Source organism: Falco cherrug, chromosome 3, assembly GCF_023634085.1.
Source record: "Falco cherrug isolate bFalChe1 chromosome 3, bFalChe1.pri, whole genome shotgun sequence".
Classification (NCBI taxonomy): domain Eukaryota; kingdom Metazoa; phylum Chordata; class Aves; order Falconiformes; family Falconidae; genus Falco; species Falco cherrug.
In genome coordinates, this window is record NC_073699.1 from 57,223,207 (window position 1) to 57,711,606 (window position 488,400).

The window sequence follows — 488,400 nt, forward strand, 5'->3', positions numbered from 1 at the left end:
TTCTTTATTTACAATAAAGTGAGTGGGATCAGGATCTGCCCCGATGGCATGACTGCTAGCATTCCTGTAATTTCCAGTTGCGATTCCTCTTTCACATGTAACTCCACTTTTCCCAAAGAAGCCTGTCTGGTGTTTTATTTTTGTGTTTGGGCAGACTGGCGTGTTGTCTCTGGCTTTGTGAGGAATGCTGAGGTGGAACAGACAGAACATCAGCTCTAGGGGAAAAAGAAACGGCCATTGCTTTGGCGTAAGCCTCCTGCCTTTTGTCAACTAGTGTCCTACCTTTGTAGAGGGACATTTTTTCCCACCCACTTTGGGCTTGATGGAAGCTAAAGAAAAACAAAATAGACTGGTGTATACCTGGTCTGTAGATCACCGTGTCCTTCCCCTACTTAGTAAATGTTTCTTTAATTGGCTTAGTTAGCCCCTCTCACCTTTCAGCACTTGAGGAATGACTCTTTGAAGAGAGCCATGTACAGAGATTTAGTTGACATTTAGTGACACTAGGCTCTGCAGTCTCCAAAATATGACTGATGTCACTTGTTATGTTCCCTTGGGTCTCTGGGGACAAAGTCACTCTTACCCTGAAGCATGCATTGACAATCTCAAGATAACACTTCTTTGACAGAAGCAGGGGCCCTGTTCCAGGGTCTAATGTAATCTCTAGAAAGTTTCCAATCTGGGCATTGTTTGTTATTTATATTTCATATCTCGGGTTTGCATTTGACTCGCTGTGATTTTAGCATGAAAGCTGCTAATAAGAACAAAAATTCATACCTTTTCCTGCCAGACGGGTGTGCTGGCAGGTCTATGGTCAGACGGAAGAAACCTTGCCCAAGGTGAACAAATTCAAGTGAGCCTAAGAACATAAACATGAGCGGTGTTCTTATTCTGCAAACGGAGGCACCAGCGCTGAGAAGGCCAGGGCTGAGATGTGAAATGAAACCGAGTTTTACTCTAACTTAATAATAACCTAATTATAAATTAATCTATTAAGCCCACCGTACCGTGTAGATAGCCTTCACAGTGCCAGCAGACGGGTTCATAAGCAGAGTGACACTCCCTGGTTTATTCCTTGCCCCTGAAGAGCGGGGCTGGCTTTATTACGGCTTTATTTTGCCTTTACCTGTGACTGACTTCTATTTTCTTTGCCCGGACACAAGGCAGCGGAGACAGGGGCGGGCGAGCCGCTGCTGCCCCGCTCTCAGGAGCCCTCCCAAGTGGCTCCTGACTCGGGCTCGCCTTTCCGGGGGACACTCGACAGAGGCGGGGGCGCGGGGGGCGCGGGGGGCGCGGGGGGCGCGGGGGGCGCCCACCCGTGGCGCGGAGCCCCGGGCGAGGTGCGGCGGGCGCGGTGGGCACACGAGGGCGCTCGCCGCGGGGCTCAGCCCTGGCTGCGGCCGGCCCCGGCGGGCACGGCTCCGGCCCCGGCTGCTGCTCCTCCGCACCCGCCGCACGCCTTCTTCCGAACGGCGGCTTCAGTGTTGTTTTTAAAGAGCAGTGAAATAACAGTTTGTCTCTTGCAGACCAAAGGCTAAACCAACTGGTAAAATTCAGCTGCTATCTGGGATAAATACAGCTGAAACTGCCAAAACAAGCCTGACCTCCCTGCCTGCCTGCGCGCACCGGAGGGTTTCACCAGGCGCCCGGCGGAGCAGGGCTGGCACGGCGGGGAGAGCAGCGGCTGTGCAAGGAGGAAGCGGTACTGCAACAACTAGCCCATCTTTACTGCTTTAGTGCACTCTTTGAAACATTAATTAATCGTCGAGGTTAATAATTTATTGGCGGCACCGCGAGCGTGAAGAGGGGACACTAGAGATTCTTTTTTTCTGCTCTACCTTGGATGAAACTGCAGGTTTGTAGCAGCCCTCCCCTGCCGCCCCCTCCCCTGGGCAGTGTGACAGCCCCAGTGCTCCCCCGTGGGAGTAAGGCGCCGGGCTCTGGCTCAGAAGGAGCAGTTGGTACCCCGTAACCACCGACCTCTCATCAAAACCCCGGCGAGCAGTTGGAAGTCGTTGAGTCCACTGAGCAGAAACCTGAAATCCCCTCGCTCTATACAAACTGTTTCAAAGAAAGTAACAAAGTATCCTGGGATGGAGGGAGGGGATCCCAAGGAAAAGTAAGGCGTTCAACAAAGTGTGTCCCTGCCTCTACCAGGAGACTCAGGTTATAATCGGTTCTGTGTTGTAAGAGTTGAAATTACCCTATTTTCTATCTCTTGTACAGAAGCCCAAGGTCTGCCTAAGTCAGATTCTCTGGGTAATCCAAAGCAGCATGGACAGCGGAGGGCAAAGGCAGTGTTAAACCTGGTTCTTGTGCATGCTGCCCGAGTGCTCAGGTGGGCTACTTGGGTCATTGCTGTGAAGGGACCACAACATCATCCTACCAGACACCCCTCCAGGTGAATATCAGTCATACCTGGGCATGGTAACGAAGGCTTCCTTTGTGAGCATGAACTGTTCACACACACCTGCTCCCCACTTAGCCCCCAGCAGGTTTTGGGAGAGACAGGAGCAGCTTGTTCCTGCCACCTTCCTTTCCTTGGGTACTCCTCAGATCCAGGCAGCAACTTAGGCTGCAGGCAAGAAGATGTCTGTGCTCTGCCATGTGCGCAGGGTAAAGTCAATGTTTCCACAATGTGCTGGGTCTACAGCACGTGGCCAGGCTATTGCACTGTTCATGGGATGGAGGTCTGGGTGGGTAACCATGGAGGATCTCAGCCCTCCCCTGCCACTGGATATGAAAAGTTGATCGACATCCATTTTAAGTGTCACATATGATGTGAAAAGTAAAGTATGTGCATTGGATGACATGAAAACAAAGGGAATTGGTTCAGATTCATGGGCATTACAATGTCTCTCCTGTTTACCCTTGAGTCATAATACTAATGTAATGAATAATAAATATGTAATAAAATATGTAAAAAAATAAAATATGTAATGTGTAATAAAAGGGGGCACATATGCACGCAGTAAAGAGTTTTCAGAACAGACCTGACCATGGACCTAAATAAAGAGTGAAATGAAGCAAGAAACAGGACTTGAGTATGTGATGTAGTTTACTTGGTCAGAGATGACACCTCCCCCATCTTGAATCCCAGAGGCAGAAATTCTTCTGCAGACTAAGCCAGGTCAGCTGCCCACACAGGGCATCCCCGTTTTCCATCCTGTGAAGCAAAACTGGAGGGGGGAGGATGGCTAGTGTGAATGGATGCACTGGCTGAGAATACAGAAATCACCAGCAATTTCCTAGAGGTTTTGTAGGATGGCTTTTGCATGAAGGTGCCTTTCTGTCACCTGAAATGGAGCAAGACAAGGGACATAAGGGATGTCAAGACATCTGAAGTATCTGGACATCTGCGGGGTTTGACAGCAGCTTGGGTGCCACAGAGAGTCTGTCGAGGCACCAAGGTATCACCCATAGGTACTGAAGAAGCAAGTAGGTGTCTCAAAACCATTGCAGCTGTAGGCCTTAACTTCCCAAGTAAGGATTCCAATAATAGTTCTGTCTCGGAAGCAACTCATATCCACTTATGACAAGTCTGTGTGCCTAGTATGACTTGTTTTTTGTGATTGTCCGGGCTGTCCATTCCCTGTCAGTTCACAAGCAGTAGCTTTGCATCTCCTTTCCTTCCAAAGCACCCAAGCTCGGCATCTGGAGCTCATATTGCACATGCATATAACTGGCCATGGGTAAGTGAAAGTCCCTCTATTCTCTGTGTCTCTTAGACCTTTGGGTGCATAAGAAGGGCAGAAAATCCAGGCAAAGAAAACTTAATAGTAGTTGGGACAAAAAGGACTTCCCACTGCAAACCAGATCTTTTTCATAAGGGATTCAGGGTTGCTTCTCCCAGAGATGAATTCATAAACTGTGAACATTCTTTCACTTGCTTATTGCCACATCAAAGAGGCAGCAGGAATGAATTCCCAGTCTAGTTCAAGTTAAAAGTACATTCCAGTAAGGTGTTTCTGTGTGCATTTTTTATTTTTAAGTTGCAATGTTCCCACTGTTACTGGAAAGACACTTCACTTGTAAATAAACAGATTCCCAGCCTTGCTCCATTGCTTTCTATGGACACAGCTGCCAGGGGTTGCATTTATGTCAGGAACACTCCTCTTATTACACTCTAGTTGTTTCCTAAGAAATCTGTTACTCATAGCATGTTGTCCCTAGAAGGATTTTTCACATTTTCTGGTAAACACAGAGCATCATTCTTGCACGATCATGAAATTAATGTTTGTAAATTGTTGGGAGATAAACCAAGCTGTCATTTTTAGGTGCTGTCACAATCACAATCCATAATGTCAAAACACAATCAATCTCTCATCATATACAAAGGGAAACTATGCAATGGCGCTGATGTAACACTGTTTGCTGAGCAGACCACCATCTACCTTGATAGCTCCTGAAGAGATGCTTGCAAAATACCTTTTAACATTGTCTTTTTAACAAAATGGGATGTGCCAGGAAGATTCACACCTGGTGTTGAACAGAGTGATCAGTTGTCCTCAGTGCTACATCTAGAACAAGACAGCAGGCTGCATTTGTTAATTTGGTAGCTGTATATTTATTCAGGATATTAAGGTTTAGTGAGGTCATGATCAGTCATGAGCTCTCATGCTGAAGGGAAGGCATGGGATGCTGAAGAGCCAGAAACGAGGAACAGAGAGCTACTGGTTACTGCTGATAGGCTTTCTGTGCTGAGAGGGATGGGCAGGCTGGGAAGTGAGGAGAAGCAGGGCTCACTTCATATCTGGAGGTTCAGCTGAGACTCAGGCAGTCAGCACATCTGGGCCTAACAATGACTCTGAAGTTGACCCTATCATCTTGGCCTTGTCCGAGATACTCAGGATCTGGTCCTACTGCAGGATATGCCATCAGGAGTGTCATTACCCCTTATTTTAAGATTTTCTCCTTTCACGATGTTTACCTCATGCATTTATACATTTATACTTCAGACTTCCTTCTGCTGGGCTAAGTAAGCTCTCTCAGTCTTCCCTCAGAAGAAGTGTTCTCTATTCCCTGATTACGCTCCTTGCCTTTTTTTGCCTTCCTTATTTTCAGTTCATCTTTCTGGCCAAGGAGAGACAAAACACATAGAAACGATTTTTCACTGAAGTCCTACAAATTACTTGTTCAATAGCATTAATACTTTACTATAATGACTTGAAATATGTCCCCAGCTGCAGTCTAGAGGGACAGTTGATATTTTCACATCACCACCACAATCTCAATGAACAGTTAGCCCAGAAAATCTACCAGTATGGTCACTACAACTGCTCACATACCCTTTGTCTTGATGCATAGACTTTATGCAGATCTGAGATTTCTCAGAAATTCAGTTTAATCCTGGATGCAGCTTGGCATAGTTCAAGTTAGTAGGGGATAGGTGATTTTGTATCATTTTCTACCTTGAAATGAAAATAAATAGAGTTGTGATGCCTGGCAAGGATTCTGATACAAATTCTGGAGTCGTCTGAAAAACCATCTTTGTCAGTAACTCTGCAGGCAGCATTTCTTCCCGTCACAGTACCTGGCCAGGCCACCAGATCCTTCAAAATACACATTTTAACATCCAGGATCAAAGCATTAGTGCATCACCCTGGAAAAGCTGGCGAGTTGGATTCCACGTCAGGATGCACCCACTCACTGTGAGGTCTTTAGGAGGAAATGGTGGAGATATCATGTACAAACTGACTGAACATTACTCATGGCTTCAGTACCCATCAGTACTGAAAGGTGAGGAAAGATTTGAAAGAGCATTTTAAGCTCATTTAGGTTCTGTTAAGCAAAGCCTGCTTGGATGCGTTGACTACCTAGTGGAAAACTGCTTACGTAAGTTGTTAATATCTGAAACCACATTGCAGGCCCATAATCTGATGCCCAAAAGTCTGTGGGACTAGAAGCATCATGCTGCTGAGCTTCTGAATGTAAAGAAGGATCTTTCGCAGACTGGAGAACCAGAGATGATGCTGTGAGACTGGTGGAAGATAGCAACTGGTCATTTCTGATCTCGGCAAGGATAAATCCCAGCAGCTGATTTCTGGGGCATATGCATATTTTGTTTTCTCACCTCCATTCATTTTTAACCCATCTTTTTTGGCCTTGAAAACTACGAAGTAAAATTGTCTCATGAGACACTGAAACAGTCCCTTAGATGCTGCATTTGAAAGGCAACCCTTGTACACACTGGGTAAAATCATCAGTTCAGTGGACATCTGGTGCTGAAGATGCAGAAGTCCAGCTTCCCTTTCTGTCCTCTTGGAGGAGGAGACGAGGAGTGTAAGAGCATTGGAGGAAGGAAGAGAGGTGAGCAGAAGACCAAGAAGGTTTCAGTAAACTTCTGAAACTCCAATCTTACTGCAGAGAACTCAGTGTTCATGGGCACAATGAAAATGTTGAAAATGTAAAAAATGTTGGTAGCTCACCTGTCTGCTTTGTTGTCCATGCTGTGGAATTACGTATGAAGTTGCAGCCAAGGGTCCAGCTAGCCAATGTATGGCAAGAGGAAAAGGTGGTGAGTACTTCCAGGTGCTGTCCCCTGCAGAGAGCAAATCCTTTCAGGTGTTAGATTCTCTACACTGAACGGAGGACTGACCTGGATTTGTCCCACAGTCACTTTCTAAATATACAGTGTTGACAAGTTTTTATTTTCAGTGTCTTATCTATGAGTAATTCATTTTCTGTGTCTTGGAAAAAGCATATTATTAATAGGCAACAATGGTGTGGGAGTGAATCATAGGGCACTAGACTAGAGCCAAGTTTGGCCTATCAGCAGTCTAGTCTCTGCTCTTAGTTTCTGCTCTACCCCAACATAGTCATGTAGGCAGGGGTATCACCGAAACAGCAATGCTGACAGCTAGCTAAGGGACACCGAAAGGTGTCAGCTGTACAAGTGGTGAGGGTAGACTTCAGCGGGAGCCAGAGCTTGTGATACCTGCTTGCTTTTCATTCTTGCTGCTGTCTGTAGCTGGGGTCCACTCCATGTCACTGCATTTTGCTGGGCTTAGCAGCAGCTGAGGTCAGGCCATGGGCTGGTGGACTAGGCTGTAAAGCCTGGTGGAGCTAGGCTGCTTGGGAAAAGGTTAAGTCCAGCCCTAATACATCAAGCAGATGTGGGCTCTCTCTTTTGCAGAATTTGGAAGCTGGTGGTTTCTTAGCATCATCTTGAAGATTTAGAATGATAAGGGTGGTTTGAATATGATGTTGAGAATGAGCTTAGAAATACACCAAACTAACATGATGGACATGTTCTGGCAGTTTATTTTGTCAGGGACCAAAATTATAGCTGGTGTGAATCCATAAAACTCTGTATCCTCCAGATAGGGACAAGTTTCAAAATGATACAAGGATATTTAGTTCTCCTAATGTGTTTTTAATCATTAGACATTAAAGTCTTGGCAAATGGAAGACTGTTTGCCTGACAGACTACCAGGTCTGTGACATCAGCATGACCAAAGATACTGAATAATGGTCTATCAAAACACATTTATGGAATTATGAATAACATGCTATATATTACTTGGCAGACTGAGAAGTAGAGTCGAAAACCATGGAGGAGTGTCAGCTCTTGAGGAAAAGGAACCAATGATCAGGAGCCAGTAGAGACCTCCATATGTGAGATAAGATAAATTCAGTCTCGGGAGTAAGCAGAGCCAACTGGGAACCCAAGCAAGAGTTTAGGACTCAGTGGGGAATAACTCCATTAGGAGGTATGCATCAGAAATTGTAGATCCAGAAAACTTCGGAAGCCCCACAGCCAAGCAAGGGGCAGTCATCACATTTCAGATTCAAGATGGGATCCTGAACCGTGATGTCATTTTAAGTTTGAAGAGGAAGCAGCTGAACCAAGGAGGAATTACAAATTTCCTGTTAACTGAATGGTTAGCCGAATGCTAAGCTCCAGGAGTCCTGAGAATTTTTCAGAATCTATGATCTCTTTGGTTTGAGGTTTGTTTAGGTTTTTTTAAGGTCCTGGAAGCGTAACTTCAGTTCATTCTAAGGCTCCAAAACCAGAAGACTAAATGAAACACTCATTATATTCTTCAAGTAAGCGTCATGACTACAGAGCGGGACAGAGTCGTGAGCATGCACGCCTCATGACCTTTTTTGTTATTTAGAGCTGGCAACCCTGACATTAAGACTGGAGTTGCAGGTGAATGAAAATTATCAAGGCTTTTCAAATGCATGCTAAAAAAAGACTGGGTGCATTTGAATCATCAGGGAGCTAAACTTTTAGATCAGAAAAAAAAAAAAAAAAGAGCTTGAACCATCTGGGAATTTCAGATTTGGGGTCAGAACTGCATGAACTGTGGTGTGTTGTTGGGAATTTCTAGCTCAGCAAACTGGCTGGAGCCTGGAGGGAGTATCTGGGCCAGCAGCAGGGAGAGCGTGAGGAGAGCGTGAGTCATCTGGGACTGCAGACAGGAGAGGACAGCTGCCAAATGAGTGGGTGCCCTTGGGGAGGTTTGCATTTTGCAGGTCTCCCACAGCTGAAGTCAGCGGTGCTTGGTACAAGCAAGAGCACTTTCCTGTGCCTGAATGTTAATATTTCCCAGACACACAATGGGAACTGCACAGAAAAGCTCCCCACCTTGCCAGCTAGGAGGGCCTCATCCTGCAAACATTTATACAGAAGACACTATTTACTGAGGCCACTGGGATTATAAAGCTACTCCCTTGCCCATAGGAGGTGAGGTGTCCCAGAAACCACATTCATTCCTGGTGGACTTCACCGTCTTCGTGGCTGTTTAAATCGGAGATAAACATTTCCCACTCTCTTCTGTGCTCAGAGATGCTTGTGATCATCTGGAATAACTGCATCCATGAAAGATGGCATAAGAAGCCCCAGCTTTGAATATTTTTCTCTTGTTTTCTATTTTAATACTTGATTATCTTTGCCTGGCCATCAGCGTGATAACAGTATACCAGTTTATTCAGTAAATATCTTTTCATCTTCCTGAGAAGCACTCATTATTTATGACTAGCAAGAAAACCTTTGCCTCCAATGGCAGAAGGAGAATGTCTCTTTGTTTAATTACCATGTATAGTTAGCTGCATGGTGATTGGGATAAAATAATTCACTTTCTATTCCCAGAAGAGTCTTCCTAAGTGCCTTGGGAGGCGAGGGGGAGGCTGGCAGATGAGTGTAATCTCAAGAAGCACACTGTAGTGGAATCCAGCACTAGGAGCCAGATGGCAAGTTTGCACTGAATAGCACATTTTTTTTAATAGCTGTGAAAGTTCTCTGTCTGCACATGGCTTTGCTGAATGACAGCAGAGAGCACTTCTAATTTATCTGGTGTTATACTTAGGTTATTCCTTCAGAAGGTTTCCCTTGTTTTTTCACATAAGATCAGGGCCCAGTTTCAGTACCAAAGCCAATGTTTAAATATCTGTGAGAGTTCAGAAAGCAAAGAGGGCAAAGGTGTGGGAGGAGAAAGACTAAAAAAATGAAAAGAGAAAAATGAATTTAGGAGAGTGCTAACAGCAAGCAGCACCCTGGCCTTGCTCTGTACAACCCTCTGAGAACTGGCTCTGGTGTGTAGCTCTTGACTCCATAAGTCCATTAAGCTGGTTGGGATCTGCACACACATTTCCAAGGATGGGGATGAGAACCTGAGGCAGTCAATCATTTCCCATCTTGCTTTAAAATACAGCTGCAGTCATAAATGTTGTGTAAAGAATGTTGCCATAACAGTATACACACATGGGCTTTACCTTGGTTCTGAGAGCTTCATTAGAGTATTAGCTTCCACTTGAGACCTAAAATGTAATTTCCGTCCATGAAATGACAATTGGACCCCAAATTTTGAGTTTTCTGGCTCCATTCAGATGTACGAAGTCTCAAAAACCCCATGAATGAACGTGGTCTGTGCAAGTCCAGCTCAGACCTGAGGTAATAAGCTGAAGAGGAGACAAATCCTGCCCCTGTCTTCAGCCACCCACCTAATGGGTAATGCTCTTCTGGACACAAGTGATGGCAGAATTTGCAAAGACCATGGAGAAAACACACAGTGAGAAGTATGGGGTAGTCCTGTGGGCTTTCACAATGTGCTATAAAGCAGTGAAAAAGGACTAGACTGAGACCTTCTAAGAATCAACAGATAAATCTCCCCTGGAGTGGACAGAGGTGCCATGCACCCCTGGAAATTTGGCCTGCTGTGATAGTTGTGTATTGCTTTGTACGCTTCTGGTGCACATGGTGAGTTCCTCTGCCCGAAGTCAGGCAGCCCATGCAGTTCCTGTGTTTCTGGCCACGAAAGCCTGGGCCACTTCTTCCAGTGGGACAGATCCCTCAGCTCTATCTCGCTCAGGTGATCTGGCTGCACATGGGAAATGAAGAAATGAGTCCGCCTTTGATAGCTGATATGCTGGTAACAAGAGGTGTGACTCTAAAACACATCACTTACTGTGCACCAGGCACATTTGTCAGCATGAGCCACTAAGTCCAGGAGAAATCAGAAATTTCTGAATTATTTTTTTTTAGAGTTTTCGAGTTACATGAGCTAAAACAAAATCCATGTGTTGCCTATTGTCTAACTCTGCGGCTTTTTGTTCTGTCATTGATTACTGAGTGCCCTGCTCTTACAGGAAATGACACAAAAGTGCCATCCTTCCATACTGTCCACATATTTAAAACTTCCCCACTTTATAAGTGAAGGGCCATTAAAAACTTGCAAGCGTTTGCACCATACCTAGCACAATGGGCCCCAAACGAAACCTGAGATAAGAACCCAGAAATAGGAAAGAGCATCTTCAGCCATAGCATTGCTGCTATGACGGCACTATAATGTCTGTCTCATCTTAGATAGGGCTGCCTGCATCTACGTAAACAGTGGGATTCATCCTGTGCAAAAAGGCTGCCTTCAAAATAGTACTTCTTGTGTCTTATCTGAACCACAGACATTGCTTTGGCTTTCTGCATGGGGGTCAGTCCTACAAAGTCATTGCTAGAACAGGCTGAAATGTTTTTGTGTTGTTTTTGCAGAATAGTGCCTGGGGAGAATGGAAAGTAAAATGTTTGTTTCTTCCAACATTTTAGGGTATTTTTCAATGACACGCATCATGTTTGCTTTCACTTTTTCCAGTTTCTGTAATTTGTGCATATTTTTGATTCTCATCTCACATTTGCCCTGGGAATGTGGAGGAAAGAGTTAAATAAAAGGCAGAATTTACTTTCTGTGATGTTTCCAGCAGTCCTTTTCCTTATCTGAGTCAACATTTTCTTTTCCAGGATGGTATTTAATTCTTCTAAGATGGGAGTAATTTTCCTTAAAAAAAACCCAACTTTAACAACAACAACAGAAGAGGTAATTGGATCAGCTCAGTGCAGCTACACACAGTGATAGCCAGAATGATGAGGATGTAAAATCATCTTTTTCCTCTTCTAACTGTTTGAAGACTGCATATTCAAGTCATACTTCTTTGACAATCAATAAACAAGTTTTTTACTGCTGTCAGCACTACAGAGCTGATGCAGCACTGAGAGAGGGAGCTGATAGCTGTACTGACTCAGCCACTCTTCAGGCAACACTCCATTCATTTCTGATCCCAAAATGTTTCTGTTACGCCGTGAGATGACATAAGGAACCCCACTAATCTGCTTTCGCAGATTTTCATCACATTTTCAGGTTCCTTGTCAGCCATTCCTACTTATGACGTACAAATAATCACAAGCTGATCTCAATAACTTCTCTTGTCCAACACACAACCCTCCTGAAAGATGTTCAGCCTTGATCTGATGATGTCAAGCTTTGGAGCATTCACCATTTCCCAGAGTAAAGCATTCCAGTGACTAATCCATGCTCTTGATAATTTGTTTCACTAACTCAGGAAGATGTTAAAGCACTTTTTTTTCTGATTCCCCAGCCTAGCACAAAACCAAGCCAAATTGTATGAAAAAGCCCAGCTTGAAGGTGCATTTCTAAGGATCCTGAGTTGAAAGGATCTTCTCTTACACATCCAAAATTTTGTATTTGGGACAGAATTCATCATTTATAAATTGTTAGGTGCTTAGCTGGCTGATTACACCTATAGCTCAGGTCTAATTGCTTCTATTCTTGCTGAAAGGCACAAAAAATTGCATCTAGTACCCTAGGAAATGTTTTAATGATCCTAATGCATATGGTCAGAATTGCCCCGCTTGCAGACAGAGATAATCTAGCTGTCGTGGACTAATGAACTGTAACCTGGAATTCTGGTTGATCCTGTCACCCTTGGCCAAAATAATCCAAGGAGGGACATGACGCATGTTGAAATCTTGTTTTGAGAACTGGACATTCAGATATCTTCCAGTACTGCTCTCAAGGTTGTATTGTACACAAAATAAAATTGTTTGGGAGAATTTAGAAAAACTTAATGATGAGGACTATTGCTGGGCTGTGAACAAAAAAATTCCTAACTTCAGAGGCATTTCATACCCCTTGCGAAGAATCCACGTAGACCTGGGCTTCACTGCTACATTGTGAGATACCTTGTTGTTTTACAGCTTACAGCCCTTCTACAGGGCTACATTTTTCCTTAAAATTAAGTATATGCTTTTGTTTTGTTTCCTTTTCCATTGTCTGTGTAACTGAATGTGGCAGGTTTTAATGTTTGTTTGCCTGGAAGTGTTGGGGTTTTATTTAAAGATATGTTTTCCATTTATATTAGTATTTCTTCCCCTAGGAAGAAACATTTGGAACCATCCAGGAAACAGTATTTTAACAAGCATTACGTTGCCGTCTCTGAGAGAACAGGGAGAAGCTGATGCAGGAGGGAGAGCAAGTAGCTGTGATGCAGCATCCTCTAGTGCAGTTTGTAACAACACCTATCCTGTCCCCCGTGAAAAAGTGATCCTCGTCTTTCTCTAAATGAAAACCCAGGGAACAAAGAGTTCAAATCAAGCAAACAGTCATTAAAAGCATTAAAAATCACTGAAAATGAGTGAAAACTCAGTTTAAGTCTAGATTCCCACCTGTCAATTCTGTCACAGCGGTGTGCCACACTTCCATCAGACATCACTTTTTGGCAGCTTGCTGTATGCGCGAGGGAGTATGTTACTTAAGAGCTATATAGTGAAGCAACAAGAGGAGCTCTCAGGTTGGTAGGAAATGGCCCCAGAGCCAATTCTGGGGCATTTTCCTGCCTCCCAGGGCTGCAGGATTGTTCTGCTGCCCAGACTACCTGCCATCTCAGGAAGGTTCAGTAGGAGGAGACATCACCTCTGAGTGTGGCTGGCAGATGACATTTACCTGCTTCCCATGAAGGAGTGTAAACGCTTTAGCTGGTTAAAATGTTAAAACAGCTTTAGGTGTGAGCAAAATAATTTTACAGGGAAAAAATGATGAGTTTGGGAGAGGAAGGGTGACCACTGAACAGTGCTCCATGAGCTGGCATTTGCAGCCAGCATCCCAGATAACACCTTGGAGAGAAATTTGGATAGGAGCGGTTTCAGTGAGTAACTTACTGTCTCTGGCAGGACGACTAAATCAAAAGTCACACCTTCCCAAGCAGGGCTGTCTTTCAGATTGGAGCGGCGCCGGGTTCAGGGCTGCCTGGGGCTGTCGCAGGCACGTGCGTCGCCCACAAGCAGAGGGAATCAGCCAGCAGCTGTTTTTTTAGGTGCTTGAAGGGCTGCCTGCCCTGAAAAGTACCGATTATCATTGTATAATAGAGAAATCCGGGGTGTCTAACAACAGTTGCACCACCGATTAGGTCTTGCCAGACATTTCAAAGTAGAAGACCCAGATGCAGGCCCAGAGAACTGACTTCAGACAATGCTGTAACCAGTCCCACATAATGATTGCCCTGCCAGCTGATGCTAATGAAAATAAAAGCAACCTGTTTGTCATCTCCAAAGTGCACAAGAATTTTTCTACCACCACCAACGATGATGACACCACCTTATGTTTCCATTCTGAGCCTGACAAATCTGACACCAAAGCAGAGAGTCATTTAGGGGCAAGATAAAGCATAAATGGTAGGAAGAAAATTGTATTTAGCGATTGCACCAAAGTGGTAAATTTGGCAATTCACCAAGAAGTCAAACTGAAGTTAATACCTGAGCAAGCTTCTCGGCATCTTCTGAAAGTTGGAGCAAGTAAGCAGGTCTGTCTTGGAGGAAAACACCCCCATTAGTGGGATACGCTCTCTGTAGAGGACTCTGAGCATAGACTATGTGGCTGTCATTTCAAGGTACCCACTTGCAACAGAGAGCTTTCCCACGTACAGCTAAGCGCTCAGACTGCCTGTGCATCTGCATGTAAACACACAGAAAGTCTCTCATCCAGTCTGCAAAGCCCACACTGGTATTTTGGATGCTGCACTCTTTCCTCCTGCTTAAAGCAGAATATACTTTACCTCAGGTGCTGCTCTGAGATGATGGTGGGCAGATATGGAAAAGTGCAATTTTCCTATTATTTGTGGGTTTTTAACTTACAAATGAGGTGTTCCTAAGGTTTGCAGGTGGCACCTGCTGAGTAAACACAATGCAATGATGCTATTTCAGCAATATAAAAGGCCTTTATCACAGGTGCTGATTGCAGCTGATGATGTTATATACCATATAGCCTAGCAATGCCTTGCTACATGGTTTCTTCTGGCCTTGAATTCTGCACATAGTTTGAATTGTTTTGTCCCCTTCCCTGTTAGGAAGGAATTGCATCTCAGAGTCTTCAAAGCAAACATTTCCTCACCACTTCTGGCTGCACCTCAGCAGTGGCTGAGTCAGGCCTTCAGTCCTTTTGTTCTTAGCAGCATCTGTCTCTCACATGGCACCTACAGGTCTGCGGTGCTGCTACAGCATCACTTAAAGAGAGCTCAGCACTGCCCTGGGCTCCCTCTGCCAGCTCCACAGCCACAGGATACACAGCTGGAAGCACCCCACATCTGGATGCCAGGTGGTGCAGATGTGAGGGGACACAAAGGCTTCGGCATTCTCAGAGAACATGAAGTTAGAGCATCTAGGGCCATGGGAAAGGCAGAGGTTTTCTGTCCATAAATGAATGATCTCACTGATCTTGCCATGCCAAGCAAGCTGTTAAACAGCATATGATTTGGCTTTCCAGGCTACAGCACATTTGCTCGTAGGATTGGGGCTGCACATGGACAGCCCCCACTTGAAGCATGGCAAAGGAAGAAGAGGGAGAGGGGATCACAGTGTAGGCACAGCTGGCGGTGGTGGGATGCTCTGCAGTTCATGTTACCAAATTTAGTGAAGTCACTGGACTGTTTACATGGGTAAAATTGGGTTTTTTGTTGGGTCACTATGAAACACACACAACCATGTGAAAAGCAGTTCAAAACCAGCAGTTATATTGAATAACTTAGTGCCAGGAAGAAACATCCTGAAACTGAGCCATTTATATAGTTGTAATCAGGAAACATTAAAATAAAATGTACGCACAGCAAACCTCAAGATAACTAGTGATTTTGAAATTACCAAAGGCTTTCAAAGAATACAAAGGGAAAATGGTACTACAGCCCCTCTGCAGCTGACATTGGGTGTGAAGGAATTTGTCACTGGAAGGCAACCCTCTAAATTTTTCATATATCCATAGAAAAATTGATTATATTTAATATTTGACATATATTTGTATAATTTTTAAAAATCACATTTAAAATGTTCCACTTTAATTTTTGAATGTTCTGTAATTTTTGTGTTCCTTAAGCTATCTGCTGGTAGCTAGCCTTGGGAAAAGCCTTCTTGGTCCTGTATAATTTGCTTTGTGGCTAGCACAATAAGTCTGCCCACAAGACCTTCCACAGCCTCAAGAGTTCACAGTGGTGACCCATTCAAGTCCTAATTTAGGGACAGAAGCGACAGATGCTCTCTGCCTGATGAGCCCTGTTCTATCACAATTTAGAACAGGCATGTTTATTTTATATTGGAATTCACATTAATGTACAAAATGAAGGGGTGGGGGGAAAGCACTCATTTTTGTGAATTCTTTTTCTCGCAGATCTCTGGAGCTGGAAATCCCAGTAATCTGTGACTGTTCACTTCAAAAATACTGCTTGAGGAGGAGGAGGAGAACTAGATCTGAGCAAAGAATTCATTGCAAATAATTTATCTAGAGGGCCTGGCTTATTCTGTTTGTGAGCTGTCAGCAAACAAGTTATGAGATTTTTAAGAGCCTTTATTCAAAATTATTTTCTGGATGGTTTTAAGAAACTTTGGTCTGTACAAACGTTATCAAACAGTTGTTTATATGTGATTCTACTGCAGAGCTGAGATCAGATCTCGTTAGTTCTGGCTAGACATTTACAGCTTATTTCACCGAGCCCAGGTTAGGAAAAACTAAATATTATTGCTTATTTTTATGTGATTGTCAGCATGCATGAAATAAAAATTGTCTTTCCATCAATGCTACCTTAAAAAAATTAGTTTCAGTATAGACTTCTACTAATTAACTATTTGTTAAGCTATTAACATCAAATAAATGCAGAAGCCACAAGAAAAAGTGAATACAGGTAGCCCCCCTTTTTATTTACTCAAGATAATTTTTAGGTACTCAGGCAGTTCCGGTGATAAAAATGAGGGCACATTGTTCCTGTACGATGTCATTCATGGATGTCTGGCACTGAAAAACTGACACCTTATCATTGCTGCAGGAGCATTCAGCCTGTGGGATCACTCAGTGGGCTGAACAATCTGACACTGACGGTGGGACATGCAACAGCCAGGTTAGTAAAGTCACTCTGCTTGCCCTAGCAGGAAAGGAAACCATCTTGTCTTATAAATTAGATGTTTTGAAATCATACAATCTAGTAATTTCAGCATTACCTACATTAATGTATTAGTGATGCTGGAATTACTACATTTATCCTTTAGGAAAAAAATTACACCAAAGGAATCACAAGTTTGGCTGCTTAAGGAGAAATCCCCCAAACTTGGAAACTGGCATTTCCCCCTCTGCGGTTAGTGAACTGCATTTTGAGATCTCCATTTTTCTTATTTGGATAAAAGGAATAACACGAATTCAACAAAGACCTTTGGATTCATTACTTCATTTTTTCTGCCTAATCAATTAATTATTTTCAGCATTTTTTTCCTATGTGGACAGAAAGGCTCCAGTTTTTCATCTCTAGCTGAGAAATGTGAATTCCTAACTCCTTCAGTATTTGGTCATGATTTGGGCTCCAGGCCTATCGGTCCCTCGACTACAATCACATGGCATAAAAATGTTTTCAAAGAGCGAGGGCTAGAATCTCAGACACTGGAAAAATTGTAACTCTGCTTGACCTCTGACTTTTGACACCTATTAAGCACGATGCTATCCTGAGTTACTCAGCCGATTCTTTAAAACTGGGGGCTTGAAGGCCATGAAGCAACTCTGGATACATAGGTAGACTCTAAAGCAGTAGTACTCCTTCACAGTAGTAGCCTGCCATCTCCCAGCCATGGATTTTCCCTTCACACAACTATATATGTGTGGAGACCTGTTAAAAACCTCTCACAACTTGTTCTTGATACAAATAACTTCAGTTTGCCTGGGAAAAGACAGCATCATAGATGAACAAAGCTCCCTGATTGAGCCCTCGGTGATTAATCACCATAAGAGCAAGTGGGAGGAAGGAGCTGAATGCTCTGACACAACCTTACCAGGCTACTGAGCCGATGAACTGGGTAAACTGGACACAGAGCGAGGGAGGTTCTGCCCACACCCTCGTCCTGGAGATTTATGGAGGGGACGTTTGAGGTACAAAAAGAAAACTTCGAAGGACAAAAAGGAAAGATTACCCAATGCAGTCTGACTAATGGATTTGAACTGCACACACCATGCATGCTATTGGAAAGGGATCAGCTTTGTGGCAGGGAAGAGGCTGACGTTTGGTGTTTGCCAGCTCTGTGTTAGCAACTGAACCGGCACCTCTCAGCACAGCGGCCCTGCCGCCTGCTCACACACGGGGGGACAGCTGGGGACAAAAGGGTCTGGACCAGCATCCTCATGCTTGGCCTCTGTGGATGGCCTTAATTACATGGGGCCCAGCTGTTTGTATGACTTGGTGCACAGACCCCACTAGAAAGAGACAAAGAGCCTGGGATCTGGGTGGGTCCCTGGACCAAAACTGCCTTTGGGATGTAGGGCTTATCAAAATTGGCTGAAGTCTCACCGCAAAGGTTTGTAAGGACTCCCGCACGCTGTACGGAGGTTGCTGCCTTCTCCTGGTGAACTGGGCAAAGCACAAGCCAGAGAAAGCACAAGAGCCCAGTTCAGCTGAGAGTGTTGTTCTCCAAGGCCTGCCTCTCTCGGACTGCCTTCCCCTTGACGTTATCCCATTTTTATATTTTGTGTGAAAAAAGGACTACCTCCAAACCTGTAATGTTAATATCAGTTGCAGGGACCTCACTGGTTTTATCTTTGCTACGTGCAGAATACCCCACTGGGCTTCCCCCTTTGCCGAAAAATGACTAAGGAGTGGGAAGCAAGTAATGCCTACCAAGGCATCAAGGCAAGCAAAATGAAGAGGGCTTTGGAAGAAGAAGGGTGTGGACATCTGCTGGTTACTAAAGTGCTGTCTGGCTGCCAGGGCAAACAGACAGAAGGGGGAAGTGGATGAGGGAAGTTTCTCTGCCGGAGCTCCCTGCTTGCCACAACTGCTCCCGGAGATAAGGAGTGGATCAAGGGAGATAGCATGCTTGGCTCGGCTCTGCTGGGCGCTGCGGGGCTCAGCTTTGCTCTGCGGAGCCCGGCCAAGCTGAGCACGTGCACAGCTCCCTGTGTGGAGTAACCCCACTGGCAGCCAGATACCCCAGAGACCAGAGAATTTAGGGGGGAAAAAGAAAGTTATGGCAATTTTTTCCCACATGTACTCTGGAGATCAGATTTTTCACAGACAGCATTGCCTCACTTGGACCATCTGGGCTCCTCTGGAGAGCCCGGCTGAAGGACAGGGCCTCTCAGCTGGCCTGGCAGGGGTGCGAGATGATGCCCTGGGGGTGCGGGATGGTGGCCCCAGGGTGCAGGATGGTGCCCCCATGGTGCAGGATGGTGCCCCAGGGGTGTGGGGTGGTGCCCCCAGGGTGTGAGATGGTGCCACGGGGGTGCTGGCTGGTGCCCCGGGCGTGCGGGATGGTGCTCCAGGGTGCAGGATGGTGCCCCCATGGTGCAGGATGGTGCCCCGGAGGTGCGGGATGGTGCCCTGGAGGTGCGGGATGGTGCCCCCAGGGTGTGGGATGGTGCCCCGGGAGTGCTGGCTGGTGCCCTGGGGGTGTGGAATGGTGCCCCCATGGTAAGGATGGTGCCCTGGTGCCGTGCTGCCGCTCAGCGCATCCTGCCCGTGGCGAGGCCACCGGGCCTGCCCTCACGCCCAGCCCACAGGCATGCCCCCCCGCCCTCGGGGAGACCCTCACCCTCTCCCGTCTCCGGTGGGATTCTTCTGCCGAAACCGTTTTTTGCTTTGTGAGAGATCAAAGGCAGCGAGAATAAACATCTCCATCTTCCCTCCGAACATATCCAGCCTAATATGCGTGGTATTTTTATTGTGGAAGGGAGCGATTTGTAAGAAGAAATGAAAATCTCCAGCGTGTCAGCTCATAGGAGCTAATGATGTTTACACAGACATACCACACTGATGGAATAGTCCCAACATCCCCTTCTCCGGGGGGGGGGGGGGGGGGGGGAGTGGGGGAAAAAACGGAGGGGAGGAGGGAAAAAAAAAAAAGGAAAAAGAGAAAGGGAGAGACAGCGGAGAGAGGAGTGACCCAGGCTCCCCTCCCCCGGCTCTTTCCTGCGCAGCAACCTGTACTTGACCCTCCCGAGCCTGGCTCTGCTCAGGCTCCATCCCGCCCCGCCGGAGCCGCCGCGCTGATACCAGGCAGCTGATGCGCTGCCTCATCCAAAACACACACTTGGGGGAGGCGCACGCCCACGCCGTGCTCGGGGGGGCGCCGGGGCCGGGGGGGCCGGCACCCACCTTCCCCGCTCCCGCCCGGGCCGGGCCGGGATGTGCCGGGCCGCCGAGGCCGCCGCTGTTTGCCAAGCACTACAAGTGGCGGGAGAAACTGGTCCACTTCAGGGTGGAAATATTTCAAATGCTTCGCGGGATAGAGGGGGCGGGGGGTGGGGGAGGCTGCCCGGCCAAAACTTGAGGGAGGGGAGACCGCCCGGCCCCCGCAGCCCCTCCTGGCGTGTCCCCCCGCACCCTTTTGAAGGACAAATTCAGGCATATTTGTGTGGGGGATGTGACCGGCGCACCCTGAGGACGAGGAGCCCTGGGTGCCACTGGCCCCTTCGCTTCCCCATCCCTCCATCGCTCCACGCACCCCACGGGCACGCTAGACCACCTCTGCTGCAGGCACAGCCCGGGGGGAGCACTGGAAGGGGTCCCTCGAAGACCGTAGAAGGTTACAAGCGGCAAAGGAAACAGAAGGTGAAAGGTCTCAGAGCTTAAAAAAAAGTCCTTTAGGAGTCAAAACTTCACGTTGTCAGAGTCTTTCAGCCTTGCTAGTCCCAAGTCGTTGCAGTGTTGTCTAATCCCTGCTATCCATATTTCTGCCGCTGCTCAAGTGTGTTAGAAGCTGGAGTAGCCCAGTCCAGCGGCAGCCACTCTACCTGCCCGGCTGCGTGTTTTCCTCTGCCTTTGTGCTGGGGAAGAACTATTAAAATGCATTTCCATGAGTCACAAATTCCACTGTTAAATATTTCTCTTAAAATGCTTGTGATGTACACGGTTTCCTTGAGTTTTGCCACAGACTTCACAGAAAAGCCTAGAGCAAAGACTTTTTTTTTTTTACTTTTTTTTTTTAACTTCACACACACATACACACACACACACACACACACAGTCTGGTTGTTTCCTGAAGTACAGGCTTGCTTTTACAGCCCAGGTTGCTCTGTGGACTGACCTATTTCCTACGGAGCTGATTCAAAGCCCCTGGCTGGATCAGGGCACCAATGGAAATTTCGAACTGTGCACAAAACAGAAAGGCTGCAGGGAAGCCAAAGTGACAATTAGTTTATTTTTTAAATAGTGCAATGGGTAAAACTGCATGTAGTAGTTCCACGGCTGCAGACCTGCTGAACCCTTAGATAGCTAAGGTAGCGCTGCTGCTCCAAGCAGCTCGGTTTTGAAGCCTCCATCGCTGTTCACAGGCCCACATTTCAAATGGCACTGCTGGTCGAGAGATTGATCCCAGAGCTGGCAGGGATAGGAGGGGATGTGTTTCTACAGAAACCTGTGATGACTTCATCCAGAAAGCCCCTTGTACCTGAGCCTGCTCGCAGGATGCATTGTAAGGGCGTTGACTGGGTGGGTGGGAGATAGCTGCTTTTCCGTGCTGAGGGCTGAGATGGTTGCCAGTCTCCTGAGCTTTGGGGCCAGGCATTATTTAATCTTTTTATCTCTCGGCTTCTGTAGAAAAACGCAGATTTTAAAGCCAATCTCCATCTTGAGTTACTATTGTCTCAGTGCATCCCTAGAGACAGCACAAGTGAAATGTGATGGAACAAATGGCTGCAGAGACCCTTGCCATGGTGTATCATGTCAGTCCTCTTGCGTGGCCACATGCAAGTGGCTGTGAAAATAACTATCGGGGGAAAGAAGTCTTGCCCCATTCACCTAATTTTCACGGTAAGGCTGAACAATTTAATTTTCTCTGAAATCAAGAAAATGTCCTCAGAATTCAAGCATGTGTTATGTGTTTGAAACAGTGTTGCTGAAGGGTGGTGACTGCATAGGGTCGGTCAGTTCTGAAATACCACAGAGTCACGGGGTGCTGAGTTTCCACTGTGTAGGGGATGCAGCCATAGTAGCTTCACGCAGTAGGCTGTCCGTTGCTTTCTCTAATTTACCTGAGCCAGTGCCCCTGCATGCATTTGCTATGGAAAAGCCTCTAGAGCATGGCTCAGAACAAAAGAGCAAACTCATCTGGCACTGCAAAGGAATGGTGCTATTATTTTTCTGCTCAGGAAATGTAAGCAAATGTGTGCCAAATGCCCAATTCTTGTGATTGCTCTTACAGAACTAATGCAGTTACTGGTGTCCAGACCTCTGTCTGTGATTTAGTGTCCCATAGCTGGGCTCTGCACCTCTCTACAGTTCCCCTTATCCATAAGCCTTCCAGGTTTTTGCATTTCTAAGCAAATACACTCCAGAGCAAAAAAATTTCAAGTAGCCCTATTTTGAAGGCAGCCCCTCAGTAAAACCCACTTGACATCAGATAAATTGAAGTGCTCTGATTCAAATCAGTTCTCAAGGCTCATGATTCTCCCATCCTAGGCACACTATGGGGCGTCTACTCATGTACGTTCTCCCAGTGTTGTTCACCTCACCGGTGAATAGCCTTGATGTTCTGCACCACCTGGAAGCAAGTAGGATCACTACACCTTTTCTATGTAAGACAACATCATCCTGAACAAGGTATAAGGAAACAGACAGACAAAAAGCTCCTTATTAGAGAAAAATACTCACCTATCTAGTTTCTCTCCCATTTAAGACCTTATTTTCAGTGTGTAACCTGATGCTGGATGCTGCATGGATTATTGTAATGGCTGCATGCACATGGGTTGAGGAGTACCTTGTTTCTGCCCTCCCTCTTCACCAATTTTTCCCCATTTTTACCTTTGCCTTCTATTCCTTTTGCTGTGAGTTCAGAAGCTCAGTTGTAACTTACGTTGTTGACATTACATGTTTGCCAAGTTTTGGTATGTCAGCGTTCATGCAGCTCCAGTTTCATTCACTTTCCCCTATGTGCTTTATCCCTTTTATCTTTGGCCTTATTAATGTGATTGCCCTGTGACAACAGTTGCTGGAAGACATACAGGAGAGCTGGAACAACCCGTGTTTCCCAGTGGCTGCTGTACACTGCCTTCGCAACGATACCATACCCCAGCAGAAGAGAGCAGGAGAGCCGTGCAGCCGTGCTGCTGTCCTGCCCTCTGCCCGTGCAGTTATACAGCTCAGCTCTGCTCCTGGCAGGGATGTGAGTGTCTTTCTGGGGAACTCAGCTAGCCCTGCTAAGGATACCCCAAAGCAGCCCACAAAGCAGACTTTTGCAGTTCATTAAATAGCAAACGGGCAGGTTTGTCTTCTATTTATTTCTCCTTTTATCCCGCTAGCGAAGGATCATCAATATGCAGACAGCATCTAACACTCCCAGATAAACTGCATCTGTACAGACTCATTCAGACACAGGCTATAAATACCCGCCGCCTGTGCACAGACTACCGCCATGCTCCCTGGGTGCCTTTTCCAGGGCAGACTTTCCAAAAGGCTTTTGGAAAGATCCTTGTGCGGTGCCCAGACCACACTGGGACAAGACCTGAGAGCTGTGATAAGCAGCATGTGAATACTGCTACAGCGGCGGCACCGACCTTCTCCATTTTATGCCTATATGGTTTCAGTGCCGTGATTTAAGTAGGTTCCCCATCAACGGCGACATAAATTACAGCCAGGACTCTGGCATGGGACGCTGGGAGCCATTCAGGGCATTTCCCTTTCCAGAGATTTGTTTCCTCCAGAGCTACTTGCTAAAGTAATGCCTTCCTCCTTCCCACTGCCCTCGACTTCATGTTAAAGACACTGTTAACCTGGTGCTGCCCTTCTCCTAATCCTGACACAGAAAAAAAGGGGATGATGTGAAGGAAGAGTTAAATAATTAATTTAGAAGTATCTAATTTTCAAAATCTTGCTTAATCCGGCTTTCCAGTTTAGCATTCATTTTCCCCACCCTTTGTATATACCAATTTCAGCCCTTTATCTCTCCCACTTCTAAATATTTTACTGGTGGGTTTGTTTTTTTTTATACAGCTGAGAGGAATGCTGTTCTGATAAAACAAGGCTATAATCTCCTCAGGCTGCATTTTCTTAGTTCCCACTCTTCATCTGTAGCTTTTAAACAAAAAATCTTTACTAGATGAAAATAAAGACGGTGAATTTCAGTGGTACGTTTAATAATTCATAAATCAAATGAAGTTCAAACAGGTTCAAAGTTTAAAAGTTTAAAAGTTTTGCTGAAGCTTTAAAGTTTAAACTGTCAGAGACTTTGACAAAAAACTTTTCCTGTCTGGAATATTTAAGATTGTTAAACTATATTACATGCATGGCTATTGCTACATCTTTTCAACCAAAAAGTTGTCTTCTGAAAGAATATTGATTTTATGCTTTCTTTAAACAGCTATTACATATGCTGTATAAAGAAGCATATTATTAGGGTAAAGAAGATCACAACTACATAACCTGCATATTATACAAAGTTTTTTTCAGGCCAACTTACTTTGGCCCGCAAGAAATCATTTGATTTATTAATGCTGCTACATGCTAGAGGGGTAGAAAAGGTCTCCTTTTAATGGCTTGGCCATTATAAAAGAAGAATTCAGATGAGTGTATGCAACTACAAAGTCTGAAAAGCATTAAGTTTTATGCGTGATGTCCTTCCAGACTTTGGAAAACACCAAGGACCTAATTCTGCTCTTGCTTATACCAGTATCAATATCAAAGTCAGAAATAATGCCACCGAAACCAGTGAATTTGGATGTGATTTTTTATGCGACTTAATTTCAGCAGCATATTCAAGGATCTCTTTATTCATATCTTTATCATTCCCAAAGCTTTTAAAGTATTTTTGAAAATACATTAATTTCATTCATTGTGTTTCTGAATGCCATTATAGCTGTAAATTAGATTCTGTGAAATAAATATGTTATAAATAGCACAATAGGCAGATGCTCGTACCTAAAAAGAAGAACAAATTTCCCTTGGGGAAAAACTGGCATGGCATCAGAGGAACCTCACCAGCATCCAGTGGCTGTGGCCCAGGCGCAGCTCAGACGTAAGCACCACCAGTAAGCCTAGAATTAGACATTTTTCGTTCAGTGAAAATAACACACACTTTATCTGTCATTATTAGCCTCTAAAAATAATTTCGTTTTCATGAATGAGCTCACAAAGTAAGCTGTTTGTTATGGTAAAAGCAGAAACATTAATAGCTTTAAATGGCTTTAACTGATAATAGTCTGATAGATGGGGTAAATGGAAAGAGGCATTATACGTCCCTCAGTTTCTCAGGGAAATCGGGATTGGAGAGAACGAAGTGAGGGAGAAAGGCAATCTACAGTTCCTGCTGCAGCATAAGGTGGCAGTAAGAAATGTATGTCTCAGACCACTTCCGAAACAGTTCTTTTTCACTCTCAAACGCAGACCAGTGGCAATGCTGAGAGTTCAGCAGAGAGCAGAGTCATGTTCTTCTATCAGTCAGGAATCCCTTACTCCTTCTAATAAGTGCAGATTTTTTCCAACGAGCAGCAGGGAATGTTATGCACGTCACAAGACTTTTCTCCAGCCTTTTGGACTGCCTCACCCTCGCTGAAGTTAACAGTGAATAAAGGACAGTTTCCCAGTGTCCTGCTCTAGTAGATTTTTTTTTCCCCCTAGGGCCCATTGGAATAGCGTGTGAATTGTGGTGTGAATAATCTGCAATATATGCTTACAATGTGTCGTTTTGCCTGCCAGGGGATCATTTGCAAAAAGTCAGTAAAGGAGAGATACAAAACTGGCCAAAAAAAGTTATTTAAAACCATGTATTTGTGGGATAATGTTCACTCAGTGCAGTTAAGAAACCTTAGGATACACCCAGCAAGGGACTAGGTACCCACAAATTAAGTACCTGTAATGGGCAGTAGTGGCAGAACCCAGAATGAAGCATTCCGGGTTAAGACTGAACCCATCATGAGGGAAGAAGGCTAGGCATTTCCAGAGGATGGTCCAAAAATACCTCCATGCTGAGCTGGAAGTCATCTGTGAGCAGAAAGTACTGGCACAAGGTGGATTCAAACCCTAATTCACCACCTCCCCTCCATCCAGGGAGTTTAGATATCTGACTTAAGGTCAGTAATACAGTGCTGCTACCCCCACAGCGACCTGTTGAAGCTGGGTGCCTGCAGATTTTCAGTTACGGCTCTCTAGGATTAGACAGCTGAATACGTGTTTTCCATTTCACAGTTTCAGGTTTAAAAGCTTGAGGCCCCTCTATGTTCATTTTGGAGCTGTCACTTAAGTGTAATAACATGACTTGGCAATGTCCTGCCCGTAATACAGTTTTATCTCATTTCCATGACAGTTTAGCATCACCAGCTTAGAACTGACTGATTTTGCTATACTAGATGCCAACAAATTGCTGAATGAGTCTTTTATAACTTGCCGCCTGGGAAGAGGCAGTGGTCATCTTATGACAAGAGCATAAATAATTCGCAATCTGTGATTTCTGTCAGCTAAGGCGGTCAACAAAAATAGGTTGTATGGAGCTTTTTATTTCAGGGACTGCTAACTGGTATGGCCACTGCCACAGCTGCTCCTTGCCAGTTGTGCTAAATTAAAAGCCTCCACAAGCCCTACGGTGAAGGGAAATCCAGCAGCCATACAACACAAACAATGCCACGAGAGACCTTCTGCCCAATTGCCAGGCCACAGCTCTTCAGGGACCGCTCTTGCATCCTTCTGGTGGCTCGCCTCTTGGGTACCCTCCCTGTTCCGCTCATCTGGGGAGAAAAAGGGCTCATTCCTACACAAAGGAGTGGGTACGGCCACAGCAGGAGCTCTACAAACATCTTTCCTTGGGGGAAGAGGGAACCCTTATATTCCTTCCCCAGATTATAGCTTATTTGATGCCTGTGTTTAGAAATCGTAGGTAACTTGTGTCCAAGGCTGAACCAGGAGAGGGGCACTCAGTCCTGTGACAGGTCCAGTGCCAGAAAGCACAGAAAGTATGAAAATAGTTCTAATCATGGAGGAGTTCTGGCAACATCATTTGCAATTTCTAGGCCTCTTCCTTGTGTACTTGCTACCAGCCCAGACAGGGCTCTCAGACAGGTTGGGGTACAGATCCAGTAAGGTCTGGGTTAATAGTTTAGGGATGAATAAAAGGCTGAGCCCAAGAACTGTTGCACAAGTGATTTTCAGCATGTTGGATGAAAAGACTAATCTGGTCAAGCTTGGAAGAATACATAAGAAAAATAGCTTCTGATGTGCTGGTACCAGGCTGCAGAAAAGAGAAAGGAAACACCTGCCTGCTAGTCCTCAGAGGCACTTAGTTTCCTCCGGGAGGTGTTCTACAAAAACCCTGATCCTCCCTGCTTTTAGAGCTGGTAGCACCCATCTAACAGAGCATGATGCTGCAGCTCGCACAGGAGGACGTGACCTGGCCATCCTTCTGGGCTACTGTTCCCTGCCTATCCACAAGGTGACCTCCAGACCTGACCGCTTCCAGCAGATCCCTTGCCTACATGCAGCAACAGCTTTGCAATGCTTCTCAGTCGCTGCCATCGCAGGAGTGCAGGAGCAGCATGAGACTGAGGAGCCAAAGTGGCCCTTGAGCAAGAGTTTTTGAGGAATTCTCCTCAATGCTACTCTACCCACAGACGCTGCTGCTGGAGTGAGTCTGGGAATGTTACCCGCACGTGGGCACGAGCAGGAGGAGCTCAGCTTCACACTCGCTGCAGGAAAACTTCACAATGCCCAACTTTTAGCTGACTCCTGGCATTTAAAAGAGTTTAGGGATGGGACCATTCAAAACTAACAAGGCTGTTTTGAATGTCCCGTGGCCACCTCACATTAACTAACCAGTTTACGTGCTGTGGGCTTTGGAGCATTATTGTCTTTTTTGCACTGCATGTTGAGATAGAGCTGTGCCTTCTGACTGTTTCTAATGAAGTGAATGTCTGAGGTCCTGTTTTGCAAATGCTTAACCTATTTTAATATACCACAGTAACATTGTTGGAGCCTCTGGGTTTTGAAGACAAAAAGGTTTCCTGGGAAGAGTTTTGATTTTACTGGCCCTCTCAAAGGACATAAATTCTGCATTTTGTAGCAATTGTCACCACTGTACTTAGGTGACAAAACCAAACAAAAGCAAACCCCCAAAATACCCAGGAAAATCCATCAAATCTGAGACAAAGAAGAATGCAGTGACAGTTTTCTGAATCTGGCCCTCAATCACAATAAATCATGGAGTGCCTTATTATACCAGCTTATACCATTGTATTTTGGCAAGGAAATTGTAATGGCATCAGTTTAAGATTCTTTTTTTTGTACTGTATGACTACTGCAGTGAAACCTTACACATACCCAAAGACCCCTATGTCATTACACATAGGATGAAGCTGAATTAAGGAGAAAAGTGCAAGAAAGGGAGTCATTCTTCTGGTACAGTAAATTTCTGTGCATGCTTTACTAGACTGAGTCATGAGAGTGAACAAGGAGAAGGTGCCGGTGAGCACAGCAGTGTCTGAGCTGTCCCGACAGCAGTTCCCTGGTCCGTCACCAAAGGGGTGAAGAGATGGTACATGGGGAACAGCAGATCTCTTATGAAACCACACTTTCCCAGCACAACTTCTCAGTTTTCAGAAGTTGGCTGCTAGATTCGTTCTCCCTGAATTTCTCTAACCCCTCCCCAGACCTGTAAACTTCATGCCTCCATTACATGCTAGGGGGAAGAAGTGCCACCATTTTGTTCTGCATTACTGCAGGAAAAAAGTATCTTTTGTTTGTTTGATGGTGGCCTTTACACCAGGTGTGTTAGACAAGGGGTTTGCACTGCCGGCTGTCCAGGGGTGTTGGTGCCTGCCGTGGTAGGGTGGGCAGGTCCCACCAACGCCAAGGCATCCTGCCTTTCTGCCTGGTCCCGGCCTCAGCTGCACACAGGCTCAGGAGGTGCTCATCCTGCTCCATGCTAAGCTGCTTCATGGAGCTAGACCTGCAGGGTACTCTTAATTTGATTTCCAGCCTAGTGGGGGAAGACAGGATGGCCAAAGCCTGTCTTAGGTCAGTTTAGGCTGCTGTGGAAATGTAACTTTCATTCTAGAAATGTGCTAGTTGTTCCCTATTCACTATTTTCACACCAATCATTTTCTGTAGACTTATATCATCTCTCTCATTTGCCTGTGTTCCCACAGGATGCAAATAGATTTCCAAACAAAATTCTTCTGAAGGGACATTGCTGGTTTAACCTCAGTACAGTGCTGCCAGTTTTAATGACCTTTGGTCCCACATGCTGAAAATAGCCTCCTGAAATCAACGGGATTCCCTGCAGAGTCGCGCTCTCTCCAGCGTTAATCAAGATCTTGCAAGTGCCACAAGCAATGCCAAGTGTCCGGCTGCGTGACCTCGCTGAAGCCAGTGATGCACAGCCAGGGGTGAGCCCTGGGGCTCGATGTAGCCTTTTTGGTCATCATCAGTTCTGTGCTGTGAGGCCACATCGCTGCTGCTCCAGGGGAGATTTGAAGATGGGGTGCCATATGCCTGTAAGAAGCCTTTGGGCGACCGACTCTCCATTTCCAAGTGTAGGAGACAGAGACCAGATGGTTCTCAGTCTCATTTTGAGCCTGCAGCAACTTTCCTATCCTTCCCTCCATCTTTTAAACTATGAAAAGGGAAGATCTGCTGTGGATAGTAGGTGACTCCTTTTCAAAGTCACGGGGTGATCTCCCAGATCTCCCAATCTTTCCCTGCACTAACTTCGTGCCTCAGCGCTCAGGGCAGCTGGATAGAGAGAGGAACTTCATGAACTCTAGGTATCAGAGACCCTTCTGAAGCCTGTGTGTCCCCACAATCTGTCCAATGTTTTTTTCAAGAGTTTTGCCAGATCTTCTGGGCCAGACCCTGTGGTTTTGGAAGAGGAAACATTATTTGTCTCATAATACAGACATCAAACACAAACAAGGGAGCTGCAGTTCCTGGCATGAAAGCTTTTTGTAGCAATTTAGTATCCACATCTTTATAATTAATGAGGGCTATAACCACTATTTTTAGTACAGTTAAAATGAACTGTAAGTTATCAGAGAAAGACATGTTGTGTAATATGTGACTAATGTATCATTTACCAAGAATTTGTATTAGATTGCTGAAAATTGCAGGGAAATTATTTCCAGAGTATTCCAACTGCGCTGGATGCTCTTTGAGCATATGGTAGAAAGCAATCTATCGTTTAGCTTGCCTGACTGGCTAATTATGCCAAAACCTACAGAAAACTGAATCACTATAATGTAAATCCAGTCTACATATTGCAAGAAAGATGTGGTCAAATATCTTTCAGGTGCAACAAGACTGAAATCATGGAAATGAACCGGGGCAAGAGTTGGAAATTAGAAATGGAAGAAGGTTGCCAAAGGCAGAACTGATAAAATACGAAGTTTCCTTGGACGGGGGATTAGCCTAGCTGTTAAAGCCTTTCTTGATTATGGAGGGGCTGGCATGAGCCATGCTCCCCCCAGCAGCCTCCAGCCTTTCTTTGGGCATCCCTGAGCCTGCAAGGCAAGGGTAGAAGGGAAGGGAGCTGCCGGGAGGGGCTGCAAAGGGGGAGTCTGAAACCCAGCTAGGTGCTGGGAGAAAGCCGCTGTCTTGGCGTACATCTGATTTGTTCTGTGTAGGGTTTCGTCTGGCTGCTGCTGCCGAGGTAGCCAAGTGTCTTGTAGGATTTGGCTTTTATCTGCCTTTGCTCAACTGCACTGTCACACATTACTCAGCATCAAGTGCCCACTTTGGGAAATGGAGACCCAGAATCCAGCTCCCTGGGTGTCTGACCTATCATTTCAGCACCAGCTTCTCAGATACATGCCAAATGAACCCCAACAAAAAAAACCAACCCCCTCCCCAAGTAACATCTTTCTATTAAAAGAAGTAGCATAACACTTTTTTGCTCTTCTCTTGAGATGGGGCACATTCTTCCCTACACGATGATGTTGTTTTCTTGTCTGGCAGTGTTGTACACACTGCACAGCTATTTGCTATGCAATTCAATTCATAAAAGTCAGCAACCTGTTGAAGTGATTAGCCGTGTTTGCTTAAGAGACGCCCAGTACTGGAATTGCTGGGAGAGTGCATTACAGGTCAGAGTTACAATATTGACCAGGATCTGGGGGGGGAAGCTTGTACAATCACATTAGCTATTCCTATTTATGACTCCTAACCTGGTTAACCTAAACACAGCTACTCTTAAGAGGTACAGCTGGGAAGTAGTACCGTATAAACTGTATACTGTATAAAGTTTATATGCAGCCAAGTTGAAGATGGAAAGATGGAGGGAGTGGATCCTTGAGATGCAGATTACTTCAGCTGCTAGGCAAAAGCACTGGCGCTGGCTGGAGCATCAAGTGTTCCATCCCAGACATTGTCATGTTCTTGAGGGAGTTCTCCAGCAAGGAGTATAAGGTCACCAGTGCTGGCTTGGTGCCTCGCTGCCTGGAGGATTTCCATCTATGCCTGGAGAACATCATCTGCATCTTCTTGGGCACTTCCCAGCCAGGTGGCACAATGTGAGGCCAGAGCACATTTGGCACAGGTGTAAGATGCAAAACATGCAGGGAATCTATGTGACTCTTTGCCTTCACCAGAAATTAAGGCAAAGGTAGAAAGAGCAGGTATTCATTATGGGAGAAAAATGTCCCTGTGATGGAGCACAGCCCTCAGAACACAAACTGGACAATGGAAACGGCAGTGGGATTTTTCAAAGCATGAAAGTAGCTTAGCAACACATATTTATTTCCTGTTTTAGAGAAGGTGCTATGAAGGCATGAATTCCTAGGAGATGAATCATATGTAAAAGACACACATTGTTTAGCTTTGAAATTTCAGGCAGAATATCAGTGAGACAGTTCAGTATATGATCTCCTCCATTCATAAAGACCTGACATGTTGATCACCTAGCACATGTGAATCCAAACACAGTATGAACCTGGGATGTCCTTGCAAAAGAGCATTTAATGTCTTTCCCCTCACCTTTCTGTTAGTGGCACAATAAGTAGCAGGCATCTTAGAAAAGCAAAACCTGTCCAGGAGATTATATTGGTACATGAGAAAACTGAAGTTAGAAATTTCCTGTGTTCCTAGTTCAAGTAATCATGTAATAGCTTACTTCCAGGAGTCCAAAATCTAAAGAAGATGCTTGTTACAGTGTTGTTTCTGCGTTGGAAAGTGTAAAGCTAGATGATGCAGGAATTATGTTTCAGTTAAATCAAAAGAAAATCAAACTTTACTAAGACAATTGTCAGGTTTTTCTGTACATGAAAAGCTTCCTGCTTTCATGGTGACCTTCAATTTTCAAAACCAGCAATGCTGTTTCTGAAAAAAATCAAGCCCGAGTGGGCATAGTTTTACAGTTTGCATTGATGACATTTATGGTTCAGCTATAAACATGAGATCTTTAATGGTCTTGAGCAAGCTAAACTCTATAGCTCTGTCATAAACGTACAAATATTGTTCCACCTGCATTGAAAGATATTTATTAACGCTTATCAATTTATATGAGGTCACTGACCTTTCAAACAGATCTCTTGTTGAAAATGTTATTGCCCTGTTACAATGCTTGACTAAAAATAATTAACTTTCTACAACATTGTTTAATAACATTGCCAAACTACCAACAATTAGGTGAAACATAAATGTGAGACCTTAGAAAATTCTGCCTCCTCCTTATCGAGCTTTTTTTGAAGAAGACAAGCAATTTTTTTACAAATCCATGAACTTATAAAAATGTCTTGCTCCTATTCCCGAGGGATTTGTATGGTCCAGTAACTGCAGTATCCACACTGTCTCCTAGTCTTTAATCTATTTGCCCTCCCAATGCCTTTGTGAGAAAGGGCTTTTTTTCTTTCAGCAGATGGATATCTGAGACATAGAACAGATAGAAGTGGATATGGCATGGGCATGGAATGAACTGTCAGATGCTGCAGGCATCAGTATAGACAAGCAGGAAAAGGTTCTAGAAAACGGATTTTGCGGCAAAATGCTCAGGTATGTGACTAGCTTTTCACCCCATAGGCAATATTCAAAGCAACTCTTGATAATTACTCATTGCTAAGTGACTTGCTTGGCCTGCTGCAGTGATTATTAAAAAAAAATAATAATAATTCATCTGTCTACCCCTGCAGCTGTCTATGCCGGGGTGTATCCAGGCACACCTTTAGTACTCTCAAGTGATGCTGTCTGTGGCATCATGACGGTAAAATTCCCTGTGGCAAGCACTTGCCGGAGCTTTGCTGGAAGAACCAAGTGCTGCAGCATAATGGATAAATTGCGAAGGAAGGAAGCACAGCCAGCAATAGGACTACATTAGGGAATTTTAACAATTAATAAAGAATAAATATGGTACCTGACCTGAGCGAGAGTGTGGAATAATGCTCTTTTCAAGATCTCCCAGAAGGTTCAGCCTCATTAGCCGTCTTGAAATGCATGAGAATGTGGGATTTTTTCATGTTCTCCCATTCCTCATAGTTTTCTTTGATAAACCTGTACTTAAAGTGAAAATAGCGATTTAGCCTGTCTTTTTGTATTTACCTTCTCACTTGCAGAATTAATTGACTGGTCTTAAGTAATAAAGATTCATGTCTCCCCAGCACCTTCAGTCTCCTTGTGCCTGGTGGGAGGTGGAAGATGGTTCAGCCCAGGGCAGAACCATGAGTGAGGGCTTGGGTGAGGGGGCTGACCATTCCTCTGTGTCTTCCCTTGCCCCTGGGCCCACATCAGCGGTGTGTGTTGGTGGCTCTGTCTCCAGTAAAAGAGCTCTGCAGCCACTTAGAAAATAAATTCCCAGGGTTTCTGGCTTGCTCAGTTCTTCGCAAGTTAATGTGCACACAATTTCACAGCTGATTTCAACCCAAGCCACTAATGATGGTAATAAATGTCTTCCAATTGTACTAAGTCACATGTAATTGTGTATTTCAAAGAAACCAGAGGAACGGGACAGATTAGATCTATGAAAACATGAGATTAAATTCTCCTTTCACTTGTAACAGCCTTATTTGAGTATCAGAATTGGTGCCTGTGTATTACTGATTTACATATATCTTTATTTATCAGTAAATCGAATATCTGTGCACATATATAATAGACCTCGTTATTTTTAAAAGCAGAGTTTGCCTTGTTTTCAGAGGAAATGGCAATTCATCGCTCTGTTCACACATGCTCTAGAGGCAGCAGCAAGCACTTTTGCTTGGGAGGTGTTCCTCGCTCTGCCTGTGCCCATCACCTGCAGAACACTTGCAAAGTGGAAGTTGCTCTTTTTGGCCAAATTTAAGGGGAAGCAAATCCAGCCATAGGCTTCACACATGTTCATGGGAGATGGACAGCATTGCTCTGCCTGTAAAGCATGCTCTGAATGAAGGAGAAGGCAGCGTGTGTGCGTGTGTTAGGACAGGTTTTAAAACTGACTTTTGGGTATTCTGGAGAGACCCTGTGTCTCCTTACCCTGCCTGCCTATGCCAGGAGCCCCTTCCCAGTGACTGGACACTACCTACTGAATAAGAACTGCAAAGACCCCAAAGCCTGTGTGTCTCCCAAAGAGTAATACTGACATGAGAAATGAAGCAAGAACAAATGCATATTAACTTCAGGGCTGACAGGATTTTACCTGAAAGTTACAAAGACAGTGACTACTGAAGTAAAAGTACGAACCATTTAGAAGATGTTAATGAAAGTATTTCTTCACAGAGGCCAAGCCAGGTGATGGGATTGCATTTGGAAGGGGATGGCTAATACAATGGACTTGAAAAATACCAATAGCTGTGCAAAAGACGTGCTATGTGACAAAAGCTAATCCCACACAGTTGTCAGAAAAGCCCTGCATGGTGCTTGATGCCTATGTACGTTGTAAAAGAGTCACATATTAGACTGTGTCAGAGTCATCCAGGCTGGAAGGGAACCCTGGAGGCTGCCTGGCCCAGGCTTCTGCCAAAAGCAGGGCTGCTGAAGTATGGAGCTGTAGGTAGGAATCAAGATTTGACAGATCAATAGCTTATTCCATTAAGTGTTCTAGAAGAATTAATGGAAATGGCAAGATACAGCACGAGAATAAATTATATTATCTATTAGAATAATTTAAATTATTCTAAATCAATGAAAGTTGGGAAGTGCTGAGCTTTATTAGGCTGAAAAATAAATGAAGCGGTAAGGCTAGTTGTTGCTTGACCAGGGATGCTGTACAGCAGGGTTGCAGATATCATATGTTGCTCCAGATCAGCATCCTGCCCAGGCAACATGGATGTAACTGCTTTCAGATGAACTAGCTCGTCTGAAGTTATCATCATCATCATCATCATCAAGCTGCTTTAATGTTCAAGACTATGAATTATTTGAAAGAGTGTCAAGAAGATGGTGAAGCTTCTACAATGAAGTCTGGTCCATCCCCTGTCAAATCCATTTTAGCATCCCAATTGGGAAGGACTTCCCATCATTTACATTTCCCCTCAAACACAGACACTGGCTGAAGACTCCAAGTAGAGCTTGGCAAAAAATCTGAATGCCTCTAAAGGAATCTTATCCCAGGGGAGTCTGCTAGCAGATCAATATCATATTCTGAATATCTGCCCAGCCTCTTCTAAGTTTTTATTATTTTAAGTGTATTGGACTTATAGGAAGAAAAGCCAGAAATTGTACAACTATCAGGGGACTTTTTTCCCACCTTGCTTCATTTTAGCCACTGATTTGATATGACACGTGCACAGTTATGTATTACTGAAGTCCAAAAGCACATATATTCATTTGTGCCTGGGATATGAATCCTGCAAGGTCCTATGCTGAATGTAGACTAGGTAAAATTTTTGCAGTGAGAGAAAAACAACAACTGTAAGGCTGATCACTCAAAAGACTAAACGTTTTGTTCCTCTTCCTTCAGCATGAGCTGCTCTAGCCAAGAATATTAACTCGAGTAACAAAAGGGATGGCTGAAGGGGAAGTGCAAGATGAGGCTTAACATCCTCCAGGCCTGGACCTAAAGTACTTTCTGCAGCCAAAACTGCTGTTGTTGCTGAAAAGCCTGTTGTCAATTCAGGGACACAGGAGCAAGCCTGCCTATATCGCTTGAAATTCAACGGGAGTAAATTACTGGAGTAACAGTGTGAAAAGAGTGTCTTGTCATCTGGGAAGACCCAGAAGATGGTCTCATACGCACCTCTATGAAGGTCTAGATTTTCCCAGATGTTAAGGATTCACTTCTTAACAGTGAGTGTCCTTTGAAAGCCCTGAAAATGTCCAAAGTTCACCCAGTCAGGCCATTAGACAGCTGTGCTGACTGGAGGAGTGGAAAGGAGCGGAGCGGCCAGCCTCGCTGCCTTGCGGTGCCTGGGTCAGCTGAGCCTCGAGACACTGCAGAGCAGAGAAAGGGTCTCAGCCTGTACACCCCTCCATCCCATGGGACAAGTGCACCTTTCCATTTCCCATGGGTAAGAGCAGAGCCTTTGCTTAGGCCCAGTTACAGCTTCATCAGTGTTAGACGAAATGAAGACCTGCGCAGCGTAATTGCCCTGGCGTTGGACTGCATGGGTGTTTGTCCCAGGGTGCACCATGACTGGCAGGCAGGGACCTGGTGACACTCTGGCTGCAATGCTGAACACATCTGGGGCTGCTCACAGACTTGCTGAAATGGGAAAAATGTTGACTCATGCAAATAATAGCTGGCCTTCTGGTCAGAAGAGCACAGTGGTTACCAGGCATGAATAGGCAACTTAATGCACACACTTCTTTTTTTTCCCCACTACCCCCCAGGCAGCAAAAGTGCAATTTAAGGCTCAGAGAGTGTTTCCCACGAAGGCAGAGGGCAGTGGGTTAGTGGCTTCCTTCCTTGCAGGCTGCGGGGCTCCCTCGGCTGTGCCGTGGCAGGCAGCGATGAAGGAAGGAAGCGGATAACACACGACCGTCCTGCACACACCGAGCCGGGCACGGAGGAAGAGTTAGAGGTTGTGAGCTGTGAAAATCCGGGTTGGAGAATAAAAGCCAGGTGATACCGATCTCCAGATGGAGCCTGAGCTCTCCCCCAGCGCCTCTGCTGGGTCTGTGAGAACTGCTCAGGAGCTGAGACCCTGCTGCTCCTCCTGGCAGTGCCTGCCATCCTACCATCCTGCCTCCAACCTGAGCCATGGTGCCACACCATTCAGGCCAGGGAAAACCACATGGCAAGCCCAACCCAGGCTTCAGCAGTGTCCTGGAGGCAGCGGGGTGGTTGCTTCCTTTGGTGGTGTGATGGGAAAACCCAAAGTAGGAGACAGAGAGATAAGTTTCAAAATTAATTATCCAAAAGATGCTCCCCCCAAAAAACCCAACACCTCAAGACAATAGTTGTATCTACACTGTTTTTCACTCTATCTATGGTTATATACCTATTACCTATCTTAAAAACAAGTAGTGTTGCCAAGTCAATGTATCATTTATTATCTTTTTTACATAACTTTGCTTCTATGTTCAGCCTCACTATCAAATGTGCAGGATAGTAACAGTTACTGGTTTTGGTGGGAAGCATATATATTCCCAATATTACAGTTTGCCTTATATTTTAAATAATACAGAGAACAGGAAAAACACAGTGTCCACAAAAATTGCAGCGAAAATTACAACCTAAGTATTATTCCAATATCTAATTGCACTGAAATCTGAAAGAAATAGAGATGTAATAGAGATAACTCTTGTAGCGTGCTTTTCACAAAAAATATACCAGATTAACTAAAGGATTAAAAGCAAGGATGAGGAAGAAAAGAAAGTGGGTAAAAGCAGCAGTAAATTAACAAAATAAAGGAAAGATAATCAGGTCTTGTGCTTAAACAGAGCTTTCCGCCAGGCCATAGTTTGGTGTGAGAGAGACAGAATACTTCTGTTGTTGTTATTCATGTGGCTCATGGTTCAAAGATGAAACACTGGAAACATCTGTGATCTGCTCTGCCCTATTTAAATCACTTCAGGACAAATCCAGCCCTGTTGTAAGTGGGTGTAACTTTGTTCAAGCCAGTGGAGTTGCACCTGCTTACACTAAGGCGAAATTTGGCTCAGTTTGGATCCAAATTAACTCAGCATTTGGAAATAAAAATGAGAACCTTGGCATATTCCAGCATTTCATCTGGAATCTCGTAACGCCTGAGATTAGTTTATCTAATAGATTTACAGCTTGAAAAATATTTTATTCTGCTATCAGCTCAGTCCAAAAATCTCCCTCTCCCTGCTCCCTCCATCCTTCCTCCCCCCTCTCCCCAGGCAGGAGGATTGCCTGCCTTGGCCCACGTTGGCTTGCTGCAGATGGTGGGGAGCACAGCTAATAGCAGCACAACCTTTTTGATCTCCAAAGTGCTCCACAGGAGACAGATTCCTGTTGGTAAGGCTGGCCCTGCTGCAGTCATCTGCCAGCTTGCCCTCAGACTATAAGGATGTGAGTGTCTGAGGATGAGGGATGCTTCCTGCACCGGCACTGCCAGGGACCAGGCCAGCAACGTCTGGCATCACTGGGAAGGAGGAAGTCTGGTTTCCTCCCTCAACTACTAAAGAACTGGTACAGAGACTTGTGTGGGGAGGAGAGTAATTTATCTTTTTTTTTTTTTTAATTATTTTTGCAGCTTTGTGCAACTACCATGTTTCATTAGCAGTCATAAGGGACGAGTAGTCAAGCCTGAAAACCGGTAAGCATTTAAAGGGGTATCTCTCAAAGAAATGAAAGCACAAGGAAATGTCAAAGATCCTCCACACCAAACCCACCCGTTCAGAAAAAGCCTGAGTAAATAGATAGCCTGAGCAACGTGTTGGGAAAGTCAACAAACTCAGGCTTTCTCACATGAAGGGGGATGTGATTTCCTGAACCAAGGATTCTCTCCTGAGGAGACCCTGCCCACAACCTGGGAAGTGCAGAGTTACAGCCTGTTCATGCAATGAGCTTAGCCCTCCAGAAAGAGTAGTCCAAGAAAGCACCCAGGAGCCTAAGAGAATCTGGCTCCACAGAGCAGAGTCACTTGTGTTACACTTGGAAAATAGCTGCAAGACAGATTAGTCTTTGCATTACACATTTGTTGTTTGAACGTCTTTATATGTGCATAGATTTGCGTATGATACCCTGGCCTTTCAGGGACAACCAAGTGAGCACACTGTCATGATCCCAGAAGGCCTGTAAAGCCACCAGCAAAATTGGTAGGTGGTAGGAAACAGTGCCTGGAGAAGAGGGAGAACACGCATGGCTCAGCTGGGGAGGCAGTGGTCTTTTGGGTTAAGTACTTGCACAACCACAGAGTGGCAGAGGTTGGAAAGGATCTGTGCAGGTTTTGGCTGCAGTAGATTTAGTTTTCTTCACAGTACCTGGTATGGGGCTATGGTTTAGACTTGTGCTGGAAACAGTGTTGATAATTCGGGCTTGTTTTTGTTATCACTGAGCAGCTTACACAGAGTCTGCTCAGCACAGCACCCCACCAGCAAGTAGGCCGGGGGCTGCAAGGAGTTGACATCCAGGACAGCTGATCTCAACTGACCAAAGGAATATTCCATACCGTATGACATCATGCTCAGCATATAAACTAGGGGGAAAGTTGGCCAGGGACTGGATGAGCATCAGCTGATTGGTGGTGAGCAATTGTTTTTCATTTACATCACTTGTCTTTCTTGGGGTTTATTTCTCTATCTCTCTCTTTTTATTACTTCCCTTTTAATTACAATTTTTTTATTATTATTATTATTATTATTATTACTATTATTTTATTTATTGTTTTATTTAAATAATTAAACTGTTCTTATCTCAACCCACAAGTTTTCTCTTTTATCCTTCCTATTCTCTTTTACCCCATCCTGCTGGGGAGGAAGTGAGCAAGCAGCTATGTGGTGCTCAGTTGCCGGTTGGGGTTAAACCACGACAGTACCTCTGGAGGTCACCTGGTCCAACCCCTCTGCTCTAGCAGGGCCACCCCTAGAGCAAGCTGCCCAGGACCATGCCCAGACAGCTTTTGACATCTCCAAGGTGGGAGACACCACAACCTCTCTAGGCAACCTGTGCCAATGCTTAGTCAACATTTCCCTGGTAGAACCTCACAGCCCAGCATCCTTCCAGCTTTCAATCACAGGATTGCCATTTCAGCTTCGTCTCAGCCTGGCAAGGGAACGAAGCTGCTGCCTTGCTTCTGTAAGATAGCAGGTGGGTCACCTGAAGAGTCAGGAAGGTGCTGGTGCCACCACAGGGCACATCATCCTATTGCTTCCCTTTTCAGCTTCATATTCACATGAATATGACGGGTATATTCATCCAGAACACAGCACAAACTGCACAACTGAAAAATCAATAAACCAATGGAAAGAAAGAAGCGGCTCAAATGGAGCTTTATCTGGTTTTCATTAATAGACATGCTCCTGTCACCTCAGGCTTCAGAGCATCTCCTGGTAGATGTTTGAGAATCTGCAGTCGCTCCACACCTTCATCTCTTATGGGAGGGAAAACAAGCACATGCTACAGCAACACTCCTCATCTATCCCAAGTCTCCAGCCAAATAAGAGTTGGTCAAATGATCTACCTTGTCTTAGCTTGTATGCTGCTTTTGTCACTGTATGTTTTTTACAAAGACTGTTTTATTAAGCCTTTTTTATTGAGCTGAAGAAAGAAGCTTGTTGATAATACTGTCCATTTCAGGATAAGACTGAACACTTTATTTGTAAAATGGTGAGGCTTGGCTTTTCTGAAGGCAACTGTCAACAGTTGCCATGAAAGTTGTTTGAAAGAAATCGCTATTTACCTATAACAATTTCATGGGTAATGAATAGCCTACTCTCAAACCTCAAATAGCAGTCAGCTCACCTTCTATTTCCTTCTTGAGTTTTCCTATTTAAAACACACTGGATTATTTCCTAACAGCATGCAAATAATGGAGTTTGGATCAACAATGAGCTAAAGAAGAGCACAAGGAAACAGAGGACTACATCACCCAGACAAGAACAACAAGAATGAAGAAACCTTTTATTAAAGTAGATGTAAACTCCTGTTTGGTGAAAATCAGCTGGAATTTTGACATTCACTTCAACGTGCTGTGGTCTGATCCATAAAAGTTTGAATATAAACACACAAAAAATACCATGACACTTTGGACACTGAGGAGAACAAAATAAATTATTTCATCAGCAGAAATGAGATATTACATCTTTTTTGGCTCTGTTTGGGATCTTTTGGAGGTGAGAAATTTTATAAGTATACTTACTGATGTATTTTATTTTATGCAGGAAACAAGCTAGTTTTTCATTTCTCCTACAAATGTTCAGAAGTGATTTTTACACTCAGTAAGTCTGCATTAAGAAGGGATGAAAAGTCAAGTCCATTGTGGCATGCCTTGGATGAAAGGTTAGCAAGGATCAGCAAAAAAAAAATTGTAAATAATATCATTAGGTTGTTAATTCTATGATAATTCATAACTGGGAGCTAACTCCTGCCATCAAGAAATCAAGAAATACCTCTTATTATCAATGACTGTAGTATCTCTGATTTTTCTCCCTGTCACATAGACTGGTGGCAAGATCCGGTCAGCATAACTTGTAACAGTGATGACTTGTGTCACACTTCTTTACTGATACGTAAAACCTAGAGAAGAATTTGTTCATCTTGGCTTCTAATGACACTTGTGTCAGTCAAGTCATCTAACTTGAGCTTAAGGGGTTTTCTTAGGGGGTTTTTAATACTTCACCAAGATGTGAAATAGAGCCACCAAGTTTCTCCTGTCATTGGAGTCCAGATTTCATTGAAACCACGTATTTCTAAGTCTGGAATTTACCCAGAAAGCAGGAATATTTTTGCCTTTACCACAGATGTCTGTGGGACAAACCTATCAATTTGCACAGTTGCTTGTGATTCCATGTGCTTGTAAAAATTATCAGCTCTCATAGTTGCCTGTGATGGTTACTTGCTGTGTTTTGACTTGCTCCATTACTTATTTTCTTTTGTCTCCCACTCAGCAGAAAAGACAATTGCTGATAAACAATGCTACTGCGTGATTCCAAACTGTGGATGAAAGAAGCCGACAGGGAGGGGGAAATAACAGAGGGTAATTTTGTCATATCTCTTTGACCTGAAGCAATAACAAAATGTGAAGTCTGTATGATCATGGGTGATGTTTTTATATACATATCATATTTTAGATTGGTTTGGGGGAGAAACACATAAAATTGATTGAATGGTGATGGGGCAGTAATTATGCAAATAGAGCAACTTGACCATAAAACACTTTAAAAGGGAGGAGGTAGCTTGGTAACAAGTAAGCATAAAAACGTGGTTATTGTATCTGTCCTAATGCCCTCACATCTCTCCTGCCAAAGCATGAAAGGAACGGATGTTGTGTGACAAAATTAAAACTTTATAAAACATCAGATGAAGGTCATAAATAACTTGTCCTTATAAAAAACATGTCTTTAACTGCCGCAGTGTCTTTGTTACAATTTTGTTCAGTCTTGGGCAAAGTTCAGTTTTATGAGACCAACCTTATGCAGTAAACACACCTTTGCTCTGCTGCTTTACTGCAGCGTTAATGGTTCATTTGCCTTTGGGGGTAGGGGAAGGTAAGCACTGCTGTTCTAGCCTTTACCTTATGCTGCTCAAATGAGAACCATGAAGTAATATTAGTTCATTGAATAATTCTGTGAATTATTCTCAGTCGCTGTGATAAGTAAAAGCAGAGTATTTCCCCACTGCCCACTCCACAGTCTCTGTATTTTTGTAGCTGCACAAATCATAAGTGATGGGAAGTGGCAGGTGCTTGAGAAGGGGAAAAGGAAAGGAATCATGCACATTTTCATCCTGATCACAAATGAAACCTGAATAAGAATACTGTCTATTCATTATTTTTTTTGCCACTCACTATGTTGTGTCCAAGAAGTTTTGACCCTACCCCAGACCATATGTGTCTCTATATGTCATCATGACCCCAAACAAATTCAACCCCAGTCTGCAGTTACATGCACCAAATACCCACAGCCCTTCCAGCCTTCCTCAATATCAGCCATGTGCTAGTGGCATTCCCCTTGGAGAGGAAGGGTTAACCAGCGGCCATGTCTCCAGCAAGTCCCTGGCTGATCCATACTGATACCAGCGGTCAAACAGTTAATACATATCTATGGGCTTCCTATATTTTTATTTGCCCTTGTCCCACAAGTAATTCAGTTGGTCAGAGCCTAAGGCATCTCCACCCTTTCGAAAAGAGCCTGGACCATCTTTACATGGAAACCAGAGCACAGGAATGGAACAATACTCATCTGAGCACAGACTTGTCCTTAATTTGGTCTAGATTTGGGAAGTGGTGAAGAACTCTCCAATACTCCGAAAATCAGAGATCTTTGTCCAGAACAGCTATGGCATTAATTTTAGCAAAGCAGAAATTGCCTGCATGAACAAACTGGTGAGCAGTAAGACAAGAAGGAGAGCTACAAGCTTGCAATGCAACAGAGGGGGTGCAGAGAATTTCACAACATACACTTCTACCCAAACAGGGGTATCAGGAGATAGCTGGGGATCCTGGAGAGATCCTATTTTTTGGCTGGTACTTTGTCCAGGCAGAGTTGGAACTTTTCCCACACTAGCTATGGCATGCCCTTGGCCAACTGCTCTACTCAGCAGTGAGTCCAGTGCCTTTGGGCAGGTTCAGTGTGTAGGACAGTCTGATTGTTCCTGCACTCTTGGCCTGATGCTTTTGGATATCCCAGAGAGTCCTGCTGTGCATAAACAGGCCAGTTCTGCAGCACAGGCATCCTTCTGGACAAAACCACTTCTCTCCATTTTCTGTTGACTAACTCTCCCAAGCTGAACATGGCCTTCGTGTGTACCCCTCTGGAGGATGACACAACACTGCATATAGGCAACCATACTCTTCTCAAATACCAATAAGCAGTGACAACATGATGTGGACAGCATGCTGTTGGGGTTTTGAGGCATTAGAGACAGTCATTTATCAGAATTGTCTTCACAGGGATCAGCTGCACACAGTATTTTCCAGAGATGACCTAGGGATCATCAAATGAAGCTAATAGGAGCTGGGTTCATGACAAGCCAAAGCTGGCGGTTCTTGCAGCAGGTGCTAGATCTGTGCAGTTTCTTGTTAAAGGACCCTGTGGATGCACATGGTTTACATGGGCCTGGGGAGGAACAGGACAAGCCCTGGACAAGAGATCCATTGCAATCTACTACATAAATAAATTGCAATGTCTAGGGAAGTCCAAAACATTCTGTGCTGAAAATGGTCAAAGTGTGCAAAGGAATTAAAGGAAAACATTATACATACTTGCCCTGTTTTCACACTTCCCAAGTGTGCATTCAGTTTTTTGTAACCCTTTTTAGAAACAGAGTATTGGGCTAGAAGGATCCTTTGTCTAAATCAGTACATTAACATGGAAGTTTTCCCCACAATTAGACTGCCAAATGCTTTCTTACCATCTAGGTAGAACATAATAAATATATAAATGTATCAAAAAAGAAGGATTAAATCTTGAACTTTGTACCCTCTTGAGCAGAAAGCCACTCCCACCCCCATTATTTCACAGCTAGTTATAGCTGAAACCAGGACTGAAAAGGTGAAGGTGAGGAATCTCAGCTGCTGTCAGCAGTGTCATAAGGCAAGACCATAATAATGCTAGAAATGGTCATCACCATATAGTCCAATAGTCAACACGAAATCAAGATATGTTGACTTCTCCCATGTGTAGAAACAGTTATTTTCATACTGTGTGATAAGATCAATAGCTCACCAAGCAGCAAACATCATGTCATGACATGTGAAGGTCTATCTGCTCTGGGAACCCAGGAGCTCCTGCCCTGTACAGCTTTCATAGTAACTGTGCACATACTTCTTTTTTTTTTTTTTTTTCGTTTGGTTATTGTGCAGGTTTCTGGGGCTCTTGTCAGGCATGAAGTCTCACAGACAGGTAGACAGCCACAACGGTAACAACTGCTTGGCTCCGGTAAAGACAGGAGTTAAGTTACCAGGTGAGATGACCAGGACTTGGTAAGGCCATGCTTTTTAGCCCTACTGTTGTCATCTGCATTTAGTTCAGTGACCAGCTAGACTATCAGAGAATTAGGGGGAGATAGGAAAGATGTATTTATTCTCTAACATCAACAGCTGGTATACCCAGGAGACAGTTCTTCAGCATAGGACACATCAGACACCAAAGAAAAGGCAACATTTCAGTCCATGTCCTGCAGCCAGTCCCAAACACAGAAGCATTATTCCTGCTGGGGTCATTCAGCACTTAAAGGTAACTAGTAGGCAAGTGAGGAAAAAAGTATCCATCTCTGATTTAAAAGCAATGCTTGAACCTGGCACAGCAGAAACAATAGGCTGTTTCCCAAGTGGAGATCAGGTATGTTTATTTTACTGAAATATATGGGTTTGTGACAATCAAAAGCAGATGTTCATTAACAGGCAGAGACGTAGGTAGGTTTCCAAGGCATAAAGCACGAGGAGGGCAAAGAGGCAAAACATTCAATCTCCTGCCTTGCACCTGAACCTGCCCAGACCCTTAAATCAGTTTTCAACAATGCTTTTTGATTTTCATGTTTTTAAGTTAACAGCTATAGAGATGCTGCTCCTGCTAGCCTTGCAGAACAAGCACTTTGGAGAACATTTTGATTTCTATTTCAGGATATTTCCCCTTTGTTTGCCTTTAACTTGGCTTGGGATGCAGAACTAGATTTAAAATCTGATGTCTGAAGATGTACAGAGCTGAGCGACTTCTTTCATAAACCCACTGCAACGTTCAGTCTGGAGCTGAGCTCCTTCAGAGCCTGCCGGTGCTCAGATCCCGCGTTTGGTGCAGAGGGATCCCTGTGGATGTGTTACTCCTTATAAAGCTCTTAAGTGTCTCCTAACAGTTTGAAACTCCCTTGCTGGAGGTGAGTGATGTTGCACCAGACCAGGGCAACCTTATTTCAAGCAGGAACTATCAGCAGGATCAGTGAAAAGTCAGCTGCTCTGGTTGTTCCTTTCAGGAAACTACTCCTCCTACAGACACCCTTTACGCTAAACAAACCCCCGTAAATACATGTGCTGCAGCATTTCTCCATTTGCTGGTGTCATGAAGGCTGGCAAAAAAATGCCATGGCAGCAAATGCTAGCAGACTGCCAGACCAAATCAAGCCCCATTCTCCCTTGTACAAGGACAATTCCAAGGTAACTTAGCAGTTGGCTGAGTTTCTCTTTCCAAACAGTGCAGCAGAGTATCAGCAAAAGAAAGTCTTGTGTTTCTGCCAGGGAAATTGAGTGATGGGACCTGTCACTGGATTCAACACACCGGCAAAAGGATTATTTGTATTAGCCAACCCTAAGCATGCCTATAACGGGGTTTTTAATTTTTGTCTACAAGTGCATCTGAACTGCAGTTCCAAACCAAACTGAGGTCTACAGGTTGCAGATCAGTCACTTGAGTGCTTTAAAAATGAAAACCAGGGAAAAGAGACAGGGTGGATATTGACTTGTGAAAATTCCCCAAACAGCACTCCACATTCGCTTTCCTTCACTGAAAAGCCTGAGACACCTCTGTCCACCCACCCACGTGGCTCATGCTCCCAGGACACCTGCTCTCAGACCAAGATGGTTGGCTGCCCACTAGACTCTGTGGCCTATGAGCTACCGTCAGTGGAAGTGCTCCTGAATCTACCTTGCAAAACAGCTCTGAAGGGAGGGGACCCAGCTCCTCTGCTGCTGCGTCTCAGGGATAATGGTCCCAGTAGCAGAATCCCAGTCCTAACTCCAAAAAAAAACCTTCCAGCCATGCAAATATACAACATACGATACCTCCGGCATAAAAGGTAATAATTTTGGCTATCTGAAGTGATAATAACTAATTAAATGTCTAAGGCTGAGTCCTGATTCTCATCAGCAGAAGCTCCTCAGTCCCTGCTATCCTGAGAGGGAGGTGGCAGAAAGGAGCTTAAGGACAGCCTGGAGAAGGACCCCAGGGACTCTGGTGGGCCAAGGAGCTCCTCTATGTCCCCTTACACACGGTACAGAGAACTGTTCTGGCAGGGTCAGGGAGCAATGCGCATATAGGTTGTTTGTCCACACCTGGCACAGACCTCAAGGCCATCTGAGCAGTAAGTAGGTCTATGCCCACATCCACAAAGGCTATAGCAGCTGGAGTCTGAGGCACAGAGCGGTCTCTGCATCCCCAGCCCCGGTCTGCTTCCGTTGCCCAGTCCCTCTGCTGCAGACCATGGGGTGAGGACAACAGAGTTCAAACAGGTATCTGACACTGCAAACCTTATTTCACCGTGTTATGAAAAGTCACACGGGGCAGTCCTTATTTCCCAAGCTCCGCGTTCAGAGCAAATACGTTGCTGTAACCTTTAGCAAATACATTTTTGCTTGCACAATAAATCTGTTCAGAAATCACACATTTCCATTCAAACTAGTCACTAAAGAGTCACGTGTTGGGGCCTATCTCTGCTTTGTGCTGACACTGCATAGGCAGGGAATCACGTGCCTTCATGAAAAAATATCCTCAAGTCTTAAGGCAGGACTTGGCTCAGGGTCACATAAGACTCACTCGCACCACGTTTCATATCACGTTTCCTCTTCTTTCTTCACCAACCAGACTTGACATAGGTCACTTCCATACAAGCAGACAGACACGCACCACAGACACACACCCAGTGGCTGTATCTATGCTGGGAAACAAAATGGGCCAGGGAACAGTCAAAGGAGGAGTACCGCAAAACACAGCCTGTGTCCCTAAGCTCTTTCACCCTCCAAAGCAGGGGGGCATCAACCCAAACCAGGAGCACCCCTGGCCAAACACTGTTCCCTAACCATGGGCAGCAGCTGGGAAAGTGCTAGGGGGTCCCAACCAAAACCATGCCAAGAAGTCACCAATATAAGCTGTTACACACCATTGCCCATGTCCTGGTGCTTGTGAGATCCTGATGGAGTCCACCAGCTGGGACATTGCCTGGCACCTGAAAGATATCCAGTAAATGTCTTCTCTATGAATGACTCCTGTGAGATTTCAGAAAAACTACAGAGGCTTTCTCATCCCTGTTGATCCATAAAATAGGCACCACCTTATATATATCTCAGTGGTGGAGGGAGGACAGAGTGTTTTCCGGCTTGGGTAGTAATCACGCAAAAGCGTGTGAGTACCCTGGCTGCACAACTCAGCACATATCTCATTGTGTTTGATAATTTAAGTGGGTCTAATTCATAATCAGAACAGAATTTTGGCCACTACTTTAAATTACAAATTAAGCCAGTCATCTGCATTGGAAACAGTCATATTTGAGTGAAATAGGAATATATAATTTTAAAATACATGGTTAAAAATATTTTGTCATATTCTAGAATGAAGTGGTTTGCATTTTATTTCCTATTGGTATGCATCTTTTTTCATTTGTGTGAGTGGAAGATGTTTACTCATTCTATTTTTATGACCTACTTATTGCTGTTACTGGAATGATACTACTACCTGAACTTCAGCAAAGAGAGGCTACCACTTCCTTGTATTGAGGAATGTAATAAATGGGGTGGAAAAAAAATCAGGAAGTGGTTTTATTTGGTGCTGTGGATTTAAAGATTTTTCCAGTCCCCCAATTGTCCAGAAATATATGGGAGACAACCCTCTAGCTGGGAAGAAACAAAACAAAATGCACAGGATTAAACAGAGGGAGAGAGAGAGAAAAAGAGACAGAGACAAAAAGGGAAAAAGAGGAAGAAGGAAGGAGGGAAAGCAAGCAAGAAGGAACCACCTGGGCTGATGGTCCCTTGCTTCCTCATGCATCCACATGTCACTACAACATTTACAAACCTGCAGCTCTGCTGGATGCAAAGCATTCCCAATTTTCATAGTTCAGTGCTGAAGATCCTCCAAATTTTGCAGGCCATATGTAGATCTACATAGAGATAGTATGCTTGAAATGCATAATTTAGCTACACTTCTTCCAACCTACCTGGCCTTCCCCTTATACATTCAGTAGATCTCCATTTAAGACCTGAAAGGTACGTACCATCTATGTTGCTCAGCCAGGGACTGTATTCCACCTTCAGGGAAGGTGTAAGTGTGCAGGAAGTGTGGTGGGAAACTTATTTTCTAAAGAGTTCACCACCCCCAGCAGGGCTTTGCCTCTGGATAACATAGGTTACAGGTGTAGGCTCTCTTTTGAAACTCATGCACAAGCCCGTTCTGTGGAAAAGCTTCTGCACAGCAGTGAGGCTTTTGCAAAGGCTGGTGTTTGAAAGGCTTTCAAACGCATATAATTCATGGTCATGGGAAGCCATAAATGCAAGACTACATCCTCTGCTGCCGTGCATTCACAAAACTGCAGTGATGCTGGTAGATGAAGAACGCTCGATACCAGGTGAGGGTCAGCTGCAAAACGTCTGTTTTTCCATGTGGAAGAATTAACTGGAAAGACGGTTTAAGAACAATATTCCATGACGTCAGTGGTGTTTATGACATGTCCTTTAATTACCCTTACCAGTAAACCAGCTTGTGCACTTTAGTACTGCAGAGCAGGGCATACTTCAAAGAAAATAATAGCGCTGTTCATTAGCTAATGAATATGCTATCAGAGAACGCAAGGAGCCTTTTCACTATTGCTCACTTTAAAGAATAATGCTAATTAAAAACATACTGCATGCCTCAGGTCCGCTGCTCAACTTCTGAAACAATGAAACTCTCACATTCATTCTTTCAGTTATCTGCTTTGTATTTATTAATAGAAGGATGCTGCCCTGTTCCCTGGCTGCACGTTTAATTCACAGAAGCACAATAGTGCACACAGAACAGAGGAGTAAATCTAATCATATCTGTGGCTGGAAAGTGACCCCCCCTCCTCTGCAGTGCCGGGGAAGCCCTCTCCACGTGCACTGGCCAAGCCTGCTGGCTGAGACAGCCTTGGGGCTCACTGATCAGGTGCTGTCCTGCAGCTGAGGGTCACATCCCAGGAATACAGCGTCAGCAGCTTTCTCTTTCCCCCATTCATCTGCTGATGAGGCAGAAGACAGCGTGGCTAATGAGATTAGGTGATCAAGAGAGCTCAGATAGCCGCTGCTGTCACTCCCCAATGCTTTTACCTCACCTGCTTCCCTTGTGAAGTCCCCACTTTGCCTAGATTTACTGTACCTGGAAGATCCATTTAATCTGGGCTCTTTTTCCTCTATACATCTCTAAACTCGTTCAGACTTTGTGGGCCAGGTTCTGCACTTCTGGAGGACTGTCCCATGGGGACAGCTATCTTCAGGCCAACAGCCACAGTGTCTGCGGGTGCCTGTAAGTATTCTCTGATGCAAGCAGGGCAAGTGCAGCCCATGCCAAAATTACTGCAAAATTATTGCAACGAACAGTGTGGCAAATTATAAATCTCCCTTAGCCCCACTGAGAAGTTTGCCATCAAAAAATGTACAACACAAGCTATAACTAAAAATTCTAGAGCATTTTCTCAACCAAAGATGTTCTGCAAGGTGTTTATATTCCTATTGAAGGATCATGGTTGTGATGAAAATTAGGGGTTTTTTGAAAACCAGATACCTTCAGCTCATGAAATGAGAACAAGAAATGGAAGCTCTTCAAAAACCTTTGCTGAAAAGACTTGATCTTCTGATCACACTACAGCTTCTAGTTCATCCTACTTTTTCTCTTGTGCTGCAGCTGTCTTTAACCTTAAATCTTCTCCCTAAAAAGGTATATTCTCACTGCCTTCTGGTGCAATGTCTTTTATTAGCAGAGCTCCATCTGACTGTTACTACCTTGCTTGTCTCCCACCCATGCTGGGTAGGTAGCACATATTCCTTTTTTTTTTAACCACGGGGAGTATTCATTCTCCTTTAAACAGGCCATTTTTGCTCAGGACAGAATTTCTGGACCCCGAGTGCAAGCTCTCTCAGCAGCATCCCAGGTGGGCACTGCTCTCCTGCACCACCACTTAGGTGGCAGAGGTGGGAGTGTGATGCCTGATGCCTCAATGGCAAGGGGTCGACTTGCCCTCCCCCAGGTATAGATGGTAGCCTGGGCTTTTGATAGCCAAGATTGCCTGATACCTCTAGCACCTGGCAAGCCCCTGAACGACAACCTGAGTTCCTGCCTTTTATGAGGCTCCTCCCGATGGCTGGGGCTTCATCTAGGTGGCTACTTTAGGTAGTCTTATTAATTACAAAGGTGTCAAACACACACTCCTCACCTTTGCAGCTAACACAGCTTTTACATTGAACCAGACAGCTTGCTGCTTCCCATGTCCTTTCCTGCTTTAGCTGGCCATAATTTAGTGCTGGGCTCATCTCTTTAAAAGGTCCTTATAAATCAGAGTTCACCTCTGCCACTGAGCTGTAAGGAGTTTCAGTCCTGACTGCAAGGGGAGCAAGAGCAGACCTGGGAGAGATGTGGAAAATCTCAGTGTAAATCTGCAGGGATAGAGAGGCAAGATTAAGATTTCTTAGAACCGTGTATGGTTGAAACCTCAGAGGTAACATTTCACTCCCATAGGTTTCCCCATTGACGGAGAACATTGAATCATGAGTGATATATCCTGACCACCTTTAGGTTGCCTAAAATAGGGAGAGCAGAGTGTACATCAATATTATAGTGCTTTGGTACATAACAGATGTAAATATGAGTTTCTTTCAGCTTTTGCCTGAGTTTTTGATATGGGGTTCATTTCAGAAGTGCTAATCCTTTGCTTTAGATAAGAAAGGGGTTTGCAGTGTGACAGATTTGACCCTGTCGTGCAAGCCTGAAACAAGTGGTCCAGCTCACACCCCTAGCTACATGCACAAGGGAAAACTGCATGCACCATTAAAGGCAGTGGGATCAGGACTGGTTTACATTGGAGAAGGAGTATAGCACATGGCTGTCAGTACCTATTCACGTCTTCCCTGATAAACCGATCCACAGAGAAATGCTAAGATACCGGTGTCTTGTTTACAAAGCCCAAGTTGGCTGGGCTCTGTGCTTGAATTTTCTTACTTTTGCTGGAAACTGATCATGGAGACTTAGAAAGGCAAGCTGTTTTTCCTGAATTTCCTGCTTATACAAAGCTTTCATTTAGTCCCAGGAATTTTATCACTACTCTGAGCAAAGCCTAAGACTGGGTAATAAAGTGGGAGCTCTAGCTTTAAAGACGCCACTGGCCTCCTTCTGCCTAGCACACAGTTAATCCCAACAATACTTTGGGAAAAGTTGCCTTTTTTCATTTTCTGAGTGTTGCTAAAGTATACAGAGTGTAATTTCTCCATGCCTATTCTGAGTGTAGCCACAGTTCTTTTAAAAACATTGATGGAACCTTTTGGTGATTACAATGAAGAATAAATACTTTGTCAGTCAAATTTTTAAGCAACATTTTTTCCCCATTTGGTAAAATAGTAACGTTAGTCTCCAGGCTTTCACCTTGATCTGAGGAAAAATAAAAAAATAAAAAAAATAATTAAAAAAAAAAGGCAAATCAAAGTTGCTGGAAACTACAGGACATCACCTTATTATAAGAAAGGGAGTACTGCTGTTTTGGGGAGCCTGTTCTAGGCTGAAATATTCCCAATAGTTTAAAATAAAATTAAATTAACCTTGTTGTGTACTTCATTGATTCTGTGAATAACAGAGGGTATGGCTCGTTTCTTGTCCAAGCCATGGAAACCCCGAGAGGTGCCCCTGCCCTGGTGTGCACCGTGCCAGGCAGGGGGGTCTAGCCAGACCTCGCAGGTGCTGCTCCTCGCTGCTGTCACTGATCTGGAGATGGCCTGTCATCCCAGCACTTCTTTTTTTAAACTTGGATTCAGGCAGAACAGAACAACTATTGTCAAGTGTGGGTTATGGCAGAAGAAGGACAGAGGAGTAAAAGATCAAATTTTAAGAAAATGAAGGCACGTGCATGCACACACAGACACACACAGAAAATGGGGGTCACCAGCCTGCCAGAGGTTCTTGCAGGCTTGATGAAAGGCAGTTTCAGCTTCTTGATCCTCAGGCACATTGAGTCACAGTGAGCAGAGGCTGCCCACAAGCAGCTCCTTGAGATGCTGCTATGGCCCTGTTGCTGAAGTTGATGCACAGAAGATCTCCCCTCCACCAGACCTTCTTCCCTCTCCCCTCCCCAGACCCCTGGCCAAATCGACCCCCTCTCCTCTCAGCAAAGCCACTCCTGCCTCTGGTGCAGGATGAAGGAGAGACAGGTCTACCAAGCTTACACAAAACCCCTTCGAGTGTGGACGCTCACCAGGACCTGCCAGGCTGGTTTGGGGCTCCCCTGTACTGCTAAGGAGTCAGATAAATGACCAGCCAAATAGACAAGGCACATCCTCTTCCTCTCGTGCCACAAGACTGAGTCCTCTGTAAGCAAGGCACAAAAAGCAGCATTTATTTTCTTCTTTTTAATGTTGTTTATTCCCATGAGAAGAAAAGTAGGATTTGGATCACAGCTGGGGTTTGGTGCACTACAGAAACCTATCGTTGTGCTCTCTGTTTTTAAAATCACCACATCTGTAAGACGCTCCACACACCTCTGTTCATTCTTTAGGCTGTGGTCTTCACAGCTTCAAAAGGTCACAGACAGAAGCCCTGCAGTCCATGGCCTACAGAGAAGGTCTCCTTCCTGCTTCTCCAAAGGCAGCAAGCTGCTAGCAGCCCCTGCCTGCGTGCCATGCCATAAGAGGTGACAGATTTTCACATCTTCTATGTTTAACTTCCAAACACAATGCTTTCTTCTGTGGAACTCAGGATGTACTTAACAGGAAACAATAAAGATGAAGAACAGATTTGGAGAGGAAGTAGGACATTTTAGGTAGGCAAAAAATAATTACTTATACTGAAACTGGGTCAAAGCACTACAGTGTTTACCACAGCTCTCAGGAAGAATGCCATGGGGTGTTTAATAAAGACAAAAATTCAGGATCTCAGCATTGGGTCTCATCCCAAAAAACAATACCGTTTCAGACCAAATGGGAACTAACCCAGCCTATAAATCACGATGCAGCAGATGTAATTTACTCAGTCCTGAACCCAGTCACTTTCAGTTGGCTAAAGCTGATCTTCCAGCCAGCTTTGCTGCAAAGGCATCAACAGACTGAGCACTCATCTTCACCCCTTGCTCTCACTCCCATTGCTGACTATATTCATTGTTTCAGCTGAAGTTAACTTATCTTTTGCAGTAATCCAGCTTCACCTTCTGGCCGTTTGATCTTGTTATGTCTTTATCTGCAAAGTCAAAGGCTTGTTGGCAGCTACAGTTTTCTCCATGTTAAGGGACTCACTACATCAGTCACCTTCTAGTCTTCCTTTGGATACCCTAAGCAGACTGTGGTCTTTAAATTTGTCAAGGCCAGATGCTTCTCCCTGTCTTTAAACCATTTCTGTGGTTTTCCCTACCCTTGCCAATTTTTCAACTTCCTTTTCAAATGTGGATTCCAGGTCTGGATGCAGCATCCCAAAGTGAAATTACCTCCTAACTCCTTTCTACTCAGTATTTTCCTGATTATTTGTTCAAGGAGTACATTAGCACTTTTGGTTACTACATTGTTCTGACAACTTGTTTCACTGCGTGTCCACCAAAGCACGTAAATCCTATACCCCTCTCCTATATATTGCACCAACTTTCATCGTATAACTTTAAGGAAAGATTGTGTTTCCAAAACACATTACCAATACATAATGAAGACCCCAATCAAGCCTTTTGCAACATGTGGAGCAGAAGACACTTGAAACTGCTCCTCAAGCCCTCAGTTTCCTTCTCGCTGGTCCACTGCAATAACCCTTGCCCTATATTTTAATACTGAATTCAGTGTGTTTGACACAACCCTGGAATGTCCAGTGTATACAGATTTAGGAACTGGAGGATCTGTGAGGAATGAAGTTCAGGACAGCTGGATAAGGAAGCGCTGGAGCTCTGAGCCCACAGGAAGAGTTGAAGTCCATTCTGGGTTTCTGCAGCCTGTGCTCAGCTAAGGCTTGTGATAGCAGGGACAGGGTGTCACTCCTAAATCACTTCTTCTCTTGGAAAGGAGCAGAAATTATACTATTTTTATGCAGGAACAGACAGCAAATTACCCAAGTTCTAGATGGCAAACATTACAGGGCTGAGCACGTGGCTCTATCTAGCTTTGCAGCAAAAAAAAACTAAACAAATCATCTACCTTGGCTCCTCACTTCACACCCAGGCCCTTGCCCTCTGATCATCCACATGTAACCAAGCCCATCTGTGGTTCTGGAAACAGCCAGGCACCTCTTACTGTCTTTGGGCAACCTGTCCAATGTTAGTTCTCACCACTTCACCCAGGTCATCAACCCAAGCCCAGCAGCTGTTGCACCCCTCCGTACCTCCACAGCACTCATGCCACGCCAGTATACACCCTCGATGCCGTGCTGAAAAATACCACTCGGAACCACAGTAGGGATCTCAACTTATTTCAAGTACTTTGAACAGGAACAAGGTGATTATGGGTGAGGGTGATGGGAACACTAAAAGAAAACCTGAGACCTAGGGAAGACCAGAGCCCAGGTAACACACAGGACAGGAGCAATCTGCTCTTGAGGGGCTACCCAGACAAGTGTGAGCCTTCGTGTACTGCTTGGGGAAGGAGCCTGAAGCAGGTGCCTTGAGTCACTGCCTATTTAATTTCAGCTGTTTCCAGAGAAAAGGTGCTAAGGTGACAAGTAATGATATGGGGCAGAGGGGTTTCCACAAATGTCAACTCTGAAGCTTTATTCTGGTACTAGAGAGACAATCTGGGGTCAGTCTGTCTTGTTCAGCCCCCCTGCTAACCAAGACCCATGGTTGAACTCTTTCTTTGCTCTTTCTCAGCCCGTCCCAGGGGCTGTCACTGAAGAGAAACAGGGATAAGTGAGGAAAGCGTCTGGCCAGGCTGTCCATCAGTATCAGTGCTATTGATGATGTATGAGCCAGAGCAAAGTCCAGCTCACACGCTCAGAGCCGTGCCAGCTCAGCAGCACTAAAAGGCAAAACTAAAAAAAAAAACCCAAAACCTTTTTTTCTTGAGCAGTAGCAGCTCCAGCTATCAGTACACTTGGAGAGTGGCTTTGGTGAGTAGGAAGGCACTGTTCTTACAGTTTCTGGCCTCTTGCAGAGATGAAAACCTGATTTTGACCTGCTTCTGGTACAAGGAGGAAAAGTATTTCATTCTTGATGGTTTTGCTGACAAGAAATAATGGGAAACACCTTCCCGATGAAATACTTGTTTGGTTTTTTTCATTTTTTCCCCCCCTGATATCAGACTCAGCTTCAAGAGGAGTCTTTTCACATAGGACATCGTCTTATGCCCCCTGCAAAATTTATTACCTGCAGGAACCACCCTAAGCCGGACTCTGGGTTAAGGTGGTTCTGAGAAGGGATCAGGGCCTCCTGGGAGCCCTCTTAAATTGTGCCACAAGGTTTCAAAGCTACATGGCCTTGCACAGGCTGCTGGCTAGAGCATCAGCAACCAGCTGACTTTTCCTGCTGGGTCAGCAGCCCAAAACTGGGACATGCTGGTCTAAATGTCCTGTTTAATGGTAACTCCAAGCAGAACAGCTCTGATACAGCCAGCAGTGAGTTTGCACTAGGATTTTTAGAGTGGCACACCAAATTTCACCCTGGCAAGAAAAAACGGAAAAAAAAGATGCCAACCTCAGCTAAGGCTGAACTTTCTTCAACACCAGTTAGCAACAGCTTTTTATTCTATTTAAGTGTCAACCCTGGAAAATCACAGAAAAGGGCACTTAAGCCAACAAATGCTCCAAAAGGAAATATACTCGCAATCTTCTCCACAACTTTTGCTTTTTAAACCCATTGTTTCTCTGCATGGCTCACTTTGCACTTAGATAGGGATTTATTTTTATAAATCACGAGATCCAAGCCCACACGGCCCCAAGGCTAGCAGGGCTGGGGAACCCAACTGCATCAACCCCCAGGGAGTAGGGACATGAGATGGCCCAGCACCAAGCCTGGCATGATGGCCCCACCAGGAAGGGGGTCCCCACTCCTGGCTGGCCAGAGCAGCCTAAACCCCAGGTGAGGCTTAGCTTCACCTCTTTTTGCTAGAAGCCATTCCCCTCCGAGGGCTGTGCTGCAGTATTCATCCCACCATCCTCACAACACCCCCAGGGTAAGGAGCTGGCCTTGACTGCCAGGGTTGGAAAACCAAGGTGCAGGGTCTCAGCTGGTGCAAATCAGCACAGCTTCACTGGAGGCCAAGGAGCTGTCCCAGTTCACACCAAATGAAGGTCTGGCTTAGAGAGGCAAAGAGATGCACCACAGACACTCCAGTACGGAGATTGGGCATCTCAGCTTCCCAGTCTGACAGTACTGCCAGCGTAGCTCGAAATCACACCTGGCAGTATGTCTTGCTGCAATCAGCTGAGCAATGCAGAAGACCAGTCCTCAAAGCCAGGGCAAGGTTTTCCACTCCCCTCAGTAGCTAAAATTCACCATCTTGTCTTTTCAGTAGCAGTGCCTTCAGTTTTTGCTGCCCTTCATCTTTAGCCACCAGAGAATGCCATCAGGCTCTGCCACCCAGTTAGCCTTCAGCAGTTACAACTGCAGTGGGTGACAGGTGGATACCTGCACACACAGGGGACCTGGGTGAGTCCCTTTAGCTATGGTGTGAAGGTCAAGCAAAACCATGACAGTCCTCACAAGGCGTGGGATCAGTTCCCCAGACCTTCACCAGAAAAACCTCCCGTGTGCCCATGAGGGGCTTATGTTGGTAGACGGAAGCCCTAGTTTTATGTATCATCCGAAGGTGTAGTGAGGGGAGCTGTAGAAAAGCCACAGGCACTGCAGACTTAGCTAGACAGAGCAGGCACTTCCTTGCAGCCATCAGACACGTTCCCCTATCAAGTAAATTTCCAAAGATTTTAATGTAGCTTAACAATTGCGTTGGAGACAAAGGAGAAGGCACAGTGTACGGGGCCGGGGGGAAATCCCAAAATGATACCCTTTTATTTGTAAAGCTCTGATGAAACAACTTTCCAAATGACATCCCACTTAAAAACCAATGGAAACCAACCTAACTATGCGTCAGTCACACTATACAGATTGCACCCTACTTTTTCAAGATGCCTAAATATCTTCTGGAGTATTTACATATGTATCAGTTAGGTAGTAAAGTTTCATTGTGATTTGTCTCTTTCCAGCACATACTTATTCAATGGCAAAAAAAAAACCACCTGGGGATGCACTTGCATTTTTTTACACTTCCGAGCAAATGGCTAGGGCAATTTTCCTGAGAGAAGGCTTGTTCTTTGAAACTCTTGCTTTAACAACTGGAAATACAGAAAGTGGATGGGTTTTTGTTGCGCTAAAAAGCCTAAGGATGCCTAGTTAAGTTTTTCTTTTAAATTATTTACGTACCATTAAGTTAAAATGTTTACATTCATTCATTCGTATAAAAACTGTTGTTAAATCTTATGCAAATGATTTAACACTGATTGCTGCAACGCAAATTGCACTTCTTAAAAAAAATTATTGTATATATGGAAGAAAAATATCGGATTGCTACCCTGTTTACAAATTTTGACTGACTCTATACAGTTCAGCCAGAAAATACGAACTTTCATAAACACCAGTCACAGTGTACTTTAAAAGTTATATCTCAGTCTTGCAAAGTGAGTAAATATTTTAAACAAAAAAAAAAAAACCAACAACAACAAAAAAAAAAAAACCCAAAATCTCCTTAAACAGCTGGACCTTGTGAGACTTGTACCAAACATTGTGATTTCTTCCAGGGGCGTAGCTGGGCTCTGAAGAGCAAGGCACGCTGAAGATGGAGGGTGCAGGAGGAGAGAACCGACAGGGCAAAGACATCAAATGTTCGGTGCAAAACATCTGCGCTGACTCGAGCAGTACACACGTCTGACACTCTTTAAAAAGCATCTTACTATCTCTGGTAATTAAAGTCTTTGCTGCTCCCTCCCCGACACTGACAACTCCTGCCAAATTCTTGAGGGAGAAGGCGATGAAAGAGTGAAAACAACTATACAATCAGACAGGCAGCACTGCTGGGTAAGTCAAGGATGTATTTCTGAAATTTATGAATAAGTCTGGATTTATCTCTTCTTTTTTTTTCTTTTTTCTTTTCTTCTTTTCTTCTTTTTTTTTTTTTTTTTTTTTTTTTCAGAGAGAGAGAGAGAGAGAGCGTATAAGGCTGCATTAGCTATCCCCTGGTGGGCATGTTCTTTCCGTGTATTTTTCTTGCATAGATGAGGAACTGGATGCTTCAGCAGAGCCTCTTTTGGAGGCTGAAAAACACCTCTGCTGCCAAGGCACAAAAACAATTTCAGAGGAATGGTCTTTGCCAGTACTTTCACTGCCACCATGACTGCTCTGCAGAAGAAACCATGCACGGGCGTCTGGGGGCTGCTGCACAGCGCTGGGATCCAGCTTCTCTCACACCAGGTCACGCCAGAGCCAGGGCACACCAGGGATCCTGTCTCACAGATGCCGTCACTTCAGCTGTGGAGGTCAGGCTGACTCCTGTGTACAGCCCATCTTGACCTGAATACTTAAGGTTGCTGCTTTCAGGACTGGTGCTCTCTCCTGGGCCAGACATCACCGACGAGCTTGCCTGGAGTGGGGGAAAGAGCAAAGAGAAATTTCCTTGAGCAGGTGAGCTTCGCACGCACTGGGGTGTGAGTAGTAGTACGGTGGGCTCAGGACACAGCCACTATCCCAGGATTTCTGTGGAAAACCAGGGCTTCCCCTCTGCTTGCCCCTGTGCCTCAAAATCCTGAAACTGAAAAAATTCCCTCAGGGTCAGCCCACTCATTCAGCCCCGCTGATGGGAGTGATACCTGTGTTTGCATACCAGTACATGGCTATCTTCACAGCAAGGTGGAAAAGAAAGCACATGATGTGCAGAAAAACCTGGAAAAGGGACCACGATGAAGAAGGTAATGTGCATGTGTCCCACTGCCCCCTACTGAAGGGGTCACAAATGCCAACACCAAAAAGGTAATCTGGAAGTGGTGGCACTGACAGCCTCGCTTCCCCAGTGGAAGAAGCCTGATAACCTCCCCGTTCTCCAGCAGCAGGTGTGGAGCACCTCCTGGATATCAGCCTTCTTTGGTACCTTGACCATGAAATGCCTAAAATCATTCCTCACCCTTCAAAACGCTAGCCACAACTACCTTATCCCTGTAAGACTGGCCACTAAAGGAGGTGTTCTTTTCATCTCAAGTGGAGAAACACCATGCCTTTGAATCAAGAGTCTTTTTGTTCCACCACCTACATGCACAAGACAATGCGCAGGGGAGCCCCGGTAGGCACGAAGATGAACTTCTGAACTGCGCTGCAACCAGTCCATTTCTTTTAACAGTGAAATGGAGAGTTACAAAGACAAAGGAACGATCATTTTTTCCATGAGGCTGAGCAGATCTGCTAAAGAGGAAAAATTCACAGTGCCAGACAGAGAAGGGGCAACATTTTCACTTGATAAAGGAAATGTTTAAGAGCTGACTTCATGCAAAATTAACTCTTGGATATGTCAGCTCTAAAACCTTAATTTACTTGTTAATGGATAGTCTTCGGATGAGATTTCTTAAAAAGAAAGAAGAAAAAAAAAAAAGACTATCCTAAACTGTGATTGCAGAAGCTTCCTGCCTGCCGTTTAAGTGAAAAGTATACATATTTAATCATTTTACAAGAGTAGAGCTCTTGGCTCTCCTGGAGCCATGCCAAGCTAGCAGTCCTGACATAGGAAAAGCAAGACGTCATTTATTCAAATGTAATTTCCAAACAGTGCTGTGCAAGGTTCTTGTTGCCATGCTTAACCCAGGGCAAACCTCACCTTCTGAAAAAGATACTCATTGCCAGCAGTCACTTTTGTCTGAAATAACCCGAACTCCTATATTTTCTTTCACTTCTGTTAAAATGGTTGATCACTGCTATTGTTCCACCCAGTCATCCAGCGGGATCCCACTCTGCCAGTCATTACCCAGAAATGCAGAGACGGAAGGAACAACTGCTTGCCCCCAGAAAAGCACCAAAATAGCTCTAATCCTAAAAAAGCTGTTTTATCACTCCCTTAAATACACAATTGCCAATCAGTGACAGCAAATCCCCATACTCTTTTTCCCTGTGACTACGAACAGATAATTTGATGAGGTGGGTCTCACACTAACCTTTGGGTCTGGTTTTGGTCTTGCATCAGCCCAGTTTTTCAAAAAGGCTTTTTATTATTATTTCTAATACATCAAATAAACTGCTGTTAGCACAAAAGACATCTTTTTTAACAGTCCAAGTGTCCCCATGGGTGAAGAAGGATTTAAATTAGAGTTGAGCAGTGTTTGCTCAGCCTGAGCTAAAAACACTGGGAGCTGCTTTGAAAGGTTCCCATTTGCCCATATTTGCCGCTGTTGTTCCGGTAGGCAAATATCTTATCACTACCTGTTTTTTCAGGGCTTGGAAAGTGTAATTTGCCCTTTTCCTGATTCAGCCCTACAAAGGTGGGGTGCAGGGACCTGCCATTTCCATGTGGGGTTATCAGCTACCCCTCCCTCAGGCACCCCAGAAGGGAGGACACAGAGGCACGTCCTGTTTGAAGACTGCCCATCCCTGCCCAACCAAGGCCGGATCCTGCCTCCATTGAGCCAGGACCTGGGCAGGACTGCTGGGGCTGGAAACCCCACCCCGGTAATGTCAGGACAAATCCAGGCAGCTCGGGCAGCTCCCAAAGTGAGGCACGGAAAACAAACTTTAGCTCATGAAAAGGACACAGCTGAATCACGGCTTTGCTCCCAAGCCTGCCTGCGTGTGCTTACTTCCCCAGCTTAAGGGATGAAAGACGACAGAGGTTACAGTTAGTTATTAGAAAACATTGTTCAGCTGGTATAAATAAGCTGAGCAATGCTGCTGAAGTCAACAAGCTCCTCTAATTGACAACTGCTGGCTCTATCAATAAAAAGGTAATGGATTTATTGTTATTGCTGAAATCTGATAATAGGATAGATCATCAACTGAAGGTCAGCTTCCTGAGGAAAAAAAAGAATGAAGCCCGTTGGCAAGAGCTTGCCTCCCAAACAAACAGAAAGTTGTGTTTGTATCTGCAAAGGTTCCTCTTTTTACTTAAACCAGCAGGAGCTGGTCATGGGGCACCCCCCAGGTAGGTTGCGGGGATCTGAGATGGCCTTTTTGTAGAGGACCTGTCCACTATGCTCACAGGGAGACCTCAGCCAGAGCCACAGGGGGACTTAGGCACCTATGTCATACCCAAACATGCTGTCAGCACTCTGGAGCCAAATTCACCCCCATGCAGATCAAAACCAGGCTGCTCAACCTGTCCTAGCCAGCACTTGGGAAACACCACCAGCATTTCTGGCTGAAGGACTCCTGCTTTCTTCTACCCACTAGTTCCTGCACCATCTTCCCACCACAGATTGCTGGGAGAGGGGAGGGAACTTCTCTCGGACCACCAACCCCCAGCCTTCCCCCACATCTCCACAGCCAAGAGGCCAAAGCTCTGGGTAAGGTGTTGTGCTAACAGGTGTGGGTGGCAAAGAGCCTCGATCTAGACCTTTGCTCTATCAGATAGACCTTTGCTCTACCCACTTCACAGGTTCCAAATGCTCCATGAATTTTGGACATTACACTAAGTCTGTAGTAACCCAAGTCTCAGCTGACACTCTCTTCCTCCTCAGTTAGTCTAGTTTAGTTTCGCTATGCTTAAATAATAACCATAGGCAGCTGAAACACACTTGCAAAAACTTCTTTTGCATGTAACGTGTTGTGGCAAACTGTGGTGGAGTCCTTAATTTTCCAGTCTGAGCCCCCCTGCAATAATTGCCATCCCCATTAAGAGCACTTTCTCCCAATACTGTCACTCCCTGCTTTCTGCAGAGCAAATCTCAGCACTGCGAAACCACAGCGTTTTTTTTCTGATTTAGTGACCCTCTTAGTACACAAAGTTGTCATTTCTTGCTAGTCCAATTGATCTTTTTCTTTATATTGCTGACATGTAAGTTTACATGTCTTTGAATCTCTCATTTGTGTTACAGCAACATAAACCTGTGATTAATACTTCACTAATTTCCTAAGGGAGGCAATTTCCAGTGTGGCTTGGGAAAGCTGATGACCCCACCGCTGTCGAGGGCTGAATGAATAACTAGCTTTATTGCTTTGGCAATAAAACAAAACCAAACAAAATATAAGTGTCCATATGGATATAGAAGTTTTAGGTAGAACGAAAGACACTCTTTTTCCTTGGTTTTCCCCATTGAAACAAAAAAGCTGGATTGCTTCACTCTGATACAAAATGAAATGCTCTCTTTTGAATACATGTACACAGAGCAAAGAAAATGAATGACTGAATGTATGAAACTGAGCGGGGAAAGGAAAGCAGCATCTTATTTTGTCCAGGAGCGAGATCTAATGCAGAAGAGATAGGAGACCAAGAGAAGATTTAAAATGGAGTATCAGGTCTCCCAGCATAATGCTCTGACTACCAGACTATTTGGTATTTTAGGTTGCCATGTTCCTCATGCCTCCTGTTGATCTTATTCCACCTGGTTTAGATAAATATTTATTCATACCAGGACTGAAGCACCGTGTTCCCGTTTTCCAGGTGAAAGTCCTACCAACCATGCTGGTGAGCCTTTCTCATCAGAACTCTGTCCTGATGGCTACAAAATTATTCTATACCCACTGAAATCTTATCATCAGATAGTCTGAAGGACCCTTGGCCATTCAATATTCCAGCAACCAGGTGTTTAGGAGATTTTTTTAAAGAGGTCAAGTCTCTGGTTTGTCCAGACTCTGGGAGACACTGTATGGAGGCCGATTCCCCCACAACCTACATGAATATCCTACCAATCCGCTGCCTAAAAAGGTGCAAAGGACCTCTAACCATCTCATGAACCCTCTTTTGAAAACAAAGGAAAGCAAATGCAGGAGAAGCTGTTCAGATTATTCAGCCCAGGTTGTGAGGCATTTTGGGGATGGTTAGAACTGCATTTTCCTGCTAGCTCACCACCTGCTGAGGCCATTTCAGTCAGCTCTCTCACTCGCCACCCTACAGCACTGAAGAGCCAGTCCTGAACTGCTTCTCCAGGTAAACCTCCAAGGGAAGTAAGCGCTAATTTTACCTGCAAGGCCACTGTCCTAAGTTACTCTAGGGTGTGTGATTCCAGTCTTTCTGGGGAAGCTCCAGACGGGAAGCAAAGGGCACAGTAGACTCTTCTGAAAGAGGAGCTCCCCTGGTGCTGCTGAGCCTTTACTGACATCAGCCCAGGCACAAGGAGCCTCCATGTCCTGCCATAAAAAGCAGATTTTACAGCAGTTTTCATACTGCCTTTTAACCTAATAAGGAAATAAAGTCCTTCTGGTAATCACACTACTTGGAGCCCCTGCTTGGAAATGGATGGGTGTGCGCTACAGATCGTGCCCTTCTTTTAGCAGCTTATTCTGCATAGCTTTTCTCTGTACAGTTTCAGCAGCATCAAAGGGAGAGCAGGTATAAATGCAGATGCAGGCTGCCTGAAACCTCCAAATCTTCTTTTTATGGGGACATAAGGCAACTTCATATATCATGGAGCTGGACCTTTTCCACATTAGTAACACAGGACTCCCAGTACTTACAGTGCTTAGGAAAACAGAAATAGGCCTAAATCCCAGATCCAGATGTGAATTTGGCAAATAGCCCCTTTACAATGGGACAACAAAATATCTCTGATCCAAACACTTCTAAATTTTTAGATGTTTGAAATCAATTTTGCACCCACAGCAATTCATTAATCATATCTTTTAAATGTTTAAACCTCAGCTAGAATGTAAAATCAACATTTAGGGTTCTTGCTAATCTGTTTCAAAATTGGCATCATATAAGATTTCTGTCTCGAAACAGATAGTCTCAAAGACATTTCCAAGAGTAATTGCTGCCCTTCTCTTTTTCTGCTCTCCCCTCTTTACTTTAAAAGAGATAAAGAAAGGTAGGGCAAAAAGTGAGTATTACTGACACAAATGAATTCTGCTGAATTTCATTTCCATTAGATTTCTACATAACTGGGAAGTCTTTTGGCAGCCTCCCATAAAATGCATAATAAATTGCTTTTGTACCAGTAGAGGAATTCGTTTTCTCTGTTTCATTTAGCAACAACATTGCTGTGAATTTCACACAACAGTTTCTAAAACGTCATCAGATTTCTCTGCCTAATGTCAATTTGGCATTTTTCCCCGCTTCACAGAATAAAGACTGGAGAAGTAAAAACAGAGCAAAACAAAAACAAGTTGCCATGCCAGCTGTGCAATCCACAGGGAATGAGCCAGGTTCACCCTTCCAGCAGGTGCCCACGTTTCAGCCACGTCACCAGGACTGCTGGCAATAGTTGATGTTGTTCTCCCTAGAGCAACCAAAGATTAGAGCCTGCGTTCATCCATCTGAGGGTTTTTTCCCTCCTGACATGGCCTGGAGAAGTTTATTCACCTTATACCACTGCCTGTTCTAAGAATAAATACAGTTCTATGTATGGGCTATCAATGGCTCAACTCAAATGGAAAAAGGAAAAAACAATCAAGGAAAACATAAGTTTAGAAGAGTATCTTTGCTTCAGCATGTGATCAGATTACAGGCTGCCCCACTTTAAAATGCTGGCATCCCTTCATTGCCCACACCTTCAATGGGCCTTGTGAGTGCTCAGCCCCTCCCACAGGATTTAGGCCCATAAGAAATTATTTCACTCCCTTTGCAACTAGTAGTCAGGCTCCCAGATGATGTCTGGGGCAAGGGGAGCCACCGCTTTCTACTTTCAACCTCTAGGCTCCCTGCTCCTCATCCCATTGAATTGCTGGTGCTTGGACAAAGCCAGGAGCCCAAGGGAAGGATATGGCTCTACCCACTACGTGTCCTGACAGCCGCTCCCCTGCAAACCCCATCCTCATTTACATACATATGGGGCCGGGGTGCAGGGGTGGGAGATCACTGGCCCTTCATGTAGGGTTGGAGGGGAGTTAGGGTGATGCCCCTATGTCTGGTGGCTGCTGCGGCCTCCCCACTTCAGCATGTTTCACAGCCCCTCTCCATCACTTCCTTTCCCTGAAATTTTTCACAAGAGGAAATATGCAAGTGCTTTGCATATTGCAGGGCACATCCGATCAAATCATGGTGGGGAAAACGCTCTGCAGATGTTACTGTGCTGCCTGCTGGATACAAGGGGACAGATTTCCCTGGCCCTTGTGCAAGGGTCCTTTCCGAGCCTGATCTGCTATGGAAAAATCAGAGACAACTGAAGTCCTGGCACTGGGGGATGCCACCATGTAATTAAGAGCAGCCTCAGGGCCCCTGGGAGTTGCTCTTAGTTGCTAATCGCTCTCAACTAGCCTTCTGGCTCACAGACCATGCCCCCACCCTGCTCCCCTCTGGTATCCACACAACTCCACCTGGCAAAATTAAATTATGAATGGTACTATTCAAATTATAACATAAAGATTATTAATAACAGGTTTGACAAGCTCTCCTAGGGAGAAGGGCCACAGAAAGCAAGGCAGGCTTTAGCCAGACAAGAAGGCAACAGCACAGAGGACATGGGATCTCGTTCATACGGTCTCTCCTTCCCCAAGCAGCACATGGCTGTGCTGCCGACAGCCTCCACTGCAGCCTCGGCCCCAGCTGGGATTGTGCTTCAAATTCTGTCCATTATATAAATCTCACAACATTCCTCAGGATCGGTAGTCCCGCTTAAGGCAATGTAAGGAAAATGTAAGGAAAATTTGGCTGCATTTTATTAGGGGACAACCTAAGACAGTGCATAGTGGTTCACTGGGGGAGCCTGAAACCCAGTAACACTTCATTTTTGGGTTAGTTTCTCTTTTTTTGATGTGATATTTTATTGGACTGGCAGGGTTTTCTCATGGCGAAGACAAGCCCTTTTAGCAATATCCCTGTCTGGCAGCATCCGAACCCAAAACCCAGTGCCTCTGAAACTGGGTGGCCCTGTCAGTCCACGAACAATCCCATTTGCTAAAAATGTTTTTTTTCCTCCCCTCGTACAATGAAACTTTGTACGTCAGGAATTAAACTATTGAAAGGAATTTGGATGTGGGAATGCTGAGACATATTGAAAAATAGTTATTATAAACAATGTCTTCTTTTTATTAATAAAGGAGTAGAGAAAGCCACTTTAGGAAAGCTTTTCAAAGAAATGATGTGGCAGATTAAAGGATACAGAAGGCCCAAGGAGTGAGTGTGGATATGGGTATGTATAGCCAAGGGGTTAGAAATTAATCTACATTAAGCTTCGCAACTTTAGCGGTAGTATTTGTTTTCATACATGTTAACTGAGTGAAGAAAGGAAGTTTGAGGTAGTTTGAATACATAATGCAAAATAAGGATCAGAACTGAAGCAGGGGATGATCAGTGCTCCTCTGGCGCTCCTTTGGAGCTTGGTGCTGCCAGATGCTGAGATCTGTCCCTGCGGAGCCCTCTGAGAGGGTTGATCCCCTACACGCTGCCATCAGCAGGGCACCTCAGCCTGAGTTCAGCTGGGTCTGGGTTGGGGTTTAAGTGCACATTTTAGTTTAAAAAAAAGCCTTCACGTTTCCCTTCATACAGCAGGATAACATTTTGCTGGGGTTTACCAGTCATTTGGGATAATGTGTAAAAATGCATAGATATATAGATATAGATACAGATGTAGAGATAGAGATAGAGATATAAAGCATATAAAGCAGCTTTTGGAAAATATGACAGCAGCAGTGAATTGAATTATAACTTCTTATCAGATCACTTCAGAAAAAAAGGGGTACATGCACAATTGTTTCTTGAAAGGTTCAATTGGGCATGATTTATTGTCTCTGCTCCAAAAGAAAACCTCTGAAATGGAAAAAACCTGAACGTTTCAAAACAAAACATCTGAGGTTAAGCTGTAGTTAACGTAATCATAAAAATTATATAGATCTTAATTAAGAGGTTTGTAAAGCACTTCAGCTTGCTGTTCTGTTTACAGCTATATGTAATATCCTCCAAAAATCTTGTTCCAGTATCAGCTAACAAAACCGGAAAGTTTGTTTAGATTATTGTTGTGCTAGATAAGATAAAAGCTGTGATAACATTGCACAGTGATCGGCCTTCTTACAGATACAGATACAGGCTTACGGCTTACCCCGGAGGCTGCAGTCTGTGTGCTGGGAGAAGCGGTTTTGCTACAGTCATCTGAGTTAGTAGAAGATGTGGATGTTGGAGTCATAGGAACCGCAGTAGTACTGTTACCTGAAAGATGAGGAATTGGTATTAAAAACAAATATTTTCCATCCAGGGAAAAAAACTCTTGCAGCTCAACTGTCTTATCTTTTTATATTTACCAGAGCATGCCTTTGACTTATTTATGTTCTTAGGTTTTCGCTTCCTGGTCTGAATTCCTTCTTTTTTCATAGCAAGAGGTCGGGGAACCTAAAAAAATTACATTTCCACACCAATCACAGAGTTGTACAAGTAGTCTAATATCAATGCTATAAGATCAAATAGTCATATTGAAAATGCCTGGACAGTGAGTCAATTTTCCGTGTCACAGTACTGATTCCAAAAAAACTTTGCATTTCATCTGGGCAAAGCAATGGGTTGTTTTATGGAGAGTTTTAGCTGAATAAAGAAAGCAGGGAAATGTTTTTCTTGATGTGAATTGAAGTTTTTCCAACACCTCAGTCAGTCCACAGAAAAACAGCACACTTTTAGGGAAAACCAGCATCATTTGGCCATAGGTCATATGAAATTAAATTGGACAGGTTCTATATGATCTCTGATTCCTTATTCCAGTCAGTCAGGAATTACCTCCAGGGGCTGATTATGGAAAGCAAGAACGCATATGAGGGAAAAAAATACTTCTCTACCTGTGAACCAGCTACGCAAACCGTATCATCGTCAGTTAAGTGTCTTAGGACAGAAGCTTTAGGCCATAATAGATGTAGTATTTGTTCTTATAAGCAGCTCTGCCTGTGATACAGCTTTTTAGTATCCAAATTTATATTTATAGGAAAAATGTGCTCAAAAATCACTTTTGTGTTCTGTGTCATCATGATAATTATACAGAAAACTTCGGCTTAAAATATATGTTAACTTAATGATAGCACAAGTTTGGGGAAAGACAATTCAGGCATATGCTTACTATCATTATAACTTTTAAACCTGTGATACCATTTACATTTTTCTTGAGGGCCAGACCAAGTCCCAATCACTCCTAATGCCCTCACTCTTCAAACACTTGTGCTTGACTGTAACTTAATTCACAGAGGCATAACAGGCTCCAAGTCTCACCCAAAACCTATTCCATCACATTCAGGATAGAACTACTTTCTACCTTTATTATTGCCTACTAGTGTCTGAAATTACATTTAAAGTTTTGCTGGCATAGCTATGGCTTAAATTACATTTAAAGTTTTGCTGGCATGGCTATGTCTGTCTGTAAAAAACCTGTCTTATTAAAGTTCTAGGGATTATTTTCCCCACTGAAGAGCTGGTTTGAATCCTGGTTGAAAAAAGACCTCTGCCACTCATCCAGAGGTGGTTTCTTTGTACAGTCTGTCAGGAGAGCTACAACAGCAAACACATAGCTTGTCAAAAGCATAACTTGCTAAAATGGCATAACCGTTTTCTAATGTCACACATTTTTCAGTCATTTTATCCATTTTGTTCACCATTTGTTAACTCCACGGTTCAAACTGTGAGCCAAGACCATTAGCATCCACAGAAACATTGCCCCGACCTAAGGAAGCCCAATGACACCCCCTGAAATCACCGGGCACCCACCAGCAGGAGGACCACCCCTTCCCCCAAGAAGCATCAGAGCTAACGGGGAATCTCCCTCGGCGAAGCGCCCGCTTACCCCATGGAGCTTCATGTAGAGGCCACAGGCATTGCAGACGGGCTCACCCTCCGCGTTCCTGCGCCACAGGGTGGTGGTCGTGGTGTGGCAGTTGGCACAGGACAAGCCCAGCCGCCGGGACGAAGGCTGAAGGCAAGCATAGGCAAACACAGATGTAAAAGGTAGGCAGGAGCGAATGATTTATGTCTTTACAGTTTATAAGAAGTACTTTAACACGCAGCGGGGATGGTAGGAGCTTTTTTTATAGCATCTGTCAGCGATGTCGCAGAGTTAAATCAAGATTATCCTCATTTCAGAGACTGGAAAGCTGACATGAAGAGGTACTGTGAGTCTACAATTCTGGGCAGGCATGGCTGAGGCAGAACTCACGTTTGGGAGCTGCTGACACAGAGACCTCTGTTCAGACCTCCAGGCTCTGGCTATTCCTCCAGCAGGACAGCTAGGAAACATCTCCACTACAGCTCCGTCCAGCTGAAGAGAAGGCACATCACTGCTGTGCCACCTCTCCAGCCAGTTCAGCACACTCTCTCCTGTGTGGTGAGCAAGGAGGCAGCTCTGAACCTGCCACCAATACTTCCAACTCATTGGCAAAACCAGCTGCTTTAATCACCTGCCTTCAGTAGCACCACAGCTAAGGAAAACTTTTGTGGGAGTCCCAGGGGTAACACATACAAACGGCAGCGTCTTTGTAAAAAGATCTTTTCATCATCGCCCCTTTTACCCTTGTGCGAAAAACAACATGCCTCGGGAGAGTGTTTTACAGAGCAGAGTTTCCCCTCAGCCAGCAGAAAAGCTTGTGGGTGACAACAAGGTCCCCACTGCAAACAAGCCATTTATGACACTCTTCCGTGGAGTTTGGAGCCAAGATGAAGCAACCTTGTATCAGAAATAACCGTATAACCCGGAGCTTTATGGCTGCAGGCTGTATATCATCAGTGAAGGCAGTCCTCATAAACATGTGAAATGAAGGTGAATGGGTTATAAAAGTCCCTGTAATGAGTGATCTCTTTTACGTTCATCACAAGCAAAGAATTCCAGCTACATCATAAATCTAGTCTTTTTCAAAGTATCACATTGTCAAAAAAAATACAAAAAAATCTGTGCCTAGCTCTGTCTCTGGCAGCTGAACAAGTTTACATGGAGAAGTCAGTTTTAAAGGATTGCATTAATCTTATTCTGACTATAAAGCACCCATAACCAAAATTACTAACTTAAGGGTACAATGCCCTTCCTCCTGAATCATTTACTGCTGGGTTGTTAGACATAACTCAGTCACCTTTGATACTGCAGAGCTGCCTGCCACTTGGAAAACCAATAAAAGTTTTAAGAATGAAGAATATTCTAGAGTAATAACCAAGTTTTCTTGAATTTTATCAGTTTAAGTTTCTTTAGCAGTAAGCTGTCATCTTACACTACAGCTCAGAAAGAATTCTAGATCAAATACGAATTTTGTAACTTTGAATCAGTAATCCATTTTTAATTGCTCAGGAAAAAAACCCAAACAAAACAACCCCAAAAAACAGCCAAGTGTAATACAGGCTGAAATACATGCATATACTATATAATCTTAAAAAGCCAGGTCTCATGAAAACAGAATTTTTTACCTCATCATTAAATACATACACACAGAGTGTCCAAATTGTGCCCCTCGATTCAATATGAGTTTTACATGCATAGGGTAGAAAAAAGCTGGTCCTAACACATACGCTTTGTTTTCTGTCTTTGCAAGTGAAATGCTGTCAGACATTTCACTCTGTTAATCTTTCTTTCTTTTGTATGCAGTCTGGTATAAATCTTCATTTATTTTATTTCAATAGCTTTTGGTCATTGCCGTATCTAAACAAACAGTGGGGAAGCTGGCATGTTTTGAAGCCAAAACGACTTTTCTGCTGCAGGAATTTTATCAGAAACTTCGGGGCAATCTAAACATGTTTAGCATTTTGAAAACATTTTCCCTTCTCACCTATATATTTCCAACTGTATGAACACACAGTCCTGGTTGATTTATAGTTATGGCTAGGATACTCAGAAGGGATTGTTACACAGTGCTATTTCAGAGTTATTTTGCCGAGGTGTCAGGCTGAAATCGGGCTGCGGTTTGACTCTGTTTTAGTCTCCTCACCCCTACCCCTCCATCAAAGAAAAAAAAAAAAAAAAAAAAAAAAGGACAGAAATGAAATGCCAGAGCCAGGTATCAGCTAATCAAAATCTGCATTGGGCCAGGGTGCCATGGCCAGTCGAGCTCCGACACCAGACAAGCGGCAGATCTGGCCTGTCCGCTGCGTTTGTCCCCAGTAATGAGGTAACACCTTGTGCCATGAAATTTAGTGGACAACCAGCTAGAAAAAAACGGGCACCCAGCAGTAACTAACCTCTGTCTTAAAGTTAAATTAACTCTTTGGCTTACAAGAAAGGTCTTTAAGCAGAGGTGGGGTTGGTTCTCGAGCCCTTACTGCATTCTCTGATCATCATGCATTTGGTTTTCGTTTTCCCCCGCTCCCGTAAGGGCATTAAATTAGAACAGTTGTGAAATAAAAAACGGGATGTGTTTTAACGCTAGGAAAACAGGCACGGAGGGAAGCAGCTGGCGTGACTGAAAGGGGCTTGAAAGGCTGATGGGTTTGATACACTGTCTCCATACACAAGGGTCCAAACATCAGCTTGGATTATACCGGCATGATTTATTGTGGCTCACGCGGTAACAGCCATTACTGAAGAGTGTATTCTTTCTCTCTGCTGACCTCCACCCAGATTTGCTAAACATAATGTGCAGTTCCCACTTGTTAAATTTTCTCCCTGCCTATTCAGTGCCAGCCTGAGTTATAAACAGGGGTTCTGGTTTGTATTATTTATTTCCCCCCCTAGTTTTAGGAGTATATTTTTAGAAAAATTGCTGCTCATTTCTTAGGAGTAAAACAAAACAAAGGCTATTATCATTGTTTAAACAATTGGTTTTCTTTGAATTATATACAAAACTTGCTTACATTCCCAAGGATCGAGCTCTCAGCAAACAAAGCAGGTCTGGAGAAATTCCTAGCCCTCTGAACAAACACTTTCCAACCTTGATTTTTTTTTTTCTGTTGGAAACGTCCAACATCAGCCGCAAAAATTCCGTTCAAGCCGCCGATGCCCCCTCACCACCAAGATTCATCAGCTCAAAAAGCCAAGCTGGCCTGTGCCCGGTGTGCTGCTCACCAGGGGCCGAGGGCAATTTTGCCAGCGTAGGGCCCGGAGGAGGGCCCGGAGCAGCACCCAGAGGGCTGCCAGCCCCGTCACCCCTCAAAGCCAGTCAGGAGCCCCAGTTCTGTTTTGCAGCTGGGGGCATCACCGGGCTGATTTGCTTTGCTTGCGCTCCCCCATCCCTGTCCACGTTTTCCCGCTGGCTAGGGCTGAGTGGGGGTCCCTCGGGGCGCAGCTCCTCTCGCCCCCCTCCTCCCCTCCATCCCCACTTACCACTCTCTTCTGGGGTTTGATGAGGGGCCGGCTGAGGCCGTTCATTTTGGTGTAGAGCCCGCAGGCGTTGCACAAGTAGTTGCCGGTGCCGTCCCTCCTCCAGAGCGGGGTTTGGATGGAGCCGCAGTTGACGCACTCCCGGCTCTCGGACAGGTCCTCCAGCAGCTCTGGGGGCAGATGCAGAGGGGAGAGGCGGTGGGCACGGCCGCCGGTGGGCGCGGAGCCCCGCGGAGCTCTGCCCCGACCCCGCCGCGCCGGGAGACCGGCCCCGGGCGAGCCGGCAACCGGCGCTGTTCAGCCCCCGGGAAAGCAATTCCCGGCCACGATCGCGGCCATGCGGTGACTTTTTACAAAATCTTTTTTTTGTTTGGTTGTTTTTTTGTTTTTTGGGTTTTTTCCTTTCTTTTTAAAATTCTTTAACTGTACCAGCCTCACTGCCGGCTCCGGAGCAACCTTTGCTTTACAAACCGGAGCGGAGCCGGTGCTGCCCGGGACAGGCTGGGGGACACCGGCCAGGCGGAGCGGCGACCCCCGGCAGCACCGCACTCACATCGGGATTTGGCCTTTCGGAACGTGGCTGGAGCGGCCCGGGGTCCGCTGGAGGGGTGAGACCCCCGCCGCCGTACCCAGGGGCGGAGAGGCGGCTGCGCCGGGCTTCGGAGGGGGGCAGGGGGAGGTAGCTGCCCTCCAGAATAGCCCGCTTCCGAAGCCCACCCTGGGAGCCGGGCCGCAGCGATATAAGGAGCGATAGCTTTGCCCATATTCCCCGGGGTCGAGGCTGGGCAAGCAGTTTTTACCCCAGCTCCCCTTTTAAATGCCTCGCAACTAGTAAAACTTCAGACTCAGAGACAGCATTTGGGACTCTGGTGTGCCAAGACAGCCACCACTTCACCTCGGCTATTTGGTCAGATTCGAGCTAGCTGGTAGGAAACAGAGGAAATGGAAAAACATGCGGTGTTCTGCCTCCTGCTCCCACAGCTACTGAACACGGGGGGGGGGGGGGGGGGGGCGGGGGGAGGTCTAAATGCACGGCAAAAAACAGAGAACCCACCTATAAAAGCAAACACCTTCACTCATGCGAATCCTTATATTCTTGTTCTGACTCACCTCTCCATATTTCGGGGGGAAAAAATAAATACGGATCTTACATATAGCGTGCCACATTGTGCAGGAATAATAGAAGGAGGTGTTTGGATTTCTGCAGCAACGTTCGAGTCGAGGCTGGGAAAGGCTGTTTCAGGCTCACAGCCTCGTCACTGATTATTTTTTTTTTTTTTTTTTGCTTCCTCCATCCCCTCCGCTACCTGCCTTAATTCATCACTGGGTTATTCTTTAGCGTTTCACTTACTAACTTTGCGCTGTGAAGTGAAAGAGCTTATCATCAGCAGGCAGCTTTGGGGACAGGGCTGCGGTGACACGGCGGCGCTGGGCTGAGGAAGAAACGGCCTTTCGGCCCGCACCCACCGCAAGCCATGCCTCTCCTCCCTTCGTTCGCAAATTATTAGGCGCCGAACAGGAACACGGCAGAGTCCAGAGAGCACAGTTCAATTTACGTGGTCAGCTCATAGCTCTTAGCACATCGCCAAGATTTATTAATCTTTGCACTAAAAGCGCCATTGAAGGCTGTAATCAGGAAAATGCTTAAGGCTTCAAGGACGCTGAAAGTTAAACAGTTATTTGTCTCAGCTACTTACTTTATAACATTACCTTCGTGCCTGCAGAAAGAAATTCTGCCGTGACAATATTTCTCGGGGATTTTAAAATATTTTTCCCCTTAGTGTGTGAGAAATACATTTATCTCCAAGGAAAGCAAAATGAAGTTTTAATTTTAGATAATGTTTTAGTAACTCTACGGGTAACGTTAAGAAAGCCGCATCACACTGTCTAATACTTAGCCGTAAAAATACACTGCGGCTACGATTTTCCTGACCGCTGACATGATCATTTGAAAGGGGAACACGCGTGGTTTCAGCTTGGCTGCTGCATTTTGTCTTGCGGGACCAAAAACCTCCCGTCTGCTTTGCTACAACGCGATGGGGCCCCCCCTGCACCCACCCTGCCTCTCACCGAGAGGCCGACCCCTGCCCCCTCCCGCAGCACCGGGGGCCGGCGGCACTGTCCAGGGAAACGCGGGGAAGGGGCCCCTACTTCGTCCCGGCCGGCCGGGCTCTCGGCCCCGCGGCAGCGGCTCCGGAGGGGCAGGGGCGGGCGAAAGCCCCCCAGGAGAAGGGGCCGCTGCCGTGCCCCTCCCGGGCTGGCCTGGCACTCCTGCCCCAACCTCCTCCGGCGCCTTGCTCCTTCCCTCCTCTGCCGCTTCTCCCCCGCCCCTCTTCTCCCTTCCGTGAGATTCTCCAACCCCACCTCTCTCCCTAAAAAAAAAAACAAACCACTAACCCAGGATTCCTTTCCTCCATCACCTAATTTTACACTGCAACTTTGGGAAATACAGTTAAAAACTCTGCTTTCGTGTCGGCCTGAGACGCGGCTTCTCGGCTTTGCTCTGCCTTTCTGCTACCACCACTACAACTGAGTCTTCTTCCCTCTGTCATGTTAGTAAACACCAAATGGGAGGCTGAAAATGCCTAAATCCACCGGGTACCATCGAGAGACAGGAGGAGCACTGTGGACACCCCTACAGAAAGATGAAAAGCCATCGAATGTAATCTTGTCAGCACTGCACTGCGGGAGAAAAATCCCAGTGTGTATAAAATATACCTACCTGGTGGGTAGTTTATGATTAAAGCAAATGCTGATCAAATGTGTGTGTGCGAGTGTGCATACGTACACATACATATTTACATACATAAATATACATTTATATAAAAATGTACTTATATACACACACACACCTCTCTATACATCTGTATTTATATACACATACACATACTCTAAATCTGAAGAGGCTGCTATAATCGTTAATCTTTCTACCTCAGATTAAATCACAGCAGTTCAGCCTCCCCTTCCACAATTAATTTAATGACACCGAGAATTTCCTAAACTAAAAAATAAATTAATTTTAAAAAGAGACGGGACACCTCGGAAGCGAAAGTAAAACTCCATCAGAAGGTGCCGTATTTTAACAATAGTTTATAAACGGGGTTTCTCGTTGATATCCGAGGTTTTGCTTTGCTGCTTTTTTTTTTTTTACGAAGCAGCGAAGTGGTTTGTAGTCGAGATAATCCAACATGGGCTAAGCTAGCTCCTGCGATTTTCCTCTAAGCGACAAGATAAGGTTAATTCGCAGTGAAATTGTCAACATTTCATGGCCAGATTTAGGGAAAGCAGGAACGTACGGAGCTGGGAAAATTAAAAGTGAGGCTTACACCGGGCGATCCGTTTTGGGAACGGCGGGTTTGCAGCCCCGACCACCGTACCCCAGCCACCGCCGTTTTTCGGGGCTGTGTCCCCCCAGCCCAGCGCACACGACGAAGGCCCCTGCCGCTGCGGAAGAGCCGCGGCCCCGGGACCGCCGTCCTGCCACCGGCACCGGCGCCGCGCCTCCCGGCCAGCAAACCCCGCACCGGGGCCGACCCACCGCCGCCACCCCGCGCCCCCCGGCACCCCCGGGGCCCCCGGCAGCGGGCAGCCCCGGCACGGGCGGCCCTCCCCTCCCTGCCAGCCCCCCGCGCTCCCGGCGGTCGGCCTTACCTGTGCTGGGTGCCCGGACGGGGATGGGGGCCGCCCGGCCCTGGAGGCAGTGCAGCATGGAGTTCTCGAAGGGCGCCGTGGGCCAGGCGGGGGTGAGCTGCGGCCCCACGTAGGACGTGTAGGGCCCCGGGTAGGAGCCGTTGAGCGGCCGGGCCAGCGGGCTGTACTGGTCCCTGGCACCCAGGCTGTTGCTGTAGGCGCCGGGCTCCCGGGAGGCCCCATTGGCCACCGGCGGGCTGGGAGAATAGGGGAAGCGGCCCGAGGGGTGGGAGCCGCCGCCGGTGCTGTACGAGGGGCTCTCCGCGGCCGGCTGGGACCAGACGGCGTGGCCGCCGCCTGGGTGGCTGGGCTGGGTCGCCCCGCTTCCCTGCAGGTACGGCAGCGTGGGCAGCATGGAGCCCACGCGGGTCGTGGGCACGTAGACGGGCGAGCTAGGCGTGGAGTGCATGAAGCCGCCCGGAGACCCGTCGTAAGGTGTGGGGCCCTGGGCGGCCGATATGGCCAGGGTCTGGTACATGTCCTCGGGCTGCTCGGCGCCGAGGGCGCTCAGCTTGGGGCCGCGGCTGGACCAGATCAGTTTGTTGGCTTGGTCTAAATCCGCGAAGAGCAGGATGTCCTCCCAGCTGGGCAGGCCGGAGGGATGCGGGGCCCCGAAGTGCACGTAGGGGGCGAGCAGCGACCTGCCCTCGGCGGCGGCTGTCGGCGGTGGGGCCGGCCGGTGGCTGCCGTCGGGCTCCGACAGAGGAGTCTTGGAGGAGCCGCGCTCGCCCTGGGATCCGCCGGAGGAGGAGGAGGAGGAGGAGGAGGAGGAGGAGGAAGGCGAAGGAGGAGACGGGCGCGGCTGCCTGGTCAGGAACGGGCAGGAGGAACCACCGGCGTCCGCAGCGCACCGCTTCACCGCGCACCAGCCGCCTTCAGCCACGGCCATCCAGGTCCCCTTCTAGCCGCTGGGTGTGGATGGAGAAGGGGGAGGAGGGGAGGAGGAGGAGGAGGAGTGGAGGGGGGGTCCGCAGGGCAGGGCGGAGAAGGAGGACACAGAAGAGCGGGGCGGGGGGTGGGGGGAAGAGAGAAATAATAATAACAAAGTTTGCAAACAGGACAGCCCGTCTCCCTGCCTTAATGAGATTCATCAGGGCTTATCTGGACCCTCTGAGCGCTTAATCAGTCATGTCGCCTCGGCGCTGTTGTCCCTCGCCCCGGCGGGATGGGATCAAGCAGCCCAGGTCAACACGGGACGGGAGCCGTCGGCCGCGCAGCGCCCCGCGGAGCGCGATCCCGCGGGGACGGGGCTGCGGGCTCCGGCCCTGTTCCCTGCACCGCTCGGGCTGCTGCCCTCTCCCTCCGCATCCCGGGCTGCGGATTCCAAGATGAAGCACGCCGGGGCAAGGGTGGGCGGGAGGTCGTGGGGACAGAGAGCGGGGAAGAGGGATATTTTCCTGGTCTGTGCCAAAGCCCCTTCCCTGGCTGCTGTCGTTGTTGTTATTACTATGGTTATTTCAATGAATGAGTCATTTGACTCGGTTCCATCGAGAAAACAATTAGTAAGGCGATCCCTTTAAGGTTACTTCTCCGGAGAGCGATGTTAGCTTTTCCGCGCATCGCCTCGCTTGTTTCCTTATTTCCAGCCCAAGGTCACGGAAAGGAGGAGGAGGAGGGAAAGGCACCCGAGAGCCAGGAGATGCGCACGGGCCGGGCCCCGACGTGTGCGCGGCGGCGCCGGGACACGAGCCGGGGCAGGGGCCCGGCCCGGCGGGCTGTGCCTGCGGCAGGGGCCGGTGCCAGCCGGCAGCCCTGGCGGGGGGGCTGCCCCGAGCCCGAGCACACCTTTGGGGGATGGCACCCCTCCCGCAAACATTCGGGCCACCCCCTACCTCCACCCCGAGACCGGCCGCATTCCGGAGCCGCCAGCATGAGCGAGGCCGGACAGCCACAGGAGCCCCCGGTGCCCGGTCGCTGGGGGAAGGGGCAGAAAGCGAAAGGGGACGCAGAGAAGTGACAGCAAGAGGAGCGGGTGGCGAGGCTCTCCGCTCTCAGCCCGCCTCGGGGCTCTCCAGATAAATATAGGCACATGAATACAGGACACACGCACACAGAGCCCCCTCGAGAATAGGCACCACATACGTGTCTCCCTCCTGCGAGATAACTGGGAGATAAGGCTCCGGCAGATAAGGGTTCCAGGCACCGGCGTCGGATGTTTGCCCAGAGTCTCCCTCGGGCTCCCCCAGCCAGGCGCAGCCGCCGCGCCGCTTTCCTCCGGGAGCGGCCGGAGGCAGAGGGGCAGGAGCAGGAGAGCGGGGAAGGAGAAGGGAAATCGCGGTGGGGGGACGGCGGCGCGAGGGGCCAAACCTGCTGCCGGTGCCCGGCATGGGGCCGGGGCGCGGGGCCGCGGCGGGCGTAAATCCAGTGCGGCGGAGGAGAGCGGCGGCGGCGAGTCCGGCGGCTGCTGCCGGCGGCTCATGTATAAAAAGGAGAGAGGAGGCGCCTCTCGCAGCCCTGCCGGAAAACTGCAGGGAGCCGGCCCTGATTGGGCTCGACGAGCCCTAAACAAACACGGAGCTCCGCAGGGGTGCCAGTCCCGGCGGCCAGCCGGTAGGGGAGGGGGGGGGCGGGGGGCACTTCGGGACCCCCTCCCTGCTCGGGGAGCGGGGAAGAGCAGAGGGGACTGGCCCTCACAGATGCCCGAGTCCTTTCTTTTCTTTTATTTTCTTTCTTTTTTTTTTTTTTTTTTTTTTTTTTTTTTAACCCAGAGATAGTACACACTCTTCCCTCTCCCGGATAATTTCTTTAGGGTGAACACTCACCTTTCACAAGGATTTTTTCCTCGCGCCTCCCGGCCTCGCAGCGGACGGCCCCTGAGGCCCGGGAGGATGCACGTCTGGCTCTCGCCCTAAGCAACCAGGTGAATGTCTCCCCCAGCCCTCCCATATCTCCGTATTTTCGCTCGTTAAAAACAGAGATATCCGAGTGGAAAAAAATGTGGCTCCTCCTTGAGCTGCCCCAACTGTCAGGTGAAGCCAAAGCAAGCTGTGGGATGTGTCCACCCCAGCAGCAGGCAGTAGGCATTTTTCCTTTGTTTCTTTCTTATTCTTCTCCCCCCTCCTCCCCCCCCCCCCCCGCCCCCCCCGGCCCTCTTATCTCGGCTGTGTACAAACTGATATGGTACTTAGCAGGAAAGTGACTGGAAATTAAAATAACTTCGTTCACCAGAGGTTATCAGCTGGATATCTGTCATCATCAGTTTGTACAGAAAGAGTCATCTGCGGCAAAGGGCTGGACTAGAGCAGAGCCCGGCTCTCGGCACCCGGCAGACATGAGCCCTCCCGACAGAAACCGAGCCCAAAGCTGCTGATGCGCGGTGCTGTCGCTCCTGGGGTAGGCACGGCTTTTCTTTCGGTCTTTCCAGGCAAGATGAACGGGAGATGAAGAATTCGCAGTGCTGGGAGTACGGTAAAATTCTGGCTGTAGCCATCTGCTGTGCCGGCGTGGGTGGACCGATTGCGACCTCGAAGTTTTATTGTGCTCGTTAATTTTTGTGGTACAGCGCGGCAGCGGTTTGATCGGAAAATAACCACTTTCCCGAGAAACCGTTTCCCTATTAAATTGTATGATTAAAGGCGATACTTCTTTCTTGTCAGTTCTCTTTAAATAATACTGTTCTTTTGGTCACCGTGCCACGTTTAAGTTTTTGTTTTGTTTTGTTTTACTTTTAGATGTATTTTAGTGGGTATAATATTAAATAGAAAATAAGCTTTTGCAAGCGAGGGCAGCGATTCGTTGTCCGTGGACGCCCGGCGTGCCTTCCGACGAGAACTTGCAACCTAAAACATTTTCCCGTGGTTTTTACCTGCAGAAGAGCAACAAGAGCAGGGGAAGGCACATGTGTCGGTGCCCACGCCGCTTCTTCCCAGCCTGGGCGCTGCCACTGCGAATTCCTGTGCTGAAAAGCGCCGAGGGAGCTGTCGGCTTTAAACCCTGCATTTCTTTTAAGTCTTTCGGATGCCCCTTCTCGAATTAAACCCGAGGGTGTTTCAAACACGTCTAAGGGTGGGAAATAATGAGGGAAATGCCGGGGGTGGGTGGGTTCGAGCGGTGGGTTTTGCTGGCTGGGAGGAGGGTATGGGTGCCGCTGTGCCCCCGGGGTTGGGCGGCAGAGCTCCGGGCCGGGCCGGGGGTGCCTGCCCGAGCGGTGACGGTGGCTGCGAGGAAGAACCGCCGCGCTGGCCTGGCAGGCGCCTCTTCCCCTGGCTCCAAAGTGACCCGTGTTTTACACTTCAGGCGCCTCGGGTTTTTTCACCGCTGATTAGCCTGTTTACGTTATAGCCGGATTACAAGTTTCGTTTTATTTCCTCCGATAGACTCGATAAGAAAACCCGGTTTAAACTGGGACCGGAGTGGGAAACCATTCCCAATCACCCCTTTCCTCTACACTCCTTTTCGTTTCAGGTTTGCTCTCGAACGGCTCAAATCATATTAACCTGCGGTTCCTCACTCTTCATGACGTCACTCCCTTCCCAAATCCCTTCTGACGTAACTTTCACCCCTGGGCTCCGGGAGCTGCTCGGGTGTCTCCTGCCCCGGGGCTGTGATAGGGACCCGGGGGAGAATCTGCAGGGAGAGCTCAGGGGCGGTTTTGTAGAGGAAAGCCGGGCAGGTGGGGGGATGCTCGGCGCGGAAAGGCACCGCTGGGGCGGTGGTACCAGCGCCATAACCGTCGCTCCTGCTAGCTGGGGCCGAAGAGGGAAGGAGCAGCCTGGGAAAAAATATATTTTGTATCCAGTTAAGGCAAATTCCCTCATGGGCACTTCAGCGTCCCAGAAAAGAGTTGGGGGAAAGCCCTGTGCAGGCGCAGCGTGGTTGCTCCTTCCCCCACTCCCGGGTCTCTGCAAAACTGATCCCTTACCAGAGGTGCACTGGGGAGGCGGGGAAGGCCCCGGTCCCGCCGCACGCCCCCCGTCCCCTGGCCCAGGCAGCCCCGGGAGCAGCGAGCATCGCCCGCCGGGCCGGGCCCCGGTGCCCCCGGGGCGCTGCAGCCGTGGGGGCGAGGCGGGCTCGGGTGCGAGGCGGTACGAGGGGTCACTTTGGTGACTATCGCAGGATGGAGTGTATTCTTTTCCGAGCCATGTTTATGTAACTTAATGTACTTTAGAAACTGCCGGGGAGTTTAGGCCAGGCTGATAAGCGTAGCGGTTATTACAGGCGACGCGCCGGCAGCTCCCCCCCTTCCTTCTCCAGTTCGCTTATCCGCGCTACTTAAAATACACTTTTATCAAGGCCACCCCACGACACGGAGTGTTTCCATTCCCCAGCGGCTGTGACATTGAAACGGACTTATCGATCAGGGCATCGGCAGCGCTCAGGAGCGCCCAGCCCAGCGGGGAGCTGCCGACCGCTTACCCGCTGCCCGCCGCTGCCCGCCGCCAGGGTCCCCGCCGCAGGCACGGCAAGGCAGCCCGCCCCAGCTGGGAAAGGGGGGTCCCAGCAGCAGCCGCAGGACAAGGGCCTTTGCCACTGCTCATCACTTCTCTCTCGGCCCGAGCGGGACAGGCTCGGGAGTTAGGGTAGCGGCTATTGAAACTCGGCCCCCAAAGCAGCAGGGTCCTATATGTGCCGGCGAAGGGCATGATGGAGGTGACCTTTACGACAGATCAGATTTGTCCCGTGGCCAGGGGGGAAGCCCCCGGTTCACAAAGATGAGGGGGGATTATCTTTTCTTTCCCCAAAACTCCTAGCGAAGGGCTGCCGTGTGCTCAGAGGTCGGGCTTGTGTCCCAGCCTGTCTGCTGGCTGCAGACGGCAGGGTCCCGGCCCCCCCGGCTGCCCCCGCCCCGGGCAGGGCACCCTGCCCCGGCTCCGGGGAACCTTCCCCGCTCCCGACCGGTGGCTCGGCTCTCTGCCGGTCGAAGCCGTGCCCGGCGGCGGGGAGCGGGGCAGGCGGTTATTCCCCCCTGCAGTAAGCGGCCTCCCCGTCACCTGCTGCCGTCGTGCTTTCGGGTGATTTCAACGGTGTCTTTCAACCCCTGACGCTCAAACGAGCAGCAGGCAGTAGAAAGCCCGCACGGACTTTTATTCAATAGGTGCCTACGAGTGTGGGTTTTGTGTTTTTTTGTTGGTTTGGTGTTATATTTTTTTTAATAATGATCTGCAGCTTCTTTTTATTTGCCCTCCCTCCAGTTTCCGAAGTCTGCCTGGTTAATGATTTCAGCCTTAAAAAAAAAAAAAAAAAAAAAAAAGGATTAAAATCAACAAAACGCGCGGAGGAGAGGCTCCTGTTGCCGTGTAACCTGAGCCCCGGAGCCGGCGCTCCGCGGTACCCGCACGCTGAGCCCCGGCTGGGCGGGCAGGGCCGAGGCGATGCCCCCCGGCTCTCGGGGTGACCGGGAGGCAGCTGGGACCCTCTCAGCACCCTAAGAAACACGATTACGGTTTAGATGCTTCTGCCCAACAGGCACATACGCACTTTGTCTCTTTCCAACACATACACAGAGGAAATTTTTGAATTTGAAACATTTGAAAATGAGGAGCTAACGTTTGGTTTTATTGCTTCTCTCTGTTTTTAAGGGGTTTTAAGGGGCGGTGACTAAAATGCCCTAATTTTGATGCTTTTATTAACGAGTATCTCAATGCCCACGCCACGAAGTGGTGGGGCTGCGTTTCATGTATTCCTTGCGGTGACAAACATTATATATTATTTTTCATTGCAGGGTGAGGCCAGAAGGAAAGCCCCCCTCCCCCGCTCCCCCCGGTCCCGCCGCCTCGCCGCGGGGGACAGGGCCGCGGGGCTGGCGGGAGCGGCCGCCGCCCGGGGCCGCGGGGGGAGCTCGGCGCCCTCCCTGCCGCGGCGGGTCCCGGGCCGGGGCAGTGGAGGACCCCCCCGGAGTCCCTGCCCGCTCCCGCCGGGGTGCCGGGGAAGGCTTTCGGGGTCCCTTCTCCTGGGTGGGACACGGAAAGCCCGTGGGAGACTCTCTGGGGTTTCTGGCGGCGAGGGCTCGTTGTGGGCGAGTGCGGGAAACGGAGGAACGCGGGGCACGGCGGAGCCGCGCTTCGCCTCCCCACCGCTTCGCAGCAGGGCTCCTCCTCACCTTCCCCCTTCCTTATCAGGGATGTTAAGCAATATCAAATCCAATCTGCAGCTATCTACCTTGCCTCCGCCCCCAACCCACAGCAGAGGTTGCAGAGACTTCATTTTTTTATTTTTTTTTTCACTTAAAAAAACCCCCACCCACACAGGCAAAATCCCCATCGCCAAGTGTTCCCTGGGCCGGTTGTCGCCACTACCCCGTACCCCGAAGGAAAACTCGTTTTCTGCATGGAAACCTGCCGGACAAACTCCGCCGCGCAACGTTCCCTTCTTATTTCTCTGCCCGAGCAATAAAATGAACCACCAGAACCGGTCAAAACCTTTCAGCGAAATGTTTTCCGCGGGACAAAATGAATCCGTCCTGCCGGCGGCATTTTGCGGGAGTAGCTCCGTTCCGCGCGTCCCTGCTGAGGTCCTGATGCGGTTCCTCTCGGCATCGTGGCAGCCCCTCGCCTTTCCCTTAGAAACCGTTTGCCTTCCCATTTACCTGCTTTACCGAAACATCTGAGACCAAATTAAATAAATAATAATAATAATAAACCCATCAAACCCCGAAATTCGCACTCTTAGCTGAGTAAAACGCTTCCCTTGATCCGGACTAATAATGTTTTCAGCTGCTGCTTTCGGGAGAAAGCGCAACATCTGGGGACTTTGTTCCTGCTTTGAATGAAAGCTGGTTTTAAAACGTTAAAATAATATCTTCCAAAGCAAGTCTGACCAGTTCTGTAAACCCAAGTCCTAGTGGATTGGAAAAACAAATCCAAACAACCACATCACAGAATTAGAGACTTCAGAGTTAACAGCTCGGACTAATTAGATAGCCTATTAATAGCCTTGCTCCTCGCCGCCGTACAAAGTAGGTGGATGGCTTCTGCCTCGGAAGGTATGTGCAAGCATACTACGGGAGGTAGGGCAGAGACCTAGGACATAGGGGGAGGTTTCCGACGAGGCGTGTGGGGCCCCACCGACAAGCGAAACGCATGTACCCCCCTTTGCTTTGCCCGCCCGCCCCCCCGTCTCCTCCACCTTCATTTGATATATGGAGGTCCCGGCGGGAGCCGCGCAGGCAGGTCCCGGCCGGGCGGGTCCCAATCCCACCGGCCCACAGATAAGAGATGCTGCTAATGCACCGAGGAGGAGGCGACGCCTTCCTTCCCTTCTTGCTTTTCTTACACTTTTCGTTGTTCTTTGGTTTTGGTTCTCCCCCCGCCCCCTACCCCTTGGGTGTTAATGGCTTGGCGGACACAGCCCACTATTTGCGGTTAAAAGTATAAATATATACGTTGGCCATGTGAATACAGCAATTTCCATTTCGTTCATGTAATCACTGGCAGTGTTTATCCATTTCGCTTAAGCCTCCAGGACCAAAGAGGCTGTGCAAATAATTGGCACTTTTCGATTACTTTAGGAAAAGGTTGGTTTTGTACAGCCGTTATTGCTGTTCACGTTGAATTTATAATTAATTATTAAATGACATCAGTATTTTCGAACAATAAAAAGAGCAATCAAAAAGTCGATTGTCCCGAAAGATGCTTATAACTAGGTGGCTATAATGTATTGTTCCACTGCTACTATTGACTTTTCTTAAAAGGACACAGATGACTGAATTTTAAGGAGTCAAATGACTTTATTTTAGTTCCGATTAGATGAATACAAGCAAGAAGCAGTGTAGTCTGATATACATAAGGATTTTTTTCCACACTGTAATACTTTCTTACTTTTTTTTACATACATACATTTTAGATATACAGTTTCTTAATTTACCATCCTTGACGGGCATAACAGTTCTAGTATTTAAAGTTCTAACACAGTAGTAGCAAAGCAGAGGGGAGTAATCCCCATGTTAGTCTGGTTTTGTTTCTTCCCGCCCCGCCCCCCCCCCCGCCCCGCTATGGTAATATGGATAGAGTTAGCAGCCTTTTTCTGAAGTAACCAATCCTCAGAGTAAACCAATGTGATGGCAGGCTGTACAGTGACTATTTCCAAGAAGAAAAAAAAAGGGACCTAGGTGTTTTCAATAAACACTGAACATAATACCATGCAATAGTATGACAGGGTAACTTCAGGGATTTGCTGCTAACATCCATCAGTAACCAGGATGGTATCCGGATCATGCATTTAGCATTTACTGATGACAATCAAATGTAAGTTTAGCCACACACAACTGTAATATTCATCCGTGAAATAACGTAAGGAAAGTTTTACTAGAAATTTACATACCTTATTTACCTTGCAGAGTGCATTTTCATTGTGATGTTGCTGTAGGTTGGTTTTCCTGACAGTGATTTGAGTGCATGTGAATCAGTGCTTATAAATAGCCCTGCTTCTGTGTCTCTGCTCATTTATCCAGATCCTAAAATGGTCTTATGCTACTAATTCAGCTGGAAGTTGTCCTTGCTCATAATGACCAAAGCATGAAAAGCCAGTTTCACAAACCTCTACGGAAATACCTGTTGAAGCAATTAACCTTGTTAATGGATCAGTTCTGAGGTTAGCAACAAGAATTGCCACTTGGCCCTTCAAGTCATGGTTGCAGCTTAACCAAGATGAATTTAAGCAGATCCCGTGCCAAAACCTAGATGAATATTTGGACAGCTTAATGCAGAGCCTTCTGCTGCCACAGCTTGGAAGCTGTTGGTCCCAAACAAACCCAATCAGCGCTAACTCAGCAAGTACCATAGTTCCTGTAATGAACTTAACAACAGTAACCAGGCTTTGTCAGGTTTAACAGCATCTTTTTAGGATGCAGATGCCATGCCATCGCATGGACACTAGAGATGGCCGATCCCAGCTCCATGGCCAGCACAGCCCTATAAACATACATTGCCCTTACTTCTGGGGGCCAATGACCCTAGCAGAAAGGATGACAAGAGCAGCTACAGCGGTACTATCTCATGGTGTCACAGCTAAGTCCAACAGAGGCAGACTCTTAGAGCCCTGGGAGTGCTGGGAGATAGAAACTCAGTAGTGCCCAGCTGGCTTGAAAGCTTTTCTTTAGCTATTTTTGGCTTTCCCCCAAATGCCCCTGACGGGACACCCTATGCAGTACCTCTCCCCACAGACCACCAACAGTTTTAGGTAACATTACATAAATCAAAGTTTAGCTTCCATGCTAGAGCCAAACTCTTTCCCTCCAAAAAAGCTCATATCAGTCCAAACATTTCCTTTTATCCAAAATAAAGATTTTCACGCTGTTTTCTAATTACTTAACCCTTTAAAGAAAAAGATCAACTTGGACACAAATTAGTAACAAGGTTAATCTTGAGAGGGCAGACAATGGGTTTTGCATTTCTCTCTCTCTTTCAGTTTGGTAATGGGCTCACACCTTGAGTGGTAGGAAAGGTCTGTCACGCCTGGACCAGAAGCCAAGATCGCAGCAGCTCGTCCCTGCTCAGCCACCAGAAACCACAGTAAAACTTCTTGTTTTCTGCCAGGTCAGTAGGGTACAGAGAAGGTAACAGCCCCTGAACTGGCTTAAACTGCTGTCTGTGCTTTGAGTTTAAAGTTTTAAATGTTACTGAAAAAGACAGGGGGCTAACTAGAACAAGATATTTCACTATAGAACTGGAGGGAGGGTGTAATTCAGCCTAAAAGCAGAATTTAAGCTATACTTCTATTCTAGTTCTTATCATCTACAAAAATAGTTACTACTAATCTCACAAAGCTTGCCCATGACCTGTGCTAAGTTTTCAAATCTGTTCAGTTTTGCTTTTGATAGCTTCAACAGAATTGTTGAATGACATTTCCCTTAGCAGGAGTTTCCCAAACAAATTAACTTCATTTCTGCTTGTAAGAAATGGAAAAAACCCGTATTTTGCTTGTGCCTGCTTGGAACTACGTGTGCCTCTGAGGTCCAGAAGGTGACACATCAAATCACATCTTCCACAAGTGTTTCCTCTAATAAGCATAGAGAGGACAATTTAATGGTTGTGAACTGTAGCTACTAGAAGGTTAAAAATATTCTGTACAGAAATATGACAACCAAAGCTCAGCATTTGGACTAGCGGAGCATAAAGCTGACTAAGATGAATCTACAGAAAGAGTAGGAAAGCAAACAATTAAACCTCAGCTGGAAAAGGAGGACCCCTGAATTTAATGAGATTGGACAAAATGAGCAGGACTGTCCCTGGAATAGCTTGGCTGAATGTTAAATGTGAGTATTTTGACTGAATCCTTCATGTTGTCTGGGCATTTTGGTTACAGCCAGCATCATTACAGTGAAAGCAGAATAAGTTGACCATTTTGTTGTGATTGAGGGTAAACTGGAGAGAAATGCTAAGTGGATGGGAAGCGGGGGCTGATGGTGACAGCCTCATTCAGGGCTCTGTGACTGTTTTTAAGAAAACAGTAAAAATGCAAGTTTGGATTCAGCAAGTCAGTGCAGCAGGCCAGAGCTGCAGTAACAAGGAGGGGACCACTGGCCAGGCGAAATGCAAGGGGAGAAGGACCCACCCACCTCCTTGCTGCCTGGAAGATAGGGTGTGCGCCCTGTCCCCCTCACTCTGGGATGGCAGCTGGGCCCCCAAACGTGCTCTTCCTCAGCACAAGGAAGAAGTGCTGCCCTGGTTCCATACCCCCACAGCAGGCACAGAGCTGAGGCCAACAACCCCACGGGGTTTCAGAGGCTGGGGCTGGCTCACAGGCTGCCTTGAACCCACCCAACTCTTTGTGTAAAAGCAGGATCCAGCACACCTAGAATTACACTTTACTAAAAGGGACAAGAACGCATATCCTTTATGGTATTCAGCATTATGAAGCTTCCCGGCATCTGTCAGTCTGAATGCAAAAAATACACCATTTAATGGGTTAAATTATTTTATCAGTCCTCTATTAGGAAAGCAGAAACCTGCTGTCTAAAGCTTAAGAAGTAAATAAAGTCTAACGACGAAGGACCAAACTCCAGTGGGAGTTTTGCTGGAGAAAGGCCTGCACAAGTTGACCTATTTAATTAAAATGCAATAAAGCGCAATTTCCTTTACATCATTACACTCTAGTGTCAACCTTAGAACCACCAGTTAGTTAAAAGCTGAGCAAAGTGGTTCATCTGTGGTTATGCCTTCGTAAAAAAAAAAAAAAAAGCAAAAAAATTCTTTAAAGAAAATGTGTTAATAATTAAAAATAAATGTAATGGTCTAAGTGATGAGTACTGACAGTACTGAAAAGGGTAATGACTTAATTATTTTTGTTGATGTCAGATTTGTGGACCATCAAGCTATAAACCAGGGTAATTTATTGACTGCAATATAAACTGGATATGTGCCATATTATTCAAGAAAAACAATACACTGAAAAAACAATACAGAGAAGAGGTAGTTTGTACAGAGTTCATGAGACAATTATATCATCTAATTACGAAACTGACTCACTATGCCCTTGGCTCTATTTATTAGAAGAGAATTGAAGGACATACTAAACATACTCAGAGTCTAGTAATTTATATTTAAACCCTGCCTGTACACCCAAGCATCCAGAAACTGGTGTGATCCTGCACATGGATCAGGAGTCCCAAAGGAGATGTAGGATTGATGTGGGACTTCATTTTTCTGTGTGCTGGAAATGGAACTACTGCCCCATTTTGCTGAAAAGTGTTTTGGAACTCAGTCAATATTACAGAAAACATTTAATAATGTTAATAACACCCCAAAAATTGTAATTAGCTACTTATTTCAAAATGTGACAGCAGTTTGAAGGCTGTTTTTATTTCACATGCTTCACTGGCACAGCACCTCTCTGGAGCAATATAGCAGAATCATTTGGATGCAAGTGCATGTGTTTCATGCTCAAACAGAAACAAATCACTGAGGTGCCTGAACTGTAAGACATGACCAAGGCTCTGCACATATCACTCACTCGCTCACAGCAAAGCTTATCAAAGCACAGAAATGACCAAGACAAAAACAAAAGCAAGTTGCTCAATTATTCTGCAGTTTTCCAAATCATAGCTGCACTGCAACCTTTTGAACTCTTTTCAGATGCTTTTCCTTAAACTTCTGATGCTGCTTAAGGAATGCACAATTATTTTCTTTGTTGATCATGTAACGAACTTCATTAAATAACTTTTTTTTTTCCATCTCTTCTGATGTTTTTTATTCTCAGTTTACCATGCATTTTGTATCTAAGTAGATTTCAGTGGGTGACATCTAGCCATACTATAGCAAATCGTGGAGACTAATACTCAGAATGATTGTAAGGAGTGTTTGTTTATAAAACAGGAAGAAACCTCTGTGTCTCTTTATTTGTTTTTAATAATAATAATGGTGGCTTGCATACAATACTTTTTTAAAATTAAAGGTGTGAGTATCTACAAGACAGAATCACAAGTGGAGAGTCTGGGAAACCTGGGTCTGACTTTGACCCAGGAAGGGAAGGCACAATTCTACACATTGCAAGGTGCAGTTCTACAGCATATTTGCCTTGGTGCAATCCTGGCTTAAGAAATCCTCTCCCTCTGCCAGGAGGGACTCTTCTGCCTGAAGGAGTCACCCTGGTGCCAGGGCAATCCACTGCCTTCTCCCTGTTGTGTTAATGAAATTCCTTGTGGGACCACACTGGAAGAAAGACCATTGAAATGATTACAATTAAAAATAACCCTCCCTGTCCTCCTCCTGAGAATGGTTTATTTTTAACTTCCATCACTTTAGTGCTCTGATTTAAGCGCTGCTCTACATGCGGTTGTTTTGGCACAGCTGAGGAGGTGACAAACTGCAGGCCAGGGGTGGGAGCAAGCATCTGTGGCAGGAGCTGGCTGCAGCAGCTCAGCTGCCAAAGGCAGCGTATCATGGGACTATGGTGTGATAGTTCATTGTATTAAATTAAACTTTGCCTTTCCTGACTGTTTTTGTAGCCATGTAGTGTCTGTGCTGCAAATCCCTGGTACAGAAGTGCTGGGCCAGCATTGCTGTCCTACTCAGCCTGGTTCATTTACATTAGAGATTTGCAGTTCAAGATCTGAGTTACATCATGGAGAAACACAGCGTAGCCAAAGCTTCAGCTGAATCAGGAGGCCTATATCCTTAAAGGCATTTATTAAGGTGGCTAACTTTCAGTCCAGTGGAAGGCTTAAATGGACACAGGGTTAGGAACATGCATGTGGCCAGGGACAACAGTGTGGCCATAGGGTGACAAATACCTACACACACCTCAACTGTGTTCCCGGGCGGGTCTCTGATCACAGCCTTATGTGTTTTGCTTACATGGCAAGGATCAAGCTGTAAAGGTGATTCAGGACTGAGTAAGAACTTCTGTCAGGTCATTTTGCCAGAATTAGGGGTTCTTCCATCTTTTCTTAAAGCACAGGCCATGACTCACTTGCTGAAACCTCCTTTCTTATCTCTCCAACTTCCTGTCACTTTGTGGATCTCAGGCGATGGTGGCCCTTTGATTTCTTCTGTACTCTGCCTGTGATTTTTGTCTCTTGAGGACTCAAAAGCTACAACCCAATCTGAATTTTTGGATATAGGTATGCAAGAACTTGGGCAAACTTGCATAGCCTTTAGCACACAGGAAGTTAGATACTATCTAATTTTCTCCACATTAGAGTAAAAGTGTGTCCCTAGCACATTATTAATTAATGCATTCTAGAGCAGAAAACACAGTACATCATATAACCCATCCTACAGTTCCCTATACTAAAAGCAATCATTTGACTTGTTCATGTGTGACGACATCACAGCATGACATCACCCAGAACCCACTGAAGGCAATGGAAGAAAGACCAATTCAGCTGGGTTTTTGGACCCCTCCTTTAATGCCTCAGGTAACTCACCTTACACATCACAATCTGGGTTTTGAGCCTCCACCATGTTCATCAGCCATTATTATTCCTTCCAGTCTTAACCTAGACTGGGAGGGGACCTAGAAGATTTTGTTACTCGTGAACAGTACTTTTCACAGATTTAAGACTTCAGTGTCAGACTTTTCAATGAGAAGACCTTGTTTGCCTGTACAAGCATATTGCTTCTCTTCTGCTCAACATGCACTGTTCCAGTCCTCCCTGAGGTTAGTAGGCCTTCTTGCAATACAAATAAATTTTGAATAAAATGATGTCACAATGGCTCTGAAGGAGCACTTCTGTGGCACTCTACTGTATCTTGATGGCATAAACAAAATACCTAATGAAAAGCCACCCTTGAAAATCATCTGACTTGCAAAGGTGTGATTTTGTGATGGAAGGGGATAGACCAAGCTTGACTGGAGCAGGTTGGACCATGAGAATGTGCAACACTTGAAGAGCTCTATGAAACCTTAGGTCCTTCAATGTCTGCAGAACTAGCCCTGAAACCATTTCATCAAACTATGGTGAGATATAAACTTCCTCACATGTTCAGCTACTTCATGTTTATCTGCCATTTCTAAACTCCTTCCCATCAGACAGGGACGACAGGCTCTCACTGATTTCAGTACTCTGGAGTATTTTTCTGTTTGTCTGTGAACCTCATTCATGCCTTTGAGGTGAAGTATCAAACAACTCACATGAGTATACAGAACCTATATACTCACTTTGGAGATCACAATATATGGTATGTAAACAGTTTTGGGGTTTTTTTTTAAATAATGTATTTTCCCAGTAAACCTCACATATCCATCAAGCTAGCAGTTATTTCAGAGAAGACTCATGCTACTCATAAAAAGCCATTACCAAAATTGGCCAAAATTCCAAGACAAAAAAAATAGAAGGGTGGGCAGGTGACTAATCCAGTTTGGAACTTTCAGGCTGGGACTTGAGACATGCTTTCAGAGGAAAGGCAAAAATTAGATTCTTTCCAAATAAGAAACAATAGGATGATTTGAATACAGAAGGCTAAATTATGAGCATACGGTTGCTGCCTGCACAGAAAACATTGCCAGGAAGAGGGCTGATCTGACATAGTCACAGTGGATGATTACAAACTACCAGACAGGCAGTATTGGCTCAGAGCTCCCACTCCTGTGCTCCCTTTTCTGGCTGTAGCTTATGTAAAAGACCAGAAAGAAGGAAAACCCATGGAATAATGAAGATGAATGCAATAAATATACCTGAGCCTGTCTACTTGTTTTAGTGGTTAATGCCACTAGAGAAGCCCTGCAGGGCTTTGAGCGATTCTTAGCGATGAAGATTTATGAAGACCTTTTAAAAACTTCATTAAGAGGTCAGAGAGATTTAAGTGGCCTCACAAGCTCTGCACTGAGCCAAGAGATTCACTTTGCAGAAACTCAGCCAAAGGCAGCTAGGGAAGAGCTGGCTTGCAAGGACTCTTCACACACTGGCCTGGGGAGGAACGTTGCTGGACATCCTATGGATCTGGGTAGTACAGTATACACTGAGGTCCCAGACAGGGCTGTGGCACGTAATATGGTTAAAGGAAGCTGCATAGCAAAAGTAATTGCTCTGAAGAGTGTTCAGGCCAGCATATTCTGGTAAGCAAGCCAAGCCTGCATACTCTGCTCACAAATCTCTCTTCCAGCTTCCCTGAGTTTGTCCAAAATATGGTGAAGCATTTATGTAGTTCGGATGTGTTTTCTTCCTTCTGATGACAAGCTCTGCCTGAATCCCTTCAAATCATAGCCCAGAATCTTACCTTCCATACTGATGCCTCCAAGCAGTTGTTTAGGACTGTGATTATTTAGGTATAAATAGCAGTGCTCATTAATCTAGCAATCACTTGCTCCCAACTATGAAAATGCGAATTGGGTTGGTTTGTTTGTGTTTTCGAGAGAGAGAGAGAAGGTGGTGGTGGTAGGTGGGAAGGGGAATGTTCCCCAGGTGCTGCTGTTATCACCTTTTTGTCTCACTGTGAGCCAAGGAACATTTCATCTACACCCTGCAGAGCTTTGCTGGGCTCTGTTCCACCACCACTGAGGTGGGTGTGCAATCATGTGCATCTTGTAAAGGTGGTTCATCGACTGACAGATTGGGTCAACCCCATAAAAAAACAGCTCCTGGACTTTTTTTCTTTATGGGTGTGCAGCAGACTGAGCTCTGGTAGCTGGCAAAGCCAGCCAGACCTTGACAGAGTGAGACATGAAGGCTGCTCTGGCAGCATCACAGGTAAAGCTACCATTCCCTTGGGCATGCTGAAGCTGCCTGGCCATCAGGAAGCATCCATGATGGAGCAGACATCATGAGCTGTTATAAAATTCAGTATAAACCAAAGCAGCAAATCCCTCCAGAAGCTGTTTCAGCTTGACTGCCCACGTGAAGCAAACACCCTTTGCTAGATGGCTTATAACACAACACGCAGTGCTTCTGATGAAGGGTGAGAGGTGTTATGTAGCCCCCGTGCCTAGGGAGGAGGCGAGGGCCTCCCCTGAAGCTAAAAAGAAGGAAGGTAAACATAAAAAGATGGTAGAGGATGGAAACATGTAGACACCCGCGAAATCTGAAGTAGAGAACAGAAATGCTGGTCTGAGCCCTCAAAGACTTCCCTCACCTCACATCCCATCCCTGACAGCTGCCAGCAGCAGGCACTTACAGAAACCTCCCCAAAAAGGCTGTATAAGGCAGTCCCCCTCCAGTTTTTTTCTCCCATCCTCAGCCTGCTAAATACCTTCAAATCTAAATGCCTTCAGCATGAATTGAAGTGGGCTTCTGAGCTTTAGCAGTGTGTTATTGGAAGGAGATCTCATCATGGAGTCAGTTTAACAGTTAATTTTCATGACATTAAGGGACCTTGTTCATACTAGCCCTCATTCAGGAACACACTTTTTACATTTGCAGAGCTTAAAGCACCTCTTTTAAACTAAAAGAGAGGGAGGGAGGGAACCACGCATTTGTGAATGGGATTCCTCAGTCAGGTTTCATGGCAGAATGGCTCAAGCCTGGAGTTAACCTCCAGTAAGGGTTACATTTACGAATGATGTGCTCACCTCTCTGGGTGACAGCACTATCTGGCACTACTTTAGAATCTGTTCGGAACACAGCATTGGCTAGAGAGTCCCTAAATGAAACCCAAGCGATACTTCCCAGTTACATGATAAACGATTCCATATTCATGAACAGCATAAGGAAGTTTATCTACCATTACCTCCATCCTGCAGAGTTTCTTAAAGGAGGAAATGGCCTTACCTTGCTACCTTCATTTGAATACGGTGGCTCCTGATGCATACCTGAAGCGACAAAGACAGGAGGTGTCCTTGGGTCTGCAGGAGCAAGGAGCAGGCAGGGACTCGGTAGAGAGCTGGTTACAGCTGGCAGGAAGGAGAAGCCTCCCTCTTGACAGTGAGTCACGAGATCTTGGCGTTGACAAGGAGAACTACTACAGAAGAGCCAATTGCGTAATACCCCAAAGAAGAGCAATTAAGTGGCTTCATTGATAAAGTTTTGCATGAGCTACATGCTACAAATAGCAACTTCATTCAGGCCATTTCAATGACACATGCTAGAGATAAGAAGAGTCAAGATAATAATGTTTTGCCATGGCATTTGGGGAAACTGGGGATCAGGAATTTTTCCAGAGTGGGAAGCTCACTTTTGTCTCTGAAGGCTTCGTTTTAATTTCAAGCACCGCTCTCTATGCACGCCACATTTTTTAGAAACCTTTTTTATTGCTCCCTGGATTGTAGGGCACAGGGAGATTTCTGCAGGAGACAAAGACTCTTCTGAGGCATAGGCTGTAACAATGGAAGGAATCTGCTCCAGACCTTCCATAAATACATGGTTAGCTCACTGTATCTAAGTTCCTCTACATCAGGAGCATTGCTCTTGCATACCCTATGGAGACTGGGGATATAGGGTGACAAAGAGAAGCTGTGGGTGGCTCGGGCACCCAGTGTTTGAGTTTCCAGGTGCCTGTGTCAGCCCTGGGTACCAACAGTTGCCTCCACAGCCCCGAGGTGTGGCACATGGCATCTCTGATAGTCCTGGCTGGCTGCCACTGCTTGTGAAATGTTGCAATGGCGTGGCTAGGAAAGCAAAGCTGTCCTGGGGGCTGCTGTACATAAGCCCATGTCACTTCAGCAGGCGAAACCCTGACCTGTATGGTTTAGGGTAATAGCAACTGTAGAGAGTAAAAGCACTTGGAGGGCTTAATAACAGCTCCAGAAAACAAATTCACAGTGAAGTGTACCTTGATCCTTCATCTCCAGCCATATTCATAGGCTGCCAAAGTAGGAAATGTCTGAGGTGACAACAATCCATGAATCAGGGGGCCATTTGCCTTTGTTGGTTTGGTTTGTTGGGTTTTTTTTTTTCATTTTCCACATGCAAAACAAAACAGGTCATCATAAATTATTTAGGGACTTTGCTAATCCCCAGTTAGCACTCCTAAACCTTCTGCTCACTTCAGGTTTGTGAGTGAAACAAAAGATAAACCAAAGCAGAATGCAGCCCTGCTTTTCCTTAAGCCAGCGGGAACTTTGCCAGCATTTGCTTTTTAAAAACTTGTTTCCTAAGCTAATTTAGTCATGCAAAATTAGCAACTGCAAGCAGGAAAGTGTGTATGTGTTACCTCTGTTATACCCAAAAGTGAGTTACTGTTCCCAGCAGTTCCCTCAAGCAAAACCTGTACACCTGTGAAGTACCATAATTTTTTTCCCCCCTCTGGTGAGTCTGGTGAGACTTCAGCAACAAGCGAGCAGCAGTGGTTGTTGTAAACCTTCTTTTGGGCTTTGCGTGCTGCCATGGCTCTTACCTGTCGGCTGTCAGCCCAGCTGCCACATCCTCTTTCTGCAAAAGGGAAGGAGAACATTACTCTTTTCCCTCCTTGTGGTAAAAAGCCACAGGGAACTGCAGAGTTGCGTCATCCTGAATTGTCATGACCAGATTTGCCGGGGAGTTTTTCCTACTGAAAAGCAAAAGTGTCGTGACTGCTTGTCTGCCTGTGCACATACTCTGGGCTGTGGGTGGGAAGTGGGGTGGACAGGATGGCTCCTGCCCAGCACAACTCTCTGCATGGTCCTCCCATACCACCCGGGCTCCAGGGGACCATGGAACACAAGCAGAAGTGAGAGTAATCTGGCAGTGGCTTCCACCTCAAAACTGCTGTGCAGGCTCAGTTCCCACCTCTGCAATGTCTGGAATGAAGCTGAATATCTTGGGGCTGCCTTATCCAATGAAGGAAAAAGTAAGTGGGTCTTCAGGTAACGGGCTTCATTTATATAAATCAGTCTGCTGCAAAGAGAAAAGGAATGGTTTTTTTCTCAGCTGGCAGATGGAAGGTACAAGCAATGTTAAGCGTCCACCAGCGAAGACTAGAGAAGCAAGGGTACAGACAATGTTAAAGGTACACCAGAGAGTTGCCATCACCTGTGCCCTTAGAAGGAGGTTAAACACCTGAGAGGAAGGCAAGACATAGGAAAAAAAAGGACTGGGTAATCCTCTGAGATCCCTCCCAACAGAATACCTCTTGTGGCTCTGCAAATGAGTGATTATCCACATCTGCCAATGGACAGTGCAGTCGCAGGGGGGAAAAGTTGCATTTCTCAAAGAAATGATTCATTGAAAATCAGCGACCAGCTCCAGGAACAACCCGCTATCAGTGTTTTGCCTCAAACTTAGTCATGAAACCAAAAGGAGTTAAAAAAGGAATGGCTGTGGCTCAGCAGTGAAACCCCACCAATAAATACCGGCAAGTGCTGGAACGAACCTTTATTTCTAGAAATTATTTTAGCTGTGGAAAATATAAACTGTGTCTTCCCTGCAAACACAGCCAAAACTAATCAAAATACTCCTTGCAACACAAAGGAAATACCTCTGGGCTGCGATAAGGAATATGAATGTAATCCTTTTACGTCTCCACTAGCTAATAACAATAAGATGGACTGGTGGCACCGTTTTCAGCACAGAGATTAATAGTCAGGGAGAAACTGAGAAGGAGAAAGTACACTTTCAGTTTTCTTTCCGATGGCTAATTAAAAATCCCATATCTGAGAGGAAACATTGTGGAAATGAGAGCTATTTGGATGTGCCTTCCCCCACATACTATCATTCTGCTTTGTGAGGAATGCTTTATTAACGCTAATCTCATCCCTGTGCTTTGACAGAAGTTGCAGTTTCCTTCCTTTGCAGCCGCTAAGGCTCAGTTCTATTACAGGGTTTGTTTAATGGGAGCTTTATTATTTTACTAAATTACCTCATCTTCTGGGAACAAACTTAACCTTGAACTACGAAGCTAAATGGCTTTTTAATGATGCAAGTCTGTTTGGAAATTGTGCTTTGACGACTCTAAATTTTCTTCATTTTGCATGTTTAATATACACAAAAAAGTAACTATATCTGCAGACTTTCCCGATTCACTGTTTTAAAATCAATTTGATGCAATTATTAGAGTTAAGACAAGTGGGAACAAACATTCTTAATGGCATTCAGGTACCAGTGAGGAGCCCCTCACATCACTAGGGAACCCATCTTTAGTAATTCGGGAAATTTTACAACATTGATGTTTAAATATTCAATATGGAAATAATGGAATTCTAAGATGATTTAATTATCACTCCTAGGTGCATTCTGGCATGAAGCCTTCTTGTGCTGCCATGACACTCAGTGAGAAGCAATGAGAAAATACCCTTAACCCGAATGAGACAGTGATTGGATCCAGAGTCTGTAGTCAGACCAAAAGAATGTGATTTTCTAGGGTGATCTGTGGGATGGTGGATCTCGCCGATCCCAGGGAAACTAGGCTTCTGCTTGCAGGGCAGATGTCTGAGTGCAGAGGCTGAAGCACAGTATGGAGCTATTTTGTTAAGATCTGATGTACACTAGAGGAATTACTGTCTTGGTTCCTGGTTGATTCCCTCCCAAATGCCTGTAAGTCACTGCAAACCCACACAAAAGACTTCTCGACTCTAGAAAAATGTTTGTCTGTGTTTAGGGTGTGTGCAGTTTGGGTGCTTCTGAGACTGTATTGCCCAGGGGTCACCTTTGGGCTAAGCTGGGGGCAGTGTTTTTTGTTTGTGTCAGACTTGAGTGGGAAGAAGTAAATGAAAAACAGAAGTATGCTGTTTGCTAATGGGGTAGCTACACCGTGATGACCTATCTATTAAGGAATATTGCTGTAGCTTGTGAACTTCATTCCATGTCTCCATTCAGAAGAGCCCTGGATCTTCCTGATGTAGGAGCAGAGGGCTGGGTGCTGCCTCCTTTTCCTCATCAAGCTGCCAGACCCACACAGCTAGACACAGTCTTTCCCATGCTTCCCAGAGACACCGAGGTGCTCATGAGCTGCTGCATGTGTGCACACACATGTCCCTTGCCTGTCCCTTGCCTGTCACCTGGGAAAAATGGTGCTGCCATCTGGGATGGTTAGGGAACCAGCATTGGAAAGGTTGATCCTTTCGGGAAGTAGCAACTTCTTCCCAGCCACCGTGTCCCAGGAGCCCTGAAAGAAATGCCATCTCTGGGCAGGTTGCAACACTGGATAGCTCATCTGGGGTGCCAAGAGGTTGCCTTGAGAAAAAGCTATCAGGGCCAGAGGACAGGCTGGATAAATTGTCCCAAGGGCTCCAGGCAGCCTGTAGGGCTGGCTCATTTTTCATTCTGTCTTTCTCACCCCACAAAACAGCCCTGACACATCACATGAAAACAGGTATCACTAATGACAGCCTTAGAATTGGCACTAGTTGTTTCATCTGTTGTTAGACACTAAAAATCAACTAAAAATCGTTCAGGAGAGAAACCGACAGTTCTGATACCTGGTTTCCTGGTCCTTAGAAGTTACAAAAGCTGCTGTCTGAGCTTTGCACTCAAGTTAAGATCAGAGCCTCTTTCCCTGGAAGCTCTCCTTAGATGACCCACTCTTCTACCATAAAGCATCCAAACCACTCTGGAACCAACTCTTCATCATTTTTTGGTGCCATCCCAGTAAGATAATCTCTCATTGTTGTACTGTAGCTTTTTATACAGAGACCTCTGCACTTGCCCCAAGGAATGGTAGCTGGTTGACCTAAAGAGACCACAAATAACCAAGTGCCCCCCACCCACAAACTTTTTATTCCCTCCAGCACCACCATTCCTGTAACAGTCCTGGGCTCCTGCATTATTATGAGTCTCTGAAAGATCTTGCCCTACAAAGCAGGATGCCCAACTTTTCCCCAGGCAAGCTTTCATAGCTGTGTCAAAATCTTTTCCAGGCGAGAGCCGTGGGACAACACAATGCCATCGGATCAGAAGGCTGAGGGTGGAGTTCTGGCTGTAGTTAATTATTTGGGAATAGCAGCAATTCCCCACTACTGTCCTATGAGGTGGGCATGATCTGGATGTGGACAGGGTTACAAGGCCATCTAGCTGATACTAGATACTCACATACTAGTGAGCCCCAGTATACTCTGCCAGTTTGCTTCTCCCACCACCTGGGATTGCCCAAGAGCCCTATGCCAGTGCAGCCCCAGTATACCTCTGAGTTGAGCACGGAAAGGGCACCTGCCTGGCACAAGGGCTCCTTGTGCCTTACAAACTGCAGCTTGACCACCTCTGCTTTATTCCATCTTTACTGCTTGTAGCATGAAGACAAAATGCCCTGCAAGAAGCCACTGAAAGTGAAAAGTCTGTGTTTCCTGCAGATCCTTTACATGCAAAAGAACCTATTTTGACATTTTCTTCCCTCGAGCCTCTGGTTAGGTGCAAGTTCTACCACCATAAATTTATGGCATTGCTTGGAAATTCAGTTGATAGACAAGGTCCTGCTGTGCTGCTAAACATAAATATTTCATCTTCTTGTTGTGTTAAGCCTTGGCTGGATATTTTTTTTTCACCAATATTTTTTTTCTTAAATGGGAATGCAAGCAGCTGAAGCCCAGTGAGAAAACATGAAAATAGATTTCTAGGAAAGTAACCAAAAGGGCTTTACCAGCAGGATAAGTCGCTTATCGAGAACTATTTTAGGAACGTGAGGAAATGAAACTTTGACGAGAGAGTTCCAAGAGGGAAGATTTACTGAGGAGCTAAGGGTTCAAAGCAGGATGACAGTACGGCTATCAGGAAACCTTCTCTGCACCTGTTTCTCCACCAGCTGCCTAACCATACTCCCCCTCCTTTCTGCTGGCAGCTGAACAGCCCAGATCTGCATCCTCTTTTGTACTAATCCACTCCACCGCCTGTCTGGAAATGTTGCCAGTCACTTCATCCCCTCCTCCTCCTGAGTAGAGACATAAGACACAGTTTCTGATTTTAATGCCCAGCTGTGCTCCAGAGACCTTGAATAAATCCAAGTCACACTCTCAGAAAACAGGGTTGCAGCGTGCCTCAGTTTCCCATCTGTACAAGGGGAATACACAACAGCTTTCCCTCCTTATCTAGTGAGGCTTTGGGTTCCTTAGGCTGGGAGCTGCTTCTTTCAGAGGCTGTGTGCAGCATGTAACACCAAGGGAGCTACCTCAGCCTCAGCTTACAGGTGGTGGTGTGCTTTAACAGTGCCTGAAGCATTTCTAGTAAGGCCCATTGGTGCAAATTTACTGTAATTCAAAGCCCTTTTATGCATGGGGATGAAGTGCAGTCTTCTCACGTGCCACTGCTTTGCACTTTGCACAGGTCTCCTCCAGGCTGCATGTCTGAACTCAGTTTCACAAGCAGGAGTCTCACTCTCCTCCTGCATGCTCATCCCCTGGAGAAGTGCCCCAAAACTCACTTGCTGCACCAGATCCCAAGATCCCAGAACATGGCCCCTGTGCGGTGATGAGACAGCAGGAATGGGTGGCTTTGCTGAAGTCAGCAGAGTACCGTACAATGTCTTGGTTTCACACGTGATTTTGAAGTCAGTTTAGGATGATGGAGCTAGACGCTTCAGCACATAGGCACCAGAGCAGACTCACACCCCCTTTTTGTGTCAACAACTGATGCTGCGCCTAGCTGAGCAGATCTGGGAGCACTTCCCATCTCAGCCAGACCCCAGCTCTACCCCAGACTGAACTGTTGGCTTGCACCAGCCACAGCAAGCCAGCCTTGCTCCCTTCTCAGTTTTTCAGGAAGGAGGGGGTTTGTGGAGAAACGTGGCCTACCAGGCTTCTTGCCTGCAAGCCTGGGGCAGGGTAACACAGCCTGGTGGTCCCTGGCAGGCAGGTCCAGGAACATCCTCCGATGCTTCCCCCACATCTGCATGGCAGTGGCCCAGGCTGCAGTGCAAGATGGATGCTGTCAGCAAAGCCTTGGTCAGTAAAACCTGCTAAGCACACATGGCCACAGATCCCTCCCGCATCCCATGCGGGGCAGTCGCCTCTCTGATCTCTCACCACCCGCAGACACAGGGTGTGCGCCGGGCCGGTGACAGATGCAAGGCAATGTAAATAACCTGCCACGGCTCAGCAGCCGGCTGCCATCTTGTCACGACTGTTGGTGTGTGGGGGATAGGAATAGGTCCTCGGGCACCTGCTCCTGCAAAGACCGGGCCAGCTGTTTGAATGCTCTTGTTTGAGCTTGCTTGCTGCTGGTGTATGCATCCATGTTCAGGAAAGCTGCCAGGTCCCAGGTGACACTGGAGAGGCTAAGCTCAGGACATAGTGCATGGGAAGAGACAAACCGCCCCAACCTGTGACAAGGAAGAGTCACAGGCAGCTTGTGGAGGAAGGAAAACCAGCCCAGAGGCCCTGATGGAGGGTCTGCTCCTCAGCCACAAGGCAGGGAAGCCAGCACATCTCCACTTTGGGTGACTGACAAGGACTTGCAGAGACCTTTCTTTGAGGCACTGTTTTGACAGCACACATCACAGCTGGTGGAGAGGGTGGACTCAGATCCCAGCAGAGCATGGCTGAGGGAGTCAAGGAAAAGGCTGAGAAGACTTCTCTCAGAAAAGTGCTATCCTCCCCGAACCTGAACTATATCCCATAATGATGGATTTCAAATAAAGGATAGCCCATTTAGCATGTAGCTGAGGAGCCCATATCAAATTCCCAAGCTTCTCCTCCTCCCTGACAATAAGAAAATTGGTTTTAATGTATCTTACATATCAAGTTCATGACCTCCTTAAAGAAAATAATTCTTGTTTTAACATCCATGGCTGAAATGTCTTCAGCAGTGCATGAACAGTATTAAGGACAGAGGTGTCTCCGTCACATTAAGCTCCACTTTACATGTTCTGCTCTTGTCTACCCATGTCCTCCCTTTGTTTCAGGGCCCTGACCTCACCATTGGCTGCTGTAGGGACAGCACAGGTGGGAGGAGCCGCTGATTGCAGAAGGGAGGCAAGACTCTGGCCATGCACTTGGAAACTTTGGTCAAATGTGTATTTTCTGGTGTACGAATGCCACTACGATTTGCAGTAAATCGATGGGATTGTTGCTCCAGTTGTTGTTACCTCAGAAGCACCTGGAGGATTCATCCTAAGTTCCAGGCCTTTTGAACTAGGGACAGAGGTACAGGAAATACGCTACTAGAGCTTCTAGTGTAAGTTACATGCATAGTGCACAGAAATTTGTACCAGTTAGATGTATATAGATGTTTATGCACACACATTTTTGTAGAGGAATGAAGCTGGGTTAATTAGCATTGATAATATACAACGGTGTGTTGGCTTCAGGGGCGGCAGGTTGGCTGATGTAGATAAGGTGCAGCTGTGGCTGTTCTGTTAAGAGGCTGAGAGCCAATGAAGAGAGAGCAGCCAAGGAAGAGAGAGGAGGAAGAAGCAGAGAGGGAATACATGCCTGGGATAAGGAGAGACTAGGAGAAGGCAGCAGAGGGATGGCATGAAGAGTATGTTGGTATGAGATGGTAAAAGACCTTGTTGCAGCTGGCTAGTTTGGAGAGTGCTGTGACATGTTTTTTTTAATGCATATATATTTTTACAAATAAGTGTGTGTGTTTATATATATATTCATATCTGTGTGGATGGATGGGTGTCTCCTATGGCTGTATAACCTTCTAGGAAGCAGCACTGTGCTCTCAGTGCCTGGCCACAGCGAGCATGTTTTCAGTGTCACTGCTGCATTTACAGCTAGAAGCAAGCATCCTGTGGACTCCCTAAACTCTGGGGCTCTCACAACCAGTCTCCTCATATGTGATTACACATCCAAAGGCTGGCAGTGGCTGATGTCTGCTTTGGGCCTCTTTGCTACCTGGACAGGGAGCTCAGCCTGGGCTACAGCCTGCCCCAGGCACCACAGTGATATCTTCAGCCACGGTGAGGTCTTTGAGGCATCTCGTAAGCAGCAAGGCTGTGTCTCAAGTTGAAGAGGCAGGCAGCACAGAGCAGATGCTGTCACATCCTCTGTAGAAAACTCCTGGGAGAGTGAGACCAAGCCTTGAAGCTTTCACCCAACAAGCTTTGACCCCCTTTGGAAAAAACTGCCTTTTCCCTCTTTCCTTCCACCTCTCTCAGCAAAATGGCTGAGCCTATGCAAGTCCTGTGGCATCAGGGCACTGTGCCACTCCACCGCAGCCGTCCCATGACAGCCTGGCGGGGTTGGTAGGCATTTGGGGCTCAGAGGAAACCCAGCACCTTTGCACATTGGAGCCGTTTACAATGACTTTTGTTGCTGATGGTGCATGTTTGGTTGTACTTGTTAAATCTTGTTAAACAGGAAACAGGTTTCGAGGCGAGAGGGTCCCTTGGAGTTCAATCTCCCGCTTTCAAATGTTCTTACAAGATGCACAATTGGCACAGACTCACAGGAAATATTTAATTGGAGTCGGAAGGCGCTGGCTCCACCGACCTTGTACTACATTCCTCTGCGTACTCCTTTCACAATGATTTTCACCTATAGCTTAAATCAGTGATTTATTTATACCAGCCAATGGTGAGTCTGGCAGTGTTGAGGGGACAAGCGGGCCACGGAGATGTAGTGAGCAAAAGGGAGGAGCAAACAGCAAGGAACAGTCTTATGAGGCAGAAGGGGCTGCTGCAAACCCAAGAGTGACATATTTATGAGTCCAGTATCGGTTGCCTGCACTGATAAGCCATGGTCATTAAAGGAAGGAAAAGTCACCTTTGTGTATATAAAATATACAAGATTCATAGTCTGAAAAGACTCGACAGGAAAGCATTAGGTAAATAAAGGATATCCCATAAAGCATAATGTGAAAATTAGATTACCTCATAAGGGAGGAAGGCTGTCTGTCCCAGCAGTGAAAGTGAGGAAAAATGAAATTCCTCCATTCCATCTCAAAGCTGATTTGGCTTTGGGGTTTTGGGTGGATCTAGACACATTGTTACTGATGTCTATAAAAAAAAAAAGCATTAAAGTCCATTATGTTGGACTGGAAACACTGCAACTTCCCATAAATTTTCACTGTGTGTTCACGAAGTGGGGAGAAGCATCCTATGCATTGCTGCTCATGGTGGCCAAGTAAGAGAAGTGCCATTTCAGGGGTGAGCTGGACTTTCAGCGTTATTTCCAGTTTTCAGATCTCACCGGATTTTCTCTTCAACTGATTTTGGAAGTTGTACTTGTGAAACACCTGGAAAAGTTTTCTTCCCTCTTCTCTGGACTTTTCTTTTCTGGTGAGTGAAACATTTCCAGGATCCACCTATTTTTGCTTTTAAGTGGTCAGTGCACCTCCAGAGATGAGGAAATGTTGAAACATCAGGGAGAGGCAAAAAGAGGGAAATTGAAAGAGTTCACTTACCTGTACTAACCAGCAAAAAAGAAAATTTCTATTAAAATCCTTTCTTTTTTTTTTAAAACAGAATTAACAATTTCAGTGGTCTGCTAGCAATTGTTCCTGTGGAAGGCATGCACAACCGCTGCCTTACATACAGGTGGCTAACCTGTGAGCAATGTATAGCTTTGCAGCCTCAGCGGTGAGTCCCTGCAGATACAGCCCTCAGATCCTCCAAAGCTGTTAACTGAAAGCCTCACTGATGCCCAGGGTCTTGGCACATTGTTTTTGTTGGGGAGGAGCTGACTCGACCTGAATCAAGCCATTCTCCTTTTTTATTTATTGCAAACCTTTATCCTGGAGACATGATCCTCACACTGATTAGGTAGATCCAAATAGCAGCTGGTAGCCACTATTAAGGTCAGATTTATTTCTTTTTCCCTATCAGAATTCACAGATCAATATCTATTTAAAAATGCGGCCATCTATTTTGGTGCTCTTGCTGCATGCAAAAAGCCTGGGGAAAGCCACTTGTACAATGTGCTGCAGGATTTTGGAAGAGTAACTTAAGCAGAGAGTTCAGCACCAGTTCCTGGGGTCTCCCTTCCCAGGGATATGTGCCACTGTTGCTGATCCGACTGAAAACACCTCTGGTGCATCACACAAGCACATCCAGTTGCTCTGGTGCCCAGGCAGGGGCCCAGGGAAGACAGAGGCGTTTATTCACCATAGCCTGCTTTTTGCCCTGCAATTCCCATCAACACCTCTTCCCACCCACTCTTCTATCCACATCTTTACAGGTCTGGCTCACCATTGCTCTTACATCTCATTCCTGCCTGTGAAGCTCTTTGCTCCTCAGGAGCTGGTGGTTTCCTGTCCAGAACACCTCCAGCCCTTCAAGCCCCCGTATCAATACGGGTGACTGCTAAGCAGTGGAAGGGAAGCAAGCAAGCAACCAACCCATTCTGGGCAAACTGAATTGAATCAATGAGAGTGAAACTTATTTCTCTTCACAGATCAGTAACCTAATGGCATTGCTTTTGCACATCAATACAACCATTAAAGAGTCACCATAAACACCTCTTCTCCCACTTTTGACATGTCCACAATATAGATCCATGGTGTTAAATTTGGAAGTTTCTTTTTCAAGTCGAAACAAGCACAGGGCCTGGCTTTCTGCTCTTGGCAATCAGCTTTGCTCCAGTGGCCTCTGCTGACCTGGCTTTTACCAGACGGGGCCCTCGCTCTTCCTGAGCTGCCTTCTCCTTTGAAGTGCATGGGAGGAGGTCCCTTGGCTTTAGGACATTTCTTCAAATTGAAAGGTGCCTCTGAGCAAGGCAATCAATATTGCAGCCAGGTTTACGCCTAGGAAACTGACTTAAGAGACAATAAAACTTGGATTTGCCACCTTTGGAAATGCAGTTTAGTGCAACTCTGTAGTCTTTATCTACAGCCCCTGGGGACATTGCTTTATTTGTAAGGGGTTTACTTTCAAAACGGTGTATGTGATCCCCTGTTAGACAAATAAGGTGTGATCCAGAAGTGAGAAATGGGAGATCAGTTTTGTGAGAAGCCTGCTAGACGAGACAGCTTCATTTCATTTGATTTGGGATTTTTCTTTTATTCACTCTTTTGCCCTTTGCTGGTGTCTCAGCTCTCTCTCTAATAAATAACTAGTCCACATCACTAAATTGCTGCACATAACTCAGAGCAATTTGTTACTGTTGGCAATGTCTGTGCAGTGGGGGCCCAGGAACAGGCCAGCATGGAAGCAGTAATACCTCCCACTCTTCAGGAGCATGATTTCTGCCTGATTACAGAAGGGGTCATTGGTAGGACAATGCAGAGAAAGTTATATACAATTGCCTCCACACAAATTGTATGTGCTGCATGATCCTACTTTACCCAGGAGTATCTGTCAGGAGAAATTGGCCCTGTGATATCAACACCGCAGATGTGGCAGGATGTTAAAAAAAAATACATATTTATAATCACCAGAATACAATGAAAGTGTCTGAGCATTTTATATAGTCATGGGCCCAGAGGATATTTTAAAATACAGAAATTTCTCTAGAAACAATGATATAATAAATCCACTAGGCCTAAGGTCCTTCCAAAGGTAGGACTATAAACACAGTCTTCAAGTACTTGGTGAAGCTGTAACATTAAGAGTCATGTATGATTTTAAAAAGAAATGAGAAAGTACTACACATTTTTTTCCTTTGACCCCCATCTGTCTGTCCTTCATGAACACTGAGTGGTGAAAGAGGGTGCCTTCTCATGGCATGGTTATTTTGATGGTGCCCACCACAAAATAATTAGATGGGAGTCAAGCTGGAGGGAAAGAAGGAGTTTCAGGGTCATGCGTGGAATGGAAGAGCTCAGCTGTCCTCTCCCTGCAAAAAGGTTTGAGGGTTAGTTAAGGGCATGTGGTACTATATAGATGGGGCACCTACTTTTCTTCTTCCCAGAAAGCTCATGAGGGCTGAGGGAGGAGAAACAGCACCTCCTGGTCTTTGTGAGGGAAAAACAAAAAAACCCAAACCAAAACCAAACCCCTCATCCTAGTACACGCCAGCTGCTCCAGCTCAGTGGTGTCTTTCTTACGTTCCCTTTACCTACACATTTACGAGTATATAGTCTCTAATACACCTTTCTCATTGTAGCCACCTTCCTTGAGAGCCCTTTTAGATTACCAAAACATGGAAGGAGGAAGCAGAGGAAACATAATTTCTATACACACTCCAGTCTGTCATTGCCAGCTAGCTGGTCTCTGTGGATGTTGGTACTTGAGCCTGAAACCTTGGGGCTCAATGGAAGAGCATCAAATGGAAAGTAAAAAATAAGTCAACAGAGCAACTGGAGGGCAACTGTAGTTTATCTGGGCTGTAACATCTGGGCTCAGAAGCACCGTGTGCCAGTGCTTTCCAATTTCAAAGTTATTTGTTTCTGTGGGGATTTGGGGGAAGTTTGTTATTTGCTGTTGGGTTTGTGTTTTTGTTTTGCTTTTTAACAAAGCACCTCCAGAAAGGGTATGCTTTCCAAAAAGGCATTGTTTAAGGTAATAATACAAGAGGGAAAATGGGGAATGTGAAAACCTCAGTTGCTCTCAGTAGAAAAAACACTGGGTTGATAGAGTGTGATGGGTTAAAAAAGAGAGGATCTCCTGGAATTTTTCAGACACATTTAATGGAAGACTATTTATTCTGGGGAAAAAATAAACCCTCATTTTTTCCTTGAGATGCTATTTTGTCATTTAAGACCATGGGAGAGCCAAACAAGGCAGAATACTAAACTCCCAGAGCTCTCAGGCACAGAGCAGAAAGAACTATGGTAAATTAGTTTGGCTTTGGTAATTTGGCTATGGTAAATTTGGCTATGGCCACATTAATCACCAAAATAAAGGCTGTGGTGACCATTTTCCCAAGGGAGTTACAGGAGCCTTGAATAAAAGCCCCAGATTGCCCAGGACCCTCACTTACAGGCTCCACCACTTGCTCTTCAGCAGAACCGGTTGCCTATTTCTAAGGAGGCAAAGTCAGCTAGAAGAGGAAAATTATACAACTCAGCTTGGGGAAATGAAGGTCATTTAAGCTGCTTGGCTCCAAATGCAACAGAAGGCAGCAAAGGGAAGATGAGGGAGCAAGGAGGAAGGCTGAGGCGTCGAGGAGCCCAGCACCCCATGGCCCTGCTCTGTGGGCACAAGAGCAGCTTTTCTGCCCTGTAAGCCACCATTCTGGCAGATTTTGGGAAGGTCGAGAACATAAAAGGTGGCTGTGCTGGTGATGGGCACTGCCTACGCCAGTCATCTGTGGGCGAGAGCTGCTGAAAGCAAGCCTGCTATCTATGGCATCAAGCAGAAAGATAAACTTAATAGCAGAAGGGACAGGCAGAAGGTAATCTCTTTCCTCATCACTTTTATGATTTGCCTTGGTCAGTCGATGACCAATGCTAATATGCAGGTACCTCAAATAATACACTAGGTTCAGATAGCCCTGCTGGTTACAAATTAATTGTTCGAAGGCAATAACAAACTATTCATGAGAGATCAATATTAAATTAAAATTACTAGTTTTACTTGCATAACTCACATTAGTGGCATCTTTTTGAGCAAAAGGGAAAACCCAGGCAGCTTGCAGTGATAAAAAACTTCACAAGATGGTTGCATTCACCTCATTCTGGATGTTTCACAAGTGCCTGAATGCCACATGAAGGAAGGATTTTGTGGGGTCTCTCTCTACCTGTGTAATACTTGCTGCAATGCTGAGCCTCTGCATTAGCCCCACAAAAATAAAGGAGCCACTCACACACTTAAAAGTCAGACACAGCTACTTGTTTTGCTGGATCAAGACCAAATCTCTTGTGTCTCCAAAATGGAACTAAAAATCCACCACAAGTTCTCATGTGATTTCCAGTATTTCCTGTTCCAAGGCAGGCTACAAATCTTGCCCAAACACTTCATGGTGCTACACCTTGCAAGCCAATTCTGGTCAGACCCAGCAATGACCCCCCTTCCTTAAAATGGAAAATAGTTCATATAAGATATCTATGCACATTCAAACTTCAAGTTCCAATGTGAGTTTGGTTCAAGTTTGGGCTTTTAGATTAACTCTGCTTACTTACTTATTTTTAAGCTATATTCATTTGCCTCCTCTTAACATGCTTTCTGTCATGTATATCCTTCCCTGCTCTTGCCTAGCATTTCTAGACCTGCTAAATCTGCACCTTTTACCTGACTTATTTCTCTGGAAAGAATGAGCCCCTCCTCCTGTCTCCCCCTTATCCCTGTGTGTGTAACATCCATCACTGTATCAGCACCTGTCTGAGAAGCACTAGGGAAGGGTCAAGGCATTATTTCCTACCCTTGGCAAGTGTTATAACAACACTAAACCACCCCAACTTATAAAAGTTTCTATTCTGCAAACTGCTGCGTGTACTTTTCTTCCTGCTATTCCATCCTCCCTGGAGGCTTCTCAGCTCTGCTCAAGCCAGGGCAAAAAGCCACTCACACTTCCATGAATGCAAAAGCAAAAGACAGACTTTCCCCACATTGCACGGCATCGAGAAGAGCCAGCGCACATGAGCGCAGCCTCAGGGGTTTTCTGCAGCGGCCACAGCTGGCATTGCTCCTCTTTGGTCAGGCTGTGTCTGAGGCATGGTGCTGGGAAACCTCCCACCAAGCAGGGTCCTGTTTGGGCTGAAATAGGAGATCCGAAGCAGAAAACCACACAGAGGCACAGAAATGCATCTCAGACACCAAATAGTTAGTCCTTGTCCATGGAGGGGGTCAACCCATGCATGCACTTACATAGCTTATCTATACAAGCAATATTATAACCAGACCCAGGAAACGAGGACAAGGATTGGGCCTGACTATAAGAGACACTGGTCAGATAACACAGAATCGAACTTTTGAGATGCCAGTTTGGTTGCAGCAAGCAAAAAAGCCAAAGGAGATAACAAAATGCCCGTGTTGAGTAGAAGCAGTAATGCAGGCATGCACAGCACAAGCACTCTGGAGAGCTCTTTGGAGAGATGCTGGAACCTCCTCACTCCCCTTTTCTGCCTGCTGTGGAGGAGCACACACTTGTACAGTCATACCCACTGTACATGCATAAGGCTTCTGCCCTCTCCCTCCTCTAATATCCAGAGAGTGAGAAAAGTTTAAGGAACAAATCATCTATTAAAGACATGTCATGTGTGAAGAATATGAAATATTTGGAGGATAGATTCTTGGCCATGCAAAAGTTACACGTCTAGGCAAGTTAGCTGTCTTTTTTATGGGGAAATAGGCAACGCTGCAAAGTGGCTTGTTTCATCCTAGCATAAGGGTCCAGACTAAAATAGGTTAAATCACTTCTTGCCATTAAATCTCTCTGGCCATGATTTAATCTGGACAATTAGCTGAAATTGAACATCTAACTTTCAATTAAGCGGTATGAATCCCGTCCCCTGGGCTGCAGCTGCTGAGATGGGGTTCAAAATTTCGCATCTTCTACAAGATGCATTTCCCATTAGCTTGAAGTTCAGAGAGACAGAACAGCAGGTTGTTCACCTGAGGAAAAGAGGAGCTCCTTGGAGAGGCTGCCTTTCAGGATCCCCGACTCTCCAACTCATGTACACCCTTCCTTTTAGCAATGACATAGTCCATCTTCGTGCAAGTTAAGCAATTGCTGCTGAGCACACCAGTGTTCAGGCACAAAGACTATGCCTGATCTTTAAGTCACTCCAGGAAATACAACGAAATCTATATATCCAGGTAACAGTGCAGGGACAGGGCATAAGAGAAGGCTGCAGGTGAGGAAAAAAATCTTTATTTTTATTAAAACAGTTAATATTATTATGTATTAGTCTACATCCTCCATTTTGCATGGTTTGGGCTCTTTTGTTGTGTTTTTTTCCCCCCACAAAGAAGCACTGTACTTAAGGAGTAACTGATTACATCTTCTTGCAGTCAGTTGCTGATAACCGTTGTGGAAAAGCTGCAGACTTCCAGCCTCAGAAGCATCTGAATTAAGTTAAAGATTGACTAGACCTGTTCTGAGGTAGATAGACAATACTCCTGGCATCCTGAGGCTGGCAAGCCAGTGGAGAGGACCACAGCACAACACCAAGCATTAGTTTTTTCCACTCTCCACTTGGACTCCTGCAGACTGAGAGGTGGAATAAGAGCCCATTACAGCAGCCTTTGTCCATTAGAGGCATGCCCCAAGCAGAGGAATCCTTGCAAAGACTGCCTTTTTTTTTTATTCCCCACATCTAATTCATTCCTTAATTGTGATTAATTGTTTAACTTAGTTTGGCTATAAATCATAAGGCAAGCTCAGAGACTTACCCAGCAGAGACACGCACAGCTTCTTTGACATACCGCTGGCACTGAATCTCCTGATTCACTGGCAAAAGTGTTTTCAGCAAAACCCAGAAAAAGAAACTGCAAAAACAAACAAGAGCAATAAAATAATACCCTACGCAGAGGATAAAGAAAAGGCTAAAGTCAGCATTTTATCTGATAGTCTGTCTTCAGGAAATGCCTGTGAAAACAGTTTTGGAAAGTAATAGCTGATCTGGCTGCAGATATTCCCTGAAATAAGAAAGGTGCGAAATCCTGGTGCCATTTTTTTTTAAAGAAAACAAAATAGTTCTCACCAGAAGAAAAGCATTCTGCCATCCCACAAATGGCAAAATGCCTTATTAAGGGTAAAGTATTAGATGCAAAGCTGCCAGAAGAAGGATTTGTATATTTGTAAGAGCAAAAGGAAATAGCTCTGCATGAAAAATGGGTGAATGGAGAGGGATAGACAGACACAGAGGAGGCCACTCTGGTGATGAAGTGTTTACCTAGCTAGGCTCTTTCTGAATCTCTGAGTACCATCACCACAGTTTTCCTCATTCTTGGGATTTTTAATGTGGTTTTGTTTGGTCTGTTTTTTTTAATTGGCAGGCAATTGTACCCATGAAAATCTGGACCCTGGTCTGCTTTGCTGCATACCTTCTCTTCTTCATTCATGATCACATCTATTCTGCAGGAGAGAGAAACAGAGCTGGCAGGTGTCACGCTCCCATTAAAGGCAAGAAATGCAGCCACGGAGGTCTTTTATAACATCCTGCTAAGCAAGGCACTGGTAAATGTTGCTCCCCTTCTTTCCTCACATTCACACTTAATCAAAACATACCTGCCTCTTGGAACAGCAGTGGAATTAATCTCACTGTGTCAATACCTTTTTCCAGGGACAGAAGTTGAGTGCAATGCAGAGAAGCCACATATCTGCAATGTAAATGATATCCTAAACACATCACCAGAAAACAAACCCACAGCACATGGGAGCTCTGGCAGAGGTGTTTTCCTGAAACCTGATAGCAGCATAAATGACGCTAACCTCACTGTCATCACCTAAAGTCCTGGGGCAACCTGTTGTGGGGGCACATTTGATTCGGAGGGATGCTTCCCAGACTGACACATAAGTGGGCATCATTGACTTCAGTTTATGGTTAATTGTCGATTTCTTTTAACACAGCAAGAGGCTTCCAAGGACAAGACATGGAGAGGTGACCGCGTGCCTGGAGCTGGAGGAGTGGTTCCTGGTGGGGATGGCTGGAGGATGCTGCACCTCCTGGCCTACTTGGCTGAAATGGCAGTTCAAACCTCCACTTCCCCCAGTTGTGGTTTATAGTTTCTTGGGAGCAGGGGCTCTTGAGGGAGAATGGGGGAGCTGATGCTATAGAACAGGCCGTGTTGGCTTTTATGGCCAATGTAAGTATTCATAGACGCAGCTTCCACATTGCCCGGGTTGTCAGGCAGTGGGATGGCTCTTACTGAGCTGGGCAATACTGGGATCATGCAAGCAGCCTAGTGAAGGCAGGAGATCAGACACATGATGGACAATACGGCGGTTGGGATCGGAGGGGGCAGACTAAGGTGGGTGTTTGGGGGCTGTAGAAGCATGTGTGTTTTAGCCACCTGTGGCCAGTTTCCAGTTATAACTACTGGGTTGCAGGCGAGGGAACCTGGAGCAGCGCTCAATAGCTTTGGGAGAAAACCAAAGATGATCAATAGGATGCTTATACCTGGAAGAGTCCTTCCCAGAGCTTCTGAAAGTGTCAGAACATTAAATAATAGTAGGCTCAGGTACAGGATGCAACATGCCTGGGAATTGTACGTAGAAATGAAGAGGCAGCCTGCCATCCAAGCCAGCCGTTCCAGCTTTCACCTCTTCCTCACATCTAGTGCCAGAATCAATCGGCTGATCCAGATCCTGATCTGATATAGCCGTTACTGGCATGGAAATGGGAAGGGAACCATCCCAAATAATAATAGCAAAATGAATATATCTCTTTAGAAACTGCCTAAGCAAGCAGACACAATAACCTAATCCAACCAAAAATAAAAAATGATGCCTCTGAACAGCAGCAAGTGCAAGATAAGAACTAGTCTTTTATCAGGTCCAGAGGCCTCCTGGACAGAAGGAAAAACAAGTGGAAGATCAAATGGACTGTGGGTCAAGTAAAGCACTAGGCAAAGAGGTTTGAAGCCAAACCACAGGACACATTTGTCAAGCTCTTAAAAAAATAGAAATGCAGGATCAAAGCAGAAGCACTTTGCAAATATTAACATTTGTCACCTACTTTTACTTTTGATGTACTTAATTTTGAAGACATTTCTCCCTTTTCTCTTTTTTTTTTTTTTTTTTTAAACAGGATAATCTAATCTTTCAGTACACACACTTGCCTCCTTCAAAAGAAACACAATGACAATATTACGGAAACATGGAGGACTTTAATAAGAACAGATTAAAAGAATGAACATATGGAAAACAAATAATAAAAAAAATATTAAGCAGCAGTTCCAGGGCAATGTTGTTGACACGGTTGTCAAATGTTCTAATATAAAGGTTTTGGTAGTTTTCCCAACAAAATATAAATGAAACAATAACTCTTTGTATTGCCTCACATTCAAGTGGAGAAAGAGCATTCCTGTAGTAATTGAGTCAGCAGCAATGTAATTAAAGATAATCACATTAGCACCAAATGGATCACATTCATTACTGATGTGTATCTATTGTTTTGGAGATGCTACCCCATTGATTAACAGGATTAAAATATAGGTTAAGGAGGAGAAATAAAAACAAGCTTGAAAACTTTTTCTGGATCATTTCCAGCTGTGTGTTTGTCCCTGCCACACCAGCTCTGCAGCTCACGTCTTTCCGACAAAGACGGTGAGACACGTCCTAACTCAATGGTGGGTTGATGTTCATGCAAGACTGGGTTTTCATGTCTCTGCTGACACCTCGAGCAGTGGGTCTGCAGAGGGAAGTGGCACTGGGAGACCATCAGCGTGTGTCAAGAGCGACCTTCTGCATGCTGAGAGATTTACAGCTCTGCGGCTGAGGTACTGCTTTGCACGGTGCAAGATACATAAGAACAACAATACCTCCGGCTGAATTTAGGAAATTCGGTAATTGTCAAGTGTGGTAAATCATCTTTAAAGCAAACACACTTAAAAGCAGAGAGATAAAGTTCATTCCCCTGTGACGAGGTGGTAGCAAGGAATACAGCGAGGCTGTGGGCAGAGTTTCAAAGCAGCCCGGTCACGTTGGGCGAGATACTGCCGCCTGCTCTCGACGGGATTTCTGAGACTGCTGGCACCAGGGTGACAGGCCAGTAATCGTTAACAGGGGAAGTCTGTCTGGTGCCTGCTCTTTGTTCCAGCCCCACTTTCATATTTGAGAACCCTTATGGTATACTTTCTATTCAGAGCAACGTTTTAGCCTGTCGCAAGTGTGGCCCCAGTGATTATAGTTAGGCAAATACAGCAAGAACCCACACATGCTTGAGCCCTTCAAAGTATCTTTTTTTCCCCCCCTCAGTTTCCACTTGTTAATATTTGACTGAGTCTGTAGTTTGAACAAGTACTTCCCAAATATATTTCAGCTTTAAAAAAAAAAAAAAAAAAAAGAAAAAAAAGAAAAGCCACTGAACATTTACGGTGCTTAGAGCATTTATGGCTGAAACTCGTTCTGCAGGTTCAGCCATCTGTCCTGCCCATCCTTGCACAACCTTACTCTTGTAAAATGCAGTCGGTCATCTTATTGGGGAACTCACAGCGCCCCTGGCACCACATTCAGTTCCTGGATATCTCACCAGGATGACTTCTTGGAAACAGTAAAAGCAAGGAAGATGTTAAGAAGATGTGGCTCCAAATGCTTACAGCTGTAAGGGGAAAGTAGGCATTGAAATGCAGATAACAATCTCTCAAGGGATCCACTTGAAGGAAGGACATAACTAAGGAGGGATTGTGATCATCTCTGTAGAAAAAGTATGATGGGACACATGCTTCTGACTTCATTAAAGTGAATTTCAGTACCAGTAGGAATATCAGACCTGGGCCAATGTGATTATTACTCAAACTACAAAGTGGGGTGTTTACCGTTGCTAATTACTATTCACATAAAAGAGCTTGTCGAGGGAATCCACTCTTGCTATTCAACCATTGGAGAAATGTACCTGAAATTTCACAGAATTTGGAATAAACGGGGTCCCATCAACTTCATCAGCTGCTCTTCCAAGCACTTTGTGAAGGTCTACGCCGTCTTAGCACAGGTAACTTGATGTGAATTTATACAAAGGCTTCTTCATTCTGCTTCTGGCAACACAAACCGTTTTAAAGAGGATATCAATTATACCATTCTGATGAAAGTTACAACAATTGTTCTTATGTGAACCTGTTAATCTATTTTAAATCTCCTTAATCCTACACCAGAACAAATGTGAAATCAGAGAATTTTACATACCCAGCTTCTTTTTTCAGCCACATACATATATCAGTCCTAGATTTCATACTTCTGTGCACATGCCTATTCCCTTTACAGTGATATTGTTTGTACACCAAGATGGGGAAGCAAGGATGCTGCAATAATAACAACAAGGAAACCCATTTTCCCTTTGAAGAAAAGCTCTTTGTTTTTTTAAAGCTTTATAACAGATGTAAACAATTGTGTCTTCTTTGAAATGATAGGTGTTTTTTGACATTCCTATATAGCATTATTGTAATAACTTTCAGCAAGCCTGAAAGGCTTTCACATGAGCTAAGAAGGCGGCTGTGGGGTTCATCTCAAAGCTTGTCTAATTACACAGACTTAAAGGAATTGCAAAAAAAGGGTGGAAACTGCACTGCATGACAGCAATTCCGCTTTCATATTGCCTTGCTTGTAACTGGAACAAAGTTCCTTTAGGTGATGCTCTGGCCTGCTATGGTAATTTAAAAAATCTAATTTCAACCAGTCACGGGGAAAAAAGTGTCAGGAAGCCTGAAAATGGGAGGGAAAGTTTTTCTAACAGGTTGACTTCCAATTAATACACAATTAAGGTTAATAACATTTATTAATGGTGCAGGGTAGGTATTTGAATCAAGTAATATTTTTACCATATCTGTCTCTCTTTACCACAGGAAACCTCAGAACGAAAAAAACTCCCGAACCAAAGGACAAAAACTAAACCCCATTGCTTTCCCTGCTTATGCTGTTTCAGTGCTGGTGAAATCACACCATCTCACACTGCCTCTTGCAGACATCCTGGATCAAGACCCAGTTTTGTTGAGTTGGGTTTTACACTGACACTTAAATAACTATCAGATTTTCCATTGGTTTCTTCCTGTTCTTCTCCAGGCCACGGATGCTACCTCTACATCTCTGCCATTTCCCAGACTGTAGATGTTAATGCCACATCGACTCTGTTACCTCTTTTTCCAGGTGTAACTTTACCTTCATAGATGTTTATTCCACTGTATCTTCTAATCCTCTTCTAATTTTCCCCTGGGAAACAACATTTGGAGCTGTCTTGTTTTCTCCCTGGAAGACACCACCTTCTCTGTAGCACATGGAAAGATTGATTACAGCTTTTCTTTCAGTAACAACATCTCCCCAGCCCAAGCAGGTAAGCAGAGGCAACCTGTAAGCTCTTGTCTGTAGGGTCTATGGTTGTTGCCGAACGATTCCTCTCCATAGCGCTTCTTTCTCCTGGAAACACAGCCATGGAGCAGTTCACATTTTCAAAGTGTAAATCAGGCTTATGTCTGGGATGTAACTGGTACAGTTAGAGCAGTCTGTTTAAATCAGCTCAGAAAGTGAAAACCAAATAATGAATGAGCACAGAAAATTAGCTTGGCAAAACTCCACTGCAATGATTTGTTTTCCAAAATGCAGCTGATTTACAGATTTGAGGCCTTCATTGGTGCTCTCTAGGTTTAAAGCAAGATATTTCAACAAAAATTATAGCTGAAGAGCAGTTCTGCTGATCCAGGAAACATTGTGAGGGTGACAGTAAATGCTCGAGGTATGCGTGAGAGGGGTATATCCCAGCTGGTACTGTTACATCTCTGCACAAAGTCGCCAAGCAAGCAGAGTTCCTGAATTTATTGCCTTTCCAGACCCCTGCCCTGCCAGCAGCCCCGTGGCTGCTCTGCTATTTCAACGGGCCAGGAGCATGTTTAGCCAGATTCCTGCAAATTCCCACCAAAAAGGTACCCCCTGGCTGGAACAGTCACATGGTGGTGGGGCTGCCTCTGCATAGCTCCCAGCTACCTACTGCCAAAGCCATCCTTCCCGTGGGGGCAAGGTCATTCCCCGGAGAGTCTGGGCACTGGGGCTGCACTTGCTGCCCAGCCTGGCCTGTAGATGGTGAGGATCAGAGCATCTGATTTTTCAAGTGGCCTTTTTTTACCCAGCAGCTTTGCTGCTTGTTGTTACTGCTTGCTCGTGGGATGGCTGCGGTGACCCGGCACACTGGCCCAGCGTGGTGAGCACCCTGCCATGAGTCCCTCACCTCTGCCACACTGCAGAGGGCCGAGGAAAACCTTCAAGAGCTAAACCATGCTTAACAACCCTTGGATGAAACAAGCGCTAAACACACCGCTTGGGCCTGCAGCAGTTTTTCTTACACTGGTGATAAAGCAAGAACAAGATCTCCGTGTGCTCGCTCCTATCTGCTTTCCACCCACGATGTTTAATATCCATCAAATTCTTGAGCAAGGAACCAGCAGTTCTCGGAGAGATTGACCTACATGCTTTGTCAGTCATAATGGAAGTTTTATCCTATAATAAACTGGAAAGTGACTCTTTTTTGACATCAGAGGCACTGGTAGCTGATGTCAAGTGGGAAGCCAGCCGCGGGAAGGGTACCCACAGGCATTTATGAGCTCGAGGATGGATCTTTTTTTTTTTTTTTTTACTGCAGCATGTAATTAGACAATGGAAATTTAAACTATCTTAAAACAAAGCAAAGTGCCCTTCAGAGCTTATATAAGCAGTACAACCCTTTTAATTTCAGTGGCCTGAATAAAAGGATTTATATCCATTGTGTCAATATAAAAGCAAAACCAAAGCACAATGCAAACTCTAGAGGGTGGATTGTGCCTGCACTTCAACACCTATACCATAGTTAAGCCATCTGGCTTATGGCTCTGACTAAGGGGCACAATTTGCCTTTTAGATGATGTGACACATTGCCTAGGAAAGCAATGTGGACCTTTACTAAAAACTTCCTCTCAAATAAAAATGGGGAAAAGGGTTCATTAAACTTTTAAGCTTTTAAAGTGAAGATGACAGACACCAACCATTATTCCACTTATGATGTGAAGAATAATACAAGAGCCCTTCCACCACGAGGAAAAACATGGCTTGGTTTCTAGCACACCTGAACTCTAGAAGCTATGAAGCAACAGAACAGCAGGTGATATTTCAAACTGTTAATTTACCTGGGTCTATGGAAAGAGAAGCTAAAAAGTTCTGCCATAATATTCTCAAGACCAGAAATACTGACAGTTATCACACCATCTTCAGGAAGCTGGGAGAGGCTTTAAGACGAAGAGCTTTGACAGGACAGAAATTGGAAGGAGACACGCTCAAATTACCCAGAAATGACTTGGCTGCAGAAGGGCATAGTCAGAAATGTCAATTCCGAGTTAAAGGAGTAAGATTTTCAAAGCAGCACCACGATGTCTTGCACAACACCACCTAGACCTCCGTGGCATGTAGATTTTAGTGGTGTAAAACCAGTGTGTATGGAGCATCCTCTCCAATGAAGCAATACAGAGAGGTGGGTGTTGCAGAAGGCCCTGTCCTGACACCGAGACGTCCCCACGGAATGGACAGGGAACAGTAACGCTTGGGGGCAGCCAGGAAACACAGTCCGTGCCAGTCCAGCTGGGCAAACAGGGCTGGACCCACACCTCCCTGCCACCCAGCACCTGGCCAGCAAGGCAATCAGGGGTTAGGAGCCTTTTTTCAGCTTTTTTTTAGTGAAAAAGAAAACATTTCACACTTTCATTTTTTTTTCTTGCTTCACTTTAGAGCCCTGGCTTCTTTCATGCTACAAGTTCTTCCTCTCTATACTATCTCCATGCCCTTCATTTTCCCACAGAAAGAATTGGAAAAATAAAAGGAAAAAAGAAATTCAAGAGAGAAGGAAAAGGTGATAAACCAAAAAGGGGACACCCCCCCCCCAGCACAGTTCCTCTATTTTTCAATGACAGATTTATTAGCATAGAAAATTGTTGGGGGAATAACAGAAATTTCTCCGAGAAATCCCTTTTTCTGAAGATAAATTCTGAAATTTCTTCTTGTTTTCATTTTCATTTATAAATTATCAACTGGGCTGTTTCCTGTATCTCTAAAGTAGCCTTGGAAAGACATAGCCTCTAAGGGCATGTGAAACCAAACTCGCTGCCTTGAGACTTAAAATCCTCAGAAGGACAGCACTCAGCAATGCAGAGCATGACTATTACTTCTTGTATTTGCACAGCATCATTATCTAATTGACACTGTAGCTGAAGGAGAGTGAAAACCACAGAGCTGACTTCATGTGAATACCACAGAAAATTTTGAATTGCCTTCATGTGGATATTATTTTTTCATCCATGCTTCTAGGATACAGTAAGGGCAGCTCAGCACTGTACATGCTATGCACACAGAGCGGCATGTTGGTGGCATGAGCAGAAGTTCATGTGGGTTTGGGGTGGTTTTTTTTGCAAGTGCTTCACTTTTTCCCCAATAGATGTGGGCAAAGTTTTGTGTAATTTTCCAGTGACCTTGATTATGCAATTGTGTATGACTGCTGCCCTAGACAACATCAAAGATGCCACTCTTGTTATCAGGTGGCAGGCAGCCCCAGCCAGGCAAGGGACACCCGGAGGGCACCCGGCAGTGCTAGGGGCAGATGGCCCTCCAGCCTGCTTTGATTAATGAGCTTCTGGAGAACCTCTTATTGCTCCCACTCCATTTTTTTGAGTGGAGAAGGTTAAGGATCTGGCAATCATACAACGTACAGAGGCATTATCAGGTAGGTGACGATATTCCACAAATAAATTGAACCTATTTATTTCCCCTTCCAAACAGAGAAAGGCTGGTCCCAACCCAGCAACAGCACGTGCTTAACTTCAGCCAGGGGCTCAAACCCCACTGAAGTCAAAGGGTTTAAACCAGCCCCCTTTGAAGTCAGCAAGGGCAATCCTCCATCTCAACAGGCCAGTTCCTCCTCCCAGTGCTTTGATAAATTCAGTTGTAACACCCAAATGAGGTGCAAAGTGGTGTCATCTCTTCCAGGGTCCCTCCCTGGTGCAAGCACAACCCTTCTGAGCAAGACTGAAACCGGAGCCAGGGCATCGCCCTTCTACCCTTTCTCCTGTAGATCATCAGGAATATCAGTCGGAAACACCACCCACATGAAGTTCCCACTCCTCTCTGCAGCCTGGCCATGGGCAGACAGCGAAGGGCAATGACCCTGCAGAGGCAGTGGGGAGAAGGAAGCAGAAATAGCATTCCCTGACCCTCTCTTTGTCATGGAAGTCCCTGATCTTGCTTAATAAACCTCCTCGCCAACCTCACAGGTACAGAGGAAACCAGCTACAGACCCAAACTGCAAAAATGTGTGTAATATTACCCAAAAATGTAGCTAACATCCCATTTTTGGTCCCTTTTCCACAATTTGGGAGAAGATGATCTTTAAGGTCCCTTCCAACCTAAACCATTCTATGATTCTATTAATCTCCTTTTCCCGCAAGCCTGTGAGGGAGGTTTTAGCGACTAGGTGATCTGTCTCCCAAGTGCTCTTGACAGAGTGAAGCAAAGAGGAATTAAAATTGCCCATTAATACCTGGTTTTCAGAATTCTTTTGCATCACGTTTCCTGCTATACCAGTTAAGAATAATCTGATCAAAGCAAGTCCTTTCCAAAGCATCTTTTATTTTTTAAGAAAAAAAAAAAAGAAGTGTGTGTGAGGGAGGCAGAAAATTGAGTGAAAAATAAGAAGGAAGAAAAAGAAAAGATAAGCTCTGGTCAATCAAGTCCCAGGTCTCTTGTCTCCAGTTTGTGATATGTTTTATGATCTCAGACACAACAGATTGTGAGCCTGCAATGTTTGGAAATAGTAGATGATTAAACCTTCTGGCCAGGTGTAAATGCAACCTTTGTCTTCTGATGACTGTGTGAGAATTACCTTCCTTCTCAAAGTTCCCGGCTGTCCCTGCTCTCTTCACTGTTACAAATGTTCACTGCTCGGAGCTGTAACCGTAATGTGCTTCCACCTTATTTCTCATCTATCCAGGCACCAATGAAATCCATATCACTCCAACTGTCCTGAGATATAGGGGAAAAAAAAAAAAAAAGCTGAGCAAGCTACTACAAATTTGAAAGAATGTGGCCTGTGAGTTTTTCTGCTTTTTCTCCTGGGGGGATTTTGTACCAGGTAAATAATAAAAAATGTGTAATGATTGACTAGGCTTTTAAACCTGAGCTGAAGGTAAGTTTGCCTTGCAGTTCCAGTTAAATATTCTCAGTAGCCCCCTTCTCTTTCTCCAGCTGATCATGCCACAAAGTACCCTTCAGCCTGATTCATTCTTTATTCTTTAGAAATTTGGGCAACAGTCAAATCTGACCTTTAGAGTCATAAACAAATTAAATTGTTTCACAACCAAATAATACGAAACAATATTGAATAGCTAGGCTTCCGCCGAGTTTCCTCTTAAAGAGAAAGAAGCCCCGAAACCGCACAGATATGGGAGATAGAGAGGTGGAGAACAAGGTGTGCAGACACTGCACAGCAAGGCAGTGAAACACCAGAGTCTGGCTCCGGACCGAGAGGTATCAGCACTTTGGAAGATGCTGCGAGATGCATTTATTCATTATTTACTCTTCTGGGAGCAGAGCGCTCCCCGAGAGGCATACCCCGCTGCATTCTGCTGCTGCAGAGCCACCTGTGTGGGCAGCGCCCCTCGCTCTGGCCATGGTTCAAGGTGAAGCCCAAAGGTGGCCAAAGCGGCCTTGGGTGCTGCCGGCTCGGAAACCATTTCTCCTCTTCCCTCTGTTTGCCTGAACTTTGGCTGCGTGTAGTCCAGCCTCCCTGCGCACAGGGCAAGGCTGCCATGCTCGGTCCCGCTGACATGGGTGAGGGGCAGGGCTGTGTCACCTGCTGTCAGCTCTGTGAGGACATCCTCAGGGACAGGGCAGTTCCCTTTGGCTTGGGCGCATGCCTGGAGGCTGCCAGCCTCCGAGGTGGCAGGCAGTGAGCCCACTTTGTTGAGATGCTGTGGGGTTCAGCACATTGGCGGAGCATTGCTGGAATGTGAAGCATCTGAGGCAGATGCGGAGATGTGATAAGGCTCCTCGCTGTCCTTAAAAACACTATGAAGCGGCCAGGTAGGTATTTCCCTGCCAAAGGGGGATTCCCAGCCTGGCACAGGGCTGATCCCAGTTGCCAGTGGGGCTCTGGGACCGTCACAGGCAGCCCAGTTGGGGCCCCCAGGGAGATACCTTGTGGCTCCTCTCTGCTGTAGGTGGCAGGGTGGCACCCAGCCACCTGCCCACCCTGTGCCCTTTGCAAGGGGACACGCCAGCTGGGGATAGGCCACCGCTCCTCCTCCCTGCCTGAGGAGTCAGTTAGGCAGTTTTTGCATAAAAGCACCAGACAGAGAAAGAAACAAAACAATAAACGGTGCCCTGGGCTGATGCCAGCCGTGCGGCACAGCGGCTATATCAAGAAGGTGGGACCCACCAGCCCCTTGCCCCTATGGCACGGCTGGTGGGGACGTCACCATGCCCCTGACCGTCCACCGGCACGACGCTGGCCTGTCCACGGGGCACCACTCCACATCTGTGCTGGCACCAGGACCCTCGCAGGACCCAGGGATGGCACGTTTCTGTGCCGTGCCAGCACTGAGCCTGGGGAAATTCATTGTCCTCATCCCAGCTGCGTGAGGCAGGGCTGGGGACCTGGTCAAGGGCTGAGCGTCAGAGACATGCTGCCTCGGCATGACCTGTGCTTGAACAGCAACACCCTGAGAACAGTGTGCTCCCTTACACTTAATATAAAGAGATCCCAGACCATAATTAATTATTCCCATACGTGATGTCTGCACATGTGACACAAGCAATGGTCTGTTCATAGGAGATGTATGAACAAACAGCCACAGGTGCTGCTTTTCTCCTAGGGTGGACACTCAGCTACAGATGTGCTGTGGACAACCATCCACAGCCTAAAATGCCATTACTGTCACTGGTACGAAAAGCCTTTAATTATCTACAGGTTTGTACCACTTACAAAGTGGAGGCCGACGGATGTGAAGCACATTTGGACGCCTTAATTGACTTGAAGAAATATGAAGCCATGCCTGCAACTGAAATATACTTTTGCCTTTTGTAAACCATTTGACATAAGAATGATGAGGCTAAGAATTAGATGTAGGAATACATCTAAATATTTATACTATGTTCATTACACCAGTATCTGAGCATATGTTTATGTTGTAACCTCCACTTCTACATCCGTTAATTTTGCTTTGCTGTATAACCCCGTGTTACCCACTGCATGGTGCCATGGGTGCCCTCCTGCAGGGACCGCCCGGGTCCAGGACGGTTCAAGTAAAAGCCCTTTCTCCTGGAAATGTTTCCCATGCTCTCAGTGCAAGACCGCCTGAGGCTTCAAAATCAAGATGCTGGATTGAACAGACTACTGACCTAAGCCAGGATGGCAACCCTTACCTTGTATAGCCCCAACAAAATAAACCCCCTCACGTATTTCAAAGTCCTCTGACACAGAGCTCCAGCCACCACATTTCATTGCAGCAAGGAAATGCTGTGGCAGGGATCCAGTAGCTGCTGTCATCAAAATGCTGACGGAAACTGAGGTTAAGGGTACTGAACATTTCACTGTTAACAAAACCAACATAGTGTGGTTTTTTTGAGGATTAGGGAAAGGAGGAATTTGCTAGCAATGATCCTGAGATACATGCAAAGCTGTGAAAATAACTTTAATAAGATTTTAGAAGTCTTCTATCTAAATAAAATATATGTGTATTTTGACCAATGTTTTGTGCTCTCTAATGATTTTTAAAATTTAAAATGTTAACCAATAAAGTGAAGAAAACTGATTTTGGGAATAAAAGTCAACATGCTTGATTTTGAAAAGGTCAAGCCAGATGTTGTGTCTTGGCATTTTGCTTCTAAAATACATTTTCTAGTAAATAAATTGTTTATCCAGAATAATCCATCTTATCCTACATTTATTATAGTGAACAGCAATGTTATTAAATACATATGCACACACATTTACATGGGAATTTATCTTTTCTTTTTACCTGTGGAGCAAAACTGCAAGCACTGCAGCCAGGAGTTTTGACCAAAGGGCTTCTGTATTAGATTGCTAAACAATTTGACAGGGTATTTCTAATTTCTAATTTTTCCTACCAGACCCCATGACATTTGCCCTTTGAACCATTCCAGAAGATATCTTTTGCAGTCAGCATCTTCAAGGAGCTGGTCGTAGCAGAGGCTTTCCCTCAGCATCATCCATTCTGCCTCCCCGGCCCATTTCTGCTGCTGCCCCAAGTACCAGACATAGGCACCGGAGGTGTGATCCCGGTCTCGGTGCAAGGCGGTTCTCAAACTGGACTGACACTAGTAATTTGACACTGTCATTTTGTTTCTACTAAGCTAATAAAACCAAAGGTTTTGTCATCTCTGTGAACACATTTCTCCCCCTCCAGCCCCCCAACACTAACTTCACCAGGCAGTGTCCTCAGCATGGCCCTGGGCAGTAGCAGTTCCCTTGCCATCTGCCTGGAAGCATGAGTTTCGGTTTGCAAAGGACAATTAATTTTTGCTAGCAGGACAGAGAAGAGGAGGTCCATCCTGCTCTTGGCAGCCTCATCCCTGAGGAGTGGGTGGGAGATGCCGGCCATCACCAGGAGCAGAGCCTTGGAGAGCCAGCTTAGGTAGGACAGGGATTTGCCCCCTTGGCATGATGCATTGGCAGGTGGCTGCTGGGGAACCCAGGGCAGGGAGCCTGGGCTTCTCGCTCCAGGCAGTGTTGCTTTTGCACTGCAGGGACATCGCTCACCTCCATATCTAATGGCAATTCTGGTTACTGGGACTCAGCCCCAGACTGTTTAATGATATTCCTGTTTCATCCACCTGCTATTATCGTCTACTGTTCTTCAGAAATTACTGCCAAATTATGCTGCTCTTTTTTTTTTTCTCTCCATCATGAATTTCTTTTCTAGGGTGGAGAGTTTCCCAGATCACCCTCCACCCACTTACATACATGCATGCACACACACTTTATAGAAAGTGTTTACTTATGCGGGGGCAATAGTTTAAAAGGTAAATGAAATAGAGGACGCAGCCTGGATTGGCTTAGCAACACAAACAGTGCCAGCAGGTAAAGGGCCCAGGCCTGTTCTTTCCCACCTCAGAATTGTTTTAAAATGACACCCCTTCATAATTAATTGTACAGCACCTGATTAGTCACTATTGACAGACCTAGAGCCAATGGACTTTTTTTTTTTTTCTCCTTCTACTTTTTTTTTTTTTTTTTCTGGCTGGGGAGAAAATATGAAGTGCCTGTAGCCATACATACAATATACCTCCTGGTGATTACATCAGGCAGCTGAGCAATTACAACCAGTAGTATCAGCTCAGGAGCTGCAGGCTACAGTAGCAGGATCACAGCCCAACCTTAGCCTTTAATATGAAAATGAAGAAGGGAAGCAACAAATCCAATAAACCCTAGAAGTCAAACAAAGCCAACTGGGAGTTCATTTGTTGATAAGCCGAAGGAAGAAATGTGGCTGATAAAACTGGGTGCTTCTGCTGCTGCTCCAGTCTCTCTCGTGGGTGAGGAGGATTAAACTACTTGGGAGGCAGCCTGAATCCACTCAAGTGGGAAGGCAACCCCAGTGGCAGAAAATATGTGCGTGTGCTTCGTTAGCAACGGAGTTGGGTCAGAAGGGGTGGGTTTTTACCCCTTCCCACTTCCAGGCATCTGTGAGCACTTTGCAAAGCAAATGAGTTTGCTCCAGGACAGGGCAATAACACATCGCACCAGGGAAGGGACCAGCAGCATTTGCTCACCTTGATCTAAAACAGCATTGTCTTGCTGGAAGCTTTGAAAGAACAAAGCCAGTCTCCACTACCAAGAATGCAGTTGAGGTCCTCCATGGCTAGATCCCCAGCAGCCAGCCCACTTCCAGGGGTGCTGCTTTCATGCACCTCAGCGCTGCATCAGCTTAGCGCGGCCATTGTACAGCCCAGTAAAGGTGAGTTCTGCCACTGTGCAAACACTTTACTCTCAAAGAAGAGGATCCATACAAGACCTTAGCCAACTTCAGAGTACTTCTGAGTAAGGAATTAAGCCAATATCAGTGTCTACATAGGTGCTTGCTCCAGTGTGAGTTAATCAGTTTAAACCCATACCTTTAGGTAAATACTTGTGTGCAGACAGACAATGACTGGGGATTTGACCAAAGCTCAGCGAATACAATGTGAATGAATGTGTGCTCTGAATAAATAAATAATTAAAGAGCCACTTAATTAAGGCTCCTCTGCAGCCATTCTTCTTGCAGAAAAGGCACTGTTCGCAGAAAACCTCAGGGTCAGTTCTAAAGCAGGTTACATGAATTTGGCAAAGGATCTGCTGTTCTAGAAGCTGAGGAGCTCATCAGGGATATATCACTCTGGAAGAAGTCTCCTGCATGGAAAGGCCTCCACATAGCCCGTGGTTAAACTTCTTCGGCACAAGTGATTTTGCATGATTTTACGCTACATGCCCAGTAGTGACTTCCAAACTCAGGCCCAGAACCACAGGAGACTGCAGAGCAGAGATCCCACAGCTGACTGACATGGACCATCTTGGCTCCAGAGGGAGTCTAATCCACCTTGGGTCCAAGGTGACAACCCCTTCCAAACATGCCTAGCCCTGGGCTGGGTTAGTATGCATGGTCCGAATGTGCCCAGAGTTACTTTCTCACTTTAAACCAGTATAAAATGCAGCATATGGTTAGTAATTGCACCAGTTAAACTAGAGACAAATCACAACCATTTATAGTTACAGTTTAGGGTCCAGTTCTCCTTGGAAGAATGTAAATACTGTACCAGTTGATGATGTCCACACAGACCGTAGATGAACCCTGGGATCAGGAGAGTATGTGTCCTTCTGCATTTGTTCACAGCTATTCCGTAGAAGATCAACATTTATGGCTCAAAAGAATGCTGCAAGGACTTTGGAAATAAGAAACCACACCAAAAGAGCCACACCTTTGCTTTTAACTGGAATAAAAATTGTTTTATTTTTGTAAAGCCATTATTAGCTTTAACCATAATTTGTTTACAGGAGCCATGACACAGGCTCTATCTGGAAATGCAGTTTTCTGAAGAAACACCCTGGAAATGACTGAACTCACACCCCTAAATATTTGCGGAACAGGGTGCTATGCAGAGGCAAGGAGTCACAAGAAGAAAGAATTAGAAAATAGCAAGCCTACAGAGTGAAGCAGCATATTGGGATCACAGAGGCAGGACAACACAGCTTGAGAGAAGAGTGCATGAATCTCACTTCAGTTGCAAAGTTTTTCTTCTGGTTTATTTTTAGGCCACAAATAATTTTTCTGTCTTGCTTTACCTCTTATTTTTTAGGGAGGGATTTTACACCACTTCTTCATCCCTGTTTTCTCATTCCCTTCCACAGCTTCTGCAAGGATCTGGTTTTCTGCATTTTCCATTCCAGAAATATCTTACAGAATTTGGCCTTACAGCTGATGTTGTAACCAGCAGTCACATCTCATATTTTATCCTACGCCTGCTGAAACAAACCACAGAGCTGCTGCTCCAGTAAAGGGTACGTATACTTGGATGGCAGTTCAAAAGATGGACACCTGAAGCTATGTATGGAAGGAATACGTGAACTAATTTTCCATGGAGGAGAGGTACAGGGTTCAAAATCCTTTTTTGGTAACACATACAGGTACTCATGCTGAAATTCAGACTCTCAGAGTCAATTCACGACCCATTTAACACGGCACTATTTAAACGCTGAGTCAGAAGTTTACAAGCGGTTTCCTCTGACCCACCGCTAAGCTATGCAGCTGATGCCTGACTCACAGCCTATACCTCCAAAAGGAACATTTATACTCTTTCACCCAACCAGCTCTTGCTCTCTAGGCCTTTGCTTAACTTCTGCAGACGCTTTTCAAAGTGGCTTATATCTTCAGCAGCAAACCACTCCGACTGTACGCAGTAGCTACCCAGATTGCCTGGCTTCAGTGACAGATGACTTCTGATAACAAACCAGAGTCTGTTCCAGTGGAAGAAGAGTAGGGAAGTCTCTGAGAGGTTTCAGTCCCCAGGTTTTGTTAAGAAAGCAATGTTCTTACCTATACATCTCTGCACATCACCTCAAGATTTCTCTCTTGCATGTCTTCACAGATGTGTAACTTTACACACAGGCTTTGTCCTCCTGGTTTGAAATTGTTTCCCTGACCTGTTACTCAGCCACAGCCAACCTTCTTTCCCTCCTCGTCTGTATGCAGACTTTCCTCTCTGACTTCCACAGCTGCTTCTCTTTTGCAAGACCTGTCTCCACACAGCTGTGCTAACAGGCCTCCGCAGGATCCTGCCTAGTCTGCAGGGTCCCTCACCATCTCTCCAGCTGCCTGGTGTCAGGAGGTTAATCCTAGCACACACAGGCAGTCAGGTCCCACACAACCTGTTTGGGCACCCCTCGTCACCTCTCCCTCCATCCCACTCCATTTTGCTCTGCTCTGGTCTCATTCAGTGCAAGGGTGACTTCAGAGGGATTTGATTTCCCACCTCATGTCCTCCTGACCTTCCTGCAGGAGTCACCCACTGCTGTGCCTGCTCCACCAGGACCCCCAGTGCTCTCTGTTTCCAATCAGGATGTCTCTCTTCTCACCTCTTCCATCTTCCCTGTGAAAATGAAAACCATACCTCGTAGCTGCAGTTCCAGTCTCCAACACTCTGGTTGCAGGGGTGGGCAATGTAAGCCAAGGAAAAGCCATATTCTCACAGCCTGAGATACCATCTCAAGAGTCCGCTCTGCCTAGTTCTTCTCATTGCGTTAACCCTGAGCTCTCATTTCCACACCCCTAAGTTACGTTCTTGGTCTAAAAGTGTCTTCGGGATTCTCGGTTCAGCTGAAGTGTGTGCCCTGCATTGATGGACTGGCTGCTACCCTAGGCAGAGTGCTCTGGGCTTCCCCATCTGGAAGGCACTGGCACAGGCAGGGAGGAAGGACAGGCACAGGGACCTATGGGTGCTTTCAGATACAAATATAGGACACAGGGTCACCAGACAATGGAAATCCCTACTAACCATGATGGTGACCCTGCCCTCAGTAATCCCTGAAGAAAAGAAAGAAGTCATTGACTTCTGGAAGACATAGTTTATCTTTTTTTGCAGTTTGCAGTGATCTCTCTGACATGTCTTAAAACCCATCAAAGCCACTCCACAATGCAGTCTTGAGCTCTCTTAGGATGAAACAACCCTCCTCCACAGTGCCCAGTTTAGATACCAGTGCTGGGCAGGGAAGCGTTACAAATGAACCATTGCATGAAGTTAGTCCTGGTCAGGCTGCAGGTTCTGGTAGGCCTTGGGTGACAGCCAGCTCCACATCACTACAGCTTCTGACAAGGGGAAGAGCTCCCCCAGAAGCAAGCTGCAGACTGAAAATCCTTGTCAAGCGTTCACAGGTGAGGTAGTCAGTAGCAGGTGATATGATGAACGTTATCTTTCGCAGGACAACCTTCTTGCTGCTTTGCTTTGCAGGAAGTACCTGGTGAAAGGCTCAAGTTGGAAGTGCACCCACTGTGAGGGCAGAGAGGAGGTAGGGGGACACTGGGGCAGGGGGTGAACATGAAATTGGTAGGCACAGCACTGTTTGATGCTGCCTAAGGAGAGACTCTAGTTACAAATGTCTCAGGTGATGCCAAGAAGTGAAGATCTGAACACTGCTGTCAGAGAAGGAAGCAACCAAAAGACAAGGTCTTCCAGGGGCAATGCCTGTTGTTCTAGACCACACGGGTGAAGATTGAAGATGGATGTCATGAAGGCACTAAGGATGGGAAAACTGGGCCCAGTAACTCAGGCACCCGTGTGGGAGTGTGGATACGCTGGTCCCGTTGCTCACTTCTACATCTGACCTGCCATGAGGACTTCACATGATCTCGCTTGCCTCTGCCCTATCGTATCTACTTCGATAATGAGCATCCCAGAGGCTGCGACATTGCCTTTGCATGTATGTATGTCTGACAGTGAGATCGACAGGTCCCCAGACATCAAGGTGTTGCAGCAACATGAATGATCCTAACAAGAGGAGGAGTGAAAGGCTGCGGAGTCAGTCCTGCTTCCTCAGGCCCCAGGCAGCTGTAATCCCTTACAGAGGACACTGGAATAAATGCTGATCATCATTTGTTAGTGGGGCAGAAGTGTTTGGGGGTGGGAAGGCAATTTGTTCAGGCCGAGCACTCCAAGCCAGACGCTGAGGAAATGCTGGAAGATCTGGATCGTCTGTCCGAGCACGGGGGACACCTTTCAGATCTTCACAGGAGTCCCACCTTGTTCATCAGGAAAGACCTACCTCTTTGGACTCCTAGGGTTACTCATCCCTGACACTCTCACGCTTGCTCTGCCTGTATTTTTCTGACTTTTGAGTTTGGAGAGGAACGTGAGGAGGAGAGAAGAGAGGGAGGCTAAGAGTCCTGCACGTCAGGGTGGCTTTGCCTCCGCCTGTTTGAAGCTATACATATGTAAAAGGCATGTGTCTGTACCCATATCAGCAGATACGCATTAGCCATAGGTTTATCAAAGGTATGTTATGTGTGTAACAGCTCTGACAGACTTGGATTATTGTTCTTTCTCATTAGTAGTGGTTAGAAATGATTGTTTCTATTCTGCAGATTATTTTACCATTACAAAATTTTGCACTATTTTCACTCCAAAGTATAAAATTGAATTGCTATCTTATTTTAAAACACAGAATGGATAATCTGGAGGACTTTGTTGGGATAATTCCAGGAAAATTCACTTTGCTGAAGATAATGCAGCAGTTGAATAGAACCTACAGCTACTTAGAGAAAAATGCTGAAATAAGATATTTCAATTTCATCTTCCACATGAAATGCAGAAGACTTAATGATTTATTTCAATATATTCAGTGCCATCAGAACTGGAATTTTTTTGCATGATATGTTTAGAAATTTCAAAAGGAATAATTGTTCCACCCAGGCTTTTTTATATCCTGCAGTTATATTGAGTGTCACTGTTGCTAGTTTGCATATTATTTATTCTTCTCTTTTTCCTTTGCCAGTGGGCGTCAGTCCACAGGTACTAATATTCAAGCAGCAAGGCCCAGAGGAAGATAATTTAAAAGACTTAGTAATCCATGAATAAACTTTCTCTGTCTAGGAGAAGCCACAAATTTTGCCACAGTGGTCCAGCTCTGACTAGCAGGATGCTCCACAGCACTTCCACCGGTATTCCAGAGGTCTTGTCAACTTTTTCTCATTTTTTAGTACATATTGACTGGGAGTTTGTTCAAACATGGAATGATACCCAGATAATACCTGCACATTGGCAACCTTTTTTTTTGTTTGGTTTTACTTTTTTTTTTAAAAGTGCTGTTTACTGTTTGCAGTGTCATCTTCTATCGTCTTCAAGCAATTGAGTAAAGATACAGTAACTGCACCATGGGACGGGGCAATGTGCCACGGAGTTGTCTCTGGTAAATATTTTATCAGATAAGCAGCATGTTGATCTAAGAACTTGTCACAAAGAGAAAATTTGCTAGATAGCAGGAAAAACTGATCAGCTTGAAACTTTGGCAATCTCCTTCCAGCAGCAGTCAAGACTCAATGTTTAAAGAAAAAAAGCTGGAAAAAATAAACCCATAATGCACCTGGAGAATTGTACATTCTTGTTGCATGAAAAAGCTCTACCTCTGTTCCTACTTCTTCTGGTAGGCTGCTAAGGGTGTAATGGGATCCCACCAAGTAAGAGCAGGGAAGTGGAGGGAGTGCTAGTGGGTTACTGGCCCTTGGTCTGGTGTCCACACTTCCAAACCCACCAAAACCAGTGGAGAATGTGCAGGAAAACACAGATCAAAGGCACCATCTCTCAGTGTTCAGCTTTTTAAAAGAAGGCTGGTTTGACTTGCTGGTGGTAGAAATTAATTCAGAAGGAAATGGTGTCACAATATAAATAGCTGGAATTGAACCCAGATTTAAAAAAAGGGTGGTGGGGGGCAGGGGCGAGGGTGGAAGGCTACGTGAGTACCAAGAACTCTTTTTACCAGTGAGGATGAACAGCGTGCCAGCAAAGGGTGGCAGCCTTGCTGGTAGATGTGTTTCAACCAAAGGCAAGCTGCCAGGCTCACCGCAGGGACAAAATGCAGGCAGAAGCTGTGGGGCCAGCGTTAGGCAGGAGGGCAACAGAGCTGCACGGTCAGCATCTTGCAACCTTTCACAAATAACATAGGAAGGACTAAAACTACTAACACTTGTGTTTAGCTGCTGCTGTCAGTAGCCACCTGTTACACAATTTTTCCTGATTTTCATCTTTCACAATCATTTCTATTCCTATAGGAAAAGCTTTGGAACCTCATGAGCATCTTTATCCACTTACCTCAGCGCACATACAATTTTTCACAGCACAGACCACCCCCATCTACTTGCTAACCCCTTAGCTTTCCCACATCATTGCATTCCCAGATGCTAAACACTAATGACCAGGCAGGGAGCCGTGTACGACCACCAGAAACAGATCTTTTACATCCTACATTCTGTTATGACAAATGATTTGCTGTTAATGAATTTCACCACGAGTAGCAGGGTGGTGGCCACAGGTGTGGTTTTCAAATCCCAGCGGCAGCTGTTTGAGGTACAGCAACCACAGAGGCAGCAGCAAGGGTGTGTGCAATGGGCAGATCGGAGAAGCGACTGTCTGAAAGACAGAGGCATGAAGAAATGCAAGAGACAGTGGGGTCTGAGGTCAGCCTAGGCTGGCATTGCTTGAACAAATCTAAGCTGTACAAGAGACCTGTTGATTCAGGGTACTTTCTCCTCCTTTTCTGCTTGCTTTTTTAATGCATCCTCACCCATAACATGCCTTATCCTTTGTTTTTCCACAGTTCTCCCAGTTCATAGCTCCCCTTCCCAGCCCTGACCTATTATTTATCCAGTGCCAATGAAGTAAACCTCAAGCAGAAGCAGCACAGGTGGGGTCATTCCAAAGCAGTGGTCCACAAAGTCGGTTGGATGCTGGCCTTGCCTTTCCTGTGGGTGGGACGGGGTCACATCCCAGTGCTTTCAGCAGCACCACTGATGGCACCACTCTCCCCCAGGTGGATGCCCTGCAGCTTGTCAGCCCAAAGGATGGTGGCAGAGGGAAATCATCCTGCTGCATTTGCACAGTGTCACTTATTTGTTCAGCCCCTTCACCCAGCCTCACCAAGAAACATCTCCCCTGGCCAGACACCCCATATTATGGCTAAGGCAGAAGGCCACAGATTAGTCAGTTTGTGTACAGTTTGCAATTATTCAGCTGTTTTAATGAAAAGAAAGACCTTGAAGCCAGTGGAGTCAGAGATAAGAAAGTGTGGAAAGCAGCAGATGTGTGACCTTGCTGCTCTCCTATTGCTTTCTCCTTTGCTCTGTATGCTGCAGCTCTTCAAGGTTTTAATATCGGGAAGGGGTGAGGGGAAGGCAAGATGCAGGTTTCACAGTAGCTCGAACTCCTGGCTTGTGGAGCAAGCTTTTAATACAAGCCATTAATGGTAACTGAAATCCAGCAGCTGCTCGAGAGCTGGGATCTTGCAGGCTGCAGACCTTTCCAGTATCTGGATATTTGTTCTCATCGGTAAGTTGGGATAACAGTTCTCAGTATTTTCCTGGACAGAGAAGTTTTCCAAAAGAAAAATTTCAGTTTCTGGACACTGAAAGCCCTTTTCGTATAGAACATCATCTCCAAACACGTGAGCACTGGATCATTTCAGTTTGTGTGTTTGTGCCCTTTGGCCTAACAGGGAGAGCTGCAGTGCAAGAGCAGGAGCCAGCAAACCGGCATGGGTACCTAAACAAAGCCTTAATGGTCCCGGAGGCACCTAAGTACAAAGGTTGGGTGCTCCACTTCTCTGCCCAGGTGCCAATACACCCTTTAGACACCTGGAGTAAACCTGGCTTCTTAAAGCATGGCCAAGCTGAGCTGCAAAACACCTTAAGCTCTATGGGTGTCTGTGCCAAGGTATCCTAGCAGCTGCCTTGCCAGCAGCATCTTCTCTGCTCAGCATGGTCTGGAGGCGGGGTTGGTACTGTCTCATATGCCTTCAGAGCTGCCTCATATATCTTCAAGCAAAACAGAAATATACAGTTTCAATGTAAAACTGGTTGGATAACCCAGTCCAAGGAGCAGCTGTTGGTTGTTCATTGTCAGAGGGGAGACACAGAGAAGGACACAGGGCTGGTGCCCAGCTCTACCTAGCATAATTTTTCACAGCGTGAGGGAACATAGACTGCAACTTCAAACCTGGCAGATATAGGTATTTGGGAGAGAGGATCAGAACTGAAAATTTAAAAAAAAGGGAAAAAAAAGAGACATAGGTCTGACAAGTTAGAGAAATGGTGTGACAAAACTCAGTGGGAAAGAGTGTAAGGATCTGCAATTAGGCAGGAATACTCAGCTGAACAAATACCAAGTGGAAATGGCTGGTTAAGCAGCAATTCTGTAGAAAAGACTCTAAATCACCAAACCCAAACGTAATAAAGCAAAAAACACGTTGGAAGGAATAACAAGCAGCATTGCCGGTACAAAGAAATGACTTTTGTTCAGTGCAGTCCTGGTATGCTGCTGCTGTTACAATGTGGCTGGTTTGGGGCAATGCGTTTCAGGAACGATGTGGACCCTTTGGAGACAGTTCAGGGACAGCCCAGGTCTGGGAAACACAACCTGCGCATGAGAGCTGAAAGAACTGGGTGGAAAAACAGATGACTGATGGGGATGCAGTAACAATCCTCAGCTACATAAAACAGCTCATAGATGAAGAGGGGAACAAATCTGCTCCCCTGTTCATAATGGACAGGGCAAAAAACTTTTCTAATGGTAAGGGGGGTCCTTAAGAGTGATGTAAGAACATCTTTCACAGCACAACGTGTGTATAGTTGATCACTTCTGGGGCAGATGCTTTTGGAGACCTCTTCTGATCCCTCTGTCCATTTCTGTGCTCCAGGCATAGGATCCCCCATCACATGCATGCAGGCAGCCAGCCACCCTTACATACCCAGCACCAAATAAACATCCTCACCACCAGCCTTCAGGCATGGCTTCTTCTGAAATTATTCCACTTTGCACAGAAGCACAACGAGCCATTTGTCCAGAGATGAAGATGATGCTTGCCTGGCCCAGTCCTTGCAAGTCTGGAGCAGTGTGGATTGGAAAAGGTCATCACAGCTGCTGGTCCCTGATATGCCCGGCCAGCTACTCCCCCTCAGGTGTTGATAGGAAAGATAGGCCTATTTGAAGAGTATTTAGAGCATCTGTGTTACTCCTGGAAATATTTCCTGAGGGAGTTTCTCTCCCTTCCTTGACTATAGAGGTAGCTAGGGTGATCAGGAAGCTAGATAAACAAATTTGGTGCACTGGCTTATATGATCTCCTCCTTCCCCAAAATGCCCTGCTTGGAGAAAGAGGCATTTTTGCATATATTCCTCAGGACATTTAATTATGTTGTTGCCATTTCTTTAAGTAAGATGCAGACCCTTGAATGTGAGGGGGGAATTAGATATTAAAAACATTAGCCTAACGTGGTGATATTTATTTTTCAAATCAAAATCCCACAACAGCAGCTTATTGACTGCAGCTGGAAGCCACCCTGGCAGGCCATCCCCACTTGCAAATATTTTGCCTGACACATCAGTGGACAACAGCTCCAAGCAAGCTGTGCCAGGCACAACACTGGGGCAAATGGTGCCATCTCCCAGAGCTCACCCCACGTCTGTGAGGGGGCCACCACCTCACTCCCAGCCCTGGCACTGCCGAAGGGATGAAGCAGAGGGAAAGGAGCGACCCTCAGGCTATGATACTGGGAACTGTGCTTGACCTCCTCATCTTTACTTGACCACTACGTTCATCAAGGCAACTTTTTGGAACAAGGTGCTGCATTCACAGCGCCTACAGTGTCATTGCACCCAGCAAATACCCCTATTCCAGATAGGCGACAGCTTTCTACCACTTAAATCCCATGGCTTCCCCAGGGTGCCCTCCTGCTATACCTGTAAACATGCACAAGAGGCCAGGGGTGGTTGCATTAAGCCATCCTGCACGGCAGGGCACAGGATGGGGGGCAAGTGTGGGTTGGGGACCATCCCATGGCCACCCTCTCTCTCCCCACGGAGCAGGTAGGCAGCAGTCAGGGCGCTTCCCACTCACCACCCCTGAGCACCCCATTGTAATTCTTATCGGGCCGATGCACGTTTTTTTCTCGCTGTGGCAAAATGCCCAGGGGCTGCCAGGCTGCCAAGCTTTCCGCTAAAAATACCATTCTGACACATTTCAGCCTGGGTTCATTAAAGAAAAGAAAAGGCAAGCGTATTCTGGTTGCAATGGAAATGACGTGGACTAAGGCAGGGGAAGAGAGCGAGAGGGACACAGAGGGAATGAGATGTAAGGAGGGCTGGAGAGCTGCTCATGGCAAGTTAAAGCCTGGCTGAGCCTGAGGGAGGTGCTGCCCATCCCCAGGGGTGATGAGTGATGTTACCAGTGTGGTGCCGTCCTGTTCCCCCTTCTCATGCTGTAGAAAATACTTGTTCTTGCCATGCTTGCTACATGTGGTGCCACTGCCGTGGCAGTGGAAGAGGGAGCACCCACTGGGCTGGCCTCCAGCAGTGCCATGGACAGGCAGGGGCTTGGCGTGAGGGAGAGGGGGACTGGGGTGAGGGAGTGCAGGAGAGAGCCCGAGAGACCAAAGGGAGCCTGGACAGTCAGAACAAAGGCAGTCTGGCGTGGAAATGGAGGAGGCTCGAAGGAAAAGGTTGGGAGAGCACACACAGCAGTGGGGACAGAGCATGGGGGAGGACTGAAAGCAAAGGAGGAGTGATGCTGAGCGGGTGGCGAGAGAAAGGGAGAAAGAAAAGATAAAAATGAAAATGAAGAAAAAAAGAACAAAGGATCGTAAAACATTCTTAGCATGAAAATCCTCTGGCCTCATTCTCTGTCAGGTGGGACGCTGTTAGTTTGAAGATCCCCAGGGAAATCTCCATTTAGATGGAAGTGTATTTTCGGAGCCCTGCATGGTGGCAGGTTGCTCACTGACCTTCCCTGCCTGCATCAAAGCTAACCTCCATTGAACGTAGCTGTTTTATCAATACTGCAAATGGCAGGAACAATTTTGGGGAAGGGGAGCAGTTCAGGAAGGGGTTTAAGTCTGACTGACTAACACATTTTGTTTTTCTTCTTAACATGTGCTTCTGTGTCTAAACTCCATGAGAACTGAAGAACCTTCACTAACACAGGCTGTACTTCTTTCCGACCTTGCAGATAACCACGAACCAAAACGTGCAGCTCCCTGACCGGTGATCCTGATGACGCTTTGCAAGCTTGTACTATATTTAATGAGGAGGAGGATCAGGCTGAAAACTTTTCCAAACGTTTCTTCCCTGGGGGATGGGGCAGGATTGGAAGTGCGGGAGGAGTCGCTGCGTGCCTCCTGTGGAGGGCAACAAAACTGCAAGAGAGGCAGAAATAGACCCAGCTTTACCGTGTGGAGCCAATCCAACCCGAGACTGGAGTCTGCATGCATCTATATCGGCATTTATCTGCCCATATACCCCTAACAAACTCAATCCCAGGTTTCTGTGTTGCTGATCACAATCCCTCTACTTCAGGTCCACGCGCTCATGAGGCTGGTACGGCAGCGGAGGACCCAAGGCGCAGGATGCTGCTCCTTGGCCGGGGTCTTCCTGCCACACCAGCACAGGGGGTCCCCGCACAGTGGCAAGGACACGAGTCAGCAGCTGGCTCTGCAGGGATGATGTGTGGCTCCCGGGAGGCTGAGCGCCGGCCAGCACACTGCTCCCGGCATGGAGGCATGCATGTGCCCGTGCTGGGCCAGCCTCGGTGCCCGGACATACCACTGACACGCTGTAGCTGCTGAAGGGTATCTTTTTTTTAAATACAGAAGATTTTCCTTTTTTTTTTTTTCCTAGTCTGTCCCTTCTGGCCTGGTATGTTCCATGCTTGTGATATTTCAGAGGAAGCAGATGTTGCTCTAACCACAGCAATTGTCACAGTGTGTAATTTTATTAGTGTCTTATGCAAAAGACTCTTGGCACCTTTCACAAGCTGCACATGCCAGCCTGAGAGTTTCAGACGACACCAGAGCAAAGCCATTCCTCAGGTGGATCACAGTGTGTCCAAAGAAAGACCTTACAACCGGGAGACATCAGATCAATTTGAATTTACCTGCTTATTGAGTTAGTGCTGCCGCAAGAAATCAGACCAAACCAACAAAAAAACCCAACCAACAAAATTGCCAGAAATGCACAGAATAAAATAAAAGATGGAATGTAAAAATATTGCTTTAAATATAAACTGATCAAGTAAAAGGGGCTATTTAGATCTATTTAGAGTTAGTGTCTGGTTCAGTGGGCAACTTAAGAGCCCTGGAGGGTCTTTCGTGAGCAGGAACCTGGATTTAATTACTCCTGGCTCTGGCCCCCATCTCCCCATGCCTCCTCTCCCTGCCTCTGTCTTGTCTAACAGGACTGCAAGTTTCTCAAGCCGGGGACTGTTTCTCACTTGAGTTTTTCATATTCCCAGTGCAGTGAAGCTGACTTGGTTGTTTCCCCCAACCAAGCAGTGGCAGCAAGAGCAGCAGCAGCAGCAGCAAACCAAACTTTTGTGAACACTGATAAGTACCACTGCCGCCTGTGCTGACGGAGCGGAGACTTTGTACTGACTGCATCGGAGCCCAGGCTGTTGTGTCTTTTCCAATTGTATTGTATTGTTTGGCTTTGGACAAGAGGAGAAACACATGACTTACAAGGACATGGGAGATACTCCCATGTTCCTAGTGCATATTTCAGTCAAACAAAATTAACCTCTTCACGGGAGGCAAAAATTTATTGTGGGCAGAATTACAGTGAGCGTGGTGGACGTGGCAAGGAGGAGCAGAGCGGAAACAAATCAATTCACAAACAGAGGAAACATAAACAGCTGCTGCAGATAAACCAACCCAAAAAATATGGACCAGCTGCAGAGACCTACTTGAATTGGAAAAAAGACTCAACAGCCTGTGCAGTACGCGACAGATGGATATCCAAACTGGTCTGAAGGATTAGAAACCCGCCTCCTTGTAGATGCATACAGCTAGATGTGACCATGGTAGTGACAGAAGTCACCTCAGGCTTCAGGAAATATTTAAAGGAGGCTGGTGTTTTCCAGAGTGTGAGGGACAAGGGCATGGAGGACATACTGAGGGAAAGTGCTATGGATGAGCTGTACATGGGAGAGGAATAATACTTGCCTGTATTGCAAAGATCTTATTATCCATTTATTTTTCCTGAGAAAGCATTCAGCCTTAAAATAATGTAGGAAGCACAGATTAAGGCAAACACCCGTACTCCTGCAATCCAAGGAAATGGGCTGTCAGTAGTTAGAGTACCTATGCTACATTTTCCCCCAAAGGCTGTTGTGTTAAACCATCCAGCTAAAAATCCAAACTCCTGCCCAAATGCGTTGGGCGTTTTCCCACCTTCCCTTCCTGCCTGAGCGTGCCCAGGTGTGTGGCTGCCATCTGGATGCCACAGCACCGGGAGGGGATATTAGCAAGCATCCCAGGATGGTGATCCTGGGGTGCTGCCTTAACACACCAAGAATTCAGCAGAACACCTGAACTCATTGTTGGTGCTTTAGGGAACAAGGAACACAAGGATTCAGGTCTAAAAGCTGCCTTAGCCTGTCTCTAGCCATACGTGACTGTGTTGGGATGTAGCACCTGACAGAGCCTATGTGAATGTCTGCTCTCATTTCTACTGGAATCCAGGCTGGAGCAATGAGCCCAGCCACCTTGTGGAGCAGACAGGAGAATAGCAATATTGGCAGAGTTTGACCAAAATTATGGCCTTAGAACCAAAAATACAGCTCTCTTCATCTGATCATATTCCCTCCATTCCTTGCCAGCCCTGGCTCCAAAGTCAACTGCTGTGGAAAACTGAAGAAATTCTAGTGCAAGCGGCGGTGGGAATTTGTACCCAGAATTAACCGGTTAATAATAATCTTTACATTTTTCCTAACTGCCGTGTTCCAGGGCACTTGAATTAACAATTCACCAAGCATGTTCATTTTGAATGACTGCATTGAAATCAGCACAAATTCAAACAGAAGCCCTATAAAAAGCCAAAGCTTTATCGTGTGCTCGGTGGTGGCAGCAAGAAGGCCTGTGGGAAGGAAACAATACCCGTCTGAGTGGAGCGAGGGTTTATCTGCTTGCCATCAGAAAAGGCCAGTCGTGTTGTTTTTCCGTCCGTTCACCATGTGAGCGGGCTCCGGTGTACAGTACCAGGCTGTGCAAAAGCCCGTGGCTGGGTCCTTCTGTTTGTAGGGCTTGCTGACATAAGGTGGAGTTGAGGTTATTGTGGTGTGGGATGTTTCCTGCCCCAGCCGCTGATAACCGCAAATCCCAGCAGCCTTACTGGCTCCCTTTGTCCACCGGTCCAGCACCCGAGCTACATACAGCCTGTACCCGCCCAGCCCGGGGCAGGCACGCTCTCATCCCTGCGCCTGAGGATGCTTCACTGCACACTGCCCGTTTCCCCGGTGAGCTGGGGATGCTGAAAACCCTTCACACACAGAGTCCCACTGAACTTTTTACCTCCAGGAGCACAGGAGGAGGCTGAGGATGGGTCTGTGTGGGGCAGCCCTGGCTGGCAAGCACACGTTTCTTTGCATGAGAAGTAAAAGGATTAAATTAGCTGTTAAAACGTGGTGTCACCTATACTAGCTGAGGTGTAAATGAAGGCCTTGGCACGAAAACGGCATTAAACTCACTTTGCATTGTCTGCCTCGGTGTCGGTGTGGACAGTGGCAGGGTGACACCTCCGTGTTGGCATGTATCCCTGCCCACCCCCCTGCCTGAGCGGTCAGTGCGGTCGTGCCAGCCGACGCGCGTGACGATGTGACTCTGTGTGTGGCTCTCATGAGCAGAAAAGCAGTGCAGGGGATGTGTTTTCATAAAGAGGTGATACAAGAGTAGGTGTGGACAGTCCGTCAGGAGAAGGATGAAGTGTGAGGATGAGGGAGAGGGGAGCACCGGTGCTGGAAGGTTCGAGCACCAGCTCCCGGGACGTGGACGGCACAGAGGTGCTGCAGCAGACAGTGCTGAGGAGGAATGACTGCTCTGGGAAGATGACGAAGCAGCAAAGGGGTAATACCCAACACAGTGTAACACCGAAGGGTGTGAAGCCCTGAAAGAGTTTCCCTGAAGTCAGGGCTCTCTTCCAAGCCGTGCTGCCTACCTGCTGCAGGATCGTCCCAGGGACCAAGCTCTGCTGAGTGCTGAGTGCCTTCCATGCTGCAGCAGGGAAGTAAAGGATGGTCACATCTCTGTAAGTAAATAAAATGTTCCAGGGCTGTCCCCTGGCCCCGAAGCCTACTAGCCCAGTGCAGTTCACAGCTGTATGGCCAGTTCTCGGGCCTTTCAAAACACACTTGCCACAACTGACATGCTCGGTGGGCACAGCTGCTGCCAACACCTGAAACGTTCTCACCTCAGTGGGGTGGTAACTGGTGTGTGCCAAGACCATGCAGGTACAGTGCTAGCAATTCAGTGATATAAACCAGCTACATCCCAGATTCATTTAATTTATTGGTGTAGGTATTGCTGATGACATGGAAGCTTTACCTGCTAGCACAGAAAAATTTCCTCTTTAGTTTTTTGATCCTTTGTGTGTGGGTGACAGCCATGACTGGGTGCCCCCTGAGCTGCCCTGTACTGATGCTTTCCACGTCCAGACCCACCAGCCAAAGCACACAGACCGTCACTCCCACTCAGGTGGGCTCTGCTGCCCTGGCCCCTCTTGCCAGTTGCATTGCACTGGCCATGAGAGCGAAGGCTGGTGCTAGAGGGATCAGGTTGTTCTGGCGACATGCTTTGGTGCAAGGCAGGGGGGCAGAGTCCCTCCCATCACCTGGGCATCAGGACCATGTTGTGGGAAGCACCAGGTCTTGGAGCAAGCAGAGGGGCAGCACCCACCCTTGAAGACTGGCAACCCCCTGCTTTCAGGGCTGGTGCCAATACTTGGCAGAGGGGTGTTTAACAAGCAGCAGTATTTTACCTGGACTTGCATGAGGCCCCGGCAGGCTGCACCCCATGGCTACTCTGTGCTGCTGAAACAAATGGCAGTCTCTGCAAGCACCCCGGGGGGCTTGCAAGGTCTCCCTGGTGCCATCCCTTCTCCCAGCATGGAGAGCTTCTCCTCCCTACCTTACCTGGTGAACACACCCACGTTGCATGGAGAATGATGCTGCCCAAAGGCACCTGCGGAGAGAAAGACAGAGACAGTGCTGGCTCCCTGTCCCTTGCCACAGCACTCCAGCCGCTTGCCAAAAATCTGTCCATGTGTTGGCTTCGGTGTGGTCCTGCATGTGGCAGAGTGGAGAGTGTGGTGGAGGCGATTAATTCAAACCAGAGCTTGAGGGTCTTGGTGGCTAGAGCTTACTATGCATGAGGTATGAATCACTTCTTGCTTCCACGAGGAGCTCGGCAGCTCCTGTTACTGTTGGTACGGAGCTACAAGCTGTGGGATGCCTCATTCCTCCTGCAGCAAGGCAAACTGGTGTACCCTTCAGGTATGAAGTGCTGAAGACTTTCACTTTTTATAGAGTGTTTGCTTTACTGCATTCACAACAGCTTGGGAAAACAGCACTAATGCCATCAGCTACCAGCGTCTGTCTCCCGTAATCAAATATCCTGCTCTTCCTGGAACTCGGACACCGGGCACCGACACTGCTACTCCCACAGGGCTGCCAGGCAGGGAGATCCCCAACTTCTGAGCAAATTCAAGTGAGAAAATAATATGAATAACGTGTCCTGCTCACCTCTATCTGCAGCCACAATGCTTCACACTCACAAATTACCCCGCCAGGGGACTTAGACCAGAACCCATTTAACACAAATGTTAACTTATCAGGTGTTTCATCCCTCTTAAATGTTCATTTCACTGCTGTTTAATCAGGCAACATCCACATCTTCCATTTGGTTCAGTGTTCCTCCATCCCCTTGAATGCTCAGGGCTCTCATTCCTCTTCTCCCACTTCGTCAACCAGTTTGTCAATCCGAGCCAAGGGTACTGCTTCACTCATGGCTGCGACTGTGGTGGCAGAGGCTGGAAAAGGCCTGGAGAAAAGGATGTGGCAAGCACAGCTAAGGTGAAGCTGCTCTTGTACAAAGTCTGTTAACACTAGCGGCATTGTGAGTCAGACCTTGGAGACTGGCAGTGGCCAAGCCATGGCACAGGGAGGGGTTTCTCTTTCCCTGTCCCCATGGACTTTCTATCAGCTGGGAGGGGGGAGGGAGGTGGGGGGGCGGTGGGCGGTCAGTGAGTGTTTTGCATGGAGCAGAGACCCTCTGATCCCCACCTTGAAGGCAGTTTCTCTGCACACCAGTGAGGGGATGCCCTCCAACCACATTTGAGCTGGAGCTTCTTCCCAGCTTTGCTAGAGCCCAGCGAGCTCCTCTGACCAGCCAGCCACGCTGGCCTGCACACCAACTGCAGAAGGCATAAACCAACCTGTAGAAAGGAGTGGGAAATAAACAGGCAGAGCGTGCAGGGCTGGGGATGTGCGGGTGAGACTGGAGCAGATCCACTGGTGGTATGTGGTTTGGCTAGGCTGTGCCGGTAAGAGGGAGCACAGGTTCAATGCTGCTGAGCAATGAAGACTGGGAGGGAGGGAGGGAGAAGCCTGGCATTAAATCACATTGGAAGGGAAGGGGCAGGGGTGCAATAAGCATACCCAGGGCGACATCTCCATCAAGGCCAAATGCTCCATCCCTCTCACTGTGCTAGTCACTGGCAGCAAGTTTTGCTCTCTGAATATTCCTCCCGGCTCCCCCAGCTCTCCCCGGATAATGGCATTTCTATTCAAGTTGTTTAAACTAACAGCAGCACAATTTGCAGCCAGCGGCTTCGGCAGCTTTGTGCTCATTTGCTCAATCAACATTCACCCCCTGGTAAGTGACTTTCAGAGAAAACTGTCACTGGCAGACAATGGGCTGGCAGTTAACAGCAGCAGTTTTGTGTCTAAATGTTTGCAGACCCTGGGGTAAAATGCCTCATCCCAAATTTTAAAGACAGTCACCTCCCCTTGGTGCATAGGGCTGAAGAGGCAACAGGGGGATGAGGATGGCTTCCCTTCATCCCTGTCCCTGTGCTGCGGAGGCTGGAGGAAGGTGTCTGCAGGCGAAGCCCAGTGCCACTGCTGATGCACGGCCTCCCGCCGCCCCGCACACCACCAACCGGGAGCTTTCCCTCTGAAGGACACGGCTCTGCTCCAAAATACCGTGAACACCCGCGCTGCCCGGGCGCGACAGCCCCCTGCCACGGGCAGCTCCCTGGAATCGCCCCCAAACCTCAGAACTTCATGAGAATAATTTGCCTCCCTCTCTGCGGCTCACTTTAAACATTTATTTTGACAATGAAAGCGATCATTAATTCCACCCATTGATTTATTTTTCCTAAAAGCCCATTGTTACCCCTTAAATGTGCATGATAACTTGCCATTTGAGATACCAGCGAGTAGTTTATAGACTTGTCTACCAGAAAAAGCCATGCCAATTTACAAATGGGCTGCTTAATGTGCCTCCCTTGTGGCAGTGTCCTTATTTTGCTTTGACAGTAAGGCTTGATATTGTTTAACCTTTAGACACAGCATTACTTTCTTAAACTGTTATGATTTTCTTGTGTAACTAAGACCTAACACCTTCTGGTTTTGGTCATGCCGTACAAATACTTTATACTAGCAGATCATCCAGAAGCCACCACTGGATGACAGGCTCCTTCTCACCCTTCAGAGGAGGATAAAGCCCCCAAATAGCGTCAGGCATCCTGTGACCAACATGAACAACAGATCAAAAAATATGTAGCAATAAATGCTTTTGGTGTAACTGTTTCCGGCATTTATGTGTGTGTGTCTGTAAAAATTCCCTAACCCTCTCCCTCCAGGCTGTGACCCTACCCAAGCTGCAACAGTCATTCATATCCCCAACACAGTTTTTTGTGTCCTTCGGTTCCCTCCCTCCTCTCATCTGGGCACCCATAGTAAAACTCTGAGTTCTACTTGCTCTCTCTGGATGGATGTGTAAGTCCTTTCTTCTTCATCTCACCTTGCCAGCCTTCCTCTGAACCTTTCCAGGGAGCCCCATGAGGTAGAGGAGGACCATCCCTGACAAGTGGGTGAGCCGAGAGAACAAGGTGGACATCGAGGCATTCATGGGACATTCACCGTATGTGTCATGGGACATCCACCACATAGGTATCTTTGCTGTACTGTCTGCTAAAATCATGACGATAACCAGAGAAAGCACTGTCTTGTTCATGGCCAACACACCCCGACCAGAGTCCCAAGAAGAGCTGTCCCTGGATTACTGGGGTGAGGGTCAGTGCACCTGAGCTTCTGTACTGTTGCCAGTTACCAACTCTTAGTGGATGCTGATACGTCTTCTCTAAAGCTTCTATCGGAATCTTTTCATCACGTATCTCCACTTCTCCGTCTTAGGAAAAAGGAAGGGCATTTCTAGCTTTCCTGGCTGCACAGCAAATCTTGACACACAGACCTTCCAAAGATTCAAAAGTCAGAAAGAGACAAATGAGGAATGTCTTGGACTTTTCTCCGTTTCTTCAGGTTTTCAAGAGTCTCCAGTTCTTTAAGCTGGACCTGACTGCTGCACATGTGAGGCTCCAGCAGCACAATCTGGCCACCTGGGCTCCTGTCAGGTGAGGAAGCTTCAGATTTTACACAGCTTGAGAAAACCACGTCTGTTTTTTACCACCAGTGTTTCCCACACGGCATACATTAAAAGGAAAACCAAAAGGCTACGCCAATATAAACCACCCTGTGCACCTTCTGCCTGCTCACAGACGCACAGAGCTTTGCCTACTGCGAAAGCAGTTGCCCTTCAGAGGCCCTCTCCCTCCCTGTCCCCAGCCACGCCACCAAGCCCCTGCTCTCCCGGGGGCCTTTCCCTGGGGATATCCCAGGGATGTCCCCCCGCAGGACCAGCCGGCAGATTGATCCTGGCTCCACGACCCGGAGCAGTGAGCCTTCCAATTCACCCTGCCTATTGGGAAGGTAAATACACAACCAAAATATCCAAGCTACAGGGCGGCTTGACCTTCAAGTGACCCTTAGCCTGACCTAACGCTGGTCACTCTCACCAGCAGATTTGTTTATCCTGGGACCTTGAGCCTCCCAACCCGAAAGCATGGGGCTGTCTCCCAGCTCCGAGGCCTGCCGGTGCTGGCTGCCAGCCCCTGTTAGGAACGCCCAGCGAGATGCAGGTTTTATTTTTAGTTCCATCCCCAAGACCTCACGCTAGGCAAGCGGCTGCAGTCCTGCCAGAAAAGTCCCAGTAAGTTAAATCGGAGCATAAGCCCCTTCCCCAGCCTGCGGAGCAGCTGTGGGCACGTGCTCGGGAAATGGCTCCGAGAGGGGCTTTTCCTTTCTTCAAAGCTGGGAGGAAATTTTGCCCAGGGGTTTCCCTCCTTTTGGCTGGAAAACTGCAGTGGGGATGGGGATGGGGAAGCAGTTAGGGCACCAGATGCAGAAGTGGGGGGAGACTTTTTGTTACTGTAAGAGAGCAGGACATGGGGGGCAGGGGTGGACATTTTGGGAATGCCTGCTATCCCAGAAGTGAGTGGAAACAACCCATCTGAAATATGCAGAGCCATTATCAGGCCAGGGCTTAAATAAACTTCACTGTCCATTCAGTGATCAACCTCCCTGGGAGCCGCTGGCTCCATTCATCACTGTCACCTTTTCAAAGTGACTGTGATGACAGTTCATGATCATTAACTAGTAATGGTGTGCTTTGCATTAACAGGAGGGCACATCAAACAGGCAGGCTCGCAGCTCAAAAGTTAACGAAATTATATAATAAACATTCTCCGGCTAACCATGTACAGATGGTGACAAAAGGTGGGACAAAGTGTCAGGCAGGAGACAGCAGGGACTGGGTGGGGAGGCGTCGGGAGAAGCAGAACTTTGGTACCATACCTATTGCACCACTCACCCACCCCTCCACTCGCTATTAATTAGGAATAATGAAACATGGCTCTGGCTGGAGGGACCAGAGCTGCAGAAGTTTTACTGTCAGCAAAGTTGCCTTAAGATTTCATAGATTTGCCGGGGCCGCAGGCTTTTTTCTGCATTTTGTCTTTTTTTTTTTTCCTCAAATGGCATTCATTGCGGGCAGAGCTGAGGCACTCCAGGCACAGTTCGGATGGGAAAGATTGAAAACTGAAGAGGACGTGAGGAGGGAGACTTCAAACATGTCCTTCATCTCTGAGGGCTGGGACAGCTTGTCACCACTTCCTGCTGGCACAGAGCACCAGCTACAGCCCCGTGCATCCTTGGTGCGTGCTCAGAGCCAGGAGAGCCCATGCTCAAGCGGGCCCACCAGCTCAGCCAGCTCAGGGTAAACAGCCTTGTTTGGAAAAGAGCTTGGGAGGCGAGAGCTCCTAGCACAATCCTCAGTGCAAACCCTACTGACTGAGAAACATCAAAAAAAAGAAAAAAAAAAAAAGAAAATCTGATTTTTTCCATCTATTCACTAGCAAAAAAAGGCAAAAAAGCCATAAATCTTTTTAGTACAATTTATTATATTATACTTGTAACAAGATCTTTCACACAAACAAAAACGGTGCCTAGAGTTGGGTTCTTAAGTCCATAATTCAGCACTTTAGGGAAGTGGAAAAATACTTTAACTGAGACTTCAGCGGGAGCTGCCAGATGTTCAGGGATTTTGTAAAAATCCAGCAGAAGTCCAGCAAAGCCACTGCAGCAAAGGGGTCTCCTGCCACAGACTCCAGCAGCCTCTCTATTTAAATTCTTAACTATAGACTTACGGCATTTAGATTTAGGCACCCGGTTTTTAACCGCTCATCTTCATGTTTTAAATTAGAGCACGGTCACATTCAGGCAGACTTCTGTGTTCTCCATGACTTAGAAATTAAGGAAAAACCACCAGTCACCAACAGTTTGTCTTCTTTCACTTCCCCATACCTCAGTCCCTTCAGCAATCTCTCAGATTATATACTTTTCCATCATTTAGTTGGCTTTCCTATCAAAGTTCTCACAGAAAGAAGTCCCAGAAAAGGCAACCTTGGACTCAGCTTTTATCCTTACCTAAATGTTCAGTGGGAGGGGGAAAGGGGGAGTGGGCAAGAGGGGAAAAAGGCTGGCCAGATTTTTACAGTTCCTCTCCCAACAGTGCTTCAATCTGCACTTGAAGAGCTGACACTCCTGAACGATGCAGGAAACATTACTGGACATTTATCTTCACAGACCATTGATTTTTCAATGCTAAAACTACCCGTGGAGGGCACTAACTTTTTCCTTGCACATGTGGCTGCCTGCCCCTGAGGATGACTTTCCCAGAAGTTTGCTGTAGCTGCACGGAAAGTTGTTAGAATTCAGATTTTCAAAAGAGTCTCTTAAATTTGGGTCATTCACTGTTTGGGTGCATAAGTTTGAAAGCCGGTGGCTTGACTTTCTGAGGTGGCCAGAGCTCCCACTTGTGTTAGGCAGGAACAAAATATACCAGGTCAGTGGGAATGCTGTGGGGACCAGGTCACTCGTGCTCACAGGGAACCGAGAGACCTGCAGGCAGAAGGTGCTACCAAAGTGTTGGAGCAGGCAGATGGCAATTCAAAGCATGATCACCTGCCACTGCCACCTCCCCTGTCCCAGAGGTTGGTGGGTCCCTGCACTGGGGTGGCAGCAGGAGGACACAAGCCTTCCTGTCTCAGCAATATCCCTGTCAGCTCCAGCTGCTGCTGAAAGGGGGGCTGCCCCAGTACTGCAAGCTGTGAACTGCCTCGACTGACATACGCCTCTGCCTCTGCCACTGCCCCCGCATGAGGAGGCACCCTGGGGAAACCGCTAGAGCAGATGCCATCGACCACTTTGGCCACCTAAGCTCTTTCCCTCCCAAGGCACAAGCACCCTTTGTGCTCCCCTGCTGTTGCGGTCACTTTGTCCCTAGCCTTCCTGGGTCTGTCCTGTGCTATAAGCCTGGATGAAAGATTGTGCCTAGTCTGGGTCTTTTATAGCACTGCCTATCGGACCACGCACATGCTGTATTCCAGGGGCACAGAAGAGCAAAATAAACAGTTGTCAGACACTAAGGTGAAACATCACATGATCAACAACTTGAATAAGGAGGTGCAGGTATGGCAACACTTGCCTTCAAGGCTGAGGAAATGGGAGAGAGGGACTTAACTTCCCATAGAGCTGCCCTCGTCTCCTTTAAGCTGCAGGAAAAGAAGTGACAGTATCCAAACGCTAGCAAGCCAGCTAGGACACCCACTGTCTTTCATCCCCCCCTCTTGTGCCCTGCCAGGATCCCAGCTGGGCTCCACCGCCTGCCCAGCACAGCATTTCTCCTCTGGAACTCACTGGGACACCGAGCATATACCATCCTACAAGGGATGAGAGACTTTCAGGAATCAGACAGGATGAAGAAGCCACATTATTTTCTCAGATTTATATTTCTCATGGGATGTTGTTTAACAGATCTTTCTGTCCTTCTTCCCTGGTGCTAAAACAATGTTTCTGACAGAACAGAAAGGCGTAAAACTGCAATTGGTTTATGATTTGTTCTTTTATACATGCAGATGTTTCACAAACATTTAAAATAACAGTCCACCCTGGGAACGTAGTGGGTGAGAGCGGCAACACGTCCAAGGACTTCTGTGTCCTATTCCTGGCCCCATCAGTCATCAGCTGTGTCATCTTACCCAAGTCACTGCAAGATTACTTCGTGCCGCTGCCTCCTGCCCCTTTTTCTGCTGCATTTCTTTAGCCGGTGAGCACGTCGTTGGGCAGGGACTGTCCTTTTAAAACGTTTGTGCAGCGCCTGAAATAATGAGAACCCTATGTGCAACTGTCTTGCAATGAGATGCTTTGTCTTTTAGTATCAACATAGTCTTTCAGGCAGCCCTAAAGCTGATACTGAATGGGAGCTGATGGACTTGGATGCATTTAAAGCAAAAAACCCACCCAACCAAACAAAAAAGAGCTAAGCCATAGTGTAATATTAACCATATGCCCCATACAGGATTGGCAGAGATTTTGCACTTGCTGAAGGTCTGTGCTGGGCTGGGCTAAAGGTTGCCATATGATGCAGGAATGCTCTGCAAATGCCAATGAGCGGCCATGAAGGTTGAAAACTTGATGTTACTATACAGACAAAGATGTTTAATTGCAGCTTCTACAACATGTTTGCCCAGGTATATAAAACATTCAACTGCTTGGTTACAAGGGATGATAGCTTTTCTCCTCACATATGACTGAATAATTTTCTACATACCATTTAAAAGAAAGTGCAAATAAAAGTGGTTTTCAAACAGAACACGACTTCTCCAGTGTGGCCTCTACAAACCTTCATGAGTTCTACAGTGACTGTAAGAGAAGATCAAGTGCCATAACCAAATGGCTTAGAAAGGAAAGGGAATGGAGTTTTAAGCAAAAAAAGCAAACTGATATGGCTAGGAACTGTTTTCTGGTTATGCTGTAAGGTCTCCATCTATTTTGCAAGCAGTTCACCGCTCCTACACACCTCATCAGGCAACTTCCCTTGGCCTCTGATGTTGGCAAAGGCATATGATGAGGACTCTATTTTCCAAAAGTGCTCAACCTTTAAGTGCTATGGACATTTCATCCTAAATAAAGAGCAAAAATACAGAGGGACATTCAAGAACATAGATCTACCGAGGCTACATTTATACTGACTCATGGTGAATGTCATTCTTCAAGGACTGGGAAGGTAGGGACAGGAAAAGTAGGGCAGGCAAGTACATCAGAAGCATGAATGGGATTGGGTTTATGTCACCAAATTGTGGGACCCAACTATAATCAACAGACATGTAAAGAAAATAGCTGTACTGGTCTGCCAATATCACCTGGATGGAGCTGTGCTCAAACTGAGTGATAGATGTCCTTCTCCCAGGCATGGCTCAAGCTGCAGGGGAAGATGTTTCTCTGTGGGAAAGCGTCTCCTCATTGACAGAAACTAAATGAAGGAATATGCTGAGATGAGGAACGCTAAGCTAAAACACAATAGGAAAGTGCCCCTACGGCACATATGAGACTTCTCTGCCATTGCAAAATGTAAACTCAAGAACACAAAATTATAGAACATATGGTGGTGCAAAACCCACTGGAAATCAGTCTGACATGGAGGTGGAAGGCAGTGGGAGTTAGGTCTGACATATAATCCAGCCATTATCCTATGGTCTTGGTTCAAATGTTCAAAACTGGGTGCTGATTAAGAACCTATTCTTAACTGTACCAGAGTCCATTGAAGCACCTCTGTCCCCTAAGCATCTGATTAATCTGTTGCAAAAGGCCTGCCCCCATATCTCAGCTGGCTTCTTCGGAAACATTTGTCCCCACCCACCCTTTATTCCTTCCTCACAAACGAAGAAGCCAAAACCCCAGGAAAACAAAAAATGGCAAAGCCATTCCCACCTGGTAGATGTGAGACACCTCTAATGAAGTGACTTGAGGAGGAAAGCATATAAAAAATCACGTTATTAATCCAGAGAGATAAACAGCAGAGTGCAGGATTCTGATGCTAAAGCTTTGCCCTAAAGGTATGGGAAGTATAGGCTGCCGCTGAGCAAAAGGGAAAACAGAAGAAACCCTAAATACTGAAGGCTGGAAGAAAAATGTTTCCTGCTATGCTTGGTTGCAGACTAGACCCCTGCAGCTGGATTCCCACTTCCCACTTCCAGGAAAAAGACTCCAAAAAGACAAAATGGCAAGCTCAGCACTGACGAGGAAGCAGGTCTGGTTAACATTACGAAAGGAACTAAATTTCCCTTCCCCCAGCCTCTGCCAAGGGCCAGAGATTTGTGCGCAACATAGCTCTACTTTTTCCCTATGGTCAAAACCCAGTGTTTTATTTATTTGCGGTCAGTAATGTTGGACTTCTGTCATATTTTGCTGTGGTACTGCATTATTTAATAAAGTCTTGTGGACATTGGCCAATGCCTTTGCTTGACAGGGACTACTTTCTGACATTGCACCTGGCCAACAGGATCATTTTGTTATTGAGAGAGGAGGGGAATTAAAGGTACAACAAGAAATTGGTTTATAGCCTGAAGGAAGGGGAGCTGTCAACCCTTGCAGTGTTGTTTTTTTCCCTTAACACACTAAGATGAATACAGCTGCTTATGCTGCAGAGCACTTGTGTGTATATATCAAGCTGCTTTTAAACCCTTCTAAATAGCACACACCTTGGCAATTTCCCCTTGCCACCAAAGCAATAATGTGTCTGGCCACTGCTTAAGGAAGCATTAGGTTTTATCCTTTCTCAAAGTCCAGAGTGAGACCCCTTGAGCAGCTCCTTATTCCCCTGTTCCCCGTGCTGACAGCTATCTGCCACAGTTAGATTTTATACCCTTTCCTCAAGATGAGGACCCCCTTACCACTGCTCACCAAAGCCCAGAGCCTTTCTTCCCATCCTGTAGACCTGAATCTTAAACGTTATCAGACTTTTAGGATGGAGGCATAATGCAGCGACACCACAATACCAGTCCTGCTATTGTAGGGACGAAGACAGCGCAAAACCGGGGACTTCTCTGCCTTTCTAGTGAGAACATTTCAAGACAGCAGCTACTCGGCCTGGGAAAATAAAACAGGGGAATTAGACAAGAGAAAATTACAAACTGTTGAAGTCCTGGAGTACTTCCAGGTATTCAAACAGGTAATACATTTGCTTAAATAAGTGGAAATAGTTTCAAAATGTCAACTTTGCTACATTGTCTAGCTTCTCCTTTCTGGTCCAGCTCCAGCCTGGGAGGTTTCTTCATGCATGAGCTCAGAGAAAAGCATCTACTGTAGAAATATATCAAACCCCAGAGCATTTCAGTGAGGGATTTTCAGCTGGCACATGTCTAGCGCTTTCATGATTTCCTGTTGGGCAGATAGGTTTGGGGAAACGCTTACATGAAAATAGCATCAAGAAACTACCCACCGAGCTCAATAAGCAAGCCAGATTAACGCAACACTTGTTACTCTCCTCATTGCCAGAGTCCTTAAGGCTGTTGGGTTCTTGGTAACCTGAACACAAATATTGGCCAAAACTTTACAGCTAGTTTCAATCAGTTAGGTGGCACAAAAGAGTAGTGGCCCTAATGACTCCCAAAGCCCACCAACGGAAATCAACATGTAGATCAGAAATAAAAAAATATAATGGTATTTCATCTAGGATGCAGCACGTAAGTACATTTGCTTCTCACAGGAATGAAGACATTTTGAATCTGTGTGGATATCTCACTAAACTCCACACACAGTTTATTTTAAGATCTTTTTACCTTCTTAATATCTAACATTAATTTGACATAAAGACTGCTACTCTTATCTTTCAAAAACTGTTCTTTTCTCTACAGCCCTGGCTAGGACAATAATAATATACTCATGAAGTACAACTGTCTACCTGTAAATATTTTATAAATATGAATGGACTATAACTTCAGCACCTCTGAGGTTCTGTAGATAATGTCCTTGATCCAGAGGTATGGGAAAACAAATCAGATAGTGATTATTGGTTACTCACATGAACTGTTGCTGGTGAGATGATGACACAGATGTCCCAATTCTCAACAGTGTTCACAGACTTCAAGACAATTCCTCACATTTATGTTAACGATCACAAATTGGCTGCAAGATTTACACCATTTTGTATTTGGCTTAGCACCTTATGGAACTGAAACTTGGGCAAACCAAAGTTGACAAACTGATCTCAAAGTTACCAAGTTCAACGAAGCCTGAGAAAAATATACAGCTGCATAAAAGGGAAGAACAAGGGGGAGAGGAAGGGGGAGGGGGAGAGAGAGAGAGAGACCAGGAGAGACCAGCGTGGTTCACTCATGGAACAGCCAAAACTCAGAGAATCCACTCCAGTGAAAGCTGATGAAAATCTGACTCAGTTCACTCTATTGCTCAGAGAGTGACCTGTTGCTCCATATGCTCCATAACAAAAGCACTCCTGATGTCAGTAACATGTGGAGAGAGCAAATATTTCTCAATTGCAAATGATTCATTGACTCAATAAGCATCTGGCCTAAACATCTGATATGTATTTAAAATTCCATCTATTTCCTAAAAAATATTCCTTATTTTTTGAGTGATCAAAACCAAAAGACAACAGTAAAAAAGGTAACAGTCTTTTTTGATGCCACTTGTGATCAGAGGCAAAAGCTGTTTACCATTGGTGTGGACCAGATTGGGAGCAATTCTTTGCTAAAGCCCTTCAGCTGCTCCTTTCTCAAGCAGAAGAAACTGAACACGTGCACGTAACTCTGGGCAGTGATTGACCAGTGATGCTCCTGGGGTCTGCTTCAGCGAGGGAGGTGCTGATAACATGCCTGTGCAGAGGGCTATTCCCAAAGGCAGTGAGTGACTCACCTACCACACACAGGGGCACCCCAGGAGGACCTGGCTCTGGCTCCAGGTCACACCCTTCACCACTGGTCTCCATCAGATGACTTCTGCCATGCACGGAAACTGGCACGAGTTACAGGTCAATTTTGGAGCTGGATCAAATACCACCCCTCCAGGTCACGGTGGCTTCAGCCATACGTGAATCAACATTTAATATGGAATAAAAATTCTCCCATGATTGCTTTTAACTTTTGCACTGGGTGTGCTTAGGCTTGCAGAGTGGGGGTTCTCCTGTGCAGACAAACAACTGCATTTTGTAGGCCAGCTTCAGCTGCATGTCCAGGGTTGCATTCCTCCTCTCCTGGATGATCCACAGCAAGGCACTTCACCTCTCTGCACCCATTTCCCCTTTCTTCTCTATCTAGAAACCAAGCAGCCTGGTCACAGGGATCACTGTACACAGCATCCCTCTGTGGCACGCAGCATGGTCAGTATGCCAAGGAGCATGACACAAAGGCAAATTATCATTCATTTCTCTAGCATTTTAACTTTTATTTTTCTTCCCCATTTTTGCTGGATTAAGCTTTTGTAACATAACAGGGCTGACTCTGGGTGTCTGGCCTAAATTTAAAGTTCAATGAGGTTCTTTATTTTCCAGGAAACACTCTTCCTTCCTCTCCTTCCGTGATTGTTCCCACAGGTTTTAGAGTTTCTTGTTGGTTTTTTTTTCTCCTTTTTCTGGGTTTGACCTTTGTTCAGTTGCTCTTTTAGCAAAAGTCTTGTGGGTCTCACAGAAAATTTCAACGTGGTTGTGCTCCCAGTCCAAAAAGGGGATCAGCTGGGCAGACTGCAGGTCTCAGAGGTTCAAGCATGGGCTCAACAAGTGCTTTGTTGTCACCTTACTCCACATGGAGATTTACAGCTCCCTACAGACTGCATGAGGGCTGCTGCTCTCACCCACTCACGAGTTCATTCCTGCCCCTGCCTACTGCAAGGAAGGATGGCTACAAGAAAGGCAAGGCATTTCGCCTTTGCTTTGCAAAATTTAAGGCAGCATTTCTGGGAACTGAAGTCCCCTACTGAAGCAGGAATACCTTCTTTGCCCAGACATATGAAGGCTTTTCATGAAACCTATAAAAGATCACAAAATGAAGAAAGGACATAGAAATAAAATCTGCTGTCTTTCCTCCATCACTTACCACAAGCATCTCTTCTCCGCTGCCAAGGAAGTACTTGCCATCTAGCAAACTTGACTACATTTATTCTCAGCTGCCTGATACCAGTCTCCTGGCAGAGCAGCCAAGCCCGCAGACAGGTGTTATCTGACCTAAAGCCTCCACATCTTTCCGCCCTTCCAGCACAATGCCTTTGGCTCATGACTGCTCCTGCCCTTCTTTCCTCAGGACGCCTCAAACACAGGCCAATGTTAGAATGAATATTGCCCTGCCCGCTGCCAGCTCGACTGCCTGCTGTCTTTGCCAACCTGATAATGCATGTACTAAATACTTCACATGTTCATCAGGTTGTCTAAGTTGCTCATCTTAGAAGGCTCAACCAGAGCCTCACTGCTCAAAAGGTGGGAATTTTCTCTTAAACTCTCTGCAGTTCATAGCGCTCTATGCTAATTTATACTCATGTATACTCCTTATACTCACCTCACTGATTTTTTTCTTACGCTCACTCTCCTTCAGTTCCAGTTACTCTTCTCTGCACCTTTCCCCTTCTGTAGGGACTGAGTGTGAGCGATGCTTGTTTAGCCTCTCCTAAAGCAGGTTTTCCACCCTCCTGGTTATATTCTGCTAGCCCTATGCTGCACTTACTTTCAGCACAGACTGTTTCTTTCCTTTAATTCTTCCTACGAATGCAGCTGCCCAGAGCCATATGCAGCATTTCACACGAGGTCTCTCTCACCAGCACCCGGCTCGGTGGTACGACTCCGGTGCTCCTCTCTTCCCTGGAAAGGGTTGCACCAATGCCGCAACCAACTCAAACTTCCTGTGACTCACTACAGCACCCCGCTTTCACCTCCTCTGAACCCTTCGGCTTCAGTTCATTGCCAAAGTATTTATTATTTCTCCTTAAACACTGCAAGATCTTATCTTCTGCAGTATTACATTTCACGTCACTTCTGCTACTGTGATTATATCATTCTCCTTGTGGAGATCCAAATCCCACTTTTTATGGATAACGTTTTCCAATTCCGGGTCGTCATCATACTCCTACATTGAGGCTTGGTGAAAAAATTAATGCATCTTGGTCACCGGATTTATTTTTATGAAACTCTGCCAAGAAAACTCCCTCAAATCTATTATTTCTTTTTCCCACATAAGTCACTGCCATTGACTTATTAGCCAGTTCCTTACTCATGTTAAATAATAGTTTTAGCAGAACTCAAACAGTATGAGAATAGAAATTAAAATCCTATAAATGCTTAATGAAGTTGTGAAAGATGAATGTGCATTTTCTACCTATAAATACGGTTAGGTTACAAAAGGAAACAACCCTGCTAGTCTGTCAGGAGTAGTTTTTGCTCTTCCCCCTGCCCACCCACCCCCCCCACCCCCCCCCGCCCCCACTTGGTCACTTGCCTGCATGTATTTAATAATTCTTTCCCTCAAAATCTGTACTGAATATTTTTTAGTATTTGAGGCTGGATTGACAAGGGGGTAGGTATTAAAATCTCGTAAGACTGCCGTCTTAGATATAGGTACTTACATTTGCTGTTCATTAACCACATACTGAATTCCCAAATTCAATAGTTTGATTCAAAGTTCTAATAAAAATCATGGCCAATAATTTCATGTATGAGTTTTTTAGTTTTGCCAGACAGAAATAGAAATGAAACAGTTTCTATCTATAACTCTTCTATTGGTGTTACCCACGCCAGCTCTGTCTTCGTCAACCAAAGCAAAAGGAACCAGCACTCTTAACCTGAGATAACTGAGGTAAAATTCTGTGTTTAAAAAATAATCAAACTTGTAGGTCTTTATGAACTAGTAGGTTTTAAGTTATAATAACTTACTGCTCACAGTCTGCAATTCAATCTGCTAACAGATACAAAAACTACAGCGTCCTTTACTTGGCCAGATTTAACTTTGAGCTGATGCTTATTAGAAGACCTCAGACCAGCAATGTCTAACCAATACCCTCCAAGTCTTTTGCAGTGTCTTTCTAGCACATTTGCCCATGACTACTCCTGCCTCCCTCTCCAAAGAATCCCTTAAATACAAGCTACATGAATTGCTTCGCCAGATGCAATTTCTCCTGGGAAGCATATAGGTTGATGTTAATCTCCCATGACATTGGGAGATTACAAATATAATCCCCCTGGGGACTAAAAAAGTAGAGAACATCCTGATTTTCCTCTTCTATCCTAATATAAAGCCAGTTACTTTGAAGAGAGCAGCCCACAGGTCAGCTGCTTACTGAGATTTGTCTATTTGGTCCTCGTTCTGCATCAAATTGCCCTACAGCTATAGATTGTCCATGTTCCCTTCATTCCCAAACAGGCTCATGGGTGTGGAAACATCTTACTGACCAAATACAGCAAGAAAATTTTTATTTCCGTATCCTTGGATCAGAACTAACGCTGAAGACTTAATTAAAAGAAAAGGAGAAAAAAACCCCCAAACAATCACCACCAACAACAAAAAAAAAGCATGTAGGAAAGAAAGAGAAGCTGTAGCCACTGAGGACAAACTCCTATCCAGGTCTTACCCAATATCACCACAAGCAATTCTGTTAAACTAGTAAGACTGCATGAATGCTAGGCAAGGCAAAGACCTGCACCACCTATCAATCAACTCATTAGCAACAATACACCTCTCTAAGTCACCACACAGCCTCTGTCTCAAGCTCCTGGTCCCCTATCAGGGCAACGTGGTGGACAAGGGTGCTTGGACCCTTCTCCATTCCTGCTGGTTTTCCACAACGGCCTCGTCACCCAGGAGCAGGCCATTGAAGATGGGCACACGTGTGCTCTGCTGCCAATACTCATTAGCAAGGACTCAATACGTTTGCAAAGCAAGGAAAAGCAGGGTCACTGAAAGTCAGCGAGCTCAGGACCCTTTCTTGGGGGTGCCCAGTGCCTCTGAAGGTCAGGCCCTCAGGTACTCGCTACACGAAGACATGAATAGACCTTTCTCTCTGCCCTTACCAGAGACACTGACAGCATTGTTAAAGCACAAGCACAACAGAGTCTAACGTGGCTGAAAATTTGGCAGAGCCACGCTGGTCTTTTTTGCTTCAGCATGATCAAATGGCAGCATTGCTCACCGAGTGCGCAGGGCATGAAAGGATTAGCCGCCCTCCCCCACCAAGCAGGTGAGCCGAAACCCTTTCCAATTCACTACATGTCAGTTTACAAGTAAAACATAAGGTATAAATGCAGCTATTGTTAAGGTGAAGCAGCCATCCTGGCTAGGGAGTCAGATTAGCCATTTACCCTTTGTAAAAGGATTAGCAGAGCCCTATTGTTTCAGTGTTTATTTATCAATTTGCATTTTTAATAGGGGGCATATATCTGACAAGGGCCCACGTCCACCATGTACCCTGGGCCACACTGTTTTATCCCAACTCCCCACTGCCAGAACATACCTGAGCATTTTATAGACCAGAAATCAAGGAGAAACGAAATCTTTGGCACCGCTACTGCTCTCGCAACAACATTTTCTTAGGCTGGCCAGCATCTGCGAGTCTTTCAGCTGAGAGCAACTGCTGGTTTGTAGCCAGGTTGCAACTGCTAGCCACGTAGATCAAACACCAGAACCGGTTTCCCACTTTTCCTTGGATAGCTGAGCTGAATGCACAGGTGCCTGCAGCCCATCTATCACAGTTTCTGAGCACACGGGCTGCAGCACCTTGTCTGCGGCGGGCCGCTCCCTTACAGGGATCACAGGCACCAAAGCAATGAAGCCTGAGGATGAAGCATCTCTGTAATTAGCACTGATGCCACACTTGCAGTCTCCAAAGCCCCTCAGATAATTTATACAGCTTTCAATGGGCTCACAAAAGCCTATTTTTTTTCACTGACGAGGGTGGTGGTGAAAAAATTACTTGGCCCATTAAGCACAGGGGTTAGCACCAACTCAGCAGTTTTCAGCATCCCAACATCTCCAACGGGTCCCCAGCTTAGATCACGTTGGGCGCTCGCATCGTCTTTGGGCGCCTTGTAAACAAGTATTTATTGCCGCAGTGACTAGCTCGGTCTCCGTGTGCCGCAGGGACTCCTTGCTGGAGTTCAAGTTGAGGGAAGGGGTTTCACACAGAGCGGTTCACAGCAGGGGAGAGGGGGAGCACCGCTTGCCCCAGCCAACTCCACCAGGAGCGCAGGCTGGCCATTTGGCAGACAACAGCTGCTCGCTTGGATTAGGTAAAAATTCCTCCGTTAGAGGGAACAGGGATGTTTTGGAAGGTTAGTGAGAGAGCAGATTTTTTAATTAAAGTGACGCCAGTGCATTTGCGCTCTGGTGCAGCCCCACACCCTGCTTTTTCATAAGATGGCAATTTAGGAAGCTGTTCTTTTAAACCGTAAAAACAATTCAGAAGACGAACAAGCATCCAGCTGTGCTAAATTACCTTCCTGATCCCCCAGGACCCAGCAGCAAACTATAGCCTGTATTTTACAGGCGTATGATTTATTTACATGGAGTAACATACAGGTATTGGGTTTGACCCATAAACCCCTCCTATGGCTGGGGGCCTACACATCCAAAAGCCTTCTCCCAGGCTGGGCTCCACCGCCACAGCTGTGCCGGTGCAGGACCTCTCTTCGTGGGAGGGGGAGAAGCAACTACAGGGTGTTCTCTGGCTTTTTGTAACTCCTTCCACCCACCCATTTCTTTTTTCTTTTTCCCAAACAATTCTAGCTTGTTGATCAGCAGGCATCTCTCACAGGCAATTAATTTTCCTGCTCACAGGGGAAATGAGGAGGCTCTGGTGGGACGCACCATAAAGATCTTAAAATACGTTCTGTGCTGCTAGCTTGTTGCAGATACTCTGATTCATAGTCGAAAAGGAACACCATGAGTGGTCTCAATTAAGGACATGAATTTAGGAATCATCAAGGAGCACATAAGGCAAGCGATAGGCATTCTGCTCTGAGGTTCGTGCACAAATGTTTAATAAAAATAAAAAACCACACACAAAAGGAAGGGAGGGTGGTGTTTCAAATGCGAGGGACAGACCCTGTCCCACAGAGCCTACAATTTACATTTAGATTAGCACAAGTAGCAGTAACATTGCAGGGAAGGGGGATAAGGGTCACAACAACAAAACTTTGTGGCTGGCCCACACTGTAATTTTGGTAATCAGAAAAAATGGAATGGTTCTAGTTAATAAATCAGTGCTATTGACATTTCCATAAATTTGAGGGAGGTACACAAATACCTGTGGGATAAACTCTTTGATTGGATTTAGCCATTCTGTTCTCTACAGTAACGGTTTTCAATCAACAGTCTTTGAGGTCTGCTTTAAAGATATGTGAAAGATACCTTAAGAAAAAAGCCTGCTCCCTAAACTTACGTTCACTGTATATCCCTGAATATTTCTGGTGTGCAGGAACAAACAAATCATGTAATATTGAAAGCAATTGCTCTAGAATGACAGATGGGGAGATTTCTTCCTTTTCTTTTTCAACTGAGAAAACTGATTGCCTACCACAGCCTCATGGAAAAGGGCAGGCGATCTCCCAGTGCATGGAGCTACTAAACTCTCTATAGGAGCTGGACTAACAAGGCTGGCCACTGGTGAGTCTTCAAGTGTCTGAAATACCAACCTACATACAGATACTACAAACTTGCAAGCAAGTCTTCTCAACAGCATCTGCAGAGGCCTGAGTCATCTTTCAGACTGGACTAGCGTGGCTGTTACCAATAAATATCTAATCATACCTCAGCATAGCAACAGCCCCCACACATTTATCTATCACCAGGTGTCATGGCTACAACACAACACACCGCAGCAAACCACCGGCTTTTGCCACCGCCATGCTTTTGCCGGTGTTGTACGCACCCCCCTCTGAGGCAGCAGCATGCGCCGGGAAGGTGCTGGCACACGCAGTTATTCACTGCTCTTCCCATAACAGGGCCCCTCTTATTTCTGATTTGCCAATTTTTCTCAATATGGAAGGGGACAAGAAATTGCAACCCTCTGATACCTCTTGAGACTCCTCCAAAGGATGGGGCAATAGCAGCCTAAGATCCCTCTGTGAAGACAACCATCAATGCTAAGAACGGTAGCGAGCTGTATTTTCTGTTCAGCTCAATATTCAAGGTTTGAAATCGTAGGTGGAACAAATACCAGGTGTGGCTGAAATGAGAGCTGTGTGAACACAACTGAATATACTGCCTGATGCAAAGAAGAACAGAAGGAAAAAGGTCAATTACTCAGCACTGAGAATGCCTTCCCATTTGGCTAGCTAGAAACAGACCAGGGATCTCTTGGTACTGTCAATATTTAAGCCAGTTTCTTTTTCTATACTAGACTATCACCACAGTTTCAGCCTAACACTCTGCTCTCATAAACTTTCTGGATTTAAGTGAAGAAATAAACATCAACATACATTCAAAGCCAGATGAGTTTTTGGATGGCAACCATGTTCAAGCAATCTAGCAGAATTTGTATAAGCACATGTGTCTGGGGTGGGACTTCAGCACAGAAACTGGAAACTCTTCCAAAGGTATCTTTCTTTGTCATACTTCAGATTCCCCTTCCACACCCTGCCAAAATTGCTCACTGAATGAATGAGGCTTCCTGAACTCAGCAATTGGCTGGAATCAAGACACTTTCTGTTTTAACTCCAAAAATACCAAAAGGCAAATCAATTATGGTTTTAGAATGCCCATAGTCCACTGTTTTAAGCAAAACAAAGAGGTTGAGAACCACTTCTTCTTTGTTTACTTCTAAGGCAAGCAGATAGAAGAGATAGAAGAAACAAAAAAACGAGGAAAAAAAAAATCACAGAAAAAATGATAAAAAAACCCCCTTAAATATGAATAAAGATTTCTTAGAGATAATCAGAAAGGAAGATGGAGTTGTTCAGGCAAGTTTCCTTCAGAAGCGCAGGCAGACAGATATGTATGTTGCTGTGTACAGTCTTCAGCAAAGTCTGTATTTGTTATTTGTCTGCACAACACATTAGTGAAGCGGACCCTCATCTCCTTCTGCAGCGGTAATGAAGAACAGAACATAGAAAGCAGTGTTGTGTTCATGAAGTGCTAAGCTGCAAGATCCAAGGGTCACACTGGACTCCACTTTGCTATGTTCCAGGGAGCCTATCATCACAAAATAGCAATCCTGCTTCAAAAAAATACTGTACTACTGGATGACCAGAGGGTATTTCATGGTCAAGGCTAAAGGGACACCAGCACACCAGGCAAAATAGCTTAATCCCAGGCAAATTAATACTAGAAAGTACCGTGACTACTGTTTAAAGGCAAACAGCAAATTGATAAGGCAGGGGTCAACAACTGGTTCCAATACAACACATTTCACAAAAAGCAGACCAGATCACGCTACAGTAGCTTTTATTGCAGAGATCAGTAGGCCAGCACAGCTATTCTTAATATTATGCATCCAAGTGCCTCATGCTTAGGCCAGCCAGCATAGAGCTAAAATGGAAGCATATAACAAATTAGCGCTAACAAGCAATCATTAGAAGTGTTAACAAGTGATGGTAGAGAGGCTCTGTTTTTCATTTTATTACTGATCTCTAGTAAGTGTTATTATCCTCATAGAATAACATTTTATTATGAAACGCACATGCAGAGCATTAAAGCCTTTGATAGTCCAGTGCTTGCCAGTAGCAGCAAAATTGTAAACAAAGTGAAAGAATCATTTCTGAAATGCCAACAGCCATTAGTATTCACAAAGTTCATAGGATGCAGAGCGCGCCAAGATGCTGCAGCATAAATAACAGGAATTTATTATGACCCGAGGATCTAAGGAATCAATTGAATATTCAGTTTCTTCCCATTTTTCAAAAGAGCCTAAACCTACATGCTTAATCTCAATTGATTTGTGCCTGAGCTGAGTCTGTTAGATATTGCCAATCCTTTTTAGTCAATAGCTTCCTTTGACATTTCCCTCTCTTAAAATAGAGCAAACAGCTGCAACTAACAATTTTTCACTATGGTCTTGTATATGTTTCGTTTTACAACAAATTTTAAACAACAACAATGCAACCGAGCAACTTCTGCTCACTGTGGAAATGTGATTTTTTTTTTTTGAAGACTTGTAGAATTGGACATGGTATCAGATACAATTAGGACAACATGTTTCTTTTAAACTATAGCTAGGAAAAGGACATGGGTTGAGAAAAGAACCTACCACTTTGAAATGAACGTGCTTACAGGACAAGAGAGACAACAGTCTTTGCCTACATCCTATTGCTGTTCATCACAACCAGATAACCTGAAAATTACTGATGCATTTTATATGACTACCTATTTCTTCACCTTTGACATACAACCAAAAGAGTAAGTCAATGATGCTTGCATTTCTGCATTGCAAATACGCAGTCTCCATCTATCAGGAAAGACTGTAATGGAAGCTCAATTTACAACTTATATCATAACTGAGTGGCACCAAGCCCCTCCTGAGCTACCTTCAGGAGCAACACAACACAGGAGATACAGCACACACAAGTCACTTTACTGCCACGCGTAAGCTAAATGTAAGAAAGTTTACTGAATTATTAAATAAGCAATTATGATAACATAAGATACTAAATACAGATAGGGTTGTGTCAACCAACCTACTATTTTTTTTTTAATTCTTCCCCGTAAAAATACTAGAAATACTCAAGTAAGAGTGACGCCTTCCCTTCTAACACATACCTCTCTCTTCAGAAGATAGCTAAAAATCAGTGAAGAAAGAAAAAAGAACATAATACAGCAAAGTCCTACTGGGGAACTGGGTTTTAATGAACACACAAAGCAACTAGGTGACATCTTTATCAGCCCTCATAAACCTTGATTGAATACACAGTGATAAGACCTGTTTAAACTGTCATCCTCATGATAACACAGGCAGAGACAACACGGGCCTTAGCAACAACCTGTGTAAGAGAGGCCCTTCCAAAAGTGCAGGCACCGTTAGGTAATGTATATCATGTAAACAGTTCAAAGCTTGCACGGCTGGTTTGTTTGTGCGAGGGTGGGAGGTGGAGTGCATATATGCTCTCAGCCAGCCCATCTTCTCCCAGCTTCGGCTTGAAAGGACATTTGCTTCAGAGCCAGCCTGGTTTTGGGGATGGCGAGCTGTCTGGGGAAGGTGGGCACTTTGCGTCAGAATGACCTTTAGCACTTAGGTCTGCAAACACCAAGAATTTCATATAAGTGGTTTTAAAGGATTTAAGGAAAGCCTGTTCTGGTTTTTGTGGGTGGTTGTTTTTTTGGGTTTCGGTGTGGGGTTTTTTTTCTTTTTTTTTCTGCTTGTTTGTTTTGCTTTTTTAAACCAACATTATCCATGAGATCAGTAACATTCAACACTAGGAAGAAAGTGGACATTTAGGGCCAGCGTGACTACAGAAGTTGATACTGACATGACTTTTACCAGAGGACCTGGCCTTGGCCATCAGGGCTACTTACTTAAAAACTCTTTTCTAAGCATTTCAAACCCTTTTAAAACCTTTTCAAGAAACATCTTTGCAACTGCACAGTTAATAAGCAAGGACTTAATTTATCTATTTTTCTGTATTTATTTCTAGCTTTAAAAAAAACCAAACAAAAAAACAACTTACACTTGAACTTTTATTCTTTCTCCCCAGAATTGTTCTTCCCTCACTCCAATGCTTGCAGTGACACCCACTGGCTGTGGCAGGCAGAGATTCAGAGTCTCATTACTAAAGTGCTTCAGTGTACTGACAAGATCAGCAAGAGACAGGAATTCAGAAAAACACTGCCACCAAAAAGCTGGCATTGCCAGCTCACTTATAATATTATAACTCAGTGCCTGTATTCAATACAGCTTTCTTCAATTAAGAGATTTAGTAAGTAAATAATGATCAATGGTTACTTATTAAGTATAATAAAATACACATTTGTATATAATTACTAGTTAGTAATTTCCACTGCTTGGACAGTAGAAGATATTCGTTCATTTTATGCCTATTTGCTCTTTGGCAAGACTGTGAGGCTGCACTAGTACTGGGGTTTAATTTTTCATCAGGAAAACACTAAACTGAGCTGGTACACACCACTGTACGCCTTGCTGGCAGGGGAGGCATTTCAGCTACTCAGGAACTCATTTATACTTTTGTAGGCTTCTTTGCATACACCAGCAGATTTCTTTTAGTACCCCCAAGCAGCATTTTTCTTGTTTCACATGTAGGAAAGAGAGGAAATAGAACTAAGTGACTTGAGTAAAGAATGACAGGAAACCCATGGAAACCAAAGCTAACAAATGCCAGTCTAATGGCCTCAGTTAGAAGACTACTTGTTTCTTTAACTCGATTAGAACAGTTTCTCTGTAACACATGTAGGCTCTTAACGCTTAAACAAAATGATCCAAGATTAAGCTGGAACACAAACAAATAGCTCATTACACAGTGTTCACCAAATGAAAAGGGTAGGTTTTAATTTAACTACAACCTGATGGCTTGGAAAGGATCAAGGGAAACTCCAGAAATACTTGCAATAAAAAATTATAAAAAAACCCCAACTTTTTGCCTGCCTTATGGCATGAGCCAAGAGCAAATGGCTCCTGGCTGTGAGCATGCAAGGTGTGTTTGCTAACTTCGATTAAAGCATTTTATTCACCTTATTATGTCCCACATCCACAGCCACTAACATTCTCTCTTAGAAGCAGAACTACTATATTCGTGGAAAGCATATTTATACAGGAGTTCCTCCAAAGCTGAAAAAAAAGTTATCCAATGCCTTCTCAGCCAAACTTCCTCCTGAAGTGAAAAATCCTTCCCTTTGGTAAGAAAGCTGTGTCAGACCACGTTTTTGTCCCTAATAAAAAAACCACTCTCCCTTGGCTTGCCACAGTTTTGGCAGCTGTGCTCAGCAGAACCGTGCTGCTCTGCCCAGCTAGTCACCACACTTAACAGAACCACCACTGTATCTTTGACCTGAACAATAAAATAAAAAGCAACTATGTGCAAGCAAACAGTTACTGTGGGTAATGCTACCCACCTCAGGTCCAAGCAGGCAGCTCTCCTCCAAGTTAGCAATTCCATCAATAACCTAACACATCATTAAAGAACTCCATCTCCTCCCCCCCTCCCCCTTTTTTTCGCCCGTCCAAACTCACAGCTGTCTGCAGAGGTCTTCAATGCTGCATATATACAGTACGCAGCAAAATAAGCTAGGCTTGTTAGCTTCCCTTCTTCCCTCAGCTGTTCCTTCTGTATTGGGAGGAAATAAATTAATAAAGCATGGGGAGGGACACTTTCATCTGAACATTGAAAGCTGGCGCCTTTTAGATACCCTCATTTCTAATCCACTGATAACCAACCCAAGGATACACACAGCTGTTTAGCATCCTTGTTCTAGAGGTTTGGGCTGCGTACCAAGCACCATGCGATGGTCTATGTCCAGGTTGCCTGTGGTATTACTGACCTCCTCTCAGGCTAGCTACCCTTCAAGAAAAGCCAGATGTACTAACTTCTGAAGAATACTATGTTGTCATGGGTGCACTGCATTCTGCTCTCACTGCTGGCTACTATGGACACGGTATTTTGCCATGACATCTTAAGCTATATCTACCCTTCAAGCAAAGGTGCAACAATGCAGCTCACATAGCATCACCCAAATTAGCATTTGGTTATGACTGGGAAGAGCTTAACCTAGGATGTGCTAAGCCCTTACCTGTCTTCCCTAGAAAAACCTGCCAGCCCCAGGGCACCTCTGTTAATAATTTTCATAGGAAAGGACAGACCAAATCCAAGAATTCCAGACACAGCAGTAATGCCTCCATCGATTACCTCTCAAAATTACAGGCCACATGAAAAAAAAGTAAGGCAGCCCTAGATTTGATAGTTGAAGACGGACAGAAAGAAAAAGACCAGACCAAACCAACATTAAAGTCCTTTCCTTGTCCTGGAAAGTTATAGACTGTAACATTAGCTCCCCTATAACCCCGCAAGTGCATGCTCACACCCTGTGGAAGGATGTTCTGGGGAGAGGGAGGGCAGTGGTCGGGAACAGATGGGACAGGCACATCAGATATGTTTGATTCCAGCCAATCCAGACAGCAAGTAGCAATTACGGCAGCATTTTTGGCCAAATGAAAATTGGCAAGGAAAATGAAAACTCGGCACAGTTCCCATCCAGAAGAGGGGAACAAGAAAAAACACTCCCCTTGTTAAATCCTCCTGTCTAGATACTTTTTTTTCCGTTTCTTTTCTGAACACTATTTAACTACCTCCTCAAAGTTGAGAAACTCCTGCAAAAACAGACCTATGAAATCAGCCAATGACTAACTTTTCCCAGAGGGCTCAACAGCAGCTTGCCAAATCTTGGTGTCACCATTTGATTCAGCATAGCAGACGAAGCCTAAAATTAAGTGTCTGGTATCCTGATCTTGTTAATGAAGATATATTTTTCATATTGAATTAATTTCCATGCTACTTACCAATAAAGCAATGTCAGCTCAGGACAAGTAGATGCCCAGAGGGCTCGGCCCACTCAACCCTACTTGGCTGCAACACTTTAAAAGTGTAAGTGGCCTCCAACTGCTGCCTGCTGCAGGGAAAGCACCTCACACAGGTAATTATCAAGCAGTTGCTCTGCAGTAGCTTTTTTACACTGCTGCCTGTTTGCAGCCAGCCACAGTTCACAGTAAATGTAAGTCAAGATGACTTACCCCTTTACATCCCCTGTGTGCACCATGGGAAGAGTTGTGTTACATGCAACAGCAGATCCCCAATTTCTGCATCAGGGATTGGCTTGAAACTCCCGCGCTTTCCTTCTCCATGTGTGGAATAGTTCCAGTTTAAGTATAGGGCCTATTACTCCAGGGAGATTTGCTGTGGAGAGACCTATCCAGGGTGGTGGATGTGCAAGACAAAAGGAGATGGCAGGGTTACAGCAGGACTTAATGTATCCATGATACAAGCTTTCAAGAAAGGGAACAGAAGAATCTAAAACTCTTCAGATCACTCTGCTCTCAGTCAAATTTGCCCTCCGAGTTTCTCACCTCAGAAAATTCTTAAGAATTAGGCCTGTGACTACAGTTCAGTTGTAGGTTTCCCCATGCCCTTATTGTAACACACTTTTCTATCTCAACAAGGTGTGAAGTGCTCCCACACTATGCCTTCTTCATGAAGTGGTGGGAGAACACAGTTTCAGAGGACATAATGAAGACTCCCTCAGTGTTACATGGAATCAAAATCACCTCACCAAAACCAACAATAATATGAGTTAGGTGCTTTAAATGCCACGTGCTATAGATTGGACTAACACAGTAAACACCTTGGGCATGATGCTTTGAATTGCAAGGCTATAGTAGAAACAGTTTAACTAAGGCCTCTGCCTTAGGAAAAGCAGCCTTGTCTAGATAGCCCTGAAGTACTCTTCTTTTACAGGTCTCATCACAAAGAAAAAAGAAGAGAGGAAGAACGACAGCATTGTATTTCAAAGCCAACAAACTATATAACATGCCCATTGGGAAGTAAGTGCTGTATAACTACCGTTTATTTTATATAGCTTTCATCCAGAATAACACAAGATACCTTATGATCATATACACAGTAGGGATTATGAAATCTTAGTAGAAGAGTATTACTTGGACTGTGGTTTCAGATTTACTTTATTCAGAGGCAGAACTTTTTCATACTTCTCTATGGAGGCAGCAAGAAGCCCAGTAACTGCACCCTTCTCTTTGCAAATAACCCACGCTCTTGCAAGCGATCCTACAGAACGGACTTCCTCCAGGCACCTTAAGCGGGCAAGATACACACAACTAGGAGACAGTTGAGTTTCTCTGAGAAGTATCTTGACACCAAAAACTGAACCTGAGATACAGTAACAATGAATATTTCAGACAGCCTATAGGACAGAAAAAACCCCAACCAACCAACCACGAAAACCACAATAACTCAAACCACCCTGAAACATTTACTTGTTCCTGATTTTCCTGACGTGGTTGAGAACAGTCATAAGTACACCAAATGCCCCTATCCTTCCCTCAGCTGGCAGCTAAAACCTCTTTCTTATACTTTCAATACAGAGAAATAAGGGATGCTGATAAATTAATGTGGAAGTTTGCTAAGACTGAATTCCTCCTGTCAGTGTATGTAATTAAGAGTGGAGTCAGCCACAACGATAGGGCCTCCCTGTGCTTATGCCAAAGCACTGTGCCAACCTCAAGTGTAATGGAGGAAAGAGCTACCTTATCAAGGCGTATCAAGAAGGAAGGGACACTGTTCTGCTACCAAAAAACAGACATAAAAAGACTTGAAACAGCACACTTGAGAAGTGGGGGACATGCACTGAAGACATGAAACACAAAAAACAGATGCAAAACAGAACAAGAGTTGCAAACATGAAGGTAAGGAAGGTCCCTTGTTAATTCAGCAAGCGTGCCAACCTGAACGACATTGACCAGCTTAAAATTCCCATTTGTGAAATATGACTTTGGTACAAGGTTGGAAATTTTTGTCCAGGGAATAGCTGTCTGGTCTGTTCAGCCTCTTGGTAGAAAGATAATGAGTTACTTCAAACTTCTGCCTCCAAGTAACTTGCATGCTCAGGGAAGCCTTGAGAAGCTAGACATTCCTTTCACTGAGCAGACTGATAGGCTTCAAAGCATATTTAACTATAAGTTGTGTTACTATAGTGTGGAAAATATTAATCAGCTCCAGCCATCTAGGGAGACTGTGGTTATCATTAAGAATATGTGGGACACTCATACTAGAATTCTTTTCCCCTGCATAGTGGACAAGCTCTCTCATACAATTTATCTGCTTCAGCTGCATGCTTTTGAAGAAAAAAAAAAAAACCAAACCACCAACCTAGACTAAATGAATACTTTCAACTAGAGCTAAAGGTAAACACTCCACTGGAACTTTGCCCTAATCAATAGTAGCAATGTTCATGTCACATGAGAGTCAGAGGATAGAATATGGTGCTTACTGAAGTCAGCAAATAAGCTAATTATACTTAGCCGGCTTGAAGAAGGGGACAAGTGAGGTCTGGTCCACCCACATATTAATGCAATCATCATTATCCTTATCCCGTGTTTACTTTGTGCTTATATTACAAAAACCCCTTGTCACAAAGGGAGGGTGCTACTGACCCCTTGTGGAAGCCACACGTACATCTCAGGATGCACAAGCATCACTGGGGAAATCGGCTCAGATTGTTTGTCTACTTACCTCGCTCCGACTTAAGGAAAATTCAATGAAATGGTGTTATACTGCTGCAAAGCATGAGTACAGTCTCAAGTGTATTTTCCCGATTTTATGCAATTTTTCAGAAATTAAGTTTTTCATTAACTTCTTTAGGGCAGTCAAGTAAGCAACAACAAATCCTAACTGCAAGAAATACATTTTGCACTAAATTTCCTATAATTTAAAGCAGGGGTCCTCAAACTTTTTAAACAGGGGGCCGGCAGGCAGTCATCTGCGGCTGCTTTGCTTCCCCCCCCAACCCCCGGCGCGGGGGGGGCGGAGGCGGTGGAGTCTGTAAATACCGGGGGCCGGATTGAGGACCCTGGGGGGCCGTATCCAGCCTGCGGGCTGTAGTTTGAGGACCCCTGGTTTAAAGTCTTGCATTGTTGCAGCATAAAACTTACATGTTACTAGCTGGCAAAGTTCTTGATTTCTAATATAAACTACCTCAATAGCATCACTCTGCTGTAAAAAAAGAGGAAGAGGAGAGAAGAGGAGAGAAGAGGAGAGAAGAGGAGAGAAGAGGAGAGAAGAGGAGAGAAGAGGAGAGAAGAGGAGAGAAGAGGAGAGAAGAGGAGAGAAGAGGAGAGAAGAGGAGAGAAGAGGAGAGAAGAGGAGAGAAGAGGAGAGAAGAGGAGAGAAGAGGAGAGAAGAGGAGAGAAGAGGAGAGAAGAGGAGAGAAGAGGAGAGAAGAGGAGAGAAGAGGAGAGAAGAGGAGAGAAGAGGAGAGAAGAGGAGAGAAGAGGAGAGAAGAGGAGAGAAGAGGAGAGAAGAGGAGAGAAGAGGAGAGAAGAGGAGAGAAGAGGAGAGAAGAGGAGAGAAGAGGAGAGAAGAGGAGAGAAGAGGAGAGAAGAGGAGAGAAGAGGAGAGAAGAGGAGAGAAGAGGAGAGAAGAGGAGAGAAGAGGAGAGAAGAGGAGAGAAGAGGAGAGAAGAGGAGAGAAGAGGAGAGAAGAGGAGAGAAGAGGAGAGAAGAGGAGAGAAGAGGAGAGAAGAGGAGAGAAGAGGAGAGAAGAGGAGAGAAGAGGAGAGAAGAGGAGAGAAGAGGAGAGAAGAGGAGAGAAGAGGAGAGAAGAGGAGAGAAGAGGAGAGAAGAGGAGAGAAGAGGAGAGAAGAGGAGAGAAGAGGAGAGAAGAGGAGAGAAGAGGAGAGAAGAGGAGAGAAGAGGAGAGAAGAGGAGAGAAGAGGAGAGAAGAGGAGAGAAGAGGAGAGAAGAGGAGAGAAGAGGAGAGAAGAGGAGAGAAGAGGAGAGAAGAGGAGAGAAGAGGAGAGAAGAGGAGAGAAGAGGAGAGAAGAGGAGAGAAGAGGAGAGAAGAGGAGAGAAGAGGAGAGAAGAGGAGAGAAGAGGAGAGAAGAGGAGAGAAGAGGAGAGAAGAGGAGAGAAGAGGAGAGAAGAGGAGAGAAGAGGAGAGAAGAGGAGAGAAGAGGAGAGAAGAGGAGAGAAGAGGAGAGAAGAGGAGAGAAGAGGAGAGAAGAGGAGAGAAGAGGAGAGAAGAGGAGAGAAGAGGAGAGAAGAGGAGAGAAGAGGAGAGAAGAGGAGAGAAGAGGAGAGAAGAGGAGAGAAGAGGAGAGAAGAGGAGAGAAGAGGAGAGAAGAGGAGAGAAGAGGAGAGAAGAGGAGAGAAGAGGAGAGAAGAGGAGAGAAGAGGAGAGAAGAGGAGAGAAGAGGAGAGAAGAGGAGAGAAGAGGAGAGAAGAGGAGAGAAGAGGAGAGAAGAGGAGAGAAGAGGAGAGAAGAGGAGAGAAGAGGAGAGAAGAGGAGAGAAGAGGAGAGAAGAAAAAAGAAGTGTTATTCCCTGGAGAGCTGGGACATACTACTCTCATTACTGAAAAGGTAACAAAATATTTAAATTCCTGAAGTATTTTTCAGCCAAAATCTTCCTAAGTATGAAAACCAGTTGATGGGCTTCATTCTTTGAAGTAAAAGCTTTCCGATGCATGCTACTTTGTTGACTTGAACAGGGCTGCACAGAGCACAGGAAGGATATCTTCAAAGACACCATTTCTCACCAGCTGAAATCACCCTTCCATATTGTGGAAAATGTCTGAAAAGGAAGGCTATCACTTTTTATTCAAATGTTGCTACTAATTTTTCTTCCCTAAATAAAATGGTGTACACCCATAAAAACCCACCCTCTGCATTTAATTAAATGTCAAATCCAAAGGAAATCTCCACGGAGTTTCATCATCCCTATCACAAACAGATGGTGCTACTGGATACAGCTGGAATCAGAACAGCAGAGTGCATTATGCAGAGATTAATTATATTATACAGTATTCATATTATAAAGTATATTAATTATATTGTACAGTATGAGGCAGCCTTCTCAAAATCTAAAAATGTCAACATCAAACACCAGCAAAACCAGAAGTTTCCACTGTGACCAACATTAGGGGCTGAAACCCGAGAGACCAGAGACCAAGTCTTAGGCCCATGCCGCCATTGTTCCCATTACTTTCAATAAACAGGTATGGAGGAATATGTGAATGGCTTGTAAATCCCAAAGCAAAGAACAAGCGGCCATTTAAAATGTATGTTGACAATTTGCATCAATTGTTTTCCAATAAAAAGTTTAGAAAGATGTATCTGAAAATATTACGTTTTCATACCGACCTGTCACATACACCACAGTTGAAGACATCTCAAAAAAATGAAGAGAAACAGAGCACAACAAACTGAACTAGGATGCAGCAACTGTTCTCAGAATATGGGAGTTACTCCATCTGGCAGATTAAGTGATCACATTCATGTAGCCAGATCTGTGAAGGCCATTCAATTATAAGTAAACCCGGAGTCTAAAAAACTTAACAGTAGCTCTAATTAGTATTATGAACTGCATATTTACAGAAAAATTTGCACATATGTCACAGATAAAAATTTTACATCAAGCTTTTTGTTTTTACGACATAATCCACCTTCATACTTTACTGTGCTGCTAAAATAATATTTGAGAGATGGAGATTCAAAGGCACGCAGTGTTTCTGATGTTGCTACAAACACATTCTTCAGGGACATATTATAAAGAACCAGAACTCTTCAAAGTTTGGATTGCAAACCTTCACAATAAATAGAGTCTGGTGCACTTTTAAAGATTAAAGAAAACAACCAACACAAGTTATCAAGCATTTGTTCAGGTATGCAATTTTCTAATTCTGTGGTGACACCTAACATCATTATAACTAAGAAAGAGGAAGTCGAGTGTGCCACCACTCCTTTCCCAATGATGCATGCACAAGTCAGTACTAATTCAGTCCAGTTACACGTTTAAATCAAAGCTTTTGAGGAAGTCAGTATACATCTTATATAATAAGTTTTATTAACCATACAGTACATTAGCATTTCCTTTGAGAAGCTTAGGCCTTGCTAAGCAGTTTTAATGAAAGCAATTACATAATGCTATCTGCATACAGAACACTACATTCACACAGACAACCTTAAATTTCTCCAATAAACAGTCATGTAAAAATCTACAATTTACTGAAAATACAAGGTTTTAACAAAAGCAAAGATGTTCCTGTGGTTCAGTGAAACCTGTTTTCTAATATTAATACTTTGCATTCATAAAGACACTAAGCTTGGGACAAAGAAAAGTAGTTCCTAGAAGCTCAAAATGAGACTTAAATTTTTGTAAATATGGAATGGCATGCAAACATACAGATCCATTGTAGGTTATTTTTCTCTCTCTTACAAAAGACTTACTGGGCCAGAGTAAAGCAGGTATTTTTACATGTTTGTTTATACAATGACTTCTCCCCTCAAACTAAAAAATGTCACATACAGACAACTTTATCAGCGGTCTTTGCCACAAATGCTGCTTCCGTAAATGTGAATACTATGCCCTTCAGACCCCCAAGACTGATGCAACAATCAACCAACCTTCAGAAAGCTTAACAATACCTAAACTGGTTGACTGGTTGATTTTCCTTTACAGAAAGTATATACAAGTTTATAAATCCATGGCAGGGGCATTACAATTATATTAACATCAACTCATTAACTGGATTCAAAAGGTACTTGCATTCTGTAAGGACCCTATGGCTGCTGCGCATTCAACAGTTCTATCAAGGCACTGTACAGTCATTAAATCTCTAATATTCTCCAAGATGCGCTGAAGAATACTGTGAACATGTTTAAGTTGTTAAAAAGCCCTGAGTCAGAACTTCCGTATTTACCACAGGCTTAGCTATAAAAATGGCACATACTAAAACTTCTGCAGATAACAGTTTTGCTTTGTCAACATAAACAAGTTATGAAATGCATAAAAAGACAATAGTACGAATTCCAGCAATTTATGCAAGAATGATATACAATGTACATAGTGGCAAATCACACACTTCTATTGTACGTAATTTATACAGTCAGTAAAAAACCTTTGCAATGTAATCAGACATCAAAACTGATGAAGCAAAACAGAACTGATGTGTTCCCCATCCCTTCCTAAAGACAAAGAACAATGAGAGAAGAATTCGGTACTTTGACAGAAAGGAGGTAGCACTGCTAAAAGTTAGGCTGTAGTGTTTTTCTTTCTTTTTTTTTTCCTTTTGTTTAAGTGAAAACTTGACCCATGCAGCACAAAGAACAGGATAGGCATTTCGGTTCACCAGCTGCTACTGAAAGAGTAAAATTAAGTTTCTGACATTTAAATGTGTACAGGAAGCTTAGATCACTAGCTTAAAGCAGCTTCTTCAAACAATTTAGTGTTTACACAAACTGCATTTAATACTGCTAAAAATAATCAGGCATACGTAAAACTTCATCTCTAGAAAATATCTACACAATAAGTACTTAAATCAGATTATTTTTAAAAGACCACTTCATGTCTTTAAAAGAAGATAAAATACCAATTGTAAGACTATGCTAACAAGGCACAAGTACTTGTGCAAATCTGGTATATACTCATCCGGCCCAAGTTAAGACGACCACCTCCTAATCAAACTTCCACATTTATGATGCAACTTGTTTATTCTCTTGCCAGTGTAATTTTCAGTATCTGTTTCAGCAAAAAGGGATTCCTCCAAACCCCAACATACAAGTACAGTACACAGTATTTCAACAAATGGCAAGTAGGGTAATAATAGCCCAAACTTTGAGAAGTGCCATATGAGCTTGGGGTACAGGAAGTGATAGTAGGTTTGGGAAAAAAAAGTCAAACAGTTATACAGAAGTTAAGAAGCTACAACTATTTAGCATATCCTGTTAGCCTCTTAGGTTGTCTTTATACTTAAAATCACCGTGCACTGATGTAACCACTCATGTATTTTACTAAATGGGAAAAGAAAAAAGAAGTATTTTACTTAAACATGTGAGCATGCCTTACACTCGAACAATATGTATTTTTAGGTGTTTCTTGATCATTTCAAGAAACGAACTGAGATATTTCATTCAATTTAAATTCAAAACTGTTCTTAAATACTGGGGGATAATCATAAAACAAGGCTTGCTAATCTTACGTTTTACAGTTTTACAGTGTATTAGAGATAAATGCCATACTGATTTTTCTCTCATTTTCACTTTGCTCCCTAATAATAGTAACGATAATAGGATTTACACTTTCATTTTTTGCTGAAGACAGAGGCACAATGACATATCCTCAACTCAGGATCCTAACTGCTGTCATCCCCTTTGGCTTCCAACTGAGCTTCTATTTCTCATCCTTTGATTATTTCAGTATTATCCAATTAAATACTTGCGCTCTGTGCACGTTGCACACATGACGCCACACTAAATTGAGTGAATGAACTTACTAGCTTCCTCAACACCACTAGTCAACCTTCTACATCAGAATCCAAAGACAGTGTGTGAATCTAAGCGTCTATTTTCATAAACAACACTGGATTTGGAAAGATTTTTCCTCACTAAGTTTTCCAAAAGGCAAGTACTGTGTAGCCTTCCCAATACAAGATACAGCTCTTTCACCTGCTAATAAGACGCCTCTATTAGTAATCCAAGCCTATCTGTTACTTACCTAGTTTTTCTATTTCAGCTGTTTCTTGTGGCACCATAATAGCACCAGGTTGACATGCTTTAACTGGCACACAATGTTGCCAGATGAGACCAATCACAAACTTGTATGCAGTCACCTACATCTGGTGTGACTACCGTGTTGAAGACCAAGGCTGCTCCTATAGCAATACCTTCCATCATTGTCTCTACTTCCATAGAACTGGGATGGCATCCGAGCATTAAGAGTGTTATAAAGTAACTTATGAGCTTCTGTCTGGAAAAGTACAAGGCTAACAAAGCACTTATCTATGCTAAAATACATGCCTTCTGCAGATAAGGACTATTTAACATTCAACTCCAGTTTCCCACCCAGGATGCCTTAGATCAGTTCTTACTCAGCTGAACTATTCAATTGATGCTAAATTGGAATAATTTCAAGTAATTCTGGCTTGTTCCAGTGAAAAAGAATTAGGAAAACGCCAACTGCTATATTGAGGTTTCAGTTTTGAGCTGCATTATCAAGAAGAAATCCATCCTGCCTTTGTGCTAACACCACTTTATAGAGGTCCTCTTGAAAAATAAACAGGACACAATATTCAAAATATCTCTGCCACAGACAGAGGAAACTGAGGTACAGATCTAACGTGTTACAGACTAAAACAAGAATGGATTGTCAAATGGCATACCCTATTATAAAATTACTTTTAGAGGAAGACTGACAGGACACTGAAGCCTACTACTAGAAAATTCAGCTGTCAAACACGCTCCAAAAAAATCAGACTTGGTGACATGCTTATTGGCCAAATGAAAATTGCAGTGAACACTTAGGTGCATTCAGAACTTAAGTGGAGATAGTGAAATGCTAAACTGAAAAAAAAGCCTTAGATCAAAAACTTTCCTAAGGTCCCTGAAATTTTGGTATTTTAGAATAGGGACCCAAGAAACAAGAAAAGGGAGGGCTATTTCATTTGGCCAAGAAAACAGATACACAGATTATCTGAGAAGAGGTGACTACCAGTATACAAAATAAAACAGACTATTATATTGACCCCAGATTGAGATGGCGACCAATGAAAACTTACTGAAAAGAATGATGAACATTTGTGATTCTGAATCAAGATTAAAGATGGCCACAGAAAGGCTATGTATTACGCTACCTTGGTATGTTAAAAGCCACTCTACATACATTTTCCCAATATATCACCGTAATTGTTTCCTGGAAAACTCCATTCGGAGTTTAAACCTTACTGGTTAAAGTTCACCCATCTTGACAGTTTACTAGTAACAGTCTTCTGAGACTTTTGCCAATGCTTGCACAATTCAGGCACATCAACATAAGCTTCAAAAGACCGAGACAGGTTTATCTGAAGAGATACCAGAATTTCATGCCTTTATCCTTACTTCCTGTAATCTTCCCCTGAACTACCCCTTTTTCCACATTTTTGACATATGCAATGAGAATTAAGAGAAACTAATCTTAGCTGCAAGTAAGGCACCTAAGTGACTCCAGCACAGATTTCTTTATTCTGCAAGAGCACATCCAAATGAAGTCTGCACAATGGCAAAGGGCTACATAAACTACGCACTCAGAAAACTGCCCGACCACTTACAAGTAAGCACGCATTCCTTCTAGCTACGAGAGATCCTTTAAGTCAGCATACTTTCTTCCATCCAAAAAGATGGAAGGAGGTACTTGTTATCAAAGTGTTCATAGTTTGCAGTTCCTGACAGTAGCATTTTTGGTGTCAGGAACACCTCTGTCACATCAGTGACAGCTAACTCCTTGAGCCAACCGTAACTCACCTAGGCACGGCTCACAATTCACTGCTCCGTCAGCAGTATCTTCATTGGCAGTACTACCCAGTAAAGTTCACAGATAAGTTCTGGTGTCAACATCCAACTTAGATGAATAATCAACATTAAATCTTCTCTTTTGCTGTTGACACTGTTTGCCTGGAGACAATAAAACTAATTTAAGAGAAGAAACCTTGCAAAATCTCTAGTTTTCCCTAATTCATAGACCCAAAATATTTAAATGGCCCCACATATATATATATATATCTGTTCCTCTACAGCTGATCAAATTCACTCATCTGAAATGGGTAACTGACCCACTGCTTGAACGTTTCCCTTTCCAGTCAAGTTAAAAGCAATTCCACACAAAATTATGTGGCCAGCAGAATTAAGAAGTTCACTATTCAAGTTAGCTTGAATCTGTTAGACTAAAGTGCTACTTTGGGAGCCTGTTTCTAAACTAGATTTTTCTTTTTACTGTTTCCTTCCCAACCCATCTCCAGCAAAGGGCATGATAAAGTTAGAATTACCTTAACATTGTTTCTTGAGGCCTGAACTTATGGGAATAGTATACATATTATTACTGTGTATACACTTTGTATTGATTTTACATTATTGTGTATTTCAAGACAGAAATTATTGTGAATCATACCTGTTCACAGGAAATTTCAATATTCTCCAGAAAAGCATAAAACAAAAAAATCCCAAATATTTATATTTGATATAAACTGAAAATACAAAAAACAACCCTTACATCACTTGACATCTGATACATACATTAGAAAACATAAACAAAACCAAAACAAGATTGTCCCTTTAAACTTTAAGGGGAAGAAGACGACAGAAAGGAAAAAAAAAAAAAAAAAAAAAGACTGCTTTAGATTAGTTTCAGGCTTAGATGTCTTTTAAGAGTAAAGCTAAAAGCTACTGAATACTGTTCTCTCGTTTGATGTGTTCACAGTCTTTAAATAATTACCATGTAATTAACCTGTGTTACAGTATTAGAAATGTTTTCGCTAGAACCCTTCACTGCCTTTCAACTTAAGAGATTTAAATCATCAAAATGTCCTTACTATTTTGTAAGCTAATAAGACACTGGTTCCACTACTTAATACAAAAGGATCCTTCGTTCAATTGCCTTGCGGCATATAGGGCATTCACTCATTCGGTCTCCACAAAGTTGACATGTTCCGTGGCCACAGAGAAAGATCATGTTCTTCAGACGGTCCAAACAGACAGGACACATAGTCTGCAAAAGATTTTGACAGGTTACATAGTGAATGGCAGTAGTGTTACAGCATCAAATATGCAATATATAAATTACTGAAATCTAACAATAATATGCCATCTTAAGCACAGCATACCACTGCCATAGCATAATCCAGCCACTACCCAAAAACTAGATTTTTTTTTTAAAGTCACATTTTTACTTCACATTGACTTTAAATAGGTAGGCTTTTCCTATCCCATCATGACACAAAAACTATGTAAGCTTTTTTCCAGATGTGATCCCTTTAAGTAAGACAATCCTGTAGTAGGTTGACACCACATTTTCAGTATCATTCATTACCCAAGCTTACAACATTAAGACATTCTTCAGAAACACTCCCTTTTATGCCATGTAATCTTCCAGGGAACAAAAAACACGAACAGCTTTACGTGTGCAATGCTTAGGTAGTGATTTATAAACTTCTTCTCAGGCTACCTAGCCATTCATATACTTACCTTTAAACATTAAGCACTGAACACATGCAGTAAAACAAAAATGTTGCATAATCAGTATTATACGAAAAGATTCAATACTGCTCATTCCAGCCTCATTCATGGAAGTTACCTAGACTTTCAACCAAAAGAACTCAAGTTTCAAATGAAGAGCAACTTATTAAAATGTGACCTTCAGTCATAACAGTAGCACAGCAAACTTTTAAAATCAGTTTTAATTGCTGAACATCGAAGTGACAGCCAATGCCCAAAAAAGATCTCCTGAAGTTCTTCAAAAGCAAAGTTTGTTTTGTACCAAGCCACTAAGGAAAAATGTCCTTCACCCTTTCCCACATAAGTTTTGGTAAGGCATGTTCCTTCACCATAAACGTACTGCAGCCATATTAGGATTTCATTTATAACAGTTTATCTAAGGTTGGTACATGAATAGATGTTATAACAGATGATAATTTTAAAGATCATTCTATAGTCCAACAAATCAAATCTAGGATGTCCTTAGATCTGAGACACACCACACATATCTAACACAAACGCTGATCTCATACATAATATGAAATACTAACAGGGGTCATATTTCAAATGCAAATTCATTTTATCACCACCTTGCACCTGTGACTTGTTTCCATATTCATCATTAGGGCTTTACTTCAGTTTGTTCATCTCATGAGAGGCAGAATCCACAGCATGAACCCTATTCAGTATAACTTTAAAGGATACTTACTGTGGAATCTATAGATATACTTCCTAGGGTAGATAGCTTAGTTGAAGACCAAAAAAATTCACCCATCAGTCTGCTTATACAGAGTTTAAATTGGCATAAATCTGGCTAAATGTCTATTTTAATATCCAGGATCCCAGTATCAATGGGCTAGCAGAAATGTAAAACCTCCAGATAAAACCTTATGTCAATGTATGTTTTAAAAACCCCTTCACTCTTCCCATAAATGCTGTACTCCAACTTGGTCAGAACTTTCACGTTACTATAACAAAACTCTCAAACTAAGAACTGGCAAAAGGCCAACTGTCTGTCAGTCAGTCATGCTCATTCTTCCATTCAGCCAAGTCATCACCTTCACATCCCAATGGGACAATTAAAGCATTCTTCCTCCAGTAACCTACAGTCTTCAAGTATCAATGAAACAACTATTTCCAATTAATACAGAGCTGTCCCGTGCAAGAGTCTGTGGCCTGATAGTACTGACGTGATGCCCTTTGACAAAGGACAAAGCAAACCCAAATCTTCAGAGAAAACGCTTGTAGCCTTTATTCTATGCTTTTTAGCTCAATTATTTGCTTTTGTGCTTAAATCTGATGTCAGAATTACCGAAGTTACAAGGGTCTGTTTCTCTCCAAATGCCACACCATCATTTGAAAATGAAAACATCCATCGAGTGACTCAGAAATAATAAAAAAATAAAATCTGTTCAAATACCATTACTTTTGATTGTTTTGTTCAGTGACGTACAGAAATCCGAACATTTTCATTTCGTAGAGCTTTTCTGTAATTGCATGCAGTATTAGCAAATTGCCCCATTTCTCCTGCTCAATACAAATGTAGGTATTAGCTGAATTATCATAAATTCTTAATATGATACTATTTTAACATTTAAGTTACTTCATATAGTAGAAGAATTCAACTGACAGGAACAACCAAACTTTGTTTGCTATGCAATTCTGTTCTAACAAGAATTTTCCCAATTAGCTCAGCAGTTTCCCAGGGGAATACAAGCCCAAATAACTGAGTTTTATCCACCTTTTGAGGAGTATTACTTAAGCACTACCTTATATGCACTTTTACAGTAGAAGAAAGTTCACTGCGTGCCTTATACCCCATTTGTGCCACAGCAGCAGGAAATAAGCAGTATCTGTTTCTACTGTACTATTAGTTTGTTAGAACATTCTCTGCACGAAACCACACGTACTTCTTTTTTATCTGCATGAAACATTTGACTCCCATCTTCTGCTGGAAAACAAATGGCGTAAAAAGGCACTATACCTGTTCTACGTGAGAACTGCTTCTTTGGATAAGTAGTCTGACAAAGTGCTCATTGTACCCTTAATTGGGCTTGCAATTAAAATAATTTTATCACCAACAAGGTGTTTTAAACTGCCTGAAATACCAATTCCTCACTACTAAAACCAGTTTTCCCAACAAAATACAGGTGCACAGTGACAAAATAGATTTATTTTTAAGGAGAAATAAAGTGATGTAAGTATGGTGAAGGAACATACATAAGATATTAGACAGATGATGGTGATTATGTATGAAATGGAGCGTAGGTATTGCAATTACAGTCAAAAGGGTTCACATTCAGGGAATCCCTGAAGAATGGTGTGGTCATCAGATCTGGGAGATTCTGTTGACATCAGCATCACTTCTGCTTGGCACCAGAAATGGTTTTAAAAGCTTGCTGCACTAACATATTAGATTATCATTGAAGGTATGAGTTGAAACATAGGATTATACCTGCTGAAAGAGAACAAAATTTTAAGTAAAAAAAAAAAAAAATCAATGTAACATGAAGACTGAACTGTTAAAGTACAAATCAAAAGAATATACAATTATAGTGGAATGCTGTGCATCATGTCAAACACAAATCTAACAGATGAGGTGACCAACTTTAATCAAATCCAACTTGCTACTCGCAAGTATGATAATCAATTTTCCCCGTCACAAGACTAAGCAGAGGAGACACTAAGGAAAACATGAAAGAGTCTCAAGCCAAGATGCACACAAACAGAACCCCCTCTTTCTAGTCAGAGGCATTGAACAATCTTCAATTTTATATCCATTTAAAATAGATTACTAGACAAAAGGGCATTTCAAAGCTGAAGACTACACTTAAATTCTCCAAGCATCCTGGTATTAGAACTTCCTTACTACTGCAAATTTGAAAACCAGAGAATGCAAGTAGAGAATGACAAGTAATTCTTTTCTCCCTAATACAGCATAACTTTCTTATATTAGAAAGCTTCTGGCTAGCAAATCCCAAAGGTAAGACAAAATTTTTAAGAATAAAAGACCACCTAAGGAAAACTGAAAAAAATGACATCACATGTAATCAAGAAGAAAAACTGCAACACAGTTTTCCTTTCACATCCCTATACGTAACAAGTTACATAGAGCTCCAATCTTTTATAAACTCCTAAAATAATGTAACCAGAAAAGAAAAAAATACTTCTGAAGAAAACAGATTACTTGCATTTAAGCGTTCATCTGCATGTTTTGCATATGTTGTTTTAAATGCCAAAGCAGTAACCTTATTCTTTTCATTCAGTGTTAAGTAAAACATAAGCTAAGCAGATGTAAGATGTCAGAGATGTCTAGAAACTCCAGATGTTATCGTCAAGACAGACATGGTTTTTTCAAATTACAATTTTTAATCTGCATGTTCTTATACAGTCAAAAACTACAGAGGAATCTGTTTTGAATTTGATATTTGAATTTCTGTTACTGGGGTATGGGCCAAGTCTCCATACAACAGGAAAAGCTCTTCACAGACATGCCACTGAGGTTAAAACTTGACAGCAGATCAGCTCCCAGATTTAAAGCGTTTAGAAATACGCGCTATAAAACTGGCGATCTAAACACTTCAGTGTTAGCTTTCACGGACATGAACAGCTGAGAGCAACAACTACCAGGACTAGATGTGATGCTGCCATCACTGAAGTATTACTGACTGCTGTAAGCCTAAAAGAGGAGAAGGTAAGTAATACAGTAGGAATGCTTCTCCTGTTTCCCGTATCCATGAAAAGTTTCTTACAATTGTGTTATACATAGGGAAGCTAAAAATCACATTGTCAGGGTTCCAAGAGAGTTAGTTCATGCAATAGTCAGATACCCCAGGTCCTTTACTGCTGAAAAAAATCTCAAAGTTTTTCTTTCTTTAGATGGAAAAGCAAGGAAACAACTCAGTAATTTACCACAGGGAAGGTTCTGCTTGTAGACAATTACTTAAGCACTTCTAGTGGAACCAGACTTACAGATGTAATAAATTTAAATGGGTAACTGTCAGTTATCTAAAACATTAATTTTTGGTTTTCATTAGGTTTCTAAATTGCATGTAACTTAACTAATGAATGATAGCGACAACCTACAGTCAATTTGTCTAAGTTTCCTCCTGCAAATTCTACTATGCATAATTACAAAAGACAAACCTTATCCTTTATATTCCAAATATTTAAATTACATGTACAGTACTTTCAAAGGTTTTAATTTTGCAATCACACAGTTTTTTGTAGAGTACGTAAACTACAGCCTTCACACAACAGGTAACTGCCAGCCGTTGTTCAAAGGCAGCTCATAAAGAGACAAGTAGAGATTCAGGTAGATACAGTATAGCAGTATAGCAAAGAACATCTACTTCTATTACTGTTCTGTGAAAAGAGGTTCTGGTGTACCTATACACTCAGGTCAGCTAAACAGACAGAGAACATACTGACTGGGTAGAGCACCCTTTTTTAGTCACATCAAACACAGCTATCTGATGATTTTATTTCTTTTTAGACCTATACATACAAGACACACAAGTCACACCACACAAAAAAATACTGGTTATTTAACTGAAATTTAAGAACTGAAGCAGTTTAACACATAATTCTGTTTTAAACAAGAGAAGATGCATCAGCTTTTTAGATTATCTTAGTGGTCCATAACATTTTTATCCAGCACTTTTACCTGCTCCTTGATGTCTTGTAACTGTTGCTGCAGCTTCTGCACATCTGCATTGACATTGGTGTTGTCTTTGTCTTTCTGCAAAACTGGAATGTTTCCACTTGCTGTAATTTAGAGAAAATAAAGACATGAGGTTAGGCATCAATCTAATGAAATGAGAATAATTATTTCCAGTGTACTAACTACATTTTTCAATCATCTGAAATAATGTTAGTCAAACATATTTGATAATTATATTCACTACGACATCACTGCAGCTCAATTCACGAAGAACTTTGAGTTTAGTGGCAACGCACTTCTTTGTCAAATATTTCCTCAATAAAGATGCTCAAAATGCCTGTAGCCCCTTAACTTCCTAGAGTTGTTCTTCGTCGGTGAAGTTTCTGCAGTAAATTTTTTGCATACAAAAAAAATAAAGCCAAATCCTTTCACACTGAAAAGACTTTTTTATCTACACAGTTGATTCTATATGGTGTTCAAAACTGCACAAGTGTCTTGGAAGTAGTTTATTCAAAATCTGAACAAAGCTCAGATTATTATTCCTACATTTGACTGATCCAGGAAGCAACGTTGCTACAAGAAACAGAAAAACTGAGAAGTATTTCAAATGACAAATTTTAAAATTTCCAGTATATTAAAAACCTGATTTTAACGATTATTCTTACATTCTTACATTATTTAGGAACAAGACAAGAACGACCTAATATTCCGATTCACATAAACTCAATTCAGACACTGTATAGCACACAAACAGAATAAATAAAAACATTTCATAGAAATTATTCAAAGTCGTCACAAGTTTAAAAACTAGTCAAAGCAGGAGACGTACAACTGAACAATCTGTCATGAAAGTACTTGTACCTAGATGCAAAATATTGACCATTCCTTTATCAGTCAGAGGGCTCCAGAAGTCAAATACATTTACTTGCTCATTTGCACAATTACAGACAATTTCCAACTTTTGCTTCACAGAACATTAATAAGTGGCTGAAAAGTCATGTATGTTTCAGCTTTGGTTCTGGATGCAATCCTTTAGTGTAACGACTGGTGTTACCTACCATCTCACCTGCTACTACCACTGTAGAAAGCAGTGCAAACAGCAAATGAATACCTGGCTTAACACTGTTTGTATTAAACTTTTCTTTAAAAAGAGAGGAAAGATTTAGGTCATTTAAAAGAATAAGAAGTTGGGGGAATGCGAAAGAGTATGGGTTTTGGAGTCACTCACAAATATCATCAGTGGTATCTTCTGTACCTTTCCCTCCGCAGCACATCATGAAAGGCACTCTTCGCTCAACCACTGCTCGACACTGTACACATTTCTTCATCAAACTTGCACAATCTGAGAGGACAGAGAAGTAAATCAACTCTGAAGCCTGCCTATTTCATTCTTCTTTCCTATCTGTGAGCTTTTTTATTCACAGTAACTATACAGTGATGCCATAATAGATGCTTATAATACAAATAACTACTTGTGTTCATCTTACCATTTTCTGCAAATCACACCTATAAACAATGTCTTGTTTGGGATTCCAAGTAAACCTATTCTGTTATCATCTTAATGTATTTCAAGCGAGCAGGTTTCTCTTTCTCCAAATGGATGTCTATTTCACAAGAACTGCAGAGGTTGAAGTAAAATCACACACATTTGAGACCAGAACTTCCAAGAATGTCTTGACTACCTGTTTTTTTCCTTTAGAACAAAGAATCTCACTGCCCTAATGCTCCAGGGGAAAACAGATGTGGCTCCTTACCCTTAAAAGAGTAAACAAATCTTTTTATATAATTCTAGAAAGGAGGCTGTAATTCTTCTACTAAAGGCAAACGATTATGTCTCATAAATGCTGAAGGTTACTGTGAATCAATAGAGTGGGTCCTATAAACTACACACATTTGAAGACTCTCATCCTGCTTGAACAAGATATCCAGAAAATAAACTGGAAATAAATCATCTATAGCTGTTAAACCTTTTGCTGTCCTTATTGCAGCTTAGACTTGGTGATGTGTATTGCACTGATGAAATCCTTTACCACAGCAATCAACCTTTTTGCTGCCCTCTTCCTGAGAAACTAATAAAAAACCCCCAACTTTTCTCATCATCTTTCAACTGCAGTGAAAGAGGCCAGATCAGGATAACTAAAGTTAGTGATTCGATGTCTGGTCTGTCAGTCAGAAGAGAGGAAGACACCAGACTTCATTAGTAAGACCAAGTAAGGAGTTACTTATGGAATTGACTACCTCCCCTCTTATGTAGATCCTCAGCAACAAAGACTGCTCTTCTCTAGGCAAATGACCCTTCAACAAAGCCCTGAAACATCTGGTGACAAGGTGATGGCTGCATTCTCCTTCACATATTCTCAAAACCAAAAAAAATTCTGGAGATGTCCTATGTCTTTTGGCCACACCAGTGATATCAAAATGAATCTTAAGTGGTGCTCATTGCAAAGACATATGGTGTGTCTTTTAGGGAAAAACACAGCCCTTGTGCAAATCTGTAGACTAGTAATGAAGTGTATTAAATATTTATTTACAATATGCTTTTAAAATATCATTTGCATATCTAAATACCCCCCCCAACCTGCAAAGCAATAAAATTAATGCTAATTACTTCAGAAGTTTTAGCGATATACAGCAGGCTTCTATAATCCGAGCAAGCCTACTCATAATTAAATAATTCAGACGGAAAAGCACTTGCTTTCTGAATTTTTGAAAATTTCCAGTTTGTCCTCCATTTATTTCATTACAGCACAACAAATAATACCAAAATTCTGACTATCACACCAGACTATCATGCAAATTGGGTCTGAAGTCAGATTACTAATGAGCTTTTAGCAATCTGATTAAAAATGCTGTTTCAAGATTACTTAAAAAAGAACTTCCGTCAAGTTTACTTACTCTCACAGGCACACATATGACCACAAGGCTGGAAAAGCACTGCTGCCTTTTTGTCTGAACATACCACACATTCTTCAATCTGTAAAGAACAATAAAGCCACGTATGAGAAAAGTTTAACTCCTGCTCACCACATTAATTTGCTTTTACACTCTTTGGCAAGGCATGTGGACTTTAAGAAGCTCCATTTAGTGTTACTTTATTTCAGCACCTCAGAATGCAATTTGAATGAGTTCTCACACTGACAGATTCTAAGAACAGGTATTTGCTGGCAATATTTGTATGTTCAGTACACTGACAGGCAGAGAAGCAGCTAAGACAGTGTACGTTTCTCTATTCTTTATTCCACCATATGTACTTAAATCGGGGTTGTTCAGCCTGAAGAGAAGGCTCCGGGGAGACCTTACGTAAGTGAGGCTTATGGTACTGTAAGTACGGTACTTACTTTCAGTACTGAAAGGGGAAAGACTTTCTTTTGTAAGAAAGATGGGGACAGAATTTAGCATGGCCTGTTGTAATAGAACAGGGGATAATGGTTTTAAACTATCAGAGGTGGATTCAGACTAGGTATAACGAAGACCTTTTTTTTTTTTTTTTTTACAATGAGGGTGGTGAAACACTGGACTAGGTTGCCCAGAGAGGTGGCAGATGCCCCATCCCTGGCAACATTCAAGGTCAGGCTGGATGGGGCTCTGAGCAACCTGATCGAGTTGAAGATGTCCCCGTTCACTGTAGGTGGTCGGACTAAATGAGCTTTAAAGGTCCCTTCCAATCCAAACTATTCTATGACTCTATGAAATTTACTTGTAAAATACTGTTTTAGTAATCTGTTTTAATATTCTGGGTTAGGGTTTCTCAAGCCCTTTAATGTGACAAACTATATATACATGACCATAGACATCATTAACTACTCCATACTGGCCTGGACCACCCTCTTCCAGTTCATAGAACTGTTGTCCAGGTTCATTCATTTCTTAGCCTTGCAGATATTACTGTAACCTTTTATACAGAAAAGGTGTAAGAGAAGTATTGACCAGATAGTCCACTCTCTCCATCTAGTTTAGCAACACAAATCCAAGGAAGGTTATTCACAAAGATTAGCTTTCACCTGGGAAAGCCGATTTCCATAGATTAGCTTCTTTAGATGGATGAAGAGACGTAGAAGCCTTACTTTGCTGCTGTGAATCACCCAGTGGCAGAACCTTTTCACTAAAAAAGAAAGTCTAGAGAAAAGGAGCTTGCACTATGTTAATATTTGGCCTTTGAAAATATGCACTGCAGAATACTGAATCGTGTAAGTAGTAAGAGATTGCATAGTAAAACCAGTAAAAATTAATATTTACAATTCCTGTATTTACTCTGGAGTGGGGCGGGGAACCAAACCACCACACCACAGAAGTGGAAGAGTCAACTGTGCTTGGAAGAAAATAAAAAGAATAGAGTGGGTTTTCTACAGATCAGAAAACCTGTGCGTGGAACATGAGAATTATTTTTTTTTTAAACAGCTAAAAAGCAACAGAAGGACAAGACTTCGTGATTATGGGAAATAAAAGAATATTCAAACAGAAAAGCAATGGGAATGTTACAAATACTTGGGAGCAACCATCTGCAAAACCCGAGTACCTTACTAGGATTAGGTCCCCAAAATAGGGCACAACTGATTGATACTCTGAAGGAGAAAGACAGCATAATGAAATTCATGATTGCAAAGAAAGAGAAGGCGAAAGCTGAAAACAATTATTAATATGTGCTTGCTTTTGAAGTTATCTCACCCAGTTTACAGGCAAACCATCTTTCCAAGCAGCCCTAAGGAATACAAGAACTCTGAAGAACCAAATATGACTGAAGGAAATTATACTTCAGGAAAAGCAGCAATTTATCTCAACACAGGGGAGGTGGGGGGGCAAAGTCTATTTACATAAAGCATCCTCAGGTGACCGTATTAGGAAGTCTGAAGAACTGAACAAAAAAGAAATTGCAGGGCGGGGACAGAATGAGGGGCAGGCAGGACATGGATATAGGCAAATAGAAAACAGTAACATACAAACGTTTGGACAAGGTATCATTTCAATAAAAAATTAACTCCATCCAGTGAGCACCTGTAAGGCAAAACATCACTTAAAATATACTACACTTTTCCCTTACCTCTTTTTTTACTTTTCCATTAAAACCAGAAGCAGAACCAGTAAACGTTGGAAGTTTTTACCTTTGTCCTAGATTGAACTTGTTCTTTGCAGATGAGGCATTTTTTCACCCGTGGTGAGCACAGAGAACACGTGGCAATGTGTCCACATGGGCCAAACAGAGTATCTCTCTTCATGTCTGAACACACCATACATTCTTCTAAGGTTTCAGAATCATTGTTGATCATAGATGGACTTCGAGAACCAACCTGACCACTACAAAGAAACTTTGCAGTCAAACTTCAAAATTTTTAAAAATACTTAATTTAAAATGCAACTTAATTTGCTGTCTATCTATATAATCCTATGTGTTCAGGCATCAGTGTATTACCATAAAGCAATCCAAACTGCATTTTCCCAAACGTACAGTTGACACCAGAGTGCAAGGTCACATACTCTGATAAAAACATTCTACAGAAAGAGGTCACACAAGTTCGAATAGCATCTCGTGAACATAAAAACCCCTGCCTTCCCATCCTAAGAGCTTACTTTATTAGTAGAGACATACCCTGTAGATTCAGAACTGCACAGTTTGACACCTTAATCATTAATATACTTCCAACGCTGAAGAACCCCCCACAACTCCAGCAGTGAGTTCACCTCGGCTCTTTGTGCTGCTGCTGACCCAGCAGAGGGAGCGCGTGTTGAACCTAACCAACACGCTCCTACAGACCTCGCAAGCCCATAAAAGGTGGAGAGAACCAACAGCCGCAGGGATGAGACAGATGCACAGACACAGACAGAAAGACTCTGAAGAAAATAAGCACCTTGCACACCAGGGCAGAATCAACAAAAATAATCTCTCTTCATGACATTTTGTAAGTACGTTTTTGATTTTCATAGAGGAATTAAGAATGAGAATTACGTAAGCCAACAGGGGGGACACAACTAGGACAATTAGTAAGCTGAAAATTCTCATACTGCAGGCGCTTGATAACATGACCTTTCACTGAAATCATAGTTCTTAGTTAAGTGCTTCTGAGACATCAGACCTACCACTCCTCTAGAAAGAAGAATCATTCTAGTTGACAGATACTCAGGAGGTCGGTCACTCAAAGCTGTGTCAACACTGAATCTACACCAGGTTATACTGGGTGTTGCCTATTCTACTCTTCAAAACTTGCATGGACAAAGATTTCACAACCTTCCCGGGCAACCTGTCACAATGCTTAATTATTCTTTCAGCAATTCCCCCCTGCCTTTTCGGGGATGGTTTGAAGTCCTACCAACCTCCACCTGCACACTGCCACCTTCCCATTCTCCTCCCTCTCATATTAACACATATGGAAGTCCTGTTAAGACTCGTGTAAGTTTCAACTATTGTATTTGTAAATAGCATTCAATGTACCATAGAAAATAAAGAATTCACTGAAAGTCAAGAGTAAGTTTGTATGTTTTAACACTATTGCTAATAAAGGCACAATGTTTTAAATACATCAGTTAATCTATAGAGAGCAGGGATTTGGAAATCGCGTATTTTATGAATATACCAACCTGACTTTTTCTTTGTGACATTTAGCCAATGCTTTGCAGAGGCTAGGATCAGGGCAGAGATCGAGAGGAGACTGACCCTTCTTATTACGAATGCTGAGGTCAGCTCCATTGGCTGCCAGGAAGCAGGCAATAGATGCTGCACTCTTCTTCTCTGCTCCCTGAGTGCCAAGTCCCATTATTAACTGAAAGAAAACAAATATGTAAGCAACTTGAGAGACTCTCTGAACAGAAATACTCTGCCTAAAGGAAAATGACTTGACACGCTCACATGCACATACACACACACAAACATATGTATAAATCTGTAAGCCCAAAGAAGCATCCTGAAATAAAAATCAAAACAATCACATGGCTGCTTGATTTTGAGTCGGCTATACTCAACTTTCCTTTAAGGAACTAAAATTCAGCAAGGAATAGTTCAGCTACTGAAACATTCAGTCTCCTGCACACCTATACTCAGTTGTGAAGTGGCTGTCCTTCTATATAAGCACTGTAAAGGGCAAAGTCCCAGTGGGTACATTCAGAATACACTTGAAGTAAGACTGAAATAGCTGAATTCAAATAAATGCTACCACCACCACACTTGGACTGAAAACATAGCTGGGCAGAGAAATGAATGCACACTTACTTTTAATCTAGTGAGTAAAGCACCTGCCTAAGAAAGCCTTAATTTCAGTTGTCTTCTCAGCCTGGAGGGATTTAAATTCACATACCTGTCCTCCTGTCCTGATCATGTAATGCTCCTTTGCCCTTTTACAACTATTACTGTATTTCTGTATTAGTATACCCGTCACACACAATTCACAAGACCAGATAGAGAAGTGAAGAGAGAAGGCTCACTACCGTAGCCCAGGACAGAGAGGATTCACCTACTCTGAAGCATTCTGGGCCTACTCCCAAGAAGTTTTTGTATTAAAGCTTGATTAGATAAAACATGTAAGTATAATGCACACTACACACATCACGAAACTGCTGGCACCACTAAGAATCCCTCAGCAAATTACACTAGACTATATTCAAAGGAACAGCTTTGGCACAGCTGGGACAGCTCCAGTTCAAGGAGTTTTAAGTGCTGAATTGCAGAACTATAAAGGCTTCGACACTAGGATAGAGGCAGGATTTTGTACGCACCTCTTTCCCATCAATTAAGTGCCTAACTTGACTAAGGTACATCTTTCTACACCACTTTCAGTTTGTACGATCTATCCCTGCAGCTGCTTTTTTAAAAGCTGGGTATCAAGTATCACCCCTAAAAATTACGTACTTTTGGCTAGATTAACAACCATTTAGCATTTAAAGAACTAGATGTACTATTTTAGACACAATCAGCATACAGGAATAAATTTAAAAAAATAGATAGGTGTTACTGCAGACCTAAAGGTTGCATATTTTCAAGTCTGAACTACGAAGAAAAGTTTTCAAAATCCCTCTAGTTATTTCCCCATCCCTCAGAGGTGACTTGTGAAGAAAAAGGCTTTGTTTGGGTCCATGTCTTGCAGCACATAAAGTATGTATTAGAAGTTTTTACCCTGCCTTGATAACTGCAAAATTATCCTTCTCATCACAGAGCCACCCAGTTTCCTACGGAAGCAATTTTATTTTTAAACATCAGCCTATATGTTCTTCTTCTAGTAAGAAGTTCTTATATGAGTAAGTACTACTGAGGTGCTACAAGACTCTTGGAAGGTCACTTAATTAATTCAAAAGATACTCATGGTCCTGCATTCTTCCCTACGATCAGGTAAGAACAGTATAGCTAGAGAGACTTTGTACCAGGAAAACCAGTAAGTTAGAGAGAAATTTTTTGTGGTGTTCAGATCACAGAATTTTTTTGTTTATTAATTCAGATAATTTTTCTGCATCTCAATTACAGCACTGGCTGAAGCAAAGCAGAGATTTTAGCTTCAGCCTGGGTACCTTGGCCCATGTCAGTAATCCAGCCAAGGTACCACAACACCCAGTGAAAGGCGATTTGCTCAGAGGTTGGCAGAGTAGATGTTTTTTAAGGCATGTCTACATGAATAATTTGCTGCAATCCTTTCTTATTTGCTGGGACAAGAGTTCTCCTGCCGTTCACACTTGGACCTTACGGGCTCTACGAGCTCTAAACTGTTCCTGAAAAAACCAGCTATTGTGCCTGCAAGAGGAAAATCAAACACAGATTGTTTGCTTCAGTTGGTGTGGATATACACTGCACTAAGACTGGCTTCTCCACCTGGAACAGCCATTAACATTATTCAACAAAATCTTGAGTCCTATAAGACTTCTGGTGTGCTTGTATGCTTTGAGAACATCAGGGCAATGCTGCATCCCATAATGCTTCTCTGGTAGTCTGCAACATTTCAGGCACACAGAATGGGGAAAAAAAAGAAAACCCAACAAAAAAACCCAACCAAAAAACCTGCAAAACGACCACGCATGCACAAAAACCACCATTATGTCTTGGTGCCTAGTATGGCTGCAGCAAGCCTCTTGTGGAGGGTGCTAGCCCTGAGATGCATCAACACAAGCCAGACCCAGCCAATCCACCTGCGAGGGAGAAGCTTCAGTGTAATCCACACAAACAGTACAAGTATCATCCAAGTAATTGTAAATATGGATGTATCTTTGAATCTGTAAACACCTAACTGACTTCAATGAATTTAAGCCTGGATTTAGACAGTGGCCTCATTTTGAATCTTAAAAGAAGTTTAAGGGTCTGAAAGATACTTATATTAAAAGAGACAACATTAAACAAGCCTGGGGAATAATACATTTGTTTAGGATAAGTAGTACCCTAGACCAAGGAACATTGCCTCTGTAATAAAGCAACTGAAATTACTTTTTTGTGGTGGTGGTGACTGTAGTTTAGAAAATTTCTCTTCCTCCCAGCTGTACAATCATTGCAGTGTGCTGGATGAAAAACTTCAAAATTAGTTAATGAGATGAGGTTCACTGCTCATAGTACTTGAACACAGAAAAGCTTTTCAGATTGATACTTAACATGTGCAGGGCTTTGTGTACTATCAAGACTGTCCAACACATGCATTTTAAATAGGCTACCGAAAAAGCAACAGAAGAAACCTGACAAAAGTTTTTTAGGTATTACAACGGCTTAACAGTGACATTCAGAAGGAACTACCAAAACCCAAAAGCTAAAGAATTCATTTCATATAATTCCACTTATGAAATATGTTAATGATATCATTAAAAATTATTGTCTCATATTTTAAACTGTGCTTAAAGCAAAAAGCAAAACCGGCAGAATTTCAATGAAGCTGCTGTCCAACCAAATTTTCCAAATATGAAAAATACCTAAAATGCAGCATATGAAGTTTCTGTTCTCTTTCAGTTTATTCAACTAAAAAAAAAGAAATAAAAATCATTATTTGTTGAAGTACTATACTACAAAAGGGCATCCTATAGGGCTCAGCAGGTTGATATATTCAAGACAGCAGTCCAAAGTTAATTAAAATTTAGCCAAGCAAAAATGAGCTCTAAAATACTAAAGATTTACATATCAGATTTGCTATCCTTCAGACTAAACAAATCTCACGTTTCTCAATCTTTAAAGGAATTAATAAGAATTAAAAAAAATACAGATTCCATCAATTTAAGTCTTCAGATTCACAAAAAGTAAGCCCAGACTAAATTATTAATCCTATTTATCCTCTATTATCTATCACCTGTATGTGCAATTCTACTCATGACATATTACAAATGTGTCCCTGGATAGCTTTAAAGGTCCAGATGCCTGGACATGTTTTAGCAGCTCATATCTTGTCTTTTTGTGATAGACTATTTTGGGTCAAAGGTGGCTTACTCTTAAAACTGTTTACTGGTTAAATCTAGTTTATAGCATTTTTACATTACTTTTATTTAAATAAAGGTAGATAAGTACAGCTATTGTTCTGATTTACTATTTTGCACAAAACATTTTCAAGATTTCTGCTGATCATTTTGAAAAGTTTTGAGATATATTTTAACCAGGCTTTACTCCATCTTTTACATTTCAGTCACTTCTTACGTTGCTGCCACATAAAATTAAAATAAGTAAGTTTTCAACTCTTCTCCGAGGGCACATATCTTCTCCACACCACTTAAACCTCTCAAATTTATTAGCTATGCAAAATTTTTCTCTGCACCAAAACAAAGTGGGGGGGACAGGTGGGACGACAAAAAAATCCAACCCAATAGTTTGATCAAGCCAACACAGGAAGTACTGGTTGATCGTGATTTTTTTAAGCATTAGGCAATTGTTAGGCAAAGATACAATCATGCAGGGAATTGTTTGCTGTGGCATCCTCCCTCCCACTTTTTTTTTATTAGTATTTTAATAGAAATGAACTAGAAGTGTAATTACTTTTTTTAAAACCAAAGATACATCTGAAATGAAACTAGAAGAAAAACTTTATTCTTTGAAACATAAAATACCCCAAAACTAAAATTTAAACAGACAGTAACACCCCCACACACACACTTCTTGTGTTAAAAAACTCAAAACACAACCATTCTAGTTTCATTGTGGATGCCACTGATAAGATGGGCCACAGAGAAACCGACTGAATCAGAGAAAAAGTATTTATCTCCTGTTCATTCATTTCACAATTAAATACATGCACACAAAGTATTCTGGACACCTCTCAGAGTCCATTTCAGATCATGGAAACAGCTGAGCTGCAATTGCTTTCCTCCTCTCACTTTAAAGGACACAAGCATTTTCTTACATATGCCAGTCATGTTTTGAATCTCTTTTCAAAGCTTATTCCAGTGTACTTAATCAGTGAGATTAAGGAACCAGTCTGAAAAACATCAGTTGTACAGTGGAATTACTGTTTTGAAACTAGTGGGGTTTTTTTTGAATGAAACACAAAAATCTTACCACCTACAGCTAGAATTAGAACATATGACGACACTGGTAACCAATGATTCAGCAAATCTGATCCACTGTTTTGTTGTGCATCTCTAAAGGAAGACTGTTGTTTGTTTTTTCTTAATCCAAATCACTCCAGAATTTTATTTCTTCTTTGCCTATCAGCTCAACTATAAACCTTATCTTTGCATATGGGGTTCACACAGGTTTTCAGGTGTAAGCATTTCTTTTTCCAAACATTTTGAAAACATTTTGACCTTTATTACCTGCGGTTTCCTTGACTACTTCCTTACTACAGCACAACTTCTGAAATGAACTCTGTCAGAAAAATACGTAACAATAAACATACGAAGATTAAGAATGCCTTGTTCTAATAGAATACACTTTCAGAAGGTTATAGAAGCAGCTAAACAAAGCTACGAAGTCATGCAAGATGTTGAACCACAGAAAACACTTTTAGTCTTATTCTGTACTGTCATACTGTTTATTTCTCTTTCCTAAAAAACTACTTCTGATTTTTTGGCAGTCATACAAGTTCACTATGGAAGACAGAATTGTCATAGTATTTTGAACAAATAACCCTATTTTTCTTTAACAAAGATAATGCCTACATGTGAAAAGCCACATATAACAGTATGATTTTTGCCTACACTGCACTTTAATGCAGAATGCCTATGTAAACTTATGCTGCCAAAAAACAGTTCAACAGTACAGAACTAGAGAAAGTAGACAAATAAAGAGACAACTGTACAGGAAAAAAAAGGAATAAATAAATGCATTTTATTTACTGTGTTCTTTGATGGCTCCCAAGCAGTATCTACCTTGCCCACATCTTGCATGTCTTGGAGTTGGCGGAGCTGTGACAGGGTGTGGTGTCTCAGGGCTTCATGCAGGGGAGTATCCCCATCTTTATCCTGAATATCCAGCTTAGCACCTGCACGGACTAAAAGCTGAAAAGAGAGAGAACACGATTTAAAATTCGAAAAAAGCTATTTATTAATTTTAAAAGTAATTTCAGGAAAGTAGGGTTTAGGATGCTTTAGGACGTCCAAAAGGGTTATACTTTTATCTTGTTACAATTCACAGTTGAGTTTGCTTATATTTCCACATATGGGGCTCCTCCTCAACTGAAGCATTTATCTCTTTGAAATATCAAGCTTTTTTCTGCAGAAACCTAATTCTTGCCTGTGCTGAGGAAGTGTTACAAAAGATGCTATTTTAGAGGATTCCTTCTACCATCCAAAGCCTTTAATTCTTACAAGATAGCCTACAAACAATGTAACACATTACAGCAATATATCAGAAACAGAACAAGTGAGCAATACTTTAGACATGTACATATTCTTTACTATTAGGCTTCAACGACCTCGAAAATCGCCACTTCCACTCCATGCTAAACTTTACAACTTAATTTACAGTAACCTCTCAACAGCAAAGTAGTTAAGCACGCGCTTAGGCCTGCCCTTACTCAGCAGAAGACATAAACCCCAATGACATTATTAAATACTATCTCAAACTTCAGAGAAACTGTAAGACTCATCTTTAAGGCTAATTTTAGACACATATTCCAGGTCACATGATATGAAAGCAAGCATAAGGCTGCACAGGCCTTCCTATTCATTTTGTCTTTGCATACAGCCATCCCATAATTCAATGTCCCAGAACCTTCTTAAATACTATTAAAAAAACCCCCAAAACATCCACACACGCTGACAAACTACAATTGCTCCTGAAAATTAAACCCTGTTACCGTTGCTGTTCAGAAACCTGTAGACAGAAGCTGAGGCTTTAACTTTGGTTTTGAGCTTTTGCTGCTCTGCAAAATTCCGATTAGCAGCAGAAGCAAAAGGCATGGCCTAGAAACAGGAATACAAGAAGGGGGACCTCCCTCTTCAGAACCTATATGCTTGCAAGGATCTCAGCCTCTCAGAACCAAAGAATCTCAGTGTCTAGAAAAGGCTAAGAGAAAAATAGCTTGAAATAAATTCAGAACTTAAATTTTCAAGGAAATATCTGCCTGTCATTGACTGCAGCTTACCAAAGCTTTCCCAAACTCTTCTTCCACAAGTAAAACCAAGAAAACCAGCTAATAGTTGCAACAGTCTCCTCCCCATCTTCTTACACTCTCTAAATAGACTTTACTGTGACCCGATTTTCTTTCTCATATTCATATCCTGTGTCTGCCACTAGTAATTTACTGCTTAAGAGTTTCTCCAGGAAGAAAATCTGGAAGAGAACTCTTTCCAGAGCAACTGGGAATCCTTGGCTACCATAGAAATTCAAAGCCTTTGCAAAAGTTATAATATATAAATATGTAAAGAAGCAGCAAACCACCACCCTTTGTCATGGGAGCAGGGCTTTTAAAAGAGCCCTGCTACCTTTGACCACTATTCCACAGATGCCTGAGGGTACAGCCCAGCCCTGGAAGGTATCCAATAGGAATTAATTCTGAAATACGGAGCCAACGTGTTCTTTGCATGGCTGCATGAGCTATTTTAGGACTTCTCAAAGTTAATCCAACTCTGAAGTACGGATACTCTACAGGGACATTCTCTGATACATGCACATCAGTCCAATACGCATACTGTTCTTCTACATGCCTACCTTCCCGCTCATCTGCTAGATTAGTATTGTATTCCCAGGTACCGTGTCAGTTCCAGAAGGGCACAAGAACTCACCAAATATAGCTCCCAAATAGCCTGCGGGATGCAAATGACACTGACTCTAGGAAATCATTCTTTTGGTAGCAAGCAGTTCCAGATATAGGGCCATATCACATGTTTCACTGTAAGGGGATCACTTCCATCAGCCCTTGGATATGGAGAAACCTTATGGCAAAATAATGCTAAACAGAACCGCAGATATAGGTCTGTGTAAGGGGGACAATTCTCTCTAGGCCTGAATAAGAGACAGTTTTTAGTATAAGGTGACTTTCATTCTACCAAGACAAATTTTAAAGATTTATGCAGAGGGCCAAGGCCAGGCTGATGTATTCACTCACAGGGAGCATCCTCTACAGCAGTGAGTGCTCTCTGACCCTCAACAGCCCACGCTAGCAATCCAAACACTGTCACATAGGTCCCATACGGACAGTGCATGCAGGCCACAATGGGCAAGCTGTGCTGTACTGCCATTTCCTGTGCCAGTAACAAAGTTTATTTAAATTGAAGTATTAACTTTTGCAGCTGTGCAGGCAAAGAACAGAAATAGCATTGCTTTCACTGGTAAGGTACCTGTTACTGCTTATAGCTCTCCCAAGCTAAGAACAGGGAAAGTTACACTCAGAAGACTGAAAAGTAGGTAAACTCATGAGAAGATCTTTCACTTAGCTACAATTTGCAAAAGCTATGAGTAAGAATAATTACTCATCAGCAAAAGGCATCAAAAATACAATTTGAAGGTCCCTTTACAGGACTGCAAGACTTAAAACAAGTAACAGAGCAATACATTCTCCCTTAGCCAACCAGGAGGGATGCTGGAATTGGCAACTGCATAGGGGAAACCATAATGCTCATGTACAAAAATTTAGCATTCCCAAAACATCCTTTGTATTACCACCTGACTTTCTGGGCAAGTTGGCATTGATGATACAAATATTCAATGGCTACATGTTGTTTTATCATTTTTCAAATGTTCGTGAAGTACCCATGTCTTAACAGCTACAATCAGCTTGAGTCAAATAACATTAACCATATGGCTTAATGCAAGTAAGATACTTACCCTAACAATTTGTGTATGCTGTCGTTCAACGGCAAGGTGCAGAGCGGTTTGCTGGTTCACGTTCTGGATATCCAGGTTAGCATTGCCCTGAACGATATTCAAAGCATTAGAGCACTATCTTCTACATTCAAGGCAGTCCATTAGGGCAGTGAATATGACCCTGAATATGACTCCTAGTTTGGAGATTTGAGAGCAGAAGTGATTAAGTACTTTTACAGTTCACTATACCAATGCTGATCTGTTGAATCAAAAAGTATCAAATTTTGCAGTCCCTCTGCACCGTTAGGCCATTGTAATGATCTCAAGGGAAGTTTGACCTTTAGAGCTCACCACGTGTCTCTCTGCTCCACTGCTTCTGCATTGCGATTGCAGGCATCAAGCAGCAAACTATTTTCACATCAGATGGTTAAATGAAGTGTGACATTTAAATCCTCCTGAGAGGAGAGTCCTACCTGATGCACCAGAAGTTCAGCCACTTCCACGTGATTATTGAGAGCTGCCAGATGCAAGGCAGTGTAACCATCATCTTTCTTCTCGTCAACAATCCATGGTCGTGGTAACTTGGACAACAATACACGCATTGCACTGAAATAAACATGCAGAGATGGCATAAATGGACCTATAATGTATTTGTTAAATGATCACGCGACAACAGTAAAACAATATTCATTCTCAGAACTACAAAGTAAGCTAACAGTAGTATTTTTTCAAAAAGGGAGTGGGTGAAAAGCTATAGCGACAGCTCCAAAGTACAATAATTTCATGTTCAGTTCCTTCTAGTTAAAGCATACAAACAAAGCATACAATACCCAAAACAGACTGTGGGAATCACAGTTTTTCAGAAGAATGTTATCTAGCACTAAAAAGTTCCTTAAAAAGAGTATTCACACAAATTCTGAAACATGGACAATGGAATTGTTCTCCCTCAAAATCCTTATAGCAACCTTAATTATTTAATGAGCAAGTTTCACTCTATTAGATTTCTTTATGCCATGGGCTGTAACAGTTAAGACTTTCAATTTCTGAGATGAAACTGGAGTACGATCTCTCGGGCACAAATAAAATGGATGCTGAAACTGTACAGTGAATATTAGTGGAGTATTTTTGTAACAGATAGTGGCTGAGTATACTGAGTTTAACATACCATGGTAGTGTCTAGTATTCCACCCCAATTCTATATGTGCTTAGCAAGATGCCTATCAAAGGAAGGGGATTTATTATCTTTTATCTCCAATTCAAGGGCAGGGAAAAGCAAATAGGTATTAAAGCAGAGAAAAATCCATTAAGTCCAAAGACTGCAGCGGTAAGGGTATTAATAACACAATGCTAGATAAACAAATTGCTCAATCTTATATTCTCTCAAATAAATTTTCCTTAAGTTCACGTGCCTTCACTTAGCTTCTGGAATAGGTAAGTAACCAAACTTAATGTTTCTATTGTCTTATCTTTATAAACAGCACGTGCAGCTCCCTTACAACAGTTCCTCAGACACAAACAGAAAGCCAGAGACTACTGTAATATTGTGCCAGGACACCTCTTCTGTCATCTCACCTTTCCCTACTGTCGAAGCAACATGCTATTTACAGGAAAACCAGAGCTTCTTCATAAAAGTCAAATATAAAAATCCAAGTAATACTAGCTAATGCAAGTGGAACCACTCAGTCACAGAATGCCTCGCACAACAGATACTACAACTGAATTACACAGTTCTTCATTAGCCACCTGATATTGAAAACACAGGATCTCAATAAGCCTCATAAATATCCTCATAAAATGAGCCTCTCAGCTTTTACTTAAAAATATTCTCAACAGATGAGTGCACTGTCAAGTAATAGCGGAGCTCCTAATTAATTCCAATAAATCTGTTACCTTGAACATCCACACCGCATCAGTGCTATTCAATCCTAAGCTCTCCTTTAGAGTAAGCCAAAGGGTTTCCTACAGAACAAACAAAAAGCTGTGGTTCGGGGGATAGCTCACTCCAATGAGCCCTCCTGAAAAGTAGAAGGTAGGCTACGATGAGGTAGGCTACTGTACCAGTCCAGTAAGTACCTTCCTACACACTGCTTGGATGCTGTCCTAACAGACCCTGACTTCTTAAGCATCTCCATGTTCTCCTGCTACTGCGCTGAGTACGCAACATAAATCCTCACTTTCATACTTAACGCACCATCCTGGCAGTTGCAGTGTAACAGTTACTTTCTTTCTCCAAATTCGGTGTCTCAAAGAACCAGAACTAAGCTACTGCATCTCCAGGCCACAGGATCACACAAGCCCACAGGAGACCCATGACCAACTGCTATGTGGAGCATCCACAGCCAGGCTGGAGGTTTGACCTCTGCAGCACGGAAATAAGCATTTGGCCAGCAACCAAACGCATTTTGCAGTCTGTAGGTTGCCTCAGACTTTTTAGACTCCACCATAATCACAGCTTTCTTGAGGTAAGCAAATAAAAAAGAAACCATTCTCAACCTCTTAGGATTTTTTGTCTTCCTGGCAGGACTAAGCTTCTCACTTCCTCACAGTCCAAATCACTTAAAAAACAGCAAAATAAGACAGCAACACTTAGCAGATTGTACAGTACTCATTGTGAACCATTGCTCAGCTTCTATTCATAACACCTTCTACAGCTCTGTCATGTGCTAGAGAAAGACTTGAATATTTTTGAGGAAAAAAACGCAAAACACCAGCATTAATTCTTTGAGAGATTCACTTACGCAGGAATTTCCAAAATTAAGGACGTAATTTAGAAAAATACAAGTCACCAAAGCTTTATGAAATGTGGCAAAATTAACAATGCAACTAGTACTTGTTTAACACCATTTATTTTGTAATGAAATTATGTATTTTCAAGCCTGGGATATAAATATGTCTCTGGTTCGCAACATCAGAACTGTTTCTAGCTGCCTTAGAGAGGGAACAAGTCTGGAGCACTGTGGTTTGCATCGTATCTGGACTGTATCTGGGCACACCACCATCAGCTCTTCAGAAAGCTAAGCCGATGCAGAACACATCTCAGGAGCGCACAATACCAGTGGCACAAGCAGCCAGTCTACTTTCTACAGTGGCTTCCCTCAGGGTATCGTGCCATGTAAGCTCTTTATCCTCACCTGCCAGGCTCCAGGCTTCTGAAGACCCTGTAAAGCTCTAGAGCAGGGGGTCCTCACACTTTTTAACCAGGGGGCCGGCGCGCGGATGCAGTGGCAGGCAGCCATCTGCGGCTGCTTGGTTTCCCCCCCAACCCCCGGCGGGGGGGTGGTGGTGTCTGTAAATACCGGGGGCCGGATTGAGGACCCTGGGGGGCCGTATCCAGCCCGCGGGCCATAGTTTGAGGACCCCTGATCTAGAGTATCTACTGTGGATCATCTAAAAAGCGTAACAAAAATTACCTGAAAATTCCTTATGACTGAGAGAAGCAATATGACCACTGTGAATGACCAGTAAAAGGCAGGACAACAACAACCTAACGAAAAACCCAAGGTCAAGAAATTTGTTTTACAACTGCAGCTACAGCTATATGGGAAGGCACCTACTCTCGTATCTGTAACTATAGCCAGCTTGTCTCCAAAGTAGCTTTAGTCACTAAACACAGAGCTGTCCTAATCAACTCAGATGACATTTTATATCCTTTTCTTCAGTAAGGAAATAAGGAAACTGTCAACTCCACAAATAAATAAAATTTAAAGTACATTCACACACTTTAACAGATGCATCAAGAAATGAATATATTTCTGAAACATTATTATTGCCATTTAACGACTCTCATCTTTGAAAGAAAAGAAGTAAATTGACTTAATATTTTGTATGCTATGAAAAAAACTCATTCATCCTAATATCTGCAAGAGCGCTAGCTGTACTAGATCCTCTTTCACATCTTTTCCTATTTAGTTTACTGTCAAATACCAGGAAAACTTTCATCTGAAGTTCAACCGTAAAATATTTGGGGGTATCTTGCTTTCATATAAATGAGATGCCTGCTACATTTTTGGATGCTTTTAACATGTACTGGTACTACTGAAAAAACAGAAGTACCAACAAAACAAACAGCTTCTGTGTGTAATAGATCTTTATCTTACTTTTCACAGCAAAGAATCAGAGGGCCAGTAACTACTCCTCAGTTGCTTCTGCCTATGCAAGTGGAGACCACATCTGTCTCTCTTCCAGACTGTGCTAAACTACTGGGCAGCAGAATGGCAGGATGGTTTTATGGCAAGACCCCTTAAAATTGTGCAAGATACTAACATGCTACAAATGGCAAATTGTTGTATGATGCCCAGCGGCTGCATCCTCCTTCTCATTAGCTGAAAAGTAAGTTCTTCCAAGGCACAAGATCTTTTCAACGCCCAAGTTCCTTCACTGCAGCCTTCCTTCCTACAGCTATTCTATTTTGCAGGATTTTCTAGAGCTGCTGCCAAAATTTTGACAGCTAAGTGGCTATCATTTAGAACAATACTCACTGGAACAGGCATGCATAGTATCATAAAAAGTCGTATTAGTGAATTAATGTTGCATGCACGTAATTACACAGTAATTTCTGATTCACTTTTCCACACGAAGTATTAAAGAAGCCAAGTTGTACTGCTCCATTTTAGGACCACAACACAGATGAGTCCTGAAAACTTGTTTTCATCTTGTATACAGTAAAACAGACCACAGACTACTTTCACTTTCACCTATCAAAAAGGTCAAGAAATCACCAAGTATAATGGTAACACTGACCATGAAATCAGCTGAAGAAAACTCTTCAGACTATCATCTTCAGTGTATTCAGCTGTTACAGATTACGTGGCTGAGTAGCTGCAAAGATTATTGATAAGATGCTTAAAGCTCTGATCGAAACACTGAAATGACACCATTGCTATGCTATGTAAAGATTATTACTAATAAAAAAACTGTAACAGGTAAGCTTTGTAATATTTGTTGGTCTGCGGTATTTTCAGGTCAGCATAAAGCTGAAAGATTTTGGGCCTTTTTCAGTTGGATGATCTTCTGCAAGTTCTGAAATTTTCTAGATGGGACAATCAAAGAAAGACACTAGTGAAAATTTTTGAGGAAGCTGTCTATAAAGCTTTGAAGGGGATGAGGAAACTAGTTCTTCCTTCATAGGAACTAAACACCTGCTCAGTCAAAAAGGTAATGAGAAAACACAGGTGCTTAAATCAAGATGTATGTTGCTTTTCCCAGCTCAGCTGTTGGGGGTACACTAACTCATAACACCACCACAATTCACCTAACTCATCCCCATAAAATGACATTCCAGGCTCTAATAGTTAGAAGAAGTGATTTGGTAGAAGGAACACCCATTTATACTGTGTTACATTTAATTTGAGACATTTCTTTCATGTTTTTTTTTTTTTTAATTCAGGTTTTTAGAGGTCTGCAGCCACAGCTTAATACATATATGATCTATTTAAGTTATTTATAATAGCAGAATACAAATTCAACAGCACTGATTTTATATCTGCAACATAAAATGCATAACAGACCTGATGCATTTTTAGCCACAGGGCAACGGTTTCAACACTGGTTACCAATATTAGACGTAGCAAGAAAAAAAAAAAATAAATCATTGTTATGACCAAACATTTTAACATGTGGTATACTATTCATTATCAACCTACATATAAAATCTCTTTCTTTATGCAGTACTTGACTCCTAGAATTTTTACAGATGCTCATCAGCATTACCCGAGAATGCCACATACAATAATGGATTTATTTGAAAAACCTACAAGATCAAACTACTTGTAAGCAAGATGAAACTAGCACATTGTTGTATAAAAGATTCCAGATTTAGCATTCTTAACTGCAAAGGCATCCTTCCACCCTGTTTAAAAAGTACATAAAGAAAAACTAGAGAAGATTCTCTGCTACCAGCTGCAATTTGACTGCAGAATGATTTAAATGGGGAAAGTAGGGAACCTGTGTGAGGGTGGTAGGGTGGTTTTGTTTGTCTTCAGGGTTTTTTTTGTTTTTTTAAAGAACAGATACTTAAGCATAAAGAAAAAACAGAGGCTACTTCACAATCAGCATACCACATTTAACTTAAATTGCTACTGAAAGACACAATCCCACTTATCCCTGCACTTCAGTTCCTGCATTATCTTGGCTCTACAGACACATTGCTGTCTAGTGAGTGAAGCAACCTGCCAGACTCCTGATTTGGCAAGTTTGCTTTCAGACAGATCAATGAAATAACCCAATTTACCCTACGACTTCACAATCACTAGAAGCAACAGGAGTAAGGAAATGATGAAGCCAGAGCTGCAGTGAGGGCAGACTGCCCTTTCCAGAAGAAACGTCTTAGATCAGCATAAACCTACCAGGAATCGTATCTCTAGGGGTTGTAATGATTCAGTGCACTTTCTACTACAAGTTTCTCTACTCCCTTGTCATTCTGCTCCCTCAGGTCAGCTTTCCACTGGCTCAGTGTGACATGATTTCACAAGGTATTTTACAACAATCCTGGCTTGAAGCACTCCCCAGCAGACCCGAGCCACAGTTTATTCCCACCCCTGGCTTGGCTAAACCTGTTCACCTTTTTTCACTGGTACATCCTCAAACAGTTGAAGGAACAGATCAGATTTGAAGACAGCTTCCATTGCAAAGTTGTCTTTTAAGGTTATATAGTCTGACAGGCATTTTACAACACAACAGAAGCAAGACTACTTTTTACTAAACCCATTCTTCTTCTCTGACTACCACCTCTGCTCAAAAAAATCCCCAAAACAACCAACCCAAAAAGTGGTCCTAACACAGCATCTAAGAAGTCACCCCTTCTTGTTGGATTATTTCTCATACAGGATAGCACCCTGAGCCTGCTCACTGTGAAGCGAAGGAATACTTGTACCAACATAGCGCAAGAAGTAACACAGGAGCAGGACAGCGCTATTTTTGGCAACGACATGATCTTAAGCGTATGTCAGCACACAACTTCAAGCCACATCAGTTCCCTCATCTGGTTCCCACCACACTGCCTGCGCAGTACAGGGAGTCACACTGGAAGAACGAAGAAGGAAGTATCCCTCAGGAACGAGTAACAGAGCATAGATTAATACCTTAGACTGGTATTACCAAACAGACTGTATCTTTACATTAGAGTTTAATATTTTGTATCTGACTGATGGCTCAGTTAGCACAAGTTTAAATAGGCAGGTTGTTTCCTTCTTTTTGTCCCTCGCATTTTCAAGTATCACTTGGTATCTGAAAAAAATCTGTCAATATACGTGAAACTAAAGAAACAATGCGGTATATAAATATACATGGAATTCACAAAAATGTGTTCTATATTAGCCTAGATCTTACATAACAATTTTGTCTTCAGCATATGATTGTGAAATTGAAGAAAGAGAAATGAAAAAAATAATATGTGACTTTTACCAGAAAGCTGCACTGCAACAGAAGTTACAGGGTAAACAGCTACCAAGCACAGGACAAAATCAACACAACAGAAAGCAAGGGAAGTATAAATCCAAGATAGTGCTGTGTTCAGGGCTTTGCAATTCACTCTCTATTCCACAGTACTAAACTTTAATATATTAGTAACCACTAAATATATCAATATTCATTGAGAAGGCATTTTCCTTTAATGTAATTTTAGATCAAGAGATTTTCAGCTTTTTTACTTTTCTTCCTCCTAAGCAACAGAAAAATTTTTGGCTGAAAAAAGACAGTCTTGAAGTATTTGGGTTCCTGACTATTGTATTTAAATGACTAAGTTTCAGTTACTTTTTTCTGAAGAAAACACTGCATAAACTCCCTATGAATAGGAAAATCCCTCTTTTCAGATTTTAAATGTGTAGTTATTAGTCTTATTATTACAGGCCAATTTTGTACACCTGAAAGATTAACAAAGCGTACTGTTCACTTTATTTCTTCTTTTATTTTTTTCTAAAACATCTGAGCTTTTTTTTTTCCAAAGAACATCAGCACCTCATTTACGCATGCGTTTACTTTTCAAAAATTAATTTTATGGCTAAGCATTATAAACAAAACACTACAGAATTATTAAACATAATAGTATGGAGTTATATGAGTTTACTACTTAAATGTTTTTCAAATCATTTCTGATTCGAGTATGGAAACGTGGGGCCACAAATCAGCGCCAGCTTCTTCTTTATGAAATAACAGTACCATCTGCGGCCGAGAACTTAGAAGCAGAGGCAGAACAAGGCCGCTTAGACCTCATGTTAATCAGCGTGTCGTTTACTCGTGGCATTTTTCACTGATCAAGAAACCAGGTTACACAACCTGCTGCGGCAGCGCTGGTATTTATTGTTCTGTATCTGCGTGAAGCCCTTGCCTTGCTACTAGCAGGGCTGCCTTTTTTCCCCTCCTCTCTCTCCGACACCCCCCCCCCCCCCCCCCCCCATGTTTCTAAGTATAGTGACAACCTCATCAGGGTTTACTAGTAGCAGCGCAAGCTCAGTGAAAACCTGGGAAATCTAACTGGAAACACGAGAGAGCGCTTTATTTGGCATTGCTAAAAAAACCTGGGGACAAATGGCTCAGCGCAGTGGAAGTGCAGGCTGCACAATCAATAGGCAGAGCGCTGGATAGCGGCTCCCTCCGCTCCCGGATCGACAATCGACAGCTGAGAGACTATTTTTTGCAATGGTTGACTAAATATGGTCAGGGAAGAGAGAGGCACAAGAGAGCCCGTTTGCCTGGGAGTGCATGTTTCAAATGCTTAGCTGCCTATAAAGCCGTAACAGTTTTGCTTGTGCCCTCTAAGTGGGAAATACGGTTAGTGTCTTCTGTAGTGTGCGTGCAGGAGCCCTGACCTCGCGAGCAGACTTGACCTCTGAAGATGGAAAGTAGCTTCAACACAGACCTGCCTACAGTTAAGCCTGGAAACATAACCTCAAGCAAGAAAAGATGCAGTGCAATATCTAAGGAACTAGAAGAAACCAATATTTGCCGGGGGAGGGGGGAGACGATCGCGCTTTTTTTGTGTGCCTTTTTTAATTTTTTTTTTTTTTTTTGGAAGCAACTCCAACTTTTGGGGGCTTGGTTTTGGTTTTTTGTTGGGTTTTTATTTTTCTTTTTGCCTGTGATGATTTTCATCTGACAGTGGGCTAAGTTCACCTTCCCTTGGCTTCCTAGCATCTATCCTTGGAGCCTTAACTCTCAGTCCAGCAGACATAAGGTATAATTTCTATACAACATCATCCATATTTTAGTATTCCAAGAAAGGCAGCAGGTGCCAATTAGGCACCAGTCTTAATGCTCTTTTTTTTTTTTTTTCCTTTTAAGTTTTATCTATTTAAGGTGGTGAGGTACTGTATGCACCGACACTGCCCCCCCTTGCCTCCCCCCCCCATGTAATGAAGAGCTGATTCAGCGAATAGAGTGAGAGAGCACTCAGGATGAGATGGCTGCTGCTGATGTGTCTCTAGGTCATTACCTCTCTTCCAACTGCAAATGCTGCATGATACTAAGCTTACAGGTAATAGAACATCAGGAGACCTGCATTATTCTGCACGTTTAAAGGATGCCTATGACTTTCTGCATGTCTATCTTATTTACTAGAATGTTTTTTTTAATTGTTATATTAATCCCTATACTCTGGGAAACAGCTTAAATTTGAGTGTGTTAAAGTATCAAGCATTTGTAGTGTAAAGAGCAGGTTGAAAGAAAACAACATTAGTCCAAATTTCATAGGAAAGAAAAAACCCCAACTTGCTTGGTAGGTGGAATTCTTTTTGAAGAAGATAAACTCAAAAATTGCAATGCCATTAGCTGGTTGTCATTTCAGTTGAAATATGTTCATATCTTCCTATGCACAACTAAAAGATAACCAACTTTGAAAAGAAAATCTAATAAACAGTGTGGTAGTGCGATGCTGAGTTCTCAAGTAGGACTAAGCAAAATTTTCAAGGTGCTTTATCTCAGATGTACATGAAAACAACCTACTTAAACTAGAATGTGACTGCTGCGATTCTAATGCTGCATTGCTGTTTCTCCTTGTAGTACTGTGCTAGCTACTGCTACACTCTGATTTGCTCTCTATCAGCTGCACTAGGTTTTTGTCATGAGCTGCAGAAATTCTTCCTTCCTCTGCTCTCAGCTTTCCTTACGACTATTACGTTTACTAATTGTTAAGTTTATTTCAAATTTACCTTCTAACGTCGTACAGACGAAGCTTACCCTTTACTGTAAACCCGACCAACTTCTGAAATGACAAATTAAGCAACCATAAGCTATATCTGGCAGCCCCTTAGAAGTCAAACACATACTGGGGGTTTGTTTCTTTAAGGGTTTTGGTTTGGGGTTTGTTTGTTTTTTTAGTTGACAAATATTTCAAGTGTGGAGAAGATTTTGACAGAAGCAGGTGAGTGCCAATTTTAAAAAATGAGAAAACTGCTCGCAGAAGTACTGAATAGGTATTAGCTTTCATGTGTGACCTTTGGCCTAACAATCCAAATACTGTCACAGCAGTTAGAGGTTGTTTTCTTAATTCAATGTCATCATCTTTATGATAAGCAGGATCACCAGTGGCATGTGCTGTTGTTTGGTTTGGGTTTTTTTTTTTTTAAACCACTCTGAACTACAGCAGAGATAAGTATAAACCTGCAAAGAGTTCGCAGAATACTGGATGGGATGCAAAAGAGATGGAATTGGGATTGGGGAGGGTAGGAAAAAAGTTTGTAACTGCCATATTAGACAAGTGTGTACTTCCCTTCAGGACACTAGATGCAAACTGTACACCAGCATGGAACTCTTTTAGAAGACCTGGGAGGAAGCTGAAGTCTTTACAGTGGAATACAACTACGAATTCCAAGAAAATACACTGCAAAGCTACCAGAGATTCAACTCTCCACTCAAATGTGGTCACTCAGAACAAACAGCAAGAGGCTGCAAAAATCTGGAAAAGCACTTCTAATGTCCATGCCATCCCAGAACAATGAGCTATAACCGGCTTTAAGCCACTGTGCAGGTAAATTGTATTACAAAGTTCAGTTAGAATAATAAGTTTATTTCTATACCAGTTAATCATAACATTGCTCTTCCAAAGAATTGTCAGCCTGAGTTTTACCTAGCAACAGCAACAGAAAGCAGCAAAATAATTTTCAGGTTCATCCGACAGGTAGTCGGGCAAAAGTGTGTGTACCTGCTCAGAGTACATACTTCTTTATGTACCCATATGAACATACAATGCTATGGAATGTAAAGAAGTATGTATTTTTGGCAGGCACGGAACGACCAGTAAGAGGAAACTGAACAGCTGTTGGAAGAAACAGGTTTCCCTCTTGTTTGAATGACATTCATGTGACAAATTGGCTTGCTAAGGGTCAGCTGGTATTGCCAAAATAACTCATACTTGTTAGTAACAAATCACAAAACATTAAATTAAGTGACTATAAGAGTGGGTAGGCAGAATTGTTAACAGCTGATAAGCAGAACATTAGTTGTAAACAAAGAATTCAAAACAAGGCTGGAAATGAATGCTTGAAATGCACCAATTAAGACTGCAGCATAGCTGCAAAATTTATCATTACCAGTACTCCTCACTTAATAGATAGGAAACTAATTTTAAAAGCCTGATTATCAAAAAGTATCTAACTAAAAAAAAAAGCCATTGTGCTACTAATCACAGCCAGGCTCTGTGTTACTTCAGACGGTAACATTCAAATTTACACCTACCAAAGAACATTTAATCTACAGGTTGCAACTGAGACACAAGTAGGAACAGCTAAGAAATTAAGGCTGCGATTTAGAGAAAAGAATATCCAGAATAATTGAGTATGATAACTTCTGCAATATATGAGACTTAAGTTGGAATTTTCTCCCAATCAGCACTTATTATGCTCACTGAGCTCTTCGATACAAAGTGCAGTGTCAGGTTTATGCACAGAAAGTGACAATACAGAGATTTCTAGGCCACAGTTGCTAATCAGCAAATTAGAGCTATTGACAGATTCCTAAATGAGAACACAAGTGACAACTACAACCTAAAAGGCAAATTATCCTAAATACTATTTTCAAGTAAGCTGAATTTATCTTAAATCCAAGTCTAAGAAAATTGGCCATGAAAATGTGACTTTGCAGCATCCAGAAAATTTTAAGAACCACATGAAAAATAATCCTGCAACAGTTTCAAGTTCTAAAAGCAGTATTAATTAAAATATACTGGTGCATACCATATCCCTAAGTAAAAACACTCAACATCCAATTCAGGAACAAGGCAAAATACAAGGAAAGACCTCCTGGCTCACCAATCCAACCATTCATATTCATGACAGCAGCCTTCTAAAAGCAGTTATTAAATAGGATACGTCCATGATAAGTAGGTACATTTGGCCCAGATAAAAGATTTAACTGTATCCCTGTGCTGACTAAAGTTTCTTGTTTCTTTTCCTCCCAGATAAATAAAATCAATACACAATTTTCAGGTCTTATTTTTGAACACTCACGTAATTCTCAAATAGCTATACATAGCATGCTATTTTTATTATCTCAAACTACAGAACAACATATACAAGAAGAAACATTATCTTATCAGAACCATTTTCTTAAGTAAGATATTAATATTTGTTTTAAAGCTATTTCTCTTATGAGCAGATATTCTGGCACGAGGACTACAGTATCTTTAAATTTAAACCCAGTTTATAGTGGGAAACAAATCAAACCGTAGTAGCTTTTCTAAATGGAGCGATGCTACCGAACTTCAACATCCTCACAGAGGCAATCTGGCATTACCAATAGCTTTACAGAGGGGTTAATTCCTAAGCATTTCCTTCTTTTCCTGAAGACTTCCTGTCCTCCCCAACAATTGATTTGGCTTCCACTATGTAAGGAGACAAACTTTTTAACAGCTTGAATTTAACTTGAAAGGATTTTGGTAACAATTCTTGGTGTTGTGTTCTTTCCTGTCTTCTTTGTATAACATTGCAACACTATTCCAAAACAAAATGACAGTTCGAGTGATACAAAAGTTAAAATTATATGTTGACATTACTTCCTGCTAGTTCATGTTAACATATCCTAAGAATACATATCCAGTCACTCTAAAATGTCACATCCATCACTTAGATCAGCTGTTCAGTTTTAACTGAGCACACGTTGAACTTTGGGCATCTGCTGACACAGTTGTAACTCAAACATTTCAACTGTGTGACTGACAGGGATAACAGATGCTGACATTATCAAATGCTACACGGCTTTTTTTCCATGGCCGTTTTTTGTCCCGATATGGCCAGTACATGAAACTGTATTGCCATCCAAAAGCGCACTTGAGCAGCTGTATCTGTAAAACGGTTCCTGTATAACCGGTAAAAATAGCAACTAATTTTATAGCCATCTTAATGCTTAAGTCCAAGTGACACACCTGCTATGTTTCTATTAGGATACATGGTGTTGGGAATATATTTACATAAATCTTCTCACCAGCATCAGACTATGCAGCAAACAGATGTAGTAGACTATACTTGACATACACATTACTAGTGAATGGCTTGAACTAAGGTTGCCCCCTACTTCTCACTGCAGTCAAAGCTCAAAAAGAATTCCACATACAACATAAGAAAGCTACGTGAGCATGCACAAATGTATTAAGGACCTTAATTTAGAAGAAATCAAATGCAACCCTAGATTACTCTTTAAAAGCTGTATTCTTCTGGCATTAAATGTTTTTACGTATATTATCAGGGTAAAAAAAATAATAATCCATTCTGCTACATTATATAATAATGTCTACAAAGTTAATACTAACCAGAGATACAGTAATGGCATTGAAAGCACTTGACTTTTATACTTATGCTGTAATCAACTACAGCAGTAAAACAGCTGCAAAAGGGAACCTGCCAGAAAATGAACTGGGGGGTGGGGTGGGGGGTGAGGGGGGTAGGGGAAACTGAAACCTCCTTCCCCAGTAAAGTTTAACATAGAGAGGCAAGGGAGCTCTACATGAGTAGAAATTGTAAGATGACAGTTTTTGGTCAGTACTTTAGAATTTCATTATTGCAGACAGAAAAAAAGTTAAAACTGTAACTATAATTTGAGACTCATCCAAAGATCCTATGGCAAATACTTTAGGAAGGAACAAACCTGGATACTGTACAGGCTTTTGTGTATACAGCTTTCCATTTTGCAATCTCTAAATTAGCAAGGGAATTTAAATTTGCATTGTCTAGAAACAAAACATCTAACACAGAAGAAAGCCATGTTTTCTTTGTGAACTGTTCACGTACTTAAAAACATGTTACTGAATTATAACCTTCCTGCACTCCAATGCTGTGCTAAAGCTGGTAAAATGGAACCAAATCACCTCTTCAATGGATTTGGTCCCCTTCAACCAGCTGTAGCTATGCATTGATCACTACAGGATTTCTTGTATTTTTAAAACTGGATGCTACGTGAAGTTCTGTATTCCACAGTTTGAAGGTTGTATTTGTAAGGAGCTACTGGCATTTAATATTCTGTCCATATTCAGTAAAAACTGATCTCTTACAACATTTATAAAGAATATAGGTAAAGAGTGAAATAAACATATTTTCCAATGATTTACTGTGTCTTGTATTTTCCCTCAAAGTCTGTTGCTCTTTGTAGCAGAACCGACCAAAAACCACTGATCAACGGGAGCAGTCCTGAACAGTACTGGTAATGTAGGGCAGGTCTACTTTCTGGGCACACCTTGTCTTCCCCTCCCCACCACCCCAACCACCTTTTTCATTTTGATTGCATAAAGGAGGAAACTCCATAGGGTAGGAACTGTTTGCCATCCTGTACATGCTGGGCATATTATTTACTATTTAAAGATAACAAATTTGTCACTGACCTCAACAGCTACAGGCTAATCTGCCATCTAATTATAGGCCTGCTCACGGAGATTATATTCTTTCTCCAAACCAATCTGAAAAAAAGTATTCTTTCAAAGCATTTTCTGACATAATACTTTAATAAGAGGTTTTAGGCACATGCTTTTTTTTTTTTTTTTTTTTGCACTCAGCTACAACTAAGCTTCAACCTACACTTACTGTCAGAACTGCAAATAGGAAATTGAAGAATCACTTTTACTCGTTTAGAAAACAATTGTGTAACTCTTCAGTTACCTCACAACTTGTCTCTTTGAGGACCCCCATGACAACCAGCACGTTGTCATGACCCCTGGAGAGACTCATTAACACTAAGTAGAAGTGAGAAACCTCACCTCTCAAACCCCTAGCTAAAAATTTCCACTGCCAACCAGTTCGTGCCATCTGCAAATCTAAACCCAAGGTGAGATCTAAGTAAGACAACCACCAAAGGGAAAAATTACAATTCCATTTTAAACCACAATATCCTGCTTGCTAGTTTATGAACATAAAGATAACATCTCCTTGGCATTGGAAAGTAGTATCTGAAGTCTGTATCTTACCCCAAGATTTTAATGTTTTGTTTTGAAGTCCAGCAGAATTTACTGCTCTGAAGAACTAGTTGTACACATGTGCAAAGTCAGGTCAGCTCTAAAAGCAGCCTCTATTTAAGATGCTAGCTGCAGTGTGAATAAAGCTGTCTTCACAAGATACAATGCAAATCTAAAACTAACTGGGGCAATAGATATAAAATATGCCTACACTTCAGAGTCATGTCTTCAGCTCAAAAATCTGAAGTCACAGGTATGCAAATAGATCAAACATAACCAAGAGTTGATAACATGGCAAAAATAACCAGACTGTACAGTATTTTCAAGTTTTACTCCCCTTTTTTCTGTCTGAAGAATCTCATTAACACTGAAGAAGCTAAGTCTGCCAAGCTTTTGAGTTTCACAGTACTTTGAAAAAAGTCCAAAATAAATGCACTTTCAATAAGACTGACTCAGTTAAAACTCACGAACAAGAAGCCATGTATTAAAGTCTTAACTTCCCCACATTTAATTTAAAATTTCTTTTTAGCTCTGTCTCCTATGTACAAGTTTAAAGTTACCTACAGCATAAGCTGAATAACATCCATTTTACCTTTCAGCATTATACATTAGCATCAAAAACAGAAGTTCTGTTTCTGTACCAATTCACAACGTATGAAGAGAAGCAAATTATTAAAGAGAAATATTCCACTAACAATAGGATGCTCTCCAAAACACACCTTGACTTCTGGAAAGCACTACCGAACAGTCAGGGAAGATTTAAGTGCTGAGAAAAAGTTAAGCTATTTGACATAAATTGCTATCTATCTTGCAATATTTATCTAATATTCAAATGTTTAAAATGATATATTTATTTTTATATTACAAATTAAAAAGTTTCAAATGTTGTTCTCTGCACAGTTTGTGTGGGTTTTTTGTTGGAGGCTATCTCTTACTGTTAGTAAGAGTCTTACTGTTAGTAAAGGTCAGAACTCGAGCAAGAAGCAGAATAGGTTTTGCACTGAAAATTAAATCTGTTCCAAATACCTATTTGATATCAACTGTAAAAAATTTCTACAGAAATCTAGTCCACTTTATTGTGGTATCCATGCACTTAATACATGCATTTATTTTATCATCCTCAAAAAGGAAGATGGATGTGGACTTTATCAACGCTTAAAAACATATGAGGTATAATTACAAGTGTGTGTATATATATATACACACACACACATATGCTTACATACATCTACGGATACATATTTAATTTTCATAAAATATTTATCTATTTGACCTTAGGGGTAATTTAGTGCATTGTATTCCATGTAAGGCACCACAGCCTGAAGCACAGAAACTACAGGTTAGGTGAAGCAGGAAAGCTTAGATTAGGAAAGGTAGGTCCTTAAGGAAGGTTTCAAGCAGAGTATGTTACGTTCCACTTGTGACCCATGTCAGTGACAGGCTAAAAGTTCAGGGGGGCATTTTTAACAGTTTTAAGTAGCTCGTGCTTAGTGCATTTAACAGATTATAATAGCTATCGTTCCAGATCAAATTAGAAAAACAAAGTGGCAAATACAAACCCCTTGGTTTCATTCAGAAACAGGCCAGTGGTAGAACTATGGAAACAACAATAAAATAAACTACTATCACTAAAGTCTTAAAGAAAATAAAACTTAACTTCTAAATGAATCAAACTATTGCAATGATTTGTTGGCCCGGGGAGGCGTGGGTTAGACATTTTTCACAATAGATTTTTTTTTTTGTTTCATTCTCATTAACTTGTTCCCAGGCCAATATGTAAGCTACACAATGTTGTGAACGAATGAAACTACTACTACTGTGATGGGAGACAGCATTCTCTCTTTTTCCATGCTTCAGAAGTGCTCAGATCCAACTGCAACCAAAAAAAGTAGGTACCAGCTTTAACATATCTAACTTTAGTAGATGCAAGTGAAACCCTGTGTATGGGGGGAACCTACACAGGGTTCAAATTACTAACACTGGAAATATTTTCCCATTCTTCCAATAAAAATCTTTGTAAAGGAGAGAGGATTCTGGGAAAAACTGCAATATGCCTCACATTCCACCAACAAACTGACCCAGTCTGAACTACAATTTGGATCCCTCCATCAAAGCAAACATCTGCTGCTCCTACAGAAAAAATGCCTTCACCCACAGAAAAATCTTGAGCATCCCTATGAAGAGGAGGTTTCCCCCCCCCCCCCCCATACACTTGCCCTGTGTCTCATATTGAGATCAAAATCACACAAACCAACCAATACAAGAGTCTAAGGAAAGCATCGCAGAACAAAAACTAACAAAAAATACTCCACCTAGGTAGCTGGAGACAGGCAACAGTACTCCTGGCTAATGCTGTTATGTAAATAGGGAGAATTCACATTAAGTGAAGAGGTTACCAAGTCAGACTTGAAAGAATTGTCTTCTGAAAGCTAAAAATAAGCTCCCTTCACTAGGTCCTTGACACGTTCTCTTGCAGAACTTTTATGAGCACTGTAGAAAACAGTAAATGTATTTATTGTTCCTATCAACACTTCCAACCACTACTTTTACTTTGTGAAGTGTGATTCCATTCCATATATATATATAAATGTTTTACTTTTTAGCTATCAGTCTTGATAGCTGTGTTCTAAGAGACTAACCCAGATTTTATTCCCATATATTAATACACAGCCTTATTTGTCCAACTTCACTCAACTGAAGAGTAGAATTTAGTAGTAAAGTTAAACAAGTAAACACACACATTTCTTATTTTGTGTAAACCGTACCGAATTCTCTACCATACAATAAAATACTACTGAAGCTCGAATGACAGCTCTGAAAAATACCATTTATCAACAACGTAATAAGCAACCAGCAAACGCAGCAGGTTTTCTATTAAGTTCTGCCTATGCAATAGTTTTTGTAAGCTATCTTAACTGAAGACTAATGCAGATGCATAGTATGCAGCTAGCATAAAACATGTTATGCCTTAAAACTAACTTCTTCCTACGAGCTGCTCTATAAAAGCTGAAATAAGAAATTCCTTCTATACATACTTCCAAGAAAACAAAAATTAAATGTTTCTTATACTGACAAGCATGATGTAACACAACAATCCTAAGATCACTTTATAACTGCATGGTATATTTAGTAATTATTTCCAAGTAAATATTCCTTAAAAACTCAAATCCCTTTCCCAATTCCAACATTCAAGAAGGGAAACATTTTTACAAATCCTATCTTAAGATCTTAATAGCTTCCTTACAAAAACCTTTATTGGCAAAGTTTTACAGCCAACAGAGGAAACTTCCCAGGTATCTGGAGTTACCTGAATACAGCATTAAACCAAACTGACTAGTAGCTTCATTCTAACAACAGCTTCTCAAGTATTAGAAAGATACATATCTAGGCAACATCAAAATTGAAGAAGTTAGTTACATGCAGATTTAAGGATCTTTTGAAAGAATACCATAATTCTACCCTCCCATACACGTTTTCCTTTTACAAATGCTAAAACAATCTTTAAAACCAAATCTTTACCTAGGGTTTCCTCTTAGCGCAGCATGGTGAAGAGCATTAAACCCGTTGTTGTTGGTGATAGTAACATCTGCTCCAGCTTCTAACAATACAGCAAGGATGTCATCACGTTTTTTACTTATTGCATCATGAAGTGGAGTGTCACCTTCAGAATCCTAAAACCAGGAACAGTTTACATAAATTTTCACATGTCCACATTAAAGAAAAAAAATGCGCTTAAATATCACTAGGAAACACTACAGAAACACAAAACAGTTCTTCAGACCTAAGAAGTGATGCTACACTGCAGAGTTCAGATCAAGGTGCTTCTGATTTTGCTCTGCTTTTGCAAATACTTCAGTGTGTAATCCTAGCCAGGGCTCCAGTATCCTGTGTTTACACTACCACCAGAACTCAAACCCAGAGCTCACTTATGCCTCGCATCTGATAGTACCGAAGCCACTGATGTCAACATCAACGCCTCCATATCTCATACCCAGATAGAGCTGATGCCCAAATTACAATTTATGAATAACAGGACAGCAACAAAATCTAACGCAACAAAGAGCGAACCAGTAAGGCTGAGGAAAGCAGGGAATCTGAGTAATGAATGCTAAGATTGAGCTAGCATAAAAAATATGCAAAAGACAATACCAAAAAGACAGCATGAAATAAAAGGATAAGGAAATCAAAATAAAATAAGAGCCCAGGTACTACACTTAGGCATATCTGTTAACCGAAGCAGATCATTTTTCATGAAGCAAAGGCCAATGTCCTAAGCAACATTAAGCTTTTAAACTTCTTGTGGCTAACACCAGATTAGAGTATTCAAGGTACACGAAAATATTTCATTGCATAATTGAACAGGCGAAGTATTTATATTTTTAGCTCGGTGTTTTATTTTTCAAATATCCCAAATAAGGGAAAAATACTTTTTATTCCTTGAAGCATTTTGTACATTACTTACTCAAGGACCTGAATGGCTGGACTGAAAAGGAATGCTCTAGACTAACAGTGAGAAAACACATCCATTTAAGCTTATTTGCTGTTATATAGGCAAACTCGCTAGATTTATGCTTCCAGTAAAATTCTAACACCATATAAGTCATGAAGTCTTTTGCTACTGACACTGACTCAACTGCAAACTGACTAACACAGAAACTGAACATTTTAGCAATACACTAGTATGAAAACACATCTTTATATCTTTACAGTGAGAATCAAAAACTGCCAAAGTGCTACAATATGGAAACACTTGAAACAGTTTGCCAAAACTAAATTATGTGGCTTTTATTTGGTTTAATTGATCATGTTTATGGAATATGCTGTTTACAGGCTAACATACGTTGCTGTTTACATAGTGAATTGGCTCAAGTAGCAGTGTGCTGGCCAGTCCAGTCATGCCTCAGTCTGACTCGACCCCCCTGTGCTCTCATCCATGAAACCAATCGCCTACTTGCATTTGCACAACGGACTTTCTCATCACACATGCAGGATCTGAAAGTTCATTACTTTCTATGGCAATTATATTGCCCAGATGGAGTTTCATAGCATGATTCTACTGAGTTGTTCAATTCAAATAGACTTCTATAATTTGAAGCCGGGCACATCCCGTTTGGCTGCCTATGTACCATACATGATTATATGACACACAGTCACCCTTTACTGGGCTCAACACATCAGGCTCCTCGTTACATCTACTGTTCAACAAATACTAAATAATGTCTGGATGGACATTAGCTGGCTAACTGCTCAACCTCAGCAAGATCAAAACCTACAAAGCCAAGTGGAAGCAGATAAATAAACAATCACTATATTCACTAATTTCAAGAAAGTTTGCTCATTTTTTTCAGAGTGGATATACAGCTCCAGAAACATCACTGATTATCGGCATGGCAAAACAAGGTGGTAAACATGTTATTACTGTGTATCTTGATTTGTCCAGAATGTTAACAGCTTTCTGTTTCTGCTGCAAACCTCTTCAAACTTACCCATTTCACTAAGGCACTGCACGTGGCTGCCTTCAGCTCACGCAGAATGGAGATGTCTGCTTATTTGATAGCAGGTTTCTAACTCTACCTTCTCAACAGAAGGTTGCGTTCATATGTTACAGCTTCTGCCACAGTCACTATAAATAAAACTCCCTGGGAAATTATGGTACTTCAGGACCTATGCATGAGGGCTTTTTAGATAAAAGGCTGAACATTTAAAAGAGAATCCAGCTAAACAGTTGTACCAATGATAGATCAGTTCTGAAAAAAAGGTTTCTTTTAATGAAACATTCCACAGTATCATCAGCCAAACTATTCAAAGCTGTATCTTGCAGAAGGAGCCAACAGCTGTAAATTCAACAGAGAAGGAATTAATCTGATAAGAAAGTTAATAATTACAGGTAACTAGTCTGTGAAAACACCAGTTAACATTAACTGACTAGAATAAATCAGGTGCCTATCTAGCTGTCAAGAAAACAGATAGATTTAATAGCATTTTTACTACAGCTGATCACATGCTGGTGGAAGCTAGGAAGAGAACTTCAAAAGATCCATTCCTTTTAATCTCATTTTCCATAATTCTTCTATCACCTACAAAACAGCATCTACACACAGCAGATCATAAAATTCAGTAGCTGAAAAGTGAATCTACATTAATATTTACTTTACCTGGAGACTAGGATGGCAACCAAAGTCCAGTAAAGTCTTCACAACTTGCAGATGACCTTTGTTGACAGCAATATGAAGTGGAGTCTGCCTGCGTTTGTTGCGAGCGTTCAAATCTGCACTGCCTCGGTGCAAAACCTCTATCACAGCACCCTCATCACCAAAGGCTGCATGATGGACAGCCCTGTCTCCATCTTTGTCCTAAAGCAGAAACACTAATTTAACCCAGTGTATTCTACAGTTCATTTGCATTTGAACAAGAACATTAAACTGAACAACTGTGCATATTTGATTTCTTTAAAGAAAAATTAGATAACCACGGTATTATTCAAATGCCTAATTAAAATAATTGCTCAAACTACAACAGAGGATGAAGAGTCTGTCCGTATATGAATGGATATTCTGTAACATGTGGTATTCTATATCACATACAGCTATTGCTCTGAATCTTTGTGATTTATTAATCAGAAACTTGATTGGATTCATTGGGGTTTCTACTACAAAACAACCACTGTCAAGAAAAACCCCAACCAGAAAACCCACAAACCCAAAAAACATTACACTCACTAACCCAGGGTAACCCTTCCGGTAACCCAGGAAGGGTTACAGATTCCAAATAATGGTATAAGAGAATTGCCTTGTTCATATGATTACGCTCATATTTATTAGGGTTTATTATATATGTCTTAGTTTTCAGTTAATAAACCTTTACCAAAGGCAATTTGGGACTGATGCTGAAATTAATTAGAAGTTCTGATTCTATGTTGACCATGATTCACAGCATTCGAGCTCTGATTAAATTCAGTTTCATCCAAACTAGAGAATTAAGATATGGAGATCATAAATTTGTCAGTCTGGGTAAGCGGACCGTACTACATGAAACATTTTAAAATATTAATCAAGTTATATCAACATTAATGACAGCATAAAAAAAAGCTCAAAGTAAAATGGAAGGTCTATAACAGGTTTCAATGAAAGAAACTAGCTTATGGAAGTTACAACTAATTTTTTGTTTACAGTGGAATATCACTGTGTATTTGCAGGATTTAATTTGACAATGGAGAAAAATTACTGAAAATCGTAAGGAGGAGATAAAATCATGATCAAGGGTGCACTGGATGTCTCTTGGGCAAGCTTAGTTTCTCATCAATTTGCTTTGCCTTCAGCAATGTCTTTCAAAAGTGTTTATTATTATATGAAACATTTCTAATATATTTTACTTCAAGGCAGACATTACTAGTTCCAAGAATAAACTGTATTTACAGAATTACAATATGACAATGACACCAGTTACAGCATTCAAAAACATGATGGAAAGAGGTTGCCAATCATCAAATAAATCTTTTTGGAAATATGAATACATTTTTTGAGACTATCAGGGTGCTAAACAACAGCAGCTTCAATAGCTTTTGAAAACACTGTATTTTTATGCCTTCCAAAACAATTCATGCTACAAAATTGTCTTCTAAGACAGCAGAAATCCTTCTCAGGCACATCCAACAAACAGTCAAAAGAAGCCAAAGCTTGCCTATTTGGAAGGGGAAGGGATCAGAAATGGGAAGTCTATGTATTTCTCATCTGGTTATAAAGATCATTACGAGGCAAAACTTATCAAGAGCACGACAGTAGTTAAACTGCTAAAACATTTACAGAGCACTGTTTCATAGGTATGTGGTAATTTGTCTTTTCATATTTGCAGTCTGCAAAGTATACCAAGATAGTTATTGATGAAACCCCATCTAATTCATAAATATTTTACAGTTTCAACATGCTTCAATATTGAGATGCAAACCGCTGATTTTATAAAATCTTAATGTACAGAATTCCTGCTTTAATGAGTAGAGGTCCAAGAAAGCACATGCCTTTTTTTTTAGCTCAGCCTCAAAACAAATGATCAAGAGGTAAATCTCACTGTGTAGTTTCTACACAGCAACATATTATACCTAGAAAAAGCTAGCAAGTAATTAAGCTTCTGTCCCAAGACTTGTATTTAGCTAGAAATCTAAATATTAAAAGCACTATAGTTCTACATGCCAACAATATTGTCAGTATTGTCAATATAATAATTGATACCCATAATTTCCACAGACTGAAAGGCTATGTATTTTATTATGTAGTACCTACATAAGGCTTTTTGAGCTCTGTCAGTAACATTTTCTGACTCAACAGAGGCCACTTGTACTCTATATTAAGCCAGAGACATAAGCACGGAGGAGACAGCAATATGAGGGCATACCCAGAAAATGTCATCATGAACATATATACTCTGCAGCAGTGACTAGAAGGGTAAATGTATCCAACTTAGCTATAAAGCAGACAAAATAAGGATTTTTATCCATTGCTTCCATGCCACAGACCGCAACAGTGAGGTAAACATACTATTTGCTCTCTGCTTAATGGGATGGTTCTGCTAGGTCTTCACATCACCAATATATTAAAAGCTGAAATTTTTTAAAGCCTGAAACAGCCTCATTAATCTAATCATGTAATATATATGATTAACATTGTAATAATTAATGCAATTAAGTAGGAATACCACCTTCATTTAAGCAACTACATGAAAAAGGTTTGAAAACTCAAATAAAACCCCTGCATTTTTTTTTAATGCCAGTGTTACAATACTTCTGAAGCCTCAGCAAACATGAACTCTTAACAATTCTGTTAGCAGATCACCAGGTGTATTATCTTGAAGCTGTTAAAGCAGTGCTTCTATTTCCCTCTCTTAATGCTTCTAACCTTTCCTTATACCAGAGAAGAAAGCATCAGTCCACCACTTAACAGGGCAGCTTTGATTCCATACTACACACGAAAAGCAGCTTAGTCGAGTTTGTAACAGTATATGGTATGTACTGCAGTGAAAGCACTACTAAAATGAAACTACTTCACAGAAATCTGACCACAGCAAGTACGTACTGCAAATTTAAGCCATCTTTAAAACTGGGCAGAAGACCTTTATAAAGTAACGGTGTATCTGTGAATATGAAAATAATTTTAGTTTCAAGATTTACATCATTGCTTTGTAAAGTTTTAACACTGTAACTTCTGTATACCAAATACAATATAACACTAAATGCCCATGCATGAGAAGTTATTTTTTTGTTACGCAAACAATGACTGGGCACACTATTAACTTCTAAGCCTTCTGTTAGGCTTTAAGTTATATTCTTAGAGAAATTTGACATATCCTTCTTGTGCTTCACAGAAGGAGCAAAGGCTGCAATATCAGTGCAATCTGTGTAAAGTGAATGAGGCAAAATAAATTTAAAATGCAAATATCATAGTATGTTGATAGATAATTTTCTCACAAACAATAATTCTAGAAAAACTTAAATAAAAGAACTCCTTCCATTTTGTTGGAGGTTAAAAAACAACATCAACCCACAGCTGAAAGATTTATCCTACCTAAAGATATTGTCATTACTTTGTGGTCAAACTTGCTTTAGTTAAGAATGGAAAGCTTTCTCCTAACTAAACACTGTACATAAAGAGCATAGCAACTATCTGAAGTTGGAGATGTAGCATCCAATATCATCTTTTTCTCTGACTGCCATAGGCACTGTGCTAGCCTATTGCATTCTACTGCTGAAATGAAATAAAGAAAGTAAAGGGGCTTCATCCACTACCATCACATACTAGCTTATACAGCTCTATTATATTAGCATTGTATTTCACTTAATTAGATGTGCTAAAGAATTAGATATTGACTCTGTAATATTGTTAGCAGGAGGTTAATTTGGGAATGTAATCACAGTAAGAAAAGGAGTTTTTTCCACTCACTGACATTTGAGAAGGCAGCAACTCCAATAGAATTGTTATTTTTGTATGTAGCAAAGTTTAAAACTTGTGGAGACACAAAGTCTATTTTGAAATATTAAGTTACCTCTGCTTCTACATCCACATTCTGTTTCAGAAGCAACTTCAAAATGTCAACATGGCCATTCTGACTAGCGGCTTGCATAGCTGTGTGTCCAGCACATTGTCCATTTACCTGGAAGCATACGAATACTGTGAGATAAGTTGCAGGATACACACACATACCTACGAGACATTTTAGTAGCGTATGTGCAAATGTATTAGAAAACTTAAAGGAATAGCACACATATGAAAGTATCAAGTGAACAGTTTTTAGACAGCTGCCTCTCTGCACATATAGATGATGTCCTAGTCTTCCCTACTTTGTTTCTATAGCATTACCTAGATAGAAGGAACGAAGCAAAAAACGGATTTCAAACAATAAGACTTTAATGACAGTTGGATCAAAACCTTTCATCTTTGGGCTACTGTAAAGGCAAGACTTTGAGAACAGGTTTCAGAACAATACCAGTCCTCTACAGCATACTTAACTTATTCTGTAATTTATGGCAACAACAGAAGTTAGTCTGAACAAAATACCATGTTTTGTATAATCTTGAGCTACATATCAGTCCTCAGATATAAGTCTCTTATCTGCAAGAATTACTACTGCTGTAGTAAGAAAAACATCCCATTGTGATTTTAAAACATGCTCCCTGAACCAAGTCCAAATATAGGACTTGATCCAACTGGACTCCAATGCCAATTCTTAAGCATTTTCTTTAAGATTTTTCAGTACTAGGTTATTAGACAAGTTGGTGAAAGGAATCTGACAGAACAGATTAGATGATCTACCTGACAAGTTAAAAAAACAAAACAAAAACCACAACTGGGGGATAAAAAATGCCCCAAAATCTACCCTCCTTCCTTCTATCCCACTCGAACCAAAAGAAGTTGAAGGTTCTTCACTTAGGAGTTTGGTTCCCTGCCCTGACTCTGGCAAACAGAGGTTGGAAAGTATTTTACTTCACAGCAGACAACAGAACACAAAATCTGTCTGGTGAAAAAGAGTCTAAGTGTTATCTTCACACACCCCCAAACATTTAATAGAACAACAAATGGGAGAATTGGAACTAGCTGTATTACTTCTATGCAGACAGACTACTAACTGTCTGGAACAGCTTCACGTCCTTTAATCTCACAGGTCCCCAGAACAGGTCCTCCCAAAACACAACACTCACATCTACGTCTGGTCTCTTTAGCAAATCTTCCACTTTAGCAACATCTCCGTTGGCAGCAGCTTTAACCAATTCTTCATTGAGATCTCCAGATTCTTGGGTTTCAAATAATTTTTTCAATAGCTGAGACAATCTCTCTATAATTATTAAAGAAAGGAGCATAAAAATTACAATTCTAATCACACAGGAACAGAAAAATAGCAGCTAAATTTGTCATGTTTCTAAAGGCATGTACATAATAATGCACAAACCACCATAACGTGGCAGCTCTTAAGTTATTACTAAGTTTTGAGTAAGCGCTACACACCAATACCCTTTAGACAGTTGAGACTGTCACATCAGAGACTTCAAAACAAAGTTGACTGAACCACAATAACTTGTCTACCACAAAACATAGAAAGGTGGGGACAAGGTATAAAAACATTAATGTACATATTTAGAGGGCTAAAAAGCCTGTTAAATCAACTTAGGGTATATCCTATATACCCTGTATCTGTGACTTGAAACACTAAGTCATATTATGCTTCTAGCTAGTTTTATGGGCGCTGTGACTTTGTCTTTATTGCAGAAAAACTCACTGTATCAATGCCTCCCTAGAAAAAAACCCTAGAAAACTATGTAGAAAGGTTTGTGGCATTAAAGCAAATATGCCAAGAGGAAAAAACAACTAGCTATGAACAAGAAAAGGAAAAAAAGATTCTAGTATAACTGATTTGTGAAACAGCCAACAGAACATAAAACACATTGGATAGTCTTTCTGCCTCATTATTAGATGAATAAGGGCAGGTTCAAAAGAACTGAAACCTGATTACATGGACAAAAAATATCCTACTGTAATTGGTCAAAGGATGTCTAGCTAAATTTCAAGACAGAAATTTTAAGGAAAGAATATAATGCCCATTAACTGCCTGCAACAGATCCCTCTGTTACACTTGCTATCCCATACCACCTATTAAAACAAGCAGTCTGCTTGCTACAGCCAGTGACATTCTCTCTTCATGCCCTAGTCCCTATTCCAATCTAATGTTCCCTCCAATTATTTAAAGTCCTCAGAGCAGACCTCCAAAGACATACCTGCACTGTGGCCAAACAGGAACCCAAATTTGGAGTTTTTGCACCTTATCAAGATAACAACCACCAACATCTCTGTACCAACTGCACGCTTTTTCTTGTGTCTTTCTCAAATGTTTAACATCAATTAGCCTGAGTATTATTAACCTTGCACACAAACTACGTACCAGTACTTACTAACAATTTTTTAATTAATACAAATACTTGCCATATGTACGTTACTGGTTATTCTACAAACTTACCACCAGATGCATTACTTATAGCAGATCCTGCTGATGCCACCTTTGAGACAGCTGCTGGATTGTACGTCCAAGATGTCCCACAAACCTCTACCTTTAAGTCACTGTCTGAATAGATCTGCTGGACCCGACCAACTTTACCTAAAGTCTGCATTAAAGACAGTGTCAAACGCAAATACTACTAAAAATAAAATATTTAGACATCTGAATGTTTTACATTAAGTCACAAATTTTATGAAGTCGTTTGTTTAAATAGTACAGTCACCGATACTTTTAGCGAAGATCAGGCTAAGCAGATTACTACATCCACACAAGTACTACACTGTGCTTGATGAAACACACTTTCTTTAACTTAGAAGAAAATCACTTTGACTCATACAACCTCCAGGTATTATTACCAATCGTAACTACAAATATTATTTAAGTTTTATGTTTGGTTTCACAAAATGGTAAAACTACTTACTGGAAGCATTGCCTCAGCCCACTCTCCATGACCTCTCTGAAGAAGTTTGATTCGCTCCAAGTCATAGCACACTTGAACAAGGTCACCCACTTGAAATTGTGAGGTACCTCCTTCTGCACCTTGAGCAGCATCTCCACTTCGGACAACATTGGCTTTGGTGAGAACAGCTGGATTGAAAGTCCACCTAGACAATGAAACATTTAAAGTATATTTTAAATATGCAAAATGAAATGTATGTTTAAAAATTATCTGTTGGAAAAGATTCTGCTTTGTATGCCTACAAACTTTCTGCAATTGAATACTATTGGCATATTTATTGTTAACCATTTTTCGTCCATAAACTTGTCTGTGGCTCATTAGTTGAATATTTCCAGGGTGATCTTCAGAGATGTACATTTGTAAAAGCAATGAAAAAATATCCTGCTTAAGGGGAAGCAAGCTGACAGCAATATAACAGTCCTGAAAGTAGCTATACAGTTTTATTTTTCCAGAGAGAGAAGGAGACTACTCTGATGGAAAAGGGGAAGATCCAAGCTGTCTCACAAAGGATTGGACTGCCAGGAAACAACATGTGAAGAACATCGAATTTTGTCCCCTCCCCCAGGTCAAAAGTTGCAACACCTCAGTTATAAAAAATACTCTTCAATTAAATGGATGTTCTATATACACCTCAATTTTTACCCAGGCTATCTTAATTTGTACTATAAATCTTACCAGTTTAGAGGCATTTAGCTGTTTTTACGCCGAGTTATATTCTAATATGTAATATGGTAATCCTTCCTTTATGTGCCATTTGGTCTGGGGATGACTTTCATTCAGCTATTATCTGATCTAGCTAAGAAGCATCAGATAATGTCTATAAAGGGCAAAGTCAGGGAGGAAACCACAGGACAGCATCTCCTGTCACTGGCTCTGCAGCCACGACTGTCAGAAGAAAAGCCACTTGCATCCCTTCAGCTTGTGTTAGGTGCAAGAACAGCTTTGTTTTGCATTATTTTGCAACATTAACAAAAAATATCTTGAGGGAAAGCCTGAATGAATAATACACTGTTAATCCTTTCTGGACAAACTGAATAGATCAGTCTCCAGATGCAACTGAAATGATATTCCACTCATCATCTGCTTTTTAAAGATAAGCCAAATACTTGAGAGGAAGACAAAACAAAACCATGTGGACATATAAGATCAGACCTAGCTGTAGAGGAGCTGGGTTTGAGTCCTGTTGGCATAGATGCAACTCATCAAACTTCAAACCCAAACTCCTTGCAGGGAGTGGTTTTGGCAAAAGCTTTCCCAGCACTTCCCATTCTTGGTCCATATTTACATAAACCACACTCCTTTGAATAACAAAATGCTAGAAATAGATCATGCCAAGGTCATTTAATATTAGACAAGATCCCCAACATAAGTAGTTTGTCACCTGACCACCCATTTTTCTGAAAACCTGCAATGCACTGCAATTACCATTCTTCTTGAAACCATGGGATACTTTGTAATTACAAAAAAAAATACTGATGAAAATACGACATTTTGGAAACCAGATCGTTCAGAACATCATTCCTTATTCTGGACTCAAACTTGTACCAAATGAGAGAGGCAATGAACATTTTTCCACTAAAGCATCTTTAAAGGTAAGTCCTCATTACACACTGTAGAAGGAATGTAAAAATTCTCAAGGAAATCTTAATAGATATAAAAAGAGAACAGAAAGATTACCAAGTGATCACAAGTGCTGAAGGCAAAGGAAGTTTGAGAGAATCAATGATGAAGGCAATATAACAAACCTGTTGCCACTTGGATATTGTACTACAATGTCATGATCCTCATCAATGCCACAAACTGTTCCAGTTGTTGTTAAAGTTTCAAACATGCCATCAGTCCATCCTCCGTGACCATGCTGCAAAGACTGTACAATTTCCAAATCAAGGTCAATGTTTACAAGGTCACCTATTTGCAGCCCACCAGGGTTTCTGTTACCATTTTGCTCACCTGAAATGGAATGAGAAGAAAATGTTCACATAACCACAACTGATTTTCCATGCAATTTAAAGAACAGATGTTAATTACTGAGACTTGATGCCTCTGCAGCTGTAGTGGCTGATAGGTAAAAGAGAGTGAAAAAGGGTGAAAAAACTCTGAACCTCGGGGTATGGGATTGTGTGTTTCTTGTTGAGTTTTCAAGGCAAATAGCAATGACACTGGCAAATGCTAAGTACTTATGCCAGGATTCACTATGGGCTCTAGCTGTGATGGTAACAGCTATCATATGGCATTAGACATCTAGATTCAGAATTATCAGAGCTTTTATGCAAGTCATACACGAAGTGCCATGTACCCATTCAGAGGCTGAAAGATAAGAGAAGGTCTACAGAAAGTGGTTTTTAATTGGGTCAGTCCTTGAACGTGGAGAAAGCACTGGCTAACTCCAGAATGACCAGCAATGATAGTCTTTAACCTTTTAAGTGGGGAGATGACTACAAAGCAAAAAAATACACACCCAAAACCCAACCTGCAAATTTAAAATTAAAACATTCTCTCTGGATAATTCCTGCTTTCAAAAGATGCGTCACATAGTAAAAATTCATTAGCTGGAGAGAAATGGTATACATGCACACTCATCAAGCTGCGTCAACTGATGAGAGAACACACCTGTGGACCTCCTCACTGCCAGAACCAGAGGATGGTATCTGGTACCATCCACAGAACAGCAAAGAGTACAACTGCAGAAGTCATGTAGCTTCAAGTTCAACGGCAACATCAGTGACAAAGGACAGCATGAGCAGAGTTCCTTTAGTAACACTGCTGTCTCTAAGGGGGGAAATGTTTGCTTTTCCTCTTCCAAGCAAAAGGTAATAATGGGGAAAGGGTCCTTGTACTGCAACAATAAGGAAGTACAAACAAATGGCCTGACACAAAGACAAAAACATTCTTTGAAGGGAGGCTGATTCCAGAGCCTGAAAGCCACAGCAGAGCTGGCAGCACTAAGTCTCCAAAGGACACAGTGGTAAAGAAGAGAATCTGATACTACCGAAGAATAAACTCCTGAGAAGGAAAACAAAGCCATGAATAAATGCTCATATTCAAGGGACTTTGACTTCTATGACCACCTGGTGACTTCTTTCTGTCCTGGTCTTAGTTTAAAGGACCTATAGTTTAGGGCAGGGGTCCTCACACTTTTTAACCAGGGGGCCGGCGCGCGGATGAAGTGGCAGGCAGCCATCTGCGGCTGCTTGGTTTCCCCCCCAACCCCCGGCGGTGGGGGGAGCGGGGGGCTCTGTAAATACCGGGGGCCGGATTGAGGACCCTGGGGGGCCGTATCCAGCCCACGGGCCGTAGTTTGAGGACCCCTGGTTTAGGGCTATAGTTTATAGAACTCAGTTTAAACCTATAGATGGAACAGTATTTTCACTCTGCACCCTTCACCATCACTACAAAACACACGTAACATCCCAAACAGTCACTTCTGCAGAGGACAAAGTCGAAGACTTAGTTCTTCAGAAAAGCTACCAATACAGAACGCACTAGATAGAAAACTTAGACAGCAAATATCCCAGAGACTGCCCTGATGGGACAGGAAAGCCTAAGAAAGGAAAAGATATATAACAGCAAAGAATTATAGAAGCATTAGTCAGAAGAAAATATCTCTAGAGGTCACCTGGTCTGATATCCCACACAAAGCTGAACTAACACCCAGCTGAGGTCAGCTGTGGCTTTGCTTATCCGAGTCCTGAAAGCCCTCAAGGGCTAAGGTTCCACAATCTCTCCAAGTAACTCTTTATAAAAAGTGCTGCAATACAGAGCTGTAGGTGTAACCGAAATTTCCTCAGTATCTGAGGCTGAACCTCTCAAGTCACCTTAAGGTAGCCTTAGGGTCACTACCATTAGTTTTTATGGCATTTGCCTCTACTGAAATTTTGGTGCCATCATTTTCAACCACCCTCCAAGTGGTTGTAGGTGGCTAGTTGATTACTCCTCCACTTGCTTCTTACCACACTAAACAAGCCCAGCTTTTCCGCCTTACAAATGTCCTCTCTCAGCCTCTGAACGACTTTAGCAGGCCATTATCAGACTTCACATTTTCTCAGAACTGGAAAGGGAGGGAAGTGGAGATGGACAGACAATGGTACAAACAGGACACAGAATTCTAGACACAGCTTCGCCACCATCGATAAGAGGGGCCTAACAGCTTTTCCTATCCTGCTGCCCACTATCCACCTAATAATGCAAATTTCATAGTGGGCTGTAATTGTAATAACAGCACACTGCTGTCTCATTTAATTTGGTATTCACTGCAACACCCAGGTCTTGCTCAGCAGGGCTCCTCCCTCAGGCATTCACAGTTCCCAGTCTGGGAACCCCTGGTACACAGGCTTATTTCAACCCGAGTGCAAAACTGCACTGCAGATTGAACTCCATGAGGTCTTCACTCACCAAACAAGGCTCTTCTGAATAAAGCTCTACTTTCAACCACACCCCTCTGCCAACTTGCTGTCACCTGCAAATTGTCTGGGATTGTATTCTGTCTCACCATCATCTCCAGTGTGGTACTGAACAAAATCAGTCCCAGTACTTTGCCCCAATTACATACTACTCTGTATTAATCATGCCCCTGTTGCAATATTATTTACACTCCACTTCAAATATCACCTTCAAAAATAACCTTCTCATTTTTAATCCAAGCATACATTTAAATTCACAGCATGAACATATCTGTGAACTACGTTCAGAAGACAAATAAAAGGGACAGATGTTCTAACAAAGAGTAAGACTGAGAAGATGGAGCATAATGTGGCAAGAATGAAGAACTGAGTTCATCATCATCTATTAAGAACAACTTAATATAGCGGAAAGGGAAGAATTTACCAAAGCATAGTCTCCTACTATCTTTAATGATTAATATTCATGCACCCAAGTACACTATCACTCTAAAAGCAAGCTACTTGCAGAAAACAGACCTACTTTTAAAGCAAGAACTAAAATGAATAAAGGGCATGTATAAGAACCTAAGCTTACCCCTGTAATAAAGAACCAGTAAGACCCTATTACTATTTTGCTATTTTTATTCATGTCAGACTAAAATAACAAAATTGATTTTAAGTACAGAAGCAAGATACTAAAATCAGACTGCCTTGGCTTTTTACTTCCAAACAATTCATCTACTTGACAGTAGATAGCTAAGTGACTTCTCCGTTTGTTTTTTTTTTGTCTCATAAACAAAACAGACCATTACTGTTTTCACCTATGCTGTTAATAAAAGAACAGTGCTTGCAGGTCATACTTTAAGTACTTGTGCAAAGAATTAGACTAAGACTAGTTGACAGAATTCTCATCACTTTAGAAAAGACAGTTTTACCAGCTAAGTTTTTTTTATGCATTGGAGGAAAGCATGAGAAAAGCAAAATTTTCTGTAGTGTCCCGTTTTATGACTAGGTGTTTTGCCAAGGAAACACACATTGATAATATAAAAAATTGTGCCCAACAGTCTATAAACTTTATCCCAATTTGCTCGTATTTTAAAATCCGAAATACATGGCAGTTATTTTTTATACTTTGCACATGTCTACAAGCCCAGCTAAGACATACATGAATAGGTCAGTGCAATAGCTGATAACAGAAAACCTCAACCAAGATCTCACAACATATACTAGTATTAGTATAAAACAACAGGTTAGAGTCATACACTTGAATGACTCCTGTTTATGGCCATGTACATGCTACTTCACTGAACATCTGAATACTTAAGACAGTCTGATAAGAATGCACAGCTATGTTTCGCTCTATATACTTCATATATAGAAACAGAGTGCACAAGACATGACTCGATTTATTACTTAGCCAAAACTTAACCGCTCCCTTGCCATCCACTTGGCACACAGATACCAAATACATTTAGAAAAGCATTACAATTTATCATGAATACATAGAAATGCTACCATTTCACTAATAAAAACAGTCCTTTTAGATGACATTTAAAGAGGAAAAAGAAATTCAGACTATGTATAATTAACACACATCAAGATAAATTTATTTTCAACTCACCTAACACAGGACAATGGTCCCTGTAGAAAGAGCCTCCTTTTGCATCTTGGACACATTTCAGGTCAGACTACGGAGAGAGATTGAGACAACTTTAGTCCTCACTGACTGAGTCTGCAGGTCAATGAAACTAGAACTGAAATACACTTAACTTAGAAAGGCTGAACATTATGTGTACAAAAACCATACCCCATGAATTCATTACTGATGCAGAAAATCTCAAATACTTTCCAATCCATCAGCCTTGACACTCTCAAAGATTTTAATAACCTTTAGCGATATAAAAGGCTATAAAGGATGAGATATTTTCAAGTCAAAAGAAAGGTATTAAAGTAACGCAAAGTTCCTTTGCATTGTTCTATAGCTATCTTTCCTCTTAAAAGAAGTCTGTGAACACAAGCAAGGAAACAAAAACCAAAACTAAACCTGCAGACAGTGCTCGAGGCTACAGCCTTTCCTGGACCTACCTATCATTTAATGCCTGCCAGTGCTGCCCTCTTTTCCCAACCCTTTTTGACAGGTGTATTAGATACAACTTTGAGAAAACCTGGCACCTAAACTCCAAAAAATGAAGAATTTCCAGTTAGGAGGAATATACAGAACACAAGGATATTACTTTATTTTTTTAAAAAAAATGCTGAGCTAAATGTGATGTGACCTTTTAAAAAAAGTTCTAACACTCATCCTCCAGAAAGACTCTGCTGGATGTTAACCGAGAAACAAGAGTTTCAAGTGTGACAACCACTCCTCTTCATAAAACCAGTGCAGTTCCTATAATTCTCCTTTCCTCTAGTTTTTTCCCCTGTGTAACCCTTAAAGCCAAATGGCTACCATCTGCCGTTGCTCCTTATGGAACCATTCTCACTAAACAAAGGGCATTTTGTGTGCACGATGAGTTGGGAAGGAGACAGGAAACTTCAAAATGTGTCAGAATATTCTATGGGATGGGGGAGGAAATAAGAGGATTGGTGGTTGTTATGATATAATCAACCAGAACTAAATACTTTAATAATTATTTTACCCATACCCAAGATTTTCTGTATTTCGAGTTTGTATATTCTCAAATAAATAAGACATTTATTTATGTCGAATAAATGACAGATTGTGCCCCTGCAAAAGGATTAAAATGAACACTCTCACATCTTCCAAATCATCAAGGCACTGATGAACACAATACCCACAGTGACCTGTAACTGCTAAGTGGCCAGACACAATACGGAGTTCAGTGTATATCCTGATCTATGAAGAATGTACTGTCACTTTGAAAAAGCGATGAAAACAGCCAGATGAAAATATTGAGATTTAGCGGCTCCAGATTCTGTAGGAAATCTGAGAAAGATAAAGCATTTGTGCAGCTTGCCAGCAGCAGGGCTGCCACAAAATGCTGCCGCCCGGCGGGCAGGTGCCAGGCTTAACTCAGCCCAGGACAAAGGGGCTGCTCCAGATGGCAACTGCATTCATGCCCCCAGACCAACCCAGATTTAATGTGCCTGGGAGCACTTGGTCTCACCCACTGAATACAAACTCTCCGTGTCACGCAACAGCCAGCTGTCCGTGCAGGAGTCAAGAAGGGGCATACATGCAAGAACTGTTTTCACATTCTTTCAGAGCATGAAGAACAGAGCAGGGGAGGGTTTCTGAACTGTTCTCCTCCCAGCCAGGCAGAATCTGTGTGAAAGATTGCTTGAGTTACAGCAAGCGTTAATATACAGAGCAGGCTGATGTCTAAAACCTAGCGGAAGAAATAAAATATTCAGTAAAAGGCTAATTATTACCTCACAGCAGAAATTATTAGGAAGCAGGTTAAGATGCCTTAAATTTTATAAGGAATAAACCAAACACAAACAAATCCAGAAACCTAAAAATCTGCACTCTCTTTTTACCCTGCCTGTACCATGCTCTGCACATAGTTTATTTCTGGAGCATAATGATATACTTGGTTGCAAAACTAAGTGGTAGCTTGATGTTCAACCTCAGCTTCACATCTGCCTTCCTTTCACTTACATGATGTAGTCAATGTTAGATCACTGTGGAGCAAACCAAGAGTCTGATCTAAGTACTACAAAAAAGCAAGGCAACATGTTTATCTCTTTTACATCAGCCTTCATGAAAAAACTGAGGACCCAAAATGCACAGAAAGGTGAGGCACTGGCAGCAATCAAGGCAGTATGAAACTAACACCTATATACAGCAAACAGTTCCTTCAGCAACTTTACAAACTGCACTAAGAAAATTAACATCAACAGGATATAGGCCTGCAAATGCCTTACAAACCATAACCAAACCTAAAAAAGATCCTAAAGTTTTAAGATAGGAAACAGTACTTAGCTGTACTTCAGTACCATGAAAGCTGGGTAAGCAAGTATAATTCTACTTCTAGCACTCAACTACTGTATTTACCAGGAAAGGAAAACAAGCTTTCTCCTGCCCAAGTAGTTTAAGTAAAAAATCAGGAGTGTTAAGCTCCTGGTCATCCTCCCATGGGGACTGTGTGGCTTGAGGCCCCCCTAGTGAGGATGGAGCACAGACACAGCCGAAGCCCAGCCACACCAGGCTGCCAGTGCACTGCTGCTCCAGCTCTCGTGCTTGCTTGGCCAGCTCTGCTGTACCGCGTTTCAGAGAACCCCACTGGGGCTTTTCCAGTTATAGGAGTCTCTCTGAGTCTTGTACATGGACTGAAATAGCAGATCATTTGGAGACGAGATGTACAAGTGCAAACGAGAATGTACCAAAACACAAGGGATGTTATAATGCATGTTTTAGACTCACGGTGACACTGTGCACAGAAAAAGAACTAACTAACTACTGTGAAGCTGGGTATAAACACATGGTGGAAACATGCAAAGATGAAAACAAAACATAAGCTTTTACATACTAACTTGATGGAGAAATCAATGAACCCCGAAGAGGATTATTTCAAGAAACAGAAGAGCAAGCTATAGATTTTGTGGAATTTGTGTTTAGTTAGAGAAGACACAGAAGCCCCAGTTGAGCAGAAAATCATTATAATGGAAAACTCAAGGAAGAGCATGAGCACAAAACATCGCACAGCAGGACTTTCGGATCAGTAATAACAGCTGATGCACGAGCAGTGGGTAATAATGGTTTTTGCCTACAGTGAGAACACTGGTCCAGCATCTACCTTCTGACTTGCTGAAAAACTCGTTTGCATTCCAGCTCAGTCAAACTCGAAATACAGAAAGCAACTTTATTTTGCTGCTCTTCTTTCAATGGTATAATTGGACGGTAAGTCAATTTCATCATCATAAAAACTTCAGGGAATGCAGAAATTTACGTTACAGCAATGTCAGCAGTGTTGGCAGATGGTGTAAAAGCACCATCATCCTTGACCTTGTAAAGCAAAACAACGCTGAAGGAACAGCTGCCAACTGGAATAACTATGAAGTTATTCCAATCAATATGGAATGCCATCCATCAGGGAGGGGAGTCTACAGACTTGATAAGAAAGTTAGGTGTGCTGCTAAGAAGCATGTTTGATCCAGGGTCACTGAAATAGCATCTCTAACACCAGCAGCAATACCTGGAGAGAAATTAAAACTCATCTACAGATACAGCAGCAGGAATGGTGCACAGCTGCAGGTGTCTGAGGCAGCTATGAATACATCCTTTAAAGGTCATTTTAAGTCTTTAAACTCACAAGAGCTTTTGGCAAGGAAATAAGCCTTTACAGGGCAAATGGAGAAAGCCCAGTGCATGCTGCTTTGTCAACTGATTAAGACAAGGGACTGGATAAACCCTCAAGTTTTAGCTAAAGGTTTACAAGAAATGCCATATTTCGAACTTAATGAACTCAAATAATTTTCACCTTCGTGAAGCTGAGAAAAGTGAAATCAATAAATAGAGAAAATAGAAGATGGTAGAGAAAGTGACTGAAATGACAAAGAAGCGTGAGGTATAAAAACAACAGCAACAGCTTCTTACAAAGGAGATCAGACCTCAGGCAAATCCCGAGTGAACAGTTTATAATCATACCATCTATCTATTATAGGCACTTATAAAAACTTTCAGTGTGTAACCTTTCTTTTTTTGAAGGAAATAATTTCAAGTCTTCCCTGTGGGTTAATACTGTAAATAATAAAATTGGAAAAGGATCAGCAAGTATGTTTCTGCTTAACAGAAATATGTTTCTAAGCAACTCAGTTATGGAGAGATGAAAAACATGGCTTGGTTGAGACTGCAAGATATATGTACAGGAATAAGACTACATAAACAAGAAGCAAAACAAAGTCTGCTGACAAGTGCAAATAAATGCACAAAGTATACAAAAATCTTCCCTCTCTCTCTGGGCTCCAAAACAACTAGCCACCTAACTTTGGCTACATTGTGAATAATGTAATGAAAACATCTGCCAAATGTGTAAAAGCAGCCCAAATTCACATTTGTGTGCTTTAAATAAGTTTTGATCAGCACTAGATAGAACTTAACAAAATAATGAAGATACTTGTTGCTCCATCTTAAACCCCTAATCCTGAATATAATGGGGCCAAGATAAAAGACTACAGCTGAAGGTTTGGCTTATGTTAGAGATCTAACAGTTGTAATTGCAGCAGAAAGCACATTTCTATATATTTTGTAACACACTCCTGAAATGCTTAGCATGCTAAGACATTTACCTTGGTTTTATTAAAAAAAAAAAAAAAGTCATTCAGTTATTCTTAAAATCCTCTAATTTCAAGGATTATCTTTGGGTAACCCAAATGTTGATGAACAGACATTGGGTGTCAATCAGAATAAGAAAGTTTTAAGCAACATCAAAAACACAAGGGCAAGGAATCTTCTCATTTTCCCTTATGCACTCAATTATTCAGAATTTGTGGACAAAAGTACACAAACACAGATGGCTTACAGATTACTGTGACAATGACAGATAACTAGTTTCAGTTCTTTCAGAGGCTACACAGATGAAAGCAAGATCCTCCATAATGAAAAACAAAAGGAGGGGGTTAATCACAGCAAAAAAGGCAAAGAGATTTCATAGCATAAAACTGATTCCTGGTATTCCCGATAAAACTGATTTAGGGCACTCCTGCTGATGGTACTGTTTCAAGTTTTTACAGCAAAATCATTCTATTAATAAGCAGTAGAATATAATGCTTATTGAAAACCAATGGAAGTTACCAGCTTCATATCACACAGCCAAGGATGCAAAGAAATAAATAACAGACAAGTCCAAAAAGCTAAATCACAATCTTCTCATTAACTCTCCAATTCCACATAGCATATCCTTTTATTGCAAAGGGGTATGTTCACGTATTCCTAAAGGAGGTAATGTGGTTAGCAGCTCCATCTGGCTTTAGTATCTGAATATACAGATATGAAATGCAAGCAGTGTCAATAATAATATTATAGCCAACAGTACTTTATTCCTACTACAGACACAGGGAACGCATTATTCAACCTAAGAGCATCATAGAAACAGATTTCAGTTTGGGAATTTGTGGCCTGTGGCAGTAGAAACTTCCAGATTTAAATGACAGGTTTCACAAAGAAAGGCAAGGTGCACCTCTCTTATCCACTGTGTATGTAAACACAGCAACAGCAAACAAATCCACTAAGGATCTGACCACAAATAAATGCAAGTTTTCAGCCAGCACCTGCTGTGCCACCAGCCAATCTTCATCTCTCCCAAGAAAAAGCTGACAGGCCAGATAGATTAATTTTGAGAACCAGATGCAGCCTGTCAGCTATCAAACAAGCAACCCTGCCTTACAATAATAAGCTGTGTTTCTTTAATCAGCACCATTTGCATTTGAGTCAACTGTTATTCATTTGCAAGCAGGGGTCTCTTCCCAGCTGTATTTACAGGGCCACATACTCCTATCATTGATTCCACATTCTCTGAATGTTCTTAACCGATTTCTAAGTCTCAAAACAAGTTTGTCCCAACTTTAGATGAACTTTCTGACAGTCTATTCATGAGCTTTAAATAACAGCTTCTATTCTGTAATTTTGTTCCTTTTCCATGCATCACAAATAGGAGAGAAAATACCAACTACAACATGCTGCATATATAGACTGACAAAAGGGAAAGTTAAAGAATTTTCTTTAGAATGGGACAGACAGACCATGAAGCATCTAATTCAATACTGACTTATATTTCATCCTTAATATATCCTTATGCATCAGAAAAACTGACCTGCACTGAAGATGTTCACTCTAAACCTGACAGTAAAATACATATTCACTGCAAGTGGTATTTAGTATTTATTTTTTATTTTAAGAATAAACTTTATTTCAAGTGAAGCTATAAGGCAACATATTCTACTTTCAAAAGAGCAGACCACTCATAGTTAAACATTTTATTACTGATACACATCTGACAACTCTTCAACGTTAAGTTAACATGACTTTTCCCTGCAGTATCAAACAAAAATCATGCAAAGAAAATGCTAATTAAGATGTTATAAACAGCTGATAATCAAAGTAACCTTTCCCTGACCCACATTAGGATAACAAAGCCCAGAAACAGAAGGCACTTATAGGTCAGACTCCAACCTTTTCTCTCTAAAGCTATAGAAGTAGCTGTAGAAGCCAGGAAGTTAAAAGAGAAAAATTTACTGCTAAAGCAAATTAAGACTGTAACTTCATTCAACACCTTTCCGTTTAAAAAAGAAGAAAAAAAAAAATTTGCTTTCAAGAGGATTCCGAGTGTTGCCAGTAATTTAAAACCTGCAAATCTTGCAATAATCACACCAAAATTTGAAGTGTGCTGAAGAGTTCAGGAGTTAAAACAAGGTCTTCAAAAAGTTTGTAACTAAGCTTCTTTTTACTTTTCTGAATTTTAATTTAAGCACAATAGTAGCACAGTAAGATAATCTTGTATGAGATGTAAAAATTTACCATACTCTGGCAGAAACCAGCCCTTAACTTTTAAGTTATTCATGTTTTATAAATTCCCAGATCAGATTTCTTTTACTAATACATATGCATGATCCATACAGCTGAATTCACAATGACCTGACTAACAGCATGCAAACTGACAAAGGATATTACAAAAGCAGGATAATAAAGCACAACAAGTTATTCTTACTACCCTTCCCCCACTATGCATTTTACCCTTTGTGTTCTTTTATACTTACCATGCCCTCAAAGCCAACTCTGTAAAGGTTTTTAGCACCATTGTCCCAAAGAACATATGCTGCGCTATGTGGACTTGACGCACTCCAATCTTGGATTTCAGTTACCTATTCATTTTTAAAAATAAGAAAATTGTTTCTAGAACAAAGACTTAGAAGCACAATGAGAACTTATAACTTTATTCATCTCTTCAGAGTAATTCAGGATACAGCAATTTTATGGACTTTAGATTTATTCTGAAGCTGTTTTCTATTTGATAGAAGTGTTCCCTAGGTGTCTTAGTAAGATGGGAGCCTGAATATATACTTTGTAGGCCTATTTTTCTTTTGTGTATTTGGTAGGCAACCTAAGTGCATAAGAACAAAATCTGAACTGTTAAAGCACCATAAAACAGATTTTCACATGTTCTTACTAGCAGCAGCATTTTACTAAGAAAAACAGGATGAAAACTATTTTAATTGCTTCAATTTGTCTGGTTTAACCTGCATTAGTCTGGTGGCAGCAGACTATGTTAGGAGACAGTTTTATTTCCAGCACCAATCTTTTTAACAGCAGTCCAAAAGGAGGAGAGTGAAAAGCACTTTTCCCTGACATTTCTGAAATCATGAGGCCATGCACCAAATCTTGAAAACACTTCCATTATTCAAAATAATCGATTTCCATAATTTGTCTTTTCTTATTTGTATTTATTTAAAAGCTGTTACTGTTATATACCATCTGCTTTTCCTCATTAAAAATATTTATATGCATTTATACATTTTTTCAGCTTGCAAATAATCCCACTAATTCAAGTTTAGTACTTAAAGCAGACAATGAAGGCTAAGACTCTTAATTTGCGGAGTTTCAGAGATTTCAAAGTAACTTGCCAAATTCACAGCAAGGGGTAAATAATCAAGATGAAAAAAGCTGCACTGAGTATCTCTTGCTTTAAGAGATTTAAATTTATTATTTCCTCTCAATAAAATTCAAAATTAAATCCTCCAAAGTCCTAATGCTTCCATAAATATCTAGGATATAAAACAGGCTAAATATCTTATTCACGAACTTTTCACTTTACTTTAAATACTGCTTAAGTGTACTAAAAATAAATGTAACAAAACAACCACATCAGTTCACCAAGACATAAGGGCATCCAATTCTCCTTCCATAATATTTCATGTTTTCTGATAAAAGTATATTTTACACTCCCTATGACTTTTAATAAGCCTTCATTAGTTCTCAAGGTAAATTTAAGTTGTAAACAGAAAATCTGCAAAGATTACGATTAGCAACATATCATCCCATGCAATCTTCAAATCCAAGTATTTTTATTATACAACTACATCAAACATGCTCACATATAATGAGCTAAGCCAGTAATATAATATCCACATCCAACACTTGCAAAATTTTTAAATTTAAACAGGAAAAAGTCCCTATAATTATTAGCTGAGAAACAAAAATCCAGGGTGCAAGCACTGAAAGCCAAGTGCAAGCCATACACAAATGCGCTGACCCACACGCAGCAGACTACAGAACGCAGTGATGACCAGAAAGGGCAATTCTCAAGAGCTGTTTTTATACCAGTGCTGAAATATGTCCAAGATCTTAATGTTTTAACAAGTCACTCTTAAACAGAGCAACCAAGACAAAAATTTAGCAGTGTTGAAAATTTAGTGCTGGTATTGTAAAAATGTAAATTTAAATTTAGGAGAACCATTCATGGTATACATCCCCTCCTCTTTCTAGACGCTTGAGCGTAACAGAGCAAGATTTAAAGATGTCCAGCAAAGTAAAATACTAGTTTTTATGATGATATTTTTACTCTACAGTTAGGAAGGCCACTGAGACTATTACATGAGCATACAGAAACACATCATCTTATTTAAACCATATTTATTTTTACCTTTCCTCTACGCCCATTCCCACCATCTTGATCTTCCCATTGCCAGTCAACTCCTCGCACCACCCTGGCACCTGCAAAGATTCCTCTTGCTGTAATTTTCTTTGATTTACGGCGAGACTCCAACAATACCCTGAAGTTATTAAAAGAAGAACCCACAAACGTCAAGATAACAAAGAAAGTGGAAAACTAATCTTTGAGGATGGGAAGGAAGGAAAGCATCTTGAAACAAAAATAAACCTACAAATGCAGATTTCAGTGCATGAATCGCATCCATTCAATTATCAACTCTAACAGCAGCCCATAAGACAAAAACCCATGACCTTTCCAAATCTCATTTATTTTGTATGTGTTAGTTTTTCATTCTAATGATAATTTCTTCTCTAAACTACCTACTACCAGCAACAATCTTGTAACAACTTACATATAGATCTGTACTCATATCATTGAAATCACTGAAGAAACACAGAGTCATATAAGCAACACACTTCTGTTTCTCTTAGATGTCCCTAGGCCAACAGTACTGTCCTGCAACTGCCCTGCTATTTTTATTCAGAATTATGCTATTAAGAACTACATCTCTTTCCCCTCCATGTCTTAGTTTATTTTGTACGCACTTCTTAGAGCATATCTTGGCAAATTTAATTAAATATATCAGCATCCATTTTTTAAGTCATAATATGTAATTTTTCTAAAGCAAACCTCTTCTTTCCCTCTGACTTCAACAGGACTGAAGTGGATGAGCCCAAACAGAACAGTTCCTGAGTATTTATCTTACAAATACAAAGAGACCAACAATTTCCTGACTTCTCAATTATCTCAAAAGCCACAAATTTGCACGCAACCAGATTTCTTACTTCATGCCTGGAAAATGTTGTCAGACAAAAGTATTTTTCAGCTGAAATTCTGAATGTTTCCTGACATCTTCAGAAAGTGTATCAGCCCTCCTGCTAAATTTTTAACATCCAGCAGATGGCAGACCAGGAAAGTGAAACTGTTGGAATCAATGCAAAGAGCACATAGAAGTATTTTATATTACTTAGATAAAAATGGCTAAAAGTGGTAGAAAACAAACCGGTATGTTGTTTATAGCAGCAGTTTACAAAGTTCTCAACACCTACAAAACAGACAAAACCAACATACACTACTCTGGTATGCTGCCCATATGATATCCCAGACAAGAATAAAACACATAGAGCTTACGATTTCCTTCATCCAAACGTCCTTAGATGCCTTTTACCATTTTTCCTATGAAAATATCCCTCAAATTCAACAGCTTTGCCCTTTTCTCCTCTCTCAAACTTTAATCAATTTTTCTCAGCTAAGCTTATCCAATAGAAACAGCTCCTTGGCAGATGAAGCTGCCTTCTAGATAAGAGTTGCAAAACAGAGCTCAATGGGAATAAACAAAGATAGGGAGAATGTGACAAGATGTAAAAGACTTCCTGCAATTCTTATTAATTAATATAAATTAATATACATATTAATATAAAATATTTTTATATAAAAAGTCTGGCAGCATTCTCAAGAGCAATGAGGTTTTAAAAAAATAAATAGAAAAACTGGTTTGTGTTTTGTTACCTATTCTCTATTAATTACACTAACCCATCACCACCTACTCTTGGATCCAACTTCTAAGTATTGTTCTGCACTAAACATTACAACTGAGACACCCAGTTTATCATACTATTTGGTACCTAAATCTGCTGGCATAAATCTCAAAAAAAATACAAGTTACTTTTTGACTAAGCCACTGATCCAGGCATTTGAACCACAGTTAAACTTCAAGGCAAATGTTTGAGAAAATAAGCACAGTCCCTACAAGACACAATACGAGAACTCTGTGTGCTCTGATCACTTCCTTTAACTGTAAGAGCACTGACAGAAGCACAACACAACACTGAATTACTACACATTTGCAAGCCTTACATCTCTAAGAAGGGGATATAAATGTTGTATTACACACGTGACATTTAACAGAGTATCATATCTAAAAAAAGGGATCCAATGATTTAATGAAAGAACATCCTGGAGAGTTATCCACACAGGTGATGATAGCACAGCATATAGCTTTTGCACAGTGCTTTACTGTAGCTCTCCAAGTATTTAGTAACAGGCAAGTATCGCTGTTCTCATTTAACTGGTAGATAAATCATGACACAGAAGGGCTTTGCATTTAGACAAGTTACTTAAGGTCAATAACAGAAGAACAGCCATGCAGGAACACACTAAATGCTAATTTTGTTCAGAATTCTTCACTGGGAGACAAGAACTGATGCTTAAGAAAAGAACATGAAAACCAAAAGGTGAGGGTAGAACAATGCTTCATGGCATCTTTTTTCTGCTTTCTGTAGTGAGCAGTGTAAGCAGTTCAAGTCAAAGGTTTTGTCTCCTGATCACTCTGTTTTTCATAGCCCCCAAGGCGGGTATTTTCCCTCAATCTGTCTGCACCATTTTTGGTCCTAATTAAACATTCACATTCAGGAACTCATTGAAAAATCATTTTGTGATTATACATTGTGTAAAGATAACTGCCTTTGTTTTAAAGTTGCTATATAATAACACAAAAACTAGGAAGACTGCACTGGGGTTAAAAAAAATGAATAATCATATCTTTTTACTCTACTCCATTCTTTCTAAAATTTCCATGTCTTCGAAGCTCCAAAGATCCATCCTAGCTACCCTCCTTCACAAAGAGTCAGAACCAGTAACAGAATCTACACCTAAGCCACTATCTTACCTAATTCAAGTTTCAGTAACTGAATCTGTAGTTTGAAAGTTAACCACAATTAACTGTTCCTATTTAATTTCATGGGGGAAAAATATTATGTTTTACCTCTCACTTCCTGGTGTGGTAATTCTGTAAAAACGATGCCTCAAGTGATGTTTGTCCCCGTGATAGCAAACTGTGCACAAGTCATAATTTGTGCATTCAGCACACTTCCATCGGATGCCAATGATGGGTTGCTGTCGACAAGTATCACACATAGTCCCATCATGCTTGATGCCTGTGGGGAGAAAAAGAAAAAAAACCTAACAATGTTACTATGTCACCACACAGATTTCTGTTGCGCACTATTATAATTTGAAACAATATACTAAAATGTTCACCATAAAGAAAGGCTGCTAAGGATACCCTATTAGCTTGTAAGGCTGAGGGGAAAAAGATAATGGACTTTGCCTCCTATCTTCAGTTGTCTGTTCCTGAAACATTCTATCTTTTTTCAGTTCTAAAAGCTGAGAAAGCTATGTTTTTTTTCTTCCACTTATAAAAACCAGAAAGAAAATAAGAAATCCTTTAACTACAAGTTAAAGGGTCAGAAATGTGTATTTCAAAATATACATGCAATCTGGAATTTTATCTCTGGATTAAGACTATCAACACACCTTGTACCACAAAGGCAACTGTGTTCAACTGTGCATGACAGTTTGAAAATCACTGACTTATCTTCTCCACTGTACCAAAAAAAAAAAAAAAAAAAAAAAAAATATTTATCTCTATTCTTTTTTGTATAGGAGAAAATCAAGCTCTCTTGGATAGATGCCATTAGCTTCATGAAAATCTGTTACGATTTTTGAAGCATTTTACTGCTTTATACAGGTTGTTGGCTTTTTTCCCAAAAGAATGTGTCAAAGATAGACCAGATGTAACCCACCAGCAGGTGCTCAGGCCAGTTTTCCACAAAAAATGAGTTCAAGACTACTTACTGCTACAGTTTTGCCAAGCTATAGCAGCGTGAAAGGGATCAGTCACAGACAGTTTCCATCCACGCATTCTAAATACCGTGAACAGCTACAAGTGTATTTAAAAAAAAAACCAAACAAACAAAAAACCCACAACAAATTCTGCTTCTGTTTGGAAAAAAATTGAGTAATAGAAGAGAGAAGCACTGGCATTCAGTCTGTAGCACAAGATAAAAATGACTAGTAAAAGCCTGGTGTAACACAGAATTCTCTCAGTAACCCTTAAAAAAACAGCCAAAACCCCAGACCACTCTGAAATTAGTAAGGAAAAAGAACATGTTTTGTCCCCTCCAGAAGGGGATGCTTTTGAAAATGACTGCCAAATTCACTATAAATGAATTAGCCTCTTCTGTCCAACAGCTGAGCCACCTGCAGTGAAGAAAAATCAACAGCTGGAGAAGCAAAACTGAAGGAAATGCCTTCTTGTCTGATCATTTCACAGAATCATGTAATAGCTGAGCCTGGAAGTAACCTCTGGAGACCATCTACTGCAGCCACCACTGCTCAAAGCAGAGTAAACTAGAGCTAGCTGCCCAAGACCATACCCAGGCAGGTTTTTAGCACCTCCAAGAACATGGACTCCACAACATAGCCTGTTCCAGCATTCAAATATCCCTAAAGCAAAAATGTTTTCACTTAAGCGTAAGAAAAAACTCTCTGTATTTCAATCTGGGCCTACTGCCTCTTGTCCTGTCACTTGACACCACTGAAAAAAAACGTGGCTCCATCCTCTTTACAACCTCCATCAGTATTTAAACACACCAGATCCCTCAGCCTCTCCTCACACCAGATGCTTTAAGATCCCTTAGAACACATTTGCAGTCCTTCTCTTGGCACACCCAGTATGTATATGTCTGTCTTGCACTGGGGAGCCCAGAACTGGACCTGGCACTCCAAGTGTGGCCTCACCAGTACTGAGTAGATGGGAAGGCTCACCTCCCTCAACATAATGGCAATACTCCTAACGCAGCCCAGGGTGACACTGGTCTTCACTGCCACAAGAGCACAGTGCTGGTCCATGGCCACTTGTCTGTCCACTGGGACCCCCAGATCCATTCCTGCAACACTGCTTTCCAGCCAGTTGTCCCCAGCTTGTACTGGTGCAAGGGTTACTCCTCCTCAGGTGCAGTACTTGACCTTTCCCTTTACTGAATTACATGAGATTCCTGTAGGCCCATTTTTTCAGACTGTCAAGGTCCCTCTCAATGCCAACAAAGTCATTTCACTTCCATTTCTCCTAACTAAGAAGGCTTCTCACTCCACCGTCTTCCAGCCTTGATTATAAATGTATTTAGGAAGACTTCTTGACCTATGATTAAAAATTTTCCCAACACATGAACATCGGAAAAAATATTTGATGAATGCTGGAAAAGGCAACACATTTGGAGCAAAGACTGCACACAGCACCACAGAGATCTGAGCAGCTCTTCAGGGCTGTCAACGATAGCCTTTGGTGACAACAAAGCCCCTGAACTGCTGATGTTAAGGATCCCTGCAATTCCTGAAGCGCTGCAAGACTAAGGCAGCATCCATGCCTTGACCACAGTCTGTGCTGAGATTTTGAAGGTTTGGCACAGCCAAGTCCTATAACTCATAACGCTATCTGCCAACTCCAACTGCCAGACAACATGCCTTGTACGACATAGGCGTTCTTTTTAGTAAACCTACATTTAAAAAGTATTTGCTGCCCAGTAAAAACTAAAAATGCTATTTTTCTACAAAACAAGAACTTGGAAATCACCCATACATTTCCTCTCCCCATACAACTCCATCAATGATCTTGTTCCCAATGTGGAAGGTTAACATCAAGGAGAAAGCTATTTTTCTTGTTACATACATTGAAACTTTGATCTCTATTGATTATCTGTAACACTCAAAGACAGTATTAGCTATGATCTTGCAGTGGCTGCCTCACTGCTATGAATTGTATTGAACTGTTTTACTATTTTTGGTAGTTTTCAAGAGCAGATGTATTAAAAGGACTCCGACAACCTGTTAGTATTTTGTTGCCTTCCTTAGAAAGTCTAACTAGCTATGGTACTTGGGGCTCAGGGTGGGTTTTGTTGTTGTTTTGGTGTTGGCTTTTTTTGTAAAAATTGATTGCTAAATTGTTATTTCACATAGAAACAGAGAAGTTACACATCATTGTATTTTTTTAACATTTGCTGCACTTCAGGGAAGACAGTTTGCCAAGGAACCTATTTATTCTGTATGTAAAAGACCAAGAAATTGGGTGCTGTGGGATTCTTCAATTTGTCCAAGCAGCAAAAAAGAGGTATAATCAGGAATAGTGTAATACAGAACTAGGTCATCTCACAGAAAACTTAAAACACCTAAACATTTCTAGACAGTGAGGCAAAAACCGCTGTGGAAAAAGCTCAGAAAAACTTCCTTAAGAAAGATCAAGAAAAAAAATAAACAGAGATATTTGACTCTAAGTAATTTTACTGCCTATAGTGTCTTGGACTTAAAAAGAGAACAGTACATGTCTGTATCTGGAGTCTCTGATTGAGAGTCACATCTCTGTCTCACAGATCCCTAAACACCACCCTGATAGATACAGCCTTTCTTCATCCATCCCCTGACACGATCCAAGCAGCAACACCCACTTCAGCGCGTGCCTCACCTGACCATGCTGCTCCATTCTTTCCATTATGCCAGCAAAACGTTTTTGCAGAGCTGAGCTGTAAACTGGATCAAGAAACACACCCAGCTGGAAAACAGCCAGAAGGAAAAATATTCAGCAGAATTGGTTTCCCAATCCTGTTCCTTGTGGTGCTGCACAACGCTGCTGGCACAACAAACAAAGCATTGCGGGGCAGGAGCAGGCAAGTAATCCTGTTACAGAATGTTTAACCACTGCACCAGAGATAATTCGTATGCCTCTGATGACAGGGGGACTAAGCTTCACCTACTAAAAAAAGATGGTAAGCCAAGGTACTACTTGTTGAATCACAAAATGTGGTTGCTAAACTCTTATTCACGTTCATGACACAAACTACTTAAATCAGTGATATGTTTTAAAGAAGGTTAAAAGAATAAAAAAGAAAATTAAGTGGACAAGGTAGTATAGTACACAAGCGTGGTGGGTTGACCTTGGCTGGCTGCTATATGCCAACCCAGCTGCGCTCTCACTCTCCCTCCTCAACAGAACAGGGAGCAAAAATGAAATTAAAAAGCTTGTAGGTCAAGATAAAAGTGGGATCACTTACGAATTGCCGTTACAGGCAAAGCAGACTTGACTTGGGGAAAATTAAGTTTCTAGCCAATTAAAAAAACAAAAGGATGGTGAAAAAGACAAAAACTAAAACACCTTCTCCCTACCCTCCCCCTTCTTCCTCCCTGTTTCTCCCCAGGGGAAACAGAATCACAGAATCATTTTCGTTGGAAAAGACCCTTAACATCATGAAGTTCAACCATTAACCTAACACCGCCAAGTCCACTACTAAACCATGTCCCTAAGTACCATTGTCTACATGTCTTTTAAATACCTGCAGGGGTGGTGACTCAACCACTTCCCTAAGCAGCCTGTTCCAACGCTTGACAACCCTTTTGGTGAAGAAATTTTGGTGAAGATAGGGACCAGGAGATTGTGGTCAGTCCATAATAGCTCTTCACACTTTTCCCCTGTCCCAGCATTAGGTCCTCTTCACAGGCTGCAGTCCTTCAGAAAGACACTGCTCAAGCATGAGCTCTCCATGGGCTACAGCTTCCTTCAGCATGTCCACCTGCTCCAGCGTGGGGTTCCCTACAGGCTGCAGTGTGGATGCCTGCTCCACTGTGGCCCTCCACAGCCTGCAAGTGGACAGTCTGCATCACCATGGTCTCCATCTACTCAACAAAATGCAGTACTGATGATCTGATGTTGGCATTGCACATATTTTGGAGGGAAGGATGGAGACATTATTTCTAATGTTTCAGATTAGCTCTGCTCTAGCCCAGTGGACTGGATGCTCATGAGCACCGAGATCCTATTTTTCAGTTTACTTTCATCAAGAAGTAAACCAGTTTTCACACTCCAAAACCATGCCATGATGTAAACCAAAGCACAGTACACAGCAGCAACCAGGAGTCAAGTGTAGGTTCTGGAGCCAAACTGAAATCCTGACCCAAATGCAACCCATATCTATCGCATAAACCACTTCCACTCCTTGAAAGAAAGGCTGGTTGAGAAACACAAACTTTACAAAGCTTCTATTTGGAAAGAATACCTTAAACTACCGGAATACATAAAGTGCCATAAAAACTTCAAAATTCAAACATCAGCCCTGCAGCTGGCCAGCTGTGAACGAGAAGAGCACTTTAGCTCTCTAGAATGAGATAATGCAAAAACTAAACCTCTAAATACTTCTCAAAAATTCCTAGGAGCAGACTATTTCAAAATGAGACAGGTTTTTTTTCATCCTCCACTGCACTGAAAAAAACGAAAGAAACCAGGTGATAAGAAGAGAACTTTCACTATGCCTAATTTTAAATACCTGCTATTTCCTAATGTTCCTCCAATCTTAGTACACCATAAAATCTAGTATTGCTGCTCTCCACTTGTCATTAGTGTTTTTATTATTTGCATTTCACATTAGTTTCCTATTTTTATGCCCATGCCATGGTTATTTCCATTTTTGTCATCCATTTCCAAATCTTCCCTGGATTACCTAGCTCACCACTCATTTATATATCAATTTTACAGCTTTTGCCTACAAGTTTTTAAAACCCATGCTCACTCTTACAGCTGTGAGAGGAAATAGAAGCAGCATTGCTCAAATTGCTATTTGAATTTGTTACAAATATCTTTTTTGTACTAAAGATAATTAGGTGGCAGTAGACAGCTGTCCAATAAAAGAACATTTTAAGAGTAAAATAAGATGTACAAGAGGTATCCGTACTGCTCACTGTTAAGCACAGAAGTCAGTGATGTCAATTACTTCTTAGAACCAACAAAATCTGGTTTCCAATGGACTTCCTCTCTACAGAACTTGAAAAAGCCAAAATCCTTTCATATCATAATGACAATGCTACCATCAGGCAAGGGAAACCATAAACTACTAAGAAAAGCAATAGCAATGTTCTGTTGCTCCCATTCTTCCACTCCAGATCCTTTTTTTTTCAGTTTGCCTGGAGTCTGGCTGTAGTGTAAAAATTAATTCATAGAGATTAATCAGATTCTGACAAACTGTGTGAAAACTCAAATCAGTGTCTCCACAAACATAACTCATCTATTAAATACTTTGTCTGGCAGCAACCGACTGAACAATTATTATATACAAGAGATGCCAGACTTGCCAAAGCACATTTCCTATCTGGTAAGGATATCACAAGACACACGAGAAGGGAGAGGATTATTGTGCAGGAGGCATGGGGGAAGGGCGGGAAGAACAAAGGACATGTCTATGAAAAAAAAAACCCAACCAAAAATCAACAACAAAAAACAGGCTTCCCAAGTACCACTGCTCATGAACCTGTAAGATTTTTTTTAACTTTTAAGGGGTTCTGTAAGTATTTACAAATAGCCACTAAGAACATTTTTATTATCTGCCTTAAACTACACTTGATTGATGTGCTAAAAGCAAGAACAAATAAATTTGTAGGATAAATCATGCAAGGTGGTCTACCTTTTAAGATGTTTTGACATGCATCACTTTATGATGATTTATGCAACTCTTCAGGTTACAGGAAACTATTAATACAAGTACAGAAAGCCACTGATCAGATAGCACCTACATTTTCAGTATCAGCAGAATACAGTACATGCTGCATAGATGCTCACTCTAGCTGCAGGATAAATTCCATGTCAAGATTCCATTTCCTGACCCCAGTCCCTCTGCCACCTCCCCTTATTCAAACACAGTTAGGTAGATATTTTAAGCAGGAAAATAACATTGTTACTTTGAACCAACCATATAAAATAGGAAATGGATGACAAATTGATTTTTGCCTAAGCTTTGTAGAAAGCAAAACTTTAGAAAGAGAATAAACACAAGATGCTTCTGTAATGATCATGAGTATTATGTGAAGGTGGTCAGGAATGCTCTCTACAAACATGCTACCGTACAGCCTTTACCATTGGCAAAAGGCTGCCTTCCCTTCTAAATATAAAGCTTGGGTTTATATACTTTCAGTTTCTGTTCAGCAGCTCAGAAAACTACTCCATTGCTTCTCTTCCACAATGCTACCAGAGAAAAAGAACTCTCAAGACTCCTAGATCCTGGATCAAAATTGAAAAAACAGGAAAAAGCTTTATTTGCAAGTAATTGTGATACATTAGCAGCGCAGTGCGGTTGCCCATCCCACCACTTACTCCATTTAGGAGCCTGCTACACAGGACCTAAATGAAGTTTCTTCTAACTGAAATTTAATTTCTTTACAGATTCTTAAGTTTACTAATCCCTCTCAATCGCCCTGTCTTGCTTAAAGAAATGCTGGCCAATATAAATATGATCACCAAAGGGCAGCTAATACAGCCACCTTGGTAGACATAACCAAAACACAAAACTTCATATCACAAGTCACTCATTACCCAAATGACTACATCTGAAGCAAACAGCTTACAAGAGATACTTCATGTAAAGTGTTGATTAGTTCTTCTTTTAAAGAAGACTGTCCTAAGATGTTAGTATTTAGTTAGGCTACTTAAGTTTTATAAAAAGTTAACATAGTTTCACAAGGCTGGTAATAGCCTGCAACCATTAAAATACAAGAACAGTACATCGTTAAGCCTATAAAGCACTGTTCTGGAATCAAAGGAAAAGCATTCACATACACATGCACATACATGTATCAAATTCAGTAAGGGTTTTTTTGATTTTTGTTTTTTTTTTGCTTGTTTGGTGGTTGTCTATTTTTTTTAATACTATGAGCTTCAAACATTACTTCTGTACCACAACAGGTTCCGGATGCATCACTGCTGTTTCTGGCTGCACAGGCCTCAAACTCATCAAAGCAGCAACCCTGGCTGTAAACACCACTTTTAAGAACTTACAATCAAGTCTGGCTTTGAATACCTAATAAAAAGAACTTCCAGCAATAAATAATTTCATTTGGCTTTCTACTGCTGTATTTTTGTATTTATTCTCACTATAAACTTACAATCATGTTGTGACTGTAGATTTATGAACCAGAGATATTTTTTTCATTTTAAACTATAAAAGCCATGATTTAACACTGTGCTAAGTATTCAACTGAAAACCACCCCATATTTTATAACATTTCCTTGCTCAACAGCATCATTATTAATGCTACCATTAGAAATTCCCGCCACCTAATCCCACTTTTCCAGTTGTAAATTTACATCAAAATTATCTAAATGCCCCTAAAAGACAGTATCAAACTGCCATCCAAAGTCAGAGTCCCTTATTCTAAACAATGGATAATCACTACCACAGAGAAAAGTAAGCAATTACAGCAAGGTGGAAAACTGAAGAAGGTGACTTGCCCAAGACTACAAAGTGAATCAGTAGTAAAATGAGGATTTCCGCCCAAACTGACAGCATCCTATTTTCACTAACGTTGTCCTTCTGCTGCTACTACTTTACAGATTTTTTACTCTATCTCCAAGGTATCATGACCTCAAAATAACACCCTCTAGGAAAAAGCAACCCTGGGTAGTTCCATGCAGCAGTTCTGCAAGGACAATGCACACATTGGGCAAAAACCTCAGGAAGAGGAATACCACTCTGCAAAGCCTGAAAACAGCAATGCTTATGAGTTTTTCCCATAGCAATGTACACAGTCCTACATGAAGTAGGAAATTACAAAAGTATAAACATAACTGAAAATTAGAAAGATTAAAGCAGGAAAACAAAACAAAACCAAACCAAACAAACAACACACCACCACCAAAAACAGAAACAAAACCCAGAGACTTAAAATTGAGTATTAAGTCTAGGCTTCTGGATGCAGTTAACAGGACACTGTCAGTTTGCGAATATGTCAAGCAGAACCAGAATAACGAGCATTCAAGGCTCATATTCAACATTTATGCATACACTTCAGTTTTAAACAGAAGTAGTCCCACTGGTTTCTACAGGACATCAAATGCAAGTGAAGTTTCAAAGCATAAACATCTGCAAGGCAAAGACTGACAACTTGAAAGACTACTCAGCTTCTTGTTCCCAGGTCCATTGCAAAAAGATTTTCAGCTCATTTTAACAGCATCTACCCTCCAAAACAACAACAAAAAAAAAACCTGCCATGAAGCCAAGAGAAAGGAAGATACCCAGACACCGAAAACCTAAATCTCAAAGGCTCACTGTGCAATGTGTGGAGTTTTTTTCCTTTTCAATATTTTTGAAATTCATTCCAATGAATTCCATGATTCTGTCTCTTCAAAAAGTCTTTTGGCTTCAACTCACTGCTATAATTGTCCTTTCTGTAGCACTACACATAGCTGCCTTAAACATGGTCTCTCCATCATACTCTATGCAAAAGATACATTACAAAAGCAGTACATCCAAGCAGCCCAACCAATCAGCCCCTTCAACTCATTACTGAGGCAATCCTGTGCAGCCCAAAATCACCTCGCTGTATTTCTGATGAAACTGAACGATCTATTTGGCGGGGGAGTTTTCAGTGTAAAAACAGGTGCTAAAACGAACATTACCCTGCAGTGTTTGCAACACTAACACTGCCGCATAATGTCTGTGCGGATCAAACTGACTGAATTCAAAGCATAAATATCAAGCAGCCAAGTAATCAGAAGACAGAACAAATGCATTTTTTTTCCCCAGCACCTTCACTATCTCACAGCAGGTCTGGCAGTACAGACCAGGGGCAACGAGCAGATTACAAGACAAAACGGAATTTCAGCCACTTAATATAACCTCTAGCCAAAAGGTGCTACATCTCTTTCCTACAATATCCCTCAACTAGGCTTAGCGTGACCGTCACCGCTGTACAAACCAGCCCTGAAATACAAATGCAAGAAGGGGCAGGGCACGGGGAGGAAGGAGGGACACAAACAAAACAGAACCTCGAGGCATAATCCTCCCGGTTCTCTCCCTTCACTGCCCACCCCACCCCCGGCACACCGGGCGCCGGCTCGCTACGGCGGCTCACCTTTGCTTCGCCCACCTCAATTGAAAAAGTCCCCGGCCAACTCCTCCTCCCCCCACGGCCACACACTATACGTTTATTCCAAGTCCGCGCATATGCACACATACGTGCGCGCACGCGGAGCCCCCCGCGCGCGCAGCCCCGCGAGGGCGGGGGTCGGTAAGCGCCTCTTCCCCCCCTCAGCGCCCAGAGGGACGGGGGCACCCGCGGGGGGCGGGGGGCGCAACCCACCCCCGTGATGGGCCCCGGGGCGCTGCCCCCCCCCCCCCCCCCCGCACCCGCCGCGGCCGCGACGGGGTGGCGCGAGCTCCCCGCTGCCCTCCCGCCCCGCCCCCGGCCGCCGCTCACCGGTGGGCGCGCTGTCGAGGATGCGGAGGTCGTAGGCCCCGGAGCAGCGGTAGTTGGCGGCGGTGCCGTTGTCCCACACCACGACCACCTCCTCGGGGCTCTCGAAGCTGCGGACGGTGCCCACATGGCCCTCGCCGCCATCCTGCTTTCCCCACTTCCAGTCCGGGCCCCGGACCACCCGGGCTCCGACTCCCTCCACCATCACCCGGTTGTTCCGCGAGCTGCTCATTCCGGCGACGCCCCGCGGGCCCGGGCCCCGGGGCGGCTGGAGGGGGCGCGCAGCCCGCAGGCGACGGAGGGGGACCCCGATGGGGACGGCTGCCTCGGGCGCGGCGAGGGAGGGCGCGGGCCGCGGGTGCCGGTCCGGCGAGGGAGGGAGGGGGGCGGGGGGCAGGGGGGCAATCCTGACGCGACGGTGAGCGGCGGAGGGCGGAGGGAGGGGCCCTTCCGACGGGCCGGGGGACGCGACCGGGCGACGGGAGCCGATGGGCGGGAGTCTCCGGCCGACTCTTCGTCTCGCTCGCTTCCTCCCTACCTTCCTACGCACCCATCCTCCGCGCCCCTAGCGCCGCAGCGGTCCCCCCCGGCCCGCGGCGCCCGCCCGTACCCCACAGCGGCAAACCACCGCCGGCCCCGCGCGCCCGCCGCTACATCCGGGAACTGCAGCCGCGACGGCGGCAGCACCAGGGAGACCGGCGGCAGCCGCCAGTGCCCGCCCCCCGCGCCGCGCCGCGCACGCGCCCACCCCGGCGCCTCCGCGCAGCCGCAGCACGGCGGGGCCCGGCCGAGGCGGCGCGGCGCTCGGGCGCCACCTGCGGAGCCGAGGTGGGCAGTGACCGGCGCTCCGGGGCCGCTGCCGCCCCGCCTTCGCCGAACCGGTCGCGGGCCTGCACCGGTGGAAGTGGGAGCAAGCGGAGGAGGGAACGGGGATTTATTTACCCCTGCCGGCAGAGCTGCCGGGGGCTCATCCGGGCCGCCAGCCTGGCGGTTCCTTCTGCGGCCGCCGTTGAGCCCCCCCCCGAGGGCCGCGGGCCCGGCCCGCCGGGCGCTGCGGTGATCTTGGCGGCAGCGGCAGGGCGGGCGCGCCCGCGGCCAGGCCCTTCCCAAACGCCCGCTTCCCTCGCCGTCCTGGAGGAGTTGCTCGTATCGCCTGTCCTTTAGTGACAGAGGAATTATCAATTAAATGGTATCAACCGAGTCTTGCGCGGCCTATCTGAGGTAAATCTGTGTTGCGTTTTCCTCCTTTTTCAGTTACTCCTGTGCCCTGAAATCCCGTTTTCAAACTGTGGGCGTGAGTCCTGCGTGCCGTTGAGGTGAGCCTAGCGGGGCTGTACTTCTGTAGCCCGGGACCTTTTTTTAGCTGCTGTTCAAGTGCTCCAGTCAGCAAAAGAGGGGAATGGGTACTTCCACCCGCTATTCCCACCTCGGGCATCTCTCCTCGGAGTATCCTTCCAGGAGGATGTACCTAGTCAAACTTTGAGCACATACCTGCAATGCTTCGTAAAGTACCCTCCTCCCTAGCGCTCCCACAACACTCAAGAACTCCACACATCCTGGCTAATCATATATAGAATGCGATTATTTTAAAAGTGGCCATCAGATTGTTGGTTTTTTTGTGTCTCTCTAACCATGTTCTGTATCAGCTTTTTAAAACATCCATCTTAAAGGACAGACAGTTTGAACTGGACAAACTAATAGCATTTCTCAGTCCACAAGGAAATGGCTGATAAAAGGCATCCCAGATACTCTTGTGTCCTGGGTATTTTTACTGTTTCTGTGCTTCCTTCCACCTTTGTGGTTTTAATATAGCTAGAAGAGTCTATGAGGTCACTTCCTTATTTCTTTTGTGTAGTTTTCCACAATATGTATAGCAAAGCAGAATAATATGAAGATGTAACCACCAGACTACCACCGCATTCTTCACATAATTCATTCCTTCCTAACCCATGCTAAGGCTAAAGAATGTTGCCTCAAACATGAAATTATGTCCTGACGATAGACCCTCCCAAGCAGGGTCTGATTTCTACTTCTGCAGTGAAAACCTCAAAATGCTAACAGATACCACCCTAGAAAAGCATGCAACTGCCAGGCAGTTGGGTTTTCTTGCAGATAGTTCTCCCCATACAAAAGTACCCGCAGCTTGTTCTAGCTTATTACATTTGGTACATGGCAGAATTTCTCAGAAGCTCTGGAGAGTTCTTGATCTGTTGATCTACCAAGGCTCTATCTGTGGTCGTAATGTTCCCTTTTTGCAACTAGGAAATGTGTGCCAGGAAAACCAACAAAGTCAGAGACTGGAATTAGTTCTGGAGATAATCAGAATAATTCATCCCTTACATTTATTTTTCCAAGAAAGGTATTGCCTAAATTATAGATCTTAAAAGAGTCTGCTGCTACACTTCAGCAGCAATGCATGTGGTATTATCCTGGAGCTTCTCTCCTTATAATCCTTCTTCTGACCACTCCTGCTCTGTCTATCCCAATAGCCCTTGCCTCTCCTTCTACTCGCCTACTTTTTCTATCAGATTATTTACTTGCAAAAAAAAAAAAAAAGAATCTCTGAAGATGCCTGGATTATTTCAGAGGTGGCTTAGACACACAAGAATATAGGTAAGAACTGGAACCCAGCATCTATTGGACTGAATGTGAATGCTCCCCTAAAAGCTAAGAGGGGGTTCTCCATAGCTCAAAATAGAGAAGCTTGTATCATTTTATTGGTGTGGTAAAAAGTAAAGAGCGGACAGACTGATCTGACATATTCATTTGCCAGTGACTACATGACTGATTTCTAAACTCTGTTCTCTTGTCATTTCTAGCCCTACATGGCCACAAAAAGTTGCAAAATTGTCATTGGCTACATGATTAGGTTTTCCAGAATCCCAAATATTTTGTGGTGTTTTCTCTTTGAATCATACATTATATTATTTATTCTGTGCACCTGCTTGGTGTTTAACCAATCAGCAAGGCAAAAAGGTCTTTAGCTTTAGCTTTTGAACCTTTTCTCTGAATTAGCCTTCAAAATAACTTCTAAACACCAGTTTCAGACGGGGATTTAAAAAGTGACCACAGAGAATGGAAAAGGATATAGCTTTGGGGAAAGATTTGGTTTTAAAGTTATATTGCACATTTAGTGGTCCTATCTGATTTTTTTCTAGTATCACCCACAGGATTATATATCAGCATTAAAATTAGTACTAGAACAATAAGCAAAAAAATCTAATTGTAAGTACCTGAAGACTATTTCAGACTCCCAGAAGGATGGAGGTAGAAAAATCAAAATATAAGCAGCAAAAGCAAAGACAGCTTTGAGTTTTGAAAAGAAGCTGAAGTAAAATCAGAGATAAATAAAACAAGCAAAGGTATAAGCAAGATAAAGATTCCGTATGGTGTTGAATCCAATTAACATATTGTGATGAGGAAAGTGACAGATACAGGTATGTATCAGCATTTTGTTTAGACTGGGAAACTAGATACAGTAACACCTTAAGGAAAGAACTCATATTCACTTTTCAGCTGAAAAAAACCCTTGTTGGCTTAGGGCCTTTTGGAAGGCAGAGGGTATTAGCTCATTGGCTGGTTGGTTTTACACAGAATAAATGCATGCAGATTTTCAGTTGTCTCTAACAAGCCTCTGGTCCCTCAACAGAACTGTTCCCCTGATGAATGCTTAGAGTTCATCCCATCTCCTAAACTTGCATTTGCCACTCATTGCACAAAATGGCTATTTTACAGGCTTAGAGCCAACATAGAATAGAATAATAGACTATTTCAGCTGAAAGGGGCCTACAGTGATTGTCTAGTCCAAGTGCCTGACCATGCCACTTCCCCTCCTCAGGAAGCTGTAGAGAGCCATGAGGTCACCCCTCAGCCTCCTCTTCTCCAAGCTAGACAAGCCCAAAGTCCTCAGCCGCTCCTCACAGGACATGCCTTCCAGCCCTTGCGCCAGCTCTGTTGCCCTCCTCTGGACACATTCAGGGACCTTCACATCCTTCTGAAATTGTGGGGCCCAGAACCGCACGCCGTACTCGAGGTGAGGCTGTACCAGTGCTGAACACAGCAGGATGATCACCTCTTGGCTAGTTGTGTTGTTTGATGCCCCCCAGGATGCAGTTTGCCCCCTGGGCTGCCCGGGCACCCTGTGACTCACACCAGCCTGGTGCCGACCAGCACCCCCAGAGCCCTTTCTGCGGGGCTGCTCTCCAGCCACTCCTCCCCCAGTTTATACTGGTACCTGGTGTTACTTTGTCCTAGGTGCAGAATCCAGCATTTCAACTTGTTACATTTCATCCCATTAAACATTGTCCAATGCTCCAATCTATCCAGATTCTTCCGCAAGGCCTCTTGTCCGTCGAAAGAGTCAATAGCACCTCCCAGTTTGGTATCATCAGCAAACTCGCTAAAGGTGCATTCAGCTCCTGCATCCAGATTGCTGATTAAAACCCCATTCACACAACCCTTTGGGTTCTGCCTTTCACTCAGCATACCATGAACCTGCTCATCCTGCAGTTCGACAACTTGTCCAGAAGGATGCTGTGAGGGACAGTATCAAAAGCCTTACAAAACCAACATCCACTGCCTTCCCCTCATCTACCAGGCAGGTGACCTTATAACAAAAGGATATCAAGTCAGCTAAACAAGACTTTCTCTTGTGAACCCATGTGTTCACACTTCAGGTAATTTAATCTATCAGTCCTCAAATTGTGGGGGAAAACACCATGTGAACCCTCACTTCTGAAGTTAACAGAAGGTTTCTTTCTTTGCTTTTTGGCTCTACAATCTAGAAATCACACTCACTTGTAACCCTGCTCCAACCTAGCATCAGCAGAGGGATGGGACTGTTTTTTTCTGCTATTGCTGTTATGAGAGGAGACCACCAGGGCAGACTGGCAGAGCAGTAATGCCTTAAGCTGCTGCAGCAGAGGCAACCAAAGCTCGTCTGCCACAGGCCTCATGTACCTGAACAGTGCTGCTGTAATTAACCACTGCTGCCTGCCTTGTGAGGCAGCGCTCACACTGAATACCTCAGGTAGTCCTGACAGAGCAGTTAAATCACAGGTTGGAGGAAGAGAATCGCAGTGCTTTAGGCATACTTGCCTGTAATTGCAAAGACTCATTAATATGCATTCAGTGCAGGAATCTGAATGCACAAAAAGAACTACAGAATTAATTCCCTTCTGGCTACCTAAAATTATGTGTATTGCTGAGTCACGCCATCCTCCAGCTGGTGATTATGGTCTTCCTTACTACTTCCTACCATATTAGAGCAATCCAGCGAGGGGTCATAAGAGAAGACCTCTGATTTGTGGAGAATTCAGTGCTTTGCATAACCTAATGACATTCCTTTAAACTCCTTGTTATTGTTGGAGAGTGTATTGGCTTTTTGTAAGAGCAGCTGCTACCCTCCTAGAGGGTAGGGCAGCCTTCAAGACAACCCTCATAAGGACGTTGGAGGTCATCTAGCCTATGCTCCTATTCATCAAAGCCATTCCTGAGAGGTGCTTGCCTCAACTCTGCCTGGTTGCCTTTCAGTTCTGCAACAGGTCATGCTCCAGCATGGAATCCTAATGTTAAGTATTTGCATGGGCTGAAGAGAGACTTTGGTAGAAGTTTTTCTGGACTGTCTTGTTTGATTAAAGCTGAACTTGCAGTGTAGGATCTACTGTGCCTACTGCAGGAGAGAATCCCATGTGGAAAGCCTGCTTTTATATGGTTTAGAAGAAAAAAATCCCAACTTCTTGGAAAGACAATTATTAACTCGTGGAGTTTTGAGGTTTTGTTTACTATCTTGCACAAATCCCGAGTTCTCAGGACTTGTCATATGAAGGCTATATATATATATATAAATAGCTTCCCAGGAGTCGAGAAAGTGCATCTAGTTTACATATAATGAGCAGAGAGTAGTTTTCTTTTTAAGATACAAAGGCAGAGCTTCTCAATTTATACCAATATAAGTCCAAAAATTCTTCCTTGGCGGTTCAAGACTTTATGTTAGAACAAGCAGTTTTCTTAATCTTCCTTTCAAAAATTGAAGGAATTCTAGATTTTAATTTTCTGGGGTTCCCTAAAAGGGGTTTTAATAATGCTGCTTTTTCCTGTCAACAAAAGTATTAGGAAAAGGTAAGGGAAAATTAGAAAAAAGTAAGCCAGTATCATGATTTTATCAAAATACACCTACTCTTCTGGGTGGTAACTCAACTAATTGAGGAAGAAAGATGCAAATATTGGCTGCAAATGAGATAAAAGATGCAAATGAGATAAAAGCTGCTGTTTAACTAAAAAAAAAAAAAAAGTAAAATTATCCCAAATGTAATTTAAAAAAAAATTATGAAAAGTATGTAGTCACTCTCCACAGAAACTTCTGGTCTGATGAACAGGCCACATCTTTTGAAGTGAAAATATACATAATGTATATTTTCTCCAACCTCCTGAAGAACCAGTTCGGAACGATTCCTCAGCCTCTGCTGCCATCACGTGGCCACGTACCATCTCTCGTTAATGCTAAAACACACGTATCCTGTTAACTTTGTTGCACTTTCCACTGGCTATTTACCAGGTTCATTATCCGTAACACAATCCAATTTCTTCCTCGATTTTCAGAAATGTCAGGGAAAAACTGGCATTGATTTTTTTCCTAGTTTCTGCAGATTAAAATATTTTTTAATGCCAGATAGTGAGCAAGCTGTCATGTAACACAAAAAAATGCTTTGGTGGGTTTGGTTTTCACTATGCTACTGGCATCCTCTATGAAACTGGTAATTAGAACATTTAGATTAATCCACAGTGTCCATGCTGCTGTATCTTAGGGTAAACAGCTGATCACAGAAGAGATTGTAAATACATCACTTTATTTACCTGCTGTGAAACAAAACGAATCCCATGGAGATCTGCTAAAGAGAAGGAAATATTTTTTTTCTGTATCTGGCTAAACACTTCAATATGTTGAAAAAAGTGGTTTAGGCTAAAGAAGATTATCTTTCCCTAATAGGAGCATCCTGGAATCTTCTCTCTTGTTTAAAGTTTTAAGTTTTACTAGGCTAGGCTGAACTATTTTGAGTAAACAATATACCTCTGAAGTTAAGCTTGAAGTTTTAAATATGTGAAGTCAAAATATGTGGAAATTCTGTAGCAATCTAGGGCATAAATACTACAATACCATGTACTCATGTTTGCACATCTGTACAAAACCTCCTACTTCAGCATATCTCAGAGGATTAAAAAAATGCATATTTACCTGATATTTTCAAATGTTTAGCCACATATTAGTGGTTTATTCATAGATTATTTTTAAACTAGTTGATGTTTCCTTCCTTGGATGGAAGGATTAATTTCTTCCTCCTACTAAACTGCCTGATTGCAAAGATTGTAAGAAGAGTACTTGAAATTCTTAGATGTAGTCCGAACGAACTAGGTAATATTTTTAGACTGATAGGAAAATAAACTGTCTCCATGGGTCATCAAGATATGTTAAGAATGCTGCTAATTTACGTGCATGATATTTTTTGTTGCATTCAATAGGACTTAATTTAAGAGAAATGTCCTCAATATATTTGCTTTCAATTTATTTTATAATGTACTGTCTCATATTCTCAGTTTTCAGTATGCTGTGGATTGTCATCTTCGGTTTCTGAACAAAGCAATTTTAAGTTAATTCACGTTTCTGAGAGTTATACTTAACTATATAACACAGAATTTTAATCTTTATTTTAGAACATTTTAGATGACCCAATACAAAGTTTCATCACCATTATTTAACGTGACAATGAGTCAAATTGGTCTGATCTCTACTAACCACAATTTTGTATTTAGCAGTTTGTCAGCTGTATTCAAATGCAGGGAACTGGTTTCATGTAGACTGAATCCTGTAAGAGGAATTCCAAGGCAGACAAATACTGGGCAGTCCTCATGTTGCAGCAGCTGTTGAAAGTATCTTCAACCACCTAAACAGAGAGTGAAATGATAGTGGACTATGTGGTCGCATTTGTAATCAGGCTACCTGCTACACCTGCTGAAATACACTTTAATTAAAGGAAACATAGTTACAGACAGTTGATAAAAATGAAACGAAACATTCCTTTTGAATCCTGTGCTCTTTCCTCCAACTTTACCAATTGAAAGGGCTGAAAAATAGTTCATGGGGGAGTGAATAGGAGCAGCATGGAAGAAAAAGATAGGGGAGCATAGATACTCAGGAATATGGAGATAATAGTAAGAGTAGCAAAGCTCAAGCAGGGGACAAACAGAAGCAGCTATTCCTCATACCACAATCATTGAATTTTTCATGAGCACCAAGAGTACAAACATAAACCCAGCCTGGCTTTTTCCTCTGAAATTTGAAGAGTCTCCAACATAGAATACTTACATTAACTTCATTAATTCCCTACTTAGTTAACACTTAAGGAAAGAAAAATCTATAATATGCATGAGGAAGGCCTGAAAGATGCTGACCTGAATTTTTCAAATGCAACTTTTTTCTCCCATTCCCCTGTTGATAATAAATATCAGGAACAGTGAGTGCCCTCTCCCCTTCATTGATGGAAAACTTTTCAGATGTTTTATACATTGCCTTGGGCCTTTAAAAGTATTCCCAACATAGATCAGGCTGACACAAAGATATTTTTTCCATTTTGTTAGATGAATGCTAAAGTTAAATGCTAAAAGAATATAAACAAATAGAACCTCAGGTTTTAAACTCTGACGTTAAAAGTCTTTTTGCCCCTCCTTAGAGGTGCCACAGTGCCTACTGAAATCAGTTCCAAGAGTGGAGCTACAGAGAACTGCACTGGAATATGCTTGAAATTGTCCATTGGAACATCAGTAAGAGTGTAGTAACTCCCTCCCAAATCCCAACTGATCACAGAACCACCTCCCCTAACAAAAGATGAAATAAAGACAACATAGCACTAGTGTAGCCTCCTAGTCAAAAATGTAAATCAAGCTGTGACTAACCGATGGCTTCTGTAAATTATTTTCTATTGCTTAAGCAAGATAAATTGGGAGACAATATGAAAGAATCCTGTGCCCTTTCCTCTCTGCCTAATCTATAATCCATTAGAGGTGGGATGATGCAATCATTTTATGAAGCACTTAGAAAGCAGAGAGCATACGGCAAATAGTAAGTCTCTAGGAATGTAGAACTGTCTTCCTCTGAAAAAAATGCAGAGTTCAAAACACAATAGTGACCGCTTTATTTTCTTTGCACACACAAAATTTGCAAGCACTAAACCACTTGGAAGTGACTGTAATATAAGCAGAATACAGCCTTTTTCAGCTCTGCAAAATGTGTTGTAGGTCAAGAGATAACCTTTTAAAGACTTTAAAAAAACCCAACACTGGAATGGGAGGATCTGATGGGGATTGCTTAAAACAGAAGGAAGTTACTAACATTATTGCTGTTGACAGTGTAACAACATGCTTACACAGCAACAAAACCCCTCAGCCTTTCTCAGTACATGTCATTTGTTTCAGTTTGCCTATAGCATGTCATATATGCCTGACATTGTTAATATTGCCATGAATAATCAACACAGGGTAGTGATCAAAGACCAGATAAACCTCATCAACCTTTGTGTCCAGATCTTTTTTTGTGCATTCAATCTCTCTAGTTGATCAAGTCATTAAACTGCTGTTTTTGTATGCCTCTGAATAACCATTAACAGCTGTGCTTTCCACTTCTTGGTCAAATGTGTGTATATACATTTATAAGCCTTCTAGCCCCATGGGCACACACGCTGTTCTCTTTCTCAGCCATTTAGGATTTTTCTTTTCTTTAGTGTTTGGGTGGCTCAAGGATTCTTCAGCTGAATGGGGACAGGACTTGAATGCAGAATAGTTTGCCGTAAGCAACAACTAGTTTTCTTCTTTGGAAGTAGCACGTTCCTCTGGATCCGAAAATCTAGTCCTCAGTTCAGCCAAACTGTGTCTCCGAACGTGCCTAAGTTCATGTTGTTGATGAAGCCTACATGTTCTCAGAACTCAGCTGTCTATTCCAGCTGCTCACACTTCACGATAAATCCTTTTGTCTGGGGTATACAACATACATTCCCAGCAAGTCAGGACCAAGACCTAGGTATGGCTGTTCTCCATAAGAAGAAGCAGAGGAAGTGCAGTGTTGATAACAATAGGTTTTCCACCCATTCAGTTTCCTTTTTCTGTAACAGCTGTGGGGAAAAGAAACAAACCCCAGATCCTTCCTAGGCTCTGCTTACCAATTCCCATACTCTTCAATGGCTGCAGTAGCTCTGTCCCTGTGTCTCTGGAAACTTTTGACAGCTGACTCAATAGGAAGAACAGGGATTTTTAAGTTTCTTCAGAACCTTGCAATACACTTTTATTAGTTTGCTTTAATAAAACATCAATTAATTACTTTGCATACTTTCGTCATTCTGATTCTTTAATAAAAAATTCTTACAGTTGTACAAACTGCTTTTACTTGAGAAGAAAAGGTGGTGATAAGTAGATTTCTGCTTGTCAGACTGAGTGGTAAAACATGCTTGACTTTCCAAAGCCCATATCCAAATTAGCAATGCAGTCAGAAACTATTATTTTATTGCAAAGTCTTTGGATGTTACAATGGATTTTCATGACAGTTGTCAAAGCAGGACTGGAATTCACTGTTGCTGCACCAAAGCAGTGTTTGATCACACAGTATGAACATGGCAGCACTTTTTCCTACAGTATGGAAAGCTTAAGTCCCTTTCAGTATTTCTCTAAGTTAAGCTGTGGCCCAATATCCAAGAACTTGCCACCACTATTTCATGGTGAACTAGAAAAGGTTGGGCCCAGATGCTTTATGTTAGAGCAGGATCTCTTCTGGTAACATCTGTCTGAATAAGCAGAAGCAAACGAAACAGGCCACCACATCTCATTCCCTCCCACACACACTTTTTTTTTTGTGTGTGTGTGTTATGGTCCCCAATTCAATTATATTTTTAAATTTGGATAGAGCAAGAAAAGATGGATAAGTTAAGAAGTGAAGAGTCTCACTGAGCAAAGTCTGTCTTCTCTCAACAGTCGTGGAGCTGAGGCATACAATAAGGATAAGGAAAGTACTTCTGTGTCCCGTGGTGCATGCATGCATCTCAAATAGCAGATGCTCAGCTCCAGGATCTTTCTGTTAATCAGCTGCTTTCCAAGTACTGTGCTAAGGAAAAGATGCAGATACTGTGCGTCTTTTTCTGAAGCTGAAGGGGGAAGCATCTGAGTTAGCAAGCACGTGAGGGCCTCCATGCAACAATCCATACGGCTGAAAAGGGAACGGGCTGAATTTCTCTTGGGAGTTAGAGAACACATCCACTCCTCTCTGATCCTCACTAACACCATCTAACAGCAGTGAGAAGTGCCGATGCACACTTCAGTCTCACTTAAAGTATTTAGGCATATTGCTGTTTAACCAGTGCAATACGTAGAAGCCCCGGTGTCCCCTCTTCCTCCTGTCCTATACAGGACGTGTCTCCTGTTCGAGCAGCGGTGCTCGGGAGCGGAACACGCTGCCTGCCCAGCAGTGACCGAGTCCCCACACATCTCCGCCAGCTGCTCCTCTCTTGGACGGGCCCTTCCTACCTGACCCCACACGCCCTGCCCGAGGGAGAGCGCAGGGGCAGGGTGACACCGAGGGCGCCCCAGGGAGGCACCTACCGTGAGGCGGGCGATGCCGGCGGCCGCGCCGCGGAGGGGCCGGCCCTGCCGGCCGGCTGAGGTGCCCCACGCCGCCCCGGGCCGCGCCCCCGCCGCGGCGCTCCTGCAGGATTTCGTCGCCTGCGGGCCAGGCTGTGGCCGCCGTGGCCCGCTTGGCGGGAGGAGGCCGCCCGCCTGCAGCCCGCTCCTCCGCGCCCAGCCCGGTGCCGGCCTCGGGGCCCCCGCCCGCGCCCCGCAGGCCTCGGCGCCCGGCGCGGGGGCGGTCCGGCGGCGGTGCGGGGATGCCGCCGGCGGCGCTGTAGCGCGGAGCCGTCCGCGGGCAGCGGCAGCGGGAGACGGGCGGCAGCTCCTCCTTCTCCCTCTCCCTGCGCGCCGGGGTGGGCTCGGCCGCGGCAGCCGGGGTGCGCTGCGCTGCCCTGCCGCCCCGCGGGTGCGATGGACTGGCAGGTGCTGACCAGGGAGCTCTCCCTCTACCTGGAGAACCAGGTCCGCGTGGGGCTCTTCGGCTCCGGCGTGGGCTTGTCCCTGGTTCTGGGCTTCGGCGTCGCCTACGCCTGCTACTACCTCAGCAGCATCGCCAAGGTGAGCCGGGAGGGCGGCGGGGCGGGCGGGCTCCGCAGGTGTCCCGCCAAGGGGGGCCCGTCCCGCGAAGGTCACCTCGACCCGCCGCGCTGAGGGGAGGCAGCCGGCGCCCTTCTGGCCCGGGGAGCGGCGGCACCTGAAATGGCTGAGCGGGGGCCAGGGCGCTGCGCCCCTCTCGTCCTCACACCGCCCGGTCCTTGCTCTGGAGCTGCCGCGCCGGGTCCCGGCTGGCCGGAACCCCTCGCCCCCGCGCAGGCCCGTCTCCGCGGCCGGGCCGGGCCGCACCGCGCAGCGCCCGCCGGGGCGGGTGAGCGCCCGCCGAACCGCTGAGGCGTCTCCTCCGCTGGGGCCCGTCGCTGCCCCCGGGGCCGGCCGGGCTGAGGCAGCGCCCGTCTGGCCGTGACCGGCCTGAGCGGGGAAGGGGCTGCGGCCTCGGGCCTCCCCGAAATGCAGTGGTGCCGGGGGGAGAGCTTCGCTGGGGCGACGGATTGGCAAGGGAGCTCAGGAGCCCTCCCTCCACAAGAAAATCCCGACCAATTTGGTTTACTGACAGGGCAGGTGATAAAGTGGTTTGCTGCCCTTGTGTCTGCCTTTGGTACCTTTGTAGATACCTTTGGAGCCACTGTTGCAGTGCTTTGGGAGCCAGGACGCTCTCGCATTGCCTTCTCATGGGAAGGGGTTTCGCAGATGAATTAGGCATTCACAGATTACAGGGATACAGTGAGCCTGATCTGATCTAAAGTGGCCCCCTGGTGAGAGTGCCTCATTGAATGCTTAATCAGCTGAAAATACGCATATCAAAAGAATTATGACTGTTGAAGAGGTGTGTTGCTACAGTCCTTCCCAGAACTGGTTAGAGCATAGCCTTCCCCTTCGTTGAGAAGAGGGTACTTATTTTGGTCAGAGGAGAAAAGTGGGGGGAGGACATGCTGCTGCTGCTGTGTGCTTGGACCGGTTTTCTTCAAAGCCTCTATTATTGTCCTATTAATGCTTGCATGTTGGAGACTCAGTGTAAAAGACAGGTTTAAGAAATGTGGTTGCTAAAGCCTGAGCATGTTTGGTATACAGGGATTTCCATATTAATTAGTATACAAACTTAACTTGTAAGAAAAATCTCTGTAAGCAGAGGATTATTAGAGATGAGTAATCAATGCAGTTGTATACTGTAGTGTGAGATGGGGGGTGTCCTACCAGGTTAACATAGGTACTGCAGGTGCACAGTCAAAGTACATGGATTAAGCGTCATTTCTATGTGGTGCAAGAAAATTAATTCAGTAAAATCTTGCCTACTGTGAGGCAGTGTGGTTTTGATTTGTCAGTGAAAGACACAATACCAGTAAAAGCAGAGCTAGAACAGCATGTGATTAAAAATAGGTAAGGAATCTGTTATAGTTAGTGGGTTTCACTTTTCAGTTGGGCATTTTGGTGTTTCATTTGGGTTTTGTTTACTTATCTCTTTACCATAAAGGAAAAAGTGTTGCAAATGATTATACAAAAGAGATCAGTTTACTGGGAGAGGATTTAAACAAGGTTTAATTTCTTTCTTTATTGGTTGGTTGGTTTGTTTTATATGAATGCCCATGCCTGACTTCAGTCTTTCTTCCTAGAAACCCCAGTTGGTGGCCAGCAACGACCGTTTCTGCCGCTTTCTCGAGGAGTATTGCCCTGTTGTGACAGAAACTTACTATCCCACTATTTGGTGCTGGGAAGGTCGAGTGCAGACGCTCCTGCGTCCCTTTATCACCTCTAGACCTCAAGTACAGTACAGGAAGTAAGTGCCTGCCTTTTGGAAAGTGATTGATTTGGTAGCCAGCAGTTACCTTACTCTGCTGTGTCACAGCTACCCTCATTGCTCAAGCTTGTTCCTACGTTTTTGCTTTATGCCACGTTTTTGCTTTATGCCACGTTTTTGCTTTATGCCACGTTTTTGCTTTATGCCACGTTTTTGCTTTATGCCACGTTTTTGCTTTATGCCACGTTTTTGCTTTATGCCACGTTTTTGCTTTATGCCACGTTTTTGCTTTATGCCACGTTTTTGCTTTATGCCACGTTTTTGCTTTATGCCACGTTTTTGCTTTATGCCACGTTTTTGCTTTATGCCACGTTTTTGCTTTATGCCACGTTTTTGCTTTATGCCCACCTTTACAACTCCATTGTAAACTTGGAACCATCTCTGTCCTGGATAGAGTATATAGTAGGTTTAAAAGGTCAGGGTTCCCAAATGGCTCTATTTTAGCTCGGAGAGTTTTGCAGTACTGAAACATTGGTGACGGTATAGGAAAACTGATGTGGGTATATATTCAAAGGATCACACAATGGTTGAGGTAGGAGAAGACCTTTAGAGGTCACCTTGTGCAACCCCGCTGCTAGCAGGGCCACCCAGAGCCAGTTGCCCTGAATTGTGTCCAGACAGCTTTGGAATATCTCTAGGGATGGTTACTACACAAAATCCCTGGGCAACCTGTGCCGGTGTTCAGTCACAGTCACAGTGAAAAAATTGTTTCCTGATGTTCAGAGGGAACCTCCTGTGTTTCAGATTGTGCCCATTGCCTCTTGTCCTGTCAGTGGGCACCACTGATAAGAGCCTGGCGCCATCCTCTTTGCACCTTCCCTTCAGGTATTGAAACCCATTGATAAGATCCCCTGAGCCTTTTCTTCTCCAAGCTGAGCAGTCCCAGCTCTCTCAGCCTTTCCTCATAGGAGAGATGCTCCAGTCCATTCATCATCTTTGTGAACCTTTGCTGGACTCTTTCCAGTATGTCCATGTCTCTCTTGTACTGGGGAGCTCAGAACTGGACCCGGTAGTCCAGGTGTGGCCTGGCCTCACCAGTGCTGAACAGAGAGGAAGGTTCACCTCCCTCAACTTGTTGGCAACACTCCTCCTAAATGCAGCCCAGGAGACTGTTGGCCTTCTTTCCTGTGAGGGTGCATTGCTGGCTCATGTTCAGCGTGGTGTCCACCAAGAATCCCCGCATCCTTTTCTGCCAAGCTGCTTTCCAGACAGCCGATCCCCAGCCTGTACTGGCGCATGGGGTCGTTCCTTCCGAGGTACAGGAGTTTGCACTTCCCCTCATTGAACTTTAAGAAGTTCCTGTCAGCCCATTTCTCCAGCCTGTTGAGGTCCCCCTGGATCAGTCACTGGGTGTATCAAATATTCTGGTGTTTGAATGCCATCGTTTTGCAAAGGTCATGCAATCACTCTATCTGTCCAGCGAACCAACCTTAATCATAGCATGGCCATGTTCAGTCTTGTTTTGAATATATAAAACTTCTGGGATTTTCAGAGTAACTTTCACCAGTGGGGTTTATGTTGTGTTCTTCGATGCCTAAGTTCTAAGAGGGAAAAAACCCTTACATTTATTGTTTGTCCTCAGCTGATCTCTCTCACACAGAAATGAGGCTTATTCTGGCAAATGAGGCATTTGGCACAAGACCTAAGGAGAAGTACTTTTATGCGCCGGAACCTGGATGCAGCACAAGTTGTTTCAGCTCTGTTTGCATGGTAGAATAGATTTAGCATTTAGCAGCTTCCCTTAGTTTTAGTAACTAGGAAACATTCCAGTGGTATGGCCATGTTCACTTTTTCTAGCCCTTCTTGTATACTCTCTTATTTCAAGGTTTGTGAGGGAAGAACATAGTTCCATGGGGCAATGCTTATTTTGTACCATTTGAGATTGTGTTGGCAGTACACACCAGCATTGCATCTACTTCCCATTACTGAAAAAGGGCAAAGCTGAGCTAGTAAGTCCAACAAGGCTGATGAGCTTTAAAATCTGGAGTAGGTGCTATCAAGACTTTAAAATGAAAAATTAAATGCAAGGTCGGCTTACGTTCTGGTAATTTCTATACCAACTCTCTCATACAATGTCCTCATTGCTGGGCAGAGGGAAGATGTTGTATGTTTCTAAAAAAATAATGAAACTTTCTTGTCATTGTTTAATGCATGCTTAGCTTCTTGGGATATTAGAATATTTGTTGCATTCTTAAGATACATGGTTTAAGAGTGCATTCTAGCAAAGTTTGTGGAGATACAGGGTGAAAGATACAGTAGTGTGTCTGTCTTCTGCATGTTTAAAACATAACAAAGTGCTATTCATTATATATGCTGTTTCTTTGGATAAAGAGAAAAAAATGTGCTAAATTTTTAACACATTTGCCCGCGTGCTATCAAAAGATTCTTGAATAATCCAAAGGAAATCTGTGATACACAAGCCTACATAAAATAGAAGGCAATGCCAAAAATCACATTAGTTAAAGCTTCCAGTACATCAGCAGCACTTCATCAAAGGCCAGCTCTTAGTTTACTGTGAACAGGAGTTACTCCACAAATTGACTGTGCTAACTCATGTCAGCTGTAGGCATGACTCTTTCTGAATGGCAAACATGCAAAAATGCGTAGTTAGGTGGCACTTTGAGTATTAAAACTTAATTAAAAATGCGGAATTCATACCTTGTAATTTGTACACTGTAAGCACTCTCAATAGTCTGCATGTATTTTTCAATCTAATCAGTGTTGTCTTGAAATGTGCCTTTCAGTGAGCTCATTAAAACAGCAGATGGAGGACAGATTTCGTTGGATTGGTTTGATAATAATGACAGCTTATATTATCCGGATGCCAGCACAAGACCCACTGTCCTGTTACTGCCTGGCCTGACAGGAACAAGCAAGGAATCCTACATTCTTCATATGATCCATCAAAGTGAAACGCTGGGATATAGGTGCTGTTGCATTTCATTGCTAGTATTTTTTTTCTAATATGAACAGCTATTAGTGTATATATATGTATAAGGTGCCTTCCCAAGGCAAATGAAATCTAAAGACATTAGTTTACATAAGGAAGTATTATTAGTAGTAATAATAATAATAGTAGTAGAATTATGTAACAGGCAGTACATTCAGAAGGGCTGTTTTTGTATCTACAGATGTGCCCCAGAGATTGCAGTGAAAGTAAGTTAAGACTGCATAGGCCTTTCCTGCTGCTGCTTCAGTTATAATACCAGTATTTGTGTTACCTTTACACTTTCTAGAGAAGGGGGTTGTATTCAGCTCCAAGAAGACTTGTGTGGATGGGTTGCTGGCAGTCAGCCTCGAAGGAGGTCAGCTTCTGAATGCCAAAATTGCTTGATTCAGCAACCTCAAGTCATGAGTTCAGAAAGGAGAGCTAGACTACTCTTACTGATGGTGGTTAAGAGGTTTGTCACCTCTTAATTTTCACTGCTTAATTTAGTTTTATTATTAAAGCTTCTGGTCCGAGTTGAGTAAATAAGTGGATTACTTGATGGGTAGATTCCTTTATGTAATCATTTTGCAGCTGCTGTACTTTAAAATAAGTTGTCATTGTGCCAGGATCTGTATTTAGAATATTACAATTTGTCTTTGCAGATTGGCTTCTGGTACTGACTATAATAAGTTTTCAAATGTGTATACATGAGCTTTTATCTACATGTCTGGCTATCTTTTCTCTGTTCGGAGGTTTGGATAACTGCTTTACTAAATTGTGAAAGTAAAGTAGCACTTTAACTGTTCAAAGTACTTTTTAAATCACTTTAAAACTTTTAAAAAAGTAAAAAATATCAGAGGAAGAAATCAACAACTTCTTACTATTAATTTTTTGAGTATTCTTGAAATACCTGTGTTTGATCACCTAAGAAATGAAGGTATAGCATTAAAAAGGAGACCTTTACATCAGATTTCAACAGAATGCTATAATTTTGGTTTTAAATAGCAACATTTGAGAAAATACTGAAGTAAGTAATTTTTCATGCCTTTGGCTCATCTAAAATACATATATATTATTTAACAAAATTTTTACACTGAGATGGTAGAAGAGTAATAGAAAAGTAAGATTCATTAAGAAAACATAGTTCCTTAAATCATGGTAATACTGCTAGAAAATTCAGAGTCCCACCAGCATACAGAGAACAGAAACTTCTGCTATACCAGACAAAAAAAATCCCATCCCCAAGAACCTATGACTTAGATGCAGCTGTCATAGTTTTTATTTGGCTCATTTCTTGCTATTTAATACAATTATGTAGCTTTAGAGGATGTCTGCACATGGATCTCTGATGTCCTCTTTCAGAGCACTGCTTCAGGCTCAGCACTGCACTAGCAGAGCTTATGGCTCGTATTTGGCCAGCTCAGGGTGCAGGCAGAACAAGATGCGTGTACCATCTTCAGGTAAACCCTGGGGCTCTCATCCTGCGATCTGACCTCGACCAACAAATCGCAGAGCTCATATAGAGTCCCACTGACTTCAGTGAACTCCATTTTGGTATAAAGGTTGTTTCACACAGGTCAGACTTTAGGATCCATAGGACAGTAAATATTTATGTACTGAACTTATTCATAGAACTGGCTTATTTTATATATTTTCATTTTTTCTGTGTGTTTAAGTTATCTTTTTCAATGGAATGAACAATGTGTATAATTTAATTTATTGTCTCAATTTTTAGATGTGTGGTTTTTAACAATCGGGGAATTGCTGGTGAGGATCTTTTGGTAAGGATGACTTCTAAGATAAACATTTCTCACTTAGAAGCGGTATATATGGAATCATTTGTGTCTATTTGTATGCCTGGATTTAAATGAGAGACACTCACAGCATAGGTTGAAAATGCAGAGAAGAGAATCTAGTCATCTGGTAGATCAATCATGTGCCAATATTAGTCTTCTATTTTAAAACTCAAATGACGTCAACTGGTCAACACAGTTTTTGTGAACATTTCATTTTAGAAAATAATTTGAATTATTAATATCTGTAACATTAAAATGAACAATCCCTACACTTTTCTTTCAAAAAAACCCCTACACTATCTAAAATGCACAGATCCGAGAAACTGTTCAATCAATTTAATTTTCTCCCATTGTTTTAACATACAAATCCAAATATAAGCAATCATAATTACTTTACCAGTTGCCAATATGAGTTTAAAGTAGATTTTGATATGGTTAAAAAGTTGTGCCATAAAAATTGATCCGTATTATATTATACTGAATTAATGAACCAGATTTATATAGATAGCAATATCCTAAAATTTAAATGTGTTCTTGTATTTTCTCAGCAATTATGACATTTTTTGTCTTTGGGACAGACATATCATGCTTGCTTAGAAATAACTGGCAGATCCACAGATGACAAGTTCTTGAAGCTTAACGTTTTCTGCAGCTAGGGACAAGGCATGATGAAATACTGCTGAATAAGCTTTGTGTCCTCGTATGCGTTTTGTTGACGGTTCTGCAGCTGGAATGAATGTGCATAATACTCAGTATTGTTTTGCACTTTTTAATCCCCTGGCTTCAAACTTTAAACAGCTCAGAATGTTACCCCATAATCAGATAAAGCATTTCAATGCAAATATTGCCATGTTAAGAGTAGTTTTCTGCATACTTTTGGAGATGGATCTACAAAGCAGTTTTGTGACGCACAAAGTCCTTATTGGTGAATTTCTGAATCATTAAGAGAAAAGATCTCTTGTTTGGATGTATTGTGTGTATTATACTGTAATCAGATTTACATCTTTAAGCTTTCTAAGATCTTACTGTGAAGCAAAACAGCTGAAATTATCACATTTTCTACAGAGGGGTTTCTACATTTTAATATAAAATCCCTAGTTAGTGAGTTTAAAGCGTAGTTGAGCACCACAGTAGAAAGTAGCATGCAAGTAGTTCTTTGGTAGTCTTTTTAAAGATAGATTCAGATTTACACCAAATAATAGCTATTTAAAGACTCAGTTTTAAAAGGATATTCTCATTGGTTATTGAAAGTTACTGTGAATGATTGTTAGGAAATAGTCAAATATTAGACTGACCACAGCCAATGTGAGCTAAGACAGTGTTTTAAAGTATCTTCATACAAGTAGATAGAGAGACATTAAAGAGTCAGGAATTAACTAAAATTATAATGGAGGTTATCTCTCTAGTTTTATAACCTTTTAATCAAATACACTTTCACTTAGAATACATTAGACCCTAGTTACCAAAAATAATTTATTTTTCCATGTAAACTCAACAATTTAATTAAAATAAAACACATTCACACTGTTTATAATTAACAGGGTGTAAAACAGTGAAGAGTGATTTTGTGTGGATGAGAACTGGAAATGCAACATAAATGGAAATCAAAAACATCTTCAGCTTTAATTATCAAGATTTAGCTTTTTGTTCCTTTTTCTTATCTTTGACTTCAACATTTAAATATTCTTGTTAAATATGTTTTAAGTAGTTAGTTTCATCTAATTAAACCTGTTAAAATTGCCCACAAATAGCCAGACTATTTAACAGAAAGCAATTTAAAAAGAAACCGTAAAATACATTATTGCTTCAGGCAGCAAATAAGTCAAATTAACTCATAATTAAGTTTTTACATATTTATTTTTAATGTTTATACTGAATTTGGGCAGGCCAGCCACTACCTATAGTTAAGTCAAGGTCACTAACACGTTAGTTGCAACTCCACAATTAAAAGTTCTTTTTTGCTGTAGAAAAAATCTAGAGAACACCTAGAAAAAAATTCTTATTTTGCTGTGATTCTTATTGTACCTGAAAGGACTTACCTCCCTTAAACTGCTCCAGATAGTCCCCCAGATTGTGGCCTGTAGCAGTTGTCTGTGCAGGTGAGGCTCAAAAGCTGTGCTTGTCCTTCAAAAGCAAGGAGGGGGCTTACCCAAATCTCAGTGATGCCAGTGGAAGTCATTCCAAGTCTCAGTTCAAGATTTGAAGAGACACTGGTGATAGACACAGAAGGCATAATACATGTATTTCATTGCTTTAGTTAACACAGTATTTTAGTAAATTAGGTAAATGGCCCTGGTGAATTTATTAATCTATTTATTTGCTTTGTACTGTGTGTAGAATCTAAAGATTGGCTTCTTTTCAAATGCTAGCTGAAACTTGAAATCTAATATTTTATTCTATATTTGAATGTGGGCGAAGATAGTAAAATTATCATTGTAACTTTATTTTCTGTAAATTGCAGCCTTTATGATATGTTTCCATTTCCTCAGGGTATTTTAAAAATATTGGTGCCTATCTAGTTCTGATGTAGTTTTGTCTAGTTTAGCTCATTGCTCTGTGTTCAGATTTTGTCTAATGACCTGGAGGTCGCAGATACTGAGATATTTGTCACCTGTTTTGTTTTGTAATGATATCAAGTATAACTCCTTCCTCCACCTCCTTGCGAAATGCTCTGGGTTTGTATTTGCCATTATGCACAGCCTCACAACAAATGCTAAGTTTATCTTTTTATATAAATGATCCTCTGTTCAGTTTGCTTTGTCTTGGAAGGATAATACAAAAGCTTATGATAGCATTTTTTTCCCTCTGAATCCTTACAGACACCAAGGACTTACTGTGCAGCTAACACAGAGGATTTAGAGGCTGTTATTTATCATGTACACAGCTTGTACCCCTCAGCTCCGTTCATGGCAGCCGGTGTTTCTATGGGAGGGTAAGGTATTGTGTAACACAAGTCTCAGCTTAACTATGAGTGTAAAATAAGACTGTTATAGCCTGATTGTAAATTATTACTCTGCAATTCTTGCATTACTTACTGAACTACAGCTGACTTGGGTCTGTCTCCAACAGTCAATATTCAGAAGACTTTTAGAAACTTTGTATCTTTAAGGCTTTTAGCTCTGTGTCATGGAAGGTCAAAAGTGGCCAACATTCAAAAGTTGAGGAGGGTGGAGAAAGACTGAAAACACCAACAGACTGATTGACAGCCAGACAAGTAGGCAATACAATCGTTGGAACCTATGGAGGCTGTCTTTGGAACAGAGGAATAAAAAATAGGAACTGGAGCTAACATACCACGTTTCTTAGCAACCTCTGGAAATGACAAGGTTTATCTTCACTGTGTTTGGGTTCTGCAGTGTGTGGGTAGGTTAAGCTGGAAGAGATGTGGGTATCTGTCTGGCTCGGAAGCAAGAAGTAGTATTGTTGTTGAAACCAGTATGGGCTGATACAGCATGTGTTGTTAAGACTCGCTGAATCCTGGCTTCTCTCCAGAAAGCACAGCTAGAACAGACAATGATAGCACAGTTTCTTAGAAAAATCACTGCTAGAAGCTAGAAGAAATGTTCAGACAGCCTCTTTAATTAAAGTCATAGGAGAGAAGAACTTCCATTAGAAATACTGCAGACACAGTGGTAATTTCCTGAGACTTCCCTTCTTTCTGATAAGTTTTATGGAGGGTGGGCAGATATAGCTTTGTATATTGACATTAATCTACTATCACCTTGTAGGAGCTTTGAGGTAAATACAAGTTTGGTCAAGCAATGTAGTTATTGATAATCAAATAAGTGACTTGGAAACCTTTTAAATCAGGCCAATCTTTTTCCATTTGTGTTGCTGGGATTTTGCCATTGTCTTCAGTATGAAGACATATGAGTCTCTCCAGTATGTCAGTGTCTGTCTTTCATGGAAGCTCAAATGGGGCACAGTACTCCAGATGCAATCTCATAAGTGCCAAATACAGGGACATAATCTTTTCTCTAGACTTGCTTGTTTTGCTCTTACTGACAAAGCACAGTATGTTGTTAGTCATCTTCATCGCATCAAGAGTGCATTGCTGAGTCATATTCTGTTTGCCCAGCTTGTTTTCAGCTGCTCTCTATCCAGTCATTAATCTGTCCTTGGTGCAGGACTTTGCTTTTGCCTTTGTTGAACTTCATAAGGTATCTGCCAGCCCATTTCTCCGGCCCGTTGAGGTCCCTCAAGAATGGCAGACATGCCTTCCAGTTCACCAACCACTCCCCACAATCTGACCTGCAAGCTTACTAAGGGTGTGTTCCATTTCATCATCCAGTTAATGAAGACATTACACAGTATTGGCCCCTGAGGAACACTACTAATATCTCATCCAGCCACTCCAGTTGGACTTCAAATTCCTGATCACAGCTCTCTGAGCCTAGTGGTTTAGTCAGTTTTCTTTGCACATTGCAGGTCACCTATTCAAACCATGTCCCTCCAGTTTGGCTACATGGAGACCAAGAAAGACCATCAAAAGCCTTGCTGGAGTCAAAATAAGCAACATCCACTCCTTTCCTCTAATCAGCGAAGGCAGTCAGCTCATCATAGAAGACAATCAGGTTGCTCAGGCATGCTTTGTCCTCGGCAAATCCATGCTGGCTGTTATCGGTCACTTTCTTTAACTTTACATGCTTGGAAATGGTTTCCAGAGGATATTTCCAAAGTGCTGAGGTTAGGCTGACTGGCCTGTATTTCTTCCTCCTTGCCATTCCTGTAGATGGGTGCCTTTTTTTGCAGGCATCAGGAATATTCCACAGCTGCTGCAACCTTTCAAAAGTAATAGAGAGCAGTCTCATAATGACATCGGCTGCCTCCCTTTGGAGCTTTGGTGCACCTCACCTGGTCCCATTGACGTGTCTATGCCCAGTTTCCATAACTGGGCCCTAATTTGATCTTCCTCTGCCATGAGTAATACTTCATTCTCCCACACTCTGCCACTAGGCAAAGGGACCTAGTAGGCCTGAGGGCAGGCATCAACAGTAAAGACAGGGAAGAGAGGTAGCCTCTGCTTTTTACAAATCTTTTTTTCACTGGGTTCCCTGCTCTGTTGAGTAGTGGTCCCAGGAGGGATTAAAGACTGGTCAGCCTAACTTCAGTTCTTTGAGAAGATCCTCTGGAAGTCATTCCAAGCGTATGAAGGATAAGAAGGTGACTGGATTCATCAAGGACAAAGCATGCCCAAGTGATCTGATGATGACTATCTTCACTGATGAGGGGAAGGGAGTGGATGTTTTTTCTGAGCCTTTTTTTTGTACCAATGCACTGAGAGAAGCCTTTCTTGTTGTAGAAGCCTTTTTCCTGTTGTCCTGCATAGTTCTGTCCCTTGCTAGTTCTAGCTCCAGCTGAACTGCAGTATTCCTAACTGTATCCCTGCATGCTTGGACAATGACTATTTCTCCCAGGCAGCCCACCCCTCTTCCACCTTCAGGATACTTCCTTCTTGAACTCAAGTTAGGATTTTTTTTGTTCCTCCATGTGGTCTTCTGCCACTGTTGCTCAGCTTCTTTCCTATCACAATGTACCACACTTGTGCTTTATGTTCAGTTATCCTTAAGGTCAAACAGTTTCCCAGACCCCTTTGCCCATCAGGACCATCTTATCATGGGATCCTGCCAACCAGATCCCTGACTAAATTAAAGGCAGCTCTCTCCAGTACTGTAATTTTGCTGCTTACCTTCCCCACTCACTTTTGATCTTAAAAATCCATCATCAAATAATCTCAGCAGCCAAGACTGTTCTGCACCTTCCCATACCTGATGGGTTCTTCCTTACATGTGTGTAGCAGATCCACAGAATATTTTCCCTATTTGGGTCATTGATTGCATATCAAAAGATTGTCCTCAGTACTCCCTAGAAATCTGGTCTGCTTGTGCCTTGCTGTGGCAGGTGGTGTTGGGATAGTTACAGTTCCCTGTGCTCAGTGATTATGAAGCTTCTTTTAGCTGTCCAAAGACTTGGATTCTCTATTTCCTCCTCTTGATCAGGATGTTTATAGCAGACACCTAGTATGATACCCCCTTTGTCAGCCTCCTATCTGATTTCGATGTATTAGCTCTGAATTGGCTTACAACCTGTCCCAGGGAAAAGTTCTGTGCATGTAAATGGATTCTTTGTCTGAAGTGCAAACCCTCCTCCTTGCCTTCAAGGCCTTCATGAAGAGTCTGTTTGCATCCATCATACATAGTCTTGTCTGCCTGCGAGTCCTCCATGTCTCTGTGATAAAATAAACTTGTTCTGTGGCTATGCACAGATTTCTATTCCTATTTTTCCTATGCTGTGTGTTCATGCATGTGCTGGTATGTGAGATGGTCTGCAGTCATGCTGCTTTCTCAGGGAAGTGCGAGACCCTCCCTGATACAGGCTGCCTGGGGAAGTGTTTGAGTCACCATCCCTGGAGGTATTTAACGACTTGTAGATGCGGCATTAGGGAGATGGTTTAGGGGTGGACTTGGTAGTGTTAGATTTACAGTTGGACTCAATGATCTTAAAGGTCTTTCTCAACCTAAATGATTCTATGATTATGCTTCATCAGGGCATGCCAGGCCTTTTCTTCTCTTCAGGCTTTGTTGTCCATCTCTTGACAAACCTCGTTTAAAACTCTTCTTCACAAGGTTAGCAAGTCTGTTGGTTCTTATCTCATTTGGCACACTATCTCTCTGTAGCTCAGACTTGAATGCGAAACGTGAAATAACATGCTCTATTGCAAAAACAGGTTTAATTGGAAATGGTGAAAGCCGAAGAAGCGACTGCAGTAGAGGCTTGTTTCAATGATGAGATGCAGATTTAAAGAACAGTAGTTCTTCATGGGTAGGGTCATGTGTGGTGCACAATTACACTAGAACTAAGAGGGCCAGGGTGTGGTAGATGAAGAACCAGCTTTTCAGGGCTGAAGGTGCAGTGGAAGCTAGCTGCTCTGTGGCTGGTACAAAAGACCAGCTCAATTCTTGGTGTCATTTCTGTCCTTGGCTTAAACTAGTTATGGTATACTAAATAGTGGTGAAGTCTGTTGGTGTGGGACATGGGATCTGTGTTGTGTCCTGGCTATCTTGCCACCACCACTGGGCGATTTTAGGCAAGATGTTCCACCATCCTCCTCCAATGTTTTTGAAGTCCTGAATCACAAAGAGAAAGCATATGTTTACTTGTACAGATAACTGGAAGAATCTCTCATCATCCACATGGGACTGTTTCCATGCTTCAGAATTGATTGGAGCACTTGCATGTTTAAAATTAAGCAGGAGCAGAGATCTCACCAGGGGTGTATTGTGAAAATCATCCACTTGTCTTGATCTTAGAATAGTTTCTATTATCTATCCCTTTTCAAAAATTTCTGAATAGCCAGTTAATCTATATAGGACATATTTGCCTAATTAAGAAATATAAACATTCACTTCACAAAGATGTAAATGTAAATGAAAGCCTACTTGTTCTACTGATCTTCAGTATGTATTATTTCGGAAGGGACTTTGTTTTTCAGCATAAAGATTCCTGAACCTTCTCTCTATCACATATGTTCTGTGAATTCCCTTAGAATTGGCTTCTACTACTACCGCAACTTTGTTTTTATTGGTTAATGGTTCAGTGTTTTCACTGTATAGACTGGCAACTCACAGGTTCCTCCTCTTCTGTGGGTGAGAGGGAACACATGCTGCCTAACTCCTACATGTGCCACAGGTGACTCCTCACTGGGTTCAACAGTGTAAGCTGATGGCAGGAGCCCATTCCCAAGTGCTGTTAGCTGTTCTTTTCTTGCTGGTTCCCACCAACTGGCAAGTCTTCGGTAATACCAAAGACTAGTTTCCCTTTTGTACTCTATGATCTGGTAGGTAATGCACAGGGATAGAGTCTCTGTGATGGCAGGCTGGTTCGTGATGTTTTTGCTAAAGGTTGGTGTCTCCTGAAGTATGGTAGATGAAGCCAAGGTGCAGAGTAGTGGTGGCCTAGGGAGCTATATTAAGTTGTAGAACCTGTAATGCTTTGAGTGAAAGGCTTGGTATTAAAGTGGTCATTGCAAATTTGGGGCCACAGGCAGTAAAGTAAAACTTAACAGCTTTTCTGTTAGTATTTTTCTTTTACTCTTTCTGCTATTTTCATTTTTCTAGATTTGAAGGGTCAGGTACTGGGGAACTCTCCCCTCTCCCCCAGGTTGCAGCTGGTCAGAAAGGCAAGAGTGAAGCTGTTTATTTGGCTCATAATTTTGTGTCACTAGTTTTATTTGTTACCCAACATTTCATTCTTTACATGGTTTGTGTTAAAGAACAGCTGTGTTCTCTCATATATGTGAGGTGGGGTAAAATGTATTACCTTCAAATCAAAAGACAGCTTCGTAGTGAGGCAGGCGTGCCAGGGGCAGCTTGTATTTGTCAGGCACACTGATAGATTTATCAGATCAGGAAGACCAAGAGCTTGTAAAATGGTAAAATTTACTAACAACTTGGGAATACCTGTTCCATGAGTAAGATACATTTATTTGACCTTTTCCTCCCTTTTAGTGATATAAATAAGACTAGTACATCTCTATTTATTTCTAAATGCACTCCTACTCACATCCTACACAGCGCACTCAGTTCCTCCCTGACAGTAGAGAGAGAAAGTACACTTCATGAGCCATATGTTGATTACATTGACTACCTTTTAGAAGTATTGGGCACAGCTGTAGGGCTGATACAAGAAACTATTGAAAAACAGTCAAAAAGGTGGCTGATTGTTATATTTGCTTTAAATTGAAGAAAACAATTTGATAGTATATATGTTTCTGTTTTTCATTTCTGTTTGTAGCATGCTTCTTTTAAATTACCTGGGCAAAACTGGCAGAGACACTCCTTTAATGGCAGCTGCAATTTTCTCTGCGGGTTGGAATGTTTTTGAATCTGTAGAATCTCTGGAGAAGCCACTAAACTGGCTTCTTTTCAACTATTACTTGACTACTTGTCTACAATCCTCTATCAGCAGGTGAGTTGCCTTCTGAACTATTTAGCAAGGTGAAAGGATGTTAGCATGAGATCTACAGCAGGTATAATATTGGCAAGATTAATGCTGTAACAACACTTTACGTAGCTGTTCTGTGTGCATTTTCTGTAAGTTTTGAAATCAAAAGAGTCTTTGCAAGAAACACTGTCATCAATGTGACTAAATTTCTCGGCTCCTCAAGGCTCTTGGCACAAGACAAACTCTTGTGTGTTTATGGATTAAGCAAATGGATTTTTAATTTTTTTAGACATGCACATATTGACTTTGAGTATATATGTGTATATACTAATTCTTCTAAGTTGGCATTGACTGCAAAAACATGGAAAGTACTAGTTCATCCTTTGCTTTATAAAATTATTTTTTGTATTCCCAAATATTTAGTTCTCTTATCTTTGGAATCTTTCTCCTGGCTTATCCAGATTTTTACTATGTTGCTGGATGTGCCTGCATATGAATGAACAAGTCTTCTGTTATTGGATTCCAGACAGATTTTTAACGTGACAGAAAATTAAAAACAAGCATGTTCTTGTTAGAGAATTATTTTTATAAATGTATCTGTAAAGCAGAGAACTTCTGCATCTGTTTATATAACAAAAAGCAAGCTCTTCCATTTTTTTCTCTTTCTTTTTAGGCATCGACAAATGTTGGAAAAATTATTTGATATGGATCTGGTGATGAAGGTATGTGGGAATGTTATTTCTGCTTTAGCTGGGTGCTGTTTTCCAAATGCTGACAGTTTCCCTATTTGAATTCTGTACTTCAGGCTAGAACTGTTAGAGAATTTGATAAGCAGTTCACTTCAGTCATGTTTGGCTACCGTACAATTGATGATTACTATGAAGATGCTAGCCCGTGTCGCAAGCTGAAGTCAGTAGGCATTCCAGTGTTATGCCTAAATTCTGTGGACGATGTTTTCTCACCAGGTCATGGTAAGTTTAGGCTTTGAAAAATATATCTATCTGTCTATGCAATCATTAAGACAAACTACATAGGTCTGAGAATGAGCTCAGACCTGTGTGTGGAGGTGTTATGTTACTTGTACATAGGTTCAAAACCTCCAGGAATGGTTCAGTCTTGCAATTTACTTACAGTGTAAAAGACACGTATAAAACAGCCGATGATGCGGAGACCTGATTAGTAGAGAATGCAGAAGCACATAGGGTGGCAATTAGCTATAGTAGAGTCTTTACAGTCAAAAGAAAGAAATATGCATATTTAGGGTGTGAATTATCTCATGGTAAGGAAGATACCAGATGTATTGCCCTCTCAGAAGCATCCATTTCTATTCACCAAGTACAAAGAGAGCCTATAATGAAGAACTTGGATTCAGATGTCTGGATTGTAGACATTCAGGGTTCAATGAAAGTGAAAACAAGTATTTTTTTATTGCCATTCTTCAGTCCCTACAAAGAATGTCTGGGAGTTGCTTGTGTTTCAGATGACCTGAAATCCTCAGCTGTTGATCTCAGTGCCACCTTCAGTGTCTGAAAATTAAGTAAGAAAAATTAAGTAAGAAAAAATGTAAGTTAGCATGTAAGCCAAAATCTAGGGTAAAGGAAGAGCGAGAGTGAAGGTGAGCTGCTGGAAGGAGGCACGTTGGAATCAGTAAGAATCTAACTAGAAGATGAAGCAGCAATGTCAGCTAGTGACAGATAAGGGAAAATGGAGTTTTCAGCCTTTCGCCCTATTTTCTGCCAAATGTGATCATTATGAACATTTTGCTTTTGCTATGAAGTTCAAAACCTGTTGCTGACTGTCTTAAAAAGATATGCTTGTTCCTGCGGTCTGTGTATTGGTTAGTGTCTGAGAAGAGAGGGAGAACAAAAGATAATGTAGAGGAAAACCACTGTGATGAACAGCTGGTTGAGGGGACAGTCTTCACAGTGAACACTTGACATCTTTAAATGTGAAGTTTATACACTCGATTTATTTCAATGAAGTTTTCTTCTGCCACAGCAAGTCAAGTGAGATTCTTGTAGAATGAGTCATGAAACCAAAGCGAGTAGGCAAACAGATTAGAACAACAAACAGAAGAATGGAGGAATTGGAAGAGACTCTGTTTGTGTAGTTTTATCAGTGTGCAGATGTACAACACATACAGAAACATGCACACACTTACATTACTGTTTATAGTTTGAAGACCTGTTAGAGACAAATGTGACATGAAGAAAAAAGGGCTGCTCCAGTCAAGTGCACTAGAGACAGTCTGATTTCTTCTCTTGAACGAAAAGTATCCATGCTATGCATGAACAATATAAAGAGGTGACAGCCACCTAATGTGAGGGGAAAAAACGGTGACTCTGGATAAGCCAAACACTGGTAAAAATTGGTTACACTGGCCAAAACAGAGGCTTAAAAAATTATAAGATCTGGGCAAGCATAGCAAGATTCTTCCAGAATACTGCATGCATCTTTAATAATTTGTGGTTCAGGGACTTTCTGAGACAGAGGTAGTCCCCCTTTGTATTTACTAGCTTCTGTGGGATTTCCCCCCGCCCCTCTCCCCCTTGAAATTGGCTAGTTGCTGGTTTTGTTATAAGCATATAATGTTCTGGAGATGAGACTGGATGGGGCTGTGATCCGAAAATCTGTGTCCAAATATAAAATTTGGCTAGTGATTCTGAAGATAAATTTTTATGGGTCTTATGACCCTGGGGATGACTTTCCCCATAGTACTGCAAGGCGAGTGATCTGTTGTGCCATGTTTCTGCCATTAAGTATCTTAGAGAGGGAACAATGGCTTCACCTCTATGTTTAGATCTAGCTCAGTTTGCGGTTTCTGTTCTAAAGTGAAGTGGTAATTGTGGCAGGAGTAAGCTAGCTAATTAGTGCAAGTAACAACAGCAGTGAAAGGGGCAGTGTCCCTCTCTCCCTGGAGGATTTGTTAACCTTTTCCAGCCTATTATCACTAGGACTGGGACCTTTGTTAGTTAGATTAAAGCTAGTGCAGATACTCCATTCCCTTGTCTCTTCATTTTAGAATATAACCTCCAGCTATCAAGAGCTAAGCATTCACCTTGACCCCATGAAATTCAATCTGAACACAAGAAGACACTTTTTTTACTGTGAGAGTGGTCCAACACTGGCATAGAGGTTGTGGGGTTTCCATCTATGGAGATACTCCAGACCTGACTGGACGCTGTCCTGCGCAACCTGCTCTAGGTAACCCTGCTTAAGCAGTGGGTTTGGACTAGATGATCTCAAAAGCTTTCTTACAGCCTCAACAGTTCTGCGATAGTGTACTTTGGCTAGCCAAAAGATTGAGTCCCCTGGAGTACAGCTGTATCAGATCTCTCCTCCCTCAAAGCTGTTCCTTTTAAAAGAGACACAACTCTTGGTGAGCAGTGGATTATAGGGATGATCTTTTGTGTAAGACTGAGTATCAAACGTGTTGTTGAATGCCTTAGAAGTCTTGCAGTCTGGAGGGAGGTGAGGCATTTCTGAAATAAGAAGTGTTAAGAGTCTGTTTTAATGACTGTCCATCCTCTCCTGAACTCTGACCTTAACCAGCCTTTCTCCATGAAAATGTTTGGGTGGTTAGGCATTCATTTCTTCCTTGTTCACAGAGTTAATGCTGTCGGCTGTAAATAGTCATCCTTGTGGTGCCAAGTTTACCTTAGAAAGGGCCACCAGGAAAGTGTTGATTACAGTTAATAGCATGACTCTGTTACGTGTGTCTACCCTTGGCTCCTTTTTCATTTGTGCTATGCACCCTCAGTGTGAAACGTGCTGGCAGGAGACACAGGGCACCCTGATTAGCAGCTTAGAAATTATGGCTGCTGCCATCAGTTACTGGAGTTCATTCATCTCGACACTTTTGCAGGCTGTTTGACGTTAGCAAACATAAAAGACTGGTGTTACTCTGGGAGGTGACTTTATTCTGGCAACTGGCTTGTTTTTTCTGACTTAAAAGTGTGCGGACACATGTAAACCTGTGGCAACCACAGGCAGTTTCCGTTTACAACTGTATAAAGGATTCAAAGCCACAAAATTTCTTCTTATTGAGACCCCAGCCTTCTATTGACTTTGGGGACTGGTTATTTCATGCCTCATTCCTCCCAGGAATGCCTACCAGCTTTTAGGCTACCTTCCACCTCTGTTGTAGATAGCTGTAGTTTCCAACAGCTGGGAAGCAGGCCTAGCAAACTCATTAGGGAGAAAGCTGTGCCAGAATTCTGTTCCATGTAAATATCCTTTATAAAGCCAGCCACATCTAACCTGCTCTAACAAAGCTTGGGGGATACAAACCCAAGTCTGCTTTGTCACTACACAATATGGACCTAAAAAGAGACTTCCCTTAAAAAGTGCAGATGGGTGCCTTTTACTCTGCTGCCTCTTACTACCTGATCATTTCTTCTCATGTAGCTTTTTAGTAAACTTTGTACTTCCCAGCAAGTATTTTTGAATATGTTGTGAAAACGTGCCCTTTGGTCTCAATTCAGTATTAGGAAGAAACAATTCATTTGCAGCCCTTCCTTAATGTTGCTGTTTAAAGTTCATGGAGCTTGGCAGCCAATGTATCTGTAGTTTAACTCAGGAATGCAGTTCTCACATTGCGTAATGCTAACAAATGCTTTCTTCATTGCATGACACTTCTCTCACCATAACTACTTTAAATAAACCATTGCTTCAGGAAAGTCAAGCCCCGTTATTTTCTGTGAAAAATAAATCAAGATGGAGTGATAGCATTCATTATCAGTGTCACGTTTAACTTTTCATCTGAAGTGGCATTTTTTTCCTTAGAGACTTTAAGCTGCGTATTAGGCATCTGACTTAAATTTCATTTTACTAATGCTTAGCTAATTGCCACTGGTGAGCGTTGTGCCCGAGCTGAAAGCCTGTACTTGATGCAAAGTACCATGCCAGCTCCCTCCTGATCCACTGTGCCAAGTAAGTGCACGTCTGAGGCTCAGTTACACTTTTTCTTGAACTCTCTGAAGCTTTTCTGTCCCTCTAAATCAAACTTGGAGTAAATGCTCTTAGGTGTTATTTTGCATTCTATTATGTAAACAGCACAGTTGAGTGAAGTTGTCTGGAGAGACCAAATGGCCAGGGAATGGCCAGACATATAACAATTAGGGAAAGAGTTTAAGGAACCAGGAGAAGTCAACCAAACAATGGAACAGCAGGTCTGGTAGTAGTGACTTATTTAAGTCAGTGCTACTTCACATGTATGTTCTTCTACTGTTCTTTTTTTAAAAATACTTTCCGCAAAGAATGTACAACAAATTGATTTTGAATGAGGTAGTTGTGCACATGTATATTTACACTGTGGTTCTGCAATCCCAAGTAACAGGTCTGTGCCTGCTGGATCAAACAGCAGAACAGATTTTGGTTAGTAGAAAGAGAAGTACAAGGACACCTGTGTACAAAAATGAACAGTAGTATCTTTTAACATGCCATCCTGTATCCTAGGGTGCATCACATCCAGTGCTGCATTTGTCTGCCCTTTACTTTGCAGAGTATGTTCTGTTGCATTGTGGTTTTATTTGTGAATGGCTAACAGTCCCTAGAAACAGCCCTGAGAGAAGTACCACACCACTCCAAGCATAATTTGCATTTTGGCTCTGGAGACCAACACAACATATTCAATTCTCTCCTGAGAAGCTGCAGAGCAAGAAACTCTGCTGGGGAGGGGTCATATGAATGGTGACCTGACTGTATCAAGACTGACTGTGCCAAGGGCAGGCTCTCCTGTTCACCACAGGGGAGGGAAGAGCAGAGAGGGAACAGCCGGTCAGGCTTGGCACCTACTAAAAATCCTCACTGCATATGGAAGCAAATGACTGCATATTCAGCAGTGCTACAGCTTGTGATAACAGTGATAATCTGTGGCAGGATTCTGCTGTAAACACATGCTAATTAGAAGAGAGAGAACTTCAGTACGGGAAGATGACATTCGTAAAGACCTGTGTGTGGCTCACACCTTGACCAGGCACAGAAGATAACCAGCATCCTAGCAGGGGTAGCCTTCTAGGAGAGAGCTGCTTTAGCTGTTTGGAGGCAGGCATAGTATTGCCAGTCAGTTTGGGAATGAATAACCACCAGCAAACTGATTTGGGAGCTATCGTTATTCTTGGCAACCTCTGAATGACAGGTATGCAGAGGTCACAGTGAGCTTTGCCTGTAAGGCCTTCCTCAGCTGGGTTGGCACAGTAGAGGAGACATTTATTGTCATCTCCCTTCCACACACCCAGCAAAGAAGTTTCTTATCAGGAAAGGCTATTTCTCTTTAAGCTTTGACACTAGTCTGACAAAGTGAATGACCTTTGGTTTTGCACAATCTTAGCTAGTGAAAAGGTGTGTTCAGGCCAGTACACAGCCGATCCTGAACCCATTAGGATGGATGGAGTTCTCATGTTCTCTCTGGTTCTTGGAGATCAACTCTGCCTCCCCTCATGCACTCCTCCCCATACCCTTGTGTATAAGCCTGTTCATTAAGTCTCCTCAGTGACCAGGAAGACAGCTGCAGAATGGCTGTGGAAAGCACGATTCATTGCCTGAAGCAGTAATGGGGGCCTTGGGCTTGAGTCAGATCCCCACTTCCCTGTCGGGATACTGTTTAACATGGCCCACATGCTACTAGAGGGAAGATGAGCAGATCGCTTGGTACAGATAAGTGGGCAAATTCCCATGCAGTTGGCAGAAGCTGACATGAATCGTAGCCACTGTGTTTATACATGGCGATGTGTTCATCCACAGAATCCAAGGGAGCCAGATCAGAGATTGCTGGGCAGATTAACTCAGGCAAAACTCCAGATGAGTGCTTGCTTAGACTGGAATCTGAAAGTTATGCATGTGTTGGATTGCAAGAAATAACACATTGTTTTCTGCATCTCTTGTTTTCAGCCTGTGCTATTCCCCAATCCAGGCTGTCAGGCTCTAGGTTTTTATTTCATTGACTTTTCTTTTTAGTCTTGCCTCAGTAATTGCTTTAAAAAGCCCAGTTGCTGTATAGTATTTTCAATTTTCAGCTGAACAAAGGAAAAGTCAATGATTTCTTGTAGAAACAGAGAGAAGCACAGTTTCTTCTACTTATTAAAGAATCAGTATCACCTACTAAATGCTGAAATCTATAAACTACTTAGATGCATGCAATTTTGAAAGGAGGGAAAGAGTGGAAGAAATTAATAGCGCTGAGTAGCAAAGAATCTCATGTACTCTGCAAGAGAATGCCCGTTGCTCTCCAGAGCTCAGTCTGTGCTTCGTTCAGGGCACAGTCAAGTACCTCATGTTATGGGCAGGAACCTCATAACACAACATTCATAAAAGCCACTAACCCCACTATGGATATGGTTGGTTTAGCATCCAGGCTGTGGCCCTGGAGTTGAACAGAGCATGTCGTTCCAGACACTGCTAGTAAGGACCTCTGAGGTGCAGATTGCTCCCCTGACTTGGCAGGTCCAGTGCTTCTGCCCTGATCTATTTTAAGTTGTGCATCTGTTCACTACAGTCGTTGTGTTCAAGATCTCTTGTGACTCGCTCTGGCTGGGTGTCTGTCTTTGGCTAAGGAATGGATGCCATGTTGTTACTCTAGCTGCTGAAAACTAAGGCAAATCGGCATCTGAAGCACACAGCAGTAAGTCCGCCAGCATCCAAATGAAAGTAAGGAACTTGCCTATAAAGAAGGTAGTGATATGCAGGGATAGTGACTCTTCAAGGAAAATGGCCTTTGAGATAGCAGATGTATAAAGGAAAGCAGATGCCTAGAAATAGGAGTGGGTGGAGGGTGTCTCTGAGGGAAGTTCTATGAGAAAAGGATGTGGACAACTGATGCCCCCCAAAAGTGAACCTGATTAAAAATCTCTGTTCAAAAATACCTTAAAATACATGAGGCAGCAATAGAAATGCTGCGAATAACTCGCTGCTTTGTGTTGTAGTGCCAAGGTACTTGTCCTTTAGTAGTGTATGACTTAAAATCAGATTTATTTTCTTGTGGAATCATAACCCTTTTTTAGACAATACAGTGAAATTCCTTCTACTCCCTTCTGTCTGGACAAAGCATGTCTTCTTTTGCTGTTGTTTTTTGTGTCAATCCTGAATAATCAAAAAATCTGTATGATCTTTATTTTTTTCCCTTACATGAAGTTTATTGTTTGGAAACTGGAACTTTGAAAGGCATTCTTTACTGAAATGTATTGAGATATCTGCTTGTTCAGGAGAATATTCATCATACTTAAAACTTCTGAGGAATTTGCTTAAATAACTTAATTTTTATATCAAGAGCATAAACACCACAGCTCTGTAAAGCTCCAGTGTTGCGTCAGCCAGTTCATAGGATCATAGGGTCACCTCATCACGCTGCAATAGCATTTGTAAAGTCATATGGTTTCTCTGTTGTCGGTCTGCACTGACTTTTATTTTCTTTCACAAAGGGAACTGCCCAGGTGATAGCATTGATTAAGCCACACATCCACGCATGTTCAAAATAAGCTGCACTGAAGTCTCCCCTCCTGCACGTGTCAAGATCAGCACATAGCTCAGGTGGAGTTCACCGATGACTTTAAGCTAACTGTAGGCTGTCACTGAAAGGGCCACCTCACTGCAGTCCTTATCTGACTGTGCCTGCCACCGTCCCCTTATTGGCATTAACGGGGTGAACCAGATCAGGGAGCTGATCCAGCTGAAAGAAAAATCCTTGTAGTAGCTAGTCTAATAATCTAAATTCTAAATTAAATCATTTGCTAGCAGTCACTACTCAGTAGAGAACCACTAACCTACCGGGTGACATGGAGCAGCTTTCTGTGTCCGTGTGCAGTTGCGTGCTCTTTCTCTGTTTACCTTGGGTATTTAGGTTATGAGTTCCTCAGGGCAAGAACTGTTTCCCAGTGTGTTTGCATGGTGGGGTCTAAACATGCACCTGTAAATGTAAAAACCTGGCAAATCAGATATACTAATGATAAGTCAGGATAATCTTTAATATTAGCTGATGGGGTATCTTACAGACAAAATCTTACCATGACATTAAGGGGTTTGTGTTTGGAGTCTCCTACAAAGCGAATGGGATTCACAGTTAAGGTCCTAGTTCCTGAGCTTTTCCAAAGTTGAGCATTGCAACACAGGTTAAAAACTATAGGCTTGATTGTCCTTTCACTTACACTGTTTATACCAAATCATAAGTATGTGTTAATATGGGTGCTGTTCCATCAGTGGGACTGAAAGAAATATGAAGTTGAAACTTGTACAGCAGCCAGAAAAAAACCCCCATACAGATAAGGTGAGTTAATAATGAAGAGAGAAATGGCTTTTAACACAGCTATGGCTCTACATCTTGCGGTACATTTAAGCTTGTGTTAATGTTGTGCATATTTATTCATATATAATACGAAAAACATTTAAGAGAAGGTATTCAGTGGCTGGCATTTCATGGAAGGATAAGGACTTAAAACTTTTTTCCCCTCCCCTTTTAGCTATACCAGTAGAAACTGCCAAACAAAATGCAAACGTTGCTTTGGTTCTGACTTCGTGTGGAGGCCATATTGGTTTTCTGGAAGGAATATGGCCAAGGAAGTGCACTTACATGGACAGAGTCTTCAAGCAGTTTGTGCAAGCTATGTTTGAGCATGGAAATAAAATCTATAGCATGTAGCTTTGGACCACTGTTATAGGACAGTGGCACATTCTGACAAGGGCAGTTAAGCTTCATGCACAAATTTTAACTCCTATAAGCCAGCAAATGGATGAAGTCCATTACTACATGCAAAAATATTTTTGCCTAAGATTTTGTAGCAAGACACTAAATATTATGTTGTCACTTTTATATTTATTTTTAATATGCCTTACTAAGAATGACCTTAAATGAAACAACATTCTGCATACATCAAATTGCACTTAACCAAAACCATCAAGTAGGCAGATTATAATTCCTCAGGATTTTAATTTAAACCAGTACACATTTAAGAAACTTAATCTAGATGGCTTTTAATATTAGAATGGCAACACTCAAAATAGCATATATTATGCTGTCACACACAATACAAGTTGGCCCATTCCTTAGGGCACTGATGGTGAAAAAGAAAACAAAAGGAGGAGGGAACACAAACACTGTTTCTTCAAGTAAGTCCAAATTTCAGCATGTTATTCTATAGCATTAGATTGATACCTGCTTTTGCTGTTCTACCCTGAGAGTATTCAGATTTAGGGCTAGTTATTGTTTTTTAAACTATGTCAATGCCATAATTGTCTTACATTATTATTTTTTAAAGAGCTAATTTATAGTGTTTACATGTAACCAAAATATTCCTTTAAAACAGTACTGTAATAATTTATGTAATTAAAAGACATCTTGCATTTCAAAGTTCATGTAAAGCTGAGTGTTGTCACGTATGTAATACATATTTCATATAACTGGTAAATTCCATGATTTTGTCTGTTATGTTTATACTACCCTGCAAGACCATTTCAGTTCTAAAGAATAAATATTAGAACATCAGCAATTATGATATAATCTGCTTTAAATTAAAAAAAAATCCAAACCCTTTGTCTCTGCTATTGTTTCAGATAATTTCTAAAAAGAATATAACAAACTGTTTAAAGAAAGCTGGGATCTGGGATGGGGGTCAAAGTCCCATCCCTCTGATTTATTTGATCATTTGTCAGCACTTCAGTAATAAGTGGTCAAATCATTAAAGCCTTTGCAAAGTGATTTCTGCCGTAGTGGCTTAGAGTTTGTGAGGCTGACTGAGGCGTCACTGTTCTCCTCAGCCCTGAAACAGAGCGAGAGCCAATGTAGACCTTTGAGGAAAAAAAGGCAGTTGGACAGAATGTATTCTGAAACTGCTGGGAAGTCCTAATTTAGGGCATAGTGAAATTAAAAAAAGAAGGCTTTTAAGCAGCTTCTGGGGAGCTCCCACCTCGTGCTGATCACAGATTTGAGCCCAGCCACACAAGATAAGCCAGTAAAGATGCCTTTGTATTTTTATTTTTATCTTTATCTTTTGAGTGGGGTCAGTACAAGAAGAAAACACGGATAAAAAAGCAAGTCAGGTCTTTTGTCTCAAGCAGTACGTGAACAGTCCTCTTGCAAGGCATGTTTCCTAGTAACAGCAAAGGAAGAACAAAAATACTTTCTGTCTTTAGAAAAAGAAATTGGGACATGCTATACGAAAGCTAGTTTTGAAAGGTGGAAGGTTAAATTAGAAAATTAAAAAGTGCTTTCAAGTTCTGACTTTTCAGACAAGGATTGGCCTGTGCCCAAATAACAAAGTCCAACTTATTTTTTTCTCTAGTAAGGAATATGAGAGAAGTGTCTTGTAAAAGCAAAATGACATTTTGTGCATGTTACTACAATACATGAAATCAGTGTATTAGTAGGGTGCCTTATTTATTCTTACATTCATTTTCAGGTTTTATGTTTATATAAAAACAATGAGCAATAAGCAGTGTTATATTTGTAAAATTGTTTGGGTACAGTACTGTTCAAAACTCAGCATCAAGTATTAATAAAAATAAAACCACTTACATTAAAAGCACACCTTACTATTTCAATAAAAGTAACATGATTAATGGCAGAGTTTCTGTCTCTTTGCACTGTCTTATTTCATTTAGGTCCAATCCCATATACAAATCTCCACAAGACATTTCTCTTTAAAGCTACATCTAGCAAATCTGTAAAGTTTTCCTTTTTTCCCAAATGTAGAATGTTTTTCCTTACACCTCATTAGGGAGAATGCATCGTACAAAGCACAGCATGCAAAGTGGCAACAATCAAATTTTACTGTGGATATCTTCAAGTTTTGCCAGTCAGATTTTCTGAAACATAGAATACAGACACTCACCTCAGTTCTTGCAGGGGACACAAGCTAGCAACAAGTGCCGTAAACATTTTTGCTATGTCTTAATTGTACACAGAATTTCACCAGTGAGCTGAAATCCAGAATGTGCCATCTAGTCAAAACAGCATGAACTCATAGGGTCTTTATTTGGTTTTTCATGCGATCTGAGTATCCAGACAGCAACAGGGATATGAAATGTTGGAGGTGGGAGAAAATTGTTAGTTATCAATGTACCCATTACTGGAAAGATGGAGTATAATGAAAGTGAAACTCCAAGTCACAAAGGTTGCAGACACCTCTTAAAGAAAACTTTCTTCCTAGTTCAGAATCATTTAGTAGTTAAAGCTGGAAGGGACCTCTAGAGATTGTTTAGTCCAGTCCCCTTGCGCAAAACAGTCCATGTTACATACATGCTTCAGAACATCCGTCTCTTCTCAATTTGCTCTTGGAAGTCGATGCAAAGTATTGTTCTTTTTATCTGTGATCAGTCACATTTTTATCCATTTTTATCAGTCGCCCAAGAGCCATCCATGACCTTAACTGTATTAGTACCAGATCATAAAGACCAAGATTTTAAAGTGTAATTTATTATGTCCACTCTTGGAAAATAGACTTAGAAAACCTGAAAAATTCAAATAGAAAAACATGGCTCTATGAATGCAGAGAAACTAACCCATGGTCTATATCTCATACTGCGTAGAAGAAGGATTAATGCTGTTTTTAGAAACCAAGACATATAACAGCACAGTTTACAAAACAGCAGAATGGGTTAGGGGGAACAGTCTACAACTCTAGAGGAGCTGGTGTCAAGAAAATGTCAATTAAGCGATGGCGACTCCAGGCAGGTCAAAGTGGTAGGTCCTGTCAATGCGGCACTGAGTATCGTGCTTCAGACATCAACATGCTGACTGTTACAGAGTGCAATCGCTCCGAGGCCTAGAGTGACCATTACACAGATTGGAAAATGACTTGATTTTCAAGAATTACTCCCTAGATGTGGTTTAGGAAGCTGCTCCTTACCTCCTCCCTGCTGCAAGTTGCCATTTCTAACTGAGATCTAGTAGTCAACTGTTTCAGCCTTTCAGGTCAACAGAATGGAGCAGCTTGCTTATCTCAGCCATTCCCACATGCTTTTTGGGAACATTTCAGACAATGACCACCTTCCCTTTTTCTGTAATTGTCTGGACCCCTATGCATCACTCACATACATATGTCCGCTGTCTGGCCTGGTCCCAAGTCTCTGCAAACCAACTGCCAGCCTTCCCTCCAGATGTAGCTATCTACAGTCTTTTCTATCCCTGCTCCCCGCCCCCCCCCAAAAAAAAGTATCTCACGTTCAGCACATACACAAAATGGACAAGTCCCAGCCCAGTTTTTTTCCTGCCTCCCTGCAAAAAGAAAAAGACAAAAACAAAGCAAGAAAACTGACTCCAATCCCCCTCCACACACCCATTTTCAACACAGGCCCTCTGCTTTCTTAGCTAGACCCCTGTAAAGCTCTTCAGCTCTGGGCAGTCAGGGCACCCTCCAGTCCCCACTGTCCCACGTGCCACCTACACAGGAATTTCATAGGGGAACTGTCTCTTTCACCTACAACTCCTATAGCAACCTGGCTTGTGCCAATGACTCAGACTTGCCAGGAAGAGGACTTCTAGCTCTGCACATTGTACTCATGAGCAAGCACACTGTGCTCTTCCCAGGTTGCTTCAGCTCTATTGTGCCATCGCCCTGAAAAACAAACAAACAAACAACCCACAAACCAGAAACGTTAATTCCTGGAGTCACTGAGTGGCCATCTCGCACAGGCACCCTTCAGCCTGAGTCATGTACTGTGGTTCTTGTCCCAGGATGCTAGCTGGTCAAAAAGAGCCTTAGAATGCTCCAAGCAATGAAGAAGAAAGAGGATGGTATCAAAAAGCCCAAGAGAATCTCCCTGGGGGCTTGCCACACACCACCAGCATACATGCCGGATCCTACTATAGGCTAGTGGTGCTTTTTACCAGCCAACAAAATAACTCCTGCAAGCAGATCGGCTGTAGAATACCCCAGCCATGGGGTTTTTCTTAATTTTCATTCCAACATCAGAAAATGAAAAATCTGGCAACTGCACCAGCTGCCGTAGCAGCCAGGAGTTCTTCATTGGCAAACATCTCTTCCTCTAAGGGATCCAATTTTCCTGTCTCTTTCTTTCTACTAAACACAAAAATCAGCCTCTCCCTTCCTCCTGAATGAGGGTAGAGGGGCTTTTTGAATTTGCTGAATGGATGAAAATAAGGGCCCTATGCTGCTGCTTAGCTGCTCCTCCAGTTCCTTAAGGGATCTACATATGTAGTGATCAGAAAAAAAAACCATTAGATTAAATCATCTTCACACGTGGCCTTTGCTAACCTGTCTGAGGCATTCTTCTGCTGCACCAGGAGCGCTTATGGGGTTAATTACAGCTGAGAAGTTTAAGCAGCTGCTGCCCCTCGGTTGGCTGTCTCTGGGGCCTTGCTCAGATGGGAAGTCTGATAAGCAGCAGGGCAGGTTGGGAGCGTGTTAGCAAGTCAAATGGGGCTGCTAGAGCTCTGCGCTAGGGCTGCTGCGACTGAGCCTGGGATTAAGGGCTCAGTCCTCTAACTGTGTAGCCCTGCCCTAAGGCTGCAGTTTCGCAAGCCGCTATCAGCTTTAACGGCTCCCTCGTGCCCCAAGGGGAAGGCTTCTCTTCCTCCTTCCCTACCTTTCTTACCCTCCCTGATTCCAGTCAGATGGTCCTCACCCTTTCTTGCCCTAACAAAATATGATCCGGTTTTGCCAGTGGGTTAATGTTTTGCTATCTCAGGAAGTTATATTTTCTTGTGTACGGGGGGGCTCTCAGGTGCTAGATGGAGGGTGGCATGAGGTAAGGAGTTGGAGCATGCTGCTGAGAGTGAGGAAAGAAAGTGGAGAGAACAGTGGGAGAGGCTTCCCCTTTTTGGTGACAGTCAGCTGTTCCACAGGACGGTTGCATCTCCCGAAGCTGTAGCCCGACAGGGCACTCTCCGCAATTAGTGGGATAATCCATGTATCAGCTGAATTATTACTCCTGTGAAAACAAGGCCTACCTAGAAGCAAGTCATTTTTCACTTAGCTGCAGATGAGGCACTCCAGCAGTATTACAGCAGTGGTAAACAAGGCTAAATAAACATCAAATCTTTTGAGGGTTAAATCTGTCCTATCCACTTACTCCACCTATGTGAAAGCAGTTCCTCCTCCCTCCTCAGGTCCTCTAGTTCTAGGTCCACCAAAGCTGTGCCTGAGCACTCCTGTTCATACCACAGCTTCTGAGGAGAGTAAATTCCTGTAGTTTGTGTCTGTTCTTTCAGCATTGACATTTGCTAGGAAGTTCAAATTGGCATCAGTGCTTCAAAATGCTGCCACCTTCTGTGGAAAACTAGAAATTTACCCATATTCTTCTATTGTATGAATTGAGTTTTTTCTAACTTTTGGAATTTAATGATTTTTAAGAATGTCTGCTTCTTTACTACTCCCCTACTGTACAGCAAATTACTATTCCACGGAAGGATGTGAGAAAATCTAGCTCTTCTTGCTTCGTGCTACTAAGAGGGATGGGAAAACATCATGTTAAATATACAAAGTTAGTGATAACATAAAGCAGTGCTTTTATCATCCTCCAGGAAATTTACAGGCAACCCAGTGATTAAAATATCCTTCATCTGGGAAGTATTCTGTAGGTTACTGTAGGAAAAGAGAAGACCACATGTTGTGCATTCATTGTAAAGTCACAGCAGATTATCATGCATTAAAGAGGAGCTGTTATAAGGAGTTATAAATAACATCTCCTATCGCTTTTGAAAAACTGCAGCTGCTGAAAATTTCCATTTGTCTACGACAAACTGTGCTTCAATAAAGTGTGTTCAGAAAGAGGACTTGCCAAGGAAGGCAGTTCCTTGTTTCAGTTAATAAAGAGGCAAAAAACTTTACAGGCAGAACAAATTATCTCCAGGTAATTTGATCTATATGTAAAATCTTTTATGCTATTCAGCAACTTGACTGCAATTTCCAACAATTAATCCCATAAATGTAATAGATATAGAAATCAATAAAAAGTTTGGAAGATTTTTAAAAAGACCTAAAAATATTATTATAAAAATCAAAATAACCACTTTTTAAATACTTCAAACATTAACAAAAGAATATTTGCGGAATGTCTACACTGTGTAGCTTCCGAGTACTAAAATATTTGTGTGGTCTCTGTCTGTTAATCAGCAAACTGTATAGGAAATAAAAAATCTCTGAGAGAAACCCTGTCAAGTGTTCAAAAATGCATTAAAAAACTTTTCTTCTAATTTCTTTTGCAGTTATTTATTCGTTGGCTGATGCCAAGGTCCATCACACTGTTCTCCAGTCATTCTGATACAGTGATGTATGCAAATCACTATGTAAATTTGATCAAATAAACTGAGACTGTGTCTATATTGGCAAGTAGAACACATCAATAGGCCTGGATACGGACAGCAAAGCTGCTTTATGTTGAGATCCCGATACACATACTATATGCATTTTAGGTACGACATAGTTCAGGTTAGCCCTAGGTTAGTGGGTTGGATGGGGGTATCTATATCAGTATTCTAGTTAGGATCAGCAGTGCACTTTTGAAGAAAACCAGATCGCTCACACTTGTCGCGTAGGGTCTTGGAGTGCGCGTAATAGATTCCTTTTGAAGGAAACCAAACCAACAGATACATGCCCAGAACATATCCAATGTGTTCCAACCCTAGTGGTCACTGCATCCACAGGCCTTGACTAAAACTGGTCTGGACTGGCACATTAGTGGTATGGACGTCAGATCCTCAGCTGCCCTTCTTTTGCTTTTGAACTTCTCTTACTTGCCAACATAGAGATAGGCTTGGAACTGGAAACATCCTGAGGCAATACAGCCACAACATAAGGTTAGATGAAGTACAAATCCATTATCCAGTGTAGCAAGGACTGAAATATCCCGGACGACAGAAGAAAAAATCACAAACACACGGTTGTGCAATAAGAATGAGCTGTGAAACAGAACAGAACACAACTTTTAAGATAGCTCGCCCGCATCTGCGGGGTTATTAGCGAACCTAGGAAAGCCGACATCACTGGACTCAAGCAGTTTGCTGAGCAAACTCATTGCTCTGCAGAGTAGACTCTGCACAGGACTAGGGCGCATCTCACTCTTCAGTCTCCGAGGCACAGACAAGTGTCTGTCCTGCTTTTAGCTCAAGTGACTATCCACTAGCACAATGCTGCACCTGCGTTAGGGAGACTGCTGTCTGTGCACCTAAAGCAAAACTGATCAGCAGGGAACCCCCAGTAAGGCCAACATCTATCTCTGCATGTTTAGAGAAGCTTCCGAAGGCGTTAAGAGTGGAGATCCGTTCTGGCACAGCACCAAACCCATCTTTAAAGGGATTTCCAAACGCGTTTGTGGGAAGCGGCCCACACACACTCAGGAAATGCTGCTGCGAGCACTGACTGCTGTACCGCCACCGTTAACAGGAAGCGTATGACGTTACATGTTTCACTTTGCATTCAGCTATGACTGCCAGTCACGAGGTGGCACTGACACTGCGGGCCACCGTCAAAAGTCACACCGGCCCCGCTGGCCTGTCAGCACGCGGTGCTGCTTCCCTCCTCATGTCTGGCAGGTGAGGAGCCCAGGGGTGGAGGTCGAGGCTTAACAGCCAACGGGCCCAACCCGGCCCGAGCTGGCCGGGCCGCCGAGGTAACGGCGCCGGGCCGCGGCAGCCCCGGGCACTCGCTGAGGCGGTGGGCGCTGACCTCCCGCCCCACCGACGGACGGCCCCGATGGCCGCGACCGGCCCGATGGCCGCGACCCGCCCCGCGCAGCCACGGCACTGCCCTCACGCCGCGGCGGCTGCGGCGGCCTCTGCGCATGCGGAAACGGCGTCGGGCACCGCCCCGCCCCCCCCGCGGCCTGGGGGACAGAGGGAGGCTCCCGCGGCGACGGGCGGGGCGGGGCGGGGCCGCGCCGGTGCCCGGATGTGGGCAGGTCCGCGCGCGCCGCCGCTTCGCAGGGGGACAGGGAGGGGGCGCGAGCCGCGCTGACCTCGACGCCGCAGCCTGCGCGCGCCCCCGCTCACCCACCCGCGCCCCGGCCCCGCGCGTCCGCCCCGCCCCGCCCCTCTCCGCCCCTCTCCTCCCCCCCGCCCCCCCCCGCAGCTGGCGAGCCGGGCGCGGAGGGCGGCTCGCGCTGCTGGCACGTCGCTGACACTCGCGCGAGGTAAGCGGCCGCCTCGCGCCGGAGCGGGGCCCGGGGTGCCTGCGTGCGTGTGGGAGGCAGCTCGCCCCCCGGCCGCCCCCCCCCCGGCTCCGCCGGCTCCCGTCAACCCTTCCCCTCCGGCGCCGTGACCGGCAGCCCGTCCTCGCGCGTAGCGGAGCCGTCTGCCCCCGCCTCGGGGCCGACAGGCCGGCGGCTCCTCCCGGGGCCTGCCTCGCCGGCCGCGGCCCGGCCAGGGCCTGCCTGCGGCCGCCGCTGTCTCCGCGATCGCGGTGGGAGCGATCGGCCAGTACCCGCTCGCCCACTGCTCGCGAGTGAGAGCGGGCGGGGGGCGCCCTGCGGTGGGCGCCGCTTCGCCGCCGCCCCCGCCTTGCCCCTCAGCGGCGCTTGCCTTGGCCTGAGGAACTCTTGGCCGGGTTTGGGGGCGCCCTGCCAGGCCCCGCTCCAGAAGGGCTGTCACGGCGGGGCGCTGAGGCGGATGACACCGGGCCCCGCTCGGCGGCCTTCCCCTTTCCTTCCTCTCGAGACCCGTCGTGGGGTCTCAGCCGCGAGTTACGGCGCGGGGGCTGCGCCGTTCGGGTGCGGCTGTCGGTGGGGGATGCTCCTGCGGGACCCCGGCGCCCTGCCGAGCAGGTGGGCTTCCAGTCCGGGCCGGGACACAGGGCTCGCCCCCGCTGTGAGGATTTGAGGGTGTGGGAGTTGTGTTGTTCTGTTTTTCCTCTACTTCCTGCACCAAAACCTGTGATTGCAGTGTAGTTTGCTCTTGTACTTCTCTGTCTTCCCTTCTTTCCATAATCTGGTTTTTGCTAGAGGGGACCTCCTCCAGGCAGAATCTGCCAGTTCTTGAATGCCTGGAAAAGTCCTTGCTTTGCTGTGCAAAGTATTAGTAGGAAACAGATTACTATTAAAGAGCTAGCTAGCTAGCTAGCTCTCTTCGTGGGAGGAGAGTGTGTTTGTCAGTGTCCTGAGGAACAGTAGTGGTGACGGAAGGGTTGTATTTTCTGTTTTTTACTTGAAAGTCTTTCCTGAGTACGGCATGTCACATGGCTGAGAGTGACAGTGATGTTTGTATATGTCTGGGGAAAAAAAAAAGAAGGTCTAGGTGTACACAGTATGTGCCATGGTGTTCTCAAATTTTGATGGTCAGTGTTGTCCTCTAAACTAAGAGAAGACCAAAGACTTACTCAGCAACTAGAGCTGTTATTTTCAGGGTGAGTGGCTTTTCTGTGGCCCTGATGGATAGTCTTTGACTAGTGGAAACTCACAGGCTTGCCAAGTGTCATGGACTCATGAGTATTGGAGCTAAGGCATACAAATTCTGTTACCTGCTCCTTAGGGAGAGATGTGGAAATAGCACCATGAAAAGTGCTGTTAGAGATTTCTTCCCTGGGTAGAATTAAAAAATGTATCTCAAATACGAGTCACTGATCATGCAGCTTCTTTAAAGGAGAAAGTCAGAGAGCGGCAGTGGTGTCTGGAATTTGGGTGCTATCAGTCTTGCATGGTTAGAAGTGTCTTTATTAAAAGAGTGGATAAATGGAGGTTAATGATGATTTAAAATCTGAAAGAAAAGAAAAAGCACAGATCTTTTTCCTTTTGGATAATGAACAATTATTGAAAGGAGCTTAAAGTTTCAGATTGTTAGAGAAAGACATGCATTTGTCAGTACTGGATGGCTTACTTTAGTTGTAATGAAATTAAAGTATCTGGTCTGTGTTGTACAACTGGAAACTTACAGTTCCTGTTTGACCTTAAAATCTGTCAAATTTAACATTAGATTAGTTAAGGTTTGAAAAAGTAATATAAATTTGTTACAGACATATTTGTCATTCTGTAAGTAGCAAAACTTAATATGTAATTATTGACCCCAAAAGATGATAGGAAAGTTCTGAGCACTAGGTATTACAGTAAACTTAATTTAAAAAAATATTAGTGAACTTTGCTGAACAATTATTACTTACACCATAATAAAAAAAGTGTCTTTCAATAAGTGAACTTAAAAGTTTCAGAATCCACAAACAGATGTGAAAAGTGTGATTAACTGAAGCTGTGAATACTTTTTACTGTGGATCTCTACTATTTTTCAGACTATTGTACAGATTAATTTCTCTGTCATTGACATCAGTTGTCGTGAAGGCACCATCTTCAACCGCCTAAGGCAGATGTCTTAAATAATGCTACTTTGTAGGGTTTCTGTCTCGGTATTGTAGCTTCAGTCATTTTAGAAGGAACAGCTACAGGTGGTTGTTAATGTCTATGAAGTTCTGTAGTAGCAGCCATAAAACAGTAGTCTAATGGATTTATTCAGTATTGCTGTGAGGCGCAGGATTGACAGCTTTCATAGCCCACTTTTTTGTTGGCTATGAAAGACAGCAGAATACTGCTTTCTGGAAAAATGAGAAAGGCTGAGAAACTTCCTTTGAAATGGTACTATTTATTATCTGCCACCTTTTGAAAGGTAAAAGGGTAATGCTTAAGACAGCAAAATGCCAAAAATTGTTGGATATGGAAATAAAATTTGTAGGTTGTTGGTTTTTGGTTTTTTTTTTGTAAGAAACTTTGAAGTGAAGTATTGCTTGAAGGGATGGAAGAGGGTGGGAATGCCAAATTAAAAGTCTGAGAAGCAAGTTCATGAAGTGCTTACTGCATGAACATTTTATATTCTTCACAGGTGGAATGAAACATCCTGTTTGTAAGCATACACATGAGGAATGCTCTTGGCACACCTTGATAAGTTACTTAGGCCTAAACATCGATTGCTTCTTGTAAAAACCTGTAAGTAAAATAAATGTAATTTCATTTGAGATTGCTTTGATGTGTTGCTTTCTGGTCAGTTAGCATGATCTGCCTCTAAATAAAAGTGAGTATCAGTTACCTTATTTTGTAAAACGGGCAAATCTTTGGTTATATTAACTGACACTGCAACAACAGTTGACAGAAGACTGTAAAAGCTGAATCAATTACTGTGTTTTACAGAAATGGCAGCTCAGAAAAGGAAGTCTATGTTAGTAGAGCCTTCTGCTAAACGTCCAAAGGTGGACAAGAACAGCAAACAGTCAGTGAAGAAGGAAAAAGACGTGTCAGATACAAAACATGTCTCAAATAAATCAAAGCCTGGTCAGTGTGCAGTGCAGGAGAAAACTGTCCTCAAAACCTCTGCCACGTCAAACAGGTCAGTGACAAAAAAGTAAGTAATTGTTGTTCTAGTTTATCTTTATAGATTAAATTAGTGCAAAAACAATCGAAGCAGAATGAATTTGAGTTAAAGATGCAGCTAAATAGTTATATTGTACTAGTGGGAAGATCGGCCTTAAGTGTATTTGTATGTATATGTATCTGTATGATATTAAGTATGGTATCTGCTACATGGTCTTTCTCTGGCACCATGTTAGTGTCTTGAAATCCAGAAAGACTTTCTCCAAAAAAGTTTCAGAAGTGAAAATAAATCTAGTATGATATAAGCTAATACTTAATTTGAAAGCCACAAGTGACAACAATTAAAAACTACTAGAGATGTTAAAAAGCATTCATCTGGGGTTCATAGTTCAGTTTTGCCATGCATAAAAATTAAGTACTACACTTAAGAGTAACCTGGTGGAAGTGAAGTCTTTTTAGAGTGATTCTAGAGAAAATTCTTCTAAAAGTGTTGAGGGTGTAAGATCTAGTGTTTTAAAAAAGAGGCAGAGCTTAGGAATGAGAAAAGTGTTGACAAATTCTACTTCCTGCATGCTTAAAAAATAATTATTTGGATCTTTCAGTGACAACACCAATGAACCTGAAGTAGGAATGCGCATGACTACAAGATCATCAGGATTCAACTTGAATAATAAAACAATACCTGACAAAAAAGTCCAACAACAGCCTAAGTCTACAAAAAATAAGGAGGTATGCCAGAAAAAATCTGTGCAAGAAATTCCTAAGTCAAAATGCGTAATTGCGCCAAATGAGCCAGTAATGAGGAGATCACAGAGACTGCAGCAGTTAACACATGTACATGTACCAGCAAGATCCCTGCGCAACAGAGAAATTAAAGAAGAAAAAGCTTTGGAAGTTAAGCAAAGTAGCCAGGCAAAAAGACACACTCAGAGTGCTGCAGCAAAAGTACTTAAATCTGCTGGAGAGAAGACAGAACAGAAAACGACAAAAATAAAGCCAAACAATACAAGTGAGGATAAAGAAATACGTGTGGAAGTGACCAGCTCTCTGAAGGAGAAAAAATGTAAAGCAGACAATAAAAATGATAATTCCAGCAGCTTTCAACACAGCCTTCAGGGGTCATCATTATGTCCTGATGAGGCTCTCCAGGAAGTTAAGAAAGACCAAGCAGGCCCTGCATCTCCTATTCCCAGCAACACAAAGAAAGTCGAAACAGATTCTCTTAAGCCAAATTCTAAGACAGTAACTAAGGAAAAACAAGTGCATCAGAACATAAAAAACAGTACAAAACCAAAAAAGATTTCACAGCCACCTGCAAGTGAAACTAATGTGGCTGATCAACCAGAGAATGATGCGAAATCCAAAAGAGTAAGCATCCTCGAACTTTGTGAAGAAATCGCAGGTGAGATTGAGTCAGATACTGTAGAGGTGAAAAAAGATTCCCCTAATACAGAGTATAGCAAAACAGAAGAAAAGCATGCCAACGTACAGTTTCAACAAAGTGAAATGCTTACTCAGAAAGAACCTAGTCAAAGTACTCAGTGCAAACGTTTTTTCCCTAGCAAAAAAGGAATGCCTGTCAAATGCACTCTGAATGGTAGAAATAACTCCTCAAATAAAAACTCTAAGTGGACCAAAATTAAATTACTGAAAGCTAGTAACATGAAGCAAAGTAACTTCAATTCTGCAAATGCCCCCAAGCTTTCTTTGTTGAAAGATTACCCTGAAGTTTCAGAAGCAAGTCAAACAGCTACAGAAGCAGAGCTTTCTAAGGCGCAAGGCAAGCTGTCAATAACAAGACTGTCTGAGAATGAGAGTGCAGCTTGTGTGCAGGAGAAACCAGATCCTTCACCTGAAAGAGCTGGAGCTAAAGAAGTGATATTAGAAATAAAACAGCCCACAAAGAGGGGTGCAGAAAATGGTTTGTTGCGTAATTTGACAAAACATTTATGTGAGCCAAGATCAGATGAGGTAAGTAATTTTAATCATGGTGTATAGTGGGAGGGTGATTTAAATCTGGTCTGTTTTCTGAGAAAGCCATGCTCAGAAAGTTTAACAATGACTTCATTTTACAGTAACTTAAAATGTATTAAAGATCCTTTACTGGTGTGTTGTCACAGATAGGATGATAGGAAGCTGAAAAATGAATCTGTTCCACCCTCCTAGGTTCTGTAGTTAAGGAAATGTTGATCAACAAAATTTCTTGCTGGAGCTGGAGGTTGTACAGATTCATAGGGACACTTTTTGATGACTTGAGCTTGTATAGCTGATCTGTTCTGAAAAGGTGTATTAAAAGAAATGAGAGGGAAGAATACATTCTCTACCTGAATGAGCTCCTATTAAAATTTAAGATTTTAAGGGCACAAGTGTTCTGTGGGAAGTATTTTACAAGCTTACATACAAAACAAGAAAGATTTTTTGCAAAATTAATACCACAAACTTAAGTATGGACTAGCTAATCAGTTGCATTTTGTTTCCTTTAAGTAATGTAGGAATCGGAAAACTTGTGCTGTATTCACGATGATAATACTTAGTTAAGTCAGTGATTTTGTTAATAGGTTAGAGGCATTAAATAGTTCAGGTTTTTTATCTAATGTTTTCTGTTTTGTTTAGAACTTCCGATTACAGCTGGAATCAAGTCCAGAACATTCTCCAGTAAAGTATGTCACAGCTCCTAAACCACCAAAACAACTAAAAAAAGAACCTGGAGAAAATGAACCTCAAGGTAACTGTTTACTACTAATTTTTCCTCTTCTTCTGACCAGTTACATGGGAAGCCTAAGTCTTCCTTTCAGAGGAGTGTTTCACAGAATAAGGTACAGTTGGTGCAGAACTAAACTTCTGACGTTGGAACCGTTTACCAGGGGTTCTGTATTTCTTTGCGTGTCACACCCATGGTCACTTTAGTAACAATGGATATCCCTTTATTTCTGGGCTATGTAGTGGGAGAAAGAGGTGTCAGTTTATCTACCTACTCTGCTTTTGGTGCATCTTTGTGCCTTATGCATTAATAATTTCATGCTTAAATATGCTCCATTTGAGTTAAAGTGACAGGTTTTTTAAAAATGCAACCAACCAACCAGAAAAAAACCTAATCGAATAATTTTCTTTTCCATGTAGTAAAACTTCCAAATTTCATTTGGGTTCTTCTCTTAGATTGGTTTCTGTTAAGGATTCTCTGTTGGTTACCACTTCCTTCGAATAAGTTTCTGCATTTCTTTCTCCTAAATAGTTCTGCTTGGTCTTGACCAAATTATTAATTACATAACCACTCTCCTGTTTTTATTTCATAGTCTTAATTTATCAGCTTGTGAATGCAGTTTGTCAAACCTTATGATGAGTGTGATGCAAATATTTTGACTGAAGTACATTTGTCTAAGAAATATTGTTGATGGATCACTAACATATCTCTTCATTAACTTCCCTCTTCATATTTCATCCTTTTGCTTTTGGGTTTTGGTTTGTTGCGGTTTTTGGTTTGACTTTTGTTCTGCCTTTTTAAATCTGAAGCTGCTTTTGAGTGACCTGTTTAACTCTTCAGCTTTACTAAATATTTCTTTTTCCCTGCCATTGTATGGTACTTTTGAAGGGCAAAATACTCTTAAGTGTATTGTTAGAGAATGTAAAAACCACTTATTTCTTTTGATATGCTTGGTTGTTTTTTTTTTCCTAAATTGTTATAGAATGCACCTCGGATGGGGGCATACTGTACATTTATGATTCTAATACTATACATAGAGCTATTTATATGGGTGTCAGTATAAACAGATTTAAACTCCAGTGTAGTGTCACTTGTTCATCTGCTGGCAAACTGCTATGCAGAACTGCTATGAAAATATTGAAGAAAATTGCATATTTTTTGAAGTATGTATGGAGAAACATCTGAATACTGTCTTAGGGTTGGATCCTTTTTTTTTATTGGCCATGAACTTATTGCAGAATTGTCTTGAATATATTTTTGCAAATTGCTATTTGTGTTGTAGCTCAAATTTCCTTTGCAACCTAAAACTTTATAATGAAGTTAAAATCTTTGATTAATTGTAGGTTTGGCTCCCAAGCAGTTGACACAAACTTCATTTACCAATCAGACTTCTGAAACTGAGAACAGGTATAGTATTTCATACATTATGGAATTACAGTAACCTTCCATAGAGGTATGAGAGGTTTTATTATGCGACTGTTCTATTGTGTCCCACACTCGACTTTCAGTTTCAAATAAGTGACTTGCCCTTTATAAAAATAGACTTTCATTTTACCCAGTTATTAAGGGATGTTTTTATTTTGTTAAGAAAATTATTAAGCAATATATTTGTAACTGCACATTTATTTTAAAAAGTAGCATTTAACAGAGTTGGGAAAGCATATTTAATGGTCTCTGGCTCAAATCAGATGATAACCAGAGGGTATAGGAAGGGTTTGCCACATGATTTTCACTTACTGAATTATTTCACTTATTTCTGGAAGAGTTTTCTAATCCTTAAGTTATGGGAGTGTTGTGTATATAAAATCCTTAATTTGGGATTGTTTTGTAATTGCTGTTAAGATGAAGGTGTTAACAAGCCATATAAAAAAATTATTCTGTTCTTACTGCTGACTAAATTTTTCTTACTACTAACAGTTCAAGTTTATGTTTTATCCTTGATCGTGTTGACTGTTGTAGTTTTTGAACACTTCTGATATAGTCTCTGGTTTTAGCCAATTACAAGCTAAAGACAGTAATTTCTTTGTACTTGGTACTTTGAGCAGAACGTTGTTGGCACAGTGGTTAGTATATTGATACCATTCTCTACATCTGTAATAGAGACAAGAAGAAATGAGGCAGTTCGTTTTCAGTACATCTGTTTGAGGCCAGATTAACAATTCTAATTAACCAGCCCTTTTGTACATGTTGAAAAACTGCTGCTATGGAATTTCACAGAAGATGGGTGGTAAGGTAGATGTAAAACTAGTCAAATTAGTATTTTTAGATTTTTCAATGAATATGACAACTTTGATTTTTTTTTTCCACAGTTTTATTCTTGACTGTCTTAACAGCTTTATGGTATCTAGTCAAGTTTATTAGCTTTATTAGCTGAACAAGCCCATATTGCTTTACTATTATTTGGATATATATTTTTCTTAACCTGCTTTCCATACAGTATCCAAGATTTAAGCCATCATTCTTTCTGTATTATTCCTGTCATAACAGAGTAATGTGCATATCTGTAGCATAGCTCTTTAGGACTTCGTAAGAAAAGGTTGCAGTGGGTAAAAGCAAACCTTAAAGTAGCTACTTAATGCAAATTTTGGGGTACATGATAGGAATAAAAAAATTCGCCAGGCATTTTCAGAATGTTCAGATTTAGTACAAAAAATGCTGTTTTAAAAATGTCTGGCAAGAATTTTTATTTTTGAAAAATCTCACTGAGTTACCTGGTTACATGTACTACAGCAGCTGCTACAATTTTAAGTGTTCGACTCTACATATTTTCTGTTTCTAAGCAAACCAAGGCTTAAATACCTAGTTAAAGTGTAAGTATTTTTGTGTGTGTTTTGCTTTGGTGATCTCCACGAGTTTTATCTAAATCTGGAACTAATGTTGTTTTTCCTCTGAATATACTGTTCATAGAATAACTTTGCTGTTGATATATTATAGTACTTTTCAGTGTTCCTTTCAGTCATGACAAGGGGAAACTTAAACTGAGTGAGAGATATTCCAGTGATACCCATGCATTTATTCTTCAGGTCCTCTTCTCCCTCCTTTGACTGACAGACATTAGAAGAGAATAAATTTGAATTGAATTTGAGAGATTTACAACATCTGGTTTATGTTGCCCACTTACATTTGTGGGAATATTTAAATGGTCTGCCTCAGCAGACTAATGTATGATACCTAAAACTAGAAACCTTAACCTTATGTAGGAAATACATAGCATTAGGTACCATCAGTCATGCTCTGAAGGTGCTTCAGTTAAACGTTTGTGTGAGTGGTTGTGACTAACCTACGCCACTTGCTTATAATTTTTTTTTTTAAGAAGAAAAATAATCTTGTAATTAGGCTACTCACAAACTGTATTTTTTGGTTAATCCTTTTATTTCCTTATTTTTCCATTTGAATTAGAAATTAAAATATATAGGACTGTGTTTTGGGTAATTAACTTAGATTTGCATCTTGTTAAAGTTTAGTTATACTAATCACAATGGCTTTGAGTACATAGGATGACATGTATAATCAGTCCCTTTTTTTAATATTAAATATATTTCTATTTCAAGGGTTCCATTGTCAAATCCTTCATTAGCATCAAAATGCAGTAATTTCCTACCATCTGAGGAACATATTCAGAAGCTAAAAGAAGCAGGAAAGGATGGTGATAAGCAGATGATTATAGTAAGTAATACCCTTTTAGTAAGGCTTATAGCTTCTGAATAAATTACTTTGGAATTTGGAGTGCTGTGTTTTTATGAACTTGTCTAAAAATCATTACTTATACATACTACTATTACCATTGTAAATGATTTGTGAAAGCAGAACCTGTACTAGGTTATCATCCAATGTGGATGGAAAAATGGAGTCAGACAGACTTAATGTTTAAAGCTGATTCTTGTTAAAAGAAATTTCTGCATTTTTTTAATAGGATGGCTATTAGGTAAAAATGCAGTTGTTTTAGGGAGAATGAATTTGCCTTTATGTGCAAAGTCTGTTTCTTAAAATTTCAGAATTATAGGGGGAGGTGCATCTGGCAGTTTGTGTGCAAAATTAATGTCAACTGATTTATTCCTACAAACGTCAAGATTTTCCTGTGGATGCCCTCATTTTCACCATAATATTTAAGCAGCAATACTAATTTGGTTATGTGTTTGTACCCTTTTTGCTATTAGCTACCAAATGCAGGTGTGTCTTTTAAAACAAGAAAATGCAAAATGAGAAGGAGAGGTGTGACACAGTCTTTTCGCTCTGTCTTGTAGAATCACACAACTTGATAGTGAAACAGTTGCAAGTTTTTGGTTGTGTTTGGTTTTGTGGTGTTGATAATCCACACATCAGATAATCCTTGAGAAATGAAAGGCTGGAGTTGGGAAGCTAGAGGGAGAGGAATCCAGGCCATTAGGAAGGAGGACTCTGTAGTAACCATAAGAAATTACCCTTTCACATATGTAACTGGTGGTCTTGCTAAATTGCATTTTTTTTCAGGTAATATATGGATTATACACATGAAAATATTAACTAAAATAGAACCAGGCACATTCTAAATGCTCTTATATCCATACTGAAATATTTCAAAATCAGAGCTTCTGAAAACTCAATTGATAAACATATCTGTGATTTGCCTAAAGTGATACAAATTAGGCACTTGAATGCCCAGTCACAGAATGATAAATAAACTGTGTCTAACTTTTAATAAATATTTCAGCTATTGCCTCTTTGAAACTCATGTTACCAACAGATCTAAAATTCATGATTGAGTATCTTAACTGTATTAAAAGGACTGTAAGGACATTCATTCCTTTTAATTTCAGTAAAGCTAACTTAATTTTTGCTCATACAGTAATGGAACTTGAGTGAAGAGTTGCTAGGATATTCAACAAGAAATACATAACTTTCTGCTGAGCTGAATGCACTGAAGGGAGGTTGTGTAGCTCTCCTCTACAGTATGTGTACAAGGAGGTTTTCTGCAACTCCCTGTGCTGGTAGTGTTCTTGTTTTCAGCCCAGATTAGGAGAGTACTATTTTTTCCTTAGGTATTCAGCAGTAAAAGTTTTAAGTTATATACCTAGCAAAAGTTTCGAATATAAAGAATGGGTTTCAGTGAAGAACACCAGCGAAAATGGGAGAGACCTTCTTTCTTGTTTGCTGTGTGTATTTCTGGAAAATGCAAGTGAGCACTGTATTTAAATTTTAGATGTGAAAGTAACAGTTCAATAATATTTAATATTTTCCGGCACTTCATACAAATCTAATTCACTTTGATTTCATTGAGTTCAGAGCAGGCTTTTTATTAGGTTGAAAGGGTATTTTGGTAATGCCTGTAGTTCACTTTACCAAGAAAGCATTAGGTAAGGTATTGCTCTGCTGTTCTTTTACCTGGGGGAAAACTGCTTTTAGCATTGTCAAAACATATAGAGGAACCCAAATACTTGTTAAGCCATTTTATAAAATACTATCCTTGATATGAGTTACTGTGGAAACATGGCATAGTTACATCTAGAGTAGTGTTTGCTATCATCTGGAGGGGAAAAATCACTAAATTAACTTCTAAAGTACCAGGCTTTTCTCATACTAATACTCAAGTGATTTGGGATTAAATGCATGTAATAAGGTACATTTTGTAATTAATAGTTTTGTTTACAAAACCATGGTGAGTTTCTTAAATGTGGATTCTGAATCGCTGGACTCTTTTTTTTTTTTTTTTTTTTATTTTTTTTTATAAATATTTTCAAAGGTATCTATGTACTTGTGTAATGATTCTCTGAGAACAGAGGAGATTGGTTTGGTTTAAAAGCTGTGCAGGTTGAAATTTCTGCTATGCAGAGAGCAATCTTGTTACACACAGTCAAATCACTTAAATTAGCATTTATAGTGTCTGTAAAAAAATTTATAGTTAGTAGTTAGAAATATTTTTTATTGCAGGTTTCTAGCCCATCGTATTAAGAGAAACAGTTTAATTATTCTTTACCTTGAGCAAAGTTGGGAAGTCATGTTTTTATTCTTAGCAAGGAACACTTAACTTGCACTTTCTTATACGTTTTAAAAAAACCAAAAGCCTGAAAGGTGACATTTTGGGCTCTCTGCTGTGAGGTCTTATTCTTTTGGAGATCTGTCAAGCTGGTCCATCTTAATGTATGTACAGAATTTTTTTTTCTTTTTGTAACTGAAGAGGAAAACCAAGTTGCGCTTAGTCTGACTTGCCACATGATGCGCTGTCTTCATTGCGCTGTTTTTTTCTGTTGAATTTTCCTAGTCTTTTGTATTTAAGTTTCACATCTGTCCTTCTAATTATCTTTCCGTATCTGTGGCTCAGAATCTGGGATGTTAGAATATTGTCTGTGTGTTCTCATCTTTTTGTTTCCTGAGCTGTATTTACAGAGGTGTTATGGTAAAACTAGTCTTTGTTTTCCGCAGTATGCTTTACTTCTTTATATTTAATCCTTAAAAATGTATCTTACCTTCCTCCTTCTCCCATATGATTCCTATAATGGATAGATTGATTTTCTATTTTTCTTGAGTAATATAATCTTTAACAAGCTTTAAGGCTATTTGGCTGTAACAGAAGTAAAATAATACAATTTCCATTGTATTTCCATTGTACATTTTCCATTTGAAGAAGAAATACTTAGTGGCTGTACTTGCACCGTTCTTTTTCTTGGTACATATCATGTAGTTACTTGAGCAGCTTTCAAACATGAAATTATCTTAATTTTGTAGAGGTACAGCTAGGACAGAAGATGACTTGGTTCTGTTTTCTTCAGATTTGCTTGCTGTCACACATCTTAAAAAGCAAGTCTCTATTTAGAGTGTAGAACTTCAGCTGAAAACAGGGAGGAATTTAATGTTGCATCAAATTTAGTAAAACAGTGACAGAAGACAATGGTGTTTGAAGTGATGTGCAAAGATTTAGGTTCAGACCAAGGAGAGTATGATCTGCTTTTCTGGAGGAAAGAAATTAAGGCTGAAGCTAAAAATATGTTCCAAATCCATTCAGAGAAGTGGTCTGTTCTGAGTATTTGTGAACTGTACCCTCTTACACTTCATTTGCATGTTCAGTTGATAGGTTAACAGGTTACATGAAGCTCCATATTGAAAATCTATTATTATAGAGTAATGCACTACAATTGTTCTTTACTTTCTAAGTACTTGAATCTGATGCGCAAATACAGGAACTTGAATATGAAATCATCCGTTTCTTTACTTCTGAAATGGAAAGAAATACAAATGTGTGAAGCATATGTTTTCAGTTTTCATAAAATGAGATGCTTTACATCCAAGACAAGGAAAGCCAGTTCTTTGCTTCTTGTAAAAATTCCGCTTGCCTGCCAGGTCTAGGACAAAATTTTGACCATAAGAATAAGAATTTTTAAAGGCATAAGTGCTACTAAGGAATGTTCTAAGTAACGACCTGTGAGTTATAGGGATACTTCTTCCATTTTATGCCGTTAAGGAGACATACTCCTTTCAAAATTAAGCTAGTCTTTTGAAAACTACACTCATCAGTCTTAGGAAGGAATGTGTAAAAAGAAGGAACAGTGAAAACAAATCACTGAAATGATAAAAAGATGGTATAGAGTTACAGAGACTTTTCTGTGAGATCTGAGTTAATGCCTGGGTGCAAGCAAATGTGATTAAACATAGATGATCTTTATAAGTATCAGCAAATGCATGGATTAGGATCGCTTCATGGAAGATGTGCTGATTCTGAGGCTTGAATTGGTCCTATATGTGAAAGTGATGTGCCCGCTAATGCAGTTTACACATTTAGATATCATACTTGAAATTTTCCTTACATATATTTTGGTTAAACTTAAAAATAGTTTCCAGTTTGACTGAAGTAGGTAATATATGAAATAAATACTTTTGATTTAAACTGAAAACACAATTCTCAGTGGAAATAGTAAGTGTGAAAGTGATTTCTTATGAGCCTAAAGGAAGTTGCATAGCTATGATGTAAAGTTGTTGTTTTCTTCCCTAAACTGGTATAGTCTGGTTGGCAATATCTCTGAAAAATTACAGAATGGCTTTTGGGCAATCTTTTGTTGTTCACATTAGTTAAACACTGCCTCTTTTCTTTTCTGTAATCCCAGTAAAAACAAGGCAGTAGTTACTGCGTAAGTGACTGGGGAGCGAGTTTGGTAGTTGAGAGCAGTCACTTTGCCTTTCTTCCCACACAGATCCCACCCTTTGGGATAGCTCAGCTCTTAGTGGGGGTAGGAATGGCCATCCTTTCCTGTTATCACTCCTTCCCATTTCTACTTCACTGCAGCAACCCAGCTTTGTCTGGCACATGCAGGTGGGTTGTGTTTTGTAAGGTTAGCTGGGGACCTGATACAGGCATTCAGGCACCAAGGCTGAAATAACATCGTGCCGTGGGTTAACCCTGGCAGGCAGCTAAGCACCATGTAGCTGCTTTCTCACTCCCCCCAAGAAAGATGGGGGAGAATACTGACGGGCTGAGATAAGGACAGTTCAATAGGTAAGGCAAAAGCTGCGAACCCAAGTAAAGCAAGCCCAGGAATTAATGCACCACTTCCCATCGGCTTGCAGGTGTTTAGCCATCTCCAGGAAAGCAGGGCTCCCTCATGTGTAACAGTTGGGAAGACAAACGCCCTAACTCCAGACGTCCTCCCTTTCCTCCCTCTTCCCTTAGGTTTTATTGCTCGGCATGACACCGTATGGTATGGTATGGTCAGTCAGGGTCAGCTGTCCCAGCTATGTCCCCTCCCAACTTCTTGTGCACACCCAGCCTACTTGCTGGCACAGCAGAGTGAGGAGCAGAAAAGGCCTTGATGCTGTGTAAGCAGTCTGCTGCAATAGGTAAAGCACCAATTCTGTTTTGGTCACAAATCTAAAACATAGCACTATAGATACTGCTGTGAGGGAAGTTAACCGTAGCCCAGCCAAAACCAGTACCCATTGGAACACTCTTGAATAATGTTTATATATGGGTTGCGAACAGATGAATTGTCCATTGTAAGTACTGTGCAGATTTGGGTTTTAACTTTGTATTTTTTTTCATATTGCTTTAGCTAATGACAAGTGAGGGAGGATACCATTTCAGGATGGATAATGACCCTCCCATTTTCATTTTGCAAATATGTTAAATAAAATCAGATACATTGCAGTTCTGAAAGGTTCAAGTTGGATTTATGTTCTTTGGCTAAAATAGCGTTTCAGAAAGGTGGGTACTGGTGATGGTGGTTTTTTGGTTTTGTTCTTTTTTGTTGTTTGGTTTCTTTTTGTTAAATTCCACAGCCTTCAAAATAAAGTGAAACTTGTTTCTGAGTTGGGTCATGTCTTCTGATCCTCCTGGTCAGCAAGGGGATCTACCCATCAGCTTCAGTCTTGAATGCATCTTTCACTGAAACAGCATTCTTTGACCTTTTCATTTTCTGTGGAGAGCCCCAAAATCTTTGTGTTGTTCCTTCCTGCTCTTCTTGTATTTCCTTCCCAGCCTGCCTATTTCTATGGCTGGGTTTTATTCTTTGTTCTGTGAAAAGAGGAAAAAATAATCTTCCTCTAACTAACACTAGGTAATCAAGAAGGAGGTGACCTAATCTGTGCCTGAAGAGAAAAGAAAAAGGAAAAATAAAATAAAGGGCCCCTTTTCATCTCCTACAGAGGCACCAAATGCCTTTTTTGCTTGCAGGGCTCCTTATTCCACATATGGAGGATCAGCAGACATGCACCTTCTCAAAGAAGATATTGGTAAGACTTTTCTTTCTGTCTAACACAGAATTAAGAAACCCTTGTGGAGATTAAGGCAACGTTGTTGCAGTTCAACTACAGCTAGCTGTGAAACAGTGGATTTCCTGTATCTTGTGCTTATATTAATGAGGATTGCCTGAGATGTCGGGGAATGCTTAATTGCCATATATGCGTGCAGAATTTGCTTAGGAAATAAAAAGTATTCTTGCTTTTTGTTGTTATTGTTTAGAAAATTGAGTTTTAAATAAAGTAACATGTTTTTCTGCCTGCAGCCCCACATTTTCTTAAATACTGCTGTGAAAAACATTTCTCTTAAGTTCTGAGAGTCAAACCTCTTAACATCTTTTTCTAGTTGTGACAAGTTGATGGTTTATTCTCCAGTACCCACTATCTGATGTTTGCTGAGAAGATTTCCGCCCCTTCAAAACCCCAGTTTTAAGTGCTTATTTCCTGTTACATGTGGTGCACAAGGTGTTCTTGGGTTGATTTGTTTGTTCCTCTCTCCCCATTAGGAAGGATTGGCAACCTTTAATGCAACATTATTGTTTGGGAATGCTTTTTCCCTCTTGATGCATGGCCTTTCCAATTTTGCTTATCAGTGATATCATGTTAAAAATAGTCGGATTCTGTAGATATTTTGTTAAATGTCAGGAATTATGAAAAATGCTTTTCTGTTATTATTTTGCATGTCCCTTTTTTTTGTTGTTGTTGTAGTCTGCATTTGATTTACAAAGCTGCCTTTTTTGTTTGTTTGAAGCATTATGTCCTGTGGTGTGGCTTTGAAATAGCCTTTTTGTGTAACTGAAATACTATTTTCTTTACTGCCCTCAAGATACTGTGAAGTATTTGCTGAAAAATATAGTCAGCATTTGTTAGGGCTACAGACAAAAGATTGCTTTAGATACTGCAATATGTTTTTTCTGATAATTCACGTAACATGTTTTTAATATTAACCTCTTTGTGTAGCCCATTGGTACAACTGAATGCATGTAAAAATAGTATCAGTGAAATCCTAAAAAAAACCCCACCAGACAGTACACACGCACACACACAAACCCAAACCCCCTGATACCAGCAACATCCAAGAAAGTCAGACTGTAAAATACAATATGGCAGTACTGTTCCGGGGAAATGATCTGTTCCTGAAGACTTGCAAAACAGCATGTGTATTTACAAGGCAGGATGGTGTGAGCTAAGGAGCCTGACAACTTTGAGAATATCCTTGCCCCATGTTTTTTGATGAGTTCCTACATAGCTAGGCTTTTTTTTGGCTTGAGATTTTTTGGTAGTGGACTAATAGGTACTTTAGCTTAAGGACCTTTAGCTTCTTGATCATTTGAACAGGATTTGTTTCCATTAGACTTACTGCAGTACTGATATGTACTAAGTATTTTAAGAGTTGCTTTCTGTAGCTGACTTCCTAATTTACATGTTGTCTTTATCAAAGTATGTTCCAGCATCGAAGTAGACTTCACTTATCCTACCCTAGGTACAGAGGATATGTTCTCCATCTTCAAGATAGGAATTACTAAATCTGGTTAAATTGGTTCATCTTAAGATAATTGCCGTACATCACTTTAGTGCTGAACTGCCTTTTTTCATCTTCCACGTGTAAATCCTTGAAATGCAGCGTATTTGGTGGGCATATAGGTACTTTGTTTTGAACTATATTGCTGCTTTAAAGGAAGCCTACGCGTAAAATAAGATGCGTCGGATTCAATTTTTATGCCTTTAGAAACCTCATATTATTCAAACTGCAGATCTAACCTCAGGGTTCATCTTTTCCTTTTTATTTCAGAAAATTAATGTTCTCCTATTTCTCCTTCTGTATACAGGAGGAATGTATAAATTGATGTACCGTTAAAGCAGGGACTTTTCAGATTCAGCTTCTTTCTGTTGGCCTGTAGCCTCTTGGGAAGAAACTGATATCTACATTTTAGATTGCACTAATGACTGCTTGAAATAAGTTGCTGTTGTGCAGAGAACTGAGCTGTCATTTAGCTCTTAAATGTACTTAAACATATCTTTAAAGATGGGAGGAGTAGGAAATGATTCATAAACACTTACTGTGTTGAAAAATGCTTCTTCTGTAAAGTCAGCTTTTTTACTATGAATATTTTCAGCTCTTAGAAAACAAAACTAAGTTCAGGTGATCTGTTTTCCTGCAAATTGTGCACTTTCAGTCTAAGCATACAGATAAATTTCCTTTTAAAAAACACTCTCAAGTCTTCTTTTTCTCATATAATATTCCCATTTTAGAGTACAAAATAACTTTTTGTTTCTCTATTACTTGTGATAAGTGTTAAAATAGATTAAAAGTGACATTTATTGCTGCTTATATAAACTCCATTTCCAAATGTAGTTAAAGGAAAAAAAATGTATTTAAGCATTAAGCTATAATTTAAAACATGCCTTTTTGGCTAGAGAGGCTTCAATCTAACTGGCATTCTTTTGCTCTTTGCAGAAGGCACCCCCTGCACTTGATACTTCGTCCTTTATTAGCCACTGACTTCTTAATCTGAGCATACTTCCAAATTAATAACACTGTTTTAATGAATAAATAGCAAAGCAACAGGTGCTGAGTAGTGCCCTTAATTTGGTAATGGTTGGTTACGGAGTAGGAAGATAACTTAAAGGGTCATGAGTAAAATGGTATGATCTTCCACTTGTACTGTAGCTGCTATGCAGTGTCTGAAAAATAAATTACAAACCCTGTGCAATTAAGATAGCATGTCAAACATCATAGCATCTGCTTTTATAATATCCTTCCAAATGTTCGGGAAGGTGGCTCACCTTTGGCCCACCTCAAAGCAACTCACAACCAAAAGATAGACAGCAGCAGAACTGTAGGGAAAGCCAAATAGTGTGGGGCTGGATGTTGGAATTTTCTTTGTGGAAGATGATAATATTTACTGCAAATAGGGTAACGAAGGAAGAATTCTCTGTCCTTTGTATTTCATAAAATAAAAGTAATTTGTTCAAAACCAATGGGAGTGGGGCTAATTTTAAAGGTAGAGTTTGTTCTGTGATTAATGCCTGTGCCTTTTGAGGCTGGGTTTTTGAAAGGTGGAATTCTAAATTCCGTACTTATTCTTTCTCCTTTTTCACTCTGTTGTAGCCTCTGTGTTGAGTTTCCAGAAGATAAGTTGTAAAACGCATGGCTGATTAGATGAAAGTCCTGTTGAATTGTATTTACTGTGCTTGCAATTGACAAATACTTTTTTGTTTTGTTTTGTTTTTAAATAGGATGCAGGACAGAAGAGATTTGGTGCTATTTCCTGTAATATTTGTGGAATGCTTTACACTGCGTCAAATCCAGAGGATGAAACCCAGCATCTGCTATTTCATAACCAGTTCATAAGTGCTGTAAAATATGTGGTAAGAAAACTTTATATTTTTAAAGACGTAAGCATTATTTTTTATTTGCTATGTAGTAGTTGCAATTCATATTACATTAAGTCATATTTTAATAGGTTAATATCACAGTAGGCCATAAGTAATGCACTTTGGGAAATAAATGTGTTTAAGAGCTGTGGTAGACAGGTTATATGTAATGTATAAAATATTTAATAGGATAATGCTGTTTCATTGCCATTGTATTCTTTCTGTTAAAATTCCCCAATCTTGGGGGCTGGGGGGGAGGTGAGGGTCGTGACAGGAAAATAAAGGAATGTCACTGTTGTGAAAGTGCTAAATACAGGTTTCAGTACAACTGGTGTTTGCAGTGGTTGGCTTAATAGTCTGATAAAGAGCTGATTGTACTGTTTTTGTAATTGTGTAATCTTAGATGACTTCTAAATTACCTTTTCTTAGTTAGGTGTACTTTGAAGAGAGACTGCCTAGGAATCCGGCTGATACAACTTCATAGTATATTGAAACTTTGCTGAATTCATAGTGTGATTGTAATCTTTATATTTAAAGTCCAAAGTATTATTCTATAATTTCATTATATGTTGTGTATCTGAGTAGATCTCTCATTAAAACTCGTATTTGAAAAATTTTATACAATTTAAAGTATATTGTAAAATCAGCTACTTTACACTAGCTGATATTACAAGACTTACAGGAAATACCTGTTCACATGTCTGAAATCCAGAATAGAATCCACAAAGTCTGTTTTCTTTATCACACATGTTACCTTCAGTACTCTACACTCGAGTAGATAAGACCTCCAGGATAACTGAACTGAGGCCACCAATTCATTTCATGTAGATACCAAATGACTGTTGGGCTACTCTTAAGTCTCAAGCTCAATTTTATCCCACTGTTTACGAATATAAAGATGTATCTTCATAGCTAAAGCGTTTGAAACTGTCTGGTAAATAGTTCTGGTATTTGTTCTGTTCTTGGTCAGTTTTTGCTGAATAATCCAGGCATCCTGAAAGATCTCTTTTGATACACGTTGGGTACTTCATAGGGTGAGACTGGGCAGGGAGTGTGATGGAAAGCAGTACATTATTCTGGCAGTATATAATATGTTTCCCCATTTTATTCCTGTTCGTGTCTCATCATTATCCCCCAAGTACTTTCAGGTCTTGAATGTTGCCAAAGATGTAAACATAATTTACAGAAGATGGTGTTAGTTCTTTTGGACAGGAGCTGGCAGATGAGTTCAATAGTTATTTAAAGCTGCTATGTTCACATAGGTAGGAAGCCGCAGTGAAGTTTAAATATTTTGGAGGTTGAAAGAGCTGAAATTTCTCACTTGTATCTATGTCTTGAGTAACAGCATGCTTAACAGAAAAGTGAAAGTTATTAAAGTTATGATAATTATTAAAAGCCTTAAACCAGTCATAAATAACTATGTGTAAAGTTGGGTATGCTTTTAATTTGAGAAAAAACTTCCCCTGTTGTTTTCTCAGTTGATAGGCATCTTTTTAAAACTTCATACAATGTGTACTCAAGCAAATTACTTGCATTGTCAGTACAGTGAGTAAATGGTTTTATCTCTGAAATCTTTTTAAGTCTCTAGTTGTGTTTTGTGACATCTAGATGTCCATAGAGTGATGATTTAGAAGATTATTCTGGACCAGAAACTGTAGACTAAGAGGTGAAGAAGGGGTCTTATGAGTCTTTAAATTCCCCTCTGATTCCCCCCCCCCCCCCCCCCCCCCCCATAACAATTTGATTGACACTGTTTTCTGCGTGGGTAAGAAACTTCTGCCATGCTAAACAGATAATTCTTTAACACTAGTCATTTGACCCATAGTTAGTGGTACGTGGTTGATTGTGTTATGGTAATGTCCATGACAGAAGCATCCTCACCTCCTCTTAGAAAATAATTCTAATTTTAGATAAACCTTCTTGCCAGTGAATTAGTACACCAAGTCTCTACTTGTTAATCCTTAGTCATCCAGAGATACCAGAAGAATGATTGCTAGTTATCCTAGTTCTGCTAGGAGGTTTCTAGCGGCAATTGTTGGGAGGATGGCTTGGACGTGTGATATGCTTAGTTTCTAGGTATTTGTATGTAGTTACTGTGTAGAAACTATAACTACCTTCCTCTCCCTGACAGAAAGTGTTAATGGGACAGTAGCATCATGGGATTAAAAGAATTGTAATAGAGAAAGCATTGGTGGCTTCTTGGTTAGACTTTCTGGTTCAGGAACATCTGGTCTTGGTGTGTTACTTTACTAGGTCTCCAGATACCCTTTTTAATGTAGTTAATATGTTTGGCATTATTGTTGATTTCAGGCTGTTCTAAGATATCTTAGAAACATGTTTCATTCTCTTGTCATTCACATTCTTCATGCTATATAATGCAGTCCCAGTCTGACTTGAGAAGACTTTTCTCAGTTTTTCCTCCCTTTTGAGTGTCCGTTGTTACATGCCTAGTAGTTCTAGTGATGATTCTTTTCATAGAATCACAAAAAGAAGACCTGTATACATTATCATGCTAGAGCTTCTTGCTGTGAACTGTGAAAATGGACCTCATTGTTACGGTCTTGCCCACCTGCATGCAGATGTTTTGTGGGTTCTTTAAAAATACTGAGTAGCCAGAAGGTGGTTTGCATGTAAATAATAAATTGTTTACTGTCTCCAGGAAAGTATAATTTTGTTTGATTTTTTTTTTTTTAAAGGCCTATCATTTCTTTAAGTAAAAATTCATTTTTAGGTCTCTCTAGAAATTCCATGATGTTCCCAGTAGGACAGGCAAATAAGGAGATGGTATTGGGATACTTATTTTGTCATGGATGGCTGATGGAGACAATAAGGAAATCGGAGGCCTTGTATGAAGAGAAAAATTTTGGCAAGTTTAATAACATTTTCTAGATTTGGGAAGAGAAGATTGGCAAATACTGATAGGGGTTTTCTGCAGGGTGCCATTTGCTATTAATAGAAGCATGCAAACTGAGTAATAAGAAGGTAGAGTGGTCAAGGATAGTACTGGAACAGGACTAGATCAGTGTGAGAGATGTCCCCTGCTGCATACAAATGTAGGAATCTGTCTCATTATCCTTCTGGTTTCAGACATCTGAAAGTCTCCAGAAAAATGATGCCACTCTAGCACATGCGTGCACTGAGTGATGGCGTGTACATTAAGCGTTAACTCCAGTGGGATGCATAACTTTGTGGGAACTGATAGGTGGTTCAGTTTTATAAAATCCTCTAGCTGTGATACCACAGTATCAGTTGTGTATCCTCTCTGCGATACCACATAGTTTTAAAGAGCAAGACATTCTTTTTAATGAAGTTTTTAAGTTGCAAAGCCAAAAATCGAAGTTGGGAAATGCCTGTGGATTCAGGTGCCTGATGTGAATGCAGCTAATGTGTTTGTATTTCAACCTCTCCTCTTAGTTAAAAATAGCTTGAGCTGAAGAAACTGGAAGAAGCTGTTATTTGAGCTTATGTCTAATCTCCTAAGTTTTCAATAGCTTTTCTCCTGTAGCTGTACCCAAGCCCATCTGTGATGTTCTTAGGATATTCCAATGGGGGGCGGGGAGGCAACATTTGACTTCTTGGGACCTAAGGCTAATAATAGAGTGTCAGGATTGAAGATAATGATGAACTTCATGTCATCTTAGATTTCATGCTTGTCTGGATTTGCATTAATTCCAAAAGTAATATATTTGTACAATATAAAACTTAATATTTCACATACAGTTCTTACTGTTGGCTGTCTTCTGTGAGAATCTTAGTTTTAACAGAAGGTAGTATTTAGTAGTTACACCCAAGGATCTTAGAATGTTCTACAGTCAAAACCTCGTTCTCCATGTTGTGTTCGTAGGAGGGGCAGAACATTTGTAATTTGCTAGGGAGTCAGGAAGAATGCAGTAGGCCCATTTCTATGCTGCAAATTATCAAGGATAATAGTGCACCACATTTTATACTAAACTTGATAATTAGGGAAAAATTTCATAAATGCCTTTCTTAGTGAAGACTGAGAATTATACAGCATTAACCACATTTTCCTTACTACCTCAGTATTTTTGAGGAAAAAACAATATAAGAAAAATCCACCACAATTTTCATGTATTTGTACTCATCCAAGAAATGGGGAGTTCAGACAAGCCAGAACTGACATATATAGAAAGATACCAGGTTTGCTATCCCATTTCCTACTCTTAGGTAAGAACTTTTAAAACAAGAGGAAATGCATGGGAAGCAGTCTATTCTGTCTTATAACTTGCTTTTAAAGATAAATCTACATCAGAGATTATTTTGAACTATAAGCAGAACATAATTCATGTGAAATTGAGCACTGAACATTTCAGTTGCTGTGCTGTTAATGTTGGAGCCATCTTTACAACTGTATTCTACATCATTCATTACATTTTATATATAATGTCCAGTGAAAGCGTTGCACTACACAGTGTAGTGGTAATTACTGTCTGTGCTATTTCACAATGTAGTAGCAACTGCTTGTCTGTATTGCCTGTTTTTTTAATAATTTCTTCCTTTGTAATTCTGTTGCCATTGCACCTTAATAAGCAAGCAGAAGTAATCTTTGCTTGTTTGAATTGGGAGGAAAAGTTAGAGGTAGATTAAAAATTAGTTAAGGCAACTTTGCAATGCACAGTTATGGTTTCAAATGATTATAAATACCTGTAGGGTAGAAAGCTGTAAAATGGAGGGGAAGAGAGTATTGCAACAGGTGGTACACACCAGTAGGGCTTTGTACAGCACCAGTCTGACCAGCTGTGGTGATCAGGCTCTGTGTGCCTTACTGCTGCTGGCTATAAGTAGTCTGTTGTTGAGCAGAGACTTCCAGTATCAGGGAGGAGTGGTACAACCATGTTTTTTATGCTAGGCCTTGCAGAACACGTATCTTGGTGGGAACAATAGCTTTCCTTTTAACTTCATTGGTCAGCACAAGCAACATATATCAATGCTTGGGCATTGATTCAACAGTAAATAAATCTTAATGCCCTAAAGTAATGTCAATTAAAAGGAAAGGAAAAGCAAATTTTTTAGACATTGAGGTAGAATATTATAAAGTGTATTGCAGACATAAAGCTTTTGTTTCTTACTGTAGCAAGGTGTTCTTGCCATCTGCTTGAGTGAGAGAGTCATACTGCAGTTCTCAGTGATTGAAATACCTTGTGGACTATTGTATTTTCTTTTAATAGTGTTAAGTCTTTGTTTTAAAAAATACATTAATAGATGTGTTAAGAGAAATCATCTTCAGACCACATGCAAGATACTAGTACTAAAGCATATTTTGTGTATTGTGGATATCTAACAGGATCAGTCCCAGCAGAAGCTATAACACATTTTATTTAACAGCTTTAATGTTAGAATATGACAGAGCTGTGACCAATCTTGTGCGTTACTTCCATCTTTCTGGTTTAAAGGAAGTACAGTTAATTGCTTACTAAGACTGAACAATAAGAATACTAAAGATGTAGATACTTATGTGAAATACTAGTTTTTCTTTTTGAAATTCTTTAGAGCTGCATCAGTAACAAAGAAGTATGACTAAAATGTCTTCGCTAAAAATCTTGGATGAGCTTAGGGTTTGCAGAAACTTCTTGGAAAGCTTCATCTAAATGATACATTTCTGAATAAATTCCAAAATACCTTAATTTAGAAACTACCCCTCCTGTGAATATGATCAGTCCCCATATTCCACTAATACCTTCAGAAAATGAGCAGGTGGACAATAATGAAAATAATGAGCTCTAAGTATTGGAGAGTCAATTATTCTATTTTTACAGAATTATTTTTAACTTCTGCTAATATACTGTTGCTTAACAGTATAACAGCAGTATGATGTTCAGAAATGTTTTCTTCCATTGGATATAATTTTTTTGAAAATACCTGGCTATAATGCTAACAGGATACCTTAACCTGAAATTTAGGGTTGAATTTTCTGCATTAGGCCTGCAGCGTTCTGGATGTTTGGTAGGATTATCAAACTATATATTTATATCAAACAAAGCTATCACATAGCATTTATCTGCTGACTGATGGTCACAGTAGGTTTAAAATAGGCTATAGAAGGCTTTTGCAGGGCAAACGGGTAGCCAAAAGGCAGTAAAAGGTAAAAAAAAAAATTGAGAGAGGGTGGTATTTGAGGTTGGAGAGCAGTAAACCATTAATCTACGCCAGAGTCTTTTGACACCTTTTCTGTGTCTCAAAAAGTATGTCACGATCCCACAAATTGCACTTTTCTGCTTACTTGAATATTGTGACACTTTACTCCCTTTGTGTTCAGACCATAATGTATGTAAATTCAAACAGGTTCTTAATTTGTGTCGGTATTCAGTGCAACTCCTACTGAGAAGAGCAGGCAGGATTAAAATGGTGTCTGTGTTGCAATCATTGCCATGCTGGGTGCCAGACTTGAATAGTTCCAGGGCTACCAGAAAGTAGATAGATTTCTGAAATGTATCTCTTCATGTCTTGGTTGGGGTAAGCGAGTAAAATCAGCATGATTAAAATGAGATACAGATCAAGTGTTGTAACACTTCAGTTTATCTTTTTTTGTGTGGTAGTTTATATGGCATTCATTCAGTGCCAAATTCCATTGTTTGCTCTTTAGTTGAACGTTATTTTATGGGGAGGTACAGATTTCAATGAGAATTATTCCATCAATATTGTTTCTTCAAAGGCTTTTTTATTTAAAGTTGCTTTGAGTAAGGCTTGTTGATCAGCCATTTTAGTGGCTGAAGTTACTTCTGCATTCAGTATTTTTAGGTCCCATCAAAGCAACTTGATTTCTAATATCTACCAGTCCCATCTTACTAGATTTAAGTGGCTTTTTTGTTTTGTTTTTTTCCATGCAGGTACTGCTCATTATTCACCACGAGTGTGGATCTGAAGAAGAGTTAATTACCTCTATTTTTTTGAGTATGTTTATACTTCAGATACACACAACGTAGCCTCCTTCCCCATTAGATTCTTAGAAGGTAGTTATACATTTTTTTCTAGTATCCTTCTTGTGGCTTTAACAGTTATGATCAGTAACAAATTAAACTATTCCTTACATTTTGGGCAACTGCATGCCAATCAGTTCACTTAGAACCTCCTGGAGGTCTTTCGCATGCCAAACTTTAAAACTGAGTGTGTATTTGTGGAGGTAACTATGTTAAAAAGAAATCTTTTATTAAAACTTAGGGGTTTTCCCATTCACTGGACTTCGGAAAATAAGTATTACGTAGGTTTGGAAATCAGTTATGTGAGCTGAGTTTGCTGCTTCTATTTTAAAATTCAGTTTGCACTGCAGTGCTGGGGGAAAAAACCTAATTGGGAAATTATAAGACACTTTCACAAATTGTTTCTAAATATAGTTAGGCTATTGTATAAGATCCTATTATATCTGTTGTGCTCATTTTAAAAAGCTAGCTGAAGTTTCCTTCTCTAGCAAAGCAACTGCTAAATAGTGTGAAGTCTGCGTAAATTCAGTGTCTAGAACAATAATACACAGTTCCTATTTGTAAAAGTACACCTTGTATATGGTTTAGATAAGTGTTTGTTTTATTTAGGGTTGGAAGAAGGAGAGAATTCTGGCAGAATATCCTGATGGAAAGATAATAATGGTTCTTCCTGACGACCCAAAGTATGCACTTAAAAAGGTATGGTGAAAAGGACTGGACTTGTTTATCTTACCTTGTTTGATGTTTTCATGTAAGTAATGAGTATGTTCATAGTAAAGTTTGCATAATTTACATGCAAGCAGTTGAAGTCAATACTGCAGCGGTCCTGTAGCTTTTTCCGCAAACAGGTTGGACATCTCATTACGCACTGTTGCTCTCTTCATAGAGAAGATGGGTCTGAGCAGGAGTGGAAGGCAGAGGGAACAGCATCAACCAACCGATTTTTTTGTTAAATTTTGTTTTTCATATACTTGCTGAATGTCTGCCAGATATTTTATGTAATATAAACTTCCTACTATATTTCAACAATGAAATATGTTGACTTCATTACACAGCACAAATATGGCACCATTCCCTAAATGATCATTGGATAAAAGCTGGTTTAGGTGGAAAGTGGCCTAAAATTCATGTAGTCTGTTCCCATGTCCAAAGCAGAACCAGCTCTGCTTATGATGCATCTGACAACTTCCTAAGACTTCTGCCAGTGGAGGTTTTTTCTGACCCCTTCAGACTCCGTTGCAGTAGTTTGCTATCTGCAACATTAGGAATTTTTCCCTAAACATCCAGCAGAATCTCCATGCTAATAATTCAAGCTCATTAGTGCTAATCATACTAGCATAGCTGCAGGAAACATCCCCCTTCTTCTCTTTGCAACAGCTTTTTTTGTGTTTGTAAGGAGCTTGACAGGATATGCTGGTTTTTAGTTCATACTCCTAAATAATGCCTTACAGAGCTCTGATGGTTGTCACACTGTCTTCTAGATGATTTCCATTTGTGCCACGTCTGATGACTCTCTTGAAACCCTTTATGTAAAACTGGGCACGGTACGCTAGTGGAGACTTAGAGCAGCAGGGCACTTGGGTGTCTTGCTGGCTAGCCTGTGTTCGTGCATCTTAATACGTCATTGCATTTGCTTTTTCAGTAGCATGGCATTGAGTCTGTTTAGCTGGGGATTTGCTGTGACTAATAGGTACATTTTACAGTATCACTAGACAGGATCACAGAATGGTTGAGGTTGGAAGGGACCTTTGGAGGCTGAATTGATGCCCCAGTCAGCTGTTTCTGATGTCATGACTGTAGTTGGTTTTTGAATTGGAAAGAAACTACAGTTTTATTTTTACAGTATTTTATGCAGATAAGTTTAAGTTTTGTTTCTCTGGTGGTATTTCTTAATTATTATTTTTTTTGCACATTAATTTTTTTACTAAAATGGCTGAAGAAAACATTACTTAAACTATCTAAGTGGGGCAGAGGAAAAGAAGACTGCAGCAAATTATTAAGACATTTAGGATAGAGTTCTCTATAGTTCTGTGTGGTTAAAGTTGAGAAAATCTACAGATGTCACCACTGTGGATGACTGACTTCCAGAATGGTTACCTGGTGTTTCAAATTGGTTAACTGGACTTGTCATTAAAAGATTGGTACCTGACAGTTAGGTGAGAAAGTAGAGAGTAACTGTTACCATGCCTTTTAAAAAGTTAATTTAAAAGTTTTTTTTTAAACACATTTTTCAATTGATAGTATTAACTTCAGGTATTCATAGCATCAGTGATTCTAGTTTTGCTTTATTAATGTAACTACAGCGTGCATTAAAGAAGCTTATGCTGTTTAATGGACCACTTAGGAAAGGCCACCCTATTTCTCTCTTGTGAGATGATAGAGGGGTGATGGAGGCTGTTTCAATAGGTACAAGAATCCCCCCCCCCAAATCTCAGCTCATGCATAAGCTTTTGTTTGCATTCATGCTGGAATTTATATGTGTCTTCTAAACTTGCTAGTATTAAATTAATTTTTATTTTTAGTTTAAGTTACTCTTTGCAAAGCTAATGGAATATAGCAGAAAGTTTGAGAAGAGGTGACAGTTAATTCATTCCTTTACAATAAATGCATATGTTTTCTAGGCGCTTTGGCAGTGTGCTTGGTGTCATCTGTTCAGAGCCCTTAATGGATTAGTTCTTTCAAGACTTTAAAAATAACAGACAGAAAACCTTCAACTAAGCTAGTTTAACTTTTTGTCTAGATCTCACTTATTTCTAGACTATCAGAGTCTACGCTTTGGTTATCTGCATTTGAAGTTTGGACCTAGTGGGAGCAGATTTAGAGGTCTCTATTCCTCCCATTTCCAGCCAAGTATTATTTAAGGAATGTTTATGTGGACTGATGTATTGCAGGTTACTTAGGATAATCCTTGGCTTCTGGAATACCTTTCAGTGTTCTAGATACCTTAGTGCATTTTTGTAAATCTGTAATTGTAATGTAAATTTAAATGTGTTCCTTAGCATTTAAACTTCTTTTCACAGGTTGAAGAAATTAGAGAAATGGTAGACAATGACTTGGGATTTCAGCAGGCTCCGCTCATGTGTTACTCTAGAACTAAAACTCTTCTTTTTATTTCTAATGACAAAAAAGTTATTGGCTGTTTAATTGCAGAGCATATCCAGTGGGTAAGTGATTGAATTGGAGAAGGTCAATCTGTGTCAGATTATAACTGTAATTAACTATAGAATTACCTTGGAGTTTAAGTCTAGCCATTTAGCAAATAAGTATTCTGTGTATGCCTTTTCCACAGAGGAAGAGGCTTTTGGCGGTAGACCATTCTGAAATGTAGCTCCTCAGTTTTGTATAGTTGACACTGAGCTGAGACACATGTGTAGTGTCATACTTGGCTCAGGCCTTCCTCATCTAAGCACTTGCTACAGCCCAAGGGTGGAATTTTTCTTCCTGTGCTATTCTTACGCTCGCTCTGGCTCTCCTCTTGCTTGTTGACAAGCAGATGAAACTCCCTTCCCGGTAGGAATCCAGTGTGAATGAAAAAGTGGGTACTTTGTAGAACTGCGTTCTATCACCACAGGGTCAAACAGCTTCACAGTGCACAGAAGCAGGGGGAAGAACTGTGCAGTAGAGAGCAGGAGAAGAAGTCATACTGCTAGTTGCAGTACTCAAAACTGAGTCAGAATTTTGTCGCGTATTCTGTCTGTTCCCTTGTAAACTGGTTTTCTGCTGCCCCTTGGGAGTAGCAGACAAGGAAAACAATCTTGGTGAAAGTCAGAGAAATTGATGCAGATACTTTTAATACAGGTGGTAATACGAATTGGGTTATATGTTGCCTTTATTTTAAATTAGATAACCTTTAGAGAGGTTTTTTGGTGTAATCTTTTATCATCTGTTCCAGTTTTGAAACTGTTAAAAGAGTAATCAAATGAGACCCAAATATGCAGTCCTTTTGGTAAGACATTTTAGCAAGTAAATATGTTTAACTGAAGTAAACTACAGAAGAATTATTTTGTTCAGTCATTAGTGATGCTTTTATGAAGTGACAGATTTTTTTTTACATCCGCTGCAGGGCTACAGAGTTATAGAAGAGAAGGTTCCAGAAGTCAGTTCAGAAAATGAGAAAGTCATATTTGAAAGACAGAAAGCGTGGTGCTGTTCAACTTCTCCAGAACCTGCTATTTGTGGGATTAGTCGCATATGGGTATTCAGCATGATGCGTCGAAAGAAGATTGCTTCTCGGATGATAGAGTGTCTTAGGTAATGTAAAAAAAGTTCCTTGGTTACATGTGTTACAGATAGAACTAATTCCAAGATATTTATTGCTTTGTGTGTCTCAAGCCTGTATTTTTAAGCTGCTGGCGTTACTGGGGATGTAGATTTGAGCACAGTTGACAGTTCCAGTATTACGTGGAGTTCAATAACTAATGTCAGTGTTGTGCAATAGCTTGTCTGTCACAGAAATCTTTCTGCTATGTGCAACTGTAATGAGTCACTGTAGCAGACTGCCAACGAGCTTGGGTAAATTCCTCTGAGGTAATTAGGAGGGAAGAAAAGGAGACTGTCTTTGGTCAAAGTGTGAGATTACCCAGGTGTTGAGAACTGGAACCTGACCATTGGCTGAACATCGTTTTCTTAGAGGTAGAAAAGCAGAGAGAACAGAGAGGAGCATGCTGAAGTATTTGATATGGTCTGGTGGCTTCCAACTGTTCTCTGTTTGCATTTTGGGATTGGTTTTTTTTTAGTTTGCTGAGGATTACAAGGTATTTTCAATTTCCATAAAGATATAGTACCTAGTGATGAGTGTATTTAGCTGAAATGCTAAGTGCTAGATCCATAAAAGGACTCAAACATCCATGATACTCCTTAGATAAATTTTAAAAATTTTAATTCTCCAAACCTTAGGTTGCTTCTGGTGACATTTCATAGAAGTTTAAATGCCTGTTCCAAGTAATGCCAAGAACTTCCCAAACCTTATTATTGCTGAGCAGTCAGGTTAGTGCCAGGTGCCTGTCTAGCCCCATCTTGTTGGAGTTCATGGCAGAGGTACTGCCGTGTCTGCCAGTCCTTGCCCTCTTGGGTATTTGGAGACTTTAGTAAAGCTGTTCTGCAGAATGCATCTTGCCTGGCTGGTGGAGCACCAGAAAGTTCCTACCACATGATGTTCTGTGTGAACTATTGACCGCAAAGCTGTATTTTCAGATAAACATATTAACTTGATGATTTGGTTATATTTTTAGCTGATTTTTAGTGGTGCATTCAGTAGCTTCCTAGAAACTTTATCTAAAGCAAAGATTTTTTTTTCCCTAAAGCGATGCTGGAGTTGCTCGGTCGGTTACAGCTCTAAAGGATCTTTAGAATCAGTTTTAATGGTTCATTGCAGCTAGTGAGAAGAGGTCTCAGTTTCCCTCTTGTGCACTGCATCTTACCTTTTGCTGTGCTCTGGTGCTTGTTTGGCCTTCCGTTAGCTCATTGCTGCATTAGTAGGAAACTGGCTCCACAAGAAGAACTTTGTGTTAATTCTGCTGCTTGATTGGTTTGTGGAAAGGTCTGATGAACATTAGACTTGGTGAAAACCGGGGAGCCCAGAAAGTTGCAGAAGGCAAAGGAAGGAGTTGCTTATCGATGGCAGTAAGCAGTTAATCTGCTTAGCTGCCAGTGAAACTTCAACCTAAATGTCTTCGGTAGCAAAAGGTAGTTTGAATGGGATGATTCTGGTAGCCAGCTGTATCCTGATTTCAAAATGTTGAAGGCATCCTAGCAGACTTTTAAGTCCATTTTAAGAATGTCTGGCCCATTTCACTTCAGCTTTCACAGCTGACCTGGAGTCACAAAAACCTGGACAGTCAGTCTTCAGAACCTTGCAGAATCATCTTCCTTATTACACTAAAGAGAAGGGAATGAAGCTGGTAATAATTAAAAAGGATTTTGTTCCTGTTGTCTCTTCCTCAAGATTCAATGGAGATGTCCATACGGTCGAAGTTCGTACTTGCTCTGCAAGTATGTTTAAGTTTATTTTATAGGAATTAAAAAACTTAACTTTAATGGGAGTTTCTTCTCTTTCAAAGGATGAATGCTACCTCCTTCCCCTGATTGAAGTCTTAAAGCCTGAGATCAATTTTCTAAATTTGCTCACTAGCCATCCAGAACAGTACAATGGTATCCCTCGATTCTCTCCTCTTTTCTCAAATAAGAATAACCCACATATTTTTATGAAGAAGTTAAGCAAATTGAATCTTCCTTTTCATGTAGTTATTACTGAAAGTGTATCACTTCAGAATTATGCCTTGAGGTTGTGTTCTTACATGTTCTAAATTAATCCAAGATGTACTCTCATCCAAACGGCAGACTTTTTTTCAAACTAGGAATCTGCAATTTCATCAGGTCCTTTCAACGCTCTCTGTAAGCACCTGAACTTGTTTGTACCTTGTGTTTTCATTCCCAGTGACTGCAGTCATAGTCCTAGCAGTCTCTTTTCTATGAAGAAATAGTTGGAATGAATTCAAACTTCTTTTTTTAAAACTCTGAACTCTTGATACAACTCCCAAGCAATGGCTTTGTACGAACATTTCTTCTAAAATAGCAGAACATTATAAAAACCCTCCCAGAGCAAGTGATCCTCCTTGCTGCTTGGAAGGAGAAGACAGATCGTGCCATAGAATCATTTAGGTTGGAGAAGACAGTTAAGATCATCAGGTCCAGCCATTAACCTAACATTGCCAAGTCCATCACTGAACCATGTCACTAATCGCCGCATCTACGTGGTTTTTAAACATCTCCAGGGATGGTGATTGCACCACTTCCCTGGGCAGCCTGTTCAAGTGCTTGGCCACCCTTTTGGTGAAGAAATTTTTCTTAATATCCAATCTAAACCTCCCCTGGTGCAGCTTGAGGCCATTTCTTCTTGTCCTCTCGCTAATTGTCTGGGAGAGGAGACCTACCCCTACCTGTCTACCTAAGGAGGCCTAACCCCACCTTTCAGGTAGTTGTAGAGAGCAGTAGGATCCCCCTGAGCCTCCTTTTCTCCAGACTAAACAACCCCAGTTCCCTCAGCCGCTCCTTGTAAGACTTGTGCTCCAGACCCTTCACCAGCCCCATTGCCCGTCTCTGGACACGCTCCAGCACCTCTATGCCCTCCTTGCAGTGAGGGGCCCCAAACCGAACCCAGCATTCGAGGTGCGGCCTCACCAGTGCTGAGCACAGGGGGACAATCACCCTTGTCCTGCTGGCCACACTGTCTCTAATACAAGCCAGGACGCTGATGGCCACCTTGGCCCCCTGGGCACACTGCTGGCTCATGTCCAGCTGGCTGGTGACCAGCACCCCCAGGCCCTTTCCCACCAGGCGCTTCCCAGCCGCTCTGCCCCAGCCTGTAGCGCTGCGTGGGGCTGGTGTGACCCAGGGGCAGGGCCCGGCACTGGGCCTGGCTGCACCTCAAACAGTTGGCCTTGTCCCATCGGTCCAGCCTGTCCAGATCCCTCTGCAGAGCCTGCCTGCCCTCCGGCAGGTCAACCCTCCCCCACAACTTGGTGTCACCTGCAAACTTACTGAGGGGGCACTCGATCCCCTTGTCCGGATCATCGATAAAGATACTAAACAGCACTGGCCCCAGCACTGAGCCCTGGGGAACACCACTTGTGACCAGTCCCCGGCTGGATGTGACTCCATTCACCACCAGCTGGGCTCGGCCAGCCAGCCAGCTTTTAACCCAGCACAGAGTACACCTGCCCAAGCCATGGGCACCCAGTTTCTCCAGGAGGATGCTGTGGGAGATGGTGTCAAGGGCTTTACTAAGGTCCAGGGAGACACATCCACAGCCTTTCCCTCATCCGCTAGGTGGGTCATCTTGTCATAGAAGGAGTTCAGGTTCATCAAGCAGGACCTGCCTTTCATAACCCCACGCTGGCTGGGCCTGATCGCCCGGGTGTCCTGACATGCCACGTGATGGTGTTCAGGATGACCTGCTCCATAACCTGCCCCGGCACCGAGGTCAGGCTGGACACAGAGGTATTATTTAAACAGGGTATACAGGTATATAAATAGAGGCATCTCCTAGCAGAGCTTCTTCCTTTCGAATGTCCACACCACTTAATTAATGTTTGTGGCCTAATAGTATAAATATTCTTGCATTACTCCCTGAGGATAATTCTTTTTTTTCTTTTCTTTTTTCCTTTTAAACAGGAGCAACTTCATATATGGCTCATACTTAAGTAAAGAAGAAATCGCTTTCTCTGACCCCACTCCTGATGGAAAACTCTTTGCGACACAGTACTGTGGCACCGGCCAGTTCCTGGTATACAACTTCCTCAATGGACAGCACCAGACTTAGCCGCCTCTGAAGGAATTCCATTTTAATTGGGAGACTTCTGCCAAGAAGCACCGGGTGGGTGCAGACCTTCAGCAGAAGCCAGGGCCATTTTTATTACAGTGAACTCAGGACTGGTAACAACCGAAAGGTTGTACTATTTTATTAAAATTGTAAACAATGCAGTAATAGGCTAACTTTGTTTTTTTAAAAGAAAGCTATTTTATTAACTTTTACAAAAGTTTGATTGTATTTTATCTAGTTAGTCATGTTTACATGCAGCAGAAAATTGTTCATAGTGGACTGTAAACTAATGCAAAGACTCTAGTCTCGGTGATGAGTACATGCTGAAGTTCTTAACGTGGTGATATACCAGTGCTTCCCGGGACTGTACCGCTGATCTGCTACCACTAGCCCCAGCGGCTGGGCGAAGCCATTAGCGGGTGTTGCTTGACGGGGTTCAGGGCTGTACTCAGTTGCATGGAGGCAAGCAGCGTTAGGGTGCAGCTGCTGTGAGTACCAGCCGGCACGGAGGGTGAGGGGGCTTCCAGGGTGCGTTCTGTGCCCTGCCCGCTGTAAGGGAGCCTAGTAGATGTCAGCACCGTTGGAAACTTGTTCTACCCCTCCCCCATCCCCTTCTCCCCCGGATTAGTTGTAGAGTAAAAGATGAAATGAAACCCCCGAGGACTGGTGTACTTGTAATTTTTCTTCAAGTACTGTACTGAGTATATACCTTTGTTAGTGGACTTCACTTTGATACTTGTCACTCCTTCATAAATCTCTCCTCTTTTAAAGGGTTTGTATGTTGAAAAACTGCTGTGGCCTTTCTTGATCTGTACATAATGTAGATAGATTAAAAATAAAATACTTGATAGCTTTTTTTAAAGTTACTCCATATGATATGCAGTGTGGATGAATCTTCAGCGAATTTCATACTTTCACTCGTGAAATGCTACCTTAGTGGCGCATGGCAGTGTGTGTTTTGAAGCAGTCCCTGGAGAGCGCCGTTGCTGCATTCGTACCTGCTGGGGGTCAGAATTCCCTCTGTGACAACGCATTGGCGTCGTGCCCCAGGGACCAGTTTCCCAACAGCTCCCCCTTAATATAAGATGGGAGAGATTTAGATTTAAGCTTGACTCTCGGTTTTAGTTTTGGAACCTATGTGCAGTTAGGATACGCTTTTTTACGTCGTGGTGTCCTTAGCTCTAGACCAAAGCTAAAGCAAGGAACTCACGCCACCTCTGAAACGTTACTCGGGGTACTTAAGACTGGAGTCGCTGAATGGTGGTGTAGTCTGGGTGTAGAAGCTGTCGCTTCCGAGCTGCGACGTGTAGTTCTTGAAGGGGACTGTGAGCAGACTGTAAAGGGCAGGTTCACAGAAAATTGTGAGGCGCTCCTCGCTGGTGGGCTGGGAGAGCAGGAAGCTCTTACCCAGGCGAACCGAAGCACAGCCAGACCCGGGGCGGTTTTCAGCTGCTTGTGCCTGGGGGCTAACGCGTGGCAGTGCCAGCTTGCTCACCTCCTCCCTCTGCTCTGGTGGGAACGGTGCTGCTCTCCTGGCTCGTGAGGGCCGGGCCTGGAAGGGCTGTGGTGCTGGCAGCACACTGACTGACGCCGTGGAGTTAACGAGCGGGACTCGTGTTAGCAGTAGGAGGTGGGTTTTGCAGGGGCAAGCGCTGTTGTGTGTGAGGAGAGAAAGAACTGGCGTCCCCTGTGCGAAGGGCCAGTTCAGAGAGAGGCAGTAAACAGTAACTTACTTAATATATTCAAATTTAATGAAAGCACATTATAAACATACCATAGCCACAACTTCAGACAGTTTCAGTTCATGAACAATAACATGAGGTAGACTGACTAGCAAAGCTAAATTCACCAAGTTTTTGGCTAAGAAAACTTTACACTAGGAAAGCAACATTTTTAACCCTCTTCCGAAAGTCACAAAAAGCAGTTACATAAGTTAAGCAAAAAGCATCTGCATATGATTCTTCAAATCTTAGTTTACATTCAGATTTAAGCCGTGAATAGACAAGAACATCTACAGGTAAAAATAGAACGCTGGCCAATTTAATACATTCATAAGAATGGCCTTGACGGTGAGGCTGAAAACCAAAATGGAATAGCAATAACCTAGATGTCAATAACGGTCTCCTTCCCAGGAGGCAAAGTGTGCGGGGGGACAGGCCTGCACCTTTTGAGCTCCGGCCAGTGTTACCAAAATTCCTGGCTTCTGCACGGGAGAGAGTTAAGGAAAGGGGTTTACTATTGGTTGGCAAAGGCAGGCAAACATGCTGACTTTCCGACTGCATTCTCAGCTTCAGGACAATGTTGCACTGCTTCACCAGAGGGCTAACTCCTCATAGTAGTCTCAGCACCTGGAATTTTAAGAACTTAGTGCAAACACCAAATACACAAACAAAAAAGAAACCGTTTTTGAACATAATACCTGAAACTTCTACACCATGCAGACTCAGGGTTGGCCTTCAGCCCTTCTGGCAAAACCAGAACTACTGGAATACATTCAGGTGTGTATCAAAACCTTCAAGAAGCATCTTTGATATCCCTACTTCTTCCAAGTGTTAGATAAGGCAGGTTGTGTCTGAAGGACAATAAAAAATAAATTTACAGAAATGGGTTGTTCATCTGAAATTTGCTAAATTTACAGCATCAGAGTTAAGCTACATTAACACAGACATATGCAAACCATTTTCCTTTGGCCTCTGTTGAATATATTATGTTTTTTCATCTGTAAACATCTCTTTTCACAAGATAAATTTGCTTAATTAACACTATGGGTTAAAAAAAATGCAGCTTTGTCAGGTCTTTCTCCAACGAGTTGCACGTCAAGTATTAATTTCATTGTTTCGCGTGTTAATTTCATTGCTTTTTTGGGAGTAAACTGATATTCCTGAATCGCTTTTAATAATGTGCTGCATTTTTCTTTTTAATAAAGGGGTCACGATGTGCAGGAAGGTGATTTTATATTTTTTTTATGGAAACCTCAGTGGGGTAGCCCATGCTAACTGCATGAGTATGAGAGAGTACCGCTACAATTTAACCCTGACAACCAACTGCTACTGCACTGAGTTAATTCTGAAACGACTCGACAAGGATCAGTAATACGCTTGTAAGTAGAATAACGTGCGACTACTGCTACAACCGATATTTACAGGGGTTAATCAAAAAAATAAAGGGCTGGCAGAGTCAGGCGACGCATTCAAAAGACCTTTGCTTCTGGACAGTCTCCCCTGGGGCTGCTCCCCTGCTCTCCCTTGGAGCTACCCTAAAACACCTTCGGCTCCTCCCCGCTCCAGCTCAGGTGGCATTGCCCTCCTGTGCATTTTTTTTGGTACGTTGCTTCACATCAGGGTATGACTCGGCAGACCTAAGCCCAGCTCTGCAGCCAGCTGGAGTCGAGCGAAGGGGGACATGGAGAGCAAGTTGCATGTGGCCCGCCCCAAAGGGCCCGGACATACAGCAGGACGCATTGCCATACGCAACGGAGGGTGGACCACAGGTTTTTCAAAACTGCGATGGGAGTGAGAAACTGAAGGTGATGTGCTGGCAAGTTATCCTGGTCTCTCACTGAGGAGAGAGCATCGACAAGAGGGTTTTTGCTTTGGCCCTGGAGTCGAGGAGGGGGTGCGGTGGGGTGAAGTAAGGTGGCTGGGAGAACCTGAGCGCACAGTGCCTGCCATGCATTTGCTGATTTGTTCAGGTTTAAGGAGTAAACTTTGAACACCTGTGGAAATTTTGCCAAAGACAGTTTCAATACATACACAATTACAAATTTTAAACTAACACTGCACAGAGAACAATGCTATTCCTTTTAATACAAATATCTACGTTATATTGTAGTTTCAAACCCCTGAGTATTCCTGTACCACAGCACAGAGCTGAAGAGACATGGTGGGCTCTCCTCCACATATCTTCAACAAATTCCACTGGGTTGCGTTTCATGTAACACATTCAAGCTAGCAGCTGCTGAGAGCAGCTTCTGCCCCTAGCTCAGCTGGATATAGAAAGGATTCTTCTTCAACCAAATTACGTCCTCTTCCCAGATCCCACAGCTTCATTGGCTGTGTGATGATGAGTGGTGGCAGTTGTGGCTGATGTGAAAATAACTGGAATCCAGGATCCTTTAAATCATAACTGATGTGGTAAATTTTACCCCTAGGAATAAAGGCTACTTCAGAATTGTGGGGAATCCTTCAGAGCAGTCTAGATAAATATTGGTTGCACTTTGCTCCACAGTGATTGTACCTTTTTTTAAAAAAAAATGTTCTTTTTTTTTTTTTTTTCCCTTTGTTAGCGGTGTCTTAGCGAAGCTTATATATGGCGTCCAGTAAGAAAATAGAGTGGTTCGTCATCACTACTGTTAGCAGTTTGAAACTCATCCCGAAGTCGGAACTGCCACTCATCCTCCAACTCCAGCCGGACTATTGTCTGCCGTAACGAGCTTCTGTCTTGACATATGACACACAGGGTGGCACCTTCAGTTGAAAAGCACATTAGATTCTCAGGGTGCAATAACAACTATTTTCTTCATTCATTATCCCAAGATATTTTAAATAAATCTCTGCTGCTAGGTAGGATAAGGGAAGCACTAGAAGGATCTATCAACAACTGGCCAGCCTAGGCTCAGATCCGTCCCGTGAGTCCCGGGACAGAGGCAAATGTGCCCATTTGCAGGAAGGCATGGATGGGGAGCAGCAAGCGTGGTGTGGGGGTCTGCTCTGCATCGCAGGATATCGCTGCCTGACTGCCATTAGTATCATCATCAGAGGGAACATTAACCTGAATCCAATATCCTTAAATTGCTACTGATAATTATGCCCAAAAAATAAAGCCTAGGTTTCTTTTGTTTCATGGGACATTTGGGTTTGTGCAAGGTCAATGATTAAATTCTGCTAAGCCAAACCAGTCCCACAACTGACTCTCGAGAAAATCTCCTGTGACTTTCTTAAGTATGAGAGCGCCCCTCGGTAAAGTAAAGCACTGTAGGAGGAATAAGTAAGCAAACGCCTAATTTCTCTGGCTTGACAGACTTGCAAGCTTCCTTCCACCTGGTGTTACCAGACCGTGGAGTCATTTAATGAGCAAGAGAGCTGGACACCTTCGGGGCTCTCTCTGTTCTGTGCTCCAGCCCACACACCCGACAGGTGGAAAATTCAGGTTCAGATTCCTCCTCTGCTTGACTTGAGCAGGGGAAGGCCCTTCCACTGCCCAGTTTTGTGAAGAAACCACCCCTTGGCCCAGACAAACAAAGCAGCCCCTTTGGCTGCGTTCAGCCCACATCAGCTCTTGGGGGCTCAGTGATGGCAGCACCGTCCCCACCATGGCTGTGCCTTCTCGCACTGCCCCTGCCCTGGAGGCCCAAGCAGGTGCAGGAGCAAACTCTGGTTCATGGGAGTGGCTCAGGGTCACCCCCACTGCACCCCAGCACGTGCACCATCCCCTCACTTGGCACAAGAGGGAAACAGCTCAGCCGTGCCACCACAATGCACTGGAGCTCTGTAACACACTTTAGCATTACTGAATACCCACGAGTTTGCTATTTGTTAGTATTAAGACAAAAAGATGAAGAAAGATTTTGATGAGGTTATAAAGTTCAGGTGGGGGTAGACCCCATCATCCTACAGCTAAGAGCTGCCCTGATCCAGAGTACTGAGGATTTATTGCCATTACAGAGGGATTTCTAGAGCACAATTTCTCATCTTCATCAGTAACACTTATGCTCTAAACTCTCAACTTGCTGACTGCACGATTCACTGACTGATTTCCATGCGTCACTGGGTTCCTGCGCCTATTTCCATTTGATGTCACTTTAAAATAATGGAATGAACATTATTTATCAAAGCTTGCCTAAGGTTCAATTACCTGCAGTTATTACCAACAGGAACAGAAGTTTTACACACTCCCAAAAGAAACACTCCAGCTATTTCTTTTGAAAAGAATGGCAGCAATGTGAAAATAATGGAGCTGCTTAAGGAAGCTGGTTAGTCCTCTGCTTTTCCCTCTTCCTCCCCGCTATTACTTGGCGGGAAAGCACCAAGGATGCCCAGCAGAGCAGTAAGATTACCTTTCAGGAACCTGAACCGCTTCAGGAGGTCCGCACCAACGAAGGAGTCACAGAGATAGAGCAGAAGTCCGCTGAAGAACACCCCTTCACAGTTGACATTGACTGAGTGCGGGCGGGAGCTAATATAGCATATGGCCACCTGGAACAGAAAGGGAAAAGGAAGGAAGCACTTCTGTGTTAGAAAATGTCCAAGTAGGATTTTAAGTGGAATGGAATATAATTTAGTCATAACAGGTGAGTCAGCTGGTGCTAGTAAATACACAATCCAACAAGAATGCAGTACTGAGCAAATTTCCCCTAGGAAATAACACCCAGGAGAAATGTCTAGATTCAGGTTTGGTCACCAAGTCTACAATACATTATTTTAGGGCTCTCCGTAACTCAGTTTGATTTTCTGCTTCTCTGTGAACTACTTATGCTTGTAATGACTGTGAAGATTATTTAGGTTTTTCTAATAAGGATGCATTTGTCAAGCACAGTAAGCAATTCCAGAAGTACTGAAACTGCTGAAGCTTGAGCTGAACACAAGCATCAGCTAAGTGGTTCCCGGTACTGGGGCTCTCCTGTGTTTCAGTGCTGCGATGGCTGTTCTATATCAAAGGATTCCTTCTCTATCTGGCCACTGACCTCCATAAAATCTGTAAGAACAAAATCCTTGTTAGACTTTCACCCTGCTCCAGACCCAGTTCAAACTGACCAATGGGTACAAAAATTCCGATCCCCCTACTCACAGACAACTAAGACACACTTGCAAAAACCCAGTTACCCTAGAAACCCAGGTCTGTAAAAAAGAAAAGAATCTAAAATGAGAGCTGCGTTACAAAGGACGAGCTTTCTCCATCAGTGAAGCAAGCCACCAGACGAGGGTCATATAGCCAAAACAAGTTTGTTGCAAGGACAAATCAAACACAGATAATAAAAAGCTGTATGACAGGACAGTGATCTAAAACATTTTGTGCCCAGTATCTGTACAGACTATGGAGCACACCAAGTCCTTCCAAGAATGGCATCACTTTGGAGTTTTTGCTTCATACAAAATACTATTTCAGACAGACATTGTCAAATTCCTTTGCAAATCACATCAATCCGTCACAGACCTCTGGTCTCTACCCACACCAGCCAGCTAGGAGGCTTTACCACCAGCTCTTCCAGTGGAGCTGGTCCTTTAGCTCTAACAACAGTTTCACTGAGACCAAAATCTTCAAACGCTACCCTTGATGCTGAGGGTTCATAAAAGAAAGGGTTTTCAACACAAAAAAGGCGTTTTAGCAAAGGTTTGCATTTACTCGTCCCCTTATCCCTGCAAATACTGCGTACCTCGAGCCCGATGTTCAGGTAGCAGTCAATGGCCAATACCGGGTTCCTGAAGTTATGAACGGCCTTCGGGAAGAGTTTGTATGTCGCATGTTGAAGGAATTTCTCCAGGAGGAACTGAGATGGGGCTGCCAACAATGTATGCTCACTGTCAGGGGCACAGACGTACTGAAGAGGCATTATTGGTGCCAGGCTGTCCGAAACCTGCAATGAAACCAAGGGGAGCCCCTTTTAACTCATCTACTCAGTGTATGTTCTCTGCAGGAGTCCCTTTAACTGGGGAAGGGATCACCATGACAGGGCAGGAAGAGAAAGCTGGGTGGAAGAATCAAAAATCCCCACTCGCACCGTAGCACAGAAATAAACAAATGACTTGTTCTGTGGTTGCTAGGTACTTCTGTGGGTATCTGCTTGCCTAAGGAAGGGATGCAAAAATCAGGAGTTCAGATTGGCACAACACCCTTCATCCTGCCTTGCTTCTGGACAGTATAGGAAATGACATCCTCCTTGTGTGGAGTCATCCACAGAAGATGTTTTCTATGGAGTTTTTTCATAGGCCAATCCATCACTACAGATTCCACTGCAACCACAAGAAAAGGAAAATTCAGAAGATGACCTCCCAAAATACTCAAATCCAGGGTTTAGTCAGTTAAATCTGAAATACGGAGGTGAATTTTTAAAAGAGGGATGGCGTGGGATGTGTTCCAAACCACCAAGAACACAAGCTGTAAGATTAAAACCAACTCATTGAAATACACCTCCATTTAAAGCTGGCACAGGTATAACGTATTCTGTATAAAATATTTGGTATCCTCACACCATTTGTATAAATACTTGGATTTCCTGGGTGGATTTCAGAAAGTTCCAGTTTTCAGTGCCTTTCCTCAGGTCTCTTTTTGTCGGCAAGTGCAGGGACTGAAAGCCATCACAAACCAGCAAACACTGGAAGCTACTGGCTGTGTAAAAATTTTTACAACTGGGTCCAGTACGACTTGCCTGCTTTCTATCAGAGTGTATGTCTGCCAGTTCTTCCACTGTCAGACACACCAGTGCATACCTAGACCAAAGTTTTTCCATTCCCATAGATTAGGAGGATTATTGTAAGTAATTTATAATTAGGAAAATATTATTTTCTATTTCTGTTATATATTATTTTCTGTTTCTGATATGGCAGCTCTACCATGGAGTAAGCCATGAATGTCAGATGCCAAATAAGCACAAAACGAATCTAAAAGGCCAGAGAATTCATTATTTCTGGGGGAAAACAGGTCCTGATTTTACCCTTCAGATATGACAGAGCAGAGAGCCACACTCACCATGATTTTTGGCTTAACGATAAAGTCCTTTTGTCCTCCAACCTGAATATGTTTCTTCATAACGCTGAAGTTGTTGAAGCGGCAGATAAGCAGGCCGCTGCTGTTCGTCCGCAGATTAAAATCTACATCTTCACAGAAATACCTGGACATTAAACACAAGATTACTAAAGCAGCTGTGCCTGCCGCGTGTGAGCGAGCACTCACACACCTGCTGCTGAAAGGCATTGGAACAGGCTCAGCAGAGATTTCTGGAGACCATCTGATACAGTGCCTATACAGATTCTCTGCACAGCTCTGAAGACTCATTCCTTCAACTCCTCCATTCCCAGTGTAGGAAATAACTTCTGGCCATTTTAAGGCCAAACAAGTCTCCGCTTTTCAGTCCATCTGTATGCCTCTTCCCCATGCCAAGTCTGAGTAGTCCTCTCATCCTCGTCATGTATTGGCATCAATCATTTCCTCCCCACCCTTTCCTTTTTCTTTTTTTCCTTCCCTTTTAGTTAATTTTTTATAAGCTCTGCAGTGACCAACCTCAATTTCTGAACAAGCCAGTTCTATATGACGTTTTTAAATGAACTGGAATCAGGGGATAAACACGGCTTGGACAAATATTTGGCTGTGGGACACAAAGCATCTGAGAAGTAACGTTTATCCTGCGCTATTTATGATGGAACTGCTCACTTCTGTGGCCTGATTCCCATCTTATGATTCAACCAGCCAAAGAATCTGAAATCAAGAGCTCTTGAAGCCACACCAGACTCCAGCTTGCACTGACAGGCTACAATTCCTCACTCAAATATATGGGATCCCTTAAAACAGCAGGGTGGGATGCCCCAGGGCCAGTCTGTGGATAGCAGAGACAGGGTTTACTCTAAACTCATTTGGCCAGGAAGGGAGGGAATTGGATATTGCTTCAGTCCGTGATAAGAACTAGCGGTAAAGCCCCGTGGTAACAGTGCTTTATTGCAAATGCTTTAGGATGGAATTAGGTGAGGAGGGGGAAAAAAGGAAGGAAATAGTGGAAAGTTATTTATGCATCTGTTTTTATCGCAAACCCAAGGGGCAACAGAGAGGATAGCTGACTGAAGGAAGTACAAGGAAAGTCTCCTCATAGCACTTGACATAGCAATGGTTCAACCATTTCCTACACTCTTGTTCTGTCATGCAACTGATTCCTGCCTCTTACAGAGGCTCTCTGGAAGCTCCACACTTTTCCTGTGACTGATGTAATTGTGGTTGGTTTCTTCTGTTTTTGGTCTCCCGGATACTTTTGTCTCCTGAAGTTTCTTCTTTCAGGACTACAGAGGACTGAAAAGGCTGACGGTAAGCTTATTTTGATGCCATATTCATTCAGATGCAATGTATATCACACTGTGTTTTATTTTTGTGATTGTGCACTCATTACCTTAGACAGGATCTTTCCATTTATCTCAACACCATTCAGAAATATGGTGACAAGATTCTTATCATGCCAGTTTATTACTTTACCATACATATCTATACACACACACACACACATATATATCTCGCCTACCTGTTTAGATCATATTGCACATTCTGGGTCAGGTCTATGTTGAGCAGTATAAAATCACGCACGTGGCACCTGGAGAATGGAGTCTTTGCTTTCCTGGCATTCAGCTTGCTGTTCCATTTCTGAACACCCAGTATTGCATAATGAACAATTTTGGGGGTGGCTTCAATGTGTTGGAGGACGCTTTTCAGAGACACATTCTTGCTGGAACCTCCAGGCTCCAGGGACTGGCTGCAAAACATGATCATACACAAAATACAAACATAGCTTATTATTTTTATATAACATACACTGTGTGTATATATATACACACATATATGTGTATACAAAGGTTCAAGAAATTCCATTATTTAGAGTGTTTACTCTAGATGCTGTAAAAATGTATACATAAATGCAGACTTTTTAAACAACAGCCAACTAATCTTATCCCATCAATTTAGTCCCTATAAGAAAATAGGCCTTTCAGCAGAATAGGGTCTTATACAGCAATTTAGGAAGGGAAAGGAATTGCCTTACACACCATTTCTGGAAGGCTGTTTTCTCCATAATGGACAGGATAAGCGCTGAGAAGGGCAAGAGTTTAATGCCTTCTAAAAAGCTAAAGTTCCTATAATAAACTGTTTTCAATGAGAAACATAAACTGAATCAAAACAAATTGGGGAAGTAACATTGAGAAATAAATCAGTCACTAAAAGCAAGACTGGCTTTAGCCAAAGAACAAGCACAAGCAGAGGTTTGACTGCGGGACACAGATTTAAGTGTAGAGCCAGGTGGAAGTGTTCAACAGCAGGAGGTTGGATGTTGGTGGTCAACAAGACAAATCTATAGCCTTCCTACAGCTCTGAATGAAAAAGCTGATTCTTTGCATTTTAGACAATATATCTAATGTGTAAGTGTGTGGTTCCTGGGCTATCTGCATAATAATTGAGTGAATCACATCTGTGAGGCCCTTTGGACAGGTAGCCTGATGTTACTACATCAAAGCCACTGCTGAAAGCTGCCTTTGCTTAAGAATATTTTGAGTACTTCACCAGCAGCTCCAGATGCCCAACTTTTCCAGTTGTCTGGTCTTTCATACCCTGTCAGATGCTAGAGATGAGCTTAAGTTACAGGCATGCTGCTGTCTGTGCTGGATCAGTGCAGGGACCCCAGCGCCGGATGGTTACTTACCTCGACTGTTCATGGACGCTGTGCATGTTCCACAAAACACAGGAGTCATCCATGACCACGATGAACGGCCACACGCACTGGCGCTTGACTCCTAGTTCCTCCAAGCGGTTTCGTTCCAGTTCTAGATTGTGGTAGGAAAGTTCCTTAATAAGAAACCTGGCAGCACCTGAGAAAATACCGTAAAAAAGACATACAGAGATCTTTATTAGACTTTACCACTCTCTCCTTTGAGAGAAAGGCTACATGAACATCTACAGTCATTACTCTTTGTGAACTTAATGCTCCTAACATCTTAGTTTAAAAAGAAATCAGCATGCCCCTTTTTTTGTGTAAGTAAATCTAGAAGGTAGATACCAAGAAGACTGGACCTTTTAAGAGACTCTGCCAAACACGACTGACTGTGTGGTCATTAATAACTTAAACCAAGAAGGGGCTGAGATTCTAAAACTGAAGCTACTGAAAACTTCTTGCAGGAAAACCTCAGTATCCATGAAAATGAAGTCCAAAGTTCAAGCCCCCAGTGTTTGGCTGCAGTTATATTTAGCTTTGGCTAAATAAAAAAGTTAATCTTTTTTTTTTTTTTTTTTTTTTTTTAAAAAAAAAAAAGCCAATCTGCTGCAATGTTTCCTTTAACAACACGATCCACATTGTCCAATATGGATTTTGATATCTTCACAGCAATGCATTGATGGTGTTTCTTACCAACGCCAGCATTGTTGAACATGCCTGGCAGGACAAGCATGATGTGATTGGGCCAGTATTTACGGTAGAGTTGCATTTCATACTCTTTGACTACAAGGAGGTGAAGGTGGCTGATGCCTTCCATAGCATGGTAGAGGTTCAAGAGGCCATGTTCATGACGTCCACTTGATGGAGTGAAGATAGGACTCTTGACTGCATTCAAATTCTGCTGAAAAGGAGGTATTTTGGCAACATTAGGAAAAAAGCAGGTTATTCCTGATATGGATTTTTATTTATTTATTGTTTATACTGGATTTTAAGATTATTGATCATTGCAACGCATATGAACTGGACACTAGGAACACAAAAAGAGATCATTGTCCTCAAAAACTCCAGTTCTAAGGACAGTCAGGCAAGAATTATGAAAAGAACCTTAAAACAAAAAGAAAAGAAAAGAGAAAAAAATAGGACCTTAAAACAAAAAAAAAAAAAGTGAAAAAATCTAGCCAACTACAGTTAATTTGCAAATGTATGTCAAGTTGATTCCATTCAGCATATGGATAAGAGCAGCACACGCACCTTGTCAGAAACGAGTGGGAGGCGCATGCTTTCTAGATGTTTTCCCTGCTTGCTGAAGACAAAATGGTTCTCTTTGGACTTGGGGATTATAAAATACAGTTGAACCTCTTCTCCTAGCATTGAGGATGAAAATGTGAAGGCATGCAGAGTGGAGTCAGACATCTGTATACACAAAAAAAAAAAGATTTGCAAGCAGGTAACACATAAGCAGTACTTGGCAACCTGCTCTTACAGTCACAATACTGGAAGCCATCAGAGAAGAACATCCAAAACATTATCTTTCAGTAACTGAAGTTAACTCTATTATAGTCACATTTTCCTCTACCATAAGCCCCATTACTTAGGCGTGTAACTGGCCTTGCTATTAAAAGAATCAGTTTTCTGTACCAGTAATGATCTTTGGTCAAAATGGACTCTTCTGAAGTCCATCTGAGTGGGAAATTATTTATCAATATTTACAAGAACTGAAAAATACGTATACTAGGAAACAAACTGCCCACATAAATTTTCCCAAAAGATTCAAAGAGCAGTGGAGCATGTGGCTGTGCCTCCACAGCAGAGTGCACTGCCATTCAGACACCTCAGCAGCAGCATGGCTGCACTAGTAAGGTATTTTTCCTGTGGCAATACTCTTCCAAGCAGCTAGGTGACCAAAGCAGACCACGCCATTAACAAGGCCATGAAGAATTTGGGTGAGCTTGACTTTGCACAGCACTTCACTGAACTGTGTAAGTGTATACAAAGTGCCTACGTAGCTGATAGGATTTCATCTTACAGAAGCATCTATCTTACTACAAGGTCAAATAATTTACTCTTAGTAATCTGTTTTTTATAATCTTTACTAAAGAATTAATTAGCCTAAGTAAAGCTGAGAAATGAAAGAGGCTTTATTTAGGTTCTGTTAAAGCATTTAAGAAGCTCTCTCCCTTCATAACGCCTGCTATCCAATGACTCCCACGTCAATGTACAGTTTCTGAGTTCAGTTATCATAATTCTATATACACAACTCACACTTGCACATACAAGTAGATGTTTATATTTATTAGTACTTGTTATGTTTGACCACATGCACAAAGATGAGTGGAGGGAACTACAGATGTCCTTTGGGAGACTTGCTTGTGTCAACACACTTAATGAAGCATGAGGTTTAAATCAGACCTGCTGGTGCTGCTCCAAGGTAACTGACATCGTACATTGCCAGGTCAGTGTGTCTACGCTGTGACAGCTTAATAGCAAGCTGTTGGAAAAGATTAGCAAGCAAAGAAAGAAGGATTTGAGATAAGAAACTTCCAAGTAAACTGTTGGTGGCGGTAGTTAAGAAATAACGTCCGAGCTATTAACGAGGAATAATCTTATCTGTCAGTCTCCTGTGAGCATAACTGTTTGTTTCAGAGATTAGAAGTTTTTTAACTAAACAGTTTAAAATGATCATTTTTGTCCAGTGACTTGTAAGCTACTGCTGAGAAGCATGCACAGTTACATACAAAGGGAGGAAGAAGTAGGCCTTCCAGTCTCCCATCACAGGCGTGGATGGCTGGCATTTAGGTAAGACAAGCATCTCTCTTATTTTTACAGTCCTCTCCCATGAGATATTGCGAACCCTCTGGGCAGGCTGAATAATGCTTTGGCTTGACACAACTAGTCACAATATTCACCCCTTGTCAGAGGCAGCTGGAGAGGAGAACTGCTCACGCAGAACACAGCAGACACAGTTGGTGCTCCAGGGTCTGTAGCTCATTATCTCCCCTGAGAATGGAAGAATTAAACAATTCCATCTCAGGGAAGGTGAAAGCCTGAGTCCTGAGACCAGAGTGATACGCCTGGAGAGACCACAGAAGAATCAAGGATACAGTTTACCCTGGGACCTTGACACCAACCTGTGCGGCAGGATTAATGTCCATATACTGATGGCACTGCTCACAGTGATGGAACGTATTGTAAGCTGCATATTTAGTCAACATCATAGACACAGTCTCCCTTTTCTTAGGTTCCTCTGATTTTGTTTCTTTGCTTGTTTCTGTGCACAAAGAAAAGAAGTAACAGAAATTTTATGAGTGTTAAAAAACCAGAGACTGTGATCCCAGTAACAGTTGTAAAGAACACACAAATTGTTTTGTTCCATGTCATTTTGGAGATGAAAGGCTCTTGTGAACTCATGTATTCAGCTGATCCAATAAAAACTGTTTCTTTGCAGGAAAGTAATCCTAAAATCTCTACAATCTACTTACCTTGTTTCACTCTTGAAAGTTGTTCTGTGTATACAGGACTTATAGTTCTGTACTTGGGGTCATGTACACTCAGGTCAAAAGACATTTTGCTGAAGATCTCAATGTCTGGCCAGTGGTCATTGGTAGACTGAGTAATTTCACTGTTTTCTGTATGATCTGCAACAACACACTTCAGGTAAGCAGTACCAGATACCCACTGAATGATGTTTACGTGATGTTTGCCGATTTACAATTGTACAGGAACTCACACAGGTGCACACACACACACAGACATATCTAAACATCATAAATATTACCAAAATTGAAATTATAATCCACACAAAGCCATTTCAAAGAAATTGCAATTCTTTAGGAACTGTGTCCAGACAAAGTAGCCTCATCAATATTTTTCTCCTCTGACCCTCATCAAGCTGCTCAGCTATCATTCACTCTGGTTTAAGCATAAACTGCTTGAATGAATAGTCCTATCTGTGCAGAAGATACAGGTGTAGTCTCGAGCCTCTCTATGTTCAAATGAGGAGCACTGGGTAAATGAGAAGCAAAAGCATCCAAAGGTAGAAGGATGAAAGCAAGGAGAAAGAGGCTGTATAGATTTATGAACCAGTAGCTGGTGGTACATGATAAAGGCAGTAAAAGACACTCCTGTTACAGAATGGGATGTGGCCAGCAAGGATCAACTAGAACTTCTTTGCTTTGATCCAGCTGAGGTAAATCTATAAAGTAGAAAATCAAGTTTAAGTAATGGGAACATTAGAAAGCAGTGGCCAAACAAAACAGCCTTGGACTGCAGCTTGAACATGAGTCAATTCAGTTTAAAATGAGCTGGAAGAACACACAAAAGTAGGTGTTTAACTGGGTTTTACTGATTTTAGAAAAGCAAACTCAGGTGAAATTAAGGTTGGGTCTACAGACAAGCACATGCTCACCCTGTGCTGACTGATGCAATAGGATGTGAGCCAGCAGCAGTTAGTGGTCACTAACCTCACCGGCACCATGTTATGCTCAAATTAACATATGCCACCGGTCAGGTGAGGCATAGTAGTTTATCCATACAGACAAATTCTGAGAAAGCTTGCTCTGTACGTCAGCTGGTCGGAGAAAACCAGGGACTTGCCTATGAATGAGACTTGGACTCCTTAGAATCGCAGTTGCCAAACAACCACTAACCAGCATACCAAGGAAAATAAGAACACCGGGAGGAAGGGGCTTCAGAGGGACTACATCAAAAGGACACTAAGAACGAACTAAATCCATGAGGAATGGAAAATCTCACCAGTGAATTAAGTTTTGTCTTAGATGTCAACAAGTGTGAGACAAAATAAGCTTTGCCAAACGTCAGGCTGAGGTAGACCTCAGAAAAGTTCATGAAAGCAAATAATTTTTGTTGCTATATCACCTCAGTTATATAAATCAAAATCATTTTTTCATTATCTTTTTATTTTGACAATTATGTTTTCAAGGAAATAAAAGGTTTACTATAAGCCAAGATGGAAATAAAACCCTGAAAGCTTGATACACACTCAAAACAGAAAGAATAATCTCCACGCCAGTTTTCTGAAAGAACAGGTATGTGAAATCAGGTAGGAGGCTGATTTCAGTGCAAGCATAGCACATATATTATCACCATTTAAGAGGAGACACAGTAGTCTACAGAGCTCTGGGGTCATTACTTTGACCTTGGTAATATTCAAAATCTGGGGAGGGTGAAGAAAATAATTAAAGATGTTGAAGTAAATGAAAAATGTAAGAAAATGCAACATGGGTTGACCAAAGGAATCCTGTCTTACTTTTAGTACACAGCTATGATATATCTATTTCTCTCAACAAAGGAAATGCAACACATCTTATCCTTCTGGACCTAAGTATTTGACATGATACTATATAACAAATTATTAATACAGCTGAAGAAAATGGAGAGAGTGAATGACCTTTACATTTAAAAAATTGATTAAACAGAAGATGGCAGCATGTAACATTGTAAACATTAAGGCAGGTTGAGATTACCAATGAAGTTAAAAGATCAGTAAAGGGGCATACTGTTGAATATTTTCACTAATGTCACCAACTGAAAAAAAAACATATAGGCTTAAGTTTGCTGGTGGCACGCTCTAAGAGTCACTGTCAATATGGAGAAGGGATCGATGATCATCCAGAAAGAATTCAGTGCCCTTAAAAACTGTAATGACAGAAACTGGGTGATATTTAACAGAAAAAATACGAGTCATATGTACAATCAAGGAATAACAACAAACATTTCTGCAGCAGGCTGGGACCCGCCTTGACTGGAAATTACTTTGTTGCTGAGGAACCCACAAGTACAAGGTACCTATCAGTGCCAGTGAAATGGGAGAATGGAAAAGACCAGTACAATCACAGGTTTCATCAGTCATGGGACTTTCAGCGTGGGTGGGGGAATACACAAGCCGTTGTACACTAGATTGGTTAAACAACTTGCAGAATACCACATTCAGTTCTGGTTACCCATGTACCAGAAGGGTAAATTGAATATAGATGTGCGGGAAGAGCTACTAAACCAATAAGGAGAATAAAGAGCCTGTAATTTGTGAGGATCCTGTAAAACGACCTAGGCTACCCAGATGAACACAGAGCGGGCAAGATTGCTGCCTGACTACACCACAGAAGTAAACATTAAAGAAAAGAAAAAGTATTTTCATTTAGATCAGTATTTTCTTTGGTCTTAAAAAGAATGTTTGTAATTGGGACAGGAACATCTTTGGGCTGGAGAATAAAAATATTTTCAATCATCTGAACACTATGGCTCTGGAAAAGCATTCCAATAGAAGTAGTGGGAGCAAAAAAGCCACAACCAACCCCCCCCCCCCCCCCCCCCCCCCCCCAACCCAAACTGCTCTTCTTATGGAGTTCCATGCATTCCTGGCAGGGGTGTGACATATTGCTGTGATCACAACAGGCCAGATGGCATGATGCAGAACTTCTCTTAAATTTTTATATTTCATCCTATGTTTCTGGAGTACTTCAGTTCATATAATAAGAGAATAACAGCCCCCAATGCTCCAAATCAAAAGGATTATTTTTTTTTTTTCACTTAACAACACTTTCTGAGCAGAAATGCAGATTAGCCTTTTCAAAGGTTTGACAACTACATTTTCAGGATGCCAGTCTAATGGTCATGAGATCTATGCACCACAGAGTTATCTTCACTACAAAACCACAGTTATGTAAAGAACACCCTGAAGAGGACTAATTTTTAAAAGGATTTGTGCTTCTGCAAGCAAAGTTCTGCCACAGCAGTTAACGGATCTGTGCAACCTGGCAAATGAGCACAAATCCAAAGACTCCCGCTCCCCTTTTTCCTCAGTGTAACAACTGTAAACAGCAGACAGAAGGCAGTCTTAATGAAAATTGGTATTAAATTTGTAAATAAACATAAATAATAGTGATGTTTTGGCCAGAAACAAAATGATCTTAAATGTTCTGTCTGCTTAAAAGTAGCCAGTGCTTAAAAACTAGCAAGGAGAGATAACATGGGCAGATGTTGCCCATTTACAGTTTTGTGTTCGCTTTCATTTTAGTGGTATCTGAACATATTGATCCAAAAATACATTTAATACTTCTAAGCTAAGCTCAATATAAAATTTCTGGTTTTATTAACCAATATTTAAATATATACAGATACCTACAGTAAGTCTAGTTACACGCTAATGGACAGGACAAGTGGTGGGTTTAATTTATAGTCTTTCCATGAGCCTAAAAATTTGTCACTTTAATACATAACAGAGGCTCTTTATAATGCATATTAAGAATGACTACTAAATACTTACTGGCATTAATCTCTTCTTCATCATACACATCTACTTCCAGCAATCGAATCAGCATGCGGAAGAGAATCCTCAGGAACTGCAAGTATGAGCCAGTCTTTCCCACCTGAGCCAGAGATGGAAAAAAGTCCAAATCCCAACTCAGACTAATACAAAGGGAGAATACGTTTCAGATAAATGCCCTTGGGCTTAACCCATTCTAGCTCTGCCTGAAAACGTAACAAGATGTAATATTCCTCATTATGCCAAATAGCGTTACAAAATTGACCTGTGAGCACAACCCGGCCCGCAGCCTGTGTCACTTTTGTACGCAGGGAGATTGGCAATGATAACTGCTTCTCTATTGATATGAGCATGGCAATTTTATGCCCAGCACCATGTATTTCACTTAGGCTAAAACATGACATACAGCATCACCTTTCCTCTCCTTAGTGCTTCCAAGATGGTCTTAACCTTAAAATTTGACTGATTTTTGACCTCGAAACACATCACTGTGTGCAACCTTGCAGGGCGCCTTTAGTGCACAATCTGCAGTCCTCATCACCAGTCCTCTCATCCTGCTAATAAGGCAAGAGGAAGGAACTGTTCTCTTACTTGCGGTGGTCCTGTCAAAAGCAGCCGCCTGGGGTGAAAACTCCTTGAGCCAGATGCCTCACCCTGATTGCTGAAGTCTGCGTGGTGCTGTCGGGCTGTTGTCCACTGCCTGTAGTAAAGAGACTGCTCTTCACTGTTCATGTTCTTGTGAAGCAGAGGCCTCAGAGAGCTCAGCCAAGACACATCAGCATGAGGCAGGAGGGAAGAGGAGGAAAGCAAATTCCCACTTTTCTGTGAGCTCAGGAGACAGTAGGCAGCTTTTGACAGGATGACGATGCGCGGCAGTGCAGCACGGAGGGCCTTGCTGTCTTTGGCCGAATGGGCAGGCCACTGAAACGTCTGGGAGACTGAAGACAGTGATGGTAATTTTGAAGTGGTGCTGCTCGCCATCTGGTTACCCAGGGAGTCGCATTCTTGTTTCAAGGTCTCTCCAGCTGTGAAGCTGGGGTAAGTTCCGTCATCTACTGAGCTGTGCACCACAGTCTGAAAGTTAATTGATGGTGCTTGCTTCTGAGATTTGTCTGCAGCACTCGAGGAGCTCACGCCGTTGTCAGCCAGAGAACCTGGGGAAACAAAGAGCAGGCAATGATCAGACACTGACTGACATCAGAAAATCATGAACTTATTTGCTCTATGAGACAATCTTTACATACAAATACTTCTGTTCAATGCGTGCTGCTGTGGCTTAGGTCGGTTTTTCTCCATAGAAATTATTAACATCCATCTGTCTCTCTTGCTGGAGAGGCAATGGCCCTTCAGCTAGGGATCAGAGCCCAAGCACAAGTGTCCCAATCCAAGTCTCTATGTTAACTATCATTTCCCATCTGGGATTTGGAATTTGATGGTACAACCTTCTCAAATTCAAGTATAACACACTGCTATATACACAGATCAATTTGACCTTCCTTTCTATGGAGAATAAAGCATTCATTTCACTGCAACTTTAATGTGAACTGGGCTATACTCCCTCCTCCATACCAGTCAGGTTTAGTTAGTGTATGGGAAGATTTGGTGCATGGCAAAGATCCAGTTCAGCTCTTCTAATACTTCAAACTCATAGTGAAACAAAGGGAAGGACTCAGAAGTGCCCAAGGAATGCAAGGAAGGGAAAACTTGGTGGAAGATGAGGCTCCACTGATGCCTGAAGAGGCACTCTGTTGGTGTTGGCAAGGAGGCAAATATCCATCCTCATCCATAGCTACCCCTGCAGTTACAGAGCATATTTCTATTCCTAAAATTTTATACTATCCACTTCTTCTCTGATTTTTAAAATCTTTTCAGGATCCACTGGACAAAACTAACAACAAATGTGAAATGTAAGTTTAAAAATGAAATTCACGAGGGACCCATAGCTATGGCATACCATCCTTCCATTGCAACACCATCCCCTTTTAACTGTAGGCAAGTAAATTGCTCGCTGTGGAAAGAATGTGTTACTAATATTTCAATGCCTAGACTGCAGCAGGATACATCTAAGCAACTCATGTTTGACTAAACATCTCAGTGTTTGCATTCAACTCCCAATGATGCAGAAACAAAGACTTGTTTTTCAGACCAACAGCAGAATAACTGACCTGAGGTTCCAGTGACAGCACTGCTATTACTCTGGGGTCGGTCCAAGTCTATCAACAGCTCATCAGAGTCATTCTCACTACCATTAGCCTTCTCATGCTCCTTCTCACTAAGGTGAAGAGCTACAATAGGCCCTCGAATTGCCTCCTTGGAGACGTAGCAGCATGCCAGGCCTACTTCTTGCTCTAAGGCAGTCCGAGTTAAATAGCTTGAGTCAATTAGTCGAAGATCACAGTATTTCAATGACCTAGAAAACCCAGCCCAAGAAAAAAGGAAGTGTTGTTTTCTGTGACTTTGAAGAATACTCCCTATCTTAATTGTTTATTAAATATTTATGAACAATTTTATTAGCCAGTATCTAGTAACTATATATGTGTGTGTGTATATATATACACATATATATATAAAATAATAAAATCTAAAATTATTTTTAAATATTCATCACATAAGTTAGGCTCCTTGGTACTCTGCACAGACATTCCTTGACCCACATAGTAGCTTTACTTTTCACAAACTACACATTCCAAAATTTTAAACTGTTCCCAAATAAATTCTTCTAAAACACACTTTTTTGTGAAAGAATAGCTAGATGGTACCAAACCACTTATCCACCCCCCAACTTATCTAAACACGTCAGGGCACAATCATTCTGCAAGAGTAAAGACAGCACCTGGGGAAAGTTTCTCCCAGAGGGTCTTTGCCAGTTAGAATAACAATGCAAGGTAGACCTTCCAAATCCTGATAGGTGCGAGGAATCCAGTCATCCTGCTCATTGCCCCTCCAAGCCTGTGAACAGAGAAAATTCGAGTTACATCTAAATGACACCTTCTAAACCTTCACTTGGGTCTTTTTCCAGCTGCTGCTTTTGCTTGTATACAGGGTTTCCTCACTCAACAGCCAACAGGAAGGAGCCCTTAGGTACAGGCATGCATTTTTTCTGGAAGCCAACTATTAGCCAAGCATTAAACACAAAGCAAATGGTTGTATAACATATGTTATTCAGTGCTGGAATCATACACCTGGTATTAGCGTGGTCTGTCAGAGAAAAACGCAATTGACGCCTTCAGTTTCAAGCTGGCGCAGATAAAGATTCTTTGAAATTCACGTAAAGCTAAAGTAATACTCCACTTCAAGTGGAGTATGAAAATGATTCAATACATCTCGCTTAATTATTCTATATAATGAAGTTTATATGAAAGAAAAATGTTTTCCCTTTCACTGGGGGTAGTCCCACAAGAAAGGACTCCTTACCTACAATCTACCAAGGCTCAAGACCACAAAACGGTATCATTTTCCCTTAGCACTGGAACGGCTGGTAGCACCAGTTCCGTGTCCTTACCCCTCTCAGTCCCCTTGGTTCAGCAGAGCTTACTGAAACTGGGCTGAGTGCGCATTTGTGTTCTCTGTGTTGGATGCAGCCTCCTAAAAACACTGCTCTTATCTTCAGCAATACTAGCTTTCTCGCTGTGTTGCACGGTGCCCAGACTTTCAGATGATACAGGCAGTATTTGATCAAGGAAATGGAAGTTAAAAGGAAGTAAAGCTGAAAGACTCAGAGACTCTCACTTAGAAAGGAAACAAGCCATTCTATCTCTACAAACACTGAAATTAAAAAATGCAGGCTCCTATCCAGCCATTCCTGTCAATACATTATGGATACCACCAGGAAAACTGGCAACACAGCCTCTTAGATCACTGACCAGCCAAGACAGGACATCAGCAGAGAAGCTCTGTCCATTTAACCCAGAGACTTCACATTTCCATGCTGATCAGATAACATTAAGGTCTCTCCAGACAAGGAAACTAAGCCTTAGTGTTTACAGAATCGTCAAGTATCTGAGCTACAGCATATCACCCTGCTGGAAAACCACTCTTTTTCCTTCTTTCTTATTAATAATGGACAAAATCAGTTCTGGAGAAGACTTATCTGGCTGAAGCACAGAATCTACTTTGCTGAGTCACAACAGCAAGCCCAACCACTCAAACTGCCTATTAAAAATAATATATATATAAAAAACTCTTCTCAGCACAGACGTGCAAGACAAGACACAGCTCTTTTGACAGAGCAACAAGACTTATGCAAGCTTTGTGGAAAACACACCTCACAAGAACAACCCTTTCTTGAATTCCCTCTTGGTTCTTCTAGTCTCAGCCTGTACCCTTGATCTGTTCTCTCCGTACCCTTCCTCTTCCCCAGAAAGACCATGTTTTATAAGTAATCTTCTCAGGCAGTTAAAGGGAATTGAGAAGACAGCAGATCAATGACTCAGTATGCCATTTGACCTTCTGAAAAATTCCACTGAAAAAACCCTATGATTATTTTTATCTTAGCGCTTAGGAAAAGCACCATTTGGAATAATATTCCCCTTTTCTGCTATGGCTCTATTCTCTTTCCCCGGTCCTGATTTCTTTCTCCTGCTTATTTCAGCATCCTTTATGTAACATGTTCACAGAAAAAAATTATTTCTCCAACTACCTAACAACATCTATTGGCTTAGTAAAGCAGCCTCAGCAGCAGAGATATATCTTCTGACTTGGCAAGGTTAGTCTAGCTGTGTGTTACCCTGCCGCTCCAACTACAGAAGTTTCTGCAGAAGTGCATGGCTAGAAAATGTAATAGAGGAAGACAGGTACAAAGCTGATTTTCTTTCTGCTAGCCTAAGGACTTAAAAAGAAGCCCAAGTGCATGGGGCTTTGAGCTGTAAGCTTGCATACGGAGGATGTATTTTTTTACCATCTTACGCAGGAGGTGCAGAGCTGCAGCCCTCAGGGCTACTCACTTCCGAATGCCTCCCAAACAGTTTGATTCTTGTTACGTGACAGCATGCCTTGTCAACAAAATAGTTATTTAGATGATTTTCCATCTCTTCTTTCTTTCTGTACCTCTGGGTGTGCCATCCCCCTTAAAGCCTGGCTCCCTGATGGAGAGGAACGACCCATCTTGTTGGCCAAAGGGTTTGGCTGATAGAGAGGGGAACAGCCCAGCTACAGCTGCAGAGGCAGCTGCTGACCTTCCCTGCCCAGCTGTGGCACCGCAGACGCGGCTAATGCCCTCTTAGGGAGAAGCTAAGTTAAATAGAACTTTCCACTAACAGCTATAAAGTTTCCCTCACTGCCCCTGAAAAAGGTCATGATGAAGTTTCATCTCCCCTGCAACTAACAGCAGTTATTGGTGGGAGCAGCATTTAAAGCCTCAACCTCACCAGAAAGCACTCAGTAGCCTCATATTGCTCCCCCATCCCTAGATCAAACAAAAAACCAAAAGGGCATGGGTGCTCGTAGTGGGAGCAGGCAGCTCTCAGTTCCACGCTTGCTTTAGTCCTCCAGTTTCAGTACTCCACCTAACATCAGGAGCCAAGCCAAACAGCACAGAGACTAAATCAAAATTGTCTGCAGTAATCCAGGCTCAATGGTAGGTAGCACAGCTGATGAACTTTATTGCGGGAATCAGTTGCCCAAACATATGCTCACACCATTTCAGATACCCCGCATTATCCCAGGCACCAGACTAGCAGGTATTGCAGCCCAACGCAAGACTCACAGGTGACCTTCATCATTTTGGACTGCCACTGAGACAACCCACCTAAAAACACACTACAGGCTTATCTTTGGGCAACTGAATTCTTCTCACTCCCTTCATACGCATGTTTCAAAATTAGAGTGGTTTTTTTTTCTAGTCACCTGCAAGGATAGAAACAAGTCCAGAATCCTGCAGCTTTCTCTACTGCAGAAAAGCATCTTATGTTGTGGGGGGGAGGAATAAGAATTATTTAGAAGTTTTTTCATTCTCTGTCTGATCAAATTAGTGTATTCCAGATCAATGGCTACTTTTGTGTATTTACCTGCACAGCTTCACTCTCAATCCTGACCTGCTCTAAAAGCCTCACAGGCTGCTCCAGCAATGCGTAAGGGCTGCAAGCCTTTAAAGCAATGGCCCATAAAGAGGATCTCGCAGGATTCACAGTCCAGAATGTTTTCAGGTTGGAATTAATGGGTACCTAACAAAAGCAGCAGCACAGAGCTGTTATCTCACATGTCATTTTTGCCTTCATGACTACTACTTTCCTCTCTTCCCTCTCCTGCTGCAGACAAGGTTTGAGAAGCAGAGGTGGTAGCTTCTTTAAAGGACATTTTATCTGCTTTTGGTTGTAGGCAAGGTTTTTAAGAAAGGCTCACAAAATTAATTCCTTTTCTGTGTGGTTTTGAACTCATAGTAGAAACAGAAAAAATATCTCTCTGTGAGACTAGGAGCAAGGATCAGGATTGATAACCAGTATTACTTTCAGGCTGGTACCTAAGGCAGGCAATCTGATCCCCTTTGCTTAATGCAGTGGGGTTAATTCAGGAAGCGGATTTGGATACTTGAATTGCACTCTTATAAATCCATGCAGAAGTTTAGCCTGGTGCATATATGGTGGGCAGAAGAGACTTTCAACATGCAGTGGTTTGAGAAAAGAAGTCTATGACAAACAGCATACTTTACCAGTTATCAAAAGGGCAGAAGATGGATGGACAGAGCACACAACACGGTAGACAGATAAGTTGGTGGAAAGAATTAGCGTGTCTAAGGAGATCTGACCTCTGCTTTCAGAGATTCAGAGAGAAATCCTATCAGACATTATTCAAATTTAAGAAGTGAGATAACATCTAGTGTTTGACTTTATGGACCAGTAACAATATTGAGAAACTCGGAACAAACCTGTAATTTATGTTCATCAAAAGTACAGTATAATTCCATGGAGACAGGTACAGAACACGTACCCTTTTCCTATAGAAAAATTAATCTGTAAACATGTGGGAGTAAGCATAAAACATGTACAACAGTCAGATGACTACAGTGGGCATACAAACAAATATTTAGTTTATGCTAACCTTCAACCGTGTCACAAAGTGTTTCGCAACAGTAAGCTCTGAGGCAGGATTCCCGAGGAGGATCTCAAAACGATACTGCAGACCTAGCTTGTCTCTTACTTCTTGTAACCTCTCCTTGGCCAGCATGGCTAGCTGCACAGACGGCACCCTTATGACAAGCATGTGGCCGCAGCCATTCTTATTCTTTCCTGGAGAAGTGATAAGGTCATCCATTATGCTGAGTGTTTCGGGTGTGCTGTGATCTCTTAGTGAGGCCATGGTTGTGAGAGCCATCAGAGCTTGGGAATACTGCTGAATGAGAAGGTAGCAGCGAATCACCATGCTGTGTAGCCGGGGGTACCTTTGAGGAGATAGTTTTGTGTTAGCACACGCAAAATCACAACAATGCCTGAAAAACTGCCAAAACCCAGGACTGTGTGGTAAAGGAGTGCCTATTTTTTTTCAGTAGTGCTCAAAGAATGAAACCTTCAATTTTCATGAACAATAATTTTGCAAAAAATCTGTGTTTTAAGTAAAGGAACATAGTCCAAATGCAGAAAAGCCAAGTCTGTGCTCAAGTAACAGGAATTATAAATGCCTGTTACCCTCATCTGGGCCAAAATTTTAGCTGAAGAACTTCAACTTGAGGGAGATAAGGATCATCTCAGATCCAGCTCACTCCAAGAGCACAGGCTAACAATTGCTTTGCTGTCCACAAGTTTTTTCTGCTATGAACTTGGAATACCATCACTGCTTCAAGTGGTTTGTGGGAGAAGTACTTCGTAATTCCACGTCTATCAAACTTCTCACCAGAAAGTTAGACTTACCAATAGGGATTGCTAGCTCTAATTCAAATCTGAACTTCCATTTTGCCTTTTAACTTACATAGCCAATGTTTCTTTCCCTCTCATTACAGCTACATGCAGTGACAACAAATATGAACTCACAAAGCAAAATGCTAAGAAAAAAAAATATTAAAACCTACTCAACCAAAAAGCACTCAATTTCTAGACATTTCCCACAAGTTCACTCACCACCATAATACAGAAAAAAATTATGCTATTATGCCTTGAGTGCAGTCTTGCACCACAGAAGTCCAAGTGACTAAAATAACTAAAAGTTCCAAATTTCTTTGGTCTCTTTCTTTAGTAATTTAATAGACGATATGGGATCCATTTGAATAAAGTTTTGTGTCTGTTTTTAACCAGTACATACAGTAGCTCACTCTGTATACCCTAAGCCAGTTGTTAAATCAACAAATTTTAAAACACTTTTTACTCTTCCTCCTCCCGTAAAAGCACCCACTACACCTTTGCCACTAACACAAAGGGAGCCTTTCTTAAAACACAAAAATGTCTGCAATGTTTTCAGACCTATAAGCTTGTGTGGCTCACCCATGCAGGTGGAATAACCCAGTTTCTCGAAAAGAGAGGCTAAACTGATAAACTGTGATGCAAAAGCATATCCTGGCTCCAAGGTTCACCTCCTTTTAATTTCTAGTCTTATCCTAATCTCATATCCGGGTAGTATTTGCACATGCATTAATCCTCGTTCATCCTTTTCCCCATCCACATTTTAAGAACTGAAAGACAGCAATAGTGACCACTATCTCTTCCATTAGACTTGACCAGAAAGACTAGAAGCCTAAAGAACTGACCTATTAAGATTGGCCAACCTTATTATTATCACATTTATTACTTACATACTTGTAGCAAATAATAAATATTAAGGGTTAGTGATATAGTTATTTATTTTGCTAATTTAACACATTTTATATTGTATATTTTACTTAATAAATATAGACACATTTAAAATAATTACATTGACCTAAACAAAACAGGAGAAAACAGTACTGAAGCCAGAACAATCCTGTTCTGGTAAAAATGAACATACAATGAGAAGTATAGCCTGAACTGGTACAATGGATCTGTCCTGCTGATGCTGGAAACAACAGTATTGCCTTCATTCCTGTAATGCGCACATTTAATTATATCTTGGATATATGCTGTGAAAGTAGCTTTTTTTAGGCAGCTGCAGGGTACTAACAGGCTCTGAGCTGCAGGAACAAAAACCATAGCCAACTAATGAAATAACAAAAATTACTTTTTTGAAATTATGTCACTTAACGGGGCCACTATGGACAAGTCTGTTGGCAGTTTCAACAAGAGAAACACCAGAAGTGGTGAGGTATGAAACCCTTGGTAACTTCTTAGCTTAGTAAGGGCTAAGGCAAAAGAAGAGAGTAGCACAGCTGAGCCTGCACTGCTGTTGAATGGGCCTAATCTCTTCTATAAACAAATGAAGGCTATCCCCTCCTTCAACAGCACTAAATCTGTTCCAAAAATAAAAATTGCACATACTCCACAGATTCCAAGATGAAAATCAAAGGTCATCATACCTTCATCCGCCTGTGATGTGGCTCATAAATATATCTGTATCCTTAAGAACCCAGTTAAGCAGAATCTCAAGCTCCCATGTTACTACTTACCTTTCTAAAAGCGTGTTGACCATTTTTTCAAAGGTTTCATCACATCTCAAAAGGGGACTTGTGACTCCCCATTGGAGAGATTTGCTGTACTCATTCAAACCAAAGTACAGCTTGTCTTCACTTGCTGTGTCATCCTGTTCCACACAGAGATAGCAAAAACGTAAGGAAAACTGGAACCAATTTTAATTTCTTTTGTCATTTAAAAAATAAATGGAAAATAAGTGGAAAGTATATACCTAACCGCAGTATCATTTATTTTCATTCATTCTCCCTCAGTGATCCTATTTGTTTGTTTCAAAGAATACAATAAAACAAAAATTGTTTTTTGCTTAACTTACTTGTCTCCAGCTAGGAAAGACAGGTGTAGGTCTTTGCAAATTTTTCAATATATCACCTACCTGTGATTGCAGGGGGGGGTCTAGAATCCTGCTAACTACTTTCCGTCTACCTATCTCTGGCTTTGTTATCTACTGAGAACTGTTCTCTCATCTCTATTTAAAGCAGAACCTGAAAACAGAAGGATTATTAATTTCCAAAATTCTTCTTGACTGTTAGATTCTACACATCTCTAATGGCAATCAGAAGCTAATAATTTCTTTGCTGGAATATAAATCTGCAGACAGCAATCAGAAAGGCAGAATATTTGCTGCCTCAAATTTCATGAGGCCTTTGCTGGAAGCACAGCATGGTGTCCAGTGCATTTACATCACTAGTAATCAGTAGGAATGTAATTAATTGCACACCATCTCCCCTTTTTTTGTGGATTATTTTTTTAATCAGAAGACTGAAGGTTGTTGATTTTTTACTTTTGGAAAACATAATATTGCCTAGATCATTTACAGGAGGTCACCACAACGGCTGATATTAAAAATCAACTGAAAAGCAAACTGAATATTCATTCACTCCCTCATTTCCACTATTTTGTTTACTTGACTTTGACTATTTTTTACAGCTACCACTTTAAAGAAACCAACGGTCCACTCAACACAGTAAAGTCAAACTTGATATAAATATATCAAACAAGGAATGGGAGAAAAGGCTATTTTTAAAGTGGATTTAGCCAAAACATCCTCAGAATCAAATGGCTGAAATGATGAAAAAAGCTAATGGAGCAAATGTTCAACAGACTTTCCTCTCTGCATGACAGCACCTACTGCACCATAACTTGTAACCTAGCATACAACTTTTATTAGTACCAGAAAATTAATGAACAGACTTGAAGGCTATGTGACATACAACTTACAGTCAAAAGTCAGACTGCTTTAAAATGGAAAGCCAGCTCCAGACAAGCCTACATAGCTTTTTCTGACCTGAGTATAGAAAGTAATTTCTCTTATTACATGACTGGACAAAGGAAAATGTGTAGTTCCTGGGCCTAAATATCAACGCTACCTCTACTATCAGCATCCCAGGGCTGTGTATCTGGAGCCTGAGAGAACAAACTCCAGCAGAGAAAAAGCTCCCTCCTAACATTTTTCCTCCTGACATACATATCTGCTAGATTCTGTTAGGTGTGAAGTCCACATTAAAATTCAGAGTTAAAATTAAAAATTAAACACTTACCACAGTGTCAAATTGTATCCAATGTACCTCATTGCTAGAGCTGATCCTGGACTGCTGCGTTTGCAAGGCATAAGGAAAAGAGCTGACCTGAAGAACAAGGAGGTTGAATGCTTCAAGAACCTCCCTGCAATTAATAACTCTATCAGCCAGACCATGACTAGGCTCACCATGTGACAGGGAACTTGAAATGGCACTGCAGAAATAAGAATGCAAAGAATTGCCTTACTGACATCCTGAGACTCAATGAATTACTCTCTTCCTGCAGAAAAATCTCCAAATGACCATGGCACTAGAATCACAGCTCAAAAATCTCTTTGGAAGTGGGATAGAGGTGAAAACCATTTGTGTGTTCTCTGTGGGTAGACTCAGGCAACAGGGGGAAAAATCTAAATAAAGGACCAAAATCTGCTGACAATAAGAAAGTGAATTAGAGTGCCAATTTTAAAAGAGCATCAGATGGAGGAAACAAAAAATAAGCCAAAGCTGATTAAATCCCTCTCACTGAGAAGCATGGTTCCATGAGCTGTGGGGATAGGATATAGTAACAATTTTACAAAATCCAGTGGATTTTCAGCCTGAAACAGCAAACTTCTGAAAGACTGGGGAACCTAAAAGTCTCCTGACGTCCTGATCTCCAGCTCCTGGAATTACCTTCACCTCCAGGATATATGCAGGAATTCCAAATTCGGAAGAAAACAGCAAAGACAGTACCAAAAATGTGATGGGGAGGATAAGGTAGAAAGAATGTTGCTTTCATCTGTTTTCAGCTGTTCTTCAAGGAATGTATTTTATTTATTATACCTCTGATATTCAAATGAATCCCACAAATTCACACACCATATTTTAATCACATCAAGGTTGTTCTCCTCAGTTTACACATGGAACAAGAACAGAATAATTAGCTTTACTGATTTCTTCCTTCCATAGTCCAGTTGTGATTCAGTGTGAAGAAATGTTCCTGCACATGTGTTTGTGTTGTGTTAGACCTAACGCTGATCAAACTCAATACAGCTGTTTTTAAAATCTTTTTCTTACAGTAGTGAGGGCATTTTTCAGATGATGCAGTTAAATATCTATAAGCCTTCTCACATTACAAATAATACTATCCTCAAGGATAAAACTATGAAATAAAATATGACTGCCTTGTGAACATGGAAGAGATTTGGGTTTCAGTAGAGAAAAAGCAGGGAAATAAGAAAAAAGACAAGAACAGAGAAAGCTGCAAAATTCAGCCCTTTTTCATGGACTTCAGTACAATAGCACATACTCCAACAGTCGTCTTAGGAATCCAGTAATCGGAAACTAGGCTTACCTGTCTTCAGCTGAATCAGAACTAGTTTACAAATATGAAGGCAAGCAAAAAAGATGATTTCTGATTTTAAGGCAGAAAATTCCTTAAGCCTAGGGAAAGCATTGGGTGTCTAAGATTGCAAGTCTTTTGAAAAACCTGACTGAAAGATATTGGGAGAGGATGGTTTTCCCTTGTTAGATCGAAGCAGCTACCTTGTTAAATCCACGTGGGCATTGTCATGAACCAGCACAAACAGTGTATAGGGATTCTGCTTCACTTTTCTCATGAAAACTTCAAATTTTGTTTGAATTTCATTGTCTAGCCGAACCACATATTTCTCGGCTCTCTGATACGCCGTTCCATTGTCTTCTAGGCCCAAGTCCACAAGGACACCTGTCGGAAAGAAGAATACAACAAAAATCTTTTCCTCTGAGTGCATCCAAAACTGAAGTGTCAACAGCAGGTTGTCACCTGTCTGCCAATATCAGGACTTTGTCAAATCACTGATACGCCCTAGTAAGAAGATGATTATTCGAATGCATTTTCTCTCACAATGAGGACTGAAATGTGCTTCTTGGCTTCTGGATTTCTTCCAAAAAGTGCCTGAAGACTTTTCAAAGACTTCTCACATTACCAAAAAGACAAAAAAAAAAAAAAAAAAAAAATCAGGCCTCCACAAAAATTTCCAAAGCAGTGCTTAGTTGGCTATGCTCCATGATCCTAGGCCAAACTTGCCCACATTGAGCTAATGTATTAATCCTGCTTGACTCAGAAAAAGTTGTCCTGACCTTTTCTTCGCAAAAATCATAAATTTATATAAAATTAACTCTAGTATCATATCATCTTTTTTCCATGCCCTGCTCCAATGTTTGTTTCAATACAAATACTCTCCAGCAGTTTTTGTAATGATAGATTGCCATCATATTCATAAAGTAGGCATGACGTGGCTTTGAACACCATTTGAATTAAAGAAGTAGCAACAAGCTACTGTGAAATGTGGGTCAATTATGTATTTGCCAGAGACTTAATGATTTTAAAAAATATTTTAGAAAGTAAAGTAAAAACTATTAATTTAAAAAAAAATAAATTAAATATGAAGCCCTGTTAACAGATACCAGAAAACCTCTGGTTTAGTGTGTAACAGCAAATTAAGTAAATACTATGTCTGAAGAAACAAGGAATGGAACAAAACCCCCCATAAAGTTATGTTAGAAAGGAAAATAAACTCATACTTCAAGTAATCTGTTTTGTTCTTATCCTTTAAGTAGTAAAATAGTACAAAGCAGAGAAAAAAATACAGGTAGATACCACAACGTTAAGCAATATCAGGGCATATCTGCACAATCAAAAAGTGTGGGACTGTTTAGTTCAGAGTAGAAAAGAAGAGGAAGAAAAGCCAACAGCTACCACTCATAGACACATTACATCAGAAACTCATATTCAAATGCAAATGCAAGTTATTATTAGATAAAGCTGAAGGCAGAAGAAAAAAGTTCAGCTGATCAAAATCCTAAACACACAACTATCCTAAAGACATCATTATTCCCAGATATGAGGCATCAAGAGCTAAAAAGGTCTCAACATAGTCCTTAGTTCTGTTAGAGAGTAATTTTCTCCACACAGAAACTCTTATGCTTTTCTAGACACCTCAGTCACTAACAGAGTGGATAACAGAGGTCATTCTCAAGGGGGATATATTCTATAACCTGTCCACTAAGGCTTTCCTGTTCCTCTTGAAGCATTTGGTACCTGCCATGGTCAGACACAGAACCCCAGAGAAGAAAACTCACCATCCAAACAAGTATGGCAATTATTGTGTGCAAAGGTGCATGTATTACTCAGGCATTTATCTACCTAATAAGAGAGCTTCCTGCACATACATCTGTGCTAATATGTATGAGAGCATATGCACAAATGTGTATCTAGAAGAAATGGCACTAACAGCTCTAGGGGATAAAAGATCTGAACAGTTGCGTTTGCTCCTCCCCTCGCTGTTTTGACAGGTGAACGCTTCTCCAGGTCACACCATTCTCAGACCTGCATGAATATGGCAATTTCTTTTAACACTTACATGGTACAGCTTGGGCCCAGGTTATGAAAGAAAGATATTTAGAATTCATCAAAGATACCAGCTAATGGAGCTAATATCGGACATGCAAAATACATGCTGGAGCAACTTACTTCTCCATTTATTCCAGATAAGATTTCATAAGGTCACATACTTTGGTTTAACAGTCTCTTTTCCCTTCCCTCCCTTTTACCTGACTGTCGAATCCGTTGAAGGGTCTGCTGCACCAGGACTTCTGAACGGGGAACTATAACGATGAAATCTACTTTGCTGAAGTGGCCCAGATCCAGGCTCTGATTTCCACTGTCTGCTATAGCACAAACCTGGGACAAGAGCTTTCTGGCAACTGTAAGCTGTGGCTGGTAAATTTGGAAGGTATCAACATCCAAATCTAGAGTGTGTTTGTTTGAAAAAGAAAACAAAACACAACAAGAAACATGTTTACTCTCCCACCCCCCAATAAACATGACCCTCCAAACAGCCTACACTCTATTATCAGAGAAAAAAATCACTCACCAGAATAAATCTCAACAGTCTGGAGAGCTGGGTCCAGATCACAAATGTCAACTTCCTTTTTTTGTTCAAAATGTTATAATATATCAGGTGACCTCAAGTACAGCGCTGCCTGTTTTTTAAATGCCCCAAGTGTTTTAAGGATTTTTAACAGTGCAACCCAAGGAAACCTCAACATAGTAAAATGCATTCTGTTAAATGAACCAACACATACAAAATGTGCATGTATATACATATATAGATAATGTGCATGTGTAGATATATAAAATGCATATATATACCTACACACACACAGCTCTAATGTTGTCCTGAAACTTGCGGTTATCCTTTAGGAGCTTCTCTCCATCACTCCTGCTGAGAGAACCAGCCATGGGCGCTGAGGTTGTTGCACTCAGGGCACAACAGGATAAAAGCCAGCACACCTGTTAATCTGAGGAAACCGAGCCTGCACTGATAATCCTGCCAAAAAGACTCACCAGGACAGCAGGTCAGCTGGGAGTTCATTTGTACATCATCTCTGAAGTACTGAGCCTCACTGTAAGTCACAACTGGTAGCTGTATGTCTATATACTGACTGATAGTAATATAACACCGTGAAGGGAAGATGAGCAATGGACCTAGGCAATAAATCTCAATCATTGGAGGAAGGGGGGCATTTATTTCTTCAGATGTTTCTTGATTTTTAACAAAATTTGGGTGTCGGATTTATTTGAACTCAATATCAGTATAACACTAGCTGCAGAGAAGTGAGGGACTGGAGCTTTGTTCTCTGTGTAGATATGTACTAGAGCATGCATGTTTCCTCAAAGAAAAAGCATATTCCTGTATTTCAGTATTTCCAGTAGGTAAATTCTGTGCCCAACAATCCATTTTTCACTAGCCCCTGAATATTTTCAACTTGCAGATTACCAAGATAAACCCTATAATGCTATTACAGTTTCTGTTTATGTCAGTTTTTCTACTACAAATTAATTCTGATTAATGGATTGCTTATTGTAAAAATGACCTAGGGCAACTTCCTTAAAAAAACTAAAAATCCAAAATTACTGCAAATTTACTATACAAGAACTATTGTTGCTTTTGAAAATAATAAGCCACTTTATAAAATCCGCAATTTACATGAAAATTGGAAGGTGTCTGGGGCAAAACCCTGGTATGTTAGTTTTCTGTAGACACACATGTGGTTTTGGGTGTGCGCTTATCTTGCTCAAACCTGCCTCAGTGTTCATTTCAGTAGATCTGCTATGGCAGAAAGATCTGCCTCAGTGACTAAGAGACTCGCCTCTCCTTTTTTTTATTCAGGCAGCTTGTCGGTAGCTTCAACCACTGTATAGCCAAATTTTAAAGACAAAACTAGCTCTGAATAATTTTGAGAATACATGAACATTTAAAAAAGCACATGTACAAAACTACATCGTAAGAACAAAAAAAGTAACAGAATCTAAAGATCATTCTCCCTTCAAATCAGTCCTGTGAGGAAACTCAAGACTTGTCCTTCTGGAGGTCCCAGAACAAAGTACGTGGCAGCCTTCCTAATTGTATCTTCTGATTCATGTGGAGACTATAAACCACCTTGCTTTCATTCAGATCTAACACTGAGCTGATTAATTTAAGCTAACTAATGTGAACCAAAAGCATACTTTTCTTTCACAGTGAAAAAGAAAAAAAAAAAAAGAATATGCTTTGATGCTAGACCTAAAAGAATCTCAGTGTTCACAACAGCTCAGCGTACCTTTTACCATTATTGTCATATGAAAAGGTAAGTATGGTTAAAACTGAATAATAGAAAGAATTTCAAAATGGGAAAATGACAATCAGCATTTTTAGACAGGCAATCCTAGCTCATCTTTTGCACCTAAATATCTCATCACATTATGCTGAATAAGACACATCTCAAATACACAATTATAGATTACACTTGCCTAACACTTTCAGTCCACGATCTTAAAACGCTTTCCCTAAAAGTTTAAGCCTCAGAGCACAAGGGTGTAGTACATATCATTACTATTTTACATGTGGAAAGTGAGGAATATTAAAGTTAAGGAACAGAAGAACACCTGGGGAGATGATAACGAGAACACAGTTCCCCTTTGCCTTAAGCCCAAGGTTATGTTCCTTTTCTAGGTGCAGAAAGGCAAGATGAGTCCACTCCAACATTACCATGGAACACCTTCTCTACTCTGCCTAGTGCACAACAGAAGATTACAAATTTTAGCTTAGGAATTATAAAACATAGGGGGAAAATGTTGCTGAAAGTTACTACAGAGATTTTCTGTCTGAGAGACTGCTGTATTGCTATATTCAGCTGGCAGTATTAATATTTGAAGCTTGGCACGCTGAAGGCAGCTGTGCCCTCAGACTCTTCTGAGGCACATGCATTTTAACATTTAACAAACTACTCACTTATTTCACAGCTGTATGTAAAAAAAAATACCTGGTTCTTGTGTAGAAACCATGGCAATTGCCTCCTGAGATGACACACACTCACTAACATCTCCATTAAAAGGAATAATGACACTTTCCCCTCGCTGCTGTAGCATTTTCTCCAGCAGTTTGTCCAAATCATCACCTAGATCAGAATTAGCAACACCAAATTATCTGGAAGCCTTTTCAGACAAATGATGTAGAACTTTACATACACTCACATTCTCACACAGCTGATGTCGAATCTGCGAAGGGGCAAGGGACTGGAGATACAGGGAAGTGAGGGGGGGGGAATATTTTTTTCTTTTAGTTACTGCTTTGACAGTTGAATAAATTCCAAAAAAAGAAACCACAGCTGAATCATTTCAGCTCTGTGCCTTTACAGCTAGTGCTGAAATCTGATCACTACAAAGAAACACGCACTACAAAACAACCTCCAAAACCTGTGCTAAAAGCGCAAACATAAAAAGACTCGTTCACTTACGGGTGCCCTGCCATCACATTCAGCATTACACAGCTTTACATTACATCAACACAGTACAAAACATTACATCAGCACAGTACAAAATAGTGCTAGAAATGTTTTGCCACAGGGTAACTCGCACTGCACAGGTGAAGGAGATGAGAACTCCTTTACACACAGTGAATGGAGAGAAGGAAAGAATGCCTCTCAGTGGAGAGGGCAGACCTATATTCATATGCTCTTTAACTGCTGAACAGGAGACACATCGACCCTAAAGAAATTTCTGTCTTGGCTAGAACTTCTGTTTCTTAGGATCACTCACCTAAAGAAGTATTTTTGAAATGCGATGCCAGGAAACTAACTTTCCCTGTGATGAGCTCGTAACTGATTTCTTTCAAAAATTCACTGGTGGTAAGCATGCTTTCTGCAAGTGCCCTAGATTGATATTGACCTGGAGAAGAGGGGAGGAAAAAGCAAGAGCAATCTTTAATACAGTGTACTATCAACACAATCTTTTCATACTAGACGTGGGGTATGCTAATCTTGTCATGGATCTCCCCTGCCTTTATCCAGTAGACTGGAAAAGCAGTCTCAAGTCTGTTTTGCTAGTGATGGGAGAATTGGTTATATCGGTTTAGCACGTTCTTTGCAAGCTGTTGCCCATAGTTTTGCACACTTGGGTGACAAATGATATGCAAAATAAGTATTTGTACCTTAGATGGAATGGATGATTCTGGGTAAATATGAAAAGTAATTATCCCTAGTGTGAAAAAGAGTTAAAAATTGACTTCATTGATTTATCTGCCTACAATGGAAAGACGACCAGTCAAAATTCACTTTGACCCAGACACACTCATGCACAGACATCACAACCAGTCACTAATGTGGAATTTCAAAATCAGCATCGTAAAAACAATACAAAGCACATTCTGTTTTACAGTGGTCTGCAGAAGACTGTGGTCAATCCAATATTGCCATGTGAAATAGCACAGCTGTTACACAAAACAGAAAGACAAACTGAATATTTTGTCGTTGGCTCACTTCAAGATATTTTCTAAGGTAGCCACACAAACAATAAAGTCTCAGGCTGCCCAAAGAGTAGTAATGACTAGCAGGCAGCTATTTTTCTAGATCCTCACGGACATCAGTACTCCAAGTCTTGATGGAAGAATAGCAAACTGACATTGCAGCGTAACAATACAAAGGAGAATAAAAAGAAGAGGGGTTTAAAAAGCTGGAATGACTCAAGAAAATTAATTCAACAAAACTGCGCTGGTATTTGAAGCATACTGCAAATTACTCACCTAGGACTACTACACAGAATTCATTTCCTCTTATCTTTGATGTACAAATGGCAACGACATAATCTGGTAGCTTTTGCTGATGTTTCATTTCATTGAGAGACCTCAAGGTCTCTGAGATGCCCTCTGCCAGTGAATTCTGGGTAACGACCACATGCACAAGGTCCCGGGACACACTAGCGATTAACCTAGCAAGCCATGGGAGTTGACCTGGTGACACAGAGACACACTGTGCACTCATTTGCAAGGATCGCTCTCTCAGAGTGAACTCCTGCATAGCTTTCAACATGATCTGCTCAAATTCTTCCCTCAGAGGTATCTGGTCAGGACCTACATTGAAAACAAACAAACAAAAGAACAGTATCTCTTATCAAAATGTTATTGAACCAGGAATAATCACGTCTGTCTTGATCTGACAAGCTTCTCCACCATATTTTTTATATTTACAAAACCCACTCTCTACTCAGTGGGTATCTACCCACATCGCTTATTCTTGGTTTTTCATCTAGAATCCTCCCTTGCCCACCATCTCCCCACCTCTTTTTTTTGTTGACTTTTTTTTTTTTTTTTAAACAATGAGGTATTCCATTTCACTCCTGGTTTTTCTACCTTCACAAACCAGTGGGACAAACAAGGGAGTGGGAAAATATGTGCATTTTGCCTGGAACAGAAGGATTAATCATGTAGCCTCCATATTTTTTACAGAAGAAAATCCAAACACTTATCCTCACAGCACTAATCGCAGCATGACAAAGCCTAAGTGTTTTTTGTTTGCTTTTTCTCATCATGCATACTAGTAAACTAAGCATTGATGTAAATAAACATGTTTAACCTCTTCTTTACTTTAGTTAATTTAGCAAATCTTCAAACTTCTAACATAAAGAGGTATATGCAACTTTACATCTGTAAACTTTGAATTTGAAGTATTGTGAACTTGAATTGAAAAACGGAAATGTAAGTTATCATCTTAGCATCAGTCCCCCAACTCAGCTTCAATTAACATTTTTCTCAGTAAGATTTGTCTCATTGTCAAAGATACTCAGGAACAGATAAAAAATATTTACGAATGCAGAGTAAAAAGCAACCATAACTTAAATTGCCAAGATCTCATGTCAGTGCCAAAGGAGATGGCTTCACGCTTCAGCAGCTTGCTTTTCTATGACAAAAAGGGGGGGACTTAAATACCAGAGATATGTGAAATGCTGGGTTTGGTTTTGTGTTTTCCTTTAGAACCAAAGACAACAAGCAACAAGAGCAGTGAAAAAAAGGGAACAGAAAGGTTGTATTAGAAGCAGGGCAGGGACTGGCCAAATAACAGATGGTACGTAATCTGTAAAAACTGCCACCTGTTGTCATTTTGCCTTTCTGAGAAATAACATGAGAATGTCACCACCCAATTGCCATAGTATGGTAGGACAGCTATAGCCTTGTAAATGCAAGGCTGTTTTAATTTTTTATGCAAGCTGAAAAGTTCTGATGAGTCTAATTTAACACAGCATGGGAATAATTCTCTCTTTTGGAAATATATTTTCTTTTCTAAGAAAGCATCACACATTCTAGGTCTTTGAAGATCTTGAAACACAAAAAAAATAGACATTTATTGACAGAGAAATAAATCTTCCTCTGCATAAATGAAGTATATGTGCAACACATCAACCACAACAAAAAAGATGTTATACAGTGAAAGATATAAAAGCAAGCTGATTAAGGGAGGTACTTAAAAGACAGGCTCCAGACACACGGATCATCGTGAATCCAAGAAAATGAAAATAATTTTTCAAATGGAAAGATTTCTGTGTGAGAACACACAAAATTTCATTCAGATGATTTATAAAAGAAAAACATTAAAAAGTAGTTATCAGAGAGGCACCGAAAAGAACATATTTTGAAATTAGTGAAGTGTTTAACACTACATTTGGCTCATGACAGTCTGTCTTCACATCTGTCCAGACAAATAGTGGAACTAATATCAGATGAGATGGAAGACAAAATTATAGATAATTATTTTGATTATGAACAGTTTCATAAGTACATATAAAGGAACCTGTCAAGGTTAAAAGGGAATATTTGGAAGCTTCTCCACAGAAATGAGTACGCAAAGGCTCATCTTTATTTCAGAAAATAAAATCGCAAAACAAATAATACCATAATATATTAATATCTGAAAAAGGCCTTATTAAAATAGTTGTGCTTCCAAAAGCACCTACAGTGACCTTGGTGCCAGGGCAGGTTATGGAGCAGGTCATCTTGAGCACCATCATGCTGCACATACAGGACAACTGGGGGATCAGGCCCAGCCAGCGTGGGGTTATGAAAGGCAGGTCCTGCTTGATGAACCTGATCTCCTTCTATGACAAGATGACCCACCTAGCGGATGAGGGAAAGGCTGTGGATGTGTCTCCCTGGACCTTAGTAAAGCCCTTGACACCATCTCCCACAGCATCCTCCTGGAGAAACTGGGTGCCCATGGCTTGGGCAGGTGTACTCTGTGCTGGGTTAAAAGCCGGCTGGCTGGCCGAGCCCAGCTGGTGGTGAATGGAGTCACATCCAGCCGGGGACTGGTCACAAGTGGTGTTCCCCAGGGCTCAGTGCTGGGGCCAGTGCTGTTTAGTATCTTTATCGATGATCCGGACAAGGGGATCGAGTGCCCCCTCAGTAAGTTTGCAGGTGACACCAAGTTGTGGGGGAGGGTTGACCTGCCGGAGGGCAGGCAGGCTCTGCAGAGGGGTCTGGACAGGCTGGACCGATGGGACAAGGCCAACTGTTTGAGGTGCAGCCAGGCCCAGTGCCGGGCCCTGCCCCTGGGTCACACCAGCCCCACGCAGCGCTACAGGCTGGGGCAGAGCGGCTGGGAAGCGCCTGGTGGGAAAGGGCCTGGGGGTGCTGGTCACCAGCCAGCTGGACATGAGCCAGCAGTGTGCCCAGGGGGCCAAGGTGGCCATCAGCGTCCTGGCTTGTATTAGAGACAGTGTGGCCAGCAGGACAAGGGTGATTGTCCCCCTGTGCTTGGCATTGGTTATGCCGCACCTCGAATGCTGGGTTCGGTTTGGGGCCCCTCACTACGAGAGGGACATTGAGGTGCTGGAGCGTGTCCAGAGACGGGCAACGGGGCTGGTGAAGGGTCTGGAGCACAAGTCTTACAAGGAGCGGCTGAGGGAACTGGGGTTGTTCAGCCTGGGGACGAGGAGACTTAGGGGGGACTTTATTGCTCTCTACGACTCCCTGACAGGAGGCTGTGGGCAGGTAGGCATCAGTCTCTTTTCCTAAGTAAAAAGTGACAGAACAAGAAGAAATGGCCTTAAGTTGTGCCAGGGGAGGTTTAGATTGAATATTAGGAAAAATTTCTTCACCAAAATGGTGGCCATGCATTGGAACAGGCTGCCCAGGAAGGTGGGGGATCACTATCCCTGAAGGTATTTAAAAGATGTGTAAATGTGGCACTTAGGGACATGGTTTAGCAGTAGACTTGGCAGTGTTAGGTTTATGGTTGGACTCAATAATCCTAAAGGTCTTTTCCGACATAAACAAGTATGTTTAAACAAGTTTAAAATAACATATTCAAATGCCATCCATTTCTGGATAGACACTTCACAATGCATCCCACAGAAAACTACTCCTCTGACCATCTAAGACCAGGAGAATTGCTGGAATAACCTCTTGCTTTGATTGAATAGCCCTTCCACTGAAGACAGCGGCATGTTCCCACCTTGAATCTGGATATGCATTTAGATACTGAAGCTACAAAACACCTCTGGGTGTCATGGCATATGCATGATTCGAATGTAGCACAAGAGAGAAGGGAGAATGATTTTGTTATTCCAAACAGGTAGTTAACAGAATGGCCAGAAATCTCCTCCAGCTGAAAGACCAAAACACAGACCTTAGTACTTCATAGGATGAGATTGTGTTTGCAGAAACAGTAGCGCAACAATAAAAAGCAGATAATTACAAATGATAGGATGTAACCATACTGCAAATAGGGGCACTCTGAAGTACAAAAACAAAGCTTGAGAAAACTTCAGTATGAATGCTGACAAGGATAACAAATATGAAATCTGAATGAGTACAGGAGATAGACTGTAAAAAAACCACTGAAATCAAATGCACCTCTTGATCTATTGTTATTTATTCCTTTATCACAGTCAGTGGAATTTATTTACAGCACTGCTATGACTCGCCATCACAGCTTTAACTGTGTATAGTCTTCAAAGCATATTTAAAATGAAATAATCAGAAATGCACTTATTTTGTTTGCTTTGATTTCTAATACCATTGTGAGATTGTTCAGCTGATTTCTGAAAACACAACAGCATTATTCTATAATTATTAATGTTTTCATAATCTTAGAGAAACTGAAAGGAATTCTAAGATCTTTTTTCAAAAAAGGAGCACTTTCATAAATAATATTCTTAAGATCTGTGATCACAGTTATCTGCAAACATATTTTGTACAAGTACTGAGATCTGAAAAAATTAGGCCACTCAGTATCTATTTCATCTTCTCTCTGCTGTTTTATCTTTGCCTTTATCTCACTCTTTCACAATATACTCCATAAAAAAGAATAACATTTTAGTCCTACTTTCTCATTAGATAAAGAGGCTGACATGAATAAACTGTTAAATCTATGTGTGTATTTTTCTCTTCTCCTCGTCAAATACTTTTGAAGCTGGCTGCCCTCCGATCATCTTTGATCTGCTTTGATTTTACAAAATGGGATAAAGGCTACAGTTCAGTGCAACTGTCACAATCCCAACAGTTTTGTTTGCAACAATATTCAAACGAGCGACATGTTTTGATCCCCATGCTCTGCAGAATGTTTTTATTTTTCTCCTCATTAAGCTTTTTCATCTTACGGTGCTGGCACCCATCTCCATATAAAGCCAAAACGAAAACTATTCAGTATTGCACAGCGAGAACAAGAGCCAAACTAAACACCTCTAATATTGGGAACTGCTTTATGCAGAAGATATAGTGCTTATTAGGTGCAGGTCAACTCAGCTCCACAAGATTTACATGAAGCCTCCTCTAGTCTGCAGCATGTATTGACTTGCTGCATCTGTCTAAGGTTGGATTTGCTTATGGAGTGTGATTCACTGACTTGATAGGTTTCAATAAATATTTTATTTTTTATTGGAAATGCTGTATCAGAAGGTTACATGTTTCTCTGAAGGAAATATGCAAACTACCTCTGCCAATCCAGCACTGTGTGAAGCAGCTGGTTTTAATATACAGACCATAAACTTTTCAATTTAGATTAAAACCTCAAATAAATGTAAGCCCACTGAGAGAAGGGCAACAGGAAACATTCAACCTGTGAAAAATAAAGAAACCCTCTGTCAGTTCTAACATGGCATCCAATGGACTATTGAGGCAGGGAATGTTAAAATAAAGCAAACAGGCCACTTGGAGAGTATTACAATGCAGAAGATGGCCTCCTTCCTGTCTGTAACATCAAGGGAGAAGAGTAAAGCATATGAACCCATGGGTGAAATCTGCACAGAGCACATTTGGTCCCCACATAATAGGGTTATCACCAGTTAGAAACATTTGCACATTTCATATCATTATTACAGATGCCCTAGAGGAAACCAAATACAGGAAAAGCAATGTGCTCTTCACAAAAGTCATTTCACTCCTCTATGATAAGCAGCATCTTTTCAAATACAGAAGACTGAGACTGCTGTGAGAAGTCTCTCAACACTATCCTGTATTATTGTCTAACTTCCAAAACCTTACTGTTAACACTACTGCTTTTTACTCTAAGGTAGGGAAAAATGTCTGGACCTGCAATAAGAGAAAGAAAACGTGGTTTGCCAGTTTGCTCTCAAACTTGCAAAGAGTCCATTCCAGAAACATTGACAAGAATGAGATACTCACTGAATCACTTGCCTTAGTCTGAATAACAAATGTGGTTTTCATGTAAACGGTGCTGTCACCAAAACAATGATGACCATCACACATCTGCCAGCATTTGTTACAAAACTGAATAAAACAGACTGAGTGTCCTTAGAAAGAGCTGTGATAACTGATGGTTTGATACCCTAAGCAAATGAGTTATCTGCATTGCAAATCCATTTCACAAAGGTGACCTGGTCAATCCCCATATGGAGAGCAAAAGCAGTATGGCCTTTAAATTCACTTCACTTCTTGTCTGATGAACAAAGTAGCAAAGTCACACACACTAGATGGAGCCACTTTCCTCTTCCAGGCACAAAAACAGAAGATTGGCTGTGGAACAGACGTAAGGAGAAAATGATTATGACAAATTGCTTACCTAGTTGGACAAGATACTGAATAGTTAAAAGTATCATATTCTCCACACTTAGCAGCTGACTGCTCGTCAAACCCAAGAGATCCAAATCCTTGTTTTCCAGCTGTGGAATCTTGTAGCAATTCACCAGCAAGGGACTTACAACAATATCACCAACATTTCCATAGAAATAAGGTAAAGTGCCATAACCTTTGATAAAAGAAAGAAAAAAAAACCCCAGCAATTCACAAAATATTGCACTACATGAAATCTTGCACAAAGTTTACATTTCCAAATTTCTCCTTGATGTTATCTTGCAAAAGATACTTCATCAGTGACTATTCTTGGCTTTATAATTGCTTACAAAATAAATGAGATGGGATAGTGATCCTTTGCTGTATTTTACAACAAATGATCACTTAGATCTGCAAAAACTAACAATAACTGCATACCAGCAGGATAATAATCATTGCTACCCAAATACAGATGAGGATATTATCTATCTGGGTCTTCCCCCTGACCTTTAAATACAGATTCTCCATTATACAGTGTACAAAAAGAAAAATCAATGGAAGTAAAAGTACATTGATCTTAACATTATAAAAGCAGCATAAGTCACGTTAGCATTGATTTAGCCACTGTGGTACTGCTGTGATTGATGTAACTTTTTTGCCACATTTCCATTCTGTTTTCATGAAGAGGTTAAATAAACATCAACAACTAAACAAACGTGTTGTTCTGTAAGGTAAAGCACATGACCACAGGCTAACTCCTCTTTTCCTTGAGAATGTTTCCATTTTTAAAAAAATTCCACATAGATTTTGCCAAACCCATCCATTTGGGTACATCTGGTTCTGTACTATTAATAGGAGGCTGTTTCTCAGGGCCACTAACATTTAGCCTAACTGAGGACTTCACTGGCTCCAAGAGCCTAAGGGCTGCATTCAATTTGCACTTAAGCTGATGACCATAGGCACCCTCATCTTTAATAAAGAAGTGTTTCTCTGAAAACTGTGAAGAGTACCATGCTAAAGCTTTAGAATAGACTTCCAGAAAACAACATTAAGCAAAAGAAACCAAAAGCGTAACCCTATCCTTGACAGATTTACTAGTGTAGATGGCCCTGTTAATTCTCTGGGAACTTTGCGTATTAGGATTATCTGTGCAAGTGAGGACTTCGAGAACTACTCCATTTCTTCAGGAATGACAAATTATTCCATGGATTGTATTGAAAAGCATGTTCTTTTAACATTGACGCTACTTTATACAATCACCTGTACTATGCTGGGCTAAGAAAAGAATCAAAAAATTGCTCATCAAAATTTTGGCAGTCCTAGGTGACACATCTTTTGTTATATAGTATGCCCAAATAGCTCAGATTGAAAAGGATATTCACATTATGAATCATACTTTTTAAAATAAAAGTCATGTCCTTCCAAAGGTTAACCGTGTCCTTCATACAGCTAAAGGATTTTAAAAGCCTGATCTGTTATCTCAGTTGCTTAGCAGAAGTATGGACTATAAAAGACAAAAAGCAAGTATGATTTACTTCCTATTAATCAGTTCAAATAGATTTTCTGGTTCTCATGCAGAATCCCTGGGCTTCAAGATCTGGACTTGAAATGCTGCAGGAAGTATTTGCTTGTTTCTTGTTTACACTGAAAAGCTATTTTCATTACATGGAAATATTTCTGTTCTTGGATTTAAAGAAAAAAATCTTATTTGTACAAAACTTCAATTTGGTCAGAGGTTTTGTACGAATATGACCTAGTTGTGATCCGTTTGCACATCGGGTCCTCAAGAAATCGCCTAACTTCCAATTTTACGTGTTGAGCAACTAAAGGAAACTATCCATGACAAACTGCCTTCATATTGTACTGAATGCCAGAACCAACAGAAAGAAATCAAAAAACTCTCTCCTAGGGGAGCCTGTGTTTGTTCAAAACACATGCATTTGATTTCCCAGTGTAAGACTTACCTATCAGAATCACTGGTCTGACTCCCGAGTTATTCAGCAGGTTTTCAGGAACTATTACAGTCTCCCCTGCTGGGATGGGTTGAGGCTGTAAAATTCCAGTTAACATGGATTGAGGAACTGGGACTGACAAAAGAGGCTCTATAAAGTAAAGAAAAGAGAAGCTTCCATTACTGAAAGGCTCATACTGTGATTTGGCCGTATGAACAAATAAAAAAAAATTACTGCAGATCACTAACTGTAATAAAATTCAAAAGATCTCTGCATTTCCTGCTAGTTTTAAGTAATTTAAATTAAGAGCCTATAACCTCCTGTAGCCCCACCCCCCAAAAAAAACTTTTTCTGACCACTGTATTGTTGGTGGGAATGAGAGAGGAAAACACAGGTTTGAATATGCATCTTTAAACAAAGCCAAGTACTAAGCCAAAAGGCCACCTCTAAGATGGAGGCTACCTCTCCATACTGCCTCTCAAAGGGAAGAGACTGCTCTGACTTCTGACCTAGAATACATGTAGAGAATAAAAACAAGCCAAAATCTCAAAGCTGTCCTTAGATAGTTGCTACAAGGATAAAAATTGAGCTTTACTCATGAAAGAGCAGCAGCAGCATTCACAAGTAAAAAGAAACCAAGAACAAGATTTTTCTAATCTGTAATGAGGTTTCAGTGTGAGGTCTGCTTCAGAAGTTTCTCAAGCTTCATTTGGTGGTTTGTAACAGATTTTTCAAACTGCCATCGACAGAAAAGCATCAAAGGCAGCATAAATGAATGCATTTGTTTTAGCAGTAGAAACTGTTTATTCAGCAGGAAAAAAATACTACAAACTACTTGTGGAAAATGGAGTACATGGTGGAGGTAGTAGATTGCTGGAGACAACACGAAGGGGGAGATTGCCTCGTATCACGTATCTTCAGCAGGTCTCTGAAGCTAGAAACCTACAAAAGTTGTGATTGATTTGAGGTGCTCAAATAGGTAGGCCTATGCTACCATGTAACCCTTCTTCCTATGATGAATCTCTCTGAAAAGTAATTCCAAAGTATCTTAAAACCAAGCCCTCCAAAGCAGAGTTAAAAATAAATCGTGCATGTTGACAAATGGCTTTTTTTCTTCTTTGTATGTTTATTCTCTTACTCTACCAAGACAGGAATAAGTAATTGTTTATTCCCCTTTACAAAGTATGCTGAAACCTACAACTTAAAATGCTCAAATAGTGAACAGTTTTATTAATAGTTGTGTATAAAGAGGTACCTATATGTTATGTATAAAGAGGTATTCACACATACTCATAATTAATCCTATTTCATACTGTGATGTCACATATCCCTCCTACAGTTTTTCCACACAAACATTTGGTCTCACAAACATTTATACTTTTATGGTGATGACCTCAGTGGACATCAGTGCTCTTTGTTAGGGGACAAAAGTATATAAAGCCATTTTTCCTGTGCAGGAGTGGAGTGCACGGGTTTCTGTAGCATGCGATGGCAGACTGAGACACAACATTAAAGGTGAAGGCTAATCAAAATCCTTGAAGTATTTTCATATATCCATACGCCTACACAATTTGAGAACCGAGTTCTATTTGGGGGACTTAAATAGCTTTGGCTTTTTGTTAATATTATTTGCATCTTTCTTTCCTTGCTTGCTTTCACCTTCCCTGTGCCCCATCTTAGATTATGGTAACAAGGACCAGGCAATCACGTATGCTTTTCTGGGGCATCTGAAAAACTCTTCATGGTGTCCCTAACTACTTCAACAAGCTCAGTTATCCGTGCAACACTTAAGAGAAGCAGCACAGGGCTACTGGTCTGGCTGAGTACAGATTTTTACAAATAACGACTCTGTATTATCAAAGGTTTACCTGTTCTTGCCGAAGGCCGAACTGTAGGAACAGGTACCACTAAACCAGGAGGAGGGACTGTGGACCCAGAAGGCCATCCCCGGTGACGTTTCTTTGGTGGTCCGGAACTGGACATTGATGCTGAGGACGAAAGCAAAAACTAATTCTAAACCACATCCTCCTGAATGACCAGATTCCAGCCCATATTTCCATTTCACATTGGTGTTGAGCTGGTATCATGCCACAGAGCACCACAGGTTTCCACCTAGATTTACATGAAGCCAGACTATGATGTGAAAAATGTTTTTACCTGTGTTAAGTATTTACTATTTTAAGTAGAAGCACAGCATTATCATTAATGGTCACGCCAAAACCCAAACGGATCTGCAAAGACTGAATTGTAGAAACTGCTATGATGGGAAGAAGAACAAAATAACGAATTTCAGGCTCAACAGCCAGTGCAGCTTAAAATAAAAGAACAGAGAGGTTTTCTTTACCTTGGTCTCCAGCTGCACAGCCAGGACTTGGAGATGTTAAGTGAGGCATTGGCCGAGAGACTGTAGAACTCAATGCATTATTTCTTCCTCCATTAGCATTTCCATTAGCAACATCAGTGGCACGCAGTGAAAGAGGAGCTATGTATAATAAAATACAGTGTGGCTTGAGACAATCTTGAAAACAAACAAGCAAAATAATACAGCCACATGTAGACATAAAAGAACAGGGCAAGTTTAGTGACACGGACATACTCCAGGGAAAGCATGAGATCTACTTGGCAGAGAATAATTTGGGCACAGGCTGCAAAATCCTAACCTTGAAATGGGGTCTCCAGATTTCAGAGTGGGAAGGATAGGTGGAAGAGAAAATCCAAAACAAACCCCACCAAATTAAAACAGAAAATTACACACGCAAAAAAAATTATTGGGAAGTTTGTGACACTTTTTTTTTTACAATGAAGATTTTTTAAAAAATGCACATTAATTCAGTTTGTAAAGATTTCTAAGCAACTTTGGTGCATATGTATATTTTCCCCCCCAGGTCATCCATGTGTCATACACAGTAATTCACTATAGAGCTCTCATCTAAAGCCTTAGCAAAGGAGACTGGGCAGGGAAGACAGGGCAGTTTGCTATAAAGTATACATGATCTAAATATTACTGAGGCAAACCATGCCTAATTTTGCTACGTCTGCCTGAGACGACCCTTCAGTCCCAGGAAGCCTGGCACACTGGCAGGACCCACTGTATTGAGATCACAAAATGAAGCAACAACAATGGAGGATCACAAGAAGTTATCCATACGCTTCTGAGCTCCTCCTTTTTCTTTTTCAGAGCCTAATTATTTCAGGGGAAAAAAACAACCCCAAAACCCAAAAGGCACAAACTGCACAGAGCAGACATGGAGCCCAATGGGAACTAACAGCCTCTTGCTGTTATCTGCCAGTTCCACAAGGACTGAGCTCCCAGGAACATATTGCAGGAGCAACAGCAGGAGATGGTGCAGTAGCTTGCTGAGGTCAGCTGCAACAGAAAGCATTTGAGATGTGGGTATTTGGCTTTAAAAAATGCAACATGGAACTCGTCAGCTGCAGTCATCCAAATAAATTCAGGCACAAGGTTCTCAGGTTGCCAATTAGCAGAAGTTGAGCAACATAACCTGGCCATCGTACCTCATTTGTACTCAGAGTCAACAATTTGATGTGCACAGATATAGTAGATGTGGGTCAGTTAGAGAAGTCATTGAAATGGTGGGAAGGAATTTCAGTGCAAGATAAGTTCTCTTACACAAATATGGAGAGGAGAAGGGTATTTTACACAAAGAACTATTAATGATTCATTAGATACAACATAATATTATGCACAATAACAATATATATTGTATGAAATAGCAGATATAACACATCATGTATAAAATGTAATGCTCGTGAATAAACCAATTAAATTTATATTTTTTCTTATTCAGGCATACTTCCCTGTAATAAGTGTGATTATTTTTTTCAATGCTTAAAGTACTAACCAGCTGAAGTAATAAAAAATTAGAATATCACAAAAGACTATCAGTGAGGGATTTCGATGTCACAGTTGAGGTTCTAACTCATTAAACACACAAAACAGAAATAAGTAATTAAAACAGCATAGGTATTAAAACTCCTTTAAATGAGACCTACATTCCAATAAATATATGTGGAGGAACTATACCTGTTCCAAATGCAGAACACCACACAGCTCTCAGTTACTGAGGCAAGAATCAGTGTGCTATCAGGAGGTGACTTTTATGCTGTCCTAACTATCTTAGGAAGTGCAAAGAGGAATATGACATGAACTTTTACCAGAATGTCAAATCTGAAGGCCAAGGTGTGGCTCAGTTCGGGATCAGTAAATAGCTATGGAAAATTTCTGTGCAGAGGACTGCAAGAATATGAGAGTTCTGGAGAATGCTAATGAATATTTTCCTGTCCTTTTTCCACCAAAAAGACGACTCCCTTATTTCTTGGCTGTTAAGCTGATAATTCACTTGGCTCTCAGCTATCCTGGAAAGCAAAGTTGTACCTGTGGCAAATGACTTTCCTACAAGCTGTACTGACAGAGCCAGAGGTTTCACAATGTTCTTGTTCCGGGATGGGTCTTGAGTTCCACTTAAGTTAACAGCAGAAGATGATTTTGCTGGACTGAATACTGAAGAATCTGAGAAAAGGAGTTGTTTAATTAAGTAATGGTTTAAAAAAATGTATATACACGTGCCTATATAATTTATACTATATACATATGAACAGTCATACACATTTATCTAAACTCATGTCTGCATATAATGCAAATATTTTTTTTTATACTTCTGAGAAACCATCATGTAACAATATCTTTTAGGAGTTGTAACAAACACTTAAGTGGGTGTTTCTATAGAATCTTAAAGTCTACTGAATCCATGGCTGGTCTCTTCCACAGTAATTTGCATTCACATAAATACAGTATTCTGCATTCACATAAAGTCAAAAAATATTTTAACTGTAGAAAGGGCTATCTTATTGCTCCTCAAAATACCTCTGTGGGATAGGCAAGTAAACACAATTTCCCGTGTTACAGATGAGAAAGCTAAGGCAAAGAGCTTATGTGATTTGCCCCCAGAACGCATAGGGCATAAACATGGGAGTAAGTGGCCTTAAAAGGCTGTGGAATCTCCATCACCTGAGATTTTCAAGAACAGGTTATTGAACCTCTTCCAGACACAGCTGAGCTTCACTTAGGGCAGAAAAAAAAAAAGTATCATAACCTTCTTACAGCATTACTTTCTATAAGGCTATGAAAAGTGTATGTCCATTTATAAGTCTGGGTAAGAAATGAAAGGTATCAGAGCCCAAACTCTTTGTATGAACTAACAAACCACAACTCCGTAGAGCACTTCACCAAGGCTAAACATATAAACCTTCTTTTATAGATGGATAAACTGAAAACCAAAAAAATTCTAATACTTGCCTGGTACAAAACCATAAATTGGAACTGATTTCAAACCTCTCAGCTAGTAGGTCCCTACTTTAATATCTGAAAAAAAATGCTTCATGAAAAATTCAACATTTGGATACTGATACACTGACAAACCCAAATTCTTATAACCAGAGTGAAAGATCATTAACTCAGCATCTGTCCAGAAAGCAGTTTGCAACAAGTAGGCAAAGTAGGCTAAGTTCACCTACAGATGTCCTAGCAAACAGCCATATAAAGAAAACAGAAGGCAAAGACCAACTTGATCTGCCAAATATATTCACCCTTAGGCCACACACCATCTGGCAAATGAGAGCGGGAAGGAGAGTTTGCTTTACCAGACAGAGTAACTGACATGGGGATTGAACACAGAAGCCTCTGTTGTTGCTGCTGCTCCACCAGAAAATCTTGTCCACATTCACAGAAAACATGCTGAATGGCTAACAAAATAGACCTTTGGAAGATCTATTTTGGTCTATCGCCAATAGGTTTTGGAGGAAAATGCTGGTGTCTCATTAAATACGATTAGCAAATATATAGTGTTAAAGCTTTCCTCAGAGTAAACTGTCCAGAAGCTTTGGTGGTTTTGTTTTTTTTTCCTCTCTCTAGTTCTAATAAATTTTCTTGAAAATTATCTATGGATGCAGATGTGGCTCATATATGTTTAAACATCATGCTGGTACCCAATTGTTAATTTTTCCGTCGTAAAACCCTGTTTGTCATTGCTTAATACCCTCTTCACACCTGAATGGAAGTTCTCCCTCTCGTGTGTCTGCCTAAAACTGGACCTTTTATACTGTTCAAGGTTTCAGCTATTTTTCATTACCAGTCACTTCTTTGCAACAGAGCTGCATTTTCCCACACTGTTCTGAAAGGGGGACCTGGCACCTGGCTGCAATGTCATGGCTATGCCATACTATCACTGTAACTGTGGTATTTCAAAATTCTTTTGTGTTGTAATTTCTATCACAAAATTACCGTTTCATCGCAGTAGTCTGTGTGTGCCCATAACTGTCTACCTACAGGTATCTTCCAGAACTTGGAGGCTGAACTGCTCACGAGGGCAGAAAACAAAAATATCTACACAAGTTTTAAAGGAAAAAATAGGTATGAGTTGACAATAAACTGAAAACAATTTAAGAAAGCAACTTGCTAATAAGTAGTCCTGTTTTAAAACAACTGAGAAGTCAACTCAAAGTACATAGAGCTATGCAGAGCCTAGGAGAGGAAAAGTCAGACCTCCATCATAGGTGACACGTCAGAATTTACACCACTGAAAAAAGGTGCAGGGGATTCATATTATGCATGTGGCATTATCTTCACCAGAAGATAACAGCAGGAGGAGATGAAAAGGTTTTGACAACCATACCATGACCTGAGTACAAACAGTGACACACAGAAACACCAAGCACACTGAAAATGGCAGTGAGTGATAAGGAGAAAGCAGTACATAAAAGGTGTATCTATTAACTTGGCAGGTACAATAGAAGACAAAGCTGTGTAAATATTGGATCACTTGTTTCAAATAAGTAGGTTCTCATGCATCTGCACAGTTCTCATGCCAGGATTTGGAAGCCAAGTGATCATGCAATGAAATGTAGACGTGTTTAAACCACACGCTCATTTAAATTTAACCAAAGCCTAAATCATACAGCTTCCTAAACAGAGACAGGGCTGACCACCTGGGGAAAGTGTCTGAACGTATCAGTTTCATAAGAATGCATATACTCAGCTTTTGTTTGTTATTCCTTTTTAACAATCTTTGTAAGTGGAAAAAATATTTTAACAGTCTTGGTTTTATACCAGCATTTCATACTCCTCCTTTAAAGAAATACATGCTCTGGTACATACATATCAACCAATTACAACAACTAACAAAGAGTTTTCCCCTGTTTTTAATTTCTCAAGAAATTGCACAAACAGATGCAAAAACATAACAGCATAGATGAAGCTGTAATAAAGCAATGAAAAAAAAAGCTCAAAGAAAAGCACTTGGTATTTGCAATAAATGAATAAATAGATAAATGGAATTCAGATGCTGCTTCGGCAGTCAATGTCTATTTGATTTTTATAGTTTCTCCTTGCTTAAGTACATCATTAATAGCTTTCTAGAACAGTTATGAGATGCATGTTAGCACACATAACACAAAAGCACTGTATGTAACGGGGAAATTGCTATTCTAGGTACACCCTTGGTTGAAATAAAATTTAAATAAGTGAATAAATAAGAAGCAAATAAATAAAAGCTGCCTCCTACCCCCAAAAGGAGATTACTTTCTTTTCCAAGACAAATAGCCTAGTCTACATACTAAGTAAACACCTCCATATAAATGTGTAATTCAGGTTTTTTGAGATCCACAAAAAATTAAATGAAACACACACAGGGAGGCACAGAATCAAATAAATGGATCAAAACATCTTTTAATTGACTGCTCTTATGAGAACTAAGCTAACCTTCAGCCTCACCCAGGGCTTAATCTTTCACAAAGCAAATTTTAAAAAGCATGCTCCCCGCTGTAATCCATACATGGCTTGAGGTAAATACCCAGTTGCTTACAGCATCTCTGAACCACCAATATCTGCGGTAACTTACCACCCCCAATGGTTATCTTTATAGCACTTTCAGCTCCTACCTGTCTGAGTGAACCCTGATTTGTATCCATTAGCTGATCCACCCTCTGGGGTCGTGGACGGTGACACCGAAGAATTTGGTTTAGCAGACAGGCTAGCAGCAGATGATTGCCTGCTTCTACATTCTGCAAACGAAGCAGCTACAGTACATATTAACAAGGCCTGCCTTCCAGTAGGAAAGTTCAGCAACACGGTGGCGAAAGGTGACAAAATGTTAAAAGCATACATACAGCACGTACAACAAACAGCGGCAAATGGCAGCATTCAATGAAAATATGGCTCTCACAGTTTAGTCAACTTTGTCTTCTAATTAAGAAAACCTCCCTGGGGGCCACTCAGAGGGCCAGGCAAATACAGACCAGATGCTGCAAAATGGCAAGAGCCCTCAGTTTGCAGCTTCCAAGAGATCTGAAGGTACTGGACATATACCAGGAAACGCTCAGCAGCTTCTGTGGCACAACCTTTATACAAACCATCATATGTTGCCCTTTAAAAGGAGAAACTGTGCTGAAACCCAGATTCTTAATATGCCTCCACAAAACCTTCAGGAAGATCTCAGCACTGTGAGTGTATTGTCTGGATGAAAACCGAGTTGAGGGAGGAGAAAGTCACCTTAAAAATCACACATTAATCAATCTTTTAAACTAAGATTTAATTAGGTTTTGTTTGAAGAGAAGAGGGTGTTTAAAAGCATTTCTCTTCTTCTAATTAGACCTTTAATGTAAGTAAAGGGTGAAGGGTTACCAGATGGATGCTAGCAATATGGGGATAGAGCCTATCAAAATAGTGCCCATGAGGTCGATTCTTGTCAATTTTCTAAACTTTCCTGAGTGCTCATGAAATCATATTGCAATCAGCATATAACCAAAAGCCACTCCTGCCTCTTCCACGTGTGCGTTACTCCTGACTGCATTTACCAGACCACACATCAGCCCCAACTGCATGAGCATCAGGGAGGGGGTTCAGAAAAAAGATTCCGAAAGAAAATAATGTTTCCTCTTTTGTATTTGAAACTTCACTACCAGATTAAATCTGTCTGTAGTTTTTGTGGAAAATGCTGCTGAAAAACACATCCACTCTAAAGCAGTAGTTAATTATGCTCGTAACTGAGAAAAGCAGCTGAAGCCAGGATCCCTTTGAACCACCAACTGATACAATACTATAATCACTCATACAACTCGGTGATAACCATCTCTTTCTGGTGTCATGCTGTTATTCACATGAGGATGTGACTCTTCAGATGTGCGTCAGTCCTCCTGTGGAGCTTCTCCTCTCCTCACATCATCCTCCTCTTTGGAACAACAGCCACCAGATCAAACTCTGTCTTTACTGAGTGAGACCGCAGCTGAGGAAGACAGGCAGTCTGCATATACACCAGCTTAGTAAACAGTGCTTGGTAAACCACTCTCTCCTTGAGTCTTTGCATGGCTCCAGCTCCAAAAACCTGCATTTTCCAAACCCAGACCCCACGGCTACCTTGCCTTTGGGTCACAAATGTGATCTCTTTAGCATGTAACAGTATTGCACAGGCTGCTCTAGTCAAGGGTAAGCCAAAGTGTAAAACACACTGCAAATGGCAAGAGTATGCAAGATTTCTCCTCCTTCCCTGAGATCAGTGACCTGAGTTTTCTTAATCTTATGGAGTGCTAGCTATCCTCAGGCATTAGAGAGATGGAATTGCACCTGCTAAGATGAATATCAGTGGAAGCCATTGCTGGAGCCCTGGCTGTGAGTTGTTGTGCTTTGGGCACAGAAAATAATCAGCACACTGAACAACCTTATTTCTTCTAACAAGATGGCTGCACGTCCCAAGACAGATTTAGGGGTCTCACTGAATGTATGGGGAGATGGAGGGAGACCCATTTACAATTGCATGGTTACTATTAAGACTAAACAAACCTCTTTGCCAAAATTCAGACTTCAGTGAAATCAGTGGGAATTTTTCATTCAAGCAGTAAAAAAAGTAATCTTCTACAGTTCCTTTTAAAAGCATACATTTTCAACATTAACTTTCAATTTTTCATTCAATATCACAGTAATACAATAAAAAAAATCCTAAGTGAATGGATACCTTTATTACCTTTCCAACAAATAAGGGGTCCCTTTGACAGTACACCTTGGGAGCTTCTTACTAGGTAGTACTTTAAGTGCTTCTGCTTCTTTGGCTGAGTGGTTAATTTCAAGTTGATATGATTGGAAAATTCTGTGAAGTACCGAAATCCTCTTTCTCCACAGCCTATACAATTCCCGGAAAATCCTGGAAGAATGAAGCAAGACGACACACACAGAGATTAAATGACTTGTACTATCTGCTAGGAATAAGGCCATTTTAAACCTACCTGTGCACCCAGTTCAGAGTGACTAGAGGCCTCCAGCCAGACAGCTTCATGCCAAACAGAGGCAGCTTTTGGTCTTCGCTTTTCTGAAACTCTTCCATCTTTCTAGGTCATACTAACTTATGCCAAAATCCTACCACTAATTTTCCACTTTACACAGTGCAGAGAGGAATAACTACTTGGCAGGGGAAGAGCTAGATGCCCAATTAGGTAATTTCCATATGGGGCGGGGTGGGGGTGGGGAATAAGCAATTTTTTCTAAATAAAAAAAACTTGAGTTCCAAGCTGCATGCATCTCTCTAAAAACAGTGAGTAATTTATAATAGCAATTTCATGTGACTAAAATTAACCTTAATATCTAATAATTTTTCTCTTGAGACTCCTTATACAAAGCACTTTCCAAGCTGGACCTTACTTATTAAATAAGCTTATTAAAGTCTTAAAAGCAATCATTTGATGTCAAGATTTTCACGGCAAAAGTTAGGAGTGCTTCAGAATGTTTTTAAAAAAACTACAACCTCTCATAAAAGTAACAGATTTAGAAACAAAGGCAGAAGACTGCTTTTCTGCAATGTTTCCAACATGGTTTCACACACAGGGGTAAAATTTTGAGTTGAGGTCTGGAGGGCAGGGTCCAGACTGAGGACTGATTATAAGCACCCTGGATTACCAGTGCCATTCTCAACTATGTTAATGGGTATGTTGCATATAGATGGAACCAATCTAACATCTCCCAGAACAAAGCACTGGGCACATTCTGAAATGGGCCTGCCTTAAAATCCTTGTGTTTGAATAAGCCCTCTATTATCTAATGCTGAACAATTAAATTCCACTGGCTTACTTGCCACCCATCTCTGAATTGCTTTCAATTCTTAATAAAGAAATATTTTATATTCTTTCTGGAACATCCATAATGATTTATAATAGTGCTGGCCAGATTAATACCTAGTGGAAATGCTTCATTTTTAGGGTTTTTTTCCATTACTAATCAGTTAAAGATCTGTAATAGAACCAATTTTTCATCCTCACTACTGTCATTATTTTCCACAATCCCAAGAAAACACTGGTTCCTACACTCATCTGTCAGCCAAATCTGCAGTTTTATGAAAAAGATATTCAATCTTTTCAAAAAAATGCATTTTCCAAAACACTCTTATTAATTAGGCCATTGTCTTTAGCCTTACTGTGCCCCATTATAATCTTTTACCATTGAGATGCTGAGGATGCCAAGAAGTAGATTTCTTCATCTTGTTTCTCCTGGGACTGAATCAGTCCTTTCCTTCTCCCTTGCAACCCACAAGAACTACTGGTGCACCTCCACAGTTATCAGAAACAGTCATTAGGGTCTCACAGAGCTACCAGATCAATTCTTTGCTCATAGGTACCAGTTATACAGGTGCAAAGGCATTTAAATATGTAACATCACCAATGGCAGAGATGTGAGTTAGTAGGCTCATTATCAAATTATATCAGAAATGATAGATCGATGCAATCCTGGAGGGGGCAGGGGCGGAGGGCTTACCAACAAAGACAAGCAGTGCCACATTTCATCAGACTAAACACCATCTGTCTGTCTATCAGATAGTTCTTATTCATCAGCTCTTGACACTTCCCCTGCTTAGTGGGGGAGAAGCTCCTCTGAGGATGGTAGTATACACCAGAGTATTCCATGATCCCACTTCCCCAGCCGTACCCGGCAAGGGCACATCACCCCACAGCTCCTATCTAACTCAGGCCAGTGGGATTTCTACCTCAGGTCCAAAGGTTTACAGCGTATAGTGGCATATTAAATGGGTTTAAGGGAGGAATGACGTTAGAGCACATAAGTACAAAAACGAGGTGTTTTCAATAGTTATGCAAAATATTGCTGGTCTGGACCAGAGTTTGAGCACTGTGGTTAAATCAGAGTATTTATGCTTTATTGTAATTTCTTCCCTGTTGAAAGGTCTTTCGTAATATATTCTAGGCAACACAATGACTGGAGGGAGAAACAAGAGAGTAAATTCAAAACAGGTTAAAGGAGCCAAAATACATTAAATCAATTTTACTAGCCTGTTAAAATATATACCAGTTGTGAGCCAGGCAGAAAATCTAGGTGCACATACGCCTGTCTTCAATCACCAAGAAGCATTCTTGTATCAAAATCTGAAAGCTCATAAATGTTACCAATTATGATGTAAGTAGGGTTTTTTTCTTTTTTCCCCCTGTGTATTAGATTTTGAGAAGCAAACTGCCCTCAGAGCTCCTATTGAGAACAATGTCCCTGGTAAAGCCAAGGGCAGAATTTGTCCCTTAATCCAGAGAAGAACAGATAGCTCATCTTCAACAGTTGCATGAGCATATTTCTTCTTAAATGAAAATGCTGTAAGCATTAGTAGAGATAAAGAGTATGTGGATAGTTCACATTTAGAACGCCAGGGCTGCAATTGACTTCTGCCCACACAGAAATCACCAAGCTTCAATTGTGGTTAATTGTGGAACCAGGGACTTGTTTTAAAATGGGCTTTTAAGGCAGGTTCAGCTACGAATTTAATTTAATAAAAGCAAGTCTCTCCTCAACATATTCTAACAGAAGTTCATTAGCTGAAATCACTTTAGATAATTTTGAACTGACCTTTTTCACTGAATTATAATGGCACCAAGAAAAAGAAAAGTCTCTTACCTAAAAGTGCATTTTTTCCATGATCATCTGGCAAAAAACGCTTGTCAACAGCGCAGACTAGAATGTGCTCAGGAAGGTTGGGAGATTTGGCTCCTACTAACAGGAAGCCTGCTGGGATATCAATTTGCTCCATGCACAGAGATACTAACCGTAAATCCTTGCCTGCTTGACAAAAACCTACAAAACAAACCAAAACAAATGATAAATCTTCAAAAGATTTTGTTTAATTTTCTTCTTTTTATTGGTTATAAAAGCAAATGAAGCTTCACAACTTGATGCTGTAACTGGGGCTTTTAATATATCCTCTTCAAGGGAAATAGAGGAAATGGAGACAGCATTTAATCAGATCCACTAGCTCAGAGTTTCAGAGACAATAGATAAACATTATTTTGAAGTAAGATCCTGAACACATTCAGGCAGAGGAGAGATGTAAGTCCCTGAAGACTAGATATCAAATGACTCAGAAACTCAATTTTTCAAAAGCATCCAAAATAAGAAGGAAAGTTTGTGATTTTATAACAGAAAACAGCTCTTAAAACATGTCAAAGAATAATTTTTTCTTCAGCAAATATTAGTTTACAGTCTTTTACAGAGAACCAGTTTTGGCTTTGTTGTTTGTAATAGGTTGACATTTGTATATAAACATCACTATCTAATAGAAAGGATTGATAAAAATTGATGATGGAAGTTTAGTATTGAATACCAAAAGAATTTTTTTTTTTAAATCTCATTTTTAACTTGTCTACACATTTTAGGAATTCCAAGAAGTAAAAGATTCATTTGCCGATTTTAGAGATGTACACCATGTTTTCTGTAAGTCTCTAGTTGAGTCTCTTGAGGTCTTAATGGACTGCATTGCTTCAAGTCTCCAATTAAGTTTTTTTCCCACCCAAATAACATATACACACAAAATAAGAACATAACATTGGTTCTTGTGTTACTGTTCAATGTAGGGCTAAAGCCAGCAGCAGAACCAAGCAAAATCGGGGATTGGATCTAGCTTCTGCTGTTCCATGTTCCCACAGTGGGCAGGTGGCAAGCTGGGACACATAAGAAAGCATGGCAGGGCAGCACAAAGCAGTGGCTGCACACTGCAACAGGGCCCTTGGGAGCTCAGGGCTTGGGGTGAGCATGGCAGCCATAGCAGGGATCTTCGGAAGGTTGGATGGGATCGCTTGGAGCAATTACAGGACCTCTGGTTGTCCAGCTGGACCAGCCAACTTCAAAGTTAGATTCTTTTAACTAAGTAAATTAACAACATTCAAAGACTCTTCTGTTAGCTTCAACGCCAGACTTACAGGGATCAACATCACCCGTCACTTTTTGTACAGCTCCATCATATTATTTTTATTGAGTAATTTCTACTTTCAAGCAAGGAAATGTCAGGTGTGAGAGAAAGCTACAGCCATGTGACTTCCTCCGCAGGAAAGGATACGGATCACAATGGGCTTTCTGATTTCCCTTAGGCAGAAGTCAGTGAAAGCACTGCCAGGTTTTATGAAGAGCCAGGCTCATGTTGTGCTCCCCTCCAATTCCCACTTCTTCAGCTGTAAGATCAGTGCTAGCGCCTGGCCTCGCGCATCTCCCAGCAGCAGCTGGCAGAGACCCGCTCTATTTCAGGACACCCAAAGACATCACACATTTACCCATTGACCTTTGTAGCTCTCTTGCTACAACTGTTCTGCTAACAACAAGAAGTGTCATAACATAGGCAATACATGCATGGAAATCATTATCACAATAATCAACATCATTGTTAACAACAAACAGAAACTACATTGGAAATTACTGTAATATCTGTTAAGACTTCAGCTATTAATGTATATTACTCACACAATTTAAAATATCTTTCAAGTAGTCCATAGTTGTTACAGAAATTGTAAGGAAAAAATCAATCCACTGCAGAAAGACACTGACTAAGCATCTGGAAACACGTGATCGTAACTTAACCAAGAGCCACCTCAACCATTACTAATACATGTCTCTGCACTCTTGCCTACTGTGCTAAAACCTAGTTTAAAACTTCAGCAAAAATGGTGAAAATTAATGGCTTTTGTTTTTACCTCAAAACTGTACCAGGGAGCGAGCATGCGCAGTGGAATGCACAGAATCAGCTAGCATGAGCCTCCTGGCAAGCAGCAGCTTGCTGAAAACGGGGTCTGGTACAGGCTCAGTCTTGTGCCTACACCCACAATCTGCTGAACCAGTTCTTGGCTGAATAGCTTCTTCAGTTATTCAATCAGCTCAGTTCCAGCAGCTGCTCATTCAAGTTGAAAGCTAGCTTGGATTCACCCCTCACACACACCTTCTTCCAGCCAATGAATCAAAATGAAGTGCCTAAAGTTTTAATTTACAAATCAGTGGGTTATAACAATAACTTACCAATAAGAAGTTACACATGTTTCAGGGCAAAAACATCAAACCCACATATTTAAAGCAACGCTTATGCTTTTCTGATTAGTATGTTAATACGTCTTTTTAAGGTGTATTCCTTAGAACATCCTCATCCAAACCAAATAGAATGCTAGGTACCAGGTTAATTATTATCTAGACTTTTCAATGTAATTTAGAAAGAAACAGTTGCAAATAACTCTAGTAACAAAATTCCCTTGCATTCAGAATAGAATTTCCTTATTCAAATGTTAATGCCATTTGGGTATTATGCACAGAATTTTCAAAACTGGCCTTAAATATTTAGGCATTCCATGAAATCTGAGTAGCTGACATACTTAGAAAATACCACTCTACATCTAGAGTTAAAATAGAAAAATTACCCACTGATGACAGTGTGGGCAAACAGGAAATCTGTAGATAAGGATTACGAAACAGCAAGTACAGTAAGATTTCAAGACAGATTTAAACCTGTGCTTTTATACAATTACTCTTCAGCCTTGTCCCTGTGTAAAAACTTTCAGCAAATACCCAGAAGCACAAATTGTGACCAGTAAGAGGCTTTTGAATGAAGTGTTAGCAACAGCAATACTAAAACACCAAAGAAAGTAGGATTCTGGTTGTCAACATCAACAGTTATGTTTCAGTATAGACTTGCTTTCAGAAAGAACACACAAATTGAGAGGGCTGAATATCATGAGAATAATCATGAGTATGAGAAACTGAGAGCTTTTTTGGATGCTTGAGGGTTTTAATGTCCCAGTGAGGTGAAGCAATGCTCCAGCATTCCACAGCATCTGAGCCTAAAGAAAAGACTCTGCTACTACCCATGCTAGGAGCAAAACTGTGGGCACACTTTCAGCAGCTGCACAGCACTGTTCTGCATGAGTTCCCAGGGGAGAAATTGCAGGAAAATCCTAAGAAACCCACCACATCACATCATCTTAACAAGTTTATAAGCATTACACAGTAACATCTTATCAGTTCCCGTTAAACAAACTGATTTATCTTGGTCTGCTATCACAGGCAACAGCAGCCTCTTACCTGAGCGGCTGTTGATCTGGACATGTTTAATATTTCCCACCATTTAGGATATGTAGGACTACAATTTAGGATATATAAGACTGTACTATAGAAATTCTACATCCTGCCTAAGCTGCAAACAATACCTAAGATGTACTCACTGTATCATCTCTTACTCTACCCAAAGTGCTCTCAGATGCCTTCTATGTTCGCCTTCTTCCTCCCTGCACAATCTCCTCCAGCACCCTTCTCTGCTTTGGTTGGCAACATCTCTGAATCAGAGGTATGTATGTGTAGACTGGCTGGCCAGCACACGCCTCTGTGTTTGGGCTGTGTACAAGTAGAACTATAATTACTTTTCTGCCCCAGGGGACATCAGTTTAGGGTCACTGATGTCATTCAACCAGCTCCTGAACTTCAGAAACCTTGCTGGAATTACGTATCTTTAAGGATCTCCACTTCTCTGCCAGAAGTGGCAGAAAGCAGCTACCAGCTTCCCTACAGACAGCCAACAGAGCCCACAGGCAACTGCCCACCGAATCCTCATTTTCTGAGGGAGTGAGACAAGTAACAGGGCTGATACTAAAAGGTTTCCTCTGGCTCCCCTTCTGTGGAGGGGAAAGGGATCCTGATGGGTAAGCAGCAAGAGGGGCCAGCACAGAGAGACCCTCAGAGCCTGTGGAGGCTCTTCTCTGGTTTAGTCAACAGCTGCAACAAGAGAGCTTGGGATGGCTGTGGAGCTTGGCCAGGTACAGCTGGGGTTCCCTTCCATTGAGGGATATGAAGCGAATGCACATCTGCTTCCATGCAGTAAAAGTCTTGAATTTTCCTTCAAAGAAATAGAGATGGTATACTCAAGAGCCCTTCACCATCCTTCTTTCCCTTGGTTTCTGGGGCTGCAAATAATTTTTCTAGTTTTAAGTTCCTGCTGCTTTAAATTCTTTTTCATCCTATACTGAATGAGAAAATTTCACCCAAGAAACATTGACTTGGAAGTAACTGACTGGGAGGAGAGAAAGGAGGGATTAATCTCTTTCTCTGCTACATTTTCTAGCTGGCAAGCAACACAGAGACCTCAACGTTGTTTTCTTTTCTGATTTGCATGATTTTGCATTGATATTTAGTTATCTGTTAGAAATAACCGTTTTCACATTAGGGAAGACAAGACATGATGTCTCCGTACAAACAGAACTTGCGCTGCCCGTGTTTAAGATTTAGAACATGCAAAATACATTTACATTTCTTAGCTATTCATTTATAATTGAGCTTGCACATAAATTTCTATGTCAAGCAGCACTAACACATATGACTTAAGAAAGAATGGCACTTCAGTGTCACATACCTGTGTACCTTTTATGGACATCTAAGTATGAAGAGGAGAAAAGCCATGACCCACTAAACCAAAAAATTTCTTTTTATGAAATTCTTTATCAACATATAATAATAAAAAGTAAAAGCACACAGCTGAGTCATTCCATTAAAAAAAAATCATCTTCCCACAGGATCTCAGCTTTGTTTTAAATGAAGAGCAGGCATTTATATTCTGATTAGAGATCTGCAAATACCAAGACCAGTCACAAAAAAGAATAACAGCTTTTACAGATATTATCTGCATTTCTTTGGAAGAAAATACATTAGTTTTAATTTCTGAGAAGCATATTTGCATTCTCCAACAGCACTTCATTTAAATTAATCCAGTCCCATCTCCCTGAAAATGACAATGTATCCCCACAATTGTCAACACCTAGAAATGCTGAAATCTTAAAAATGAAATTTGTATATACTTTCCCTTTCCCCACCCGCAAACAAAGAAGTCGTTTCGTTGTGGAGTAACAGCCTCTTGTTGTAATGCAACAAATGAGGTATTTGCATAAGGAATTATCTTCCAAGAATTACATATGAATTACTGGTCACTGTCACTTGCTATTGTAACTTCACAGTAACTGATCAGGTGTTAAGTACCTGCTTACCTAATTGCTGCTGAAACTACCTTGGCCTTTCTTTAAGCATCAGGTAAATTGAGGATTTACTAACAAAAGAAAGGTGCTACTATTGTGTTTCCCACAGATTGCATAAAATGCTATTCCACAAATTAGAAATAGCCTCTTTTAAAGCTACAGCAAACAAGTGGTTCTTGTTGCATATTTGAGGTATCTGAAAATGAAGAATTATTTTTCTTGAAACCTGTTACAAAAGTTACTTAGTTACAAATGTTCGTGTTGAGCAGAAAAAAAAAAAAAGCCCCTGAAAATAAGTGAATCCCTTTTATGACCAATAGTAAGGAACAATGGCAAACGCAGTTGCTCCTTCCAATGCACTAACAGGAGAGTTAAGGGATCTAATATTACGGACAGCTGAGAAGGAACTGTCACTTGAGACACACTGATTTTTTTTTAATCAATGAATAAAGGCATTAATACCTACTTTCTGCACCCATGCAACTGACAACTCAGCCATCTGAATAAAAGAACAAGTCACCACAGAAAATAATATGATACTTATGGCATATATCCTGAACTCAGGAAAAGCAAACACACAGATACCTCGAAAGGGAAAAAGGTTTCACCCCATCTGTGCTAAAATGTGGGGGACTGGTTTTACAGCAAGCGGAGCTATGAACTGCAGGTTGTAATACCAATATTTTGCTCTTGGATAAGCAATTAAATAAATCTAAATTTAAAGCATTCAAACATAGTGACTTCAATTAGTCTATCAGTATTCTCTAACATTTTCCTAACCTTATTTATCTTTGTAATTAAATAGCTGAGATAAGGCATGTAAACAATGGCACTGATATCCCGTCTTACATCTCTGGAAGGGCATATTCATGAGATGAAAGATGAGCAATCAGATTAATATCTTGCTGAGATATGGTCTGCAGTGTGAATGTTTGGGAACCTGGGTGTTTTAAACACTCAGGTAAACCTTCCTAACAGATTACTACTTTTTTTTTTTTTTTTTTTTTAAACAGATGTATTTTCCTTTCCTTTTCCAGATACAAAAACACTTCTCTCTTAAATCAGCTCCTTGAGAAAAAGATTGAAGAGGGTGACATGTTTTGTAAAGTCAGAATGATAAACTTGACCAAGAGTAATGAGCAATTCTAAAATTCTGCAGAGGTAACAACATAGAAAGCTTTCTTCTAGGATTCTTCACTCGTAAAAGACTTACAGATAAAAATCAAAACACAGAACTGCCTCTGGAAGGTCATTTTTTTCCAGGGCATACAAAAAGCATAATATTACAGAGAGAAAAATGAAGCATATAGTTGCATATACTACGTAGCTAATAGCATAACTAGACATAATCTTGTGACATACAGTATGCAGCCACAGCATAGAGGTCTGCATTGCAGTGAGTGCTCAGCAGCTGAGCACCTCCATGCAGGGCCACATTGGGAAGGGCAGCATTACGAAGCAATCCTGAACAGAAGCAACAAAAGCACTAGTGAACATGCAACAGTTTGCACGTGGATGGAAGGTCGTGCCTCAAAGACAGACATTTACCTGGAAGCTCACAACTAGTATTTTTGTCTGGACATGCAAGTGAAACCAGGGATCACCAGAAAGTCTGAGTGAAACTGAGAAAGATCTCTTGATGTCATATAAAAAGCTCTTTCACAATCAAACGCATGGTGGCCTTGGAGCCAGATAAGGTCTTCAGTTCTACTCCTGCTCCTGACAGGCTGGTCCAGAAGTGTGTCACCAATAGTTAAAGAACCCTAAACCTTTAACCTGAATGCATTCACAACCGTTTTATGTATCCATCACACTTCTGAAGGGCTCTGTAGGCATGGCCAGCTCTTCTCCCTCTTTGTGTTTTATCCTTAATATATTTAGAAGGTGTAAGTGTACACCATTCCAGCTTTTGATCTGACAGGCAAAGAGCCTTGTTAGATAGAACTCCTTCCTCTTACCATCCTGTTGGTTCTCCTCTGCATCCTGCCCAGTTTGTTTTATATTTCTTTAACAGAAGTGATCAGAACTGCTCCTGCTCTCCACAGGAGATTTTGCAGCCTTTAATAATACTTGTCCTCAGCTGAGAATACCTTCCTAGGAATGCATTGTTTCCTACTTTCTCCTTCTCTCCTCCTACCATTTTACAAGCCTCCAAAGGATAGCAAACACCCATCTGTGTGAATAACAAATTCTCCCAACAATGTCCCCCAGATTCCCATAGCAGCCAGCCTTTCTATTCTTTGTGTTACAGGGAACTGGCAGCACATTGTTACGGTGGGTAAACATGCTCATGTAAGCTGTATTTGGAAGCGATAAAGGTAAAAATGTCAATATTTGCCACTAACAACCCCCCAAAAATGTCAAAGGATTACCAGTGATTAGTGCTTACTTTAGCACTGCATATAACCATACACTACAGTAAGGTACAAAACCATTCTACAAATTACAACTTTTTACGTACTCTGCACAAGGAAGCCCATCATTCTGGAAGATACTGAATAAAATGTCAAGAAGAATTTTTGGACCTGGTGGGAAGAGTTGTTTGTTTTCAAGTGTCTGAGGGGTACGGGGAGGGATGTTTTTAAGAGAAGCATATCTAATAAATATAAATAGATCTTCCTTCTTTAAAGGAAGCTAAATCTTCAGAATAGAACAATTATAGGATAAGATGAACCAATTATATCAAGTTTACTTGGTCCAAATATGCATAATGATCTGATCCTTTCTTTAACACATTTAAAACCAAACAAAAACCATGCTGTCAAAAATTTTGCTCATCTTGAACAACGAGGACAGTTCAGGGTAAGCAAGCAATGGCCAGCAGGCAGGTAGGGAAAACGAAACAGACAAGCTTCCACGGACACCCCTCTTATCCCCTCGGCAGCAGAAGCAACACCAAGTCTCTTCTCCATTTTCTCTCTCCAAACTCTTCCTTCTGCCCATGGAAGCAACTAAATCCAAGTTTGCCAAGGTTTCTGAGATTAATTTAGGGACAGGCTGAGAACCAGCCATACTGATGCCAACTTAAGCAACTTGTTTGAGGACAGTAAACCAATAATAACCACAGAAAATGAGGGGCTTTCAGAAACTAACCAAGTGCCATGGCCAGTCTTAGACACCATTTTCAAATAATACATTAAATTGTATGTCCTGAAAAAAGGCCTCTTAATCCATATTATCTCAGATTTAAGGTTTTTGACTATAACCTGTATTTCCAGACTTCCTAGCTCAAGAGTTTCCAACTGCAGAGTGTGCATTATGATAAGAAGTAGTTGTAAAAATTACACAGTAAAAAAAAATGGACACCAACCATCAGTAGTGCAAGACCCTTCCGGGGCAGGTTTTTGTGAATACGGGATTGGCGGACTACTTGAATCTGACATGTCTTCATCCTCCTCTTCATCTTCCATGTCATTAACAGTCTGGTTGGTAGAAAAGTCCAGGTTTCCGTTTTGTGAATAGCGATGTACTAACTCTTTATCCAACTCTTCTACCTTTGGCTTCACATCTGAGAAGAATAAAAAATAAAATAGATGCAAGTACTGTTGCAAAGTTTATTTCCTTTTAAAATAACCAGCAAACCATTCTTTCTCCTTAACGAGGCCTAAGATTCAGATTGTCTGTCACACAATGAATTGCTCTGCAGTTTTTAGGTTTTTAATGAAACACATCCCACCCTTTTCTCACACAGAAAAACAACAATTGAAATGTGCCATACTTTCAAGGTTACCTTCCGGCAAGAAAGGAGGCTGGTCAGGATCCAGGTACAGCTGTGAGAAGATTGGCCGTGGGACAACGCTGCTACATCTCAGAGAAGCTTCTATAGAGTTATGAAGAGCTTCTTCAAAGCGGGCAGATTTTAGTTGCCCTGCATATGAATTCCCCATGATCTAAAAACACAAATAGAAGAGTTGATAAGGGGATGGGAAAGTGCATATGCGGACTGTTTAAAAATGAAGAGTGCGGACTTATTAACGTCCAACATGACAGTGATATAAGGTTAGTAAGAAAGTATGCTATGAAAATTACAGCTCTAACTAGTACTACATGTTCACATTTCTCTCTCAGTCTGGTAGACTGTATCTGTTTGCTTCAACAACAGCTTTTTGCACATTTCCAGCACACTGCTTTGTGACTTCTGCATACGTGGCCTCTCAACAGCCTCAAGAATCTGTCTGGTGTAGAATTTAATGGAGGGTAGATAAAACCATTATTATTGTCTTTTTTAGGTTTTTCAGAGTAGGCTACAGAACGTTGCATAACACAGAAAATTAAAAACATCACGTTTGGCTTCATCACTAGTTGTCTGTGTTTACATGATTTGACTTGTCAGTATGCCATCATTTGCAGAGAAACAACACACAGAAACATCCAATGACCTGAATTTTTGCTCTTGCTAGTATTAACTGAAATTATGTGGAAGATGAGTTCTAATCTGGTCTTCAATGTAACACTATGATTTACATGTACTCTGATCCATACAATTCAAATGATCTAATCATATTCTTACAACAAAGACCTTAAGAGAAAAATAAGTAACATCCAAACCATACACAGAAAATGCTGTGAAAGGCTTTTATTTAAAATTCTGCTCTATACTAGTATAGTGAAAAGAACCTTTTAAAGATCTACTTTGACAATTAATATTTACGTTTATATCAGCAATGAATTTATGAACTTCCTGAACTATTCAAGCAGAAACAAACCTGTAGATTATTACTTCTCCTTGGGTGATATTACACAGCCCATATACTTTATATTTGTGCTCCCAGCACTGGATACAGACTCTCAAATGTAAACATTTAGTAGCAGGATGGCCATGGAAGGTTTTTCAATAAGCTAAGGAAGACTCACTGAAACATGAAATTTTCCACTTTGCTGGATCATTATACCATATCACACGTGTTCCAAAGAAACAGCAATCTAACATTTTCCAATATTCCGAATACAAGACCGCATTTTCGGAGAATTTTATTTCAGCAAAGGTAACTTTTGTCCAGTTAAATCAACAGATAGAAAAGTACAAAACCTTATAATGTTATCCTTGTACTTCCCTTCACAGGATGTCACCTAGCCCTATGACCAGGAAGAGACCTTGGCCAAGAAGGTAAGTTGGCATTTAGAAAACCTACAATTCCACTCCTGCTTTATCACTGGGTTGCTCAAGGTCCTCAGGGCCACCTGTAAAAGGGCAGTAATGATGACAACCTCTTACAGCAGCATTTGAGATCTCTTAGTATTAACAAATAACTAAAAGCCAAACACTACTATATGACTGGAATACATAGGTATAAAGCTTATCTAATTACTCACCTCCAAACTGGGAGAGAGGCTCAGTTCCCTATTCAGTCAGAGAATTTATACAACTTTGGGAAAACAATTCCGCATCTCTGAATTAGACTGGCTTTTAATAAATTCTGGGGTAACAGCATTTCCCTACCCCAACCAGAGACAACATAAACACAGTTTCTTAACATGATGCATCCAGGTTTTTCAGCAATAGAATACTTAAGAGGATTCTGGCTTTCATTCTGTAAGTTTTCATTAAATTTGGAAATAGCAGGGAGTGTGTATACAAACACACAACTACAAAGCAATAACTAACAGCAAAAAGTTATGCTGAAGGAGGATTAAGGTTGCAGTACACTAAATCCTGTCGGATACCTTTGAACAAAGAATTGATGAAAAGCAGTTAAGTGACTGAAATCCTGGTTTTACCGAAATCAGTGATGATATATCCATAAATGTCAGTGAAATCACAACACACTTCTATATCATTAAATTGCATGTAATAAAATTTCATTTCTGTTCTACGGAATTTTATGTCAGGTACAATGAGCTTAAGGTAGGATTTCAGGAATGTACTAAACTGAAAATATTTTAGTTAAAACACCATAATAAAAATTAATCCATTTTTAAGAATCACTAAATTTGCAATTCCCACAGCACTCACCTGCATGAAGTCTGTTCATCCTCCACGTTTTCTACAATCTGTATGTTGTATACCGTCTATGCCAACTATTTTCGTTTTGATGGGGAACTATTAGTAAAATACAGTATGCACACAGCAAAAATGCTGGAGAGCCAAGGTTATTTAATTTGCCTCCCTGGCATCTAGACAAAGAGACTTGCCTGTAGATGGCAATTTCACGGATTTATCTGAACAAGTTGGTTATATTACCGGTGGACATTTCTAGCTTGCCAAGAGAAAACGAGGCTGCAACTGAAAAAGCCAAGTAAAGGAAAGCTTAGGAACCACAGCTTGTGTGAGCACTGGTCTCTGCCGCATGGAAGTGGAGCAGGAGGAAGGCTTGTCGGGGACTTGCTCGTGTAGGACAGGGCAGGCGGAGGGAGGTATCAGAGAGCAGAGCGGACCGATGGGGCCCTGCTGGGCCATGGCGGGGGAAGCTGTGAGCCCCGGGGACCAGCACCAGGGAGCCAGAACTGGGCAGCTAATTTCCTAACGATGCCCGAGGCCATTAGGGCAGCTGGGCCTCAAGTGGAGTTCAAGGGAGCTGGGGGGGGGGGGCAGGCAGAGGCCAGACAGCAGGAGGCTCTCCCTCTGCAGGGGAGAGGAGCTGGCAAGACCTTCCGACAGTGAGCTGCTGTCTGGTTCAGGTTGTGCCATCCTGATCCAGCCCGTCTGAAAGTCAGAGGCACCCATTCAATTACCGCCTTAGTGTTTCTGCTTTTGATTCTACCCCTAAATGCCTGGTGCAATTAGGAAGCGCTTCATTTTCCCCCTCCCAGCATAAAGGGGAGGCAGCTGGCACCACAGCAGCGGCAGGGGAGACAGCAGGAGCAGAACGTGCTTCAAACGTGCTCCAAACGTGCTCAGCTGTGTGGTGGTGGGCTGAGGAGGCAGCAAAGAGTCTGGCGGAGAAATAAACGGGTGGAATTTGAAGGGAAGGAGAAAAGAGGAAAAAACCATTTCTGTTATTAAGACACGTACTTGCCATATCTGCATTTAAGTGTGACCAAACCCAATGGTTTCAAGTAACTAAATGCTCATTGCTAAAAAAAAGTTACGCAAATAGTATACTGGTCCTACATCCCTGTATGAGGCCATTTGGTAAAAATAAAACAACCAAAAAACCCAAACCCTGTTGCTTTCTCGAGTGAAATTAAACAAGTTTTCCCTAAAATTCTGCATATCTGATGTAGTGACAGTGAGCTCGGGGGATGTGGGAGAGACGGTTCTGTGCTATCCTGTCAACACTGATATCTCAGTGCTTACTCTCACACCTACTGTCCTATATCCAGCCATACTGCACTGAGCTATGTCAGAGCTTCCTTGGGTGCACTGAGAGGTTTCTAATGGGCAGGAGGTTTGATGTGGGGGTAAATAATTCTTTCCACATCTACATGCACACTAGCTGCAGCTAGCTCTGCACAGAGCTGTCTAGATTCCCAGCGATCAGCAATTTGCACATCTGTAATACAGTATTTCAATACAGTATTTCAACCCTCAACTTTCCTTTTAACTGCACCATCAGATATCAGTGTACTTTGTAAGTTGTCTATTTCTCTTGGCAACCTTTTAGCTCTGTTTTGGATTGGACTCTGCATGATGTTAGTATGTGCATTATTCAGAGTACGTACATACAGTAAGATTTGCTGCTATATGTTCTTCTCCCCACCCCACCCCACCAAGAAGGCTGTTTGATAACAGCCACTCTCCAGGCTGCCCCTCTTTCCCAATTTTGCCACCACTCAGACAGACAATTTTTCTTTTATGTCCTTAAAACTTTCTATAGAGAGACTAGAAGACACAATTAAAATGCAATAATTACAAAATTAAATCTGTAGCAAAACATGAAATAAGAGAATTTCCTAACATTCAGATCACTTGTACCTCTACACTATCACTCTCAGAGCACTCCTCTGCAAAGATCCAAATACTAAGGCACCGTGATTTCCACCCAACACTTCTCCACTGCTGCTATGCTTCTTCAAAGCAAATTTCCTAAGCCTGCTACAAGCCTTTGCAGTAGCCCATCACTGAACTGGAGGATTAACTGTGAGATTTGCTGGAGTTTGAGAGACGCCTTAGAACAGAGCAGTAAGGCAGCCCTCACATCTCAGTCTGGGTCCTTACAAAGACACAGGAACAAGGGAATCGTGAAGTTCCACTAACCTAACCACATGTAAAGAAGTATTAATGATATAGGTTTTAATAAGAAATTAAATACAGGCATTCATTATGGAAAGCAAAACTACAGTTACTGGGTGTTTCCATCAAAGCAGACAGAAATGAAAGCAAACTGGTGACTGACTTTAGCACTGCATCACTTAACTGTGGGATGAAGGTCCCAGGGAAATTCTGATCACTCTTTCAACCCCAGAAGGTGAACTTACAAGAGAAAGTCTCATCAATTCAAGCAAATAATTGTCCCATGCAGTCATCCAGGTTTCAAAAGATCTGTGCAGAAACATGACACTGGATGTTCAAGAAGAACCAAAGCCCAGGTCCAGCAGACTTGCAGCGTGTAAGTATAGTAAATACTACCCACTTTTAGTCAGAAAAATAGGTGACTATGGTCCTTCACATACCAAAAAAAAAAAAAAAAAAAATGGATAGTGTATTGTTACCCAAAAGCTCTTGGGAGCTACAACTGCACATTGAGTTGAAGGCTCTGCTAGTAAAAATATAATCAGATCATTCAGTACACCAGATACCACATATTTGGCCTCCAGGTGGGTCATGACCCCAGAGACTTTAAAGGAGAGGAACCGAACTAGAGGATGAGGGAGGGGGTGAGTGTTGTTGTTATGGCTTAAAGCAATTTCACAATTACCTGATAGCGAATGATGAATCTGATGCAAACACCCTCCATTAAGTCAGCTCTATCAAGTCCTTACTTTGTGTTTAACCTAATGATGTAATTGTGTTCTCCAAAACACATAATCTGGCTTCTGATCTGGCCTAACCCCACAGGAAAGTTTCTCTTCAAAGGAAAAGAAAGCAAGTTCCTTCACAAAGGCACTGCCAGGCCCAGCACAGTTTCTGTATCTCAAAGGGTTATCTTAGGCAAAGAGAGACCAGGCATCTATTTATGCTGTAGAATTGTTTGGGAACTACTTGTTTCAGGTACAACTACCATTTTCTATTATTTACGTCATTCTTATTGACTTTCTGGGAGTAGTATTTTTTCCCCCCATTAAAGCATCATTAGGATGCATCATGAAAATGCATACAGCAGAAAGGATGACAGTTGGTAATGACAATTACAAATACGTACACTAAAAGTGTAGACTTTGAAGTCAAAAGTATATACCCAGCATTAACTGCATTATTCAGTCGGGAAAGACTTACGTGTGAGCCAATGCAAGACTGCAAGGTGGAGTAGTCTCATTACCAGATCCTTCCTCTCATAACCTTTGTAAGATCTTTTTTTCCCTCTTCACAGTCCTTTCAAGATCCTGAGATTCTCACTCTGCTTTTGTCTTGGTTAGGGATATCCAAACTCAGCTGCAGAAGGGTTTACAATCTTATGCAGCAAGTGATAGATAATTCATTCACAAAAGTCTTTCAGGAAAAATGATTAGTTTGTATTGATTGTGCTTACAGTGGAGTTTCCTTTCGTTGTTTTTCTTTTTTTTTTTTTTTTGAAGAAAAATATTGATAGCCTCCATCCACACGTTTAGAATCTAGTCTTTCAGTCTGATGTTGCCACTACTGTGTCAGAGGAATGGGAAAGATCAAGAACACCTGCTTTTTTCCTGACAAGGTTCTTCCTTTACTGCTCAGTTAATAGTATCTGTACTTGGAGTATTGCATCAGATTACCTGGGATTTGGACAATTCCTTGGACAGAGACAGATAAATGGATACACAACAGAGCTACATACAGGATGTTGGCCCAGGGCAGCTATTCCCCCACAACATGGAACAGAAAGAAAATCACAAGTAGTGCTAATATGGAGGTTGCTATGTCCTTACTGCTCCATCCCTTCCACCATAAGACTATCCCCACAGTCTTCAGGCACAGTTCACAAAACAATGAACATACTAAAGGTAACATGCACACCTGAATTCAGGATGGTGTTAGTAAATTGAACTTACACGTGTAAAGCTTTCAACTCCAAATCACCCTCCAAATACTAAAAAATTAAGTCTGAATTGCATTTTTAAAAATTCAGTGATCTGCAAGTTTTCGGCTTCACAGTGCAAACAGCAGTGAGGCAACACTGAGGCTGAAAAAGGAAAACCACCAAGAAACTGAAACTCTATCTCATCTCTTTTACTTAAAACTGGAAATGTCTCTTCAGTTCTTTTTAACAGTATTATTTACTGAGCTGTACACCTGAAGAGGAGTTTAAAACTGCAGTCAAGCATAGAATATATTATGAGGTGCAATGTTACAGAAGTCACTGCAAGTTAAGCTCCGGTCAAGTTTTACAAAATGGTAATTCAGTAGTTTTAAGTTACAAGTACAGCACTTCTGTTTATTACCTAACATCTCACATTCTCCTTCATCTTTCAAATATTCTGATAGAAGTCTACCAGAATCTTTAGAAGCAATCTATCTTTTGTAAGTCTGAATTTAAAAAACACTATTGTAGAGTTAGAATCAAACTACATAAACCCAACAACAGTCAGTTCTTATCACCAAACTGGAGCTGAAGTCATTTTGCACGATTTCTGCATGTGAAGCTTTGTGACAAGGACTGTACAGACCTTGCACTGGCTTTGTCTTTCTCCAGGTTATGGCTCCCACTCAGAAAAGAAATGCTGCATTCCAGGTGGGCTGAACTCTTTAAGGCACAGGAAGAGGAAAGCCATCGCAGTCAGTGCTGTGGGGATGCTCACCACATTCCTCTAGTGAAGACTGAGATGATTTAAGGATTAAGCATGTGCCAAACTTCATTTGATGTCATTTCCTCAGTAAACAGATGCAACAGACAGATGAAAGAAAACATCTGACTTCACTACAGTGACAATACAATATGCAAAAATTATGGAGAACTAGTTTCTGTGAATAAATAATGCTGAGCTAGAAGCATTTAAAGCAATATATGCCTACCTGAATACAGAAAATTACATGAAAAAGTACTGTAAAGAGACCGGAACATTAATGGAGCACAGCTATAGCTGGTACGATTTGGTGGAGTACTTGGAAACAAGGAACGTCTTTTGACAACTGTTGTAAATGCACAGCTCACTTTCATGGGCAAAGACCACCTTATGCACGCAAACACTCATATACAAATAGGCACTGTATGTTCTGTCACCAGTTGCATGCACCCATACACTTTTACTCTCTCTCTTCCACTCTCATTCACCCACACACATCTGTTCACACAACCCTGCCCTCCTCCCCAAGCTTTTGCAAATACATCATTTCCCTAATTATTCCTCCTCTGCCTTCCTACTGTGGAAAAAGGAACTTAATTAGAAACCAGAAATAAACTGTATTTTGTGTTTCTAATAGTAAATATATATATAACCTTTTTAGTCTTCTCTGGGGTTTCGTGGAAAGATCAATGATACAGGGTTGTGGACAATGACAGGAAGTCAGATACCAACAAACTTGACCATAAAGGCTATAAAAGAGTATAAAAGTTAATAAAGATTCAGTTTTCAGTCATACAAAAAGAGATGCTCAGTAGCAGATAAGCAAGAATGAGAAGATTATATAGTGGAGTGCAAACCTTACATAAGTAGGCCTATATCCTTAATGATATAGAAGCTTTCAGGAGTTAGTTATGTCAATTTAACCTATTCTGACAGTAATGTTTTTAGAGCCCTCTGTAATGATGTTATGAAATTAGGAGATAAGTTACTGAGAAGGTTTTCTAGGGTTTTTACAATTAATTTGTAGAAGATGGAGTAAATGCTTTTATGCTACTGGGATCTTTCACAATCTGCATAGGAAATGGAACATTACTGTACATCTTCAACAGAAGAGGCACATTTTTCTTTCAACAGAAAAACCTTCAGGTGGAAAAAAAAAGGTGTAACGTTAAAAGACTTCATTATTTTAAAAGGAGTATGTGCTCACACTTGGACGCTTACACACTCATTGCAGAGGCAGCACAAATAAATCACTAACGAGCACTTTCAAAAATCTCAGCTTGCTTCCTTAAAACAAGCATCCTTATACATAGCTTTCCCCATTTATGTTCCCTGCCCTAAATAAATAGGACTATTAACTACATTATTAATGACAGTGCAATACAACAAAATCAGTAATGGTGCTTAAGCTGAGCTGTAGAATCAAGGCATATTTTTGCTGTGTAATTCTGATTTTTAATTAGTTGCAGACATGAATTACAATTTATTCTCCTAACAACTTAGCATGTTAGCACAGTCAGGCAAGTTACATGCTTAAATCCTTTCAGCTACCACTGATAATTAGCTGACACAGCAGATACAACTAATGTAGTATCTAAGTAATCAATGTAATAACTACTTAAATAACTGTAATTGCATGTAGCATTTTGCTGCTTACTGAAATGTTTTTCCAAGTCCAAATTTGTTACTCAAACCATGTATTCAAAATCAGTACCTGTTCCCAAACCTAAAAGATTTTTTTTTTAATGGAGATTTGATGTTTATTTCAATGAAATGCTGTCTAATATTACAACATTTTTAACAAACTTTATGTGGACTTCTTTAATTTCCTTGACTGGGAAGCTCAGTGAACAGACTTGTCACATCATTCCAAATATGAAACACAAGTCTGTATTTGGCAACAATTTTAAAGCTGGTAACTATCACTAATTTCTCACTTTTATGAATTATGTATTTTTCCCCCCCTGAGAGGTTGCTTTTTTTCACCTGAGAAGGTGAAAGGTAAAGTTACCAGTTCTTCAAGAGCCATATAATGACATAAAAAGGAGCATTAATAATGGCATCTCAACTTGCACTGCTCATGAAAATGAAAAGGATGATGCATTAAGCATAGGTGGTCTGGTTACGTAGAAGCTGAGCATTTCACCTACAATCCCAAGCATCCTTTGAAGGTCTTATCAGTAAAGTTTGTTATCAACTCTTCAACACAACTGGACTAACAAAGACCACCATATGAAGCTAATTAAATTAATGATTTTTCCAACCATTGAGTTCCCTCAACTTGTTTGTAATACTTACTAATTTTTTTCTTGCACATCCTCTCTACATCACTTCTCATGATCTGCTTTCAGGCCTCAATACTGTAAGTACATACTCACCTGCCTGCTGATGCTTTCTTGTCTTCAATAGGACCATGGTGTAGGACTATACACTATGGCTTAGCAAACCACGTTTGTAAATTATTGTAAACCCTTACGCCACTAGGCTGCAAAAATCTACGTTTTAAACTTCATAGCTTATACTATTTATATATTATATGCTACCATTTATATAGGAACTTAGGCATACACACTGACATTTAAGACTGCTAACCAAGATAACACTATTTGATAGAAAAGCAGCATAAAAATTCACTACTATGTACAGAAAATGTAAGCTGAAATGTACCAAGTCTGACACATCTCAACATCAGATAGTATAGTACAACCATTAAACAGGAAAATCCTTAATAAAAATCATTTAGATATTTACATCTGCAGTAAAAGTGTTCTTTCCCCACGCTCTTTTCCTTCCTTCTAAATAAGAGAGACAAAGAAATCTTTTATTGCCCAGCAATATAAACTAATTGCTCTTCATCTTGTAGAGACATTACTTGCCCTGAAAATTCTTAATTCTAACAACACGTACTAACTGACACTACTAAAAAAATATCTTTCTGAATAATAGGCATAATGGTAATACAGATTACATCAGCTCTTAAAACTTTCCAAACATACATGACCCAGTTCTTCAGGAACATCCACTCAGTATTTTCTTTTTCCACAGTATTAATCTTATCTGGTGCATGTTCTGGTTTGTGACAGTTACAACAAACTAAAAATGAAGCACTGGACTAGGACTTTGTAAACTTAAACCTTTCTTTTGCTGTAAGCAATCCTTTTCCCCGCCTGGGGCATGCAGATGTAGCGTGACAGTTCTTCAAATCCCTAACATAAATTAAAAAGTAAAATTAAATCAAGGTGTAATAAAGAAAGTCTTAAGTAATCAAATTTTCATGCACTAATACACCTGGATAGGAGAAGGTTAAGTGGGTTGTTGGGTTCCTCACCTCCTCCAAGAAAATGACTGGTTTTCATCCTAGAGCCTTGCCTGAAAACAAGGCAAGTCTGAAAGAGAGTTCTCCTTGTTTTTATGAGGCTTGAAAACCATCAGCCCTTAAAAGGAACCTCAAAGATGGAAACAAGTCCCTCTTCTTTGCAGAGAGGTTTTATCAAAATGTTTATCAAGTCTATTCAGAGCACATTCCTGCACAGCTCTTCCAAAAATACCATTTCCAAATAGGTCAAAATGATCACATTTCTGCTTTTTTGAACTGGGAATATGTTTCAGAAAGGAACAAACAAATCTTTTCTTATCTGAATCTCCCATGAAGTCTCTAGATAGGGGCATATCTAACATTGTTCTTCTGTAGTCACTTTTAGCCTGTGATGTGGAGACAAAAACCCCAGCAAAGCCAGCTGCTTTCATGGCCGGTTCTATGCAAAATGCAATGCATTGAATGGAAAAGAAAACCATGCATAGGTCAAAACCGTAGCAATCAGCTTAAAACCACAAGTAATGTCAAGTTTAATATCATTTGGACATTTTCTGCAACTTCTCTGCTACTGAGAAACTGTCTAAACTACTCATATAATTTCTGTTTAAAAACAAAATAAGTTTCTCTTATTTAGTTTTTGTGGAAATGAACTTCAAAATGCAGACTTGCTTTGTAGAGTTCTTCCTTTTCCTTTTACTCAACATGTGTTTGTCATGTGTCAAAGCTGACTCTACTTTCTCCCCTCCCCAGAATACCACAAATTCTTCTGTAAAATAAACAAAGCAACGTCCAGAATCTCTGCAATGACCAGAGGCAACCCTTGTTTGAGATCAAAGATGCACATCACTACTGGGCCTTCTGCAACATCCCAGATTTCAGTTAAGATGAAATTTGCAACAAACAGGCAATCAACAGAACAAAACTTTAACATCACATCAAGGGCTATATCTAAAAGGAAGAGTTTCTTTGACATCCAAGCTACCTTTTCTAGATAATTAGAAATCCCAATAGGTGGTTGTGGGATAAATGTCTGCAAATAGCATTTTTATAATGCTGTTTAGGTCTAGCAAAGAAAAACCTCTATCTTTACTTAAAACAGAAATGCAAAAATTCAAAATTACATACTGTGAACACTTAATAGGAGAAGAAAACAATTTCTATTTCTAATGCTTATGTTTGTTTTGTGATGCAACTCATCATCTACTACGACAAATTGTGTATGGGGCATTTATGTCTTATGGAAAAAAAAAAAGATAATAAAATACATTATTTGTTAGAGATACTAGATGTACTTCTCTACTTGTTTTTCTCCTAGAAGGAAATGTTTACAGGCTGGATTTAATTTACTTGCAACATAAACATGCTAGGCAAAGGCAGTCTTTATTCCCAAAGCTGCTATCACAATTTAATGAGTTAATAACACAGAAAATTCACAGGCTCTATGCATTCTTGAAGGCATGCATATAAAAATTCAGTAAATACTGATATTCAAGAAAGTCAAGAAGCTAGAGCTCATAATATTTTTCTGTGACTGCTGCCACAGTAGAATATAAATACTATGTATAAAATTCTCACTGGGAGCTAAAATCCACTTGAAAAAAACAACCACTTGATAAATAAACACTATAGATACAGAAGAATTTTCTCCAGTAGGTGAGAAAAAAATCTTAATAATCTGTAATGTCAATTTTACATACTTTGAGTAATTAAATTCTAGGGTTACAAACAAAACTAAGCATTGTAGCTTAAATACGTATTTCTCTAAGCAGTTTTATTATAGTTTCTTTTATATAGCCCTTAATTCCATATAGATGTATATGTAAAATGTGATATTCATTGTTTATAGGGATGAAGCTGATAATACACTCCAACAGACATCTCATTGAGTTCCTACAGCAAAAGCCAGTCCAATCTCATTGATAAATAAATCACCTTAATCCTTTATTCATTTGTTATTGCCTTATTGCAAAAGCATGAAACTGAAGCCTAGAAAGTCAAAGTTAAGGCCTGACCTTCCATCTCTATCCTATCTGGCCGCTCCCTTGTGTACCCCTCAAACACACATGCTACCATTTTCTGATGAGTTTAGAAAGGGTTATCAGGAGAATTTCAAGACATGTGTCAGTTTTGTAGCAGCCTGAATGCTATACAAACATCTTTTGTGTTTAATAGGCGATTTGTATTTTAGTAGGTTTATCCATTCCCAACTTTATTTGTTTAAAGGTGCCTTAACCTTGACATAAATCAATGCTAAGCATCTGTATAGAGTACTTCTGAAGAGTTTAAAAATTAAGCTCTTTCAGACAGCTACATTTTGCAAGCACATTTCTTTAATAATAATAAAAAAATTACTTTTCAACTTCTTTGCTCATTTTTTCCCCTTGAAAATCATGCCTTTTTTTTTTTCACTCATCATATTCTTTTAAAGATCATGATGAAACACCACATTAGTCACTACAAAAATGCCATCACTGCTGGCTCCTGAGTATCCTTTTCTTCCTAACACAACAATGACTGTTTGCGGAAGACAGTAGGGCCAAAGAGTCAGAGGCCCCGTCTTCCAGCAACCCCCCCCCCCTTCCAAAGAAAAACAAAAAGCACTGAACCTTTTCTGCCACATGCCCAGTCCTTCCCCCACCACCTCTCTGGTGAAGACAGCCATTATTACATTTCCTTTCAGGTTATTTACAAGGTCTTGGCTCTGACATTGATTTCTTATCTGTTTCTATGACAAATGTTAAGTGTTAATAAGCTGTCGCTTTAAAGAAAGATAATGCTAAACAAATTATAGGAATGAATTAATCAAAAACTATTCTTAATTTTTTTTTGTGAGCATTAAAAAAAGAGCAGCAGAAATTGCTCAAGACCAGAAAAAAACCCACTTTTTTTCCAACCAATTAATAAGTGTTAGCAGATTAAAGAATTTATAGTTTAAACTAGGCAGTATCCTGATAATCTAAAATGAATTTGTCAGAGGATATAGAATAACCGGGCAGGCAGAGCTCCCTAAGGAACAAGGTCTTTTAATTTGTAAGTGAAGGTTTTTACTTTTCCAAATATTTTCCTCATGGTATACATTTTAGGATCAAAGGTGAAAGTTCAGAAATCTTTTCAGTTACAGAACCATTAAAATGATAAACATTTCGGATCCCAAAGTACACTTCTACTCTAACTGTCCTTTCAGACCTGCATTGACTGCACTATAATAGCTGCCAACATTTGGTAAGGATTAGCCTTTCATTTAGACAAAAGCTAGCATTCCTTAGCTAAATCAGCACTTTTTGCCATCAGACTCATAAAACCTTTTCACAACACAGATTTTCAAGAGAATCCTTTAGGGTTTTAGGATGCTGGTCCTTTTACTAAGTAACAAAATACACCCCAGGGTGTCTCATTGACCGCACTCAGCTGTCCTTTGACCTCTGCAATTGTTTAGCCTAACTTCAGGGCCACAGAATCTGCCTCCCCCCATCAAAAAGGCTAATGTTGCTTCCTCCTAGCACCTGGGGAAGCAAAATCCTAGAGGTTCCCCCCTCTTACAGACTTCTACCATGTTCCAGATGTTGCCAAGCAAAATGTTCCTGCAGGCAGGTTTTGGGAACCCACAAATGCCACTCAGAACCTGGGCTATGGCCATGACCCCCTTGCTCTGCTCAGTGCTGCCCTTGCCCCAGGGATACAACAGGTCATAAAGCAGGAATAGATCTTCGGCCTTCTGGGTATGCTGGCTATTTAAATGCATCAAGAAACTATGCGAGTCCAATATTGTATACCAGCAAAAAAGATGTGTGAGAATCTCTCTTGGAAACACAAATCTCTCCCAATCATTACAAAGATCTGCATTCTTCTTCCCATTTGTTTTAAATCCTTTGAGAGGACAAACAAACAAACAGACATCCACCCTCCAAGCGCATAAAACATACATTTAGCTAGTTGCTTAGGTATTTGCAGTGCTTCTAAGTAAAACAACAGAAAAAAATTGTAATAGCTTCAAAAGAACTGTCATTAAATAATGAAGCTGACCCCACTGTGACTATATGAGAAAAAAATGGAAGCACAAATCAGCCCTCTTTGGTGAAGGCTGTTTAATTATATGAACTGGATTTCAAGATTTTTGAAGAACTTAGAACTGTACATGCCTGAAGCAAAAATAATTTACAGTCCACACTGTTCCTAAAACACAGTCAATGGAAATCAAAACACAGATGCTGAATATAAAAATACAATGTATTGTCTATTAGGAAAGGCAAGTACAGTACCTTCTCAGATTCCTTTTAACCTATTTGAAATGCAGTCATGATTAAAAGATGCAGCTAAGAGTTTGTGAAGCCTTGCTGCAAAGTTGTTTAAAACTCCTGAATACCTGAAAAATAAGGGAGAAAAAAAAATTAGATTTACTCATGCCAGCATATAGTTTACAATAAACAAGCAAAACTTGCCTATCTAAATCTGGTCTAGGGCAAAAACTAGACTGGGGTGGGGAAAGGAGGGCTGACCATTCAAAAAATCATTTTTTTGTTAATAGGAATATTCAGTTGAAGTTGCATGGCAGCTTCCCCTCATTCTAGCAGCAGTCAAGTACAAGTTTGTCATAGAATCTGCATGTTTTTGGCACCGAAGTCACTATATAAAATATCAGGAACTTAGCACATCAGTATGAGAACATTAACTGTCACAGAAACATAAACATTAGATGATAATGTAGAAGTAATTATTTTACTATTGGTTTAAAAAGAAACAAACTAAATGGGTGACCAGTTACCTGTGCTAAACTGCAGATCAACGTTCAAAATTAAAACAGAATTAGCTGGTTGCTCTCCTATCTGACATCCTGTAAAGGTATTTAAGTGAAAATATGTCTAATAGAAAAAAAGAATACACCTGAAACACCCCAAAGAATGGCAACAATGGTGTAGCAAGCAGCAGGCAGAAGAGTAACTCTTAAAATGCCTAGGGCCATACAGAAGAGCAATTAACATCAGGAAGAGCTTTAAATTAAGTTATCATTAACTGGACTTTGACAAGACTTTCTTAGCTACACAAGTTATTAGCCTGGTTTCTCAATAGAAATGGACAATATTTTGCCAAAAGATGTAAAGGCATTTCCCCTGTTGCTCACAAATGGGATTTGAGGTTTAAAAGCTGGGACCACACCCTTGGGCCTACTGTCAAAACCAGAACAAACGTGACTGTTCCAGCTGTACACCTAGATTTCAAACCCCAGGTTTCAAAATTACAAGCAACATAGCTTTACGCTTCCTCCCACTCCTCCCATTTTTTTAAATCTGTCATTTAAGAGAGCAGCTATAACCCTCACTGCTCACTCAGGAAAGGTTTTGGGTAGGATTGTTGTGTTCTGAGAAAAGACATTAAACAACTCTATTGCCGGGCCCACTGACGCTGCCCTGCGCTGTGCATCCCTGCCACGCTAACAGTGAATCCATCACGGAGTGCCAACAGGGTCAACACACACTGCTCCCGACCAAACTGTAGGGCTCTGCAGAGACTTCAGTGATTGTAGAATGTCAGTAATCCAATTCCAACAGCTCCTGGCTCTGAAATTGCTATTTTTCGGACACGTGCTGAACATTTCACCTGCTAGTAATGACATTTTTGTATTTTCTTCTAATTACACTCAAAGCTAAGACCTTTGGCCCTAGGCCACAGACCTCTATTCAGGCTGCACACATTCTCTTAAACGCCCTGATCCTTTGTTGTCACTCTCGGTCTTTCATCTATTATTTACATCCATTGAGAAGAGAGATACGCTACCATTTGTGAAGCTTTAAAGCTTCTAATCATCTTAATTTCTTTGCCTTTCAACCAGTGCTTCCCCTTATGGACCAAGGCCAATAGTGTGACAAAATAATTTTTCAAGCCAAGATCCTTCTGGACCCTTCCCAAACCTTGACACACACTGGGCTCCAGCTGCTTTTGCAAACACAGACCTTTGCTCAGCTCAGGGTGGGGATGGATTTGCTTGTCAGTGGCTTGGGGGGAGTTTTCTTGGAGTTTGTGTGTGGGTTTTTAACATCACTTTCTTTCTCTTAAAATGTCTAACTCTGTTTAGCTAAATCAGAGATACTGTAGTGAATCTTCCCTTTTTTAAAAGCATCAAGTACCTCCTGAAATACAAATGGCTACAAATTTTAAGTTTACTTTTTTTTCCAAAACCTGAACTGCTGATATGCAGTTTTGGTTTTATACTGCTATGCACCCACTGAGTACTGACAGATTCTCACACAATATTTAAGATACACAAAAGATCACTAACCTTTTCTGTGATTATTGGCAGCATTAATTTGCCCTAATCTTATAACACAATGTGAGAAAAAAAACCATTTCTTTGTCTGATGTTCAAATCCTCTCCTGATCCTCCCTTATTTGCAAATGAAGTAGGATATGTATCAGTGGCATTTTCATCAAGATGCAGAAGATCTCTTCAGAATTCATTCAGCCACCAAGCTTCATTTTCAAGACCTGTGGGATCTACTAACATGTGATCCATCTTGGCTCTTTCTTCCACTACTGCCTGGCTTACTTTTGATTTCTAACAGTGCTTCCTTGTTGTTTGTCCCCTCTGAAGACCCCAACCCCCTTGTCTTTTTTTATTTTCACCATTTGCTTCAACCAGCAGTTCACTTGAGACTCATCCATCTTACAATGCCTAAAGTGACAGATGCTCTCAGGAATGACCATACTGTGGAGTGAACAAAAGATAACATCACCTCTAGGAACTCAGGGAGAAATACAACCTCAACCCCAAGACACAGTTATCCTGATGGACACAGCACCATAAACCTCTCTCAAGTGGAAAAAAAAAAAAAAAAAAGAAAAAAAAAAGAGAGAGAGAGAGAGAGAGAAAACAACAATTGCAGAGAAAGGCAATCTGACACAATTAAAGGCCAAAAAAGAGTATTCCTTCTGTTGCAGCTGTAGTTAGTGAAGCTGATGGCCTTTTTATTTTCTTCGTCTTTTCCTAATACCCATGGAAGAATTTTGTAGAATTTACCAATGATAAAAACAAGAGGCACAGAGAGAGTGGAGAAATTTCACACAAAAACTGTCTCGGGATCCCTACAGACTTGAATGGAGGAAGGTGGCACTTTGGAACAGTTTCAGCGACATGTCACACAAGTCCTTTGCCAAAACACAAACATTACCTTGCTAAAATCTACACATCCTACAGACCAGCTGTTGCTCAGTAAATCCTACAGGAATTCAGAATCATTGCGCAAGCCTGTGCCCTTGACGAATGCATACTGCAATCAGTCTAAGATTACTTCAATACAGCGGCTGCTTGATAAATCTGTAATTTGCAAGTAACAGCTCCCCAGTGTCTTGACATTTGAGCACACACCATTTAGAAAAAAATTTAAATTAGAATGATAGATTTGCCAGCCAACACCCACATACCCATCTACAGAAGGATGCCTGTTTCTAAACAAAGATCTGCACTCTATGCCTAATAAGACTAAAGCAAAAACTGCTGACTTGAAATATGGCCAAAAATCTCTATCCAGTCAGTGGAACAGGACTGGCTGAAGAAAGAGGGGTCCTGGGTGGTGCCACAAATCTCTTACTTAACAAAGGAAAGGTCATATTAGCATCTCCCAGTGACATACTTGCAAAAGTGACGCCACAAATGCTGGGAATCCCTTCTCCGCAGTGAGATGCAAAGAATTCCTTTCTCTCCCAGCAAAGCTTTAAACAGCATCTTATGTTCAGTTTTCAAACAGTATACAAAATCACCATAATTACAGTATACGAGATTGACAGCATGTGAGTTTAATGGACAAAGAAGTTTGAGTCGTAAAACAAAGACCAAGATAGGAGGCCCATTAACTAAATGTCTTCTGTTCAGTGTAAAGTTTAGGAAAAATCACAATAGGCACTTCTTTAGCCTTAATTATTAATTGTATTTAGCCATATTTATTCATTTGTAATGAGTTACAATTTTAGGTCCCTATCCTGATCTGGAATCTTTCTATTGCGCTCTCATAGAACGGCCAACATCAAACCACCAGATGATAAATACAGAAGGTATAAATACACTGGGTTTTAATATAGGTGATTTTCCCATAGTATATGTCCAAAATGGTACTCCATGGCATAATATATGGAAATTAAACTAACAACCAATCAAGTCTTTCCTAAAGAGGATCCCATCTCTGGACCCCACACTACCTTTAGATCTCCGCTCCCATTCTGAGCCACGGAATGATCTGGCACTGAAATCTTTTGATAAAATTCCATTCAGTTGGAGAAAACACACAGAGGAAACTCTACAGAAGATAATGCACGTGAAGCACATGATTAAAAGAGGTGTATGCAAGACTTTGCTTTCTGCCTCACATCCCAGTCTGCTCAGTCCACATCACTCTGGAACCCCAGTCCTTGGCAGGCAGCAGGGCCGAAGGCATACTGTAACTACGAAGAAGTAAAGCAATGAGAAACCCAAGTCTGGGAGATTTGCAGGCAAATGCTGCCAGGGTATCGGAATCTAATTTTCGCCCCAATTCTACTGTACCTTGAGTGTCACCATGTCTGGGACAACTTTCTGAAACTCTTTCCAACTCAACCAAATCAAAGAAGCAAATAACAAAGTATGCAGTTAACATCTTCATAGGAAAATTCTTGAAAATATATAATGCTTTCTTCTAAAATACTTAAAGATCTTGGCATCAGATATGGACCAAAAAGTAGTAAACTGTATCCTGCCTTGTAAAATATATACTCTGCATTCAAATGGGCATCCTATCATGCACACAGTCTTTACATGTCATACCTCCAAATATTTATCACAGTAGAAAGAACTGTTTATAGTTAATATGCAATCCATCTTCTGCACGCTGCTGCATTTAAACAAGACAAAGTGTGAGGTAAAAGGTCAAAACTACTAGAAAGTCCCCTGAATAAAAACTCTGACATTAAACCATTTTGCTAGAAGAGACAAGGTGTAAAATAGGCTCTTGGAGTCAAACTCCTTATGCAGCAGGACAGGCCAAGGGTACTGATCCAAACAGCGGTGAATAGTAACACAACTGTTGGTGATAGTGAGTTCAGTAACATCAAACTGCTTTGAAAATCTCTTGATCAATGAAAACAACATTTTTCAATTGAAACTGAACATTTTTATACACACGTATGTAGAATTAGTTCTTATTCAACGCAATTTTAACATGCAATAACTGAAATGCTGATATTAAACTTACAGGTAACTTCTGTCATTACTGTTAAAGTTATTGACACTGAAACATGACCTTGAAATGACAGCTCCATTAATGCAAGTCTTACTGGGAAAGGTTTCAAAAAGCCCCGATTAAATTAACTACTTTTAAACACAATAGGATCAATATGTATGCAGAGAATGTACACCCCCATGGCAAGTTCTGTTTGCTTGATTGATCAAAAACAAAAAAATCCCGTGGCCTTCCAGATCTCAGCTGGTGCCAGAAATCCACATAGAAAAAAAAAATCCATCTAAATGAAACTCTGAAAAGGTTTACCCTTCACCAGTCTATTTGCACTTCAAAAACTCCTTAAGTCCTTCAGCTAAACCCCAGGGTTGAACCATTTCAAAAATGAGAGGGGGATGGACATGATTTATCTTCTTTCTGTGCCCTGGACAGAGCTGTAAAATCTGCCTGCTAGTCTGCGTGTGTGTTACAAGCTTGTTTTCAGGAACCTCTGATATTTACCATTTTTAGAAATAATTCTGCCCAAACTCTCACTGTCATTTATCTCCTTAGATCAGACACAAGTACCATCTATAAAGGAAAATTTTGATTTCTGCTTACTGGCATCCAAGCTGATGAAACTGAATCAGCAAAATGCCCAAGCATCTGAAATCTGCATTTTAAAGAAAAATATAGCAGATCTTATTCATACCTGTAAGTATCAGCTGTTGCCTTAGTGAATTTGTGCCGAGGGAACATTTAAGATTATAATTTAAGCCTATCTCTATATTTACTAGTGTCAAATACATTTTTAGCAATAAGCCCAAAATAATTTTCCATTTGTAGATAATCAATGTGTTAGCTCACACAGGATGCATTTTTCAGTCCTCTGTACTTCAAGATACATTACCAATAGAAGGAAAATGGAGATTTCATGGGTCACAAACTTCTGGGTCATAAGGACCTTCAGTGCTGCTGTCAGCCTAGTAAAACTCAATCGATATACTCTGGCTTTATAAGTCCACTACTAAATGCCCTGCACCTGAATTTCTATATGATTTTTCCTTAGGCAGAAACACCAACTCAACAACTTTACTGACATTCTTTGAACAGAAAGTAATGCTCCAATATTCAGCTAACATGTTAAAAATATAAACGCATGTGTATATAAATGAAACATACATCTCCTGCAAACATCATAGATAAATCCTACAGCATCAACATCACAGAACGGACAAAGCGAGGGTACTGAAACATTCCTATGTACTTCAGTTTTTCTAAAGCTTTCTTCTACTCTTAGGACCCAACCTTATAAACCACGTATCAGTGACACACCTCTTATCAGCCTAAATTCTTTAGACTTAGATAAACAGATAGACTCACTCTCAAGGTAAATAACAGTAAGAATAGATTCAATTTTATCTATTTTTGCATGGAAAGGGCACACTTATTTCCAAAGTCTTTTTCAGACTTTGTTCTTGTCACAGATTTGGTGTCTTCTATTCTAAACCAACAGAAATGGGTGAAAAATACTTTATGAAAAGATAAAAATATGCAGATCCAGCCACTGTAGGTTGAGTCTTAATTAGACTAGTGGGAAGCTTTAAAAACATTGACATTGTGTTTTTTTTGGTGCAAGCCAGATACTGGCCCTAACAAATCTGAAAAAAAACCCACCCTAATCACTCTATTAATCCCCACTCAAATCTACAAGGATACTTAAGTAAGAGGTTGTGGATATAAGAAGGAATGGCATCATACTCAGCATCTGACATTATACTCCTCAGTCTGAAACTCCTCTACTTTAGCAAAAGAGTAAAAGATGTTTTGAACATATATTCTCTTTTGAGCATACCCTTTCATATAAAAATATATATCCAGTATAACTACAGATCTGTGTGCTTTTGAAAAAACTGTAATTGAATATTTGCTTGACTATCTCCTTCACTGGCTCAAAAGTATAAGACTTCACTGAGAGTGTTTCTAAACTTGCATCTACTTCTGGTGTGCTTGCAAAATTTTATGATTCCAGCTGCACTCTCATTAGTAAAACACTTCAACTTTCCTACATATGCCAACATTTGCTATTTTAATAGAATGAAATTTTGCAAAGGTGGAGGTTTGTTTCCCCTTACTACATCCAGTAGTACCAGGAACAATTTGTTTATATTATTTATCGTGATAAAGAAGCTTTGAGTATTTGTGTAGCCATCTGTTTTTCTGTATTTATTTACAAATCCTAAGAAAACCTCAAACGAACATTCGAATCAATAGGATTTGGTACTTCTATTTAAAGCAAAATAAACGTCACCGCAGCCAGGTAAAGCAACTTTAGGAACTGAAGTCTGAGCAGAGCAGATAAAAAATTCCATAAAACTGCAAACAGATCGAGGTCTGCTTTCAAACAAACAAACAAAATTTAAACAAGGAGAAAAAAAAAAGCTGGAAAAACAAAACACAAGAAATACCCTGTGGATTAATTAGCAACCAGGGTGGCAGGCCTTCCTCTAATTCCCTTATAAAAGCTCATGACTACCTGCAGAGCCTGGGAGTGCAAATCACATTAGTGGAGCCACCAGATGACCAAAGACAGCACTGGAGGCCTGGTGAAACCAGTAAACAAAAGGCAGCATTCCAGCTGAATGCCGCAGCTAGAGTCAGCATTGTAAGATGCTTGGATCTGATAACCCAAAAAGCAGATTAGCTGCAGGCAAAAAAAAGAGTAAAATGAGAAACAAAGGAGTCATTTTGACACATGAAGAAATAATTTCCATTAAGCCATCTTGATTTTACTGTGTAGTAATAAAAACTGCTCCTACTTGAAGTGACATTTGAGGCAATGAAGCTGTGACAGAGCCACTTCTTAGCCAAGCTCCTGAAATAACACATCTCTGAACCCAATATAAAGAGGCAAACTGGCCTGTTAGCCTTTGAATCTTTGTGACATTTTGGAGGCCTAATCATGATTTTTAAATCTGTTGTACAGATTTCAGTTAGGAATCAACATAAATTGCTAGGCTTGACGAACAGAAGTTTCAGTAGTTTTATCTGTATTTAAAAGTCTCCTACAGAGAATGTACATACCACAAATATTCTCACATAATTACATGAGAAAACTGCCTTCTCTCCCCAGTCCCCATCTCCTCCCGTGCATCTCACTTGCTCGCTCTCAGCGCAGGAAAGAGTCATATTATGGTCCTTACCAGAAGCTTAAAAAAGGATTTTTAAGCTAAAACAAGTCTTAATCACGATTACTTTAATCACAAGGACCCAACTGCAAAATTGAGACAGAGAACTCTGTAAGTACATGTAGACACTAGAAAGACAGAACTCAAAACTTTCCGGGGTAAAATTGGAAAAATCGCCACAATTTTGTCTTATACAATAAGGTATCCTACATACTCAAAGCTGAAACACATCTTTTTCTTTCTTCACAAGACAGTAAATTGCACTGCTATGAAATATCCATGAGCTAGAAGAAATTTCTGAGGAACGTTGTGGTACACAGAGAACATTCCAGTTTGCTAGCTGTGCTCTCTGCATCTCCCATTGCTGACATGAAATACAAAAACCTGACACACAAGGAGGAAACAGACCTTCCTTTAACACAATATTCCTTACCATTTTTTGCACACATAAAGCAACTAAACCTGTTAGCTTCAGCAGGGATGGGATTTCACAAGCATATGCATCCACAGTTAACTGATCTTGTCAGCAACAAGTGCAGAGAAAATATACCCAGAAAAACAGCTCAGCAGAGTCCAAGAGGGACAGCGTAAAAGGACAACCTATGGCTGTGTCCATTATACAAATATACGGTGTGCATTGACATGGAAATCCTACTATCAAGGCTCAATGAAAGGCTTGCCATTAAAAGTTCTGCAAACACGTCCTGCTACCTGATGAGTTTGCCAAAATACTCATTACACACATCTGAAAGGGGAAAGACATAAATACAGACCTCTAGTTACACAATATGGACATCCTCCAAGGACCTCTATACCAACATACTGATGTTAGGACAAATCCAAGAGTAAAAGCAGTCCAATGGTACAGAGTAGATATTGTGCACATGTGGTTTTCCCTTGGTTTCAAACTGTTCTGCTTTGGAGTATCACCATATCCATCCTGCTCCTACTATTTTTGCCACATGTGTGGCCTGGAAGACAAGGAAGGTGGATAGACAGAAGATAGAGTAGAAGTCCCTCTTCTATTATTGTTCCTTTAAAGATATCTTCTCATCCAAAACAGCACTCAGGCATAAACATGCCCTTCATAAATTCACAGAAGGAAAACACAGTGAAAGGTATAAGGAACACAATCAAGAAGGAAATAGATTTTAAAAAGAAAAATTACTTGTGGCCATAATGTGCATATATATGTGCTATGTAAATCGACACAGCGGGGAAGCAGAAGATGCTGGTGTGCATTAGGCTCATCTTGAACCCTAATACTGAGGAGAAGGAAAAATAAATTGAAGTTCAGAGAGAGATTCAGCTTATCACCATTCAGAGAAACACAAGTGTTTGTATTTATAGCCACCAGCCAGTCTGAATACATAGATGGATGCAGCCAGTAATCACATAAAACAATCCACTTCAATGCAGTTGGCCTTTATACCGCAAAGAGAAAACAACATGATCTTTGCTTGGTAGTCATGGACAGTAGATTACCATTAGTGATTTTTCACATTATCTTTCTAATAAAAATGTCAGAGCACTCTAAACAAAAGGGCAAGCTGATCAGTTCAGAATATTAAAAAAAAAATCTTCAAATATTTAATCCACGCAGACCCCATATTTCAGTTACAAAGGGCTTTTCCAAGCACTGCTATTTCAAGTTCTGTTGCCCTGGGTTCCCTCATCACTAAAGATATTGCAACAAAACAGAAACTCTGTCAGGACTTGCTGCTTAACTGCTGATGCTTGTGCAGAAAGACACAAGTGTGGCCAGACCTTCCTAAAAATGCTAATGTTTAAAGCTTTTATCTCTGAGGAATTCTAGTTATTTTTACATAAGGGCAAGCACCTGACTCAGAAGCCTTCCCTCAGCTGGGATTGCCATGGACCCAGGTCTGGGCAGCTGACTGAATACCTGGGAGGTGGAGGAAACTGGTTTCTTGTTCCTAAGGTTCTCAGCAGAGCTGGCAGAAGTTCCCTGGAATTAAGACTCCCACATACACCAGAAAATTGATGGGCTCCTTATAGACCTAATAGGAAAACCAAAAATGGATCAGGGCATCTTCACTACTTACACTGATCTGCATCCTCTATGACTGCAGTTTGGGTCTACATACTCTCTCAAATTAAAACTGCTGTTGTTGAAAAGCCCTCTAAATAAAGACTTCCACAATGCCCACAGAACACCCTGAAGCGACGATATACTTGAGCAAAATTTTGGGCCACAAACACTGGACATTAGAATAGTTACCCCAGTAGAGTAGAAGAAACCATTCATACAGAAATTACGCCTTATCCAGATACTGCTCGGCATGCTAGAAGTCCAGGAGCATTTATGAAAGTAGATATTGAAGCACTTCACCCTAAGGTTGGCGGAGAAACCAAGCTTCTCTTCGAACAATTGAAATCTAGCATAGACAAAGTGCCAGGTGAAAGACACAGGACTAGGAAAGAATACTACTCATGTTTCACAAGAGTAAGGCAGCTGCTAGTGTTTTTACTCAGTTCTTCCACATCTCCAGTGCTCTGGCATGGAAAGAAAGGGAAAAAAAAATTGTCAACGAAAGAAAAGGCCTTTCAAAAATAAGAATTTCATAAGAAAAGTAAATAGGAAGACAACATCTTGTGTTCTGGTTCTTTCACACACACTGAAATAGAAAGGAGATCTCATGAAGACTCAGAAATAAGGAAAAAAATCATTCTACTATTGAAGTGCAGGAGGAGGGCAACAGATGGAAACACTGATAAGGAGCACTCTCTGCTTGTGATTATGATCCTGAGAGCGCCTGGTAAAGGTGGGCTAAGGAAGATAGCAGTATTTTATTGTCCCAGCACCGTAACCAACTTACACTGAGCTCCTCAGGACAGAGCTGACCTTCCTTATAAGCAGATACAGACCTCTGTTCATGTCAGGGCTTCTTTAGAAACTACCGCAAAATGAATAAACTGAAAAAAACATACAGAGAGATTCCGGAAAAGGCATTCCTATTCCCAGCTGTTAATTATAACATAACAATCAGGAGTGTATATGAAGACATATTAAAATAATCTAATCATCTCTACAGGTTTATTTAGTCTGATTTGCTCTGAAATGGAAGTCCCCCATCTGCCCCCTCCTCTTTCCAGGGAAAAGTCTCCATTGCTACTAAATGTATTGGTTTTCAAGGCCATACCCATACACTGATCTATGAAGAAAACAACACACTTTGATGGAGTAGGAACCTTTCCAGGGAATTCAAAAGGAAGACAATTTTTTGTTCCCCACTTAAGTCTACTGTTATTGTACAGACATATAGTTTCAGAGGACAGGTTGTGTAAATGCTAAATAGGCAGAAAAAATACTGGCTTCACCGCCTGTCACCCTTGAAATCCCCAGTGCAACAATAAGCAGTACTTCCCCACCATATGCTACAGGCTTCTGGTGCCTTCCAGAAAGCCTTTTTATCTGATGCTGGGAACAGACTCTTGCTGCAGATCTGAATACAGAGGACTGAAAGTACTGCACAAATGAGAGATGGAGTTAGGGAAAATGAGTGGTTGATAGAAAGAAACAGGAAATCAGTTGTCAAAGATGCTATCTTTGCTTCTGTGCTTCTGTTTCACCTCCTCTTCCCACGCTTGCTCTGTCCCTCACCAGCTTCCTACTGTACCAGCTCTTTTCCTAGCTACCCACTAGTAAAGGAAGGAAACTGTACCATGATCATCTTTCCTCTGCTGGTGCAATATGTCTCTGTCTTAAGAGTACTGTCCGGTTTACCCTGGCCTATTTTTGACTGTCATCTAAAAACACACCAACTCTGTCTTCCAGCCTTTTCTGCTTCCCCAAGTATCGATCCAGATCCCATCTAATGACAGGGTTTGACATCTCACAGAAACTCTTGAGAAATCAACAGAAAGATGAAAATTACAGTGTATGAAGAATAAACTGCTTGATTTTTTTTTTTTTTTTTAAAGCAGGGGCTAGCAGGATAACAATTCCAGATAAGATTTAAATAAACATATGTGGGAGGTAGCAGGAAAGGCAGTTGGTTCCTCATGCTCAGATGCACACAGGTAATGACCTCTGTCTCTTGCTCTCCCAAAGCTAACAATGCTGGTTATTGCACTCCTCCAGTGTGATCTGGAAAGGATCCAGCACACTACTGATTACATTTCATCCACAGTTAGTTTAACCTTTGAAACATGACAGTCAGCAGCAGGGAACAGGCCAGCATGTAAGGTCAGCTCAACCTTGTTGGTCCCAGCATTCTCCCAGTGTTTGCACAGAAAACAACCCGGTGATCAGGGATTCCTCCCCCGTTAATACAAAAGACCCAACAGGGATACCACCGAAACACTGATTTTATTGTGAGGTGCCACTCACAGCCATTAATCTGCCAAAACCGAAGAATACTAGTTCTTCTTTTTCAAAAAGTCTAAGAAATAGTATTACATGGAAATAGTCTCATTCAGGAAGGCAGAGTTGTGACTGTTTGATCTACTGTCAGGTATCAGGCAAATGTTGCACATTACGCCTTCTCCAAGAATGTAGAAAGAAAAAAAAAAAAATCAAAGAGAAAATAAGTATGCTCTGAAATAACAGTGAAACAACTGGGTCAGCAACTGTAGCGAGAACACTTCGTGCTAAAAGAAAAGCTAAAAAAAAATTCCTGTTAAGTTGCTCATTTTTCTCAAGTTCAATTCCTTTCCAGAACAGCCTCTTTTGAAGCTCACATTTTATCTGTTGTATACACAATTTTAAAATGAAAAACCAGCATCTTCAATTACTCTGTATTTCTACAGTAAATACAGGCCTTAGCAAGATCAGATACTTTACCTCTTTCTAAATATTATATCTAAGTTTAATCGAAATCCTTAGTCACAGGAAAACGTATGCAAAGGGGCAGTAACGAAGATGTTCCTGGTTTCAAAAAGCTTCTATAGTTAAGTTATTTAGTCATCACATTTTCCTTCTGGATAGATTAAGAGCATTTTGAAGTTATTAAAATGGGAAAAAATTGATTTTCCTTAGGAACTACTGCCCTCTAACATAATAGTAGCAATGAGAATTTTTTTTTAGTGATGCCTAACTATCCCTTGGAGCATGTGCACTTGGATTTTTCATTATTTGGCTAAGTGTTTGTGTGGATGGCTCAGGGAGCACAGGCTTTTCAAGAGCCAGCAAAAGGTGAAAAAAAGGTCACTTCAGCAGAATTAATTTTCTTATAAATTCTCAGAGAAACACTGCTGAAAAGTGGTAACAACAAACCTTTTGCCTCTTCTTCTCATTATTAGCATTTCCTAAGGTTACTTCAGTTATAATACAATACCATCTTTGGTTATATCCTATTACCTTTTTCTTCCTCCTCTAACACAAATTTTAGCCCCAAGGGCTGGCAACATTCCTGTTAAGAGCAAGAGCTGGACTAGACCTCCAGACACCCCTTCCAGCTGGCACTTCAGCACTGCCACAAGCAATCCGTTCGCCCACGGGCTGCACCGGCTGCTGCTCCAGGGGGAAGGCCTCCTCTCGCTTCCACTCACACCACCGCAAATCCCCACCTTTATGCACGCGCTGGAAACCTTGCTTCACAGGGTCCTTTAAAGCAGGCTGAAAGCTATATGGGCTTGCGTAAAGAAACAACTGTGCATCAAGTTTTACTCTGCTAAAGTAACATTAATTCTTGCATCTAGAGTGGAAAGAGAATGCTTCTTTAAAAACTCATAAGCACACACACACAAACCAAAACAAAGCCTTTGGAAAATCCAGTCTTCTCAGTCTGAACTCGCTCGCTCCCAGCTCATCACACTTCCTAACCCCATGAGTCTCTAAAACAGTCAAAAGCCTGTACCAAAGTATGTATGTAAAGCACAAAATGCTTTTTTTAATGCTTTGCATTAACTCAGAGCTGGCAGTATATATACTAGGAAAGACGATACCCTGACCTACAGATTGGCTCCCCTCCAAGGCACCCACACAAGACAACACAGCGCACAAGGGAACACAGTTAGGCCCTGTACCCAGAGGAGTGGGTGTTGGAATACACTGGGTAACATTAAAATCCAGCTCCAGAGAGTGGGACCCCAGAGCAGAGACATTGAAGCAGCTCCACCTGAAAGCAGCAAGGCCAGGCCTGAGCCAGGGTGGAAAAAAAGACCAGCCGGAGCAAAGCTGGTGCCTGCAGAGCAACCAGCTGCCTCTCGCTCAGGGATGGCTCATCCACCCCAGCAGCTGCCTGGGCTGGCTCCACGCAATCGTGCTCGCACCCCTGGAGCCAAAAATGCCTCAGCAGATGCAAAAGCACCACACAAGCAAGACCTAGTAAGTGAGCTGGGACCCAGCAGGACTCACCATCTCTGGCCTGGCCCTAGATCAAGGTCAGCTGTGTCTGCCCAATTAGGCACCCTGGGCTGAATGAGTCCCAGGGCTGACATCTCAATAACAAGGAGACACAAGAGGCAGATAATGGAGGAAAAAAAAAAAAAAACCTCAGGGATTTGAGTGCTTTGAAAGAGAAGATAAAGAGCTTAGGTCCGATGCTATAAAGACAAGAAAACGCTGGCAGAGGAATGCAGAAAGAGAGGTAACACAATCAAGGTGACAGGCTTAGAAAAGATTTTTCACACAGACCAGGCACAGAGCTATGTTTATCCAGACCAGTGAACACAGTCTTGACGTAGCGAAGATGGGAGGTGAAAGCCCAGGCAACGAGCAAAACTGCCCGGTCAGAGACGCTACACAGCAATGTCCCACCAGACACAGCCCTGGAGGGCCAGGGACGGCGACAGAGGCAGCCCGGGCACAGTGACAGAGAAGGGACACGGGAGGCAGAGGCAGGAGATAAACATCTCAGAGGAGATGTCAGGGAGACAGGCTGAGATTTCAGCTCCAGCCCAGGGAGACTGATGATTCACTTTATGGCCTGCAAACACTTCCCAGCAAAGTTCACACAGGAAGATAATGTCCCCTTCCAATGAATTTATGTAGACGGTGGTTCATTTGGCAGAGGATAAAAATATGCGCTTACATTTTAAAATTAAAACACTCGAGGTCCTCAGCAGACAATGACAAGCAAAAGCCACATCTGTATGTGAGTAGTTCCTATTCATGCCTGTTGTCTGAGTTCAGGGGGAATTTACCACCCCTAGAGTTACACAGGCCTACCAGTCCAGGAAGGCACATGTTTATATCCCATTAGATCTCACACAAAGCCCATACTTCTCAAAAGATGCAAATGAAAACCCCATAGATTGTGCAGGCAGGTGCTCCTGCAACGTAACTTCTAAATTGAAAACAAACACAAAACAGTGCCAAGGTTGCTCCAAAATGGACAACTGCTAAAATAATATGAACCTGGATGCTTCAAGAAAAATGTACTTGTGAAGCAAGCAACATTATTTTTTCTTGGTTTAAATTAAAACACATCTTTATTGATGCTAAGCCTCAATAAGACTTTAAAAAAACCCAACTGCTTCAGAAAGTTATGCCTTGTCCAGTCCATTATCCAGTTTCCTGTGCCCTTCTCACATGAACTTGTAATCCTTGATAAGGTTTACACATGTGAACATCAGCATTTTAGCTAAAAATCAGTATGACCTCCAAACCAAAACACTGTATCCTGTCAGGCATTTGATACAGTAGACAAAGCACAGAGGTAGAAGGATGCAAAAGAAAACATTTCATTTTATTACCACTGAAATCAGGCATTGAAACTTGTTCATTGATTTTCCTTCATTAAAAAATAACTGATTGCGAAAGAAGTGTTGCTTGGTGGGATCAAAGCCTATCCTACAGGAAACACACACACAAAGCATTTGGAAATGAGGGTTAATTTGGCATGCAATTTAACAGCATTAGCTTTTATCAGCAGCATTTCAAGGTCAGGCACATCCAGGTTTAAAATGTTTGGGTTTGTTACAATTTCAACTATAGCGTATTAGAGTTCAACATATCTTAAACTATTAATAATCTGAAGAAAGGCTGCACAGAAGCACCAAAAGAAAACCAAACCAAAAAAACCAAACCAAAAAAAAATAAATCAAACCAACCCAAACACCCAACAAAACACCACTGTTCATAGTTTAGCATTGCAAATGTTAAAAATAGTAAAACTATTCCAAAGAAACCAACCCCAAAAAATGATGTGGCTCTTTAAGTCTCCAATTCCCTTTTATTAATTCAGGACTTTACACCTTCCAGGGAAAAAAGCCCCAAAATTATATCAAATCAACAGATTACCCAAAAATGCTCTCTTTTTTTTTGAGCGCAGGACTAAGTCATAGATCAAGCAAAACAGGAGTCCTTTTACTGACATAGTTTGTGTAAGATTTAAAGAGCTTTTGAAGAGACTTGCTTGTATGAAGTGACTTAGTCAAAACGGCCTTAAGTAGTGTTTTTCAAGACTATTTTTTAAGAGAAAAACACACTTGTTCTTTTTTACCTAAACCTATTCTGTTGAGAATTCAAGTTAGCACATGTTATTTATTCCCCAAAAGATTAATTTAAAATGTAAGATGGTTCATTTTTTTGTTATATTATACACTTACTTTATTCAAAAAGGTACAAAAGGACAATGGATAAAGCAAAATATTAAGCAGAATTGCTCAGATCCAATAAAAAAAATATACCACAAACACTTACTGGAGATTTTTCCCTTTCATAAATTTCAAGAACGAGTGATAGATACATGTTTTCATCTTCATGGTTATGTTGTGAAAAGGTTTTCTGCATCTCTTTTCATTGAAAGCTTGATCTTTATATACCCTAACTACCCATAATGCTGACAGACTTTTTAACAGCAGTTTGCACCAAGTATTTCATGAGATCAAGTCCATACTGCACTTAAAAGAAACACTTTGATTAATCAATTACTGCCAGAACTTCACAGTATCATGGATGTATGCTTAAGAGCTTTACAAATGCTTACGGGACTGTGATGTTAGGGGACTGAAATCTCTTAAGCCTCTTTCTTTGCAATTCTCTGCTGCAGTTCAGAAGAATGCCACCCCATTACACCAAAACGGGGGGTGGGGAGGGGTGGGGTGGGGAGGGTTGGAACGGGAACAGGGGGAGTTGCTCTTGCCTCTTGCATAAGCATAATTAATCTTCTGACACCTTGACAAAGCAGCTTGTTGATAGTCAAAGAAAGTTATTTTCTGATTTCCTCCCAACACAGGAGATGGTCTTTATCCATCATCCCTTCTTCCTGATCTCTTCTTCCAGAGTCCCCACATCAGCAGAACTGTCTATCAGAGCAGACAGCAGGAGGGAAAGGTCTGACTGATTGATAGGGCACCAGTGCTCAACAGTGCTATTTAAGTGTAGGAACCTATTGTTAGAAACTTACTTTACAGCAGTTAAACAAATATAATGGCAACCAATTCAACCATTGTACCACCAGAGTCAGCTCAAGCTAATAAGTAAAGTTAGCTAATTACGCTGATCTGATTTAATATCCAGACAAATTGCAGAGATGAAGTCAGCATTACTGCACACTGAAAGGGTAGAAGTTTTAAAGGAAAAGGTTTTGTACATCTATGCATTCTGAATTGAATTATGGTTACTTCCATTTTCATTCTCCCTTGTGAGCAGGATCATACACCCAGGTCTCCTTTCCTTCTCTCCCAATCATGGGCCTGCTAGGTATTCCTAATAAATCAAAATAAAATCTTTTTTTCTTATAACGCAGTTGGAATTTCCTTCTCTTCCCTTACCTCCCCCAAGTTCTAATATGCTTACCTGTTAAGATTGTGAGGAATTTCAATTCTTTAGTGGAAAACATTATAAAATGCTTTCTAAAAGGAGGATAACAATGTACTACAAACCATACCAAATTCTACCCTATTAACATATCTTTGAGGATACTGAGAATATTGATTTGGTGTAACAAAGAACGTGTGTCGATGTAAAGAAGAAGATTCTGCATGCTTCTCAAAACCAGGCACTTAATATGCAAATTGCTGTTTTCTCATATATAGATACATCTTTTAATTACATACACATTACATAAATTTATATCTATCTTGTAGTTCCTTTACACTTATCTCACTCACCTTCGCCAAAAAGTAAAAGACTTGGGCATAATTATATGTTCATTTAATTCTTTTCTGCACTCACAATGAGGGTGGAAATTGTTAATTATTCCTTTTAAAGTTCTAATTCTTTGATAGCTGCTGGTCATGGAGGAAACCAGTCCAGGTCAGAGAGGACCAGGGCATGGCACTCTGGAAACTGTTCCCAGCTAGGGCATGTCTAACTCAGTTCTTGGTGACCTATTTCAAATATAAATCAGGCCACAGCCTGTACAGACCTCTGTCTCACCAATGTAACAACTAAAGCAAAAGTGTACAAGAATCTCTGTTCTCTTACTGAGGTTACCAAGAAAGGCAGCTTTATCCAAGTCACAGGAACTCAGTATCTCCTGGGCTTTGCTATGCCACTCAGACCTTGACTGCTTCATTCAGGACGTACCTCTCCATAAAAATATTTGTCCATGCTATCTGACTCAGACCACTTCTCCAAGCGGTTGTCTTTCAGTTACACCAAAAAATCTAGCAGTATTTTTCTCTGTGACGTATAAAATCAATTGATTAAAATCAGCCATTCAAAAAGCAAACACAGTGCTCTTTGCATAAATTGCATGAAATTTGATGGGATACCATACCAGTCTGTAAGTGAAACATTATGTCAGAGCAAGAGTGAAAAATGGCATGTTCCTTCTGCAAAGAAGACTGTAGGCCATAACCTGGAGAAAAATCTCCCTGTCTCTTTGCTAGCGTTTTATGCTTGCAGATGTTAAGGCAGCAGTACGAACAGCCAGCTGCAGCCTCCTGCTTTTCCTCATGCAGTTTTCCAAGCCAGCTGCAGGAATTGACAGAAGAACTAGAGGTACTTGTATCAATATGACAGATGGCGCAGAGATGGGCAACACTGTCATGGGTGAACAGACCATCCAAACGCAAAGACCTGTGGCTAAATGCAGAGAGAAAGCTGGCTGGGACAGCAACAGAGGCGTAGGTGGGAGTAGAAGGGGGTCTCTGATGTGTGTTGCTAAAGAGGAAAGGAGACTTTCTAAACTGGGAGGGACTAGACTGGGGTCGATAAGACACAGGATAGCAAGGCTGGGCAATCAGAGTCCGGGGGAAAGGTGAGCATGAACAAAGGGCTGCAGAACACAAGGATATGGGAAACAGAAGGAATATGGGGACCTCAGGGTGCAAAATTCGAAGTTATGCTCTAATCCCAATATCAAGCACCCCTAATACAGATCTTGGTTTAAGGGATGTGAAAAATACAAGACTGCCTCCTTCTTTCCTCCCCTCTCCCCCAGTACGGGCTATCAGAAAAGCTCCCTTCCCTCATAACCAAGCCACCTTGTTTGCTGTCTGAAATGACAGCACTTTTTTTGGGCTGCAGTCCCACACTGTTGGCATGACGTTTTCCTAAGACTGGGAATGCTAAGCCAGAACTGGGGGTGGGGAGTAGATCAATAAATGATACGCTGTAACCTTGCAAATGCCCAGGCCAGCCAAAGGTGAGTTCCCCAGAGGGGATCACATAGCTTTCGCTCCATAAAAGCTTTCTGCTCCTCAACTGAGCACTCGTCCCTCTGTTGTCAAGTCAGAGGCAAGAATTTATCAAGTGTTTACTGCCACAATACAGAGTATTACTGGACCACAGGAACTGAACAAGTGCATTAAAAGATCACTGGAGGACTGCAAAGAATTATTTTCAATGATCCTTCAACTATGCAAGAATTGCTAGCACTGTTAATCTGACAGGTCTATATTCCCCTTCCTATTTGCGAAGACTAAAAGCAAGCTAGAGGTCTCTCGGTCAGAGGTGAAGTTTAACAGCAAATACAACAACTTCAGTATCTAACTGCTGAATTTTGCATTATATGCCTGAAAGCAAAGGAATAGTTCCCTCCCCACCAGTGGTACAATGGCAGAGCATTGGGACCTGCAGCAGCCCATGTAAAGATAAGATGCGCCTTTGAAACAGCTGACATACAGCCCAAACCCGGCTGTTATCTTCCCAACACATGCAGAGCAAAGATATCTGGAGACAGGAGGCAGCCTGAGAAGCAGAAACAGCCCACTCACAACTGCAGACAGCTCTGAAAGCTGCTCCACAGGCAGCATATTCTGAGCAGTGGACTGAAGCTCACATGGAGCTTCTTGCTACCTTGCGTCAGTGTCTTCAGACTCCAACCCTTCTCTGAACAGTCAGACTTGGGTACCTTTGCATTGCACTGCAGAAGAGACAGATTAAGAACTATCACATTCATGCGTTTTCTTTTTGGCGGTAGAATGGATCAGGACATTAAAATCCTTACAGTAAACTGCCACTTTAAAAGAAGGCAGTGCATTTGTTACTGATAGTTTCCCCCTGTATATATTAAATAGAAGATTGTTAGCATATGCACATTTATTTAGAACAAATGTATGGCGCACAGAACTGTGGATGGTTTTTTGCTGGCAAAAATTGTCACAACAGTGAGTACAAAACATTTTCTTCTCCACGCTAAGTACCTCTTGGGCCCTTAAAGTCATCAGGTAGCAGAGTTTGGGTGCAAGGTGTTCTTCACTAGAAATGAGGAATCTCTTTCAAAAGGTGAGGTCCATTTGTCTTGTAAACAAATGCTATGACATTTGATACAAGAATAACTTCAGGGCCATGGTAGGGATGTATGTAGTATAGCTCATCTCTGAGACTGACAGAAAAGTATTGCACAGTGAGTAGAACATTATTTGCTAATCTGATCCTTCTGTTAGAAAACTTGAAAAGATGGTTAATGCCAGTGATCCCAGTCTACGCTGCACTGAGGAAACCTGACTGCTGCTGACCCAAGCTAATCCAAGGTACTGCACAATAATTATTAATCAGAAGAAGCATTTAGGTATGGCATGAAGTGTGCCTGTAACTCATGACAGATTGCTGAATGAATGATAGCTGCTACAACCTAGAGATGTCTAACAAGGCATTAACATCCGTCAAAACAGCAGTAACATACTGTGGTAGTGCCCCACTACTGCTTAGCTCAGCCAAAATAAGGAACTCCAGCAGAACACCTAACAGCTGTACAACCGTCTGCAGAGCCAGCTCGGTCAGGTCCAGAGTATCTCCATGTGATGCAGTGAGGTATAGTCCGTATATTAAAGCATGCAAGAGGAGACCAAAGGGCAGTTGGGCAAGGAAGTCATTCCAGTGAAGAAAAAACCTACAGACAGAAAATTTGCTTCCCTCTTTACTAACAACCTCCACTTCCTGGCTTGCTTCAGGTTCTAAGTCAGTCATCATTTACAGCACCATGACAAGTTTTAACCACTTTAAGTGCTTCTTCCCCTCCTGATGTCTGAGTAGCACATAGAGAGAGGTGTAGTCCTATTTACACCAGTACCTATAGGTACATCAGTCTCCGGAAGAGCATTAAAGGGAAAGGTGACTCCAGCAGAGAAGTTCCAGCCCAAAGCTGCGTGATGACTTAGGAGTACTGAAACAGAATATTTTGACTGATGTCTTCTGTACGCTGACCCCCTGAGGGAAAGTTTCACCAGTCTGTAGGAAACTACAAATTGTTTCCCTTCCTAGAACAAAGGAAATGAGTTTCCATCACTGTACTGATGAACAAGAACCTGCTATGAACTTTATCCAAGCATAGAATTTTATGGAGTTCATTATTACATTTCTGATGCACAGGAATATAAGTCATGTCTCTGAACACTCAACAGGCCAATACTTGTTAGTTTGCATTTTTGGAAACAGCAGGTATTTCTGTCCTAGAGGTGAGTGATAGCAATGAAGAAGTTTCACGACAGGTTGTGCGACTTTTTTTCTTTGGTAACTCATTTAGATGCCAGAAGTTTTTACTTTCCACAAAAAAAATGTTGGGAAACTAGAAGTTACTAAACAACAAAACAACTAACAATACTTACTTCAGATACAGCAGAAAACAAAGTAAAAAGCCACAAGGCATAGGATAAACAGATAAAAGCCCAGTACATGTAAACAGTTTTATTTCATGCTTATTTAACAGCACAGAGTAGCAAGGAACAAACTGGAGGGTTGAACCCTCTACTGCAGTTCCTCTGACTTTTTGCTTACAGATGCAGCTGCACCTTCTGGCAATGCAGAACTTGGCACAGGCAAAAGGAAGCTTAATGCAGCACTCTTCTGCAGTACACGGCTAGCATGGATTAATTGAAATCTGCGTTTTTGGAATTCAAAGCAATAAACAGTTCTCACTTACAACAAAAACCTCGGCTCAAACATTCCGCTTCAATGGAAAAAAACCAAAAAACCCTAACACTTTTTAGACTACAGTAACATAAGACTTTCAGCCATGACCAGTAGTAAAGTATAATGGTATTTAGAGATAACACAGCCTTGTTATTTACCCATCTAATTTCTCTCCCTATCAAAAAAAAAAAACACCCGCAAACCAACCCACCAAACCTCCCCCAGCAGAATTACTGATGAAAACGATTCCTCTCAATTACAAGTCTCTCTCCTGTATCCTCTCAAAACCAGCAAAACACCACAAATGTTTCTTAGAGTTCTCTACAAACTACTGATTTATAATTTGATTAGTATAAATTATTTGAATAAAGAAAAAGGTCCATCATATCCAAAGCTCCTGTACAAGTTTCTCTATCACTCTTAGTCATACATGCATAATTTTAGTAATTCAGGTGGATATTTTTCAGTGAGGACTACAGTTCCGTGAAGCTCTGTTAAATGTTACAAAGGTAATGAAAGAATTGGGTAGCATTGCCAAAATCTTCACAAACTTACATCAGATTTTTTATAATCATTTCTTATGTTCACATATTAACAATTTGACACAGATAAGAAGTAAAGGTACAAGTGAAATATGTTTGAATGCTCATGAGCAATTGTAACTTTATTAAGTTTCCGTCTAAGTTCTATTGTAATTGCACTTGTTCTGAAATTTCCCGACTGACAGATCTTCCAGCAACACGCACTATTCAAACCCAACACTGATCCAACCTTGAGAACATGCCCATCACAGCCCTGTGACTATCAGGGTTCAGATGGTCTTGTCTAGACCTTGTCAGGATCTCTAGACCTGAGATTTTCAAATGCAGGCCATGCCATCAGCAAGAATAAAGCAAATGCTGTAAATACAGATGTTTCTACCATTGTCAGAGACAAGGCTGGTTTAGAAGAGCAAAGACTGGGAACAGTTCATCTATTAATACTATTAAACTCAGATTTGGGTCAGTCACTTAAGAAACTTGCCAACAACAGCTGTTTGATGTACAGTAAGAACAAATTCTAAAAGCTGGATTTAGGGTAAAAAGAAAGGTTCAGTATATTTTTATATTATTACTTCAGCCCAATTTTAAGTCACTTAAATTCAATAGCTGAAATTTAAAGAGGTGTCTGAATGATTTATGCTTCTTCAGCACATGCTGTTCTCATTATGAACATTTAGAACATTTCTTATCTTCAAAAAGTACATTTTGTTCTCTGCCACTCAAGTATGTACACCAAACACTAAGTTACAAAGAAAAGCAGATATATTGAAATTAATTATTGCTGGTTTTCATGAAGTACAGTCAAGAAAACCAACTACATTTTTTCGTGCCCTTTCTCTATCCGCAGCCTTACACATACCCAAGGTAAAAATACATAGTTTATTCCTCGCCTTCTAACAAGTTGGATGATATTTTTGGGTATTGAAGGTATGTTTTCAATTATCTGTTGAGTTCCGATATTACACAGAACTAAAGCTGCAGCAATTCTTCACACAATTGCCCAGTTTGCTCACTTAACAATCCTTTCCAAAGGGATTGTAGATATATCACCAACTGTGGTGGCTCCACTTGAACACTATGGGAATTGAGGCAACCCTTTACAGGACATCTTTTACCTCAGTACATGAATTAAACATATAATCTAGTGTTCTGCAAGGCTGCTAATTTTTTTGTTTTGTTATTTTATGTGAAGCCTCTCACACAGATCTCAGAGACATTCTTTTGAAAGCAACTGCAGTGGGATGGGAGAAAGCAGACAAAGTTAAGTAAAGAACAGTTGATAAGACTAAATTTGGAAAGGGCAGTTGGAAGTGATGGTTTTACAGAAAAGTGTGTTTTCATTTAGATATTTCTGCTTTATATGAAGCCCATTTCAGAGCAAGTATGAGCAGAGATATGATAGTATTTGTCTTTTTTTCATTGGACATGCAGCATGTTTACACCAGATACATTTGAAGACCAATTCTATAATGCTTAGCAATGGAAGCAGACAATATGAAATATTTTTTCCAGTCATCTGTATGCAGCCCACTAGATTCTTTATAGTTTTACACAAAATGGTTTTCAGAAAAAGGGCAAGAAATGGAAACTGCACAGACTTGAAAGTCTGCAGACTTTATTCTTCACTTGCAATGTTTGCATCATGGTTTGAAACTAAAAATCTGTAAGCACATAACAATAAGAGAAAAGAGCAAAGTTATAATCACAAATCTCAAGAAGCAGGTAATTAACGCATGAAAATAACTGACAGCTGCATTGTTACATAGTGAAAGTTAAAATCATAACAAGTTCTCTGGAATAGGTATCTTTCACCTCAATGGTTTCATATAGTGCATTTTTAAATAATCAGCTTATATCCATTTAAAAGTACACCTAATTACAGTAGTAGCTATCAAGGCGACCTTTGAAACTCCATGCTCTTTTCTAACCTACATAACCTCATTTTTGCTAGCAAGTTAGCTAACATTGGACTCTGTGAAAATGAAGAATGCAAACAAGTTTTAACAATAATATTTAAAGATGAAAAAAAAATTATTTACTGCAGAGCTGTAACTGTTTGAAATATCCAAAGACTGTCAAGTCAATGAAATTTAAGCCAGTTGTATAAGCAGCAAAACTGCAATATCCTTCTAAATTGAAACAAGCTATCCTACTTAGCAAGGGAATGTCTTAATTTTCTACTCCAGTCAATTTAAAAACAGCTATATTTTGAAGGATTGCATCTGACCCTGGGTCTACCTTGCTCGTATGGGGCCTCGTCCAGTGATTCACATAGCAACACACAGAGAAAAATGGCCACTGCAGAAACTAAAGGGACATTTCCCATTTTGCAGTCAATCCAGCCCAATCAGAGAGAAATTGAGCAAGTTAAGAGGGATTCTTCTGATTCTTAATGTATTGTCATGTAGCAAAATAAAATGTGACCACGAAATACAGTTATTCCAGAGTCACTTGCTAAATATCATACAGAATTTAATTGCACATAGATTTCTCTGTGAATTAAAAGTAAATATCCTAAGGAGTTTGACAACACAGACAAAATGAGTAATGACATATAAATATCACATGTACCTGCCTAAAGAACATGGTACCAAATAGCTAGAGTGTGAGGAAAACCTCTATGTGGAGTAAGCCTCTCTTTCCCTACCAAAGAACGGGCAAGTAAGCTAATACAGTGTAACAAAAAATGAGTTTAAAGGTACTTAAGAGCAATTTAAAGAACTGACTTCATGTCTTTTGCTCCTCTGCTACAGCAAATGCTATATTGCCATGAATTCACACTGTAGTGAAAAGATGTCATCTTCAAAATCAACTTCATGTTTAAATGCTGTTCTTCCTGCTCTGTCATTTCTGGTGATAAATACTAGGAAATCAATGAGGAAACATCATTTGAAGTGAGCCATTCATCATGTACCGAAAAGGGTAAGTACCCCATAAATTGCAGTGATCCGTTTCCTATTAGAATCACACAACAGAAGGCAACAGAGATGCCATTAGCAATTTTTATGACCTCCGTAGGTAGAGGATAAGGTTAGGAAATGGCTATAAAGCAGTTGTTGGGTGGGGAAGGAAGAAAATTTTCAAGAGAACCAGAGTTATTAGGAAACCAAGGGCGGGGGGTGGGGGTGGGGGGGATGGGGGCGGGCCAAGGGAAGAGACAACAGATAACAGCCTCACCAACTACACATCTTCATACTTAACAAATCTGTGGATTGACAGTTCTCCTAAGTGATGCTGAATATTTGAGTAAATTTTACAGTCAATAGAACCTTATTATACTGTGGTGTGGATGTAGGCCCCAAAAATTTGCTATCATTGCTATGCAAAACATGAAATAAAAATTCAAGCCTTAAAATGAAAATGCAAATTTTACAAAAGTCAAGTGCTGTGGGAGTTGGACTCAATGATCCTCATGTGTCCCTTCCAACTCGAAATATTCTATGATTCTGTGCTTTTGATTTTGTCTCAGCCCTGTTTCCCTTCCCCATCCCATGCTGGGCAACACTCTGTGCTCTCTCCACCAAAAACAGGCAGGATGAATGACTAGATAGAAAAAGGATAAATAAAAATTACAATTTGTGGTGTGCCCCTTCACAACTTGCCAGCATCATATATAAGGACATGACTAAATACCAATCCTGAAAGAAGAAATGAAGCTTTATGCATGAATAGGCTACTCCTAAGGCACTGGGAGTGGGGTTGGGTAAAGGCAGGAGAAAAGAAAGGAAGAAATTGTTTTATTCTCAAATGTTCCCTCAATTAATTTTACTGTATTTAACATCTTCTCAGACTCAATTTGACATACCAGCAAGAGATTACATTTTTAAGGTAATCTCACTCTAAACCCACAAGACTTAAATCCATACACCAAAATACCATCTAGTCTTCTGAAACAAATCGTAGGAAAGCACCTCCTATGTGTCTCAAAATTCAAGAAAACAGGCAAAACCCCCACCTAATGACATTAATTAAGTTTAAGGGATGGAAAACCAAATTAAATAGAATAAAATGATTATGCATCTCCTGTGACCCAGGGTCTAGTCTGCAAACCACTGGGAAAAGCCTCTGACCTGTGTTATACATTAAGACAGTCTAAAGGAATGTTGAGTCAGTTCTGTTCTTGCTTCCTCCCTTCCCATACACCCACCACAAATGAACACTGAATATTTCAACAGAATTCACCACAGCTCAGTGAATCAGTATTTATTTACACAAGTCTTTGACATTAGTTCTTCCTTAGTTTCCACCTTACACAATACAGTGCAAGTCACTTGACTCGTTGGAGCCAAAGTTCCGTGGAAATCCACATTCAAAATTCCACATTCACTCCACCATGGCTAAACTGGAGCTGCAAGTGCATCTACCAGCCAGGACTCTGGTCCACTGACTGTGATAGTGGTGGTAAAAATATGACAGTCTAAATACCTAGAGAGGAATTTTCCCCTCAGTGATACCTGGTATCGCCTTACAAGCCACCCACAGATGAGCCCATCCCACACTAATTATTAAACTACTTTCTTTTGCCAGCAGCCAGGATCAAATGAATGTTATTACAGTCAAGAAAGTGAGGGGCTAGTTAGCCTTCATAAGTGAGACTGATTTCATCTACACGAAAGCGCGCTAATCACATTTCTTTTTTTAACATTTCAGACCAGCTTTCACACATCCTATCTTATTTTTTCCTCAATGAAGTTAATTTTGTGAAATAGTCAAGGGAATAATTGTAATAATTTAGGGCTTTAGCTGTTTCCCAGAGAGCCAATTTTGTGTTCCAAACAGTGCTACCAAGACCTTCATTAAGCTTTGTAAAATCAGAGCTCAGAACACGATCTCAGAGTAACGATGTTTTTCTTCCCTCTGTGCCAGTGTATCTGCCATACCCAGAACACAAGGGTACCATGACACAGTACCCTTTTGTAGCACACTCCCCTTACAGAGTAAAACCTTGGCATCTGCAATAAGTTAGGAAAAAACACTAAAAGTTATCTCTGCTTACACAGCTATGCTCAATTCAACGTTTTTTATGCATGACTGAAAGGAGTCCCCAAGTCTGCTGGCCAGCCAGGCAGCAGCCCCAAATTCAGCCATACAAACAGAAGTGGTAGGTACATCTTTACAGAAGGTTTTTGGGGAGCTTGCCAACTTTCCTAAAACCTGGTGTTATGCTGCAATTTCTAGCCTTAATCCATGATGCTATTTTTTGACTCCCAGGAACTCATTCCCGATCATCCTGCTTCACCAAGCTCCTTTCCCAGTGTTCCTGTATTCTGCTGCTGAGTTTGAGTCCAGCCTCTGCCTCAGCCCCGACTTGAGGCTTCAATGCTTACTGTGGCATGCTGGCACTTTGGCATTCCACATGACAGGCTGGCATGCACATCCCCACCTTTCCCTCAAAATTAATACATTTTTACTACTTTGGTCTTTGACCTTGGGTTTTTCTGACCCTGACCATGACCTGCGTCTATCCCAGCAGCAGCCTGACCCAGCCACTAAGGCAAACCCACCAATGTCCTAGCCACAGCAGAGATTGCAGAGTACTTGTATATAAGCACCAGATAGGGGGAGGAGGTGGGGGTTGCTTGATGATCTATTTTCATGAATACAAGCAGAAGTCAAGCAGCACTGCCAGTAGTCCTACAGATCAGTGAGAACACTGTGGTGCTCACTTCTTCCAAATCTGCTTCTCAAATGGAAGTGGCAAAGGTCTTTAGAGTTCCTCCCCTCAGATCATGGTGCTCCATGTGGACCACCAGCAATGAGGCAAGGCACTGTTAAGTCAAAAGGTTTAAGATATTTACTGACAGCATGTACTGGGTTTGCATTGCAAGGTTTTGTAGCAGGCGGGCTACAGGGGTGGCTTCTGTGAGAAGCTTCCCCTGCGTCTGACAGAGCCAGTGCCAGCCGGCCCCAAGATGGACCCGCCGCTGGCCAAGGCCGAGCCCATCAGTGACGGTGGTAGCGCCTCTGGGATAACATATTAAGAGGGGGTAAAAAAAAACCCAAATAATGGGGCAACTGCAGTCAGAGGCAGGCATGAGACTATGTGAGAGCAACATCCCTGCAGACCCCCAGGTCAGTGCAGGAGGGGCAGGGGGGGGTCCAGGCGCCGGAGCAGAGATTCCCCTGCAGCCCGTGGTGAAGCCCACGGTGGGGCAGGCTGTGCCCCTCAGCCCATGGGGGTCCGTGGTGGAGCAGATCCCCACCTGCAGCCCGTGGGGGTCCATGGTGGAGCAGATCCCCACCTGCAGCCCGTGGGGGTCCATGGTGGAGCAGATCCCCACCTGCAGCCCGTGGAGGACCCCACGCCGGAGCAGGTGGGTGCCCAAAGGAGGCTGTGACCCCGTGGGAAGCCCAGGCTGGGGCAGGGTCCTGGCAGTACCTGTGACCCCATGGGGAGAGGAGCCCAGGCTGGGGCAAGTTTGCTGGCAAGCGCCTCTGACCCCATGGTGGACCCGCGCTGGAGTAGTTCACGAAGAACTGTAATCCATGGGAAGGACTCACATTGGAGAAATTCATGGAGAACTGTCTCCCGCGGGAGGGACCCCAGGCTGGAGCAGGGCAGTGTGAGGAGCCTCCCCCTGCGAGGAAGGAGCGGCAGAGACAGCGTGTGATGGACTGACCGCAGCCCCCGCTCCCGTCCCCCTGCGCTGCTGGGCAGGAGGAGGGAGAGAAAACGAGGAGTAAATTTGAGCATGGGAAGAAGGGGGCAGGGGTGGGGGTGGGGAGAAAGTGTTTTAAGATTTACTTTTTATTTCATTATCTTACTCTGATTTGATTGGTAAAAAATTAATTTCCCCAAGTCAAGTCTGTTTTGCTCATGACTGTGATTGCCGAGTGATCTCTCCCTGTCTTTATCTCAACCCAGGAGGCTTTCATTATCTTTTCTCACCCCTGTCCAGCTGAGGAGGGGGATTGATAGAGTGGGTTTGGTGGGCACCTGGCATCCAACCAGCATCAACCTACCACACAGCAGAAGAGCAACAAGGTTAAAAACCCTTTTGATTCCATTTTAGGCATTACAATGAATGAACTGCTGTGGAAACACATTATTCTGATCTAACCCTCCTGTCTCCTCTCCCAGCTGGTTTGTTCAACTCCAGTCCAGCCCCAGTCATCCCATAGGATCCACATCACAATCCTAAGTTTTATCCCAGCCCAGCAACACTCTCCCATCATCCCAAGGCTCCTTACAAACCAGATCCCATGTTTGTATCTGAATTTGTCAGAAGCACTTGGTTTCATCACATCTTTTTTCCCCTTACCTCAGCAGTTCTCAGGCTCCTTGCCAACACCTTCTCAGTGTCACTGCTCAGCTTTGCCTTCAACAGCCCCTTCACTTCTGTCTTATTTTGATTACCATACGCTACCTCCTCACCAAGCTAATCTTGATTTCTTCTAGCATGTGCTTCCCTTCCAGTTTCCAAACCCTGAGATTCTTGTATGGCCCGTCCAATCTCCTCATTTTTTTCTACATCCAAGCTCCTATTTCTCAGCCTCCTTGTTTACTCCCCCCATGATTATTTCCATTTCCTCACCGTCTAAGCCAAGCAGCTTCCACCTGCACATTGCCTAAATCCAACCAGTAAAGCCACACAGTCACACACACACACACCCCCAACCCTAAAAGTCTCCTCAGTTTCAGTGCCTGACCTTCAGATGGGTTGTTAAGGTCGAGGGGTACAACTAAAGGTTGTACAGCTGCAGGCTGTAACTGACTCATAATTTTAGCAGTGCAGCACTAGCAAGTTTCTGAGAGTGAATATACTAGAAGTTTTGGCTTTTAACGCTGATAACTTTGGCTGATTTCTGAAGGGACAGCAAAGATGCACACTCAAGATTAAATCTACTCCTGCCAAGCACACAGTAATTAGAGAGCAAGGATGTTTAAAAAAAAAAAAAGGGGCAAGAATGAACAATGTTTCCCTAGTATTTTCCGTTCTGCAAACAAAGCAATTGCTCCATCTGTGCGCCTGGATGCCAAAAACTGCCAACTACTTTGACTGAAACAAGGGGACAGAGTAGTCTGGAACAGCTGTTCAGCAAGCACCAGTTTCACACAAATGACTGAAGTCTGGTAAAGCACTGGAACACTAAATTATCTAACAGAAACTACTTGCAATTCTCAGCAGATTACCAGTTTCATCTGCAGTAACAACAACAAAAAAAAGTATCTTTACCCAAAAGTATTTGCAAAAGTATTCGCTGTTTCCTCTCATTTATTTCTGAAAGTTACTATTCCTTCATAGCCAATTTTAACCTTGGTAAGGCTTTTAACCTTCATATTGCCACCACTTCCCCAGCTCCCAAGAGGACTCAGAAAAGAACTTTCAAGCTTACACTCAACTTACTGTGTTGATACAACTAGCTTTAGACCAACTCCTTTAACTTAAGACAAAGTCATATAAATTTGCTATTACCAAACTCAAAGTCATTTACTGTGTAATTTCCAGTCTCTTTTGAGACAAAAATCCTCATCATTAAGCAAAGCTCCTCTTTGCAGTAATAGATTAACAGTTTTGTAAACTGATAAAACTAAGCTCTAGTAACACATCTATCATACACCTACCATACCTGCATCAGAAGGCCCCAGATTCAGGGAGGTTCAAACTAACCAGCTCTACCCTGATGAAACTTTCCTCTGTAAAGGGAAAAAAAGAGGAAAAAAGCAAAAATTTCAGATGAAAAAGATCAGGTCATCTAATGCCTCTTGTCTTCTCAGGCTATTGAAAAAGATATTTCCTAGTGCTGTATACACTCCAGCTGTGACTCAGCTTCCTGATGTGTGCATGACCTGCACTCTGTCTCTCAGAATACTAGGCTAGTATTTTACTACTCCAGAAATCACCCAGAGCAGTAATTGGAAACAATGGTTTCCAAAGATACAAAAAATGGTTTTCTCTTCTCCATTTCTAATTTTTAATCTTGTAAGGGGTAGCTTAACACACTGAAATGCAGACTTCCAACATCCCACCCTGACCAGCACACACACTTATAAACAGATGTAAGACCACTGTATCATGGAAGAATTGGTTCAGAAGCAATTCAGTCATGGACATTCAAGTCTGAACACCTGAACTGGGAGAAAGAAGTTCCAGCCTATGGCCACGCTTCCTACAGCTGTAATTCCCTCCAAACACATGATGCCTGATCAAAAACAAAAACATATATTCACATATTTTTGGCCAAAGGTAAGTAAAGAGCTTTGTTTGAACGGCCTAGGCTTACCTCAAAAGGTCTTTATTCAAATTTTATAAAAAACTTTATTTTTTCAAAATTACCCTACTGTCACCGTTCACATGTATGGTCAGGAAGTACAAACCCACTGATTTTTTGCTTCACTAAAGATTAAACTGCAGGTTGGAAGGAAAAGAAAGTCATCCCAAAAGCACAACATGTTTTAAGAAGTTGATTTTCTTTTCTTTTTTAAAGATGGCAATAATATGACTAATCGAATAGCACCTCACAAAACAATAAAGCTAGTGAATCAGGTGCTCCTGTTTTTCACAGGAATACGAAGGAAAACTATCCAAGGCCTAACTCGCTTAAATTGCCACAGCACAGAAGTCAGACAGTTGCACTGACTTCATCACCACTCACAAAGCAGGGAAGGTAAGTCAATAAACTGACCCTCTAAGATCTGTCTAGTTCAGTAATTGTCATCAGTATCCAGTTGGCATAAAAAAAAAAAAGTAGTCATGATCATGACCTTTGCATTTCTACAAACATTAGCCATTGTCATGAGGAAGACCTCTTTGGCCTTATAATTTACATGCTGTTAACAACCAGCAAGAACACAGCATGTGTGTCGGTTACTAAATAATGTAAGAAAAATTGGATGTCACACTCATACTCTACTGTTTCTGTGCACAGCCATGCACATTGAAGCTTATTACATTTAAAACTTTAGATAAAATTTAAAATGAATCAATTTTTAATATTCACAGGCCTTTTTATGACTATATTATTACTGCTTTGGGGCAAGATGAAGGATTATTGGGTTTATTTGTATTATTTGTATTTATTTTGTGCTGTATCTTTTTGCCTGGTTTCTGAGGGAAATGTGGTCAATTTATCATGTTTTCTGTCAAGTACCTCTTAAATCCACAATTCCATACAAATGAGACAGAGGTACAGCGGTCTGAAAGATACTTCATCCCCTCAATATTCATGAGGAAACCTAGCCAGTTAGGCAAGACATTTGATTGCGTCTCAGTTACAGGTAAAGGCAGTAAGAAGCCATTGGAAGGGCTGATTCTAAATACAGAAAACATTTTAAATCAGAGTTTATCAATCAAGAAATCCAAATCTTTAGAAAACTAGGCTTCTTCAATTCTGACACTCCTGGAATTGCTTATAATACTTAGTTTTATTACCTATAAAATCAACATGGTGCAGAAAAGAAAACTGTACGCTGCTTTCATCTGGCTCACTGCCTGCAGAAAACACACTGTCAGCAAAGAACAGATCTAGAACACTTTCCCACACAATCAAAAACCAATGGGGTGGTCAGAACAACCTAAAACCAGACATGGCATGTCAGACCACAAGCCTCCCTCCTCAAGTCACACAGTACCCAACAGCAGATACTCAGCGAAGAATACAAACCCTGTGACATTCCTGCAGTAGTAATTATCCAAAATATTCTTCTAGCCTCCACCGATCTGCAGCTCAAGCCTCATTCAACAGCAACCATAAATTTAACCAGCTGCTTTAGAAACCATCTAAACTTTCAGTGTGCCTGCGTCCTGAGAAAGGAGTGCTACAACCCACCTCACACTTGCAGTTATCACCTTTTGTTTGCATTCAGCATGGCCCCTGCTAATTTCATTTGATGCTCCTCAGTTCTTTTTCCACAGAAGACATTGAACAGCTACCACCTTCTGCCCCACAGTATTTTATGGACCTCAGCTGTCTTACTCCCAGGCTGAAGTCTACTTAACATAGTTCCTTACGTAGTAATAGCTGTTCTACATCTTCAATCACTCTTACTGCTTTCTCTGTATTTTTTTCATTTGTAGTATCTATTACTGCAGAAAAGAGAGTAAAGAGACAAACTGCACATGACCTTCAAGATGTAGGTATGCCAAAGATGCATGTGCATGGCAGAATCATGTATTTTGCTTTTGGTTTTTCTGTGCCCCCCCCCCAATGGCTTTTAACATTTGCTTTTCTTTGTCTCTTCCCCCACCATTACGGGCCATTAAACTAGCATGTTAATAGCACTCTCCATTACAATCTCAAGACATTGTTTCTGAGCAATAGCCCGTTCAGAGCACCTATACAAAACTGACACACATGCATGCACTTTCTAAGATATATACTGAGGAATTTCCAAAAAAGAACACTGTATGTTGCCTGTAGTACTACCCCAGTCCATCACCAAGATGGAAAAGAAGCAAGACAACCAGAATTCAGCTCTATCCTTCCTCTTCTGTTATTATGGTAGGTGATTGATTCTGTTACAGTGTTTCACAATGAGAAAGACAACATCGCATGTGAAAGAGAGATAATAAATCCTAGGCCAGCTTCAGTGGACTAGAAATTCTGCATATGGTATTTGAACAGCCCAAGAATTCCAACAAACCTTTTCATCAACTCAACCTGAAATTTAACACAAACCAATGTTGCACTTAACTATATATCGTCTTCATCCCATACTAGAAAATGTGTAGCAGGTGATAGGTTTCATTAGAGAAATTTCAGTACAAAAGAGGATTAAATCACCAAAATATAAATACATATTTATATAGGTATCTGTAAGTAAATTAAGTAATTGAGTTCTTTTTCAGGAATAACAAATTACAAGCAATTACAAAGACGATGTGAATGTAATTTATGTGCCTGCTCTGTCCCCAAAAATCTTCAGCAACAAAAAACTGAAGTTAAAAAAAAAACCAAAACAAAAACCAACACCAACACCACAATAATCAATCTGATCTGAGGGGTTGTGAGCAATGTAGAAGTAAATGACACTTTTAGTATGTGGATAATCACATAGGCACATGTTGCTCTATACTGACCAGTCATAAAAGATCACAGAAGCAGCAGAACGCACACTGTGTGAAAACCAGAAGATAAGGTGGGTTTTTCCTCTCTCTTCTCCTTAAGGCTGGCAAAGATCAGTGAAATTAAACACTGCCCAAGGCAATTGTTAAAAGCAGTTTGGCCATTAAAGTCATGTCATCTGGTGACCCAACTGACCTACATTAAACCCAGGCTAAAGGGCAATGTCATCTTTCTTTTCCTTCAGATAGCATGACTTTGCATCTTCAGCACAGATGGAAGACAACCCCTTTTTGGCCTTCTGGTTTCCACTGTATCCCTTGCTCCAAACCAGTTAGCTGCAGCTGATCTTTTGTACTTGTTTGGCCTCAGCAGTACTGCGGTAGCATGGAAGAGAGCTGAAAATGAGCAGATCTTCTCCCTTAAGGGTATTCAACTGGTATCTATCTAACCAGGGGCTGTAGCAGTCCATATACTTAATGATGAGAAAGATCCACATGCTAATGCAAATATTACAAGAATTGCCTACTTTTTTTTTTTTAATCATTCAATACATTCATTTTGGAGAGTTTGAGTACGTGAGTCATGTTATAATCACTTTTATATTAAAACATTGAATATCAGAGAAGAGGTTGCTCAATGAGTGATTTACTTTAGATCTACTGCATGGCCTACAGTTTTTCCACCCAGATTTGAGAGCTGCCATGCCAATAATGGGGATTCCTTTAAGAATTTCTCTAAAACTTTAATCCTTTACAAAGATCATTCACAATCCACTGAAATGCAGTTCCACAGATAGCACACTGGGTCATTCCAGCTCTAACCCACTTGAGCATTACTGTGCTGAAGATCCGTGACCATTGCTTGCAGAACTGCAACAGAAGTAACATCCTCCAAGCGCAATCTACTGTGCATCTTTTATACATTTTATTGACAAATTGAGTACAAATGGCTCAAGTAGGAGCACTTACACTAGTTGGTTCAGTGATAACAAATGTAAAGGAACTGGAGTTTGCTCTTGTTGGATACATACGGAAAACTGCCTTTTAAATCAGAAGATTTGCATTTAAATTAGGTCAAACAGATTTAACTGTTACTTAGAATCACAGAATAATTCAGGTAGGGATGGATATCGGAAGGCCCCTATTCCAACTTCCTACTAACAACAGCATTAGCTGTGAGAGCAGACCTGCCTGCTCAAGGCTTGGCCCAATCAAGCCTTGAAAAACCTCCAAGGGGCAAACTGCACAGCCACCTTGGGTAACTCATGCCTCTGCTTGACCATGGTCAGGGTGAAAAGGAAAGCTGCTTCCCAGCTTGTCAGTCCCCAGACCGTCTCATTACAAGGTCTGTGTGTGGAAATTCCATTAGGTCAGTTCATAGGAAGGAAAAAGGATAAACAAAATAACAGGTTTGTACTGTTTATTATCAATCTCTTAATTTATGCAGTTATTGAGGAGAAATCCCACCTTATTCAATGACTTTCTTGTAACAAACTGTGTTCAGCACAGGCCGTTTTAAGAAGAAACAAAGTAGATAAAATCTTGCAGCTTCAAAAGGGTTCTTGAATCATTTCTATGTTCTGCTCTCCCATCAGAAAAAACCACTTAAAACTAAAGAATATTCTTACAATTCATTCCATCTTTGCTCAATATGGGCTGCAAGACAAAAACACTTATTTACACTGCAAGAGCTTTCTTGTTTGTTAACAAAAGACATTTTGAGGAGCTGGCAGTGTGCCAGGAATGAATTTTATAGCTTGATCCTGCAATGTCTGCGCCTCTTCATCAGCCATCTTTGTCAATGGGAATAAACTAATAGGCTGCCTAATGGCTCAGGAGAAGATAATTTAGATCATCTTCAGTTTCATCTTATGCAAATGTATAATACATGTATGTTTCATAGTGTGGTATTTCTCTATAAATTACACATCTGCTAAAGCATCAGGTTGTTTTTACCCATAAAGAATAAAAGTTATTCCCTTGTTTGAACCAGGAGCACACTAAACATTGTTGCTTTTACAGTCAGTCAACGAAATCTTTTAAGAGAACTGCAGAAATTTATGCAACGTGTAAGAATGCAAACAGATAAATCAACTCAAAGTTTAACTTTAATTTGGTTTAAACAGACAAACTATGTGGAAAAAAAGTCAAAGACATTGACATTTGAACTACAATTGTTTTCTCTGCTGCTTAACCACACCTAGATCTACTGAGGTAAATACGCTCTACCCCACTGAAGGGTAGCATCTTACCACTGAAAGATGTAAAGAGACATTTAATGAATAAATCCTTCTGACTGCTATTTAAGAATTAAGGCATTCAAACATCTTCTATTTTTTAAAAAAAAAAAGCAATGTATTTTAACAAAAAAAAAATCAAAGTTGCAAAATCCTATTCTCAAATTCACTGTCAAGGTTGACACCTTTGCTTATATAACTCTCTCTATATATATATATATATATACAGAAACATTACACATACATTTCTAAAAATACACACACATGAAGCACCTAGTAGGAACTCCTACAATCTAATCACTGAACAATGTGTTGAAGGGAAGAACATGTACTTAATGCCTCATGAAAGTTTAAGTTTTTTATGACTACATTAACACGTTTCAGTTTGTCCAAAACACACACTTTCAAGAGAAAGGTTTCCATTGGATAGACTCCTTTCTTAAGATTACCATGAAAGAGAAGTTTTCAGAAGAAATTTAAAATAGAACCTAAAAAGTTGACAGAAAAGCAGTATTCCACATGGGCTGGTCAAGTAATTCTTGTATAGAAAGAAAAGCAGAACAAGTTCTTTAGCTAGCACACTTAGACTCTGTATTAAATATTCTGGTATATGGCTTATTGCATCTTTCATATTCAGAAATGAAAGTTATGTCTTAAGAGCCATGCCTGGAATACTCGCAGGCACTACCCAACCCATCAATTTAATACAGAATGAAATCAAAAGCTGAAGCTTAGCGAAGAAAAATCTCAAACAGAAATTAGTGGCTTTTAGTTTGTTATTCAGCACAAGTATCTTTTCTTATTCTTACTCCAAAGGCAACTGGCTGAAGTGCCAGTTATTGTGCGCAACTGCTTAGAAGCTAAGCGATGAGAAGCTTAACAGAAGATATTGGCACCATTTTAAAACATGGTAGAGTGAGAGTCTGGGAGTAGAACAGGGCAGCATGAAGAAAAATAATTCTGTCCTCTGGATTTCCCAGTTCAAAATACCTTGTGTCATATTCTGTATCATGCCCTAATGAATTATATATTACCGAAGCTTATCTGGTACCTGCAATATTTTACAAGATGCTTACCAGATATGCAACATTTGCCTTTTGTAACATACCAATTCTCCTTGCCTCTTGTTGAAATTGACACATTTGTTAGGATGGCAAAATCACACTTGCTTTAAACACAGGCCACAGATGTCTAGATAAAGGAAAGCTCTTCCATTTAACTGCATGTAAGATTTCCTATGAATTTATGCTAAGCCAAACATGGTTTCTATTATTGTGGGGTTTTTATTCAGACTATAACTTCCACATAATACGTGGATGTTCTTTTGTGCAGTGTTTGAAAAGCGTTTGTATACAAGGCCCAAGGCAGCATTGCTGCATTGACGACTGGCCTAACTAAATGTGTAGGTTCTGGCTCTTGGCAACTACATTTTCTCCAGAAAGCAAAGCCATACACTTTTCATAAAAGCTAGTGAAACCTTCCCAGATAATTCTTTAATTTCTGTACATAGGCAGAGTCAAGCATAACAAGCAAACCCCTTAGTCTAAACCTAGCTCCCTAAACAAAACAAAAGAGCAGGCACAGCAAGAGGAGACCCTAGCTGCCCCTGCTACCAGCACGATAGGACAGCAGTAGAAGTGTGCTGGGCACCCCCAGACATCAGCCAGCAGCGGGGTATCCATGTGTTGTGGGGAAGCCTGGTTAAACTCACAGTCCAGCTTCAGCCATGGGACCCCCTCTGCGTTTCACCTACCAACTTTCTTCCTAGAGCAGCTCAAAACAAAGTAACACATACAGCAGTAAACATCCAGGATGTGGAGTAACGGGTTTTGACTGCTCAGATTCTATTTATGTATTTCAAGAAGTATTTTGTTCTTAAATTTGCTTCTTTTTCCCTGCTCCCTGTTTTTCCCCAGAAATGGAACCAGTATTTTTGTCAGCCTGATGTAAATTGCACATGCTCAGTTTACCTACCCTTATTTGCTTAAACACACATTCTCTGTACTCACTAATTTTACGAAGATCATTTTCTCTCTGTTGCTAGACATTTTTTTTTTTTTTTTTTGACAGCTATTACAAACCATCAGGTAAGCTTGTATTTCCCAAACATGAAACAAACAGTACCTGCCTCCATGGACATGCTGATCTAGGCTCACAAGCCTGAAGTACCTGCTGCGGTACAGTAAGAAACAGCTGCTAATTCTGGTTCTATTGCAGTTTTGTGCTTCCAGTTCTGCAGTTCTCCATTTATTTTCCCTGTCTGATGCTTGATTACAACGCCGTTTGAACAGAACATAAAGTCACAGTTAAACCAAAAAAAATTAAAAATCTACTATTAAAACCAAAAGTGTTGCTTTAGAAACTCAGAAGAGGCAGAAACAAAGAAAAAATACTTTGAAAAATCCATTTTTGTGCAAGACTTGCTCCTGCCTTTTGGATGGGGAAGCAGAAGAGGGAAAGAGGATGGATGGATGGTTTTCATTTGCAAAGTCCAAGGGTTCCTTGAGGTCCACACAAATTCTTTTAGATTATATTTGGAATGCCATGCATACCCAAAGCACCCAGACATCCTCCCCACTCCCTACAGTAGAGCCCCCCCGGTCTCCTCTGAGGGCCTCTATACAGCAGAGACAGGTAAATGTTCATCCCTGCTCCTGCAGGGAAAGAGGGTACTTACTACAAAATGTAAAAAATATACCAGAGGGCTACTACAGTTTTCTGCATATTAACTTTCAATGATTATTCCAAGTTTGTAAAGCAGCAATATGAACTTTTATTTTTTTTAAAAAAAGCAAGTTCTTGTGGACCCTTCTGCATTCAAATCTGTCCTTAAAATCTTAACACTCTCACAACTTCCCCCCCCCCCCCCCCAACTAAGGAATTTACAGGCACTCCTAGTAAGCTTACAACTGCCACATGTTGAACACTAGTAGCTTTGGATCTCAAAAGCTTCACAAGTTATAAAGAATTTGTTTCCCCTTCCTGTTACAAAACTTTCAGGAAATTGAAGCTTGCAAGTGTGACAACAGGTTTAAACAAGTTTAAAAAATCACTAATACAAAAATTAAAATTTTAATAAACAATTCTATGGTGCACAGCATCAATTTTTCTTTTTAGTTGCATACAGTGCATAAGAGAAAGAAGGTATGTACCTTTAAGTAAGATGGAAGGAAGATAACTATTCCTTCTGGAATCTCACAGAAGTATACATATTTCCATATATATACATATCTATTCCTTCATTCAGCTTTATGTATTTATCAGAAAGATTTAATTCTAGTTATAAATAGCTTATTATAAAAGCTAAATGTCCACAGACATTTTGATATTAAATCACACCTTTATCCAGGGCAACGTACCAACCACAAGTGTAGAACTATTAAGTTTACCTAATCAAAGACTTCTCTAAAGACACTTTAAACTGATAGTATTTGATGAGTGCCAAGCACCTTCTGTCCTTCACTGCAGGGAATAATTCAGTCTGCATTTGGCTTCACCCCTCTGGTGTCAGCCATCCATCTGTCACCTCCCTTCTGGGGTAATCTGCTTTGTACTTAGACTATCTGCACACTAGCCTCCTAAGTCTCATCTACCTCAAGAAATGTACCTCTTGCTGATACTGGGGGTAGTGATGGTTGTAACCAAACATGGGTAACTACTTGCCTAGCTAAGCACAAACCACCATCAGCAGCATCTGGTAAAATTGTAATAAAATGGCATTCAACAGGGCCTCTCCAGCTTACGCTTCCAAACTATATTTAGCCACAAATAAGCAGCAAGAACATTGGTTTATATAACCTACCTTCATACAAACTGTAATCTAAGGGCATACTCTCAGTCTCGCCTAGATGAAGATGGCATAGACAGTGGTGATGATTTATTTTAGCAGCACGGGGATCTCACCCACAGTTAGTGCCACTGCATGAGCTTGTCCAATAAAGGGCTCCAGAACATTCAGCAATGGGCTCATTTCAAAGACACACAGAGAGAACCATACCTGCATCTTCCCCAGTCTAGTAGGATTCTTCTCAACTAGAAATATTTCATTTCTGCCAGGCAAAAAGGACTCATTATATACCATACCTCAGCTGCATACATTCTGCTTCAGACCGTATACAACAGTCAGCATTAACACAGCTGCAATGTCCTAGACAGCACCATGAGAAGCTACAAAACAAACCGAATCCCAAATTTGATCCCAAGCCCACTTGACACATGCAGTCTCACAGAAACTTAAGGTGATTAGTCTGACACAGCTTTATTATAAGGGGAGAATGGGCAACAAATTAAAAAAAAATTCAGTCACAGGAAAAATATTGCCTGTTGCTAGAAAATTAATTTGTAGGATTGCTTGTTCTTAAATTCTGGCACATAGGTAATACAGTTTGAAAAGAGACTGTTTTAATGAAATTTAGTTTTAAACAAGGGCTTTTATGCAGGGTCAGAAATGCTACTTCTAACTGCAGAATTACAGATGAGCACAGGTTGCACACATGGATATATAATAAGCAGCTCACTTTATTAAATGAAAAAATGCAACAAACTCAGTTTCTAGCAATGAGAAAGATCAGAAACGTGAATGATTCAGTATGTATGAAGTAATATTTTTTTAATCTAATAGAGCTTTAACAACAGTTTTAGAGTTTCCCCTGCCTCTTCCAACTGTTCACACTATCGTTCTAGCAGCATCAGTCGTAAGCAGCAGCTCTACAGCAAGGTGCTAACAAACTGATGTTTTAAAAGCTTTTAAACTACAGCAGGCAAAGAGCAAAAAAACATTCTGGAGGCAAGGGGAGTGGAAGGAGTTAAAAAGAAACCATACTGAAAACCATCAATGAAACAACAAAGATTTAAACTTCATCCTTTTTACAAAAACAGCAATTACTTAAAACGATGGTATAAATGTACAATCATAGCGCTAGTTGGCTGTGTATGAGTGGAATTAATTATATGCTTTTTTAATTAAAGCACATATATACTTAAAACTAATAAATCATTATCATTATTAAACTATTAAAACTATTTGATTATATAATTAAAACTGTACCCTAACTGAAACATTGGGAAATCACTAATAGGAAGAGTTCCAACCTTACCTTTTGCCTGTCATGATCACAGTATGTAATCTTACATATACACAGCATTAAAACCTCCTGTGGCACTTTATATGCACAGATTAAGATCAACGGTTTTCCTTCCAAACTTGTATCTGGCCATTATCTATATTTTACAGAAAGAAAACTATGACCCAGGAAGTTTAAAATTACTCATCTAACAGTCAACCCACAAATCAGTGTGATGTTAACTCTTGAAAATAGTGAGGCCTATTACATTTGCACCATTTTTTTTTAAAAACAGCTCTCCCACCACAGATGCAGAAGTTACTTGCTGCAGCAATGCACAAATTTTCAAGAAGTCAGCAGAAACTAAATCAATTTAGAAAGGCATCCTCTTGGAGACACATTTACAAGCCTGACCATCTCCTCCACAATACAGTTTTCCAGGGAAGATGCTCAAGCAGAAATATGCTTGTTCACTAAATGGACACAGAGGAGCATCAATAAAGTACATTTGGTTACAGAGTTGTGCATGTAATTAAACTTTTTAGAAAAAGTATTTTCCTATTTTTCCTCAGCTGCTTATTTTTAAAGTATGATTTCAAAGATACAGCAATGCAAAAGTAACACTGCTTACAAGATTCAGGTAACCATCTCAAATGTATTATAAGCAGAGCAACAACACCTTGAAGCAAATGTGAACTTAAGTTTCTTCATGACAATTGTGTTGGTTGGAAAAGGCACTAAGTCACATGTGGCACTCTTCACATCTGTATTCAGTCCTGTAATGAACATGCCTTAAAAAGAAAAGCATTTCTCCATGCCTAAAATCCTTACACTAAACCAACGTGACATTTTATATATAGCTTCCGAGAAGTAGCACTGAAAATTTAAACGAGAGGGTTAATTGATTCATTACGTCTATTTCTACTATATTTCTTTTTGTATTTTTTACAAAAGGCATTGTTGAAATTGCCCTAATCTGCAAACAGCAACAATAAGTGTAGCAAATACTTGACAATGAAGTTGTAAAGCCTCTAAAAACCTGTTACCTTAGCAACCATGGGAATGCAGGAGAATAAGAATACACAGAGTGTCAGGACATCATTTTGGATTCCACAGGGTACGGGCTGAAATACAGTCAGCTTTCATTAGCTTTTTGTTTTTCCCAGTAGGTCCTTGGACTTTGAAACAAAACCTGGATGACAGCTATGAGCAATTCCAGCCTCACTCCTGATTAGCCACACCAAACAGAACAGCTCTCTTCACTGTGAAACGCTCCCACCCCCCCCCCCCCCCCCCGCCTTTCCACCCAACAAGCCTCGAAAGGAACATTATTTATGCTGCTGACCCCTCTGGATATCACTAATAAATTGCATTCCAAAAAGAAGAGTAAAACAAAGGGGCACTTCCCTGGGATTCAACAGATAATTCACTTTAAACAAACATACTGCAAGAAAAAGAAAAGCCAACATACCCACCCAGGACATTTCCATAACCCCACAGTTTATTTACAGGCTTTACAGGGTATGTTAATTCAACATCAACATGAAGAATAATTTAGTTGCTCATTTAAGTAATACTGTATTTCCATTTTCCTATGTAGGGGGGAAATAAAATAAAGATGATAAAGACTTGAGATCCATGCCCCCACCCCCACGAGGTCCATTAGGAAACTTGTAGTCAAGACAGAACAGAACAAAGATCTCCCAACCACTGGCTTTAGCCGGCTTAATCCCAGGTCCATCCCCTTGCTCTTTGCTGCTATCTAGTCACTCGGGAAAACAATCTGGAAAAAAAGCTCCAGGCAAAACCATTGGGAAAATGAGCAAGAAACTCAACCATGTGGATTATATTAGACCCAGTCCCTAGAACACCTAAATGTTCCTTGAACTCTACACATACAGCTTTATGCCCACGGTTTCCTCCCACCAAGTACAAACCAGGCCTGTTCAGAAAGCTAGAGAAAGTCAGCTACCCTCCTCACACACAAATTCTGCAATCAGCTACAAATTACAAATACACAGCAACACAGCCAGCCAAAACATCTGCCTATTAATCAGAACTGAGTTTTCTCTAACAGCCTGATCAACTTACTAGATAGAATGATAAAGCATAGTAGTGTCGGAGAAAAAGAAAAAGGGAGGGGAAGCTTCAAAAGGAACACATTTTTGCTTAGTGAGAAGAAAAAAGGTATAAATAATGGCCTACCTGGTCATCACGTGATGACAAAAGTCTTTGCATCAAAAAGCCTGGAAGGTAACAGTTCAAAGACACTGGTCTTATCTTGCCTTACATTTGCTCACTTCTGTTCCATCTGATAACATCCAGGACACCACTGATACATGTAAGAGCTACTGCCTCCATTTATTTGCAGTCTTCTGCAGTCATTTACGCACATATGTAAAGCAGTACCACACACTGGCAACACCCATTTTACATGCAATAGTCCAGATTCTCTTTTTACACACTACGCTATATGAGTGTCTGGATCTTGTTAAACATCATTTATAAATGTTGAAGTACACCCTCAAAGCACTGCTCATAGGGCAAAACAGCAGTCTATCTCCAGGCAACTGTAACTTCCCAGTTAAATCAGAATATCCAAATAAAACCCAATTAGTCCTTATGTATGGAAGAATACTTCTTGCATGATCCTTTCACAAATTTTGCTGGTATATATCAAGAGGAGTTGCTATTTCCCACTCCTGGTGCAACCAGGTGTCCAGAAACAGGCTTCTCTCTGCAATGGGAAGCACACCCACAACAGCAATGAGACAGAAGGTTATAAAAGAGCATGTTTTATCCAGCCATATGCAGAAGAAAGGCCATCTCGGGTTTTGAGACATTAGCTTAGGCCTCAGAAGTCCAATTTTCAGGTCAATCAGTCCCTCCTTTTTTTTGGTCACTCATTTCTGAAGCAATGAGGAAAAATAAGCAACCACAAAATATTTTTTTAGAAGAAAAAGATGTCAGAGGAAACCACAAGTTCTGAAAAATAAAAAAAAAGTTTCCTAAAATATTAATTGAAATTGATCTCCTTCACATACAAACCATTTTCAGAACCATATTATTAAAACCAGGTATGAGTTTGCATAAATCATCAGAAATTCTATATTTTCCCAAGCTTCTCTCCAATCCATCACATCTTGCTTCATACATTTAGAATGGTTTCTCACGCAGTTTCTGCCTGGCCTGGCATAGCCTTTACTGCTGCCCTGCGCAGAGCTGGCTTGCTTGCCACTGCTTGGCCAGCTCTTGAAAAAGTTGCCCCAGCAAGGAAGGTAGCAGATTCTCTCCCAGCAGTACCTACATCTGGAATGACTCTACAGTGAAGAAGCAGAAATGCAACTGAACTCAATTTCATCTAACCATGAAGCTCCTCCCCATGGATCTCACTCCCTCACTGTAAAAGATGAAAAAACAGCTAAAGCAGCAGTTACAAGCAGTCCCAGAAATTTCAATCTCTTACAGAGACTGCTGCCAACTACTAAGCCATCCCACCACCCACGGCTATCCCCTAAGAGGCATGTTAGATGATCAGAAGGCTACAGGGCAGAACTGATTATAAATACTGTTCTCCTGCAATGCACTTCCAGAGAGTTAAAAATAAATACAGCTGCCCTAAGTGGTCTAAGTGGAGCAGCTCTATTCAGTAGCCAAGCCAACACAAGGCAAAGATTAGAGGATAAGCACAGTCCAGTATGGCCAAAGCCTGGAGCTCTTCTAAAGGCAAGGATTTACCTGGGGAATAGCTTCTAACACAGAAGAGGACTGTGAGGGACTATGAAGTAGCTGGCCATGTATCTCCATTGAAGACATGGCTTTTTTCTTTCCAAAGTTAAGCTTCAACAAGCCATTTGTTAGAAAAAAAAAGGCTCCCTAAAAACCTTTGTTTTGGTCCTTCCTCTCTGTGGTACTAAGGACCATACCTTGCTAGAAGAAGGGAAGCTTGGCACTTTCACCTTTGATGAGTGTGGTTTTGGAGTTAGGGGGCTGTGCGCTGGAGAAGAAAGGATAACATCATTCTTCTTACAGTAGGAAGTCATTGCTACAGTGTCCAAACTCTCTCCCGCAAGCCACAAACAGGCCTTTTCATCACAGGTGAAGATCTCTCAGACCCGTATTAAGGGCAGCACCGCTACCAGCTTTGTAAAGGGAGGATGAGTCAGAGCTGCAATAGGAACATTGTAACAATGACATAGGTGAGGAACCTACATGAACTCACTCAGGAAGAAAAAAGCAGCTATCACGACCCTACCTCTCTACTCCCTTTCACAGAAGAAAACCCCTGCAGAACACCCTGACACTGAATAGAGTTGCTCCGACTCTGCTTGCGTTCAGGAGAAGGCAAAAAAATATACGTAAATAATTCCATCTTTGCAACAGCAACATGAGAATATGAAAGCAAGCAGATGCCGGTCTTCTACCTACTTCCTTTCCTAGGATTACTGCCCTCCCATATGTAAGGTGCTGTGCCTTCTGACTGGCAGTTCTGTAGCTGCTTTTATCTGGGAACAAAGGACACATCAGATCTATTTTAATGGGAGAAGTGCAGTACGACCGGACACAAGAAAGCACAAAGATAAGTGCAGTCCTGTATTCTAACCGCTCTGTCATCTGCACAGGCCATGGACTCAACTGCTCACACCAGATGCTGTGAGAACTGGACTTTTTGTCAGTTCCCTACAATTTGAGCTATACAGCTTAGTAATGCTCTTTTAAGGGAACAGTGAAAATCTGGACCTGAACATACACTCATCAATTTCTCTATGCCAGACACAAAACTGTGTTCCAAGTATCTACAACAGGGTTTTCAAACCTCAAATAAAATTCCCAAGTTCTTCATTTTTCCCCCTCACAGAAATTTAATTCTGCAGGAAGAAAAAAATTGAATCAGTTCTCAATCCAGTTCAGAACAGTTCCTTCACTGCCAAGTTTAAACTTTCTGGCCCACAGACATCAAGCTAGTTGGCACTAGTTCTATAAATGTTATTTTGATTTCAATGTAACTTCAAGACAGACTGAAAATACCTGAAAGGTATGTTTGGTGGTACCTACCGCTTTCTACCAAAAGAAGGGCAAAAACCAGCACATATGCATGTTCAATTAATTTTACAGAAGTGATGTCTGTACACATGTCCAGTTTACAGCGTTTCCAAACTAATCCCAAAGTAGGATTTCTCTGCCTAACAGAGGATGCACATTTAAAAACACCTCACAGTATATTTCACATTAATGGTTAGAAAATAATTATTTAAAAAAAAACAACCCAACAAATTATTGCACTCAGTGCTGACCATTTCCATCCCCATGTGTTCCACTGCACTGGCCAAGCTCAGCATGTCACTCAATGATAAACTGGATCAAGGAACTGATCCTCCTAAAAAGTAACCTGGAAAAATAAATTGTTTCTTAAGTGGACCAGTTCCTCTGCCAGATCCCAGCATACACCAAACAAACAGCAGGAAAACAGGAGGAAAGGCTGAGTGTGAGGTGAGGAAATGGGCAACCAACAAGGAGGATGCAAGGGCTTATCAACCAGCAAGCCACAGTGCTATCACACAGGCTTATTCACATGGTTTCATACGAACCTTCCTTATTAAGCCAAATCACAGAATTTTAATTACCACATGCAACTTTAAAAAGAAAGAAAGGAAATCTGACAAGCATGCCTGACCCAACAACCACTACATAAACATTCAGTAGGCACCTTGCTACCAGCTTCAGAAAGAGCTGAATCTGACATATTCATCTGATAATCCAGGACCGTGTTGAAAAGCTGTTGACAAAAAAACTCTTCTACCTGTGGAAAGCAACCTGGAGAACACATGGGAAAAATAGAAGAGAAAGGGAAATTAACTTTTCTAACAACTTCCATGCTGTGAAGTGACTTTTGGGAATTACCTCCCAATTTTATCTGCTGACTGGTAAATAGGCTAAAAAATAAGCAATGACCTGTAAGATGCCAAGACATTTGTATTGAAGTTCTTTCCTTCTCACCCTCCTCTGTAACACAGCATCATGCAAATACTACAGGAGAGTTTCACTGACTGAAGGCAGTAACAGTGGCTATCATTGTCCTACTGCATTGAGGGACTTCCCTCTCTTTTTGCATGTATTACCCATCTGCTCTAGACACACATGCCTTAATTTTTCTTCAGTAGATACCTGGAACTATAAACCTCTTCTCCAAAAGCTGAAATTCAGGGCAGGGAAGCAAACAGTATTGGAATGCTTAACAAATAATGGCACCTACAGAGGATACCACATAGTTGCATGTGCATGCACATCATATCCTGCATGCATAAAACTAAAAGAAAAATATAGGCTTCTGCAAATATAAATAGATGACTTTAAAATAATCTGAGTTCAAACCTATTCAGCAAACACCAGGAGGTATTCAAACAGAGAATGATTTTCTGACAATTAAGCAAGAACAATAGCAAATATTCCATTTGCAATTAAGAATGTGGGGTTTGTTTTCACAGAAACAGTGGGGATTTCTTCAATAGTGACTTCAATTAACTTCTGCTCCCCCCCACTGCCAAAGGGCTTAACAGGTCCAAAACCATGGGTGCTTTTTCCCGAAAATCTCAGACTAAGAAAAGGGCATTATTACATCCTTTTAAAAAAAAAAAAAAAAAAGTTTCAGTTACATTTATTATACTTGCCTACTGTACTGATGGGCATTCCCCAAAAGGAAAAAACCAAACCAAAACCAAACCAAAAACACAACACAGACAAACAAACCCCAGCAAAACCACAGATAGTGGCCTTGGAAGAACCAAAACCCCTTAAACATTTAAAAAAAATAATTAAAATTAATAGGTCTGTTTTGTGGTTGCCACAAGCCAACCTGCTGATTCAGGGCAATGTCACCAACAGTATTCTTATCTGGAAAGGGTAACAATCAATTGTTTGACAGAAACAAAGGACAGCTCAACAGGAAATCAACCAGCTCGGGACAGATGGTCACTGAATCAAGTTTCACTCCTCCCCTCTCCAAAAATAGGCTTAAGAGGCATTTTCTGTTACCAAGCAACAGACCAAAGGAAGGCATAAATCTTTTCCTACGTGTTATTCCCCTCCTCCCCGACACACATTTCGTTCTACTAGGGCGGTATGTTTGTGGGTTTGTTTATTTTCCAAATGAGAGGTAGGAGGGTTTATTCCATGCAATGACAACGTGTTTCTGCATGCCCACTAGCCACTTTTCCCTTTTTTTAGGCAAGAAGGTGGCTAACTGTAACCATGCTATGAAAGCTACCATGAAGGTGGGTTACAAGCAAGGGTCCAATGCTAGTTAGCAACCCCTCCGTGTTTGGTCAAGGCTCACTGGAGACCTGTGAAACGACTCCCTGGAGGAGGGGAATTCCTGATGACCGTTTTATATAAAACCAACATGACCTTGATCACACTCTAACAAAAGAGATGACCTTTTTTTGAAAGTCATCATAAAACCCTGTACCTGCTTTAACCCATAAAAATCCATAAAATGTAATCCCATAAAAGCAACACAGTATCTGCAACGTAACATACGGCTCAGCAGACTTTCATAGCATTTGAATTTTCAGAGCACTAATTCTCTAGTCCATCAATCACTCTAAGTGATAATCAGCTACTTGGGGTATGGGATGAGTAGGAAAAGATAATCAACATTTACTGTTCTGCTGGGCTGGGCCAGGGGGAAGAAAGAGACCCGATGTGGCTGTTTGTGGAAGCAAGGAGGAGGGGGAGGGGAGCAGAGAGCCAGGGGGTAAAGGACAGCAGCTCTGAAATTCAGATTAGCATCCAGAGAACAAACCGGTTTGTCTGAGCCCCTACAATACAAACTGCTTACAGGCCAGCAGGCTGCAAAAACAGAGATGTGATTAAATTCAGCCATACAAAGAGTAATCTGCAATAAAATTAAAAAAAATAATTTAAAAAGTTTACAATTATGACCACAAAAATTAAATGGGGAAGAAAAAAGTCTCACTTCGGCAACAAACCGGGTAATCATCCTTTAAAAGCGCAGAGCCAGGATTACCACTGACACAGACTACTAAAACATATGGCCAAAAAAAAAAAAAAAAAAAAAGGAGTGAGTGGGTAGGGGGGAGGGGAAAGGTTGTGACAGCATGCGGTCTACAAACACCTTATTTACTCCCCCCTCAACTACCACTTGCTTTAGCCAGCCGAAGACCGTCTGTGAAACACAGCCCAGCCTTTTTTCACTGGCTATTTCACATACTCCTTTAACACCAACCCAGATACTGTTTAGCACCGCTACGGTGGGTAAACAGAGCCCCAGCCACAGGCTGCTTCACACACCAAGGGCCTTGGACTTTCAAACCAATTTCACCACAAAGTCATTGTGGTGGAGATGCTGCCCTGGCTCTCCGCATATAGCAACGAGATCTCACAGGGAAACCAGAGATTGAGATGTTTATATTCAACTAATTAACATTAAGTTAATAGAAATTAAACATAATGTTTGAACACAGAAGCCAAATTAATAACTATTTCTATGTATGCAAAGAACACAGTTTAGTCTACTGTGTGTAAAGCTTACTGATGAAGCTTAGCAGCCCAAGATCTTGACAGGAGACTTGAACTAAAGATCCTGCAGGCTCAGCCACAGAAGACTGTAATGGCTAATCATTACTGCAACACAGTGCCTAAACAACTCGCAGGACAACCAGCATCCTTGGTTTACAGATAGGGAAACCAAGGTACATAGAAGCCACGTGTCTTCTCTCAGCGGCAGAATTCAGAAGTAAAACCAGGTCTTCTGCAAACCTAAGTCCACATTTTAGTATCACCCCAAGCATTCAAATGAAATGTAAATTCATGGCCAACATCAACATTTTTACAGCTGTTTTTCCTTGCCCCTTCACAGCTTAGTGAGATGCCTGTCACTGAAATCCAGTTCTTTATGGAAACTAGTCTCTTTGATCAGACTGGCAATGATAGTTATCCCAGAGTTATTCAGGAACAGATATACCCGTTTTTCTAACACATTCAGATTTGGTTACATAAGACATGATAAAAATACAATTTTTCTCTAATGCATGTTAGTAATTTGGCCTATTAAATTTTTTACAGACTACAACTGTTTTGTTTCTTTTGAACATCAGTGTAAATGGTGTGAAATATACCATGGCAACAGAAGCCCTATGTTCTTTATGGGCTGGTACATAATGCACCCTACAGGAAATAACCTACATTGTAGTTTTGCATAAGCATTTATCAGTTTTAGAAGAGGCTTTTTCTCTCACATTCACAAATGTACGTCCTTCACACCACTCTGCCATGATAAAAGAGAGAGAACCACATAATAGGGGAAAGAAAGGTTGTTTCCTTTTCCCCTTTTAAATATGCCATCGTGTTTTTCTTCAGTGTCCAAAGCAAGTTCTGTATTCCCTGGCCAATGTGGAATCTCCAGACATATTGCATATTTTTTGGTCAAAATGCGAAAGGATGCAAGTTTACCTCAGATCTCCTTCAATAATCCTATGATTCTATGAAGTGAGGTCAGAGTAGCCTGCTTTCCACTATCTTTTTCCTAAAAAATAAATAAATAAATAAATAATCACGAACAGATTTTCCATGGATTCTCTAGCTCTCAAATTGCTAGTTTAGAACTCTAGGTCTTCTAACTCAATCTGTTATTACATTAAGTTTAACTTGACTCTTTACCTTGAACTAGGCAATTCTCCAGCAAAATAAAGCATGTATCTGTAAATGATCCAAACGAAACCCGATCTTTTTTGCCATGGAACATAGTAGCAATCGGCCATGTTCAGAACACACGAACATTCCACAGTTACCTCTGACCTGCTCTGGTGAGATGTACTAAACTTGAGCTAAAGTTACAAAAACATGTTTTCCCAATAGCAAGTAATTCAGCAGTAGCAGAAATGGAACCCAAAGATGAGTTGAACACAGAAATCTTATTAAAATCATACTAGTGCTTTTCTCCCATAAAGGATGGGAAAAGGAACAGAATGGTAAAGAACAGTGATGATCAGTTAAAAATTCTGTTATGTGAAAATAAGTCTACCTGTAGAAACAGAGAAGGAATTACAAAACATCAGGGATAGATAAGCCAGTAATGACTGCAGATAGGTCATTGCAAGCCTCATTTCCAAAACAAAGAAAATCACAATCTGAATATTATCCTTCATATGGCTACATGGTGCCATTGCATTTAACTGCTTACTCACCAGTTTGACATCAACCCATTTAAAAAGAAGACATTTCTCTTAAACTATTTTCTCCTTATGTATTCATAGTTTGGGGCTATTTTTCCAGGCACATGTCATGACAGTATGGACACCAGAAGATTCACCATTATGTTCTCTTATCTCTGCACACTGGTTGAAAGAAACACAGTTTATGTGATTTATTCCAGATCAGAAAGACACTGTGACAACACACAGAATAGACCTCATTTTCAACAAGCATTTTTAATGAGAAATTTATCAGTCCCTCCCAGTATGAACTGTACTTTGCAACAAGGAGGACAGTATTGTTTTAATGAATTCATCCTGAGGCCAGCCTCCTTCCAGGCATACGGCCTCATTTTCTGTCCTTGGTGCAAAGGACTAGTTAGGATTCATAAAAGAGTTCTGCTCTCTGGCCCTTGTTAATTTGCCAGTCAACTTCTTCCTAAAACATCCGATCTCTAGTTGCCAAATTCTAGTTCTTCTTTCCTCCTTGCTGTGTTTTTTATAAAACCTGAACTTCCCACAGTTTACTCAGATAATCATTTGGAGCAGGAAAAGGTATGTTGACATCCAGCCTCCATTCCCCTTTTCATAACTGGAATTAAAAAGGGCAACCCCCTTCTTCTTTCCATGCTTGGCTGCTTTTCCTCTACATATGGAATATGTTCAGCTAGAATATGGCAACCAGAGGGAAACTACAACCCACATACTGAATCACCACATAAAAATCAACATGTCCAGAAAAATAAAACAAATGTTCACACACAACTCAGTTATCAGAAAGAGGCACAAGGGCATGTAATTGAGAACAGCAGTTCCCAAACCCCACCAATTAACAAAATAAGTAGAAGTGATTGGTTGAAATAACATAAACAAGAATCTCCTCTTTACGCATGCTTTATTTTGGTCCTGAAAAAAGGTTTAAAATCAATAGTACTAGGCTTATTTTAAGTTTCCTTAGAGTACAATGTTTCATTACAAGCATCAATCTAGAAAGACTGATTTTAGACAATACAACAATGTCAATTCATCAGGCATCATTATTACTCTTTGATGCTCAACCTTCCATCCCAGATAGGCCAATCAATCTCTTATGGAGTCACTCAAGCTTTGCAACCCTCCTATTAACACATGCCCAGCAACGCCTCAACCACCAGACCATTTCTGGGTTGCCATCCAGTAACATGACAAGGAAGACCTGCAGACAGCTGTGAGTAACAGAACTCACTGTGTCTCTCTGTTGATGTGTGTGACTGGATATGCAGTCGGCATGTATTTCTGATGACAAACAGAAAGCACATCTACCACACAGCAGAAAAATGGCCAGAAAGACAGTGGAAAGCAGGTTACTAAAACAGTTCATGCTGCCAATAGCCTATTCCTTGAGTATGTTTGCAAAGTCCTTGAGCCAGATTAATTGCTTCAGGAAGCTGTATCTTACCAATAGTTAATACTGCCTAGTCTTACAGGTTTTATAGTACCCCACTTTGCAACAAACAACAGAATCACAGAGTAATTTGAGTTAGAAGGGACCTCTGAAGGTCAATTATTCCAACCTCACACTCAAAGAAGGGCCAAAGATTGGAAATCTTGTAAAAGTGAAACACTACTGACTTATTTTGGTTCATGGCTGATCTGCATCGATACTTTTGACATACTAACCTGTCAAATTAAAATGTGAGGTTCTCGGTAATTCTCAGCTATACTACAATGAATCAAGAACTGAAGTTCCACTTCTTAAAAAGTCCGAGGCACAAAATAGAGTTTTTCTCAAAGAAAATTAAATGTTTTAATCCATGCAAATACCTTATCTGTTTCTCAATACATAGTTTTTGCAATTTGGACAAACTAATAGTGAACTACAAAGCAAAGATCCAGTCATATGTCAAGGTTATACATTGAGGTTCATGCTGTACTTGTTTATACAGCAAATCAGAACTGAGAACACCAGCTTAAGATACCAGTATCATCAGACATCAGAAGTATCAAAACTATGCATCATCTGTAGCAAACCTCTCTCTTTTTTCAGCCCTAAGACCCCAAACTGCATGTTACTCAATTCAAAGATGAGCCCACTTTCACAGGACAATTTAATTAAAAAGCATCTGGAAGAATACTGTCTTTTATCAAAAGTACATCCCAGTTCCAATTTTCATTTATTACACTGCTGGGACAGCATTCTTTAAACATGGTGATCAAAAGAAAACCTTCCCCCCCCCCCCCCCCCCCCCCACTTTAAACAGACATCAAAGCAACAATGTTAGGATGATTTTTTAACTGTTCTGAACCTACAGGTTATATAGATTTGCCTCTTTCAGCAGGAGGAACTCTGGCAACACACATATGCAACTTCATAAGTTCAACTCAGCAGTTAATCTGTCTGGCCTTAGCACATAATCAGAAATGGATTTACTACAGTGACAGCAAATGGAGCTGAAAACCTGTGCTGCACTTTGTAGGGGAGTGCTTAACCCCTATCACAAGCACAGCCTCCCTCCTTCTACACCAGATCCACATCATAACTGGAATCACCCCAAAAGCCAAGCTTGACAGAAAGCCAGCTAGCGGTGCTGCAGATGAAAACTGAGCATCCATCAGCCACCAGGCACAAGGTATCTCTCAATAAAACAAACATGCTGGACAGTCAGCAAGCAAACACTGTTCATTATGATAGCTGAGAGCAGCCAGGAGAATGCTTCCCCCCACCCCCAGGCTTTTCTGCCACAAGGTCACATCTGCTGTTTAAAATTAAAGTGGGTTTTTTGATGGTGGCTTTTGTTTAAGAGCTTCTGAGGCATACTGTTTTGAATAACATTACCAGTGGCACACCTACTACACACCGAGAACTCCTAGTCTAGTCATACACACATATAAACTGTGAACACAATGTTAGAGTTCAGACCAGTATAAAGCCATCTCAGCCAAACAATCATTAAAGAAAAAGAATCCTATAACCCATTAAGACATTGGGCCATTATGATATTAGATCCCAGCATTTCTAATTCATGTCCTTTTCTCTTTCACATATATATATGTACATGCACTCCCCAGTTTGTCAAGTCTAGAGGACCTGGAAGAGGCAACTGCCTATGCATTTTCTATTCAGCTCCTAAAACACTTCAGGCACGTAGTAAGAAAGAAGGGTATTACTAAGTTGATGCTAAAGAACAAAAAACATCTGTATGTTTAGATGTCCTGCTGTTTCACAGGAAAGATTCCATAGCTCTTGACACAAAAGCTTGTGACAGCTAACGTTTTAATCTTGATGCCCTTGAAATCCAGCTTGCCTCCTACATCTGCTAAAATCACGATTGTGGACTTGGAGGAAGAAGGTGAAATAATCTGGCAGACGAATCATCTTCCCCTTCCTCAAGAAGCTTGGAAGCTGAGGAATGAGTCTCCTATTAAAAAAAAAAAAGAGAGATTTGGCAAGAGCTAACCTTCAAAATTTGCTGAAACTGCTGCAATCAAGAGTGCGAAGATATGCATATTTTTCACTCTGAACTTCTGTTTTTAAACACTCCGTCAGTAGTTTTGTATGCCTCTAACCGAAGCATTAAAGTCTTCTTGGATGGCTTTGCCCTTTCCCTCCCCTTCCCTTAGGTTTTCTTCAAATTTGCTCCTCTAGGAGCTGGTACTGATCGCTTGGCTAACCCAACTAATTTCTTATTGTTCTCACAACCAGAATTTTCCTTCCAAGAGATTACGATTATAAAGAGTAACAACATCTTAACATTTCATCTATACAAATAAGTTTGGAAAGCGTTTTTTACAAGACTAGGAAACCCCCGTGTTCTTAAATGTCACATACAACATGACTGGCAGGAAGCTGTTTCCCTTTACTTGATGCAGTGAAGGGCACTGTAGCTGTAAAAACCAAGACCTAATTCTCAGTCCTCTCAAAGAAATCACCTAGTTGCACTAAGAATTTGATTCAGTGTAAGTGGTTTAAAGAAACTACAAGATTAAGCTTGCTTTATGAAACAGCTGTTCTCAAAGTGGACTGAAAGTGTGAAAGGACAGGAGAATAAAGCCACCTAGGGCTCTAAAGGAACACTGAATTTGGGGGGCTTCCTGACAAGCCACAGGGAGAAGGTCAGTAAGGCAGGAACAAAAGCAGTAAAAGTAGATGAAACCATCTGCTGAATGACAAGACTGAGATGCAATCGTACACTGCAAAACACTATTACAACCAACACCTTAGCACCAAGGAGACAGTAAGCAGAGAACTAATAGCAATAAAGTATTAAACCAGCAGTTGAAGGACACAAGGCTCAGGACAGGGAACTGAGCGCTTGGGTCTCTGCAAATCACAAACTACCAACCCTCAAGACAAGACAAGGTTTTGCCACACATGCTCTTCAACCCAAGATACCGGTAATGTGGGTAGGCAACAGTAATGCTTATAAAACTGCTGTGAACGTCCTTATTTCACCAGTGACTCCCGTATAAAAGGGTAGTTCCCCTAGACTCCTTATACCGTTGGAGGCAGCTGAACTCAGCTGTTGGGAATGAGGCACTTCCTCACCACTACACCACCACTCTGAAGTGGGTACGATGGAGGAAGTGCCAAAGAGCTCAGCTCTCACTAAGCCAAGGAGGCTGTGCCACTTCTCAGTTTTTAAAAAGTGGTCATTTCCTCTTTACTAGGAAGACTGTGGAGGATGAGGCACGCAGCAATTTCCAAACACTCTACTAATTACTCTTGACTGATAACACAAGGAAGACACTATACAACTCAGAGCATACATAATCTCACTGAGCACTGGCATTAGAATTGCACGTGAACCACCTTTATCTTTTAAAAGACGGCTGGAATTAACAGGCAGAAAAAAATACCATCAAATTAACAGCATAATTTAACGATCAAACGCCCAGAAAAGGTCTCCTTATGTCTAGAGACCTGAGAGCCTACAAGAAAGCCAGTTTTGAAGTTGGAGGTACCATTATATAAGAAGGTGGGGAGCCTAATTCATAGGCATGTCGCTCAGATATGTAGAATGTTAGATGGAAAACATTTCCTATGCACACTAATACTTCTTTATTAAGCCAAATTAAAATTCTATATGATTCTAGACAAAAACAGTAGCCTAAACTGTCTTCCAAAGAAGGCTACTGATTTTTCTGAAATTTTGGTGGTGCGTACTCCATTCAACAGAGAAATCGGTGCTGTGGAAGGAGATGCAGCAGAATTCAGCGCAAAAAAGACAGAAATACTAGCAACATGTTCAATTGCATTTGCCACCCTAAATGCATCGGTTTAAAATAATCAACCATCTAACCAACCTTAACAACTTAACACTGTACATTCCAGGGAAGTCCTGTTACTTTTGGTGAGATGCACAGATGAATCTTCATTTTAATAGTGGTGGTTTTTATTTTAAAATAGAGTGTGTTTCAGACTGCACTTATATTCAGTAACTTAACTTTTTCACTTGCCTCAAAGTGCTCTGCTCGGATCATGCCAACGGTCCTGAGAAGAGCTAATTACAGACTGTGATGGAGATAGAAGGCAGAGAACAGAAGGATATTTGCACAGCATTTTATAAAACTAGTCACTCCATGCTTATTCATGGAACCACTACAACAGATGTCTGGTAATCTCTTAAGTAATAGTATCTTAAGTCTGCCCACGCTGTTTTGCTGTTCACAGCTCCATCAGTTTGAAAAACTACCTCAAAATAACCTCTCTAAAACCTTACATGGGGAATAGTAATTGAAGGTTTCTATCAGATCTTGTCATACTGACTCCAGTTGCTCCCTACCATCTTTCTCATCTGGTGATTTTATATCACAACATACAGTTCTTACTGTATTTTTATTTACTGTATATTAATTTTATTAATTACTGTAGTATAACTGCAATAAAGAATAGTAAAATGCAAATTAACCAAAGCATTTGACAGTATGTGCTATAAGATCTTCAGATCAAGCATATGAGTTTTTTTAATTAAAACTCTGAAGTGCCAGGAAACCTAAAATGCTAACTCAATGAAAATTACATTAAATACATTTCGTTTACACAATTCTCTGTGGCCTCTCACATCCCTGAAGAATCCCACAGAAGCTGTGACATTACTGTATGACAGAGTAAGACAACAGAAACCATCTGACATGGCTTCAGGAGTCACCCAAAACAAAAATAATTACTTTAGGTTGGAAAAACCTTTAAGATTATCTTAAGTCCAACTATAAACCTAACACTGCCAAATATACCACTAAACCATGTTCCTAAGTGCCACGTCTACACATCTTTTAAATACCTCCAGGGATGGTGACTTAACCACTTGCCTGGGCAGCCTGTTCCAAGGCTTTGCCACCCCTTTGGTGAAGTAATTTTTCCTAACATCCAATCTAAACTTCTCCTGGCACAACTTGAGGCCATTTCCTCTTGTCCTCTCACTTGTTACTTGGGAGAGACTGACACCCACTTGCCTCCTTTCAGGTAGTTGTAGAGAGTGATAGTGTTCCCTCGCCCCAGCCTTCTTTTCTCCAGACTAAACAACCCCAGTTCCCTCAGCCGCTCCTTGTAAGACTTGTGCTCCAGACCCTTCACCAGCCCCGTTGCCCATCTCTGGACACGCTCCAGCACCTCAATGTCCCTCTCGTAGTGAGGGGCCCAAAACCGAACCCAGCATTCGAGGTGCAGCCTCACCAGTGCCGAGCACAGGGGAACAATCACCTCCCTTGTCCTGCTGGCCACACTGTCTCTGATATAAGCCAGGATGGTGTTGGCCTTCTCGGCCACCTGGGCACACTGCTGGCTCACATTCAGCCAGTTGTCAACCAGCACCCCCAGGTCCTTTGCTACTGGACAGCTTTCCAGCTGCCCTTCCCCAAGCCTGTAGCGTTGTGTGGGATTGTTGTGACCCAGCTGCAGGACCCAACACTTCTCCTTGTTGAAACTCATACAACTGGCCTTGGCCCATTAACCCAGCCTGTCACTTCTATAAGGAACTCCATACTTCTATTAGATACTTCCAAGCCAACAACAGCAGTGTACAAAATTTGGCTATTCCCATTGTGAATAAACTGTTCCAAATTTCTGTCATCTGTAAGTCCCTCCAACAGATATTCTATGGGTTTGGTTTTTTTCGGATTATAAACCCATTAATTACTCTGTTAAAATACTAAGAGCCTAATGCTACTGGATAGTTCTCCATTATAAGCATCCCCACAGCACGGCTCCTTCGTTTTGGGTCATCATTACCTACCTGCAAGTTTGAATCCATTGACAGGGGCTATACTAGCCATGCTTAGAGTTGCAATTGAATCTCTGTAATGACTCACTGAAAATTCATTCACTAGTTCTCTCATTATATGAGGAAATTTTCAGAGTTCTTAGAAACAAAATGTGTTTGGGATATACATTCGTGGACCAATTTTATGTCTTGTATCTCTACACAGAATACAGCATGAATCAAAATTATCAGATTTGGAATTTCTAAAAAATGAGACCAACTATATTAGGCAAAAGTGCTTTGAACAAATAGTTACAAGCAACACTTTTCACAATACTTTAAGTAGTGTCATGACAAGACGGGATTTGAGGAAAGTAAATGATTCTTACAGAAAATATCAAAAAATTAATTGTAAACATATAGTGTTGTTTTAAGAGTGACAATGGAACCTGTTTCAAAATATTAGAGATATCTTAATTACTTACTATACCTAATGAACTCTAGTTCACGAGGCTAATTCTTTAAAAGACATCATTGTCAAAATGTCAAGGCTTACTACGCCTTCACTTGTTGTTCTTCTCAACAGTCCTCCTTCTCATGAATCCGTTTTAGAAGCAAAGGAAAACGTGTCTTCTGCATTATGTGCGAGAAATGATTATGCAAGAATAGACAAAACAAGTATGTCTCAGAAAGGCTATCCATCCGAGGTATAAAACCACAAATCCAAAATGTTTTTTACATTAATGATATCACAATCCTTTTTAAAAGAGTAAAGATGTGATGCCTTAATATCATGTCCAAGCCCCAGGTTTTGTTAATTATGTTCTACCTACCTAAATGCCCCCTGCAGTTTCAATTAGACATGGTATTCTTCTTCACTTCCCGTCTTGATTATTGTGCACTGTTGCTAAGCGCTAGTTAACAGTTGCCACATTCACCCAAAGTTGGCTGCACTTCAGTGGTCATTCAAAGAATTAAATACAAAACATATGGTACAGAACGATACAAAGCATAAAAGCACTTTTAAAAACCACTCCAAAATGCTTAATATGAAAGATACTACAAAAGATTACACTGCTGAATGTAAAATCCTTAGTTCTACACCCACTTGAAATTTTCTAGAAACACTGAAAATTGCTAAGTTTTCATTCAATCCTTTTTTAAAGTTACTAATAAGATTTCCTAGAGCATGTTTTTGACGTTACACTGAGTCTAGTTTTACGCTGAATGAACAGCCCAGGATTTATAATATGATAGGCTGCAGGGTACAGAGTTTTTTTCCAGATTTCCCTTAAAAAATAGGTTTTTCCCTTATATCCCATTGCAAGTAACTAGTCTCCTAAATTACACTACCAACCTTTCTTCTTTCTTGTATCTGCAAAGTACTTTCAACACGACTTGTTGAACTGCCAAATATCAATGCCAATAGTTATGTGTTTAAGAAGACCTTGAACCAAACGTGCTTTTTTGAAACCTAGACAAACTTTTCACACGGATCACCCCTCCTTTCATCTGTGATGTCCCTGAGATCCTAAGAAACTTCCCATATTTTAATTATCCCAGTAAAAGCCCAGTGATCGGGTTGCCTATTACTGCTTATTTCCTTTAGTATTACATCCTGGGCTTAAAAACTGCCTTACTAAAAAATCAACGCTATTTCTGATAGTTACATTATCTACAGCCAAATCAAATTAATAAAAAGCCTGGTACATACATATTGTTTTTTATAACTACATCCTTTTTCTGTTAAACACCTTAGCCAAAAATTTGTTTTGCACAAACACTACCAATAAAAAACAAAAACATGCACTGTATTTGTTATCTGTATCAACAGATGTATAAATATACCTTCAGGGTTCAGAGACCAACCCTTTAAACAGGTAGGCAGATACTGAACATTATTCATTGACTTTCTAGAGCATTTTGTTAGAAATACTTGAGAATACATGAGAAAAAAATATGCATATGTTCAAAAACCAGAAGGAATAAATAAAGATTTCTTAACAGCTCTGACATCCCTCACACAATCCTTACTCCTTTGCAAAGAGATATTTTAAAAGTTAATCCACCAGCTCCACAAGTGTTTTTGTTGCACTCATAAGCAAATGCTTCAGGATAAGGCTTAATACTTTCAAATTTATTTTTTTTTTAATCCCACTAGCACCAATGTAATAAGTTTTTTCAATCAATAGAACACCCACCCTTGCTTTTCTTTGAAGGGCATATCCCTTAACAGAAACCAAACTTAAGTGTGCATTACAGTATTTAAAAGTGCATAAAGCTCTGGCTGTCCTCTCAGAGATCACATATATAACTATATCCACAACTGATATATGCACTCTCAGCTCTAAACAACAGTAATAATTATTTTTAAAAAATATATATTATGTTTCAGTTATTCCCAGTCAGGAAATAAAAGACAGCATTTTTTTCTTCAGCAGTCTTTAATTCCTATCTTTTAAAAAGCTCTTTATAACAAGGTATCAACGAAGTAGGAAGAATACAAAATATTATTTCAGCTATACTTTAAATATCATCCAGTGGAGAAGTTGTAAGAGTCACCAATTCAAAGACAGACAAATAGAAATGTGAAAAAAAAAAAGGTTGTATGTTGAGGGTATTTAAAGCAAATGTACTGACAAGCAGCAGACATGGGAAATGTTTTTCCATCAAGTAATTTAAAGTCTCCTGCACTTCAAACATCTCTGACCATCGATAATTCTTAAATTTCAGAATTCGGATAAATATTTGCAGGCTCGAGGCCTAAACAAACAGCTGCCCTTGGCCCACCTTCTGGGTCGGCTGAAATCCTATGGCTTAAACAAAGTTTTCATCTTCCGAAGGTGTCAGGAAGGCCTCGGGAAGCGCTGCGGGGACGGGCCGCGCCCGGCCGTACCTAGCCGCGGGCGCCCACCGTAAGCCTGCCAGCCGCCGCGCAGGGCCGGCGCTGGGTCCATCGAAGCCGGTCTTTTCCCCTCTACCCTCGCTTCCTAACGGCAAGCCAAACCTGCCGATCGGCCGTCAGCACCGCCGAGGAATCACGGAACGGCCGCCTGTCACAGGGCCGCGGCGGCAAGCCCGCCCTCGGCGCCCACCGGCGCGACCGTTACTGCCCCTTGGGCTGCCGCGTCCTCAGGGGACACCGCCGCCCCTCGGCGACAGGGACAGCCCCCCCCCCCGGCAAGAAGACCCGGCACCCTTTCCTTCCCTCCTCAAAACCAGCCCGCACATGGCCAGAAATGCCCCCCAAACACGCCCCCCGCCCCGGGCCGCCCACCGCCGGCGCTCGCCCGCTCAGGCGAAGGCTCCCCCGGGCGCGGAGGACGAGGCAGCTGAGCCCCCTGCCGGCGGCCGCCCGCACGGCAGCGCGGGGGAGCTCGCCGCCCGCCCGCTCTCCAGCAGAACCACCTGCACCCCTTGCGCCCACCCCGCCCGCCTGCCCCCGGCTCCCCGCGGCTTCGCTGCCTGCCTGCCGCCCGCCCACAGGGGCTGCTTTGCTGCCCCAGCCGCCCGGCCAGGGCGCCCCCGCCTTGCCCCGTCGGCGCGGGGTCATTTCCTACCCCGATCCAAAACGACGGTAACAAAGACCTGGCGCCCACCCGGGGGAAGGCACCCGCAGCCCGGCAGTGACACCGGCCGCGGCCAGCCGCGCCGCCGGCAGCCCGCAGCCCCCCGCCGCTGCCCCCGGTGCTGGCTCCGCGGGGTGACTGACACCCAGCGAGCGGGACGCCGCTGCCGCCCCGCCGCCGCCCCGACCCGCTCGCTGCCTTTGTGCCCTCCCCAGAAACCGGCGAGAAGGCAAAGTGAAGCTCCGCGCCCCCCGCCACTCCCTTACCTTGCTGGGCAGAGAGAGAAGTTGAAAGGCCCTCCTTCCACCCGTCCCTCACTTTTTTTTAAATAACTTAAAATGCTATTTATTTGTTTTTATTCCCCGCCCCCCCCTTCCTCCTCCTCCCTCCCTCCCCTCACACCAAGCAACTGCGCTCGCCAGTCCCGCCCGGCGTCCTCGGTGCCACCGTCTCCCTCCGGGTCTCGGTCTCTCTCCGGCGGGAGGAGGGGAGGGGAGGCGAGGGGAGGGGAGGAGAATGGGGCGGACCCGCAGGTGCCGCCCCTCCTGCTCTGAGAGCGGGGAGGGAGCGGGGTCGGGGGGGCGGCGGGCGCGGGGAGGGGGCGGCGGCCGCTGGGGACCCGCACCCAGGTGAGGGGGTGTCCGGCGGGCGGCAGGGCTGAGGAGCCGCCTCCCCCTCCCCAGGGCAGCGGGGCCGCGTCGCGCCAAGGACTGAGGTGATGGCTCGGGAACGGGCGCTGGGGTGGCCACCGGTTAGTGGAGCGGGCAGGCGGAGGCCAGCGAGCTCTGGGACATGGCGGCCGGCGCTCGGCGAGGAGAGAGCGAGCTGGGGTGCTTCCAGCCTGAGAGGGAAGGGACGAGGCCCTGCACGGCGGGGAGCCAAGGACGAAGCTGGGAAGCATCAAAACCCTGTCAGAAATCACCGAGCGTGGCTCGGTGGCCAAATGGCCATCTGCACAACCCTGTGAGAGGTGGCCCTGCAGTACAGACCGGTCAGGCCTGTGGGCAGAGTTTAAAGTTTGAGGGGTTGCCTCATATTTTGGTTTAGGTTTAGTTAGAAGCGGAGCTAGTCCAGGAGCAGAAAAGTGGAAGCTGAAGGGGCTGAACACACTGGGAGGATGCTGGAGATGGACTGGAGAAGGGCACTGTGCACATACTTGTGTTGGAGGTTAAATTGAACAGGCTTCAGGCAAGGCAGGTAGAGGTGAGGGGGTCTGAGGGTGTTGGCGGGGATGGAAACAGAAGGATCTGGGACATTTAAAGCTGTAAACGGAGCCCAAGTTTGTGTGGGGAAGCAATGGGCTTGGATTCTTAGTGTGTCTAAAGATGGAGGTTGGGCTTAGCAGGAGTGTGAGAAGGAGACTAGAGATGCAGCAGGGCACGGTGAGGGTAAATATCCATTGAACTGAGGGAAAACGATTTTGCATTGTCTTCCTTTTACCTTTGATTAAGGTACCATATGAACTCTCTTCTCTCATTTTTCACTTAACTTTTCAAAGGGTTGTGTCTTTTTTTCTTCTCTTGGGACCATAAGGCTCAGTCTTATGCGGTGCCCTATCTTTGTGCCTCAACAGCTGAGAAAAAAGTGATAGTGACAAAAAGAGTGGTAGTGTTGTTTGTTTTCTTTGGCAGGAACCTGCTGCTGCATGACACCGAGAAAAAGAAGATGGCCAGTAGTTTTCTCACATCCTTTTCTTTTGTATTTGCTGGTTAAAATATTAAGTTCCAGCATCCTAGTGAGTATTCTTGTTACCAGAGATAACAAGACTTCCCATCAAAAGCTGGGAGGGGAAAAAACTGTCCCTATATCATGGAGAAAGCAGAGATGGCACAGCAATGGTGTGGCACTGCAGTAATGCTGCTCAGTCCAGAAATAAGAAACAGAGGTCTGTCTAATAGATAACATAGATGGTTTTGAACATTCAACAAGATTAGCCTTTTTCTGCTTTAATCACACTCTTTCTGATAGGTGCTAAAGAGGTTTTCACTATTGGTTCAGTTTGGGTTTACTAATTTGAGCAATGCTCTTTATGACATGTTGATTTGCACTTCATTTCACTGAATGGGATACGAAAGTGTAGTAATGGTGCGTGTGTCTGTGTAGATAAGTTAGAGACCAGAGGTTGGGGCATATCATTATGCAGTCTTCATAGCAAACTTGCCAGGAAGGAATCTTCAAGCCACCTCAGACTATGCAACACATATATAGAAAACATATACATTGCTGCCTTTTATGTATTCCATATGAATTTGTATTTCAGGATACAAACTTTCATGTCACAGTTGTTCTCAAAGTACCTCCCAAATAACGCTTTGCAACTAAATTTGTTCATTGGATACTTCAATTCTGAGATTATGTAATTTTTATGTGAATAGCTAAATCAGTTGGCTTTGACATGACTATTTACATACTTGAATTGCTAAAAGCTGGGCTGCAGCTGTGGATTATCTGAAGACAAGCTACCTCCATTAGCCTAACTATCTTGGTATCTGTGTATTTATAAAGTTGCTAATAACATGACCCTTCACAACAGATAGCTAAAAATTCAGCTGAGGCAGAATTTAAGAGACTTGCCAAGTCAGATCAGGCTTTAGGATCAAGTCCTAAAGCTTTGCCACTTTGCCTGTTCTAAGTTGTACGCTTACTTTTTCTGGGAACTTGGAAGTAGATAGCTGAAAAACAGTTCAGGCTGCCATTCTAGTATGTTTGTTGGTATGCTGTATATGTCAGCTATGCTGTTGATACTCTGCAGAATACAATGAAATTAAGCAATATCAGTGTCAGTCCTTTGAGGTAATGTTGACATGTGACCCTGCACAGATTTAGACAGTGACTTTATTATTACTGTTAAAAGTTCATAAGAGATTTGCAAGCATATCAAGGTGCCTGTAGAATACCTGCTATAGCATATGATAATTCTAACTTAGATTGCTTAATTATATCTAAAATGATCCCAGTAACTGCAGTCTAGATGTCCCTGGATGTTTCAAACTGTTTAATTTTACTTAAGAGTTATCTACTGAATGAGTGAGAATTATTCTGATAGCTTTAATGCAGTAACTTTTCTTATTTGGACTTATTTTTGTTTTGCTTTTTTGCAAAGGAAGAAATTAATTATATGTTTTCTTCTAACTTTCTATTTTGACTGTCAACATTTACAGCGTGTAGGGTGGTTTCATCTGTACCATCTGTGGGCCATATTGCACATCAGATGGCAGGATAAAATTTGTAACAAGAACATTTTGGGACATAAAAGTCTTTCAGGGTTTGAAGCTATGATACTTACAACAGAAATGTGCAGAGCTGCTCATGTATCTGAAACAGAAGACGCAGAATGCTAAAGCAGCTGCTGGAGTGAAATAAAGGAGAGACCACACAGTTTGGGGATGCATACAGGCATCAAGAACAAAAGAACGTTTGAGGGAACAAGAGAGTGCAACTTCACGCAGTGAGAAATTGGAGTCAATCATTAGGAATTACTGACAGCAGACATGCAGTCACACAGCAATTAGAGGCTCTCTTTGGGAAGCAAGGTCAATTAACACTGAGGTGAAGACGCAGCATCAGGAAAACACCTGGTTTAGCAAGCAGCATTTTCTGATACCTGACTAGGCAACACAGAAGAAAATTGTCATTCGTGGGTTGTGTTTTGGCCATTTTCATATTCACAAGGCAAGATACCATCATTTATGTTATCTTCTGTTATAAAAGACTGTGTGAGAACATAATATGACACTACAGTTTGTGCAAAGATTGCTGGGTCCCAGTGGAACTACGGAGGCTGGTAAGGATCCTTCAGTCCTGAGCCTTTGTAATGAATTGCGTTTCCCTCCTGCCTTTAAATAGCTCTTCACTTCCTTCATATTTTCTGGTTTTGAGAGTAATAGGAATATGATCCTTTTGGATATAGTATTCTAAATACTGTGCATAGTAGGAATTGACAGTTAGCCTCTTCCTAGCCATGAGGGCAAACTTCCCAAAAAATTTCAACCTTTTTTTTCCCTGAAAGTGAAGGTCATCAGTTCATCTTAGATCATTCTCTAAACTAGAACTTGTGTTTTTGTCATGCCTGTTAGATTTAAATATTCACTGATAACTTGATGTATCCAACCTCTGAAATTAGGTTTCAAAAAACATAAATAAATAGTTGCACAAGGGAATTCTCTGCTTTAATTTCTTGTTATTCATGAGCGACTGATTTCATACACACCAAACCCAGTAATTTCTATCCTAGAAACATCAGTATGAATCTTTATTTGATCCTGCCTACCAAATCTTTGATATTAAACTTTGCCTGAATGAAGTGTTTGATTTCCACAGACCTGGTCTTGCCAATGTTAAAAGCTGATAGCAAACTTTGCTTTGACTTCTTTGTTGGGGCTAAAGCGAACCTCACCATCCTGGTGGGTGATTCAGGTTTGAGCCTTCCAAATAACTTTCATCGTTCTGCATGAATCACCAATGGTCTTTTATAATTTATTATACCCTTGTCACTTTTTTTATTATGATGTGAAATATTCTTGCCCTAGTTGTAATACTGTAGAGTTGGATCAGGCCTATTTAACATCAAGGCATCTACGAAACGAGTACTATCCAAATACTTAAGAGATATTCCCTAAAAAACATTTATTCTACATGGATGAAACAAACAGGTGGGTAGGATGAAACAGGAAGCAGTGCTGGAGGTGGGGAGCTGATGTATAATTGTTTCTGAGATCTGACGCTCAGACACTGCTGTAATTCCAGTGTCACCATATCTAAGATTTCTTATCTTTATTCTTTTACTGAAATATTCTTAAAATACATATTTTGGCATCAGTGTTTTTAGCATTAGTATTTAGCACACCTACAAAAAAAATTGATAGTGCACAGCAAGATGAAAAAGAGTTTTTCTTACAACTAATAAGAACATACTTGTTTTATCTTTCTACTAGTCACTCCATAGAAATTGAGCACCTGATCAGCAGGCTTTCCTGGAAGTTCAGCAGTAGCA

At 41.9% G+C, this 488,400-nt stretch overlaps 5 protein-coding genes across 29 annotated transcripts; 2 read left to right on the top strand and 3 right to left on the bottom strand.

The window, feature by feature from the left end:
• Nucleotides 1-57,549: 57,549 nt before the first annotated feature.
• On the bottom strand, nucleotides 57,550-79,099 carry GATA6 (GATA binding protein 6). The gene is made up of 7 exons (XM_055705455.1): nucleotides 78,898-79,099; nucleotides 76,552-77,498; nucleotides 72,904-73,070; nucleotides 69,451-69,576; nucleotides 67,934-68,021; nucleotides 67,735-67,841; nucleotides 57,550-59,210 (listed from the first exon to the last, which is right to left on the bottom strand). Exons 2-7 carry the CDS (start codon nucleotides 77,477-77,479, stop codon nucleotides 59,043-59,045), a joined length of 1,584 nt encoding a protein of 527 aa, XP_055561430.1. The 5' UTR covers nucleotides 77,480-77,498; nucleotides 78,898-79,099; the 3' UTR covers nucleotides 57,550-59,042.
• Nucleotides 79,100-175,185: 96,086 nt separating this feature from the next.
• On the bottom strand, nucleotides 175,186-258,269 carry MIB1 (MIB E3 ubiquitin protein ligase 1). Of its 8 annotated transcripts, XM_055704279.1 has the most exons (22): nucleotides 257,626-258,265; nucleotides 247,322-247,493; nucleotides 244,489-244,618; nucleotides 242,606-242,710; nucleotides 235,509-235,575; nucleotides 231,254-231,458; nucleotides 229,470-229,653; nucleotides 229,010-229,154; nucleotides 227,700-227,833; nucleotides 226,547-226,654; nucleotides 222,670-222,867; nucleotides 220,034-220,185; nucleotides 201,621-201,753; nucleotides 201,169-201,255; nucleotides 198,237-198,398; nucleotides 192,597-192,778; nucleotides 191,126-191,318; nucleotides 188,922-189,000; nucleotides 187,255-187,368; nucleotides 186,030-186,130; nucleotides 180,703-180,878; nucleotides 175,186-179,788 (listed from the first exon to the last, which is right to left on the bottom strand). In XM_055704279.1, the coding sequence occupies exons 1-21, from the start codon at nucleotides 257,852-257,854 to the stop codon at nucleotides 180,738-180,740; spliced, it is 3,021 nt and encodes a 1,006-aa protein (XP_055560254.1). In that variant the 5' UTR covers nucleotides 257,855-258,265; the 3' UTR covers nucleotides 175,186-179,788; nucleotides 180,703-180,737. The 8 variants fall into 8 exon arrangements, with proteins under 8 accessions (XP_055560254.1, XP_055560256.1, XP_055560255.1 ...); XM_055704281.1 differs by having other exon boundaries at nucleotides 175,186-180,878; nucleotides 198,270-198,398; nucleotides 257,626-258,267; XM_055704280.1 differs by having other exon boundaries at nucleotides 175,186-180,878; nucleotides 187,282-187,368; nucleotides 257,626-258,267.
• Nucleotides 258,270-266,868: 8,599 nt separating this feature from the next.
• On the top strand, nucleotides 266,869-295,825 carry ABHD3 (abhydrolase domain containing 3, phospholipase). The gene is made up of 9 exons (XM_055704290.1): nucleotides 266,869-269,841; nucleotides 271,449-271,612; nucleotides 274,378-274,560; nucleotides 276,298-276,343; nucleotides 279,178-279,290; nucleotides 285,152-285,325; nucleotides 285,975-286,023; nucleotides 286,107-286,272; nucleotides 294,754-295,825. The coding sequence occupies exons 1-9, from the start codon at nucleotides 269,695-269,697 to the stop codon at nucleotides 294,930-294,932; spliced, it is 1,221 nt and encodes a 406-aa protein (XP_055560265.1). The 5' UTR covers nucleotides 266,869-269,694; the 3' UTR covers nucleotides 294,933-295,825.
• Nucleotides 295,826-302,703: 6,878 nt separating this feature from the next.
• ESCO1 (establishment of sister chromatid cohesion N-acetyltransferase 1) lies at nucleotides 302,704-338,434 on the top strand. Of its 6 annotated transcripts, none has more exons than XM_055704287.1 (12): nucleotides 302,704-302,783; nucleotides 306,048-306,151; nucleotides 306,353-306,563; nucleotides 307,135-308,503; nucleotides 309,146-309,257; nucleotides 310,577-310,640; nucleotides 312,785-312,899; nucleotides 322,176-322,307; nucleotides 329,858-329,947; nucleotides 332,269-332,412; nucleotides 333,312-333,499; nucleotides 337,421-338,434. In XM_055704287.1, exons 3-12 carry the CDS (start codon nucleotides 306,355-306,357, stop codon nucleotides 337,566-337,568), a joined length of 2,571 nt encoding a protein of 856 aa, XP_055560262.1. In that variant the 5' UTR covers nucleotides 302,704-302,783; nucleotides 306,048-306,151; nucleotides 306,353-306,354; the 3' UTR covers nucleotides 337,569-338,434. The 6 variants fall into 6 exon arrangements, 5 of the variants coding, with proteins under 5 accessions (XP_055560262.1, XP_055560264.1, XP_055560261.1 ...); XM_055704286.1 differs by lacking the exon at nucleotides 302,704-302,783 and adding an exon at nucleotides 303,160-303,379; XM_055704288.1 differs by lacking the exon at nucleotides 302,704-302,783 and adding an exon at nucleotides 303,163-303,379 and having other exon boundaries at nucleotides 306,353-306,548.
• Nucleotides 338,435-339,297: 863 nt separating this feature from the next.
• Nucleotides 339,298-483,882, bottom strand: GREB1L (GREB1 like retinoic acid receptor coactivator). Of its 13 annotated transcripts, XM_055704266.1 has the most exons (35): nucleotides 483,674-483,771; nucleotides 471,921-471,993; nucleotides 420,283-420,386; nucleotides 405,629-405,800; nucleotides 405,221-405,418; nucleotides 396,539-396,715; nucleotides 393,621-393,797; nucleotides 391,543-391,680; nucleotides 387,983-388,117; nucleotides 385,931-386,068; nucleotides 385,455-385,574; nucleotides 383,599-383,736; nucleotides 381,645-381,830; nucleotides 375,374-375,700; nucleotides 374,392-374,520; nucleotides 373,617-373,751; nucleotides 370,863-371,060; nucleotides 368,814-368,994; nucleotides 367,311-367,503; nucleotides 365,748-365,881; nucleotides 363,281-363,620; nucleotides 359,079-359,194; nucleotides 358,411-358,655; nucleotides 356,837-357,399; nucleotides 356,246-356,348; nucleotides 352,443-352,598; nucleotides 352,092-352,231; nucleotides 350,215-350,376; nucleotides 349,657-349,864; nucleotides 348,955-349,120; nucleotides 347,788-348,015; nucleotides 346,254-346,395; nucleotides 344,941-345,141; nucleotides 343,624-343,762; nucleotides 339,298-342,034 (listed from the first exon to the last, which is right to left on the bottom strand). In XM_055704266.1, the coding sequence occupies exons 4-35, from the start codon at nucleotides 405,795-405,797 to the stop codon at nucleotides 341,871-341,873; spliced, it is 5,946 nt and encodes a 1,981-aa protein (XP_055560241.1). In that variant the 5' UTR covers nucleotides 405,798-405,800; nucleotides 420,283-420,386; nucleotides 471,921-471,993; nucleotides 483,674-483,771; the 3' UTR covers nucleotides 339,298-341,870. The 13 variants fall into 13 exon arrangements, with proteins under 13 accessions (XP_055560241.1, XP_055560243.1, XP_055560242.1 ...); XM_055704268.1 differs by lacking the exons at nucleotides 471,921-471,993; nucleotides 483,674-483,771 and adding an exon at nucleotides 483,810-483,882; XM_055704267.1 differs by lacking the exon at nucleotides 471,921-471,993 and having other exon boundaries at nucleotides 483,674-483,778.
• Between the last annotated feature and the right edge of the window lie 4,518 nt (nucleotides 483,883-488,400).

Coding starts and splice junctions, on each gene's coding strand:
- GATA6 (XM_055705455.1), bottom strand. CDS start 77,479: ATGGCCGTGGCTGAAGGCGGCTGGTGCGCGGTGAAGCGGTGCGCTGCG. Junction 69,577..72,903: donor TCAAACCCCAGAAGAGAGTG/GTAAGTGGGGAT, acceptor GCTTGCCTTCAG/CCTTCGTCCCGGCGGCTGGG. Junction 68,022..69,450: donor TCTACATGAAGCTCCATGGG/GTAAGCGGGCGC, acceptor TAATTTTTTTAG/GTTCCCCGACCTCTTGCTAT.
- ESCO1 (XM_055704287.1), top strand. CDS start 306,355: ATGGCAGCTCAGAAAAGGAAGTCTATGTTAGTAGAGCCTTCTGCTAAA. Junction 306,564..307,134: donor AACAGGTCAGTGACAAAAAA/GTAAGTAATTGT, acceptor TGGATCTTTCAG/TGACAACACCAATGAACCTG. Junction 309,258..310,576: donor TGGAGAAAATGAACCTCAAG/GTAACTGTTTAC, acceptor GATTAATTGTAG/GTTTGGCTCCCAAGCAGTTG.
- ABHD3 (XM_055704290.1), top strand. CDS start 269,695: ATGGACTGGCAGGTGCTGACCAGGGAGCTCTCCCTCTACCTGGAGAAC. Junction 279,291..285,151: donor GCCGGTGTTTCTATGGGAGG/GTAAGGTATTGT, acceptor TTCTGTTTGTAG/CATGCTTCTTTTAAATTACC. Junction 285,326..285,974: donor CTACAATCCTCTATCAGCAG/GTGAGTTGCCTT, acceptor CTTTCTTTTTAG/GCATCGACAAATGTTGGAAA.
- GREB1L (XM_055704268.1), bottom strand. CDS start 405,797: ATGGGGAATTCATATGCAGGGCAACTAAAATCTGCCCGCTTTGAAGAA. Junction 405,419..405,628: donor GCCGGAAGGTAACCTTGAAA/GTATGGCACATT, acceptor TATTCTTCTCAG/ATGTGAAGCCAAAGGTAGAA. Junction 345,142..346,253: donor TCGTTAAGCCAAAAATCATG/GTGAGTGTGGCT, acceptor GTTTCATTGCAG/GTTTCGGACAGCCTGGCACC.
- MIB1 (XM_055704279.1), bottom strand. CDS start 257,854: ATGAGCAGCTCGCGGAACAACCGGGTGATGGTGGAGGGAGTCGGAGCC. Junction 231,459..235,508: donor GGACCATTGTCCTGTGTTAG/GTGAGTTGAAAA, acceptor ATTCCATTTCAG/GTGAGCAAAATGGTAACAGA. Junction 201,256..201,620: donor CTGAACTTCTGGTGCATCAG/GTAGGACTCTCC, acceptor AATATCGTTCAG/GGCAATGCTAACCTGGATAT.